The 519,631-nt window shown below is 44.0% G+C and overlaps 7 protein-coding genes and 1 long non-coding RNA gene across 24 annotated transcripts; 4 read left to right on the top strand and 4 right to left on the bottom strand.

The window, feature by feature from the left end:
* The first annotated feature begins 5,180 nt into the window (after nt 1-5,180).
* Nucleotides 5,181-45,503, top strand: SMAD9 (SMAD family member 9). 2 transcript variants are annotated; one of them, XM_039914983.1, is made up of 7 exons: nt 5,181-6,025; nt 29,323-29,944; nt 35,263-35,517; nt 37,527-37,637; nt 38,615-38,836; nt 40,226-40,482; nt 45,263-45,503. In XM_039914983.1, exons 2-7 carry the CDS (start codon nt 29,533-29,535, stop codon nt 45,404-45,406), a joined length of 1,401 nt encoding a protein of 466 aa, XP_039770917.1. In that variant the 5' UTR covers nt 5,181-6,025; nt 29,323-29,532; the 3' UTR covers nt 45,407-45,503. The 2 variants fall into 2 exon arrangements, with proteins under 2 accessions (XP_039770917.1, XP_001510776.1); XM_001510726.5 differs by lacking the exon at nt 5,181-6,025 and adding an exon at nt 10,620-10,803.
* Nucleotides 45,504-52,696: 7,193 nt separating this feature from the next.
* LOC100080809 (regulatory factor X associated protein) lies at nt 52,697-60,213 on the bottom strand. Its single transcript, XM_029048534.1, has 4 exons — nt 60,164-60,213; nt 58,990-60,046; nt 55,203-55,310; nt 52,697-54,089 (listed from the first exon to the last, which is right to left on the bottom strand). Exons 1-4 carry the CDS (start codon nt 60,211-60,213, stop codon nt 53,979-53,981), a joined length of 1,326 nt encoding a protein of 441 aa, XP_028904367.1. The 3' UTR covers nt 52,697-53,978.
* On the top strand, nt 60,200-245,411 carry SPART (spartin). Its single transcript, XM_039915002.1, is given in 18 exon segments — nt 60,200-60,266; nt 62,035-62,119; nt 83,728-83,872; nt 110,856-110,931; nt 130,782-130,920; nt 140,346-140,403; nt 179,732-179,871; nt 224,386-224,558; nt 224,560-224,607; nt 224,609-225,196; nt 226,506-226,542; nt 226,545-226,702; nt 232,285-232,449; nt 236,232-236,355; nt 237,036-237,230; nt 237,795-237,953; nt 238,042-238,132; nt 243,834-245,411. Coding segments are annotated over 14 exon segments (2,322 nt in total). The 5' UTR covers nt 60,200-60,266; nt 62,035-62,119; nt 83,728-83,872; nt 110,856-110,931; nt 130,782-130,802; the 3' UTR covers nt 244,102-245,411.
* SERTM1 (serine rich and transmembrane domain containing 1) lies at nt 80,005-98,256 on the bottom strand. Of its 2 annotated transcripts, XM_039915003.1 has the most exons (4): nt 98,212-98,256; nt 93,969-94,069; nt 86,814-86,870; nt 80,005-82,643 (listed from the first exon to the last, which is right to left on the bottom strand). In XM_039915003.1, the coding sequence occupies exon 4, from the start codon at nt 82,452-82,454 to the stop codon at nt 82,131-82,133; it is 324 nt and encodes a 107-aa protein (XP_039770937.1). In that variant the 5' UTR covers nt 82,455-82,643; nt 86,814-86,870; nt 93,969-94,069; nt 98,212-98,256; the 3' UTR covers nt 80,005-82,130. The 2 variants fall into 2 exon arrangements, with proteins under 2 accessions (XP_039770937.1, XP_028904436.1); XM_029048603.1 differs by lacking the exon at nt 86,814-86,870.
* CCNA1 (cyclin A1) lies at nt 179,880-192,271 on the bottom strand. 3 transcript variants are annotated; one of them, XM_029048594.2, is made up of 9 exons: nt 192,055-192,271; nt 190,748-190,941; nt 185,790-186,108; nt 185,569-185,693; nt 185,005-185,228; nt 184,084-184,288; nt 182,146-182,259; nt 181,054-181,187; nt 179,880-180,129 (listed from the first exon to the last, which is right to left on the bottom strand). In XM_029048594.2, the coding sequence occupies exons 2-9, from the start codon at nt 190,910-190,912 to the stop codon at nt 180,078-180,080; spliced, it is 1,338 nt and encodes a 445-aa protein (XP_028904427.1). In that variant the 5' UTR covers nt 190,913-190,941; nt 192,055-192,271; the 3' UTR covers nt 179,880-180,077. The 3 variants fall into 3 exon arrangements, with proteins under 3 accessions (XP_028904427.1, XP_007666716.2, XP_001511579.2); XM_007668526.3 differs by having other exon boundaries at nt 192,059-192,271; XM_001511529.4 differs by having other exon boundaries at nt 185,856-186,108; nt 192,059-192,271.
* A 26,760-nt stretch (nt 245,412-272,171) lies between the features above and the next one.
* SOHLH2 (spermatogenesis and oogenesis specific basic helix-loop-helix 2) lies at nt 272,172-297,161 on the top strand. 7 transcript variants are annotated; one of them, XM_039914907.1, is made up of 12 exons: nt 272,172-272,232; nt 278,160-278,377; nt 281,287-281,348; nt 281,433-281,537; nt 281,916-282,018; nt 285,416-285,517; nt 287,747-287,894; nt 288,036-288,127; nt 290,413-290,534; nt 292,992-293,033; nt 293,221-293,257; nt 295,927-297,161. In XM_039914907.1, exons 1-12 carry the CDS (start codon nt 272,182-272,184, stop codon nt 296,075-296,077), a joined length of 1,233 nt encoding a protein of 410 aa, XP_039770841.1. In that variant the 5' UTR covers nt 272,172-272,181; the 3' UTR covers nt 296,078-297,161. The 7 variants fall into 7 exon arrangements, with proteins under 7 accessions (XP_039770841.1, XP_039770839.1, XP_039770844.1 ...); XM_039914905.1 differs by lacking the exon at nt 272,172-272,232 and adding an exon at nt 272,354-272,428; XM_039914910.1 differs by lacking the exon at nt 272,172-272,232 and adding an exon at nt 272,354-272,428 and having other exon boundaries at nt 293,187-293,257.
* A 13,770-nt stretch (nt 297,162-310,931) lies between these two features.
* DCLK1 (doublecortin like kinase 1) lies at nt 310,932-515,615 on the top strand. Of its 6 annotated transcripts, XM_029048564.2 has the most exons (18): nt 310,939-311,140; nt 316,126-316,514; nt 327,484-327,830; nt 397,787-397,886; nt 431,491-431,607; nt 441,162-441,256; nt 457,370-457,454; nt 459,696-459,804; nt 463,665-463,722; nt 464,146-464,265; nt 466,285-466,431; nt 475,972-476,105; nt 477,265-477,342; nt 477,802-477,898; nt 480,108-480,188; nt 491,314-491,427; nt 496,531-496,604; nt 509,452-509,604. In XM_029048564.2, exons 2-18 carry the CDS (start codon nt 316,139-316,141, stop codon nt 509,507-509,509), a joined length of 2,190 nt encoding a protein of 729 aa, XP_028904397.1. In that variant the 5' UTR covers nt 310,939-311,140; nt 316,126-316,138; the 3' UTR covers nt 509,510-509,604. The 6 variants fall into 6 exon arrangements, with proteins under 6 accessions (XP_028904401.1, XP_028904400.1, XP_028904397.1 ...); XM_029048565.2 differs by lacking the exon at nt 496,531-496,604 and having other exon boundaries at nt 509,441-509,604; XM_029048563.2 differs by lacking the exon at nt 496,531-496,604 and having other exon boundaries at nt 310,941-311,140; nt 509,452-515,615.
* LOC114805933 lies at nt 441,009-444,407 on the bottom strand. Of its 2 annotated transcripts, none has more exons than XR_003754064.2 (3): nt 444,291-444,407; nt 441,462-441,577; nt 441,009-441,241 (listed from the first exon to the last, which is right to left on the bottom strand). It is a non-coding gene; the product is annotated as an uncharacterized LOC114805933 (long non-coding RNA). The 2 variants fall into 2 exon arrangements; XR_003754063.2 differs by having other exon boundaries at nt 441,527-441,577.
* Nucleotides 515,616-519,631: the final 4,016 nt, after the last annotated feature.

Here is a 519,631-nt window from a genome sequence, read left to right as displayed (position 1 = left end):
GGAGTGTGGATAAGGTGAACAGTTATTTCTAAAATCCTATTAAACCAAGAGGAGGCGGTTTCCATTGAAGACAAATGGAAACATGTATAAAAAGTGAGTATACTTGAAGACACAATAGTTTCTGGAAAACTTGGGATAGATTAACGAACAAGAGGTTCACAATAAGTTATTAGTGGGAAAACTGCCCTTTGTTCTCCATTCATCCTGCTACCACGTTAATAAAATCACTCAACCTGTCACGCCTGGATGACTGCAAAGCCTCCTTGCCGACCTCCCTGCCTCCAATCTCTCCCCCCACCAATCTATGCTTCACTCGGCTGTCCGGATCACTTTTCTACAGAAACATTCAGGATATATCACCCTGCACCTCAAAAAACTCCAGTGATTGCCCGTCCACCTCCATATCAAACAAACCTCCATTAGCTTTAAAGCACTCCCATCACTTTCCCCTTCCTACCTCACCTTGCTTCTCTCCTTCTACAGCCCAGCCCGCACACTTCACTCCTCTGGTCCTGCTAACCTCGCTGCGCCTCCATCTCGCTTGACTTGCTGCTGATCCCTGGCCTGCATCTTACCTCTGGCCTGGAACACCCTCCCTACTCCATTCTCACAGCCACTCTCCCTCGCTTCAAAGCCTTACTGAAGGCACATCTCCAAGACGCCTCCCCAGACTAAGCCCCACTTTTCATCATCTCCCACTGCCTTCTGCATTGCCCTGACTTGCTCCCTTTGCTCTTCCCCCCTCCCAGCCCCAAAGCACTTATGTACCTATCTGTAATTTTATGTATTTGTATGTAAGCCTGTTGTGGGTAGGGAATGTCACTGTTTATTGCTATATTGTACTTTCCCAAGTGCTTAGTAGAGTGCTCTGCACACAGTAAGTGCTCAAGAAATAAGTGAATGGATGAATGAAAGAGTTTGGTAGGTTAGTATATTCCTAGGGACTAAAGCACCTACTTTCAATGTCTGGAGAAAAAGTGGCTCCAGATTTCAATTCTAGCAAATGTACAAACTCTTCTCTGGAAGTATTCAGTCCTCTAAGCTGGTGGGAGGGAGGACAAGGTAATGAGTGGCCAGCTCCCTGTGAATGTGGCGGAAGAGGTTGGCCTCTGAGACGGGGCAATTCTCAATCATGTCCGACTAAAAATGGCTGGCTTTCCTTCAGCCAAGGCTTTGAGAAGGTTGCCTCTCGAAAGGGGGACAGTGAAAACAGCCAGACATTGCCAGTAATAACCTTTACTCTGCTGCAAGAGACAATCTTTATTAAGCATACTGTGCGGAAGAGATTGCAGGTCACACATGGGTCTTATCAGGCAGAACTATCAGTCCCTCCCTTTCTCTGTCTCCCTCCATTTTTATCTTCTATACTTTCTCCTTCTCTTCCCCCCCGCCCCCCTTTTAGCTCTTTGTATTTGTCCCAGCCAATGTGAGTAGAGCATATAATAATGTGCCTCTGGGGAAACAACATATAAGCTTTTAAAATAGGCCAAAGAGTGGGTTTTAAGAAACTAAAATATAATAATGTTAAGGGCAATAAGAAACCTAATAATAGAATATGGCATAATAAGATGTAAAAATGCCCAGCTAATCCAGGGATGGCAATTATTTGGGCTGGAGAGCCACTAGATGAGTTTTAGCGTGCTGCTGAGTAACATACTTATAAAATATGTTGTGGTCAAGATTCTCGTCAATAAAAGTTATGACATTTACTGAATAAAGCGCCCTTCATGATGTTTCCACACACATTTACAACTCTTATAAACACACTAATAAGCTTGAATCAGACATTTGTATTTGCAATGATGCTATTATATGAATTTTAACTTTCATTGGAGTGGGGCCAGATAGAACTAGCTCTTGTATATCTGTCTCCCCAGTCTGTTTTTTCTGACTTGTTAGCTGGCTCTCCCTTTGCTCCTTCTACCCAAAGCCCTGCCACCTGTCTGAGTATTCAGCCTATGGGCATGAACGTAGCCAAGATCTCCTCACCACTGAAACACCCAGGGGCTTCCTTTTACTAAATAGTATTTGTTGAGCACCTCTTGTGTGCAGAACACTGTGCTGAGGGCTTGGAGTAATAATAATCTCATTTGTTAAGGGTATAAATACAAAATAATCAGGTAAGACACAATCCCTGGTGCACATGGGGCCCATAGTCTAAAGGGGAGAGAAAATAGGTATTTCTCATCTGTAAAAGAGTTTCCCTGTTGGGAAAGTTCAATCCCTGTTTTCCTTCCTACTTAGACTATGAGTCTCTGTCCCACATGGGACTGTATCTGACCTGATTTACTTGTATGTACCCCAGCGCTTAGAATAGTGGATGGTGTGTAGTAAGTGCTTAACAAATATAGTACTAATAAGTATTATTTAAATCCCAATTTGACAGATAAGAAAAGTGAAGTGCAAGGAAGCTAAGCGACATGCCCAAGGCCACCCAGCAGGTCAGTGGAGTGTCCGAAATTAGAGCCTGGGCTCTAATCAGTCAATCGATCAACCAGTGGTATTGACTGAGCATTTACTGTGTGCAGAACTGACCTGTTTGTGAAAGTAGAATACATCAGAGCTGGAAGACACATTCCCTGCCCAGAAGGAGCTTACTGGGGAAGACAGGAATTAAAACAGAGTAGGGATAAAATAATTAGGGTGCGGGTATTGTAGGGCTAGAGTCAGTATCCCAGGCCTACGGTAAGTTGCTTCCTGGGAGAGTGCAACTGAGTTAATACATAGCGCTTAGAACAGTGCTTTGCAAATAGTAGGTGCTTAACAAATACCATCAATATTTTTATTTTTGCATGATCCCTGCCCTCAGGGCATTTACAGTCTAGCGGAGAAGTAACAAGAGTCGCAGATGAGACAGAGATACAGAGCGGGAATGCTAAACTAAAAAAAAAAAAGTTCCTACCTCTTCTGGTTTCATTATGAACAACTGTAACTTTAATTGTCGTAGATGCTTTTAATATATCCAAGTTCTTTGGTAGTGAAATTGTGTTTTAAGAATGAGGGCAAATCTTGTCACTCCAAAGATTTTCTGGCAGCACTGTAGGGTGTTGAGACTCATGGAAGGATTCAGCTGGTGCCCAGAGCTGTCCTCCTTTAAATAAAAGATGGATTGGGAGAATCTGCCAGATTCAAGGCTTTCACCAAACCAGGCCAGATTCTCACTTTCCCACATTGTTACATAGGAGGACAATTTGGCCAAATGAGCTTTTAGCTGTAGTTACCTTTCTCTTTGCACCGATACACTGGGCAGTGGGGTAAATGAAACAAAGCTAAAATGTTTAAAACTTGGTCGACCCAAATCCCGCATCCATTTTTAGTATTTCTCCTTCCTCACACGCCTTCACAACACATGAGGTTTTCCTCTTTCTGCACCACAAAAGACAGTTTCACTGATTTTCCCCTCATTCAATTTCCGTTGTTATGATTTAAATTACTTTCCGTTTAATGAAGGCTTTTTTAAAGGATGGTATTAAATTACTTATTGAAACTTGTGAAGTAAGGAGCGGCTCTGTTGGAGCAAAAGCTTCATAAGGCCTGAGAGACGAAGAAGCAGAAGAGAAAACAACGCCGAGCACCAAAAATATCAAGCAGAATAACACAACAAGGATGGCCTTTTGATGTGCCTAATGTGTTTTTTTTCAGTCACACGGGCCCTCAAAGATGAACTTCACCATCAGTAGTAATGTCTTCTTATATGAAGGCAACTCTCTATATACTTATTATAAACTATTTTTCATTCAACACAGGCTTAGTACACCACACTGAGCACAAGAATACACAAAATACTTTACTTGTCCACAAGAAAACTTGGAGTTTGAGTAATTGGAGAGTCTGTCACCTGCATTTTAAATGTTTGAAATGTCTTGAATATCTTTCCCAAACTTCCTATCCCTCTTGAGTTCTGAGATCAGAGGAGAAAACAAAAAAAAACTCAGCAGAGTGGAGTTCATTCCTGAAGGTGGTGTGTGGGCTGATGCCCTGATAAGTTTCATGAACTTCCATGGGGAAGCAAATGCTTCATCTTGGGTCTATTTAACACCATGAGTCAAGTTCAAAGAGTGGTGAAAGAGGAGACCTCCATTATTTATATGTCCTATTACCACTGTGGAAGATAAATCTTTCAGCCTCCTGGCCTGGGAAGGAGTAGAGAGGAGATTGGTGGTTTTCTATTTCACCAGGAAGAGAAAAGGAAAATCTTTCCGTGGACAAGTTGAGTCAAGAGGGAAACCTCGATCTATTTAAGATGCTGTTGTGGTCACTTTGCTTCCCTTACATTTTAGAATTTGACATTCACAGGTTCTGTCAGAATGCATTGCCCATTTACCAGCTGGGCAGACTTGGTGGTCCCTCAGGAGCTGAAGTGGTGGGTGCTGAGGCCTGGACCCCCTAATCAACCAAGTCTGATTACCGTTTTCCCGGGCCCTTGGCAAAGTTGGCTGTTGGTGAGGAGCAGGTGGAGGGTTGGATGGTAGAATTATGAGTAAGAAGGAAGTCTAAGTGAGTTTCTCCGGGACAAGTAATCTCCCAACAGTGTAGCGGGAGGGAGCGGGGAAGAAAGGAGATGGAGGTGGCACAGCAGTGGAAAAATTTGCCATCCTCTAAAATTTGCTATCCTAGACCTGAACCTAGTGAGTCTTTCACTAAATCCCCCTGCTAGATCACTGACCTATAGTAGAAGCTTTATAGGACTTCGAAGAGGACTACAAAAGAAATGCAGTCTTCCCCAATTAATCTCCAATCTCCCCACTTTCTATCCCCCAACTCTCACTTTTCTACACCATTAAAGCCCTGAAGCCCTTTTGTATGCATCTCATCTATTCTATTCTACTTATCCATAATTTTTTATAGTGCCTGTCACTAGTGTTCACTAGATTGTGAACTAGATTGTGAACTCCTTGAAGGCAGGGCTCACATGGACCAACTCTAATGCACTCTCCCATATTCTAGGCACTTAATAAGCACTCAATAAGTGCCATATGACTGATAGATATAATTTCATTAAAAAGCATTCCTTTCTTATCAAAGTGGGACTTGAAATGTACTCAAGTCATGATAGCCTTGCCATATCTTGGACTGAATGTCATCTGGAAAATCAATATCAACAGAATTTACTGAGCCCTTCTTGTGTACAGAACCCTGTTCTAGGTGCTTGGAGAATAAACAATAGAAATAAAAGGCAAGGCCCCTGCCTGCAAGGCGCTTACAGTCTAATATTGCAGACAAAAAACATCAACTGATGAATATACTGGAGTTTAGAGCCAAAAGCAAATATAATGGGAATAAATACAGACGAGTGCTGAGGTGGCTGATGGAATGACCCGACCAGGAAAATAGGGGGGATTAGTTAGCTCTAAACCTGCAGCCGCAATACCACCAGTATATCAAAAAGTGACTCTTCCCAACCCAACAAGATTGCTCACAGAGGCAAACTCGCAGAAGAGTAACGACACCTTCAAAGGAGTTATGTGACAGCATTACTGTAGCCCTGCCGGAACACGGAATCCCGGCAAAATGCCCCAACTTGAACAACTGAGATACCCCTACTGGGATTCTTTCTACCGGGCAACAACCCAAGACTGGTTGGAGGAAAATGACTCAGAGATCAAAAAGCTTGCAGTCAAGCGAGAACTACATCGACACCACCTTGTGGTTTCCCATGATGAAAAATAAAAGGGAGGCCAGAGTGCAGATGAAAGTAAGAAATGTGTGTGACCAGTGGTGTAATGTTAAAGCTGAAGAGGTGCAGGGAAATAATACCGACAGCCATCGAACCAAGGACTTTAATTCCTCACTGAAGAAACTCCACGGCCCCAGCTATTTCCACCTCTTCCAATAAGCCTTCCCCAGATAACTCCTAGCTCTCTATAGGCAGGTAATGTGCCATTTCTTTATTTTACTACTCCCCGAATGCTTGGTACAGTCTTTACTATTACTAACATACTGCTTCTATCCCCACAGCCTCACTGTAGAGTACAGATCTCTTCATATTTATCACAGACAAGGAGCGACTGATGTCAGACAAAGGGTGAGTAATAAAATACTGGTCTACCTTAATGCTTGTCTTGGCAAGAAAACAACACCCTCGATATAGGAGAATTGTGTGTAGTGAAGCCCTGTATCAAATAATGTGAGATACTGGCAGACTACTGCAAGAGAACTGCAGCAGACAGAACAGCTTAGTGAGCGGCAGGTAAAAAAAGGGCACATTCCTCTTGGAAAGTAGCTTGGCCTAGTGGGAAGAACTCGGGCCTGGGAGTCAGAGGACTAATCCCAGCTCCTCCACTTGTCTGCTGTGTGACCTTGGGAGAGTCACTTCGCTTCTCTGTACCTCAGTTCCATCTGTAAAATGGGAATTGTGAGCCCCACGTGAGACACGGACTGTTCCGATTTGAGTAGCTTGTCTCTCCCCCAGTGCTTAGTACGTGCCTGCCACAAAGAAAGTGCTTAACAAATACTTTAAAAACAAAAAGTCAGGAAACCATACTTGAAAACAGCAACAGGTACTGCAACTGGCACACATCAATTAGGCAAATGACAGACTTTACATGAGTACAACAGGGAATGGATTGACATTTCCAGAATAGACTTATCGGTCTCATCCACTGGCACTAATAGGAACTGTCAGTAATGACTTCTTGAGTTGGAAAGGACATTTTTTTCTGTGCAGCAGTCTTGAATTTTATTGTCAGTATTATCTAAAGATTTTCTCATCTCCTAGATAAAAGCTGCACCGTTAACTCTGTCTTAAACTCCTCCATTCTCCTCCTCAGCTTTCTAGCTATTTTGACTGATGACTAGATTGGGTAGAGTCCATTTCAATTTAGCACAGATATGGCAGATCTTTTTAGCATAGCTTCCTCCCTCCTAGAACTGTGCCTTGCTATTTTATTCTCCACTCTTATCTTGGATTGCTCTTTTCCTGTTATGGTCCAGCGTATCTGTTTATTCCCATTTAAACTGTGAACATTTCACAAAGGAAATTTTACTTTGTTTAGTGTTAAACACGGTTTTCATGGACCCAGTTAACAGCACTAAAGGATATAGCAGCATGGTAGCTTCAGGGTGCTCTCGAAATCCACCTCCTCCAGAACACATTCTATGATTTATTTTCTCCTCCCCAGGTCATAGCTGCCCAACTACTATCTTGTCACTTTTGCAACCACCCAAAACACTTCGGGGCACACCGATTTACATACTCTAGTCTTTCAGCATTTACTCAGCCTCATAGCCATCTTTCTATGCCCTTCTTCCACCTGTCTGAGTAAAGTTTCCATCTCTCTAGATTTCACTCTCAAGCACAGATTGAAGGAAGATGAAAAAATAGGAACTTGTGACTAACTGACACAGCAAATAAACCCCTCAGAATTCTTTTTACCCTCCAGCACAAACATTTTACCCACTGCAAAATGAACATTTCCCTCAATTTCTCTCTAGTTGGGGTGCTACTGAGAGATCGAAAGTCTAAAAAACATGGAGCAAGGGATGGAGGGAGTTGGCGGGACACCAACTAGTTAGGCAGCCACTGAAAAACTGATATGTGTTCAATACTAAATCCTGGACCCACACTTCAGTCCACAGACCAAAACCACGTGTGGCTTCTCCCATGGAAGGGATTCCCTATTCTTCCTAACTGCCTATTAGATCTTGCTTTCTATATCATATTTAGGTGCTAAAGAGATAAGAATTTCATAAATTACTCCTGGAACGGAATAATCCCAAAAGTCACATCGGCAAGTACAAATATTGACTAGTTAAGGAAACTAGGAGTGAGCGGGCAGCCTGTGTGTACTGAAAGAGCTAGTAAATCAAGATCCTTCGGAGGGCCCAAGGAATTCTGAGAAGTTGGAGAGTTGGTGCCAGAATCACAAACACAAAGTTTATACTTCATTAACTTTGGGGACTGTGTGGGCTCTGCCCACTTAGGGTAAGACTGTACTTGAAGTTTCTATTTGAGACAACAGTGAAACTTAATTACATTTCTTTTTTCAATGAAAATGTCCTAATTAGAAAGTAATTACTGCTGTGTTCCTATTGACCCCAGGAACCCGTCTTGCTTACGTTCAGCATGGTGCACTGAAACAACATCTGTGACGTGCCATCTATCCAATTTTTCCAAGAGCCAGCCTGGTCAGTGAGGTGAAATTTAGTCAAGGAGCTGTAATAATAATAATGTTGGTATTTGTTAAGCGCTTACTGTGTGCAGAGCACTGTTCTAAGCACTGGGGTAGAGTTGTACACCTTATTTGATTAGCTATTTCATATTAGAGGTTGTTCCGTTAAATGCAGAAATGCAGTTCAACGCAATCTCAATCTTTATAACTGTATGCTTAGTTTTAACCACACGTGATCTCTACTCACCGAGATTTTCTCTTCAACTCTAACGGCAAGCACCTGCTCTGGTCTGGATTGTTTAGGGCTTCAGGTTTTCACTTCAAAAATCAGTCCTGTCAAATTACAGTAAAAGTAATGGATCATATGCCTTGGGCACAATTTTCTTTTGGAGGTTTTGGTTTTTTTAAAATATATTTTTGCGGGGGTAGGGAAAGAGTGGTGCGTGAGTGTGTGTGTCGTGGGAGATATAGAAAAAGAAGGAAATAGGGTTGATGACAAGGAAATTGTTCAATCCAGACCTAATGGACAAAGACTCAAGACTACACCCTCAATCCTATAAAATGGCAGAGCTTCGACCAGCACCAGGAGATCTGGGTTCTAATCCTAACTCCATCCTTTATCTCCTGTGTGATCTTGGGCAAGTCGTTTAACTGCTCTCTGCCTCGGCTTCCTCAGGGGTCAAGTGGAGATTAAATACCTGTGTCCTCCCCTCCTTAGATTGTGAGCTCCATGTGGATTCGATTGAACTTTATTTACTCCAGCTCTTGGTTCAGTGCTTGGCACACAGAAAATGCGGAGCAAATATCACTATTATTACTATTTTTATTTTTTACTAATACCGCCATGTGGTTCAGCTGAAGGTTGTAAAGAGGGGGATCTCAGATAGGACTGAATATGAGCCCCATGAGGAGAAAAGACTGTAACCGACCTGATTATCTTGTATCTTACCTCGGCCCTTGACACATAGTAGGTGCTTAAATACCACAATTATAATTAGATACGGGGACCAGGAAAGAAGTCGGTAATCTTGAAGTAAGGTGTCTGACTGCATGTGGGTGTGCCTGTGCGAAAGAAGGCAGGGAGAAGGAGAATGACTCTGTTGACTAAAAAGCTCCTTCTCCAGCCCAGTTTCCATGCCCAGGACAAGGCAGTATAGGCTGGGCTCTGGTGAGGCAGAGGAGAGCCCCCCCCCCCCCCACCACCACCAGTTGTTGATCTCCCCGCTCCCTTCCCGCTCCAGGGAGCATACTGGGGGGCAGGGAGGGAAATGGGGGAGCAAAAAGGGGTGCAGGGTGGTGGTGGGGAAATAGAGCAGAAGGTGGGGTGCAGGGAGATGGGGAGTTGAGGAGGGTTGCAGGGAGACAGGAAGAGGGGAGACTGAAAGGAGTGCAGAGGGAGAGGGAAAAGGGGGAGCGCAGGGAGGATGGGGAGCTGAAGGGAGTACAGGGAGGAGGGAAGAAACGGGATCTGAGGGGCGGGCAGGGAGGAGGAGGAGAAGGGTGGGAAACAGGAGAGTTGAGGAGGGGGAAACAGAGGAGCTTGAAGGGTGTGCAGGAGGGGAGGAACAAGAGAGCTGAGGAGGGGGAAAACAGGAGAGCTGAGAGGGGGAGCAGGGCATCTGGAGGAAGTGTAGTGAGGAGGGGGGAACAGGGGACCTGAAGGGGGGAAGAGGGGAGGAAACAGGAGAGCTGAGGAGGGGATAACAGAAGTGCTGAGGGGGGGCAGGGAGAAGGGAAAAACAGGGGAGCTGAAAGGTGTGCGAGGGGGAGGAATAGGAGAGCTGAGGAGGGGGAAACGGGCTCGGGGGGAGCAGTCATGAGGGAAAAACGGGGAGCTGAAAGGTATTCAAGGGGGGAGGGACGGGAGAGCTGAAGCGGAGGAAACAGGGGAGCTGAGGCGGGAGGAGGGAAAAAAGAGGGGAGCTGCAAGGTGTACAAGGTGGGGAGGAACAGGGGAAACAGGGGAGTTGAGGAGGGGAAACAGGGGAGTTGAGGAGGGGAAACAGGGGAGTTGAGGAGGGGAAAGGGGAGCTGAGGCGGGAGCGGGGAAGAGGGAAAAAAGAGGGGAGCTGCAGGGTGTGCAAGGGGGGGGAGGAACAGGGGAGCTGAGGAGGGGAAACAGGGGAGCTGAGGAGGGGGAACAGGGGGAGCTGAGGAGGAGAAACGGAAACTGAGGCGGGAGCGGGGAAGAGGGAAAAAAGAGGGGAGCTGCAAGGTGTGCCGGGGGGAGGCACAGTGGATCTGAGGAGGGAAAAAAGAGGGGAGGTGCAAGGGGGGAGGCACGGGGAGCTGAGGAGGGGAAAGAGGGGGGCTTGAGGGGAGCAGGGAGGAGCGGCGAGAGGGCGGGGGAAGGGGGCGGAGGGGCGGGCGGAGTGGGAAAAAGTCTGTCTGGCGTTGGTCCAGCCCGGCGCACTAATCCCGGCGATGAGGCTCCGCGGCTCCAGCCTGACTGACGCCGCCCGGGGCTGCCGGGGACCACGGGGCTAACGACGGGGCTCCCGCCGGGGCTCCCGCCGCCGCCTCCGGCCGGGACCGGGAGCCCCCGGACTCACCCAGCGGGCCCCACCTCCTCCACGCAGCCCGCCGGGCTGGGCCCTTCCCTCCGCTCGGGAGGCGTGAGAAGGGGCCAGCCGAGGACGCCCACAGAGACGGAGACACAAGCCCACCTCCGGGAGCGGCCGGACAACCCGGGGTGCGTCCTTCTTCTTCTGCTTGTTGTGCTTCTTGTTGTGCTAGTCGTTGTGTGTGTCTTGCACCTCCTGCACGGGGGGTCCGGGACGCCCCCCAGTCCTCTGCCCATCTAGCTTGCAAGCCCCGGGGGGGCGAGAAGAAGCCGGGCCTGTCTTCAAAGCCCCCCGGGCCGAATTCATTCATTCAGTCCATCCCATTTATTGAGCCCTTACCAGGTGCAGAGCACTGGACTAAGCGCTTGGAAGGGACAGTCCGGCAACGGCCAGGGACCATCCCTGCCCGACAACGGGCTCACGGTCTAAACCCAACAAAACATTGTTGGATTGCCTTCTTGGGCTACGGGAATATTCACCTTTTTTTCCCATGTCGGCATGGGGGCGAGGAGGAGGAGGAGAAGGGTGACAACTCTGCGGGAGACGCTGTGGGTAGAAAGGAGGAGCACAAGGAAAACGTCTTTTGGGGAATGGGGATGGGGAATCCCTGACCAGAATTCCTCAGCCTATCCCGTCCTTCTCCCCCCATTTTAAGTGGGAATCCGACGAGCCCCCTTGGGCTGGAAAGGGGAGCCAAAGGGAACTATCCCCCAATTTTTTTTTTTAAAGAGTCCAGCTTTGCCCATTAATTTGAAATCGCATGCAGATTCATTCATTCGTTTAATCGTATTTATTGAGCGCTTACTGTGTGCAGAGCACTGTAGTAAGCGCTGGGGAAAGTACAGTGCAACACTAAACAGTCACATTCCCAGCCCACGTCAGGCCTAGTGCAGCTCTCAATACGGTGCCTGGGACATAGTAAGCACTTAACAAATGCCATAATTATTATGATTACACATCCCTTCCCAGTTTGCAAAGTTTCGTGGTAGTCATGCTTTTTTGTAATGGAGACTTCGGGGACCTTTAATAATTCAGTATTTTGGATTATTCTGGGAGTGTGATTTAATAGGAATAACGTTTGATCATGGTTTGTTCTCTCTCAGGGCCCTTAGGGTCCTCACTTCCTCGGGGATGCTAAACGTAGGCTTCAGCCTCTTTGTATGTATGGGAAGTAGCGATCTATCTCCTTTGGTAGGTTGCAGGTCAGTGTGAAGAAAAATGAAGGAGTGATCGGATAATTGTCTTTTTAAGAGGAAGCGGGTCTGAAACCCAAATGCGTTTTCAGCCAAAGATAAATGATGAGTTTTCTTATCCACGCAGAAGCCAGAAACCATGAACAAGTGTTTGGAATTCGTTCAGGTTTGTGTCTGACCGAAAAGGACATTGCAGATAAAACAGAGTGATACTTTTATAAATCTGCAACCCCCTTGTGGACAAGGATCGAGTGTGGACAAGGATCGAGTGTAAACAAGGATCGAGTGTACTATATGGAACTCTCCCAAGAGCTTTGTACAGTGTTCTGCACACAGTAATGGTCAATAAATACCATCGATTGATGCATCCTAAAAACAATCGTGATGAAAGGGTATGGTAGAGAGCAAGGGAGTGGGGATGCATTTTAGTTCCTCATCAGATGAAATTTAAAATTGTATATCCCAGAATTGCAAGTCTTCAAGGGTAATGAATCCCTTCTTCATTGATATCAAGATAACCAACTTAACCAACAGCCTTCTTTCAGATTTGACGATTACTGAATCTGCATTGGATCAGTTCTGTGGCCGTCTTGTGACGGCCCTGGTTACCTTGAGCCCTACGTACCTACGATGTTTTAAACATATCTGAACCTCAGAAAGTGCAGGCTTTTGAAAAACGAGGGACCCTACTCATGTAAAATGTATAAAAGAAAATTCAGAATTCCCATCGCTCCTATTTCACATTAGATATAAGTCTAAGATCAGTTATTTTCTTCCTCGTTTCCCCCTTATTCTATCTTCCTGCACAATAAGAGGGCTACAGCATTGGAGCAAAACCTTAACATTATGAGCTCCGTGTACATCTGTGGCAATTAGGAGCGTTTTTGCTGTGCGCTAATAAACTGACTGATGCCTAGATCTGGAAGGGGGAACTTATTTAATGGAATCAAACATCCACTAAAATCTCTGAAGATGTTTGATAGTTGTGATTGGGTACATCATAGAATGTTAGTTCCAGTTTTTGCTTTCTCCTGCCTAATAAAATGTCGTCATCTGGGATTTGAATCACTAAATCATTAGTTGTCATGAATCATGGTGTTAGGAGTTTTGTCTTTTCTTGAACAGTATAAATAATACTTTTAGTTTAGTGGTCCAATTAATCAGCTTGGCAAAGTTTAGTCCATCCTTCAAGTTAAAGATGTGTTGATTAGTAATGAGTTATCTCCACTGAGGCACCAAGTGTTATTGCTTGCATCTAATTTTAGATAATGCAAGAGTAATTTTGTACTCTAACCATTAAGTATTGGAGTAATGTATGTGAAGTTAAATGAAATTTATCAGTATTAGTGAAAATGAAGAATTCAAATTTGAGTTTTCACTAAAAAATAAATTTAGCTGTGAGGAACTTCAAATTTGCGGTGCTGTCAAGAATCTGGCTCTATACATTTGTTATTTATTGTTCTGAATGTTGAGATGCCTTAGGAAGCAAGGAAATGTCCAAAAAAATGATTTAACATAAAAGTAGAATGGGCTAGTGGGCACGTGCATCTGATAGTCATTTCAAATGGTCTGGTATCTCTTTTGCCTAGTAGCCCTCGCTGGTGAGTTGTTGTTCAAGAAGTTGTTAAAGAGAAAGTACAATGGCAAAAAGATTCATAAATAAAATGCGTTTGAAGATGTGAGAGCCTTAGTGTAGTTTTAGGGTTAATCCAGCTCACTTATGTGCCTTTGGTTTGCTGAGGACTATGCAAATATTTTCCCTACAATAAACTAACCCTTTAAAATAAATATGGCTGAATGTTAGGCCTATTTAGAGGCATTGCCGCATAACGATATTAAGATCTAAAAGCTAAGCTGTGGTAACCTACTTAGGCGTAATTAGTTATACCAAACTCTTGGACGAGTATAAGAGACACAGCAGACAGTTTACCTGTCTACAAGGAGTTTGCGCCCTTGTGTGTCTGTGACCTGGCTTGGGTAATATCATTTTGAACCTAAACTCTGTATACTTAAACACCGTGAAAACAATTGAGGAAGAATGGAAATAAGACTCACTGGCCCGAGAACCAGATCTGTTTGGAGACCCAGTCGATTGTTGCTGGAGAAACTAGACAACACTTTTAGAAAAGGAGCCTATGTTTTCTTTTTTTGAGTCCAATATCAAACAGGAATCCCAACAAAGAAAAAAGTGCCTCTCCATCAGGAAGATCAATCTGGGGAGTAGTGATGCAATTAAATGAGAATATAGGAGAGGGAAATTCTTACTTTTCATGTGCAAATGGTTCTTTCTGATGTCAAATTCTCCCGGGGAGGCTTTTGCTAGTTCAGCCTAGCAAAAGTATCTCCCAGAAAGGTGACACTTGACATCCAAGTTACAAACTTGTTAAAAGGTCTCTGGAGTAGAAACCCTGAAATCCCTTCACTATCATCATCTGCTGCTGCATGTTATTGATGAGCATGGCAGTGGGACAAGTTTATGTGACCCTCTTATTGCATTAGCAGTTTTCCACATCAGATTCACCCATACACAATGGAAGCCATTTAGCCAAAACAGATTTTTATGTGATATGACTTTAACACAGTGAAACTCTAATGTGATTCGGTGGAGAATTGCTAACCTGATAAGGTGAAACCCCTTCTGAACAAAATAAATAGATACGTATAAGTTGTTAAAGTTTTCTGAGACTGAACTTCAAACTCAGAGTACAAAGGGGAAGGCAGGATGATATTACAGATGTGCTAACTCCTGCTTTTGGTCAGATTGCAGGAGCTCCTCAGAGTTGGCGACTCTGGAGTTTTGGAAGAATCACATTTCCGTTTGGTGAGCTGCGAAGTGTATTGCCGAATTACCCAAAGTCCCATTTTGTTGAAAATACACCACGTTCTATTAACTGATGTAATAGAGATCTCTTTGATAGCAGTAAAATTTTGTAAGACGCTTAAAAGAGGCCTTACAGAACACAGTACTTTTATTATAATGGGATAGGGTAGTCCAGAAATTGGGAGCAATCTGGGATGGAAAGTGGAAAAAAATTTCTAATCAAAAGATGCCTGTCTAATACTTAAAATTGTGGGGATGTTTCCTTATCCCACTAATTACTGTGGGATCTTTAACACCTAAACTTTTCATTTTCTCTTGCCTCTCACTAGATCATAGACTTCTCTAAAGTAGGGTTTGTCAAATCTTTTCATTTCTTAGACCATAAGCCAGGAAAAAACACTAGGGACCACTTACTCCACCCACCTCTAATTACCACCAGTAAAAAAAAAAATATGCCCAGGAGTTTCTTCTCTTCTCCCGGACACTCACCTGTTCATAAGCACCTGTAGCATTTTGGTACATACCCTAAAATTAGCACTCTCATCTACACATCCACTTTCCTTCTAACTCCTCTGTGTAAGTTATTTTAGGATCCATTTCCTCCTCTAGATTGTAAACTCCCCAGGCACAGGGATCATGTCTACCAACCCTATTGAAATCACCCAAGCAGCTAGTACAGTGCTCTGTGCACAATAAGTGCTCCATAAATACTATTGATTGATCTCCTCTTTTTTCCCCCATCAGGTGGCTGCCCCTCCTCCCTATGGCCAAGATTGTTGTTCCTGCTATATTAAATGAATATGGGAGGTTGTGTTATAGCCAGTGACTATAGTAACATCTAGATAATTTTGGGGGTGGCCTCAGCCAATAGCTAAAAACCAAACTGGCCTCCTTACTTTATGGTAGAAACAGCCGTGGCTTTAAAGCTGCACACAGTAAGCACTCAAAAAATACCATTGGTTTTTGGATCGAATGGCCATTCTTTCATTCATTTAATGGTATTTATTGAGCACCTACCGTGTGCAAAGCACTTTACTGTACTTGACGCTGGGAAAAGATACATGTGACCCACCCTTGAGAATCACCTCTCTAGAGCAAGAAACAAATCACCTCCCTATAATGTAATTCACCCCCTCCCACCCTCTTCTCCAACTTGTTTACAGTACTCAGAGGCCTGAGTATTTTCACATCTTTTCATTTCCTTAATTCTCTGGTTCAAGGGCCTTCCACTGGGGTTCTGGAAATGAAGTCAACTTAACATTTGCATTTCTCTTGGAAAATCAAGATACAACCCTGTCCAAAGAGAGTTCTTTGACTCAGAGGGGAAAAGGTGTTGAAACTGGAAATTCTCAAACGATATATTAGGAATAAATGCTATAGAAGTAAGCTCCCCTCAGTGGTTTAAAGCCTAGTACCTACCTAAGTTATTGAGAAAATTGAAACTCTCAGTCGTGATCACCCTAAAATCTCCCCTGTCCTTCCCCAGTCTCTCCCTCCTCCTGCCCCTTCAACTCTCCCATTCTTCCCAGGAGTATCTCACGAGACTATCACCTGCCTTCTCTCAAAATCTAGCCCTTCCACCTACGCATTTTACCCCATTCCATCGCACCTTATCAAAAAACTTGCCCCGTCCCTTCTTCCCTACCTAACTGCCATCTTTAACTGTTCACTCTCCAATGGCTTCTTCCCCACTGCTTTCAAATGTGCTTATGTTTTCTCTATCCTAAAAAAACCCCTTCCTTGACCCTACAGCTCCCTCCAGTTGTAGCCTCATCTCCCTCCTACCATTTATCTCCAGACTCCTCGAGTAAGTTGTCTACACCCACTGTCTCAAATTCCTCTCCTCCAGGTCTCTCCTTGAACCCCTCCAATCTGGTTTCCGTCCCCTTTCCTCCACAGAAACCACCCTCTCAAAGGTCACAGATGATCACCTTCTTGCCAGATCCAACAGACTCTACCCCATCTTAATCCTCCTCGACCTCTAAACTGCCTTCGAAACTGTCTACCACCCCTTCTCCAGGAAAAATGATCCAACCTCGGCTTCACTGACACTATTCTCTCCTGGTTCTCCTCCTATCTCTCTGGCCGCTCTCTACATCTCCTTCTCTGCAGTCTCGCCTTTTCTCCTGCCTTCAGGTCATCTCTACTTGGATGTCTTGCCATCGCCTCAAACTTAAGCTGTCCAAAACTGAACTCATCTTCCCACCCAAACCCTGTCCTCCCCCTGACTTTCCCATCACTGTACGCAGCACCACCATCTTTCCTGTCTCACAAGCCCGTAACCTTGGCATTATTCTTAACTCCTCTCTCTCATTCAACCCATATATTAAATCTATCCCTAAATCCTGTCAGCTCAACCTTCACAACATCGCTAAAATCCCTTCTTGCCTCTCCATTCAAAGTGCTACCATGTTAAACCAAGTACCTATCCTGTTACTCCTGCAGTTTCCGGAATGGGATTGATTGACTGATCTATTAATGTTTTGGGGGCAAGTACTATGTCTACCTACTCTGTTATATTGTACACTCCCAAGCCCTTAGTACAGTGCTCTGCACACAGTAAGTGCTCAGTAAATACAATTGGATGGATGGATGGATGGATGGATGGATGGATGGATGGATGGAGATCACAAGGTGGAACTGGAGTTCCTCTTCCACTCAACTGGGTTCAACTGGAACCAACACTGCAGCGATAGCAACTCCAAGCAGAGGGCCTGATTGTCCTTGAATGTCCCTGATCCCAGAGTATAGGAAATAGGATTCTTACTTCCCTTTTCTTTAGGGGGAAAGGGAGAACAATTTGGGGAGACCTTGAAAAATTTTGCATTGCAAGTGAGAAGACTAGCAGAGTCAGGAAAGGTAGCAAGGTACTAATGTTGATTAAAAAAAAGTTTCTGTTATAAAAAATGCTGTTTTTGTAGAAAATGATAGATCTCCTTAATGCAAGGCCCCTAGTGATTTTTCTCCATGTTTGTGCTATTCTTTGGGTGGAAGCAAATGCTATTTTTAAGCAGTATTTTTCCGAGGCAGAGAAAATTGATATGTTTACGTGAGTCAGCATTAAGAGGATGAAATGACCCAAAGCCAGCAGGTCTGGGTGCAAAGCACCAGAGATCTTATGAAATTGTAGTTACCCTTTTCAGAGTTTTGTTACCTAGAGAAGCACTGTGGCCTAGGGAAAGGGCACAGGCCTGGGAGTCAGGGGACCTGGGTTCTAATCCCAGATCTGCCACTTGTCTGCTGTGTGACCTTGGGCAAGTCACTTCACTTCTCTGGACCTCAGTTATCTCATCTGTAAAATGGAGATTTAGGACTGTAAGCCCCAGTGGGGATCAGGGATTGTGTCCAATTCAATATGCTTGTGTCCACCCCAGTGCAATACCTGGCATATAGTAAGCACTTAAATACCATCATTCTTTGTGCCTCAGTTACCTGTACTGTAAAATGGTTAAATCTTATTCTCTCATATTTAGACTGTGAGCCCCACATGGGACAGGGACTGTGTCCAATCCTCCCACTGTTAAATATCTGCTTGGAAAGACAAATGTAGCTGTTAGCTGCTTCAGGAATTAATGAAGAGAACTCTCACTATCACAGTAAAATCTATGCTTCAGTGTGGGATTTTTAGGACAAAAGAATTTGAAGACTTTTATCTTTACATGTAAAGTTTGAATTTTAATAGTTACTTTTGGAAATTAGTGCTGTAGCATTGCATGGCATCTGGTCAATCTAATGACATAGATTTTAAAATTGCTATTATGAAAACCCTCCAATCTTAGGTTATACAGAAACAAGTGAAAGCTAGCTCAGGACAGTGTGAAGGGTAATATTCAGTGACATAGCATTCTTTGTAGAAACGAAATTTAAAATGGTCATTTAGCCTTTGTTGATCCAGAACTGTGGATCAATAAACCACCATTCTTCATGGAATTTGTTTTGTAACCCTTTCCTGCTGTCTGAAGTTGGGAGTGAGGTTTAGTAAATTCAAGGGTGGAGAGGAGTGTAATGCAGCTAAGCCAGTGGACTATTTTTAAACTTCCTAATAGTTCTCATTAGTTTTGGAAAGATGCTTATATTTCTGGTTATAAAAGCTATTTTCCAGAGGGAGAGGTCCATATTTTCTTTTCTTTCACGTGGCTTCTCTTTTCACTGTACTATGTTCTCTGTCATCTTTTCAAAATCATTTTGTTTGGTAGGGAAAGAAGAAGTTTTATTCTGAATTTATGCCAGAGCCTTAAATGTAAAGTCACTATTAGTTTTAACTGTATTCAGTGGCTGCTTGCTGTGTGTGTGGACCACTGTTCTACATGATAATTTATCCCTCACTCCTATCTTGCATTGCAGCTACTGCCTTCCCAGATAGGACATCCGGATGTAACTCTTTGCAAATGGAGAGGCAGCGTTGCCTAGTGGGAAGAGCACAGGCTTGAGAGTCAGGAAATTGGGGTTCTATTCTCCGCTCTACCATTGGTCTGCCATGCCTCAATTCTCTCATCTGTAAAGTGGGATTAGGATACCAATTTTTCCTCCCTCTTAGATTGTGAGCTCCATGTGAGACAGAGACTGAGTCCCACCCAACTATCTTTTTTTAAAAATAAGGGTATTTGTTAAGCACTTATTATGTGCCAGACACTGGACTGTGCACTGGAATAGTTATAAACTAATCAGGTTGGATGCAGTTCCCATCCCACATGGGGCTCACAGTCTTAATCTTCATTTTACAGGTGGGGAAACTGAAGCCCAGAGAAGTGAAGTGACTTTCCCCAGGTCATATAGCAGACAAGTGGCAGAGTTAGGATTAGAACCCAGGACCTTCTGACTCCCAGGCCCATGTTCTCTCCACTAGGCCACAATTTATTGCCAGAGCACCTTATATTAGTTATTTTAATTTGCTCCCTACCAACACCCTGGTGCGATAGTGACATCTGGGATAATTGCACAGAGCTACTGCATGAGAAGCAGCGTGGCTCAGTGGAAAGAGCATGGGCTTTGGAGTCAGGGCTCATGAGTTCGAATCCCAGCTCTGCCACTTGTCAGCTGTGTCACTGTGGGCAAGTCACTTAACTTCTCTGTGCCTCAGTTCCCTCATCTGTAAAATGGGGATTAAGACTGTGAGCCCCACGTGGGACAAGCTGATTCCCCTATGTCTATCCCAGCGCTTAGAACAGTGCTCGGCACATAGTAAGCGCTTAACAAATACCAACATTATTATTGTTCTCCAGGGGCCCAGGCGAGTAATTAACATCTGGTTGGGTTCAGAAGGCCCCAATTATAGCAAAAGTTAGTACACTTTGTCATATTGGCCTAAGTCATGAAAAGCAACTGGAGGAGAAGGCAAGAGAGATCAAAAGATTCATTCTCAATTCAAGTGTTTCATGAAACTTTATCCATCTGTGAAGAACCCCTGGCAATATACAGTGCCTGGCGCATAGTAAGCACTTAAATGCATGTATTTATGGTATTTGTTAATGTATATGCAAATATAGTTGGGATGCAGTGCCAGTTTATGAAAATGTTACAGAAGGGGAATATTGGGAACCTATGACTCACTCATTTCTTTGCTTTCTTGAAGTAGACACATTGTAATGGAACATTTAAACAAGCAGAACCATATGGTTTAATTTGCTATGAGAGTATATATTGTGTAATCTAATAGCAGTTCACTGTGTGGTTTTGGTAATCAAATGATTAAAAAGCACATAGAATTTGCATCCTACAGCAGAAAGAAGTGGGATTTATGCTTTCATCTGATCATTGGCTTAAAAAAAAAATATATTTTGAAATAAAGAGTCCGAAAAGCAATTGCAGAAAACATTGATCTTAAATGACATCAAATGTTCTGCAGAGCTCAGCTTTTTCTTTGATACAGATACCACTGGCCTCTTTCCCACCAGCGGCAACAGAGTTCAGATTCCCCTGATGTCACTGCCTAGTTAGTTTGACTGAAACAGATAAGTGCATTTATTTAAAACTTGTTCAAAAATGTTATCAAGGATGGGGTGGTACTTTTTAACATTACAGTGTATGCTTTTGATCCAGTCATAAAATTACATTAGCTTATCAAGAATGATTATTTACATATACTAAAGGCTGTGGAGACCCTTCAGATGAAAACACTGGCTATCTGTCCCTCTGGGCCAGGAGCAAGAACAGAACATTTCATTGTTTTGCATGCTGCTTCATTTTATCAGGTTGATTTTTTTTTTCCTCAACAGATCAGATAGTTTAATTTTTTTTTTGCAACAGGGCGTACAATTACAGCACGAAATGATCGTGTGGATTGACATCTGAAATCACGTGATCATGTTTTTCAAAACATGATTAATCATCTACCCAGTTACCAGATAGCATAAAAAAGCCCCAAATTGCAACTCTATTCCACACTAAATTAATGAATACTATGTCATTCATGTTAGGTTTAGAAGACAAGGGGTCCCTCATGTTCCCCTCTCCAGATAATGCCCATCCATCCTGTAGCTGGTATTTTTGAAACTAAACATGTGCATATTTCTCATACTTGTTTTGGTACAGTAGTCACATTTTTGTGGACACGATTGGAGTGATGACCAAAATCGTTCTGATGTGAATATGGTCAGCGGAGGATCGGTCAATCAATTGTATTTTTTGAGCGCTTACCGGGTATAGAGAATTGTACTGAGTGCTTGGGAGAATACAGTGTAGCAGATTTGGTAGATCCGTTCCCTTCCCACAGTGAGCTTTCAGTCTAGGGGGTGAGACAGACAATATAAATAAGTAAATTACGATTCTGTTCAGAAGTGCTGTGGGGCTGAGGGAGGCATGACTAAGGCTGCAAATCCAAGTGTAAGGATGAGACAGAAGAGAGTGGGAGAGGAGGAAATGAGGGCTTAATCGGGGAAGTCCTCTTGGAGGAGATGTGCTTTTAATAAGGATTTGAAGGTGAGGAGAGGGATCGTCTGTCGGATGTGAAGAGGGAGGGCGTTTCAGTCCAGAAGCGGGACATGGGCGAGAGGAGAACTCCAGAAGTTATTTTTAAAAAAGAAAAAGCCTCCCAATATGGAAAACAGCTAATCTAAGTAACTGAGAAGCAGCTTGGCATATTGGAAGCACCACAGAAGTGGAAGTCAAGACATCAGGGTTCTAATCCTGGTTCCACCACTTGCTGTCTCTGTGACCTTGGGCAAGGCACTTAACTTCTCTGGGCCTCAATTTGCACTTCCATAAAATGTAAATACCTGTTCACTCTTCCTCTTGGACTCTGAGCCCCAGGTGGGACAGGGATCGAATCTGATTGTCCTATATCTACCCCAGTGTTTGCCATAGTGCTTGGCACATGGAAAGCACTTAATAAATACCAAAATCAGAATGATTATAGATAGAAGAAATGTCCCTCAAGAGCTCCCAAAGGTGTAACGTTGAACCCTCTGAGGTAGAAGAGGGAATGCCCAACCCCAAACTGTTTGGAGTTAGAGCTAACTAACACCTTCTATGTCAGTACCGTAGTGGGTGGGAAGCTTCTCTTGTCCCCAAGGAGCTGACATCCTTGTTTCTTGGTCTTGGATGAACATAGATATTTGACTGGGAGGGGGAAATTGAAAGGCTAAGCCTTCATCTGCACTAATTAATGGAGATAGTTGTCAAAAAAAGATATATGAAGTTTTTAGGCTTTCTAAGGCAAAGTCATAGCCGCTACCAGCCCTTGTAAAGGTGAGAGAAGGCAACCCTCTTATGGCTTCTGGCAGAATCAAACGGCTTTCCATCTCCCTCTGGTCTAAGCTCATGGTGGGTGGGGAACATGCCTACCAACTCTGTTATACTGAACTCTCCCAAACCCTCGGTACAGTGCTCTGCCCACAGTGAGTGTTCAAAAAATACAATTGATTAATGGATTGGTCGAATCCCAAGTTCAGTTAATCTTCCCTGTGCTGCCTTCATATGCACATTTTTCACAGTGTGAAATGGAGAATTGAGACAAGCATCTCCAAGGAATTTAAGCCTCAAAAGTGCTTACCTGAAATAATAATTAGAGCATTTATTAAGTGTTTACCAGGCTCTAAGCATTGGGGCAGATGCAGGGTTACGAGACCAGACACGGGCTCTGTCCCACACTAGGCTCACAATTTTCATTACGTGCCAAGCATTATACTAAGCTCTGGGGAAGAAACAAGATATCATTTGTTATTCCCATGCTACAAATGGGGAAACTGAGGCCCAGAGAGGTTGCCCATGGTCACATAGAAGGACGGAGAGGGTGCTGGTACTCAAAGCAGGGTTTTGTGACTGACACTCCTGTGCTCAACCATTTTTTTAAATCAGAAATAGCTAGAAAATGTACTCATACGCCTGTCTTTATGGCTCACTGAATTACTTGCTTTGTAACCTCCCTACGAGCAGAGAACGTCTGCTAATTCTGTTGTATTGTACTCTCCCGAGCACTTAGCACAGTGCTCTGTATATAGTAAGCGCTCAAAAAATGCCATTGATTGATTAAAGTAAACAGGGGGTCTGAATGTGAGCCACCGACTGCCGCGAAGGAGACTTTTGTCTGAAAGACAGTCAACACTCAGAAAATGCCAGTGTTTCTGCTTCCACTTGGGTAATTGGTGATTTTGCCATATAACCCATGTTCTTGAATAGCCTTATCCCAGCCCACTCTCTCCAAGTATGCTGAAATAATTGACCAGCTCTCAGTTTACCAACCCAAGAAGAAAAATGAGCTCCCTTTTGTGAAGCAAAATCAAGTCAGAAGTATCCTTTTTCCCTAGGTGAGCCGTCCCTCGTGATACTACCCTATACTTTACAGTAGAGCCGATCTTTTATCAGAAGGACGCACTGAGAACATTTAAAAAAGTGACTTATCAATTACAAGCTGTAAATGAATACCCCATTGCTCACTCACAAGTAGGATGATGGTAAAAGTCTAAAAAGTTTTAAAAACACTGGGTTTTCTGATAGGCCCAAAGTTTTCTATGACTCAGTGCTCAGAAAATCATTTAATTTGTTCCACAGTTAGCCAGACCATACCGTCCTTCAGCACCCAACAAAACTAATTAGAGGATAAGATGGAAACAATACATTTTTGAAATTTTTAATGTACTTTCCAGGAAGAAATTTCAGGTAGTTTATTTGGACAAATGACTAGAGGCAGCTGCCAAAATAACGTCTTGGCTGCTGGTTTTGAAGAAGTTTTCTGATTCACGAATTCATCTAAGATATGAAACAGTGTTCTCCTGAGTCTATTTTTCAGGTTGCTGTGGTATTGCAAGTTGCTTTCTAATTAGCCAGAACTAGATGTATTCATTGGATCATAAGCAAATCAGTGAAAAATAAGACGTCCATCTTAAACAACACTGTCCGACACAGTCGGCCCATTTCCTTTCCCCTGAACCCTGAGGACTAAGTTCTAAATGCTTCAAGAGTTAACATGTATGGGAGGGAAGAACTGTACTGTCAGGAATGTGAAAGTACCACTTTGCATATAAATGGGTACTTTTCACTCCACTTATCGGGTACATTATTTTCCGTGTTCTGTTGGAAAATACGCTGCCTTGGGAATCGGAAGATCCGCGTTCTGTGCCTGGTTGTGCCTGAAGCTGGATAAATTGGGGAAGAAGCCAGCAGCAGGAAAGGCGAGAGCGAGGCACATTGAGTAGGCTAGCTGGAGAGGCGCAAAGGGTGTGAGCTGGGGCATAGTGGGACAAGAGAGTGGCTAAGTAGAAGGGAGAGCGCTGACCAAGAGCCTGTTAGACTCTCCCCACTTCTTTTCCATCTTGGACCCTAAGAAATCTGGTCCCGGTAAACCTGAATCAGATTTGAGCTGACATCTAGAAATAAAAAACCATCATTACCAATCCTTAAGCCACCCATCCTTCCAAATTATTGTTTTTTTAAGTGGAATGATGTGTTCGTAACACATGGCGTAGGTTTTGAAGAATGTAGTCCGTCCTGCCTCCCTTTTAAGAAGCTTTGTTTATAAAAACATAAACTGTGGAGCTGTTTGACTCGGTTGGTTAAAGTTATTGCTCAAACTCCTATTCCAGAAAAATAAAAAGGCCTGCATTCATGCAGCGTGACTGTAAAGTGGGCCACGGGTACGTTGAAGGCAGAGAAAGGACGGTCATAACCCTTTTGACCAAAGAAGGAGTTGCTCTAATAGGCCGCAGATGTAGTTTATAGGATCTTGGGTTATGAAAACTAAGATGGCGTGCCTTTATTGCATCAACAAATGGTTTCACAGCATAGTAATGTCAAGTGTGCATTTTCACTTTTATTCCTCTGAGGGAATAAAAAAAATGCTGGAAAGAAACAAGTGAAGCCGAGGAAGAAAAAACCGGGAGCATTCATGGAAGCAGATTTAGGACTGGAAAGGGCTGGTATTAGAACCGTGGAGACAAATTCCCTATCGCACCCCAATACTGATCATTTTATGATAAATATTGTTCACTAAGTGTTTAGCTTTGGGGATGTCCCAGTGGGTTAACATGCAGGCTCATAAATACGGATGATTTAATATCACAAAGTACAATTTAGACGTGATCCAACCAGATGTAATTGTCTTTCACAAGTGAGAATTCACTATATAAAGGGAAAAAAAACCCTATTTTATCCCCACTGCCCAATATCTGTTTTCTTGTGATCCACTGCAGCTATATTTGTGCTTTAAGAAGAAGTGTATTTGTCGTTCACAGTTCTTTTAAGTCTGGCTACCCTGGATTTTTTGAAATCTTGCTCAGAGATAGGTTTTTTGAAAAGAATTTGGAACCATAGCATGATTTGCAACCTTGTTTGTTTCCTGTTCGGGTAAATCTCTTATTTCTAGTCCTCATTGAGGATTAGAACACTTGGTGAGGCTTGAAGTGAGAAATGCAGAGGGAAGTGGCATTTCTGTTATAAAATCTTCAGTGAAAGGTCAGGTGAGATCAATAATCCTCCTCCACCAAAATCACTCTCCTCCCCTCAAAAAAATCACACAAAGCAGGGGAAATAAGGGATTGTTCATTACACATATATATGTATATATACACCACCACTTTGGATCTGCTGCTAAGTTAGAGTACAGTCAGTGTTATCCTTGTATTTGACATTGGGTTAGGTGGTATTTGAAAGTCATCAGAGCTTGTGAGGAAAAGAAAGAACATCCACTTAAACGGGGAAAGATGGAAACTCCCTGAAAAGTTCTGGACTGATGTCTCATTCAGTGGTAACTAAACTCTGATGGCAAATGGGCCTGTGCCCAGATAAAGTAACTGAGAGCCAAGGTCTTTTCCTTCATTCAGTCATATTTACTGAGTGTTTACAGTGTGCAAAGCAGTACACTAAGCACTTGGTACAATACAACAAGGTCTTCTGAGAAGTAGTGTGGCCTACTGGAAACAGGCCGGGCTTGGGAGTCAAAGGACCTGGGTTCTTCTGCTGGTCCTGCTACCTTCTGGCCATGTTCATCCATTCACTCATTCATATTTATTGAGCGCTTACTGTGTGCAGAGCACTGTACTAAGCACTTGGAATGTACAATTTGGCAACAGATAGAGACAATCACTGCCCAACAATGGTGATCTTGGATAAGTCATTGAGCTTCTTTGTGCCTCAATTTCCTCATTTCAGTACCTGCCCTCTCTCACACTTATACTCAGCCCCAGTGAAAGATGGGAACTGTATCCGACCTGATTATCTCAGATCTTCCCCAGTTCTTAGTACAGTGCTTGGCACCTTGAACACATTTAAACAAATACTACGATTATTATCACTGTTGTTATTTGGGGGGCCCAAAAACCAGTCCATTCTGTTTTGGGCGTAAGGGGAGTTAAATGTACCTAGTAAATTCATGATGGTTTTCTTGGATTCACATGGAACTGCCATATGATTTACTGAAATACAAAATAAAACCTTCCAATAAAAGCTCCCTCTAAATAAAACTCTTTTTAATGAATTAGAGCAGCTACGAAACACCAAATTCTTTCTTCCTGCATAGCACACTCCTATGTTAACGGCAAAGATTTGTTCATTTGACTTTTATGTTGGATGTTTCACAGTGATCATAGTCAATCCCTCTGTTCCAGGAAATAGAGGTTTGTTTGTTTATTGTCCTTTTTTATGGTATTTGTTAAGTGCTTACTTTGTGTCAAACACTGTTCTAAAGGCTGGGATAGATACAAGTCGATTAGGTTGGATACAGTCCCTGTCCCAGACGGGGCTCATGGTCTAAGTAGGCTGGAGAACAGGAATCCTCCTTTTACAGTTGAGGAAACTGAAGCATAGAGATGTTAAGTGACTTCCCCGAGGTCATACAGCAGACAAGTGTTGGAGCCAGGTTTAGAACCCAGGTCCTTCTGACTTCCAGTCCTGTGCTCTCTCCACTAGCCCATGCTGCTGCTTATTGTGTCCTCCATTTCTGTGGGTTTTCGGGTCTGAGAAATGGGGAGAATGAAGGAATAAATTCTGGGAGCCACCTGCGGGCTTCACACCACATCTGGTACTTGTGCCCCTCCTGTGTACATAAGGGCACACGAAGAGCTCACTCTGGAAGGGAGGCAGAGGTGTGAACTCTTCATTTTGAGGGTGAAGATGAGCAGGAAGAAAATGGGAAACCTGGCCGGCCCTATCCTCCTTCCACTCCCTGGAGTTAGTTTTCCATCGTTTGGTAAATTGCCTCACCTCTCAGAGGTATTTCACTGCTAGTAACGCATACCACAGGTATTATCTTGTTAGGCACTTAATCTGTGACAAGCACTAGGCTAAGTACAGGGGTACATACAATAGAATCAGATCAGTCACAGTCCTTTGGTGGGGGGGCACAGCCCAAGGGGTATGAAGAACGAATATTTAATCTTCATTTTACAGAGGAGGAAACCGAGGCCCTGAGAGATTAAGTGACTTATCCAAGGTCACAGAGCAGGGAAGGGACAGAGCTGGGTCCCATGCCTTCAAGTTCCATGCTTTTTTTTGCTAGGCCATGCTGCTGCTTCTCCCTTTGAAAAAGACACTCTCTCCCTAAACACTCCCTGCTTGCTACTGCTCCTTCGCATTCTCCTCGCTGGGTTGGTTTCCCAGCCCTTTGGAGCTATGTTCCTTTTCTCCAGGATTGGCCTGGATCAATCAGCCCCCCAATATAGTATTTATTATTTGCTCTTTGAGGATTGGCATCATGTCTCTTTGCTCTATAATGCTCTCCCAAGTGCTTTGCTCTGTGAACAGGAGGTGCTCAATCAATTTGCATAATTTTTGAGCACCTACTCTGTACTAAGAACCGGGAAAAGACATGAGAAGAAATGATCCCGGTCTTCGGTGCTTACAGTCTAGCAAGGGAGACAGACACAAAATAATTACAGATAGGAGGAAAAAGAGAATGGGAAAATGGATGTGTGGATGAAGAACTGTGGTATTTGTTAAGCGCTTACTATGTGCCAAGCACTGTAGTAAGCGCTGGAGTAGATACAAGTTACTACTTGGTCTGAAATAGAATATGCTAGATTTCCCAACTAGCTCATTACTACATTTTATTACATTATTACATTTTCTAATAGGGTATTTGTGTGTGTGTGTGTGTGTCTATAAGCTAATTTGGGGAGTCTAAGATGACACTTTTGACAGTGATCTTTTATTCATGAAGGTGAAAGACTGACAATCCCATCCACATCGGGCTTTCATAAAGGTGGTTCCCTGCTGGGCTAATCTTTGACTCTGCCTTTTGATTTCTTTACACCAACCTGGTCTGCCTGCCTCACCATCCACAGCTCTGCCACGTTTACCAGAGGTTTTGCTTAAGTCTTTCAAAAAGCCTTTCCTCCGTCCTCACCTTTGGTTCAATCTCCTCATCTCACCATCCAAATAGCTGCCCAGAGGGTTCTGTTGATAAAGCAAAAATCAGTTGCAGTTTTTAGCTGGGTGCCACTGATGAGGATTTTTGGCTCGGATTGCCAAGTGGGTGGCCTCTTTATTATTCAGGCATCATTAATAATAGCCACTTTCCGAACTGGTTACCGCAGAAACAATGTACACTTGACCTGATCCCCTGGTGGAAGAGTCTGAACTAAGCACTGGGAAAGCACAAAACAAAACATTGACGTATTCCCTGCCCACAAGGAGCTTGCGCTTTAAGAGAAGAGACAGGCATGAAAGTATTTACCAACTGAGTAACCCCTTACAGGGCTCTTGTTTTTTCCAATTGTTTCTTTAAAGAGTGGGAGTTTTGATAGCAGTTAAACTCCCCCCACTCCATGCCTAGGATATTTTCATTTTTATGGTGTTTGTTAAGCGCTTACTATGTGGCAAACACTATTCTAAGCTCTGGGGTAGATACAGGTTAATCAGATCGGACACAGTCCCTGTCCCATAAAGAGCTCACTGTTCAAGTAGGTGCACTAAACAGTATTGAATCCCTGATTTGCCTCTGAGGAAACTGAGTCACAGAGAAGTTAAATGACTTGTCCAAGGTCACACGGAAGGCAAGTGGTGGAGTTGGGATTAGAACCTCTGACTCCCAGACCTGTGCTCTTTCCACTGGGATGCTCTACTGCTTCTGAAGGAAGAGAACTGGGGGTGGTGGGGAAGAGGGGGTCGGTCACTGTCTTCCCCAGGAGGAGAATCCTGCAGCTGCGAAAGCCAAATCTGGGGTCTTGGGAAATCTAACCGGTATGTCTTGCCTTATCTTTCAGCGTCGACCAGCCTTTCCTGGGGATTTGGAGAGAAACTGAGAGCCTCTCATCCGGGATTCTTCCGCCCTTCCTCCTGGAAATAGGGAGGAAGTGGACCTATGGGCATCCCGGGAAAGTCCTGAAAGGCAGCTCTCCCGGGGCCTCCTTGGAAGTGAAGGAAAGAGACCACCCCACACGTGTTTCCTCCCACGTCTTCCGCCTCCACCTCCCATGCATCCCAGCACCCCCATCAGCTCCCTGTTCTCCTTTACCAGCCCGGCAGTGAAGAGGCTGCTGGGCTGGAAGCAAGGGGATGAAGAGGAGAAGTGGGCCGAGAAGGCCGTGGACTCGTTGGTGAAGAAGCTGAAGAAGAAGAAGGGGGCCATGGAGGAGCTGGAGCGGGCCCTTAGCTGCCCGGGGCAGCCCAGCAAATGCGTCACCATTCCGCGCTCGCTGGACGGCAGGCTGCAGGTGTCGCACCGCAAAGGCCTCCCCCATGTGATTTACTGCCGCGTGTGGCGGTGGCCCGACCTACAGTCTCACCACGAGTTGAAGCCCCTGGAGGGTTGTGAATTCCCCTTTGGCTCCAAGCAGAAAGAGGTGTGCATTAACCCCTATCACTACCGACGGGTGGAGACTCCAGGTAATCCCTCTTTCCGGCAAGCGCGTCCCGCGGGTTGTGGAATAATAACGATAATCAGCAAAACATACGATCTGTCCTTCATGTTTGATGAGTATGGTGAAATTCATCTATTTGTAGTATAGGTGGATGGGGGACAGGAAGGCAGAGAGGGGGTGTGTGTCTGGCTGTCTGGAAAGCTAATGCAAGAATCACAGTCCTGACCACTATAGCTAACGGTAGTAAAAAAAAATAATAATAATGGTATTTGTTAAGCACTTGCTATGTGTCGAGCACTGTACTATTCTGTGAGTTGATGTTTGAATGCAACAGAAGTATGATGTTTCCCATTTCCTGAGATTAGAAGAGAATTACTGCTCCTTAAAAGGATCTAATGCCACATTACCCTCCCATCCTACATCTTTCAGGGAAATTGACACCCCGAGATGTAAAATCGATCTCATTCTACAGATGATTTTCCTTGTTGAAGAAATATTTGTGTTCAGGTCTTACATAGAAGTATTCTTTAAAGGAAGACAGACCTTGTATTTATTTTTCATATTGTCAGGACTCTGCAGGGTCAAGTAGATTTCAAATCATTCCTCAGCAAGATTTTGCTTTCAGACTTTGTCAGATAAAGAAACAGATTCAAGTTACTAATCCCCTTTAGTGTATCCTTTCCTTCCTTCCTTCCTTCCTTAGATTTTTCTCGGCAAGAAAGCTGCTCTTATCTCCATCCGTGTCCAGGTAATATTGCAATAATAGAAGTGCCGACCAGGAGTGAAATCGAATGGGTTTTGTAATATTTGTTATTCCACGGTACTATGCTCCTCCTGTCTCACTTGCGGCAAAATGCTCTTCTTGTTCATTAACTCCTTCTTACTAGGTTGGCTGGAGCTTTCTCATTTTCTTCTGAAACTGTGGGCAGTTGCTCTCAGAGCACTCTAATAAGTTGGTGGGATCCCAGCCCACAGAATAAAGGTTCAGTTGAACAAGACGTGAACAAGTCAGGAAGCCGCCTGGCCTAGTGAAAGAGTGTGGGCCTGACAGAAGAGTTAGGTTCTAATCCTGACTCTGCCAAATGCTAGCAGGGTGACCTTGGGCGAATCACTTCACTTCTCAGTGCCTCAGTTCTCCTGTTCTCCCTTCTACTTACACGATGAGCCCCATGCAGGAACAAAGATCGTGTCCAACCTGATTAACTTGTGTCTACCCCAGCGCTTAGAATGGCGTTTGACACATAGTAAGCGCTTAAAAAATACCATAAAAAAGACATAGTTTCCTCAGTGACATAAACCTACCTGCATGTCGTAAAATGCACCTTCTCTGTTTTCATAGTTCAGACTGTAAACATCCTCGGTCCTCTTAACGCTCTCTTATTCTGTCAGTGCCCCACAACACCTGGGTAACTTCGTCTGCTTTTATTTTCAGTCAGTTCTCAACAAAATACCACTAGGCCTGGAAGTATAGGACATTTCATCAGAGAATGAAAGTCTTCCCATTCCCGACTCCTATTAGCTCTTTGGGATTGTAGAGAATTTGGAGCTGTTCCACAAGACTATAAGCTTCTTGAGGGCAGGGATCATGCCTACTTGCTTGGTTGCACTTTCCCAATCCCTGTGAAATAAAGAAGGAGTTATTTCCCTTCCCAATCCCTATGTTATAGAATTACGGATAAGGGCCTCTGTGCTCTGAAGTAGATTTCATTTTAGAAACTCAAAATGGCAGTTTATCATTTGTCCTTGTAGGATAAACAGATAAACGTGAAATCACACAAAGGTCTCAAGCCTTATTACACTTTAACACCTGGGATTTAAGAGTCAGAACGCTTGGGAAAATACACCTTTGTTAGTATGGATGTGAATACATTTGTTTGCATTCTATAACCAATACAGCGGAGAAATATGTCACTAGAAAAGAATGCTGATTTCGTAAGTGCTCCTGGCAGGTTCCAGTTTAACTTATAGCTAGTGGCCATTCCAATTAGTCTTTATTGAACGATTGGCTACATAAGAAGCCATCTTATGGTTCACCTCTTACTGGCTTTTTTTTCGGAGTGTAAATTTCCCTTCAAACTGAAATGTTCATGGAATTGCCTGTTGGAGAAAAGAGGAGGGATTATTCTTGTTTATACTCCCGCCTGTCTGTTTTCATTTTAAAGACTTCCTTTCCCCTATTATTTTGAATTTGCTGTGCTTCAGGGTGGATGGTAAAGGGATAAGAAATACCTGTTTTCACAGAAGGGAAAAAGGTCCTGTAATGGTAACTGGCTAATGGCGAAATCGAATCACAGTGCTGTGGTCCAGGCACTCAACTGAGAAGAATCTTATTTTAATCTATGGGAGCCGTCGAATGCCAGGAGAATGGTAGCCTCTGGGAGTTAACAGACTCAGCCATTTTAACTTTTTCAGGGAAAGCCAGAGAGACAAGAATGTTCATATTTCACATCCTTCATCGTGGAACCCTACTAGCCAGGGCCCATGTGCAGATATTTCACTATTCTGCTGTATTTAAGTTGAATTATTTCCAGGCAAAGCACTTTGGAAATTGCAGATGTGAGGAGAGAGAAAGCCTAAAAGGAGGGGTTAGGGTCACTATTTTTCAGGTCTCTTAGGCATCCAGCCCTGTTGTTTGTCCAGTGGGAAGCTCTGGAAATCAGGAGAGCTAGGTACTATTCCCAGGTCTGCTGGGAGCTGGCTAATGGGAGCAAAGACTGGTTAAGCATTTGCCAGTGTGTGGTACCCCTACCCACCTTCTTGTTTTTTGTACTTAGGACCCCAGCATAACGGTCTGAGAAGCAGCCTGGCCTAGTGGAAGGAGCATGGGCCTGGAAGTCAGAAAATCTGGGTTCTAATCCCAGCTCTGCCAATTGCTTGCTGTGTGACCTTGGGCAAGTCACTACTTAGCCTCTCCGTGGCTGTTTCCTCAACTGTAAAATGGAGATTAAATCCCTATTCTCCCTCCTACTTATTGTGAGCCCCATGCGGGATGGGAATTGTGTCTGACCTGATGACCTTGCAACCACCCCAGTGCTTAGAACAGTGGTTGATACAGAGTAAGAGCTTAACAAATGCCATTAAAAAAAGCAAAAACTGGTAGGGATGATTATTTTGAGTGGCACCCCGCAAGACACAAGCTCTATAATCAATTTTTCCATGCAGTTTTTGGTCCCATATTTTCAGGTTCCTGATGGGAGACCTCACTGATGTCAATTAATAATGATCATTATTATTATGATTATTACTATGGTTTTTGTGAAGTACTAACTGTGTACCTTTCCTCTCCACCCAAACGGCTACCTTACTGCTACAGGCTCTCGTTATATCCCGGCTAGACTACTGTGTCAGCCTTCTCTCTGATGTCCCTTCCTCCACTCTCGCCCCGCTCCAGTCTATTCTTCACTCCGCTGCCCGGCTCATCTTCCTGCAGAAACGATCTGGGCACGTCACTCCCCTTCTTAAACACCTCCAGTGGTTGCCTATCGACCTCCGCTCCAACAAAAACTCCTCACTCTAGGCTTCAAGGCTCTACATCACCTTGCCTCTTCCTACCTCTCCTCCCTTCTCTCTTTCTACCGCCCACCCCGCACACCCTGCTCCTCTGCCGCCCACCTCCTCACCGTCCCTCGGTCTCGCCTATCCCGCCGTCGACCCCTGGGCCGCATCCTCCCGCGGTCCTGGAACGCCCTCCCTCCTCACCTCCGCCAAACTGATTCTCTTCCCCTCTTCAAAACCCTACTTAAAACTCACCTCCTCCAAGAGGCCTTCCTGGACTGAGCTCCCCTTCTCCCTCTACTCCCTCTATCGCCCCCCCTTCACCTCTCCGCAGCTTAACCCTCTTTTCCCCCCATTTCCCTCTGCTCCTCCCCCTCTACCTTCCCATTCCCTCGGCACTGTACTCGTCTGCTCAACTGTATATATTTTCATTACCCTATTTATTTTGTTAATGAAATGTACATCACCTTGATTCTATTTAGTCGCCATTGTTTTTACGAGATGTTCTTCCCCTTGACTCTATTTATTGCCATCGTTCTCGTCTGTCTGTCTCCCCCAATTAGACCGTAAGCCCGTCAAATGTCAGGGACTCTATCTGTTGCCGACTTGTTCATTCCAAGCGCTTAGTACAGTGCTCTGCACATAGTAAGCGCTCAATAAATACTATTGAATGAATGAATGAATACCAGGCACCGTACTAAGCACTGGGTTGGATACAAGTATATCGTGTTGAACATAGCCCCTGTTCCACATGGGGCTCACAGTCTCAATCCCCATTTTACAAATGAGGTAACTGAGGCCCAGGGAATTGAAGTGACTTGCTCAAGGTCACACAGGAGACAAGTGGTGGGGCGGTGACTAGAACCCATAACACGCTGACTCCCACACCGAGGCTCTATCCACTACACCATGCTGCTTCTTTCTCTAAGCAGCCCCTTTTGCTCCAGACATAGAACAGGAAGACTGCCTTTAAGTCACATTCCAAGTGGCTGTTGGCCTAGGTGATAGCCAGCATCTAAAGAAAAGCAAGATTCCAAATATCTACGACATACCAGTTGTGTGTGATCATGGGCTGATTAGTAATTAAGTCATTGAAATGTCTTATTTAAGATATTAAGCACTTTCTGTCCAAGCAGGTGGGGTGTTCTTATTTCAGCACTGCTGCAGAAAGCCAGTTGATGGGAGACAGTAGCCTACAGGCCTTGGGTGGTCCCCAGAGGGAAAGATGCTATTCGAGCAGTATTATGGCCTGGTGGAAAGAAAGTGAGACTGGGAGTTGTCGAGACACCTGGGTTTTAATCCCAGCCCTACCTCTTGCCTTCTGTGTGACCTTGGGCAAGTCACTTAACCTGTCTGTGCTTCGATTTCTTCAACTAAAAAATGGGAATGACACCTGCTCTTCCTCTGTCTTAGTGAGTGAGCTCTCTGTGGATGGAGACTTTGTCTGATCTGGTTAGACCATGTCTCTCTCAGTGGTTAGTGCTTAATAAATACAATAAGCCTTCTTTTCCTTTTTTCCTCTTCCTCCTCTTCTTCCTTCTCCTCCTCTTTCTTTTCTTCCTCTTCCTCCTTCTCCTCCTTCTTTTCCTCCTCTTCCTTCTCCTTCTCTTCCTCATCCTCTCCCCTCTCCCTCCTCTCCTCCTTTCTCCCTCTTCCCTCTTCTTCTCTTCCTCATCCTCTCCCCTCTTCCTCCTCTCTTCCCTTCTCCCTCTTCCCTCCTCCTTCCTCCCTCCTCTCTCCTCCTTCCCACCTCCCCCTCCAACCCAATCGGTTGCTGTTTTACCACTTGGTAAAAGACCGAGATGGTGAGCTCTAACTCCGGGTTCTGCCTGTCTTTTTCTCTCCTAGTGCTTCCACCCGTGCTGGTCCCAAGACATAGCGAGTTCAACCCCCAGCTCAGCCTCCTGGCCAAGTTTCGGAACGCCTCCCTGCACAGCGAGCCCCTGATGCCACACAACGCCACCTACCCCGAGTCCTTCCAGCAGCCTCCCGGCTCCGCCTTCTCCTCCTCTCCCAGCCATATGTTCATCCAGTCACCCAGCACCATCAGCTACCCAAACTCCCCAGGAAGCTCTGGGCCTGGAAGTCCCTATCAGCTGACAGGTCAGACCGAATAATAATAATAGTACTTATTAAGCACTTACTATGTGCCAAACCCTGTTCTAAGTATTGGGGCTGATATAAGTTAGTCAGGTTGGACCCAGTCCCTGTCCCACATTGGGCTCTTAATTCTCATTTTACAGCCTGCAGTCCCAGATATAACTGCACTTTGTTCGTTTGGTGACTTGGAAGGCACAGGTGGGAGACATCCCTTCCATCCCCCACTTTCTGGATTCTCCCATGCCCCTGGGCTTCTGTTTGGATGCAAACGGAGAATCCACCCACCATCGTATGAGGCTGAGTTCCCTGCTGCACAATGTTAAAATGAGCCCTGGCCCCCGACTCAGATAGAAAAGCCCTGCGGCAGAAAGTCAAGGAGTCCAACCAGTGCTCCCTGGAGGATTCTGGTTAAGCCTAGTCCTCCTCCTCCTCCCCCTGACACCATGGCAGGGGCCAAGAGACCTCCCGGTGGATTTATTCTTGCACCTCTTTATGCTGACGGGGCTATGAATGGGGCACAATTTGAGGTGCATGACAACCTTGGGATCGGGGTATGTTTTCTGAGCCGAAATCCCCGGTGGACTCTCTGATAAATAAATACCATCAACCTCATCCTCATAGCAAGAACTGAATAAGTACTGTTGATTTAAACTGTTTTATGCATTTTGGAAAGCACTTCCAGGCATGGGCTAAGGTGTTCTCTGCAATGCAAGGAGATTGGTGTGAGGGGGGGCCTGATGTAATTTTCTTTCATATGCAAAACACCTTTTTTATCTGAGGTTCACTGAGAGCCGAACAGATTGTGGCACTTTTGTTCAGTCTGAAAAGATCAGAACCGGTCAATATGGAAAGGCTTCCCAAGCGGAGATGTCATTTAAATTCACAGAGACATGATGGGTGTCGACAGGGTGAATTTGTCAAGGGCTAAATTAAGGATTTTAGAAGGTAGTTGAGAACAAATGTGAAGGGAGGAAGCCATCACCTCCATGCATCCTTCATGGCCAGTGTTGGGGTAGAATGGGTCATTGGTCAGGGCCAACACTTGGCCGGAAGGGAGGAGAGAGAATTCCTGTGGCTTAGTCTCTTCACATTAAGGGACAGGTACTAGATATTCATGGGAACCAAGGGGAGAATTCAGCTGAAAGGCCAAATCTTGTTCTATGTAGTAAGTGCTTAACAAATACCACAATGATTATTATTTTTCTAATTGTTTGAGCACTTGACCTCCTGTCATTTCAGCAAATCTGTCACTGCCCGATAAACAGAATGAGAACCTTCCTTGTGGCTAACAAAAGATCCAAGAATAACAAAGTGGTTTAGTGGCAAGAGCACGGGCTTGGGAGACAGAGGAGCTGGACTCTATTCCTGGTTCTGCCACTTGCCTGCTTTGTGACCTTGGGCATGTCTCTTAACTTTTCTCTGCCTCAGTTTCCTCATTTGTAAAATGGGGATTTCATTCTATTCCCTCCTATTTAGGCTGGGAGCCCCATGTAGGGCAGGTCCTCTGTCTGACCTGATAGCCTTGTATCTAACCCAGCACTTAGTACCGTGTTTGGCATACAGGGGGCAGCATGGCGTCGTGGATAGAGCATGGGCCTGGGAGTCAGAAGGTCATGGGTTCTAATCCTGGCCCTACCACTTGTCTGCTGTGTGACCTTGGGCAAGTCACTTCACTTCTCTGTGGTTTTGTTACCTCATCTGTAAAATAGGGAGTGAGACTGTGAGCCCCAAGTGGGACAGGGACTGTGTCCAACCTGATTTGCTTGTATCTACCCCAGCACTTAGTACAGTTCCCAGCACATAGCATATGCTTAATAAATACCATAATTATTATTATATAGCAAGAGTTTAATAAATACCATTAAATTTGTCTCTCAGAATAGCATCAGTCCTGAAACTGCACTATCCCTAGGCTTAATGATCTAAACTACCCTGCAGAAGTTTGGATGTGCCCATCTCCTTGAATTTCCCAATTTGGCTGATCTTCCTTGTGTTTTATTGTTCTCTTGTAGTTGATACACCCCCGCCGCCTTACCACACCACAGAAACACCAGGAAACCAGAGCGGGCGGACTCTAGATCCGGCAGCAGACAGTCACTTAGTTCTCTCATTGCCCAATGGAGGTAATCCGCGCATGATGAGTTAAACCACGGCTACTTTTCATCATCCAAAGAAAACAAAAGGTTGCAATTTAATGGCCTTTTAAGTTGCGGGATGATATATCTTTAAGGTTCTTCTTTTTCATCTACTTACTTCCGAAGCTTCTGGCCCCTGAGAAGGAGAGAGAATTGGTTTGGTATCACCTTATTCCTCTGTCCTGTGAAGTGCTTGGCAGAGTATGGCAGTTAGAAGACCGAATTGCTGTCCTCAAGGAGCTCACAGTCTAGGAGAATGTATTCGAGGGAGGGGCAGACAGTGAAGTTTGCAAAAACCACATCAGTCAATCCATCAATCAGTTGTATTTATTGAGTGCTTACTCTGTCCAGAGCACTGTACCAAGCTCTTGGGCAAGAACAATAAAACAGAGTCGATAGACACATTGGTTGCCCGTAAGGAGCTTAAAGTTTCTCGCGTCAGGTACTGGCCTATCTGTGCCCCTCACATATCACTTCCCAGAGCCTATTTTGAAGTCAGAGGTTGACTCAATAGGAGCTAAGATTTTGTGCATTCCCCCAATGAACAAAAGTAAAAAAAAAAAAGCCTGTGCCTGGGAGGGCAGTTGTTTTCATGACATTTTGACATTTCAGCTCTCACGAAGAAAAAGGACTCTGTTTCCTTCAGGATGCCAGGCCTCTGAAGATTTTTTTTTGGTTAGTTGGCTCAACTCTAGCTCTTGCAATGATACGAACGGGGCCCATAATTATTCAGGAAGTGATTGTTCAGCACACACGATTTCCCGTGAAATGGTGAAACCAGAGAAAGTGCACAGCAGCAGAATCTGCCCAGCAAATAGTTTGCAGCAGGTCCAAAAGAACACGAAACCCAAGTGCTAATGGGTCCGGGGAGGGATTTGGCAGAAGTCCAGATGTATATGGTCAATCAAGACTCAGGGGAAGATGTTTTCAGTGCCTGATATGCCCTGTGATGTGCTTTCCCTCAGATTTTCGGCCTGTGTGTTATGAAGAACCACAGCACTGGTGCTCTGTTGCCTACTATGAACTTAACAACCGAGTAGGGGAGACTTTCCAAGCCTCTTCTCGAAGCGTCCTCATAGATGGATTCACGGATCCTTCAAATAACAGGAATAGGTTCTGTCTTGGACTTCTTTCTAATGTAAACAGAAACTCAACCATAGAAAACACCAGGAGGCACATAGGAAAGGGTAAGAGTAATTGTGTGGTCATTTGTAGAAGAGAGAAACTGGAAACTGAGAAGCAGAATGGCCTTAGTGGAAAGAGCACAAGGAGTCAGAGGACCTGGGTTCTAATCCCGGGCCTCTCATTTGCCTGTTCTGTGCCCTTGGGCAAGTCACTTAACTTATCTGTGCCCCAGGTAACTCACCTGTCAAACGGGCTTAAGACTATGAGTTCCATGTGAGTTCCACTTTAGACTGGTTCTAACCTGATTAACTTGAATCTACCTCAGTGCTTAGTACAGTGCCTGGCACGTAGTAAATGCTTAACAAAGACCATTAAAAACAAAGGAAAAAAACCTTACAGGACTGGTACATCCTGACATTAGAGTCTGTGTAGCAAGCATAGGATTAGGAATCAAGAAAGGAGAATTCTGATCTGGTTTCTTCCACTTTAAAACTGCAAGGCCATTCAGCCCGTCGCTTAATCTCTTGTGCCTCGATTATACTTTCTGTAAAATGGGGGTGATGATTGTTCCTCCCATCTCAGGCAGTGCTACAAAGTGCCGCCGACTCATTACAAGAAAGGAGGTGGGTAAAAGCAGGGAGAATGATGAACAGGCCTCGGGGTGGAGAACTAGTGCAGAGGAATGGGTGATGGTGCCAGAGGGTTGCCAGTTGTGTTCCGCTGGGTCTTGGAGGACTGAATGGATGTGGACATAATGCCACAGGAATAAGTCACTGCCACGAGAGCTGTGTGGTAGAGGCTGTGTGATACACAAGAAAGTAACTTAACCTCTCTGAACCTCAGTTTCCTCATCTGTAAAATGGAAATAGCGTTTCCATGTGGGAGGGAGTGTGTCCACTTTGATGATCTTACATCGATTGATCAATCATAGTTATTGAGCACTTACTGTGTGTAGAGCCCTGTACTAAGTGCTTGGTAGAGTACATTATAACAGGTTTGGTAAATATGTTCCTTGTCCACAAGGAGATTCCAATGTAGAGATTTTAATAATAATAATAATTGTCGAGTTTGTTATTACTATATTCCAGGCACTGTTCAAAGCACTGGGGTAGATACAAGATAATCAGGTTGGACACAGTCCCTGTCCCACGTAAGGCTCAGAGTCTTAACCTCCATTTTGCAGATGGGGAAACTGAGACACAGAGAAATGAAGCGACTTGCCCAAGTTCACCCATCAGACAAGTGGCGGAGCCAGGATTAGAATGCTGCTTCTCAGCTGTACCCCAGTCCTTAGCACAGTACTTTGGCACGTGGGAAACCCTGACGAAATTGCCAGAATAATAACAACAGAATCGATTTGCATCACCTCACAAAGGAATCCTTTGTAAAATCCTGTCCGACAACCTGCTCTGGGGTTTCGGTTCACCTGGTGCATGTCTGTGCCTTCCCAGGCGTCCACCTCTATTACGTTGGGGGAGAAGTGTACGCGGAGTGCGTGAGCGACAGCAGCATCTTCGTCCAGAGCCGAAACTGCAACTATCAACACGGCTTCCACCCGGCCACGGTTTGCAAGATCCCCAGCGGCTGCAGCCTCAAGATTTTCAACAACCAGCTCTTCGCCCAGCTCCTGGCTCAGTCCGTGAACCACGGCTTCGAGGTGGTCTATGAGCTGACCAAGATGTGCACCATCCGAATGAGCTTCGTCAAAGTAAGGATGTCTTTCTTCTTGGTTTTTTTGGTACTTGTTAAACGCTTACTGTGTGCCGACGACTATACTTTCTTTGTAGCCGACTGTGAAACGAGCGGAAAAACCCCTTTTAACAGCTGGAGTTTCTCCTGGCATTTTTTGTGGCTGGCTTTCTCCTCAGAAGAGAACAACAAAGGATGCAATAGTAGTAATAATAAACAGCGAGGCTTAGTGGAAAGAACACGGGCTCGGGAGTCAGAGGGCGTGAGTTCTAATTCCGGCTCTGCCACATGTCTGCTGTGTGACCTTGGGCAAGTCACTTAACCTCTCTGGACCTCAGTTACCTCATCTGTAAAAATGGGGATTAAAAAATGTGAGCCCCACGTGGGACAATCTGATTACCCTCTATCTACCCCAGTGCTTAGAACAGTACTCAGCACATAGTAAGCACTTAACAAATACCATTATTATTATTATTATTAATAAAAGTATTTTATTAAGTGCTCCTGTACTAAACTCTTACAGAGAAATGATGCTCTCCCTGACCTCGAGTATCTTACATTCTAATAATAGTGATAATTATGATATTAAAGTGCCTTCTATGTGCCAAACGCTGTACGGGGGTAGATACAGGATTATCAGGTTGGACATGGTCCCTGTCCTTCACAAGGCTCACAGTTGAAATAGAAGAGAGAACAGGTATTCATTTTACACATGAGGAAACCGAGGCACAGAAAAGTAGCGTGACCTGCCCCTGACGAAAGGTAGGCCCCTCCATAGCATTTTTCAGTCTAAAGTGATTAATGTGTCAGAAAATATTTTCTACTTTACCAGCCCTAGGGTGGCCAGGAGAGGGCAATCCGTTCCCATTTAACAACCAGAATTAAACACTGCTGTGGCTATTGCTCTTCCCCCAAGCTGCTGTTCTTTCAGGTAACAATAAACTGTAATTAATGCTGCACACTGTAATGAGGGACATGCACTGTACAAACTCAGAGTTTTAATCTGATTTCCTCAGGTTAATATGGTGAACTGTGGTTCTGAGTTTCTTTCCCTGTATCTTTGACGTTGGAAAAACGGCATAATAACCACAGAGCTTGCATAGGGCTGACTAGAACATTTTCGTCTAAAATCCTTTCCAGATACAGCAGCATTAAAAAACCAACAACATCCTAGGTACTTGAGCCCCAGAAATCTCCTGATTGTTAATGACGGTAGGGCCAAGGAGAGAAGGTGGAATTTAAAATGAAAAAAGACTGTTTTAGCCAAAGAGATTCTACTTTTTCTAGTAGTGAACCTCCTATTAGTTTGGCTCTGAAATTGAAGGAGTGATTGGTTCAAAACCATCTCCCCCTGAGGAGATGCTAAGCTTAAGTGGCAAAGCACAGTGGGAGAAACAGCAGATAATTTACTACCTAGCTTGTCTGCTCCTGAAAGACTAAGTGTTAACTGTCATTTTTTAATGGTATTTAAGTGCTTATGATGCGCTAGGCACTATACTAAGCACAGGGGGAGATACAAGCTAATGAGGTTGAACACAGTCCTTGTCCCACGTGCGGCTCACAGACTTAATCTCTGTTTTACAGGTGAGATGACTGGGGCACAGAGAAGTGAAGTGACTTGCCCAAGGTCACACAGCAGACAGGTGGCCGAGGTGGGATTAAAACCCAGGACCGCTGACTTCCAGGCCATTGCCCTTTCCGCTAGGTCACACTGCTTCTGTAATGCTGACTTTGCAGGTCCCAAATTCAGATATCTTCATCCAAGTCGCTATTTTAATTATCTTTCTGTCCTTTAGAAAAAACAACTCTGTCCATGGTGAAAATAGCTAGTTGATTAGGGTGCTGATCTCTCAATTAGTAAATACAGGGTAGATCTCTATTACCAACCCTGGCTTGGGCTCCTGAAAGCCCCCTTGTTTGGTAAAGCTGTGGGGCTCGTGGGATAAAAGAGGTGCAAGATTTGAGCATAATGACTAGAGTTTAAGGAGGTTTGAGACAGCAAACATGAATTTACATCCAGATGTGAAATGATTTTTATTTTAATACTGTTATTTTGTTATAAAAGTACAAAAAAGACCAGAAAAATTGCAGAAAGTTCTAGGTTATAAAACCATCTGTGCTGTCTTCACAACCAGCTCATTAACTTTTTACTTAGAGGTGGTGATTAAGGGAACAGTCATCATCGTCGCCATTATCAGTGGTATTTATTGAACACTTATCTTGTGCAGAGCACTGAGTACAGTGTGACAGAGTTGGTAGACACATTCCCTGCCCACAGTGAGCTTGCAGTCTAGATATGTACGTAAGTGCTGTTGGGGCTGAGGGTGGACAAATATCAAGTGTCCTGAAGTCGCAGATTTAGATGCTTAGATGACACAGAAGGGAGAGGGAGCTGGGGAAAAGAGGATTTAATCAGGGAAGCCCTCTTGAAGGAGATGTGACCTTAAAAAGTTTTTGCAACCTGCACACATTGCAAAACTTGCGCCAAATGCCAAAGTCCCCAAAGATTGAAAGGAAAAAGCATGAAGCATTGTGTCTGCATCTTGACAGCGAGAAACTGAACGGATCGAGAAACGGGAGGAATGGAGGCTAGGGGAAGGGGTGGGAATCACAGGAGGTGAACAAGAATTCAGGCAATTTGGAAGAACAAGGAGCCGGCTTGTCGTTGTCCCCAGAATCAGTGGTTCCTGCATATTCGATACTGAAATAGCCAAAACGGCATGCAGAATATTACCAGGGGCCGGGAAGCCGGGTACCTCTGGTGTGAAAGTCGGTGTGTCGTCATCATCCCCAGTTGTTGGGAATGCTTCCAGCCTACTGGAGAAGCAGCATGGTGCAGTGGATAGAGCATGGGCCTGGGAGTCAGAAGGTCATGAGTTCTAATTCTCGCTCTGGCACTTGTCGACTGTGCGACCTTAGCCAAGTCACTTAACTTCTCTGGACCTTTCATTCATTCATTCATTCAATAGTATTTATTGAGCGCTTACTATGTGCAGAGCACTGTACTAAGCGCTTGGGATGAACAAGTCGGCAACAGATAGAGACAGTCCCTGCCGTTTGACGGGCTTACAGTCTAATCGGGGGAGACGGACAGACAAGAACAATGGCACTAAACAGCGTCAAGGGGAAGAACATCTCATAAAAACAATGGCAACTAAATAGAATCAAGGCGATGTACAATTCATTAACAAAATAAATAGGGTAACGAAAATATATACAGTTGAGCGGACGGGTACAGTGCTGTGGGGATGGGAAGGGAGAGGTGGAGGAGCAGAGGGAAAAGGGGAAAATGAGGCTTTAGCTGCGGAGAGGTAAAGGGGGGATGGCAGAGGGAGTAGAGGGGGAAGAGGAGCTCAGTCTGGGAAGGCTTCTTGGAGGAGGTGATTTTTAAGTAAGGTTTTGAAGAGGGAAAGAGAATCAGTTTGGCGGAGGTGAGGAGGGAGGGCGTTCCAGGACCGCGGGAGGACGTGACCCGGGGGTCGACGGCGGGATAGGCGAGACCGAGGGACGGCGAGGAGGTGGGCGGCAGAGGAGCGGAGCGTGCGGGGTGGGCGGTAGAAAGAGAGAAGGGAGGAGAGGTAGGAAGGGGCAAGGTGATGGAGAGCCTTGAAGCCTAGAGTGAGGAGTTTTTGTTTGGAGCGGAGGTCGATAGGCAACCACTGGAGTTGTTTAAGAAGGGGAGTGACATGCCCAGATCGTTTCTGCAGGAAGATGAGCCGGGCAGCGGAGTGAAGAATAGACCGGAGCGGGGCGAGAGAGGAGGAAGGGAGGTCGGAGAGAAGGCTGACACAGTAGTCTAGCCGGGATATAACGAGAGCCCGTAATAGTAAGGTAGCCGTTTGGGTGGAGAGGAAAGGGCGGATCTTGGCGATATTGTAGAGGTGAAACCGGCAGGTCTCGGTAACGGATAGGATGTGTGGGGTGAACGAGAGGGACGAGTCAAGGATGACACCGAGATTGCGGGCCTGCGGGACGGGAAGGATGGTCGTGCCATCCACGGTGACGGAGAAGTCTGGGAGCGGACCGGGCTTGGGAGGGAAGATGAGGTGCTCAGTCTTGCTCATGTTGAGTTTTAGGTGGCGGGCCGACATCCAGGTGGAGACGTCCCGGAGGCAGGAGGAGATGCGAGCCTGAAGGGAGGGGGAGAGGACAGGGGCGGAGATGTAGATCTGCGTGTCATCTGCGTAGAGATGGTAGTCAAAGCCGTGAGAGCGGATGAGTTCACCGAGGGAGTGAGTGTAAATGGAGAACAGAAGAGGGCCAAGAACTGACCCTTGAGGAACTCCAACAGTTAAAGGATGGGAGGGGGAGGAGGCTCCAGCGTAGGAGACCGAGAATGATCGGCCAGAGAGGTAAGAGGAGAACCAGGAGAGGACAGAGTCCGTGAAGCCAAGGTGAGATAAGGTATGGAGGAGGAGGGGATGGTCGACAGTGTCAAAGGCAGCAGAGAGGTCAAGGAGGATCAGAATGGAGTAGGAGCCATTGGATTTGGCAAGAAGGAGGTCATGGGTGACCTTAGAGAGAGCAGTCTCGGGAGAGTGGAGGGGACGGAAGCCAGATTGGAGGGGGTCTAGGAGAGAATGGGAGTTAAGGAATTCTAGGCATATCAGTTACCTCGTCTGTAAAATGGGAATTAAGACTGTGAGTCCCACGTAGGCCAGGGCCTGCTTTCAACCCGATTTGCTTGGATCCACCCCAGCGCTTAGAAACAGTGCCTGGCACATAGTAAGAGCTTCACAAATACCACAATTATTGTTATTATTATCGACCGGACTTTGGTGTGATTCTCTGTCTTCCAGGGCTGGGGAGCAGAGTATCATCGCCAAGACGTAACCAGCACTCCCTGCTGGATTGAGATTCATCTGCACGGACCCTTGCAGTGGCTGGACAAAGTCCTAACGCAGATGGGCTCACCCCATAACCCTATCTCGTCCGTCTCTTAGCACTCCTCTCTCCCGCTCCTCCTTTAGAGAATAGATGCTATTGCAGGCAGTGGCTTATATCATTTCAAATGTGCAATTAACTGAAGTTTCTAAGTGTACGTACAGTGTCCTGTCTGTTTTTTTTTCACCATGTCTTTGTGCTTTCTAGTCAAAGCGATGCCCGTACAGTCGAGATTAGAATTAGTGTTCTGTGCCGTATTAAGAAGCAGTGTATTTTTCTGAGGGATGAAGGGAGGGGACCGCTATAAATAATATATGTAGGGTACAGTGAAAATCAACTCCAGACTGTCTTATCCGTTATAAGCTTCTCCTGGGTCCTGGGCTCACCGGGTATTTTTAATATGCAGTCAATTTATAGTTGCAGCGGCACGGAGTCAAAATAACTTCGATCAGATCGTTAGGTATTTCAAATGACTTCACTTCTAGTGCTGCGGGCAAGGACAAGTCAAGCATGAAAATGAATTCCATAAAGTTAGCCACGGAGGCATTTTTGTTGTTGTTGTTTTTGAACTTAAAGTCCCCGTAGCCAGACTATTGTGCTGACATCAGTGGAACAGTGAAAAGGGGCTTGTGCTTTGACTGGAGAGAGGAGAATGAATTGTGAAACCCAGAGGGATGTTCCATTTGGATCCTCCATTGAGAAGGTCTTCCTGAGAGCCAAGAATCTTGGAGAAGAAAAAAACAAGAAAAGAACCAGAGTCTGAGATGCAGCAGAAGTCAAGAGATGAGATCCTGACTCCTTCAGATGGGAATGGTAAGATCCTCGGCCCTCTTTCCCAGAAGACTGTTTGCCCTGGAGACTCTTTATCTGTAGAATGAGTTAGGGGCGGGGCAGAATAATGTAGACTCCATGGGCTGAAAAATAGGCTGTGGCTTCAGTTTGCTCAGCTCCCATCCCTGGGTTACAGCCATTTTGAGGTGGCCATCCTCTTGGCCCGGTGTATTTATTTGATACAGAGCAGAAGTAGCCCAGCTGGCCTGCCTCTTTTGCCCTTCTGCCCCTATCCCCGTCGCTCAGAGCCCGTTGTAGAGATTTTACGGGCTCCGCGTGAGCGTGGCAAGTTTCACTTCCACACGAAGCATGCAGGATGGAAGGTCCACACACTCACTCCCCTCAGCCTATTAAACACAAAAGCCTCCCCCCTTAATGCCTCCCGTTTACCCCCACCCTCATTGCAGCTCTTTGAAATGTCGGTTTCTTCGTGACCCTCCTTCCCTATCGTCCCCCAGAGTCACCCCCTTCCACTCCCTGCCTGTTGACCCCCACCGGCAGGGGCAGACATGGCAACGCAACAGCCATTTGGATGTTTTTGGTTTTTTAAGATTTGTGTGGGGGCTTTGATTGTGGGAGTGAGGCCAGTCCAGCGGGAAGCGGGAAGCTTGAGGGGAAGAGCTGGGGGGTGGGATTGCAGGGCAGTTAAGAGGAACGGGCGTTTCTAAGACCTGTGTGGAGAATGTGGTGAAGCACATTTGTCAGGATGGGACTCCACGTTTGTCAGGAGGCATGTTTGTCCACTGTTCTCCTTCCGGAAGTGGGATTTGCCACAGTATCACGCACCCGTTTGATGGCCCGGGGCAAGTCCCTAATAAGGAATTGGCCACTTAAGGGGGAGGGGTAGTGATCCCGCTCCACAAAGTTCTTTCGGCCCAGTCAAGTCCGGGAGGGGTGGGCCCCGGTATGCTGTGACCAAACGGGCCTCCTCCTACCACAGAGGCTCCCGGGGCCCTGGAGACTCAGAGCTGCCAGCTCTGAGCAGTCGCCTACTTTATCCACCCCTAAAACAGGCTCTGCTGTTCCTCTTCTTGTCTGCCCCACTCTCTCTGCTCCCCAGACCCGGCCCTCTCTGTAGTTAAACCCTAGCCAGGTTTCCTGGTGGGTATGGGATCTCCAGCCCTGGCCCTTCTGGCTTTCCACCTTCTTCCTGTCCCCTCCCCTCTGCTCCAGCTCCACTTCATCACTTCTTCCTAGGAACTAGAGCACCAACGGTCTCAGAGTCGATGTATATTAATGTGTGTGTGTTGTGTGTCAGAGAGACATGTCTCATGTATGTCTCAGAGAGAGAGAGAAAGGAGATGTCTTCCCTCGCTGTTGTTCTGGCAGGGCCGGGGGAAAGAAGCCTCTGTCTTATGCCTGATCCCTTAACTTCACGTGAGAAAAACCGTCACAGCTTAATAGTTTTTCCATAAGTATTAGAAGTGCTACTGAACAACAGAACATTCTTACTTCCATAATCATTCATTGAGACTGTTTCACATTCCCTGATTAGGAAAGATGGGGATTTTCAAACCTTAGGTACATCATGTTAAAAAAATGAAAAGAAAAGAAACCCTCCCACCAAGCCCTGCATCTGTTCAAAAAGATAATTCACACATTCTTTAATGACTTGTAATGTTACGATGGGCATTTATGTATGTAGCAGAAGGCACTTCAATAAATCAACAAGTTACTTCCTTTGAATCTTGTTTGAATGATTCCACTGTGCCGTGGCTGATGATTGGGGCAATCACCACAACACCTCCTTGAGCTGAATTCCCAGCCCCAATCATCCCAGCTTTCTAATGAGACCCCAGAGTTTCTAATTGTCTGAAAAGACCCAAAGTGGTAGCTTTCTGATCTCTTTAGTTTTTGGGAGACTGTCCCTTCCTGGCTCTACCACCTCCTGCAATTCCTGCCCCCTTTTCATTCGGGTAGGAGGTGTCTTGAGAAGTACACATGGAAAAACTCCATCCTCTGCGCTGCACCCAGTAAGCACTCAGATACTACTGATGATGATGATATTGATGTCACCACTTGACATTATTATTGCTAGTATTTATAAGGCTCTTGTCATGTGCAAAGCACTGTGCCTCAAATCCAAAACAGCCCTGTTCCACACAGTGCTCTCAATTTAAGAGGCTGAGAGAGCAGAAATAATAATGATGGTATTTGTTAAGCGCTTACTATGTGCCAAGCACTGTTTTATCTTATCCCTGTTCTACAGATGAAGAAATGGAGGCACAGAGAGATTAAGTGTCTTGCCCAAGGTCACACAGCAGGCAAATAGTAGAGCTGGGATTAGACCCACTTCACTAGACCACTTTGCTGCCTCCCAGCTACTAGCTTGAAAGCCTCCGTGAGCAATTGAACAATTGTATCTGTTCATAGTGGAATGCTAGTTGAGCCATTTACAACCTAGCATGTTAATGGGGAATGAGTTTTAGAAGACATAGTCCTGAAGTATAAAGAGATTGCAGCTGGAATGTTTTTTGTTTTTTTTAACACATATATGAAAAATGTTCCTTTTCCCCCACTATTTATCTACATTTGAGACTCTACTTCCTTCTCTGTGCAGCTGTGGAAAGATCAGTGCTCTTTTCTTATAATGCATTTTACAGTTATTAACTGACTGGTCCTCTCTTCGCTGCTTCCTGCTCAGATTATCATCTTCCCTTTTAGCCAGGGGATGATCAAATAATTAATCACTCGCTGACTGGGCACCTCCTGTGTGAGTGTTTGATAGAAATTACTGTACACAGTCACTGCCCTCAGGGAGTTTACAGTACAGCAGGGAAGACAATAAAATGAATTACAGAAAGGACAAAGTAATAGAGTATACAGTGCCTATTTTAGTGTTATTTGGTGAAGTTGTGTGCTTGGGTGCTGCGGAGTGGCTTAAGTGGCAGTTGAAGGCTATATTGTGGGGAGACCAGAGGTTAATGGGGAAGGTTTCTGGAGAAGATATGATTTCTGAAAAGCTTTGAAGATGATGCAGGTCTTATAATGAGGGGAAAGTGAGAAGCAGTGTAGACAGTTCTCCTAGAGATCAAATATACTTCTAAGCTGTTGAACCCGACCTCTTGAAGCAGGTAGAATTGGTGGCTGACTTTCAGTCCTTGTCTAGAAAATCTTCTTTTGTTTTTATGTAGTTGAGAGGAACTGGGAAGAAAATCCTCCAAAGGCACTGCAGGAAGATTTTTTTGAAAACGGAACTAAAATGACATTAGGCTGGCCTACAAAATTTCCCTTCCACCCAAGTTTCTCTTTGAGGTATTCGTGAGGTGTAATATTCAGGTAATTTTGAATTATCATTTAAACTTTGCTTTGAATACTAATGGCCACTGTCCAAGGATCTGCAGAGTTTATAGAGCCATGTATTCCATTTTAAACCTCTAAATAAGCTCTAGTCTGTAAGGTCCTTGTGGGAAGGGATTGTGTCTACCTACTCTATTGTATCCTATAATACTCTCTCAGGCACTTAGTAGAGTGCTGTACATACAGTAAGCACTTAGTAAATACCATTTTCTATAGTCTTTCAAGAAAGATTTCCTGAATGATTTAATAGTAACTCTTTTACAAGAAGACCAGCAAGGATAGATGTGCATAAACTGCTATTTTAGGCATCGACAATTGAAATCATTTATAAGGATTACTATGGTAAAGTGCCATGTTCCAATGGGAATAATATTTTGACCTGCACCCAGTATTCCAACTATTTATCATATTGCACAACCCAGTTAACTTCCCATTAAGAAATGGGGCATGAGGGGTTTGTTGTAGGTAGATGATATTTTACGAACTGATAGGACTATGGAACTGGGTCCCTTTTGATGAACACATTTACTTTTTACCTTTAAGCTAATCAAAAAGCCAGGGGTAATCCACCAAAAAGTCATCGAAGAATTTTGAATTCCTTGGGTTTTTAGTATTTTAAAAACTAGTTTAAAAAAATGAGAATGCTCCAAATCAGTCTTGTGGGAATTAGATATATAATTCAAAAAGATTAAATTTGGAATGAGTCCACTAATTAGTAAGTTTATGGTTGTGTTCAACGTGATTTTTTTTATCTCCCTTGGTGCTTAGTACAATGCTTGTCACATAGAAAGCGCTTAACAAATACCGCAATAATTATTATTATTGTTATTGGAAGTCAAAATTAGGAATAAATAGTCCATGGTCTTTACTTTTAGCGGTAATAACTTAAAGGTTAGTCTAAATGGTGGGATGAGGATAGGAGTTAAATATAAGTGGAGCTTACTTCATCCTAGCAGCCCTATGATGCTGTCCTAGAAAATCTGATTGTACCATGAATTACTATATCATAGGATATGCTTTCCCATTGACATACATGGCATAAATTGGGACACTTTCCTGAACCTCTGGGAAAGTGTGAAATTTTTATATGCTATACGCCATTAAATTAAGCATCGCTAAACTATTGTTTAAAGTTTGTGAGGGTAATGCATAGCACGTCTCATTAACTGAGTTTTGAGTCTTTGCAGAAGGCTACAGAAATAACAGCTTCTGAGGACTGTAGTAGTGGTTACCCATTTTAGCAGATAATTTGTCCCACTTACGTTCAACAGCAGGCTTCTTCTTGTCTTCATAAAGTAGTTTCTAGCAGGCTAACCCCCGTCCTCACACTTTTGAACCTTCATCTCTTCAGAGTCTTCAAGAAATTTTGTAAATGCTACAGCTTTTTTTATGTGTTGGAATACTTCTTAGTCCCAAAGTCTGGTGGTGGAAACTTACTTTCTTCATCTGTTTGGGTAAATTCCAATGACAGTTTGGATTGTACAAGTGTGAGGTCTTTGTTGAACCATTATTCCTCAGAATGAAATGCAGTTAATTCATGGATAGCTGCATCATCCATTTTTCCCCAGTTCGGAAATTACCTTGCTAGCTGCTCACTTGAAAATCTGATAAACTGTGGGCAGAGCTTTTTCCAAAGTCCATTCATTATTGATGTTTTAATTTCAGCCCAGATGGGGAAGAGGCAGGAAGGGATTTACTTTTTCTTCTTTAACTATTTAAGTGCTTATTTGTGCCTGGCACTGTTCTAAATGCTGGGGTAGATTGGTTGGACACAGTCCATGTCCCACATGGGGCTCACACTCTTAGTCCCTGTTTTACAGATGGAGCAATAGGCACAGAGAATTTAAGTGATTTGCCCAAGTCACACTGCAAACAGGTGGTGGAGCCGGCATTAAAACCCAGGTCCTCTGACTTCCCGGCTTATGCTCTTTCCATTGGGCGACGCTGCTTCTGGTTCTAAATCCCATCAGATTGGGCTTGACTGGATTTGGAACCTGATTTCCCTTTTCAGTGTAAAACTCGGTTTGTCCTAAGTCCACTCAGACTACTCAACACTCATCCACCCGTTATCTGCCTCCCAAAATACAAGACCTAACCCCCATCACCCCCCAAAACACACAAAACTGGGACAGGGAACAGACCAGCTGAAGAGTCAGACTAATGCCCACCCCACTCACACCTCTGGACCACAAAAAAAACAACTTCAGAACCACTTTAAACAATGAATCTGCTTCCTGAAAGCAGATTCTAAGTAGGGTGTTAGAACGGTTTAGGAGGAAATAGAGCCAAATAGAACCCATACAAAGTTAAAATAGATAAAGAGAATCTTTTTGATTTCAATCATTCGCAATTCAATCAAGGGCAAAGATGCACAACGTAGTTATCATTTGAGCCAAAGTGGGGGGAAAAAAATGGAGAATAGGTTTTCTATGTTGAGGGAAGCAACAGGTTCATAAGAATTGCTAACATGATTTTGGCAGGCAGCCCACAAGAAATGCCAGGGTAGTGGTTGGAATATCAGGATGTGGTAGGCGTGTCACAACACAGCCTCCCACTTTGCCTGTCAGGTGACCGGTCCGGTGGTGTATGTTATCCATCTGAGCTGCAGGCTTCATGTGTTAGGACAGGCAGCAATAAAATTAAGTAGCAGACTGAAGAAAACAAGTCCTAAACCAACAAATGCACTAGTCGCAACTTGCCCGTTGCTTGTTTTTCTCCGTGTGCATTTCCCTATCCCTGTGCTCTGCTTTAAAAAGTGTTAGAGGCTAATGAAATTCAGCATATTGTTATTATAAAGTCCTTAAGAAATGCCACAGTCTTACTCTGCTACTAAATTCAAGATTTCTCCAAGGACTGTCTTGGATAGAGAACCAGAGAAGTATATGCTAGGTTGTGAGCAGCGTGTGGGACGGATGGTGCCTAATCGGATTTATCTTACATTTTCTGCAGTTCTTGGCTTATAAAGTGCTGAATAAATACCAGTTTGGTCATGGACAAAGAAACTCAATAAATCCCCTTAGCGAGATAACTGCTTAAGGCCTAGTTTGAAGCCCAATAGCTGCAAAGTTCTTATTTTAACTGCTTACTGTTTTTAACCATATTTGTGCCTGGTCAGGTTATTCTGAGGCAGAAAAGGAATCATAAAAATTAACTTAGAATTAGAAATTTTTCTCTTAACTAGACTCAGCTTGGCTTCAGAAAGAAATAAGAACACCAACTGAAAGGTAAAAATTTTAATAGATTGATCTTGGCATAAGTTTTGTGCACAGAAATACAGCACAGTTATAAAACACACTTATAAAATGATCATCAACAAGTTCTTCAATGAATATCTGTAGAGAAAAAATACCTGTTGATGTTTAACATGGTGCATAGCTATTAAAATTCATTTGACAGTGAAAGAACATTAATTTTCACCCACCATAACTAGGAATACAGTAGCTATTAGAACACTGGGTAAGGCTTACTCTACACCCATTTTTGTATTTGTTACTATGGAACTTGAATTTTTGTTCTCTTTAGGAGGAACCTGGTGAACATAAAGGAAGAGATGGGGGGATTTATTTGATTACTTGTCATTCTTTGGATACTTGATGAGCTTGAATATGGGCCCAAAAAAAGCTCAATTAGGATATTTTTTGTCGTATGAATCCAAGAAATCCTATTCACAGAGCCCTTAAGAAAACAGAGGGAGAGTTGAGCTGGGGCTAGTTCACCTAAAAGTTCCCTGTAAACATCTTCAATGACCACACATTCTATACAAGCGGTTTTTGGTTTTGGAAGAGATCATGCTTAACTAAGACTCCTAGATGACAAGACCAATAGAAAAAAGGAAGTTTTGATAGTGCCCCCAAGGAGTTTCTACACTTATTTTTTGGTGGTTTTAGTTCTCCCTCTCTTCTGCCTTAAGTGGCCCTTTTATAAGTAGGTGCCCTCTGCAATCTCAGACTAGCCAACAGTTCTAATTGTCCCCCTTATGCGAAGGGAATTCTCTAGCCAAGGGTTTGGACTAGACGAGATCACTGTTGAATTCAAGCCTTCCTTCTGTGTGTCCAAACTCTAGATTACCACCTGCCATCCCGAATGACCGACTCAGATTAGTTTCTCTTCATTTTGCAACTTCCACAGAAAGTAGATGCCTCACTCCCTTCAGTGGCAATGACTGAAGAATAACTCCACTGTTTTGTTACAAAGATATTTCACTCAATGGAAGACTTCAGGGATTTTTCTTCTATGAAAAGTGTTTTGGTACAAAAAGGTGATGGTTTAAGTGGGATTACTGAAATGTTAGCTAGCACCAGGTGTCTTCAAAACCCAAGGATATCTGAATAGCTCAGTCCCACAGAGTACAATACTGATTTGTCACAATACAGACACATTAATTACAAAATGTTATGCTTCAGGTGGACTGAGTCAGAGCCTCGCTACATCTTTTGTATAAAAATAATCTTCATCTGGAGTAGAAGAAGGAAACCCGTTAAGTGCGCTCAACTAAAACCCTCACACCGACGCTCCTGGAAACTGTTGCTGTCTCTGCTCCAAAGCTTGTTGACTCAGTAGCTGCTGCTGTTTCTGCAGAAAATGGACAACTTCCGGACTTCTTAACAGTGACTGAAAAGACAAGATCGATAAAAGCGGAAGGGTATCATCAGAATGGCACTGTTTAAGCCCCCATCTGTAGATAAAGAGCATTATCTTGATTTAACTCGTCATGATGGTACCTGAATCAAAACATTAAAAAACTGCATCAGGAGTTTACATTATGACTTAGTACTCTTTCCAGTTTACCATGAGGATGAAAACGGGACCCAGAAATAGTAGGGCTACCTCCTACGATGAAACAAATTTTAACACCGAAGCCCAAAATTGAGAAGCTGACAGTATTTTGCACACTGCTTTGAACGTGCCCTGATTATTCAGTCGATCCATCAACGGTATTTACTGAAAGTACTCAGTGCTTGTGAAAGTGCCATACAACACAGTTGGGAGACGCAGTCCCTGTCCCCAAGGAACTTAGGGTCTATGGGGGGGTGACAGATATTAAAAGAGATTAGAGATAGGAGAAATAGAAGAGTATAAAAATATTTGCAGAATATTGTGGGGCTGGGGTATCGAAGTGTCTGAGGGAAGGCTTCCATAAATACAAAAAAAGTAAACTAAGTAAATGAGAAAAGATCTTGATCCTCAGTATGACTGCTTCACAAGTGCACATGAACAATTTTCCAAAAAAACCTGTTATGTTGGGTGAAATGATCCTTCCATTTTGCAAGCCAAATTATCTAGTCCAGGTCTTCTAGATGAGACGTGTACCATTTTACAGTTCTGCATTAGTAATGATGTTCTAAGAACAGTTCCCATTAACATTTTAATATAAATGTGTCAAAATACAGCCACTGTGAACCTTCAATGATTGGAATTCCCCCCCGAAATACGGAGCTCTGCAACCGACTGAGCTAGTCAGAATTTTGAGCTCTGACTCTGATGCCTGTGGTCTGTGCTGTGGCAGGAACAGGGGGCGGGGACCCGAGCTTGCCTGGGAGGGGAAGGGTCAGCCAAGCCACCAGTCCACCAAGTTTCCGGGCCAAAGGACCAATTAAGCCACCACCGTGGGCAGGTGAGGTGGGCAGGCACAGGGAAGTGGTGACCCTGCTCGAATGGAAAATAGACATAAGAAGGACCCGGAGTGTAGCCCTTCATGGCCATCAGGTTGCAGGCCCAACTCACCAGCCTCTTTTGGTTTAACACTTGCTCTAGAAGAGTAGGCTTGGCAGGACGATCTCCGAGGGACCCTGTCCTCTGCTTCGCAATAGATACCGAGCCATCTGCGCTATCCTGAGAGTAATGAGAAGAGTGGTTAGTGAGTCCTAAAATTCCATTTCTGCTTATATTCTCTGATGGCAGGCATTTTACTTCTCTAGTGAGTTAGTGTGACACTTCGGGTTTCCCTTGCCTACTTAAAAGGTGGAAAAAAAACAACTGGATATTGCTATCAGCTCTTCTAATTTCTGCCAGACCAATACTTGTCCCATAGTCCAAGTCCTTCCAAAAGCACCTCTTCAGGACAGCTGCTTCAATTAATTTTTCTTTTTTTTTCTAAGGTCACAATTCCCCCACTTATGCACTCATAACCACCTGTATGTACGGATCAACTTATATATCCTACTGTTCCTGTACCTTTTCCTATCTGTAAATGAATTTATCTTCTCTACTAAACTGCCAGCTTCTTAAGGGCAGGGAATCCTATATTTTTCTGTGGTACTCTCCCAAGCGTTGACTATAATCCTCTGCACATAGTAGGGGCTCAAAGAACACCAATGATGGATTGAATTCTGGCTTTGCCAAGCACTTAGGTGGCAGGCTATCCCGCTGTCGGCGAAACTTTCCCCAGGACAAAGGCATATGAGACAAAATGGGGCTAAGGAGCCTCTCTTTCTTAATGGATGTCAACGATAAACCCCCTCTTCTGGATGTCACACTTTTTTCCTGCTAGATGACACCACAACTCCACTTCCTAAGGAAATGACTGTCATTCATTCAATCGTATTTATTGAAGGGGTGTGCGGAGCACTGAACTAAGCGCTCGGAAAATACAATTCAGCAATAGAGACAATTCCTGCCCACAAAGGGCTTCCTTGCCCACTTCAAATATCTCTCAAGAGAAGTCTTTTTTCCTTAACACCGGCATCTGAACAGAGGCACCCTTTGTCTATAGAATTGGGTGAAATGGCAGGAATTAATTCTACCTACAATATGTGGGCAATAGCCCTTAATATAGGCAGAGGCTAAGGAGCAAAAAGACTATATAGATGCCAACTTAAAGTGTGTTTGTTCACTTTACACCCACCAACTCCTCCCTTCATGTTCAGAAGGTGTTTGAACCAAACTGGAGTGTAAACTGGTGGGCAGGAACGTGTCTTGTCTTCTGTTGCCCTTCTACCATTTCAAGTGGAAACATCACTTCTCTAATACTCTGCCTCCGTCTACCACACCACTGTGAGGAAGTTACGACCCCACACATGCTGCTGCCCACTCTGAAGCAGGAAGCAACAATTCTCAGAGCTATCGACCTTAATGATCATTGTGGTAAGTGCATTACTACGTGCCAAACACCGTGCTGTGTGCTGGAGTAGATATAGGATAATCAAGTAGGACACAGTCCCTTGTCCAACAGGAGGCTCACAGCCCAAGATGAAGAGAATGGGTACTTTCTCCCCATTTTACAGATGAAGAAACTGAGGTCCCGAGAGGCCAAGTGACCTGCCCAAGGCCACCCAGCAGGCAAGTGTAGAGGCCAGGGTTAGAACCCAGGTTTCCTGACTCTCAGGTCTGGGCTGTAACCACCAGGTTTCACTAAGTTAGATGGCCCTTAGGATATGCTTTTCACTTTGTGAGAAGCAACTTGGCCCAGTGGAAAGAGACCCGGCCTGGGAGTCAGAGGATGTGGGTTCTAATCCTGCCTCCATCACCTGTTTACGGGGTGGCCGCAGTCAAGTTACTGAATTTCTTTTGGTGTCAGCTCCCTCGTCTGTAAAATGGGAATGAAGACGGGGAGCTGCACGGGGGCCGGGCCTGTGTCCAAACTGATTATCACTCTATCCCAGCGCTTAGTGATACTAATAATAATGGTGTTTGTTAAGGGCTTACTATGTGCCAAGCACTGTTCGAAGCGCTGAGACAGATACAAGGTAATCAGGTTGTCCCACGTGGGGTTCCCAGTCTTAACCTGAGAAGTGGCACGGTGTAGTGAAGCAGCCTGGCTCAGTGGAAAGAGCATGGGCTTTGGAGTCAGAGGTCATGAGTTCGAATCCCAGCTCTGCCATTTGTCAGCTGTGTGAGTGTGGGCAAGTCACTTAACTTCTCTGGGCTTCAGTTACCTCATCTGTAAAATGGGGATTAAGACTGTGAGTCCCATGTGGGACAACCTGATTCCCCCGTGTCTCCCCCAGCACTTAGAACAGTGCTCTGCACAGAGTAAGCGCTTAACAAATACCAACATTATTATTATTAGTGGATAGGGCCTGGGAGTCAGAAGGTCATGGGTTCTAATCCAGGCTCCGCCTCTTGTCTGCTGTGTGACCATGGGCAAGTCACTTCAGTTCTCTGCGCCTCAGGGACTTCATCTGTCAAACGGTCATTGAGACTGTGACCCCAACATGGGTTAGGGACTGTGTCCAACTCCATTTGCTTGTATCCCCCCCACCGCTTAGTACAGTGCCTGGCACAAAGTAAGCGCTTGAGAAATCCCATTATTATTATTAATAATCCCCATTTTAGAGATGAGGACACTGAGGCGCAGAGAAGTTAAGTGGCTTGCCGAGGTCACTCGGCAGTCAAGTGGCGGAGCCAAGGGCCTGGCACATAATGGGAGTTTAACAAATATCATTAAAGACAAGAAGGTGGGGATTGAGCAGTTCGGGGCGCTGGGGCATGCGATGGGGAGAGCAGCAGGAGGAAGAGAGGCATGCATTCATTTAATCCTATTTACTGAGCGCTTACTGCGTGCTAGGCAATTCAGCAATAAAGGGGGACAATCCCTGCCCACCCCGGGCTTAGAGTCTAGAGGAGGGAGAAGAGAGAGACCTCAAACCAAGCAGGCAGTAGGCATCAATATAAATAAATAGAATTACAGCTCTATCCATAAACACCTAAATGCTGTGGGGTGGGAGGGGAGAGCTGAGGTAGGCCACAGCGCTTAGATCCGTGCTTGGCACAGAGCAGGCGCTTAAACCAGTACCATGCATTGGTATTCACGGAGCGTCTGCACTGTGCACAACACTGTGCTGAGCGCTTGGGAAGGGCCAGAGAGGGGGGGCCCCCCTGCGTGGCTCAGGGGAACGAACCCGGGCTTGGGAGTCAGAGGTCACGGGTTCGAATCCCGGCTCTGTCCCTTGTCAGCTGTGGGACTGTGGGCGAGTCACTTCTCTGGGCCTCAGTTCCCTCATCTGGAAAATGGGGATGAAGACTGTGAGCCTCACGTGGGGCAACCTGATGACCCTGTCTCTCCCCCAGCGCTGAGAACAGTGCTCTGCACATAACATTTTGTTAATGAAATGTACATCGCCTTGATTCTATTTAGCTGCCACTGTTTTTACGAGATGTGCTTCCCCTTGACTCTATTTATTGCCATTGTTCTCGTCTGTCCGTCTCCCCCGATGAGACCGTAAGCCCGTCAAACGGCAGGGCCTGTCTCTATCTGTTGCCGACTTGTTCATCCCAAGCGCTTAGTCCAGTGCTCTGCCCATAGTAAGCGCTCAATAAATACTACTGAATGAATGAATAGTAGGCGCTTAGCCAATCCCAAGATCATTATCATCCTCACTCTGTGCCTCCCCCAGCGCTGTTCTCTGCCCCATAGTAAGCGCTTAACAAATACCAACATCATTATCATCATCACTCCGTCCCTCCCCCAGCGCTGAGAAGAGCGCTGGGCACCTAGTAAGCAGCAAGAGCAGCATCATTATTCTAATTCTTATGAATGAGAGGAGGGTATTCCGCGGCCGGGGGTGGATACCTCCAGTTTGACGTTGCCCCCGGGGGCGGGCGGGCCGGTCCCGGCGGCGGCGGCGGCGGCGGCGGAGCCGGAGGCCTGGTCGCTCTTCTTCTTCTTGTACTTGTCCTTGTACATCTTGTTTCGGTGCTTCTTGCACATCCAGGGCTTGCGCTGCTTGGCCACCTGGTCCGTGGTCTCGCTGCAGCCGCCGTAGGTGCAGGTCTTGCTGGCCGCGCCGCCCCCGGCGGCCTCGTCGTCGTCGTCGTCGTCGTCGTCCCCGGGGAGGCCTCCGGGCTCCCCGCCGCCGCCGTCCGCCTCCTCCGGGGGCTCCTCCGGGGGCTCCGCCTCGTCGTCGCCGTGGCCCGGCATCTCGTAGAGCAGCAGCAGGTCCCCGCCGGGGCCCGGGCCCGAGGTCGGGGCCCCGCCCGCCGCGCCGCTCAGCAGCAGGCTCAGCAGGGACGCCGCCGGACCCGACCCCGACCCCGGCTCCCGCCCGCGGGCCTCCAGCGCGCCCACTGCGCCTGCGCCGCCCGCCCCGTCTCCTAGGCGACCGACCCCGGCGCGGCGGAGTCCGGGGGACGGCGCCTGCGCGCCGGGTTTCCGAGGCGACGGCCAACGGTGGGGTGACTCCGGGGGGACAGCGAGCGCCTCGTTTCCGAGGCGACCGCCAGGGGTGGGCTGAGTGCGGGGGAAGGCGAGCGCCTCGTTTCCGAGGCGACCGCCGGTGTGGGTGTTGGGGGGAGTCTCGGGGACTGCGCCTGCGCGCCGGGTTTCCGAGGCGACCGCCAGGGGTGGGCTGAGTCCGGGGGAAAGCGAGCGCCTCGCTTCCGAGGCGACCGCCGGTGTGGGTGTTGGGGGGAGTCTCGGGGACTGCGCCTGGGCGCCGGGTTTCCGAGGCGACGGCCAACGGTGGGGTGACTCCGGGGGAAAGCGAACGCCTCGTTTCCGAGGCGACCGCGGGTGTGTGTGTTGGGGGGAGTCTCGGGGACTGCGCCTGCGCGCCGGGTTTCCGAGGCGACCGCCAAAGGTGGGGTGCGTCCGGGGAACTGCGCCGGCAGGAAAGGGAGCGCCTCGTTTCCTAGGCGACTGCGGATGTGTGTTGCGGGGAGTCCGGCGGACTGCGCCTGCGCAACGGCGGCGGTCGCTTAAAAGCCCGCGCCCGGTTTCCTAAGTGACGGCCAAGGTGGGGGCTGACGCTGGGGAGCTGCGCAGGCGCGGCCGGGACGGCGGCGGGGAGGTGCGCATGCGCGCCCGGCTGTGGCGCTTTGGGGCGGCCGGTCCTTGACCTCTGTCCCCTGGTAGGGTCACCGTTTCCTCTAATAATAATAACGTTGGCATTTGTTAAGCGCCTACTATGTGCCGAGCACTGTTCTAAGCGCTGGGGTAGATTCAGGGTCATCAGGTTGTCCCACGTGAGGCTCACCGTCTTCATCCCCATTTGACAGATGAGGTCACCGAGGCCCAGAGAAGTGAAGTGACTTGCCCGGGGTCACACAGCTAGAGAACTTAAATATATGATGCCTCTGGTCACAGCGATAGAAGCAGCGCCCCCAGATGCTCCCACGCATAAGATGATGTTGCGTGTATGTATCTGTATATATAATAGTTTTTGTTGGGAGCTTATTATGTGTCAGGTACTGTACTAAGTGCTGGGGTGGATACAAGCAGATTGGGTTGGACCCAGTCCCTGCCCCTCAAGGGGCTCACAGTCTCAGTCCCCACTTTACAGATAATTCACTGGTTCACTGGTATTTATTGAGCGCTTACTATGTGCAAAGCACTGTTCCAAGCGCTGGGGAGGATAAGAGGGCATCAGGTTGCCCCACGTGGGGCTCACAGTCTTAATCCCTATTTTACAGATGGGGGAACTGAGGCACAGAGAAGTGAAGCCACTTGTCCCAGGTCACACAGCTGACAAGTGGCAGAGCCGGGATTTGAATCCATGACCCTCTGACTCCCAGGCCCATGCTCTGTCTACACCATGCTGAGCACTTAGTACAGTGCCCTGCGCTCAGTAAGTTCTCAGTAAATATGATCGAATGAATGAATATGATGAGCATGGGGTGCTTGTTCACACTTTACACCCACACCCCAAGAGGAGGAGCCTGTCCCGTAATAATAATTGTGGTATTTAAGGGCTTACTTTGTGCCAAACACTGTACTAAGCACTGGTGTGGTTACAAGATAAGTAGGCTGGACACAGTCCCCGTCCCACCTGGGGCTCACAGTCAAAGTAGGTGGGAGAACAGGTGTTGAATCCCCATTTTAGAGCTTAAGGAGACTGAGGCCTAGATGAGTTCTGTGCCCAGGTATCGAATCCCTATTTTGCAGTTGAGGAAACTGAGGCACAGGGAGGTTAGGTGACCCGCTCAAGGTTCTACAGCTGGCAAGTGATGGCTGGGGGGTTAGAACTCAGGTCCTCTGGCTCCCAGGCCCATGCTTTATCCATTAGGCCATGCTGTTTCCCTTCTCGCATCCCCAAATTTCAAAACCTGAGCCATTTTCCCTCTTCCCCCATTCCCACGCTTTGGAAGCTGGGACATCTTGGTGGGTACAGAACCCCAAACACTAGACCTTGAAGGCAGAAGATTAATAAATCAGTAGTGCGCACTGAATGCTTTCTCGGTGCAGAGCACTGTACTAAACATTAGGAGGGCACATAGGAGTAAACACAATCTCTGCCCTCAAGGAGCTTACCATCTAGCTGGGGAGACAGACACTAAAAACGAATCACAGGTAAGGGCAGACACCCCAGCATCACTTCCAGAAGCAATGGGTTAAGGAGCAACTCTGCCTCTGGCAGGGGTTGCCGCATTTCCCTCACAGTTGGCCCCGAATTGCACTGTGATGAAACGATGCAGGGTGTAAATTTTTTTTTTCTGGTGTTACACATATAAATATCCTGAATGTGAACATTTTGGTTACCGGGTTGCTGTGGTGATGAGAAGTTTTGCAGGAGCTAGTGGGAGTGAGCCATTTCATGGCATTCAGCCCCGATTCAATTCCACAACTGTTGTCCCACTGAGATAAGGCTGAGCCACCCGTTCTGCTCTCTTCCCTGAACAGGTGGCCAGGAAGCAGAAACTGAGCTTTTCTTGACGTGTGTCCCTGGGGTAGCCTGACTTTGTATTCGGAGAAGACACCGCTGATGGTGAGATTCGCGTGTGTGTGTGTGTGTGTATGGCTGTAACGGCCCATGAGAAAACCGCCTGGCCACATAATCATAATGATTATAATACGTTGCTTTTGTATAGTCCTTTAATTCCCAAAACACTCTCCCAATTCTTATCTCATTTTTGCTCCCACAGCAGCCCTGCGAGGTAGGTAGAAGAGTCAGGGGTTAGTATCCCCATTTTCCAGATGAAGCAACTGGGGTTAAGTGACTTGCCCAAGGTCACGCAACAGGTTGGTGCCAGAGGTTGGACTCAAACCCAGGTCTGTGGCTTCCAGGCCAGCGCTCTTCCACTATGCCAGCTTCCTCCCCACCAATCGATGGTATTTATTGAGCGCCTATTGTGTGCAGACAACGGTACTAAGCGGTTGGGAGGGTACAATATACCAGAGTTGGTAGACACGTTCCCTGCCCACAACAAGCTTAGAGTCTAGCCTTGTACGAAAGTTGGCTGGTGACACGAAAGTTGGCTGGTGATCAATCTCGGACTCTTTTTCCTGCTTCTGGTGTTCCACTGTCAGCCACCATTGTCAGTACCATCAGCAGCATCAGGGACTGTACTGAGCGACTATTGTGGGCAGAGCAAGGACTAGCCACTTCTGGATCATACAGTGGATGAAGTCCCTGCCCTTGAGGAGTTACCCTCTAAAAAAGGAAACGAGTGGACACAAATGATCACCTGGTCAGTGGGTTAAAAAGTAAGAAAACACAAGTAAAGGATTAAAAAGAATTTGGTAGTTAACAAATAGTGGCTTTGGTTGGGGTGGGCAGAGTAGAGCTAGCAGTGGTGAATGAGAATAATAATTGATAAAATAATAATGATAATTGTGGTCTTTGTTAAGTGCATACTCTGTGTCAAGCACTCTGCTAAGCACTAGAGTAGATGAAAGATAATAAGGTCCCACATGGGGCTCCCAATCTAAGTAGGAGGGAGAACAGATGTTGAATCCCCATTTAATTGAGTGGTTTCATGATGATAGAATAGGAGACTTCATTATGTGTCATTAGCCTCAGTTTGCCCATGTCCTAAGGGTACATTCAGAAGTTCGAGGTTTGCCCATGTCCTAAGGGTACATTCAGAAGTTCAAGTTGAGAAACGATGTGGTTATCGAGCAACGGAACAGACCCAGCCACTGATTGCAGAGGATTGCGTAGCCTTTTCCAGGGACACCTCCGAGCTGGAGGCAAAAGCGCAACAACCGGGATAAAAGTCACACAAGATTGGTTTGGAAGGAAACGCTTAACACTTCCAGCAGATGTGCCTTAAATACCATATTGAGGATCATGTCAGATTAAACGATGTAGAAATCGAAAAATCGGCAGCTGTGGATTCCTGGGACATCTGCTGGGAAATGTCAGTACCTCTGAGGGAGAATGCAGCAGAAGTAAAAAGGCAGCTTGGGCCAGCTCTAAAATATATAAACATTTTCTTCCTGAAGATGCCAATTCATTTAGTCAGTAGAGCGCTTTCCCTGTGCAGAGCACTGTCCTAAGCGCTTGGGAAAGTGCAATGCAGCATCAAAGAGAGACAATCCCTGCCCACATCGAGCTCACAGTCTCTTCCAATGAAAAGGATGGAAGACCTGTTGGACTTCATCGTATGACGAAGCTGACTGTCAGTCAACAGCATTAGCCCTCCTGTCTAAACTTGCTGATTTCTTACTCCAATCCAGCCCACACTCTTCGCTCCTGTAACGCCAACTCACTCACTGAACGTCAGCCCCGTCTGTCTCGCCGCCGACCCCTCGCCCACATCCTCCTTCTGGCCTGGAGCTCCTCCCTCTTCATATAGGACAGCCGATCACTCTGCCCACATTCAAAACCTTATTAAAAGCACAACTCCTCCAAGAGGCCTTCCCCGACTAAACCCTCATTTCCCCTGCTCCCTCTAAGCCACTTATGAGCTTGGATCTCATCGTTTAGCACCCCACCCTCATCCCCACAGCACATATGTACATATCTGTAATTTATTTTAATGTCTGCCTCCCCCCTCTAGGCTCTAAGCTATTTGTAGGCAGAGAATGTGTCTTTCAACTCTGTTGTGTTGTACTCTCCCAGGTACAGAGCTCTGCACACAGTAAGTGCTCAGTAGGCATCGCTGATTGATTAGCTAAGGAAAATAACCTGCGGGTTGTGCAAAAAGCAATGGAAAGGGGAATAGTCAGAATTTGCAGATGGGATCACGTGACATGCATGGGTGCCGTCGTTCCCTAATACTGTAAATGTGGAGTAGCTTTCTGTGTTCTTGCTTCTTTTTAAGGGAGAGGCAGGGTGGCCTAGTGGAAAGAGCACAGGACTGGACATCAGGAGACCCGGATTCTATTCTTGACCCTGCCACTTGCCTTGGGCAAGTCACTTAATTTATCTGTGCCTCAGTTTCCTCATCTGCAAAATGGTAAGGAACTACTTGTTCTCCCTCTTAGATTATGAGGCTCATGTCTGATCTGATTATCTTGTATGGAGAAGAGTGTTTGGCACACTAAAAATACTTAATAACTACCCTCATTATTATTATTATTGTTTTTAAATTTAAGGCTATCTATATACAGTTTATTTTAAGCTTCCAAGAGTTTTAGAGAAAAGTATAAAAATAAGTGGGCCAGGAAGGCAGATAAAAGATCTTGTCATGAGCATTTTCTAGAACTACAAAACCAAAAAGCAATCAGGAAAGAGAGAGAAGAGTGGATTGAATTTTATCTGTGCCCAAGGCCAGATTTTCATGAGACATGATGAGCTCTTGATGTTTTCCCCATTACAATGAAAGAGGACAGCTTTTGGCTCTCTGGGGCTTGTGCCCCCTGAACGATCATCCCTCTGCTCTCTTCCCCAGGGATATTCCTTTCCTGGTGCCAGCACCTTCCTAGCTGAATTCAAGCTGATAAAGAGTGGAGGAGGAGTTAGGCTGAGGAACATTTTGCTCCCAAGAAATCAGGCAGTGAGCCTAGCACGACTTGATTCCTGGACTTTCACAGCTCTTTACTGTCCTTAGTGAATCAGAGGCTAGCAACAGTTTTCCCCTCCTTTTGAAGTCCCTTGTGAATTTAAGTGCACCTTGAAATCCCATATAGGTAGAAAATTATTTTATAGCTGTCATCCTTGTCCACAAGAGCATCTACCTTGTGCCAAACCCTGAGTTTCTGTCTCTGTCTTTAGTGCAGCAGCTTGCTGCCTCTTGTCTCTCCTCTCCGTGTTACATTATGTATTTGTCATACATATGTATGTGTACATTATGTATGTGTTAGTATTTGTTAAGCGCTTACTGTGTGTCAAGCACCGTTCCAAGCACTGGGGTAGATCCAAGCAATCAGGTTGGACACGGTCCATGTCCCACATGGGGCTCACAGTCTTAATCTCTATTTTACTGATGAGGAAACTGAGTCACAGAGAAGTGAAGTGAATTTCCCAAGATCACAGAGCAGACAAGTAGGGGAGCCGAGATTAGAACCTTCTGACTCCCAGGCCCATGCTCAATCCACTAGGCCACTCTGCTTCCCACACAGAAGGTGACTGTAAACACATCCAGATTTTCTGACATTTTTTGCTGGTACACAGGAGTTACAGCTAAGGGAGTGAACTACTCTTAAGTGAGGCAGAAAAAGTATTTTCTTGATCTCGAGTCAGATTTCTTCTGCAGCCTTGATTAGAGGCTGAAATAGTTCGAGAGGTTCAGAAGGGCAGAGTTTCTGCTGGATTTTTTCATTATTCAGTTTTCCAGTTTCGCTATGAAGGTTCAGGAGGGCCATAAGATATGCACATTCTACACCTTCACATGGTCCAAACCCAAACAGCATAATCCAAGAAGTAATGAAAAAGGCCTTTAATATTGAAAAAGGTGTTAGTTCTTTGCAATCAGACGGCATTTATGAGTCATCTGTCGGCTCATGGCACTGTTAGGGGCTGTGCAAGGGAAGTGAAAAAGATTTCTTTCCAAATTTGTTGGGAGTTAACAGTAGGGTACAGCTAGGCTACTCACTCTGTTTTCTCTGTTTTCTAATGTGATCGATATTTTCAAATACACCATTGGTAGAAGGTGTGAAGATTTTAGAGGATGCTAGTCTTCTTGTGCCTTGCGGGGGTGCTATTATTCATCAAGAGACAACTCTGTCAGGTGAAACAGAGCCGTGGGGTGAGTGTTGAGCAGTGGGAGCTGTGGGGAAGGAGAAGTCTCGGGGGGAAGGATGGCCGGGACTCCGGTGGGGTCTTGACTGAAGAAGCCCGGTGGAGGAGAGACAGCCAGCCTACCGCTCCTGGCTCCTTTGATTTTTATTTATTTGTTTTTTAACGATACTTGTTAAGCACTTTTAAGCCTGCACTCTACTAAGCTCTGGGGTAGACCGGCAGTGGGGAGAGTGATTGCTGTTTCTTAGCAGAGGCTTTAGGTAGATCGGGACACCGAGAAGTAGCTGTGGGAGAAGTGAGAGATGCTGTTTTGTTGACAAGGGAGAGGTCATCAGTGACAGCTCTCTCAAGGGCCTCGTTGGCTTCCTCGATGTTCTGCTGGCTTCACGTCCAGGCTCTCCTTCTCAACTGCCGCTCAAGAAGAGGACTTCCTCCTGTCCTTTAAGTCTAATCTTCCACCTGACTTTGGATCCCACCCGGGCTCTCTACCCTCCACCGCTGCTCCTGTATTACTGGTCTCCTCAACCTCCCCTTTTCCTCCAGCTCCTTCCCCTCTGCCTTGAAACAATTGCAATCTTCCACGTTCTGAAAAAGTCATCCCTTGGTGATTCCTATTCCTTCCAATAAGCCCTACAGACCTTTCATTCACAGATCTATCCAGTCCCTTCCTGAGCATACTGATATTTTCTGATGGCACAACATATCTTTGGTAATGAATTCCGCGTACTTCTCACCTACGGTGTGAGTCTTCCTTTCGTTTGGGTGGTTGGGAAGCAAGCTGAGTGTCTCTGCCTCTCTATGTGTTAGGCTCTGTGTGTGTATGTATGCTGTACCTGTGGCCTAGATTCTCTTTTGAGGAGTTTGGGGAATAGTTGTTTATAAATTGGGCCCTTGGTCTAGTAACGGAGGGCAACTGGGACAAATCTTCATCCGGAAAGGAGTAGAAACTGGCAAATGTGCCATCGTGCCCCTGGGTCAACTAAGGACCCTGTTTTCCCCCTTGTAATGATTTGAATCTTTGTTGCGTGAACTCCCACTTAGAGCAGAGCTTGCACTTGTCCGGTGGTGGGAAGCAAGCTGGGCAGGGGCAGTGACCTGACTAGTTGTCTCCTGAGTGTCCTATTTCTGAGGCAAATCTGATAAAAATGATTCAGTCTTTGAAGGTCAGCTAGGGTCAGTGAAGCGCTTAGTAAAGAAGTGATACATTAATCTTCATGTATGGAGCCTCTCCGTGCTGTTTCAAACCTCAATCCCTTCCTGCACCTAAACAATCCGAAACAATCCTACCATATTGACCAACATATGTGGGAAGCTTCTCCCCTACCCTATTTTTCCCCTTCCCAGGCCTGCCGTGTCTTGTGTCCATCAGCATCAGGAGTTCAGGACCTCGTGGACATGACTGAATCACTCAACTCTTATACCTGGGTTAAAGCCCCCTTTCTTCCACAGCTCCTCCTTCCCTGTTTACTAGCGTTCTTTCCCTTTTTTTTTTTTTGTTTAGTTTAATTTAATGGCTAATGAGAGTTAATTACAGTGATTGCACAGTGAGTTTCTTCCTATTCCCGCTACTTCTCCTCTGGGATTCTTAACTTGGAGCACACAGCCACAGCCTGGCTGCTGTCAGCTCAAACCGGTGGCCATTGTTTTTGAAAAATAAAGCCAATGATTCATGAAAGACATTCAAGACTCGGCATTATCCCTTCCCTTTTTTGGTTTCTGAGAAAGAATTCCCACCCTTGTCCCTAGCTGGAATTTTGTTCAGTCCTTTTGGAAGGAGTGACATTTTTTGCAGACTGCCAGGATCCAAGCCTCAGAAATTTACAGGTCACACTATCCTGCTGCTGCTGTTGGCTTTTTTTGCTCTCTTCGGAGTTATCATTACATGGGTCTCGGGGCATCTTTCATAAACACATTGTTCTTTCCACTTTTTCACTGGGCACAGTCTGATATTCTAAACTGAATGTGCTGTGTTGTCACTGGGTCTTTAATTTCATCACTTTTTTTGTCTGATTTCCTCTGGAAAGAAAGCTATCAAATTGTCCCTTCCCCTTCCTATATGCCCTCTGCTAATTACAGCTGATACTGGAGATTTCAAACCAAGTAGGCAGCCGATCAGGGCCCAAAGCATACTCATTACAGTTAAGCACTTTTCAAATCCCCACATCCTTATGCTTACATAGCTTATATTCCACCCGGTATAAAGTGAGACAGAGAAGGGGAAAGAGGGAGAGGGGGGACAAACTGGAGAGACCCCTTGGCTCTTAGTTCAACCACCGGTAATAAGCTGCAAGATCAATTTCAAGAAAAATATAGCCAAATATTCCTTCCAACAGTGAGCCTGCTGTTTTAACACAGTCCTCTAGAATGCTTTATAAATCTGTAGCAGAAGTAGTCCATTTTGGGGATATAGCTCAAGGAACTTCAGTAATGTTTAAATACTTAGCTTATTTTTCCTTAAAAGACATGAAAAAATATTCCTTCCATTTCTTTAAGCTCTTTTGGAGCATTTTCAGGGTGAGTAGAAAGAGAAATAGGTTACATGAATAGCATGACCAGTAGAGGTTTCGTCTAAACTGTGAGTTATCCACAGCTTTATTATGAGAGATTAATAAAGTGGTGAGGGATTAATAAAACAATGAGGTTATATCTAGTGCAGGAGCAAATAAAATCTCTGGAACAATCTGATCTGATTTGCATTGAAGCCCCAGTGCCAGTACCTTGCCCAATTTAACATTTATTAATCAGAAAGAGAGTTCATTCAGAACCTTGCAAAAATGAAAGCGTCTGTTTCTAATCTCCCCTGTGGTACATGGAAATCACATTTCATTATGACAGAAGTGCTTCATTCCTGGTTCTTATTTACATAGCATGCAGACATAGTGTGATTACAGATCATTATTCTTAAATGCATTAGTCACTGTAGAACTGAAGTTTTAAATTTCACATCAAACTCATCAAGAAGTGGAAAAAACGACGGCGGGTGGAGGGGAGGGAGGTGGGGATTTTACCCCTTAGAGTCTGTGGCTGTTTTGGTGCCTTGTACTGTTGTGTTTTCCAGGGAAGGAGAGGCAGAGGAAGGTTCAGATGACTCTGTGGTCTATCTTTGTAGATCTGCTGACATTCTTTTCTGGGAGAATAATTGAATCTTTGCTGTCTGATAGAAGGTCCCTGGAATATCAGGCAACAAAGTAGCTGTGTGGGGCATAAATTCAGCTAAGAAAGAACCCAATTGCAAGGTCAAACAAGTCTTTAAGAACTTTCTGTTTGGCCGTTTTCTACAGGGGAAACTAAATAAAATAATTTATCCAGTAATGCCTAACAGCTGAAATTTTGCCATTCTTACTTTCAAGGAGGAATAGACCATGCTGGGGGAAATAGGTGAAGATCTAAAGATCTCAGAGAATTCCTGCTCTAAAGAAAGGGGGGAGAAGTAAGCTCCCTTTGGACCCATCTAAAGAATTTAAAAAGGAAAAAGAAAAAGATTAGAGAGAAGGTTAAAGGGGCAGCAGAGAGATTTGTTTGGGGCTAATATATTTCATGAGCAGCACTGTGGCCTAGTGGATAGAACAGGGGCCTGGGAGTCAGAAGGCCCTGGATTCTAATCCTGACTCTGCCACTTGTCTGCTGTGTGACCTTGGGAAAGTCACTTAACTTCTTTGTGCCTCAGCTGCCTCATCTGTAAAATAGGGATTAGGACTGTGAGTCCCATGTGAGGGATGACCTGTGTCCAATCTGATAACTTGTGTCTACCCCAGTGCTTGGCACATAGTAAGCACTTAACAAGTATCATCATCATTATTATTATTCATATATTAAACTTATTCACTGTTATATTGCTTGTGGAACTGTCCAGAGAGAAACCAGCATTTGTGGCATTAGGAAATCAAGGTATTTTTAGAACTCATTCTCAATCCTAATTAGCCTGAGAGTTCATTAGTAAGCGATGCCTCTGAAGAAGTTGAGTTGAGAGCTCAACTCTCAATATGAAGCTCACTGTGGTGGGCCAGAATGCATGGACATTTTTCAAGCAATTATTCAATCAGTTAATCAGTGATATTTACCGATCCCCAGTTGGGTGCTGAGCACTGTTCCGAATGCTTGAGAGAGTACAGCAGGAGCAAGATTTATGTTTCCTGCCCTCAAGCAGATTATAGTAGTAGGAATGGAATTTATTAAGAATTTAGTTTGTGCAGAGCACTGTAGTATGTGCTGAGAAAAAAAAAATACCCCAGTGAAAATTAGCCATGGGGGAGACAGGCAGACAGACCATTTTGTTTTTCAAATAGTGGAAGCTTTTTCCAAAAATAAGGGATCGGACATGATGCCATCATCAGGCTGCCAATAAGGGATCTTTGCTTCCGAGTTTCTGGCGTTCTTATCACAGTGCACAGACTGCTTAGCTACCGGGTTAATCGAGGAAGGGCTATCTTGTTCTCGGCGTCCTGCCTGTAGGCCAACAGGCATAAATAAAGTATAATAAAGGCTCTTTGGACGGTAGAGGGTTTGGTAGTTATTTGCTGCTAAGGAAATTGTGGAAAGAAAGTCTATTCCTTGGCCACTGCCAGCTGGTGCTGGTTAGAGGAATGAACCTGTAACCTGTTTCAACTGTTGGTGGCAATTTTATAACCTGTGGCTCTTCAGACTGCCCCATTACAACCTAAGGTAATGAAAAATCCACTTCCATACTTAAGAGTTCAATTCACCAATTGATTTATTTTCATAGCACTGGAGACCACCAGTGAAGAGATTTCTTCATTACTTCGGTCTCTGCATTAGACGGAGGAGGGGGGAAAAGACCGAAAATGAGGTTATCTTGAATCAATGAATGGGTAATTACTGTTTGCTCCTTTTTTTTTTTGACTTTTGAACTATCCAGTTAGCCCAAGTAAAACTAAAAATGGTTATCAAGATGATGAGTGAGATAATTAATCACTCTCATTTGGTGTGAACCAAAGTAATTAGGGAAAGAGAACTAAAAAAAAAATTCACCTACCAAGAGGAGTTTATTTTTGTTTCCTGCGGGAGAAAGAAGCAAGGCAACTTGGACTGGAGCCCGAAGGATCCTGGGTGCAGATGAAGAAGATAAGCAGGGGATCCCCTTTGAGGAAAGGGCTACATAAGTAGGTTGGCCATTCATCTGGATTTATCCTGGGCAGACTGGTTTGCCTGGTTAGTTTTCCTCCTGATCTCTATGGGTATGAGAAGCAGCGTGGCTAAGTGCATCAGAAGGGCCTGTGTTCTAATCCCAGATCTGTCACTTGTCTGTTCCTTGACCAGGGGCAGGTCACATAACTTCTCTGTGCCTCAGTTACCTCATGTGTAAAATGGGGATTAATACTATGAGCCCCACATGGGACAAATACGGTGTCCAACCTGATCAGCTTGTATCTACCCAAGGGCTTAGGACAGCTCCCCACACATAATAGGTGCTTAAATACCGTTATAATACTAATAATAGTATGGTTACGGCACCAACTACCTTTATGTCCGATATTTTAATCTCCTTTGCCCAGCCTCTCTCCTGCTGCCGACTTCCATGGCTCAGAAGTCATGTTGGTGTTCACTCTGAATAAAATGGTTTCGAAGCATGTGAAGCGACTTAGTCCCCCCCGGAGAAGTGCTCCAGGTTTAGGTGGCCTCAAATGGACTTCCCCCAAATGAGCGCCTGATGTCATCACAGTACCCTGCAGGTCTAATACAGTGCGGGTGACGTCACGGGCTTCTCGATGTCCGGTGCTCTAGAATGTCATCATTGGCCACCCTAGAGGAAAACCTTGAAGAAGATGGTATTAACAGAGTTATCCGTGTTTGGGAGTCCAATCAATGATGTACTCTTGATACCTGCCGATCTTAGATCAGAATTCTGCCTTTGTTGCTCAACATGAGACTTCAGTGTGGTCGTTTTCCCCGTGACTGTGATTGTTTATGCTTTCTTTATTGAATGGGTTAAAGCCTTTGTCAGGTTGAGAGTCCCAGACCCTGCTTAGTGGAATACGATAGGTTGCCCCAGCAGAAGGTGATAATGAAGTCAAGGTTCCAGGTGTCCTTCAGATTCCCCAACTTTCATATGTTAATAATAATAATAATAATAATGTTGGTATTTGTTATGCGCTTACTATGTGCCGAGCACTGTTCTAAGCGCTGGGGTAGACATAGGGGAATCAGGTTGTCCCACGTGGGGCTCACAGTCTTAATCCCCATTTTACAGATGAGGTAACTGAGGCACAGAGAAGTTAAGTGACTTGCCCAGAGTCACACAGCTGACAAGTGGCGGAGCTGGGATTTGAACTCATGACCTCTGACTCCAAAGCCCGTGCTCTTTCCACTGAGCCACGCTGCTTCTCTATATGTTCTGCGCTCCCCTATCAGAGAGGGAGCCAAGTCAAGGGAACTCACAGGGAGGCTAGGAGAGGAGGTTTAGAAGCATCTAAATTCTTTTGACATTGCCTTTCATTGTCTTTTTGCCAAATGCCTCAGCCTAATTCTCTGTACTGGGGCCAAGGAGGTGCACGTGTGGGCCTGAAGAGGAATGGAGGGAAGATGAGCCTTCTTCATCTCCAGGCTGGGCTACAGTGGGGCTGTCATTGTAGGGAAGAGGGAGGGGAGCAGTGAAATGGTGATGTTTTGTTTTATGGCATTTGCTAAGCGCTTACTCTGTGTCAAGCACTGGGGTCCATACAAGTGTATCAGGTTGGACACAGTCCCTGTCTGTATGTGGGGCTCACAGTTTAAGTGAGCTCATCTTGAACCAAGCATAGATATGCTACTGCAGGGAGGTGAGTTGGGCTATACTTGAGTCATTGAGCTCCATCACGGCCAGCAACTTTCTGTCCATTCCTAGACCCGGCCGCAGACCTGACCCAACTCCTTGGCGTAGGCAGTGCAAGAGAGTGACACTACCACATAGTGGAAGCAGGTCGTCCATCTATCTGTCGGTGAAATACCCCCAGAAACACAAGAGGTCTTTTAGTCTGACTTCACATGTTCCATGCTTTGTGTTGGCATGAATTGAGGGCAACTATAGATCAAAAATAGAGGAAGTTTTATGTTTTACAATTCCATGATAACTCAAGGAGAAAACCTGAACATCAAGAGCCCAGAGCAATTCTGTCTTAATGGTTATAAATAACCAACCTATTTTTGCCATTCAACTAGCTGCTCCAGGGTGTAAAATATAGGGCCTTCCTCCTTTTAGACAGCTATTGCTGGGCGCATCTCTGAATAATAATATCATTTAAGTGCCAAGTACTTTTTGAATCATGGAACTGGAACAGACCACCCATCCCTTTCAGAGAGAAACTAATGTAAAACATGCCTGTTAAATAACTCTCTGTCCTAGCCCAAATCCAGGATTTTACAATCTTGCTGTCATCTGGGTTGGAAGATGCTCATGACTCAGACATTTGTTTAGGGCTTTTTCAAATACAAATCTCATGCACTGTGTAGGACCATCTCAAATCATCCCAGACAGATGAGGGGTTATCATTTTTTTTTTTTATTTGTTAAGCGCTTACTCTGGATTAGGCACTTGACTAAGCACTGGGATAGATTTATTCATTCAGTCATATTGTGTGCTTACTGCATTCATTCAGTAGTATTTATTGAGTGCTTACTATGTGCAGAGCACGGTACTAAGCATTTGGAAAGTACAGTTCAACAACAGATAGAGACAATTCCTGACCACAATGGGGTCACAGTCTAGAAGGGGGGAGACAGACATCTAAACAGGCATCAGCATCAGTATAAATAGAATTATAGATATATACACATCATTAATAAAATAAAAAGAATTATAAACATGTACATATATACACATGTGCTGTGGGGTGGGGAGGGGGGTAGAGTAGAGGGAGCGAATGGGGGCGATGGGGGGGGGCCAGAGAAAAAGGGGGGCTTAATCCAGGAAGGCCTCCTGGAGGAGGTGAGCTTTCAGTAGGGCTTTGAAGGGGGGAAGTGTGCTACTTTGGTGGATTGGAGGAGGGTAGATATTACCTAAATGCAACCTTATCAGGTCGGACACAGTCCCTGTCCCACATGGGGCTCACAGTCTTAATCCCCATGTGATAATGGAGGCACAGAGAAGTGAAGTGACTTGTCCGAGGTTACACAGCAGACAACTAGTAGAGCGGGCATTAAACCCATGACCCTCTCACTCCCGGGCCCATCCTCTCTCCACTACACTAGGCTGCTTCTCTAATGACATACAGAGTTGTCTCTTGGTTCCAAGCCTACGTTGCTGATGGTAAGACTTCATCCATGGGTGGGAGTGTCATACTGAGAGAGCTCTTATGCACTTCCTCATCGTGCCCATGAAAATTCAGTAGGGCATCTTTTCTGGCCCCCCACCATTCGAGGTTAGGCAAAGACAGAGAGACACTCAATTGTATTATAAGATGACATGGTTTTAGCAACACTTATCTCACAGGGGAAATTAATTTGAGATGCAAGGCCCTAGGAGATCTCCTAATGAAAACACTGCTACCAGTAGCCATGTAATTGTGTTTCCAATTCGGTACATCCTGGGGAACTTTCTAGTAAGTCTTTTAGAAGTTAGCAGTACCCTTGGTAAGATATTTCATTTACTGTTAATTTTTCAATGTTTTTCCTCATTATTTTTTACTCCGTCTCTTTGATAAAGGAAAAAAAAACCTAGAAGAAAAACCATCTGAATACCATTTTAAGTGCTTTGAACTAACTGTCTTTGATTGCTAGGGGTCTGAATAGTAAATCTCTTGATAGTTTAAAAACAGGTAATAGACTGATTGGTGGCTGCTGTTTCAGAGAACTGATGGAGGGAAAGCCCCTGAATGAAAGTGAAATTTAAAAAGATAAAATGGAAAGACCTCAAAAGTAGGCTAATGGGTTTCAATCAATCAGCAATCTTGTTGAATTAATTCATTTAGTTGTATTTATTGAGTGCATACTGTGTGCAGAGCACGTTCTAAACTCTTGGGAGAGTACAATACAGCAATAAACAGACACAGTCCCTGCCCAAAAGGAGCTCACAGTCTAGAGGGAGAGAGAATGGCTACTTTGTGCAGAGAGAATACAGTAGAGTCATTGGACGTGGTCTTGTCTCCATTTAAAAGGGCCTTTTAAACTGACCCTTTGTTTGCAGTCCAAATGGTCTTAGTATATGAGCAATGGAAATGCAAACCTGGGTTCTAATCCCACTTTCTTCCTGTTTGATCTTGGACAAGTCATTTAACTTGTCTGTGCCTCAACTCTCATCGCAAATTGGGGATTCAGTACCAGGTCTCCCTCCTGCTTAACTCTGTGAGCCCTATGTGGGACCTGATTATTCTATATGTAGCCCAAGTGCTTAGTTCAGTGCTTGGCATGTAGTAAACACTTAACAACCAATACTACAGGTTTTATGCTGGTATAGTGATCCCAATTCTCAGAGGAGGGAGGGAAGGACAGAAAGAAAAGAAAAGGGAGTGGGCCTGATGTGCTGATTACCCCCAGCCCAGAGACATTCCTCAGCAGTGTGAGCAGGGGTTGGTCTGGTTTACGCCTTATCTATTTCGTTGAGAATCCAGTGGTATTAAAGAGCAGAGTCATAGCAAGGTAAACCAGGGTGACTTGACCCTGGGACACCCCCTTCTTCCCCCCCACTGCCCCAGGATTCCCCAATGAAGCTCACTAAAACCAGGGCTGCCATCAACAAAACCCTTCTCAATATTACCCTCCATATTAATACCTTGAAGAAAAAAAGGGCTTAAGACTAAACAGCTATCTGTTGAGTTTTATTAAAAACCAAACATTAATTTTGAGCTAGGTGCAAACCATTCAATTGTATTTATTGAGCACTTACTCTGCGCAGAACACTGTACTAACTGCTTGAAAATGAGTTTGGTCTGGGCTTCAAGGGGCATAGAGGGGGGAGACACTTCCTTTTATGCTGTATGTAGCCAGGATTGACCTAGTGCTCCCCTCCTGTCTGGGAGGGATCCAGGACTTTAAGGTTAAATAGACTGATTTAACCCTATTTTTTTTGTGTGTGTGTTTAAGAGAGAGTGGGAAAAGGAGAAAGATTCCTTGTGTTTGGGCTCTTGTATTAGCATTGTTTTTTTTTTTCTTGGGCCTGTTTTTAAGAGAAAAAAATAATTCTGCTCCACAGCATCCACCGGCCTTTCCATTTGTTGATAAGAAAATGTGACTCATAAGCAGCTTTGTTCCACTGCAATAGGATTTGTCCTCTGAATTTTGATTTAGCATGAAATGATATCAGGAGAGAACATTCCTAATATTGTAGTCATTATAAAAAAATGAATCTAAGGCATAATCCTTGTAAATCTGCTTTTTAGGGACCAAATCATAAATTCCATCATAAGCTCAGGTGTGTCAAAGTACTTTTAAATTCATCACAAGACAATCAAAAAAGTTCCCATGTTCCTTTTGTCAAATGAGACAAATGTGCAGTGGCAATTTCTAAGTGATATATGGTGGCTAAGAAACTGCCTCTTGTGGTTTGGCTCTAAGCCTCATCTAATTACTCTCTCTGAGCCCACATCCTTTTTAATTAGAGAGAGCCAATGCTCAAGTTTTGGGCCTCTTGATAGAAAATATGTATTTGGATAAGCGGTTCCATATCAATCCCGAGAAAATGAAATAAACTGCAAAACAAATTAAGCTCACCAACCGGCTAGAGTAACATTAATTTTATCGGGAAGCAGGGAGGCTCGTTCCGAGTGATGGAGGCCCTCGTTTCGTTGTCATCATTAAATCAAAGGTTCACAATGCTTATCCCCTGCTTTTGGCCTTTCTCTTATATCTGTGCCTCTGCTGTTTCTTTCCTCTCTCTGCCTCACTCTCTGTTTCTCTCGGGGTTGCCCCTCCTGATGCCGCCTCAGACCGAAACAGACCGAGCCAAGCTGTGGTCCCACCTCCCCAAGTTTGCCAGCCATGTAAGGGACGAAGGGCAGATAGTCCCCAGGCTATTTCCCAGCATCGCTTGTTGGCCCGATTCTGTTCAAGGGTATCCTTCGACATGGAATTTGGGATTGAGAGCTTGTTCAAAATAACCAGCTCTCACTGTAAACTCCACGTTGCTAGCAATGTCTTATCTTTGACTTACAGCACAGGTCACAGCTAGGACCGAATGTGGTGATTGATTCCTGTTCAGTACACTGAAATCAAGATGACCATTTTGTTTTAAAAGGCCGGACAAAGGGAGACCTTTTCCAAGCTCCTCCATCCTTGATAGCATCCAACGCTGATCACAGACTCTGACACTTTGAGCACGTTAGATATTTATCTTGCTAGACTAACTTGACAGACCAATATAGAGAAGCCTAATGCATCTTTAATATAAAAAGGGCAGTGCTGAAAACAGCCTCAGGTAGGTCTGGGAGTTTCATCAATAATCAACCCCCCCACATTGGCTTTTGGAACAGACAGAGCACTGGGAACATGTAAAGGTCATTCCAGCTATCAAACAAATCAGCCCCAGGTATGAACACCTAAAAATTCATAGAAGTAGATGGATACGGGGGTTCAGAGGAAACTAATTGTAATACTGTACACGTAAACTGAGGCTGACCAGATATATGGCAACTTAAATCAGGAATGAGTTTGGAAGGACAGAGAATGGAAGAGACCCAGGAGGCTTACATTCACCACTCCTTTAGAGGAGATGGGAGATGGAGTTAAAGTTTTTCTGGGATTGTCCTAGTGAAGATTTTCTGAGATACGAGCACCACGGTCGCCTCATACCTACCGAGCTAGTATGTTCTTTTTCTCCTCAACTCCCCCCTCTTAGATAAGCAATTGAGAAAAAAACAAAATTACCCAGGAAAGTCTGAATAGCTTATTATATCATATTTCCCTGGGATATGACCTTCCCAGCATTGTAAGTCTAGAAAGCAGTAGGTAGTCAGAGGCAATCTCTATTTTGAATTCTCCAATTCATTGATGCTGAGCGCAAGGTGGGCTGCTCAGAAATCTCAGGATTTTCGTTACAAGGAGAGATCAAGGAGTGCAGTGCAGTTCCAGGGGAGAAGAGAATTCTCACGAGTGCACAACAGAAGCATCAGAAAACAGGAGGAAGGAAATCAATATTTTGGAAAAAAATCAACTATTCTCACTGGTGAGAGGGAGGCAAAAAAAAAAAGAGAATATAATCACAATCACTAAAGAGAACTAGAAAATTCTAAACACAGCTGATTGGTTAGTACCAGTTTAAACCTCGATTGTAGACTTGTTTCAGGTTGTAGATTTGCTAGGACTTTGTATGTAAGCAACTTAGCTTCCCTAGACATTGTAAAAGGGGGAGTTTACTTATTTTCACAAAGAACCCAGGCAATCGCTCTATAGTATTTATTGAGCACTTACTGTGTGCAGAGCACTGTACTAAGCCCATGGCAGAGTACAGTATTACGGAGCTGGTAGACACGTTCCCTGCCCACAGGGAGATTATCTAGAGAGGAGGGCAGACATTAAAATAAATTGTAGATTTCTACATTTTGCTTGAACAGGAAAGCTTAAAGAGGGGCAGAATAGCTCCCTATATACCCCAGGGAGAAGACAGGTAGGGATGAGAGAGTGAAGATGGTGTTACCCAAGCCTATTTAGCCAATTCCTCCAAGCAGATCCTCCTCCCGGAAGTTTCAGGACCTAGCCTCACCCGTCGTCCCCTTCCATCGTTGCTTTTTGGGGGGGATAATTCTGTGGCTCTGAATCAAACTTCACATTTCCCTATTTCAACGAGTAGAACTCCCAAACTGTTTGTTTTACCGTTGTTGTCTCATTTCGAGCATCGTTGAACCCACAGTTTAAATGAATAGGTAAAAACAATCTGCTAGATAGCCCACATTCTGCTTGTTGCTTTTGAAGCAAAATGGGTCTTTTTGGGCTAGGTGGATTGGCTTCAAACCCTTTTCTGTCACTATTCTCCTTGAGCTTACGATCCTCTCCCTTTGTGATCTGCTTCCTTTATCTCAGTTGCCTGGCGTGGGCTGGGTGTGCTGCAGGTTGTATGTGGTGGAGAGGATTTCTGAAGCGACTTTCATTTTTTGGGCACTCTCTTTTTCTTTTCACAGAGAATTTGGGCACATTTTCCTGGAGCTTTATTTGGGGTAGTACTGTAGCTGAGGGTCCCTTAAGAACCCTGTGGGAAAAAAAAAAACCCAGCTCGTTGCATTTTCCTTTCCAAACCCGGCAGAGAATTCCTAAAATAACTTTTATAAGCAAAAAGAATAACAGTTGTTCCTGTTGTGGAAAACACTGAGCTCTGTAGCTCAGTACTATGCATAAATATATATTTTAAAGTAATATATTACAGGGATTCATTTATAATAATACATTACCCCAATACTTAATAAATAGTAAAAACTTAATAAGATATAAGATAATCAAATCAGACAGTCCCTTTCCCACCCAGGACTCACAGTCTAGGCAAGAGGGAGAGCAGGTTATCTTAACCCCATTTTTCACTTGAGGGAACTGAGGCCAGAGAGGTTAAGTGATTTGCCCAAGGTCACAGCAGACCCGTGGCAGAGCAGGGACAAGAACCCAGGTCTCCTGGTTCCCAGAGCTATGCGGTGAAGTCAGAACACATATCATTCCCATTTTAAAGGCAAAGAAACAAAGACAGAGAAGAGAAACTACTTGCAGAAAGTCACGGAGCCAAGTCAGTGGAAGATTGAAGGCTAGGAGTCATTCTACCCAACACGTTGGCCTTTTGGCCACAGAACCCCTAATTGTTCACTTCATGAAACAAATGACACAAGAGCAGACTACAATTTGGGCTCCAGTTCTTTATTAACCAACAGATCCTTCCACCCCTGTGAACATTTTAAGCAGCCCATATTCATCTGACACTTGTACCTGCTGAAAAACCAGCTTCTCTTTACAGATTTGTAACCCAGGGCCAGTTAACCCAATATTTTGTTTTTTTTCTTTCCACTCCACAATAAATAATGCTTCTGAGGCACATAAAGTAGAATGAAAAAAACCCAAAAAACTTTTGATATTACGGGAACGCAACTTACATTTGTGATCTATGTCCTATTTGCAATCACGGCTCATTTGAGGAAGATGTGTTTTCTGCAAATGGATGTATTGCCAAAGGCTGGATGAAATTCCTGGAAGGAAGAGGCAAGAATCCACTCTCTTAGGTCATGTTGCTGCAGCAATAGTATGCAATTTCAGACTTCAGACAGGTTCATAATACAGCTTACAAGATTGGAAAGGGGATAGCTACATTTGCTTAACAGAGGATTTTTCTTCCGTGTTTTTTCTCATTTGGACCTACAAGGGCAGGCACATGGCAATACAAATCCTGTACGATTTTTCATCAGAAGATCATCAGGACCAGTACAATTTTGAAGTCGGTCAGTCCGGTTTGCTAAGCGCCTACTGGGCAGAGAATGTGTCTTGTGCTTCTGTTGTGCTTTCCCAACTGCTTAGTACAGTGTACCTCACCCAGAAGGGGATCAGTAAATAACATTACAACTACTATTACTAAAATGTAAGCCAGGAAAGTTAACCTTGTCACTAGAAACATTCCTTTCAACCTGCAAGTTTCCCACTAAACCTTTCCACTCTTTACAGTTTTAGCCTCCGGTAAACCTTGGTAACCTGACAAAAATCCAGTTAGAATACTGTGGTATTGGATTTCAGTCTCTGATGAAAATGACTGCTTTATCGTAGCTTGATTTCTCTTAGGTCCCGGGCCTGTTTTCATTGGCCTGACTGAACTCGGTGGTAGAATTGAGGGAAGGAAGCCAGCCATTCAGGAGAATGGCCTGAACTAATTCAGGAAGGAGCTTCGGCAAGTGGAAGCATGAGAGTTCTGCCAACCTAATTTACAGGAGTCACATAGAACTGCTGTGAAAGGCAGTTCACATTCACTGGGAAGGTTTAATTACCCATCTTGAAATTTTGGCCATGATCCGATGATGCCTTGCACTCTTCACAAGTACGTTACTACATTAATTAGTATGAAATTGAATAGAGGAATACATTTCATTCAGATGTATTGCCACGGGTCATCACTGTATGAAATATAATTCTTTAAATGTTTAGAGTTCATTCATCATGTGCTTAATGCTCACTGATGGGAATGGTGGGTACGAAGCAAAGTGAGCCCCCTCCCAACCTTCCCCAATTTACATCGGATATTCCTTATCGTAATGGCTCTCTTTCTCACAGTGGACTCCGCCAAAAACAGTGACACGCTGGAGCCGTGACATATGAAAGGAAAGGCCAGAAGGCAGATTGCAACACAGATTTCATTCTGTTATATGATCATCTTCGGCAACAGTGAGCCTTCTCTCCCCAATCCCTCAAAATTCAGAATAATTTAAATTATCTAATTCAATTATTCTGATTTATTAACGGGAGAGTGAGTGGTAAATATTTGAAACTTTTTCCCAACATATCACAAGGGACATCAGATTGAGGTTACAGTTACAGAAAATACGCTCTGTTAAGTGCTAAGAAGCTTATTACATTCATACCCATTGACTCCATTGGAATGATGGCTTCAGTAGGAAGAATGAACCTAAAAGTTTTTCTCGGCATCTAGGCCGTCCACACCAATGAGAAGAATTTCAGGCAAGATGGAAGGTTCTGCACAACACCGAGTCAATTGCCCCCATCCCAAAGGAATCAGATACCACATAGCCCACCTGGCTGCTTCACCACTCCTCAAGGATGGGCATCATTATCACATGCCCACCTGTAAAAGGCATCATTAATGAAAAGGAAAGTTGAGGCTAGAGAGCGTGGGGGAAATTCAGCACACATAAATCACTTATCTCATCATTTAATCCACTCTGCAGGCAACACCTGCCCACGGTCTTTTCCCCCAAAGGGCGGGCAGTGCTGTTTCCATACGAGAGAGTGTTCTCTTTTTGGTTTCTTCTCACGAGGACAGGTTTGAAAAAGTAGACCTCTGGGAGGAAATGCTGCAGACCTCTAGATTCGTGAAGGAACTTCCAGCATCGCTTGGGTATTCTGGATAGGAGGAACTGGAGGAGATGATGTTTTTGAGCCTCTGCAGTGCGATGATTAAGAGCAGAAGCAGAAAAGCTAAGAGGCTGAGGAATATTGAAACGTAGATGTAGACGTTGGATAAATGACCGGATGATGAGTCCACTGAAGTGGACAGAGATGTGGGAAATAGCTCCAGAAAGGTCTCATTCTCTGCATTTCCCACAAATCCAGATGACGGGTCAGGTTCGGACATCTTTGTTAAGGGTGGTGGTGGGAAAATAAGCGTCTCTTTGGAAACTGGAAGTCCTTATATAGGCTCAAGGGGACAGAATCGGGATCTTCTCATTTATCCATAGAACTGTCACCCAGAATTTTAGGCTCTTTCACCAGAACCGGCCTGCTTCTTTCCAAAGGGGAGCGCGGCACTAAGGGTCCATCGAGACTGCAAGAAAACAACAGCAATTTAATATCCAGCCCAGAAATAATAATAATAATAATAATAATAATGGTATTTTGTTAAGTGCTGACTATGTTCCAGGCACTGTACTGAGCGTGGGGATGGATACAAGCAAATTGAGTTGGACACAGTCCCTGTCCCAGGTGGGGTTCAGTCTCAACCCTATTTTACAGATGAGGTAACTGAGGCACAGGGAAATGACGTGTCTTACCCAAGATCACACAGCAGACACGTGACGGAGCCAGAATTAGAACTCATGCCCTTCTGACTCCCAGGCCTGAGCTCTATCCACTATGCCATGCTGCTTCTCTGATAGAGATAAAGTTACGTTTATCTTTATTCAGCTTTTATTTGTGTGTGAAATCTAGTGAAATAAGGGGCTAAACCTCATGGGGGCAAAGAAAGTTTGTTCCTTCATTATGAAGGTTGTTCTAACTAGCGGCAGTTATTAGAGACCACATTCCATTACGTGGCCAGTTTCTCTAGTGAGTTACAATCAACGGTATTCATTGAGCGCTTACTATGTGCGGAGCACTATACTAAGCACTTAGGAGAGTATAGTACAGCAGAATTAGCAGAAACGTTTCCTAAATAAAAACTTCGTTTTTAAAAAATACTCGACTCCAGCACCTTCAATGTATAATCTTCCTGGGTCCCAAAGAGCAGATGTTTCTGAAAGGAGAGGGCCCAGGATTCCACCCCACCTCATCCAAACACACAAGCACAAACACCCTGATTATCCACATCTTTCCAACATATCGGCCCCCTCACACTGTTTGCTACCAGTGCCATGCATCATCTTGCCTGGCTTCAACCAAACCAAGTGGATTTATTACACCTTGCATCTCATTATATTACCATGACTCTGTAATAAATACATCCCGTGATGATGAATTCAGCGTGATTTACTAAACCCCGATTCCTTCCTTGGATGAATGCTGAAGTCGAAACCATCTCGCTTTCCCTTCATTATATTGTTCCCTCAGCACTTTTGACCCTGAATTTCCTCTCAGAGCTTTTGCTTTGCCTCTTTTCAACAGATCTAATTAAATGCCTTTTCCTTCCACAGACTGACCTTCACCAGTTGGGATGAAAGCCGCATTGGCCTTAATGATCGCTGGAAGGGTGAGATGTGTTGCAGGATGCTTACCTTATTGCAACAGCCTAATGAGCTTGAGCAAGTTCATTTGGGTTTATCTTCTGACAATATCTAGGTAATATCTGAAATAATGTTCATCACACTGTACCCTGTGCCTTGTAGGCTGAATCTCATTAGATTGCTAGAGAACGCTAATACTTCTAAATAATGAAAAACAGTCTTATCAGAGCTGTTGGTATTGGTAGTAATATTCAGTGCGATGTGTGTGTGTGTGTGTGTGTGTGTGTGTACATAGAGTTGTAGATAAATGATAAATGGACTATCCCCTGACTTGAGAAGCAGCGTGGCTCAGTGGAAAGAGCATGGGCTTTGGAGTCAGGGCTCATGAGTTCGAATCCCAGCTCTGCCACTTGTCGGCTGTGTGACTGTGGGCAAGTCACTTAAACTTCTCGGTGCCTCAGTTCCCTCATCTGTAAAATGGGGATTAAGACTGTGAGCCCCACGTGGGACAACCTGATTCCCCTATGTCTACCCCAGCGCTTAGAACAGTGTTCGGCACATAGTAAGCGCTTAACAAATACCAACATTGTCCAAGACAGCTTAAATGTAGTCCAGCCGGGCATCTCAAACTCATGGTCCACTGGTCAAATGAACCTCCTTCCCCGGCCTCCCTCATGAATTGCATCACCCCAACAGCAGCTGAACTGGTGGCACCTTCGCCATGGATAAGGAGCAAAGAGCCAGACTGCTAGAGCTGTCCTCTAGGGAAGCCATGTGGAGGGAGGGAAGAGAGAGAGAGAGAGAGAGAGAGAGAGAGAGAAAGAGAAAAGCAGGCAGAAGACAGAGTGTGGGTGCCAGAGACAGTAAGAGGATGGGTTTGGGAGAAGATGTGAGGCCTTTCCCAGTTAAATGCTAATCTCCCATAAAAATGGTATTTGTTGAGTACTTACTAGGTACCAAACACTGTACTGAAGTCTGGAATAGCTACGAGATCATCAGATTTGGGGGTCAGAGTCTAAATTAAGAGGGAGAACAGATATTGAATCTCCATTTTACAGATGAGGAAAATGAGACCCAGAGAAGTTAAGTGACTTGACCAATTAAGCAGTCACAACCCAGGTCCTCTGCTATCCAGGCCTCTGCACTCTTCATCAGGTCATTCAGCTTCCCTTTTGTACCACTTATGCACTTACATATTCACAAATCCCAGTAGCACTGATGTCCATAACTTGATACCTTGCTATTGACTTGTAGTCTCTGGCCCCCAGCATGGTGTTTGACCCGGAGCAGCTGGGTTGCCTTCCACACTGGGACCAGTGGCCCCTGCCTCAGCCTCACCCTGACATGAGTTCTGAATCCATAGCTTTGGAGCACCCCCCACTTCCTCACATCTTCCTCTCAGGGCACCATGGTGTCATAAAGTGCCTGGAAAGGACCGGAAGGAGAATGACTGGTTTAAGGTTCCACATTAAGATAGAGCAAAAAATTAGGCCTGGTGGGGTTTTTTTTTCGGGGGTGGTGACTTTTCAGCCCACTCCTGGGCAAACAAGCCTTCATTCAAGATTACTTATGGCCCTATTTTTCCAAATAATCCTGTGCAATAGCTCTTTGCAGTTATTGTCTACACTTACTCCACTAGGAAAACTGGGCCAAGGATATGAACACTCCCAAATCTCACAAGTCAGAAGCCAGGCCCATGAAGATCTCTAATCAACACTGCCTGGTTTCTTGAAAACGCTGGAATCAAGGAGGATTTTCTCAGCCCCCAAACTACCTCTTGGGAAAAATTTCACTGGGACGTTGCAAACCAGTGTGGCCTTTTGAAAAAAGTTTTATTGTCCCCTCCTGTGGATTACCTTTTACTTGGTAGTCCAGTTTGAACAAATGAAACACAATGTACTGATTTCCCATTACTTTAGATGGAAAGTTTTCAGATTTAATATAATTTCAAAAACTCATTTGATTAAATATGGCCAAAATACCAATTTAATTTCAGGGCTCTATTCTAAAAACTAGACTATAATTTGGCAGAGTTTAGAATATTTATTCCAGTTCCCCTACAGAAGCATAAAATGGATAAATTTCATTTTATGATTTAAATATTTTATCCCCCATGGTTCCTGTGGTATATTTTTTAAAAAGGCTGACATTGCTGGTTTTCAGATACTTAGCTGAAGGAAGCTAGGAAGTCCTACACTGTGCACTGAAACTCTGGACTAAGAGAAAATGCTTTTGATAGCCCGGGGAGGCCAAAGGGATGCAGTTCTCGGAATGATCCTTCCAAAGAGACTGTTTAAAGAAAAGAAGGAAGAGATTTCAATGTAAATGCAGACTGTCACCCTGCCTCTCAGCCGTTTCCGATGTTCCTCGTGCCATGTTACCAGAATCAACCTAGCAGCATTTGATGCCATTTTCAGTGTCATTTTCCGATCCGCAAGAAATGTTTTATGAGCGAGGACGAAGGAAGAGGCATCTGGGTTTCAAAATGATTAATTACAACCTGTAAAAATGTGCTTAACTTTACTGTCGGATGACTTAGTTTCCTTGGGACTCTCAGTTAACCCCGGGGTAGATGTGGGTAAAGAAATTCAAGGGCCACATGGACGTGGTGACCCTTTATCCAACAGCCTGCCTGGCTGAGAGCGCAGCTCATGTATCACAATATGGGGCTTTCCCCATCCTCTCCCAGCATGCTGAGAGTTCTCAGCTCCCGGCCAGCCCACGTACCCAGGCCGGGCACTCTGCTTACAAACCCCACCTAGGATGTGCTCATCGCAGCTTTGTTAGTAAGGTCAGGGACTTCGTTGAGCATTAACGGTGACTTCATTAAGCACTGCAGCAAAAGCCGAAGGCTAACAAGTGCTTTCATACAAGGCACAGTCATGGACAGCCAAAGTGGTACCTTTTCTTCTCACACGTTTGCCTAACCAATATCACCTTTACCTTACCATCAACATAAGGATTAATCATGAGAAAAACAGACTGTTTGAGGCATATCTCAATCATATAACTCATTAAGACTATAATCAGGTGTTGTCGGAGATGGAGCCAGCCACCTGCAATCAGCCAAATCTTGGATTTCTCTCTCCCTTGGTTTCTGTTTCAATCCATCTCTGAAACAAGATTTAAAATTCTTAGATGAAGGATGCTGCCAAGTGCCAAGCAATAATTATAATTCATGCACAAGCTGGATTGACATTTGTACTATGAAGTGGGTCTTCCAAACACTAAATAAGGACTTAGCTCAAGTAATGAGTCAAAATTTGCATCGATGTTGTAAACATTATCTGTTCCAACCTTTGGAGCGCAGAGTGCTTTTAAAACTGTATTCCTGTGATCTACAGGCACAATCGCAAGCCTTCCGTATCAAGTCTTGGGGTTTGCGAATCTTATTCAAATATTTTTTGTTTATATCTTTCCCTTTAAAGAAGGCAGTAAAAATTGTTAAGCATTTCCTATGTGTCAAGCGCCATACTAAGCACTAGGGTAGATGCAAGTTAATAAGATTGGATACAATCCCTATCCCACTTGGAGCTCACAGTCTAAGTAGGAGGTATTGAATCACTTTTTTACAGATAAGGAAACTGAGGTACGAAGACTTGCTCAAGGTTATCCAGAAGGTAAGTGGCAGAGCTGGGATTAGAACCCAGGTCTGCTGGCTCTCAATCCTGCACTTTTTGGTTTTCTGGGTGGGGGGTGTAACGGTGAGAGAAAACTGGATGTGTCTTTCAGTAGGCATCATTTAGTGAAAGTCCCAGTCACCAAGGTGTTTGATATATTATCTGTAACTACTAACCACCCCTGTTGTGTAAAACTCAAATTAAAAGTATTTCTCAGGAACCCAGGTGAGGGTGAGAAACATATTAGATTTTAGCAGTCTCAGTGTTCCATAAAATCTGTCTACCCAAAAGCCCCAGTTTGGAAAGTATCACATTAAAAATCATATTGCAGTCTACTTACTCCAGCCGTATCTTGAATCTCTGGTTTCTCACTTTATTTCATTCCCAGCCCCCTGCAAAAATCTTCATAACTTAATGGTTCTCATTTACCAAGTCAGAGGCCCCGTGAATCTAAGAGGTTTCAGAAGCAAGAACCCAATAGAGAAACCAAGTTCAATGATAGGGTCCATTGGTCATTTGATGCCAATTTCCCGACAAGGTTCTGAGGGCCAATATCTTGATGTCACAGAGTCAAAAAGCAGTCACTTATGATCATGGACTGAGATTCATTCATTCAATCGTATTTATTGAGCACTTACTGCGAGCAGAGCACTGTTCTAAGTGCTTAGAAAGTACAATTTGGCAACAGGTAGCGACAATCCCTACCCAACATCGGGCTCACAGTCTAGAAGGCTGGGGGGTTTTTTTGTTGAAAAGTGAACAGTGATCTTAAATGGCAAATTCGGCTAGTAACATCGAGATTCCTTCTCTGTTTATCTAGAGGACAGAGGAAATGCTTAGGCTAGAGAGAAACCAAACAAGCCACCTAATCTTCTCCCAGTCTTCACACAGGCCATGCTGTTTCAATCAGAAGCAGCATGTTGTAGTGGCAAAAGCACGGGCTTAGGAGTCAGAGGCCGTGGGTTCTAATACTGGCTCCGCCACTTGTCTGCTGTGTGACCTTGGGTAAGTCACTTAATTTCTCTGTGCCTCAGCTACCTCATCTATAAATGGGGATTAAAACTGTAAGCCCCATGTGGGACAGGGACTGTGTCCAACCTGATTACCTTGTATCTACCCCAGTGCTTAGAACAGTGCTTGGCACATAGTCATCACTTTACAAATACCATTATTATTATATTATTAGGACTTCATGTAGAGCATTGCAGACAGATGGGAATAGATCCTGCGCTTTAAAGGAAGACAAGTCCAGAATCTCATTCAGCAACTCATCCCAACGTCTGCCATCTCTCACAGTGAGGAAAGTCTTCCTTATTCCCACCCTCAGCTTGCAGCTGTAAACCCCATTCTTTCTTTTCACTTCCTCAGGAGTCATGGAGAAGGGAAGGTGGAGCCCGCTTCCTCCATCCCAGCCCAATAGAGCATCTCCTTCCCTGTCTGAAGGAGCTACTGTCCTAAATCAGTATTATATTTCAACTATCTACCACTTGCAGCAATGGCCTGGAATAGAACATTCTTAGAGTACTTTCATAGATGGTGCCCAGCTGGGAAGAGAGCGGGAGGCGGAGGGGAAGGAAGAAAAAGAGAAGTCGAGGAGTGGGGGTGGAATGTATGAGGAAGTGGAGGTAAGTGGCATGAGGTGGGACTGGAGCTATCTGAACAAGGTGCCAGGCCGGAAGGCCTTTGAGGAAAGCTGGAACTGGAACTTTATTTTTCTTACTATGTTATGAAGAGAATGACCAGCAGTGACCCGAGATGATGATATCTTGTGTTGATTTAGCACCCTCCTTCAGAGAAGATCAACACATTTCCCTCTAGGAAGAATGAGGCTTCCAACTCCAGCAGTTGGTCTTCCATAACTGCAATTGGCATGGAGTACAAAGGGATGCCTTTCACTTTGATAAAAGGAAGTGGGTCACAGATTGCAAGCCCTAGAGGTTCAGCATCTACGGCACCTAGTTAGAAAAAAAAAAAGAATACTTTGCTATCAGTGGTGCTTTCTCCTCATTTGAGCTCTGAATACCCCTCCACTTAAGGAAAGCTCAGAGAGTCACGAGGCTGCCCTGGGATGACTGGTGGGGGTTCAGTCAGACAGGCAAACTTTTAATCCTGATCTTTCAGACCCCATCTCTGAGTGGTTAGGGTGGACAGGTGGGGAGGTGCTTGTCCCATACAGAAAGAATTTTTTTTTAGTCACGACACCCATTGTTATGATGGCCTAGAATAATCAGCAAATGCTCCATTCTGTAGTTCAGTGACAAGTTGCCACTCTACTAAAACAGTAATATTCTGGTAGCCCCAATTTAAAAGCAGCAGCCTGAAGCCACCGGAAGAGTGTGGTCCTGTTTTGAAAGGGCACAGAAATGCAGATACCAAAAGAGAGAAAAATCTAAGAAAACAGCCTGAGAGAGATGTCGGGGGGTAGAGGGCCAAAGCCCAAACGAATCTGCAAGAAGATGGGAAAGGGAAAGTGGGACTTCCAAGGTAATACAGTATTTTTAATGAGTTTTAAAGATTCAATTTTTCATGGTTCTGAACCATATTCAATAATTCAGGTAGTGTACAGAAGGAAAGTTTCTTAATTTTCCAGCAGTGAGATCTGATTAAACACTGGAGTCTTCAAAGAGACACATTTCACTTGCGCGAGGACTTTAAACAAGTCTGCACAAGTCAGGATAAAAGAAATCCAGCCAGAAAATCCCCCCACACTGGGAGGAGAGAACACGGGGGTGGGGGTAGGGGGGCTTTCCTACACCGTGTCTAAGCATTCCAAATCCTTTACAGTCAGCAGTGAATCAACTGTGCCCCTTCCACCCAAAGATTTCTGAGCTGCTTACAAACCCCACCTAGGATATGCTCATCACAGCTCCGTTAGTAAGGACAGGGGAATTACTGCCACTTGTTTGCCAAAAACTTGTTTGTGGTTGGGACTGCCTATGGCTCCTGCTAATGTTTTGCTCTCACACTCTTTGAGGACTTTCTCTGGACAAATATGTCCGGCAAAAAGGACACACGGTTTCTGGTGATGTAGAACACAGTGATGTGTGCACGCGATCATGAGTGAAAGGAGGAAACAGAATCCTCAACAGCCTCTTGTCATTTCAGATAAGAACTTGTGTCTTAAAGCCAGACAAAACGGAAGCCTAAGCAACTTAGAGATTCAAGTGAACCATAAATATGCTTCAACTAGGGAAAAAAAATGTGGAGGAAGTGAAAAATAATTAAGGATTGGTTTTCAGAATCATGCTCCTTGTAATTAGTGCATACTAATGTAATTTCATACTCCATTATAAAGTATATCTCATTCTACTTCTAATTATGGGTCCTTTCTTCCTAAAGCACATACTGTCTTTATAGCCCTTAATGACCTTGACTTTTTCTTAGATTTAGTGTGTCCCTTAGATTGTAAACTCCTCGAGGGTAAGGGCCTTTCACTGTATGCTCCTAAGCCCTTCCTGCAGTGCTTGACACAATAAATTCTGATGAGGAAGATGAAAACCATGATTCCACACAGTCCCTTTCCTCATCCTCTTTGTTTTGGTGGTGACATAACTTAATTGATTTGTGATGGGAGACTCCATCCCCAGAGGACTTGGGTTCTAATCCCAGCTCCGCCACTCCCCAGCTGTGTTGTCTTGGGGATATCGTTTAACTTCTCTGTCCTTGAGTTTCCTTATCTGTAAAATAGGAATTAAATACCTGTTCTCCCTCCTACTTAGAGTGTGAGCTCCATGTGGGACAGGGACTGTAGACTATAAACTCGTTGTGGGCAGGGATCGTGCCTACCAACTCTGTTGTATTGTACTCTCCCAAATGCTTAGTACAGTGCTCTGAACACAATAAGTGCTCAATAAATGGGGATTAAAGAGGAGCAGTATAGTTTAGTGGATAGAGTCTGGACCTGGGAGTCAGAAGGACCTGGCTTCTAATTCCCGGCTGTGCCACGTGTCTGCTGTGTGACCTTGGCCAAATCACTTCACTTCTCTGGGCCTCAGCTCATCTGTAAAAATGGGGATTAAGACTGTGAGCCCCACGTGGGACAGGGACTGTGTCTAACCTGATTACCTTGTATCTATCCCAGTGCTTAGTACAGTGCCTGGCATGTAGTAAGCACTTAACAAATACCCCCATTATTATTGTTATGTGGGCAAAGCCCTACATTTTAAAAAGAAATTCAATGTCCATATCTCCAACTGGATTTCAGAGGGATGAAGGGAAAAAAAAATCCCAAAACACCTTCTGGCACTATACCTTTTAAAAGGCACCATAAAATAAAGTGGAGAGTTAAGGTGAATCCTTGGGAGGAAACAGTTAAAGATTAATCTTGAGCGGGAGATGAATTCTGTGCAGGATTCCAGGACTGTATATCGGATACAAAACCTGGCTTTGGGGCAGCTGTGCGGATCGGGCTGGACTGACTACACGAGTCCGACCTGAATAATCCTGGAAAAGACAGCTTTATCGAACAAAACTCTTCAAAACATTTTAGATCCCAGGAAATCCTCCTCAGCCAATCTTAAACACCAAATACTTTAAAATTTCCGAATTCCCAGCATGTTTACAATGAACTAGGTAAGATAGAGAATTCTCTCAAGGAGAACATTCATATATTGAATTGTTCTATCATTCCTTCAGCTTCTGATGTGTTATGGTTAAAACTGAAGCAATTTCACTGGGACACACAAGCTGGGCAATACCCTGGTGAGTCTGAAGCATTTGTATTTCTGGGGGGCTCTCTTTGGCTACCCAGTTAAGACATTAAAGTCACAAAGCCCAAGTGGATGCCTCTAGTTCCCCATGGCAAGACTGTTTAGGACATTTTACATAGCGTTATTCCAGCAGCTTCATTTCTGGTGGGGGGAAAAAAATCCTCAAATCTAAGAGATCAGAGAATGAGTTTTAACGATCACACTTTATCTAAATGTCATTAATCTTGGAACCATATTTGATTAAAATTATCCTCATCTGAATTACTGGTTCTTTGTCTCACAGATTACACCCTGGCAATGGTTGGCAAATTCAGCAAGAGAAAAATTTTCTAGGAGCACCAAATTGCCAAGCTCACCAGTGCAGCCAACTCAGTTGACGGGTCTGATTTCTAGGCTAATTCTGTCAAGTTCAGATAGAAACATTTCATTCTAAGTCAGGTGGAAGCAGTGATTTTTAATTCATTTTTGCACGTAGAAAGGACTGAGACCTGTTGAGGTTAGTCTCCTTTCACAGAATCCATAATGTCAGTTTTCTGGGAGCCTTGGGAAATTTGAAAAAGGAGACAGAAACTAAGACAAGAGTTAGAACTAGAGGCTTCTATTTTCTAGTCAAAGATCTGCCTCCTAGAGATTCACGCGGCCACCGTATCGGTGTTCCCATACCCGCACCCTGGCCCCTAAGAAAATCTAGTACCCAATCTGGTGACCCACAACTTTGCTATGAGTACGTGCAGGTTGGACCAGGTAAACTGAGGCATGGCAGGTCTCTCCTAGCGGGATGGCCGCCTGGATACCCTCACACCCGTTCATTCCGACTGCACGTAGGCACTCCGGAGCCCACCTTTTTTCATCTCCCCTGAGATGCGGGCAGGCTGGAAGCGGGAGAGAAAAGGGGGAAGGAGAAAAAAGAAAGGAAGTAGCCTTAGGATGGGTACGGTTGTGCCGGCCACAACTTCACCAGAGCTGCTAAGGGCAGCGGCGTCTGCTACCTTTCCATCCAACCCATAGGTCGGACCTAATCCGAGTCCAACTCCTGAGCCTAGTCACCTTCCCTATTGCATCCCCTATGCTCTTGGGTCTGTACCCCTTAAGCACCTCGACACCAACCCCCCCACCCAACCTGGCCCCGACAGCTCCTCAGTACCTAGGTCCCTATACTCTGTCACTTCCCCTATCTGTAATTCATTTTAACATGTGCCTCCCCCTCTAGACTGTAAGCTAGTCAATGCTAAATCAATACCATTGATGAATTGATTGACCGATTGATCAGGATCCAACTCGGCCAACCGCTTTGCCATGAGTCCCCGTGGGTCCGGCATAGAGTGGGGCTGCAGCTATGCTGCCTTGTGACCTTGAAGACATCATTTCTTTGCATCCTGGCATTTTGCCTAGACAGCATCCTGTCTCTCAGAGCTCTTGCCCAGATTAGCGAGCTAATGTTTTCAGAGGCTTTATAAACGATCGGTGGAAGGTGTGAGGTTCTAAGGGCTGTGGTGGATACACAGAAACCCATCAACAATGGAAGGGCGGCCTTAGCAGATCTGTGTCTGCAGCCCAAACTACTGTTGGGAAGACACAAAATGGTAGGGGTGGGGGATGGGGTAAACCTACCACCAATATACCAGAGGGAAAATGTTGGTGAACCGGCTACCTTTTAAGAGCCAAATAAGTGTATCTGGTAAGAGCTAAAGCCTAACAGTTGTTTTTCATCAGTGTTACTCCTTCTGAGAACTACTCAGCTATTCTGACTTCCCTTGGGAACTGAATCTTGATATTCGCTACCCTCTGAATGAATTCTGCTAGTGTCTGGCATTTTTAATGTAAGCCATTCTCTCTTCCTGGTTCTGATACATGTCCTAATAGCAACCTATTCAAAGCGTACCTGTAGTCGAGTTCCATCAAAAGACTTCAGTTGCAGATAATCATGATTTTTTCCAGTAGAGTCCCTGATAATAATTTAGTCCTTGGATTTTGATTCCCTTTCTACAACAAAAACATTACAATAATGTAGTTGAGTAGAAGTGAAAATGAACAACTGAGGAAATATGATGCCAATCACAGTCTGCCCTTACTAAATTAGGTTTTTTCGATGAGAGTCACGTGGGTATGTTCTTTCATGTTTACAGATTCCGCCTGGGTAATTTTACACTAACCCCTTCAAATATACAGTCAGTAAAATAAATCACAGGTAGAGGGAAAAAAACAAATTTCAAGATGTCTACATAAGTGCTGAGGAGATGAAGGGATGGGGTGAGTATCCCAGGGGCTTAGGAGGTGAGGAGTAAAATGCATAGGGGATGTGGTAGGTGGGGAAATAGGATGAAAATAAGGTGTTGGATTTATTTCTCAACCAGGGCGGCAACGTTCGATCAGGTGCTAATGCCCTGAGTTTTCTCTAGGATTTACTCACTGGCAGTGTTAACTATAAAAACAGAGCCTTATAAGAAGAAAAAAAGGTGTGGATTCTTTTATAAAAAAATAAAATGGCTTTTTTTGGAAGCTAAAATCTAAAATTCTTGGATATATTTCTGTGAACTTGCTGTTTCTACTCTCCAGTCATCTTTGTTTTCTAATCGTTAGGTTGAATAGAATTGGGAGTAAAATATTTATCCCCAAGGTGCTCTGATTAGTTTCTTGTATCACATTGGTCAAAATAACTAACTTGAATTTAACAGCATTAATTTTACATTCTGGAGGCTGAAAAACACCTTATCAAAATGTTTTAAATAACAACATCTTAGTTTTCTCTCCTTCTCAGTAGCTCCCTTTCCAACATTTTAGAAAATTTGGTTTTCTTTTTTGCCAATCTTATAGTGTATGTAGAACTAATGGCATAAAAACACCCAAAGGTAAGAACTAGAAGAAAAGAATATTTAAAATGTTGAATTCTACCTTGGTGTTTTATCTGTAGTTTTTTCAAAAACGTGTAGGAATTGGAGGGCTTTGATTTTCCCACACAACAGCTAACGATGGTTACAAAGTATCTATTTGAATTAAGAAACTTTTATTAGGCACTTTATTTTGCAGCATTATCATGCTAGTTGCAAAGCAGAATGCAGGAACAGGGTTCCCAAGCTGAAATACAAATATTTAGCCCAGAGTGTATGGCAGTGGCCAGATTTTGAGATGATTTTAGACACAGAGTGCAGGGTGGAGGCGAGGAACTAAAATTCAGATTTGGGGTCAGTATCTTTCATAGTAGTTACTAGGAAATTGTAAGTCCTTTTGATTCTGAATAAGCACGTTTTACCACCACCACCCTGCCACCCTGAAAATCAATAATGAAAAAATGAGGGCACTTCTTAAATAACAAAAAAAGTCACGTTTCCAGGATTTCTCAGAAAACTACATGATTAACTGGCATAGGATTCTCTAATTGCACAGAGGCACAGAATAGAATCTTGAAGAAATCAAGGTCAGGTAAGAGGGAAACACCATTATGTGGGGCCTCTGTGGCTAATTGTTTCTCCTGGTGCACAGGGGTGGAAAACACCCACTCCCTATTCCCTCCAAAGCCCTTTCTTCCCGCTGGGAAGCATCCTTTCGCATTAACTCCGTTCTGTTCATAAACTGTCTCGTTTGTCAATATATACAGCCACATACATTTGCATTATTGATTACGAGAAGAGACACCTTCATCCGAAAACAAAATGCAGGAAGGATTCATTAGCAAAAAAACAACAAAAAAAAACTCACCACCACCCACGAACCCCAATCTTACAGCTAGTTTAACACACCCCTCCTCTCTCCCTGACAATTAAAGCCCTCCAATGACTGCAGTTTTATTCTTAATAAAACTTTTTTTGAAGATAAAGAACTATACCTCGGGCCAATATTGCCGATTTATAGAAACGTATTATTTTCCCTTATCCTTTTTTTCCTCCTGTTCGTATTGACAGAGCGGGGAGAACTCTCAAGTAAAATGCAGTTTCCTCCTCCTGTTCAGAGGAGATGGGCTGGATCCCGGGAGGGTTGGGGTGATTTGGGACTGGGGGGAGGGCGAACTAAGGGGTCTTGGGGACATCCCCTCCGGAAACACTTTTCTGTGGGAGGCCCCCCACACCCACCTGTCATAAATTAACACCCCAAAAAATGGCCTCGGGCCCAGCAGCCCCCCACCGACACGTTTCTGTCTGGTGGGGGTAAGTGGGGTGTGTGGATGTGTGTTGTGGTGGGGGTAAGTGGGGTGGGGGTGGGGGTGTTGTGGTGGGGGGCGATGATTGCTGCCAGAAGGTGGAAAAGGGAGGATGGGGGTCCACCCACCGAGCCCCCCTCCCCCGGTCAACCGGGGCACCAGAACCAAACACCCAATTCCAGATGGTCACCCAAAGGGCCCTCTTGACTTTGCAAATGTTTGACCCCGGCCAGGCTGGGAAAGGCTGCACACACACTCCCCCAGACCCCCTTGCCAGGATGGGGGGGATTGAGGGGGGATTGGAGGGAGAGATGCAGGGAAGTGGGAGAGCGGGGAGCCCCGGGGGAAGGGGGCGGCGGAGGGAGGGCCAACGGGTGGCGAGAGACGTGCAGGGAGGTCGCCCGGGGACAGCAGAGTCATCATCATCATCATTGTGCTATCTGTTAAGCGCTTACTATGTGCTAGGCACTGTACTAAGCGCTGGGAGGGAGGGATACGAGGCAATCGGGCTGGTCCCCGTCCCTGTCCCACGTGGGACTCACAGTGTCGATCCCCATTTTACAGCAGGGGAAACTGAGGCCCAGAGAGGGGAGGTGATTCGCCCAGGGTCACACGGCAGGCAAGGGGCGGAGGCGGGATCGGAACCCATGACCTCCTGATTCCCAGGTCCGGGCTCTAACCACTAAGCCATGCTGCTTTTCTGAAGGGGAATAGGGAGGGGGGCGGGGGCAGCACTCATTCATTCAACCGTATTTCTTGTGTGCTTACTGGGTGCACAGCGCTGTACTAAACGCTTGGAGGCAGGGAGGGGGACGGGGGGAGGCATTCGTTCATTCACTCGTATTTATTGAGCGCTGACTGGGTGCAGAGCGCTGTAGTAAGCGTTTGGAAGCCGGGAGGGGGACGGAGGGAAGCATTCAATCGTATTTACTGAGCGCTGACTGTGTGCAGAGCGCTGTACTGAGCGCTTGGGAGCAGGGAGGGGGACGGGGACGGGGGGAAGCGGCGGTCGGGCGAAAAGCAGAGAGGGGAAGAGGGGAGAAGGAGGGCGACGGGCGACGGGCGACGGGCGGGGAGGGGAGGGAGGAGAGGTGGGGGAGCGGGGGGGGGCCGCGCCCGGGACCCAAGTGCCACAGCCTCCGGACAGCTCAGGGACCCCGCCGAACACCCGAACGTCCGAACCCCCCGACCTCCCGACCGTCCGAACCCCCGAGTTCCCGACCGCCCGACCGTCCGAACCCCCGAGCTCCCGACCGCCCGAACCCCCGAGTTCCCGACCGTCCGAACCCCCGAGTTCCCGACCGCCCGAACCCCCGAGTTCCCGACCGCCCGACCGTCCGAACCCCCGAGCTCCCGACCGCCCGACCGTCCGAACCCCCGAGTTCCCGACTGCCCGACCGTCCGAACCCCCGAGCTCCCGACCGCCCGAACCCCCGAGCTCCCGACCGTCCGAACCCCCGAGTTCCCGACCGCCCGAACCCCCGAGCTCCCGACCGCCCGACCGTCCGAACCCCCGAGCTCCCGACCGCCCGACCGTCCGAACCCCCGAGCTCCCGACCGCCCGACCGTCCGAACCCCCGAGTTCCCGACCGCCCGAACCCCCGACCGTCCGAACCCCCGAGTTCCCGACCGCCCGACCGTCCGAACCCCCGAGCTCCCGACCGCCCGACCGTCCGAACCCCCGAGCTCCCGACCGCCCGACCGCCCGAACCCCCGAGTTCCCGACCGTCCGAACCCCCGAGCTCCCGACCGCCCGACCGTCCGAACCCCCGAGCTCCCGACCGTCCGAGCTCCCGACCGCCCGAGCCCCCGACCGCCCCATCGTCCGAACCCCCGAACCCCGGACCGCCCCACCGTCCGAACTCCCGAGCGCCCGAATCCCCTCACGCCCTCACGTCCGAGCGCGCGCGCGCAGGTGGGGTTGGTCGCGAGGCCGGCGCTGAGGGGAGGACGCGGAGCCGGGGCGGGGCGGGTCCGGCCGCTCTCTGACCTGCTCCCGCCGCTGTCGCCGTCGCCGCTGTCGCCGCTGTCGCTGTCGCCGCCGTCGCCGGGGCAGTCGGTGCTGCCGCCCGGAGAGCGCGCGCGGCGGCCCGGGCCGGCGGGGGGGGGGGGGGGGGGAGAAGAGTTTCAGGCGCCCCCCCCGGCGGGGAGAAGAGTTTCTGGCGGCCCGCGGTGCGGGTGAGTGCGGGGCGCGTGCGGAGGCGTCCACTCCAGTCCGGGAGGGCGGGGTTCTTCTCAGCCCCCCCTTCCCCGGGGACCCTCCTACTGGGTGGATGCAATAAAGATGGGATGTGATAAGCGCTTCCTCGGGGCCAGCCCCTCTTCCAAGCCCTGGGATGGATGCGAGCACGTGGGGCTCATAGGCTTCATCCCCATTTTCCAGGCGGGGGAAAGAGAATAATCGTAATAATAGTTGGTATTTGTTCAGCGCTTCCTATGTGCGGAGCACCGTGCTAAGCGCCGGGGGAGATGCGGGCTCATCGGGTGGTCCCACGTGGGGCTCCCAGTCTTCATCCCCATTTGACAGATGAGGTCACTGAGGCCCAGAGAAGGTAAGTGACTCGCCCACAACCCCCCCCCCAGCTGACAAGTGGCAGAGCCGCGATTCGAACCCTTGACCTCTGACTCCCAAGCCCGGGCTCTCTCCACTGAGCCACGCTGCTTCTCGTCAAAATAAATAAATGGTCACATTTGTTAAGCGCTTTCTATGTGCAAAGCACTGTTCTAAGCGCTGGGGGATACAAGGTGATCAGGTTGTCCCACGTGGGGCTCACAGTTTTAATCGCCATTTTACAGAGGAGGTCACTGAGGCCCAGAGAAGTGAAGCGACTCGCCCACAGTCCCACAGCTGACAAGTGGCAGAGCCGGGATTCGCACCCATGACCTCTGACTCCCAAGCCCGGGATCTTTCCACTGAGCCAAGAGAAGCGAAGTGACTCGCCCGAGGTCACACAGCAGACGAGTGGCGGAGTCGGGATTAGAACCCAGGTCCTTCAGACTCCCAGGCCCGGGCTCTAACCACTAAGCCACGCTGCTTCTCACCGAGCGCACGGGAACTGCCCGCCGGTCCGTCCCCCTCGGCCTTAATGATAATAATCACGGTACTCCTTAGGCGCTTACCATGTGCTAAGCACTGTATTAAGCGCTGCAGTACAGAGAAGTTAGGTTGGACACAGTCCCTGTCCCATGTAGGGCTCGCCCTCTTATTTTCCATTTAATAATTATGGTATTTGTTCAGCGCTTACTATGTGCAGGGCACTGTTCTAAGCGCTGGGGTAGATTCAGGGTCATCAGTGGGCAAGTGAAGTGACTGTGGGCAAGTCACTTCACTTCTCTGTGCCTCAGTTACCTCATCTGGAAAATGGGGATGAAGACTGTGAGCCCCACATGGGACAACCTGATTCCCCTGTGTCCACCCCAGTGCTTAGAACAGTGCTCGGCACATAGTAAGCGCTTAACAAATACCAACATTATTATTATTATCAGATTGTCCCACGTGGGGCTCACATTTTTTTAATCCCCATTTTTACAGATGAGGCCCAGAGAAGTGAAGTGATTTGCCCAAGGTCACACAGCAGACAGGTGGCGGAGCCGGGATTAGAACCCGTGACCTCTGACTCCCAAGCCCGGGCTCTTTCCACTAAGCCACGATGAGGCCCAGTGAAGTGACTTACCCAAGGTCACACAGCTGACAGGTGGCGGAGTCGGGATCAGAACCCATGACCTCCTAACTCCCAGACCCGGGCTGTAGCTGCTGCTTCTCATCTCCCCAGCCCCCGGGGAGCAGGAGTGGGGGACGTCCTGGGTTCCTTGGCCTTCCCCACCTTGAGTTCCTTCAGGTCAGGAACACCTCGTGTTTGGGCACCTCGTGCCACGCGTTGACGGCTCGGTTCCAGCGAGGGAATGCCATGGGGCACCTTTCTGGGGCTGGGGCTGGGCCAGTCAGTCGATCGAATTTACTGAGCGCCTACTGTGTGCAGAGCACTGTACTTAGCTCCTGGGAGAGTACGATAGAAGAATAAGCAGACCCATTCCCTGCCCACAAGGAGCTTAAAGTATAGGGGGACAGACAGACGTCGATATAATTAAATTACAGATAAATACAAAGTGCAAAAGGGTCCCAAGCCCGCGACAGAAGATTGGGTCGAGAGAATAGGGTTAGTTGCACAGTTGTATTTATTGAGTGCTTACTCTGTGCAGAGCACTGTACTAAGCGCTTGGGAGAGTACAACAGTCCTCCCCACAAAGAGTTAGCAATCACCCCGGGAACAAGCCCTCGTTTCCCCTACGCCCACTCCTTCATTCATTCACTCAGTCGTATTTGTTGAGCGCTTCCCGTGTGCAGAGCACTGTACTAAGCGCTTGGAAAGTACAATTCAGCAATGAAGAGAGGCAGTCCCTGCCCACACCGGCCTTACAGTCTAGATGGGGGGGAGACACACATCAAAACAAGTAAACAGGCATCGAGATCAATAAATAGAATTAAAGATACATATACACGTCTCCCTTCCGCGTCGCCCTTGCACTTATACCTTTTATTCACCCCTCCGTTAGCTCCACAGCACTTACGAAGGTATCTGTAATTTATTTTACTGCCCGTTCCCCCACCCCCCGCCAGACTGTAATCTCCTTGTGGGCAGGGAATGTGTCTGTCAACCCTGTTATATTTTTCTTCCCCAGGGGCTTGGTATTCAGTAAGCACTCAATAAATATGATAGATTGCCGCCCACAATTTAGATGCTCTTGTTCTGTTTTGCTGCTTCATCTCTACCCTGTGGTGGGTGGGATATAAACCGTGATTATTAAAAAGGCCACAGAGGTGTCAGGTCTCTCCTCTTATTTCTGCCACAGTTTCACTAACTTTCCTCCTTCCCAACTATTTGGTTCTCAGATTTCTTTCTCAAACTTAGTGGTGACTTTACACAACTAAGCATTGATGATGGTGGTGATGATGATGACCATGGTACTTGTTAAGCTCTTACTGTGTGCCAAGCACTGGGGTAGATACAGATTAGGTTGGACACAGTCCCTGTCCCACATAGGGCTCACGGTCGTAATCCCCATTTTACAGATGAGGTGACTGAGCGCAGAGAAGTGAAGTGACTTGCCCAAGGTCACACAGCAGAGAAACGTGGTGGAGCCGGGATTAGAACGCATGATCTTCTGACTCCCAGGCCTGTGCTCTCTCCACTAAGCCACGCTGCCTTAACCCGTTGAGGGCAGGCACTCTGCATTTTGCTTCAGTTGCACTATCTCAAATGCTTGATGTAGTACTCTGCAGTACGTGCTCAGAATTTGCACTCAGCTCTTCCATAATGTGTCTTTTAGTTTGCATTTTGGATGGGACACTAGCAAGAGATTAGAAGCGGCATGGTCAAGTGGGTAGAGCACAAGCCTGGGAGTCAGAAGGTCAGGGGTTCTAATCCCAGCTCCGCCACTTGTCGCCACTCGCTTCACTTCTCTGGACCTCAGTTACCTCATCTGTGAAATGGTGATTGAGACTGAGCCCCGTGTGGGACAGGGACTGTGTCCAACTTGATTTGCTTGTTTCCGCCCAGCGCTTAGCTCATAGGAAGCGCTTAGCAAATGCCATTATTATTATGCAGCGTCCTTCCAACGTCACACGTTTGGTTCTAGTCTGATGTGTTTTTGCAAGAAACCATTTGCAAGTAGGCTCGGTACTGGTGAAGGCACAGTTAGAGAAGTTTTCCGTCGGGAACGTGACCTCCACATTATACTAAAACTAAGTGTACCATGGATTTTCTTACATGTGTTTTTTTTTTTAGCTTCATATGCCCGTGGGATCTTATTCCATAAGAATTTGGAAGTTGGGATGGTAGTGTGGAGGTGCCGTTTGAAAAATCTACAGTTTCTCTCTGGATTGCTCTACCGCATCTGTAAAATGGGGATTAAAACTGTGAGCCCCTTGTGGGATGTGGACGGTGTCCAATTTGATTAGCTTGTGTGCCCCAGTGCTTAGAACAGGGCCTGGCACACAGTAAGCACTTAATGAGTATTAAAAAAAACCCAGGGGTGCATGTATAGCTCTAGTGGGCTTCATTAGCAATAACGGCGGTGTTTGATAAGCCTTTTCTATGGGCCAACTACATACAGTGCTAAGCCTTGGAATAGATACAATTACATCAGACACAGTCTCTGTCCCACCCTGGGCTCATAGTCTAAGAAGGAGTGAGAATAGCTATTGAATCCTCATTTTATAAATGGGGACGCCGAGTCACAGGCTTGCCCAAGGTCACACAGCAGGCTGGTGGCAGAGCCAGACTTTGAATCCTCTGGTAAAGGTTGCCATTAAACCGCAAGTCTCATTGATTTTTCTCGGACTCTTTCGTGAATCCCTCTATCCACTGACATCTCATTTTCTACAAAACTCTCTTGTGGTTTTCGTGGGAAATCAACTCCCTTTTAAAGAATTTCAGAGACCCACCTGGAGCAGGCTGGGCAGCTGCTGAAGAGGGGTACAGGAGAGGGCAGGGACAGTGAAAAGCTTATACATTCATTCGTATTTATTGAGCACTTACGGTATGCAGAGCACTGTACTGAGCGCTTATCTAGTAATAACACTGACCACAGCACATTTATTAGGCACAAACTATGTTCTAAAGCACCAGAGTAGATACAGGACAGTGTCAGAATGGACACAATCCCTTTCTCCCATAGGACTCACATGCAGCGTGGCTCAGTGGAAAGAGCACGGGCTTTGGAGTCAGGGCTCATGAGTTCGAATCCCAGCTCTGCCCCTTGTCGGCTGTGTGACTGTGGGCAAGTCACTTAACTTCTCTGTGCCTCAGATCCCTCATCTGTAAAATGGGGATTAAGACTGTGAGCCCCACGTGGGACAACCTGATTCCCCTATGTCTACCCCAGCGCTTAGAACAGTGCTCGGCACATAGTAAGCGCTTAACAAATACCAACATTATTAACATTATTATGCTTATTGCTAGGGAGAGGCATGTATTTTCTCCCCCATTTTACAGATGAGGAAACCGAGGCCCAGAGAAGTGTCACAGCAAGCCAGTGGCAGAGCTGCCATTAGAGAACCTGGGCTTCCCGACTCCCAGGGCTAAGCACTTCCCACTAGACTGTGGCTTCTCTGTAGTTTTATTTCCCCAAATTCTACTGTGTCGTTGAGTGAGTGTCTCAGAACAGCTCTGGATGGAAACAGGCTCATATTGGGATCACCAGTTAGTTCCATTTAGGTGTAAATCTGAGGAAAATATTAGTGCCAGGGATGTGTCTCTGGTGAGAAGAATAATTATGACAGCTGTTAAGCACTTACTATGTATCAAGCACTGTTCTAAATGCTGGGGTAGATACGAGTTAATCAGGTCAGACGCAGTCCCCGTCCCACATGGGGTTCACGGTGAAGTGTCATCTAAAAGCCTCAGCTGGTCTCTGGTGCACTCCGCTCATCAGCTCTGTTTGTGTTGGCCAAATGACTTGCTGTGGGTTATAAATCAATGATGAGCAATGTGAAGAGCAGATGGGGAGTTTAATGCATCCTCCACATCTCTGTCTGGTGACTGGCTGGAGTCCATGCACAATTTTGAAAAGGATGTTCATCATTTTAAATGGCTCTGTGGGAGCCATGCAGTTCATAATGTGCCACTTAGGTAGGTCTCAAAGATAGACTTTCCTGGGTGCAGTTTAAACCATTTCAGAACGGCTTAAAGGGACACTTGGGGTGCTTTGAAATGAAATCACTCTTGGTGGGATTAGCAGGAGGACTGATTAAAAACAAAGCTCAGAAAGGTAGAGTGATTTTGACTGAGTTTCCCCGAGTTGGAACTGGAAAAGGGGCTGAAAACAATCAGCTTGGACACTGGCCTGGGGCATCACCAAACTCTGCTCACTGTGGTAGACACTGAAGCACAAAGCCTCTTAACTATACAGCATTATCTGTCATCACTTGGGAATGTGCTAGACAATGATGGTACTTTTCAGCAGAGATTCTTGCCGAGGCTGTAGCTTCACCGGGGTCAACCTGTTCCTTTCTTTGCCTTTCTGTACCTGAAGTGCTCATAAGAAGAAACCTAGATGGGATTGGCATTGAAGTTCAATTTTAATAGGTAATCACAATCAGCCCTCAAACCGGTTCCAGGCCCATGATGAGGTTGAGAATGTGGCTGGGGAAAAAAGAAAAACCCTCGTGGGCAAAATGTGCTTAAAAGTGAAGAGGAGAGAGAGAAAAAAGGCACAGGTTCCTAGGTTTTCAGCTCACTTATTATTCTTAATGGAGAAATTTAGAGTGGGGAAATATAGAGCCATCTGAAACTTCCACAAAAATTGGAGGTGCGGGTGAAAGAAATGGTGGCTAGATCTCGGCAGTTTGGGCTCCGTTTTTCAGCACTTGGGAAAGTATCGGGCATTCGAGTTGGAAAACATATTCCCTGCCCACATAGAGCTTACAGTCTAGATGGGGAGACAGACATTAACATAAATACATAAATTATGGGTATGCACATAAGGATTGTGGGGCTGAGGGAGGAATGAATAAAGGAAAGAAATCCAAGTGCCAGGGCGATGCAGAAGGGAGTGGGAGAAGAGGAAATGAGAACTTAGTCTGGGAAGGCCTCTTGGAGGAGATGTGCCTTCAATAAGGCTTTGGAAGTGGGGTGAGTGATTGTCTGCTATGAAGAGAGAGTGCATTCCTGGCCAGAGGCAGGACTTGGGCAAGAGGTCAGCGGTGAGATAAACAAGATTGAGGTACTTTGAGTAGGTTGGCATTAGAGGAGTGAAATGTGTGGGCTGGGTTGTAGTAGGAGAGCAGCAAGGTAAAATAGGAGAGGGGAAGGTGAATGAGTGCTTTAAAGCCAATGGAAAGGAGTTTCGGTATGATGCGGAGATGGATGGGCAACCACTGGAGATTCTTGTGGAGTGGGCAAACATGTCCTGAACATTTCTGTAGATAAATGATCCGGGCGGCAGAGTGAAGTATGGATTAGATTAGGGAGAGGCAGGAGGCAGGGCAGTCAACAAGGAGGCAGATACAGTAATCAAGGCAGGGTAGGTTCAGTGTTTGGATTAACCTTGGTAACAGTTTGGATGGAGAGTAAAGGGCAGATCTTAGCAGTATCATGAAGGTTGAACCAACAGGATTTAGTGATCCATTGAATATGTGGATTGAATGAGAGAGAGAGGAGTCAAGGATAGCACCGAGGTTACAGACTTGTGAGACAGGAAGGATGGTGGTGCTGTCTACAGTGACAAGAAAGTCATGGGGGAAGACAGTATTTGGGTGGGAAGATGCGGAGTTCTGTTTTGAACATGTTAAGCTTGAGGTGATAAGATGTTAAGATGTCCTGAAGGCAGGAGAAAATGTGAGACTGCCGAAACTGCTGAGAAGGTGAGCGATCAGGGCTGCAGATGTAGATTTGGGAATCCTCCGCAGAGTGATGATATTGAAGCCATGGGAGCTAATGAGTTCTCCAAGGGAGTGGGTATAGATGGAGAATTGAAGGGGACCCAGCACCAAACCTTGAAGGATTTCCACAGTCAGGGGGTAGTGGGAGGCAGAGGAGATACGCCTTGTCTATGTACTACAGTAAACACCAAATTTTGTCCCAGGATACTCATAGATACTTGTCAGCTGTGAGACTTTGGGCAAGTCACTTAACTTCTTGGTGCCTCAGTTCCCTCATCTGTAAAATGGGGATTAAGACTGTGAGCCCCATGTGGGACAACCTGATTCCCCTGTCTCTTCCCCAGCGCTTAGAACAGTGCTCGGCACATAGTAAGCGCTTAACAAATACCAACATTATTATTATTAGATAGATGTAACAGGACATATAGTAGCGTCATCTTCCAACTGGAGTATGGCATTTGAAAAGCAGTGTGGTCTAGTGGAAAGTGGACTGGAGCACAGGAGACCTGAGTTATAATTCTGGTTCCTCCACTTGCCTGCTTCTGTGATCATGGGCAAATCATTTAAGTTCTCTGAGCCTTAGTTTCCTCATCTGTCTTGTGGGAATTAAATGCCTATTCTCCCTCACCCTTAAAGTGGGAGCCCCGAGTGAGGCAGGGCTGGCATCTAATCTGATTATCTTGTCTCTTCCCCAGTACCTATAGTAGTGTCTGGCACGTAGAAAGCGCTTAACAAATGCCACAATTATTATTAGTAGTAGTAATATTAACCAAAGGACCATTCTAGTGCTCCTAGAGTTTTGTATTAATGGTGTCCTGCGACTAATAGCCATAGCCAGATCTCTCCATTTTCTCTAGTGGAAACTTGACTTGTCTTCAGTGAACTCATCTGAAGCCCGGCAGGAGTTCTGACACTGTGTCTTTGGCCTGACATTTTTCCAGAGGCAGTGGCTGATGATAACAAACTGTGGCCTTTAAGAAGCATTTACTGTGTGCTGAATGCTGGAGAAGCTACAAGGTTATGAACTCAGACTCACTCACTGCTCCCACAAAGGGTTCAGTCAATGGTATTTATTTAGCACTTGCTCTGTGCATTCATTCATTCATTCATTCAATAGTATTTATTGAGCGCTTACTATGTGCAGAGCACTGTACTAAGCGCTTGGGATGAACAAGTCGGCAACAGATAGAGACAGTCCCTGCCGTTTGACGGGCTTACAGTCTAATCGGGGGAGACGGACAGACGAGAACAATGGCACTAAACAGCGTCAAGGGGAAGAACATCTCGTAAAAACAATGGCAACTAAATAGAATCAAGGCGATGTACAATTCATTAACAAAATAAATAGGGTAACGAAAATATATACAGTTGAGCGGACGGGTACAGTGCTGTGGGGATGGGAAGGGAGAGGTGGAGGAGCAGAGGGAAAAGGGGAGAATGAGGCTTTAGCTGCGGAGAGGTAAAGGGGGGATGGCAGAGGGAGTAGAGGGGGAAGAGGAGCTCAGTCTGGGAAGGCCTCTTGGAGGAGGTGATTTTTAAGTAAGGTTTTGAAGAGGGAAAGAGAATCAGTTTGGCGGAGGTGAGGAGGGAGGGCGTTCCAGGACCGCGGGAGGACGTGACCCAGGGGTCGACGGCGGGATAGGCGAGACCAAGGGACGGCGAGGAGGTGGGCGGCAGAGGAGCGGAGCGTGCGGGGTGGGCGGTAGAAAGAGAGAAGGGAGGAGAGGTAGGAAGGGGCAAGGTGATGGAGAGCCTCGAAGCCTAGAGTGAGGAGTTTTTGTTTGGAGCGGAGGTCGATAGGCAACCACTGGAGTTGTTTAAGAAGGGGAGTGACATGCCCAGATCGTTTCTGCAGGAAGATGAGCCGGGCAGCGGAGTGAAGAATAGACCGGAGCGGGGCGAGAGAGGAGGAAGGGAGGTCAGAGAGAAGGCTGACACAGTAGTCTAGCCGGGATATAACGAGAGCCCGTAATAGTAAGGTAGCCGTTTGGGTGGAGAGGAAAGGGCGGATCTTGGCGATATCGTAGAGGTGAAACCGGCAGGTCTCGGTAACGGATAGGATGTGTGGGGTGAACGAGAGGGACGAGTCAAGGATGACACCGAGATTGCGGGCCTGCGGGACGGGAAGGATGGTCGTGCCATCCACGGTGACGGAGAAGTCTGGGAGCGGACCGGGCTTGGGAGGGAAGATGAGGTGCTCAGTCTTGCTCATGTTGAGTTTTAGGTGGCGGGCCGACATCCAGGTGGAGACGTCCCGGAGGCAGGAGGAGATGCGAGCCTGAAGGGAGGGGGAGAGGACAGGGGCGGAGATGTAGATCTGCGTGTCATCTGCGTAGAGATGGTAGTCAAAGCCGTGAGAGCGGATGAGTTCACCGAGGGAGTGAGTGTAAATGGAGAACAGAAGAGGGCCAAGAACTGACCCTTGAGGAACTCCAACAGTTAAAGGATGGGAGGGGGAGGAGGCTCCAGCGTAGGAGACCGAGAATGATCGGCCAGAGAGGTAAGAGGAGAACCAGGAGAGGACAGAGTCCGTGAAGCCAAGGTGAGATAAGGTATGGAGGAGGAGGGGATGGTCGACAGTGTCAAAGGCAGCAGAGAGGTCAAGGAGGATCAGAATGGAGTAGGAGCCATTGGATTTGGCAAGAAGGAGGTCATGGGTGACCTTAGAGAGAGCAGTCTCGGGAGAGTGGAGGGGACGGAAGCCAGATTGGAGGGGGTCTAGGAGAGAATGGGAGTTAAGGTGCATGGTACTAAGCACTTGAACACTGTACTAAGTGCTTCAAAATCTCTCTTATCCCCACAGTATAGATGAGGAAATGGAGGCCCAGAGAGGTTAGGTGATTTGCCCACTGACAGAGCTGGAACTTGTCATTAGACCACATTGCCTCCTAATAATCGATGCCTTGAAAAATTAAATTTTTCCTTACCCCAACTTCCTCCTTTGACTATTAATCTGCAGTCTACTGTCACCAAACCCCTTGAGCAGTGGGTAGCTCATTGAATGGATACCATATTCCTTAGCCAGTTGTTTCCTGGCTGTTTCCAGGGGGATTTTAGAAATATAGTTATTGAATCTGAAATTAATATATGTAAAATCCAAAGGGAAAGTAATGTTTTCCGACGGTAACGTCAGACCACCTTATAATGCTATTATCGTATCCCACCAATTACAGGAACAAATGAGGATGGTGTCTCTCTATGTGAATAATAAGAGAAATGTGTTTCTTAGTTCTGTGTTGAATTTTATGGCCATTTAAAATGTAATTATTTTGAAGAATTATTCAAATTGATCTGCAATGGCTATGTTTTTAAATGAAGATGAATTTGTTCAGCAGGGTAGGAACAGGGAGGATGTATAGAGTTCATTAGTCCAGCTAATTATTGATTTTTTTTCCAACTGTATTGCATTTCCATGTCCTGCTGTTCATCATGGTAGTAGTGTGCAGAGCAGTTTGTTTCAGTGATTTTTGAACTCAGCAGCAGCTGAGAGCGTCTAACGCACTTTGCTGGAAGTTTTCACACCTCATGCAGAGTCTGTGGCAGCGGGATGATTAAAAGTTGGGTCATAACGATTGTCCACAGCTCTCAATTCCAATGGAGATGAGTTTCTGCTGTTTCCAGGGTTTAGGAGGATCGACGGGAGAAGGTGACCAGTTGCTTCCTTCCTCAAGGAAGGCCAAACTAGAGGAAATGGATCGAAATTGTATCACAAGAGTTTAGCTAGAACCTTTGACAGTAAAAATGATCGGACACCAGATCGGGCTAGTGAAGGAGGCGGGAAATTAAATTCACAACCCCAGAGATAATTCAGGAAGGAGTGGATAACCATTTGACCTGAATAGGTGAGACATTCACCAGTTGGGAGGCAGGGGGACCACCCAGCCTACAGAGTCTCTTGATATTAAGTAAGAGTCCCAGGTTGTCTCTAGAACTTAATACTCACTTCATAAATACACGATTCCAGAGTCCAAATTTGCGGGGAGGTTGTGCAAATGTAATCTTGCTTTAGGACACTGATATTGAACTTGATGAAGCTCAGTCATTACTTTTCTCTCTTAAAGAGCCCAAAACAATATTTTCCCCCTCGATTTCTTCCAAGAAACTTTCCTCAAGTATTGCCTTTCAGAGCAGAGCAGTGACAGAGAATTTTAGGGCCATAAAATGTGATCTCACCATAATCCTACTGGATGGCCTGGTCATTTCATACCAATCAATCATTGGTCTTTATTGAGCACTTATTTTATGCAGAGCACTCTCCTAAGCATTTGGAAGAGTACAGTGCAACAGAACTGGTAGATACATTCCCTGTCCACAATGAGCGTACAATTTAAAGGGAAAGATAACTCTTCAAATGCAAAGTAGAAAAATAACTTTGGTTGAAGGAGTTAAAATATTTTGATGCTTTTAAATCTCTGTGTACTCTGTAGTTAAGTAAAATTTTAAAAAAGCCACACTGATAGACTGTAAAACTCCTAGCAGGCCACTCTAGCCTCCTTAATGATCTATAGTTTAGCTATCGTCATTACTATAAAGAGATGTTAGAAATTTCACCAAATCAAATCGCCGTTCTCATTAATTTTCTGAAGAGGTCTGCCTGTCAGAGGAGCCCATTGCAATGCAGTATTTTTAATGAGCCCAAGGTTAACAGGTAATTCATGATCCTAAATGTCATTTTCATTATATCATCAAGTTTACATGGTAATACAAAGGCAACCCCATGCACAACTAATTTATGGCAGAATCAAACTCCAGGAAGCATGAGTTGAAAATGTAATTAGATAAGGTAATTTCAGTCAATCAATCCATCGTATTTATTGAAAGCTGGTTGTGTCCAAAGCACTGTACTAAACTGCTTGGGAGAGGACAGTAGGATTAAAAGACATGATCCCCCTGCCGTGAAGGAGCTTATAGTCTAGTGGGTTTCGAGCATCCCGTAGGCTTCTCTTATTTTCTAAAATAATGCAAAAAATAATTTGGTGCTTTAACCTCCCCGCAGATCTCCCTTCATTTTCCAAGGCTATTCAATGTCAGCCATTTTGCTCCAAATGTTGCAACTCTCATATCAGTAAATTAGGAACTGGATGAGTGGAGCAAGCCCTTTGTGATCCGTTTATGATAAGCCTCATTAAGTTTCATGAGTGCCTTAAGTAATTCAGGAACCCATTTGAGGAGAGCGTATCAATAGTTCATCGGCTTGTGTGATGCCAAATCTCTGTATGTGGCTTCTAATAAGTGATTCTCCTTGTTGGCAGGAGGAAGAAGGCGCACGTAGAATCATAGGACTGGAAGGAAGCTTTATGCCATCTAATCTGTCTCCCTGGCTTTCAGGTAGGGTTGTAACCTACATCGAACCCAGTTATCTCTCGAGAAATTTCCACAGCTTGTTTTGATTTCAGATATTTTCTGTGGCAAATGTCGATGTAAACACGGGTATCGCATATGTATAATATATACGCACGTGATGACATTGAGCTGCTCATCTCCACTGAGGGCAGAGTAAAGTGAATTTTCAAGACTAATTCACTAATTCCTCGGTGGAAATGAGGAGCCCAATCAATCCATAATTCATATTTATTGAGTGCTTGCCACGTGTAGAGCACTGTACTAAATGCTTGGGAGAGTTCGATGCAACCGTATCGGTAGGTGCATTCCCTGGCCACAACGAGCTTACAGTCTAGAGGGGGAGACTGACATTAATATAAATAAATAAATTACGGCTATGTAAATAGTTTGATCTTAGTTCATTATAGTGTTTATTAAGTGCTTCCTAATTCCCAGAGCCCTGGGCTAAACCCTGGGGGTAGACATGTGATTATCGCATTGGCCACAACATCTGTCCCACGTGGGGCTTACAGTTTAGTAAGTAGGGAGGGCAGGGATCTCATCCCCAATTTACTGATGAGAAAATAAGCACAGAGAGGTTCAGTACCTTGCCAAAATCACACAGCAGATCAGTGGCAGAGCTAAGACTAGAATCAACTCCCCATCCTATCCTCTTTCCACTAGGCTACGTGGCCTCTTTACATTGTCATTCATTCATTCAATCGTATTTATTGAGCGCTTACTGTGTGCAGAGCACTGTACTAAGTGCTTGGAGTGTACAATTCGGCACACTCCTCCATGAGCACAACTTCTGGTGTTACCATTTTTTGGATTTAGTCTGCTGTTTGACCCTCCATTTTTTATCCGTTCTGAGACAGGAGCGTTCTGAGAGAGCTCTCGAGGGAATGAGAGCAAACCTCCTGTTTCAAAGTGCTCCCTGATTAACAGGGCAAAATCGATTTCCTCTTTTTCCTCTAGTACCATGGACAGAGTAGAATGGGGTGGCCTACTTAATTTAAAGCATCATTGGATGGCTGCCTGAATGTCTGGATTTAAGGAGGAGTCTCTGAACATTCCACAGTCGCCAAAGAAAGGCAACCAACAGTGTTGACAAAAATCAGCGGAAGCGATGTTGCATTTCAAAGGCATCTATAACACACGAGGGCCAGGAAAGGAGGGAGATTTGAGCCACTCAATAACTTGTTAAAAATGCAGACAGCAGACTCTCCAGAGTTACGTTTTGGAAAGAAAACGAACACATGCTCGAAGTCTCTCCTGTTAGAGGGTAGGCTCCTTGGGGGTAGGGAACATGACTTGTGTATCTGTTGTACTTTTTCAAACCCTTAGTACAGTGTCTGGCCCTGTTCAGTAAATACCACTAGTATTACTTGAGCTGCCTCTCCCTGGAAAGAAAAGTGGGATGTAAAGGTTTCTCAGATCTTATGAGTCTCCCAGCCACCTATGAAGACAACCTAACCTGAGGACCCATTCTGGCCAGGGAGACAGCTTTGGAAGCCAACGGTCTTGAAGACAGAGTGCAGTGAATCAGAGGGCTAGACAGGAATTCAAGATCCCCTTTATACTTTGTGATCTCCATTAGGGTCTTGGTCTTAATCCATCTTGTATCTGCGGATGTTTAGCATCCCATTATTCCCAGAGTCAGTCTACGGTGCTCTGTGCACAAGGTGTTGAATGAATACTATGGTTTGACGAATTCTCAATTACACTTCTTCTTGTTCATTTTTGCCATTCTGAATCCTGATCCTATTCTCCAAGTTCAGCCATCCCTATCGGTGTGGTGCCACTGACCATTATAATGAACACAAACTCCAGGGAGCATAATGAATAGGAGAGGCCCAGCAGGATGTCCCTTCCATGTTCTTCATCAGGCTGACATCGCGTCCATCCCCACAACCAGTTGTGAAGCCAAAGGTGGGGCTTTTAAATCAGACACCCAATCGCAATGCAGAGGAGTTGACATCAATCTCAAACTGCAGGATGTGCATTGCTTCCTTAAGAGCTCCGAAGTGTGTCCAAAAGAAAAGATTCAAAATCCTGGGGAACTTGGGGACTAAGTGGGAAGACTAGCCTTCCTAGAGGATTCTGTAATTGTAATTAATGTACAGTACTATACCAATTAATATCACGGTAAAGTGCTAAAGACAACCCTGGGTTAAGGACCATGTTGGGTAAAGACAAATGGATTGAATTATCTCCATTTAAAAGTTCGAAGCAGTTTGCATCCTTCCATTTTTCATTTTACGTAATCATTTCTGTGGCAACTATTCAATAACAGTAACAGTGGGGTCTCTGATGTAAGGCAGTGATTTGGCAAATGATATCTCGGTCTGTATCAAGTTTTTGTAACTGGTTGAAGCGGTTCATCCAGGGATGTCTTTTTCAGTATCTCCAATGATAACAAAATCTGAACTGCTTCAGGTGTAAAAAAATCTAGTATTGGTTTTGCATGACATCAGTCCCACAAAGATGACACAGGATTTGGGATTGTTTTTGAGCTGAGGTTAAAATGAAATGAAATGAAATGTGCACTGAACATTGAGACTGAATCCAAATACTGCACATTAATGTAGAGCCCCAAGATATTAATATCGGTCAACTTAGAATAATTTTGGATGAAAGATCTGGGATGGCTATATCCGGTTACATATTTGAAACTGGTTGGACTTAATTAGAATGAATTCACTGCCCTCAGACTGCTGTTTGGAGTTGATGAAAAATTGTTCCAGTATCTGATTTCATAGTTCAGCTCACAGGTGTCATTAGAGAAGTCATAGACTGACTGGATATTATTTTCCTTATCTAATGTTTGTTGAGAGGTGACGGATGTTTTGTTGATTAACTTCCTAGTGTGACAAACCACAAGGTACATTTATATAAATGATAGGGACTGCATCCAAATATAATTCCCAACTCAGTGTACCATACAAAGAATAGTATAGTTCATTGACTTATAAATAACCCAAGAGGGAAGCAATCCAAACATTCCACAGTTCACCTGAAATGATTTCGGCAGAGCTGATCATGGCATTTTAATGATCTGCATATACAACTTTTTGTTTGTTTTGTTTTAATATGGTATCGGTTAAGTGCTTACTATGTGTCAGGAAGTGTACTAAGAACTGGGATAAATACAAGCTAACCAGGTTGGACAGAGTCCCTGTCCCACATGGAGCTCACAGTCTTAATCCCCATATATAGATGAGGTGACTGAGGTACAGAAAAGTGAAGTGACTTGCCCAAGGTCACACAGTAGACAAATGGCAGATCTGGTACTAGAACCCAGGTCCTTCTGACTCCAGGCTTGTGCTCTGCCCAGTAGGCCATGCTACTTCCCTCTCACCTCTTCTTTATTTAATTTTTTAAATATTTGTTAAGCACTTACTATGTGTTAGGCACTGTTCTAAACTCTGGTATAGATACAAGTTAATCAGTCCAGGTCCAGTCCCTGACCCACATCAGGCTCACAGTCTAAGTAGGAGGGAGAACAGGATCAAATCACCATTTTGCAGTGGAGGAAGCTGAGAAACAGAGAAGTTAATGACCTGCCCAAAATCTCACAGCAGACAAGTAGCGGAATTGGGATGAGAACCCAGATCCTCTGGCTCCCAGGCCCATGCTTTATTTGGTAGGCCACACTGCCTCCCCTTCAAGATGGGGATTGGCCACATATGAGGAGACAGACTTTCCAACAGCTTGTGACATCATCACTCCAATTAAAGTCATGAAAGTTCTCAGATGGGTTAGCCAAGATCTACAAGCAGAGGGAGGATATATCAAGCAGACTTGAAGAAGATGCTCCAAAGAATACTGAGGAAAAATAATGTATTTTAGCGTCTGTCTTGTCTGTCTCCTCTGCTGGACTGTAAACTGAAGTCAGGGATTGTGTTTACTAACTCTGTGGTACTCTCCCAAGGAATTAGTACAGTATTCTGCACAAGGGCAATTGTAAGCTCTTTGAGGACAGAGATCATCTCGATTAACTCTATTGTACTCTCCCAAGCATTTAGTGCAGTGTCCTGCTCAGAGTAAGCACTCAATAGATCAATCCTCCAATCAATTGTATGTAGACCACTGTATTAAACACTGGGGAGGGTAGTCCCTGCCCACAGGAGTTTACAGCCTAGAGGGGAAGACAATAGATGCTACTGATTGATCAATTGACGCATTACAGGTTTTCAAATATGCCATCAACACCACTATCATCAAGAAGCCTCATGGGCTAGTGGATAGAGGATAGGCCTGGGAGTCAGAAGGACCTGGGTTCTAATTTTGGCTCTGCCATTTGTCTGCTGTGTGACCTTGGGCAAGTCACTTCACTTCTCTGTGCCTCAGTTACCTCATCTGTAAAACGGGGATTAAGATTGTGAGTCCCATGTGGGACAGGGACTGTGTCCAACCTGATTAGCTTGTATCTACCCCAGCACTTAGAACAGAGCTTGACATAGAGAAAGCGCTTAACAAATGCAGTCACTATTGTTATTATTATTATTATTATTATTACTATTATTGATAAAAAGAAAGGCTCTGGGTTGGGCTTGGGGGTCAGATAAATGCTTTTTTGTGCTCCCATGTGACCCTGAGGCTAGCACTTAAAAACTGTTACAAAGTCCCTTCTCAGCCGTTTCTCATCTAAACTAAATCAGAAAAGCTTTTAATTAATCCTGTAAAGAAGGGAGGCAGAAGGTAGCATTTTATCATAACTAAACTGAGATCCAAGATGAGAAATGCAGCTCAATCAGTAGTGGAGCTGTAGGAGACAGCCCTCTGTCTTTCATTGTAATGAAGCATTGAGATTTTATTTGAAGACTGAGCCACAGCATAAACAAAGACAGCAGGCCAGCTCACTCAGTTTTTGTGTCAGTGCGTCATGTGTACGGTATGTGTCAGAAATATAATAAGGTACCTTTCTGGATAGCCAGTAAATGATTCTGTCCTTCTCTCTGTTGGGGCTAACTTCCAGATCGTTTGCTTTATGCAGCCGAAGTTATTTTCCTGCCGCTTCCCCATTTGTTTGGGACGTGTGTTTTCTAGGCCATTTTGATAGAGGTAGAGAGCTTGTCAGAAAGACGCAAAATACTTTGCTAGGAGTGCTGATTAGGTAACTTAACCAGATCCTTCTCTAGCCTCGTGGAGTAGACTAGTTAAGATTTGAGCGATTGAATTCTTTTGCATTATCGACATCCTCAGGATGCTGTGGAACAGACTGGAGATGTGGGTAGTTATCTCCTGAAAACAAATCTATTGCTTTAACCTCCTGCAACATCCTCAGTTGAAAGGGGTGCTGAAGGAAATTGGGACCGCTGCTTGTGGTAGTTTTTATAATAGTAGTTAATATTAGTGGTGGTATTAGCAAATAGTAGTATTTTTTGAGTACCCATTGAGTGTCATGCACTGTATAAGCCCTTGAAAAGTACAAGACAAGTAACACGGGGAGAATATGGTCTAATGGGGAAGACAGATGTAAAAATATTTACAAATAGAGTAACCTGCGAAAATCATTGAATATGCAGCTGAATAAACACATGAACATAAAAGCTGAGGATGGCACATTAGGGCTTGAAATGGCTGATGGATTTAGGTGACTTGGGTTGCTAGGAATAAATTAAGAAAACCTTATTGGAGGAGCCGGGACTTTTAGGTTGGGGAGAAGATGGTTCTGGGCAAGTCACTTGAATTTACGTGCCTCAGTTACCTCATCTGTAAAATGGTGATTAAAACTATGAGCCCCATGTGGGACATGATCTGAGTCCAACCTGAGTAGCTTCTATCTACCCTAGTGTTTAATACATTGTCTGGCACATACTAAGTGCTTAACAGATACCTTTGGGAAAAAAAAAAGAGGCTCAGGGGACTTAACCCATGTGCAGAATACCTCCCTAAGTGAAGGAGCCTCCCTGACCAAAAAAAGAAAAAATAAAAATCTAGCCTTCTTTCTTTTCCAATGGGCCCTAAAATTCTTTTTGAGTAGGGCAGTGACTATTAGGATGCTAATCACATCACCTTCCCCAGAGCACTGTTGTCAGCAGAGCCACTTGTGTCGGTGGGTCGTGATGGGAGCGGGACTAGGAGTCAAGTAAGGAGGCCTCCCTTTCATCAACCGTTAACACACAGAAGACCTTTTTATGTTAATGAGAACTCTTACACTTGTCAGATTACCATCACCTGGATACTTTGAAATAATTTCTAAGAAGAAAGGCAGTTTCATTAGTGTGATGGAAACCAAAGCACAACAGAACCCCCTTGGCAGGATGATAAGAGTGACTACAAGTGGCTCAGGATACGGTTGCCCGTTGTGACATTGTGAGGAAGATATAGTACTAACCCTACACAATGGGAGCTTAATAAAATCAGATTGAGTCAAGCAAACAACTGCTGCTGTCTGATCGATGGAATGTATATAAATGGGTAGACTAGACAGGCAATCTATTACTGAGACAAATTATGCAAATGCAGAATGGGAAAGGGCTATTTCAGAAACAACCACCAGCGAGATTACAGTCTTTCTCTTTACCAATCAGAGATTTTCAGGAGTTACAGAGCATTTTACTAGTGTATTTCATTTGGGAGGTGAAACTCTCCTTCGTGATTGTGTTTCAAAATGAATAATACATCTTGTATCGGAACAGTGTCATCTAAGGAGATTACATCACAAAAGAAAACACGGAGAGGTTAAAGGGCTAACAATTTTCTGGATCAGCGGTGAACTGAGAACAGATAGTTTCCTTGACTCCAAGTTGGGTGCTCAAAGCCTGTGTTGAGGAATGCAGAAGAAACATTCACGTTCTTGCCTGTTTCACAGGAGGAGGGGTGGCAAAGCTGTAGAGGGGCAAGACTTGGAAGGCCAAAACAAAGGAGTCTCAGTGTCCCGTCTGGCTCTGGGAATCAGAGGTTCTAATCCCGGCTTTGACACTGCATGACAGTGGGTGGGTGGGTGGTTTTGAGCAAGGTGCTAAATTTCTCTGTGTTTCAGTGACCTCAACTGTATAATGGAGATTAAATACCTGTCCTCCCTCCTACTTAAACTGTGAGCCCCACAGGGGACAGGGACTGTGCCTGACCTGATTATCTTGTATCTCATTCCTTAATACAGTGCTTGGCATGTGACAAAGTGCTCAACAGATGCCACAGATGCATCTGTAATTGTTTCTGTGTGACAGATACAGAGGACAGAGGAAAACATCAGAAGCTCCACATGTTGTTTGTAGTCCTTGGTAAAGGAGTTGACACCATCTGTATTCCTGGGCTCTGTTAACTACTGAAGAAGCTTTCCTAATAATAGTAATTGTTGTATTTGTCAAGTGCTTACTACGTGTCGAGCACTATATTAAGTGCAGGGGTAGATTCAAGATAATTAGGTCCCACTTGGAGCTCACAGTCTAAATAGGAGGGAGAACATTTATTGAATCACCATTTGGCAGATGAGGAAACTGAGGCAGAGAAGTTAAGTGACTTGCCAAAGGTCACACAGCAAGTACGTGGTGGAGCCGGAATTAGAACCCAGGTCCTCTGACTCCCAGGCCCCTGTTCTTTCCAATGGGCAACGCTGCTTTCCATTTCCTGCCCTGAAAAGTAACCGGAGGATTACTACGTAGTGATATGGTTAGGCTTGCCAGAATTGGAGGAACCTTATATGATTGTTTCTCCATGACAGTAAATTGTGTCCAGTTTTCTGAGAAGAGAGAGGGAGCAGGGGGGGAGAGAGGGAGAGGAGAGATAGAAGGGAAGGAGAAGTAATCGCGGGGGAGACACACAAGGAGGGAGAGACAGAAACTGACTCTATTGGAGTGCTTCTGAAGAGAGACTGTATTGGACTGCTTCTGCCATTACTGCTGGTTTTCCAATGCTCCTGAGAACTACACGGATGAAATCCTAAACGAAGATAAGATCCATAGAGACAACAGCCACCTATAAATATGTTCAATTGGTTAATCAAAATAGCCGTACATTCCAGTAACAAACCATCAGTCGATTGCTTAGAACCTATTAGAAATACAATCCACATAATGGAAGCAGGATAATAATATCTGATACTGTGGAAATTTCCCTCCTTTTATGGCCAGGCTCTTTCTTTTCTTCTTTGAATATGTTTATTTAAATCATTTATTTAGCTTCTCAAATCCTTGGCTATGAAGTTTCTTCTAATTTTATACCAGTTCTCTCTCTTTTTTTAAAGAGAACAGGAATGGTTTTTCTTGTGAAATTATTTGACTTTTTTATCATTCAGCAGAAGTTTGCTAATTAACACTTGTCTAATCTACAAAATCAATAATTCACAGAAAGGAACCCGGCAGACTCATCTTTTTCACAAAGATGCAATGAAATTTCATGCTGCTGAGACTTGGTTTACTTGACTGCATACATTTAACTGTTCAGTATGAAGCAGCCACCATAATTAAAATTAAGAAGCAGTTCATAGACTCATGACACTGAAAGGCATTTAAGAAACCATCTTAATCTCATTTCCTAGCTACATTTAAACCAGAGATGAAAATAAGCAATAATGCTCATGCCACCTAAAAAGAAAAATAGGTTAGGACTAAGGCAGAGTTTTTAATGAGAAACACATTCCTCTCTGCTTCTTCCTTTTACAGTACTTCCTTTTGGCATAGGTTTCTTGAGAATGTGTGTGTGCTGTTGTCAAATGCTTATATTTTCTAATAGTACTTGTTAAGTGCTTATTATATACCAATCACTAAGCGTTGGGATGGATAAAATTAATGAGATTGGACACAGTCCCTTTCCCACATTGAGCTCACCCTCTTAATCCCCATTTTTCAGATGAGGTAACTGAAGCACAGAGAAGTTAACTGAGTTACCCAAGGTCACACAGCAGACATGTGATGGAGCTGGGAGAACCCGGATGTTTTTGACTCCCACGTCCATAACTCTGTCCACAAAGCCATGATGCTTCTGGAAAAAAATAATCTACGGTAAATTGCAAGGGAGGAGGTGGCATTGGTGAGGTCGAGGGAGATCACTTGATGAGAAATGTGGTCAATTTAGGTGGAGCAAAGGGGGAAGCAAGATAGATCACAGGAAAAGAAATATGGCCACAGTAGGTGGATCAGGAGCGAAGGCTCTGGGAAGTTGGGCCAGAAAGAAGGAGAAAAAGGGTAGTTGAGGGAAGAAAAGAGCAAAAGAGTCAGGGAAGGAGCAGTGGGAAGCGGGGGAAGAAAAGAGGGGCTGCAAGGGAGAGATGTGGGAAGAGAAGCAAGGAGGGTTCATTATTTATCATCGTTGGTCCTAATGGGAGGAATACTAGTATCAATAATATCGTGAACCAAAACAGTGGCATCTCTTTTGAGCCATGTCAGCACAAGAGATAGTCTTTGTGGGTGCACAGTAGAGTAGGAGCTCTGTTCCCGCATTGGCTTCTTCAATCATACATGCCCCAGGGGTGAATTTCACCACCAGTGAGGTCTGCTCCAAGTAGGGAGGACAATTAGCTGTCTTGGCTGAGCTATGGTTCAACTACGCACACATGCACATATACATACTATCCAGCAGCAAGGTTGAATAGTCTATCAAGTCACTGCAGAAGCACTCTCTATCAAGGGGGCTTCCAGCCCTGAAACACTTCAGGCTGTAACACCACTCCCTTCAAGAATCCATCTGACTGACATTCATCATATGCTGACTGTCGATTTTCACGGGGCCAGCCCAACCTGACAAGAAAATAGAAGAAATAGAAAAAAAAAAATGACGGGAGGAAAATACCCCCCAAGCAAATTGTGCTCCACCATTAAAATCTCCCACAGCTGTGAAGATAAGTTCAGTCGTAGCCGATCATTATTACAGTGGTAGAGAGAAGCTGGATTAGGTGTATTACCTGTTCTTCCCATACAAGGGTTCTAATTAGGGATTAACAGTCGCTTCCTTCCTAAACCGGTATTCGTGGCTCAGTGGAAAGAGCACGGGCTTTGGAGTCAGGGCTCATGAGTTCGAATCCCAGCTCTGCCACTTGTCAGCTGTGTGACTGTGGGCAAGTCACTTAACTTCTCTGTGCCTCAGTTCCCTCATCTGTAAAATGGGGATTAAGACTGTGAGCCCCACGTGGGACAACCTGATTCCCCTATGTCTACCCCAGCGCTTAGAACAGTGCTCGGCACATAGTAAGCGCTTAACAAATACCAACATTATTATTATTGTTATTATTATTTTCTGTTACCTATAATTTCCCCTAATGTAAGAAGTACCTTTGGAGCGGTCATTTCTCCTGTGAGATCTTAGCCTGAAGGTAAGTGGTGTGGAAATGTCATTTAATTCATTTTATTTTGTTTAAAAGCCAGAACATGATGAATGTAGGTAATAAAGCAACGAGACAGATTTCTTTCTCCACGAGGTGCTACAAAAGTCTCAGGAACCACGTTACTGACCCAGGCTGTGTCTATGGCACTGTGCAGACAGTAAGCTCGTAAGAGATATCATTGATTGATTGGTCTCTGACAAGGGATATGGGTCCTGTGGCCATGGAACCAGTCCTAGGTGACAGACTGGATGAGGTCCCCTAGGGAGCTCTGCTGGGTTCAGGGCTCTTGACTGTAGAAGCCCCAGTTAGGCTGACGGCTCTGAGTCACATCAAGGAACCTGACCCAACTCAGAAGCATAGTTTAGTGGAGAGAGACCGGGACTGGGAGTCGGAAGGACCTGGATACTAATCCTGTCTCCTCCACTTGTCTGCTGTGTGACCCTGGGCAAGTCATTTCACTTCTCTCTGCCTCATTTACCTCATCGGCAAAATGAGGATTTAGGCCGTGAGCCCCATGTGGGACCTGGACTGTGTCCAACCCGGGTAGCTTGTAATTATCACAGCGCTTAGTACAGTTCCTGGTGCATAGTAAATGCTTAGAAAATACCATAAAAAAGGAAGAATGTTTCTGATCCACTCAGTGTAGGATTCCGGTGGGCTTCACAGAGGTGGAGTATAGCTGAAGGTATTTTTTTTGGACTTCTCTGCTCCCCTGTTGAGAGAGATGGAGGAGGAGGAGGAGGCAAGGGACTGGAGCTAAGAGTTTGCCTCCCCCAAGGAGCAGGTGACTGGGGGGTTCCTTGTTTAGCCCACTCCAGGGATGTGTGTCAAGATAAGAGGCTGAGGCTCCAAGGATAACGGTCTTTTTCCAGCATCAGTCTCCATTCAACATTATCACCATCATCTCTCGCTCCCTCAAGGGGACGAGAATGTAGATTCAGATGGAAAAGTAAATGAGACCGTGCGTGGTTGTTGGAAAATGCAGAGTTATGTTAGTTTCCATCCACTAATCTTCAGGTCCCAGCAAGCCAGAGACAGATGAAATGGTGTAGTAATCATGGTGTTTACTGTTTGTCTCCTGGCAATGAGCTGTGCTAAGCACGTGGGAAAGTTCAACAGAATCGCAAGACATATTCCCTGCTCACGAGGAGAAGCCGCGTGGCCAATGGAAAGGGCACAGGACTGGTAGTCAGGAGGCCTGCTGTGTGACCTTGGGGAAGTCACTTAACTTCTCTGAGCCTCTGTTTCCTCATCTGTAAAATGGGGATTAAAGACCTACTTTTCCTTAAATTGTGAGCTCTGTACAGGTCAAGGGTTGGATTGGATTTTATTGTATTGAATCTACCCCAGTGCATAGCCCAAGTAAGCACATCCCACAGTTATTATTATTATCGTTCCAGGATTGTGAGCCCCACAAGAGACAGGGACCATGTTTAATTCCTACTTGTGTATTTTCTCCCAGGGCTTAGTACAATGGCAAGCACTCAATAAATATTATTACTGCTACTACTTAAGGAGCTTACACTCTGGAGTCTAGTCATCTTCAGGCTGGAATGATTGACTGTGGAAGGTAAAGTGAGATTGAGCAGGTTTAGAATGGTTCAAACACTTGGACCTTCTATTTAGAGCACAGCAGAACTAAGGATGGCACATCCTTACCAAATAACCCCCTTCTCCCTGCCTTGCCTGACTATCTCATCTGGGAGTTCCTGGGGAATTAGGCTCATTGATCACTAGCTAGTCAATCAGTGCTCATCTTTTATCGGCTTAAACCACAGGAAGGAGCTAGACACATGAAGTTAGTTCCTTGGGAAAAGGAACAGTGAACAAACAGAAAGAATGCCAACAATCTCAGTTCTCATGAGAGTATATCTCCCCTGCTGTGTGAACTCTGTCCACCTGGAAATTCATTTCAATCAGTTTCTAACTGCACCTTGCTCTCCACCCTACTGCCTCCATTTTCTCATTCACACTGGCCCCTCAGTTCGAAATCCCCTGCCCCACCCAATCCATCAGACCACAGCCCTCCCCAGATTTAAAGACCTCCCAAAGTCCACCTCTTCCAACCCGCCTGCACTGAATCATTTCCAGCATCCCGAGTTACATAAAACCTTCAGCCATCTCTAGGACGTTTGTACCTGAGGAAACTCATCCTTGGCTCCTGTGAAAGTATGCTTATTCAATTGTAAATTTAATTATTCACTTGGATTATTCTGGTGGTAAATACTTTTTTGTCTGCCTCTCCCACTAGCGTGGAAGCTGTTGGCACTGTACATTGCAACCAGTGGGTGTTCAATAAATACTTCTGCTCCTACTGGTTGGCCTGGTTTGGGTCCCAACTGGCCTCCCCTGCTGGATCATTTAAAACCACGCTAAAGGCTGTATAGGTGAAAACAGGCAAATATTTATTAGAAGAGTGGTGCCCTGTTCACCTAAACCTTTATAAGCCTAAGTAGTTGCTCTTCCTCTCTATATTTTGAGCCTTTCAAGACATAATCAATTAATCGATCAATGGCATTTGTTGAGTATTCACTGGGTGCTTTCCCTTGAGGAAGCCTAGCTGAAACAAGTCACGGAAGAAAAGCCCTAAAGAAAAGCACTAAACGTGGCAGAAAAAAATAAAAATTATAGACTGAAAGTGCTTAGTCGAAAATAATGCAAGTCTCAACAGATTTACCTTTGGACCCAAATCTGCATTCTGTAGCGGTATTTTTTTTTAGTAGTATTTTTCTACTTTTTCAACAGCAGTAAGCTCCAAGTTTACTTCACATCTCGAGTATTAAAACCAGAAATATTGGTATTATATATAGAATTTGGGGCTTTCAGAATAGTTTTGGGAAGAAAAAATGAATATACTTATTAACTAAAAGGAATTCAGCTGCAAAGTATTTGGGAGGATTTTATTCTAGCCTTTAGTTTAAAAACGATCCTAGAGATGTGCTCAAAAGCAATCAGTCCTTTTGAAAATATCCCCTAATCAGTGCTAAGTTCCAGGAGTCAGTAAATATCTTTCTTCTGGGAAAAGAGCTCCCCGGAGCAACTGAGAAAATGAAGAATACGTTCTGAAGCCATATTTTGCCTTTTATGTTTCAATTTCAAAATGAGGCCTGAAAGAGATTTGGTACATATATAGACAGTTCTACCAACTCTGTTGTTTTGTACTCTCCCAAGCACTTAATACAGTGTTCTGCATCAAGTAAGCACTCAATAAATATGATTGATTTATTGATATATGGGTAATGGTTATCTGGAGGCATGAGGGGGAGGGCAGAGTGATATGATTTATTTTTCATTATTTGTCTCTGTGGTGGTGGTCCATTCTCTTCTTTTCCCTGGAGTGAACAAGGAGGCAGAACTCGATTGTGGATTTGGGGGGTGGGGGACGGGGGAGAATGTGTGGATGTGCAAACACTCGGAGGCTCTTGTAAAAAATAAAAAATGGTACTCTTTGACATACATGTAAAAGAAGAGAATGAAAAATCCAAAAAGACACATCTGCTTCCCATGGGAATTCTGATTTTTGCATTTTACTTATTTAGCACCCCATTGCTTTAAATTTCTCCTGACTTCCCTGGAAATCTCAGCTTGTACAAGGGCTATAGAATGCTGGTGGAGATTTGAGTTGGATCAGCATTACATAGCCTGAACCATTACCATAGGCATCCTAAATCAGTTAACTTTTGGTTCAAATGGCTAGGAGGTTTCTAGCGACTCAGGCCTAGATTTCATCTTTAATCTAATTATTTTGATTTCACTGACGACGTTAACAAATGCGTTACCCATCCTAGTCATAGCAAACTGATTTCCACGTGCCTTTTTCATGTATTCAGCCATGTTTTTTCTGTCACAGACTTCTGGCGACATCATCTCATTCTATTCTTTTTTTAGAATGGTGCATCCTTCTTGCACCAAAGCAGTATCGGTGTCTATTTCTGAATATAATTAATAATTATAGCATTTATGAAGTGCTTTACTGAGTGCTAAGCACTGAGTTTTCCCCCGGGTAGAAGTAAGATAATCACTCAGGGTTCCCAATCTGTGAAGTTAGAGAGAGCAAGTATCTTATTTCCATTTTACTGATGAGAACACTGAAGCATAGAGACCTAAAATCAAACAGCAGGCCCATACACACTCTCTAGTTTTCCCTATGAATACTTGTTGTGTTTGTTTGAACTGTCTTTCTTTGGATTTTTTGAAAGATTCTCTGTTTCTCCCTTAATATCTGATAATATGCAGAATGTGTTTACATCTACCAATTTTGACTTGGCTTATTTGCTTCAATTCCCCTTAATATGTGACCTTAATTCATTATTCATTTCCAATCCGTTTAATGTTGCAGACATGTTTATCTTTGAAATGCACATTCATTATTTCACAAATTGGTCATTGTGGCCCAGGACTGATTATTCCTCTATAGTACATAGTGTTTATGTGTCACTTCCCTTGCAGTGACTTCTAGTCTTTTATTTTCAATATCCGGTATCGTAGAATATCTCATTTGGGAATTACAACTATTACATGCTAACATTTAATTGAACTGGTCAAATGCTGTTAGGCAAAGCAGAAAAGATCTGATGAAGCACCAAGGTTTCTGATTAACATCCAAACTTGTTTTTTTGAGGGCTATTCTCAGGCAGCAGTGAGCAGAGGAAGCAAGCTTATTTGTAGTATATTTTAATATCTATCTCCCCATCTAGACTGTAAGCTCCTTAAAGGGCAGGGAACGTTTCTACTGATTCTGTTGTATTGTACTCCCCCAAGCCCATAGTACAGTTGTGGGGACACAGAAAGCACTCAATAAATACCATTGATTGATTGCTTGATTGAGTGGTTCAATCAAAATCCGTTATGCCTAGTTGGTTCTGCAAAGCATTAAACAACTATCAGGTGGGGACTTTGAACAACATCAGATCTGCCTAACCACTTGCCAACTCGGAGACAGAGTTTACCTCCTTCAGAAAAGGCGTTTATTTCTCTGATTATGTCAGATAAGTCCCGGGTAAGCCCAGGGGTTGAAAGACACTCAGCCCTAGTAAAGCTGGAAGAAATGGGTCAGGCTTGATTTTGATCATTCCAATCAGTGCTGATCATTGTGTTCTGGTTCTATGGCTGGGAGACTGGCTACAAAATAGCATCTTCTCAGTCAGTCGCATCCTTTCTCAATTGGTGACTCTGGCATCAGCTTCTATAAATAGTTGGTTACCTGGTGTGAGAGATGTTAGAAGTCTGCCATGTGAGGTTGCAGTGAAGTTTGGCACCTGCATTTAATTGACCTTTCCTGCCTCAGAAATCTACTGTAGGACACAGTTATCTTTATTGCTCAGGTTAGGCTACTTTAAGGACTATTACTTTTTTCTTCCTTATTTTTCCTTTTCTGTTTACCATTTCTTGTGTCGGTATGAAATCGAATTGGCAATATGCCGAACATTTTTCTTATCCATGGCATTTCGTGTATATAAATTTTTTCCACAGTGCTTCGTCAGTCATCTCTAGAGTAATTGTGTTGTCATGAAACTGTGGGACATTAACATCATTTTGTACCCCCTTCTGCTGGCTTTTTCTCTGAACAGAAACTACCTGGTTGCAATACCTGATTCCAAGATCCTAGAAGTTGACTGAATGTGATTCATATTCAGTGTCAATAATCTCACTTGTCTGTCGACATTATTAGGAGTGTAAAACCTAGTGGAGCTAGGCTTGGTTGTGGCTGGGCTGAAATCTTTTTAAAATCATACTGATTAAGTCTTACTATGTGCTAAGGGCCAGTTCAGGCGCAAGATTATCGGATGAGAAGAGATGAGATAAGAAGCATTGTGGTCTAGTGGCTAGAGCCCGGGCCTGGGAGCCAGAGAAACTGGGTTCTAATCCCGGCTCCACCATTTGTCCGTTGTGTGACCTTGGACATGTTAACTTCTCTGTGTCTCAGTTACCTTGTCTCTGAAATGGGGATCAAGACTTTGAACCCCATGATTATCTCGTATGTACCCCAGCGCTTAGAACAATGCCTGGCACATAGTAGGGACTTAACAAATACCATTTAAAAAAAAAAAGATGAGATACATTCAGCTACTTTTTCAGCTGTTTCACTCCGATGTGCTTATACTGCTTCCTGCTTATACTTGTTTTTCCTCTGGCTTTCACTGTCTATAAATAATTTTTCTCTGCCTTACTGGGGGATGATGGTGGGGGTAAGGCAGAGGAGGGAGGAGAGAGGAGGGGGATGAATGGCCTGCAGCTTAGATCCGTAGCTGAGAAGCAGTGTGGCCTTAGTGGATAGAGCATGGGCCTGGGATTCAGAAGGACCTGAGTTCTAATGCCATGTCCTCCACTTGTCTGCTGTGTAATCTTGAACAAGTCACTTCAATGCTCTGTGCTTCAGTCACCTCATCTTTAAAACGGGGATTAAGACTGTGAGCCCGCTGTGGGACAGGGACTGTGTTTGGTGTGATTAGTTTATATCTACCCCAGTGCTCAGTACAGTGCTCTGGTGCATAGTAAGCACTTAACGAATACCACAATCATTAGATTGTCTAAATCAAATTGTAACTGACTTCAGGGAAAAGCAAACCAAAACCCAAAGTATCTTGAATTACAGAATGCGGTTAACTGGGAGTCTGATGGGGGCTGCTTCCTTTGAGCAGGTCTCTTCAGTAATAATAAAGCTAATACTATGACTTGAAAGGTGATTCCGGTAATAATAGGAAAGAAAGTTAATGAACATCTACAAGGTGCAAGTCATCGCACTTGGGAAAGTACAAGAGAGGTTCCCCGTCCACAAAGAGTTTAACTCTAGTGGGCAGGGAACTCCAAGTAACATCATTTTAAAGAATTAGATACTTTTTATTGTGTTCGGTTTTTCTAGCCTAAGGTGACACAGGAAACTGAGTGTCAAAATTAAATTATGCTGGATAATAATAATAATCATCATGGTATTTGTTAAGTGCTTACTATGTGCCAAGCACTGTTCTAAGCGCTGGGGTAGATACCTGGTAATCAGGTTGACCCATATGGGGCTCACAGTCTTCATTCCCATTTTATAGGTGAGGTAGCTGAGGCACAGAGAAGTTTAGTGGCTTGCCCAAGGTCACACAGCAGACAAGTGGAGGAGCTGGGATTAGAACTCACGGCCTCTTGACTTCCAAGCCCCTGCTCTTTGAATGTCCATTATCAATTGAAAGTTCCATACCTTAAAAGTACAGTATGGATCATATTCTGCCTCCCTTCTGGAGAAAGTAAACTCAGAATCAGTATCCACCAAGATGACTGCAGGGTTTCCGAGCTGCATCTGTTGATTGCTTGCCAATTTTGTAACACTTTCAGGACTGGGTAACTCTTGGTGCAGTGTGATGAATCGAAAATGCAGATTCCCTTATCTTCGGAGGGCTAGCAGTGACATTCATCCTTGCCATCTTCTGCTCTCCTCACAGAATGACCTCTTCCCCTCTAGAGAAACCAGCTATTTAGAGGCAAGGTAGCTGTCACATGGAATAATACTTTAAACCTATTACAGGAACAAAACAGTGCAAGGAAGCGGCAGCAGTAAGCAGTCTCTAAATGGAACAAAAGGTTTTATCCAAAGTACGCTGAAGATTATACCTACTGCAGATAAATCGCTTTTAGATGGACCAAGGCCAGAGGATCTCAACATTCCTGCTGACTTTTTCAACGTAATCTTGAGATAATACTCTTAATTAGGTATTTATTAAGCACTTAATTCTGGGCTAAGCACAGGGCTAAGCATGAGGTAGGTATGAGATAATGAGGTCAGGCACTGTCCTGGAGACAGAGAGAGGGAGGTCGTTCCCAATTTACAGATTGAGTCCCAGAGAGGAAAATGACTTGCCCAAGGGCTCCTAGCAGGCTTGTGACAGAACTGGGATTAGAACCTGGGTTTTCCAAATCTGAGTTTCATATGCTTTCCACAAAGCCACACTGCCAACCTTATATTCTATTTAATAATCAAGCACCAAAGTGAGCATATGATTTTGAACAAACTGAAGATCCCAGACGACCTATATTTATTAACTCTTTCCCTTTGTGGTCTGTGACAATTGCTTCCCAGCTTTTGGCCTGATTCCAATTAGAAAGTAAACATTTAGAGGTTGGTGTGCAAGTTTTTGTGTCCTCAAGACTGTAAACTCTCTTTAAGCAGGGAATGTGTCTGCTAATCCTGTTGTATCGTACTCTCCCAAGCGCTCAGAACTGTGTAAGTAAGTAGTAAGCACTGAATAAATACCACCGATTGATTGATTATGAAGTAAACGTACAATGCAAATGCATACCAAATGTGTTTTTCTTCAATCACTAATCACCGACTGGCCTATGAGTGTGAAAAATGGATATGATTCTTTTGAAAGGTTCCTAGAACTCAGTCAATCAATAAATCACCCTGACCAATTGCTCCCTATGTGCAGACATTGAGAGGGTGCAGTAGAGTTGGAAGACATGAAACCTCCCCTCAAGAAGCTTAGAATCTCATTATTCGAAATCCCAGCCCTGGAAGGCCAAATCATTGCTCCCCAGTCGTGAGACAGTACAGGAATTGACCTTGTTTAGGCGCTTAAATGTTCTTCCCACCTCCACCTTAACTAGTAAGGAGAGGAAGCTAGGCCTTCAGCCCCCTCAGATCCAACGACTGATCTGACTATCTTGGATCAACCCCAGGGCTTAGCACAGTGCTATGGCACAGCAGTTAGTAAAAGGCATTATTACAATTAAAACATGGAAAAAGGTTTGTGTTACCTATCTCTCACCCTTTCTTCATAACCTGTTTGAGCGAGTCTTTGTATAGTCTGCATGAGTTGTATTATTAAGAACTTTCAGTCAGAAGTCGAACTTGAAAAGATGGATATAAAGCCTCTCACTTCAATTCCTTTTGGATTTGAACACTAGAACACAATCCTTTATGCATTCTTAAATTCCGTTTCTCATGGATTTTGACATCAAAGTCCGCTAGTCATAGATATTTTCTCTAAGATAAAAGTATCCCCACCCCCTAGCGATGAAAAAGGATAGTTTCATAAATTAGGAAGTTGGAATTTTTAGTCTGCAGCCTAAATTTGAAAAACAGGAGGAGAGAACATAGCTGTTTTTAGTAATATCATGACTAAAACCCCAAACCAGATGTGAAAAAGAGCACATTTGTATTTAGCAACTTATTCAAGACAACAGTAATTCACTGGTTGGGCTGCAACTAGAATTTGAAAGTTCCTAGCTGTTTAGCTTAGACTTTACACCTTCTAGACGAATCATCCGACAAAGTCCAAAGTCCAGTATCTGAAACAGAGATTGGAGAGAGGCTCAAAAGCAAGCTCTTGCCTTAATTAGCACAGCAACAATTACTCACATTTTTATTAGCTTCCCTAGATTCCATTCAGGAGATTAGCTAAAACGTCCACCCCCTTGGGAAGAAATCTGCAAGGTGAGATAACATGAGGCTATCCAATCTTCTCCAAAGTGAGAAGACGTAGTTGATCACAAATCTAAGTAATGGTTTGCGTGAATGAGATTTTCTAATAATACTCTCTCCACCTGACAAATTAGGATCAAAATCCATTTCAAGTTTTGTTTCTTTTGCTCCCTCAAGGAATTGTGATGATTTACTGTGATGGTTGCCAAGGTCTTCACCCACTCGCTGGAAATCATTGTTCTTTTGAAAGCAGAAATAGCAACGATGAGTCCCTCAGTCAATCCAACCATCTTATCTGAATGGAGACAGAAGGCAGGTAAAATAGAGTCTAATTTAATACTAATATTTTGGTTCTTAGGGTGTTATTGCTAAAATACCATAAGATTTCAACGATGGCATCATTGTCATCTTCAGGAAAAAAGATGATATTGCTGAGGAATCTAATGTGGGATCTCAGTGCTTTCCTTTGCCACCAATCCTAGGCATAGTCCTCCTGGGTCAGTTCATAATGAGTGACAAAATTAACCACACACCCCCAGAATCTCGGGGCCGATGGCATATGCGATCTTTACTGCATGTGAGATCCCGGGAAGTGTTGAAATTCAGTCAGTGTTCTCTGTCAGTCAGAATTCAGTCACCAACAGTATTTATTGAACTCCTACTAAGTGCAGAACACTGTACTAGGCACTTGGGAAAGTACAACCAAATAGCTCAATCATTGGTATTTTTTGAGCACTTATTCTATACAAAGCACTGTACTAAGCATTTGGGAGAATACAGTACAACTGAGTTAGCGGACATGTTGCCTACCCAAAATGAGCTTACAGTCTAGAGGACAAGTTTACGAAGCCCCAAAGATCTTACAGTCTAAATGGGGAGACCGACACGAAAATAAGTTATAGATAGGGGGAGAATTGAACTTCAACATCTCTACGTAGTGCCCACATACCTTACAAAAGCAAACGATGCTATCAACAATCCTGGACTTCAGCCGTGGCTAAAGGTTTTATCGGGATTTTTAGATCACTCCTCATCGACAGGCCTGGCCATGCCAGAACCAGCAATTGCTTGTCTGATTCTTTTTCCCATCACCGACAGAGTCAAGCGGAGTTCTTTAATGGGCTCAACCTCATTCCTTGTTCAATCTAGTCTGTGCAGCCAGGTGTGAGGACGCATCCTGAACTCTGACCCTTCGTGCCATAGTAGAATTCTTATTATCTAGGAATGTTGTTCAACCCAGTAGGCTGAGAGCATTATGGAAAGTCCTTGGATTCCTAAGATTGTAGCTCCCATATATCAATAAATATGCTCTACAAGTACACATGGAAAAGAAGCAACATGGTTAAGTATGAACTCCTTTCAGAATCTGAACAATATGGACTGATGTTTATGGTATTTATTAAGGACTTACTGTCTCTGTAACACTGTGCTAAGTAGAGTAACACATAAAAGATTAGCCAGAAGAGATGGACTATGACAGGTGGTTGGATCAGCATGGTGGAAGTGGGGATAGAGAGGAAGGGGGGATTCTGGAGATGTTGCGATGATAGACCTGACATGATTTACTGCCTGACAACATGCAGATTGAAGGAGGCAGGTAAGTCAAGGATAATTCCAAGGCTGTGGGCTTGTAAGGCCGGGAGGATGGTGGTAGTGTTGTCTACGGGGATGGGAAGGTAGGGGGGAAGGTTTGGGAAGGAAGATGAGAGGTTCAGTTTGAGTTTGAGATGATGGCAGGAGATCCAAGTAGAGATGTCCTGAAGACAGGAGGAAATGTAAGATTTCCGAGATGGAGAGTGGTTAGGGCTGGAGAGGTAGATTTGGGAGTCATCCATGTAGTAGGAAGCAAGTTAGTTCTCTAAAGGAGTGGATGTAAATGGAGAATAGAAGGGGAACTTGAACTGAGCCTCAAGGGACTCCCATAATTAGAGGGTAGAAGGTAGAGGAGCAGCCAGAGAGCTAGGAAGAGAACCAGGGGAGGAAAGTTTCAGAAAAACTAGGGTTAAAAAGCATTTCAGAAGGGGGTGGTCCATAGTGTCAGAGGTTGCTGAGTAGTCAGGGAAGATTAGGATGGATTAGGAGAAGGCCATTGACCTTGGAGAGAGCAGTTTCAATTGAGTGGAGGGAACAGAAGCCAGATTGCAGGGGATCGAAGAAGGAGTCGGAGGAGAGGAAATGAGGACGGCGAGTGTAAACTACTCTTCAAGAAGTTTGGACGGGAATGGTAGGAAGAAGATGGGGGAAATAGCCAGAAAGTGCAGCGTGGTTGAGAGGGGTTTTTTTTAGGCTAGAAGTTACGTGGGCATGTTTGAAAGCAGAAGAGAGTGAGCAGTTGAAGATGGTGGGCACAAGTGTTTTAATAAGGTGTAAAGAAATGATGCTAGAAGCACAGGAGGAGGGAGCAAGATCTGGAAAGCAAGTGGGAGATCTCCTCTTGAGAGACTGCTGAGAAGGAAGGGAGAATGGGTGAGGGCTAAGCAGAGCTTTCCCCACCTTCCCCGATTAACTCATACAGCAACTCAGTGGCCACCTCTTCCCGATTTATTTACACCCTCCTTCGGACGATTTTTTCCGCTTATCCATTTATATTCATTCGGTTCATTCATTCGGTATTTACTGAGCGCTTAATGTGTGCAAAGCATTGTTCTAAGCACTTGGGAGAGTTCAATACGATAACGAACGGACACATTCCCTGCCCACAACGAGCTTGCAGTCTTTTGTTTCTGGCTCCCCCATTAGAAGGTAATCTCCTAGTGAATACTGAACATCTCATCTTTCTATGGTCTTTTCCCAAGCATTTAGTACAGTGCAGTGTACAGAGTAGATGCTTTTAATACCTTGGCTATTATTGTCAGCCACTGGGCTGAATTGGGCTTTCCCAAGCATGCTGACAGTTTTGAAATGTTGATCTGGGCACATACAAAAGGGTATCTACCAAGCCTAAGGTCGCCGTCCTCCTATCATTACTGCCTGGGTGACATTCTCCCATTTATCAATCAGTGGTATTTCTTGAGCTCTTACTGTGTGCAGACTGTAAGCTCGTTGTAGGCAGGGAACATGTTAACCAACTCTGTTTTATTGCACTCTCCCAAGTGCCCTGCATACAGAAAGTAATAATAATAATAATAATGTTGGTATTTGTTAAGCACTTACTATGTGCAGAGCACTGTTCTTAGCGCTGGGGGAGATACAGGGTAATCAGGTTGTCCCACGTGAGGCTCACGGTTAATCCCCATTTTACAGATGAGGTAAGTGAGGCACAGAGAAGTTAAGTGACTTGCCCACAGTCACACAGCTGACAAGTGGCAGAGCCGGGAGTCGAACCCATGACCTCTGACTCCGAAGCCCAGGCTCTTTCCACTGAGCCATGCTGCTTCCCAAGTGACTGATTGATTGCAGAGCACCGTACTAAATGCTTGGGAGAGAACAACACAATAGTAGTCTCTTTCCCTCCCCACAAGAAGCTTTCAGTCTAAGGGAGCTTACAGTCTCCTGTTTAGATCTTAAATCTCTCCTCTCCTCGGTCCAAACCCTTCTCTATATCTAGGCGCACGTGGAGAGAAAGCAAATGACATTTTTGGGTCACTGTTAATTGAATTTTCTTCATTGGATAAAACCATTCCCTAATCCCCTTTGGAACAGATTACTAAGGTAAGAACAGTTTTCCACATGATTGAATTACAAAATGAAAGAAACCTTTTAAATAGGTTTTTGGAGGCGACTGCAGTTAATTTTATCTTAATGAAAGAGAAAGGCAAGGCGAGTTGAGTGCTATTTCCATGGACAATCAGAAAGCAGAATTTTTTCCCCAACGAATGCTGTTAATATGATTTGCTATTCTATTTAAGCATGAGAGAGTTGACAACAGAGTTTTAGTTGAAGTTTTGTTTACTTGACCTCCTCATTTGATTTTCTTTGGGGAAGATTTCTCAAATCCTTAAAGGTCAAGTCAGAAGTTTATATCATTTGTTAGAATTTATCTTCCTGTTCAAACTTTGCTGAAGCAAAGCTAGTTTCAGTGTCTATGAAATGAAAATATTTCTCCATGAAAAACTACTGATAATTGCCCAGCAGTGTCAGTGATTTTCATCACTGCTGAAACTGAATAGCTTCAAGATACGATAGAAATCATTGCATTCAAAGATGAACCACAAACCATTAACTGTTCAAGGAGGGTGAATGAAAGTATCAAATCATTTTGAACCAAAGTGAAAACATTTTATTTAAAAAATCAAGAACAGGGATTTTTAATGCAATTCCTGTCCTGCCATGAAACTTGCAGGGGGAATGTAGAGTCAAATTAGTCTTGTGACTTTTGAGATCTGGTGGTCATTTATATCAGGAGGTTTGAGAGGTTTAGTGCGATCAGCAGGTTGAGCACAATGCTCTGGGCATGGGCAGACTGCCCCGAGGGAGGAGAAATTACGGAAATGTGCATTTCCTGGGCATCCAAGAATCCTCTTCTTTTGTTTCGGGGGGGGTGGTGAAGGGGTATTTGTTAAGCACTTACTATGTGCCAAGCACTTTACTAAGCGCTGGGGTAAATACAAGATAATAAGTTTAGACACAGTTCTTGTCCCCACATGGGGTTCACAGTCTTAAACCCCTTTATACAGATGAGGAAACTGAGGCCCAGAGAGGTGAAGTGACTTGCCCAAGATCACACAGCAGACAAGTGGTGGAGCTGGGATCCGAACCCAGGTCCTTCTGTCTGCCAGGCCTGTGCTCTATCCACTAGAGCATGCTGCTTCTGTAGCTCACTGAGCAGCAGTGGCAAGAGGAGAGGTTGGTGATTTCTCTTCAGATACGGTCGTCAGCCAGAGGGAGCTGAACGGCGGGACTGGAAGCCTCTATCCCCACTAGCACTTCTGCAGCTCCCATGACGCTGATGGCAAGTCTGAAACAACGGAAACTAGTGGAAGGGAAGTCTGCTGGGCCAGAGCCCAAAGAGAGATGGCAACAGTCAGGGACTGAACTCTGTGGAAGGCTTTTCTTTCACGTTCACGATGCCATTTCCTCCTGTAATTAGTAATGAGAAAATACATCGGGATGCTGATTATTCTGTGACCTTTTCAGAGCAAATATGTGATTTCATCATTCTGGGACCCTTTAGTATTTGCTCATTAAGAAGTGATGGATAGGGCTTCTTAGCCCAGGCAGACAACAGTATCACTCTTCTCCAGAGAGACAAGAAAATAAAAAATTCATTCCTTGGCACTTCAGCCATCTAATGATTAGACTCTCAATGATCTCTGCGTTTCTACTCCTGCACTGGAAAAGGGAGCACTGAAAATGAGAAGCTGCGTGGCCTAGTGGAAAGAGCACGGGCCCAGGAGTCAGAGGACCCAAATTCTAAATATGGTTCCACCACTTGTCTTCTGTGTGGTGTCGGGCAAGTCACTTAACTTCTCTGTGCCTTGGTTACCTAAAATATAAAATGGGGATTAAATACCTGTTCTCCCGCCTACTTTGACTGTGAGCCCCATCTGGGACAAGGACTGTGTCCAACTCGATACACCTGTATCTACCCCAGCTCGAAGAACAGTGCTTGATACACAGTAAGGGCTTAACAAATACAATAACAATTATTGTTATAATAATGAAAGGTGAATATATTAGCGATTAATCAGGGAAGGCCTCCTGGAAGAGATGGGCTCGTGGGAGGGCTTTGATAGTGGAATAAGACCAATGCTTTTACGCTAGGAGACCAACTCCTACCTCAGTAAATTCTGTTGATAATTAAAGGGAAAACGCTTTTCCCTAATGCACACTATGTCTTTCCCTCTGTGTCTACAAGAGGCTGAAGTACAAATGCACCAAACAGAGCCTTAATATCTTTCCTGTTTGATATCCTCACAACAAGGTAAAGACCAGGCTGACTGTGCCCCGCCTGGCTTCTGGGCCCCTCCCTAAAGGGCTTCTGCTGTGTGGCACGGTGAGATTATCCGAAGCCTATGCGGGCATCTGCCCTAGAGCCCCGTACTAAACACTGCGATAGGTACAAGATAATCTGTTGACTGTAATCCCTGTCCCACATGGATCTAAGGGGGAGGCATTATTTTAGCATCCCTCTCCTCTGCCAGAATGTAGACTCTTTGAGGGCAAGAATTATGTTTCCTAATTCTACTGTACTCTCCCAAACCCTCAATACAGTGTTCTGTACAGAGTAGGGGCTCAATTAGCATGACTATAGGATTAATTCCACAAAATGGTGCATGCAGCCTCACCTGTGTAAGCCCCTAGTACAGTGCAAGCGCTTAGTACAGTACTCTGCACGCAGTAAGTGGTCAATAAATGCGATTGAATGAATGAGTGAATGAATGAATGTCCAGAGCTGTATCGGTCTTGTGGGCAGGGAATGTGTCTGTTATATTGTTATACTGTGCTATTCCAAGTGCTCAATACAGTGCTCTGCACAGAGTAATTTCTTAATAAATACGACTGACTAACAGTGGCCACCCTAACCCTCACTCCTCTTCTTCCTAATAATAATAATAATAATAATAATGTCGGTATTTGTTAAGCGCTTCCTATGTGCCGAGCACTGTTCTAAGCGCTGGGGTAGACACAGGGGAATCAGGATGTCCCACGTGGGGCTCACAGTCTTAATCCCCATTTTACAGATGAGGTAACTGAGGCACAGAGAAGTTAAGTGACTTGCCCACAGTCACATAGCTGACAAGTGGCAGAGCTGGGATTTGAACTCATGACCTCTGACTCCAAAGCCCGTGCTCTTTCCACTGAGCCACGCTGCTTCTCCAAGGTCCAGGCTACTAGGACCAGGCTACTAGGTCCAGGCTACTAACCAGATCTAGATTATCCATGAGCAAGGACAACAGGGGGCTCACAAATGATTGATATCCACAGATAATGGTAAAACTCCACAGCAACTAAGAATTTTAATCTCCTCCCCAACCAGACGGTTATACCTGAGCAGGTAAGAAGCAGCAGAATGGAACACTTCCTTTTATCTCCTTTGGTTTCCTCTTCTCACCCTCTGGTAGAAGTGCTAATGAGCAGTGAAAGGGCTAATAATAGCCATCCAGAGGAAGAAAGAGGAGACAGAAAGGGCCTGGATAATCTTCTCTGAGGCTAGAGGACCGGTTCGCATACTTTCTTCTGAAAAATGTCCTCCCCGTACCCACCCCCAAATTCTGAGGAAATTCCAATTACAGATAAGTGCATAAATACTGTGAGGCTGAGGGTGGGGTGGAATATCAAAGGTTTTGATCCAAGGGCATAGATGATGCAGAAGGGAGAGAGAATAGGGGAAATAAAGTCTTAGTCGTGGAAGGCCTCTTGAAGGAGATGGGATTTTAGTAAGTCTTTGAAGGAGGGAAAAGTGGTGGTCTCTTTGATAGGAAAGGGGAGGAAGTTCAAGGCCAGAGGGAGGATGTGAGTAGGGGGTCGGCAGTGAGATAGACGAGATGGAGGCACAGTGAGTAGGTTGACGTTAGAGGAGCCAAGTGTGCGGACTGGTTTGTAGTAGGAAGTCAGCAAGATAAGGTAGGAGGGGGCGAGCTGACTGATTGCTTTAAAGGCAATGTAAAGGAATTTGTTTGATGTGTTGGTGGATGGGCAACCACTGGAGGTTCTCGAGGAGTGGGGAGACAGACATGCACTGAAGAGTTGTTTAAGAAAAAATGATTCGAGCAGCTGAGTGAAGTACTAACTGGAGTGGGGAGAGGCAGGAGGTAGGGAAGGCAGTGAGGAGGCTGATGATGTAATCAAGGCAGGATTGATAATTGCTTGAATCAGTTTAGAAGCAGAGTGGAAAGAAGAAAAGGCGGTTTTTAGTGATGTCGTGAAGGTAGAACTGATAGGATTTGGAGACAGATTGAATATGTGGGTTGAATTAGAGAGTGGCACACACATGACAGGCGGAGGCATGGCAGATTAGGTGTTTAGAATTACTTCCCAATAATCATTTCAAAATAAAACTTAGATTAAAACTGGCATTGCCAAATACCGAAAGCGAACCACTCTGTCCCGGACAGCAGGGGAACAATGCATTCTTCGAAGTATAGAAATGTCAAGGTTGCTTTTCGTTTCGGTTTCCATACGTCACAATCAATGACGTTATTGCCCTGGATTTATTCCTCTGAAGAGGTAGAGCTCCAAAGCAGTTTCAGACCATCTTTATAATCTCTCCATTCAGAAAGCTGAAGTGATTCTTTGAACAGCAGTGACTGCAGGTTAGCAATCAGAGATGATAATGCCAAAATTTTCCACCCCTAAAATTTTGCGGCCCTAGACCGTGGCCCTGTGTCATGATTTGGCATGGCAAGTACCAATATGGGGGACTTACTATCCATATGATCCAGTTACTTAAAATATCCAGGTAAAATTCCAGGGGGCGACAAGATTAACATAGTAGTAGTTTGTTTGGAGAGAAAAGGGTAGATTTGAGCGCTGTTGGGAAAGTAGAACCGACAGGATTTGGTGAAAGATCAAATATGTGAGTTGCATGAGAGAGTGGCAGGCTGAGGCATGGCAGGAGAGATATTTACAATTGCTTCCCAGTAGTGACAAGTGAACTACTTTAAGCTCAGACACCTGATCCAAAGGCACTGCTGATTCCCTGCCTTGGCTCCAACATTAACCGGAGAGATGTGTTAAGTATAGTGACCTCAGAATGCCATGTTGCCCAGTGACTTGCTGGTTCAAATAAAATCTATGATTTGACGCTATGCAGAAATCCTCCCAAGGTTTCCAGGTACTGCAGGAAAACAGTTTGTTTCCTGTTGTTACTTTCACTTGGGCGTTTAGATCGTGAGTCTCCCCAGAGGCAGGGAACGGGTCTAATTTCCATCTGGGTATTCTTTCCCAACGCTTAGTACAGTGCCCTGCGCACAGTAAGCGCTTAATAAATACTGTTACTACTATTGCTTTGTAAAGGTGCAATGAAAGATACGTGAAGTATAGTGTATTGACTTAGTAGTTTCCTCCATCCCTGCAGCGACCTCCTGTATACAGAAATCTGCAGGCAAACATTGAGGAGAAGAAAGGGACAAAAATTAAAGGAGCTCTGCATCCAAAGGTCAATGAGAGTTGTCATAGGGCTAGGCGCATATGACCCCATTCTACTGCATAAAACTCTGTCGGCAAGGGATTGAGGTGCTCATTCTCCTTCTCAGAAACTCCATGGCCTCACCCGGGCAGCTAGTAGAGCAGAGATGTCTCTCAGCACTCCAGATATGTTGACTGGGCGATATCCACAGAATTCTCTGCACCAGACGTCAGCGTCTCGGAGACTGCCGTGGTATCTCGATCCATATTTTGCCTCTTCCAGGAAAATAAAATCACTCACTTAAGCCAAATAAATGGCACACTATAAATAACGCAAGCTGCTCTATCCATTTGGGCAAGAGCATGATATTATTTGAACTGTCAATCATCCGTGTTCGGGAGAAGCCTCCAAACTGACATCATTCGAGAAACAAAGTTTTCTCTGAGAGTTAGAAAGGCTGTATGGAAGTTCAGTTTCCACTCCTATCCTGCTGCTCTCTGGGGAGAAAACGCAGAGCCGGGAAGAGTTGGTGATACATCTCAAGTACCTCCTCCCTCACCTCCAGCTCCCTTCCTCCCCCCACTCATTACTGCTCATCCTCTCCAGGAAAACAGACCACTTGGCTAAAGGACTCTTTCGGTTATGAATCATGTTCAGTATTATTCAAATGTAATGCCAGTGATCGTCTATCCGATTCAGCCTCTCTCTCTCTCATCCTTATTCCTCTGCAGGGGATTTGAGGACCTTACCTTTCACACCTATTCCATGTTCCCAAGAGTGGTGTATACAGTAAGTGCCCAATCTGGGCATTTTTACTGATATTGATTTCTGTATGCTGCTATTTAAGGACTTTTATTTGTTCCTTTACACAGTCTTTCCATTCTCTTCTATCTGAACATGATTGTATGCGTCTTCGCCAAGTCCTGGAGGCAGGAATTGCGTCTATTTGTCTTGTACTATGCCAACCAGTTTGTACAATGTCCTGCATACAGTAGGTAGCCAGTAAGTACTCTAGATTGAGAGCTTGGCACCTAAAGTTAGTTTTGTCCTCTGTGGTGTTGATCCAGATTTTTCCATGGGAGTATTCCTCCTACAAGTACACACAAATCCCAGGGAGAAATTCTGCTCCTCTAACTTTAGCTCCCTGCTGACTTTTGTTTTTATTTTGTGTATTGTCCTTGTCCCTTATGCTGTTGTGATGTTTTAGTATTTCACTGCTCCAATCCTCGTCCCTGCCCCCTTTGTTCGCCTGCCAACATCTATTGTGAGCCCCTCAAGGGATGAGGTCCCTGTCCAATTCTCACCTATATGTGTTGAGTACAGTGCTCTTCACACAATTAACACTTACTCCTACTAGTAGTAGACACCCCTTGCAGGCTCAACCGTGACTGGCTGTGGATACTGTGAGGAAGGTGGTGGAAGTCAAATCTTTCTGGCCCAACTTCTCTTCAGCTGGGAAAGTAGCCGGGAAAAAGATGGCAGATCATTGGTGCCCAACCATTTGAATCCCTAGCAAAAAAGGAGGCTGATTTAGCTCTCTGTAGCTGTTTAGTAGATGGTGAAGGAAACCCATCGCGATTACCCTCTTGGATTCAGAAAAAGTGAATTATCAGTGGCTAACAAGTCGATGAGTAGAAGTTGCCCTATTCTGCTAAGAAGCAGAAATGTTCAAAGTTCCTACGCCTTACAGAGTGTCAGCTCCTTGAAGGCAGGGGTCATGTCTATCTGCTGTATTGTACTCTCCCAAGTGCATAGTACAATGCTCTGCACACAGCGCTCAGTACCATTGGTTGAAATCAGTACGATTCAGAATCTTAGGCATTCAGGCTCTGAACGTGATTTTAATCAACTGATCAAGCAGCTGAGCTCCTTTTTAAGCGCTTGGGGAAGTACCACAGAAACAAACGACACAGCTCCTGCCCTAATAGGGGGAGATAGACATAAGTTACTTACAAATAATAGAGCCAGCAGGAGGAACAAGAACATAGCAGGTGGTAGCATGAGTATGTGGCAACCGCATAACTGAATAAATAATTGCAAGCACATTTGAATATGCATGCGGGCTGCCAGTGGCTCTAAAGGCTTATGTCTAACAGTCCTGTTGAGTTGCTTGAGTTAGGAATTATTCAGGGAGGGCTTCTTGAAGGAGGAGGGATTTTAGAGGGGCATATTCCTTTTACACAGATCTGTCACTTCGTTTTGTAGAACGTGATTAGTGAACACCACAAAGAGTCCAGCAGCAGCAATCACGGGAATGTGAATTTGAGATCTCAGTAGCTGTGGGTGTGTCGGTGCACCTTGAGTGTTTATCCCATTTCCTCGATTGCTCCTAGAGAAAAGTGACTGAAATGTTCTCTGAGCCACTTGGAACAAGTAAGAGAGAATCACGAGGCAGCGACTTTTTGTTGCAGAGCTGTATTAGTTGACAGGACAGACCCAGGATGATGCGGGCTTTCGGATCATTTAGCATAATTAGCAATTAATTAATCCGTGGTATTTCTTGAGCATTTTCCATGTGCAGAGCACCATACCAAGCGCTTCCGGGAATACGGTACAATTAAGGAGGTAGACACAATTTCTACCCTCAAGGAGCTAACGGTCTGATTGGGAGAAGTTCATTCACATCACGCCAATAGCTGTGACTTAATAATAAATATGGTATTTGTTAAGTGCTTCCTATGTACCAAGTACTGTTCTAAGAGCTGGGGTAGTTATAAGGTAATCAGGTTGGACACAGTCCCTATCCCACATGGGGCTCAGAGTCTTATTCCCCATTTTGCAGATGAGGTAACTGAGGCACAGGGAAGTTAAGTGACTTGCCCAAGGTCACATAGCAGTCAAGTGGCAGAACAGGGATTGGAACCCTTGATCTTCTGACTCCCAGGCCTGTGCTCTATCCACTAAACCATATTGCTTCTCACTTCAATTATGCGTATTTATCCACATCCAAATGCTAGCTGACTCTCATTCTTCTGTGCTCCATTTCATCCAAGACCAAACAAAGAACATGATAAAGTGTGGGATCCAAGTGATCGTTTGGAGGCTTTTCGTGATTAATAGACATGGTTATCGGCAAATGGCACCAACACCAGCAGTGTCTGCAAGGCACTGCTATCAGTCAATCCGTCAATGGTGTTTACTGAACGCTTACTCTGTGCAGAGCACTGTACTAAGCGTTTGGGAGAGTACATTGTAACGGAGTTGGTAGCCATGTTCCTTGCCCGCAACGAGCTTAAAGTCTAGAGGGACTGAGTATGTTCACATGGAAGGTGGGAGACAGAGTGGAGATACCACAGTGGAGGACAGGGATAGGTGTTCAGACTGCTGTATTCTTCCTGATCTTAGCTCCCAGCCCCTCACTGCATCCCCCCAGTAGCTGAACACAAATTCAGGCTACTGAAAGTCTTTCTCTCCAAGTGAGCGCAGGTCCTCCCACGGAGATCTCAGCGTGGACAGGTGGGACAAGGGGATAGCCAGCAAATGTCCTTCTCCAGGATCAACTTGCTGGCCTCCTTGTGCCCGTATCCAGCCTCTTCCCTCGTTCTCTGCGTAAAGAGCTGGGGTGGTGATGCCAGCTGAGGATTGGGCCTGCTGTTTTGGATCCAGCTGGGTGCTTGTCAACCTGCAGCCGGGCTGCTCAGTGGAAGAGGCTGTGGTAGAGAGAGGAGCTGGTGACGGCCTAAAACGATAATCACAGGGTTCATACAGTGGTGGTGCCCTAATTCCTCTGGGAGGACTTCCTGCCCCTACTCCATTAGGATAGTGAAGCAGTCAATGAAGGACTATGCCAAAGTCACCATTTAATGTTAAAAATAATAATATTTGTTAAGGGCACACAGTAAGCACTCTGCTAAGCACTGCGATCAGATCAGATACAGTCCCTGCCTCACATTGGGATCACGGCCTCAGAGGGAGGGAGATTGGTATTTAATCTCCATTTTACCGGTGAGGAAACTGAGACAGAGCGATGAAAAGTTATTTGCCCATCCAACCGTCCAGGAGTAGAACCTAACAGTCTCCAGACCTGTGCTCTTTCCACTAAGCCACTCTGCTCATTTCACTGGCCTCAACCTTGCCAGGTAGGGGTGATACCCTCCTGAAGGCCTCCTTTTTTTTTGATCCAACCCTTACCTCATGGCAATTTCAAAGTTTCCTAGAGCTATCCTGGGCTTCAGGGTGGTCAATCTACAGAGCAGTCCACCATGGTTGCTATGCAGCTATTTGTTGCTAAGCGTTTTGCTGTTGGCACAGATGTGCCTCTTTATGTGAAATGGCTCCCCGGAGAAGCTGGTGAGGCATCTGCCTTTTATTCCCAAATAAATCTTAATCTCCGGAAGCGGATTAAGCGCAGAACTTGGGCCTTCCTAGTCTGCCATGAGCCATCAGCTCTACCCAAGGACTCCCAGTCACGAGCCCGGCTGCCTTTGGAGTTGTTTCTGAAGAGGAGTCCGTCGGGATTATGACGCCAGTTCTCCTGGCACCGTAAAGTCAGAGATTTGCGGTTAAGTGGAATGAGGCTTACTCCCATCTTGTTTGCTGCACTGAAAATACAGAACTTATTCTCATTTCACTAATCCACCAATCCTGTAATTTAGCTGTAATACTAAAAGACTGACACCCTTTCTGGATGCAGATTTAGTAACAAAGAGCTCCAGTGAAGCTGTACATCACTCTTATGAAGCAGTCTGTAAAGTGCCATAGAAAATAACCAAAAGCAAATTATAGTCATCAAAGTAAATGAGAGCGAAACAGAGAGCATCCTTCTTGTTATCATTTTTGCCTGCTTGCTAAATTGATGATTCACGAAATTCAAGAGTTTATCTTGGCTCCCCATAGGACTAGAAATAACTTGTTTAGACCATAGGACCCATAAATCCTAACTCCTCGAAATCTCCGTTCCAACTACAGAAAAGAAAGGTCTGAGAGAGAAAGAGAAAGATGAGAGAGACTAAGAGAGAGAGAGACCAGACAGTCCCCTGCCTCCCCGACACCCACACACCCTGGCGAGTCCAACCACAAAGCCTACTGAAGATAAGTAGGCCTCTTAAGACTAGTAGACCTTGTGACTAGTTAAGCCTCCGATGACCTTTTCAGAGTGACCATAGCAGGGTTAGCAGATATCAGGTGTTATTAGGGAAGCAGCATGGCCTAGTGGAAAGAGCGAGGACCTGGGAGTCAGAAGGACCTGGGTTCTAATTCCATCTCTGCCACTTGTCTGCCGTGGGGCCTTCTCTGTGCCTCACTTACCTCATCTGTAAAATGGGGATTAAGACCATGAGCCCCAGGTGGGACGTGGACCGTGTCCAACCTGATTAACCTGTATCTATCCCAGCACTTAGAACAGAGCTTGGCACATGGTAAGTGCTTAAAAGATACCATCGTTATTAAGAGGACAATGGAACCTCACCGAAGGAGGAGGGATATGTGGGCTCGAGTCAGGGAGAAGAAGCTTGGGTCCCCATCTAATCCATCGATTATATTTTTCGGATTGCCTTCTGTGTGCACAGAACTCGACTCAGCATTTGGGAGACCCCCATAGGATTAATAGCCATTAATAGCCATCAAGGAACTTCCATGTAGCAGAGGGAGACAGACGCTGAAATAATTTACAAGTGGAGGAGGAAGTCAAAGGGTCTATGTATATTAGTGCTTAAGAAGGAAGTTATGTTTAGAGATGCTAAGGGTAACTGTGAATGCACAGGTGTGTAGTTGGGGTCCCATCAACATTGCCATGCTGTGAACTGTTACTATTCAGATGCTAGTTGGGCAGCCTAGGCTGGAGAAAAGGATGAGGTGGCAGGAAACAGTGCTTGGCGCATAGTAAGTGCTTAACAAATGCCATAATTATTATACATAAGATGAGCATAAAAGAGTTAACACATGTCCTTAAAGGTGGGAATCATGTCTACTAACTCTGGGATTCTAGCCACAAAAAGGAAAAAAAGTAAAAGTAGAAAAATCAAGAATGTTAAAATAAATAGTTTAAACAGTATAGTGTTTGTTTCATGCTTCGAACAGTCGGGAACCATTGGAGATTTTTGAGGGGTAGATTGTGGCCTGCTGAAGGTGTTGAAGAAAGAGGAGGATCTGTGCTACTTAAAGCAGTTTGGGCTGAAGGTGGGCGAGCCTGGAGGAAGGGAGACCATTAAACTAGTGATAATGGTATTTATTGAGCATTCATATTATGCTGAGCACTTGGCTGTAATGCACAGAGGGGAAGGGTTGGACTTGTGTCAGGGTAGTAATTAGGAGGATGGGGGAGATGAAATACCACTGAGGAATATTTTTGAGGCACACGAGAAAGAAGAATCCAAAAAGATGACACCAAGACTGTGAGCTTGTGAGACTGGGAGGATAGTGGTCGACCTGCCGCTGAGGGGCAGGTAAGACAGAAGAGATGATTTAGGAGAAGAGATAGGAGTTCAGTTTTAAGTGTATTAAGTTTAAGGGAGCTGCAGGTCATCGAGGGAGGAATCAATCAATAACTGGCATTTGAATGCTTATGTCCTGGAAACAAGATTATAGAACGAGTGAGAGGTCAGGGTTGAAGTTTCAGATTTGGGAGTGCCAGTTGAAACTACGTGAGATGATTAAATCCCCGAGACAGTGTCCAGAACACGGAGTTGAGGGACATTTATATTTAAGGGTGAGGAATGGCAGCCAAGCCTGCTAAGGACGATGAGGAGCAGTCGGGGAGGTAAGATAAAAACCGGGTGGTTACTGTGTCAGTAAAGTTTCTCTATAGTCCTAGACTGAAAACTCGTTATGGCCGGGGCTCTCTTCTACGAACTCTGTTATGCTGTACTCCCCCAAGCACTTAGTACAGTGCCCTGCACTCAGTAAATACAATTGATTGATTGTTAGGAGGGGGAGAGTGACCAATAGTGCCAAGGATCGAAAAGGATTCACCCAGAGGAGAAGCCATTAGCTCAGCCAGAAGGAGGTGACTGGAAAAGTTAGGAAGAGGAGTCTTGGGGGAGAGAGGAGGGTGAAATCCAGACTGTAGTGGATGCCGAAGGGAACTGGAAATGAACGAATATTGGCACGTCTGAGATGCGCAGGCAAGAAAGGGAAAAGGAAGATGTAGCCAGGCCTGGCAGCGTGGTTGTTTGAGGATGTTTGAACATGTTGGGCAGAGAGGGAGGGGTTGGAGAAGGAAAAAATGAAGATAGCAGAGAGGAGAGGGGATTGGGATCAAGGAGTTTCAAGAAGAAGTTTGGAGGCAGGGTTCGGAGACAAAGTAAGAGGGATTAGCTCTGAAGAGTAGGGAGAATCTGGAAGATCAGTTCGGATCTTAGTGTAGCAGGAAAATGACTAGATGAAGAAGCAATTATTTAAGCTCCTTTGAAGTGGCTCATTTTTCTTGTTCTATGTAATTATGGTAAAACTAATTCCTGCCCATTGCGAATTTAATGTATATTTTATGACTGCTGGGAAAACTAATGACACCTCAGTCATCATTAAGTGTTTGCATGTGTTCTGTGCAGAACTATCCATATAGTAGGATGACAGGTTATCCATTAGGTGTCCCGAATGAATGATGAGAGTGCTTGCCTACTTTTTAAGGCTTTAAATCTCCAGGAGAAAATAAGTTTCTTACTTAAAGAATGAATTCTTCTCAAAAGACGCTGCCACTTGTTCACCGTCCAGGGTACAGATCATGAGGAAAAAAACACCAAACAGACCCTTTCCTCTATGGAAAATTTATTTTAAGCACTGATTCTTATGTCCCCTGCTTCTTGGAGTGGAGATAGAGTCTTTCATAACAATAAAACATATCAATGTAGGATATACGGTGCAGGATTAAAAACATAAAATATATGTTTTTCTAAGCTTCAAGGGAATTCTATAATTCATTAGCTATATATTATAGTGAAATGAAATGTAGTGGGCATTATATTAGGAAACTACAAGAAAGATTCTTGTCTACTGCACACTCTCTGCCTTGCATTTTCTGCCTTCCTCCTTTCCTAAATCATGAATGGGAACCTCCAGCCTATCGTTGTTTGAAGCTGTGTTTATTTTGGAATCCACTGTCAACCACAAGAAGTGAGATCTAGTGGAAAAAGTGTGGACCTGGGAGTCAGAGGACCTGGGTTCTAATCCCTTCTCTGCCACTTGCCTGCTGTGTGACTTCGGGCAAGTCACGTAACTTCTCTGTGTCTCAGTCTCCTCATCTTTAAAGTGGGAATTCAGTTCTGCCTCCTACTTAGACTGCGATCCTTATGTGGGACAGGGACTTCGTCCCACCTGATGTCCTTGTATCTAACCCGTTGTTAGTAAGTGCCCAACAAATACCACACTTATTTTTTATTATTATTATCCAATGACCATTAGCCATAGGAGAGAAAAAATTCGTTTGGAAAGAAACTAGACTGAGGGTGAATAGAAATTTAAATGAACCTTACACTCTCAGGATACCTGCTTTCTCCAAGGGCCAAGGAGAAAAGAGCATCATTGACTTCCCCAACTCTGTGTTTTGGACTTTCCCAAGTGTTTAGGACAGTGCTGCACATAGTAAGCACTCAATAAATACTACTGACAGAACTCATCCCCCTTTCTGCTCATGTGGATTCCTTGAGCCTGAAATAAACCCAAAGAGTTTGTTCCTCTCCCTTTTGCTTCTCAGGGAGCCCTACTAGTTCCTTCCCATACATGAAGGGAAGATTGAATGCAGCACAGAATAATGATAATAGTAATAATAATGATGATAATAATGGTTGGTGCTAAGTGCTTCCTAAGTGCCAAATTACTGTGCTAAGTGCTGAGGCAGATGTAGATAATCCGGTCGGACACAATCCCCGTCCCTCATGGGGCTCCCAATCTAAGAGGAAACGTAGATACTCAACCTCCTCTTCTGATTGATCTTTAAAATACACATTCTCAGTTCCAGGACTGATCCCTAATTGACGGTAACGATAATTGTCATGGGGAAGTAACGCAGTAATGGAAGAGTTTTAGTGAGTACAATTAACTTTGATTCCACTGACATTTCACATGACATTTCTGTAATGCAGTAATAACTCTAGCATTTAAAACCTCTGCGCCTGGATTCCAGAGGAAAAATGATAGTACGGATATGGTAGAGGGAGGGAGTATGGTTAACCGAGAGTGTGTGTGTGTGCGCGTTTATATAAAAGAAGCTTCTTAAAAGCAGAAAATATTTGCCACGTTCTTTATCCGCTAGCAATCACATTAGGTAAGAAATAGGCAAACTGGATTTCCTGAACTTTTGTGAAGCCAAGTCCTGAAAGCATATCAAATAAACGATGAAGAATCACAACTAACCGGACCTTGCACATGCTTGTAGATCAGTAGCAAGTCACTTAACTCGATCCACCCCCAGTTGCTTTGAAGTTTTAAAGAATCTCACTGCAGAGATAGAAAAATCATTCAATTCAAAGAAATAAATCTCCTTTAGTATTTCAAAATCCCTTGATGGGTAGAGGACCCATGTAATGAAAAAGGGCTGGAGAAAAAGGCTAACAATCAATAATTTTTGAGCACCTACTGTGTACAGAACAGTGTACTAAGTGCTTGGCAGAGAACAGTAGAATCAGGGAAATAATCCTTTCCCTCAAGGAATTTATAGTCAAGTGGGGGAGATGGGCACTAAAATAAATTACTGAAACCATTGGTAGTCACAGGTCAAGGCGAAGAGATGCAGTGACAGGGGCCACACAGTCAGTCCTGGAAACGTAAGCCGCCTCAGCCCAGGGCAGCAGCTGGGATGAACTCTCAGCCAGTGTCCCTTCAGCTGGTCTCCCCTAGGCAACTAGCCCGAAAAATCCATTCAGTCATATAACTCTGTTATGAGGCAGTGCAAATCCAAATTCACTCAACTCAGGCTAGAATTAATTTCCTCTTTTAGAAACCCAGTCATGTCAGTCCTTAGCCCATTTTGGGTAGGGAATGTATCTACCAACTCTGTTATATTGTACACTCAAGTGCTTAATGTAGTACTCTGTATACAGTGAACACTCAGTAAATATGATTGATTGATTTAGTGGACCCCTAGAATGTGGTTCTTTGTTGCATACTTTGGAGGCATATGGTCCAACCCAGTGGGGACCAGGGAAGTAATTGCCCCCAAAGCTTTCTGAACTGGACACCCAACCTCTCTCACCTTAAGTCTCCGAGACCTGAGAGTTTCCAGTCAAGGATGAAAGACACCAAATATAGAGGCATTCTAGACCGGTCACTACCTGAAGCTTGTTCTCTCCCAGTTGCCATCCCCCTGCCTAAAATTCCTGCCTCCGTTTTGCCCTCTCACTCAAAGTGAAAAGTTGGCACCAATGTCTGTGGGCATCAGTAATTACTTATCGGCTCCTAAGCCATATTTCCTTACTCCAGTGATCAATCTATGTCAAGGGGAAGTGGTTTAGTGGCATGAAATAGCTTGAACATTGAAGCCGGAGGGTTTGGATTTAGCTTGGTTATCCAGAGTTTCATCTCTTGCATGCATCAACGGTTTGGTGCTTGGCGACCCGCTCCATGATCTTGGGCAACGAAGTTTCAGGAACAATACTATTTGTTCTCCAAATCACCTCCCCAGGTGTCACACTGTGAGAGAGGCGTGCAAATGGAACGGTCCATTTTCCCCAAACACAAACATCACTCCATTTATTGTCGCATATTTCCAAAGAAATGTGCCGCCTGTGTTATATCATCTTTCTCAGCCCCAAGCAAAGTCTCCTGCTAGCACCTGGGAGCTCTAAAACCTTTCAGCTTGAAATCTGCCCTCTTTTCGTATTTTGATCCTCTCATGATCTAGTACTCCCTTGTTGAAAGTTCCTCCAGCTTCTTAACCCACTCTCAGAAAATGTTCAAGGTCTTGTAGGACTTTTTTGGAATTATTTGCAGAACTACGTTAATATCATTCTCCCCCCAAATGACTTCAAAACATGAGCTGCACAGACACAGTGGAGTAAGGCACCATCATCACTCCAACCCATTATCAAACGCTTTGTACAGAGCATTTCACCCATTGGATACTAAGTTTTACTGCCATTATTAGGTGGGGAAGGGTCCTGAAATCTGTCTCCTTCCCACTCCAGGACCTGACGGCAAAGGGGCTCCAGCCTGCCTAGCAAGAGCACTTTTATACTCCAGCAATTCAGTTATTTGATCTCGTACCAAGAGTTAGAAAAGGCGCCGTACCATTAGTATTTGATCGATAGTATGTCTTAGTGGTCACCATGCATTTCCATCACACCTTTTAATTTTTTTTTCTGATTGCTCAATTACTTGTTCCAAAAACATAAAACATCAGTCGTCATCCTGCAGTCTGAGGTGCCGTAAGGGAAGATGAAGACAGATATCACAGCCTTGAACAGTTAAACAATTTCCATTGAGGTGGCTGCTAAGTAGTTGCTTGGGGAACATCGATCCACACAGTGCCCTTCAGGAACTACGTCTCAAGGTTGTGGTGAAGCTGCATTAATGGGACGGTGTATAAGGGCACAGAATCCAGCTTCTCAGGGAGAAGAGTCATCTATCATATTCATAAACAACAGATAGAGATGGATGAACAGGACTCTGGTCCAGAGGCAGAACCCTTAACGCTCTCTGTGCTGAATCTCTTCCCCTCCCACTCTTCTTCAGACATCTCCTGAAAGGGAAGCATTGAAGTGCTTTAGTTCTAAACCAAGTAGTGACCCTTCCTGTCTCTGCATTTTTCATCTGCTGGGCAGCCCATTAAAGACATTATCTCTTAATTTCCCTATACCCTGCTGGAAATCATAGCAGCCTTTCCCCATTTTCCTTGGTGAATAAAATTGAACAGGTCAAGCAGGAGACTTTTTTAGGTACAGCTATTATTATTATTATTATCAAGAATAATAACAATAGAATGTGTTAAACATAAGATAATTAGGTTGGACTCAGGCCCTTTGCCATATGGGACTCAGTCTAAGGGAGAGGGAAAACAGAAATTGAATCCCCTCTTTGCAGGTGAGAAAACGGAGGCACAGAGAATTTAAATGACTTCCCCAAGGTCACCCAGCCAGCAAGAAGCAGAGTCAGGATTAGAACCCATGTCTTCTGACCCCCAGGCACATGTTCTTTCCACTGGGCCACCCTGTTTCTCAGCTGAGCTGTTCCCCATCTGAGTCAGAAAGAGAAAGTGTGTTTACAATTCACAAAGAAACCCATCCTGTTTACTCATTCTCCTTTCCAGCTCCCGCCCTTCAGCTTACTAAGCAGCAGGAGCAGTTTAGTAATCGATCTTGTGGAGTCTTTCATGATTCAAATCCCCACCTAATATGGCCCAGGGAAGAATGAATTAATCACCGGAGCCATAGACAAATATATGAGAAATGGTGAAACTCAGTGAAGACTTCAGTCCCCATAGAGTTACAAAACTCCTTTGGATTGTTTTGCCAAGTAGAGAGAACAAGGCACAAGTACCTCCTAAAGCACTGTGCAGCCTGAGGGAACCAAATATGTGCCATATTTTGCGATGAAAAATGTTTAAAGTGGAGAATGTTGTAAAGGGTGTTTGTCCACTAGATTGTAAACTCCTCCACTAAATTGTAAGATCCTTGAGGGCAGGGATAATCCTTACCAATTCTGTTGCACTCTCCTAAGGGCTTAGAGGTACCACAGTAAGTGCTCAACAAGTACCACTGATTGATACATACATTCTGCTGGGTCTTTAAATACAGAAATAATGCATGGATTTTACAGATGAAGTAACGGGCTCGGAAAAGTTAAGTTACTTAATAATAATAATGCATGGGGTGGGATTTTAGGAGGGCTTTAAAGCCATGGAGAGCTGTGGTCTGGTGGATTTGATGGGAGAGGAAATTCCATGCGGGGAACCTTGGATTTGTCAGATAATAATTCATAGTAATAATAACAGTAAATATTGTATCTGAGAATCTCTTGCCTTCTCCTGAGGATGAATGTTTCTCTCAAGCTTGGTAATTTCGTAGTCCATAAGGACAATCCAGAGTACAGTGTTGTGCACTAAAAACTTCTCTCTCAAGCAAGGTCATCTAGAGAGGCTCTTGGTTCCTATAGTCAGTTGCTGCCTAAAATCACCCTCCTATCTCCCTTCACTAGAGAATTGTGATTCCCATTTTTTATGGATTTGTTAACCTCTATGCGCCGGACACTGCACTAAGCGCTGGGGTCGGTACAAGCGAATTGGGTTGGACACAGTCTATGTCCCACAAGGGGCTCACAGTCTTAATCCCCATTTTATACATGAGGTAATTGAGGCTCAGAGAAGTTAAGTCACTTACCTACAGTCACACAGCAAACAAGTGGCAGAACCTGGATTAGAACCCAAGTCCTCTGACACCCAGGGCTGTGCTCTTTCCACGAGGCCACATTGCTTCCCTTTGGAGGGTAAATCCCTAAATTCAAGCACTAGCCAGAACATACTTAATGAAAAGGTTTATCCCCCAAATGTAGACCACACCTTGTGTTTTGCTTCTGGTGTGCTCCCCTAAGTCATTTACCAGATATTTACTGAGCTCCCACAAACAAGCTGAAATCCAGAGTCATCCATGCCAAAACTTCTGGTAACTGCTACCGTTCTCTGAAAATTCTGACCCCTTCTTCTCCCCAGCTTCATTACCAGATGTGTAATTTAGATAATTAACTTTTAGATGCATAATTTCAAAGGATCAGAGCTAATCTGAAGCTGATTCTGCTTCCTTTTAAAGAAAACCTATTGAAAACATTTACTGTGAAATGTCAAGGAAAAATTCCTTAATTGGTTGATGAACTTCCCTGACGCAGGTATTAAATAAAGGCTCTAATCTGTTAGTGATAGCCCCAATTAACTCCTGCAGAGGAGAGAGACTGAGCTTGCTTTATTCCTCCATCCTTTGGCAGTGCTGGAACCTTTAACCCACAGATTGGGAGAATTAACTATGAGTAGAATTTGGCACAAGCGGCTTTCCAAAAGACAAGGAGAAGAGCCAAGAAACCGCATGGCCTAATGGGAAGAGCAGCGGTCTGGGAGTCACTAAGTTCTGGGAGTCACTAAGTTTGGGTATTGAGAAGCAGCGTGGCTCAGTGGAAAGAGCACGGGCTTTGGAGTCAGGGCTCATGAGTTCAAATCCCAGCTCTTCCACTTGTCGGCTGTGTGACTGTGGGCAAGTCACTTAACTTCTCTGTGCCTCAGTTCCCTCATCTGTAAAATGGGGATTAAGACTGTGAGCCCCATGTGGGACAGCCTGATTCCCCTATGTCTACCCCAGCACTTAGAACAGTGCTCGGCACATAGTAAGCGCTTAACAAATACCAACATTATTATTATTATTATTATGCACCCCAGTCTCTGTGAGGAAGAGTGGCTTTTTGAGGGTTGGAAAGCTTGGTGCCTCACTGTCCCATATTGGGCATGGAGCAATTTAGAGGGAGGTGAGATTAATGGTAATACTACTATCCAACCTGAAACCTGAAGAAACAAGGAATTGGGTAAGGAAAACACCAAAAAGCCCTGAGTTGATAACTCGTTCCATAGAAATTTTGAGCCTAGTTTTCCTGACAGATTTTCTCAGTGACTTCTTATGCTGGAGGGTGTCTAATTGAGGACCTTAAGGACAAGTAGCAAATGTTCACTCCACTGCCCGGATTATCTTTCTGCAGAAACGCTCTGGGCATTTCACTCCCCTCCTCAAAAATCTCCAGTGGTTGCCTATCAACCTTCGCATGAAGCGAAAACTCCTCACTATTGGTTTCAGAGCTCTCCATCACCTTGCCCCCTCCTACCTCACCTCCCCTCTCTCCTACAGCCCAGCCCGCACACTCCGCTCCTCTGCCACTAACCTCCTCACGGTCCCTCGTTCCCTTCTGTCCCGTCATCGACCCCTGGCCCACGTCCTACCTCTCACCTGGAGTGCCCTCCCTCCTCACATCCGCCAAACTAACTCTCTTCCCCTCTTCAAAGCCCTACTGAGAGGTCACCTCCTCCAGGAGGCCTTCCCAGACTGAGCCCTCCCTTCCCCTCTGCTCCTCCTCCCTTCCCCATTCCCCCTGTTCCCTCCCTCTGCTCTACCCCCTTCTCCTCCCCTCAGCACCTTTATATATTTGTACATATTTATTGCTCTATTTATTTTATTAACCATTTATCTGTGGTTCTATTTATTTTGGTGGTAGTGATGCCTGTCTACTTGTTTTGTCTAGTGGAGGACGGTTATTTGGGGCAGGTCTACAAGATTAATAAGTACATTTGGGCCCATGAGGTTTCTTTACAGGACTTTATTTTCTATGGGATCTAAGAGAGGGTTTTTTTCCTTCTTTTTATGGTATTTGTTAATCGCTTACTATTGCACTAAACACTGAGATAATACAAGCTAATGAGGTTGGACACATTCCATGTCCCACATGTGGCTCACAAGTCTTATCCCCATTCTACAGATAATAATCATGATGGTCCTTGTTGAGCGCTTACTATGTGCCAAACACTGTTCTAAGCGCTGGTGGAGATACAAGTTAATCAGGTTGGACACAGTCCCTGTCCTACGTGGCTCACACACTTAATCTCCATTTTACAGATGAGGTAACTGAGGACCACAGAAGTTAAGTGACTTCCCCAGGGTCACATAACAGACGTGGCAGAGCCAGGATTAGAACTCAGGTCCTTCTGACTCCAGACCCGTGCTCTATCTAACTGAGGCCCGGAGAAGTAAGTGACTTACCTGAGGTCATAGAGCAGACAACCAACAAAGTTAGGATTAGAACCCAGGTCCTTCTGACTCCCCGGCCAGTGCTCTGTCCACTAGGCCATGCTGCACAGCCTTAAAGAAGACTTGATTCTCCCCTCAATAAATGGGTAAAATATGGCCTAGAGCCTTAAGCTATTTGGTGGATGTTTAACTGGCTGCACATCCATGTAGGCAGGGGTTATCCCTAGATCTGTGCAAGACTAGGGTGCTCCATAGAGATAACTACCCAGTCCCCATCAATAAAGTTGTAGGAGGAGCAGAAGCAGTAATTGTAGGGCATAGAGCATGGGCCCGGGAATCCGAAGGACCTGGCTTCTAGCTCTTATCATATTTATCATATTGAAAAATGGATTTCTCTTTTTGAATGTCCTTTTACCTGCTGTTGGCAGCAGGACTCAGTGCACAAAATTCTTGTAGAGTCAAAAATGAAATGGAGGGCGCTGTTTCCCCTCTCAGTGGAGGACAAGGGTGATTATGTGATTGGTATACTATCAGTAGTAGTAAAAGTATTAAGCAGTGCTGGCAGAAAATACACAGGTGGGAATTAAACATGGTTCCTAACCCTTGTGGGGGCTCACTAGCTAAAAGTTTAAGTGGGGAGAAGAGATTGGAGACAGATGCAATCAGTCAATCGATCACTTGTATTTATCGAGTGCTTACTGTGTGCAGGGCACTGTACTAAGACAACAGGAGTGATGAAAAATTAAAGCACAACCCAAACAAGTTGACAAAATAGACTCAAAGTCTCAGCAATGGTGGAGGAGTCTGAGAGCACCCGGGACTAAGTCAGGAGCGGTGACCCCTGGGTGTTGGAGGGAAGGGGTGATTACATGGTGCTTGGTTCAGTCCTGAGTGGGAGCAGCTTTCATCCCTGGCAGGGGCCCCTGCCTTGGCGGGAGAGAAGGCGACCCCAGGGGTGTGAGGAAAAGCAGAGAGCGAGGGGCTTTCTTAGATCACCTCCAAGCCAAAATTACCATCCAGTTGCAATAAGGCCCTACGGGGCGGTCTGTCCATTAGCTTTCAAGTTATGCCTGCTACAGTTCAGGTTTGCTAAGTGCGACCTCGCTAGAGGACAGATGACAGTCAGAAACGCAAATCAGTTTTCATTTGGGAGCTGAGGCGTGATGAAGCAGAAGCAGAATGTTCATTTAGGCTAAAGGATCCTGCTGCATCATAATTTAAATCACCTCACATAGCAGTGGGAGGGGGGATGGAAAGACTAATTTTGAGCAGTGGCCCAGCATTGTCTGAGAGCTGAACGTTGACTCACAGAGCTAAGCCGCAGCATCACTCTGCTAACAGCAGCTACGGCCCCAGTCAGTGGAGAGTTTATACAGATGTAGGGTTGGAAGGACTGCAGAACTTCCATCACTCTTTTGCTAACACACGTGTGCACGGACATACGTGTCTGCATTCTAGCCAATATTTGAATGCAAGCTGCCCGGTTGTGCCCTCCCTGTGCTGAGCTTTGACTCTGTGTATAATGTGGGAGTGAGAAGAGAACCTAGGCAAAGCAAAAATGCTGGAAAATGAGAGAAAGTGAAAAGACAAAAAAATTTAGAGAAGTAATTGTGAAGGAAAAAGAAAAATAGGTGAAGAGAAGAAATGAAGGAAGTGAGGAAAGGGAAGGGGCAAGGTTAGAGCCAGTGCAAAGAATGTGTACACTTCCATATTCAAAGATCCGAGACAGAATCCCGGTTTTCAGATTAACACTTTTTTTTTTTCATCAAAAAAGTGTTCACAGAGTGCGTCCATTTCCCTGCAGCCCAGGACTCTGTGGAGACAGTTAGGGAGGGGACTAGTTAATCCACCTCCCATTGAGTTCAGGCTTTATATCTTGCCTTTAAGCCTCACGATCCACCCCAAGTCACTGCTCAAGATGTCATGCCCACCTTCCTCGCCACCTGGTCCTACCCTCTGCCATCGCTTGTCAGTAGTCCACAGCTGTGCCGAGCTATTCGAGGTTACGCTTCACTGGGTCTTGAAATAGTTGTGTTGGCATTGCAATGGGGTCATTTCGATTCACCCCAAGGCAGCTGCTACAGTATTTCGTTGTCATCTTTTCCCTTCAAGTTCCTCCAAACTTCCATGCACTTTTAGTCCACCAGTGGTAGGGTCTTCTTGTTAAGAGAAGCAGCGTGGCTCAGCGGAAAGAGCCCGGGCTTGGGAGTCAGAGGTCATGGGTTCTAATCCTGGCCCCACCACTTATCAGCTGTGTGACTTTGGGCAAGTCACTCAACTTCTCTGTGCCTCAGTTACCTCATCTGTAAAACGGGGACAAAGACCGTGAGCCCCATGTGGGACAACCTGATTACCTTGTAGTAACCCCAGCACTTAGAACAGTGCTTTGCACATAGTAAGCGCTTAAATACCATAATGATTACTATTATGATTACTAAAGAGGGCAATTAAATACACATCTAGAGTCAGTATATTCCTTACCCACTACCCATCCTTCACTGACATACTCCAAACCATGAGCTTTTTCATCGTTTTTATTGCTATTACAGGAGTCCAAGTCGTGAATGGTTTTGGGAGAAATGAAACAGAAACCCATTGGAATGAGAAGTAGGTGATCTGTAGCTTTAATCCAGTCTTTTCTTGAGATATCATTGATCTTCCAAAGCCTGTGAAATACAGGACTCTTCCTCTAGCTTGAACCACTTATTGTAGTGAAGCAGAAAGTGCCAAGTTCACTTAACCAAGGTGAGTTTAAAGCTCAGTGGAGTTTGTCGGGATTTTTTGCCCGAAGATCTGTGACAGCCTCCAGTGAGCAAAGAGGATTGCGGACACCTTGTAAACTGAGGGCAGGGATTGTGTCTCTTAGCTGGGTTAGGCTCTTCTTCTCCTTGAAAATCCAAAAGAATACCTGAAAATCCAAAAGCCAGGAACTTTTGGCCAATGCTAATCCTCAGAGGCAATCCAAGTCACTGTGTCAGTTACCACTGGCACAATCTCTAGCACACATATGACCATGTATACTCTTTTTTAGCACTCAGGAGTCTGTATGTGATCAGATGAGTAGTCGGTAATTCATTCTAATCCTCTGTTTTTAAAGGCTATGCCTCTTTTCTTTGTTAGTCTAAGCTCCTCTGGGACAGGGAACAGGTCTCATACTTATGTTGTGCTTTCCCAAGGGCTTAGTTTGGGTCGTTGCATAGTAAGAGCACTGAACAAACCCTATTACCAAGTCACATTGTGGCCTAGTGGAAAGAGCGGGGGAGTCAGAAGATCTGGCCTGTTGTGTGATCTCAGACAAGACACTTAATGTCTCTGTGTCTCAGTTTTCTCATGTGTAAAATGGGGTAAGACCTCTGGTCTCCCTCCCTCTTAGATTTTGCACCCCATTTAGAATGGAGATTGTGTGGGATTTGATGATCTCGTAGCTACAGCACTTCTTAAATCACTGGAAGCACTTAATACATGCTATAATTATTGTTATTGGTAAAAATGATCAAGTTTCAAAATTTGGTTTCCATATGACTCCAGGGAGAAACTAGTTTTGTTGGCATTATGACAAGTAAAAGTAGTGTGCTTTTCAGCAAATAAGTTTATTTTAATCATGCCAGAAATACACAGTTTAGATGATCATCCCGAATTGTATTTTATTTCTTCGTTTCAATCTCCAAAGCACGATTACATCCAGAATCTTTTTCTCATTGTACCCACCATACACTGCCAATTATATAATACTAATACTGCTGGTCTTTGTGGTGTCATCTACTGTGGGAACAATATGTATTTTCTCATTAGTACACGGCTAAGGGAACTCATTTTCTTTGCTTTTTCTTCACTCTCGGAGAGCAGTCATTTTTCTGAACAGTGTTTTCTTGGGGCTTCTAGAGCCAGACGTTTACTCTTGTTTACCCGTGTCTCAATCCTAAACCCAACAGATGCCCTTGAACTACATCTTCAATCCCTGGAGAGTAGCAGGATGTAGAGGTCATTCCCCTAATGCGAACATATGCTTTCCTTAAAGAATGCTTTCTTTGATTTAGCAGTAGAATAGCTTGGGAGGAAAACAAGCCCAGATTAACATGAACTTGGTCAGCGTAACAGATCACCCGAAAATTAAAGTTGAGGTAGCTCAAAGCCTTGTGCCGTTAGATAAGGACTGAATTACAGAGTGAAAGCTGCATTTAAATTTAATAAAGTGGCGCTATTGGAAGCTTTGCTACCTTTCGTTCCCTGGGAGTATGTTCCCTGGGAATCAAATAATAATAATTGTATTTGTTAAAAGCTTACTATGTGCCAGGCACTGGACTAAGCGCTGGGCTGGATACAAGCAAATTGAGTTGGACACAGTCTCTGTCCAACATGGGGCTCGCAGTCTCAATCCCCATTTTACAGATGAGGTAATTGAGGCCCAGAGAAGTCAAGCGATTTGCCCAAGGTCTCACAGCATGTTTCCTTCTAGACTGTAAACTCGTTGTGGGCAGGGAACATGTCATTCATTCATTCATTCAATAGTATTTATTGAGCACTTACTATGTGCAGAGCACTGTATTAAGCGCTTGGAATGAACAAGTCGGCAACAGATAGAGACAGTCCCTGCCGTTTGACGGGCTTACGGTCTAATCGGGGGAGACGGACAGACGAGAACGATGGCAATAAATAGAGTCAAGGGGAAGAACATCTCGTAAAAACAATGGCGACTAAATAGAATCAAGGCGATGTACATTTCATTAACAAAATAAATAGGGTAATGGAAATATATACAGTTGAGCGGACGAGTACAGTGCTGAGGGGATGGGAAGGGAGAGGGGGAGGAGCAGAGGGAAAGGGGGAAAAGAGGGTTTAGCTGCGGAGAGGTGAAGGTGGGGTGGTAGAGGGAGTAGAGGGAGAAGAGGAGATCAGTCTGGGAAGGCCTCTTGGAGGAGGTGAGTTTTAAGTAGGGTTTTGAAGAGGGGAAGAGAATCAGTTTGGCGGAGGTGAGGAGGGAGGGCGTTCCAGGACCGCGGGAGGACGTGGCCCGGGGGTCGACGGCGGGATAGGCGAGACCGAGGGACGGTGAGGAGGTGGGCGGCGGAGGAGCGGAGCGTGCGGGGTGGGCGGTAGAAAGAGAGAAGGGAGGAGAGTTAGGAAGGGGCAACCAACCAATAGAGTCTACCAACTCTATTATGTTGTAGTCTCCCAAGTGCTTGGTACAGTGCTATGCACACACAGTGAGCGCTCAATAAATACGGTGGATCGATTGAACTTGGATGATAGGTCCTTCATATATATTCCTCTGAATATGGATGATAGGTCTTCGAAGTAGCAAAGAGAAAGCAAGAGAAGCGGTCTGCAGGGCAGAAAACAGAATCTGCTCTGACCCTAGCTGAACAGGTGAAGGCATCGGTATCCAGTGGAGGGACTTTAGGAAAACACTAATCTATTTTCAAGAACAAAGTAGCCAGGGTTTTTAGAACACTATGACACTGAAGAATGGAGACCTCCCTTTCCACTGGCTTTTTGTCTGGTGCCAGCAAAAGAGCAGCCTCAGATCTGTGAGGTCTCTTGGAGAATCAGAGGTGAATTGGAAAGGACAACATCCCCTGCCCTGATGGATGGAAAAGACACAGGCCTGGAAATGGAGGCAGGGGCAAGACTGCCGTCCAAAAGCATCAGTCTCCCCTATTAGTTCAAAATTGGCCCAAATAGGAAATTAACCACAGGTACATATTTGTTATGAACCATTTGCAGCAATTGGCCATCTTCCCAGCACTTGCCTGATGCTGGAAATTTACTGCCTTACAAAAGGCATCTTGGGAGGGGTGGGGGGGTGGGGGCTTTCCAAGAAATTTCAAAAGAAAGGCTGTTAAAAAAGTAATCAAAAAGTTTTCAATCCAAAGAAGGAGTTATTTTAAAATCCAAGCAGTGACCAATCTGAGTTTCTCTCCCTCTTTTTCTCCCCAGCAATGGGGGAGGTGTGGGCTTGTGTAATGATGCACTGGCACTGGCTTAGCTACACCCCCCACACACACCACCCCGCTCCCCCATGTACATGCAGCAACATATGTGCTTCCGCTTAGGCATGATCACGGTATGGGTATCCAGTTCCTGGACTCATGAATCAAAGGGGTTTTGCTGGGCACAGGCCCAGAAAGCATATGGAGGCTCAGAATTCTCCAAGTCATTCTCACCATTCCTCTGCTGTAGTATCCCTATACACCGCTCAGTCAATCAGTGATATTTATGGAGTGCTTACCACGTGCCGGGCACTATACTAAGCACTTGGGAGAGCACAGTTTAACAGATTTGGTAGGCACGCTACTTGCCCAGGACAAGCCTACAGTCTAGAGGGGGAGAATGTCAGATTCCATCAGTGTCCAAATTCATCTCCTCTCATCAGTCAGTGATACGATTTGAATCCAAAGCTCCTTACTGAACACTTGGAAAGTGTAGTTCCCTCCCAACAATGAGCTTACACTCTAGTGGTTCGTGTTTATTGAGCGCTTACTGTGTGCAGAGCACTGTAGTAAGTGCTTGGGATAGTACAATAAAACAATAAACAGATACATTCCCTGCCCAAGGAGAGCTTACACTCTAGAGGGGGAAATACAAATAAATAAAAATACAGCTGTGAACATAAGTGCTGTGGGGCTGGGAGGGGGGAATCACGAAAGGATCGAGTGAGGGCGACACAGAAAGGAGTGGGAGATGAGGAAAAGAGGGGCTTAGTCTGGGAAAGCTCTTGGAGGGGATGTGCCTTCAGTAAGACTTTGAAGTAGGGGATATTTATCGTCTCAAGTAGTAATTGGATCAAGTAGCTAGTAGCGTGAATGTGCTAACATGAAATAGAATTTTATTCAGTTTTATAGAGGTTTTATTCAGTTGATGTCAGTGCCTGCTGAGTGCACGGTAATGGGAATTTGATTCCCTGAGAAAACAGAGACAGAGTCCAGAGATACTGGGCTAACTCCATAGATCTCCACCTGTGAAGACTGGGAATCGCGGGGCCCCTTTCTTTTATGAGAGCCTGAGTCGTCTCTCCCTTACGCCCGGAGCGGCTTCAGTGGAGCTTTCTCCCCTGGATTCCCAGCCAGTGGGACTCCACGTGGGTTGCAGTCATCACAGATGGCTTTCAGCGGGCTCCGCCTCACGGCTCTTGTGTGGACGGATAGCTCCTACTCTAATTGGTTACCTTTTGACCAGGTATACCGAAGCTCCATTTTTCTCAATGGCACTAAATACATTTGAATCGCCCGAACAGTTTACAGGTAGAAGAGCTTGCTCTCCCTCCACTTTCTCAGGGTGGGAAGCCGTGGTGCCTTTCAATTGGGCTGGAGGAATCTTGTCACGAATGTACTTAACGAGGCCTAGTGGATAGAGTACAAGCCTGGGAGTCAGGGGGACCTGGGTTCCTATCCCAGCTCTGTCACTTGTCTGCTGTGTGATCTTGGGCAAGTCACTCTTCACTTCTCTGGGCCTCAGTTACCTCATCTGTAAAGTGGGGATTAAGACTCTGAGCCACCTGTGGGACAGGGACTCTATCCGACCTGATTCCCTTCCATCTACCCTGGTGCCTAGAACAGTGCTTGGCGCATAGTAAGAACTTAACAAATACTATTGTTATTATTAATAACTCTGGGCTTCAGATGGTTGCTTTGTTGCAGATGGACGGGTGGGAGCTCAGCATTCCTCTTCTCTGCCTGGTGATACAATCCCTGCCTGAGCCTGCTGAAAAATTTCAGATGTGGAAAAAAAAAGATTGTTTTGCAGGCAGATCGTTGTTCAGAATACTGAGCAATCAGGGCTGATTCTGGAAGGCTCAAGAAATCTTTGAGGAGTCCAGCTGTGGGTAGAACATCGAGGCTTAAAGCTTCTGTATAGGGCTGTGCTTCGAGTCGACTTTAGATCTCAAAGACTGGAAGCTTCCCCTATCCCCTCATAAGCTTATCATATTTCTAGCCCCGAAGAGGTTATGTTCTCTTATGTGAAATGACAAGATAGGAAATGCTAGGTCATTAAAAGGTCACAGGGTTAAAAAGGAGAGCAATAAGTGGGCACGTCACTGAGTCGGTATGTTTGAAGAGAACCGGCCATCTCGCACAGGGAAGAATGCACTTCATCTGTCCTATTTAGATCAATTAATTGGGAATATTTAATAATGATGGCATTTGTTAAGTGCGTCCTATGTGCAAAGCACTTTTCTAAGTTCTGGGGACGGTACAAGGTAATCAGGGTGTTCCACGTAGGGCTCACAGGCTTCGTCCCCCTTTTACAGATGAGGGAACTGAGGCCCAGAGAAGTGAAGTGACTTGCCTAAAGTCACACAGCTGACAAGTGGCAGAAGCGGGATTAGAACCCACAACCTCTGACTCCCAAGCCCGGACTCTTTCCACTAAGTCATGCTGTATTCATTAAGTGTATACTATAAGCCAAAGCACCGGGATAAGTACTAGGACAGACACATGACAGGCACAACAGTCACGGACCTTATCCCGCATGGGGCTAGGATCCAAGAGGTAGGGAGAGCAGTAATAATACTCATGGTATTTGATAAGTGCTTATTATGTATTAAGTACTGCTCTAAGCACTGAGGTAGATACAGGTTAATCAAGTAGGATACAATCCCTGTCTCACAGGGAGCTCACAGTCTAAAGGATTGTTCACTGGGGTGGAGTAGGGTCAAGAGAGAGCCGATGTGAAAGTTGAGTCTTGAAGCCAGGGCGAAGGCGTTTCCGTTTAGAATGTAAATTCGTCCCTTTAGACCGTATGCTCGTTGTGGGCAAGGAATGCGTCTGTTATATTGTTCTATTGTACTCTCTCGAGAGCCTAATATAGTGCTCTGCACACAGTAACTGCTCAATAAATACCATTGACCAACTGGCTGACTAGTGGGAGAGAAAATGGTTGCCACTGGAGGCTTTTGAGGTATGGAGAGTTATAATTTAAGAAGATGTTCCACTGACCAAAGAGGTCCTCACCCATCTATTGAAAGCCTAGATGCAACTTCTACCATCGTACAGTTTTCCAGGCCTCTCTACCTGTTGTCTGCCTTGTGTTTTCTGGGTCGTTGAGTTGAGATAGCTCCCTTAATGTTCTCCCCCTTCCGGGCGACCCATGCCTACTTTTTCTGAATCACCAATCTCATTCTAGGTCAGCAGTACAGTCAGTGGGTACTCTTCCATCATTTCTCAGGCACCCCAGCTTTATCATCATTGTCAGATAAATAATTCTGCAAATGACTTCATGCCCAGAAAGACACTTCCGTCCGACATTACCTGCCAACTCAAAGATCGAGGCTATGATTGAGACTTGGGATGGGGAAGACGAATGTCGTTGCCATTTTATTCCGGCTGGGCAGAATCTCCTACTAACTAGGATTCATTCAAAATGCTTGAAAACTTGTCATCCATCTACTCCTGCCATTCCAATTTTCCTGTGGGGGGAGGGTGATTACTCAAACCCCCCTGGAGATGATAGAGGTTGCAGACATTTTTATGAGGAAATCGTCATCATTTAAAATTCAGTTAGACGAAGTCCTGAAACCAAATGTCAACTGTTGAGAAACAGACGTTCTATATCATTTCCCGTGGTGTCCTGTCTCCGGATTAACTGAGCAGGTCGATCGGGGTTTCTCATATACAGCACAGGATTCATAGCTAAAAGGCTTGAGAGTGAGACTTGCTAAAATTTAACAAGGAATTTCCTTCCAGGGCAAATACTTCGTCACTCTCGCTCCTACTCTCATTATTGCATGTAGATTTTCTTTTTAACTCCCCTTTTTACATGTGGTTTTTAATCACGTAGGATTAGATGCAGCTTTTTCATCATTGTTCTGATCTTGAGGCAATTCCGAACGATAAAAACCTGAATCTGAAAAAAGCCCATCCTATTTACTCTTTGCAGTGACAGACTAGAAAGGAATGGAGCTGAAAAAACTGTCATCCAGTTCACTCCTTGTGAACTGAACCCCTTGGCCGTAAGTGTGGCCCTCTCCCACCTAAGCCTGGCTCTCCCTCCCCTACAAGGGAGTCTACTGAGGCCAAAAGCAGATCTGGATTGGGTTCAGGTCTGCCATCCCTTCAAGGAGCCGAGGGAGAATTTTGTGAATTTGTGTTTTGCTTTTTTTTTAATAGTATAAGTTAAGTGCTTATACTTAACCGGAAAAGATATAAGTCGATTAGGTTGGACACCGTTCCCGGCCCACATGGAGCTTGAAGTCTAAGTAGGAGGTAGAACAGGAGAACAGAGGCACAGAGAAATTAAGTGACTTGCCCGAGATCACACAGCAAGCAATTGGCAGAGCCAGGATTAGAACCCAGGTCCTCAGACTCCCAGACCCGTGTTCTTTCCATGCTCCTCTGGTAGTTGAGTCAGACTACCAGACCAAATCTGATCTCCATGCCCAGCAACCCAGATGGTTACGGTAAAGACCTTTTTAGCCCCGTATTGAGAATGAACTAGAATCGTTCCTGACATCTGGGGGTCATAGCCAATGAGAGAAGCCTCTTAGGGAAAGTGTCCCTGGGCCATGTCAATCCTCCTCAAACCCACAGGGTTATCCAAAACGATTTTGGAAATAAAGTCAGACAAAACAGGGCTAGATGAACTGTGCCAGTTGAAAGCATGCAATTTGATATATTCCATAATTTGCCAAGGTGGCAGAGACATAATTTAAAATGTTCTTCATACAACTAACTGTAAAAAATGCTTTCCGTATCTGAAGATCAAATCTAAACTCCTGAATTCTTCCTCAAGTTACCTTCTCTGCTCTCATGGATTCCCATTTTTTAACAAATAGTATTTGTTAAGTGCTTACTATGTGTTAGACACTGTTCTAAGTTCTGGGATAGATACAAGTGAATCAGGTTCTACACAGTCACTGTCCCTTATGGGGTTCACCGTCTAAGTCAGAGGGAGAACAGGAGAACTGAGGCATGGAGAAGTTAAATGACTTGCCCAAGGTCACAGGGCAAGCTTTTGGCAGAGCTGGGATTAGAACCCAGGTCCTCTGACAAACCCGTGCTCTTAGCTGGGTGATAGCATTGTCTAGAGGAAAATCAGAGGCTGGGAGTCAAGGGCACCCAGGTTCTAGTCCCACCTTCCCCACTGGGTGATGTGGAAAAAATCACTTAGTGTCTCAAAGGCCTCAGTTTCTTCATCTATAAAATGGAGATGAAATACCCGTTCTCCCTCTGCCTTAGATTTTGAGTCCCATTTGGGAGAGAGATGGATTATCTCGAGTCCCCCCCCCACTCAGCTTACTCTGGGCCCAGAGTAAGTACTTAATAAATAACATAATCATAAGTACCATTATATTCCATCAAATCGCCTACCAGCCTAGGCAAACTTAGCAAACTGTAACTTCCAGTGTCTCATTTTCAGAAGTGACAGCAATTCCAGGCTTAGCAATGCAGTGTTAAAATAGCTCAGTGCAAATGCAGGAATTGTCTGGGTGGACCGAGGACACGGCGAGAAGTGAGTGGGCTTTGTGGAGCTAGCTTCCACTCTTAGCTCCTTGAGGGCAGGGATCATGTCTGCAAACGGTACTGTACTCTCCCAAGCGCGTAGTGATCAATCGGTCATATTTATTAAATACTGTGTGCAGAGCACTGTGCTGTGTGCTTGGAAGAGTACAATATAATAGACACAATCCCTGCCCACAGCGAGCTTACATTCTAGTACTTTGTCCTCAGTAGCTGCTTAGAAAATACATGGATCGATCCTAAAGTCAAAGCCATGAAAATTGGCAAACGCGCTTCAGTATGATGGTATCCTTGCCGAAATCGCCTTGTAGGAAGGCGCCCTCGTCCATAGATGTCCATATGAGCTCGCCCTCTTTTACCCAGAAACACCACAGAATTTCAGGACAGATGCACCAACCCAGCAAGGAGCCGATTTCCACGCATACGATGCTGAAGAGCCAACCAGACTCAAAGTCAGCCATGCCCCCGAGCAAGAGAGGGTCTCCCCATCACTGGTGTCATCTTTGAATGGGAAAGCAGGCATACATGTACTCTTCAAAGCTTCTAGACTCATTTTCCCTCTTGGTAGTCCAAAAACAATTCCAAGCTGTATCCACCAGGATGTAAGATGACTTCTGCTTGAGGCTAAGATATTCCTCATCTTCCTGCTTTATTCAGACCCCTTCCAGATGATCAGTTGATGGGGTGCACTGGGGAGGAAGGGCTGTACCGAGGCGGAGATGGTCCAGACTGGCTCTGCTGCCTACTCCTCTGTGGAAAATTCATTCATTCAATCCTATGTATCGAGCGCTTACTTTGTGCAGAGAAATGCCACCCACCCACCTAATCTGGGGCCATTTCTCCGAAAATCCTCTTCAGCCTTTATCGAAGCCTTCGGCACCTCTGCACTGAATCGATCCGATTCCCATCTGCGCCCACCTCCCCCTCCCCCAACTCCCACGTACACACGCACAGTATAATTATGTGGAATTTTGTGAATGCCATTTGCATTGGCAAGTGCCCACCCTGTGGGCTGCAGCCTGAACATCCGAGAGAGAGCTCGAGCTCCTAGCGGCAGTTGGCTGCTTCGGCACCCAGGTGTCCAATTGGAAAACCGTCCCTCAGCCAGAGCTGCAGCTGACCCGGGGAGAGGATCCCGGAGACAGCCTCTGGAGGGGCCCACGACTAGAATCTGTAATCAGGAAGGAAACACTGGGCACAACTGAGCCTGGCGGGGATGGCGTTCCCTCATTGTTAGTTCTGGCCTTGTGTCTATCAATCAGTCAGTGGTGTTTACTGGCGCTTACCCGGTGCAGTCACGCCCTGTCCTTTGAGAGGGTACGGTGCAGTTGGGGGATCCAATCTCTGCCCTTCAGGTGCAGACGGGAGAATCAACATGAAGAATTGTACCGACAGGATCCACAACAGTTCCAGCCTGGCAGGGAAAGCAAATCGACCCGTTGACAGTATTTTTGGAGCATGGACGGAATGAAAGCACTGTAGTAAGCACTCAGGAGAGTCAGTCAGGCAGTCGTATTTATTGAGCGCTCACTGTTTGCAGAGCACTGTACTAAGCTCTTGGGAGAGTAGCGTAACAACAGACACAGTCCCTATCCACAACAAGCTGATGTTTGTCGGCCGTGTGGGCCCTGGGCAAGTCACTTCTCTGTGCCCAAGTTACCTCATCTGTAAAATGGGGATTAAGACCATGAACCCCAGGCGGGGCAGGGACTGTGTCCAACCTGATTTATTTATATACACCCATTTGGCTGCTGGGCGACATTGGGTAAGTCACTTGAGTGAAGCAGCATAGCCTAGTTACCCTCCCCAAACGTTCCGGCATGTTTACGTTCACCTCCCAGGTCCCCGTGAACACAGTCACTGCTCCTGGGCCTCAGGACTCGGAAGCCACAACCAAGGCAGAGGAGAGCTAGGGGCTGAAAATAAGAATTCTGGACCTAACAGCATCCGGCGCTCAATCAGTTATGCGTATGGCACAAACCACCGGAAAGCCAGACTGTCCAACTGGCCCCCCTATTCACCAGCTACAAGCTGACCCTTCCCATTGTAAATGTCAGTAGGGGATAATATGTCCATTTTCCATTCCAGCACTTCATACAACGCTGGGCACATAGTAATATTATCAGTATTATTATTCAGTATGATGAGGGTGGAATGCTAGCAGGGACTAGATGGATTTTCATTCTTATTGAATCCCTTTCTGGCAGCTTGGGAACTCCAGAGAGAAGAACCTTTCCCTTCGAGAGTACGGAAGCCCACTGCAATTTGTTCAAATCTTCAAATCTAATATTTACTAAGGGCCTAGTATGGTCCAAACACCGAGTTAGATACGAGATAATCAGAAAGGACAAAGTCCCTGGCCCACGTGTGACTCACAGTCTAAATAGGGAGTAGGATTTAGTTCCCATTTTACAGACAAGGAAACTGAGGCCCAGAGAAGTTAAGTGACTTACCCAAGGTCACACAGCAGGAAAATGGTAGAGCTGGAATTAAAACTCAGGTCCTCTGACTCCCAGGTCCAGGCTCTTTCCACTAAGCCATGCTGTTCTTCTATGTGAAAGACAGATTTTCAGTGAGAAACATGCATCTTTGCCTAATTTGATTCTAGGCCTAAAAGAGGACGGCAAGCAGTGTTTAATTACCCCAGCTGCTCTTCCTTCCATGAAATTATTGTATTTATTTGGAGATTTACAGCTGTAAGGAAGAAATTAGGAAATACAATCTGGGAGCTCTTCTGCAGTCCCAAGATATCAGGATTCATTTTATGATTAATAATGTCCATATGCAACCACCCAAGGTAATAAACACTCTGCTACTGTTTGGCACTTATCTAAGGCACTCAAATTACTTTTTGTATATTGAGAGGTAATGACTCACAACTCCTTTAGGAGACAGAGAAGGGAAGGTCTCATCCACCATTAAAAGAAGGCCCCGGTGTGGGGAAATGACAACCACCATAACGGCGGCCATTACGATCTCATCATCGCAACCGAGAAGAGAATTAATGTTGGCATTATTTGAGCGGGAGGATCGTGAGTTATTTTGATTGTTGCAATAATTGTTTCTAATAGAAATGATGAACATTTTTACTGGTAGTAATACTTAAAACTGAATGGGTCGATACTATTTTGGGGGAGCTTACCTGGCACAGAGCCCTCTATCAGGTGCTTGGAAGAGGATGACGGCGTTAATAGTCACGCTCTCTGCCCTTAAGGAGCTTAAAATCGAGTGGGAGAGATAGACGCTAAAATAAATGACGTGTAGGCGGAAGCAATAGAGGGTAAATGCACGTACACGAATGCGGCTGGGGCCGAATGCCTCAAGACTTAGGTGAACGGATTGTTCAAGTGGCCGACGGGGATCGGAAACAGAGTGGGTAGATGAGAGATTGGGGTGTATTTGGATGTTTAAGTGCTTACTATGTGCCAAGCACTGTACTAAGTGCTGGGGTATATACTAGATAATGAGGTTGGACACAGCCCCTGTCCCACATGGGGCTCACAATCTAAGTAGGAGAGAGGAGGATTTAATCCCCATTTTACGATGAGGAAACTGAGGCGCAGAGATGACACGTCCAAGATCACATGGGAGACAAGTGGCAGAGCTGGGATTAAAACCCAGGTCCTCTGACTTCCGAGCCTGTGCTCTTTTCATTAGGCCAGGTTGCTTCTCAGTTAGGGATTAGTCAGGGAAGGCCTTCGGGAAGAGATGGGATTTCAGAAGGGCCTTAAAGATGAGGAGGGTGGCGATCTGCCGGAGGTGAAGCGGAAGGGAGTTCCCGGCTTGGGGGAGATGGTGTGAAGAAGAGGTTGGGGATGAGAAAGACTAGAATGAGGCACAGAGAGTAGGTTGGCTTGAGAGGAGCGAAGCCAGCCTCCTCATTTGTACGGCCCCAGGTTCAAACCTCTGGAGCAAAGTAGCAGCCCTGTGACCCGTCCCCCACCCCTCCCTCAGTTCCTGCCAAAGTAATTGGCAGACATCGCATAGGAGGAAGGGAGTCCCCCAAAGAACCTGACAAGTCCTTATTAACTAACAGGTTTTTAAAATAATTATGGTATTTGTTAAGCACTTATTATGTGCCAAGCACTGTTCTTGAAAGAACATAAAGCCTACAAATCGCATTTATCCTGTCCTATATAAGTATTACTTTCTAATAACTATATTGTACAGATTCACAGATGAGGTAAACGGAGGCACAGAACAATTGAGTGGTTAGCCCAAGGTCACACAGCAGGGAATGGCATAACTTTTTGGGTCACCCGACTCCCAGCCCCATTCTTTTTCCCCTAGGCCGTGCCACTACGCACGTGTTTCATTGTGGTGTTTCCCCGAGATATCGTCGGACTCCTTCTTCTAAAACCCCTGCAATGGGTTTCTGACCCAGTCTTGTATGGCGAGGTATTGGATTCTGAGTTGTTTAGGATGTCTCAGATCACGATTCCAAGTCATAGGGCTGCAGTTACTCTCCAGGTGGGTTTTAGCTTGAGTTGGCTTACCGGGTTATCACGGGAAGAACAGGAGAAAAACCCTCATTGGTCCCTTTAGAGATTTCTGAGACAGTCAGAACTTAGACAACAGAGGCTTAGTTGTATTGACAGGGAGGGTAAGGGGGGGCTAAGCTAAACTAGATCAGAATGCTTTGATAAGCACGTGAACTCATATGATGGCGGCGGAGTGAAGCGTTTCGCTCGAGATCGCAAGTTCGCGGGCGGTCAAAGAATTGACCCAACATTCGAGAGGAACAAGGACAAGGCAAAAGTTTTGTTCGGGGATTCAGTGTAAGCCAAATAAGCCAAATAGGGGGTAACGCACCCGGCGGGCATCCTCTCCTTAAGGGAATGAGGTGCCCCACCATTTGGGCAGGGCAGCCTTTTGTAGTTGCGCATTGCCCCGGTTTCTCTCTTCAGCAATGCTGGCATTACCGTATTGGTCCTTTTTTGCCGCAGGGACGGTGTCTCAGGTATGGGGTGATCTTCCTTATTTGGGGTGGGTTTCGGCCACCTCCGGATGTCAATGACTCAGCTAGCTCGAGCGGGAAGGCCTGAACAGGAAACCCTGCCCGACACCATTTTGTATTCCCTGCTTGTGTCCCCTCGTGCCTCAGTACCCCATCACGTACATATGTGATTTTCATATACGTATACACATATGAAAGCAAGCAAACTTCCTTAGGTGTACCAACAACGTTTTGAATGTATGTACTCACCACTTACCACGTGGAGAAACCCTTCAACAAGTCACCAGAATACATGTCAGCGGGCAAGCCAGCGCTTCCTGAATTTAAAAGCTCCCCCGACTTTCTGATCGGCAAAAATTTCCCAGGTGATTCTGGCAAATTCATTCAATAGTATTTATTGAGCGCTTACTATGTGCAGAGCACTGGTCTAAGTGCTTGGAATGTACAGTTCGGCAACAGAAAGAGACAATCCCTGCCCATCGACTGGCTTACAGTATAATCGGGAAAGACAGACAAAAACAATAGCAATAAATAGAATCAAGGGGATGTACTGAAGCCCCCAAATCAGCAGTCACTCAACCATACTTATTCAGTGTTTACTGGGGGCAGAGCAGTGTACTAAGCGCTCTGGAGAGTACAATACAACAGCAAGAAGACACATTCCCTGCCCACAAGGAGTTTACAGTCTAGAGGGCTGGAAGAACTTTTCCCCCTTTTTGTTAATTCCTTCATCTCATTTCTATCTCCGAAAGGGCCCAGCATAGTCTCACCGCCAAGCTCTGTCCACACTGGACGGTCCAGCTTCCCTTCCTGAACAAGTCTTCTTCCTCTTTCTCCCTGCACCAAACACGAGTAGTTCCAGTCAGAGATTCCAAAAGGTCTTGCTTGATTTAAGCATGACCCTCGGGGTAATCATCACCTTTTGTAAAAGAACGAGAGAGGCACATGAAGCGGTACCAGCAAAATAATACAAGCTTGTTTGCTCTTTCCCTTTCCCCAAATGCATTTGACTAAATTGCAGCAAAATTGTAATAGCTATTGTAAGAATCCGTACAGCTACTCAAGCACATTTAACCCAATACTCTTCCGGAAATGGAAACAAAATTATGTTGAGCTTTACTGATTAAGCCCTGAGTAATCTTCAGATGTCAAGACTAACGCGTGCAGCCTTTGAATTTGTAGAATTCACTGCAGAAGAATAAATGATCATGCTATTTTCCAGAATAAAGAACTGGGTCTGGCGTATTAAACAACTTCTTTGTTTGCATCAAATGCGCTTCCCTGAGCGACTGTGGGTGAGGCATTAAATCATTGCCTTTAACACTTATTTTCAAATTAGAGAGTCTTTTTAAGTTACCACAATAATCAAAATTAATAGCGTGACAGCTCGTGAAACATTAGGTGTCTAAAAGGATTAGAGTTCAATTTCATCACGGGGCGGTGTTACCGATTGATTCCGAAATGCTCTTACAATCCCGTGGTCCGTCTGAGTAGTCCTGACTGACAGGTCCCATTCTGGCTTTATTGGTTAATGATGGGGAAGACTAAACAAGGCAAAATAAATGCTATTTACTGTTCTTTCTGGGTATGAAAATTAAACAGGATTTGTACTCTGAGTTGGAGAGGAGGAAAAGCAAAAATCAGTGCTGAATCACCTTAGAAATAGATTTCCCTATATTTTGCAGTTTGCTTGTTCAAGTTTCAGGAGTATATAGCTCATACTTGGAACACAGTCACAATAGACACTCTCTTTTCTCATGGCTGACTCTCAGGTTGAATCGCCCGAAGAAGCGGACTTTATAAGCAACGTAAGTGACAAGATGCTTAATGTGCAGGAAAATCAGATTGTTTCAAAGGGGAAATTGTAGTGAGCACCCATTGGATGCAGTGCACTGTACTAAGTACTTGGGAAGTACAAACAACAAAAAATAGCCAAGGGGCTTGTATTCTAAGACTTAACAATAGTAGGAGAAGCAACTGATTATAGTACCTAAGTGCTGAAGAGATGGGGATGGGCATGGAAGTATCTAAGTGCTCAGGGGTTAAGGACTTGAAGTGTGTAGGCAGTGCAGAAGAGAGGGGAAATAGGGGAGAGAGATGAGAGATTAGTCAGAGAGGCCCTATCATCTGAACTCTCACTGGGTTAGATGCTTTTAGAGGGTTTGGCCCCTCCCTGACCTAACAGCCAGCTCCTGAAGAAATTATGGCCAAACTGGCCCTCAAGGCAAACGGCCCCGAGCCCAGCCGAGAGTACTATAGGGGAGTCCAAGGGATGGAACTATCGCCCAGGGATTGTTCTGCTCTGTGAATCCATTTCCCAAGCCGCAGGCCTTCTGCCTCTCGGGGGGCTGCCGTTCCTAGGGACCGCGTCGGGTATGAATGAACCCCGCGTGGCCAGTTGGGAGCACAGAAGAGGCATTAGCTCATTGCCAACCTGTGTGTCCTCTCCTTTTCACCACCAATCATTCGTGGAATGCAGCGTCTCACCTGTATCACCCTCCTGTGCTCCCACTTGTAGTCCCCATGAGTGTAAAGGGAGGCAGTGAAGTGAGAAAAGGAGATTTCCACTCTTTTCTGCATCCTTCCTTCTGCATCCTTCCAGAGAGGGGATCTGTTCCTAGCCTTTCCTAGGTAACAGTAATGCTAGTATTTGTTAAGCATTTATTATATGCCGAGCACTTTGATAGATACAAGATAATCAGGTCAGACAGAGTACCTGACCCATATAAGGCTCACGATGAAGGGGGGAGGGAGAACAGTTATTTAATCTGAGTTGCAGAGAAAGTAAATGACTTGCCCTAGGTCACACAGCGGGCAAGTGGCAGAACCATGATCCGAACCCAGATCTGCTGCCTTAGGCCCGGGCTCTGTCCACAAGGCCATGCCGCGACTCCGTCTCCACTCCGTTTGAGTCAGTGACAGCGGGTCCAGCCGCTCTCGCTGATTCGGAGGGAAGGGAGCTGGGGAGTTGAAATGGACGCAGCCTGTGATTCCTGTGAGACAGTCGGCCTGTAATCAGGGGTTGGGCAAGAACCGGTGCTATACCGGAACAGCCTTCAGCACGCTGCCCAGAATACAACTCTCCAGACGATCCATTCATCACATTTTATTTGCAATCTTTGGCTTATTCCCCACCGCATTACTCTTCCGCAGATTATGCAGCGCTACTCAGGCTCTCGCTGATTATATCTTCTTGGTATTCTCTCCTGCATGCCTTCCCCTCTGCTTACCCGCTAGAACTAAGTCGGTTTATTTTTAAATGGGCCAGCCCATGCATCTAGAATAAAAACACAGCAGGCAGGGGGAAATGACGGTCGCTGGAACTCCAGTAAAGTGCGAAGAAAAATCCTCCATTTGCATTTATCACTGGCAGGAAAAAGGCATGTTATTGGTAACTGGTATCTGAGATCTAAAAGGGACATTCCCACTGGTGAAAGGGGATCAATCAAATAGGGAAGCAGCATGGCCTAGTGGATAGAGCATAAACCTGGGAGTCAGAAGGACCTGGGTTTTAATCCCTGTCTTGCCACTTGTCTGCTGTGTGACCTTGGGCAAGTCACTTAACTTCTCTGTGCCTCAGTTACCTCATCTGTAAAATGAGGATTAAGAGTATGAGCCCCACGTGGGACACCCTGATTACCTTGTATCTACCCCAGGGCTTAGATCAGTGCTTGGCACATAGTAAATGCTCAACAAATACCATTATTATTAGTATTATTATTATTATATGGGACAGGGACTCTGTCCAACCTGATTAACTTGTGTCTACCCCAGGGCTTAGAACAGTGCTTGGCACATAGAAAGTGCTTAAGAAGTACCATTATTATTATTATTACTCTCAGTTGACCTTGCCACCTCCAAATAGGATTCACCTCTCTGCAGTTCAATCTGCAGTCAATGAATGGTATTTATTGAGTGCTTTCTGTGAGCAGATTATTGAGTGCCTTCTGTGCGCAGAGCACTGTACTGAGTGTTTGAGAGAGTAGATATGATCCCTGCCCTCAAGCAGCTTACATTCTAGTGGGGGAGATGCATATAGGAGGGGAGGGGCAGAGGGGCAAAAAGAGAGTCCTTATCCAGGGCAGGATAACCTTGAAAGTTGGTGCCATATGAGAACTGGAGAGCAATCAGTTGCCCACAGGTGTTGTTCTCAAGCGGTTTCAATCTCCTGACTTCCCTCCAGAGTGCCCAGGGCATTATCACTGGGAAGAAGTATTCTTCCATTTTGCACCTCGTTTCCAAACGTCATCAGATGTAGTCACAGTGTTATTTGCTGAGCCCTCACTTTTTACTGGGCATTGTGTGCGGGGCCTTAAGGGTATTTTAGGGGGCACATACATGAAAGTTCCTGCCCTCAAAGAGCTCATAATCCAATCCAGAAAGGGAGAGCTGGGGAGATACAGAGGTGAGTACTGAGAAAGGTGGGGAGATATGTCCGGGGCCCACTGCACCCCAAACTCCTTTGAAGGGCAGTGGAATTGAGAGCCTGAAGTTTTTATTTAACGGATGAGCCATTCAGACGTCAGTTCTAACCTTTATCTTCCTTCTTGTCACGGGAGATAACCGCGTTGAAACATTAAGAGATCTGCTCCCGGCACTTAGATGTCATTGATTTGCCAGGGCATTTAACAAATGACCTTTTCTTCCTCTGAACAACAAGGACGGGAACAAGTCTCACACTTCCCAGTGACCTATTAGGTGTGAGCCAACCAGTGAGCAGAGGGAAACTCTTGCCATAGTTTTCAACCGTTGGATTTTCAAACTATTCCCTTCACAAAATTGGCTCACAGCAGAAGGACAAAAAGCAGCACATTAATTGAGAGTATAAACACAAACACTGAACTGCCGATTGACAGATTTTTATGCCGTACTTGGGTGTGATCGGTAAGACCGGAACGTGGTCGACTCTCCCTTCTGCATTGGGTTGCCAGGAAAGATTTCCCCTTGCCGGACTGTTGCATTTCTCCCCACTGGGCCTGATGTTATATTGTACTCTCCCATTTAGTACAGCGCTCTAAATACGGTAAGCACTCAATGAATACGATTGATTAATGTTAAAGGTCCCGATCTTTCCAAAGCTTCTGTTCCAACACTTATCTCACTCTTAATAATAATTGTGGTATTTGTTAAGCACTTACTGTGTGTCAGGCACTGTTTTAAGCACTGGGGTGGGATACGAGTAAATTGGGTTGGACACAGTCCCTGGCCCATGTGGGACTCACAGTCTTGAGCCCCAGTTTGCACACGAGGTAACAGAGACACAGAGAATTGCCCAGGGTCACACAGCAGACAAGTGGTGGAGCAAGGATTAGAACCCATGACCTTCTGACTCCCGGGCCCTTGCTCTATCCACTACGCCACACTGCTTATTTGCTTGCATGCCAGGTTGACCTCTCAGGCCGTTGATTATCCTCCAGCTGTCCAGCCTGCCTGGTGATGGCCACTGTATCTGAGTCCGGTGGTCCGACAGTTCTGTGACCTCAGTGTTAAGTGACTCCTTCTTCATACTTGTGGTAGGGTTTGCGAGTAGGGGAAAATGCTCTACAAGTCAAAAGTGTTAATCTTGGATGGTTCATACCTCCCTGTCTCAGGCTACAGTGGGTCCAAGTTCCTTCCATCCAAACAGAAATTTCCAATTTTCTTAGTCTTCCAGAATCCTCATTACTATGGGCTCACTCAAGTCTCTCCAGCCCTGATTGTTCAAATAGTATAGTACCTTATAAATTGCAGATACTCAAAGGCTTTGACGGCAGACTCAGGCACAGCAGTGTCTGCCATTGAGAATATACCGCATAAACATTTTGCTCCACGGCCACAAACCAGATCCTTAATCCTGACCAGCTGTCTCTCGTTGCGTGCCATTTGGCCATGGGGGGAAAGGGTGAGGGATTGCTAAGCGCTTAGTACTTGCACACGGTAAGCGTTCAATAGATACGATCGAATGGATGAATGCGTGCGGGTGTAAACCTTCACCACTACTGCAGAAACTACTAAATGTGCGCTCCCTCTGGTCGGAAAGCCTAATCAACCCAGAGCATTGGTTGTTTGCTTCCTGAAGAGTGGCAGCCCTGTTGGCATCCCGAGTGACTGAGCAGCTCTACTTAGGAATGCAGCACCGATCACTCCAGTAGGAAGTGAGGGAATGAGAAAATGGGGCCCTGAAACGTGCCGATCTCACCCAACTTTTGTTCACGGGAGAGTCACAGTCGGTGAACCTTAACTTGATCCTACCAACACAAACAAGAGTCGCATCCCGGAACTTCGAAACACAAAGAGCTGATGAGAAAAACGGTCACCCAGTGATATTTATGAGAGTAATACACTGTACTAAGCACCTGGAAGAGTGTGAAAGAAGCCCGAGTAATAATGTTGGTATTTGTTAAGCGCTTACTATGTGCCGAGCACTGTTCTAAGCGCTGCGGTAGACACAGGGGAATCAGGTTGTCCCACGTGGGGCTCACAGTCTTAATCCCCATTTTACAGATGAGGTAACTGAGGCACTGAGAAGTTAAGTGACTTGCCCAAAGTCACACAGCTGACAAGTGGTAGAGCCGGGGTTCGAACCCATGACCTCTGACTCCAACATCCCCTGTCTCCCCCAAATAGATACTGGGCACCGTTTTTTTCAGCAGAGTCTTGCTCTTTCTGAACAAAAGCTTGGAATCAGGCAGTAGGTTGTCTCAGGCCTTCTCAGTCATCCCCGGGCACCAGTGAGCATCTCACGATGGTGTAAGGCAGAACTCTGACATAGTCATCGGTGCGTATGCACCCACCTTACCTTGTTGTAGAAATTACGCACACATTCTAGTCAATGTGTACACTTTCTCACTTGGGCAAGACATCCTGACCGGTCTCTGTCATTAGCCACCAGATAAATCACTTTCAGCCTAAAACAACCGCTTCAGACAGCGGCCCACCAGTCTTGTAAAATCCTTCAGTTGACAGATAACTAACGTGAAGTTTTTGGTCAAAGGCCAGCTTTGCAAATTGCAGCCAGTTAGGGTGGGGGATTGGTGAAGCATATTTGATTTTTAGCTCTCTAAGTATAAAAAGTGAACTTTACCATCTCCCCTTCTCACTCCTGCCAATTTATTTAATAGTAGTAATACTGTTTCTTCAATCAGTAACATCTCTTGAACACTTACTCTTTTCAGAGCACTGTACTAAACTCTTGAGGAGTACAGTAGCATTATTGAATGCTTACTGTGTGCAGACCAGTGAACTAAGCTCTGGAAACAATACTTGGGTGGAAATTAGACACGGTCCCTGGCCTTCAAGGGTCTCACGATGTAAGAACATCAAGCAGGAAGAGGGGACTGGCGACAGGCACGTGAGGAAAATTTATCTGCTGTGCCGATTTGAACTCCATCTGATTGCATTTATTAAACCCATCTCTTGGAGGGAGAGGGAGCTCCATCGGTCTCTCCTTCCTCAATCCCAGAGGATTTCTCTTCCCCTCCTCACAACCCCTAGAAGCCAGAGGATGAGATAGGAGAGGCAGCGAGGGGACGTAAGTGGCAGAATGCTTGCTTCATTGTCTATGCTAGCAGCCCTTTCTCAGACAACACTAAAGTCCTTCCACTCATCTACCAACCAATGGTATTTACTGAACACTTACTACGTGCAGAGCACTGTACCAAGCACTTGGAAGAGTACAATACAACAGAATTAGCATTTCTGTTCTCTGCCCATAATGACCTGACAAGGCCTGGGTCCTAAAACCTAAACTGCATTATGGAAGGGCAGCGGAAAGGATTCGGCAAACATTTTGTCTGCAACACAGCTAACCAGGACACTAGAAGTGACCTGTGGGAAAAGCCCTGTCTGATAAAAACTCCTTTGGGTCAGCCAGGGGAGACTCCTAGAGGGAGTTAAATTGATGGATCATTCACTGACCCAGCTCAATCTTTAGGCCCTCAGCGAACTACTGTCAACTGAGTGAAAAATGTGAAAAAAAAATAACATTTTTGAAAAGTTCTGAAAAAAGATTCTGTGCCTTTCCCACCATCTCTTTTTCCAAACACTATCAGCCACCCCTTGCAACTCTCTTCTTCTTCCAGACTTTCTCTGGGCTGTGCTCGAGGATGGAAAGGAGCGGGCATCACGGGTTCCAGCACCAGCCCCCTGCGCTCTCCCGAGTGCCAGTCCACCAGAGCCCCAGGCCCAGCCATTCGCCAGACTGCACTAGCGCCAGGACCAGGTCAGTGATGGCTTTTGTACGTGTACAAGGTGGGTTGTTTATTTTTCAAAAAAGATTTAGTTTATATTACAATCTGCTGAAGCTAGAGACCACGAGAACCTTTCTGCTGAGCCGCGACCTGAACTGCCCTGTGACTTCTTTCAGCCAACTCTGTTGATCCAGGGGTGTTAAACTTCGTTGGCGGGGCTTCGGTTTGGATCGGGTAATTATTGCAGAGGGAGAAACACGGGCGGTTCCATGAGGGATACGTGCATATACCTGCAGGGAGACCACAGAGAAAACCGTAAGGCACAGTTACCAGCTTCCAGATGAATCACGCACGGGTTGAGTTGCAGGAGCGTAGAGTAACAGAGGCAATGAGACGTGTTGGGAGAGCCACCAGCCTGGAAACTGGGAGGCCTGGGCCCGATCTGGGCTTTCCTGCCAGCCTGCTCTGGGTGACCTCGGGCAAGTCCTTTAATCTCTCGTGGCATAGTGGATAAGGCACAGGCCTAGGAATCAGAAGATCAAGGGTTCTAATCCCGGCTCTGCCACTTATCTGCTGGGTGAATTTAGGCAAGTCACTTCACTTCTCTGTGGCTCGTCACCTCATCTGTAAAATGGGGATTGAGACTGTGAGCCCCACGTGGGACAGGGACTGTCTCCAACCTGGTTTGATTGTATCAGTCCCAGATCTTAGTAGAATGCCTGGTACATGGTATTATCATTATTATTATAATTAGCTCTTGTGGCCTCACTTTCCTCCTCTGCAAAATGAGGATAATAATACTTGCTCTTCTACCTACCTCATGGGGTTGTTGTGAGCTCAAAACTGAGATACATAATGTGAGAGGGTTTTGGGAACGAAAGCACTGACAAAAAATTGTATTATCGAGGCTCCACTCGAAAGCGACCTTTTTAAAAAAAACAAAAAAACAACTTCTTGGCCCTTGGGAGAGGTTTCTCTGTAAAAGATTTGCTTTAAATAGGGGAGATCCTCTGATTTTCGCCAACTAGCAACAAGCCCCCTTCTTTCTTTACTGACTTCCTTGGGGCTATCTGAGCAGGAGGGAGACAGAGGGTCTCCTTCCTCTAATGAGGCTGAGAATGCCATCTCCTGGGTTCCGCTTCCCTCTCCACGCCCGGTGCCCACCTCTGCTCAGAATGGGAGTCATCCCAGACCAGGAAATCGGGGCCACTTACTTGGGGGCCTTGTACTTTTCTCTAATAGCTTGCTGGAGGCGATGGGGGACGTCCAGGCACGCTCTGTGCAGCTCATTCAAGCACGGCCCTATTTCCCTCAGAGAGTAACCAGTGAACGCCGCGAGGGTCTCTGGCTGAGGAGGTGAAAGGGAATGGACCTTTGTGAAATGGCAGGATTGGGGGAGGCGGCAGCAGGGAGTGGGACGGGGGTGGCACTCTAGAGGTTAAAATCTTTGGGTTCTGAAGAGAGCCTGGCCAGGGCTGTAAATTCAGTCTGTTTCTGCGGGAAGTGGGGAAGAAGGGGAAAAGAGGGTGGTGATGTTTAGGTCCCCAAATTTATTTTGATCCCTCAGTTGAAAAAACTCTTGAAAATCCTCCCAGCTTTCAAGAGAAGGGGGTCTAAATGTCTAGGAATGCCCAAGAAAGGGGATACACAAATCCTACTGAATATTCAGCCTCTGCTGTAGGTGTCAGGGCGAGGACAGGGGGCTTCCTGAATTCTGGACCTGGGAGAAAAGTCGATGGTGTAGCCGTAAAGCTAAACATTTCTCATGTGGGTTATAATATAGCTCAGGAGATGAGACAGCCCCAGAGCTGGGTACACCGATTAAGAGCGGGTACTTGTGGCGTGGCAGTTTGAATAATAAATTTATTCCAAGAAATGTATATATTTATATCTCAGACTTCTCGGACATCCCAGTGTTTACTGGATTTACTTTAGGTGTAATGCAGCACCCAAAGTGCTTGGGAGAGTCCAAGAGGAGCAAGAGACCCTTTCCCTGTCCACAAGGAGCTTCCAATCTAAAGGGGAAGGCAGACATAAAAGTTTCTAAAAGCCTTCTTGACTCCTCACTGCCTTTTAGCTCACACGTTCGATCAGATCTAAATCCTGCCAGGTGCTTCCTCCACAACACATTCCAGATCTGCCCTTCTCCTCCTCCCCGATAGCCATCCCTCTGGTTCAGACGCTTGTCGTATCATGGTTAGATTACAGCATCAGCCCCCTCACTGGCCTTCAGCAGGGTTTGGACTGGCCGGAGAAGTCATTTAGGAGATTCGAGTTACATCAGATGGAAAGGAGAAACGACTTACCCAGAAATTCTGGTTCACGATATAGTTGGCCAGGCAGTAAGCCGCTGCGGCGATAAGTGAAGGAACGTATTTCAAGAATGGATCGGTTTCGAGTAGACTCAACTCTGCTACATACTAAGTCCAAAGAAAGAATTCCATCAGAATGGGAGAGTCTGATTTGAGTGCACATCTAAATTTGCGTTCGAGCTTTAGTAAAGTGTGAGAATAGGTTTGGAGTAGCCTACGCAGAAAGTAAGGACACAGATTAGCGATCGATCCTCTTTGTTGAGGCCGTATGGCCACGTCTGGTCCCTCGGTAAGGGCCCTGAGCAAATGGGAACTGTGGGGATCACATGCAGACAGCCGACAACGGGGGTGAGGTTGAGCGTCCTGGCTCCTAGTTACCCAGTGCAGGGATGGCAAGCCATCCCAAGAGCTTCCCAGAGTCATCTCTGTTTAGCCGAGCAGCCATTTAGTTGCTGCTAGTTCAGAAACTGAATGAAATGGCCTGACCCAAACACCGATGCCCACCTTTCCCCTAATTCCGTCCTTGGGCTGTAAATTGGGATTGCCTGATTGTGACTTTGGCTTTTTGACTCTTGCTCTCCTTGATTTTGAAAACCTCCCTTCCCATCTACTCCTTCATCCCTGGACTTCTACAGAGCTCCTGGGTTCCAGGTTCTCCTGAACCATCTCCCGTTTCTCCTTGCACTCCAGGACCTTCCCAGAGTTTCCCCAGGTCTACCAGCTGCAGGATTCTCCAGACTTAGCACCAGATTTCCCTGGTGTTGGCCACGTTAGTTACTTGTATCGCACCCAAGCCTTTGGGCTTCTCCCCACCAAAAGCCACTCTGCCATTCAGAAGACATGTTAGAAGAACTGTGTCTGGATCTCAAAACCTTGTATGTAGCCCAGCGCTTAGCACATAGTAAATGCTTAAAAGATTCCTTTATTATAAATAGTATATAACAATTATTAATAATAATGATAATGGCTACATTATCATTATTAAACAGCCCACAGCTATCCAGCTGCAGTGTGTCTTAGTGGATAGAGCACGGGCCTGGGAGTCAGAAGGACCTGGGTTCTAATCCCTGTTCCCCCACTTGTCTGCTGTGTGACCTTGGGCAAGTCACTTACCTTCTTTGTGCCTCAGTTACCTCATCTGTGAAATGAGGATTAAGAGTGTGAGCCCCATGTGGGACAGGGACTGCGTCCAACCCGATTAACTTGTATCTACCCCAGGGCTTAGAACAGTGCTTGGCACATAGTAAGTGCCTAAGAAGTATCATTATTACCATTTATTTTAGCCTGGGCAGGCCCCAGAAAGCAGCACGCTGTTGTGTAACTTGCGCTTAAGTGAAAGACTTGAGTAGTATGGTTCCGAGCAGTAAGAAGGCATATCCACCCTTATATCAGACAGATAATTGCCCCGCCCCACCTCTTCAAAACCTTATTGAGGGTACATCTCCTCCAAGAAGACTTCCCTGACTAAGCCCTCATCTCCTCCCACTCCCTTCTGCGCCACTCTTACTTGCTCTTTCATTCACCCTCCCTCCCATCCCCACAGCCCATACATATATATCTGTAATTTAATTGTTTATTAATTTATATGAATGTCTGTCTCCCCCTCTAGACTGTGAGCTCGTTGTGGGCAGGAATGTGTCTGTTGTTTTAGTGTACTCTCCCAAGTGCTCAATACAGTGCTTTGCACACAGTAAGCACTCAATAAATACGATTGAATGAATTCCGTTTGCCAAAGGCTAACAAGTGTTAAGGTTCACCCCTACCCACATTCCCTGAGTATCTTGCTTTAAAATCCCCGGCGTCTTCAGTCTTATGCGGTCTTAAGAGATGGTCTGTGAAAGGGATGACGAAAGCATTAAGCAAAAACTCTTCCCGATTCCCTCTTCCCAATCTTGGTTCCGGTTTGCGAATGTTTTACGGCATATACGGTACCTTTGCCAGGTTCTCGGTTCTGAGACAGACTCCTTGCCTCTGTAAATACTGGAGGAGAAATTGGTTGGTCGTTGGCACTGCCAAGTCAAAAGCTAGGACTTTCAGGAGCAAGTGTTCCATTCTCAATAGCTGCCGCTTGGTGTAAGTATCATCGGTGATGTACACAAATTCGTCTACTTCTGGGGGATAAATCTCTTCATACTTCCTACAAGGGGGGGGTGCGAGCATTTTAGAACGATGGTATGAGGCTAAGAATAGGGGTGTTAATAAGCTTTTATCTTGCAGATGACTTGGAATTCCCACCTAACATGCCAGGGCCTTTCGCCTAGACCTGATGACCCACTTACATCCTTCTGAATGGGTTAGAGTATCTGCAACTTTGGAGAAGCCACTTTTCTGGCTAATTCTGGTCAACAGACAAATTAGCTGATAGACCTACAATGTCTAAACATCTTCTTAAAGGATGGAAACTCTTGGCCATGTTCAGGCGATTTAGGTTTATCGGCTATTCGTCAAACGTCCCCTCCATCTGAGGGGCTATTTTAGTTCTTAGCCCAGGAGAAGTTTAATCTCCGATAAGGATGCCAGTAACGCAGAGCCACGAAAGTAAGCTGTCTGGGAGATTGGACTTTGGAGCCTCAGCTCATGGCGTCTGACATTCAGACTCCAGAAGGGCGGTTTTGTTTGAATAATCAGGATGACAAAATCCGAATAGAGCGGTTCTGAATTTTTAAGACCTGGTGTTCTGTTCCCAGGAAAGGTAATCTCAGCTGCATCTGTTGGTCAGTCTCACTACTGTGCCTGTGAAAAAGAGAGAAGGGGTGGGGGGTGGGGAGGGAGGCAGAGAAAAGGAGAGGAATGGAGGGGGAAGAAGAGAGAGAAAAAGAAGGAGAGAGAGAGAGGGACAAAAAGAATACTTACGAAGCCAGAAGGATTGCTGCAGTGCCTACAAGCTGCAGTTTCCCTCTGAGAACAGACATGCACGAAAGAAATCGGTCCAAATAGTTGATGGCCAGGTACAGCGTCTCCGCTCGAAGCTTATATTCTTCCCCAACCTCTACCAGCCAGTCCACCAAAATGGTGCGCATTGCTTCAGTGATGTCTGGCTGCTTCTGCATGTAGTGGGCTTTCGGCCTGTGCTTCATCTGTTGCGAAAGATTTGAATCCCCAAGTAAGGCCTCGCTAGATCGGGGTCAGTACCGATTAAGAATGAGCAAACCTGGGAAAGTGTCTTCTTTCTAAGCACAGCTTAAGGATCTGGAACAAGGAAAATCTCTGGAGCTTGGGGCCCAAGGTGAGAATTCCCCTTTAAAAATATCATGAATTACACTGCTAGGTTCCTGGGTCACTAAATATCGACGCATCCGTTGGTCAAGTGGATGTGGGTACCGACGCCCCTTAATATCCAAAGAAGCGTTGGAACTTCAGATGCTAAATATGCTGAGGCGGACAGAGAGGGGAGGGAGGAGTTTGGGATGGACTCACTTCAACTTCCCTGAGGTACCGATGAATCTCCTCTGCATATTCGGGCACGTTTATTACGTTCGGACCGGTATCTAGACGATCCTCCAGCTGTGACTGAAGCGATGTATCCACCACCATAGGAGAAGCTGGACGGGTACAGAATCGGTCATTAATTCAGCTGACATTGAGCGAAACGGTACCGACTGGTCATTCCCTCAGGCTTCAGTCCCAGCTCTAGTTACCTTCTGTGCTCCTGTGGCGCCGGCTGCAGAGTTTTAACTGGATACCTTGCGGGCAACAGATGTTACCTGTGCTAAAATCCAGCAGGAAGTGGAGGTCTGGTTTCGCCGCCTTGCTCTCCGCCTCACGGACATCGCCGTACTCCACCTGCTCTCCGACAGTGCAGCCGCAGCCCCGTCTTTCCCCCCGCTCCGGCTTGTCGATGTAGATACTGAATCCTTGTTTGGTTGGCAAGTGGACCACGCAGTTGGATCGGGATTTCTTTCCAGCTGGAGGGCAGACATTTTCAGATCCAGAGAAGCACCTGATTGTTGTGATGCACTAAAACAGAAGAGTTACCTAAAGAATAGTTATCTAAAGTTACCTAAAGCACACACTGTGCAAACCTTGAAAGGCCAGGTGCTCTAAAGTTAGCTCGGATGATACGTGAAGCAGGGGTAGAGGGGTGGAAAGAGGCAGTGGTGACCTGTGCGTGTTGATGTGTGTGTGTACGGATGTATGCGGGGGAAAAAAAAGCCATCTCAAAGTAGGCGTCTGGTGAGGCGTGATCGGACACTTCCTGGGATTCCTGGATACTGTCCCTTCCAGCTCAAAGATACTTCAGCGACTTACTCTGACAGCAAGAATTCCAGAATGGGTTGGACTCCTCCACGTCTGATTCTCACCAAGGAGGCTGGCATTGGAATGCAGGGGCTCTGGGTAGTTAAGTGGCAAGGACAGCTAAATTCACTGCTGTTTTTCCTGCTTCTTAATTTAAGGAAGCACTGTGGCCTAGTGAAAAAAGCACAGGCCCGTGACTCCGGGGACCTGGGTTCTGATCTCGGCCCCGCCACTAGCCTTCTGAGTGCTCTTGAGCAAGTCACTTAACTTCTCCGGGCCTCAGTTTCATCTATAATATGGAGATGGAATACTTATTTTCTTTCTCTTTAGACTGTGAGTCCCATATGGGATAGAGACTATTTGTGACATAATTATATTTTATCTCTCCCGGTGCTTTGGACAGTGCTTGGCACATAGCACTTAACTAATTATATTAATGACAATAATAATTATTATTATTTAGGAGGACTTTTTTGGGCCGGAGGGAGTGAAAGAACTCCTGGAGTCAGCAGCGGTGCTGACTATTCCTGACCTCCCACCAACAAGAGGACTTGGGTAGAGTCTCCTGACTGTTCTTTCTGTTGTCTGTGGCAAATTTGCAACCTACCCTTAACACACAGCTTCGCTTCAGCCAGATCCATGTTGCAGAGATGTTAATCTTTGCCTCTGGCACATCGCTGCCTCTGTTTCCCCAGTACAGGTGCCAGTTTTTCATTTTGAATGTGGGGGCAGGAAGGGGGCAAGGATTTTGAGGGGGATGTGGACTGGGAGAGGGCAGGCCTCAGAGCATTCACAGGCCAGAGAGCCACCACGCTGGGTGTGTCCGCCCTGGGTTGAAAACTCTCTGGTCTTGTCAGAGACCCAGGATGGGAGGCTGAGGAAGCCATCTTCCTCACAGAGTCCGGTCTCTGTTCCCCACCGCCCGTTGACTTGGAAGGGAGGGTTTGATGAAGACTTTATTTGTGTTTAATGGAAAAACTATTCCCCCCCAACCATCACTTTGCTGTGCTGGCTCAGTCTGAACGACTCCTCTTTTCCTGAGGGAGGAGAGAAGAAGTAGAGGTGTCAGGCCTGGTCTCCAGGACTCCCTGTAGTTCGACATAGGGAACTCCAAGCTTATTCCCGCATCCCGACAGCCGGACCAGAAAAGTTCCATCTGACTGAATGTCTAGGAATTAGCCGACATGGGATGTGTGATCTTTCAAACAAAACCCACATAGTTTTGCTCCATAGCAGTCTGTCATGATACATAAATCAGCATTATCAAGTGACAGTCTGCCTGTCCTTCCTCGAAAGTAGGCCTACGTTTCCCCATCTGACAGCCGTTCACAGGACAGAGGCATAGAAATGATTCAGGTAATAGGAGGGAAAACATTTTACTTGGTCTTAGCATATAAATCAGGTAGTCAGGAGGAGGTGAGGGAAGACTGAAACTAAATGTGTTTAAAGGAGGGTGTGAAGAGGAAGATGCAAATGAGAAGAGTTGGTTATTTAGTGCTAAGCGGAGCTCATTTACTACCAATTTAATAAATAAACGTCTTCCATTTCACAAATGGGAATTGAGGAAGAATTGGAATTGAGATCCACTGGTTAGAAAAGAGTTTAAATTCTAACGTTAAGAATGGAGATAAGGAGTAAGGCAGTTCTCCTTTTTGAAAGCCAAATTCAAAATATTCGTTCCTCTGATTCCTTTTCTCCCCCACCCTGCCGCCCCACCCCCAAATCACAAAAGAAAGTGCACACAGTCGCCTGAAGAGTAATAATATTATGACATGAAGTTAAAATACTTAATAGTCCAGCCTAACTTGCCCCTTTGAAGATGAGAGGCACTAGTTTGATTTGATCTAGTCTAGCCTGGTCCCCAATTCCTACCCTGCTTCTTTCAAATAGAGTAGCAGCAATTGTCAACCTATGTTAAAATAGTCCAAAATGCCGAGCACACAACTGGGAATCAGAAGACTCAGGTTCTAGTCCCAGCCCTGTCACTTGCCTGTTATGTGACCTTGGACAAGTCATTTAACTTCTCTGTGCCTCAGTTTCCTCCTCTGTAAAATGGGGATAAAATGCCTATTCTCCCTTTCTCTTAGACTTTTAGCCCCATGTGGAACGGGAACGGTGTCAAATCTGATTATCTAGTACCTACCCCAGTGCTTCTCTTAGTGCTTGGACCATAATCAGTGCTCTATAAATACCATCATTAAGAAGCAGTTTCACACCGCGTCCTGAAGGCCAATCTGACTGGAGCTCTCCTGAACCAGGATAAACAAATCTATAGATTCTGTACAGTAAAGTAAATTCCTTTGGCTCAAATAAAAACCTATCATTTAAGATTTTAGTGGTAACTGGGGTTATTATTCTGGGCATTAGAAATAATAATAATAAGGCAGGTATTTGTTGAGTGCTTACTATATTCCAAGCAGCATGCTAAACGTTGAGGTAGAAACAAGATAGTCAAGTTGGACACATGGAACTCACAGTCTAATGGGTAGGGAGAACAGGTGAATAATCTCCACTTTGCAGTCAAGAAAACTGAGGCACAGAAAAGTTTGGGAATTTTCCAAGGTCACCCAGCAGACGAGTGGCAGAACTGGGATTAGAACTCAGGATCTCTAACTCCCAGGCCCGTGCGCTTTCCAATATGCCACTTTGCTTCCCTAGTAATCTGCAACTCTGGTATTTTTCATGCAGGTCTCTATGATGAATAAGCTTGGTTAGAAAAATTTCCTTGGAGTATAATAGGAAAATAAGTAATATGGATCAAAATAACAATATCGGTGGAATGGTCATTTTATGCCACAGTCAATTTATTATCATAATCCTAAAGTGTCAAGCTTGATCTTCCACTGCACTTCAGGGATGTAAGCACTTACAATAGGTAAAATGAATAGGATTATATACAGTACAGCTTTTTATTGCTGGAAGGTAAAAAAAGGCTAGAAGCCAGAACCAGATCTGGATAACTAGTGAATAAGCTCTCCAACAGAACTCTGAGTTGTGCTGGGACTTAAAAAAAGAACCACACTCTATTGCTGCTTTAGGGGGAGATTGTATTTTTAAAAATATCCTATAGGCAGTAGTAATTGTGTTAAGTTCACACTATGTGCCAAACACTGTTCTGAGTGCTGGGGTATATGCTAAGGTAATCGGATCGGACACGGTTCCAGTCCTCCATGAGGCTCACATTCTAAGGGGGAGGGAGAATGGGTACTTAATCCCCATTTTACAGATGAGGAAATTGAGGCAACGAAGACTTGCCCAAGGTCATGCAGCAGGCAAGTGGTGGAGCTGGGTTTAGAACCCAAGTCCTCCTGCCCTCGAGGGCCGTGCCCTTTCTTTCCATTAGGTCACGGCGTTTCTCACTGATGAGAGCAAACACAAAATGGATGTGGGCAGTTCCAGAATCTCTAGAGTCAGGAATGGGCACTAAAATTAAAGTCTGTGGCCTACCATTAAAGGGGTTAAAAAGTCTGGTCTTGCAGCACCAGCTCTTATGCAACCATTTTCTATTCTACTTCTAGACAATTTCTGCTTAGCAAACCTTCCGTCACCCCCTCCCCCAAAAGGACGAGCAAGTTTCCTCACTTTCAGTTCAGTACATTAACCGCCAAGCCAAGCGTTCCCAAGGGACATTGAGAGTGGAAATCAAATAAGACCCCAGCAGAACTACCCTTATTTGGGAACTTCTTGGTTACCAAGACCTGGATTTACCTGAGGTGGAACAGGGACTGGCCCCAAATCGATCATCTGTATCTGCTACAGTGCTTTGGTGTAAAGGAAATCGTTGCTTAACTCTGCGGTATTGTACCCTCCCGAGTGCTTAGTTCAGTGCTTTGCCCATAGTATGCACTCAATAAAAATCAATGATTGATTGACTCATAAATACCATGATTGGTGAAATGTGTGAAGCCGTGCCATTTTGCAGGTACCGCGCTAAGCACCGGAATAGATCCAAGACAGTCAGATGGGACACAATCCCTGCCCCACGGGGGGCTCACAGTCTAAGAGGGAGAGGGAACAGATATTTTTGCCCCCTTTTCACTAATGAGGAAACTGAGCCACAGAGAAATGACCTGTCCAAGACAGATGATGATGGAGTCGCGACTGGAACCTGGATCTCCTGCCTCCCGTGTTCTTTCTGCGAGACCGTAATTATTCGAGGATCTATTACAAGACTAAGTTTAGAAGCAGGACCGAGGAACTCTGGCCCTGGATGGTGAATTCTCATTCACAGGCAGCCTTTCCCCTCCTGTGCTGTGGGTTGTATTTTTGGGGGGGGGGGGGATGGCGGTACTGGGGGACACGGAGGTTCCAGGCAACACTCTCTCAGCTGTCAGCGTGAAAAAGCCACTTTCCCAGTTACCTGTCCATATGCCTTTCTGTACTGCCCGTTTTCGGAGAGCAGCCCTAATATGGTCCTTTGCCGGGTGGCCTGGCCGGGCCGGAGTCTGGCGGCCACCTGGTAGATCTCCTGAGGTCGGGCTACCGGAGTCTGGGGGGTTCGGCCCCTGGAACCACTGCGTCGCATCGCCTCGGCCTCAACGGCTTATCCCAGCCCTAGCGGAGAGAGACAGCCGCCCGTTAGCATCCCCTCCCCGACGAGTCCTCCGGGTCGGGGCTCTCTGTTAAACGCGGCTATTGTAATGGGAAAGGAGAGGGCAACTCTTTGCTTCTGGATTGGGAAAGGAAAGGCGGGTGGGAGGCTTTGCTTCTGGAATGGACAAGGAAAGGCATGGGAACTCTCTGCTTCTGGAATGGGAAAGGAGAGGCGCGGGGCCACTTTGCCCGAGTCGGGAATCGCTTTGGCGTAGACCGCGGCGACGCGAACACGGGGCTTCTCTTCACAACCCGGGGTTCACCCCGGGAGCTGGTCTCCCTCATGAAATTCCTCCAGGGCGGGGAACGTGTCACTTTGTTATTCTGGACTTCACCGAGCGCCCGTTACTAGCGCACAGTACACCAAGCGAGTGGTCAGAAAATGCCACTATACCGTCGACTGTGGTATTTGTTAAACGGTCGCTGTGGGCCAGGCACCGTATTAAGCGCTACGTCGGGATCGTGTTGGACGCGGTCCCCGCCCCACCTGGGGCTCACATTCTGAGTCCCCGTTTTACAGATGAGCGATCAGACGAGACCCAGACGAGGGATCTGGGGCCCAGAGGAGTGAAGTGACTTACCCGAAGTCACACAGCAGACGATTGGCAGTACGATCACTATTACTACTATTACTTCTTCCACTCCCCTCCAACTACTCGGGAGTCATAATAATAATAATGATGGCATTCGTTAAGCGCTCACTCTGTGCCGAGCACCGTTCTGAGCGCCGTGGGTCATCAGACAGTCCCACGCGGGGGCTCGGTTTTCATCCCCAGTTTCCAGATGAGGTTACCGCGGCCCAGAGAGGTGAAGTGGCTTGCGCGAAGTCACACCGCGGACAAGTGGCGGGATCGGAACCCACGACCCCCGACTCCCAAGCGCGGGCTCGTTCCCCCCGAGCCCCGCTGCTTTGCACGGCCTCTCCGGCTCCGGGCTGGGCCCCGGCTCACCGGCTGGGGAGTCTCTGGGGAGAACGAGGCCGCGGATGGGCCGAGCCCCACCCGCCCCGGGGGTTTCGAGCAGCCCCTGGCTCCTTCCCCCACCCCCCACCCCCGCCCCGAGCGGAGGTGATACTTTCCAGCGGGCGGGCCGGACGAGCTCTTTCCCCCGCCGGGGTCGTCGGGGGGCAGGGGTCGGCGAGGCTACCCCCGTGGCCGCCGGGCGATTCCCGGACGGGCTTGGATTCCCGATCGGGGAGCGGAGGGATGCAGGGATGGAGGGACCGGGCCGGGCCGGGCGGAGCATCAATCGCCAGCGGCGGAGGCGCGGCCGGGGCGGCGGACCAATGAGGAGCGCGGCCGGCCCGTCGCCATGCCAACCGCCGCCGGCCCCCGGGGACCCGACGGCCCGTCGCCATGGAGACCCCTCGCGGCGCCAACGGCTCCCCGCCCCCCCCCCCATCCCCCTCCCCATCCGAGACACCAGCGTGGCTCGGTGGCAAAGAGCCCGGGCTGCGGAGTCCGAGGTCACGGGTTCGAATCCCCGCTCTGCCGCTTTCATTCAATCCTATTTATTGAGCGCTCACTCTGTGCGGAGCACTGGACTAAGCGCCTGGAACGGACAGTTCGGTAACGGATGGAGACCGTCCCCGCCCACCGACGGGCCTACGGTCTTGTCGGCTGTGGGACTGTGGGCAGGTCACTTCACTTCTCCGGGCCTCAGTTCCCTCCTCTGTAAAATGGGGATTAACCGTGAGCCTCCCGTGGGACAACCCGATGACCCTGTATTCATTCATTCATTCAATAATATTTATTGAGCGCTTACTATGTGCAGAGCACTGTACTAAGCGCTTGGAATGAAGAGGTCGGCAACAGATAGAGACGGTCCCCGCCGTTTGACGGGCTTACGGTCTAATCGGGGGAGACGGACAGACCAGAACGATGGCAATAAATAGAGTCGAGGGGAAGAACATCTCGTAAAAACAATGGCAACTAAATAGAATCAAGGCAATGTAGCTGTAGCTCCCCCAGCGCTTAGAACAGTGCTCGGCACATAGTGAGCGCTTAACAATACCGACACTATTATTAGTATTAGGATTCGGTAACGGATAGAGACCGTCCCTGCCCACTGACGGGCTCGGAGTCCTGTCAGCTGTGGGACTGTGGGGAAGTCACTTCACTTCTCTGGGTCTCAGTGACCTCATCTGGAAAAGGGGGATGAAGACTGGGAGCCTCACGCGGGACAACCTTATGACCCCGTATCTCCCCCAGCGCTTAGAACGGTGCTCTGCACACAGTAAGCCTTAACAAATACCAACATTAGTATTATTATCTTTTTCTTTATGGTATTTGCTAACCAACAGTGTTTACTGAGCGCCGACTCTGTGCGGAGCACCATACTGAGCTCCTGGAAGAGTACGCTATCACACAATAATAAGAATAATGATAATGTTGGTATTTGTTAAACGCTTACTATGTACAGAGCACTGTTCTAAGCGCTGGGGTCGATGCAGGGTAATCGAGTTGTCCCACGTGAGGCTCACAGTCTTCACCCCCATTTTACAGATGAGGAAACCGAGGCACAGAGAAGTTAAGTACGATATCACACAAGAATAATGACAGTGGCATTTGTTAAGCGCTGACTGCGTGGAAAGCCCTGTTCTAAGCGCTGGAGAGGCTACAAGGTGATCAGGTTGTCCCGCGGGGGGCTCACAGTCTTCATCCCCATTTTACAGGTGAGGGAACTGAGGCCCAGAGAAGTGAAGTGACTTGCCCAAAGTCGCCCGGCTGATGAGTGGCTGAGCCTGGATTTGAACCCATGACCTGTGACTCCCAAGCCCGTGCTCTTTCCACTGAGCCACGCCGCTTCTCTGTACTCAATACTAACAATATGACAAATACTGTAATGATTATAATAAGCAGACCAGTCCTTGCTGTGTGCCAGGCGCCGTACTGAGCCCTGGGGTAGACGCAGGCTGATCGGGTCGGACACGGCCCCTATCCCCCCGTGGGGCTCACCGTCTTAATCCCCATTTTACAGATGAGGGAACGGAGGTCCAGAGAAGGGAAGTGACTCATCCAAGGTCACACATCAGGCAAGCGACAGAGCCGGGATCAGAGCCGGGGTCTGAAATGCTTTCTCCGGGAAAGGGCGATCACTTCGGCTGGAAAGGGTCGCCCCGCCCCCGGAATGCGCAGCCCCCATCTGTGGGTTCCAGGGGCCGGGGTGACCCCTGCTCCAGAAAGGTCCTCTCCTCCCACCCCCACCCCTGCCCCTCCACACACAAACACACATACACACACACACGGTCCTTCCCTGGGGTCCACCCTAGCCCACCCAGTGGTGCAGGACCTCTGCCCCGAGTTTGGTCCTGGGCCCACGTCAAGCTCTCAAGTGCCTCCCCTCTTCCCCCCCAGACTGGAGAGAGGGGTCGCTCTGCTTCCCATCACCTCCATGGGGGCGGGCGAGGAGGTGGGGGGGACGACCTGCTTCCCGCCGGGGCGGCCGCCCCCAGCTACAGGCCTGCAAGGGGGAGCCTTCACTCACTGATAATAGTAATGATATTCCGAAGCAGCACTCAATAAATATGATGGATTGAGCCCTGGCTGGGGCTGATCTAATTATCTTGGATCAATTCCAGTGTTTAGCACAGCGTTTGACTTTTAGGAAGCACTGAATGAATATTGTAAGATTATATATTTGGAATAAATGAACAGACATGATTTTGGAGTGAATCTTGCATGAAAATATCTAGAATTTGCATAGCTATTTAAACTTGCTTTACGGCATTAAGAAGTGGTTTGGTATAGCCTAAATTTCTTTTCTTGTTAACTCTTACTCGTCTCATTTCTGATTTTATCAATTCTCAGTTCCTAATATCCTTTACTCATTTTTTTTGACAGCTGATATCAATCTCTCCTGCAAGGAGGACAGTTACAATTTTTCACTTTGGCCTTTATGTGAAACTCAGGAGCCTTATTAAAATCAAGTCTTTCTCAAGTTTCAATTCAGAGGCCATCCTTTCCACTTAGCAGCAATTATTTGACATTTCAGAAGCAGTTGTTACTACTTTTACATTTGCTCATTGTAACCAGTAATTAGCCTGCTTTTCAGAATATATGATGCATTGCTTCATTTTCCCCTACTTGTGCGAAATCAAGTTGGCTTGCAGAATGTTGGAAACATAAGTGGAAGGGAAGAAATACCACAATGACTTCTCCGTTGTGATCCACTTTAAAAAATAAGACGCTGACTATGTATTTTCCAGTTTTACACCAAGGCTTCTAATGCTTGGAAGGAAAACAAATCAGAGGCTATTTATTGGTCAAGAAAGAAGACATGTTTGAGCAAAATGATGGAAATATTTTTGTTGGAACAGGAAATACTCTTATTTTTAAAAAGTTTTGTCAGACCACCCCTTCCCCATCCCCAGATGAAAATCAGTGTGTTTTTGGAGAGGGGAAAAGCAACCTTTTTTGTCTGGATTTTTAAAGAAATGGAATCCTTTAAAATGATCACATGGGGGAAAGAAATCCTCATTCAAACCTGAGGCCATTTAATGGTTTAATCTTTTTTATTTTCCTTTAAACCCCTACCTGTACTATCTGATCAGTACGGTTGGGCGATCAGGATTGTAAAAAATAATTTTTGGCATTCCAGTGATTGTATAATCCAGTCAGTTCCATAAAACAAATTTCCTGTGCTCTGCCTGAGTTTACAATCTCTAATTGCAAATGGTAGACATTTTCCAGGTCACTTCTCCCAGCCTTTTATTTTTTTGAATTAAAAACGTATCTAAGAATGCCTACTCCCTGTTAGAACCATCCAACTTTCACTGAATAGAACGTTTGTTTCTCTGCAAAATGCCTCCTGCTGTCAGTAAGCATTTATATTAGGTACAGATCCCATTACAGCTCTTAAGTAAGTTTTTCTAGAAATCAGTATGTCTAGAATGGTCTCAGTTCCTAGATTAGGATAAAGGAGATTAGACTGTAAAATCCGTGAGGGCAGGAATCATGTCTTCCAACTGTGTGGTCTGTTCTCAAGCACCAAGTACGGTGCTCTGTACATGGTAGGTATTCAGTTAATGCTATCTATTGATTTTGAAAGAAATTCTAACAGATTATGGATGTTCAGGTGAAGAAAGATCACAGTCCAGTGTGCGTTACAGATCAGAGGCAAGTTGTCTGTTTTTAAGGCTTTAGAATTGACATCATAACTATGTCTTTGCCTGATTTGCATCTTAGCTGATTTCCTCAAGTGACATGAAGCGATAAGAAGCGGCTAGAAGGGATCTCAGATGCGTCTCGAAATTTCTAACTAGAGATGTGATGAAGAGCTAAAAGCGATAATATAAAGAAATTCACAGTTTATGACACCCAGGTTATGCTTTCAAGGTTGAATATGGAGGCAGGAGTCTAAGGCTTCGTCAGCATCACGATTGCTTCTCTATACCGGTCAGAATTGCAGCTGCTAGACCGGCAAAGGAATCTTTGCCACTGTGATCTCACTTGACCCAAAATTCTCTCCCACTCCCTCCCTCATGTGGCCATTCCTTGGTGATATCTGAAGTAACATTCCCTTGAAGTGTTTGCTGTGGAAAAGTGAAGTGGGTGTGCTAAGCAACAGTATGGGTGGGGATAATTGTGGTCTCATTTCTATTCACCCGTTCCCTCTGTTCCAGCTGACTGAACATGTTGAATATGGAGAAACCTACTACCAATAGTCTGTGTTTAAATGTTTCAGTTCAAATCTAAGTGTTTCAACCTATTAAACCCCGCAACTTTACCTAAAAAGATTAGCACTCCTAAGTGGGTCGAGAAAAGAAAATAGCTGGTCCTGAGGTGCGTCTTCATCCAGGACTGTTGCTGGATGCACTCGAAATTCATAATCCAGTTAAGGAAGTCTTTCTAGCAGCTTATGGGTCATCAAACCACAGGAAGGTGAAGAGTGAACTGTGCGAGTGGGGAAAAAGAAGGCACCCGCTGATGTTAAATTGAACAAATTAAGAACACGATCCCTTTTTTTATTGCTTCTGTAGCCCAAGATGTCTTTATTCTTGGTGGATACACAAGTAGGTTGTGTCATCAGTGGGCCAGAAGGAGGCCATAAGACAGGAGGGGAAGAGCAGGAATGAGAATTAGGGTCTTTCTGGGGAATATAGGGAAAAATACATATCAGAGGAATTTTCTCTGCCCTCGCTCCCACCTGTCTTCCTCTCTAAGCTTGTTGTGGGGAGGGAACATGTCTTCCGACTCTGTTGTATTGTACTCTCCCAAGTGCTTACTTCTGTGCTCTGTACACAGTTAGGGTTCACTACATATCACTGATTTATCGATTGATTGATTTCCTCTTCCTCTTCTCTTCCCACCTTTCCCTTCTCTTTCTCTCATTTTCTCCTCCTTCTCCCTGTCCTTTTCCTTTCTCCTGTCTTCCCTCCCTTCTCCCCCTTCCCTTCTTTGCCTCTCTCATTCATTCCCTCTTTCTTCCCTTCTTTTCCTCTCCTCTTTTTAGTTTTCTTCTCCTCTTCCCCTTCTCTAATCTTTTTCCTCCCCAATGTCAGGCTACTGGCCCCACCCGGAAGTCCCACCCACCGCCCCACTTTAAACTTCACCTTACTCATGCTGGCAGAAGCCATCCCCTGTATTCCACTACAGAAAGCGAGGGAGAAACCAGGAGTTTCTAGTTCATGGCATAGAGAGAGGTTCAAGCACTTCCGTGCCCCAAAACCACAGAGAAAACTGCAGTGTTCATCTTCAGGAGACTTATTTACCCTGTCGATAAAAACAAGCCTAAACTAACAATGTCATGGAAGTATCCTTGAAAAATGAGCTCTGGAAACAGAAAATTGCTCAAAGCAATGTTTGAGGTGATTAAATTGACTGATATTTTAATAATTAATAATAATGATAATTGTGGTATTTGTTAAGGGCTTACTATGTGTCAGGCACTATACTAAGCCCTGGGGTGAATACAAATAAATCAGGTTGGACACAGTCCCTGTCCTTCATGGGGCTCACAATCTTCATTCCCATTTTATAGATGAGGGAACTGAGGCATGGAGAAGTAAAGTGACCTGCCCAAGATCAAACAACAGACAAGTGGCAGGGGTGGGATTAGAACACATGACCTTCTGACTCTATCTATTACGACATGCTGCTTCTGTTTTGTTGGTTTCTTTCTGTGTAAGCCCTCTTCGAATTCTCAGTCAATACTTGGAAGCTCTGGCAGCACTCTGATATAAAGTGCCATGTAGCTGTCACGGCCTGTCTTCCTTTGGAGGTCGGCCTCTCATCTCTTTATTAAAAAAAGACGGGAAAGACAAAACAGAAATTTGTTTTGGCCAAGTAGGGTGCTCCAAAGAGAACTGAAGATAGAGAAACCTGTGAAGCGCTGATTACTGTAAAGCTCTTATTGATTTCAAACTACGCTCTGGATGAGGAAAACAAAAAGCTGGTGAGTTGGCCAGGCTGACCCTAGACTGAGCTAATTAATAATGTTGGTATTTGTTAAGCGCTTACTATGTGCAGAGCACTGTTCTAAGCGCTGGGGGAGACACGGGGGAATCAGGTTGTCCCACATGGGGCTCACAGTCATAATCCCCATTTTACAGATGAGGTAACTGAGGCCCAGAGAAGTTAAGTGACTTGCCCACAGTCACACAGCTGACAAGTGGCAGAGCCGGGATTCGAACTCATGACCTCTGACTCCAAAGCCCATGCTCTTTCCACTGAGCCACGCTGCTTCTCTAATTGGGATAACTGCCAAAGAAGAGGGCAAATTCACTGCTCTATTTTTGCGCAGAGAACCACATCCAGACCTGATCCATTAATCGGTCATCCCCTAGTCTGTAGTTTTGAAGTGTAAATTAAATCACCGTTGACTGCCTGGTTTTACATCTGAAGAGTTTCCTAACCCGGTCGGATTGTGTCCAGACTGATTTGCTTGTATCCGTTCATTCAGTCGTATTTAGTGAGCGCTCACTGTGTGCAGAGCACTGTACTAAGAACTTGGGAAAGTACAGTACAGCAATAAAAAGAGACAATCCCTGTCTACAATGAGCTCACAGTCTACAGTGGAGGAGACAGATAGCAATACAGGTAAACAGCTTGTATCCACCCCAGTGCTTAGATTCCAGAGCTTAGAATAGTGCTTGGCACATAGTAAGCACTTAAATACCATCATCATTATTATTCAAGTGCCTGGTACATAGAAAGCGCTTAACAAAGGCCACAATTATTATTTGTTCCTCACAATAGCCTTGTGAAGAGAATCGACATCAATAAGCAGGATGTCCTCTAGGTCTAGAGGAAAGAGTACGATACAGGTTTTAATCCCAGCTCGGCCCCTCTCTCCTCCTCAGGCAAGTCACTCAACCTCCCTGGGCCTCAGTGTCCTCATCTGAACAATGGGGATTAAATACCTGTTCTCTCTCTGAGACTGTGAACCCTATGTGGGCCAGAGACTGTGATATAATAATGAATAATTATGGTAATTGTTAAGCGCTTACTACGTGCCGAGCACTGTTCTAAGCACTGGAATAGAGGCAGGTTAATCAGGTTGGACACAGTCCATGTCCCACTTGGAGCTCACACTGTTAATCCCCAATTTACAGATGAGGCAGATGAGACACAGAAAAGTTAAATACTTTCCCAAAGCCACACAGCAGATATGTGGCAGAGCCGGGATTAGAACCAGGTCCTACCAGACTCCCAGGCCCATGCATTATTTTGGATCAAGAGTAGTGCTTGGTACATAGTAATAGCTCTCTAAAATCCATCATTATTAAATTTTTATCTTGCCATTTTTTTTGGTGGTAAAATCATTTCTCTTTCTATAACCTATTTGAATGTGTGATATTCTGTAATTCCTTTTCTTTATATTGATGCTATTGCTGGCTGACCACTTGTTTTGTTTTGTATTGTTGTCTGTCTCCCCCTTCTAGACTGTGAGCCTGTTGGGTAGGAATTGTCTCTATTTGTTGCCAAATTATGCTTTCCAGGCACTTAGTACAGTGCTCTGCACACAGTAAGCACTCAGTAAATATGATTGAATATTCTGTGCCTGATGTTTTTGATGATGGGATCTCCCATCAGGATGAGCTCGGTCTTGAGACTTCCTGCTATTTTATGGGAGATGCAGCACGAGACCGAGGGAAGCAGCGTGTCTTAGCGGATAATGCGTGGGCCTAGAGTCTGCAGACCTGGGTTCTAATTCTAGCTTTGCCACTGACCTTGTTAAAGTCTCTTAACCTCTCTGTGCCGCTGTTCCCTCAACTGTAAAATGGGAATGAAAAAACCTGCCCCTCTACTTATTTGGCTCAGCTATATTTCAGTACTGGTCCAACATCATCACCATCAGTCGTATTTTCAGAATGTCTACTGTGAGCAGAGCGTTGTACCGATTATTTTGGCTTGTATAAAACAGACAAAAGGATATAAAACAGACAAAAGGACACTCTCCCTGATCTCTAGAAGTTTAAGATCCAATAGCTCGGCTGGCTCTGGTGAGAGCAGTTGTGGGCATCTTCCTTGTCTGTTGGAAGATGAGTGGTATTCATTGTGTGTTCACTGTGTGCAGAGCACTTAGTAGTGGAAGACTGGGGTGACAGGAGGTGATACGGCAGTGAAGTTCTGCCTGCTGATGGGGGTGGAGAGAAATCAGCAACTCTCCCTCTCCACCCATTAGCAGCAATATGCCAAATGCTCTGCACAGCTAAGGTTTAGACAGAACTTGAGTTATGCACTCAGTGAGGCCAGATGCACAGTTTGCCTAGGTTACAATTTCATGTGAGACCAGCCCTGAATTCTATCCTGGTGTTTCTGAATACTTGCAATTCCTCAGTGTTAGCACAGCGGTAGGTGCTTTAGAAAGGTAGCTAGCAAATACTAAAACAGCCCTACTGAAACAATAGAGTAGAATGCAGTGTTTATTTAATGACCTAATAGGTTGGATAGTCTCCTTTCATGTTTTGGAGAATACCATGAAATGGAAAACCTTTAAACCTGTATTGACAGTTTGTGAAAAACACCTACTTTGAATTTTGTTACTATGGGCTTCTTACTAGTCATATGACGCTTACAGTCGTGAGCGTACATTTTGTGTTGGATCGGGTGTGTACTACAGAACGACTCTCTCTGGACACTGAATTCTTCAAGAACACAAACTCTGTGATCCAGGGGACCTGGGTAGTTTAGATACCGGAGAAGCAGCGTGGCCCAGTGGATAGAGCCCGGGCCTGGGAGTCAGAAGGACCTGGGTTCTAATGCTGGCTCTGCCACTTGTCTGCTGTGTGACCTTGGGATAGTCACATATCTTTTCAGTGCCTCAGTTACCTCAACTGCAAAATGGGATGAAGACTGTGAGCCCCATGTGGGACAGGGACTGGGTGCAACCCGATTTGCCTGTATCCATCCCAACGTTTAGCCCATGCCTAGTACGGGGTAAGCGCTAAACAAATACCATAAAAAGAAAAAAAAGAGTTGTGAGATAACCGATGTGCTAATTTCTGGTAGCATATTCAGTTCCTTGAAGGAAATTACAAATTATACATTTTTTATGATACATCATGAAAAGGGAAATTAAGCATCCTTGTTGGAAGCTGAACTTAGAGATGAATTTCCACAGCTTTCCGGCATTAGACATCCTAAAAAATATTCTTAATAAATTCCCAAGTGCATTCCTACAGTAGAAGTATATGCAACGATAATAATGTTTACTAATCACTTGCAATGTGCCTAGCACTGTGCTAAGCACTGATAGAAGAAGATCAGAACTGATGCGGACCATTTTACACACAGGGTCCGACTGTGTTCTAAGAAGTGAATTCGTCCCCTCAGAAGACAGTATCTTTATTGCATCTTGCAGTGCAGTTTGGTATGGACAGTGGAAGAACAAATGGTTATTTCATTTCATTTGAGCCTTTCAGGATTGTCAAATCTCCTGTAACATAACATTCTTGAAAAAGCTTACTCTCAGGAAAATTCACGTTATAGTACATACACTTCAATCAATGCCACGTACACGCTTACAACAGTTTGTTTTGACACTGCATCGGTTCTATCCAGGCAGCCGAGCCTTATTTCCTAATTCCCCAGTGGTGTGCTGTCCAATATGTGGAATGAAAATAAGCATTATGGAGGAACTGACTGCCTGGGACCTAGGCACATTTCCCATTCTCTTTGACATACTTTCTAAAACCCTCACTTTTACCTTTCTTTAATGTCATGACAGCTGTCACGGTGGGACAAACTCAGCTACAGGATTTTGGTTTTCTGCTGTGTAGAAATGTTTGAAACCTTTACTGGGGAACATCAGTCAGTGGTGCTGTAGGAGGTTGCAATCTCTAGGGAATTTCATTGTTGTGATTAAATCCACACAATTCCGTCAATCAATACCATGAGGGCATTACATAGCTTCAATTTGCCATTCGACTTCAAACTGATTACCGATCTTTTTAATTTGTTTGAAAGAGAATAAAGTACACATCAACCTGGAGAAGCTCATACCTAAAGCAAATACTTGATTTCACTATTAAGGCACCCTTTTTATTAGGAGAGCATTACCAGCCTGCCCCCCAACCCGCGACGGAATTTGTTTCAGTCGGTTTGTTTTGGGATGTGGAGTGTTGATTTGCAACTGTCAGGTGACATTGACTGGAGCAAAGTTAGAAACCTGAACCAAGCAACTGTTACAGTTTGGATTTATCCTGGCTCTGCCACTTATTCACTGTGCAGATGCAACTTTTCTGTGCCTCTGTTTTCTCATCTTTAAATTGAGGATTAAGACCCCAGTGCGCCCTCATACTTAGACCCTGAGCCCCATGTGGGATCGGGATTGGGTCTGATCTGATTGTGTTGTGTCGACTCCACCGCTTAGCACATCGTGTTTCAGAACTATTGTCATTATTATCATGGTCATAATCATTCTCCCAGCCTCTCAAGGAGAGTGGAGTCCATCTCATTAGCCTGGTAGCTGGCGTCGAGATCTCGCTCCCTCTCCTGAGGAAAATACCCTCCCTCTTATTTCCCTTGAGAAATTCTCACCGTCGACAAATATTCATGAAGCAGAGATTACGTGCGTGGCCTCGGATAAGGCCCAAGGATACTTGGGTTTCCAAACACTGGGCTGGAAAGTCAATTCCTGTCGTAAAATGAAGCGGCCCCTTTTTTGAGACGGTATGCCGATGCACGAAGAAATCACATTATGAACCACGGAATGTTTCGATTAGTCCGAGAAAATGTCCGCATTGCAGTCTCCAAGGCCTGGGGAAACTGGAGCAAGGACTGTTTCCGGGATGCCATTAGAGGACAGGTGATGTCACATGAGAGGAGGTGTCTCATTACTCCATCTAGCACAATTTTTGAAGTAACCAAACATTAGAAAGAGGAGGTAGAAGAGCCCCTGGGAGATTGGGAACTGGGAAATTAAAATGCATATCTTGGCTCAAACAAACAAAAAAAGAATATTGCCATGGCAGCTGTAGCCAGCAGGTCTGATCTCTGCCTAATACAAAATTCATTTGTATGTTGTGAAGGGAAATCCCAATTCCCTGAGCTGGGCGGTTCAGGTGAGAAAGATAGAGTAAAATGAGGCATGATTGAAGTATTTTTATGGAAACGTGGCTGCCAAATGCCTGGTGTGGAACAATTTCATTGAACTCTCCTTGGACAGTTTAGGATAGAGACAAATTCTGACTTCTAAACAAGGTGACCATTTGTCTGGTCTTATGCTAATTGCAATGAACTCCCCTTTAATAGCAATGCTGGTATTTATTAAGCACTTACAACGTGCCAAGCCCCATGCTGGTTGCAGAATAGTCAGATGAGACACCGTCCCTGTCCTAAATGGGGCTCACAGTCTAAGAGGGAGGGAGAGCAGATACCTTGTCCCCAGTTTACCGACGAGGAAACTGGGTAATGGAGAAGTGAAGTGACTGGTCCAAGGTCACACATCAGGCCAGTGGCAGAGCTGGGACTGGAAATCGGTATTTCTGAATCCCAGTTTCAAGCCCTTTTCCACTAGGCTACACACCTTGGACAACTCTCTATTGTGCCTAATGGAGAAAGTCACCCTCTCCTTCTCTTGGTCTCCCTCGCCTAGGGCAGCAGGGCAGAATCATTTATTCATTCAATCGTATTTATTGAGCACTTACTGCGTGCAAAGCACAGTACTAAGCACTTGAGGAAGGAAAGAAAGCCTTCAAGGAGGGAGGTGGGCATTAGTAGGAGGTACTTACGTCAGAAAGACCCACAGTGGAAGGAGAGGCAAAAAAAAAGGGGTGGGAGGCCCTGAGAAAAAAACATAATACCACCAAAATCTATCAGAATGGTCCTCTTTCCCTACACTGTTCTTTCTTTCTTTTAATGGTATTTGTTAAGCACTTACTGTGTGCCAGGCACTGTTCTAAGTGCTGGGTAGATGCAAGATAATTAAGTCGGATACAGCCATTGTCCCAAATGGGGCTCACAGTCTCAATTCCTATTTTACAGATGCGGTAACTGCCGCGCAGAGAAGTTAAGTGTCACACAGCAGACAAGTAGCAGATTTAGGATTAGAACCCAGATCCTCTGACTCCCAGGCTGTTTCCACTAGGCCATACTGCTTTTTCTATTCCTTCTCCCTTCTAGAAAGTCCTTCATTTTAATTTTCAACCTTTTGGTTTTCTGTGGTTACGTCCTGGAAATTCCTGCTGAAAGACCCAGCTCCACACTTTGAGCAGCCAACCATATATACCTGACTGATCGGGATTGTCTATTTCACACTGGGCCACGGATGCAAACAAAAGAGAATGGGAAAACCACATCTAGGTGCAGCTTACTCCCATTTCTCCCCTATGAGGCAGGAGTTGCATTTTCAAACCCCGCATGAAGGAAGATTAACTCTGTAACGTTTCTGGTGTTCAATAACGTTTCTGGTGTTCCAACACAGTGGATATTGTGTAAAATGTGTCCTTCCAGTCTTGTCACATCATTCGTTCCCTAATTCCCTGGCAACACTGTAGCCAAAACGCCCTACTGAAAACCCCTCTGATGCCAGAATTGACTGTGCTTGAGCAAACTGACCTTATGAAGAAAATAAGCTGAATCATTTGGTTTGATTATTAGTAATGGGATTTTTTATCACCAGTTAAAGATATTTTTATAACTTTTTAAAAGTGTTTCTTACTTGGGCAACTACATTACTCAATTTAATCAAGTGGAATAGTCAAGAATGAGTCCCTGCTTCACAGTACTGGGACCTCACTGAAAAATGATTAGAGAGCTGCTATCATCCCAGCTTTCATGCTGCTTTTATATCACTTGATGAGATTTAATGCCTTGCTGACCTTGGTCAATTTCATACGCTCGTGAAAAACTTTCCAGGGCCATTTCCAAGTGCTGAAGGGAGAGCATTCTTTCATTCATGTACTAAGTGGAAAGATCCTGATGCGTTTTGCCGGTTGAGACCCCTGTGAGTTATAGAAAAAAAAATCCAAAGCTCGTAGTCCAACAGCAATGAAAGCAACAGAAGCAAAGTGCAGGAGATGCGGAATAGAAATCTAATCAGGAGGAATTATTGCCGATAAAATAGTACTTTAAATACCCTTCATTATGTTTTATTAGGTAAAATCACCAAGGAATGAAATTATCTGCACTTTCAGGGCAGAATTATGTAGCCTCAAGGGAGTTTTAGATTGAAGTTCTGCATAACATAAATGCCTCTGTCTAATAGTGCTAAAAAAGAGATCATATCAAATTTTGAAATTATATGTGCAGATAGACCTAGTAAGCGCTCAGTAAATACTATTGAATATAATTGAAGATGTTCAGAAGAGGTGCAACCGTCATTCTCGTTGAAGGCTCCGTCATCTTCAAAAAAGAGTTGCGGCACTAATTGACACTCTGTGTTAAATTCGGACACGGCCCCTGTCCCACGTTGGGTAGACTGTGATTGTATCCCCAGTTTACAGATGAGGAATCGAGGCCCAGAGAGGTAAAGTGGCTTGCCCAAGATCACAGAGCAGGCCAGTGGCTGAGCTGGAATGCAAACCTGTGCCTCTTGACAACTAGCTAATCAATCAGTTTATTTGATTTATTTACATTAATGTCTGTCTCCCTCCATGGACTGTCAGGGCCTTGTGGGTGAGGAATGTGCCTACCAACTCTTTGTATTGTACTCTCCCAACTGCTTAGAACAGTTTTCTTCACACAGGAAGTGGTCAGTAAAAACCATTGATTGATTGAGAGGGACAGTCGGGGGGGGGGGCGGGGGGGGGGGGGTCAGAGATACTCAGCGGGACTTCACAAACATATAAGGGCAGCACTCCTCTAGACTGTAACCTCGTTGTGGGCAGGGAATGTATCTGCCAAGCTTATTATACTGTACTCTCCCAAGCACTTAGTACCGAGCTCCGCACATGATAAGCGGACAGTAAATGCCACTGGGGATGATGTTGATGACGGTGATCTCCTAATCCAAAAATGTGGAAATTTAGGTGGCCAGTGAGAGATCTTAAAAACACTGGACAAAGTTCACACCCACAAAGTTCCAGATCGGGGATTGACCAGCTGAAAACCAGACTGTAGAAAATGGGGTGAGTATAACAATGCTGATCATAACAGGAGATTATCTCATCCATTCCTCCACTCAACACACGGCACTCTCACTCCGGAACCTGACAGTTCCATTCAAATCATGAATTGTATGCAGAAGGATTTGCCTTAAGGGGAATAATAGAAGTTCTCCTCCTCTCTCCCTCAATCCCTGTTCCTCATTCTCCTCCACTACAGAACACACATTAGTTTTTAACTGACATCTTCATTTCACTGTAAGTGAAATCGCATTGCAGATGGGATCCGATATACTCTTTTACAGAGATTAAAAATCAGTGGACACAAAGAGTGAGTAAAAAAAAGATGTGAGCTCCTATGCACAACACTGTCCTTGTATAGGTATACCTAACAATACATTGGGGTCGGGGTGGTTGAAAATTTGGATCAATTGTGAATAGCTGGTTCTTTTATTCCTATAGATTTACAAGTTATAAATTGGAACCTGTTCCAGTATTTCTGAATTAATCAAACGGTTAATCAATCTATGTTATTTATGGTGCTTAGTAGGTGTAAAGCACTATGCTAAGTGCTTGGTCGAGCACAATAGAATCAGTATACAGGATCTTCCCCCGTCAAGGAGCTTACAGTGTGGATATTACAAATTCCCTGAAATTCCTTTGTGCTATATGCTGTTACAAAAGCATCACTATTGTTTAATCTTTGGAAAAGTAATTCAAAGCATAATGTCACAGCAATAATTAAATGAACATGTGTTACATGATTATCAATCTTCTCAGGAGGCAGCAAATATGCTTGTTCTGTTGATTGTTGTGTTTCAACTTTAAAGAATTCATCCAATTTCTATGGAATCACAGCCTTCATTTTGACTTCTCAAGTGCCTTGTTTCAGGCTAACTCCTTTCTGAACACATTTTTGAACTCCACCTTTGAACTCCTCTTCCAATCGTCTTTAAATATTAATCTGCTTCCTTTAAAAATGATGCTGGTCTTCTTAATCCTCAAATCACTGCTGGTGATGAAGAGACCCTAACTTCTTTCCCTGTTTCAGCGTCTTGCAATGATGCACTGGATTTGTCAAGCTGTTGTATATATCATGGGTTGGTTTGACCCTGGAGTGTGCCTCTTTTGAGGGGAAATTAAAGAACAATTATAAACCAAGGGCCCCTATCTTGGAGAAACCACAAATTGAATTAACCCTAATCCATGAACTGTCACTCAGTAAACACTCTCTTTTTCTAGTTCGGAAACCGAGAAGGTATTTTTTTTTCCTCTTGTTTTGGAAAAAACAACCATGCAGCAATATAGCCCGCAGCCATGAAGGAAAATAACTTTTGTCGCTATGAATGATGACTAATTCTTACACTATCCATCCATCTCTTCTGTTCGTACATGGCACTTTCTCTCTCTCCGCCTTTTGGCCAAGGCGGCTTCTGGTGTAAAGAATGATTACTTTGGGTTGCAATGAATTTTTTCCTAGAAAATAGTATATACTTTAAACAAGATGACTGATTTAGAAATGTAACAGAGATTTAGTCAGGCTTTAATAATAACAACTGTAGCATTTATTAAGTGCTTGGTATATGGCCCTCTAGATTCTAAGCTTGTTGTGGGCAGGGAAGGCTTCTGCCTTCTTTGTCATCTTGTCCTCTTCCAAGCACTTAATACAGTGCTCTGCACACAATAAGTGCTCGATAAAAATCATTGATCTATTGACTTATAGCAGAGCACTAAGCTAAACACTGGAGTCAATACGAGATAATGAGGCAAGTCCCTGTCCCACCCAGGCCTCACCGTTTAAAAGAGAGGAAGAGCCTGTATCTTATCCCCATGTTATTACTGATGAGGAAACTGAAGCACAGAGAGTTTAGGTGATTTTCCCAAAGACACACAGCAGGCCAGTAGGAGAGCCGGGTTTAGAACTGGGGTCTCCTGACTCCCAGGGCCGTGATCTTCCCACTAGGTCACCCTAAGCCTGTATCCTGCTAAGTCTCCCTGTGGACTGCAAGCTTCTGGTGGGCAGGGATCCCCAGTATAAAGCCTATCCAGCTCTTAGAACAATGCTCTGCGCACAATAAGCGCTCAATACATGGAGAAGCAGGCTGGCTTAGTGGGAAGAGCACGGGCTTGGGAGTCAGAGGACGTGGGTTCTAATCCCAGCTCTGCCACATATCTGCTGTTTGACCTTGGACAAGTCACTTCTCTGTGCCTCAGTTAACTCATTGGTAAAATGAGGATTAAGACTGTGAGCCCCATGGGAGACAACCTGATTATCTTGTGTGTACCCCAGTGCTTAGAACAGTGCTTGTTGCATAGTAAGCGCTTAACATCATCATCATTTATTGATAAACTACAGCTCTTTGGTTTGCACCTCTTTCAAACATTAGGAGTAGCTTTCTTCCCACTGGTTCTCAGATAGTAAGAGAAGCTTCCATTTTCAAGTCAAGTTGAAGATGAAAATCAGGGTGTTTTGTTTTTTTTAGAAGGAGGGAGTTCTTCAGATACTCTCAAAAATGGTTTTGTCTGGAAATTAGCCTCTGGCTAAACATGAGTGGAAACAGATACTTTGACAGGTTTCAAGGAATGAGTGCTTGTCTTTCAAAATCAGGATCTGTGGGTGTTTTTAAAATAGCACATTCCTCCTGACCATTTCCAGTAACTTCAGAGATGTATTCAAAAGCAACATCCCATTGTCACATCCCACTCACTTCAGCAGAGATTTGATTAAACTTTAGGAAAGAATATTTCACACAAGAATGCCATGCCATTCTCAGGAGCTAGTGATGAGTGTTTTTCAGTCTGGTGCAGGTGTATAGTTGAAATAATGATTTGAATGGAAAAAACAGAATTAGGGAGGAAGGAAACAGCAGGAAAGCAAAGAAAATAATTTTAAATATCAGTAAGAGATGACAGCTATTTGAGTCATGCTAGTTATTTGAAACTAACTTTCTTTGCTCTCACAAAACATCAGAAACCTTAAGACACTTTCTATGACCTCTGAAAGTACAGAGTAACAAAATGCAGGGCATCAAAAGGAAGGGAGTTGAAAGCAAAACAAAAGGCATAATTTTCTACAGTCTAATACCACCTTATGTTTGTACCTTGAAATCCTGCTTTTATTCTGATTCCTTCTTGTTGTTGATCCAGTGGAAAAGGACACTGCTCTGGGAATTAGGAGTCCTGGGTTCTAGTCCCAGTTACCCCTGGAGCTGGTTAATGTGGGTGAAGATGGCATTTGCATGTCACAGTACATCCCTGCTTGCCCTCTGTACCCCAGTGGGAAAATGATTTGCGGGGTGGAAAGAATGTACTGAATAAGCCACTAACTCTCTAATCAATTCCATTAGTTCAATCAGTGATATTTATTGAGCGCTTACTGTGTGTAGAGCACCGTACTAAGTGTTTAATTGTAGGCTAGATTGTAAATTCTCTAAGAGCCGGGATCATGTCTGCCGACTCTATTGGCAGGAAATGTAGAATAGAAATGTAATCAGGGGGAATTATTGCCAATAAAATAGTACTTTAAAACCCTGCAGTACATTTTGTTAGGTGAAATCACCAAGGAATGAAATTATCTGCACTTTCAGGACAGAATTATGTAGCCTCAAGTGAGTTTTAGATTCCATATAACATAGATGCCTCTATTGATATGTTCCCTGTTATATCTGACTTGGCAAGGTTTCTGCCCTGCTTTTTACTCTTTTTTCTGGTGAGGTGGTTTCCTCGGCATCCGGGGGAATATTGTGGGAAAAGATGGGGAGAGGCAATATTTTGAGGGGTTGAAAATGGAGATAGAGAGAGAAAAAGCTTTTCAAATTCACTTCCTGACCCAGGCAGATATGCTGTCCCCCATGCACCTTCCTCAGACCTAACACCGCTGATTTTTCTTTTCCTTTGCTTTACAGATTTGTAGTTGGTTTTTAGGATGAGTGAGCCCTATCATTTTCCCTATAATAAAGGCAATTCTTTTACAAAGAGAACCTCCAAACTGCATCAGAAACCCAGGAGTAATCTATTTTAAAATAAGTGCATATAAGTAACAGCTTGCAGCCCCTTGAATTCTTTCTTGCTTTTTAATCTTTTAAAGTCAAATGTTGTCATAAAGATACTGAAGACGTGGAAAACGAGTCTCAGTTTGAAGAAATGAAATAACACGCTGGGCAAATATTAAACACTCAGTAGGAGCTGATAGGAAAGAAGGTTGGAAAAATGAATTTCGGCTTCGTATTTCATTTTGAGCCAGAATTCTTTCATGTGGTGCATGTGTGTGCAGAACGTTGCGCAGGTAAGTGTGATGTCCCCCTTATTAAGTGAGGCGGCAGGTGAAAGGAAAACTCCTTGAACTGCGTATTTTGGTTCAAAGAAATGAAAATACTGTCCTCTAGTGGTAAATGCCCTTCAATCTCAGACTCGGCCGTGGTGGAGGTTTACCTTCAAATTTAAACTTTTTCCCCCACAAATAATAATAAATAAAAAATGTTGGTATTTGTTAAGCGCTGACTATGGGCGGAGCACTGTTCTAATCGCTGGGATAATACCGGGTAATCAGGTTGTCCCACATGAGGCTCACAGTCTTCATCCCCATTTTCCAGATGAGGGAACTGAGGCCCGGAGAAGTGAAGTGACTTGCCCACAGTCACACAGCTGACAAGGGGCAGAGCCGGGGTTCGAACCCATGCCCTCTAACTCCCAAGCCCGGTCTCTTTCCACTGAGCCGTGCTGCTGCTTCACAAAGTGAACAGATGCTCCTGCCTGCTCACGATAAAAGAATCCGAATTTATCAGCATAACGTGATGGATCTAGACGAAGACACCTGAAAGGAAGACCCACAAAGTCATAGAGTCATAGGCCCCTCTGATTTCCTTCTCTGCTTAGTCCTGATTCTTTCTCTAGCTGGAAATCCAGGATCAGCTGGCCCTACGACAGCTAGAGTCACTCAGTAATTTGTCTCCCCTGAAATGAATTAGCGTATGAGCCCACAAGTGAAGCAGCAAAGATAGAGTACAGGCCTGGGAGTCAGAAACCTGAGTTCTAATTCTGCCTCTGCCACTTGTCTGCCGTTTGAACCTGGGCAAGTCATATCACTTTTCTGCGCCTCAGTTACCTCATCTGTAAAATGGGGATTAAGACTGGGAACTTACTGTATCCAACCCCTTGTATCTACCCCAGCACTTAGTACAGTGCCTGACATATAGTAAGGCAATTAATAAGCTTAATAGAGAATAATTAATAGAGAAATTAATAGAGAAGCAGCGTGGCTCGGTGGAAAGAGCCCGGGCTTGGGAGTCAGAGGTCATGGGTTCTAATCCCCGCTCCGCCACTTGTCGGCTGTGTGACTTTGGGCAAGTCGCTTCACTTCTCTGGGCCTCAGTGACCTCATCTGTAAAATGGGGATGAAGACTGTGAGCCCCACGTGGGACAACCCGATCACCTTGTATCTCCCCCAGCGCTTAGAACAGTGCTTTGCACATAGTAAACGCTTAACTAATACCAGCATAATAATAATAAATACCACGGTGATTTTTTTTTCCTAAAAGCTTTGCAGTACTAAAAGGTTGCAAGTTGACATGCAAGCTCAGAAGAAAATCAGAAGACTAGCTCAGTGCGAGAGGAATTAGGAGATGTAATTCATTGTAGGGAGCTACATCACAAATTTCAGGGTGGAGCCTAAGAGAATTGCCTTGGACAGATGGACATTCTGGAGAGCCTAATTTGAAAGCCAGTTTGAGCATAAATTTAATGGCCTCAGTTAATCTCAACTCATTCATATCCATCAGGGATGACCATGTGCAAAGCTCTTGGGAATCATTCTCAATTGATTTAGCAGCCACGGAGTCCCAGAGAAATGGAGTGTGTATGTGCATGTCGCCAGGGTGGGAGAACAGGTGGAAGGAAGGGCATTTCTGTCTTTTCATTCATGCAAACATTGCTAAAAATGGAGATTGTTCCCCACTCCTCTCTCCCTCACTCCTTCTCTCCCCCACTCTTTCTCTCCCTTTTTTACTCATTTCCTCCCTCCCTGTATACCTTTTCCTTTTTCCCCTTCTTCCTTCCCTCCCTCCAACCTGAATTCCTTCTGGAGTATGCAGTGAAGTAGGGCTGGGGAAATAGAGGAGGGAAAAGTAATTTGTAGAAATTCATTTTTCAGATTCTCCTGTCTGCTAAAAGAACCTCTCCTTTTTCTCTACCTCTCCAACTCTCGTAGCTAAGCTTTAGAGCTTCGTCTCTCATTTTTCCTTCCCTTCTCCTAATACAATCTCTCTGTCTTTCCCCGCTTCCCTCCCCTCCAACCTCACCTCCAGCCCTTAAAGAAATAAGTCTCTAACAATGACCCAGAAGCTTCAATTTGTCATTTCTCACTCTGTTGGATGAAGGAATCCACTGCAACCAGAACTGGGATTTTAGGAGCTTCCCAAGAGCAACATTACTATTTAGTTGCATAATCCATGTATAAATTGTTTACTGGATAATCTCCAGTTATTTTATTGGATACATTCCTAAAAACTTTAGGTAAATTTTGCTAAACCAGAGAAAACAGTTTATATAATGAGCCATGATACCTCATGCATAACCTTGATCCATCATTCATAAAGTTTCCACTGTGGAACTCCCAAACCCTAAATATTTTCTTGGAAATTCGACTTTTTCAGCCCTCAAACAGAATACATCCTGTATTCTAGAACAGGGCCAGAATAATGAGAGTCTGAAATACTTGTGGCAAATGAACAACCAGAAAAAAACAGATCAACACAGCATCCTCATTAGCAGCAACTCTGGGAAGAATACAGCCTGTCACTAGTAACCCAAACTTCTTTTCTGGGCACAGAGGTAACTGAGGTGCAGAGAAATTCAGTGCCTTGCCCAAGGTTACACAGCAGACAACTGGCAGAGCATGGATTAGAACCCAGGCCTGTGTTCTATCCGCTGCACCATGCTGAATACTGCTTTGTTTAGTCATTTAGGCAAAGCTGTCCAGCAGGCAGATGTTTTCTCTCTTCTAGGCTTCTTTTGGTAGAAGGTGCAGCCTGAAATTGTTCGGCTACATCAAAAAAAAATAACCTTTTTCATCTGCCGTTTTATGCAGATTTTGCTCCAATCATTCAAAGCCTTTTCAGATACCTCAATTAAGTACTTTAGACTAGAAACACAATAGCAAGCCAAGAGATTATCTTGGCTGTTGAGTGAGCAGTAAAAGTAAGACTCCTCTAGCAATTCAGTGTCATCTATTAATAATTAATCTACCTTATGACTTAGAGGACAGACCCATTTTGCAAAAACTTGTGAATCTTGCACAATGGATATGATGATGGAGCCTCCACTATAAATGACTTGAGATTCTCTCTGAAAAATAGCAATGATAATAGTCATATTAATAATGATATTTGTTAAGCACTTACTATATGCCAGGCATCGTATTAAGCACTGGGGTAGATACAAAATATTCTAGTTGGACACAGTCCCTGTCCCACATTGGGCTCACAGTCTAAGTAGAGGGAGTAGAATTTAAACTCCATTTTACAGATGAGGAAACTGAGGCACAGAAAAGTTAAATGACTTGCCCAAGATCCCACAGCAGACAAGTGGCAGAGCTCGGATTAGAACACAGGTCCTCTGACACCCATGTCCGTGCTCTTTCCCCTAGGCCATGCTGTTTCTGAAGACGCAGGCACCTGCAGGAAGGAATTGATTCTGGTGCTAGTCGTTTGTGGAGTGTCCCTCACGTTTTCTTGTCCCTTACTGATTACCCGCTGTGTGCAGAACACTGTACTAATCTCTGGGGAGAGTACAATAGAGTAACTAGGAATGATCCCTGACCTCTAGGAGCTGACAATCTATTGCATTCAGAGTACTATACGAAGTACATGGAAGAGTACGATAGAGTTAGTAGACATGAACCTTATCTTCATGGAGTTTGCATTCTGTCTCCATTGCTAAAGTTCACCTAAAGAAGCACCAGTGTACTGATCGTTCTTTAGTGTCTTGGTAAAGTTCATGCACCTTCTCCAAGTCCAAGGACAGGGGTAAGGACTGGAAGAAACTTGCACTCTGATGCCTCTGGTGTTTTTTTCTAATTGGTACTTTGTCAGACCTTTCGATTTTTTGTCACTCCAGGTGAGTGAGAAGTCCCCTGCTGCTTTAATTCTGCACTTGGATCTGGGACCTTTAGGCATTTGATATCAACCCCACCATCAATCCCACAACACTTAGGCTGTAAACTCATTGTGGGCAGGGACTGTGTCTACCATCTATGTTGTATTGCACTCTCCCAAGAGCTTAGTACAGTGCTCGGCACACAGGAAGCACTCAATAATGTAATTGATGGATTATGCACATATTGATAAATTATACATTATCAATTATTTATATTAATATCAGTCTCCCCCTCTAGACTGTAAGATCCTTGTAGGCAGGGAATGTTCCAACCAACTCTGCTCTATTGTACTCTTCCGAGCGCCTAGTACAGTGCTCTGCACACAGTAAGCACTCAATAAATGCCTCCATTGATGATGTTTGATAATCAAGACTATGAGTAAAAACACTTCAGTAGTGCTCAACCCTGCTAGGATAGGGTTTTCTCTATACTGTGAAGATTTTGAACCCAAGGAATGAATCAATTCTTTTAGGAGCTGTAACATTGAAAGAAAAAAGAAAACAGGCTCTCCCAGGGTTTATAGCTCTTCTGTAGGCAGACTACACTCTCTTTGAGAAATACAGTAATTCTTCTAACTCAGCTTGGGTACCTATTATGGGCTTGGAATGGATTAATATCTCTTTATTGTGAATTCCTACAATCAGCTGAAAGCCACATCAATTAACAAGCCTTTTGGGTACTCAAAAGGCCCCTTGAAATGGCTAATTTCAAAAGATTCTAAATCAAGTAAAAATTAAAAGTTGAAAAGGATAGAAAGTGCAGTTATAAAAAGAAAAAAATAGTCTGAGAGTAAATTGATTGATAAATCTAAAACAGTGCAAATGCAATTCCTGACATACTTCCCTTTTCATCCTGGATCATTACCCAGTAAGAGACGACTTTTCATGAATAGTCTCGTTTAAACTCTTTTTCCCTCTATTGTGTGTTCCCTAGACAATTGGTATGATTCTTCAGTAGGGTTCGAACACCAAGGAAAAGGCTTTAAAGATCAGTAATTCTCTCCCTTCTACATTTCTCTTCCACATAGCATACACTAAATGGCTTCAGTGGAAGAGCTATGTAGAGAAGAGATCGACTGTGAGGAAGATAAGTAATGAATTAGCCTTTAGTCACTAAAATAGACAGTAAGATGTTTCAACATATCAATTAAAATGAAAATGTGTTAACAAACCAGATGACCAATGATACTGCTTTGATTCGCTTATCAAGTACATTTGACGGTTTTGAAGTGGAACAGTGAGATTTACTAAAGCATCCCGGCTCTGCCGCTTGTCTGCTGTGTGACCTTGGGCAAGTCACTCAACTTCTCTGTGCCTCAGTTACCTCATCTGTAATATGGGGATTAAGAGATTAAGACTGTGAGCCCCACGTGGGAGTACCTGATTACCTTGGAACTACCCCAGTGCTTAGAACAGTGCTTGGCACATAGTAAGCGCTTAACGAATACCATAATTAATTAATAAGGCATATCTGTCATTTCACCATTCACACACTAAAATCTGAGCAGTTTTTCCTCAACAAACAATACTAACAGTAAGTACTATTTAAGCCTGGGAAAGCCTGACTAGAACCTGCTAATCTCACACACACAGGAAAGGAACTCCTGTGGAGGGTATCAAGCTAGAGAACAGCAAATCCCTAAAAGAAATAATCCGCTTCTTACCTAATATCTCCACCTACAGGAATCAGATGCCAACTTTTCACTGTGAATGTGAGGAAGTGAAAAGGGACAGGGATTCATTCACTAGTATTTATTGAGCGCTTACTATGTGCAGAGCACTGTACTAATTTTAGGGATTTTAGGAAAGGTGCAACAAAGTCAAGCTTCAAAGTGCAAACAGGCCAGAAAGCCACCATTTGGAAGTCTCTTCATCAATGAGAGGAAATCCTCATGCCTTGTCAGAAGCCGGGGGTAAGGAAGGCTGGGATTTTAGCTCGAACAGCTGTTGGGAGTCTGACTGGAGGCCACACTGAAATATCAGATTTTAAAGTTCATAGTATAAAATGAGAAGATTCCCCCCCCGCCCCCCTCCCGCCAGGCCAGATTAGTCAAAAACTCTAAAAATGCAACTATTTTCAGGCGCTGTGCCCAATTCCTACCTATGTACTTTTCCCCAGTGCTTAGTACGATGTTCTGCACACTGTAAGCGCTTAGTAAACACTATTACTAGTATACTAGATCCAGATCAGATCTCCCCAGGGGGTCCTTTCGATTGATGATGGGGAAGGTTGAAACGATTTGAAGTAAAAAAGGACGAGTCTGGAGCAGTGAGGAGTCTAAAGGCTGTTTTCTAGCTGCCAGCTAATGACTGCTCTGTGGTTAGTTGTGGTTGCTGTAGGATTGTCGATTTGTATTGAATGTCCTTATCATTCTTTCCCAAAGTGTCTCCCTCCCTCTCCACCCCACGCCGCTCTAGATTGTAGGCCAGTGCCTGTGTCTCCATCAATACTATATCCTGGTACAGTGCCCTGCACATTGTAAGTGCTTAATAAATGTCAAAGCTATTAAGGAAGTAGTGTACCATACACAAAGAAAATAATTTCAGGAGGATCATTTTTAACTGTCCATATGCCATCCCTGTGCTCTGCTGGTAAATTTTAGCTTTGGCTTTATGGTTTTATAGATGGTAGATTTGCTCAATTTTCCAGATTTGGACAATCTCCAGATATGCAATTGCAGGAGTCCAATTCTATTAAGAAAGGATCCAATTATTTGATCTTTTGTCATACATCTTCTATGTTTTGCCCCTGAGATTTTGAAGTTAGACCCCCGGGGGAGAAGAGGCTATCTCAGTTGTGGAGGAGTTTCCCATAAGGAGACCCCCCTTCTCAAAGTTAAGTTGCCTTTCGCCTGTGACCTGCCTGCCTTCTTCGAATCAGAAAATCGTCTCCAAAGACTATGTGGGAAAAACAGAAATGCCGCTTCCTCAGTATCATCGGCTCGATCCCTAGTGGCCTAGCGGTCAGGATTTCTATGCTTTCTCTGCCTAGGCCTTGGTTGATTTCTGGTCGAGGGGGAAACACCTCCGCACCTCCCCTATAATACAGGCATTTTTTTACAGAGCTTTTATTTTGTTTTTTTCCAAAGTGCCTTTGCGCAAATCAGTGATCTCATCCTCACCAACCTTCCCTTTGAGGTAGGGGCGAACAGCATATCATCCAGTTTTTATATGGATGAGGAAATGAAAGGCACAGATGAGGTTAAGTGCCATTGCCTGAGGTCAACACAGCCAGACCAGGGGAAAGAACTCGGGCACCTAGAACCCAAGGACTCCCGACGCCGCTTACTATGTTTTCTATTATTTTCACTAAGTCTGTGCTTGCTTCAACTCAAGATCCCCGGGATCGGATACAGAAGGAGAACGTGACCTAGCGGAAAGAGCACAAAGCCTGGGAGTTGCGGAGGACCTGTGTTCTAAATCCTGGGTCTGCTAGTTTGTTTTTTTATGGTTATTTGTTAAGCAGTTACTATGTCCAGGCATTGCACTAAGCACTGGGGGGTAGATAAAGCTAATCAGGTTGGACACAGTCTGTGTGCCACAATAGGGCTCACAGTCTTGGTCCTCATTTTACGGATGAGGTAATGGAGGCCAAAGAATTAAGCGACCTTGCCCAAATCACACAGCAGACAAGTTGTCTGCCGTAAAACCTTGGACAAGTTCACATCATTTCTCTGGTGCCTCAGTTTCCTCATTTGTAAAGTGGGAAATGAAGACTGGGAGCCTCCCCGTGGGACAACCTGATGACCCTGTATCTACTCCATGCGCTTAGAACAGTGCTCTGCACATAGTAAGCGCTTAACAAATACCAACATTATTATTATTATCGCGTGGGCTGACCTGATGACCTTGCATCCCCCCAGTGCTTAGAACAGTGCTGGCACCGAGTAGGCGCTTAACCAGTACTAACATTATTGTAACATGGCTCAGTGGAAAGAGCCCGGGCTTGGAGTCAGAGGTCATGGGTTCGAATTCCTGCTCTGCCATTTGTCAGCCGTGTGACTGTGGGCAAGTCACTTCGCTTCTCTGTGCCTCAGTTACCTCATCTGTAAAATGGGGATTAAGACTGTGAGCCTCACGTGGGACAACCTGATTACCCTGTATCTCTCCCAGCGCTTAGAACAGTGCTCTGCACATAGTAAGTGCTCAACAAATACCAACATTATTATTATTATTATTGCGTGGGCTGACCTGATGATCTTGCACCCCGCCCCAGCGCTTAGAACAGTGTTTGGCGCCTAGGAAGGGCTTAAGAAATGCCATGATGAATGAATTCGGTCCTGTGGTGCGATGGAGTTAATGGATGACCTCATCTGGGAAATGGGGATGAGACGGTGAGCCCAAGTGGGACAACCTGATTGCCCTGTATTCATTCAATAGTATTTATTGAGGCGCTTACCATGTGCAGAGCACTGGACTAAGCGCTTGGAATAAACAAGTCGGCAACAGATAGAGACAGTCCCTGCCGTTTGACGGGCTTACGGTCTAATCGGGGGAGACGGACAGACAAGAACATTCATTCAATAGTATTTATTGAGCGCTTACTATTTGCGGAGCACTGCACTAAGTGCTGGAATGGACAAATTGGTAACAGATATAGTCCCTGCCCTTGACGGGCTTACAGTCTGGCTGTATTGATACAGGCTGTATCTCCCCCAGCGCTTGGAGAACAGTGCCTGCACATAGTAAATGCTTAACAAATACCAAGATCATTATTCATCATCACTCTTTCGCTCCCCCAGCACTGAGAACAGCGCTCTGCCACATAGTAAGCGCTTAACAAATACCAAATCATTATCATCATCACTCTGTCCCTCGCCAGCGCTGTTCTCTGCCTATAGTAAGGGCTTAACAAATACCAACATCATTATCATCATCACTCTGTCCCTCGCCCAGCGCTGTTCTCTGCCTATAGTAAGGGCTTAACAAATACCAACATCATTATCATCATCACCTGTCTCTCCCCAGCGCTGAGAACAGCGCTCTGCCCATAGTAAGGGCTTAACAAATACCAAGATCATTATCATCCTCACTCTGTCTCTCCCCCAGCGCTGAGAACAGCACCTCTGCCATAGTAAGGGCTTAACAAATACCAAGATCATTAATCATCCTCACTCTGTCTCTCCCCCAGCACTGAGAACAGCGCTCTGCCCATAGTAAGGGCTTAACAAATACCAAGATCATTATCATCCTCACTCTGTCTCTCCCCCAGCGCTGTTCTCTGCCCATAGTAAGGGCTTAACAAATACCAAGATCATTATCATCCTCACTCTGTCTCTCCCCCAGCACTGAGAACAGCGCTCTGCCCATAGTAAGGGCTTAACAAATACCAAGATCATTATCATCCTCACTCTGTCCCTCCCCCAGCGCTGTTCTCTGCCATAGTAAGGGCTTAACAAAATACCAAGATCATTATCATCCTCACTCTGTCTCTCCCCCAGCACTGAGAACAGCGCTCTGCCCATAGTAAGGGCTTAACAAATACCAAGATCATTATCATCCTCACTCTGTCTCTCCCCCAGCGCTGTTCTCTGCCCATAGTAAGGGCTTAACAAATACCCAAGACATTATCATCCTCACTCTGTCTCTCCCCAGCCACTGAGAACAGCGCTCTGCCCATAGTAAGGGCTTAACAAATACCAAAGATCATTATCATCCTCACTCTGTCCCTCCCCCAGCGCTGTTCTCTGCCCATAGTAAGGGCTTAACAAATACCAAGATCATTATCATCCTCACTCTGTCTCTCCCCCAGCACTGAGAACAGCGCTCTGCCCATAGTAAAGGGCTTAACAAATACCAAGATCATTATCATCCTCACTCTGTCTCTCCCCCAGCGCTGTTCTCCTGCCCACTAGTAAGGGCTTAACAAATACCAAGATCATTATCATCCTCACTCTGTCTCTCCCCCAGCGCTGAGAACGGCGCTCCGCGCATCGTAAGCGCTTAACGAATCCCAAGATCATTATCATCCTCACTCTGTCCCTCCCCCAGCGCTGTTCTCTGCCCATAGTAAGGGCTTAACAAATACCAAGATCATTATCATCCTCACTCTGTCTCTCCCCCAGCGCTGAGCAACGGCGCTCCGCGCATCGTAAGCGCTTAACGAATCCCAACGTTACCGCGACTGCATGGGCGGGCCGCGGAGGGCCGGGCGCCCTCTAGCGGCGCGGCGGGCTGGACGCGGGGGAGGGGGCGGAGCGGGGGCGGGTCACGTGGGGGCTGAGTGACAGCCGCCCCGGCCGGTCCTTTCCCCGCGCTCCGCTCTCCCTCCCTCCGGCCCGGCCGCGGTGAGTTTTTGGGGGGTCCGGGGGCCGGTGGGAGGGGGGAGGAGGGTGTGGGAGGGGGGAGGACGGTCTTCGGGGTGGGGGGGAGGTCGGGGCCGGGCGGCCAACGGGCGCTGGGCCCGCGGGGGAGGGGCCGCACCCTGCGCCCTGCGCTCCGCACCCTGCGGCCCAGCACGGGGGAAGGAGGAGGAGGAGCAGGGCCCGGGCAGCCCTGGGCATCGGGGGGACGAGGGAAAAGGGAAGCCCCGGGAACCCTGCCTGGGGAGGGGAGGAAAAGGGATAGGAAGAGGAGGGGAGCCCCCGGGATTGGGGATCGGGAAGAGGAGGGGAAGCCCCGGGAACCCTGCCTGGGGAGGGGAGGAAAGGGGTTAGGGAGGAAGAGGAGGGGGGATTGGGGATTGGAGATCGGGAGGAGGACGGAGTCGGGGAGCCCCGGGAACCCTTCTTGGGAAGGGGAGCCCCGGCGGATTGGGGATCGGGAAGAAGAGGGGGCCCCGGGAACCCTGCATCGGGAGGGAGGAAAAGGGGTCGGGAGGAGGAGAGGAGTCCCCGGAATTGGGGATCGGGAGGGGGAAGAAAGGAGGGAGCCCCGGGAAACTCGGCATCGGGAAGAGGAAAGGGAGGCCCGGGAACCACTGGATAATTATAATGGTTGGGATTCGTTAAGCGCTTACTATGGGCAGAGCACTGTCCTAAGGCGCTTGGGGGAGATACAGGGTCAAGTTGACCCACGTGAGGCGCAAAGTCTGAATCCCCATTTGACAGTTGAGGGAACCGAGGCCCCGTGAAATGACTCGCCCACAGTCACCCAGCCGACAAGTGGCGGAGTCGGCATTCGCACCCATGACCTCTGACTCCCAACCCCGGGCTCTTTCCCACTGAGCCTCGCTGCGGGGAGGGAAGCCCTGGGAATTGGGGATGGGGAAGGGCCAAAGGCCCCAAGGTCAGAGCGACCCATCCCGGCTTAGAGCCCCACCCCAAAACCCCATGGTACTCGGTGCCCTAAGAAAATCCCACCATCTCTCTGACCGGTTGAACATTTGGATCCGTCCGACCCTAAGGCGAGGGGCAAATCTCTACTTATTTCTGCTTCGGATTGGTGCAGGACACTCCCCACACGTTCCGCTCCCATCCCCTAGCTGCGGTCCTTTCTGGGTGAACTATCGCTAATTTTTTCAGAGTCCTAAAGTGGGCCTGTCTTGCTCGTTCAAAGTAACGGGCCCTCGTGAGAGTGATAAGAGCAGGTCGTTTTTACATCTTTGTTCCTCTATTTAGGGGGCGTATTATTATTATCATTAATATACTTAGGGAGAGTATTATTATTATCGTTATTATTAATCAATCATATAGAGTAGGAGTCTGCAGTGCCACCCTGCAACTACTAGAGGCCGTAGTAATAGGGGGTGAGGAGGGAGCCAGCTACTTGATAGTCCCTAACCCTGTGCAGGACGTTAGGACCTAGAATCGCTAGGCCTCGTGAGGAGCCCGCTTTCTCTCCCCGACCGAGCAAGGTCTCATTTCCACTCCTCCCTCTCCCTTCTGCATCGCCCTCGGATTTGCACCTTCTCTTCACCCCTCCCTCAGCCCCGCCCGGCACTTAGGTAACATATCCGGAATTTATTAATATTAATGTCCGTCGAAGTGCCTTATATTGTACTCTCCCGACTGCTGAGAACAGTGCCCTGCATACGTTAAGTGCTCAGTAAATACAGTTGATTGATTGATAGCTTTGTGCCTGCCTGAATTGGAAAGATTAGGACACTCAGACACCATTGCATCTAACATAGTGCTTACAGGAATGGGGAGCCCCCCAAATAATCTGCCACTCGTCAGCCGGGTGACTTTGGGCAAGTCACTTAACTTCTCTGTGCCTCAGTCCCCTCATCTGTAAAATGGGGATTAAGACCGTGAGCCTCACGTGGGACAACCTGATGACCCTGTATCTCCCCCAGCGCTTAGAACAGTGCTCTGCACGTAGTAAGCGCTTAACGACTACCAACATTATTATTATTATTATTAAATAATGCCTGGCCCAGCCCCAAACCTACGCAGACCCTGGCTCTGCCCGCAGCCTACAATAGTTTTAAATTATGAAGGGCACCAAGTGGGTATGTACACACACGCTCACACACATCTACCCTTTTATCTCTGACTTGCAGGATTTGGATTTGGAACTAGGACTGTGTCACATGAGAAACTCCTCTTTTCCTCGTGGGCCTGATGCCTTTATGTACTGACATTCTGTTTTTAACTGCACTCGAATAATGGGGTTTTGATGCTCTTAACTTCTAGAACCTTTGACCCAGAGCCCAATTTTGAATGGTCATTCCTTCTCTTTCAGAATATAGTGCTTCAGTTTTATTGGTTAGTGTGTAGTTGTAGTGAGGGTTGGCACTGGCATCAAAAGGTCACATTTGGTCTGCCTACTCTGTGCTCTCCCGAGTGCTTAGTTCAGTGCTCTGCCACACAGTAAGTGGATTGCAGTAATTAATTGATTCGAATGCAGCATATTCAGTACTCCAAGTATATTCTGAAAAAATTAATCACATAAAAATATTTCAAAACATATTTGCCTGTTACTTTCTGGACAGTTATCTTCAACATCGGGCCCTTAAGATGGTATTTTATTGCTCAGAAAAGATCCAGGATTTTAATCAGTGGTGTTCATTGAGCACATACTGTACAAGCTCCTAGCATTGTACTAAGTGCTTAACACTTGAGATTTCAGTCATTTACTCAAAAGCTCTGCACCGCAAAACCACCTCAAACTGGATTTTAAAGTTCAAACTGGATTTTAAAGTTTTAAAGAAAGGATGGTTTTCACACTCGGAAGTGTTGCTGCTGGAGCTGCATGTGATGTCTTAAATTTTATCCTTTCAGCAAAAAGTTTGATTTGCCCAAATTAGCTATTTTAGGACATTCAGGTTACTCAGAATAGTGCTTGACACATAGTAAGCTCTTAAGAAATACCGTTATTATTGCTAGGCAATTGTTTTGACACGTCTTTGTGACGTCTTGAAGTAGTCCAGAAATTGAAGCGAAATCCATGACGCTCTGTTTACTTTTTTAAAAGCTTTTTTTTCCTCTTTCCTTTTCATTCTAATTTATCATCTATTCAACCTGTGGGTTTCTCATTCTAGAATAACCAAATCTGATTTGTGTGCTTTAGGGTTTGGTCTACCGAGTTAGAAACCTTGAGATCGAAATCCTAAAGTTAATGGGAAATATAAGGTAATAGCATATTTAGGTTTTACTAATGGAATGTGGGGTTTTAAATTGTGTTGAACTCTTCTTTAATATGAATGTAACTCTAGAATCATTTAATAAATTGGAGGCTATCTTATCCTTAGTACTTGAGGGGCCAAAAGTAGAAACATTGTCCCTTCCCTCAAGGAGTTTACAATTTAATGGACTATTTTGCCTCAGACTAATAAGGAAAGAACAAATCTTTAGAAAAAATGAATTTTTTTTTTCTTTCAGTAATGGAGCAGGTCTCCAGTCCAGAGACCGAAGACCCCGAAAATGTCAAAATCATCAAAGAAGCCTATAAGAAGGCATTTCGGTTTGTTAATAAAGGACTGAATACCGATGAACTGGGTCAGAAGGAAGAAGCAAAGCATTACTACAAGCAAGGAATAGAACACCTCCGCCGAGGGAGTCAGCATTCCCTCAGCGGGGTCCGAGTGCACTGGGCCTCAGTGGGGACTCTGCTAGGCAGATGCAGCAGAAGATGCAAGAGACTTTGCAGAATGTCAGCTCTAGGCTGGGCATCCTGGAACAGAGTCCTTCGGCCCCTCCTGGTCCGAGCAGTGACCCTCAGGGGTTGCCCAAATTATATCCAGTGTTGCCCCCTAAGCCAGATAGGCCCCCGCTGCCTCAGTCTCCGATTTCACCACCTCAGTCTCCGGAAGTAAACGGAAACCTTCCGACTACGAGCGTGGGGCCTGTCACTCCCCTGTCTTCAGACGCTCCTTGCGGTCCAGGCGAAGAGCCCCCTGCTTATACGCTCCAGGCTGCGGATGGACACTATACCGTGTCCTATGGAACCGATTCTGGGGAGGTTTCATCTGTTGGCGAAGACTACTACAAACATTCAGCTCAGCCCCCTCCTCTCGAGAGCCTAGGGGTCGATGCGGAAGAGTTGATTTTGATTCCCAGTGGAGTACAGGTTTTCTTTGTGACTCCCGAAGGACAGGTTAGTGCCCCTTCGTACCCCAGGTACCTGCGCATTGTGAAGTTTTTGGACACCACCAGTGAAGCGGCCCGGTCTCGTCCTCCTGGATTTCTTCAGGTAACATTTAAAATGTAAACCGTGTGCTTTCCACAGCTTGCTGCAAAATGAATGCTATGGCGGGCTTTATAATAGAGTTCCAGTTTGCACGTCTTTGCAAGAAGCTTTAATTTAGTCTCCTGACAGGAGTTTTCCATCCTAAAGCATATATGAAAGTGCCATATTTCTGTAGAGAAGTCAACTGCGTGAAATTTTTATGGTTGAGAAGAGCAGGTGTGTTTTCAGTCATGGCCTTGCTTGAAATACAGTCTCTGTCTGGTTGTACTAATCAGCCAGTCTGCTCTGCAAAGAAAGTGGATAGGGAAACCAAAAATTGATTTTTCAAAAACAGATTCATCCCCCTGCAAACAGTTGCTTTGGTCAGAACGCGAAAGCTTTTAAAACAACTTTTACAGCCGACACTTGGCTGAAAGGATGACTCGAGGAAGTGGGGAAGCAGGCGAAGTGGATCTAGAGCAGGGTGAGCAGTGATTTTGGCCCAGAGACCACTTGCCAGCCTCCCAAGACTCCTCGTCCCGGCTGTCAGGGTGAGAGTGGGTGGGAAGGATGTGAAAAGGGGCACGTGCAGCCACTTCTGCTGGGGCCGGTACCTAACCCACTGTGGTTGTGGTCAGCGGCCTGACACACGGCGTGGCAGCCCTGAGGTGACTTGACTTGGAGCCAGGAGGAAGCCTCTGCCTTAGGTCACCCAGCCACTTCTGCAAATTGCTCGGTGGCCCCGCTCTGGCCCCAAGGCTGGATAGAACCAACTGGAGTCTGGCTGTGCCTATGCCGACCTCAGGGCTAAAGAGAAAACATTTTCGTTTTCCAGGCCAATGCAGGACCAAAGGTACAAGTGGCCAACTTATTTGCCCCCATGTTTGCTCTTTTACCCCTTTCTCACTCCCCCACCCCCGTCAGCTGCCCAAAGCTCACAGTTCAGGCTTCTGCAATTCCCTTAAAATTTCCAACTCTGAAATACTACAGTTGAGCATCTGACTAAGGGATCTCTATTTTTTTCCATCTTAGTTCTAAATCACATCCACTAGACGCTTTGATTGTAAAACGTGTTCTAGTTTCTTGACCTATTTTCAGGCCCATATCACTCTTGGCTTTTAAAAAAAATCTATCCCCAAAATCTTAGTCCATTATAGGAGGTGTTAGCTTAAATTCGAGTGCCAATCGTTTTTGAGCTCGGTAGCTTGGCGGTTGATCAAGCCTGCTACATTGGGACTGCCTAAAAAAGTTGAGTCTACGGTGACATTTCAAAATCCATGCTAAAGAAATTGATAAGCAAGAGACAGATCTCTTCTTTTAATTGTCATTTCAGGTTTGTGACTGGCTTTATCCTCTCTTACCCAACCAATCTCTGTCCTGAGTTGCAGTACTGGAGTCTACATGTTCCCTGATACAATGTCCCGGGTCCCAGGATCCTATGTTGGAGTGGTCCTATCTTCAGAATTACCAACAGCTGATCGAGAGCTATTTGAGGATCTGTTGAAACAGATGTCTGACCTAAGAATTCAGGTAACTTGCATGACATTCACCTTGTGGAAGTGCTACACTCTGCATTCTGCTCATTCAGTGGGAGTGGGGAATGAAGGGCATTCAGAGGTTGCATGAAACATTCTGCTTTTTTTCCCCTTAGAATGGGGAAAGGTGGATGAAATATCAGTGCCCTAGGATAACTAGGATTCCCTAGGAGACTGAAGGAAGTCTTTCAAAATTGAAAGTGGTTATATTAAACAACAACAAAAAAAACCTTAAATCCCCTCATGTCAAGATACTTGATTTTGGAAAGTAGTTTCATTTGCTGAAAGTGATATCCTGTTTCTAAAAACACTTGGGCTTATTAAAAAAAAACCAAACTCCCCACACTTGGTTAGAAACACTTCTGCAGCTAATGAATTGTTTCATTATTCATGGTTTTGCCTAAGAATGGCCTGCTAGTGCATCATAATAATTTAGTAACTGAACCTAAAGTCCTTTCCTTAACTTCCAAGGAAATCAAGTCAGTAGGGTGGATTTAGTTTTCAAAACACTTCTAATTCTGACTTCTTTTTACATAGAAGTTAAAGATTGAAATGAAAAATCTTAACCCACAGGGGGAGGCTAATACCTCTTTCTTGCAGGCTCCACTCATCACCTTTCCAATATATATATTTTCCTGGGTATTTGATCCTGTTGATGGGTGCAAGTGGGAATGAAAAGGCCAATATGGAGCTGACATTTCTGATGACACCATGTACACCCAAAAATAGTCCTTTGTATCCCACTATGTTGGCCACTTGCAGTCCCTCTTTGCCTCTTTGTTCCACCTCCTCTCAAAGCTTTGGCTTGCAAAGAACAACTCTTTCTTGACTGCGGTGGGCCAAACAGGCTGCCTGCCCACTGATATCTCCCACTTTCAGCTGAACTGCCACATTGTTCCAAGCTGCGCTTTCACTGCATCATTAAAGCGTTCGCCCAGACTTATGCTATCCATATATAACTCACCATATCCCCATTCAGAAATTTGATGTCTTACTGGTATCGATCTTCCTCCCATACACTACCTAGAGACACTGTATTGAAAGGGTGACGGTAGAAGGGAAGGAAAGAATAACGGAGAATATAGTGGGGAAGTGGCTTTGGGAAGGATGAGATCTTTTGGTATCTCCTGCCATGTGGTTTGGTCTTCATGTATCCTATTTGCCATCGTGTGTGTGTGTGTGGGTGGGAGGAGAGAAGAGAAATTGGATATAGAGAATGAGGAGACAAGCCCAACAGCAGTAGTGGTTGAGAGCACCAAAGACAAGTGGAAACCATGTGGGAGGAGTTCTTTAGCTGATGTTTCAAAGGGAAGGAGGCCACCTTTTGAGATCCTGGATAACAAAGGCCCCAACCCTCATGACAATCCAAATCAAGGTGGGGATGGACTAGGGCTCGGGGAGAGGTTGGAACACCATCCAGATGGCCACAGATCAGAGATCCTGTGGTCGATGCACGATACACGTGTGGAAGAGGAAAGAAGTGTGGGCATACACACATGTGGACAAATGAGGAAGTGTTTGTGCACATGAAAGGGGAGAGCCATATAGATGGACAAAGGGGAGAGAAGGATCAAAGGGACCTAAGTGTTAAAGACTGGGAAACAAAAGGAAATGTGAGGAGCCTGAAAAGAAATGAGAAAAAGCATCCGCATCCTGTGAAAGTTACTGGGGTCTCAGCTGGTTTTCCATAGAATGAAGAGTGACTGATGAAGGGTTATTCCAACTAACACCAAATTCATTCAGTCGTATTTATTAAGCACTTACTGTGGAGAGCACTGTAGTAAGCACTTGGGAAAGTACAGTACAATAAACGAATGAATAATTTACCCTTGTGCTCATATATAGCTGTCTCTCTATATTGTGAATGTATATAAAAATATATATGCAAAAAGTTTCATCTCTATATCTGGCTTTAGAGAGAAGCTAAACATGCAACACCTGCTACAGATATCTCTGCACTGTTGAACTAATCCACTGTTCTTCATCATGCCAATATCACGTATTCTTGGCCCAAGCTTCCAGGTGGTGGCCAGTGCTTTACAGTGAATATGCTTGAAGAGCCCTTGGTCAGCCTGATGAGCACTCGGCTGGCCTTAGCTTTTTTTAAGGGTTTGGGTTTTAGCTTTGTGGCATTTGGCACAAGTACTAAATGTCAGTTCGGCAAGGTTGAGACCAGAGAATGTAAAGGTTGCAGCATCGACCCATTTGCATTCAGTCAGTTCTGCCGTAATGTGTGTCTTCTTTTTATGTGTTTTGGATAGAAGAATTAGGGCATGGTCTCTTCAAAATGAGTGTTTGTCTGGATGCAGTGCGGAAGTGGCAGAAATGATGCTTTCAAAGGCACGGTATCAGTTAAGGCTCATGTGCTGTAACAGGAGTTTCTGGTAGTGCAAGTTCTCCAGGAACACAACCCCCTCATTCTAGGAGAATGAACTCTATATGAGACCAGGCTACCATTTAATCTCGATTGAGGTATACCTACCTGTTGCCAAGAATGGTGCTGCTTTTACAATGATTCATGTTTTCAAGGATCGGGAAGTTAAAAAGAAATGATCCCCTTCTAAGGGAAGAAAAAACTTTCTCTTGGCAATGAAATCTGGTCTTGGCATCTGTATTTTCCAGGTAATGGAATTTCATCTACTTTCTATTTTGCTTTTGTGCTGTTAAGTAAATTAAGTTTGGTACACCTTTTGGCGGTAGTGAGGGTGGTCATGTTGTACTGCCCAGAGCTAATTCATTTTTCATTAGTACTACATTGATTATGTTCCAGACTTTTATTTCAGGGCCCTGAACCCATTCTCAGTTCCCCAATATTTTCATCTACTTCCCTATTGTTGACCAAGCCACTTTTAGACAACAAAATGCTGAAATTAGTCACAGTGATACTGAAACTGAATATTTTTTTTTTGCCGGTAATAGCTTTGTTTCATGCTAAAAAAACCCTTAGATTGCTTTCAGAGTAGTTACAAATCTCTAGGATCATTTGATAAGATCAGCTGTAACCTCAGAGCACGTAGTTTTTATAAAAATCATGAATGTAGATGATTTAAATGGGCCCGTCATCAAATTTTAGAAAGTTGGTCGTTCTGAAAACCAAGACCGCTTACGAAACAGGTTTCAACAAGAAAATAACAGTATGATTTCAGTTCGTTGGAAGGTTTCAGGAGACTAGGATCATCTTAAATAAAATTTCTGGGGATCTAAAATTTGACTTTTTCAAAGAGTTTTATAGTGGACAACGTTGATTTTTATTTAAGAAGGTTCTGGGTGTTTTATTGCTGAACCAGTTGCCAGTGAATGATGATATTCAGCAGTTTAGACAAGGCTTGGAAATAGGCTCAGCTATTCTTCTGATAGAAGTTTCCATTAGTCTACAAAATAAACAATAGATCTATCCAAATTAATATACGGGATGGCCTAGAATTCTAGACCCAAAGGGAAAATAGACATTAGATTCTTAAACACATTTTTAATGCCAGTCTTCCATATTTCAGGAAATACCATGTTGCCTGAGTATAGTAGGCAGGAGGAGGCAGAACTGGTATACATATTGTGTTATGCAATTTGAATATGATAGGGGAAAAAAATACTCAACTGATCCTTAGTTCATTTGAATTCAGTCTTTCATCTTTCCCTTCAACTATTCTTACCCTCCATCTCCCCAAATATGGTTTCCTGACTGGTCCACAGAGAGCATGGCAGATGATGTCTTTGCCGACAGGCAGATATGGAAGAGGGGTAGGGAACATCAAGACTTCTTTTTGGTATCACTGTAGGCCTGCCATCTGCTAACTACTAAGCACATTCGGCTGCCCTGATAAGTTAATTACAATATTCAGGCTACTCCACTAATGTAGAACCTGTTATGACAGATCCCAGATCGGGTAGAACAAGGTTGTGTAATAGGCTAGATTTATACAACCTATTCTGTACAGGCAGGCTTGAAGATGCAGCGAAGGAGCAGAAGGCTGGTGTTGGAATATGTTTCAGTTCTTCTCTTCTGTCAAAAAGGGTGGTTATCACTATCAAAAGTCCTTGATAGTTATATAGGAGTTGCCTTATGCTAATAACTGTGTTTTGAAAGCAAGGACACTAGCAGAACTGCAAGTGATTACAGACTGCAAAGTCAGTAAAGCCTTGTGACTTAATAAGCCTGCAAGAGGGCTAAAATAGTATCAGTCTGCACCTGGGAATCCCTCCTTTTAGCCAAGGATTTTCCCACATTGCCCTATGCGTGGATGGGCAACAAGAAAACTGAATTGTCAGTGTGTGTCACAAAGTCATGTCTTTTTAATTTTTTTTAATGGTATTTGATAAGCACTTACTATGTGCCAGGCACTGCATTAACCACTACGGTAGATAAAGGATAATCAGGTTGGACACAGTCCCTGTCCCCCATAGGGCTCACAGTCTAAATTCTCATTTTACAGTTGAGGTAACTGAGGCACAGAGAAGTTAAGTGACTTGCCCGAGGACATGCAGGAGGCAAGTGGAGGAGCCACTTCACTCCTTTCACCCTCACCGTTTGCAGGGCGGCAACTTTCCAGAGTCTAGAACACCATGATGGGACTGGGACTGGGACCGGGAGTGGTGATGAATAAAATCAGAAGGCTCCAGGAGATGTTGACCCGGTAGAAAGGGTAATAAGTGGAGTTTTGGCTCTTAAACATCCCTCTCCGAACTGGGGCTACGCAGGATTAATTGTCCCACAATCCTCTAGGTTTGCAGTGGCTAGCAAAATTGTGGCAGCAAGAGGTAGACTATCCAGGGTCGGGCACTAAAAATAGCTAACACGAGCCTGGCAAAGAAAGTTTATATAAATGAATGGGGTGAAAAAAACACTGAATCAGGCATTGTTTCTCTTTAACCACTTGCACTCATGACAAAATTTCAGCTGCCATTATCCCTGAATACAAAGGGTAGTTGTAGTTGGATGGAAAACATCTGATGGTAGGAAGATATCAGATGACTCTTAAGCTCTTCATCAAAATACTCTTGTTGGTTCCATTTTCTGTGGAATTTGTGAGGGTATTTTCAGGAGCTGGGGAAAGGCTATCAAACTCTATAAAGGCGTAAGCCCACAATACAGCCATATATGAACTTCTGAAAACATGGATGGATCCATGACTGGCTAGATCATGGGGTGGATTTTCCTATAAACCTGATATAAATAGGAATCCCTTCCAAAACCTGTGGAAAATAGGAGATTCCTTTGTGTCGTGTACTGTTAGGTTAAACATCATTAAACTGTTTAATCTCTAATGTAATTTGAAGCAGAACATCACAAACCAAATGAAGAGTTGTAGTTGGATTAGAAATCTTTGTAGAATTCCTTTAAATGGACAATTTTGGTCCAAATACTTGATCCACAGTTTGTCTTGTGAAATTGCCCCAAGGAATGTGCTATGGGCTTCGCCAACTTCAGAGTTTGAAAGCAAAATCAGCATACTGTGTTTTCGTATAGTGCCTGGCCCCAGGTATTTTATCAAGCATGAAACTGGAGAGGCGAGAAAAGATGTGCATGTTGGGGTTATGCATGCTTGTTTGGAGTAGTAAGTCTGGTCCTTGCCTCTCTAGGCAGGTGAGATCTGGGCAAACAAAGAAGATGCTCCCCAAATCCCTAGAGGAGTGAGCATTCCCTCTGGCCAGTTGGAAGAACAGTCTAGCAGTGCTCTGAGGAAATTGGGTCCACCACTCAAGAGCATTAAGGATGGTCACCGAGATGAAGGAGGTAGGAAAAAAGTAAGTAAACTGGAGAGTAGAAGAGTGGGTACGTGGTTAAAAACAAAACAAAACCAAAAAACTGCTCAAGGAAGTTGAAGATGGGAAAATAGGAAGAGGCAGAAATATGAGGAAAGAGAAGACAAATTTGCAGTTAGAAAACAAACATTTTGAAACCAAGGCAGTATAAGCAGAATTCACAAAACTCACCTCTGTGTAGCTATAATATTATCAATTTTAAGGGAATTTGTGTATTACAAATAGCCACGGGAAATCTGTGCAGGTTTCTTGCTTTAGACTAGCTTTGTCTTCCACTATTCTTACAAGCACAGGTGAAATATTTTTCTTTCCATAATCTGTAAAAAAGCAAAACTTTTACAATTTATATTCTGGCCAGTGGACAGATGTGTTTATTTGCTGTATCCTTTTGCAAGGAGACACCATATCTGCTCCATTTCCAGTAATGACAGTGTCATTATATATGCCTTTACTTCTTTAGAGATTCAGGCAGGGATCTGTTGCATCTCTAAAATGCCAAAGACTATCCTTAGAAAACTTTTATCCTATTTTGATTTTTTTTTTTCCTTTTCTTGAGGTCTGGTAAATTGCCTACAAATCTTTTTTATTTCTTCATTATGAATAAGAGGTGTGAGCTAAAGTTTCTGGAATCTTCCTTTTCACCTCTAGCAGTCATACTTCTAGCTGCCTTCTTGGGTGCAATGCAAGCTGCAGATAGAAGCTCAGAAAGTAATTTGTTCAAGATCCACACTCTGCCAAGGCTGGCTATTCTTTGCCAACAAGTAAAAACAGGTCTTTTAAAATAGAATTGGCCTTGGGTTCAAAGAAGTTGCTGCCGACAAGGAGATTGCAGCCATGATGATGAATACTAGTTTCAGGAGATGGAGAACAAAGCCTAGTATTCATTTTCGTGGCCACTGAGGAAACATAAGATGCGTTTGCTCAAACAGAAATGAAAGATAGGATGGCGTAGTAGAGATGGTAGCATGTATTGAGATTGTACTTGGAAAATACAATTTAACAGAGTGACATGCCCCATCCACCTATAGCTTACACTTTAACAGAGGAGTGGACCAAAACAGTATTTGTAACTGGAGTGAAAGAGAAATACAGAGGGCTCTGCAACTGTTGGCTTATTTAACCACTAAAGTTCCACTCATCTCAACTTCTACCTGTAGAGTGGCTCTCTCTCTGGTTTTAAACCAGACTGTCCTTTCGGTTCAGCTGGTCACTCCCCTGCCTTGTATTAATGTGATCCCGATCAGTTTTGTCCAGTTTTTTGTGTTTTGGACACCCAGCTTCAATTTGGAGACTCAGAAGTGTCAGCCCGGTTTACAGGGACCTGAAAGGAGAACACATTGGCTCTGGAGAAGGGAGGGGGGTCAGGGGTTGCCCGGGCAACACACTCTAGGTTCTGCAGAGTTTCACAAAGAGACATTTTGTTTGCCCATATAGCACCATTTTGTTTTGTAACCTATGTAAGGTGCTTCTGCGATGTCCAGATCGGTGAAAGGAGGTCTGATTACCCTCGAGGTCCATCAGTAGTCAACCTCGCCAACTGTGCTTAGGCTCGTTGGGAGACAAGCTCTCACTTTTCTTCCACCATCTTTTGTTTTCCCTCATGGCAGCCGGGATGACACATGTACCGTATGGGTCAAATTTACAGGTAATTATGGCATAGAATGCCCTTCAAATTGCCCTAGAGTAGAATAAGCCAGCATACTTTCCTTACTGATGTAATTAACTGATTTTTAGAAAAATAGGCAGAAAATGGGCAAGGAGATTCGATTACTGTAGAACAAATACTGGAATCCGTTAGGCCTCCATAATCCCATAATTTTTTTAAGTTTTCCAGACTTCTAATTAACATGTCTGGGAACACATACCTACTTAGGCTTTCTATCTCCCCCCGACTCTCTTTCACGAGCAAACCTAACATTGCCTACCATAAAGGTCAGGGGCGGGAGGGTGATAAACAGGTATTTTCTGTTCATTGCAGGGACCCTCGTGTGTGGGGTTCTCAGCCACTAGATTTTCTTTCCCTTTTCAGAGGATGATTAGACCTGTGCATGTTTGTTGTTTCCACTCCAGCAATGCAGATCACTAGTAAGGGTTATGAGAGTGTCCAAGTTTACCACTTGATAGCTATTATTTTCAAGAGAAGAATTTAGAAGTGGTGACTCAAAGGGTACAAATGATTGCCCGGGTAAATCCATTTTTGATCTGAGCTGTTAGAAACGTATTAACTCCTGTTCTTTTAAACTTCAGTTGTTAAACTAAATTTAGCAACAAATGTCAGTTTGTATTCCAGAATACGTGTTTGTTTCTGACTGAAAATTGACAATGGAGGAAATACTGAAAAAACACTCTTCAGTAGAAAAATACAAAATGGGAATCACTCGTTAACACATGCTATAAAGAATCAAGAGAGTGAGATGATTCTCCTGGTACCTATAATAGTAGTTCTCTTTGGGATGAGCACTAACTCTTTTAGGGGATCTTTTTGGGGCATGGCTGGTGGGTTAGGCATTTTAATGCTCTTCGCCAAACACCTGACACTTAGGAGTAAGTTTAGGCTCTGGAAGAATTGGGCTCAATAAAAATCAAACTGGTATGTGCTCAGTATGTTTTTCAATCTAATTAAATACAAGAAGTCGGAGTTCTTGGACTTAGCAGGTATGTTTTTATAATGCCCCCCCAAAAACCTTTAAGTGAGTAAATTTTAAAGGAAAATCACATAAATGATCTGATCGTTTCTTAGAAATGATTTGAGTTTGGGATGAATTGATTTTGGGACAAATATTTATTACTAAGCACTTGATATATTTGCCAAGCACTCTTTGCTGGGCTTCATATGATATAGTCAGATCAGACAGTCCCTGTGCCACATATGACTCTCAGTCTTAGCGGGATGAAGAACAGGTATTTAATCTCCCAATTTAAAGAGGAGGAAACTGAGGCACAGAGAAGTTCAGTGACTCACCCACATGGTCACCCTCCAGGATTAGAACCCAGGTTTCCTCTTTCCTAGTCCTATGCTCTTTCCACTAGGCCATGCTGCTTTACATGCCATTTCTTTCTATTGAATGGATTTAGGCCTGCTGTCTTGTGTTGCTCAGTGTTCATACCCTCTTTGCAAACTGTAAGTACTTTTATTTGGTCACTGAATATTCAGAGAATTGCCCAAGCTAACCTTCTCCAAATCCCTTGTGTTCCCTTCTTGCTCCACAGGCCCATTCTCCATCATACCCTCTTCCCAGGTCTGACCTTATTTCAAAGCCTTCAAACCCATAATAAACATCACCTCCTGCAAGACGACCTCTCCCTTGTCCCTCTGTGGCTCTGCTCTTCCTTCCCAGGATTAACAAATACTTATTTTGTACTACAGGTTTGTCTTCCCCAATTAGACTGTAAACTCATCCCTTAGTATAAGCATTAAACTTCCATTCCTATTTGTGACTTCACCTGTAGACTGTAAGCTCATTGTGGACAGGGAGTGTCTGTTTAATGTTGCATTCTCCCAAGCACTTAGTACAGTGCTCCTCATGCAGTAAGTGCTCAAAACATATGATTGAATGAATGAATGAACTGTTGATTAATTTTTTTTTCACTTTAGATATTTTATAAAGAATTTTCTCCTTTTTATTGTTCAAATACCCAAATTCTCTTCAAATACCTATGAAACGATGCTACTTGAAAATATATTAATTTTTAACTCATGCTCCAATCTGCCAGGTTGATGAATTTCCTGCTGGCTAACTCCTGCTGCTCATGTCATTCTTCAGGCTTTGGAGGCTCCAAGTGATGGAATCAATCTGAGTGAGACTGTACTCTACCAACCAGAGCATGATGAGAAAAGGCCAGAGCTACCTGAGTGGAGCGAGAAAATGGCTCATGGAATTTTATCAGGTACAGTTTTCAATTTCCTTTGTGCAGCCCTAACCATCCACAGGAGCCCCAGTTCAGTACTGGTCCATGATTTTGCCATTTTGATTTTGCCATAGACCCACCCCACTTCATCAACACCATCATCAGCTGGCAAGATTTGGGCACTGGGTTAGGTGGGTGGATGGGTCACTGAGCTGCATGCACACTGCCTTCTATCCTGGGGGTGGCGATTTTTAGCATTTGGCACTAGAATACCTGTATGCCCTAGTACTACCAAAAAAATCTGCGCCTGAACTTCCCTTGCTCTAAGTTGATGTGTTCAGTCCTTCCATAATGCGAGCATTCACTTCAGGTTTTAGCTGGACTGCCACTAAGAAATTGTGGACTGTTCTTCCGGCAATGTGAACCCATTTGGATTCAGCACACGGCAGTGCTTGAAGAAATGGTGTGTGTGTAAACATATGACATTAGATTATATGATCCCAGTTCCTCTCTATGTGGCAATAGTACCTGAATATTGTTTTGTTTTTTTCATATTAAATATTCTCTGTTGACCTGTTAATTGCACAGTGATTCTTAGCTTGTTTGTAGCCTTATTTCGAACTTGTAGTGATGTCTTTTTTTTTTGAGGCTAATGCCAAAAATGCAAGAATGTAATTAGTTTCTTCAGATTGTATGACTCTTGCTCTTGTCTTTTTAAGGTGCATCATGGGTGAGTTGGGGTTTAGTCAAAGGAGCAGAATATACTGGAAAAGCAATCCAGAAAGGCGCTTCCAAACTGCGAGAACATATTAGACCTGAAGAAAAGCCATTAGAAGTTAGTCCGGCTGTTTCCAAGGGACTTCATATGGCAAAGCAGGCAACAGGAGGAGCCGTGAAAGTCAGCCAGTTCTTAGGTATACAGCGGATTCTCACTATCTTTTTGAATGGGGGAATAAATCCGAGTTCAATCCAAGTTCAGTTACAAAAGGTCGGGCCGAGGCTACTTATAGGATTGTTAAGAGTTAATAGGTTTCGGGGATGAATTATTTTATCAAATACAAATCTTAGAATTAGGGAAAAGTGTCTTTAAGCTGCCATTTTATCAGTTAGTGGCCTTTCCAAACTAAGTGCTTCCTATTGCAAATTATGTATCTCTGAATTTAAGTAATTAGGTTGATCCTTGCTAATTGGTGTGGTGATTTTTTTTCCATTTTTTAAAATTCAACCTTTCATCCAGTTGACTTTAAAAAAAAGTAATTTTAGGCTATTCTTCAAAAAACAAAGTCTGTTATTGTTTTTCTACTCTAAAGTAAGAAATACCCTAAAAGGTTGTATCATCGATAATCTGAAAAGCGGATTGCCCTTCTGGTGCAGCAATTTTGATATTTTGAGAGTATACTATGCAGTTATGTTCAACGAAGATGGTAGAATCAAAGGCAGCATCTAACTTCTCACTGAAACTTGTATTTTTGAATCAGTTGAAGGTGTGTGTTCCATAGCGAGTTGTGTTGGAAGAGAATTAGCCCCACATGTCAAGAAGCATGGAAGCAAACTTGTTCCTGAGTCACTTAAAAAGGACAAAGATGGGAAATCCCCTTTGGATGGTGCTATGGTTGTAGCAGCAAGTGGTGTTCAAGGTAATTCGAGGCGGGGAGCGTGCATCTGAGCAAGTCTTTTCATTTGAGGCTCTTCTGGTTTATGTGTAAAACTGATTGTATTTTACAGGGTTTTCAACTGTGTGGCAGGGCCTGGAATGTGCCGCCAAATGTATCGTTAAGAACGTTTCTGAAGAAACTGTACACACGGTTAAACACAAGTAAGCTAAATTTTAATCTTTTATAGCGGGCATCAGACTTTCTCAATATTATATATTGAGTTAAGATGGTCGTCAAAGTCACCATTTCGACCAGGCCAAAGCAGTTTAATATTTTCCCACTGACTGACTATTCTTCTTTAAAGGGATAAGCTTTTTCTGTTTTTGCTTTGAAGTAATTGAATAAGTCGTGGCCTCTGATTTTTGGAAGGCTGTCCAGAATTAGTGCAGGGAGATGATCTAGATAGCCGTTGTTCCTTACTATTGCAAAAAAGAATGAGCCCAAGCTTGGTATCCCTGGGGAAAATGAGGCTTTTATTGGGAATTTTATTAAGGATATTAAGCATTCTGAGAGTTTAGTTTGAGCCGGATTTGGCTGATTGGCGCCTAAAGTAACCCTAGTCAAATGTGTGGGTTAATATACTCTTTCCCAAGGAAACATTTGTTAGCAAAAAAGCCTCGGGACCTAGGGATCCAAAGGACAACACTGAAACAATCTCTGGCTTCTTTTCCAGTCAAAGTGTTGACTTGCCTCTAATTTCATTTTACAGCCAAGTTAAATCTTAATTGAGGTAGCTGACTTATGACATGCATTGAGTGTGATAGTTTGTGATAAACTGAAGTCAAACTCTGTTTTTCGACCCACGGGATATGCTTGATTTTTGTGTTTATTCATTCTTTGCTTTATTGTAAGATACCTGGTAAGATACCTCTTAGGTCCATCTCCTGCTTATTTTAGGGCAGCAGTAGCCCGAAAGATCCATGTGGGCAGGGGTCGAGTCAACCACCTCTACTGTACAGACTTTCCCAAGTGCATAGTACAGTGCTCTGCACCCAGTAAGTGCTCAGTAAATACGACTGATTGGACAAGGAGTCTTCCCTAACTTTATTTCACCTAGTCCTAGGTACTGGCCCCAGTGAGAGGTTATGGTTTCTGGACTGTGACTTTCTTTAGCTCTAGAGAATAAGCTCATTGTGGGCAGGGGATATGCCTACCAAATGTGTTGCACTGTACTCTTCCAGTACTCCACATACAATAAGCACTCAGTAAATACTATTGATTGATGGATTAGCTATCCGTGCTTTTAGAAACAAGCCTGCACTGGTGCCTTCACCTCCAGATTCTGTCCTGTACAGTGCTCTGCGCACAGATGGTCAGTCAATTCTGTTCATTGTCAAACAGGACAGCGTGGCTTAGTGGCAAGAACATGGGTTTGGGAGTCAGAGGTCATGGGTTCTAATCCCGGCTCTGCCACTTGTCAGCTGTGTGACTTTGGGCAAGTCACTTGACTTCTCTGTGCCTCAGTTCCCTCATCTGTAAAATGGGGATTAAGACTGTGAACCCTACATGGGCCAACCTGATTCGCTTGTATCTATTCCAGTGCTTAGAACAGTGCTTGGCACATAGTAAGCGCTTAACAAATACCATTTTAAAAAAAATCATTGATTGAAAGCTTAAAACTCAGCCTCAGTGGCTGTAAAAAGCAGGTTGTTGGGAGAAGGGAGCCGAAGAACAGCTTTTCTCACCTTCCTCCTGTTCCGTGCCTGTCTCCTGCCGCCTCGTGCCACCAAAACTGGGCTCCTTGGACTGCCCAGCTTCAAAGACCCTGTACCCTCAGCTACGCCAGCCGCTGAGGAGGGGGGCCCGCAGAAAGCCCAGCCCAGCCCTGGCCTCTAAGGAAATATTGGGATCTGTCTAATCTTCCCTTGTCGGCCGCACCTCAGACACACAGAGGACTAGTTTTAAGGACACGGAGAGCAGCGGTATAGGGTTAGAGAAACTACAGAACATTTGGAGAAAGAGGGAGAGAGTATGGGGTATCAAAAATAAGGAGAAAATACAAGGAAGTGACTGTATTAATTGGAGAAAAGTGGTATCTTTCTGAATGCTTTGAAAGTCCCAGGGCTTGTCCTTGAGAAGCAGCGTGGCTCAGTGGAAAGAGCATGGGCTTTGGAGTCAGGGCTCATGAGTTCGAATCCCAGCTCTGCCACTTGTCGGCTGTGTGACTGTGGGCAAGTCACTTAACTTCTCCGTGCCTCAGTTCCCTCATCTGTAAAATGGGGATGAAGACTGTGAGCCCCACGTGGGACAACCTGATTCCCCTATGTCTACCCCAGCGCTTAGAACAGTGCTCGGCACATAGTAAGCGCTTAACAAATACCAACATTATTATTATTATTATTATTATTATTGTCCCAGGGATTTATCTGTTCAGTTGGAATTTTTGCTCTCCGGAAGAGAGGAGGCAGCTCCCAGGGTTGGGGTTTTTTGTTTTGGTATTTTCTTTTGCTTAGGTGGAACAACACTCAGGGCCATGCTGATTATTTTTAAAGATATGATCATTTTAAATAGGTTTTCCTTGTGACTATCTTATTTCATTTGCATTGTGGAAGACCGCGGTAACTTTACGTATGATAAAATAACCTGATTCCAGTTGCACCAAAAGGACAAGGAGATTCCGGTATTGCCATAAATGTGTCCCTCACAGCGATCAAGAGGAGGGCCTGGCTCCTGGCCCTTCTGCTCCTAGACCTCCTCCTTCCCCTTACCTAGAATGCTTTTCTGCTTTCCTTTTTCCTCTCTCCTCTCACTCCTGTCTTCTATTTGTCAAAGACAATAGCATGTCCCAGTGGAAAGAACATGAGACTGGAAGCCAGGAGATCCAGATTTTAGTCCCAGCTCTATTTGCCTGTTTGTGACCTTGGGCAAGTCACTTAACCTCTCTCTGCCTCAGTTTCCTCATCTGCAAATGGGAGTAAAAACCTACTTTCCCTATCAGATCGTGAACCCATGTGGAACAGCAATTGTCTGATCTGATTATCATGTATCTAGCCTCGTGCTCAGACACACGGTACGATCTTAAAAGATATTATTTTTTATTATTGAGGAAGATATGTGTAATTGGGTTTACTTCACCGGCTTTATTAATATTTCTGTCTCATTTTAGATATAGGAACGTGAAGATCCGCAGCAACCGTGAAAAACAATAAGTAATCTTAAACTTGGGAAAGTTGATTAAAGTACAGTATCTGTTCAATAATTCACCTCTGTCTTCTGTGTAGTTTCTAACTTTCACTGTCAAGCCATTTTAATCCATTTAAATCCTGCAAGGGGGTGGTAGATCATAAGATTATATCCGTTGATCAAATTCAGCCAGCGGTTTTATTTTTTCCTCCTCTAAGGGTTGAAATTAATAAAAACTTTTCAGGATAGATGTTTATTAAAAAAATTCCTAAAGCATTTGAATATTAATGTCTTTTTCAGTCAATTGGATTTAATTAAAATTCTGCATATTAACTTGGCTCTAGGGAGGATGATACTTTGAATTAATGCTTTACTTTTTATTGATGAGTGAAATATTTAGGAAAAATGTGAAATCTGTTTAAGAAGTAGTAGCATGAACTACCACAGATGGTAGCCTTTCAGCAAGTTATGTGTCTTAACAAAGATGTGAGTTAAGCCTCTCAGTTTTGTGAGGTGAGTTCCACATTGCTGAGTTTACACACTTGCTTTATTGCCAGTGTGTACTCTTCCTTGGCTTCCCCCAAGTACCACAATTCACCGTACACAGTGGAGAATAGAATCTATTGTTTGTCACTGTGAAAATATCAGCACTGTTCTATATATAGCAGCTTGCCTTGGTGGTTCTTCCTTGATCCCCAAACCAAGCCCTCAAAGTCCTGAAACAAACTGAATTCTCCTTATTTTCTGCAATAATGAAGTTAAGCAAACCGTGAAATCTCATACGAGGAGCAGCCGAGTGGAAGGAGAACAGGACTGGGAGACAGGAAACTTGGGGTTCATTCCCGGCTCCGCCACTTGCCTGCTGCGTGAACTTGGGCAATTATTGAGCTTCCCTGGGCCTCAGTTTCCTCATCTGTAAAATGGGGATTCAATATACCTCTTCTCCCTCAACCTTAGACTAAGTCCCACGTGGGACAGGAACTGTGTCTGATCTGATTGTCTTGCATAGACCCCAACACTTAGCCCAGTGGTTGGCACATAAGAATAATAATGGTGTGCTGCTACTGTTATTACATTCTACAAGTCCTTTAACTTGTGGCTTCATTTACTAGATGTGGGTCAACTCCATCACTCCCACAGTAGGGTCAGCTCTTGTGTGTCTAGTTCAGTCCACTTGGATAAGCAGAAGTGGACTACCCAACACAGATAACAGGCCAGGTTGGGACTGCATCAATGCAGTAAAGTCAATTAATGATATCTGGGCACTTATTCTGGGCAAATCAATGTACTGGGTGGATGGAAGAGTGCAAGAGTTAGTAGACACAAGTTCTGTCGAGCAGCTTTCAACCTGGTGAGGGAAACGGAGGTTAAAATAAAGTACTGGTAGGGGGAAGCAGTTTTCAAAATGCTGGTGGCTTATTTTCTGGCTGGCACATGGTTTAATGATATCATCTCAAATTAGCAAAATTAGATGCAGTAATTCAAACTAACCTTTGCCGGAGCATTGGTCCAGAGAAAATTCAGCCAGATAACTGAGAGTTTGCAGTTGTGATTTTTAGAAAACTTTTCAAATAAAAAGTCATTTTACATGTCCAGGTCTCATCACTGAAATTACCCTTTCTTAAAGGAAATAAGTCATTTTCAATTTAGGCTGAAGAGAACCTAAAAACTTTCCCTACAGAATTCATTCCCCCACAGACGGTATCAGATTGGGAAGATGTAGGGAAGTCAAAGTATCTAGTGTGGCGTAATAGATGACGGAACCCAGGGGAATATTTATGTATTTATACTAAAACAAACTATAAATGCAATGTAACTCTTTTTGGAAGAATCGTGCTTTAGGGGGAGTATAGGTTTTTGAGGAATGTTGAGAGCCACTCTCAGCAAGTAAACAGCTAATACCATTTCCCTGATATAAAGCAGGAGAAAAGATGGAAGAGCCAGATCTCCGAGATGCCTAGTTGGGTTTTTTTGTCATTTTTTAATTTGCCTGTGTCACTTTCCCCCAGACAGTTTTTACACCCTAAAGCCTACCCCCAGCAGGAAATTGAGCAGGTTGGTCAGGTACTCTAGGAAGGTGGTATTTATTAAGTTTAGTTTCTGGCAGTGCTGAGCTGGAGTGATTTTTGGCAGAGCCCAACTGGCAACAGACAGCAGGGGACTTTAAAGTAGTTGGCTGCAGCACTAAACTAGCTATATAATCTATATTGAACTAAAATGTGGGTTTGTGGATGCATATACACTTATGAAGTAATAATTATGGAATTAAGTGCTTACTATGTGCTAAGCACTGTACTAAGTGTTGGGGATGTCCAGGTTGGACTTGAACCCTGTCCTTCATGGGGCTCTCAGTCTAAATGTGAGGTCTACAGTAAATCCAAGTTCTCTCCTGGCTTGTTAGGTGTGGGGGAATTACCTCAATTTCCATCCTGATTTAGGTAGACAAGGAATGTGTGACAGGCAAACAACCCTGATCATAAACAAGGACCAACTTTTATTCCATGTTATGTTCGGTAACAGTGATGCCCAACGAGGTGGATTTTACTAAGAGGAAAAATTTGCCTTGGCTTGTGTAGGTGATTTCATGTCCATTTACTACTTGAAAAATCACACTTGAATCAGATTGAAATTTGAAACCTCTGATGTTGCTTTTGGAATTTTCTAGACCACTTATTTCATTTGTTCTGTCTGAATGTAGGTCCCGGGGCTTGACTTTTGCATTTATTTTTTTTCTTGAAGGTACGGAGCGGAGGCTGGAAATGCTACCGATAATGCAATGAATTCTGCCATCAATGTCGGGGTCACCGCTTTTAACATTGACAACATTGGTATCAAAGCCATGGTGAAGAAAACAGCCAAGCAGACAGGACACGCTATCTTGGAAGAATATAAGATAGTAGAGAAATCAGAGAAAAGTGATGGAGAAGAATCTCAGATAGTTATGAAGCCAGAGGGAAAAGATGAAGAGCCTAAAATAATTAAAAAGCAAGAAAAGAAAACCAAGTGACCCATCTACTGTGAATTTGCAAAGCCTTAAAATATGGATGTAACTTATCTAAAGTTGTGGAATACTTCTACTCTAACCACTTATATTTTTAAAGTATAATAATTTCTTAAAGGATTGCATAAAATTAAAAGTGCAAAGTCTGCTTATAAGTAATTCCTACTTCTGTGAAGATAAAAGCACTTGGTTTCTAGAAATTACACTGTAGCAAAGTTTTGGGTGTGTTAAACGGATGATTCTATTTTTAAACTAACCTTTTTGTGATTATAAAATAGATAAATTCAGTAATATAAAATTACCCTGCACTCCACTTAATGTGAAAATAGTTCTTGCAACTTCTGTATAGTACAAAGAAATGTGCAAGATATTGAATGCCTCTGAGGGACCTGGAGTTAAGGTTTTAATCAAATAGATTGTCTTCCGATTAGTTTGCTCTACTTAGATTGGTTTTGAGTTTTACACTCAAATACTGAAAAGCCAAAGTCATCATGAGGATCAAATACTGAATGAGAAAAACCCAAAGTACCTCAAAACCAAAGATGAGGCTACAATTTCTCTTCACAAAGTAGCATTGTCTTTTTATGGTTTGAGGTGATTACAGAGTGTGTGTTTTACATTTAATGCTTAAAACTCTTGATCATTCTAATCCATTTAGGAAAATTGTGGGCTCTCTTCAAAACTGCAGTGGCCCACCTTTTTACCTTCAAGTGTTCAGAAAGCAGTTTTCACCAAAAAACTTCAAGAAGCTAGCTGCATTTCTTAAATGGCTATTTTTATTTTAGGAAAATAAATGGTAAAATCACAACTGGAAAAATTTAGGGGGCTTTTGCAACTTGCCGCTGGCGGGAATTGGTATGGAATCCGAGAAGCCGGTAATAACTGACTTCGAATAACAAAACTCAATCTTTAAATTTGGGGAACAGTGAGTAGGATCGCAGCTCTAACCAAATGAAGTATTAAAGCAAGGTTGGGATACACCCAGTATATTAAGATACAGAAGTTACAACGTAAAGCGATGGTTCCTTCATCTTTGGTTACTGACTTAAAAGGTTGTCTCTGGGTTTCACAGCTGCTATCCGTTCCAGTCTTGACTGAACCTAGGGGGCAGACAGAATGTTATTTTGCAAATGTTAGTTCACTTATATGGCCAAAGACGCACTTTAACTAAAGAAAATTACTGGCTTGGACAAAAAGCCTAACCTGTGTTCATCTAAGAGTAATATGTATGCTATCAGAATAATGTTGTATTTCTCATTAAAGGCCAAGTGACCATGTATAGTAAACTAAAATTAAAGTGCTAAGTGATACCTTCATTTACTTTGCATGCCTGGGGCAAGGGAAGGGCCTTGGACGTAGGTAGGGGTGGGCAGGATGATGATGGTATGTTAGGTGCTATGTGCCAGGCACTGTACTAAGCGCTGGGGTGGATAAAAGCAAATCGAGTTGGACCCAGTCCTCGTCCCATGAGAGGCTCCACATACTCAATCCCGATTTTACAGATGAGGTAACTGAAGCCCAGAGAGGTGAAGTGACTTGCCCAGGGTCACAGAGCAGACAAGTGTGGAGCTGGGATTAGAACCTACGACCTTCTGACTCCCAGGCCCGCACTCTATTCACTAGGCCATGCTACGCAGTCCCTCCATCCAAGAGAACGGAGATGACTGCTTCCCGGCTACTGGCCTGGGGTCTCCCGTTCTTGCGAAGGGAATGTACTTCTATGCGTGGACTGTGGAAAGAGCACCGGCCTGGAAGTCAGAGGACGTGGGTTCTAATCCCCACTCTGCCGCTTGTCTGCTTTGTCACCTTGGGCAAGTCACCTCACGTCTCTGTGCCTCAGTTATCTGTTAAATGGGGATAAAGACTGTGAAACCCATGTGGGACATGGATTGTGTCCAACCCAATTGTCTTGGATCTACCCCAGTGCTTAGAACAGTGCTTGATACATAGAAATCACTGAAATACCACAATAATGATTACATTTCCTCAAGATTTCTAAAAAGTCAATACCTGGTCAAAACTCTTGTTTAACTGGGACAAAGCTACGTCATGCTGCTTCATTAACTGCTGATATTTTGCCAGGTTATTTGCTTCACTTGTGAGCTTTTCTGAAAAAGCAAAAATGGGCAAAACATTAGCCATGTTTTCAAAGCATTTCTAATCCATTTTAAATCAAGAACCTTCAGTTTCTTCACTTCATTCTGAACAGCTGCTTGTAAACTGAGAGTTGCTTTTGTCAGGCTAGTGGGCCCATCACCTTATCCCTTCAGTCCCTTACACCCACCATCTCAAATTACCTTCCTGAAAGCCACCCTGCATCCCCACTCCTCAAAAACTACTAATGGGGGTGACCCTGCTCCCTCATATAATGTGAGCCCCTTAAGTCTCTAATTCTCACCTGTATCTTTCCCAGTAGTTAGTACAGTGCTCTACACCTGGGAAATGCTGACTAAATCCTAATAAACAAAAATTTACCATTGCTTCAGGGCTCTCCAGCAGCTTGAAGGACTTCAGTTGACACTCTGGTTGTCCAAAGCCGCTCCACCCTACCTGTCCCTCTAACTGTGCTCTGCTTTGGACCGCGACCCCTTGCTTGCGTTGTTGGCCTGGAACTACCTCCCCGAAGCGCTGTGGCTAGGTATGTATCACACGACTGCTGCGCTGACATTCGGGTAGGCCGCTCCCGGGGGACAAGGGAATCCCGGGACGGCGTCCTGGAGGAGGCAGGATTTCGGGGGGGACCTGGGGAGAAATGGGGCTGGAGGTGGACGAGGTGACCGTGGGAAGTCGGCAGGGTGAAGGTGTGCTTGAGGAGGGTGGGTGAGGAAGAGGCGGGCAGAGCCGGTGGCCAGCAGGAATGTCTGCTTGTCCCAGGCAGGAGGAAGGGGAAGCCACTGGAAAAGCCGCGTGGCCTAATGGAAAGCATCCGGGCCTAAGAGAGGATCTGGTCATGGGTTCAAATCCCAGCTCAGCTGCTTGTCAGCTGTGTGACCTTGGGCAAGTCATTTAACTTCTCTGTGCTTCAGTTACCCCATCTGTAAAATGGGGATTAAGACCGTGAGCCCCACATGGGACAACCTGATCACCTTGTATCCTCCCCCAGCACTTAGAAAAGTGCTTTGCACTTAGTAAGCGCTTAACAAATGCCATAATCATTCTCTGGGTTCTAATCCTGCCTCCACCACATCTGCTGTATTACCTTGGGCAAGTCACTTTGCTTCTCTGTGCCTGTTTCCTCATCTTTGGGATAATAATGATGATGATATTTGTGAAGCACTTACTGGGCCAGGCACTGGACTAAGCGCCGGGGTGGATACAAGCAAATCGAGTTGACTGTGAGCCCCTTGTTAGGCAGGGTCGGTCTCTGTTGCCGAATTGGACATTCCACGCGCTTAGTACAGTGCTCTGCACACAGTAAGCGCTCATTCATTCAAAAGTATTTATTGAGGACTATGTGCAGAGCACTGTACTAAGCGCTTGGAATGGACAATTCGGCAACAGATTGCCAAAGCGCTCAATAAAGCCCGAATGAATGAACAAAGTCCCTGCCCCGCAGAGGGCTCACCGTTTCCATCCCCATTTTCCAGATGAGGTAACTGAGGCACAGGGAAGCCAGGTGCCTGGCCCAAGGCCACAGGGCAGCCCGCGCAGGCCTGGGCTCCGTCCATTCCGCCATGGACTCTATCTCATTCCCTACCCCAGCGCTTAGTACAATGCCTGGCACCGAATCAGCGCCCAACAAATCGAATTATTATTCATTCGATCATAGTGGGGGAAGCAGCGTGGCCCAGTGCAAAGAGCCTGGGCTGGGGCGTCACAGGTCGTGGGTTCGAATCCCCACTCTGCCACCTGTGTTACTGTGGGCAAGTCACTCCCACCCCACTTTCTCCCTTCGTCGTTGCTGCCACCAGGTGGATTTTCCCCCCACACAATAGGCCTGGGGATGATGATGAGGGGATTTCTTCAGCGCTTACTCTCTGCCAAGCGCTGGGGGAGACAGAACAGAAGCAGCGCGGCTCAGTGGAAAGAGCCCGGGCTTGGGAGTCACAGGTCAGGGGTTCGAATCCCGGCTCCGCCGCTTGTCAGCTGGGTGACTGTGGGCAAGTCACTTCACGTCTCTGGGCCTCAGTGACCTCACCTGCAAAATGGGGATGAAGACTGGGAGCCTCACGTGGGACCACCTGATGGCCCTGTATCTCCCCCAGCGCTCAGAACAGTGCTCTGCACCTAGTAAGCGCTTCACAAATACCAACGTTGTTCTCTGGGCCTCAGTGACCTCATCTGGAAACTGGGGATGAAGACTGGGAGCCTCACGTGGATCCACCCGATGACCCTGCCTCTCCCCCAGCGCTCAGAACAGTGCTCTGCACCTAGTAAGCGCTTCACAAATACCAACGTTGTTCTCTGGGCCTCAGTGACCTCACCTGGAAAATGGGGATGAAGACTGGGAGCCTCACGTGGGTCCACCCGATGACCCTGCCTCTCCCCCAGCGCTCAGAACAGTGCTGTGCACCTAGTAAGCGCTTCACAAATGCCAACGTTGTTCTCTGGGCCTCAGTGACCTCATCTGCAAAATGGGGATGAAGACTGGGAGCCTCCCGTGGGTCCACCCGATGACCCTGCCTCTCCCCCAGCGCTCAGATCAGTGCTGTGCACACAGTAAGCGCTTCCCCAATACCCCCATTAGGATTCTTGTCATTACCGAGGGCGGCGGCCATCCTGCGGTAGGTTTGGGCCCAGTCCTCCGCCTCCTCCAGCCGCCTCATGGCCGGCGGCGCGCTGACGTCACACGCACGGACGCCCCCTCCCTCCCGGAGGACGTCGGGGGCGGCCGCGCGATGACGTCACCCGCACGCCCCTCCCGGACGACGTCGGGGGCGTCGTCGCCACGGCAACGGTCGGTCACGTGGCGCCGCGGTTTCCCGCCTGGGGCCGAGGCGGCGATGGCGTCGGGACCGGCCGATCGACGGGCGGGACACCGCCTCCAGGGAGGATCGGGAAGAACACGCTGGGTGTTTCCCCAACGCCCCCTCCCCGCCCGGGGCTGCTCCTCGGCCCGGCGGGGGCGTCTCCCAAGTGTCCCCTCCTCCCAGAGCGGCGCCCCCCCTATTGGCCCGGCGCCATGATGGGGTAGCCTCGCGCCACGGGTCCGTCGTCGACAGGTCGTCCAGCAGCGGTCGCTTCCCCTCCCGGTGTCCAGGGAAATTAATTCACAGTGGTATTTGTTAAGCGCTTACTAGGTGCAGAGCCCTGTTCTAAGCGCTGGGGAGGATACAGGGTGATCAGGTTGCCCCACGTGGGGCTCCCAGTCTTCATCCCCATTTTACAGATGAGGGCACTGAGGCCCCAGAGAAGTGAATAATAATGTTGGTATTTGTTAAGCGCTTACTATGCGCAGAGCACTGTTTTAAGCGCTGGGGTAGACACAGGGGAATCAGGTGGTCCCACGTGGGGCTCCCAGTCTTCATCCCCATTTTACAGATGAGGGAACTGAGGCACAGAGAAGTGAAGTGACTTGCCCGCAGTCACACAGCTGACAGGTGGCGGAGCTGGGATTCGAACTCATGAGCTCTGACTCCAAAGCCCAGGCTCTTTCCACTGAGCCACGCTGCTTCTCTTAGTGACTGTGGGCAAGTGAAGTGACTTGCCCACAGTCACCCAGCTGACAAGCAGTGGAGGCTGGATTAGGACCCATGACCTCTTGACTCCCAAGCCCAGGCTCTTTTCACTGAGCCACACTGCTTCTCTATCCAATATATATATACATATATCTTTACCACCCTATTTATTTTGTTTATTTTGTTTAATGAGATGTACATCACCCTGATTCTATTTAGTTGCCATTGTTTTTACGAGATGTTCTTCCCCTTGACTCTATTTATTGCCATTGTTCTTGTCTGCCTGTCTCCCCCCATTAGACTGTAAGCCCATCAAAGGGCAGGGACTGTCTCTGTTGCCGACTTGTGCCTTCCAAGCGCTTAGTACAGTGCTCTGCACCTAGTAAGCGCTCAATAAATACTATTGAATGAATGAATGAATGAATCCACTATCCCTGGTTGCTTTTCTACAAACCAATCTAACTGGGGGACTGAGAATTCCAATTTGTCTACCTTAAAAGACTAGGATGGGTTTGGGGGATCGTTTGCAAATCCCATATTTTGAACCTTTTGTAACATTCGCTAGGGTTCCTTAGGATCACATGTAGAATGAATTGCCTGCATCTTTAATGAATCAACTCCCCCTAATTAAAATTAGAATTCATTTTTGTTCTGTCTAATAATGTATCTTTTTGATACTTGGAAATTGGAACTTCTGTGAGGTTATTCTCCCCACTCTAAAATTCTCCCCCTTTTTTACAACTAATCTATTCAGAGCTAGATTTGTGAAAATCCAAACTGATTGGATGTAGCGTTGATATCATCATCATCATCAGTTTTATTGCAGCCCAGTTGTGGGTGGAGCACAGTTCATTCATTCAGTAGTATTTATTGAGCGCTTACTATGTGCAGAGCACTGTACTAAGCTCTTGGAATGGACAATTCGGCAACAGATAGAGACAATCCCTGCCCAATGACAGGTTCACAGTTCTAGGCACTTAGAATGAGATATTTAAAAAAAAAAACAACAAAAAACTTCACTACAAATTTTCTTTTTTCCCAAAATACTAGTAGCACTATAGAAAAATATTTTTTTCTTATTTTCTCTTCAAACTCACTTGTAATCCTTCCCAAAAAATTAAACCATTTTGAAAAAGGACACATCTCCAGATAAAATTTTATCCTTTTGATAAAAGCGATGAATGGAAAATGGCGTGACTCATGAGACCTGAAGAGTCAACTAGAAAGACAAATCCTCTCACTCATTAAGCAAAAACGGATCGTGTTCTTGGAAATCCTGCAGGTAATGCAGGTTTTTGTTTTTTGAATTACATCTTGGGGAATTTAGCAGCAGGTGGCCTCAGCAGGAGGTCTTACTACTCCCCTAGTCCAGCACCTCCATTTGTCTGACAGCAGCTCAAAGTGGACACTACGTAAGGGTCACTTTTAGGTCCGTGTCTTCTCACATCCGCCCATCCGGATCTGCCTTGGCCTCATCTATAACTCTCAGAATGAGATGCCATTTTATAAGCACTGTAGGTGAAAGGGATCTTTAATCGGTCATTTTGATTCATTGCAAAAATTGGATTTTTAAGCAGATTATTAATGTACTACATTCTACCACATTCTGATGTTCGGTTTAATTGGTTTTTTTCTCCTTTAGTTATTGGTTTAAATAATACTTGCCACAAGGGGGCACTTTGGTTTAAAAATGTGGAATTCCAGATTTAACTCTGACAGGGTTTTTTGATCCACCCTGAAATTCCCCCAAAACCATATTTAGGAAGACTCCATTAGCCAGTAATAGTCACAGTTGTTCACTTCTTTACCCCAGTTACATCATGAAGTGAATAAGGTGTTCAAAAGGGAACTTTATTGTTCAATAAAAAGCTTGCATAATAATGCAAATCAATAGATTTGTACAATATGTGATAAAAAGCGTGATATAAATGGATCACATTGTTTGATTTTTGAGGCTAGGAGAAGTTTACCTTTTGACCGCAACAGCTGATGTGAAATATCTGGTGTTTATCTGGTTTTAACGGACGGCTTTTCCCACCGGCCATAGCTGTAGGGAGGAAACCTGAGGATCCGTCAGTTCAGTCGTATTTATTGAGCACTTACTGTATACCAAGCACTGTACTAAGTGCTTGGGAAAGTACACTATAACAATAAACGGACACATTCTCTGCCCACAACGAGCTTAGAATCTAGAGGGGTAGACAGACATTAATATAAATAAATAGATCGAAAACATTTCACAGGACATCCTTTGTCTCTCTTTCTCACCATTGTTTATTTGAATTGTTACCTAAGCTATAGTAGGAAGATTTGATACTTCTGTTTGTCACAGTTCAACAGGGTGTCTGACCTGATTATCTTGTATCTTTCCCCCGTGCTTCTTCATAGTGCTCGGCCCAGAGTCATCCTTTAACCCGAACCACAATTCTTATTATTAGAAAACATTAGGTTGGGCTCCAAAGACAAGGTGTCACGTAATTGGAGGAGGTACAAAGAAGAGCAGTCAAGGTGATATGGCGATAGCTTTTGGCTGAGGAACTCTTTCAGATGTAGAAGGATACAGGTTATGTCCTCTAAAGACCCGGTGACCGGGTCAGGCCCACCGAATGGGTGCTGCCATAACGTGGCCCTTGGCGACTTTGAAGTCTCCAGCACCAGTAGATAAAAATAAAGGGATTTTTCCTCAGGACTGGATGCTGAAGTATATTTAAGCAATTAAATTCTGGCCATTTCCCGCTTTAGAAAATGCAGAATTCAGTAGTGGGCAACCTGCCGTCCCCGCCAGTGGTGAACGTTGCTTCAGAGAGGCCCGTGGTCCCCCTGGGGCCCTTCATTGTCTTCTGGGCACCGACCAAGCGGAGCGTTCGGTTGCCATCCCTGGGCTCCCCGGAGGCACTCCTCCTCCTCTTGAGGGGACGGCAGGGGCCTCGATCCCCTCTGAGAGCCTCCCTCCGTGTTGTTGGTCATCACTTCAGGCTGGATGAGGGTGGTGAGGAGGAGGAGGATGGGATTTCCCATCATAAAAGACAGATGAGCCGCAATCCAGTCACAGAGTCCTGGGGACCAGACTGTAAGCTCATTTTGGGTTGGGAACGTGTTTGCTAACTCTGTTGTACTCACCCAAGCACTTAGTACAGTGCTCTGCACATAGATAGTGCTCAATTAGTACTGCATTGATTGATTGCAGGAGGAAGTCAATGATAGCGGTGGGGGTTTGTGAGCACCACTCACGCTGTCTTGTCTTTGCTGGGGGCTGAAGGGCAACAAATGAGAAAAGACAGAGCACAGCCCAGGGTCAAGTGCATTTTACAATTTTTTGACCAAAACTCACTTGTATGTCCCTACTGGTGAGTTCATTCTGCTTGCGGCTCGTTGTCGGTCAGTACATTCTGGTAACAGGCTCCTCCATCTCCTGGCCTAATGCACTTTGCCCAGTACCCCATAAACACTATGATACTCCTGCCCCACAGCACTTTTATCCATAGCCTTGTACTCTGCCATTTCCCCCTATCTGACTTTTAGTTTATACCCGTTTCCCCCTACTGACTGTAAGCTCCTTGTGGATAGGGATCATGTCTCCCACCTCCTTTGTATTGTACTCTTTCCAAGCACTTAGAACACAGTAAGACCTCAATAAATCGCAATGGTTGATTGAGCGTTCCAGATTATAATGCTGCATCAGATTCAGAGCCACAGCCCAGCTGATACACGGGCAGGTTATCAGAGTTAAATAAGGGCAGGAACATTCAGAACAGATCGCTTATCATCCTGGTCTTGCTTTATTTTATAGCTCATTGGTGACTCAAGGCATAACAGTAGAGGAAATGTTTTTTAATGGGATTAGTTGCACAGGATGAGCCATTCTGCCCAGTGGGTGAGCTATTTTAAAATCAGTGTTCCAAATAGGACAATCTACTATTATCTCAGTTAAGTCTGAAGAAATGGAAATAGGGGACATCAGGAAAGACAAATGGTGGTAGAACAGGGGTATCGTTCAGTCCTGTGATGAGACAGTCACACACATTAGTGGATTAAATGCAGCTCTTAAGACAAGGACAGTGTTATTATAGTGTTCCTACTTGGGCACCTGAAAATACCTACTTGTTAGAATAGTTTTTCCTTCCTGTATTATTAGATGCTTCTTATGCCACGTAGTTTAGCTTCACAAGTTGTGCGACTTAACACCATGAGTTGTTTTCTTCCTTGGTATCCTAAAATACTGTGTTTAAATGATCAAACCTATGTGCATTTGAATAATAGCTCAGTTTTTGTTGGGATTCATTGGTACCGTTGTTAGCATCTTCATCAATATCTATTAAGCCCCCTGAGGGACCGGGACCATATCTAATACCCACCTGTGTATTCTTCCGCCATGCTTAGTAAAGTGCTCTGAAAACAATGAGCACTTAATATATATTATTACTTTTATTATTGGGCCCCTCCTGTGTACAGAGCACTGTATTTGGGAACATGCAGAAAAATAAAAGACAAGAATGGTAGGAGAAAGACAAGACAAAAGACAGGACAGGAGGAAGAAGGAGGGCAGTGGAAAAAGGGATATGCCATTGAGCTAGTGTAGTAGTCACTGTTTATGGAAGAGATATATAGAAGTATATAAGGAACAAAACCGTTTCCAAATTAGAGCATTTTTGAGTCCACATTTGCACTCATTGAACTTCGTTGTATCATTAGCAGTGATCATCTGCTGCCTTCGAACAATTTGACTGTTTCTAATTTCCCTCTCCAACCCTAACTAGGAATACCACCTCATGTTCTTTTGACCTGGCTCTGCCTCTCCCGACCATTAATTTCTAATCTATTTCTAAACTAATTTCTAAACTAGATCATAGCTGTATTTATTATTTTGCTATGTCAAGAACTTTATTTATTGTCTTCTAGGCTAGGCCCATACCAATAGTTCTGTTTCGGGCCTCTGAGGTCACTTGTTTGGCCTGCAAAGCCACAGTGAGTTATTAAATTTGTGACTCTGAACCTTATTTGAATAACACCTGTTTGGGTCTCATTTCAGCCAGGCCCAATCAACCTCTCTCTTGGATGTGTTTAACCAACATGAAGTGGTGTGTGCAGGAGGCGGGTTTTTAAATCACCTTCAAGAGATTTGCATTAAGGCTGGTGCTATTTCTTTCGAATAACCTTGGCCCTGTTTTTTTTTTATTTTTTATTTTCCCAGCCGAACTATTCGTGCCTGACCTGATTATCCCCCTGATGTGATTTTTAAAGATCCTAGCAGAGCCAGAGCTCTCTTTAGGAGAAAAACTGATTGGGATACCAAGGGAATGTGCTCACTCCAAAGCAGGCACTTTTTATTCTGAGGAAATGTAAAAAACTGATTTCTTCTGGCTCTCAGCAAAACTTCCTTTAATAAATGCAGTGACCTACATCATCAGCAACTTAAGCAGTGTGGAAGTCAGCTTGGAGGTATTTAAAGATGTAAAAGAATCTGAAAAGTGAAGAGAAGCCATGAAACAATAGAGTTTTCCATTGGTTTAGTGACACGCCTGTTAAAATAATTAAAAGAGAGTCTTCCAGTATGTAAGTTACTCTCTGGGAGTTGGGAAAAGTATGCTGGGCCTTTTGAGAATTGAGTTAATTCTGCCAGGCCTCTAAGGCTACATTTGTAAGTTATTGTTTCGGTGAGGAAGTCTGTGGGGGAATGTGTTCTGAGGGAGATAAATAAGGATGAAAGATGAAGGAGAATATGAAAAGGTACCAAAGTAAGTGGATAGTGATAGGAGTCTCTAGACTGATTCCTTTTAGACTAGCCTTTAATTTCAATTCAATCCCTCAGTACTAAAACACAGAAAGGTACATCAGGGATCGATGCATTGTTCAAACAGAAATCCCGAATCTCTGGGTTCATCATAATATAAAATTCATTGTCGTGGTTTTGATTTACAATTGGTGATGATGATAAAACTCTTGGTTTTTGAGAACCTAGAATCTGTATTCATCCAGTTTGGGACTGATTGTTGCATTTCTGGATTCTCTACAGAGTATGGATTTTGGGTTTTACCAGATTTCTATCCCTGATGGATTTTTTTTAAATGTGGGTAAAAATCCAAGATTGAGAGTGTAGGTGCTTGCATCTTGCTACTTCCCCTCCCCTGTACCCCACCTCATAAGCTGAGCCAGTAAGGACCTGTCCCTTTGGACCTGGGAAGCCAGAGGAGGTAGGAGTTGGACCTGATGCCCTGCTACTGGGCTGCCAAATTCAGAGCTCCCTTTGCTCTCCCCCAGGCCCCCTTTTTGCCCCCCACCACTCAAGCTTCCACTGTGCCACACCTCCCATCCATAGCCACTTGCCCCCACCAGCATCTTCCCAGAACCCTATTCCACAGGAACCGAGGGGCCCTTGACCCCCCCATTTCCTCACGTTCTCTTTGCCAGCATGGCCTGAACTGGGAAATGAAGTCTGCATTAATTTCATCTAAATGCCTGTTCTTCAGTAATTTATACTTACGTTCTATCCATATTAAAATAACAGCCTCTAGAGGACTTTTTATCCAAAATAATTATACCTTGATTATCCACCTTCCCTATTCCTCTTCCATCACTTTCTTGTTACTCTTCTTTCACCCATTTCACTGCTCGATAGAACCTCTGCACACATTAGGTGCTCAGTAAATACTAATGCTACTATTTCTCGGGGTGAATAGGAGGTGAAAGTTTTGACTGAGAGAAGGAGAAACCTTTTGTTGGTTGAGGTTGCATTTATCATCAAAGAAATTTTCAATTCGTTCATAGAATCTCTACGCTCTGCCAAAATCATGAATAATGCACAGTTGTTAGCCTTCTAGCACAAATGAGAGAATCGATTTAAATCTTTCAAGTGATTGCCTTCTTGGCCTCTTTGGTGAAGAGCAGGTTCTATTCTTGACCTACTGAATTTTACAAGGCGCTTAATCAGCTGAAGATATGAGAGAGAGTGCACAAGAGGGAAGGGCAAAATCTAGAACTGCATAAATTCAATCAAATTTGTACTTAGAATTTGCCTTTCATCTGACAAGTGCCAAGTTTACAATATTAATCATTAATCCTTTAATACTCCTGTGAAATCAGTAGGCAACTAATAAGATCCCTAGTTTATAGGAAAGATAGCCGGAATTAAGGTCCCACAGATCAGTGGAGTGGTTAGAGGAACTAGGGGAAAGTTAGGGGATCCAAGATACATCTTTTCACTGCTAATCTGGTGCTTTTTCTTAGCCAAATATAATAATTATTGGAGCAGTAAGTCTGTGCAATATGAAGTCTTTGGTCAGCGAGGGCAAGCTCTCTTATTTTCTGCTTACCAGTCGGTCTGTTTGCTCCCCTCATCCCCTTTTAGTTCCAATAGCAAAGCTGTGTGGTATTGCATAAATTCTGGGAGCTGCTGACTCTAGTAAGAGAAATGGAAACCAAAGCAATTCTTGACTCACTCTTTTGCTTCTTGCAACCTCACAGCCAATATTGCTCTATCAGAATTCTTGGCTTCAAGAACTACTAATCTAGCTAAAGGGACCGGAAAGTATCTGCAGATTTCTACTCAATCCACCTTATTTATTGAGCACTGACTGTGTGCCAAGCACTGTATTAGGCACTTGGGAGAGTACATTATAACAGAGTTGGTAGACACAGTCGCTGCCTAGAAGGAGTTTAGACGGGGAGAGAGGTCCTGGATTCTCAGAAAGATTTATAATGATGATGAAGGTGATATTTGTTAGGCACCTACTAGGGTCAAAGCACCGAGTGGCGGGTGAGAAATTCAAGGAAGTCAATTAGGATATGGTTTCCTAGTCCATAATGGAAGTGGGAGAGGACAGGCTGTCTAGAATAAGAGAATATTATGCAGTGAAAACAGGTTTTCAACTAATCGGTCCAACAGAGGTATTCATCGAGAGCCTATTGTGTGCAGGGCACTTGGAAGAGTAGTATAATAAGAGTTAAGAGGACATGATCCCCACCCCAAATTAGTCTGCAGTCTGGAAGGGGAGAAAGACAAAATAATTTACCCATAGAAGAGAATGGATATGTAGATGAGTGCCTAAAATAGGGTATCTGTCGCTATGTACAGAAGTGCTGCCAGTCGGTGTGAGTGCATAAGGGTAATGTTGGTGCTGAGTTGGTAGTTGGGAGAATATGGCCTGGAGAGAAGACATTAATGAGGGAAGGTCCCCTGGAGGGGATGGCATTTCATAAGAGCTTTGAAGATGGGGAGAGCTGAGGCCTGGCAGATCTGAAGAGGGAGGGAGCTCCAGGCAAGAGCCAAGGCATGCATAGAGGGTTGGAGGTACGAGAGCCTAGAATGAGACACAGTAAGTTAGCTTGAAAGGAATGAAGAGTGTGAGCTGGGGCATTGTGAGAAGAAAGGGTGGATAGAGGGAAAGAGCTGATAAAAGTGCCTCAAAGTCTATTTTCAGGGGTTTCTGTTTGATGGGAAGAGGAATGGATAGCTATTGAAGGTTTTGGAGAGGGCAGAATTACATTTTAGAAAAGTGAACCGAGCATCAAAGTGAAGTATGGACTGGAGAGGAAAGAGACTGGAGGTAGGGAAAGGGAAAGCAGTGAGAAAAGCTATTCGGAAGTAATAATAATAATAATATTGTTGGTATTTGTTAAGCGCTTACTATGTGCCAAGCACTGTTCTAAGCTCTGGGGTAGACATAGGGGAATCAGGTTGTCCCACGTGGGGCTCACAGTCTTAATACCCATTTTACAGATGAGAGAACTGAGGCACAGAGAAGTTAAGTGACTTGCCCACAGTCACACAGCCGACAAGTGGCAGAGCTGGGATTCGAACTCATGAGCCCTGACTCCAAAGCCCATGCTCTTTCCATTGAGCCACGCTGCTTCGTAGTCAAACCAGGCTACGACAAATGTCTGAACCGGGATAGCGGTTGCTTGGATGAAGGAAGGGGCAGGTCGGAGAAATGATGGGTAAACGTTCAACCATAAAAAGATCAGCAACAGAGAAAATCCCAGAGGGAGGGGGCGGTTCTCTCTGTTCCTGGTCAACAGCCGTTGGTCACCAACTGCCACCAACCCTCCCCTCCCAACATTCTAACGGTCGGGAAGTCATCCGGAGGACTCTGGGTGGAGGAGGTTGGGAGGGTCCCAAACCCAGGCTCTCTCCCATCTGAAGCTTATAGCCGCACTACTCTCCCTAGAACTGCCAGGAATTTTTTCAGGAACGTTCAGGGCACCTCGCCCCCTTCCTCAAAAATCTCCAGTGGTTGCCTATCCACCTCCTAATCAAACAAAAACTCCTCACCATTGGCTTTAAAGCTCTACCATCACCTTGCCCCCTCCTACCTTCCCTCGTGTCTTTCCTTCTACGACCCAGTCTGCACACTTTGCTCCTCTGGTGTTAACCTCACCGTGCCTCGATCTCGCCTGTCTCACCGCTGATCCCTGGCCCACGTCCTACCTCTGGCCTGAAGCACCCTCCCTCCTCAAATCTTCCAGACGGTTACTCCCCTCCGGCTTCAAAGCCTTAATGACCGCACATCTCCTCCAAGAGGCCTTCCCAGACTAAGCCCCACTTTTCCTCATCTCCCACTCCCTTCCATGTCACCCCTGACTCGCTCCTTTTGCTCTTCCCCCCTCCCTGCCCCGCAACACTTATGTAAAAATCTATAATTTTATTTATTTATATTGATGTCTGTTTACTTATATTGATGTCTGTCTCCTCCCGCCCCCACCCCAGACTGTGAGCTCGTTGTGGGCAGGGATTGTCTCTCTTTATCGCTATTTTATACTTCCCCAAGAGCTTAGTACAGTGCTCTGCAAACAGTAAACACTCGATAACTACCATTGAATGAATGAATGAATGAATGAATGAGGGACAGACACAGCAGAGAGAAGATTGGGAAGGGAAGTCCAGCTGGTCAAAGGGGGAGGCCCTGGGCAAACGCCCACACAGTACAATGACCCAAGTCCCTTCCCTCTGACCTGTAGACCCGTGGACTCAGCCAAGTCCCTTCCCTCTGCCCCTTAGACCCATGGACTCTGAATCCCCCAGATCCATTCATCAGTTCTGGGAGCAGCGAAAATGGGGACCCCCCGTGTTGGGTAATCTAGCATCTCTCAGCAACCCAGATGCCTCCGTCATTCTCCACCCAGGAAGGGATCTCTCTCATGTTTGAAAATGAAGGATTTGATAGTGAGATCCTCTCCAAGCTTATGTCAGGACACTTCACTCCTTGCTGCATATATTAAAAAAATCCTTAGCTGCATAATCCACGTTGTGATGCTTGTTTTTTGCCCTGCCTCCTATATTTTGTATAATTCCTGGCTGGGATATTTAGGACAACTCCTGAAGATTTAGGGATGAATGAATAAGATATTTTAGGGTAGTGACTTCCCCATAATATTCTTCCTTCATTTTTTAATTCAGGAGTAGTTAGGAAAAAATATGTGGTCCCTGAACCCCAAGGAGTTCTCAGTTTTAGAATAAGGGCAGATAGAGAAAGATGAAGCAGCTTAGCCAACTTCCTAAAACATGAGAAGGCCACACCCTGCCACTCTGTCCTCCCCCGGCCTGGCATAGGGGCCGGGCAGTCCCTCTCCTGGGTGGGCAATGGACCTCAGCACACTCCTCCTCCTTGATATTAGTTCTTCTTTTTAGGCATTGATGTTGCCTGCTTGCTGGGATAACCGGTGAACATGGTTTAATAATTTATAGCTGGTCTTGCAAGCTTCAGCACTCCCTTTTTTCTTCTTGGATTTCAAGGAACTATTATTCTTGAGTAGATGTCAGAAAAGAAAGTAATTGGGTATACGTGTACGGCCGTTTTGTTGGGCCAAATATACAACGCTCCTCCCGCACAAATTCAGACGTGCAGTTCCTTTTGTTGTATAATAAGCTGAAGGGGGGCATATACCATTAGATACTCTATTTTTATTCAGCTAACGAACGCTTCTGAAAGAAAATTAGATTCTCCCTTAAAGGATGTCACAGGAGAGATGGTCTTTGTTCTACACCTCTATTTTGAGCCAAGATGGGCTGCACTAAATCCAGATGTACTACTATACTAATGCAAAGCACGTTTTAAATGATTCGCTCACCTGGGCTCTCGGAAGATGTCCATCTCTCCCTGGAAGTAAAGTAGGCATTTAGGATAGGTGTCTCTAGACTGTAAGCTCATTGTGAGGAGAGACCGTGTCTATTAACTCTCTTATATTGTATGCTCCCAAGCGCTTAGTACAGAGCTGTGCACACAGTAAGCACTCTTAATAAATGAGACTGAATGATTGATTGAGTAAGGCCATGAAATGGCTCCCAGGAGACTGCAAGTTTTAATGTGTATGTCCCCAAATGGCCTGGTTCAGTGGTTTTGCACCCAGCTGGTGCTAAGCACTTACTGTTGACTGACATACAGTGTTCTGGTGGACTGCTGTCTTTAAACAACAAGGGGCCCCCTCATCACTCTTGTTTCCTTCCTGATGACAGATCCATGCACTGAGGCTGAGTCCTCCTCTCTCTTTCTGGTCCCACTTGGTGGGAACCCCTGGCCAGACCTGGGTTCTGGTTCTGCCGACTCTTCCACTTGCCTGTTGTGTGACCTTGAGCAAGTCACTTCTCTGTGTGTAAAATGGGGTTTAAATACCTGGTCCTCCCCCATAAACTTTGAGCCCCGTGTGGGATAGGGAGGACGTCAGATCTGGTTGTATGAAATTTACCGCAGCCCTCAGCACAGTGCCTGGCACGTAGAAAGCACTAAGGAAGTGCTCCAAATAGTATTTTTATTGTAAAGACATGGGCATCGCTCACACTCTCCAGCCTCCAGATCACAGTACCAGAGCTGAGTCAGGTGACCAGGAGGCCTGTTCCCGATGTGGTTCCGACGCTCTTTGTGGCCTTTGAAGTCATGTCACCATGAACATCATGCTCTTTTTCACAGCTGGGCAGTGGGCAGACATGCACTGCCTTTAGCTCGTGGGGTAACTGGAAAAAAATGGGAGATTTTTATCTCTAACCTGGCAATTAAGAGGGCACTGATTACATATTTTTTTTTAACTATAGTTTTCCCCCTGGACTCCAGGATTTGTGTCTCCCTCCCCCAAGATTTTGTTTCCATCCACAGATGGAGTGTCACACTAACTGATCCTGTGCTCTTTGGACTGGGGAGGTGGTAAAGAGGATGTGGGCTAGAGGCGAGTTAATAGGGCAGCCCAAGATAAAAGTCATTTGAAGCTGTCCTCTGCTCAAGCATCCTGTAGTCACTTGGACTCGCTCCTCCTGATCCTATCCTGCCACTTAGCCCAAAGGTTCGAATGAACAGACACCCCTAAAGTTTCACACTTGGGTTGCCCACAAACCAGCAGAATGTGATGGTGAGCCCCCTTAGGGACAGGAGCTGCATCTAATTGCCACTCATAAATTCGCTCCCAGTGCTTAACACAGTGCTCTGCACACAGTAAGCCCTTCTCGAATAGTGCCACCACTATTACTACTAGAATGCTTCTGCTAGACATAAATCACTCAGAAATGTTCACTAGAGCCTGGCGCTTCACAGTAAAGGACTAAAACAGAAACCCCCGTGACCCCAAATTCCTTCCCAGTACAGAAATTAGTGGTGGTAACAGTCATAATAATAAGTGGTAATGACATTTATTGAGCAGCTGCTGAGTGTAGCACCCTCGGCGAAGAACTTGGGCAAGTACCTCAGAAGCAAAAGGCATATTCCCTGGCCCTTGAGGAATTTACGTTCTAGTTAAAAGAACGTGCACGTTGCCATTTATTTTCTCATATCTACAAATAAATCAAAAACAAGGTGATAGAGGCTCCTTTCTTGGAGGGCTGAGTAATATTGTTCAGCATCTTTCCCGAACCCTGCCACCCAGTTCCTACTGTCTTTATTCTTGTCTTGACTTGCGTCATCTTCAGGGTGATCTGGGGCTCTCTACATCCAAAGGGAGGTCTGGGTATGTCATATTGCAAAAGACATACCCTCTGCCACCTCTAAGGATCTTGTTGGGACTATACATGCCAAACATACACACACAAAAAATTATAGTACTTTCATCATCTTTTCTTGCTCCTCCTGTTGTTTGGTTGTTGGTTGGTTGGTCTTTGTCAGTAGCTGGGGTCAGATTTACCAAGAGTTCTTGCAGCTGCTCACTAAGCCAAGGTTGAAAAACTCCCCTCTGCCAGGCACTTAGATGCTTGCTCCTCTGAAGGAGAGAGGAATTGTTTCTGTGCGGTGAAAAGAGACTCTTCTTTATCTCCCAGCACCTCTTTAGTAGGTCAAAAGAAGCAATCAGACTCCAAAGCATCTCCAATCCCTTCTCTTAGCAACGAATGCACATGCTCTTCCTTCTAGCTTCAGCCTGGGATTCGTCCACATCCTTGAGTTTCTGAGCTAGAAAGACCATATTGCTGCCCGGCAGTGTGGCTTTGTGACCCATGAGAATGGAGGATTATGGGTGAATGCACCCTCTCTTTTGAGCCTTCATTGGCTTTTTTTCTGGAGGTAACTCTGGGATCCTGGAACTTCAGAACGTGTTCCTCCTGACAGGTGAAATAAGAAACCCTCCATTTCTTCTTTCTGGCTCTTCTAAAATGGCCTCTAAACCCTCAGTTGCAGGTGAGAGTCAGAGAGTGGGATTGGGTCTGTGTTCTGTCTACACTAAAATGCTCCTTTTTTCTAACTTTTTGGGGCAAAGTACGAAAGAAGAGGAATCCTGGTACTGGTCACCTTGAGAGAATGTTTTGCTCATTTGCTGCCCTTTCGAAGTTGGGGTGGAAATGCGTACTTCTGGAGAGAGAAAAAAAATGGCCAATCTCTCTATGTATCCCCTTGGTCATGCTGCCTGAGTAGATGTTGAAGTAGAACAGGTTTGCTCTCCCCACTCAGTACTGGGTTTTGTGAAAGCACCCAAATGGCTGCTGTCAGAGGACCTTTCTGTCCAGGTCTTTCTACCAAGGTGCTGGCTACGTGAGCCAGTTTCCGAAGCCCCCTGCGATGGACTTCCACTCTTCCAGAAGTTTCAGGTGGGAGAGCTTGCCCCCAAGAAAAATGGAACTCACTGCTTAGCAACTGCCTTCTTTCCTGGCTGGGGAATTTTTGGAGGTTAGGTGTTTTCTGGCCCGCCATTCGGAGGGATGAAATTCACTGGAGGTGCAGTTTTCTCCCAGAGCATTCCCATTGATCGTTTCTGAGGTCTTTTTCAGTTGTTGTTATTGCTGTGACTGTTGAGGACCTATTTTTGTGCTTAACACAGCTGTAGTAGACACTGGGCATGTGTCTACCAACTCGGTTGTATTGTAGTCTCCCAATTGTGTAGGACAGTGCTCTGTTCACAGTAAGGGTTCAGTAAATACCATGGATTGGGTGTATTCAGAAAATACGAATGGTATTTTGGGGAGAGGAAGACAAGCACATAAATCTCAAACATGAAAATGAGACAGTCTTCCATCTCCCCACCTCCTCATTCCCAAGGCAGCTAAGACCCTGGTACTCTAAATATTTTAAAAAGCTACTCCCTCTTTCATCTACTCTCCAGTCAGGCAATAGGGTGAGACTTAGGTTCTATGATATGAGAGTGTCATGGGTGGGTGGTGGAGGGCCTGATGACGAGGCCTCAAGCCACACTTTCTGTTTCACTCCCCCCGCCCAAAAAACACCCAGTTTCTCATCTGTTAGATGAGTAGCATTCTGTTCCTGCGATGGGAGGGGCACCCTGGGAGGAGTCTGCTCCCTCAAAGTCATTGGGTGGCCGTGTGAAGCAGTAAAGCATGATTTGGTGCGATACTAATTTCACAGACAAGCTTTCAATTTCTCAGTGTCAAAAACCCAGGCCTGTCTCCAATCCCTTTCCTTGGCACCTATGTAACTTGCCCTACTCTCTGGCTCACTCAGTCTTGAGGCTACTCAGGTGGTTAGTTGCTGGGCCAGAAAGGTATCCATATTGCTGCTTGGCAGTGTGGCTCTATGACCCTCTAGAATTAGTTTATTTCTTACCTATTTAAGCATTCATGTACTTACTTTTCCTTTTTAGGATGGGTCCGTATGCTTTTATTCTTTAACTTAGTGTTCATAGTTTGTGTCCACTTGCCTCCCCATTAGACTGTAAGGCCCTCAAAGGCGGGAACTTCATTGTCCCAAATGTTTAGTAGGTCGCTTTGCACACAGTAGGTCTTCAGTAATGCTGTTGAAGATTTCTTGCATAAAACAAATACTTTAGGCAAGTCTGAAGTGTGGGGAAAGAGTTAAAGGCAGAGCAAATTAATATGGAAGCCAAGGTAGTCCATCAAAGTAGAAATTCATCATTTGAGCTTCATTAAAACTTTTGCCTCACTCCAAATTGCCCATATAATTAAGAACTTCTAAAGTGTTCTCTTAAGCGGAAAGTTGTAGGTGACCAACCTGCCTATGTTTTCGGCAAGTTTTGTCTCCCAAAAGGTGGGCCTGAAGAGCAGAGCCTTGAGGCTGTCTCTCCAGGGTCCCTTCCTGTCTCCGTGGCACAGTCACCGAATCCTCACCCCAGCTAGTCCCCTGAACCCCTGAACCCCTGAACCTCGGTGACTGTGCTGTGTTAGAGAGCGCATGGTACACACCCTGGGCCGGGGTGGCTAAAGGCCTTCACGTCCCGTGACAGGCTGGCAGAGTGTGGCGGCTGGTCCACACTCTAAATAAAGGCCCCACAGAACTGAACCCAACCTTCTCAGTGGCTGTAGACCCTACACACAGGGATCACTTCCGACTTTTCATTTTGGGCTTAACACTACTCTTGTAGACACGGGGTACATGTCTACCAACTCGGTTGTATTGTTCTCTGCCAACTGTGTAGGACGATGCTCTGTACACAGTAAGGGTTCAATATATACCATCGATGAGGTATATTCAGAAAATACAAATGGTATTTTGAGGAGGGGAAGACAAGCATATAAATCTCAAAATGAGACAATCTTCCATCCCTCCACAGCCCCATTAAAAAAGCAGCAAAGATCCTGGTACTCTAAATATTTTAAAAAGCCACTCCCTGTTTCATCTACCCTCCAATCTGGCAGTCTGCAGCAAATTATGTCTCCATTTCAGTAATAATGAGCTCTCTAAGAACAGACTTGTAGGTATGAGAGAGGAACTATTACCTAGATCACTCCACTCTCATCCAATGAGGAAATCTAGAAAAAATGGCAGCAACAATTTTATGCTCTCCTTAACGTACTTTTCACCCATTAAGGATGAAGGCTTATGTAGAATAATCAAATGGGAAGGTTGGGAGGGGTCACATTATTATTATTAATTATCAGTGAGGTGCGAAGAACAGAGAATATCAGAGAAATGCAGAACATACTTGTAAAGGGTGAAACAGGAGAAGAATGGACAATAATAAAATATCCAAGCTATTGCAGAGTAAGCTGAAGTGGGGAGAATCATAAACGGGGAGAACAGAATCTTTTTAAGTGCTCAGGAAACACTTGATACTAACTGTGAAGACAGTGGCAAGTCTACAACAGAAGGCAGATGGGCCTAACATTTAGCAATTAGAGAAGGGGGTGACTGGCCGTGTGAAGAGGCTTTCCCAGACTCACGACCCCAAGAAACAGAAATGCAAACGGTACCAGAAGGTGCATGAAGAAAATGTAATAGCATGTCAAGGGACAACCTTTTCATGATCATGAAGGGGTCCTGTTCTGCATTCATCTTATCAGCCTCGCTCCCTCTTATTATCGTTAAGTGTCATTGAGTTGTTTCCGATTCATAGCGACTCCATGGATATGCTTTCTCCAGAACGTCCTGTCCTCTGCCACAATCCGCAACTCTTCTAACGGTTCATCCGTTATCGTTGTTATGGTCTCTATCCATCTAGCTGCCGGTCTGCCTCTTCCACCTTTTCCCTAGACTTTTTCTAGCATTAATGTCTTCTTCAGAGTCCTCCTGATTGATTAGGTATCCATAATATGCTAATCTAACGAGTTATTTGGCCTTCCAAAGACCTCTTTGGTTTAAGTTGCTCTAAAATCCATTTGTTTGGTTTTGGGGCAGTCCATGATATTTACAGAAGCCTCCTCCAATAACACATTTCAAAGGAATTGATGTTCTTTCCTGTGTTTTTTCACTGTCCAGCTTTTGGGGCCATACATTGTCACTGGAAACATCATAGAACTGACAATTTGTATTTTTGTGGCAATTGTTACATCAGCACATTTTGTACCTTTTTCCAGGCTCTTCATAGCAAGTCTTCCTAACATTAATCTTCACTGTATTCTTAGCTACTAGTTACTTTATTATTGATTATCGAAAATCTCACCTAATAATAATAATGTTGGTATTTGTTAAGCGCTTACTATGTGCCGAGCACTGTTCTAAGCGCTGGGGTAGACATAGGGGAATCAGGTTGTCCCACGTGGGGCTCACAGTCTTAATCCCCATTTTACAGATGAGGGAACTGAGGCACCAAGAAGTTAAGTGACTTGCCCAAAGTCACACAGCTGGCAAGTGGCAGAGCCGGGGTTCGAACCCATGACCTCTGACTCCAAAGCCCGTGCTCTTTCCAGTGAGCCACGCTGCTTCTCGTGCTCACCTCCATTAGCATCATCATCTAACACAGAAGGATGGCTATAGAATTCTACCGCATGTATCCTAGGGCCTCAAACAACACTTCCTGGAGGAATGGCTGTGAATTTCAGGCCCTGTTCTCCCTCCTACTTATTTCATATGCCTTCCTTGGCTTTAGGAACCAGTAATAAGTTTGCCTTTGTTAAAGGGCTAACAATCTTAGTCTGAGGAAATCCCTGCTGAGATGCCCAAGACACTCTGTGATTTGCATTTTATACTAAGCGTGTTTTTAATATTCTCTTTGATAAGTATAACGTACATTCCCTCAAGCACTGAAAAAGCAAAAATCATTAATAGCTTCCCCAAGGTTTTGCTTCTTGTTTTGACATCTTCATTGATTCCATCACCGCTGAAGTGTTCCAGCCTCTAAAATCCCATCAGTAACGTGCGTCTCAGCTTGCTTCATTGTCAGAAATCATGAAGACCTAGATAGACACTTAAACATCCTGATACTTTTCCTTAAAGACCAAAACCTCATTTCCCCAGGGAGTGTGCAAGTGCAGCATGCCTACACAGTTCACACCAGGCCTGAGAGTATAGAAGATGCCCAAGTGGAATGCCAGCAGCAGCCCCCACTGATCTCTCGGGCCCTCCTCTCTCCCCCTCCCCACCCCATTTTCTGGGGGCGAGGGAGAAGGGTGCAGTTTTAGCCATTATGGTGAGAAGCCAGCTTTCAGAGGGGTTGAGGAAGAGAGTGGGCATACCACCCAGGGCCTCGAGGTGATATAAAATGGGAGTGGCAGGGCTGCAGCACCTGGTGACCAACGTGAGAGCATATAGAAGGGGCTGGGGACGGGTGACACAGCTCCTCCCCAGCCTGGCCCGACCCGGCCCACCAAGCCCCCACGGCCCGGGGAGCCCAATCAGAAACTTTTCTTTATGGTGGGCTTGGCCTTCAGCACTTTTTCAAGCCAGTCTTTCCACTGGGTTCCCATAAGATTGCAGCCCTGGAATTGATAGTACAGCTAGTGAAATAGTCTCTCCTGAAACTCCCATTACTGTAGTCATAACACCTGAATAAAGCCACCCAAAGAGTGTGTTAGTTATGAAGTGCCTATTAGTGACAAACACTGTGCTAAAGTCCTGGGGTAGAGACTAAGCTCATTAGTCTGTGAATTGTTATATTGCACTCTTCCAAGCGTCTAGTACAGTGCTCTGCACACAGTAAGCGCTCAATTAATACAGTTGAATGAATGAATAAATACGATTGAATGAAGATAGAAGGTAATCAGATGATCTCTGTTCCCCTGTGAGCTCACAAACTAAGGAGGAGGGAGAACAGGTACCTTATCCCTATTTTACAGATTAGGAGCCTGAGGCCCAGAGGGGTTAAGTGATTTGTCCAGCAGGCCAGTGGCAGAGCTGGGGCTGGAACCCCGGATCTCCTCAGCTCACAGGCCCTTTCTCTTTACATTTAGCCACACTGTGTCCCTAGCAAACATGGTTAGATGGTGGTTTTGAAAATAGAGGATATGAGCCATTGAGCTGCCCTTTGGTGTTAATTCCCCCAGTTAAACAGCCTAGGCCATTTTTTCAGAGAAAAGAATGATATAATCTTAGAACCTCTCTAATGCGGGACACACTTCGTCAGAATATAGTTTTTGACTGCGCGGCAGGCTCCGAGCACCTGTAAAAACATTCTTTGCAGCAGATGGTCAGTTGTCTCTCCATGCTCCTAGCTTTTCGTCTTTGTCATTTGCTCAAATACTCTGGAACTGAGCTACACTGACAGCAGTAGAATTTTTATATGGCTTCAGCCATCTGAGAGATTCTTCAAGGCATCAATCGGCAGCATCTGCCGGCAGAGGCAGCCCAGGCATGTGGCACTTGTCCTCCCTGTAATGGTTGTTATGGCAGTGCAACCTCAAGGCCGGGGCACTGGGGATGATTTTGTATTCTGTCATCAGTCCATTTGTGGTTTTGTGGTTATCTCTGCCCAGACATGCACCTAACTCATAATTCATCCTCTTAGAAGGGATGAGGGCAGATAAATTCACTTGCATCAAAGCTTCGTTCAGGAAATTCCTCGTTATGAAAGCCATCAAATCTTCAGTCTTGCCCACTGCTCTCAGTTCTTACTACGGTCCCTCTGTCAGTCAGTCGGTCGGTCACCTGCTTCCAGGCATAGCTGCTTAGGTGATCTAGTTTCTCTTGTCTTATGCCGTCGGGTCGTTCCGGACCCATCGCGGCACTACAGACGTATCTCTCGCAGAATGCCCCACTGTCCATCTGCAGTGGTTCTGGTGGTGTATCCATAGAGTTTTCTGCGGAAGTGGGTTAGCTTTGCCTCCTTCCATGCGGTAAACTTGAGCCTCCACCCTCGACCCTCTCCCGTGCCGCTGCTCCCCAGCATGGGTGAGTTTTGACTTGTAGCAGATTGCCTTCCACTCGTGAGCCACTACCCAAGCTACGAATGGAACGGATAGGCCTCTGCTTGACTTTCCCTCCTGTAGCCAAGACTAGTAGAGTATTAGAAGGCAGAAATCATTCACTGATTAAGAGACTCTTTTTGAAGTTATATGTGGCTTTTTTTTTAACTTTTCCATCACTAGCACTTATTGAGCCCCAACTGTAAACAGAGTCCTGGACTGTGTATGCAGCACTTGGAAGAATATACTGAATTTCACTCAACCCCTGGTATTTATTGGGCACTTGTAGAGTGTGATAAGTGCTTGGGACGGTTCTGCCATAATGCATGTTTTCACTGTGTTTTTTGGCTGGAACCCCAAATGCGTAAGGAACAGGGACTATGGAATGCCTGAGCGCAGTGTGCCGTGTTATCGGAAGAAACTGCATGTATGGCACCCATGTGATGTTGGAATCGGGGACCTCAAGGAGCTTACAAAGAAATGAGGGAAACAGCTTCATTCAAAGTTACCATTAGGAGGGAAAAGACAAATAGAACAGGTTATAACAAGAAAATGGTAAAACGGATACGAAGGAGTGTACTAGCTTATGGGTAGCTTGTGAGTACAGCAGTGCTGAGGGGGTAGTTGGAAGGAGAAGAAAATTAATTGATTTAATTAATTAAGTCCTGCTGAAGGTGGGATTTCAGGGGCTTTGAAAATGGAGAGAAGCGTGGTGTGGGCGATTTGAAGGGCCAAGTAGGAGAGGGATCAATTATCTGGCAGAAGGGTGGCCACAAGAGGAAATTATTCGGCCTCAAAAATCATTCGTGGCAAGAATTCTCTGAGGAACCAAGCAATGGGGCAAGCGGACCAGCTTTTCTCCTATTCTCCTGAAGGACTAGCCGTGGTTTTCAGGTCAGGTGATGGAAAGCAGCATGGCTATGAAAATTTTTCCAGTTAGAGTCTCTATTATTTCTTGAGCATTTACTGTGGACAGGGCACCCTACTAAGCACTACTGAATTGAATAAAGGATCCACGTTGTATCATCCATCTTGAAGGAAGAGGACGGTCAGCCCTTGCTCTGTTTGAGCTTTCCCTAGTTAGGGGGGCTCTTCCCGGGCCGTCGTCGGGTTACCAGAGGTTCAAAGAAAATGACTGTGGTAGCTCATTGGAAGAAACAAAAATAAAGGTGTGTTTTACTGAACGAGAAAGCGTTTTTGTAGATCCGTTTAGCAGGCAGGACTTGGTTGGAATCAAAGAAACCTAAGGTTTATTCACGATGAGCCCCATGGGTGGCAGAACAGGCCTTCTCAATAAAACCCCCTATAGGGATTCCAGTAGGGGCTACATCCCGGGCCTGGGAGTCAGAAAGTCATGGATTCTAATCCTGGCTTGTCTGCCGCTTGTCTGTTTGGTGACCTTGGGTAAGTCTCTTCACTTCTCTGGGCCTCAGTTACCTTATCTGTAAAATGGGGAGTGAGGCTGTGAGCCTCACACAGGGACAGGAACTTTGTCCAGCTGTTCCCAGCGCTGAGTTCAGGGCCTGGCACAAAGTAATCGTGTAACAAATACTATTATTATTATTATTATCATCATCATCTCCTAGCCTGTGGGGAGGGCTCCGATGCCCCCACCCATACACCAATTTGGGGACAGAGGTCCAGGGAGAAGCAGCGTGGCTTAGTGGAAAGAGCCTGGGCTTGGGAGTCAGAGGTCATGGGTTCTAATCCCACCTCCGCCACTTGTCAGCTGTTGTCACCTTGGGCAAGTCACTTCCCTTCTCGCTGCCTCAGTTACCGCATCTGTAAAATGGGGATGAAGACTGGGAGCCTCACGAGGGGCAACCTGATGACCCTGTCTCTCCCCCAGCGCTTAGAACAGTGCTCTGCACATAGTAAACGCTTTAACAAATACCAACATTATTATTATTGCCGTGTGGTACTTTCCAAGGGTTTAGGACAATTAGTGTGGCAAGATGAAAGAATAGATTAGATTAAATTAGATTAAAGATTAATTAGGAAGATTAGAAAGGCAAAAGCCGCCCACGTGCGCCCTCCCCAGCGCCCGTCGATTAGACTGTAAGCCCGTCAATGGGCCGGGACTGTAACCGTTGCCGAATTGTCCATGCCAAGCGCTTAGTACAGTGCTCTGCACAGAGTAAGCGCTCAATAAATACTATTGAATAGGACAGCGCTCCGCGCACAGGAAGCGCTCAAGAAACCCGACTGAATGAATGAACGAATGAAGGGGGGTGTGAGGGGAGGGGGGTGTTACAGGACCGGCCGCAGCGGCCGGAGAGCCAAGGGGAAGGAGATAAGCGGGGGGGGGTGTTGTGTGTTTTGTGTGTGTGTGTGTGTTGTGTGCACCCTGAGCGCGCCCGCCCGCCGTTGCGCCCGCCCGCCAGGCGGGGGCGTTAGAGGGGCCGGGCGGCGCGCGGCCGCCGCAGGTGCGAAGCCCCAGCCGCCCGGCGCGCGCCGGCCACGCGCCGCGGGGCCGGGGGGAGGGGGGGGTGCGCGCCGCGCTCGCGCGGCCGCCGGGCACGTGCGAGCCCAGCCATGTCCGCTCCGGCGCGCGGCGGCGACCACCGCCCCCCCCACCCGGCCAAGGTAAGGGCCGGCGGCCCCCCCCCCCCCCCCGCCGGGGGAGGGCGCTGCTGAGCCCTGCCCGAGGGGACGATTGAATGAACGAACGAATGAATGAATGCATGCGGGGGGGGAGGGGGGGGGCACGTGCTCCCGCCCCACCCGCGTCCCCGGGGGTCGTCACACCTGCCAGCGACCGCCCACCCGGCTGGCCATGCAAGTAGGTGGCTGGCTTCGGGGCCTCCTCCCCACATCTCCATTCGGTAGTATTTATTGAACGCTTAGGCCGTGCAGAGCACTGCGCTAAGCGCTTTCCGCAAACCCGGGCCTGTCCTAAGCGGCGGGGCCTCGCCACCCACGACGGTGGTACGGACCCGGCCTCTCCCCCCACGGCAGGGTGCACTCGGAGACACAGTTTGCAGTCCCAGAGGGGTCACTGATGCCTGATAATTTGTGCTAGGGAGGAGAAGGGGGGCAAAGAGGGAGAGGTGAATCAACAGGTGCCTAGAGCGCGTAATTAGGCGCATCTATGCGCCACGGGCGGCCCCCAGTGCTTAGGTGCTGAGGTGGTGGTCGGGATGTGGCCTGGGAGGAAGACCATTGAGTTGTGCCTCCTGGAAAAAGAGGGTTTTCGGCAGGACTACGAAGTTGGGGGCAGTTGTTTGGGAGATTTGAAGAGGGAGTCCAGATTGGGGCCGAAAGGCGTGAGCAGGGGCCTTTCCCCGGTCCTTTACCATTGAACGTTTACTGAGCGGGGAGAGCCACGCTCAACGGGTCCACAAAAGAAGTATGGCTATCTGTGGCCCGGCCAAAGAAGACCGGGGAAGCCCTGTTGAATTTCTCCCGGTAGGAGATGAGTGGCAATAAGCTAATGTTACTTGCTTAAATAAATTGAAGGAGGGCCGTTACTGGCTCTGGCCACCGCTCTGCCAGCAGCGTATTCGGTTGGATGATGGCAACGGGGCCTAGAGCGAGAGTTGCCCTCCTTGCCGCGCATCCTGGTGCGGTCACCTCTGCAAGGACGTGGCTTTCATTTTGCAATCTGGATATAGAGTGTTGGAAATGTGAGACTATGTTCTTCCCACAGCACAACTGCGCTCTGGGTTTCATGCAACCCACAAGTTGGGGTGATGGGATTCGGTGTAGGGAGAACCACTTGTGCACATTTGTCACAAGGGTTAAAGGAAGATGCCATTTTGCTTCCCCGCCTCAGTCCAGCTGTGCAGTGTTGGGTGTTTCTTTGTATTTTTGCCATGTGACGATTCATCCCATTCTCCTATAATGTGACGGGCGTGTTCTCGAAGGACCTCACGTTAAGGAGAACTAACGGCATCACAGCCTTTCTCTCACAGCACGTGGGTGCCTGAAAGTGGTTTCTTCCCGTGACCTGTCACTCAGTCAATCAGTCAGTGTATTTAATGAACACTCACTCTGTGCAGCATGCTGTATTGAACACTTGGGAGAGTGCAATAGAGTAGACCAAGTAGGCCAAGGAGTTTACAACCTAATGGAGTTCAGACAAGCTGGTGTCAGAAAGAAGGCTCCCCAATTCCCTAACAGCATTCTAGGTAAAACGCAAAGTGAGGTCAGGTATTCTGGCAGAAGTATTTGGACTTAATGCAGCAAAATAACCACAAGTGTTAAGAGCATGAAGCATTCTGCTAGCGGCGGATGAAACGATAATACCGAATAAGAATTGGTTTCGGTGTCAGTCATGGTAGAAATCCATGAGCCGCTTACCCCTTCAACCCATTAAATTAGTGGATATTAGAAGGTCATTCTTCCCTAGCACAAGGGTTTTCAAGAATCCAGCTATTGTGCCTTAGCCGTTATGATAATTTAGGGATGTATCATTAAAGTTTCCTAACTCTTCCCCCTACATCCCTCTCCCTAATGTTAATACTTATGGTATTTATTCAGTGCTTACTGTGTGCCAAACATTTTATCTAGTACTGAGGTAAATACAAGATAATCATGTTGGACAAAGTCCCTGTTCCGTGTGGGGCTCAAGGTCTAAACAGGAAGGAGTCGGATTTAATACCCATTTTACAGATGAGGGAACGGGCCCAGAGAAGTGAAGTGAGTTGCCCAAGGTCACAGAGCTGGGAATAGAATCCACGTTCTCCAACTCCCAGGCCCATCCTCTTTCCTCTAGGCTACACTGTTTCTGCATGCATTTTCCCCTCCCATAATCTATGATGGTCTCCTTGTCAGTGAAGTATCTCCCTTGAATCTGCTAATGCTTTCAATGTGGACAACTTTCTGGGGTAAAAAGTTCTATATGTTTGCCATCTGCAGGATTCAGAAGCATTCCTTTGTGTTTGTTTTTGAACAGGCCACTTTCAATAGGCGCTGCCTCTCCCTCCTTGTGGAGTTTGGTAAATAATTTGTCCGTACTTCCTTTGTCTCTGCCTTTGTGGGCTTCATTCATGTCTTCTCTCAGCCTTTTTCTTTCCAGGGGAAAGGGCCATTATTCTCTCTCCCCATGCATCTCCTAAGGCCACTTCTCCCTCCTCTGTACTTTCTGCACCCAGTCCTTCCTGAAATGTTGTAATGGGAATCATATACTGTATTCCAGGAGCAGCTGTTCCATGGTTTTGTTAAGTCGGAAAATTTTACCTTTTTGTTTTCTGTTCCCTCCATGGTTTTGTATAGTGGGAAAATTCTGCCTTTTTGTTTTCTGTTCCCTGCTTTGGTTCGTCCCAAACAGGTGGTGATCTTGGGTGAAAAAGAAAGCAAATGTGCCTTTTGAGTAGGATATTATGATTCCTCAGGGGGGTTTTTTCCCACCTAATCTGAATTCACAAGGACAGGTCTCCTGAACTTAAAGTGTTCTTCATAAGGTCTAGACCATGCTCACCCGTTTTCCCCAGATCCATAAATGAGGAATGAAACAGTGGTCATTTTAGGATTATTGAAGGAAGCGCAGGTATGGGTTTAACCTCGGGTTGAATTAGAAGGTCTTCAGATCTAAAATAGGTACATTAAAGACAGTTTTGCTAGGCTTGTGGGAGAGGGAAGCCCCTTCTTTCTTTCTCCAGGCATGGCCGCTTAAATCCCCTGCCTCCAGGGAGCCAGAGTCTAGCTATTTGCTCCAAAACAGACCCCACGCTTGCTGCTGCAGCTGCCGATTGTCAGCACTGCGCTTGGTGATAACGCAGCCATAAATAACAACTCACCAAACTACAGGAGTGATTTGCTTTAAGCACTTCAGCACCTGCTGTCCCTAATTAAAGGATTATTATGCTGCCGACTGCAAGCGACAGTCCAGTGTTTCGAAGTTCTAGAGAAGGGGGTGTAATCTGCATTTGGCCACGAAAGCCAGTTTCAGGGTGCATCTGTGGCATCAGAAAACAGCGGTGTCGGATCGTTAGAATGGGTTTATGAATCAGAGGGGTGTGTTTAAGGTAGGAGAAACTGTTTCTTAAAATTATCGTGCATACATAATGCCAGCACAGTGTTAACTCAGGATCTCAGTCACTCTGGCTTATGTGTGGTTAGAAGTGAAAATAGTCATTTATTGCAGCAAATTGCATCCCAGAATTTTTTTTCCATTACTCTCTCCTATACTGGGCCATACTAGATCAATGGTATTCAGATTAGTTTCTGTGGGTCACAGTGGAGGGCAGACTCCCCATGACCTCAGTTTCCTGAAGGTGAATGAAAAATTCAAATTCAAGTTTTAATTAAGTTGTTAAATCTTAAAATGGCATGTTTAACTAGTGTGGTATCAGGGTGTTTTCCAAGATTTCCCTCCTGAACTGTCCATCACACTGCATCCTGACACTGAATTTTAGGGTGAATTATAATATGCAAGGTGTCCTCGGGAGTTGTTTATATTTAGGATTTTACTTGGTCCAAACTCTGTATGCTGTGAAAAAGATGTACAGTCCACCGATTTATAACTTACATTTGATTTTTCCCTCCTAGATTACTTCTGGGCATTTGCTTATTTTCTTGCAGAATAATCAGTCAATCAGTGGTATTTTTTGAGTGCTTACTGTGTGCAGGGCACTGTACTAAGCGCTTGGGAGAGTACAGTACAACAGAGTGGGTCCACACATTCCCCCCCAACCACGAGCTTGCAGTCTGGAGGGAGAGACAGACATTAGAACAAAAAAATAATTTGCAGATATGCACCTAGAGTGCATAGATGACTCTGAAGGGAGCTTTTGAAATACCAAAATATTTCTGTTTTTAAAAGGGAACATTTGAAAATAGGTTTCTGAACTTAAAGGGATTCTGACTTGAGAATGAAGGGAAATCACTTTTGAAAAGAAAACAAGGGTTTGGGAGTTCCTTACTTGTGGTCTTGCACTTAACTCATCCTTGTAGGTCAGAAGAAGATCCAGGGAAACAGATGGTCCCTACTTCGTCTCTCCTTTACTAGAAATCATTTGTCGTAGTTGGCTTTGGCCATTCCCTTTGTGTGAAGGCAGGGGACTGTGCTGGATGATTTCCTCAAAGCCCCTTCCAACTTTGGGGTTCACTCAGCCCATCATATTTATTGAGCACTTCCTGTGTGCAGGACACTGTACTGAGCGCTTGGGAGAGTACATTAGAACAGGGAAGAAATCTTTCCTGTCCCCAAGGAGCTTACAATTTACAGGAATTCATTGAGAATGTAAGAATTAAAGCCTTGGCTTATAGCAGCCAACTTTCTCTATAGCTGAGAGACCTAGACTTACCTCAGGCAACATATTTGACTTCCAGAGGAGTTCCACAATGCAACCTCTACCCAGTCCATCCAGTTCTCCCTTAATGCAGAGATTGTGCTCCGCAAGCTCTTTAATTCAGGGCTTTGGACACGTCAGTGCTCAGTAAATACCACCGAATGATCGACTGACTGTAGAATCCTAGGTTAAATAAATTCACACTGTAGCACTCACCTTGTGCCCGAAGCTGTGTTGTATACACACATAACCATCTCTATTGACACTGCATCACAGTGTATCCAGATGTGTATGCACTGTCAAGTGTATGTTCCCTAATTTTGCTCTTGGTTTGAGCCAAGTCTGAGGTCTGAGAACAATCTTTGGTCTGAGGTGAGGACTACAACTCCCAGCAGCACCTGTCTGATACGGTCTGTCTGACGTGCACTAATTTTAAATCTCTGTTCATATTTGAACTTCCCTGGAAATCTCTTCAAGGGGGCTCAAAGGCCCCATACCAGGTGGGAACTGGGCCCGCAGATCCAGCCCACTGAACCTGGGCAAGTCTGGTCCACTGAGTCACGGCAAGGGGTCTACCAGGGCTACCCAAGGCTGCGCCTCCTGGACTGATCCTGACCTCCAGGACGATGATAGCACATCATAGGGTCAGTCTATTGATCTGTGAGCATTTTATGGAAATATTCTAATTTTTAAACTACCTAACCCTCAGAACCAAGGATCAATGCCTTTGGTATCAAGCCTGTCAATTACAGAGTCCTGAGTCCTGCAGGAGAGGGTGCCCAATTATTTGACTCTAGGAATGTCACCGCTACCATGATCTGTTCTCGCATTTCTTTTCCCAACCACACTCCTCCCGTCAAGCCCCCTGAGTCAACGTGTCTGTTAGATTAACTGAGCATAAACATTTAAATGATGCCACCTGAAATTCCTGCTCAACTGAATCAGAGTGGCTGGAGCAGAAGTGTATTGCTCTCCTTTGTCTAGAGACTCTTTTTCTGAAAGGCAAGGCAATCGGGTTTTGCGTAGCCAAAATAATCCCCTATATCACAGTGTGAAATGTACCTCTGCAGCAAGAAGAGACAGAAACTTGAGGAGAAAAAAAAGCAGCATCTGCTATTGCTAAAAATAGCACAGGCAGTAGAATGGCTTTTGCTGCCTGACTCTGTGTGTGGGGGGGGGGGGGGGGGGGGGGGGGGGGGGGGGGGGAATGTGTTCGTTCACAGCTGTGAATTTTCTATGGACCTGAATCGTAATTGCATTTTTTCCCCTTCCTCTCAGGCCAAAATAGCCCTCCTATTAGTTGGAGGAGATGCTGCTGTTGGGAACACGGCAAATGCCATTCAGAGATTATTTTCAGAAACAGCCAGCATTGCTATCACTATTAGTGATGTGAAAGGGGCAGCAGTATTTTTGGATGATTACACATTCAACATGGTATTCCTGCAGATGAATTCATCACCAACTGTAGAGGAATTAGAAACCGTCAAATTAATAAGGTAAACACCCCCAAAACACTGAAGTATGTTTCACTTATTCCGTGTCCTATTTATAGAAAAAGATGCAGTTCTAATTCTACTTAGTGGTATTTTTTTGAATGATGTGCAGAATGGGGCTGACGAGTGGTGGGGGTCGTGTACCCAGTGTGTCTCAGAAGGCATTTGCTTTCTGTTAGTTCACACTCACCTGTTTGCTGCACTGATTTGAAGAGAATCCTTTTTCCCTAATTACAGCCTTTCCATTTATACAAAAATCCAACTGAAGGAGTAAGATGCGGTAGCTTGGGAAAGGACTGGCTGTTTGTAGAAAATGGTTCTCTTGTGCAAGCGTTTAGTACAGTATTCTGCACATATTAGGCACTCGATAAATACCATTGAATTGATGATTTGGGCTGATCTGGGAGTGGAGCCTGTGAATAGGCGATCCATGCCACCCACCGTTAAGGGCTAGAGTCTCGAAATTGTATAAGAACTGCCTGGTGAATCGTCACAGTATCCCCCAGCTTCTGTCTAATCTATTTAGAACTCTAGGTCCCAATCACTAGTCCCCAGTGATTTTCTGTTTTGCTTGGGCCCGGGAGTCAGAAGGATCTGGGCTCTAATCCTGACTGTGCCACTTGTCTGGTGTGTGACCTTGTGCAAGTCACTTAACTTCTCTGTGCCTCAGTTACCTCACCTGTAAAATGAGGATTAAGACTGTGAGCCCTATGTGGGACAGGGACCGTGTATGACCTGATTAGCTTGTAACTACCCCAGTGCGTAGAAGAGTGCTTGACACATGGTAAGTGCTTAACAAATACCATAATTAGTTTAACAGTTTGTGGCCCCTCTAGTTTGCTCCAGTTCTCCTAACTTGTGTGTCTCAAAAAAACAATTTGGTTGTAGGAATTGCTCTAATATCTTCCTCAATAAAGGCCAGACCAAAGACTCAGCTGACGCTGAGTAATCAAGGCAGGTTAGGATAAATGCTTGGATTAACATATTCCTTGGCTACCCAGTCAATCCAGTAACCTCTTCACATTTGTATGCATAGATCTCTGAAAAACCTTGATTGCAATGTGCTCTGCATATAGTAAGAGCTCAATAAATGTGATTGAATTAATATGTCATATTTAGATTGTAAACTCTCCAAGGACTGAGCCTCTGATTTGATCAGTCAATTATTGATATTGACTGAATGCTTAGTGTATGCAGAATACCGTAGTAAGTGCCTGGGCAAGTAAAATACAACAGAGTTGATAGATATCGTGCCCTCAGCAACCTTACAGCCTAGCTTACAGTTCTTCCTTTGTAAAGTCATGTGCATCCATCTAATTCCTTTGACTGCTAAAGGCCAGTGGTGGTGGGTCTCAAGCTGAAGTGTGCACTGCATACTCCAGGAAGAAACGGAAGCAGAATTAGATCTAGGTTTGAGTTGGGTGGATAACTCTAGGATCTCAGATGAGTCCTTTTTTTATAAGTTATGTTTTGGAGAAGAGTTTGAGAAACATTTGCAGTTGGTGAGGGAGGGGAAGGAAAGGACAATCAAATATGTTGAAAAAAAAATTACCAAAAGCCCCCATTAAAATCCCAGAATCCAAAGCATTATCTTAATGCTCCTGCAAGCTAGGAACCCTCGTTTCTCATTTAGCTTATTGATTGGGGGAGGGGGGGGGATGAATGAACAGCTGAGCTTACAGCCATAGTAGTGGATTCTGGGAACTCTATTGATAAATGGTTACATCTCTATCCAAATCTACAATCGCTACATTACTGGAGGAGAACTCTTTTTTGGTTGGAAATTGATTCTAGATTAATAAAAAGGCAAAGTTGCTGACTTATATGAGTTTTGGATTATGAGAATAACCAGTGCATTAAATCCGTATGCCCCAATCCTAATATATTTTATTATTGGCAGTTTTTGTTATTTGATTTTGTAGAATTAGACATGTAGTGACCATTTATTGGGACTTGTGGCTGAATGTGCAAGTTTAAAATGTCATATTAAGGAAATTCAAAATAACTGGGTAAGATGTATATATGTACATTTTTTTTGTAAGGTAGACTTTACTTTACGTCATGCTATTATCTCCCACTAGGCACACTCCACTCCATTCCTCCCTCCCCATCTTTTCATCTCTCTTTACCTCTCCTTGCCACCTTTTCCACAAGATCCACATGTTTGAACCAGACGTGCTGTTTCCTGTGACTCCCGAGCCCTCCCACACTCTGAGGTTCACCCTACTTCACTTTCCAGCCTCAGTAAAACATCACTGATTTGGACTTCTCTCATCTTTTTTTAATGGGATTTACTAAAGGCTTACTATGTGCCAGGCACTGTACTAAGTGCTGGGGTAGATACAAGACAATCAGGATGGCCACAGTCCATGTCCTAATTCCCATATTAAAGATGAGGGAACTGAGGATCAGAGAAGTTGTGACTTTTTTAAAAGTATGTGTAATGTACTTTCTATGTGCCAGGCACTGTACTAAGCACTGGGGTAAGTACAAGCTAATGAGGTTGGATACAGTCCACGTCTCGCATGAGGCTCACAGTCTTTATCCCCATTTTGCAGATGAGGTAACTGAGGCACAGAAAAGTGAAGTGACTTAGCCCAGGGTCAGAGAGCAGTCAAGTGGCGGATCCAGGATAGGAATCCAGGTCCTTTGACTCCCAACCCCATGCTCTTTCCACTTGGAAAGACTGTTCTTTCCTTGCTTCCCTCACTAAATACCAACATTATTACTCGTCTAGTCCAGGTGATCGGGATTCAGCTTAACTCATCATCTATTGTTTTTTAAATGTCTGGTTTGTTTTAAATGCATTTTTATTGCTCATAGAAAATCATCCCCCTACTTTATGCTCAATAAGTTAAATCCTTGAATTGAGACTTCCAGATGGATCTCATCACTTTATTTTTCCCCCCTAGATTCAGAAAAAAGAAAAATATACATTTGCTGTTTGTGTTTATTATCCCTGTAAATTTTGAAGGTATGTACCTTCCAGATCTATTACTTTTATTTCTTTTCTCCAAATGAAATGCCTAAGGTCAGCATTTAATCCAGAGATCTTTAGATTGTATTTCAGGGCATGGAGCTGATATTATCTTAACTGAACCTCTTACACTGGAAAAATTGGATGTTGTGGTTAAATACTGGAGATTTGCTTTGTCAAATACTGGTAAGTGGGGAACAAGGGAACTTGGGTTTTCTGATTCTGAAAATGTTAGTTCATTGGGTATGCCATAGATTCGCAGTTCAGTAGTGGATTGGAGTAGAATAAGTTGACTTTAAAAAGGTGAATGACATCTGTTTTCCTCTGTCTGACGTAGATTTTTTTCATGCACCATCCTTTTTGATTCATTGAACTCTTTTTCCGGAGGAAACAAAAGAGGAGGAAACCTATGACTTTGGAAACAAAGTACTGTAAAATCTGTTGATTGAAAAGACCCAACTCCTGTACTGCTTAGAACGTGTACATTTGTGTAGTTATTGTCAATTCTTGGAACTCTAAAGCAGATCTGAAGGCAAACTGAATATATTTTTCTTTTAATTTCAGATGAGGATGGAAGTAAAAGCCCAGGAGGAAACCCTGAACTGTCACGGCAGATGTCTTGCGATTCGAGCCGGAAGCACTCTATCACTGATTTAGCCACTTGTGGGTTAGTTTGTTGTACTTCTCTGAGCTCAAGAAGACTCTGACACTTTTTTTAAAGTAAATTTTTTAAATGATCAATAATATGTCAGAAGGATGAGGCTATAAGATAGATGCAGGTAAATTAAGAGTGCACTTAGCAGTTTTTTATTTTCCCGTTGGCAATTTCTAGGAGAATGAGGGGCTGGAAAAGAGCCTGAAGGCTAAATGTTAGACTGCATTTAGCCTGTTGGAAGAAACTTATCTACTCCACAGGCTTCAGGTCCCCAGATTCAGGCATCAGATTGACCAGGATTGACCTGAAGCCTGGAGCAATTAAATAGATTTCCCAAGGTTAAGGATGGGGTGTTCAGGAGGTGGGGGTGTCTAGGGCAGGCGTCTGCTATCATTTGCTGCCCTAGGGGAGTCAGCTAGATCATTCTGCCAGCTATGCTGGCCTCCGGCATAGGAGTCTGGAATGGCTACTGGTCCCCTATCACCTGGCCTCTGAAGGGTCACCTGCTCTGCTTCTCTTGGCCACCATCTCCATCCACTTATGCCTCTGCTTGGATAGCCTGGATCACCCCACGGGTGACAGCACCCTGAGGTGAGAGAGTGGCACGGACATAACAGAAATACCACAGGAATGAGGGGAGAAGGGGTAACTTCAGAGGGGTAGCTAAAATCTCCCAACCTGGAGCTGGTAATTGCTCTCCCTCATCCTTCACGGCCCCTTCTAAAATAGAACGGCGGCTAAGGGAAAATTGCTAACCTAGAAGTTCTATTCATTTAGAAAAATGGCACTTTTCCCACTTCACTGTTTTCCACTTTCTTCTAAGTAGCTGGTTGCCAGATGCCCAGCAGAGGCATCAGAGAGGTTTTTTTGTTTGTTTGTTTCACTTATCAAAAAGTGTAGTGCAGTGGCGAGGCTTTCTTCTCTCTCTCTCCTTCTCTCTTTTTCCTCTCTCTCTCCCTCTCTCTCTCTTTCTCTCTCTCTCTCTCTCTCACACACACACACACACACACACAAACACACTGCAGTAGCAACAATACCGCAGGAAGTTTTAGAGATAAGCAGCCTCTGGGGTGGAGGGAAAGAAGTTAAAAATAGGCGAACAGTTCAGAGACCTGGCCTTCAGGGGATGGAGAGGACACCTGACCTGAGAGTGACCCTGGGGAAATTCAGGAGACACGGGACTCAGGTGCCCTTTCCCTGCTGGTTCTTGGACAGCTAAGCACTAAAACCAGGTGGCCCCTTCTGCCAAATCCTTTGGTGTAGCGGGAGGGTTCTGTTCCCTTTCTCCAGATTCTTCTGGACCATCCATTGGGCCCCCATGGTCTCAGACTAGCCCAAGGATACTGTGCTGGGGCCAAGCAGAAAGTCCTAGAGACCCTGGTGGGTAAACCTGGTCAGTTGGCAGGCAGGCAGGCAGCCCTGTTGTCTCCATCTGTGAGCACTTAGCACTGTGGTCTTTTTGCAGGCAAGAGCGAGGCTCTAGGGGAAGCAGTATAAGCCTGTACTGCCCGGTGCTTGGGGTCCAGATGGAAAAATCTCTTCCCGTGGCAACCAAGGAGTATGGGGAATGTGTATGGTCTCCTGGAATCCCTCTCTTTTAGGGTTGTTGTGCTTAAGTAGGGACCTTTTCCCCCTCAGTGCAAATGGTATTTTACATTCTCAATTAGTAACAATTATGGCATTTGTTAAGTGCTCACTATGTTCCAGGCAGTGTTCTAAGCTCTGGGGTATATACAAGAGAATCGAGTTGGACACAGACCTTGTCCCATGTAGGGCTCACAGTCTTAATCCCCATTTTACAGATGCAGGATCTGAGGCACAGAGAAGTGAAATGATTTGCCCAAGGTCACACAGCAGACAAATGGCAGAGCCGGGATTATAACCTGTGACCTTCTGACTCCCAGATCCACGCTCTGTCCGTGATATCCCCCTGCCCTACAGGTTGAGAAACCAAGGCACAAAAAAATTGTCCATCTTCGACCATTCTTTCCAACCCTTCTCTTCCATAGGACCTCCTGCCTAAAAGAGTCCCAGCCTCCTCCTTGGGTGTCCTATGTGGGACCAGAAAAATGTTGCTAAAATTCTGATTGCCTGCTAACTTATTGACCAGAATCAAATGCAATGGCTTCTCTTGCCTGCACATGATGAGGGAGAAATGATGATGCAGTCTGTGTCCAGGGAGGGTCTTAAGGCAGTCCTGACATCCAGGTGGACTGTCAAAGGGGGAGCGGGAGAACAGAGATTTATCAGCCTCTCAGGTAGCCCCTGTCAATCAGATGGACAACTGGACCAGTAATCAGGAGAAATGCGGATACCAATCACCTGTTTGCCTTAGCTAAATCTGATGTTTTAGAGTCTCATGCTTTCAATTTTAACCAAATACTGGTATTAAATCCTAACATTAGCTACCTAATATGGGAAATAGGAGCCTATGACCAACATACCCAATCTGAACTTCTTTTTAACCTTCTTCTATGCGTATCTCATGAGGATGCAGCCAGCAGAAAACCAGGAAAAGAAATCAAGATTCTCTTTTATTAGTTTCTGTGTCTAAATTACATTCGGTGTTCCCACCGTAGCCAGCCTCCTGCCACCACCGCACCAGAGATCAGTGCTATTATACAATAATGAAAAACCCGAAACCAGTCCATTAGGCGTCTTTATAGAATGAATGCATACTGTGTGCAGAGCACTGTACTAAGTGCTTGGGCGAGTACAGTAGAGTTGGTAGACACAGTTCCTGCCCTTGAGGAGTGTATGGTCTTTGAGATCGGTTTGCCTAAAAGTTTTAACGTTTTTCTCTTCTCCCGACTTCAAAGCCGTATTAAAATCACATCTCCTCTAAGAGGCCTTCCCCTACAAGGCCCTGCTCCCTCTCCCTTCTGTGTTGCCCTTGTTCTTGGATCAGCCCCCTTTGTTCACTCCACCCTCAACCCCCCACACTTTTTGTACATGTCCATAACTTATTTTAATGTCCGTCTCCCTCTCTAGGCTGTAAGCTCCTTGTGGGCAGGAAGTAAGTCTACCAAATCCGTTAAATTGTTCTCTCCCAAGTGCTCCGTACAGCACTCTACACGTAGTTAAATGCTCAGTAAATACCAGTGATCGATCAATGGTTGAAAGAATCTCGTTTCCTCATCATGAGCGTTCATTTAGTCAGACAATCTTTTGAATTCGTAAAGCAGAGAGTTCAATTAGTAGACTGGGAATGCTTGCAAACTATTTTGGCAGGAAGCCTAGGGGCTGAGTTGCATAAGATGATGCCATTTGATATTTCCATGCCAACAGTGATCCAGATGCTGGGGGGAACGTCCTTTGAGTGTTACTTTCTTTTCTTTGTGGAAGATTCTCTTCCTGTCACATACTCCCTTTGACTCTCTTTTCTGTGGTGGTTTTCTTTTGGGTCCAGCTCCAAATTGATAAGGAACGGTGCTGGGAATGGATCAGTACATAATTCCAAGAAGAACAAAAGGATTTCCCTTCTTCATTCGGGCAAGGAAAAGCTGAGAAGGTGAGTTTACATGCAATTATTTGCTTTCCTCAGTAGTGAGAAAAATTTCAGCGTGACAGACATCCTTTGTCCAAGATGAGCCACAGTAGGAGCTGAATAGGGACCGCTGAACGAGAGTACGTTCCACAAAGCCATAGGAGGGGTTAGAAGTCCTGTGCCCTTAGTGGCCATGGTCGAGTCTCCTGTTAGGAACAGTGGTGAGTCCTGGGTTTAAGACTTCAGGACCAAGAGTCCGCTTGAAGGATTGTAATGCTAAGCATTTGTGTGGCACCACTCCTACTCTCCTGTCCTTGCTAGACATGTTCCCGCCAAGGCAACATGTTCCCCGCCAAGACACTGAATGTAGCAAGTGTACTCAATGGGCCGACATTTCAAAGAGATAACCAGTGCTGATCCTGTGCTTAAGTGCCTTGACCCAGGAGGCAATGGCCCCTGGTAGGCACTGTGGCAATCCATCAGTCATATATTTATTGAGCGTTTACTGTGTTCAGAGCATTGTGCTAAGTGCTGGGGAGTACAGTATTACAGAGTTGGTAGATATGTTCCCTGCCCACAGTGAGCTCACAGTCTAGAGGGGAATACAGACATCAATATAAACTATGGATTTGTACATAAGTACGGTGGGGCTGAGGGAAAGGTGATGTGGGAGAAATCCAAGCGCAACGGTGATGCAGAAGGGAGTGGGAGAAGAAATGAGTGCTAAAGCATGAAAGGCTTCATGGAGGACATATGCTTTTAATAAGACTTTGAAGGTGGGGAGGGTCTTTTGGTTAGGAAGAGCGGGGGCGTTCCAGGCCAGAGGCAGGATGTGATTGAGAGGTCAGTGGCAATGGAGATGAGATAAAGGTACAGTGAGCTTGATGGCATTAGAGGAGTGAAATGTGTGGGGTTGGGTCATGGTACAAAATCAGCTGTAGTTTTTGCCACCCTCATGGTCCATCTATTCCTGCTGGCCTGTCCGCCTCACAGAATGCCCTTGGTGGTCCTTTGGTTCCAAACCTTCAGCACCGATGGTGCGATCCCACCAGGTGGAACCTGATCCCCGGAGCCGTCCTCTTTCCATTGGACCAGCTATAGGGTAAAGAGTGCTGAGTCCATTTTGAATAACTCCTGATGAAGGCTGGCACTGTGAGGGTGGGACTTCATAACCAAGTACTTCCCCATGAGGAGAATGCAGTTGATGTTCAGAGATGTATTGTAGCGTTTTGAAATAATGAAAAATGTGTTCATCCCTAAAGTAGATGTGTGCTTCCCAGAATACTGCTACTGCTGCACTGTTCAGGTATTTTGTAAGCCAGGGTGACCTGCATGCCGGTGTGGGGGTATTTTCCAGGCCTCCCACAGTGAAGCAGATGTCCTGGGGAGAATGTCCCCGTGAACTCTGTCTCATTCCGTATCCTCGAAGGCCAGTCCAGTTCTGGTCAATACACCGAAGCGCACGTCAGACCCAAGTGGGCCCTGGGAGTCTAGTCTAGCGGAGGATCGTCCCTGGCCTGAGAAGCGTTCGGTTCTGGGGTCCCTGTAGGGAGTTGAGTCTGGGCTTGAGCGATTGATTTAGTCCAGGACTCCTGGACTTTTCCGGAGCAGACTCGGACATCCCGCGGAACCCCAGAACCACCAGCCGCTGGGTTACGTCTGGAGCCTGCCTCATCTCCACAGACCTTCTGGGGAATATGGCACACACCAAGGCATCTTGGGTTTCAGTGGTCACTGGAATTGCTCTACGTAAAGGGGAGAGGAGACTTCTGCTTTGATAGTGGCCTCGGAGTATCTGTGCATAAATAAACAGTTTCCAATTTGGAGATGGGCTTAAACGTTTTCAGCCGGTATTCCATTTTTATCAGCTCAAAGCCATGACAGGTCTTTTGTGTCCTGTCGGCAGTTTACACTAACAGTATGTGTGACCTGCACTACTGGTTCACAATTGCTGACCCGGGAAATATATATTGCTCTTACTTAACCTTCCACCTGCTCTGAGGCCTCCTGCTATTGGCATAGTTGTTCTCTTTGGAATTTAACCTGAGCAGAGGAACCAGTGACTCTCCTCCTTCAGTTGAGGCCAGAGAATTGGCTGTCAATTACTGTGGTGCAAAGGGAGAATTGAGGTCTCAAGTCTGTGTCCAGAGTCTGTTTATTTTGCAGAGCCCCTTTTTAATAGAGGTTGCTAATGCTTCTCACGTGGCCCAGCCCAAGGACCTATTATATCCAGTTTATTCATCTTTTAACTAGAGAACGGATCAAGGATTGCTGCAAGCAGTTGCGTGCTCTCTTGCCGTATATAAAAGGAAGGAAGAATGATGTGGCTTCTGTTCTAGAGGCTACAGCTGATTATGTGAAGTGTATCCAAGAGAAGATACCTCCAGTCATAATGGCGCAGGTACTCTGCTTAGAATTCTTTTGTTTTAGCTTGTGTCAAGAATACTGTAAATGGTATAGAAAATATCTTGAGGGGGGTCAACTAGGACTGTGGACTTCTACTTATTTATTTATTTATTTATTTATTTATTTATTTTTTCAGATCGTGACAGTGCTTCAGAGTAACAAAAGATTTTGTAAGATACAACAAGTGTTTAAACCTCCAGCCCCACCAAGCGCTGTGATAACTTCAAGGTACTATTTATTGAAAGATATGGGCTGAAACAGAATGTTGGGGTAGATTCTGGGGTAAGGGTCTACTGACAGAGAGGCAGGAGAAATCAACGAGGCTCGCACCAGTGAAAGCTCAGTTACGGTTAAGAAAAACGCTTGGCACCTAAGTTATCGGAGACTGGGCATTTTTACTATTTTGATTACAGTTTGGGGGTAGAGTCTGGGGCGGGGCTGCTGGGAATCAGGAGAACTAAATGCTAGACCTGCTTTGTCTGCAGGTAGGTTGGTAGGCTTAGGTTGACTCTTTTTTGGCCTTTCCCCTCTAGCAACTATTATATGAAATTTAATAGTTTGGCAGTCACTATTGCAGAGTGCCTCTCCCACACTCGCTTCTTAAAATCTGCCCTGGCCACTACTTAGAATTGGATTCCACAAATAATCTTTCTTTTGGATGATTCTAGAATAAGTTCTTCCAAAACAGTCTTTTATTCCACCCCAAAGCCTTGCTTCCACTTCTTGTCCAGATGAGTCATTCAGCCACTGTTTTTGTAAGGATAATTGAAGTCTCCCCACTATTACTACTTGCCCTAGTTTTGCAGTTTTCCTTACCTCAGCTCACATTTCCTGCTCACAGTCGTCATCTTGATATAATCTTATTACACTATTTTGATTCTGCATGGAATTTCCACCCATGTTCTTCCAGTGGTATTCTGGTACTATTTACTGAGCCCTTATTGTGTTCGGAACACTGTACTAAGCCTTTGGGAATGTACAGAGAATAGGTAGACATGATCCTTGACTTGGAGGAGTTTTCAATTAGCAGATTGTCTGGTAAAATTTTTTTTTTAATCCCAGTTGTTGATATTGTTCCTCCTGTTGAGTGCCACATTCCCCTTACTGTCCACCCTTTCCTAGCCCGGCAGTGTTGTAATGCTTTAGTTTTCTTCCTTCTCAGAGATTCCAAATATATAAAGATCCCTGCCAGCTGTCAAACATTCCAACTCATCCACTTAAACTTTAGGCTTCTAGCACTAGTGTAGAAGCATTTTTATATTTTGGCTCCACTTTTTCAGCTGATTTTTCAACCTATCATTGTTCCCATTGGAGGACAGTCCAATTTGCCCTCCTTGTTTTCTCTAAATAGCCTACTGGATTTCCATGCCTTTGAGCAACCTCCCTCCCAAGGAAGGGCCGGTGGGGGGCTTCATATTTTCTGTACACACTACATTTCTGCTAGTTTGTATATTGCTCACCCTCATTTTCATTTTTAGTGCTAGTGGTGTGGTCTCTTTTCGTGTAGATGGAACCCGTCTTTCCTGTACAAGTTTCTCCATCCCACAAAAAGTCCCCCCGGTATTTCATGAATTTCCATTCAAGCTCCATGCCCATCATCCCATGGCTACATTGAGATCCCGGACCTTGGCCTGAATTTCAGGCCCAGACCTTGGAACTGGAAATATTTCAGAGATTGTGACCAGTGAAATGATTCATTCATTCATTCATTCAATAGTATTTATTGAGCGCTTACTATGTGCAGAGCACTGTACTAAGCGCTTGGGATGAACAGGTCGGCAACAGATAGAGACAGTCCCTGCCGTTTGACGGGCGTACGGTCTAATCGGGGGAGACGGACAGACAAGAACAATGGCAATAAATAGAGTCGAGGGGAAGAACATTTCGTAAAAACAATGGCAACTAAATAAAATCAAGGCGATGTACAATTCATTAACAAAATAAATAGGGTAATGGAAATATATACAGTTGAGCGGACGAGTACAGTGCTGTGGGGAGGGGACGGGAGAGGTGGAGGAGCAGAGGGAAAGGGGGAAAAGAGGGTTTAGCTGCGGAGAGGTGAAGGGGGGGTGGTAGAGGGAGTAGAGGGAGAAGGGAGCTCAGTCTGGGAAGGCCTCTTGGAGGAGGTGAGTTTTAAGTAGGGTTTTGAAGAGGGGAAGAGAATCAGTTTGGCAGAGGTGAGGAGGGAGGGCGTTCCAGGACTGCGGGAGGACGTGGCCCAGGGGTCGACGGCGGGATAGGCGAGACCGAGGGACAGTGAGGAGGTGGGCGGCAGAGGAGCGGAGCGTTGCGGGGTGGGTGGTAGAAAGAGAGACGGGAGGAGAGGTAGGAAGGGGCAAGGTGATGTAGAGCCTTGAAGCCTAGAGCGAGGAGCCTAGAATGATAATTTGGAGGACTTGATTCCATTTGCTCAGGGCAGTTTGGATTTCTTGCCACCTTAATTCTTGGGCAGATTATTTTAAGAATGCCAGTGAGAGCGACCGAAATCAACCTCTTCTTCTTTCTCTTTCCAGGGAGAGCAACGAATCGACAAACACCGCTTCCTCTAGAAGAGAGATGGGATTGTGGGCGAATAAACACTTGGACAGAGACAACGTCCCTCCGTTCGGGGACCCTTTGGATGAAGTCTTGAAAGGTAATGCTACCGGCTTCCGTATGCTTGAGCAAGAGAAAAGGAAAATAAATACTGTAGGAATGGGGCCTTGAGATGCACACACAATGAGTTTGGAAATAAAATTGCTGACCTTCCAACAGAGTGCATACAGAGCTGTATGTGCTTTGCGTGCTATCCTGCCCTCTGAAGCGTTGGGTTCCAAGTGGCTCCTTTACCAGTGAATCCCATCTATCGATCGATTTACCGCCTATGAGAACAGGCTGTTTTATTGGTCCATAAACCACAGAGAAATATTCAGCCATTTATTCATTTCCCCCAAACAGTGTCTTTTTATGGTTTGATAGATACTTTTCAGATATTATGTTCTGTTCTCAGAGACTTTGAGTCTGTCTTCTTGAAACGTCATCTGAGAGCCTTTAGAAAGACTCCTTTAATGGCATAATCCTTCAAAATGAGCAGTTCCTTATTCCCAAATTGCCCTTTCCAGTTTTTAATAACTAAGATCCACTGAAGATGAATTTGCCTCAGTCCTTTCCATAACTACCTGCTCCCTCTTCTCTCCTCTCTCATATTACTCTTTACGTAATGAGTCCGATTCTGGGTTCGATTCTCTGGCAGAGGCTAATCAAAACGAACACTTCCTGGACCCTGTCTTGAATGTGTGACTTTTTAGCCGGCTAATGATAGAGTTGCTATTTGCGTTCCCCCAACCCTCACACAGTTCAGCTCGGCAAAGGGGGAAACTGGAAACTGAAAGCATGGAGATAAATAATTTTGTCCTGAGGTTAGCATCCTGAGTCTTCCTTGTGACTGACTGGGGAATCTCCCTGATTGACAGCCCCTGCCTGTGGGCTGGTGATTCTGCACTGTCACCTCCCCTCCCCTTCTGGCTGCCGGATGAGTTTTCTAGAGCCTCCTGGAGGAGCGACACCCCTTTTCAGTCAGCTCAGCCAGTGTGGAGATCCCTGGGGCAGGTTTGGAGGCAAGGCTAGTGAGACAAGACTCCAGGGCACTATTTATCATCCCCTCACGGTACAGTCCCAACTGCGTATAGGCTAGTTTACTTTACCCCATTCAGATCTGGTCCCCAAGTGGAATTTCGGTCCCAAAATGATCTTCCCAAAAGCATCTTTGCCTTTACAGGTTATTTATTTATATTAATGTCTGTCTCCCTGTCTAAACCATAAGCTCTCTGTGGTCAGGGAACATGTCTGTTAACTCTGGTGTATTATACTGTCCCAAGTGCTTAGTTTCGGTGCTCTGCACTCAGTAAGTGTTCATTGATTAATTACACCCAGCCAGGCCCTGGTTATACTTCTCAAATCAGGAGAGGAAGCGTCCTCTTGGATGTAAACAATTTTCTCTAGAGAAATACATGAGGAAAAAGAACTACTGAGGTTTGACTGAATGCGAGCCACTGTCGTTTCCCCTTCACCCCTTCTGGCCAATCCAGAGGTGTTAGTTTTTTCCTGTGTAGGAAGAGTAGCGAGTCTGAAAAGCCGTGGCTAATGTATTTAAAATAACCCTGGCTGAATGTGAACATATTTCTTTCTTCACTGGGGTGATTGAATCAGCACAGATTAGATCAGATGAATGTCAGTTGCCCACAGGCAAAAGTCTCAGGCCCTTGTTTGAGGAACCCACTGCAGCATCTCCATCGATTCCTATTCCCCACTGACTCTGAATCAGCCTTCTACTCACATCCTGGGAGGTTTAGATTATCGGCTTCTGCTCTGGCAGCTCTTCCTATTGTGTCACTTAGAGAGATAGCTCTGGAAGACTGGGATTATCAAAGGGAAAGTGACAAAAGAGAGAAGATACTTCAAGGTTAACTTTCCGACTTTCCGTGAACTGCGTCAACAATTAAAAAAAAGAAAAGCACTGTGAAGTTTCAAATTCTGAACTCCTGGGTTTTAAAAGAAGGAAAGAAGTGGGCATATAGCTTCATGTCAGATTTTACCTCTCCTGATATTCAGGCTGTTCGGGATAATATTGCCTGTGGTTAAATTGTTAACAATGTGAGGATTTAAAAAAAAAAAAAAAAAGAATTTTCTTTGAAGTAGTCAGATATCCGATCTTGTATGGTATAGTTATGCATTTGATTTCCTCACTATTGCCTATTCTCTGCCCGTTGGTAACTAAGTTCCCATCAAAACTCCATGTTGTGTGGAAAAACGTTATTGGGTGTTCTTTTCTTAGGGTTCATACTGAAAAGGTTGAGACACCTAGTTCAGTCTCTTTCTCCTCCTCGTTCCCTCCCCGAATGATATCTCAAAGTAAACTGTAGTGGCACAGATTTTTCCCTATTTGAATTCCTTAAAAATATATATGTTGCTCTCTTACCAATGTCTCTATATAGCTATGGAAAAATCCATTTCACATAGTAAATGAAAGTCTGCAAGTTGTTTTGAAGCTCTGAGGTTTAAAGTAAGAAATGTATCCTAATACCCCCCTTTTTCTATTTCTTTTTTATTAAAGGACATTCTAGTTCTGCTTCAGAAATTGCTGATGGTGAAGTGTGTAAGACCATTATTCCCCCTGCAGTCCTCTCTCTCAATTCCTTCCATACCTCTCCTCCTGTCAACTCCCATTCCCAAATTGTCTCTTGTTGTGAAGTAGCTGCCAAAACAAATCAGAACTCCTCAATTGGTTTTCCATCTGTTATGCCAACAGTCTCTGAATTTCCATCTAACTCCAACAATTCCAGGTCGACCCAAGCCGGTCCAGCACCTCGCAGATACTCGGTGAGTCCTAATTTTGTCCAGTTATTTGATAAATGAGCCTGCTTTTTATTATCACTCTTTTGCTATCTGATACAAAAGTAGGCAGGGGATTTATTGCTCAGTATCTTCACCGTTCGCAAAGTGAAGGTAGGCTTCAGAATTTCACTGTCAGGATCTGTCAGGATTGGCTATGGAACAGATCATTAGCCAGAACCACAGTGTAGATTTAGACCTACAACCTGGCACAGGTTCAGGAGAGCGGTAGGGAGCAACAGTGTAAAAGCATCCTATACCATCAGCAGACCTGCATTCTGGCAGCTCTTAAGTAAATGTGTCTGCTCTGAGAAGTCCTCCCAGACCCCTAAGACTTCTGCCTGATCATCAGGCCGAGTTGTGTCTGAGCTGAAAGTGCTTTGTGTGATTCTAACAGCGCAGGGTCAGACTGTCCAGTGAAATAGGGCATGTTCTGTTTAACCCGTTCTTTGGTGCTGTGGTTCACTGATGTAGTCCCGAACCTGAGGAGCTGTATTACAGTGTGTCCACAGTCTTCTGGGATACTTTTCAAGCATGCCAGTCTTTTTGTTGTTGTTGTTTTTGCAACGCCACAACTCCTGAAAAGTCCCCCAGTTGCAGTTCAGTCAATTGTCAGTCGCTACATACTATTGATTGGCTGCCGACTGTTGTATTCTGCCAGCTATCCTCTAAAAGGCCAAGAGGCTCCCCAGTGGGAAGGAATGTGGTGGAACGATAAGCTGGAAAGTGATCAAGGAAAGCCTTGCCCCCTGCCAAATACTTTTTTTTATTGAAGGCTGTCACTGTTCCTTGGCTTCACTTTTCCAGGATTGCATTTATCGGCAGATAGAGAACGGAGTGGGGACACTCTGGCTGTCCTCTGGGAGCGTGACAGGGAGGGCGTAGCCCCTGCCTGCCAGTAGGCTTGACGATTGTTGCCAATGATGCGAGGGATGGTTGGAGCTATAAACCAGCACTCTGAGTTTTCATCCGGCCAGGTCGTTGAGGGCTTTTGGTCACTCTTCAGCCTTTTTGCCTATCTTGCCCCCTTGACGACGGTGATATTTTCCCCATCAGCGATGATATCGTCAAGTGTGAGGGACAGCTCTCTGTATGGAAACATTCCTCTTTGCAGTGGTGCAGAAACTGTGTTCTCTACTTTCTCTATTCCTGTTCTTCTCTTCTCCTCTCTTCCTACATCGTTGGAGGGTTTCTTCCCTCAAATTTTTTTTATCCTGTGTAGAGTGGATTGTGTTTCTTTGCAAGTACTTTTGGTTGGTTGCCATTTGACTTTCAATTCCCTGGCTCCCTCCCCTTTCCTTCACACGATTGGCGTTCCTCACACTGCATTAACTCCTCAGCATTTTCTCCCAAGGCTAGCCCATTATTTCAGGCCCTCAGGCAGCCTGGACAGCGGAAGGCACTCTGAACTGGTTCTGACCTCACCCTATTTACTGTGATTTTCTTTTAGGCATTCTTTTTCCATTTGCCTCCTTTTTTTCCTGGTCTTGCTTTCCTTTCTGGTCATCTTTCTCTCCCTTCCACTGACCAGTCCATTCCCGGCTAAGCTATATCCTTTCTTTCCTCAGTGCTTCTGACTCCCTCCCACTTCCATCGGCACCTTTTCCTTTCATCCAGCAAAGAGGTTTAGGCACTGAGAATGTTCTGCTATAACAGAGGCGAGCATTACTGCATCTTTGGCTCCCTGGGCCATAGCACTTTCCCTCTCTCTCCCTCACGGTCTCTTCTGCACTCTCTCTCTCTCCTGAGTCCCCTGGCCCCAGCATCGCCCCCCTCGCCCCCATCGACTTGGCTTCTCTCCTACATGGCTTGGTTGGCAAGAAAGGGAAGGGGAGGCCCCATTGGTAAGGGCTGACTGAGATTCCTGAGAATGAGGATTTTGGTCTCCCCTAATGCAGCTGCAGCAGAAGGGAAAGGAAGGGCTGGCTACCAGGGCTCCGTCCCCAGGCCTTTTGGTTGGGTTCCTGGCCTTGTGAGGAGTGAGTCCTCGAGTGCCGTGGCGGCAAAGGGGCGCTACTGGCCTTCTCATCTGCTCGTCTCAGCGCCAGAGGGCTGTCTGTGCCCATGCTGGCACTTTGTGTTAATAATCCCAATAGAATTTTGAAGATATAGATGGGTGATGAAGCATAGTCGAGGAGTTTCCTAGACAGATGTGTTTATAATGGTGTAGATGTGATAGCTTGTTGTTCTTAATGTGTGCTGGCCCATGAATGATTTACAGGCTGTAGTTCTTTTGGCACCTCTCCATGTATTAAAATCACAGATCCCCCCAGATAGGCCTTCTAATGAGAACAGCAGTTGGCCAGGAGTACGTTCTTTCTCTGAGGGGGCACCAGAGGGCCCTAACATGTTGGCCATCGCTCTGCACCACAGCTAGGCTCTGAGGGGTTAATCGGTGAGGGAGGCAGGGAGGGGAAGCAAGAGCTGGCACAAGAGTCCCCACTGGGTCTCCTTCAGCAGAAAATGAGAACCTGAAAGCCAAAGCCTCAGAGGAAGAGAGCTTAAGTTGGAGCCGGAGCTGAAGCCAGGGAGAGTGGGATGTGGAAACCCAGATGTGCCCCCGGGTAGGGTTGGAACCCCTTGTCTGGGCCCTGGAAACCCGGCCACAGTCCGGCCGTAGTCGTAGGAGTAAGAGAGCTTATATCTCACGTCCGCAGGGACTGTTTCAGTCATATTAATACTGCCGGCCCAGCTGGAAGGAGGATCGGGGGAGAAGAAGAGAACAATTCCGTTGTCACGTGCCTATTCGTGAAGAAAAACAAAACTCATCAAGGACACCCTCAAGTTGTGGAACCTGAAGAAGTTTAGATTATCTTTTTTACTTTTCCGGACGCCCGCTCCTCTGAAGATGAAAGAGCACTCTGAGGTGGTCCACTCACATCGTTTCCCACCCGAGCTCAGGCTCACGGATACGGCCTTCCATTTCCGTACCGACGTCGAATCACCCCTGGGCAAATAATTTAATTCTGCAATAAGAGCAAATCAGTAGTTCCTGTTTCCCGGTGCCCTTTAGAGAGAAGCCAACTCTGTCCCCTGGAAGCAAAGCCTTAAAGAGCACATGTCAAAATGTGTTCATCATAAAAGTGCCTTTTGCCTCATAACAAGCAATATGAAATGCCATTGATTACTTTGTGCATTTCCCAGCAATTTGGAAGTAGTTTGCCTGATCTTATTTCACTTCCTGATTTTTATTCCCTGGCCCAGGGTTGGTTTGATATCTTTACTTTCTCTCTCACCCAGGACCTCATATGCCCTTCATACTGGGGAGATGTGTTTAAATTGAAAGAAAAAATGCAGTTTGATTTTAGTACTGTCAATTAATTGTATTCCTAAGATATTTAAAGTTTTCTTCCCACCTTTTATTGTTCATAAGCATGTTCGTGGTTGGCCCTGAAGCTAAGAAACATTTAAGATAGAACAGACCAGAACTTCCTCCTAAAGAATGAGTCCAATTTAACAAAAGTTTCATTTGATACGTTTAAAAGTGATTTTAAGAATGAGAATGACTTAGTTTTCTTGCTTGGCTTTGCAATTTTTCTTTAGGAAAGTAAAAATTGTAGAATTGATAGGTTTTTCATAAACATCGGATAAGTCTAGATTTGGGGGAAGGGGACTGTTCCAAAATTAATTTAAAACTAAAGCACTTGATTCTGCCAGATAATTATGAGTTCACCTCTGAAGACCTTCTCCCTACTCATTGGTTTGGCTCTGATCACTGGGGTAAATGTTCATCTTTTGCCTAGGTGAAAATTGTGTTTTAACCCAAATCAGACAAACTGTGACCTTGCGCCTTCTAAATCTTGCAAGATGATAAAAGTTGCAAAGTTTATGCCACTCTTAGGGACTAAATTAAGATTTCCTCGAAAATGCAATAAAACAACCTATCCTCTCAGATTCTGTAATTTCATTTTTCCTGCTGAAACAACTATCGAAGATATTTTATATTTCAGGGAAAACGGCATGGGTTTAAATATCTGCAGGTAGTAAATATTCATTCATTCACTAGTATTTATGGAGCACTTACTGTGTGCAAAGCACTGTACTTAGTGCTTGGGAGAGTACAGTACAACAGTAAACAGACACGCTCCCTTCCCACAACGAGCTTTCAGTCTAGAGATATTGTTTTATGTAGGTTTGTTAGTAGTTGAAACGTTTTTGAAGCTTCATCATACCTGAAGAGGTACAGAATGAGAATTTCTTCTCCAACTTGGATATCCTGTTGGATATCCATAACTGCTGCCTAACCTCCTAAGAGGTATATAGTCAACAAGTGGACATTTGACCCAGTGCTCATAAATGATGACATAGAATTAAAGTCAAGGAATAGGGAAGAGGTATTGTATTCTCCCAAACGCTTAGAACAGTGTTCCACGCTCAGTTCAGAGCTCAGTGAATACGATTGACTGACTGATTGAAAGTGGGAGGAGTTAGGTTGGTTTTTGTGATTTAGTTGTGTTCGGGCAGAATCTCTGCTGGTTTTGGCCATACGAAGTTATTTGTTCTCTAAACCTTCTGATGAGGAGAAGGGGAGTTGTAGGGAAAGGGTCACAAAGTGAAGCCAGTGAAACTTTTGCCAAATGATGATGAATATATTTGCAGGCATCTGAACGTGTAAACTGGGCCACCTTGAGTGAAGGGTTAGGTGCAGTTTATTTTCAAAATACTAAATCTGATGCAATATTTTAAACAATTTAGGAACAAGTGAGCCACAGATATTGGCTCAGATTTCCAAAGTACTCTTTTAGATTAGAAAGGGTTGAGTATTGATGAGAAGCAGCGTGGCTTAGTGGAAAGAGCATGGGCTTTGGAGTCAGGGCTCATGAGTTTGAATCCCAGCTCTGCCACTTGTCGGCTGTGTGACTGTGGGCAAGTCACTTAACTTCTCTGTGCCTCAGTTCCCTCATCTGTAAAATGGGGATTACGACTGTGAGCCCCACGTGGGACAACCTGATTCCCCTATGTCTACCCCAGCGCTTAGAACAGTGCTCGGCACATAGTAAGCGCTTAACAAATACAAATACCAACATTATTATTTGGATCAGATTTGAAGCATCATTTTTATCTGCACACCAACAATGGTCAATTAAAATTTCCTTTTGAACGGATAAAGTCTTGGCAGTTTTCTATACCAAGATTCCACTGTACGTGCTGGGTGACGATCACCTCCATTCTGTCGTATAGTTGATCTGCCTGCAAAAGGGAGTGAAAGAGGAAGTAATAAGCACACTGTTCCCTTTTGGATCATCGGAGACTGGGAACTGGAGATTTTGGTCACCATGGAAACTTGAAGCCGATCTTGGAAGGCAAAGAAAACCTTCATCTCCTTATTCCAAAGCTGCTGTTTACTGCACAGATCCATATTTTCTCCCTGAAAAATCAGCAAGGCACTGCATCATATAGCAACCATTCAGCAAGCTGATGCATGTAACTTCCTCTTATTATGGCAGTTTATCATGAAAATCTGTTGCTGCCTAGATTTTGAAGGCCAAGGTCAAGCATGCAAGAGGCGTGTTGGGAGGTGGACAGCTTTTTCACTGGACTAGGCTTGGTCCCTCCTGGGAATAACAAATTCTAGGAATACAGACTGCTAATGGGCCCAAGCTGACAGCTCCAGACTGCAGGTCTGTAGCACAGGAAGCTGTCAGGGATAGGTTGGTTTGTTGTTTTTTTTCTTTTCCCTTTCTCTTGTCTTTCTTCCCTTCTCTCAGTGGTTATTTTTCCCCAGGGGAACAGCCAAACATTTATCATTCCAAGAACTTGATTCTCCCCAGCTCCCATGTCAGCCTTTTCTCCATATAACCAGACCTTGAAAGAGGCTTCCTGATTTAAAGCTCAAATGATAGATACAGAATTAACTTGATATTGCAAGTACAATCAAACATCTCTGCACTGTTTCTTTTTTTGGTCTCAGAGAGGAAAAAACACCTCACACCTGGAAGGAGTAAAGCAAAAAGCACTCCACTATAAACAAAAGCAAGAATGAATCTCCCCTTGGAATTTCATTCCCTAGTGGTACAGGTGTAGTTTCCCAGGCTGAAGGTTTCCTGTACAACTGTAACCCACTCCAGGATCAGTGAAGAAAGAAAAAGACCCAGAAAGGCAGTAATTTCGGTTCTTTCAAATTTTCAGGTTCACTTTCCTTTATAATGAGAGAGGCCAGATTATCCTCCTGACATTTTTTTTCAACCCCTAATGGAGCCCTTTGCTTAGAAGAATGATTTGAGCCTTGCTGAAGAAGACAGGGAACTGCAGCTCTCCCCAAGTTCTGACCCTCCCAAGGTGTCAGAACTAGAGAAGTGAAGAAAGTACCCGAGCTCAGTTGCCAGCTGAGTTTGGGCCAACCAGGAAACCCAAACAAACCTTCGCTTCTCTTTGAGACTTCAAATGAAATAGAGAAGCATCAGAGAAGATGAACAAACAAACGTCAACATGTTTAAATTGTTTTTCAAAGCTGAGACCACCCTAGGCTCCGAACCTTGGATGCAGGATGACCTCACTGAAGTGTTCAACTGCATCAGGCCCCCTTGACAACAAGCAGCAGTTCATCAAAGACCCCTCCTCAGCATCTGCACGGGGAAGGAGTGAAGGGACACCCTTCCCCTGACCCTCCAGTAGTTTACTTTCTGCAGTGAGAGCTTGCGTTATTTCAGGACAAATATTATCACTGGCCATAAACCTGCTCAGCATTTTAAGCTACGCTACAGATGCTGAGTAGCAAAGAATGTATTTATGAAAATGCCAGTACCCTTCCTCCCCAAGATGGGAGACGTACAAAAAAGAACCTCAGAAGCAGATGTTCTCCATGGGCCAGTCCAGAGAGGCCACGTTTGGGGATTTGCACTCGGCTCCTTGGCCCCATTCCAGGCTGCTCTTAAGCTGAGCGAGAAGGGAAACCGTTAAGCCCAAATGGGGAAACACTGGAGAAGTGAAGTGAAAAAGAGATATTGATGGAGGTGATTGACTATTATTTCTGAGCAGTCACATTTTACATATAGACTGCATCTATCCAGGGGAAATTGCCCACTTAGAATTTATAAAATGGGAACAGCTTGTATTGATTGAACCCCCTTTGTCAGTATCATTTGGGCATTTTCCTCCAAATGCTAATGAATCCTAACTCCTTTTGGTTCTTGGAGCCAAAGAACTCACTTAAATGGCCAGATGTGAATTATTGGTCTGTGACCTCACCCACTGGATAAATTTGAGTAATCCAAGTTTCGCCCTTGGTTTTGGCATTGGTATGCTGAGGCCTTAAAAGCACATTTTCTGGCAAACGCATTTATGAGCCTGGCCATAAGGCTTGGAACAACATGGGTTTAGTCATCCTTCTGTTCAGCCCCATTTTGGGTCTCAACTCTGTTTCCCCAGTTGTCACCTTCCACGGTGATGAGACAGACTCCTAAGGTAGTACAGGATCCTACGCTTCAGCAACTGTGGATTTTAAAGCCCTATCTAATGTCTGGGAACTGTGTGATAATGTCCCTTGGTGAGGGTTTTAATTGGTGCACATAGTTACATGGATCGGGCCCAGTGGCTACATTTATTGAGCACCTAGAGAGTGCAGAGCAGCATTCCAGACATATCCCACAAGGGAACGGATTCACGTTCTTTTGTAATGTGGCTGTATTGTGAGGGGTGTTTTGTTGTAGACTGATATGCAATTAGTTGGACCTTGTTTTAGAACCAACCCAGATGTCAAGGGTGAATCCTGTAAGTAAGTAAAAGTGATACTATAAGCCCCTGCCCTTGCCCCAAACCTTATATCTGCCGTTCCTTTTTCCTAGTGGATTTCCTGCTCCCCTTCCCCAACACGCCCTACCCCTACCCTGACATGCAGAACTCGCCTTCCCCTCAACCAGAGAGTGCCAGCTTTTCATTTTGAGCATTTTAGAGAGGAAGAGCGCCGAGAGGAGATGGGCTTCAGAGAACTAATTGGCTTAAAGGTCACAAGATCTTTGTTTTTTGATCTTGGGATCATTGTAGTCCCTGATGGGAAACACTCAATCTTGTCTCACTTTTTTGGGGTGAGCAAATCTGAGCCTCCAGCTGACACAGCGGCGGGGGCTCCGGCCCCCATCGCCACGTGGAGCTCGAAATTGCTGAGCAGCTAGGCTCAGGCTCTGCCTTCCATCTCTTCTCTGTCCATTGCAATCTGTGCACGGCACCAAGAACTGACCCCTTCCCTACTGTCACCTAACATCACAGCACTTCCGAGGGCTGGTCACGTGAAAACTCCTGCAGTGGGCTTCCCGTCCCTCCCTCCTTTGTTTTCCCCAGTTGAATTGAGCTCATCTCCCTCTGCTCTGTCCCAGACAAACCTCGGTGTCCCCTGCCTACCCTCTGCCTTCTCCCTTTCCTCCGAACAACGCTTCACGGTTCCTTCCAAATGCTACTTAAAGCCCACCTCCTTCAGGAAGCCTTTCCATCTGATGCCACAACTCCAGCCGAGTTTCTGCATACTCTGTCCTTCCCACATCTGAGGTTGCTGAACACTAGGACAATATCACTCTACAGTTGTACAAGGGTAATGCAAGATGTTCATAGGCAGGTGAATGGTTTTATGTTAAATGTGTAGAATTTTACATTTGTGTCACTTGCGTATACCTGGGTATTTTAGTTCTGTTTGTCCCTCATTAAATTGAAAGCTACTTGAGGGACAGATCTACAAAGCGTCAGGGGGGTGCTCAAATTTCAATAGAGATTGTCAGGTATTGAGCTGAAAAAAGACCCCAGAGAAGGAACCCGATTGTGCTTCTTTTGTGGTTCTTGGATGCCCCTGTGCCTTTTCTGTCTCCTGCCCTGGGTGCCTCAGATTCACTGTGTGAATGCCAATGTCTGTTTCACTGACCCAGCTCTTAATTTACTTTCCGATACTAAGTTGGTCACAAGGGAAGCACCGCCCACATTCTGTCAATGTACCCTTTGGCCATTCCCATGCCTTCCCATAAAGAACCAAAGGTTCTCATGACCGTTTCTCATCGACTCACTTCCACGGCATAGAACACTGATTTTTTTTTTTTAATTTGCGGGGGGCGGGATTCAGCCAAACAGGCTGCTGCCTTGTATTCTGCTGCAGTGGCGTCTTTTCTACTTTGAAAAATCCTCTCACTGATGTCTTCCCTCAGTGCTGCAACATTCCAGTGTCTCTCTTGGGAACGCTAGGACATCCTGGCAATCTGCCAGTGGATGTGGGCCAGGGAAGCGCTGAACTGGGTGGGCATGTCATGGGGGTGGCATTTTTGCCAATCTGTGCCCTGTTCTTGGGCAGCTGGCCAACTGCAGGGTCCCTTGGGCTCAGCTCTGACTGGGGTCAGGCCCAGGTGCCCTGTTGAGTAGCAGGACACACCTAGAGAGGCTTCTCTCTTCAGCTGACCCAGGAGTTGGAACCACTTCCAGTCAGTGAGTGCTTCCAGATCCGTGCTAGAGTTGTAAATCATCGGGGGGAATGTAGTCATGTTTTTGTTGTTTATTTGTATGGTAGTTGTTAAGCCCTTACTCTGTGCCAGGAATTGGACTAAGTGCTGGGGTAGATACAAGCTAATCAAGTTGGACACAGTCACGTCCCACGTGGGCCACAGTTTTAATCCCCATTTTAAAGATGAGGTAACTGAAGCAGGTAGAAGCAAAGTGGCTTGCAAGGTCACTCAGCGGACAAGTAGCGGAGCCAAGGTTAGAACCGAAGTCTCTCTGACTCCAGGCCCGAGCTTTATCCGCTAAGCCACACTGCTTCTTGTAGTTGTAGTAATTGCAATGTCAGCATCATCATCATCATTTACTGAACATCCACTTGGTGAGATGCACTGCACTAACCACTGGGGCGGGGGGTGGGAGGTGCTTAGAATAATGAAACAACATGTCCTCTGCTTCCAAAGAGTTTCCACACTAATGGAGAAGATAAACATAATAATAACGAGGGACTTGTTAAGCACTTATTATGTGCCCAGCCCTGTACTAATTGCTGGGGAGATACAAGGTGATTGGACCAGATGCAGTACCTGTCCCACAAGGGGGTCACAGTGTAAATAGGAGGGAGAACAGGCATTTCACCCCCATTTTCTCATTCTTATGAAAGTTCTTTCTCATATTTATGTCTTTGCCCTCTTCACTCCTTACTCTAGCCCACATTCATTCATTCAATAGTATTTATTGAGCGCTATGTGCACAGCACTGTACTAAGCGCTTGGAATGAACAAGTCGGCAACAGATAGAGACCATCCCTGCCATTTGACGGGCTTACAGTCTCCCTCACTCTCACTTCTCTCTTCAGGGGCCCCTTTCTTGAGCCCTCCCGTCTGCCCACAACACCATCAGACCCTACCTCTCTAATTCAATCTAGATACATTAATGCGGTTACATTATTCACGTGTAATTAAACAAGCACCCAATTATGGGGAGTTAGGGGAAGACTAAGGTATCCGGCCATGGTTCAGTAACCAATCCCCCGTGTGTAACCTTGTTTCTATGAGAAAATTGCTTCTGACTTTCACTGTTTCGATTTAAGGCAGTGTTCAGGAACAAGTCGTGTCATTTATCCAAAGTTGGGCTGATAGTCATTTGTATGCTAACGGATGGACGGACCACAGAAGTCTTGGGGAGTTAGAAACAGTCATTGCCTGGGAATACGAATGACCTCCCAGAGAACAGTTTAGTCATCACAGTCTTTTTGAGTCTAAGATCTCTTCCTATTCATCTCCTGGCTCTCTCAGCAACTTTCATTTCTTTCACCCCAGTTTTTTCCCTCCAATCCCCGAACCCCTTTCACACCCACAAACCCAAACCATCCTCTCTCCCTGTCCAAAGCTCACAGGCAATCTCAGTTCCGAGAAGCCTGGCTGGAGCCACATTAAATTGAATAATGGGTAAGATCTTGGACCGGGTTCACGAAGCCACTTAATTATCCTTCCTAAACAATGCAAGTCAGACAACCTCACGAAACCTGTGCCAGACTAGCGTCTCGTCGCCTTTGGCACAGGAAGAGCAAGGCCTGCGTGTCCGATACATCTTGTACAGGGATTCGAAAATCAGTCAGTCGTATTATTGAAACCCCACCTGGACCTCGGAAAACTCAGCCCAGCTTCTGCAGCAGTTTCAGCAGGCTACCCTTTGAGTCACGCTCATCGTTAATGGCAGGAGAAACTCACCAACAAAGAGGTCTTGGGAATGTCGTCAGCTCAGTTGACTCATTGAGGCAATGCTCACGACAACTCTGTGTGGAGTATGTGAGCAGAATGGACATGAGGATGCGCTGAAATGCCGAGTGCTGATTGACTGCAAATGGACAACAAGAGGATGCCGAGAAATGCTGACGGGAGGTGGGCTAGAAGGCCCACGCGGGCCAGGGGGGCAGAACAAAAACATTTTAAAGGCAGTGTAAAGCACACAATGCCCAACAATGGCAGTGGACTACTGTGTGAGTGTGGCTCAGTGGAAAGAGCACAGGCTTGGGAGTCAGAGGTCATGAGTTCGAATCCTACTCTGCCACTTGTCAGCTGTGTGACTGTGGGCAAGTCACTTAACTTCTCTGTGCCTCAGTTACCTCATCTGTAAAATGGGGATTAATTGTGAGCCTCACGTGGGACAACCTGATTACCCTGTATCTATCCCAGTGCTTTGAACAGTGCTTGGCACATAGTAAGCACTTAACAAATACCAACATTATTATTATTATTAGATAGACCAGCCTGCCGGGCAGCAATCGGTTGAGAATTTGCTCCCAAGCCAAAGCTTTGCAAAGACCGGGTTGCCAAGAGGCAGCCTTGAACGCGGCAAGTAGCCCCACAAGCAGTAAATGCTATCAGTGGAGCAAAGAGCTATTTTTTCACTCCCGCAACAGGGGATGAATTGTTGATCATGCATGAATCTGTCGAGCCATCCCTGAATGTTTAAGTAAAGTTTCCCAGTCCTGGGGAACTTCTTTGGAAATGAGGGCCAGTTCCAGACAGAGCTGCACCTAGCAGTACTCATGTCCATTTGAAAAGTACTACTCTCAGTTGTAATGATGACGTTGTGGATTTAAGCACTGACTGTTTGCCAAAGACTGTGCTAAAGTCCCTTTCCTTGTGGGTTGCCAAGGCAGATTGTTGTCTCATCTTTTCTTTTTTATTTAAAGACCTTCAAGGATGAAAATTCCATATCTTCCCTGCAGGGCAGGGAAGATCAAAGTGTTTTCCCTTCAGTTTAGTTAAAATAGGAACATTTAGGAAGCTCACGTGGCTGATGTCTAAATTCAGCCACTCTGGCATTTTTGAGGTAAAATGATCTAATCCAACTCAGCTACCCAAAAGGAATGTGTCTGTTTATTGTTATATTGTACTCTCCCGAGCATCCAGTACAGTGCTGTGCACACAGCGCTCAGTAAATACACTTGAATGAATGAATGAATGAACAGCTATTATTAAGAATTTTTTGGTCCCCAATGAGTTGATGGTAATACGACAGTAAAGATATTAGTTAAATAATAAATAATAACTAAAGATAATAAGTAAGTGCTTACTTGGTGCCAAACACAGTTCTAAGTTCTGGGGTTGAGCCAAGATAATCAAGTCAGAAACAGTCCCTTTCCCACGTGAGACTCAGTCAAATGGGAGGGAGAACAGGTATATCATCCCCATTCTACAGATGAGGAAACTGAGGCACCGAGAAGTTAAGTGACTTGCCCAATGTCACATAGCGGGCAAGTGGCAGAACTAAGATTAGAACTCAGGTCCCCAGATTCCCAGGCTCGTTTGTCATTTCCTCTGTAATTCCAGGATTTTCATTTAGGTGATTGTTTCTCAGAAACTTTCCTTATCTTGTAATTTCAAGGCAAGAGGATGGGCCAGCCCAGCAGCTGGAGAGAACAATATTATTAACTTTCTCTCCCTGAGTGAAAGCAGAAAACATTCACGCACCTCTTGCTCTCTGAAGATGGTATGTTCAGCTAAAATTTCCTGCTCAAGTATGAAGGCTTGAATTCAATAGTGGACTCTCATTAAGCTTTGGGAAATTGAATTAAATTTCCCTATTAGGACTCCATTCTCAAACTTTGGTGCAAGTGCCAAAACCAGAACAATTAGAACCATCCCCAGTAAGGACATTGGCACCAAATGAAGGAAACGAGACATTAAAAGCAGAAGTAATGAATCTTCTTAGAGAATCTTTGAAACTCACCCTCAAACTTAAGATTCTCCTCCCTCCAAATCACTCCAGTTCATTTAAAATATAATTTCATCCAGCCAGCGAAACCCAAAGACAGTAAGTGTAATGTCACAGCCGCGGTCAGTGTGGCGTAGTGAAGAGAGCTGGGAGTCATCCCGGCACTGTCACTGGTCAGTTATGTGACCCTGGGCAAACCACTTTAATTCTCTTAGGCCTCAGTTTCCTCCTCTGTAAAATGGGACTGAGGTATCTGGTCTCTTTTCCTCTCTGATGATGAACCCCCGTGTGGGACAGGGACTGCCTGATGCATGTCTGTGTCTACCCCAGTGTTTGGCATGCAGTAGTTGCTTAATAGCTGCCCGAGTTAACTGATAGCTAATCTCTTGCCTCTGTTCCTTCACGGTGACAAGCCCATCCCTCCATCACAAATGTCTCTTCTTTGTGGCTCTGCCGAGGCTCCTTTTGAGCAGCTACGGGTCATCTGCTGAGACAGTGGCCGGGGTGGGGGGGCTGTGAGCACGAGATGAGCTAAATGCAGTTGGCTCATTGGTAGAGTTGGTTAGGCTACGCTGGGCCTCGGGATAGTGGACGAGGCCCAGCCATTATGGCCCACATCCAGTTTTTGTCTGAGGGAGGACTCGGAGTCAGCCGAAAGGCCAACCTGAATCCCCACCTGTCTATTTTTAGCATCCGGGGACTGGCAACGCTGGGCCAGGGGTGGCCCCCCAAAGTCCAGTTGGATTTGCTATCAGGAGTCCCATGGGGGAAACCAAAGTTGAGGACAACAAGTTGGGACTGTAAGCCCCTTAGGGTGGGGAGGCCCCGCACGTTCTTAGAACAGCTCTGGCACGACGACTAAACTGTAGTTAAGCACGACAGGAAAAGACAAAAGGCTCAGGCTGTAATTGCAGTTATCATTGACCTCAGATTGCTCTTGGCCCACTGGCTCTTCAGCTTGAGGCTCTTCTGCATCAGATCTGGCCCAGGCCAGAAGGCAGCGGAGACACAGCAATCACTCAATAAATACCACTGATCGATTGATTAAATCAGCTAAGCAGTAACCGCAGAGACCCAACGAGAATTAGCTATTTTCTCAGCGGCACACGGTTCTGGGCAGGATACAGTAGAGACGGGTTTCCCGCTTTCCAGGAGTTTCCAGTCTAAGAATCGGACAGGCTGGAGGGGGCAGACTGGGGTATAATGGGGCTGCTGAATGGTTCCAGGATCAATATCGCAGCACTTATTGGACAGCTATTTCAGCCGCATCGCTTATAAATGATGACCAATTAGCTTTTGGAGAGCATTTTATAATAATGTTGATTACTAATGATGAGTCAGGACTCCTATCAGTAATTGAAGCTCCCGGCAGGGCCCAGCTACGCGGTGGGGGGGGTGGGAGGAGGAGGGCTGGTGACAAAGGCAATCCATTCTCAGGCCTCTGAGGGCTGGAAGCTGCCAAGGTGGGAAAGGAAGCACTTATGGTCACCCCAGGGGATGTGGCTGGAGACAGGATGTGAAATGGACCGTCCAAACAGGCTGAATACTGGCCCTGGCTTCGGCCAAGGGACGTAATTACCCTCCGGGCCAGCCTGGTCGAGAGGGAGGAGCAAGGGGAATGAATGAACGAATGGCCTAGTGGATAGAGCATGGGCCTGGGAGTCAGAAGCTCATGGGTTCTAATCCCGATTCTTCCACTTATCTGCCGGGGAACCTCGGGCAAGTCACTTCACTTCTCCTGGTCTCGGTCACCTCATCTGTAAAATGGCGATGAAGACTGTGAGCCCTTTGTAATAATAATGTTGGTATTTGTTAAGCGCTTACTATGTGCCGAGCACTGTTCTAAGCGCTGGGGTAGACATAGGGGAATCAGATTGTCCCACGTGGGGCTCACAGTCTTAATCCCCATTTTACAGATGAGGGAACTGAGGCACCGAGAAGTTAAGTGACTTGCCCAAAGTCACACAGCTGACAAGTGGCAGAGCCGGGGTTCGAACCCAGGACCTCTGACTCCAAAGCCCAGGCTCTTTCCAGTGAGCCACGCTGCTTCTCTACAGGGTCTGTGTCCAACCCAAATATTTTCAATCTACCCTAGTGCTTAGAACAGTGCCTGGCACATAGTAAGCGCTTAACAAATAGGATGATGGTGATGATCATGATGATGAAGTTGAACGAAGGAGGGGAGGGAGAAATCATGTCCCCGTGCCTAAGGTCGCCTAGCAGTCAAGTGGCGGAGCCGGGGATGAGAACCCGTGACCTTCGGACTTCGGGCCCCTGGATCTATCCCCTAGGCCGTGCTGCCCATTTGTGCCGTCGCAGGGGGTGTGCGCAGGAGCTCCCGGGGGTCTTCCACTTCTTTCCCCTCTCTTAGAGAAGCAGCGTGACTCTGTGGAAAGAGCACGGGCTTGGGAGTCAGAGGTTGTGGGTTCTAATCCTGCTCCTCCGCTTCATTCAATCGTATTTATTGAGGGCTTCCTATGTGCAGAGCACTGTACTAAGCGCTTGGAATGGACAATTTGGCAACAGATGGAGACAATCCCTGCCCAACAACGGGCTCACAGTCTAAACGGTCTCCACTTGCCAGCTGTGTGACTTTGGGCAAGTCACTTCCCTTCTCTGGGCCTCAATTCCCCATCTGGAAAATGGGGATGAAGACTGTGAGCCCCACGTGGGACAATCCGATCATCTAATGGGAAGCAATGTGGCTTCGTGGCAAGAGCCCGGGCTTGGGAGTCAGAGGCCATGGGTTCGAATGCCGCTCTGCCACTTGTCAGCTGTGTGACTGTGGGCAATTCGCTTCACTTCTCTGTGCCTCGATTCCCTCATCTGTACAATGGGGATGAAGACTGTGAGCCCCACGTGGGACCACCTGATCACCTTGTATCCCCCAGCGCTTAGAACAGTGCTTGGCACATAGTAAGCACTTAACAAATACCAGCGTGGCTCAGTGGAAAGAGCCCGGGCTTCGGAGTCAGGGTTCACGGGTTCGACTCCCGGCTCTGCCACTTCTCAGCTGGGTGACTGTGGGCAAGTCACTTCACTTCTCTGTGCCTCAGTTACCTCATCTGTAAAATGGGGATTAACTGTGAGCCTCACGTGGGACAACCTAATGACCCTGTATCTCCCCCAGCGCCGAGAACAGGGCTCTGCACAGAGTAAGCACTTAACAAATACCAACATTATTATTATTATTCTCTGTGCCTCAGTTACCTCATCTGTAAAATGGGGATTAAGACTGTGAGCCTCACGTGGGACAACCTGATGACCCTGTATCTCCCCCAGCGCTGAGAACAGGGCTCTGCACAGAGTACGCGCTTAACAAATGCCAACATTATTAAATACCACGATTTATTTTATTTATTTATACACTTCTCTGTGCCTCGGTTCCCTCATCTGTACAATGGGGATGAAGGCCGTGAGCCCCACATGGAACAGCCGGGTTGGGCAGATAAAGGGTGGGCATGGTCTAGTGGAAAGAGCGTGCGTCAGGAAAACGGGAGACCTGGCTCTCCCCCAGCCTGCCGAGACACCTTGGGCAAGTCTTTTAACCTGTCTGGGTCCCAGCTTCCTCGCCCGTAAGTGGAAAGAGCCCGGGCTTGGGAGTCAGAGGTAATGGGTTCCAATCCCGCCTCTGCCACTTGTCAGCTGGGGGACTGCGGGCAAGTCACTTCACTTCTCTGGGCCTCAGTTCCCTCATCTGGAAAATGGGGATGAAGACCGGGAGCCTCACGTGGGACAACCTGATGACCCTGTCTCTCCCCCAGCGCTTAGAACAGTGTTCGGCACGTGGTAAGCGCTTAACAAATATTATTAATTATTAATAATCTCCCAGCATTATTAATGGGAGAAGCAGCGTGGCTCAGTGGAAAGAGCCCGGGCTTGGAAGTCAGAGGTCAGGGGTTCGAATCCCGGCTCTGTCACTTGTCAACTGGGCGACTGTGGGCCAGTCCCTTAACCTCTCTGAGCCTCAGTTCCCTCATCTGTAAAATGGGGATTAAAACTGTGAGCCCCACTTGGGACGATCTGATCACCCTGTATCTACTCCAGCGCTTAGAACAGTGCTGTGCACATAGTAAGCGCTTAACAACTACCAACCTTATTAGTATGAACAGCCCCACGACCCTGCGATGTACCCCGGCGCTTAGAAGGTTGCTCGGCATCGTCGTGAGCCCTGAACAAATGCCAACGTTATCATTATTGTATGCCCGCGCCGCCCCCCCCCCCCCCCCCGGCGTTTAGAACAGTGTCTGGCACATAGTAAGCGCTTAACAAATCTCATTATTGGCCGGGGGCGGAGCACGTGCGGGCTCAGGTAGGAGGCACGTGGACGGGCGGGGGGGGGGGGAGGGGGCGCGGTGCGCATGCGCTCGTGCGGCTCCCGGGGGCGCGGTCGGGAGCGCGCGTGTCCCGGGCCGAGGGCGCGCGCGCGCTCCCGCCGCCGCCGCCCTGCTCCGGAGCGAGCGGTGCGAGGCGGGTGCGAAGCTCGGCTCCCCGCCCGTTCCCCCCCCCCCCTTCCCCCTCCCCTTCCCCTCCGGTAGCCGCGGGCGGCCCCGGCACAGCCCCGCCGCCGCCCACGAGGAGGAGAAGGACGACGACGACAACGCGCGGTGCGCAGCGTGCAGCGCTCACCCTGCAGCGCTCGCCCCAGCGACCGACCGACCGACCGACCGACCGACCGACCGCGCCGCCCTCCGCGCCCCCGGCCCGGCACACCCCGCCGCTCGCCGGGGCGGCTCGGTAAGTGCTCTGGGTTGAGGAGGGTCCTAGGGGAACCCGTCTTCTCCTTGACCTTCCCTGCCCGCCCCTCGGCCCCCACGCCCTCCGCTCGGCTCCCCTCAACTCTCCTCGGTTCCCTTGTCCTCCCCATCCTCCCCTCCCCACCCCTGTCATCTTCCTCTGCCCCCCCCTTTTGTCTTCTCCTGCCCTCCCCTGGCCAGTCCTGCCCTCCCCTGGCCAGTCCTGCCCTCCCCTCCCCAGTCCTGTCCACCCCTGTCCAGTCCTGTCCAGCCCTGCCCACCCCTGTCCAGCCCTGCCCACCCCTGTCCAGCCCTGCCCCCCCTGTCCAGCCCTGCCCACCCCCGTCCCAGTCCTGCCCTCCCCTGGCCAGTCCTGCCCTCCCCTCCCCAGTCCTGCCCTCCCCTCCCCAGTCCTGCCCACCCCTGTCCAGCCCTGCCCCCTCCTGTCCAGTCCTGCCCACCCCCGTCCCAGTCCTGCCCTCTCCTGTCCAGTCCTGCCCACCCCCGGGCCAGTCCTGCCCACCCCCGGGCCAGTCCTGCCCTCCCCCGGGCCAGTCCTGCCCTCCCCCGGGCCAGTCCGGTCCTGCCCTCCCCGTCCAGTCCTGCCCACCCTCATCCTCCCCTGTCTTCCCCTGCCCATCCCTATCCTCCCCTGCCCTCCGCCCCCCTGCCCACCAGTGCCGATGCGGAGCATCTGTGCTTCGGCCTTAAGGTCTCCCGTACCCGGTTCCATTGTTTGGCGACTCCCGTCAGGGTGGGAATGGGACGAGGGACTGGGTTGAAGACGAGAGCCCGTGGGGAAGTGGTGCAGTTTGCACCATTTTTGCTCTGCTTTGAGAGGAGAGGGAGAACGAGGTGAGGAGGGAGGAGGGTATTACCAGAGTCGGCTTGAGGAGCAGACCGTTCCTTGAAGGAGAGCCTGGGCTAGGCCTTTATCGTGAGAATTTTTAATGTGTGGCTTTTGTGTATGTATGAGAGAGAGAGAGATGTCAGGCCGTCTTCTATGGGGTAATTACATTTTGCTCCTTACATCTCAAGTTCCTCCAGGGACGCCCAGCAGCATCCCGGTACAATTAATACCTGCAGTGTTAAAAGCCTGTAGAGGGGAAATGGCATTTTCCTCCTTGCGGGATCAGGGATTCTCGCCGCTGCTGCAGTGCCCCACTGGAAGGCCTCCTTGAAGGCATGGTGTGGCCTCTCCCGGCCGGATTTAGTGTGGAGATGCTTGTGTGAGATTTGGGAGAGGTTGGATTTAAATTGATCTGAGAGAACCCGCATCTTTGAATGTGTTGGTGTAAAAAAAAAAAAAAAAATGCTCGAGGTTTACATTCGTATGGATTTTCCCCCATCGGGGAATATTATCTGTGCGTTTGGAATATTGGAGGAATGCATCATTTTACAGTATTTTTGAAAGAACAAAGAAGAGGGAAAGCAGTAACTGTGAAAACGTGAGGTGCTGGGGAAAAGGTCACACGGTAGGTAGGCGCTGCTGTATCTTGAAAAAATAGAGACCGCATGCAGGAAAACACGAGTAAATTTGTGAATAAGTGTGTAGAGCTGTAGGTGGGCATTTCCCGAGCAGGGTGTGCCCGTTAATCAGTGGTATTTGTACGGTTTGCTCCCATTTAGCCATCCCCCTGCAGCGTAATCTGTCCCTAGTCATTAGTGATATGAGGTAGGAGAAGCAGTGAAGCCACGTGGCCGAGGGGAAAGAGCCCGGGTCTGGAAGTCAGGGGGCCTGGGTTCTAATCCTGACTCCACCACTTGTCTGCTGGGTGACCTTGGGCAAATCACTTAACTTCTTTGTCCCTCAGTTACCTCATCTGTAAAATGAGGGATGAGACTGTGAGCCCTATGTGGGGCGGGGACAGGGTTCAACCCCATTATCTTGTATCTACCCCAGTGCGTAGTCCAGTGTCTGGCACATAGTAAGTGCTTAACGAATACCGTCGAAAAGGTGTTAGAGGTTCAGTTTTATTTCGACTGAGCCGTATCAAATTCGAAATTGTTAAATGTATGTCGTAGGAGTGTGTGTACTGGAATCTGTTATGTAATGGGAGCCCATCTAGTAGGGCTAGAGCTGGGGTCCTGGACTATGTACGACATTGAGGGGTCCCACTGGGAATACACCAGATCTGCTAATGGTTGTAACGGCAATACTTGTAGAAAGTCTCACTGTGGAAAGACAGACTGTTACCCTCTGGCACCTGAAATTTTTCTCACCTGTAGCTGGAATATGTAATTGCATTTTTTTTTTTAACCCAGGAGCTCTTTAGCACATGGATAATTCTGCAGCATCCCTTGCCTCTGAAATAGGCAGCCTCCCTGCAAATGAAAATCCTCCCTGACTCTGAGGCCACAGACATGCTTAGAAAACAGGGGATTTATAGAGCATGGCCTATTTTCCCGTGGTAATTCTGGAAATGACTGCAATTCAGTGACACTTTAGAGAACAGAGCCTAAACCAAAAGGAATTCATGCCCTCTTTTCCTTTCCATCTGTGAAGAAGGCAAGAGCATGGCATAGTGGATAGAGCACGAGCGTAGGAGTCGGAAGGTCGTAGGTTCTAATCCTGGCTCCGCTACTTGTCAGATGTGTGAGCTTGGGCAAGTCACCTCATTTCTCTGGGCCTCAGTTAACTCATCTGTAAAATGGGGCTTGAGACTTTGAGCCCCATACGGGACAGGGACTGGGCCCAACCCAGTTTTTTTCTAACCACTCTAGCACTCAGTACGGTGCCTTGCATGTAGTGAGTGCTTAACAAATACCATAATTATTATTCATTCAATCATACTTATTGAGGGCTTAGTATGTGCAGAGCACTGTCCTAAGCACTTGGAATGTACAATTCGGCAACAGATAGAGACAGTCCCTGCCCAACAACGGGTTCACAGTATAAACAGGGGAGACAGACAACAAAACAAGTAGTCATATTTGAGACCAGTATTTTTAGGCACTTTTGTTGGCTGTTTGTATCCACAGATATTCAAATTGATATACAATATTTCTGTCACTGTAGTAATCTACCCCCAGGTGAACTTCAGCCTTGTCGTAGGCTAGACTATTCCTTTTGCTGAACTGCAGCTGATTTTGTCTGTAAATTCAGGGCAGTCCCTGAAGGGAGTATGGAGAATAAACCAAAACCCTTTAAAAAAATTGGATCTGTGGCTTCAGCTTTTTGTGAAGATGTTTGTCTTTTTGGAGGAGCTCATGGGTTGGTTTCTTAACAGCATCTCTGTTCCTGGGAGTAGAAAGGAAGCACAATATGCAGGCTGATTTCTCCATTGACCTTAAACAATAATGGACTCTAAACTCCATACCAGCGAGCAAGATTTGGTCAGCTATTCTTACCCTTTTCAGCAGTATTGGTAGTTCTCTGACCAGTATGGCTTCAGATGGTAATTCCTCTCACATTATTCAGTTTGTAATTTATTGATTTTATAACTCAATATGACTTAATTTCTTTCTCTGTAGAAAGAAGGAAAAATCCTTCAGAATAATTGCTTTTGGAAGAGTAGATTTTTAAGCTTCTTGAGGGCAGGGATTGTGTTTTCTAACTATCAGTCAGTGGTATTTATGGAGTGTTTACTGTGTGCAGAGCACTGTACCAAGCATTTGAGGGAATTCAGTAGCGTTAGCAGACCCAACCCCTGCCCTCAGACAGCTTACAATCTAACAAAGGAGACACGTTTTAAAAAACAACTACAGGTTGGGGGTGCGACCGAGTTTAAGGATGTGTACTTAAATGCTGGCAGGGTGTGGAATCAGAACCCAAGTTTTTAAGATGTACAAACTCAAGTGCATAGATGGCAACCCTATTGTGGTCTCTCTAACTTTCCACAGTGCTCTGCACACAGGTGCTTAATACTATTGATTAGATGGAAGCAATATCCTGATTTTTTGGGGAAAAAGTCCTTGCCCAATAGCGACATGGCTTTCATAACAGGTCTAGTTCTGAATCACATTATTTTCCCTTGCTACTTTCCTCCTGTTTTTAAGTACAAGGGTAGAATGAATGTTTCTGCTGCCCTGAAAATTTCTTTCCATGATTTTTAAAAATGGGAAAGTTCAATTCTGTGGGATTGCAGGGGAGTGGTGTACAAAACACCCTCAAATACCATTACTTTCCAGATTGTCACCTTTCCTCTGCACAATGCTATTACTGGTAGGTCGAACAGGCTTGGTAGTGGTAACTACTGCTGTTTCCAGTCTTCTTCTCTAGAGTGGGTTTTATTTTGCTCATGAATTTTTTACCTACTGCAAAATTAACTTTTCAGGGTCAGAGGACGATTGGGGTGGAAACAAGCTGTGCTTCGTGCTTGGAATGTGAGTGAATAAGTTTGGGTTGTTTTCAGGATTAGGAACCTCTTCTAGGTTGGAAGAAATGGCGTATTTTCCCAATTATACTGGCGATTTCCTTTTGGATTGAAGGTGACTTGATTAATGATTAGATTGTGTCTATCAGTGTGTCCTTGAGAACATCTTTTATGCTTGTTGTTCCATGGAAACATAACTGGGCACCTTTTTTGGCTTTTTGGTATTTGGGTGAGTGTTGCTCAGATACCAACAGTGAAAAGAGGATAAGGTGTGTTTTTCTGTCAGTAGGACAAGTTGATTTTTTGCAGCAGTGGTGATGGTCTGCACTGAACCATCCACACTACTCCCCCCCCGCCCCATGCCCAGTGGCAATTGTTGTCAGGTATAAAATCTTGCTTCTTGTTGAATCAAAAATGCTATTTATTTCTGGCTTGCTTTTCCCCACTCTGCTTCCACAGTAGCTTCTTGCCAAACCCCACTGAGTTGTAAAACCGTGTTGAACATTTCAGTTTCAGCTTCAGGAAAAGACCTGTTCATGCTCTACTTTCCCTCCCCACCCCACTGGGAATTTTGTTCACAATCTAAGTCCAGCAGTCGCGCACGTGCTCTCTCTAGCCGGGCCTTTCGGTGGATGTTCTTTTCATCTCCGTCTCGTTTCCCTCCCCCCAGATCCACCTTGAGGATGTCCTTGGGGAGAGATATGGAGCTGGAACACTTTGACGAGCGTGACAAAGCCCAGCGGTATGGCCGAGGGTCCCGGGTAAATGGCCTGCCCAGCCCGACCCACAGCGCCCACTGCAGCTTCTACCGAACCCGCACCCTGCAGACGCTCAGCTCCGAGAAGAAGGCCAAGAAGGTTCGATTCTACCGGAACGGAGACCGCTACTTCAAAGGGATTGTGTACGCCATCTCCCCAGACCGGTTTCGATCATTCGAGGCGCTGCTGGCCGACCTGACCCGAACTCTGTCCGATAATGTGAATCTGCCCCAGGGGGTGAGAACAATCTACACCATTGATGGAGTTAAGAAGATTTCCACCTTGGACCAACTGGTAGAAGGTTAGCATTCAGCCTACTCTCTGTTCTCTATCCCACCACTGACCCACTGGCCACATCCTCCTTCTGGCCTGGAATGCCCCCCTCCTCCATATCCACCACTCTTCTCTCCCCTCACCCCTTCAGAATCCTCCTAAAGTCACATCTCCTCCTAAGTCCTGATTTCCCTTACCCACCCTCTCCTCTTTGTCCCCGTTCACTTGGATCTGGACCCCTTAAGCTATTGATATTCATTCCTTCCTCAGCCCACCAACACTGACATATCCTTACAATCTGCCATTTTCCGGATCTGAAATTTATTTTCATGACTGTTCTCCCCTCTCGACTGTAAGCTCCTTGGGGGCAGGGATCGTGTCCACTAACTCTTTGTGTTAGTTAAATCTAGTGCTGGGCACTCAGTAAGTACATTTGATTGAAAGCCAGCCACGATCTGATTCAGCTGTAGGCTGTGGATCTGATATTTTGTCTCCATTCTGGGTGTGATTGTCCAATTTTGGTCTGCACTTTTCCTAGATAAAAATTTATTTTCCTTTACTCAAAATGACTAAAACTGTGTTGTTGTGAGTCTTGCCGTTCCTTAGCCTTAAATCTTCACTCTATTCTCAGGTCAGGAAAAGCTTGATAATGTAGTGGGGTAGGGGAAGGGAGGGAAAGGTGAAGAAGTGGAAAAGGCAGTTCTGTCCTCAGTTTCACCCTCTGGGTTTTTCAATGCCCTTTGCACAGTTCTATGTAAAGGACCACAGATTCTAAAAGACGAGAGATATTCCACCAAAGGGCAGAATTGGTCCCATCATCCGAGAACCCAGGAATGAGCTTTCTGAAGGGGATAGACAAGCTGTTATTTAAGTTACCCACTGTTACCCTTTTCCCTCTAAAGCCATGAAGGCATCTAGGCTGTAAGAGCCTTCCCTAGACTGTGACATCCTTGTGATCAGGGAATGTGTCTACCAACTCTTGTTGTATTGAACTCTCCCAAGGGCTTACTACAGTGCTCTAAGCACAGTAAGCCCTCAACAAATACCACTGATTGACCAATTGATGGAGGGACAGAGGCCTGACTTGGAAAACTTCTCAAGCCTCTCTTCTGGGTTCTGTTAATCTCCTGCCCGGATGATTGTTGAGAGTTGATAGATGCAGTCCCTGCCCACAAGGAGCTTACAGTCTCCAGAGGGAGATAAACATTATGCTACATTAGGGAGAGGTGAAATAGTAGACAGACAGGAAATAAGGATGAGCTCATGTTTCTATATCAGGTAGAATTCTGAGCTGGTTCTGATGTGACTTTGAAAGCATATGGGGCTTATAATTTGAGAAGGGTTTTGTTAAATGTTTGAAGAGATCTGATCAAAGTAGAAGGGTTCCGGATTTTACATAACCAAACGTGTGTTCAGATGACTTGGCATGAATGTGTAGTGGGAAAAGATCCTAAAACCCATCTCAGCATATTTTAATGGCATAATAGATTGAAGGTTATCGAACCTTGCCGTGTCCTAAAACTGTGGGATTTCACCTGCTTTCCTGTCTGTTTCTCCACCAGTAAAATAACGGTTAGTCCTTGAGATACATAGCTAACCCCAAGCAATCACAGGTTAATTTCACCATTGGAGGCATTATCTTTGAGCACAAAAGAACACAGTGCATGCATCGTTAAAACATATGAGATCATTTTGAAATACTGTGCCCCTTCTCCCCCCCGCCCACAATAAAAGGGATAAATTACTCTAGGGATCTGGGAATATAGATCTTCTGATAGGAAGTGAACCCAATATCTGAGCGGCTTTCATGACTCTTTCATTTTTACACATCTTAAATATTTATACAATTAATGGGGATATTGTATCATTTCCAGGTGTGGGAGTAGCAGAATTTTGCAGCTATTCCTGCAGAAAAGTCCTCTCCATTTTTTTCTTTCCGCTCCCTACCCCACCAGTACATTCTCTTTAGGCTGTTTTGACTACTTGCAATGACATATGGAGGTAGCTTTCTCTCAAAATAGGAGAAAATGAGTAGGAGAAAATGTTATATATTTAAAGAAAGTGTAGTTCTCTTGAATTTTTTTAAAAGAGGAAATGCTCCTTTTTCGATTGGCTGGTGACTCCATGATGCAGTTCTCAAGTTCACACATTGTCAGTTTTTTCTTTCTTGGAAAAAAAATCCTCCTCCTTTGTTTCAGTGTTAACAGATTTTGCTAATTTATAAGTGCAACAATTAGCATGCAGCTGTGCCTTGTGTTCAGAGAGCTGGAAAATCATTTGGATTTGCCACTTGCCCAATTACATTTCTGCTTAGTTGGCTGAAATGCAAATCCTTGCTTCACATTCATTATTATCCTCGTCTCATCAAATTTACTCATTTTATGTGACTTCATGGAATATTATTAGCTTTCCATTTTGACTTCCTTCCCATATGATGACCCGGGTACTTTTGACGATTAGCGATCGCCCCCGCTATACTGTGAGCGCATCGTGGGCGGGGACTTTGTCTACCAACTCTGTTATTAGTAATAATAATAATGATAATGGTATTTGTTAAGTGCTTACTATATGCCAGGCACTGCACTAAGCACTGCATGGGGAACACAAGCAAATTGGGTTGGACACAGTCCCTGTCCCACATGGGGCTCACAGTCTTAACCCCCATTTTACAGATGAAGTAACTGAGGCCCAGAGAAGTGAAGTGATTTACCCGAGGTCACGCAGCAGACCATTGACGGAGCTGGATTTAGAACCCAGGTCCTTCTGACTCCCAGGATGACACTCTATCCACTAGGCCATGCTGTTGTATTGTACACTCCCAAGTGCGTAATTCAGCGCTCCACACACAGTAAGCACTCAATAAATACTTTGCATTGATCGAGTGAGTCTCCGGTCGAGGATGAGGGATGGGCTTGCTGATGGTGAACCCGCCTGAGGGGATCGATGAAAGGGCTAGTGGTTTGCACAATGTCACTCCCACTTTGACCCTGCCAGTCATGCTCCCAGTGGGGCTCAGGGCAACAAGCGAGTTGGTGCACAGGGGTCAAAGTGACCCCAGCGTAGTACCGCTGTTGTGTGGTAGCCCTCCGGACCAGTGAATGGTTGACAGGGCCTTCCCCTTAGTGGCCACCACGGTCTTGGCCGCTCACAAAAGCCAGCCATTTTTCAAGATTCCGGCTGTGCTTGTCCACCCAAAGAACCGTCCTAGAAGCGTAGCCTAGTGAAGTCAGAAGGACGTGGGTTCTAATCCCATCTCTGCCCCTTGTCTGCTGTATCCTTAGGCAAGTCACTTAACTTCTCTGTGCCTCAGTTTCCTCACCAATAAAATGGGAATTAAGACTGTCAGCCCCTTGTGAGACATGGACTGTGTCCAACTTGTTCAGCTGGGATCTAGCGCTTAGTAAAGTTCCAGGCCCATAGTAAGCGTTTAAATACTGTTTAAAAAAAAATCATTCTCCAGTCAGAAATCCTTGCCACCGACGGTGCAGGGATTCTTCTGCTTCTGGCTGTTTTGCTCCTGCACTGCAGGGATGTGTGGTATGGAATTTAGGAGGAAATTTTACTTAAGATCCTTTAAGAAATATGTCTTTGTTTGCTGCTGGATTACAGTGCATTCACTCTTGCTTTACCTGATCAGGGACTCCCAACTCTACTGAGGTTAGATAGCATGCTGTTTGTCTGCGGGCATAAGCTGAACACTGATATGTCATCCTCGTCTTCATTAAGCAATATTTTCATTTCAAAATCTGATCCAGATTCCCAAACGCTAAATTCAGTGCTGTGCACAAAGCAAGCACCCAGTAACCACAAAGCAAGCACCCAGTAACTAATCATCGAAAAGTGGATTTAAGACTTCAATTACTCTTTCCATCTAGTGTTATTCTTTGGCTTTTTATTTCCATCCCTTATTCCTTTCTTCAATTTTCTTTCCAACTCCCACTCAAATTTCGCTCAGCTCCCTCTGAGTTAAGTTGGCCCCCCTGAACCTCACGTGACATCTCTACGTTTTCTGAGAATCTCTGCCTCCAACAGTGCGATTCTTGGGTTAACTGGTATATGGCTCCTCAGATGGAGGATGCGGTAGCCTGGTGTCTAGTGAGAAAGGCGTCTGTAGTGGTATTGGTATTTACTGAGCACCTATAGAGTAATAAACGTGGCACTGTACTAAGCTAATGGAAAGAGTCCATTTAATTAGTTGTCTAGAGACCTGGGTTCTGGGCCTGGATCTGGCCCAGATTTAATTTGTGACGTTAATGGAGGTTCTGAACCTCACGGTCCCTCCATTTCTCCATATGTAATATCAGAGTGGTGTTCCCATTTCCTTTCTCACTGATGGGAGAAATAACAGGTTTTTCACAAACTATTCTGAAACCTTAGGAGGGAAAGTGTGCTGTAGATTCATGGTGGTGTTTTTATTTGATCAGATGGGCAAAGCTCTGAACTTTGCCCCAGAACTCCTCGATGTTCTTGGACAAACTGCTCACCCCTTCCTTTCTTCCTGTTAGCAGTGGTGAGGGAAGAAAAGGGCACAAGGCCAACTAGCATAGTTGGTGGTCAAGCACTTGGCAGATTTTGAATGTTACCCCATCAATCAATGGCATTTATTAAGTACTTACTGTGGGTAGAGCACTCTATTAAGTGTTTACGAAGGTTCAGTACAGCAGCATTGATAGACAAATTACCCGTCCACAAGGAACTTAAAGTCTAGAGCGCTAGTAGCTGAATTGAGGGGGATTAGGAACCCTAAATTCTCATGCCTCCTTTACTGATGGTTGTCGTGGACCATATGCCCGCTTCTCCCTGGACGGGCATGCATTTTGGCAAGTCTAGTCAGAGAATCTGGCAGACTTGCATACTTTGTTTCCACTGATCTAAATGAAACATTCTGATCTTTTTCATTACAGTTCATCTTCCTCACCCACACACTCCTTTGCTTGGAAAGAATGAAGAAGGGCTAACTGATGATGTTCCGTTAGTGGTATTCTCTGCCGATATTTAAGAGGCCCAGTTCAAGGCTCAGATGTCTGTGGTTCTCTAAGTCAATTGAGACGGTGCCCATTTTATGCTGGGTTTGGAAAAGAAGGTTGCATACTCCTTCTGTGACCCCAGAAAACTCTTAAATATTTATTTTCATGTTCCACTAATAGATTGATGAAATGGCTGTGACAGTAAGAGTTGAAGAAGATGCCAAGATTGTACCAACTCCCATTTGAGCCCCTTCTACTGCCAGTCTGAAATGTAGAAGGTTACCCTGGCAGTTGGTCAGACAGTGCCATTTAGATGGCAGGAGCAAGAGCAGTCTAGAAAATGAGAGCGTGGGAATAGAAATTGGGGAGCGAAAATACCCTTCTAGTTTTGTAGCCAAAAAGGGCAAATAATAGGCTGATTTCTATCAGCTAGGAAAATAAGCATTGGTTTGCTGAGCCTGTGGCCCAAGAAAATTAGGCAGTGATCCTAAAAGAAAATTAATAGGCTCCATCTCTTCTTGTCCTTTTTATTTGCTTTTCGAGGGAACATTTATTTACTTTAAAAACTATTTGTAAGGTTTAGTTACATAGGCCAACAAAAAACTCATACTCCCAAGAGATAGCAACTTGATTATGAAAGATTCCAAGGGCAAAATCCTGGCCTGTGGAATCCTTTTAAGTTGAGGTCATGGAAGGAGGTGAGGGAAGGTGAAATGTGTCTGTTTATTGCTGTACTGTCCTCTCCCAAGTGCTTAGTACTGTGCTAAATAAATATGATAAATATGATTGCTGAGTCCTTTCACGCATCTTCACCCGTAGTGCCACCACCCTCCTCCCTAATGTTAATTTTGCTCTCTAGAGTTTCTAGGGACCACTCCCTCTCCATTCCCACCTCTTCCCTCTGTCCCATCCCCCCCCACCCCACCCCCACTCCCTGTTATCACAGCACTAGTGTCTGCCACAAACATAGATTTCCAGGAAGAAGGAAAGAGATGGAGTCTACTCTATTTCCTGTAGGCACACTACTTGATTTCCATTAATTCTGTTCTGGATTCTGATGAATTTATTTTCAGGGAAGACTTCTGTTTTGGTTGTAGCTTAATTAATGAATCAGTAGTATTTACTGTGTGCAGAGCACTTTATTAAGTACTTGGGAGAGTATAGTGCAACAGCGTATCCAGGGTCTGATCCATTGTCTTTTGTTCCACTATAAACCATGTCATCACTCTCTGCTTACAGTCTTGACCAGGGCATTCTCTTCCTGGCTTTTTATTTGTCCAAATATATATAAACACACAAAACACAAGTGTGAGCTGCATTTTTGGATTATTGTCCCTCAAAGAAAATTAACGTGGGAAGGTGGTGTGTTTAGGAAACTGTTCTCCTGAGGGGTTAAGGATTTTGGAATCCCAGCTCTAAAATGAACTGTGTGGGACCATCTCATCCATCTCTTTGAGAGTCCATCTAGTCCCAGTTTGAACCACTCCAAGATACCCATTCTGCTGAGGAGCAAATGCGGCTTAGGGGAAAGAGCCAGCCCTGGGAGTCAGAACACCTCAGTTCTAATCCTGGCTCTGCCAGTTGCCTGCTGTGTGACCTTGGGTGAGTCATTTAACTGTGCTTCAGTTTCTTAATCTGTAAAATGGGGATTCAGTACTTAGTCTCGCCCATTCTTAACCTGTGAGCCTCATGGGGGTCAGAGACTCTGTCCGATATAATTAACTCATATCTATCCCAGAGCTTAGTACAATACTTGATGCATATTAAGTGCTTAACAAATGTCAGAGTAATAGTGGTAATAATATAGATGTGAGGAAGTCAGTTAATCGGTAGTGAGCAGCAGCTGTGGGCAGAGCATTGTATCAGTTGTTTTTGAGTGCTTATGATGGGCAGACACGTTCCCTGCCCATAACAAGGTTACAGTGTAGATGGGGAGATGGATGTTAACGTGGATAAATAAGTAATGTATAATGTACAATTTAAAGATGTGTACAGAAGCGCTGTGGAATTTGGGGGTGGGGCAGATATCAAGTGTCCAAAGAGATTGATGTGCATAGGGGGCCATGTAGCACTTGGGAGAATAGAATAAAAATGAAAAGACAGGCTTTGCCCTCGAGGAGCTTACAGTATAAGTGGTTCTTGAAAAACATCTACTGGTGTTTATCCTGTACAAGCTCTTCCCACACCTAGGTCAGGTCCCTTTTTTTTTTTCAATCTTTTCCCTTTTCATTTTCTAGGACTGTATAGTAGGAAAAAGATATGACATTTTTCATTATCCCCTAGTAATTTTTAACTCCAAAAGCAATTTATTTTTGAAGCCTCATTATGGAATGGTTGAAATATTCAAGTCTCTCCGGTGGCTTTTAATGGTGTTGAAATTCATTTGTTTTATAGGTTTTGTGGAAGTGGCATCTATCTTGGCAGAGTGAAATTTGTTTACTGAAATGTTGGTGCCTTCTCTTGAGCTCTGTGAGAGTAGGAGCTGTCGGTAACAGTACTTGCTCTTATTATTTTGGCAAAGAGTTCAACTTACCCATGTAGCAGTTTCTACATTGAGAGAGTATTAATAATAGTAATACCCACCTTGGTATTAGTTAAGCATTGACTCTCTGCCAAGCTCTGGAGTTGTTACAGTTCAGTCAAGTCAGGCACAGTCCCTGTCCCACAGGGGACTCAGTCTAAGGGGGAGATACTTTAATCTCCTTTTTTACAGATGAGGAAAGTGAGGCACAGAAAATAATAATAATTATGGCATTCATTAAGCGCTTACTATGTGCAAAGCACTGTTCTAAGCACTGGGGGGGATACAAGGTGATCAGGTTGTCCCACGTGGGGCTCACAGTCTTCATCCCCATTTTCTAGATGAGGGAATTGAGGCACAGAGAAGTGAAATGACTTGCCCAAAGTCACCCAGCTGATAAGCGGCGGTCGGGATTAGAACCCATGACCTCCGACTCCGAAGCCCGGGCTCTTTCCACTGAGCCACGCTGCTTCTCTAAGTTAAGTGACTTGCCCAAGGTCACCCAGCAGGCAAGTAGCGAAGCTGGGTTTAGAATCTGGGCCTTCTGACTCCCAGTTCTGTGCTGCCTCCACTAGTCATGCTCCTTTATGTCTGGGCGGTTTTTCCAGCCCAAAGCTTGATTTTTGTCAAAACCGCTGTTGTATAATGGGTCCAAATATCCCACTATAAGCAGGACTGTGGCCCAAATTTAAAAGTTTCTGCCCTGCAGCCAGAAATCTTCCAGCCCGACCCATTCAAGTCCCGCTTTGGGTTGGGTTTCTGGGAGCCGCCACCCCAGAGGGACAGAGGTGATCGGGAGCAAGAGGCAGTAGCGGCCACTAAATGGAGCCAGGAGATGGGGCAGTGGAACTGCCCCCCAGCTACCATGGGGGGTTTTTAATGGAATTTAAGCACTTAGTCTGTGTCATGCGCTGTTCTAAGCCCTGGGGCGGCGATACAAGGTAAACCAGGTTGGGCAAGATCCCTGTGCCCACGGTCTTAATCCCTATTTTCCAGTTGAGGTCACTGAAGCCCAGAGAAGTGAAGTGACTGGCCCAAGGTCACCCAACAGACAAGAGGTGGAGAAGGGATTAGCACCCAGGTCCCCCTGACCATGTTGGTGATATGGTTTACTCCGCGGGGATTTCCTGTGTTGGGTGGCCTGACACCGCAGACATCCGGGGAATCTCCAGTGGGAGCCGAGCGGCTGCAGGAGGGGCGGTGGGGTGACTCCCCCTCCAAGCCGGCTCCGTTTGACCCACGGTTGGGAGGCTGACCCACTTGCTTCTTACCACTGTTGCTGGGTGACCAGTGTGGAAGATTGTGCACCCATGTGTGTTTTGCCTCTCTCCCTTTCCCGTTTTGTCCCAGATGTGGTCATCCCTCTCTTGGTATGTTTCTCCTTATTCCTGCATGCTTGTGTGTCTGCCTCTCCACCCCCCTTGCCTATCTCTGTCTCTTTCTGTCATCCTTGACTTTGTGTCCTGCAGAGAAGTCAGTCTTTGCATTTGTGATATCAAGCATATTTATTGAGCGCTGACTGTGTGCGGAGAACCGTACTGTGCGCTTGGAAGAGCACAGTATAACGGAGTTGGTAGACACGTTCCTTGCCCACATGTGATGAGGTTTGAAATAAAGGTGTTTTCTCCGTCACCCGCTTTTAATTCGATGAGTGCGCTGTCGGCGAGTGCAACTTCACTAATGAAATGCATCTTTAGCCGGCATTCATCTCACGCCTAGGAATTTTTATTGAAATTCATTTAGAAGGAAATAAAGCTACATTGGTATCTGCTCCAACCTGACTTGCCTCTTGGCTTTCTTGGTAGGAACAATTAAAATCGATCACGGAATCATACAAAAAGAGCTCCAACTGCTGAAAGGCACTTCTTCCAGTGGCAGGCATTTAATTTGGAAAGCTAAATTGCCCTGAAATTCCAGTATAGTGTCAGTCCAACAAAAGAATAGTTATTTATACAGGCATCAGCTTTGCCAATAGAACCCCACACCTAACAGCTTAAGTTTTGGTTCACTACATCACCTGTATTGCCCTTTGACCTAGCCGGAGACTCTGTTAGACCAATTTTGGGTTTAGGTATGTTTTTATTCATGAGTCTGACAGGTACATTATAAGATTAGGGGGACTGAACTTTTAAGTTCTTGACTCAGTTCATGTGTTTTCTCCAAAATAGTTGATTAGTTATGGTATTGACTATTGACATTTCGCAATGAACCAATGTGGAATGGTCTATTTCTCTAGCTAGGAAGTTCTGCAGAAACCCTCTGCAGAATCTAGAGGTTCAGTACAATACTCAGCATACAGTAACTGCTTAATGCCACTGATTAATTGATTTTAAGCTGCAACATGGAAGAGGGAAAAGTCATTTTCCCCCACCTTGTCCCTCTTTCCCTGCTGGAATTCCAACAGCAGGCAAGACATACCTTCTGACTTCCCAGGCTACCCCTCTTAGCCACGTTGAAGAGCTGCTGGAAGGGGAGTGGCGGTGCAGCTCTGGTAATAGAGGAGGGTCACATTTTTCCCCTCTTTGTCTCCACACTTCCTTAACCAAAGGTATTTATTGAACATTTATTGTGTGCATAGCACTGTACTAGTCCTTGAGACAGTACAATATAATAGAATTTTGAGAGTGCGTTGTGGTTGTTTTCTTCATCACATTAGTCCCGAGATGTGCATCATTATTTAATATATGAAGAAACTAAGGCACATGGAGTTTCTTAATTTCCTGAGGATTCTCTACCCTATTGTAGGCTGAACTATCACAGGATTAGAAATCTCCGTTCTCCCTGTCCATGCTTGGCTTTGCTTTGAAGGTGAAAACCAGCCTTTTCGGTGATGAGGGGACTGAAAAAATTGGAGAATTATAATGTGGTATTCAAGTGCTTATTATGTGAAAACCACTATACCAAGTGCTGGGGTAGATGGAAGATAAGTCAGCCACAGTTGCTGAGGCTCACATGAGACTCACAGTCCAAATAGGAGGGAAAATAGGTATTGAATCCCCATTTTACAGGGGAGGAAACTGAGGCACTGAGCAGTTAATGACTTGCCCAATCCCACACAGCAGGCCAGTGACAGAGCGGAGATTAGAATCCCAGATGAGAAGCAGCATGGAATGTTGGTTAGAGCTTGGGCCTGGAAGTCGTAAGGTTATTAATTCTAATCCAGCTCTGCCACATCTGCGGTGTGACCTTGGGCAAGTTATTTAATGTCTCTGTGCCTCAGTTACCTCACTTGAAAATGGGGATTAAGACAGTGAGCCCCAGCCCCATTTGGAACCTGGACTGTGCTGTGTCCATCCTGACTACCTCATATCTACCTCAGCACTTAGAAGAGTGCCTGGCACATAGTAAGTGCTTAACAAGTACCATTAAAAAGGTCCTTCTGACTCCCAGGCCCCGAACTCTTTCCACTAGGCCCCGCTACTTCTCTAGGGGGAACAGAGAAAATCGGTTCACATCCCTGTATATTAACGGCTGGACAATTCTTTTCTTTTCTCCCTTCTCTTGCCCAGGAGAGAGTTATGTCTGTGGCTCAATAGAGCCCTTCAAAAAACTGGAGTACACCAAGAACGTGAACCCCAACTGGTCTGTGAACGTCAAGACCTCCTCCGCGTCACGCACGGTTTCCTCCCTCGCCACCGCCAAGGGAGGCCCGTCAGACGTGAGGGAGAACAAGGATTTCATCCGCCCCAAACTCGTCACCATCATCCGAAGTGGCGTGAAGCCCCGCAAAGCTGTCCGGATCCTGCTGAACAAGAAGACGGCCCACTCTTTCGAGCAGGTCCTCACGGATATAACAGATGCCATCAAACTGGACTCGGGAGTGGTGAAGCGCCTCTACACCTTGGATGGGAAGCAGGTAAGAGTCTTCTCAATGGTTCTCCAGAAAATGCAAAGGGAATTTGGAAAGGGCAGCATGGAAAGGGGAGGGCAACCTCTCTGAAGGCCTGGATCAACCCCTCCCCAATCCCAGCGAGGTCTCTAAAATCTGGTAAGGGGGCAGGTGATGGTGAACCATTGTAGGGAAAGTGACTCCACGTAAATCTCTGGGTTAGGGGCGGAGAAATAAAATGCAGCTAACTGTTTTGTGAGGGTGCAACAGGTACGCCTGTCTAATTGTCAGTGGTGAGTGGAAAAATCAGTCTTGAGAAATGGGATACACCCCTCTGAATTCCAAGGATAATTCATTCATTCAGTCATATTTATGGAGTGTTTACTGTGTGCAGAGCACTGTACTAAGCACTTGGAAAGTACAATACAGCAATAAAGAGACATAATCCCTGCCCTCAACGGGTTTACAATCAGACATGGCAGAGGTAGGCATTGAGAGAAGATGCCAGATGAAAGAAAACCCCAAAATAAAACCACCCCAGGCAGAGGCAGACAACACCTGATCAGTGGCCATTTTGTTGGACTGGTATACTAGGCCAGCATTTTGTGATCACAGTGAGGGGATCTTTGGCGTGTATTTTTCAAACTGCCAGTAAATAAAACATCCTTCTTCCCCAAGTAGAAAAGTGAGAGAAAAACCTGGCCAGCAATGCCCCCTAGCAAAAGGAGCTCAGAGAGATTCTCTGACCTAGATAAAGTTTCCCCGTTCTATATTATACAAGTGACACAAATTTACAGTGACGAGAGGTGGGAAGGAGCTTTAATGTGGATCTCAAGAGAATGAAGAACGTCTCACTGGCTGGAGTTGAAAGGTACGTCGCTGTAATCGTCTTTCTAAATATGATTGATTGATCTTTTGGTTTGATAGGAGAATAAAAGCGATGAAAGGGAATTTCTGTGTGTGGCAACTTGGTCTGGCTCTGTGCCATGTATTAGGGGCGTGGTAATTGATGGTTAGTCGCGCCTGGTGACTGCTTAAGACCCCTTCCAGCCTCTGCCATCAGTCTGATATTAACATTGTTAACATTGGCAGAACGGTGCTTACGACCTAATGCAAATCCAGAACTGGAACCAAAAGGAAACCTGTGAACTCATTTGGTCCAGACCTCTGCTGCCAGGTGAATACCTAAGCTATCCAGGACAAATAATAATAATGATAATAATAATAATAACAATGGTATTTGTTACGTGCTTACTATCTGTCGAGCACTGTTCTAAGTGCTGGGGTAGATGGAAGCTAATCAGGTTGAATATAGTCTCCGTCCCATATTGGGCTCACAGTCTTAATCCCCATTTTACAGATGAGGTGACAGAGGCATAGAGAAGTTAAATGACTTGCCTAAGGTCACATAGCAGGCAAGTGGTAGAGCCAGGATTAGAACCCAGGTCCTTCTGATTCCCAGGCCTGTGCTCTATCCATTGTGTCACGCTGCTTCTCTAAATAGCATCTGCCTGTCTATTCTTTCCTTAAAGCTCTCTAGGGATGGAGCCCATTCCAGTGTTTTGTCATCCTGGCTGTCGAGAAGCTGTTCCTTAAACCCAACCCAGCTGCTTCCTGCTTCAAGTGAAGCTCATTTTGCCCTGCTCATTAAACCCCATTATGTTCTCGTATTTGGTTACTGAGTCACCTACTCACCATCTCTTCTGTAGGCTAAATAACCTTAATTGACGCTTTAGCTTTTTTTCAGAGGGCTTACTTTTCAAACCTTTTTCTGATGACTCTTCTCTGGACCCTCTAATCATCACAACACCCATTTCCCTGCATCTTTTTTGAAGTGTGAAGGTCTGAGTCAGACCAGCACTTCAATCTGTGGTATTTATTGAGCACTCACTGCGTGTAGAGCACTGTATACTAAGCCGCCTGGGAGAGCGTAATATAACAAAGACAGTAGATGTGATCCTTGCTCATGGAGCCTGTGATTATAGGGGGAGATAGATATTGGAATGGATTAGGGATGGGGAAATAGTAGAGTTAAAGATCCCTTGGGTCATACAGCATCACATTCATGTACTTTACATGATTACTTAAAAGAAAATTGTTTGTCCCCCAAATCCCAACAATCATGAACATAATGTTCTTGTGACTAATGTGGAGAAAAAAGTTGGTTTGACCTCTTGCCTTATGCAGCATCCTGCTTCGCCTTAATGGCTCTATCCCTTTGAAGTACCCCCAGGGTACGGTTGTACTTACGTCCCCTTAAATCAACCGTATTTATTGAGTGCTCAAGGTGGGCGGAGCACTGTACCGAGTGCTTGGGAGAGTACAGTGTAACACAGTTGATGGACGTATTCCCTGTCCACAAGGAGCTTACAGTCTTCAGGAGAAAGAATATGTACCTGTGTGCTGTGGGGCCAAGAGTGGGGTGAATTAAAAATGTGCAAAGGCAGTGCCGAAGGGAGAGGGAGTAGGGGAAATGAGGGCTTTAGTCGGAGTAGGCTTCTAGGGGGAGATGGGATTTTAATAAGACTTTGAAGGTGGGATGAGTGACGGTCTGTAGGATATGAAGGAGGATGGAGTTGAGTGAGGCCAGAGGAGGGCATGGGTGATGGACTGGTGGTGAGCTTGAGGTACAGGGAGCAAGTTGGTGTTAGAGGAGTGAAGCTCACAGTCTGGGTGCTAGTAGGAAATCAGCAGGCTAAGATAGGAGGGGGTGAGGTGATTGAGTGTAAGGCCAGTGGTAAGGAGTTTCCATTTGTGGAGGTGGATGGGCAACCACTGGAGGTTCTCGAGGAATCTCCCCTTCTTGAAAATTTTTGTCTTAGATCATTCCTGTTTCGAAGTGTCTCATATCCCTCTCCAACTTGAGATTTCTCACATTTCCTCGCCGTTGCCTGTGTCCCTTTCAGTAGATGTGATCCCTGCCCACGGAGCCTGTGATTTCCTTCCTCTCCTTCCTCTCCCCATTATTCCCTGTTATCATGTGGACCTGGCTTTGGGAACTATAAATTGATTCCATCGTTGTCATTAAAAAATGACAAGTCACTTTTTTTTGCCTCAGTTCCCTCATCTGCAAAATGGGGCATTGAATCCTTCTTAGAATGGGATCCCCCGTTTGGACCTGATTAGCTTGTATCTACCCCAGAGCTTAGTAGAGTATTTGGCACAAAGTAAGCACTTAACGCAATCATTGTAATAATTAATGATTACTGGTTCTAGGCTGACCTCTATATATTTTCTGAAGCGTTCAGGGGCCTGGCTTCCTTGTTCTTACAGTCTGAGTGGATTAAATGAAACATCAAACTGGGCGGGGAGAGCTTTAAATGTCAAACTGGAGAGCGTGAATTCCAGAAATACTCTAGGAAAGGCACTGCTGGTTTTGATCAGCTTTTCCAGCCTCAAATTCAACTTGTTAAAATCCAGAAAAAGAGAACCACCCCCTCCCTTCTGCCTTTCTGCAGGAAGCTTCGCTAGCCAACTAGTTTACCTCCGGGGACATCAAAGACGCCTTCAGATCAGAAGGAAATCTGATCTAATTCTGCTTTTTGAAACACTCCAGGATTTGGGTGGCACAATGTGGGAATGGTCACTCTGGTGGTCTTTGATATCACTCTGAGGGCTGCCTTTTACTCTTCTGGTTTGGCACATTGAGATTATAACCATATGTTTGGTTGTCTTGTTTCTGCACAATAGACCCTCATGTCATAAGTATCTCTTGATGCCTCCTTGTGTGAATGATTGTTTATTATTACTATTAATAGTATTATTAATTATTAATACTATTAATAGTAACTGTGATATTTAAGTGCTTATTAAGTACTAAGCACTGGGGTAGATATGTGTTAATCAAGTAGAACACAGTTCCTGTCCACATGGGGCTCACAATCTAAGTAGAAGGGAGAACAGATATTGAATCCCCATTTTACAGATGAGGTAACTGAGGCACAGGGAAGCCAAGCAACTTGGCCAAGGTCACACAGCAAGCAAATGGCAGAGGATATTTGTTTTGTTGGTTGACCAGAGCCAGAAATGTTGCCTCCACCATGTATCTGCTGTGTGACCCTGGGGAAGTCACTTTACTTCTCCGTATCTCAGTTACCTCATTTGTAAAATGGGGATTAAGTCTGTGATCCCAATGTGGGACAGGGACTGTGTCCAACCCAATTACCTTGTATCTGTCCCAGTGCTTAGTACATAGTAACCACTGAACAAATAGCACAATTATTATTATTAGAAATATCTATCAATTCACGGATTGTAATTGTATAAAGCTACACATTTCTGTTCCCATTACAGGACCTTATGCCTTGTCCTCAAGTATTTCATGACATATTGTAAAAGACCCTAACTTTTGCACTGTTACTGGAGAGGCCAGGCTGACATCTGATGAGCTGTTCTTGGTCACCGGGAAGAACAAAATGATCTCTAGCAGCATGGCGCATTCCCTGCCCACAACGAGCTCACAGTCTAGAGGGGAAGACAGACATTAATATATATAAATTAAAAAAATTACAGATATATACACATGTACTGTGGAGATGGGAGGGAGGATGAATGAAGGAAGCAAGTTAGGGTGATGCAGAAGGGAGTGGGAGAAGAGGAGAGGAGGCTTAAGGAAGGCTTCCTGGAGGAGATGTGCCTTCAATAAGGTTTTGAAGTGGGGGAGAGCAATCATCTGTGATATGAGGGAGGGAGGGCATTTCAGGCAGAGTTAGGATGTGGGTGAGAGGTCGGTGGCAAGATAGATGAGTCTGGGTTACGGTGAGAAGGTTAGCAGCTAGAGATTAGTGTGAGCCCTAAACTACCAGTTTTGCTTGCTTTGTTTATCAAGTCCCCGTATACTCAAGCAGGTACATTTTGGGGGAATCTTTCCTTTAATTTCATGGTTAATTGCTCAGAACCAAGGTTCGTTCATCTTCTTCAACAGGAGATTCCATCATCATCATCATCAATTGGTAGTCTTAGTCTAATCTGCAGTAGACAACTGCCCACTTTTCAATTACATCTGTGGGTGATGATTCTTAATCTTGTTTGAGAGTGTAATGGGCACAAAGATAATGAGGGTCTAGATGACTTATCAACGTTCAGATGGAGAAATCCAGTAGTTTAGGCTCCTAATGCTAGTCCATTAGCTGCAGAGCTCTCCCCTGTGGTAACACCCATGAAACCATCCAAGGACAAGTCCTTGAGTGGGATTTGTTTGCATTGTGGTCAGTAATTGACATGTTGGATGGAGAGTTTATGGGTTTTATTGAGACCACCATGAACTTGTTTTTATCTTAATGGAACTGTCTCAAGAAAGATGTGCTAGTTAGCATTGTCTTGCTGTTGGCTGACATCCCCGGATTTCTCAGAACGAAACGGGTAATGAAAATTAATTCCAGCAGATCACCGATGGGGATTTTGATTATTAAAAAAAAATTACATGACACCTTACTGTCTACATCAAGGGATAATATATGTAGGCAGAGTGCGTTTTTTGGAAAGCATATTAATTTAGCCAGATACATTACTCTCATAGTGCTAGAGGTAGAAGATGGTTCTAGTTGTATGAAACTCTTGATTAGGAATAATAATAACGATGGTATTTGTTAAGCGTTTACTGTGTGCCAAGCACTGTTTTAAGCGCTGGGGTAGATCAAGGTTATCAGGTTGTCCCACGTGAGGCTCACAGTCTTAATCCCCATGTTACAGATGAGGTAACTGAGGCACCGAGAAGTTAAGTGACTTGCCCAAAGTCACACAACTGATAAGTGGCAGAACAGGGATTAGAACCCATGACCTCTGACTCCCAAGCCCGTGATCTTTCCACTAGCCATCCTGCTTCTTAATAATAATTAAATGGAGGCAAACCTGCAGTCATCCCTAATTATTGCCTCTGCAGCATGGTCTAGCAGATAGAGCACAGGCCTGGGAGTCAGAAGGACCTGGGTCTAATCCTGGCTCTGCCATTTGTCTACTGTTTGACCTTGGGCAAACCACTTCTCCCCTCTGTGCCTCAATTTCCTCATCTGTAAAATGGGAATTAAGACTGTGAACCCCATGCGGGACAAGGACTGTGTCCAGCCTGATTACTTTATATCTACTCCAATAATTAGAACAGTGCCTACAATATAGTAAGCACTTGCATCCAGTAAAAACAAACAAAAACACCCAACCCCTTTCAGAGAGGGAAGGATCCAGTCAGTCTTGCTGTGCATTATAGCTTGAACCTGCAACAAAGGCTGAGCAAAATTGTTCACTTTATCAGTTCTCTACCCTCTCCTTGCAGCAGTGTCAAGTTTCCTTTGATGCCCTCCTGGTTGGTGTTTCAGTCAGCATTCATATGCCATTGGATCAAGGTGATCCACTGCCTCATAAGCTCATGAGACAACCATTTTCAGTGCTCCTGGTTTGGGGTTTTTTTTTGGTGGGTGCAGTGTTGATAACATGTATTCTTTTATTCATTGGTCCTCATTATTTGACAATAGAAGTTGCCTTTCAAACACTTGTCATCAGCACTTACAGCCTTTGAAACCTAGACCGCTGATGATGATGGTGATGATGATGATGATGATAAGTGCTTATTGTATACGAAGCACTGTGATAAGTGCTAGGGGATAGCTAAAAGAAAACCAGATTGGAGGTATTTCCTGATCCACACAGGGCTGAGTGTCTGAGGGAGGGAGAATTGGTATTTTATTTTCAATTTACAGATGAGGAAACAGGCACAGACTAGTTAAGTGACTTGGACAAAACGTCCAGCAGGCAAGTGGCAGGGCTGAGTCTAGAGCTTGGATTTCCTATCTCTCAATTCTGTGCCTTTCCCTTTAGGCCACGCTGTTTCTTAGCAGGGAACCCGCTCTAGAAGTGATATGTGAATCCATCCCTGTTGGCTTCTTGCAGGCACGGATTTTATCTTCTACTGTACTCCTCAAGTCCTTCATGTAGTGTAGGGATCCCAGACCGAATCCCTCTTGGCTGCTTTTCTCCACTGCCTGGGATGTCACTTTGTTCTGTCACCCCAATAAGATTTAGTAAGTAATTCATTAATACAATTACCTATAAACTCAAGTGACTTATCTCATAAGCCTACATCTTACCACAATTAATGGAAGCAGTAAAGCTGTGACCTAAATTTCTGTAAACACATTTTCTAATTTTCCCTAACACACTTTATCAATTGATGCATGATTTTAGCATCACATCTACTCTGCACTACAGAGAATGAAATTCTAATGCAAGCCTCTCACTCCCCTATTACTCCTAATATATGCCTAGAAAAAAGGATTCTTTCAAGAAATAATGCTTCTCCCTCAAGTATTCACCCAGGAATAAACTTCATGGCTGAGAAAGCTGATTGTGGTTAGTTTTAATGTGAGTCTGCCTTTAATTTGTGTTAGGGAAGAGGCCCTGTGAAAACCTGCAGTATATCTAGAGTCGGTAAAAATGTAATCTGCTGATGTGAAAGTCACAAAGGTAAATGAGAAATTTCCACATCAGGAAAGGAAAATGTGAGGTGGTATAGAAACAGGAGAAGATGGTGAAAGGTAAAGCTGGATTCAGTATTAAAAAACAGCCTGGCAGATTTTCCCATCTTAGTGGATTTGGCTTTTTTGTTAAAGCCGAGATCTCTGAAGATCAACCTCAGACAAATTCCTCTGAGCCTTTTTAGGAGCTTAAGGCACAGAAGGCATTTATCCTCCAAGTGACTAGAAAATAATAATAATAATAATGTTGGTATTTGTTAAGCGCTTACTATGTGCCGAGCACTGTTCTAAGCGCTGGGGTAGACACAGGGGAATCAGGTTGTCCCACGTGGGGCTCACAGTCTTAATCCCCATTTTACAGATGAGGGAACTGAGGCACCGAGAAGTTAAGTGACTCGCCCAAAGTCACACAGCTGACAAGTGGCCGAGCCGGGATTCAAACCCATGACCTCTGACTCCAAAGCCCGGGCTCTTTCCACTGAGCCACGCTGCTCATCTAATCCAACTTTGGTTTGAACAATCTTGAAATACCTGTGAGCTCGAGTTAAGCAAAAATTTTATTTAAGCCATCAAAAAGAGGAAAAGGCTGGGGTGTTTCTGCTGCCTCCACTATTCTGAGCCTTGGATTCTAAGGAGAAATGCATTTTGGCGAGATGTTCATTTCTTTCTCTCTCTTCCTCCCTCCCTCCTTCTCTTCCTCCCTCTCTCCCTCCCTCCCACTCTTCCATGTGCTCTGCTCATAGTAAGTGCTCAGTAAATGCCATTGACTGATGCCATCCTTGCTCTCTCTCCTTCTTCATAGCCCTTTCTTTGGGAGAAAATCATATTCCAGGTGTTTCTTGATCCTCATTTGGGGACAGATTGGCATCTGGCTCTGTATCTCCGCAAGGCTAGAATGCCCTGCAGGTGTAAAATTAGAGACTTTTCCATAGAGTTGGGGGCAGTGAAATGGGCTTGAAAAGAATGGAACTTCAAAGGGATGGGTCCTAAATATAGGAGTAGTAATGGAATTGAGTGACCACCCACTGTGGGCCATGAACTCTACTAAATGCTGGGAAAGTACTTGCCTGAGACACTCTTCCCTACCGACAGAGAGGTCACACTCAAGATGGGTGAGGCAGACACACAAATGAAGTGGAATAGATAGCATGTGTATCGAACAAAAATGCTCACTTGTCACCTGGAGCAACCAGGCGTGTTTCGGGTGTGAGTGCTTGTGGATCAGTCAATCGGTGGTATTTACTGAGCAGTGAATGCGTGCGGCTGAGTACCGTACAACAGAATTGGCAGACATACTCTCTGCCCACAATGAGCTTAAAGTGTAGTGGGGGAGACAGATTTGTGGTATTTAGGTGCTTACTATGTGGCAGGTGCTGGGGTAGATTCAGTCTCATCAGGTTATACACAGTCCACCTAGCATATGGAGATCACAGTCTTAATTCCCATTTTACAGATGAGGTTTTTGAGGCATGGAAAGGTTAAGTGAATTGCCCACAGTCACACAGCGGACAAGTGGCGGAGCCGAATTAGAACCCAGGTCCTCTGACTTCCTAGCCCGTGCTTTATTCCCTAGGCCATGCTGGTGGGGAGCTGCTCCCATTCTCTCATCTTCACCACCCATTCTCAGTCTCCTCGTATATTCCCTAACCCCAAGGGGCCCAGGCCACTGCCAGCCAGCTAAAGTCCTCATCACAGCCGTGGTAAAATCATATGAAAAGACATAGCTCAGATGTGTGCCGTGTCCCTTCAGTCACCTTTACGTACGGACAGAAGCAATAATGGGAGAACTTCCCTTTGTTTCACAGTCAGTGTGTCGTTGAGACAAAATCCTTAGCACCTTTTGTGGCCCCTACCATTCGGATATCAGGAGTGTTGTCAAGTGGCATGGCTTTGTCCCCTTTAGTAAGAGACCAGGCTGGTGTGCTTACATTTCTAAAGACTCGTGGGGAGGAGATGGGAGGGTTTGCCCAGCGGGACATGGGTTTGAGTTGCTTTTCCATCAAGCCATCCCACTCTCTTACCGGGTCTCCATGTGCCCGGCGTGCCATCTGGCAGGAACAGCAGGCACAATCCATGGCCACGGAACAGGATGTTCCTGAAATCTTAGCAGCAGATGTCATTGCCGCCCTCACCCATTTCTTCAGCCATTGTTGGGTATGACTCTGAGTGATTCAGGACAGGTTATGGTGGGCGGAGGGGTAGGGCTTTCCAGGTCATGAGTTCTTATCCCAGCTCTGCCACTTATCAGCTGTTTGACTTTGGGCAAGTCACTTAACTTCTCTGTGCCTCAGTTACTTCATCTGTAAAATGGGGATCATGACTGTGAGCCCCATGTGGGACACCCTGTTTATCTTGTGGCTACCCCAGTGTTTAGAACAGTGCTTGGCACATAGTGAGTGCTTAACAGATACCACCACCACCATCATCATCATCGTTTCTTATGGTATCTTTCCCCTCTTCTCCTCCCAACACAGGCTTAAGTCTTCACCCTAACAGTTTTCTCTTGCCATCTCCACTCCCAAAGGTTAGGAGTGGGGATTTGTTCCTGGTGCCTTCAGAGGGGTCAGTGGGAGTGGGGGCCATTTCCGCTGGCTCACACAAATCCTCCGACAACTGAATCCTGGAGGATTTAGGTTTTCACTATCTTGAAAGACTACATTATGGACCCCCAGCGTTTACACCCCTCTGTGCTGAGGGGGACTATTTCCCTTCTTTCTACCCCTTGAATCTAAATCAGAGCTTTATTGAGATTTTTGTTAACTTTCATAGGAATTGGGGTCCACTGTTTTTCTCAGGGGTAGCTTTCTCTTTTCCCTTCTCTCTCTCTCACGCGTGTGCTTTCTCTCGCTGTCTCTCATCTGGTGGGGGCTGTGTTTGCGTGGCTCTGTATCTTATTCCGTGATTAGAGTTCCTTGATTTGAAGAGGTCACAATAATCACTATTTTTCTGTACCCTTCCCATGCTAATTAACCTTTATCTTCCATCCACGCAAGAGAAGGAGCATGGCCTAGTAGAAATAGCATGGACCTGGGAGTGAGAAGACTGGGTTTCTAATCCTGGCTCTGCCCTTTGTCTGCTGTGTGACCATGGGCAAATCACGTAATTTCTCTGTACTTCAGGTACCTTGTCTGTAAAATGGGGATTAAGACTGTGAACCCCATGTGAGACATGGACTGTCCAACCTGATAATATTGTATCTTCCTTAGAGCTTAGTTCAGTGCCTTTCACACAGTAATCATATAATTTTTAAAAATCCGTCTTCTCATAGACTGCAAATATACATTTGCTTGAATCTCTGCTTCTCTGCAGTTTTAGCTTTCTTTCCCCAAGTGGTCAAGAAGGAGATATTGGATGGCAGCTGCCAAACAGGAAATATATTCTGTGGATTTTTCGATGACACATTGGATTTGAGAGCTTTTTCCCTTGGGAGAGAGGTTTATTTGTCTGTTGATCATTTTCCTGGTTAAGGCTTGAGCAGATTTATGATCTCTTACCAGACTATTTTGGTTGCAGTTGTTTATCATCAGTGACTTAATATAAAATTTTTCCTCTACATTGCACTCTCAACAGGATTGGTCCCGAATCTGGAGTTGACCAGTTCTGACCTTGGTGAAAGTGATGGGTGGCTTTTGTTTTTTTTCAAGATTCCCACATCTCCTTCAGCTTCTGAGAGTGCTCAGGCATCCTTTGTAAGATTCAAAAATGTATAGTTTTTTTCAGGAAAACTTGGAAATTGAAGTACTTGTTTTTATGTATCCCAGCATTTCTGAAGATTTCTTAGAAGCAGACTGGCCTTCTGAAAAAAGCTTGAGCCTGGGAGTCACTCGAGGACATGTGTTCTAATCTGGGCTCTGCATTTTGCCTGCTGTGTGACCTTGAGCAAATCACTTGATTTATCCATTGATCATTTTTATTGAGTGTTTACTGTGTGCAGAGCATTGTACTAAGCACTTGGGAGAGGACAATAAAACAGAATTAGCACACGCGTTTCCCTGCCCATAAAGAGCTCACAGTCTAGATGGGGAGGCAGACATTAATATGAATAAATGTCATTTATAATCTACAAATTATTACCTGTGACTCATTTTCCTCAGTTGTAAAATGGGGATGAAATAAATCCCTGCTCTCCCTCCTACTTAGACCGTGAGTCCTTTCTGGGACAGGGACATTGTCCTGGCTGATTTTCTACCCAGCACTTAGTACAGTACTTCAATATGGCCACATTTTTTAGTGGTGAATGGGATGTAGCTCAAGGGAAATTGCCTAGAAACTAAAGCTCTAAATAATTGAAAGAGATTGGAACAAATACTCGGTATTTCAGGATCACAGTTTCACATTAATGGGGACCAGAAGCGTCACCTGATAATGTAGGTGATAAAAATGATGACTCTATAAGATGTCAGCCAAGTCTGATCCAGGGTGGCCTGAATTCCTGACCTATCATTGATTTGACACCTGTCCAATCAATCGTTTTTCCTTCCCCCACTCACAGTGTTTGTGTTTGCCTACCTCCCAATTAGAATGGAGCTCCTCGAGTCCTGGATATTTGTATCTTTTACATTTTTTGTACCCTCCCTTATGATTAGTACAGTGTGCCTCATAAACCAGGTGCCTAATAAATACTTGCATAATGAAGATATTGATGGCTCTTTGTACGCTTTCAGATCAGTCCCTTTTTTTTTCCTGTCTGTACTGCAGAACCTTTGTGATTTTTCAGACAGGTCACCTTGGGGGTTCAGTGTCTTATTTACTTATGCTCCATTCCTGAAGCTGAGATCAGTAATAGCTTTATGAAAATCACCTCTCCTCCAAGAGGCCTTCCCTGATGATTAGCACCCTCATTTCCCCACCTATTTGCCTTCCCTTCTGCATTGCCTATGTATTTGCATCTGTACCCCCTTAATCACTTTTTCCTCTTCCCAGCCCCCCGTCACCCTTACACACTTTGATACCCCACAACAGCCCCACAGAATTTGCAGTACATATCCTTATACTCTGTTGCTTCCCCTGTCTTGAATTTATTTTGATGTCTGTTTCCCACTAGTTCGTAAGCTCCTTGAAGGCAAGAATCAACCAAATCTATTGTATTGCATACTCTCAAGCACTTAGTACAGTGCTTTACACTTTTAAGCACTCGATATGTACCATTAATTATTCACTGGGTGCACTGTACTAAATGCCAGGGAAAGTACAAAACAAGCAAGTAACATTCCCTGCCTGAAGGGAGCTTATTCTCCAGTGGATGAGAGAGACATAAAAGTTCTTCCAAGTAGAATATTCAGAAGAAATAATTGAATGTTCAGTTGAATAAACTTATAAACAGAAGTGTCGAGGATGAGAATAAGTAGGTACATAATTGCTGGAGATAGCCGAGGGATTTATGTGACTTGGGATGCTGGGAATTATAGTCTAGACAGGTATGGTCTCTTCGGGCTGGAGGTAGATTGTTTTGTTTTTTAGACACAGCTGCAAGCTTTGTCTTGTTGTACAATGGGTGTTACTTAAGCGATATTAATAAAAGTATGTTGTGTGTCCAAAATATTTCTAGAGCTCTTGCATAAATCACTTTTAGATGGACTTTTGAGGTTGAGAGGTAATAAATCTATTTGTTTATATATTTGACAACTCAACTAGACTCTCCTCTTTCAAAATGAATTCAGATTTACTTTGCTGTAAGTTTGGGGATGTGTATACTGGAAATGTTTCAAAAAGCCTTTAACCTATGTACCAAATAAATCATTGTTGATCAGGGCCATTTTATTTTTGGAGTCCTGACTATCCTTTTGAATGTAGATATGAAAAATATAATTTCTTTAAATCTGGTCCTATGGTAATTTTATATATTATAACCCAAATTACACCCATGTAACCTGCCCAATTAGGAGCAAGTGTGAAACCAGTGACAGAATGATTGCAGCTTTCACAAGTATAATTAACTTCATGTGAAGTACATTTCTTCAGGACAGATCTCAAAATAGAGCAACTATTACACAGGGAAGCTTTCCCCCCTTTTATTATTCATCCTTAACCATTTCTCTGACATTCAAACAGCCAAGCTCTTCTGTTTGGTTCTAGAGCCTTCTTTTATGTGGCTTTGTCCAGCAACGCCTAGCCAATGGAAAGGTGAATAATAAAACCCAAAGTCTTGTGTCTTATTACTGTGAGATTTTATTGTATTTCCATTTTACAGATTTGATTTTGATGTCTGTCTTGCCCTATAGACTGTAAGCCTCTTTTTATTTATGGTATTAGGTCCTTACTGTGTCAAGAACTGTTCTAAGCACGGGGGTAAACATAGATGAATTGGGCTAGATTCAGTCCCTGTTCCACATGGGATTCACAGTCTAAGTAGGAAGGAGAACAGGTATTGAATCCCCATTTTACAGTTGAGGGAATGAAGGCACAGAGAAGTTAAGTGACTAACCTAAGATCACACTGTGTTGGAGCAGGCATTAGAACTCAGGACCTCTGGCTCCCAGGCCCATGCTTTATTCACTAGACCATGCTGCTTCTTTGGGGGCAGAGTTCATGTCTGCCAACTTTATTCTATTGCACTTTTCCAAGCACTTAGTATAGTGCTCTGGTTGATTGATATATATATTTTACAGAGCTCATGGAAAAGCCAAAACACCCACTTTGTTCCCTTGGGGTTTTTATTTCAAAATCCATATTAACAGTAACTTTATGAGGCAGTGGAAATGATAAAAGCCTGTCTGTCCCCATTGGGGGCTGTGCTCTTTGTGGGTAGAGAATGGATCTTGTGGTTCAGTTGTGCTTTCCCAAGTACTTAGTACAGGGTATTGCACTTTGGTGCTCAGTAAATACCTGCACAAAATTTCCAAGAACCTCCCCTCCTCTCCACCCATCCAGCTACCATACCGGTTTACGTTCTGGTCTTACCATGCTTAGGCTCCTTGTTGGTCTCCCATCCTCCAGCCTCTTTCCCCTCTTCCCCCTCCAATTTATGCTCTATGCTTCAGCACAGGTTTATCTTCTTGAAACATCACTTGCCCCACATCTCTCCTCCAAACCTTTCAATGCGTCCTTGGGTCTCTTGGCACCAAACAAAAACTCCTTTCAGTTGGTTTTGTGGGTCTCCAACAACTGATCCCACCTTTCCTATCACCGTCAGCCTCTTCTTTTGCTTGTTCCCCAACTGGTTGTCATTGCTACTGCCAAGCCAACTTTCTAACTCTACCTCACTCTTGACTCTTCTGCCTCTGTCCCTTCGATCACACTGTTCCCCCAGCTTGGAACGCTCTCCCATTTTACATAAGATGGACAGTAGTTCTCTCTTCATTGATATTTGAGGAATTAAATCCCCGCTCCTCCAAATAGCTTTCCTTGATTAATTTCCCAATATCCTGAGCCGTATTCCTTCAGCCAGCTCTAGTCTCTAACTGAAAGCTCACTGTGGGCAAGGAATGTGTCTGTTATTGTTATATTGTATTCTCCCAAGTGCTGGGTTTAGTTCTCTGCACACAGTAAACACGATTGTGTGACTGACACATGGGCTTATTTACTACCTCCTTAGCACTCACTATACATATACACACATATATCTTCTTTATTTCTTTCATTTGGACCTCTCATTGCAACTGTTTTTGTGTTTGTCTTCCCTGTAAGAGTGTAAGCTTCTTGTGGGCAGGGAACATATCACTTTGCTAATCTGTATTTCCTAAGCATCTAGTACAATGCACTGCACCAAGTCAGTGCTTAAAATAAATACTAGTACAGCTACTGTTTCTGTTATTCCTAAAACATCAGCATTTACAGTGGTTCAGTCCAGGGATTCTTTTTTCTTCTGTCTCTACACCTCACTGGCTCCATTCCCCCATACTAATTTGCCAATTTGTCTCTGATGACCCCGTTCATATATTCTAAAAGCCTCAGAATATGTTTTGCTTGATTTGGGGGGATAGAATTAGATCACCTATTTTCCAAGGAAGAGGTCACCTCTTCTGCTTCCTCATAAAAAAAAATTGTTAGAAGAGGTAGATGTCTCAATATGATTGTTTCTCTTTTGTAACGGGTTGTACATAATCTTGTTTTAAGATTGGATTTGAAGCAAATGGTAATTCTTTTTCATCGATCGTATTTACTGTGTACAGAGCACTGTGCTAAATGCTTGTGAGCATCCAAGGATAGTAGAGTTTGATAGACATGTTCCCTGACCACAAGGAGCTAATACTCTGAAAGCTTTTGATAAAAATGACTTTTCTCAAGTTTTGGTATAATAATAATAGGTATTAGTACTATGACTTGCTGGACATACTTTGAATTTAGCAGCGTGGCTCAGTGGAAAGAGCACGGGCTTTGGAGTCAGGGCTCATGAGTTCGAATACCAGCTCTGCCACTTGTCGGCTGTGTGACTGTGGGCAAGTCACTTAACTTCTCTGTGCCTCAGTTCCCTCATCTGTAAAATGGGGATTAAGACTGTGAGCCCCACGTTGGACAACCTGATTCCCCTATGTCTACCCCAGCGCTTAGAACAGTGCTCGGCACATAGTAAGTGCTTAACAAATACCAACATTATTATTATTATTATTAATTTAGTACTAGGAATTTTAAAAATCCATTTAAATTTACAGTTTGGCCAAACTTCTAAAGCAATTTTTCAATGCAATACTTTCATGATCACTTTGTAGATTTTCCATATAAGATCCTAATTGTCACTGCCATCACAGACTACTTTAAGGAATAAGAGAAACTGAAGCTTTGGGAAATTTAGGAGTAAGATTAAGCCAGGGTACATTGCTGAGTTTGTGAATTTTATTCTTGGACAGATTGGTCACTCTTATTTTCATTTTTCAGAATCACTTTTTTTTTTCCCTGTAGGGGAAAGGGAGGAGAAGGATGTCTGGTTTGGAGAGGATTACTTTTGACTCATTGGTTGGTTACTCAGCTTTACTCCAGATTGTTTATTTGATTATGGAGGTATTGGCTGCCAGATGACTAAAACTCTTATGTTTCTGTCATTTAAAACAGCTCATGACCTATGGCATTTGTCTCCAGCATTTATTCAGTGTTTGAAGATAGCAATGAATCATTTATGGGGTTTAACATATTCTGTGTTTGGATTAGAGTCTGGGTATTGATAGTTAGAGCAGGCAGTGAACAATCTTATTACAACTATGTAAATGTCAATTAGCATGAGCTCCACTTATTCTGAAGTCTGCATTTGCCCAATTGAAGAGGCACGGTGAACTTACTGGAGACTTAACTCTGAAGCAAAACTGAAGGAGATAAATTATAAGCACCCTCCCCTAACTGGAGGTAGATAGACTAACCAGTAAAGAGGTGGTGAAGCTTAGTGGAAAGAGCTCAGGACACCTGAGTTGTAGTCCCAGCTCTGTTTCTGGCCTGCTGTATGATCTTGGGTGAGTCATTTAACCTCCCCAGGCCTCAATTTCCTCATCTCTAAAAAATATTTTGAGTCCAGGGTAGGTCAGGGATTGTCTAATTTGAGAAACGTGTATCTTCCAACACATACCACATATAAACAGTCTCATGTGTGGAGCCAATGGACAAGACCCCGAATCTCTCTGTGCCTCTGATTCCTTATTTGTAAACAGAAATCTTTCTCCTTCACTTGCATGTCTCCAGACAGAATTTTTAAAGGCTGATTCTAAATCAGTGCCACTCTTAATTGGATTGAACTTCACCTGGCGAGGCATTATTGATGTAAAACTGCAATAAGCTCAAATATAAAGCCTCTTTTAATTAGTGACAAAACAACTGACACACTGAGACAAACAGGTTGTGAGAGATGTATTTCTGTGTAGCTCCAGACTGTCCTTTCTTCTCTAGGTAAAGAGTTTCCTTAGCCTAGAAAGTCTTTAGATGAGGCTTATTGTCCAAACCTTTACTCACTGAAGCAAGTCTCAGAATCACATTACTTAATATCCCTTTCTAGAATTACTCTTTTCTGGAGTTCTATCCAGATTAGGAGGATTATTGAGGATATACTCTTCCAGATACCTGTCAAACAACCCATATGGGCATTTTATTTACTAACCTTTAAGCTTCCATAGTGCATTTCTGATTTTAATGGAAGTTTTAATGAGAAAAATGTATATGTGCCGGAGATATGTTGAAGTTCCAATAGTTATTGAAAGTACAAAAAAAAATATTTTCCCATACATATTTTCTTTCATCCATTGGGTAGAAATTACAGCTTTTGAAAGGACAGTTTAACAGAAATGTATACTTAAAAAGTGAGCAGGGATTATAGACTTGACAGCATGAGGAAACCTGTCCTCAAATGTTACTCGTGAAAATGACAAGTTTCCTAAGGAATGGCAGGTGTTTTTTGAAGTGACTGAAGATTTACTTCCTGCTTCATTAGAGCTTTTTATATTATGGGAAAAGTGGTTCCTTAACAACCATCTCCAAAGAATGAAATTTCATATTCAAGATTTAAATTTGTACAAGATAATTCCTTTATACCTCCCAAGAAGACCAGTGGATGGATAACAGAAAGAATGGCATTGCAGATGCTCGAGGAGGCTGCTGGTTCTCTGCCATTTTGTTAGCCTTGTGTGTCCTTTGTAAACCTTATAGAATTTAATATGGCATTCGTTTCCATTTAATGTGATAGCAAGTCAGAAACAGAAGAGACAAAAACTCATGCAAAGTATTTCTTCATTGTTTCGATGAGACAAATGCATATTCACTACATCCTACTAGGTTTCCTACTCTAGAAATGTTGGCTAATAAAAACACAAGGGAGAGGGAGCTGCTTAGCAGGGCAGAAGGGGTTTTAATGAGATTTAGAGAAAGGAAATCTAAAACACCAGAAATTCCTGCTGAAATGATTGAATTATGGCTCAGGAGATTTGAGAGCTACAAGGACCTAATAATAATTATTATGGTACTTGTTAAGCCCTTACTAGGTGCCAAGCACTGTCCTAAGCATTGGGGTAGATAAAAGTCAATCAGGCTAGGCACAGTCCCTGTGTCATGTGGGGATCATAGTCTAAGTAGGAGGGAGTAGGATTGAATCCCCATTTTGCAGATAGGTAACTGAGGCACAGAGAAGGTAAGTGACTTGCCCAAGGTCACACAGCAGATACATGGCAGAGCTGGGATGAGAATCCAGGTCCTCTGACTCCCAGGCCCGTGTTTTTTTCATTAGACCGTGCTGCTGACACAGTCGCCAGAAACTCCAGCTACAGATACAGTCTAAGCAGCAAATGGTTGCTTCTGCAAGATTCTGTCTCCCAAGGAATCCCCAAGACTGTGAGCATAAGGAGGCCTCACAGATCTGTTGGATAAAAAATGATCCAGAGGGGGAAAAAAAGCCCCCTGTAATCAAGCAATAAATGTTTCAGTATACCATGGCCCTTCACGATCTCAACCAGTAGGCCTAAAACAGTTTGTAATGCAGATCCAAGCAGCATGGCTTAGTGGATAGAGCCCAGGCCTGGAGTCAGAAGGACCTGAGTTTTAATCCTGGCTCCATCACATGTCTGCTGTTTGACCTTGAACAAGTAACATAACTTCCCTGGGCCTCAGTTCCCTCATCTGTAAAATGGGGATTAAGAGTGTGAGCCCCATGTGGGATAGTGACTGTGCTCAACCTGATTAACTTGTATCTATCCCAGCACTTAAAAGAGTGCTTGGCACATAGTAAACGCTTAGCAAGTACCATTGTTATTATTACTACTACTGCACTGTTTCCTCATGCTTTTTATTATTACCATTGTTGTTGTTATTACTACTACTACTAATAATAATGATAATAAGTATGAGGAAATAGTGAAGGAGTGTCAAGGCTGAAGAGACCCAGGACTCTCTTAAGCAGCTCCAAATTGGCGACTTTTTTTTAAACACTATAGGAGCTATGGGAGTTTATGCGCCCACAGCACTACCGAAGAGTAAATCCGATCGCAAAAGCACCACAGTGACCTTTTGAACCTATGCCTTCCATTTTTGAGAAGGAGGCTTTACGAAGCATAGGAAACAGGCAAAAATGTGACCGCATGGCCTTTTTACTCCAACCTTTTGAAACAGAACCTCTCCTGCATTCAAAGCCTTGAAAGATCTTATGGTATTCATGATGGACCCTTAGCAGCAAGACAGGGGCTTAGCCCTTAGATGTCTGCATGACTCTTCCTCGCCATCTGAAACACTGAAGAAATTTTTCAGAGACATCACTGTAATCACCATCTTCAAGAAGGAAGGTGAAAGACTTGACTTTGATAACTACTGAGTCCCCTCATTGCTCCCTGTTGCCGATGAGATCCTAGTCAGATTCCTTTCTGGGACATGGAGGCTTCAAATCTAATCTCCACAGCCCTGAAGGATACAGCAAAATTCAGATCTCTATTACACCTATAATCTTCACAAACTGGTTTGAACCGTCAGCAGAGCAATCCGGCTGGCCCGAGGGTTTACCCCAGGCTATGGTATGTCCACGTGAGGCAGAAGGGAAGTGCCCTTTCCGACAAGATCATCCCTGGAAAAAAGCAGAGTTCGGTACCAGTTTCAGCTTTGTTCTGCCTTCTCTCTTTTTCCATGCTTGGGGATGAGATCAGGGGTTGGGAAGCTAGTGTCAGAGGGTGCTTCTCTTCTAAGGGAAACGTTTAGAACAATAGGTTTTGACAGGTAGCCAAGGATTGCGGTGCGTGCCATCTAGGCTGCGGACCCTCACACTAAAGAGGGCATGCCGACGAATCACTTCACACAATCTTTAGATGGGCTACAGACTTAAAGATTATGGGCCCCACCATGTAGTCAATCAGTGGTGTTTATTGAGCACTTACTCTGTGCAGAGCACTGTACTAAGCGCTTGGGAGAGAGTGCAGTACAACAGAGTGGGCAGTCACATTCCCTGGCCCACAGCGAGCTTACAGTGTAGAGGGGAGCATAGAGTCCAGAGCTTGTACCCAGGAGACCCAGCTCGTAAGTATTTGTGAGCTTCAAAGTGACCTATCTTGTTGAGTTTCAGGTATTTCACTGAGAGTAGTCTGGCTATACAATTGTTTTGACGAATTTTAAGATATATTGGAAATTTTGGAACTCTAGCATACATATATGCCCACTCCACAGGGGCTTTGCCCCCTACAGTTTTCTAGGCCGGACAGCCAGACTTGCCCATCCCAGGTCTCTAACAGAACTTGAGAACGTCCATTCCGGCCTGAAAGCCTCCAAAATGTCAGCTTTCTGATCTTTTTACTCTTTGAAACTTGTCCTCCCCCAACCCTTTTCATCCCTAAAATCCCTGTCACCTTTTCACTCCTGTGCCTAAAATGAAAAGTTGGCTCCTTTGCTAGCATGTCTTTAAAGAAAAGAATCACTCAGCTATCTATTTCATATGTTGGTATTTGCAGCAAGTGGTCAGGATTCAAACTGTACAGTGGGTCTGATTCTGTATTAGGTCTTCAATGTTACAGAGGGACTGTCGTAAAGGAGTGCAATCGTTAGTTTTTAATGAGCCCCAGTTCTCATAGTGAGTAATGCTCAAAAGGACAATTTCCAGTTAATTTTCTACTCAGCTTCATTCTCTTCTTCCTCGTGCCACAAAAAGAAAATCGAGGAAACTTAATGTAGGGGAGCAGAAATAAATGATGTTCTCTATTCCCTATTTTCCCCATTATCTCATGCTGACAGGAGGCTCTCTAAACAGATGCAAGAACATTATAAAATTACTCCCCCAGAGTATTAATTGGATGGAGCAACCCAAACAAGGGAACTTAAAAATAATTTTCTAGAATAATTGAAGTAGGTTTGTGGATGGATGTTTCTATTAAAGGCTAAATTGATTAGATGAGAAACTCAAGGTTATTAGGAATCCCTGTTTTTAAAAAAATTGCTTTTAGGTGGCTAACATTCAAGTAGAAATATAACTTCACAATGCTGCCACAGCCCCAAACTTAAGGGAATGGATGGTAGCCTCACCTTCATCCATTCAGTTTTTCTTATGCTTCCAGGACATCCTCTGCAGTTAGATGTACACGCTTTATTTGCCGCCTGCCTCAGTCCCACAGCACTTATGTACGTATCAGTAATTTATATTAATTTAATGTCTGTATCCCCCTCCAGACTGTGAGCTTGTGTGAGCAGGGAAGAAGCCTACCAATTCTGTTGTTGTATTCTCCCAAGTGCTTAGTCCAATGCTCTGCACACAGTAAGAGCTCAAAGCAGGATGGCGTAGTAGGCTCAGGAGTCAGAAGGTCATGGGTTCTATTCCCGACTCCTCCTCTTGTCAGCTGTGTGGCCTTGGGCAAGTCACTTAACTTCCCTGTGCCTCAGTTACCTCATCTGTAAAATGGGGATTAAGACTATGAGCCCCATATGGAACGTGGACTGTGTCCAACCAGATGTGCTTGTATTCACCCCAGTGCTTAGTACGGTGCCTGGCATATAGTAAGTGCTTAACAAATACCAGCATTACTATTGCTATTATTATTAATTGTGATTGTTCCCCCAGGTCTTCTGGCTGTCTTTTTGTTAATCTTCATTTCACCAATAGTCCAGGATAGTTTACTGAAGCTTAGCGTGCAGTTCTAACATTGAATGATGAAAGAAAGTGGAATGATTTTTTTTTTCCCCTAAGCTTTCTACATTCAATGTATTTAGACTATAGAATGCGATCTGCTAAATGCCTTTGGGAGAGTTGATATCTTTTGGGAAATTCCACCCGTTTTAGACTTACTTAGAAAACGACTATTTGATGGAGGGAATAAGGCATTTAACTCAGGTGTGTTTGCCACCTGTCATCTTGAGAGAGGAAACAAATTGATTTGTGGCCTGGTAACAGTGTTTGTGTTCGTGAAATGCAGTTTTTTCAACCTATATGTCTTCCCATTTTACTGGCTACACCTCAATGGCAGTGAAAGAGAATGGGGCTACCATCTATGTTTAGCCCTGCTTTTACATTTGCTTTGTTTCAGCCTTTTAAAATTAGACTCTCAGGTTTCCTTGGTAATTCAGTTGTCAGCACCGGTTGCCAAGGAGCAGCCAATGCAGCACAAAGCAGAGGCAGTCAAGGACGCTACAAGTGATTTCATTCTTGGCATTGACAGACTGTGGGAGGGTTGATGGTGTTTAAAGGGGAAGCCTCCATCTGGGTTGAGAGAAGGGTTTCCTATGGATCAGTTTTCTCTTTGTCCCCTTGACATCTTTTGAAGTGGAAGGCTCCTACAGAAATGATAACTGTATCCATAATTTATTTGTTTGCTATATATATATATATATATCGTTGGACCTAAATTAACTTTCTTGCTATAGCTCTAAGCCCATAGTGGCCTCATCTTCGAGTATGAAGGACAACTGTATATTCACTGGGACCTAAACCGTAATATTACCCGTTGTTAAATTCAGCAAAGCAGCTGCATTTAAGGCCAGACAACTGGTAATATCGGTGGTTATTCAAAACAGTGGGGCACCTGGCATTTATTGCATCTGAATGGTGGTCAAATGGTCTAGGGAATGACTGTTGCCAGTGTAATGTTTTTTATTTGGATTTGGAATTACACCGATTTAAAAAATCCATAAAACCTCCAGCTGCTCCGTCTGCTGCCCCTGCCCTGGTTACCTGCAGGGCCATCTCCGTCACTGCTCCCTATCGGGATCTGGAGGAAAATGGAGGTTCTGGGGACAGAAGAACTGAGGGCTTTAGCAGTGGTGTGATGGTGAGAGGTGGAGGGTCGCATGAGTAATAGCCGAGGTGGAATCCTTTGAGCACCTCCTAGGTGCAGAGCATGGTACATGGTGTTGGAGATTACAGGCAGATGTCTTGGTGATGGGATGAGACCCCCGGATTCATATGACTTTCCTGCCCAAAGAGGATGACTTGTCTCTGTGGGATGTGACCTGTTTGCCCAATGGGTGGTCCCTAGAAACTGGGGAATACGACCCGTGATTCACTGGCCGAGTTGATGAGTCGAAACAGTTGGAAAGTTGGGGTCATTGGGGCTGCAGGATAGACTGCAATATCGTGTTGATGAAACGTTCAGAGCCCTCTAAGATTTTGGTTTCCTGATTTGAACTGTATATTTTTCCCTTTAATTTCTAATTTCTTATCGCATCTTCTCTAACTAGATGGATTTTTTTCCCTTTTCAGCAAAATTCCCTATATTAAACCGTCTCTATGATTAATGTTTATAAATGGAAATGAAAAAACAGATTTTTTTTCCAAAGGCTAAATTAGGATGCCTTTGCACCAATGCTACTTCAGAAGAGTGCGGGATTGCGCACATTCCAGTACTAATTTGTACTTGTAATGGGGCGAGCAATGGCGGATTTATGTAAATGAAAGAAATCAAAAAGCTGCTGTATCACAGAATTTATTTTACTTTAAAAAATGCCACTTATCGAGATGCTGCTTAGGGCATCAAGGCATTTCTGAAGCGTGTTTTGTAAGAGGAAGGATTCTTTTGTACAAGCTGTAGTCCCAAGAGTGGAGAGTATGACTACTCTGATTAGAAATGACTGAAATGAGAGAATTAATGAGGTTCTTCCATATTCTGGGGTAAGGCTTCCCATACAGGGCCCCATCTAGGGCAGTTTTACTTAGGTTTCACGTATCCAGAGCTGAAACACAACTTTGACAGTTGTATCGTACAGCTGACTGAAGACAACAAAATGTCTGACTGCCCCGACCTGTTTGCAGCTTTTCTCTGTTTTCTAAATAATAATCATCATCATCGCAATCATTATTATTTTTCTTCATATAAATTAAATAAAATATAAGTATATGCTCATTCATGGTATTCTGCATAACCAAATAATTAGATCATAATTCTAAAATCTAAAATTATTTTGTTTTCATTATTTTCCCTTTGGCATTTTTTAGAGATCTGAGAAATGATTTCGACAACCTTATTTTCACCCTATTTCCAGGACAGGAAAGGAAAACTAACCCAGACCAAGATATGGCCCCACCTCAAATCTATTTTAATTTCATGCAAGGATATTTGCCTTTTTCAGCTTGGCATCAAATCAGATAATCTTGTAATTGTTATGATTTTAGGAGCAGTGAGCTTGTAAAGGCAAGGCAATCTGGCAATTTGTTATAATCATTTAGAAGTCATAGTGTTATTGCCAATTCTAATTTTAACAAACACTGCAATATCAAACTTGTCATTTTAAAGAACATTGAAATACATGTGTTTGTGTGCATTTCTACCCTAAACTGAAGCAGTTTCAGTAAAACAAATTTTCCATAAGCAACTGCCATTCTTGGGTCCTCTAGGTTTTGTTAAAATGCATCTTATTGTGCAACAAATAGGGATTTAAAATCATTGCTTATTTTACATTGAATTGTTAACCTATTTTCAAGTGTGCCTTATGTTGATGATCGAGCATTAGTATTCATTTAGCAACCGTACTGTTAGGGAGAATGTAATAAAGTGAGTAGATACAATCCCTCCCTTCCACTATCATACAATCTAGTTGGGGAGGCACTTATTAAATATTTTTTACGTAGGAGGAAGAAGTGCTCAGACATGGGAAGGTGGAATGAATGATGTGGGAAATATGAGTGCAGTGTTTATGTAATAATTGTAATGGTGGAATTTAAGTGCTTACTGTGTGCCAAGCACTGTACTAAGCACTGGGCTAGGTACAACCTCATCAGTTTGGACACAGACCCTGTCCCACCTGGGACTCACAGTGTAAGTTTGTATCTTTTATCTCCATTGTGATCCTTGTTTAATATGCATTTTGACATAAAGCAATTCGGTTGTGTTTGCTCTCCCAAGCGTTTAGTACAAAGCGCTCAAGAAATACCACTGATTGACTGAAGGAAGAAATAGGATGCTTTTCTTTTTCATTTGGCATCTGGGCAAGAAGCAAATGACAGTATCAGGGTATTCTTATTTATGTTCAGAATTCTATGTTTCCCTGCCTGAGTTCTACTTGTGAGGCAGTGGCTGCTGGTCATTTCATAGAGCCTTCTTCACTCCGTTTCCCGTAATGGTATTGCAGTTGGAAAATCTGGAAACTTTGTTTTGGTTGTACTAGATTGCACTGGGAGGAAATAATGAAAGAACCCTATAAAAGGATTTTTGCCTAAAAGAAGAACAGAGACTCATTACAGGTTACTCAAGGTAAAGTTGGGGACCTAGAGGGTAAAGTTAGGAATGCTAGATGGTACATCACTAATCGTTAGATTTCCAACAGGGCAAGCTTTGCACTTTCCCTCCAGGCATCTTTATTAGCCACTGTCAGATTCTGAAAATTGGGCTCGGTGGAGCCTTGGTTTGGACCATTAATGGCAGTTACGATTTTCTTATGTTTTTAAGACTTCTCTCCGAGGAAGCTGAAATTTTCAAATATTCCAGTTTAATAATCAGCAACTTCAACTATTCACCCCTTGCCCTGCAAAACGAATGAACAGGTGAAGGGGTCTTTACTTGAGAACCACGTTTCCTCAATCAGTCAGTTGTATTTAGAGAACCGTACTAATTGCTAAGGGGAGAGTACAATAGAATTAATAAACACGATCTCAGCCTTCAATGTATTCATAATCCAGCCTGGAAGACGGGCACTAAAATAAAATTATAGGTAGAAAGAAAAAGGAAAAGGGGATTTGTATGCAGAGCCTTAATAATAGGGTATAAAAGATGTGGTTATATATGCCATGGGAGGTTGACAATAGTTTGGTGCACTGGTGGCATGGAAGTGCCCAAGTGGCCGTTGGAATAGAAACAGGAAATCAGAAATTAATTACATTACGTAGCTGTAACGCCAACCACTCCCAGGATGATTTAATGGCATACATTGATTTGAAGTGGTAATAAAGTGAGAGGTGAGTTTCCATTATTCTGTATCATTTATTTTAGGAATGGGGGCTATCGAGCTGACATTCAATGAAGTTAGCTGGAGTTTTTGTGTTTCACTGCAGTTAAATGGTGTTTAGTGATGAGCAAGAAAAAATTTTGTGGTTCAACATTAAACACAGTTCCTTCAGGGGAATTGCTCAACTGAAATGTACTTAATGATCCTTAAAGCTTTCAAAGGTTTGGAGCCATTAGAAGCATTTTAGCTTATCCATGAAAACAAGCCAATGCCGTTGGCCAAAAACCTGAAACTTAGCAAGAATTGCAGACCTCCAAGGACCATAGGGACTAAAAACAATGTTTTCCTTGGGATAGCCATTTTTCATAATTCTGATTTTATTTTATATTATTTTATTTTCACCTCACCTGACTATTCCAGTTTCATATTCGTGGAAACATTAATTCTGGATTCACTGACACTGTCCTTTCCTGGTTCTCCTGTTTCTCTGCCTGCTCCTCTTTATTCCTTTCACAGGCTTCTCCTCTACCCTTCCCCATTTCCTATTCCCCCCCGACCTTCTAACAGTGGGCAACCTTAAGGTTCAGTTCTGGGCCCCCTTTTATTCTCCATCTACACCCACTCCTTTAGGCAACTCATTTGCTCCCAAGGCTTCAACTACTGTCTCCACGGGGATGATCTCCAAGTTTTCTTCCCCAGCCCTGACCTCTCTCCTTCTCCGCAGTCTTGCAATTCTTCCTGCCTTCTGGACATCTCTACTTGGGTGGCTTAGTTAGGGAAGGCCTCTTGGAGGAGATGTGCCCTCGCTAAGGCTTTGAAGCGGGAGAGAGTAATTGTCCTTTGGATTTGAGGAAGGAGGACGTTACAGGCCAGAGAGAGGACATGGGCGAGGGTCCGGCGGCGAGATAGATGAAATGAGGAGACGGTGAGAAGGTTAGCATTAGAGGAGTGAGGTGGGTTATGCTGGCTTGTAGTAGGAGAGTAGCGAAGTAAAGTAGGAGGGGGCAGTGTGATTGATACACTTAATACAGTGCTCTGCACACAGAAATCACTCAATAAATATGATTGAATGAATGGAAAATGAATGAATGAAATCAGATCTTGTTTGACAGTTTTCCTTTATTAATGGAATTTAAGTACTTACTATCTGCCAGACACTGTCCTAAGCGCTGGGGCAGGTACAGGCTAGTCAGGTGGACACAGTCCATGTCCCACATTATGCTCACAGTCTTACCCCCCATTTTACAGATGAGGTAACAGAGGCACAGAGAAGTCAAGTGACTTGCCCAAGGTCACATGGCAGACAAGGAGCAGAGCTGGGGTGAGAACCTAGGTCCCTCTGACTCCCAGACCCGTGCTCTATCCACACTATGCCAAGCTACTTCTGATTGTCTTTGTCTACAGCATGCAATTAGTTCTCTAGACTAGAGAGTAGTCCATTTTGTCAAAGGAAGTCAAGCGTTTGGCATTGTGGAAACCGGAGGAAGCTCTCTTCGTGGATCTACCCATTCCCTCCACTCTTCCCATCATAAAATCAATGAGGATTAATCAATAATGGTATTAATTGAGCATTTACTGTGTGTGCACAGTACTGTACTAATCACTTGGGAGAGTACACTAGACCAACTAATGCTTTCAGCCACTAGAATTTGGGTTTCTCCTGTGTAAATATATACTTCTCCCTCCTACCACATTCTCTTCTCCTTTCTCCAATATTCTTTATATGAGGTACCTATTCTCTGTAATATACAGTTAAATCTCCCTAGGAATTGTAACCAGTTACCATGTACCACTGGTGCTTAAACTCTTATCTTTTTGGTCACTATTGTCTGGTGGAGAGCATCTGTAGTGAACAGAAGCCACTAATGGGGTTGCTGAAATCCTAGATTGGTTTCTGGCTCTACTGTATTTCTGTCGGTGTTTTTAGGGTTTTAGGGAATAGTATTTCATAAAGTCTTTCAAGCATCATGAGAGAAAGGTGTGGTTAAAGTGCCACATACAGCCATTTGGAGTTCTTAATGTTGCTGTGGGACATGGTTCTGTTTGTAGTTTGGGATTTAGGGACTTATACAACAGAAATGAAATTCAGAAAGTTCAGGAGCTCAAGTTCGTGCCTTTGAGGAATTTACAGTCTAATGGAGGAAACGGGAAAAATGCAGAATATGTAGGAATTCAGAGGCTAAAACACAAGCAGATCCACAGCTAATCACAACATTATAAATGCACACCTCAGTGCTGAGGGTGTTTGGAAAGCCCTGAACCAGACAGAGTGAATCTGGGGACTCACCATGGAGGAATCAAGCCTTAAAATAGTTGTGTAGAGAGGAGGAAAGAACTAAGCTTATATATGGGATGCCAAGAATCATTCTCTCTCCCTTTTTTTTTCAGCCGGGAATCATTAAATCCAAAAAAAAAAAAATCAAAGAACCATCTTTTAGCCTTAAGTCCAGTGTAGTTTGACAAGATCTAAGGAACTCAGGATGAAAAGGAAGTATCATTTTAAGTTCCCACCACCAAGCCAAAAGAATTCATTATGTTACATGCTTTGATGAAAGTATGTTATCTGAGTCCATTATCCCCCTGTTTTACTGAGGAGGATAAAAGAAAATGCCCTCTCTGGTCCGAAGGGAGTACAATAGGAGGCAGTGTGGAAGGTACTTTTTCCCCCATAGTAGTTCAGAAAGAGAAGACAAAGTGAAAAGCTTTTGAAAGGAAGCATGGTGGCTTTAGCATTTGAACAAGAGAACCTGGTGCGGAAGCCACAAGCTCATGGCGTGCTTTAGGCGGCAGAATTCTCATTTACTGCAGCCATTTCTGAGCTAAAATTGCACCATGATTTAAGCCCATTTGATAGTAAGCTTCTTGAGGGCAGGGCCCATGTGCTCTGCTTCTGTCACACTCTCCCAAGTACTTCGTACAGTGCTGTGAACTCAATACGACTGATTTTTATGTTGAGTAATAGTAATTGTGGTATTCATTAAGTGCTGATAATATACCAAGTACTGTGCTAAACACTGGGATAGGTACAAGTTAATCAGATCTCGGATATTTCCCAACCCACATGGGGAACGGTTATATAGTCCCCCATTTTACAGATGAAGAAAGTGAGGAGAAATAACCTTCTCGAGATCATCCAGCATGCTAATGGTGGGTCCAGGATTAGAATCCAGGTCTCCTGATTCCCATTCTTGTGCTCTTTCCACCAAGCCAATCAGGGAGAGTGACAGGGGGTGAATTTTGGCTGAGTGGACCATCGGTCTTCCTCCAACCCAGACCCACTGGAGCCTCAGACTATAATGGGAGGTTTGAGAAAAGCGGGTAACCAGGCAATATCCTTCAGGTCATCTAAAGGAGTAACGATGTGTCTGAAGGCCAGACAAGTTTGTCCTATTGGTGGTCCACTAGAACCCCACTTTTTTACCAATCCCCAGAAGAGTTACAAAACAAGTAGAAGCCCTTGAAGCTTGAAGACCTGCAAAGTGGAGTCTAAAGATAACAGAAAGATAGGTATGGAGAGATATTTATTTCTCTTTCATATCGTCTCCAAGCTTCCTTTAAAGATATTAAAGACCAAAAGAAATTTCTAACTAGCTAAATGGGAAGATTAACTTGCAAAAGGTGGAAAGACACTAAATATCTCAGCATACGTAAAATGGTGGTGATATTAATCATTAAAAATATGTTCCCTCGTGCATATTTGTGAGGAATATGCAGTTATTTTATAATATATTGCAATAATAGTACCCCATTTATATATTCTTCTTGTAATCCCAAGTACCTACACACTCACCCCTCTGGCAGGTGATAATTAAAAATGATTTTCTTCCCCATCGTCAGTAACTGGCATATGAGAGAACCAGTTCTTTAACCCACATTGAACAACAAAGCATCCCTTCCAAGAACGATTGCTATTACAGTTGCTGCTCCCTTCATTTTACTGCTACCAAAATGGAGACATTATGGAATTCCTGAGTGTTAATGTTAATAACATCATCTCTCCGTTTAAGCAAATCAGCTTCAGGAGCAGGTCTGATAAAATAGAGCACTTAAACCAGAAGAAGTAGCCTGAAAAGGGAAACCACTGATTTGATTGCTTAAAGAGAAAACAGATGCTACGAGAAATCCGGGGACTCAAGATTAAAAGTACACATTGAGAAGATTCTTCGAACCTTTTATCTAGGAGTCTTGTTTTGTCGATGGCACATCATGTCTTCCAAAGGAGAACATTGGGTTTCATTAGTTTCAGAAAGAAATTGGCCTATGTGGTCAAACCTTTAAGAGTTCAGATGACAGTTATTAGTTATCAGTTGAACAAGAGGGTCACATTACCAACCATCATTGTGTTTCAAGATTCATGAGAGCTGCGTCTCTACACTTTTAGCCATTAATCAGGTGTTCACCTCGGGGCCTTTTACCTTGTGCTTGAAATGAGAATGCTCTCTGAATTAATTTGTTCTATTCCAGGGATCCTTTATTTTTTATCAGGAAACAGAGCTTTCTAGATGGATATCTCCCTAATGAGAAGAGTTCTGACATTTGGAGCCATTATCAACTGAAAGGGGGCATTGTCTTTTCTACCCAGGGGAAGGTGGTACCATAACAGTACCGTAGTGTTCACTCCTGTAGTTTATTTTATGTTTCCCTTTCCTAAGACATGCTAGCCGTCTTCTGCCTGAATTTGAGTCGTTTCAGAGAACTCAAAAGCATTCACCAAAGGCTTCAGGGAAAGAAGATTGGACTTCAAGGCATCTCCATCATCCCGAATATTAACTCATATTGATTGAAGGTTCACTGTGTTTCTGATACTCTAGAAGATGATGAGAGGTTTGTGGGAGAAAAGTGAGTTCATTCAATTCATTCTGTCGTATTTATCGAGTGCTTACTTTGGGCAAAGCACCTTAGTCAGCACTGGGGAGAGTACAGTACAACAACCAACGGATACATTCCCTGCCCACAACAATCTCACAGTCTAGAAGGGGAGACACACATACGTATACATAAAAAAGTAAATTATAGGTATATACAAATGTGCCGTGGAGATGGAAAGGAGGATGAATGAAAGGAGCAAGTCGGCGATGCAGAAGGAAGTGGGAGGAGAGGAGGACTAAGACAGGAAAGGTTTCTTGGATGAGATGTACCTTCAGTAAGGTGGATGTGAGTGGGAACCTATTACTGATGAAGCCTCAACTTTAATGCTCCATCTTTGGCAGGGGGAAACAGGAACCTGAAGATGTCTAGAGAGCTAAAAATTATGCCAGGGGGCTGGATGCTTTGATGAGAGACGGGGGTGGATATGATTCAGGCCCATTGGAAGATTTTCATTTTGCTTTCTGTTTTGGATCCTCGCAAGGTTAATCCTTTAGAAAAACTGGTATTATTTGGTAGCAGATGTCTCAGAATTAAGCTTTGAGGGGATTTCTTTTCACTTGAGATGTAGGTCACATTTCTTGCAGATGATAATTTATTTGTGCCTAGAATCAGTGCGTGGATCAGGTGACAAGGAAGTCTTATCTTGTCACCTTTGGGTGAATGAAGATTTCCAATGAAAATTCTCAGCCAAAAAACGGAGACCTGGGGTTGCTCCACTAATAACCACCCCCTGGAGAAGTTTGGCCACTGCCTAATCCCTCACTCTGGCAGCACCCTCTCAGAGAAAGAAATCAAACTTGGTATCTTTGTAGAAGCAGACGGTTTAGAAAAGTCTAGTAGCACCAGGCTCAGTTCTCCTGCAACACAGGGGCAAGTTCCCACTGAACCTGTGTGAAGGAAATGTTGAGTTCTAGTCTATGGGCCTTGACTGATCCCACGCCCATCTGCCCCAACATTTCTTCCACCAATTCATCGTGTTCTGTCCAAGCAGGCTGGGGGTATCAGAAGAATGTTCCCTGGTTTCCTGACTGAGTTCCCTGCAAATCGCCTAGTTTAAGCACGCGTGATGGAAGAAGGGAGTGCAATGGCGTGTACTGAGCATTTACTATGTACCAAGCACCATAATGAGCACCGGGGTAAGCTATAAAAAAATTAGGATTGAATGGTAGAATGAGAAGGAGTCTGGAACATGGTACCACACTCACAGTTTCTCACAGATAGGAAAGTTTCAGTCATTACAGGTGCCTGGAGATGTCTGAGCTGGAGGTGAGCCAGAAACAGCCTCTTCGGCTCAGAAAATTGGACAGCAGAGATGCCCAGATTCAATCTCTGATCCTAGGAGCGGGGTCCTCAGTAGCCATCTGCCTTTCCCACCCCCACCCAGTTCCAGGCAAACTGGCCAAATCTTTGGCCCTAAAAAAATGGTATTAAAAAATGTTCAAGCTTTCAGCAGCCCAAAAAGCCTTGCCTGGTGGTGTTACAGTTCCAATCTCATTCCCCTTAACCTTTTCTTTCCAGGACAGGCCTATGTTATGAGCAAAGTGGTATTTATTAAGCACTTACTACGTACCAAGCACTGTACTAAGCAGTGAGGTAGATACAACATAATCAGGATGGACACAGACCCTTTCTCACATAGGCTTACAGCCAAAGGAAGCAGGAGAAATAGGTACCGAAGTCCCATTTTACAAATGAGGAAATGGAGGCCCAGAAAATGTTAAGTGACTTGCCCTAGGTCACACAGCAGACAGGTGGTGAGCCATGATTAGAACCCAGGTTCTTTGACTCCTAGACTCTTGCTCTATTCAGGAATGTCTAAACATAGAAAATGGAAAATCGGTTATTTTTAAGAGATTGGTGTCAGTGAGCGGCCTCGAGAAGGTTTAGTTTCCTGGCTCTGCTCCTTACTGGGATGTGGTGCGGTTCCTAGTGGGCTGTCCCACTTAATAGGGCTTGCTGACACTAGTGTGCTACGTGTATACTGCACTGGCCTGGTCATCAAGCCACCTGGGGAAAAGCTAATGGCATTTTAAACCACTGATTGATTTTCCTGGCAAACAGGGAGCAGTGACTCACCGTCCCAGGCCTCAGCACAAAGTCAAGGAAATAATTCAATAAATCCACCAACTTTAACACTGTATGAGTGTCAGTAGTCATAAGTTGCCCTGCTATTATTCACATTAATTTAAATGTTGACTGTTGACTCTTTAATCAGTCTAATCAGTTACTGCTAGTCATTTGCAAATCCCAAAACAAAGCCAAATTTAAAAAAAAACAACTTGGTTTGGGGTGTTCATTCATTCAGCTGTATTTATTAAGCACTTTTTGTGGGCAGAGCACTGTTCTAAATGCTTGGGAGAGTGCAATACAACAATAAATAGACACAGTCCCTGCCCACAGTGAGCTTAGTCTAGAGTTTAAGGGTAGGGAGTTGGTGAGGAAAAATAAAATTATTAGTCACTGTGCTTATTAGGCACTTCTTTGTGCAGAGCACTGTACTAAGCACTAGGGAAAAATACTCAATCTCTGGCCCCCCTAGGGGTTCACAATCTAAGGGCAACGGAGGGAAGAAGGGACAGACAGTAGACACACAAGAAAGGATGAAACAAAGGCACAAAGACAGTGATGTATCCAACCGGGTTAGGGCACTGTGGCTAGAGGAACAGAATTCCATTCTTCTTGTGGCTCAGAATCCAGCAGTCACAACTGTAGCCACGGTCCCAACAGTCACAACAGTCTTCCCAATGTTATGAGTCAATCAGTCGTATTTATTGAGCACTTACTATATGCAGAGCACTGAACTAAGCTCTTGGGAGAGTACAATATAACAGAATTGGCAGATACATTCCCTGCCCATAACGAGCTTACAGTCTAGGGGACTGCATGAAATAAGGGATATGAAATAAGCACAATGAATAAGCACATGAAATAAGGGATAAATAGGTAAGTGGAGTTGTTGTAGGAGGGTGAACCAGTGATCAGACCGGTAAAGGTCTGGTTGGGACTTGAGTTTATTTTTGGGTGAGGAATGTAAAAAAGATGGATTTGGGACCCTTCAACATCAGCTCCTCTGTGGAACCAGACCTCCAATAAAAAAGAAGAGAATGCCAAATGATTCCAAATCTCTTGCATTTAGAAAAACTGTAGGAAACCCACAAGCTTCAGTGGGAAATAGCTTAAAACCTAGGCTGGAGCCAAGTAGATATTTCCATTGGTGAATGCCTTAGCACTAGATAATCAGGCCCCTATATTTGTTAGTCATGCATTGACTCATGTAAGAATTGCCTAGAATGCACCAAAAATGGGTGGGACTACAACTAGAGTCCAGTTCTTCAATCTTCTAATTCATTCAGTCGTATTTATTGAGCGCTTGCTGTGTGCGGAGCACTGTACTAAGCTCCTGGTTTCTTCTAATAGAAACCAAGGACTTGTTGGCATGTACTTGCTTAAATACACTGTTCCATCCAGCGTGGTTCCAGAAAATTCAGAGCCGGTGAGAACTAAGGCCCATGATTTGTTTCCAGATTTTTTTGGTTGCCGTTTCTTTTTGACTCACATTCCCGTGCTTGAAGTTCTTTCCCTCCAGGAGCTTGTTCGGTTTCTTAAAACATATGGACTGAGGGGACTGGAGACCAGGATGATGTCACCATCTCAGATTGGGGTGGAGGGAAGAGGAAGGGAGTGGTTATGTAATCTTATTTATTGAACACCTACTGTGTGCATGCACTGAACGAAGTACTTGGGAAAATACAACACAGAGAAGAGACATGTTCTCTGTAGGAGTTTACACTCAAGCAGTGTGGCCTAGTGGAAGGAGCACTGGTCTGGGAGTCAGAGCATCTGGGTTCTAATCCTAGGCCCCCCCCACCTGTCTGCTGTGTGAGTCACTTAACACCTCTGTACCTGAGTTACCTCATGTGTAAAATGGGGATTAAGATTGTGAGCCCTATTCGGGACATGGTCTGTGTCCAACCTCACTAGCTCGTATCTACCCCAGTGCTTAGTACAGTGCCTCGTACATAAGTGAGTGCTTAATAGACACCATTAAAAAAATCAAAATAGATGCATAAAGTGAAGAGGATCAGTATAAATGCATGTTTAAATCGTGGAAGTGGCTGGTAGGTTTGTTCAGCATGGGGTGTTGGGGATTAAATGGGGAAGGCTTGTTGGAGGAGTTGGGGTTTTAGGAGGGCTTTGAATATACAGAAAGATTTGGTGTGGTGAATTTGGGGAGGGTGGGAGTTTCAGGCTGTGAGCTTGGGGATGGAGATAGATGGGAGAGTCAAGAGTGACTCCAGTAGGTTAGTGTGGGTGGAATGAGAAGAGTGAGATGGGAAGTAATGGGTTGAGAGCAGATATATATTTATGTGAGTGTGTGTATTAAATATACACATAATATATGTGTATAATATATGCATATATAAATGATGGGAGAAGTGGAGGGAGCCAATTTCTAGGCAAGGCCTAGTGAGCTCTCTCTCTACATCCTGTGTCTTGCTGCTTGCCACTTGTGACTTCTGCTCTTCCCTTTTCAGCAGGGGGATGATGACACAGGTAGCCAATTGGAGGTCTATTTCTTTCTTCTTTCATCTTCTCTTGTTAAACAGAGGCATGGTCCTGCTTGAGCAAGGCAAGGGAATAGGCTAGATAATATTGTATAAATTCTGCTTCTGTGATTACAGCAATATCTTCCCCTTACCAGATGATAATGCCTGAGTAGTATTTTATCAGACTGCCCACTATAACAACAATTTCTCCAATAGCTTGGGATTTAAATACTGTTCTGAATGTCCTAAAGATTAAACCAAGTTCATATGCTCTTCTGTCCCCAGAGCAAATGCATTTAAGTATACTTTGAGCTTTTTCCTCCAGACTCACCCTGAGATGATATTTTAAGCCCCTAAATAAAACAGCAGCGTGATAATGTTTTAGCTGCAGTTTTATCTTGTACCCACAGTTTTTTTTTAATAAGCAAAACTATACATAAAATTAGCAAGATAGTATTTTACTTGAAGGAAGAGTACCATTTTCACTGGCGACAACCCATGTAAATGAACTATATTTTCTAGAAACAGAGAGAGAGAGGAAAGTTTTTGGCATTTATGATGTGATTTATATTAAGCAAACAATCATTCATATTGAGCGCTTACTGTGTGCAGAGCACTGTACTAAGCCCTTGAAAGAGTGCAGTATTACAGAGTTGGTAGATTCATTCACTGTCCCCAACCAACTTACAGTCTAAAGTCTTGATGGTCACAGACTTCAACTGTTTATAAAATAGGGGTTTTTATTTTACTAAACCAGTGTTTATTGCCCAATTTCTGGGATCTGGCACAGGCATTTACTAGCCCCAACTACAGTAAATCAAAACCAATGTATTTGATGAAGCAAATGCATTGAAATTTTTATTCTAAAATTGAGTTTTGAAAACACACAGTCTTCCACTCCAGGCCCTTAAAGAAGGGAATGCTAAAGAGTTGATGTTCCCACATTCAAGTAGCATGAATTTTACTCAGAAACTTGCTTTTTATACCAAGAGCCAGATGCTTCTTTTTGTAAGAATGAAGTATCAAAGCCAAAATTGTTAGCAGATCTCTGAATGCTATTATGGCAGCAGAATTTCTACCATATTATGCCCTTTGAGTTTCACAGATTTTGTTCAGAGGATCTGCCTGTGGGTTGCCGATTCTCACTTCAGAAGTCCATGGTTGCCAAGAGTTATATCTGGAGTTTTATGTAAGCATTTCTTCTCCTCTGAGATGCTGTACCGTCTGGTTTTGAAAGCCAGAGTGAACTTCCTGGTCATTCCTTGCATGAAACAAGATATCTATTTGCGGTAATGCAGTTCTCAGTTTTAAAAACCAGCCTATGCAGAGTCCATTTCATTATCATCACTTAAAGCGTGTATTTAATAGCGTACTGGTAGCTTGGGGATTAGTCAGAAAGATGACACCCAAATTCTTCCCTCAAGGATATTACCACATAATAGAGACGACGGGCACATAAGAGATGATGGATATAGAGTATTTGAGTTTGCCATTAGTACAAATAAAGCCACACACACCAATGAATAAACGACAAATGAGCAGATCTAGTAGTCTAACACTGCACCTTGCTCCCGTCTTTCCCACTGCTAACCTCTCTTGTTCACATCCTCCCAGTTTATTGCAACACTCCTCCCCCCACCCCCGTATCTAACAAACTGTGCTCTCCCCGTCTTCAAAGCCCTGAAATCCCATTTCCTCCAGGAAACCTTCCCTGAGTAATATCTAATCCTTGACTGCTACTCAGACCCTTTCATACCATTTGTGCACTTAAGTTACCACAGCGTGTGTGCGTGTGTACACTATTATTCCCCTTAGCTGTAATTTCTTGAAATATCTGTCTCACTCCATTAACTGTAAGATGCTTGAAGGCAGGGATCAAGCCTTCCAACATTTTGCCAAGCCTCTAGTACAGTGCTCTGCACACAGTAGACTTGGCCTAAATTACCCACTCAGCAAGGATATTCAAGAGCAGACCATGGCACACACCCATTTGCTGCCCAACTCAGTTTGGCCGAGGAAGATTACAGCAAAGACAGATTATTGGCTAATCAGGTTTAGCTGGCAGAGCAGTGGGGAGGTGTCCATATTTTAAACCAATTGAAAGTCAGTAGATACCTTATGCCAACTGGCCACCTCACAGATTGGAATTGATCGGCAAGCACCCCAGGCACGGAATGCAGTAGCTGGGGCAGTGAAGTTATTTTATTGAAAGATATATGATGTTAAAGCTTGCATTTCTGGGGTGTTCGAATTCCATGGAACGAAGAGAAGTAGAATGCTACTGTCAATAGCAGGCGACTCCTTTTAGGACAGTTTCTGTAGCCAAAGATAATCCAGACAGTCATCACTGTAACTTGAGGAGCACTAGGATGATACTAAAAAACTAAAATTTGTTTGCCCAGTCACTAACTGGCCAATAGTGTATGCACAGGATACGGTGCTCTGTATCCTCAGAGAATAAACCAGATTGAAAATCTGTAACTTTGTTCACGGGCAGAAATAACTCTAAATACCACTGGTTGAACTAAATTCCTTAGGCTGATCAAGGCTTATCCTATTCTTTTAATGGCATTTGTTAAACGCTTACTATGTGCCAGGCACTCTACGAAGTACTGGGGTAGATACAAGATAATTAGGTTGGGCACGTTTCATGTCCCACATATGGCTCACAGCCCCATTTTATTCATGAGGTAACTGAGGCACAGTGAAGGGAATTGCCCAGGGTCACACAGCAGATATGTGGCGGAGCCAGGATTAGAACCCAGGTTCCATAACTCCCGGGCCTGTGCTCGTCACACTAGGCCATGCTGCTTAAACACTTATGGTTTGGAAACTTGTTTTCTAAGTAGTCTTAGTCTATTTTCGACCACACTGCTCCTATTCACACACCTTTATTCAAAACTAGACGTTTCATCAAATTTGAGGGCTGAGTATCAAGATCTAGTAATGAATGTTTAAGTTGGAGTGTTTATCTTGAGGGGAGATCATTCCAGATAATGCTGACTCTGATGTTAGGAACCATTTTAATTAAGGAGAAACTGCTTTTCATGATTTTTGTGATAAGGAAGACTAAAACTATGAATGGATTATTGTGTGTACCTAATATGTATTAAGTGTATTATGGTTAATGGGAGTGTTGGAATCCTACATTCAATGTTGGAATCCTGCATTCAGTAAGACTAAAAGTTTATGTTAATTACTGGTTTTAATAGTCTCCATCTCAAAATCCTTTTCCTCACCCTAGGCAAGAGCATAATCATCAGGAAGAAGGGATTCTAGGGCAGATGGAGTGAAGCCATATTAATCCCACTGGAGGTGGTGACTCTAGGTGACTTTCTTGTGGCCAGGACAAAGTGGGGATGAAGGGTGCTTAAAGAGTAGCCAGATATGCCCTCCCTCCCAGATGGCAACTGAGATTGGGCAAGGAAGTCTACTGGGAGAGGGTGGTCTTCAGGGCAGACAGTGTGTCTCCTGTACCTCTATCCTGGCTAGAGAGTTGCTTCCCCTACCTTTAATTGATTTTCACGCCCATCTTCCCCACTAGATTGCGAGCCCTGTAAAGGCAGAGAGAGTTTTTACTTCATTGGCCTCTCCCATGCACTTAGTACAATGCTCTGCACACAGTAGATGCTCAATAGATGCCTTGAATTCTTCTCGGCCTCCCTCCTGGGATGCATTTCCATTCGTGATATAGATTATTCTGAGGTATGCTCTGCTAACCTGATGGGAACCCTCTTCCTTCAAAGCTCAGCAGGGACCAGAATGAGGCCCCACTTATATCTGGATGGAGAAGACCTGACTCAATTAAAACTAGATGAGACAATAGAACCAGTATGTGGGATTTTGCGATCTCTTAACTTTTGAATCAGGAAGGTGCCATTCATTAGAGTAGATCCATGACACAAATTTGCGCCCTTTTCCCAACACCACTGAGGGATGATTTCCCACTTCCCTGGCACTGATGCTCGGATGGCTGTCTGGAATAGGACAGTGTCAGCAGGGAGTGGGATTAGAACCCAGAGAAGCTAGGTGTCCAAGCTGTTACTCATTAGCCTCTGAACCACAGAGAATGCCTTTGGTGGTGTGAAGCAGCATGGTTTAGAGGCTAAGTAAAAGCTTATGAACTCAAGGTATGTGAGGGTTTCAGTCAAACAGGATTATTTATTGGGCACTTACTGGGTGCAGAGCACTGTATTAAATGCTGAGGAGAGTATATTAGTGAGCACAATTCCTGCCTTCAAAAAGCTTACAAACTATTGATAGAGACTGACACTAAAATAAATTCCAGATAAGTAAAATAGCAGGAGTATAAAGTTATGTATATATGCTTTGGGTACAGATTCAAGTGCATAGGTGATGAAGAAGGGAGAGCAAATACGGTAGGCAAAGGACAAGTTAGACAGAGAAGCTTCTTGGAGTCGATATGGTCTAGATAGGGTTTTGAAGATGGGGAGAATGGTGGAGATAGTATTAAGCGCTTAATGTGTGCAGAGCACTCTATTAAGTGCTGGGAGAGACTTATAAGTGGGAATTACACATGGTCCCTGTCCCTAAGAGGGCTCACAATCTAATTGGTCTGTCGGATATAAAGGGGTGGGGAGTTCCAAATCAGAGGAGGATGTGAGCAAGGGGTCAGCATCTTGGGCCACGAGATGGAGGCATAATATGTGGATTGGTGTTGGAGGAGCAAAGCGTTTGGGCTGGAAGGTAGTGGGCGATAAGCGAGGTTAGGTAGAAGGGGACGAGCTGATTGTATTCTCTCCTGGAGTAACAACAAACTGCCAGTTGGGAGAGGGAAAGAAATTCCTGATCTCTTGGCATAGGAATATATTTCTAATCGAAAGGAAATTAATGGGAAAATGAAATTCTAGTTGTCAGAATTTTAATTTGTGGCCCACTTGTGAGGGCTCTATCTGAAGTTCACCTGAATAGCTTTTAAGAAAAAGCCTATACGTTTTTGAAGTTGATTTTATAGTATCAGCCCCCAGAAGACTGACCCTCGCCTTTGGAGTCAGAACTTTTATTATGGATATAAATTGGCCTTAATACCTTTAAACTCATAATGACCACATAATGACTTAATTATCCCCTGAAAGTTTTTGCGGTGATTAGGCAAATTCATTTCTTCGGGTCATTGGGTATCATTTAGTGCATTACTTCTGCATTTCATAAATGCAGGTTATTATTGCATTGGCATTTTGCAGCTGTCAAGTGTTTTTCTCCCAGGACCTCAAAACACTTTATAACATTCCTGTTAATTGACACAACCCATGAAGTATTTGAGGCTTGCTACCCTCATTTTGCAGGGGAAGAAAGAGGTTTAAAGAGCATCCAGATAATCTTTAATAAATCTGGGGGTGAAAACTTGGATCTCACAATTTTCAGCTTTTTACCCTTTCAAGTGATTTCCTCTAAGTTTTAGCATTTTACATAAAATCACCTGCCGTAGTGCATGACGGGTGTTTTCATATGAGAAAATGCTTTTGGGCATGCCCTTTGTTCACAGAGGGGTGTGTGTACATATATTTCAGATTGAGAAAAGAGCATGGTATCATGACGATGCTAAAATGGCTTTCATGAATTTATGTATTTGAAGACATGCACACTCCAGAAGCATGAGGACTGGGGCTTTGTGATTGTTTCTCTGGGAATGACTTTTTGGCATGTGAATCAGCAAATCGCCAAAAGTAGCTGCCTAATTCAAGGGATCCCTGTCACCCACCAATACCTACACTGCTTTCCAGGGTTTGAGTAGTAACAGAATATGACTGCACTGAATCTGACCACCTTTGGGGAAAATCTGTAGTCTCCCTTGGAATGGCATTTTTTATTTTATGTTGGTATTTGTTAGGCGCTTACTTTGTGCCAAGCACTGTTCTAAGCGCTGGGGTAGACACAGGGGAATCAGGTTGTCCCATGTGGGGCTCACAGTCTTCATCCCCATTTTACAGATGAGGTAACTGAGGCACCGAGAAGTGAAGTGACTTGCCCAAAGTCACACAGCTGATAAGTGGCTGAGCTGGGATTCGAACCCATGACCTCTGACTCCAAAGCCCGTGCTCTTTCCACTGAGCCACGCTGCTTCTCTACATAGTAGCAAGTGGCCGTGTGGTTCCTATGCACCAAAATAGTGCCAGATGCTGCAATCAACAGCTGCAAATTAATGATATAAAGGTTTGTCGTATGCTTCAATTACGAAATGGTTGTTTTCAATAACCTCTTAACCAAAAGGTAGGTGATCATTAGCTTGCTCTTTTCCTTAACCTCCAGTGCGTTGGACATCGTGGATTTGGCGTGGTAGCGTGTTTTTGTAGGTCTGATTTGTGTAACACATAGGTGGGAATGGTCACTTCCCTTTGAATGTGTGGGTTTCATTGTTGAAGAACTCCACGTTAAAGAAAAACTCACAGCTCCTACTCTCTCTGTGTTTGACGCCATGGTCCTGCCCCTTTCTCTTGGCATTTCATCCCACTATATCCAGATAGTCGGGCTTTTTTGGAAGAACCATCTCTAATTCTGCCATCTTTCCAAAACGTCTAGTGAGAACAAGGTAGAAAAACAGATTGTACATTTTCCATTGCTTGAAGCAGCCTGGCCTAGTGGATAGAGCCTGGGCCTGAGAGTCAGAATGTCACAGATTCTAATCCTGGCTCCGCCACTTATGTGCTATGTGTACTTGGGCAAGTCACTTAACTTCTCTGCGCCTCAGTTGCCTCATCGGTAAAATAGGGGTTAGGTCTGTGAGCCCTAGGTGGGACAGGGACTGTGTCCAACCCAATTATCTTGTATCTATCCCAGTGCCTAGAACAGTGCCTGGCACATAAGTGCTTAACAAATATCTTAATTATTATTATTATTACATCTTTGGCAACTTAGGGAAAATTCCATATCAGATAGGTGGACTTTCCTGATTTCCCCATACCAAACCTTAAATGTGGAACTTGACTGATTCAGAATTTGGCTATGTCTTTTAAGTAAAAATAATTTGACATAGAGGGTAGGGAAAGGATCTGTTTCATTCAGGCCCAATTTGGCTTGAGTAAACCTGAAGGCCACGGTCTCCATTGAAACCCAGGGAGCTGCTGGCTGGAGCTCCAGTCTTTTCTGCCCTAATGGAAAATTTGCCTGGTGGGTTGTTGACAGAATATAGTTTCATCTGCGTTCTTTTTGTTTGGCAAATTTTTCCCCCTTTGTTTTTATTTGTATTCCAGTTATTAGTGCTGCCAAAATTTCCAATAGCAATACATTTCCTGCAGATGGCTTGGTGTGTTCTCTCTTCCCTCCGTTCCACCAGACTCGACCTTTCAACTTAGGTCACTTCTGTTTCTGTCCTTTCCCTTTCCCTGCAAGCAGTTGCCGGAGCATTTTGCCACTTCCATATTTACCCATATTTGATCTGGATTTAAATATGGCAAATAAGAACTCTTTACAAAAATAACTTTTTCCAATAAGAACTGTTTCTCTGCTATGTATATCAGTGAAAATAAGTCAGTTTGCTCCAGGAGGAGATTGATATGAAGTTATAAATATGGACTGATCTCATCACTGTGGACTGCCCCACCATCCTCTCTGTCTCACAAGCCCGTCACCTTGGCGTTATCCTTGACTCATCTGTCTCATTCAGCCCACATAGTCTGTCACCAAATCCTGTCGGTTCTACCTTCACATCATCACTAAAACCCACCCTTTCCTCTCCATCCAAACTGCTACCCAATTAATTCAAGCATTTATCCTGTTCTGACCTGATTACTGCATCAGCCTCCTCGCTAACCTCCCTGGCTCCTGTCTCTCCCCACTCCTGTCCATACTGCACTCTGCTGCCCAGATCATTTTTCTACAAAACTGTTTCCCCACTCCTCAAGAACCTCCAGTGGTTGCCCACTCTCCCCATCAAACAGAAATTTCTTATCATCAATATTAAAGCAATCACCTTGCCCCTTCCTCCCTTACCTTTCTGCTCTCCTACTACAACCCAGCCCACACACTTTGCTCCTCTAATGCCAATCTACTCGCTGTACCTTGATTTTGTCTATCACACCGCTGACCTCTCACCCACATCCTATCTCTGGCTTGGAATGCCCTCTTTTTTCCTATCTGACAGACAGTCACTCTCCCCAGCTTCGAAAGCTTTTAAAAACACATTTCTTCCAGGAGTCCTTCCTCAATTAAACATTATTTCCTCTTCCCCCACTCCCTTCTGCATTCCCTTGCACTTAGATTTGCTCCATTTATTCACCCCTCCCTCAGCTCTACAAGCACTTCTGTACCTATCTGTAATTTATATTACTGTCTTTCTACCCCTGTAGACTATAAGCTTGTTGTGGTCTGGTAGCATGACTGATAACTGTGTGATACTGTGCCTTCCAATTACTTAGTACAGTTCTCTGCTCATAGTAAGCACTCAATAAATATGATGGGTTGATTGAATCTGGCATATCATTATCCTGAAAGGCTGAAGTCCTGGTATTCGGAATGCAAGACCAAGGTGAACTTATGTACGTAATCTTTTTACTCTACCATTTCCTCTGTCTGTAATTTATTTAAAAGTCTGGAGAAGCTAATTGGCTTTGAAACAGATTTTCCATGCCAACATCACTCAAATGCTGGATATGAAAGTGTCAAAAGAAACAATTTCACATGTGATCTGAAGAGAAAGTTGACAGTCAAATTCCAGAAGTCAACCAAGTGAAAACATACCCATTAAGGTCTCCGTGTGGTTTTCTAGCCAATTTTGAGGCCCTCTTCACAATCGGCTAAGGCATAGAAAAGGCACAGAGTAGAGGATGTGAAGAGAATACAGAGAAGGGACAGGGAAGGAGGGAGGGAAATCAATCACTGATATTTATTGAGAGCTTACTGTGTTCAGAGCACTGTATTTAGTGTTTGAGGGTCTACAGTACAATAGAATACAGTACAAAAATGCAAAGAAACATATGGCCCTGTACAATACAAGGTAGGTGGAGGCTAGGAAACATAGTTAATTACCACATGACACTTCATTGATTTGCTTTGGCCTACTTTATACATAAAACACTTTTGCAAAAGTCAAAATAAACCAGAAAAAAATATATTTCTCCAATCTGGGTCATAGGCTTCCTACAAATACTCAAGTTTCTTATTCTCTTGTGTGCCAAAAATTAAGCTACCCTAGGTCTGATCTTTTGTTTCTAAACATGCCTCATTTGATCTTCAGAGAGTTTCCAAAACTGAAAAAGAAGTCAGCCCTTCCTTTGAATGCCAGGATATGATGTTTATTAGCTTTGCAGTAAAGGCCTGGTAACTCTGTAGCGACTTTAGTAGAATAAGTTTTTGGGCTTTGTAGGGTTCTCTCACCGTAAAAGGGAAGTGGCTGTATGCTGCTGAGCAGAGCAATCTCTTCTCAGTCAGGCTCACATTTAATCTCTCTTAGCCTCTCATTGGCCCTCACTCTCTTACTTTCTCTCCATTGTATTACCTATGCATTTGGATCCTCTAGAGTGTAAACTTCCTGTGGGCAGGGAATATGTCTGCCAACTCTGTTGTATTGTAAACACCCCCCCCTCCCCAGTGCTTAGTATAGTGCTGTACACATAGTAAATGCTCAGTAAATACCGATGATAATGAGTCCTCACCCACAAAGCACATTGGCATTCATTCATTCAATCGTATTTGAGCGCTTACTCTGTGCAGAACACTGTACCAGTCGCTTGGGAGAGTACAGTACAACAGTAAACAGAAACATTCACCCCATCATCTGCCCAGCGTCTATGTACATATCTTTAAACATCCCCTACCTGTAATTTATTTTTGTGTTGGTCTCCTACCGCAAAACTGTAAGATCTTTGTGGGCAGGGGTTGTGTCTATCAACTGTTGAGCTCTACCAAGCACTTAGTACAGGGCTTTGCACTAAGTCCTTAATAAATATCATTGATTGATTCTTCATCTTAACCTTTGGGGAACTGTGCCCTGCTGAGTATGTGTCATCCCTATGACTGACAGGCTGAAAATATGAATGCTTTAATGGTTAAGGCTTAGATGATTGTGAAATAGTGTGATCTAGTGGAAAGGACATGGGCCAGGAAGTCAGAGAACCTGGGTTCAAATCCCAGCTCTGCCACTGGCCTGCTCACTGACCTGGAGAAAATACTTTAGCTTCTCTCTGCTTCATTTTCCTTACCTGTGAAATGGGGATTCAAAATCTATTCTTCTTCCTACTAGACTATGAGTCCCATGAAGAACAAGAACTCTGTCTGACCTAATTACCTTATGGACACCCCAGGGCTTAGCATAGTGTTGGCACATAGTAATCACTTAAATATCACAGCTATTATAATTGCTAATAAAGTCCAGTGTCTTAAAGTTGTCAGCAGTGATACATTTTAATCAGTAATTGACATTCAAACCTACATCTTGCTTGTAAAAAAAATGAATAACTGACTTTCTAATTAGATAATGGAATAAGCGTTAACAAGGATAAAAGTGCAAATTCAGTTTTCTGACACTTGCCAGTGGCTACACGAAAGAAAGCTGGATGCTAAAGACCGTGATCCTCGGCATTGTTGGGTTTCTTGGTTGTGTCTCTCGGGGTAATTCAACTCCCCTCGAAAGTCCCGCACAGCAAGGGCAGGGTAGAAAATCAAAGCTGAAGTCATTTTTGCCTAGAAAAAAGCAGGAGTGTATCCAACGCCCCCCAACTGATTCAGAAAGGAGATTCAGCAAAAGTTTCCAGTTAGCTTGGTCCAAACAATAACATTCTTTCATCCCAGATGAATCAAGAAAAACATTATTAAGTTTTAGACTTTGGTTGTGACCCTTCACCACGCCAGGAAACCAAACCAAACCAAAAATCCTTTGTCTTGAGCATCTTTCACATGGCACATTTTGAAATTTCTGGTCCTGCATTTTCATACCAGCCGTGGATTAACCCATTTGTGTCAGCATTTAGTACTTGTATGTGGTTGATTCAATGTACATTTAGTCCTTTGCCAAGCAAAAGGCCAGCAATGCCACATTCTGAATGGCTGTGGAGTTTGAAAAGCAAAGCAGCAACTATAAAAATAAAAAAGAACAAGCAAAAGAATCTGGGACAGCAGTACTCCTGCTTTAAAATTATGAGAAAAAGTGGATTTGTACTTGAACTCCGAATCTTTCTTCTCAGCTCTTGGGTTTTATGCTTTTATAGTACATCAACCGGGATGTTAAAGTTTACGTAGGCATTATGTGTTGTAGTTACACCTGGATACTAACCAGTGTGTGAAAATCAATTTTACTGAAATGAGTTTAATCTAGGGAGAGTTTCTGGTTAAAGTCATCTCATCTCATGTGTTCGAGTACTGTCCGTCCAAAGAATGACACACAAATCTGTGTCACTCCCCAGAATCTTCTCTCTTAATTCAGCCCTGTGTAAATTTTGCTTATATCTATGGTTTTCCTGTGAGAAAGAAAAAAACACCACTCTCCCACCAAATTCCTTGTCCAACTCATCTTTCCATCCTGGTGGGCAATGCCACTGGATTTCTCCCCTGGGGCAAGAAACTTTAATATGTCTTTTGGTTTCTTCTTCTGGCTTTCATTCATCCACTCCCTTGCTATAACCAGCCACTTTTTCTTTCATATATTCTGAAGCTGTCCCTATTTCTCCACCAGGTAAGGAGTGAACAAGGCCTGGAATACAGCTGTGGCTACTGGAAGGGGAGGCAGAAAGAGAAGGGTTCAATTATGTAATAGATGGCATTGCTCACTTAAAGTCGCTAGGCCTCTGGGTTGACTTCTTTCTTGCTTAAATCACATGGGACTTTTAGCATGATTGGTATTCCTTAGGTTCATAATCTTTTTATGAGAACATTAGTAGCTACTTAATGCAGTTCTTTAGTACATGCCGTTATCATTCTAAGACAGTAGAAATAGAATGGCCATTTGGATTTAGTAGGTAGCAGCAGCATTTATTTAGCACCCCTTTGGTCCAGTAAAATGTACCAGATGCCAAAGAGATATGAAAGTGACATACTCGCAGCCCAAAAGGAGATCACACTCCTTCAGGGAGAGGCGCTTTCTTTCTTTTTCATAGTATTTGTTAAGTACTTACTATGTGCCAGGGACTGTACTTCTTTATATAAATATATTCATAACTGGAATTTGCACTGTTGCTGAATCTAGTCATAATCAATCCATTGCTGTCAACCATCTTATTAAATAGGTGCCACTGGGGCGGAGGATCTGACATGCACTTTATTTCATCCTGTATGTACTCCAGCACCCGATGGAACCAAATTCAAGATCCATGCTCTACATCCTGTGAGGTTTTGATAAATATTTGCTGATGGATTGAGCCATGGGGAGCTGTGGCCAGTGGGAACTAGTGTGTTCTTCGTGGAGTTTTGTGTTCTCCTTTTTTTAATAGAGCTATTTATTAAGTGCTTAGTCTGTACCAGGCACTGTATTAAGCACTGGGGTAGATATAAGTTAATCAGGTTGGGGCTCACAGTTAATCTCCATTTTACAGTTGAAGTAACTGAGGTACAGAGAAGTAAAGTGACTTGTCCCAAGTCACACAGCAAACAAGTGGCTTCCAGGCCTGTGCTCTGTCCACTAGGCCATGTTGCTTCTTCTCCACAGACCTGCCAAAATGCTGGCTAGTTGACTATTTGCATCCTTATGAAGATGGAATAAAAAAGTAAAAGATTTTGGTCCTTTGGGAGGGACACTGCCAGCTGAGACCAGCCTAGAGGAGGTCTACGCTCATCTTCTCTTCACCCAGTACATTTCACAGTAGCTAACACCATAAACCTTCCCCAATTAATTCCCAACACATCCCGCAGCCAGCTCTAGGACTCGCATATTTATTTATTTATACTCTTCTTCAGCATCATTGGTGTATATGAACACAGTCACTTGTACAGTCTACTCTTCTGATTAATTGATCTGTAAATATATCTGTGTCTGCACCACAAAGAGCAGTTGAATGTAGACATCAGAGTAAAGGCTTGGTTACCATGATAGTAGAAGAGAACACTGCCAAGTCTAGTACGAAGAGGAGAGCAAATAGTTGATCCAAGGTCTGCATTTAAATTGAACCAAAATGGCCTAGTGGAAAGAATATGGACCTGGGGGTCAGAGGACCTGGATTCTAATCCTGGTTCTGCCACTTTTCTGCTTGTGACCTTGGACAAGTCATTTAACAGTTCTGTGCCTCAGTTTCCTCACCTGTGACTCCCCTCTGGGATAGGAACTGTCAGACCTGATTGTCTTGTATCTACCCCAGCACTTAGAAAGTGATTAACAAATACCAAAAAACAGAACAAAAAAAAAAAAACCTCTGAAGAATCAGGGTTAGGGAAGTCTGGCAAGATAGAGAAGTAAAAGAGCAGAATAAGAAGTGAAGACAGGCTATATACATTCAAAAAACACCTCTCCTCCAAAAACAATTAGTTGAATTTTGGGAACTTTTCTTATCCATTCGAAGCTACCATTGAATAAATTTGTAGGGAAAGCCGTAAAAACGAAACAATCTCAAGAATATTTTGGTTTACTGCATCATTTTATTTTGGTTTTACGTTTATTACTTGTGGATGGCCAAGAAGAGAATGGATGATATTCCTGAGGGCCACTTGTGACCACCTCAGGTACTGTGTAGTAGCCTCCAGTTTAGAAGTACACTAAATTCCATCTAAAATTAACAAATCAAGTCCTTCTAACCAGAGGTAACTTGTCATTTTAATGCAATAGCAGAAAAATCTCTCCCATGCACTTGATACAAGGGCCTGCATTCAACGGCCACTCGATAAATAACATTGATTGATTGAAAAATCCAGGTCTGTTGATCTACATGGTCATTAGGCTTAATCAATCAGCACTTGGGAAAGTGCAGTATAACAGAGTCAGTAGACACATTCCCTGTCCACAGTGAACTTATAGTTTAGAGGATAACAATGGGCAGAAACCCTACTCACTTTCACAACTGTATATTATTGTAACAGCAGTGTCCTAAACTAAAAGCCCCAAACGTCACGTATGAAATTCACAAGCTATATATTATTGCCCAAGATAGACACTTAGCCCTTGTTTGGAAGGAACGAACTGCTCGTACCTTTTTGAGACAGAAACATGTCTAATTTTATGACCTGAGTGAGTTGCACTTGCAACTTGGTTGCTTTTGAAATGGCTCACCATGATAGACAACTTATTTGAGTGTGAAATGGCAGGGCATTCTTACTGCTTTTTACGGCTGATTTATGTCAAGTGCTTTTTAATGCATTGCGGCACTTGGGCAGTGTGATAAGGGATAAGCAGTCACATGCTGGTTGCTTAATGATGCAATAACACGAGAATTTAAAGCCTATAATACAGTAGCTTCGGATTAGGTTCACAGGTCATGGGCAGTGCCGGGGTTTCAAGGCTGACTGAGAGCTCATCTTCCCACTCCCCCGCCCCCAAAGTAGGGTCACACTTGTCCACCCCCATGTCACAGCTGCCCGTGGAAGCCTTTAGTTCCATCGGAAAGCCGATGAATTGGAAATAGCATCGTTCTCCAATGAACAGCTTATCTAGTCATTTTTTTTTTTGCACTGTATTAGCCATCTTGAGCACAAAGGTGTCCTAGCATGACTGGGAGAGTTTAAATCTGTGATGGGAAATGCCAGGGAGATTTGTAGCAGTTGAGAATGTGCGGTTGGATGTCAGTTGGGTATTCTGCTTTCAGGGTTGTTCTTGTGGGTCACAGTGTGATTGATGATGATGTGATGTGGGAAGCTAAAAGCAAGAAAAGCGGCTTCTGTTGCCTGTGTTTCTTTATTTAAGGCTTGCACAGCTTCAGATTCAATTGACTGAGCTCTGGCACAGACATCTCTCGGAGGGCAGATTTCACACTACAGGGAAAGACCCAGAACGGCTCCCCAAACTGAAGAAGCCCAACCCTCCGTTAAACCAATAAATAGTGTGAAATTTCTCATACAGCTAGGAGTGTGAAGCAGGAGAGGGCTAAGGTCATTCTTGATTCTCCCACCTCTGTCCCTTTGCTCATGCCATTCTCCTGGTTTGGGACTCCCTCTCTCCCCGGTCTCTAAGGGACCACAGCCTAAGAATAAGTCAGAATAAGTCATGGCAAGGGGATTGACGACAGACACAAAAGGAAAGTTGAAAAAATAAAGATACCAAACCAACGTAGAAGACAAAGGTGGCCATTTTGACTTCCCTCCTTCTCACGTCCCCATTGGACCGCTTACCGTTTCTCCACTTTTCAAAAATGGTTTCACTCTGTTTACTGCTCTTTGGTGGCCAGGGACCCCTCCGGCCTGTTCTCCATTCTGCTGAGGAGCCCTGCTATGCTGCAGAGAACATTTGGCTCCCTTTAAAAAGTGTAGACCTCAGCAGTTCTGAAGGTGGGATGTGGAAAAGATTGTTGGAAACCTGAAATAATGGCTGATGTGGGTCTCTGATGCATTTTGGTGGTAGGCACCATATTCTTTGAACTGCTACATTAGCAAATTGATTACACAAGCAAATCCCAAATCATGGTTGTCTGATATTTGGCATTGAATTCTTGAAATCTATTAGTAATCCCCCACAGATCCTTAGAGGTACTGAGTAGGAATGGGGAGATGAAGTTTTACCCTATGGAATGGGGGAGAAAATTGCACAGAACAGGGGAAAAATGATCTGAGGAGAGCCTAGTGCTTCAGCTGGTCAGGGAACGGGTCGCCTTCTGTTGTTCTACCCCAAACACTTAGCACAGTGCATTGCACCCATTTGGCATTCAGTAAATGGCCATATCCTGTGTTTTCTTAGCACACAGGGGCTCTCCCACTACAGGGCATGGATAATCACCCGCTAGTTGAAGGCAACTTCTTTTAACCTGACTCAGGAATTAGAGTCAATCAACCGGTTATATTTATTGAGCACTTAGTGTATACAGAATATTGCACTAAGAGATTGGGAAAGTGCAGCGTAACAGTTGAGCTGCCCACAGTGAGTTTACAGTCTAGATTCACCCTCAAAGTGGAAACAGAGGAACTGAATTAGTACTAGTTAACACTGTAGGAAATCCTATTTGAATTTGCTTCACTCAAAGATCCAGAAATTCAGTCATATTTTCAAGCCTGGCTCATACCACATCTTGTTTAGGGACAGAAATAGGTTAAGAATAATAAAATGTACTGTTTTATTTTGCTATTTAGATTTTCCCAAAGGTAGTTAGATTCCATTCCATTTATGTACTAAGGAGCAGGTATTCATCTGGTGGATAGGTATGCCTAGTTGTTGTGACTGTCATATTAATATTAAAATACATAATTTTGAATAGCTGTTTAAAAATCCAGGGAGTTCCCACCCAACCTTGCTGTGCGGGTGATATAGTGCATTTTATTCCTGGCTGCAGACCTGATTTTAATCTACTGTAATGTTCTGGGCTTCAGCCTTTTCCTTGCTGCAGATGAATAATGAATGAGCTCTGGGTTGAAAGCTAATGGTTCAAGATGAAATCAGAAGCTCATTGCAACATGGGCAATATTCATTTGTCGTTTCCATGGAAACAGCTATTCATCAAGACACTACCATCCGAGAAGACAGTAATGAGAGAGTAGCCAGTTCCTGCAACTTCAGGTCATCTGTTGGAAAGCAGATTCAATGACAGCAGATCGGGGTAGGATAAACGAGATACCATATGCAAGTGTGTGAAAAGTTTCCTAATCCATTCATTCTTCTTTAATAGACTCATCATGTTTGGGGAAACGGAAAAGCGAGTTACACTGCATGAACTTCAAAAGGTGGTTAACACACATTGCAAACAAGCAGAATCTGCTGCTTTGGTATCTCCCCTTTAGCCGCTTGGCTAGTTAGCAGTTTATTATAATATGATCGGAAAGTACTCGGAAGGGAAGCTGCTGCTATGAAACGGGACACAAAATTGTGACGTTTTCGAAAGCCCTTTTCAAATTGAGGAGCGGGTGGAGCGTTGGAAAAGGATGAGGAAATAATCTGAGAAAGGTCAAGAGGGTATTGTGCTGGAGAGGGATCCCTGTTTCAAACCAGACATTCCCAGTTGTTTCCATAAGTGCACACACCCTGTCTTCCTCTAATCCTCCCCTTTTAATTTTGAACATTTGCACCTTTGTTTTTGCACTTTGGCTAAGGTTTGACTTATTGTTTGTCAGAGACAACATCCACCAATAGTGAGGTTTTTGTGTTTTTTTTTCGACCACCCTGGGTTGCTAAGACAGTACTCTTGGTTGCTGCTCTAACCTGCAACCATCTATTCCTGGCCAAATCCAGTTGGCAGCGCACAACCCCTAAAGAGAATTTATATTCCACATTACTAATGCAAGCAAAGGGAGCAATCGAAAAGAACGAGAGGAAAATGACTTGCCAACCGGGCTGAACACATCAGCAATCGGTGGCATTTCCAGGTTTCCTAAAAGGCTGGTTTTGTTCTCTGAACTTCTCTTTTAAACGGCCGTCACTGGCTGCACTGATGCTGGGTCCGTAGTGTTTCTATCCCCTTGTTTCCATAGCGATCGCAGGAACTGCAGAAAGACATGATTATTACGGCAGCCATCAGGGAGTCGAGGAACATACTTGAGCCTCTCGAGGGCAAGAGGTTCTTGTTCAGTGGGAGCGAAAAGTGGAAGGTGGCCTGGGGGAGGGGGAGATGTGGGAAGTGAAAAGGATGGATTAGGAGACGCAACGGATTTTAAGTGGAAGGGGGGGCGCAGAGGGCAGGAGGAGTCTCGGGAGAAAATAATTGGAGGGGAAAAATTAGCAAAAAACTTAGAAAAATGGCAGTTGGAGAAGGAGGTGGGAAAGGAAAAGAGGGCAGAAAATGGAGGAAAATGCAGAAATAGCCACATCAAAGTGTACTGTTTCTATTAAATAGGCTTAGGTGTTTGAAAGTGTCAGGAATGATGGAAAAAGATAGAATTAGACAATGTTGGGGAGGAAGGTGAGGTGTTTGATACAAAAGAATGTATGTGTGAATATTTATATACAAGCAAACCCACCAAAATGCACGTTTGTATACATCTGGGGCCACCTAGCCTTAGTGTAGCCTGAAGGGCTGCAAATGAGAAACATAATATGGCTAAGATAGTTAACCATCCCATTAATGGGAACGGTGAAGTTAGCGGCAGGCTGAAGCAAGCACGTGTTCTTGGGGAGAGGAGGGGCGGGGGCACTGGTCTAGGCGACGGTTCGGGCATCACACCCTCTGACAGCCGGGCCACCACCTCCCCGAAACGGCCGGAACAGTGCCGGCAGAGTAATTCATTCATTCAATTCATTGTCGTATTTATTGAGTGCGTGTGGGCACAAGCTGTGTGGCGCTTGAAGATGAGGGGCACGAGGCCCGGGAGCGCAGCTCGGCTCCTCTGATGCACCTCCGTACGTGGCAGGGCTCGGCTGACTCTGCCGCCCTGCGTGTGTTCATTGCCTTCGCTATTCCTACTGCCAAGCTGGGTTATATTCCACCTCATTTGCTGACCCTGGGTGGAATCTGGCGTTATTGCTTTGGAATAATACTTTGGAGATCGAGGCTGGGAGATGGGGGGCTGGAACGGGGCCCCGGTTATTCCTCTCCCATCTCCTCCCCCCGGTACTGCTCCTCCTCTGAAGAGTCCCGGGGAGGCAGTGGGGCTCCAGGTAGAGAGAGCCTGGAATTGGAATCATTGAGGCAAGGTCTAGATGTGAAAGACTCCTATTGCAGCCCCATTTTGTAAATAATAATAATGGTATTTGTTAAGCACTTACTATGTACCAAGCACTGTTCTAAGCACTGAATATACCAAGTTCCTGTAAAGGCCATGGGTTTGAGAGTCAGAAGGCCCAAATTCTAGTCTCAGCTCTGCCACTGGCCTGTTAGGTGAACTTGAGTAAGTCATTTAAGGCCGGGGCCACCCTGCTGACCAAGTGGCATCGGCTTCAGCGAGGACTCTGGGTAATGACGGTTTTGGTGGCATCTCCTGCAGCCTCCCAATAATACTAGCTCCCACCTTCCTCCTCGCGTACCATTTCCTCCTCCTACTTGTTCCTCTCCCCTCGCTCCTTGCCTGCTGCCTTCAAACTGGCCCAAGTTACCCCCAGCCTAAAAAGTCTTTCCTCCTCAGTAGGCAGTTTCTGACTAATTCTGACCTGTCATCAGGATTTTCCCTTAGCCATCCTCAATCAATCAGTGGTATTTATTGAGAGCTTATTGTGTGCAGAGCACTGTTTGTTTGGCCTTTTTTTTCCTCCCTATTGTATTTTTATCATCTGTCTACACAGTCTCCTCTGCTAGATTATAGAATCCCAAGGGCAGAGATTGTGCCTTAAACAATTACTGTACTCTCCCAAGTGCTCTGTACAGTGCTCTGCACAAAAATGCTTTGTTAGTACTATTGGTTGAGAATTAAAAAGGGGCTTTCCTTAGTGTTTTCATAATGTTTGACTCACTACTCTACTCAACCTTTTTTATCACAAAGAGAAAAATCCCAATAGAACAAAGAATGGACTGGTTATGCAGAATTGGGGTTTTTCCTGGGGTAATGTCACAAGCAAAGACACAATTTTCTATCTTCGCCATAGATTGCGCAGCATCCTAAAAACTCCCTGGCTTGCAGATAATCAGATTTCAGTGGGGTGGAAGCCTCCCCCTTGGTACCCATTGATCTGCTCTCTGTGATTACAACCATCCTGCTGGGGAAAATTTTCAGTGTCGCCTTTTGAAAAAAACCCCACCCCATCGTGTCTCCTCTAGAGCTCTAAGTGACCGAACTCTGTATTTCAACTTCGGGGAGGGGCTGAAGTGAAGAAAGGATGGTCAAGGCAGTCATCCAGAGCTCCAGCAGGGTTTACCAAGGAGCCCCTGGAGCCATTGAGAAATGAAATGAAGAGAAGTAGGGCTGGCATTTATTTGTTCCGAGTCTAACTGGGGGTGCATCTATTGAAAGAAAATCACCCTGCACGCCTCAAACATCGTTTCCCATCTGTTAGCTGAGAGACGCAGAGCCGTCACCGGTTTTGTTCCTCGCCCTGATGAAGTCATTTCTGCCCATTTATCCTGCGATGATAAAATGTGTCATTTGATCTCTCCAAGATGAGTTGGAGTACAGCCCCCTGAAAGAACTGCAAGCAGATGTGGTTGGCTAGGGCTGCACTGCCCTCTCCTGAATAAATGGAATATGGTATGACAGATGCTGAATTGGAGGATTACTCTTACACCCTCAGCCGGCTCCTGCATTAGATGCTTATGCCACATATCACACTGCCAGTGTGTCGGTCTAATCTTGTTTTAAGGATTAATTTTAGGGACCTAGGAGGCGGCACCATCAGATTAGCGATGTGCAAATCATATTACTGTATTCAGAAAAGCGACCCCAAGAGCCACAAGACAGAAAATCAATCCACGGCTTACTCCCCCCACCCCCATTATAGCGTGCCGGTGAAGCGTTAGTTTAAAACGTACATTGAATTATATAATTCATTATTAAGATCAGTCATATGGGTCATGGTAAAAGGACAGTGTCAAATATACTGAGGTGAAATCTTGACCTATTGGGTTCATAAAATTCCAAATTATTTCTGCTCCAAGGGCTTAATGTATCTTATGCCGGTTCCATGGGCATGTATTAAATTAGTTCCTTTGTTCCCTATTGGTGGAATACGGTTCTCACTATTATTCTTGTCTTGGTGGAGATTGTGCTTGCATTGTTTTATTCTGTTAATCATGCTATTATATCATTCTCAGAATTAAAAAAAAAGAATTAACATAGCAAGAGGTGTGGTCAAAGCATGATGTAGGGTTAGGGTCCCCCGATTTTTCAGTAACTGAGTCTTTTGGAAGGTCTGTATTTTGCTGATTTCCTTTCTGTAGCTAATCAACAATTCCCTCATACTTTTTTACTTGACCCATTTCCTACAGACTACCACTGCTCCTTATAACCTACAAAGGGAACCCCTGCCTCTCTCACTATCCTGGCCACCCCCTGACCTGCTTGTCCCCCACCCCCCAAGATAATTTTCCATCTGCAGCAGCTACGCGGCCTTTGCCATTTTCCATTTCAGTTGATACTCGTTTCCAGTAAGTGGGGAGGAAGCACCCTAAATATGGAGACTAGTTTGATTTTGAGATTTAATTTCTCATGTTGGAATGTTACAAGAAAATAGTATTTTTATGGGTAATTACCCAACAAGGAAGATTGTTGAATGCCGTTTGTACAGTATTGTGCAGTCTCTAAGCTTGTTGTGGCCAGGGAATGTGACTGTTTATTGTTACATTCTACTCTCCCAAGTGCTTAGTACAGTGGTCTGGACACAATAAAGCTCTCAAAAAATACAATCCAGTTAAATTACAGGGGTTGAAGGACCTGTAGGTGAAAAGCTCTACTGAAATGCCAAGCAGTGGCTCCAGTAATCAGTCAGACACCTAAACATTTGCACCAGAAAAAAAGAGGTGTAGAATAAGTTTCTAAGTAATTGGAGTGGAATTAATCTTTATTTTAATTTCGTTTGATACCACCTTTACCAGCTAAATCATTGCTTGTATTAATGATACAAATGATCGGATAGTGTATGCAGATAATGAACACTTTTATTAAATTCCTTTTTATATTAATGTAGAATTACATCATTTCAAATAATACAAAAACTACCTGTGATAGTCTGTTTCAGAGAGCAACACAGACTATTTTGGGATTCTAAATGTGATTGTAGTGCTTTCCTCATTCAGTTGGGAACTAATTTTGGGAAATCTTGTACATACTCATAAAAGCTTTGATTTCAAATATAATAGAACCAGAGCCTAGTTTCAGAGCATGGTCCTGGAAGTCAGTGGACCTGAGCTTGAATCCCTGCTCTGCCACATGTCCGCCATGTGACACTGGGTAAGTCTTTTGGCTTCTCTGGGCCTCGGTTTCCCCAACTGTTCACTGGGGATTCAAAATCCGTTCTCCCTACTTAGACCGTGGACCCCATGTGGGATAAGGACTGTGCCTTGTCCCTACCCCAAGGTAAGCACTTGACATATTATTCCTTCTCTGTATCTCTCCCAGGGATTGAATGGTTGAGAGCGTTATGATGTACTCTCCCAAGCGCTTAGGACAGTGCTTAGCACAGAGCAAGCACTCAATAAATACTATTGAATGAATGGGTTGAAGAGCCATGAGGATGATTGATGAGTGGAAGTCCCTGTATCCTCCTCCTGGGTGAAGAATAATAATAATAACAATGATGGTATTTGTTAAGCACATACTATATGGAAAGCACTGTTCTAAGTGCTGGGGGATACAAGGTGTTCAGGTTGTCCGACGTGGGGCTCACAGTCTTCATCACCATTTTACAGATGAGGTAACTGAGGCACAGAAAAGTGAAGTGACTTGCCCAAAGTCACACAGCTGACAAGTTGGAATTAATAATAATGTTGGTATTTGTTAAGCGCTTACTAGGGGCAGAGCACTGTTCTAAGCGCTGGGGTAGATACAGGGTAATCAGGTTGTCACACGTGAGGCTCACAGTTAATTCCCATTTTACAGATGAGGTAACTGAGGCACAGAAAAGTGAAGTGACTTGCCCACAGTCACACAGCTGACAAGTGGCAGAGCCGGGATTCGAACCCATGACCTCTGACTCCCAAGCCTGGGCTCTTTCCACTGAGCCATGCTGCTGCCCCCAGGCCCTCAAGGAATCCCCTAGGTTACATACAGGGGCGGAATGGGACTCAGTTACAGACCATTGTTTCTGCGCGCTTGTCAAACAACAAAAGTAAGGGAAACTTGTTTTTCAGAGAGGAATGAAGGGATTCAGCCCTCAAGAATACCACCACCAGCAGGATAGCCTTCAGTAAGCTCGTTATGAGCAGCAGCGCGTCTGCTATCTCTGGTGTATTCTACTCTCCCAAGTGCTTAGTACAGTGCTCTGTACGTAGTAAGTGCTCATTACCACCAGTTGATTGCAGAGCACCTGCAGCACAACCCAATCCCCCCGATTAGACTGTAAGCCCGTCATTGGGCAGAGATTGTCTCTGTCTGTTGCCGAATTGTCTATTCCAAGCGCTTAGTACAGTGCTCTGCACAGAGTAAGCGCTCAATAAATACTATTGAATGAATGAATGAATTAAACTTAGAGCAGTCACTGCTGCCATCTGGTGGCAGGAAGAGGAGACACCTCTAGCAGACATTTATTTAATAGTCTATTTTCATTTTTCCTCTGGAAGTTCTGGCTCTACACAGTGAAGAATAGCATGTAAATTCAAGGGACTTAATTTAACTGAATGTAGCCTTGCCGCTTCTGTTTGGGAGAGTGCCATTTCACCCCAAGAACTGCCGTTCGGACAACAGAGCAATAAGCCACTTGTTTCTCTTGCTTCATCACCAGATGTTTGGAAGTTAGCCATTTTCTTCTGGCCCTGTGCCATTGGTACCTGTCCCCCCCCCCCCCCCAACCCAACCTCATTTACCCCCAATCTCCTGCCGGGAATTTTGATGTGGCTTGGGAGCAGTAGTGGGAGGCTGAAGGGATCCTGATGACACAAAAACCCTTCTGCATCCTGCAGCCAGAAGTAGGTCAGAAATTCATGGCAGCTGGTCCTTGTTTCAGTGGATCAGGTTTTCCATGGGCCTCGAGTGGTGAACATCCAAGTAAAAGGTCCTTTGGTGGCCAGAGGTTGTGCACAGCCTCGTGGGAAAGTCAGGAAAGTGTCATCTCTAAGTTACAGTTTTCTTGAACAGAATGAGCTTGTAAATGCAACACTGCATAACTCAATTGGAAAGAAATATCATCAGTCACAAATTGGAGCCATCTAAACTTCTAGAATGCCTCTCTTTTTATTTTATGATATATAAGTGCTTACTGTGGGTCGAGCACTGTTCTAAGTGCTAAGGTAGATAGAAGTTAATCAGGCCAGTTACAGTCCCTACCCATAGGGCTCACGGTCTAAGTAGGAGGGAGAACAGGTATTGAATCCCCAGTTGCAGTTGAGGAAACTGGGGCATACAGAACTTAAGTGACTTGCCGTAGGACACATAGGAGGCAAGTGGCAGAACTGGAATTAGAATCCAGGTCCTCCGGTTCCCAGGCCTGTGCTTTGTTTACTAGGGGCCGTGGACTGAAATTTATACTCCAGAACGAAACCCAGGCATCAGAATTTGCTTCTGCTGGATACGGTTCAGACTTTATAAGTTATCTGTAGCTTCCAGGGATTGAATTTAGAGTTATGGATTGTTTTACAAATGGGCTTGCAGAAATCAATTGGAATTGGAAAAGGCTTTTAGTAATCATTTAATTGTATTTTAGATGGATGAATCAGTGTTCTTATCCATGACTGAATTTTCCAAAAGTCAATAATAGCACAAAAATTGTGTTTTGCCTATGACATTTGAATATGTAGTAGGAAGAATAGCAGTATCCCTCTCAAAGTCTGGCAGAGAGGTAAAAGCAATGAAAAGTTTTTGACAAAATAGTTTTTCTGGATTGTGTAATGCTATTATAGACTGCATCCTAACGTAAGTGTTGATCATATTTCACTTCCAAGGTGTAAAAAGGGGTGTTTGATTCTTAGTCTCAAGCCTACAAACCCAAATTAGAATTTGGCAAAAGGGAAGCGAGCCCTGGTTTCACAGAGAGCCTCACTCTACTCCACTCCAGTCTGTTCTAAATTCCTCTTCTAAGGCAATCTATTTCTCTTGTCATCGGTGGCTCTGGAATTGGAATATGCCTCTGGTCCTGTAGGAAGCTTACAGTGTAAATCACTGAAAGTCTCTGACTCAGTCAGTCAATCGAAGTTATTGAGCACTTACTGCGTGTGGAGCTCCTTACTAAGCTCTTGGGAGAGTACGACGTAACAGATCCATTCCCCACCCACAGTTCTTGAATCTCTAGCTCGTCGTGGGCGGGGAATGTGTCTATTGTTGTATTGTGCTCTCCCAAGCGCTTAGTACAATGCTTTGTGCACAGTAAGTGCTCAATAAATAACGACTGAATGAATGAATGAATCTAGCAGCTGCTAGAGACTGCTGATTGTGTTCCAGAAAAACAGTAATAATAATAATAGTATTTGTTAAGTGCTTACTATGTGCCAAGCACTGTTCTAAGTGCTGAGCACGGTAGAAGTGCTTATAGAAGCTGACGTGGCATCATTTGGGAGGGGGCTATCCAGAAGCACCCTGAGAATCAAAGGAACAGATAACCCTATTAAGAAGGTGATAGTGGCCACACTGTGCTTCTTTTCCAAACGGGTAACAGATATTGATTTAAATACAGTCTTATTCATTGAGTGCTTATTGTGTACTGACCACTGTATTAAGCACTACTAGGGAGGGTACAATGTTACAGTAAACAGACACATTCCGTGCTCACAACGTGCTTACAATCTAGAGGAGGAGACAGACATTAATATAAATAAATTACAGATATGTGCGTACATAAGTGCTGTGGGGCTGGGCAGGGGGAATGAATAAAGGGATCAAGTCAGGGTGATGTTTCAGCAGTCCCAGCTAAAATATAACATTAAGCAGACATATTCCCTGCCCACAAGTGCTTACTCTGTGCCAAGCACTGTCCTAAGCATTTGAGTAGATGTAAGTTAATTAGGTTGGAAACAGTCCCTGTCCCACATGGGGCTCACAGTCTGTGTAGGAGGGAATAGGATTTAATCTCCAATTTACAGATGAGATAATTGAGGCTCAAAAAAGTTGTGACTTCCCCATGGTCACACAGTAGGTGTGTGGCACAGTTGGGATTAAATCCCAGGTCTTCTAACTCCCAGGCCCATGCTCTTTCCACTCTTCATTTAATCGTATTTCATTCAGTCGTACTTACTGAGCGCTTACTGTGAGCAGAGCACTGTACTAAGCACTTGGGAGACTACAATACAATAAACAGGCACATTCTCTTCCCACAGTGAGATTACTGTCTAGGCCCTACTGCTCTTCTTACAAGTTAGACAGATATCTAAGGAAGCCAGATTGATAGGAGAGTGGTTAGAGTATCGGCATCTGGGTGTTCCAGTCTCCCCAGACCTGCTGCCGACTGGCAAACTCTGACTTCACACTTATTCTCCGCATGCCTCAGTTTCCTTATCTCTAGAAAAGCATGACCTACTTAGTTCCAGAAAACGAGAACACCTCATCAGTGACTTTGGAAAAGTACTTTGGCAAATTGCACTTGGAAACTTTGAGTGACAACATGTCTCTCTATGAAGCACTCACAGTACATGCTTTTAGGGAAAAAAAAATTAAAATCTGGCAAGACGAAATGGATCTAGATTTAATCATCTGTAGGAGAAGGGTTGACTAATAATACTTATGTCGCCTGACTGTGTTGGGTTCTATTACCGGTGTGGGGCGAAACTGCATCTTTAAGTAATAAATATATCAAACAGGTCTTTGGTAGAGAGGTGATGTATATTAACTGCTGTAGAAAAATATTAGGTGTTAGACATCTGGAGGAGATTACAATTTAGTGGGTTTAGAAAGATGTTGTACAATATCATTAATTTGTTCCCAAAGGACTTAAAATCAATCAATCAATGGTATTTAATAAGTGCTTACTGTGTGCAGAGCACTATACTAAGTGTTTAGTAAAATCAAGGAAGTTTAATGCAGATTACTGAATCTCCATCAGGAAGAAGAAAATAGAGGGCTTTTTTTTAATATGTTATTTAAGCGCTTACTACGTGTCAGTCACTGTACTAAGCACCAGTGTAGATACAAGTTAATCAGGTTGGACACAGTCCATGTCCCACATGGGGCTCAAAAAATCCCTGTTTTGCAGATGAGGTAACTGAGGCACAGAAAAATGAAGTGGCTTGTCTGAGGTCCCACAGATGACAAATGGCAGAGCTAGGATTAGAACCCAGGTCTATCTGACTTAAAGGCCTGTTCCCTACCCACTAGGCCATGCTGCTTCTCTCAGTTTCACTTTAGTAGTTATAGTAGCATTTCTTGAGCACCCAATTGATGTGATACACTGTACTAAACACATAAGTACAGAATAATGAAGTGATGCGTTCCCTTCCCAGAAGAAAATAAAACTATTTCATCTTTATAAATGCTTTACTCAATCACTTCACTTCTCTGGGCCTCAGTTGCCTCATCTGTAAAGTGAGGAGTGAGACTGTGAGCCCCACGTGGGACAGGGACTCTGTCCAGGATGATTTGCTTATATCCACCCCAGCGCATAGTATAGTGCCTGGCGTGTAGTAAGCGCTTAACAAATACTATTAATAAATTAATTACTATAAATTCCTCTTGGACACGGGATTATGTCTACCAACTCCATTGTATTGTCCTCTCCCAAGTGCATAGTTCAGTGCTCTGCACACAGCAAGAAATCAATAAATACTATTGATTGGTTAATTTTTTTTAGAGCATCTTCTGTAATGCTGACCCTGATTCGACTTCATAAACAGTGGAACCAGGGACAAGGCACTTAGAAGTTTTTCATACATTTCATGAATTTTTTCATCCCAAAAAATTGAAGTGTCAGATTTGACTCGCAGACGTTTGGTAAGGAAAGCGGGTCAACAAACCATCCTTTACTTTTGGTAGTTTATGCCTTCAAATGGGTTTCTTAGAATCAGGAACCGCTTTGAACTATCTGCCTCTACATTCTCCCTGCATGATTCTTCCAGCCCTGATATTGTCTGACCAATCACGATAAGGGTGACAGGAACACATTTAGAGACATTAAGAGTTATCCTTCAAATTTATTACTTGATGGCTTGGGGGAAAAAATGGGCATGTTCAATTTTGAGGGTGAAAGAACCTAACGTGTTTCATTTCTTCCTGGTGCTTTAAAAAGTCCAAATAATTAGATCACATGGCTTGCTTATTGGAAAGGCTATCATTATTCAGGCCTGACCAATATGCTGGAAATTGTACAAGTCACCTTAGAGTTCACGGTTTTACAGTCCTTGCAGTTTTATTGCCCTCATCATTACGCAATATGCTTCATTATGGCCACACTTATATTGTTTTTGCATTTTTCCCAGCTCTAATGTACAATGACTTGTCAAACCTGGATGTCTGTTTTCCTTCTCTCTCTACTTTTTCTCACATCATTGTCTCCCGGTTGTGCCCACTGAGGCTTAGCATGTGTACCTAGGCAGGCGCATCGTGCGTTTTGGTGAACTTCGTGACAGCAAGCAGTTAAACAGGCCTTTGGCCTCTTCTAACGATAATATTGAAAGAAATGTGATTGAGTACCAAATTTCCAGAGCTGTTCGTTCGACAGTGATCTGCCAGGAAAGCACTTTGTCATGAAGAGCTATCAGAGTTGGCTATATAACAAATATTAGCTCATATCTAATCCGTTTTCTGTTCTTTTTACAAGTTATCTTCTTTAGGGGTTGCCTGTTGTAAAGCCCCTAGCAAACTCTTGGAAACATAATAAATGTCAAATGTTCAAATAAAGCATAAAGCCATATGCCTTATTAACCATAACTATTATAGCTCAGAATACAGAATTGCTAACGGAGGAAGAATCCAGAATCAGTTATGAAGTGTTTACCCATCTTAGCTCAGTAGAACAGCAGATTTTTTAGCCTTTGATGGAATATGTTCTAGGTACCTGAGGGGCATGTGTCTTTGGGTGATTGTCTTTAAGTGCCCATAGGTGGGCTGATTGTATGTCCTAAATTTTTAGAATGTCTTGGGCTACTGTAGAAAATTATACAGATTTCCCAGAACTGCACTTGTTCTGGCCAAACGCATTAGCCTAACTAAACCAAGCCCAGTGCTCATTGAACATAGTAATAATAATAGTATTTAAGTGAATACTATGTGCCAAGCACTGCCCTCATTGCTGGGGTAAATACAAAGTTATCAGTTTGAACACATTCCCTGTCCCAGATGGGGGTCAAAGCCTGTGTGCTGCTGCGGGGTCGGGGGGAGGCATGGAACGGGATTAAATCCCCAATTTACAAGTGAAGAAATTGAGGCACAGAGAAGTAAAGTGATTTTCCCAAGGTCACACAGCCGGCAAGGGTACGGATCTGGGATTAGAACCCAGGTCTTCTCACTCCCAGGCCCGTGCTCTTTCCCTTAGGTTACATTGTTTCCGCTGTTATACAGGAACCTGATCAGTAGCTCCGCGTTCTGGGAATTGTCGTAAAGCTATCCCAGGATCCTATCTCACCTGTCCCTGTGGACCCTGAGAGGGAAAGGAAAGGTGAAAAAGCTTGGGAAATCACCTCAGTATCCAGGTTTTCAACCCAGGTAATCTGGTCAGCCTGTCATTTTTGAAGGCTAACAACAGTAGTTAAATTTTGGTGTCATGCACATTTACCAAACTGAAGCCTGTGTGATCAGTGACTTCCAGGCTGATTTTTGTTTCAATATCAAAATCCTTATACCTATTGAAACTTGGCTACATGTGCCTAAAGTGATTTATGCAGAGGCTTCAGAGCAGCAGTTTTCCAAAATGTTGGAGTTCAGATAGATTCATGGAATAGTTGTAGATCACTCTACCCAAGGTGCAGGATCCAGTCCACTTTTCAGCTGCATTTAGAGTTTGTTCAGTGGCAGAAATGGAGGTAATAAAGTATGCACACATGGAGACAGGGTTGAGACTTTTAAAATTTGGCACCTTCTGAATACTTCTATTGTCTGTGTATTGTGGATGTTCATTTCCTCAAGTGGATTCTTTGAATTTTTATAGAACTCATTTCAGTGAAGCATTCCAGTACCCTCTTTAAGACCAAAATGATAAATTCCCCCAAACTGTGTTTTTCTTTCAAGTGCCTTTAATCCACTAATTTACAGCCACCCCTTTGACCTCTTATCTTTTAAATTGGATCACCTCTCAGCGGCTATGCACAGATAAGAAGCCTTAGGAATCTTTGATTGGGCCGATTTCTTGGCAGGAAATTCATCTTGCATATTTCCTTTATTTTAACTGTCAGTAAATTGATTGATTCATTAAAATGAGTTGAAATGCAATTTAAATAGTCTCATCAACTGTAAAGAGCAAAGAAAGGTTCCTTCTCAGTTTTTTGATACTTGTAGCGGCGGTTACAATGCTTAGGGCAGGAGAGCAATCTATTTCCTCCCATGGGAACAAAGTTGGGGAAGAGCCACCTTTCCCCTCTGCTTTTCTAATGTGAAAGTTTGCTATAAGGGACAGGTGATTTCTCCCCAAGAATCAAACTGCCATAGATCCCAGGAAATCTTTAGAACAGGAAAATAGGGAAAGGGACATCCTGAAACACAGTTCATTCAGATATATTGATTGAGTGCTTACTGTGTGCAGAGCACTGTACTAAGCGCTTGGGAAAGTGCAATTCGTGAATAAACAGCGACATAACAGAGTTTTCATAACTGAGAAGACCATTGGAAAGACATGATGGAGTATCTTCACCTTTCTAAAAACCAATTTGGGAGAGCCTGTACTAGGTGAAATGGAAAGATAAGACTGCCATCTTGTATCCTTGTGGGTATTATGAGTCCTAAAATGTACTTTAGGCTCTGTGAATATCTCTAATCAAATTTCCAGGTGTCTCCCAACTCATCTCTCTCTGTGAGCACATGATACCTAGAAGGGAAACTCAGTAAAGCAAATCATTATTTGTTCAAACTTCAAGGAAGTAAAAGGGGCCATGGGTCTATGAAGCTTTGGTGCAAAGATTCTAATTTACCCCTGCAGGACTCACTCTGGTCATATACCAGGTCCAAAGGAGTGAGAGTAGCTTAATTACTGAACATGCAATTTTCACCCTGACAATCGACTCTTTAAAATGGCCAGCTGCCCTCTGTGGAGAGCTGGGAATTGAAACTGAGTAAGGGACGGTGTCTGAAGAAGGCATTTTCCCTTCCAAGTACTCTGGCTGAAAAAGCCGTTTAATTTTTGGCAGGAGGAGGCTTAGTTTTAGCCAGGAAAAAATGGAAATGGTCAGTTGGCTACTGGTGCTAGAGGGAGGGAGGAGACTAAGTGGATTGCTAATATTTCTCAAAGGGGTCAGATGTAGAGCAGGGTTTGCCAGGAGAGGAGCCATGGATCTGGGACCTTCATCTCTCAGGGATTGTATCTGTTTATTGTTATATTGTACTCTCCCAAGCGCTTAGCACAGTGCTCCGTACAAAGTAAGCCCTCAATAAATATGACTGATTGAATGAATGAACGAATGAGCAACTGGGGGTCTTGGAGAATACAAATAAAACTGGAAAAATTCAGTGAGCCACCCAAGAGAGCCAGTCGCCGCTCTTGTCTGCTGTGTGACCTTGAGCAGGTCACTTCACTTCTCTGTGCCTCAGGTACCCACACCTGTAAAATGGGGATTGAGACTTTTGAGCCTGACGTGGGGCAGGGACTGTGTCCAGCCTGGTTTACTTGTATCCACCCCAGAGCATGGTACAGTGCCTGGCACATAGTAAACGGTTAACAGATACCACAATTATTATTATTTCTGATTTTTGTGGCATAACCCCGTGCAGTAGATGAAACAATATCCCTTTTTCGATTCCCTCTCCTGTGAAACTCTGGGTGTAAATAATAGTCGGAAGGGGCAGGTGGCACACTGGCGGAACAAGAACTAGACTGTAAGCCTGGTGTGGGAAGGGATTGCCTCTCTTTATTGCTGAATTGTACTTTCCAAGTGCTTACAGTGCTCTGCACACAGGAAGCGCTCAATAAATCCGATGGAATGACTGAAAGAACTCAAAGGGCACAATCCCTTATGTCTTTTAAAGCAAAAGGAAGGATGCGGCTGAAGTGCCGTCCTCTGTTTCATTCCTAGAGGACGCTCTTGTCAAGAAAATCCCCCAGGAAAGTGCTGTGCGGGGAAAGCTCCCACAGGTTGGTGATGTCACCGTCGCCATGGAGATCTCATTCCAACAGAAAAGAATGAATTCCACGCACTTCTGCCTTAGAAATGTGTAAAACAGCAGATGCCTTTACTGCCTTTGTCTGAATCTCTGCCTTGGCAGACTGACTTGAGCCGGAAGTTCAGGAGAGAGGAAGTACATATTTGTCAGGGGCGAATTATTATTTTTTTTCCCCCATAAGGAGCGTATTCTTCTAGGACAAATGTTCCAAGTGACAGCTAAATGGACTGGGTAGGAATAAAGACTTTAAGGCCGAGAAAATCAGGATGCTGCATGCAGTGATGTAAACCATTCCAGATTGTGCCTCCTCATTCCATTACTAATCGCTGCTATCCATGTAAAATTTACATTTTGATCTTGTGAAATTTTGAATAGGTGACATTTACAAAATGTAAATATGTAGATTCTTGCATGCAAACTTTCCTGTAAATCTGAACATGAAACAACTCTTTGGTCTAATGTCACACTTCAGTAATACTGCAGATTAAGGTGTTTTTTAACGGTACCAAATGCCACCCAGCCCTAAACTGGTTATTTGTAATTTGTAATTTTAAACATTCAGATCTCCAACATAATTACGGATTAGTATTTACTGACCACTCTCTGTGTAGGTGGCATTGTATTAAGCAGGGACCAAGTTTAAAAGGGACCTAAAGTTTAGTGGTTTCACACGATCAAAACATTCAATAAACATTGCTTCTGAAAAGTATTACAAATAGAAGTGTTCCTTAGAAACCCAATTTTTTCCTCCATCTGCCTCCTCCCTGAATTGTATGCGCTGCCACTTCTCAAGGATTCTAGAGCAAAGGTTTGGGCTTCGGTTCTTCCATGCCGGTGAAGTGGTGGTTTGGCTTGTTCAGGCTGTGGGGAATTCCCCTTGCCACATTTCTGTTTCTCTCCCTCCGAAGTGGATCTTGCTAAGACGTTTGCAAGCTAGGTCTCTCTTCCTAATAATAAACGTTGTGGTATTTAAGTGTTGTGTACTAAGCACTAGGCTCAACACTTGGGTAGATGCAGTCCAAAAGAGTTTAAAGATAAGTACGGGAGATGAAACAGATACTCTAGTGCTTGAGTAGGTGAGGACTCGAGTGCATAAGGTGATGGGGAAGAGCTGAAGTGACAATAGAGGAGGAAATCAGACTGGAAGATGAGAGAGTAACCTGAGAAGTCTTGCTGGAGGAGGTGTGATTTTTCGAAGGGTTTTGAAGATGGGAAGAGCAGAGGTCTGCTGGTTCCGAAGGTGGGGGGAATTCCAGGCAGGAGGAAGGGAGTGAGCAAGAGGTCAGCGGCAAGAGAGACGAGAATGGAGCCCAGGGAGTAGGCTGGCTTCAGAGGTGCAAACCCTGAGAGCTGGGGAAAATTAATGAATCTGCACCCCCACTGTATTTGTATCTGTGCCAGGGGAGAGCAAAAGTAGAGCTTGAACATGCTCAGATAACGGGCCCTCTGTTATTAACAAGTTAAACAAAATAGCTTTTTTTCCCAGCACATAGGGGACAGGTTTTGTGTTCTTATTTTCTTTAATGTGAAATAGTGTGTTGTTCCCCTTTCCACCCGTGATTATAGGAGTGAGAACTCAAGCTGATAGACGGCTGATTTATCAGAAGTTTTCAGTTATCCCATAAACAATTGATCATAAATATCCCTCCAGAAGGGCCATCAACTCATCCCAGCCTGTCTGGATTGCCGATTGATACTCTATAAGGGGTAAATTGATACTCTGTAAGGAGTGTGTTTCTTGAACTAAATTCATTGGGAGGAATCACTTAAGCAAACCTAGAGGCAAAAGCATTGGGTAAAACCATTCATAAATGAAAAGTAAAACTTCATCAATCAATAGTATTTATTGAACTTCCATTTTCTCCAGTTTACTAAACGAAAAGTAAATCTTTTGTAAGGAGCTGGGAAATAAAAACCCTGTTCTGAACCAATATAGCATTAAAGGCATTGGATGTCAGATGACTTTTAAAATTTGTTTTAGATCAGCAGGTAAGTCTGTTTCCACTACACTGCCTCTGTCTGATGATAACCTCATTTTTCCATGTTTGGCTTTTTATAAATTGATTTTTTTCCTGTAAAATAGAAATGAGGCAGGTCACAAAGAGGAAAGATTGTTATTTTACAAATGAAGCATTTTACTTTTCCAATTACCCATAGCTATTTGATCATCATATGGATGCTATTGAATGAACCACTGAAAATATTTCTTGCTGAAACCATATGCCGACTCTCACTGCTATCAAGGAATATTACATTTAAAACAGCAAAGGCAAACTCACTCTCCATAAATTGCTGCATCCACTCTATTATGAAAACAAAGGGGTCTTACCTCATAGCCTATTGATACATCAAGTAATAAATGTGACAGTTATGGCTTCGATTTTCTTTGTTCACCTTTTCCTGCGGAACAGAAACATAACATGTTTCATACTAATAACAGATGGTTTACACACTCTTGAAATTGTTCTGGAGAAGAATCCCTGTTGATTTCATTAACCACGGAGAGGTTTTATGCAGATGTAGATGTGCAGGGAATTTATTGTTATAATTATTATTATGAGTGATCCCTGCTGAGTGCTCTGCTTTTCTCTTGTAGGTGATGTGCCTTCAGGATTTTTTCGGGGACGATGACATTTTTATTGCATGTGGACCAGAGAAGTTCCGTTACCAGGATGATTTCTTGCTAGATGAAAGTGGTAAGAAAAAAAAAGTTCAAAACCAAGGGAAATTCAAGGCAGCTTTCCAAAATGTACAGCAATAGGCCAAGATTATGTCAACTCCAAAGCCTACCAAAATCAGTTTCAGACCCAAGAGCAGCATGTCTTTTCCATAACTCTAATTTCTTTGATTTTTTTGATATAGAAAACAGATGAAAAAGAAATGAAATGATAACTGAAAAGCTTATAACTAACCTAAAAGATTTAAAAGAGTCAATGATTGGATCGTTTTTGTAACTCCTGAGCTAGCACAAACTTCATGATTATTTTATGGAAAGTAGGAGTTTTGATTCCAGAATTTCTGGTTCTGCACTCTCCAGCCTCTTCCTAACAGGTTACTATTGCAAGGGTTAGTGTTTGTGAAAATGCCTATTGTATTTCTTGGCTCTGCCCTCACCGAGGCCTTTTGTGACTTCTGTGTCTGAAAGCTGCTCAGTAGCCTTGATCCGGTGAGCATTTCAGAATCTGTGTTTTGTTAGCACCTCTCACCAGCATGAAAGTCGATATGACTCCTCACAAGCTAAAACTGCGCATGGAAAACAACTCTTGATAGACAACTTCAGAGATGGGGGGAGGAAGAGTATTCCACAGACACAGAGGGGACTTGGAGGTTGAATTTAAGTTTGGGAACCCCCCACCCTCCTATTCGTTCGTTCATTCATTGAGTACGTCAGTGATATTTATTGCACGCTTACTGTGTGCAAAACACTGTATTCAATAGTATTTATTGAGCGCTTACTATGTGCAGAGCACTGTACTAAGCGCTTGGGATGAACAAGTCGGCAACAGATAGAGACAGTCCCTGCCGTTTGACGGGCTTACAGTCTAATCGGGGGAGACGGACAGACAAGAACAATGGCACTAAACAGCGTCAAGGGGAAGAACATCTCGTAAAAACAATGGCAACTAAATAGAATCAAGGCGATGTACAATTCATTAACAAAATAAATAGGGTAACGAAAACACTGTACTAAGCACTTGGAGCAGTACTGTATAACAATACCCCTGGCATTAGGATTTCCAACTTCTTGGTTATCACACCATAGACTGGCATAGTGCTTGATGTTGCGAACAATCCTTAAGGTCTTCCTGGTGGGGAATTTTGCCATAAAGTTGTGTGCTTTTTACGATTACCTTGGGCCAGACTCAACCCAGAGGCTTTTCTATCCAGATTTCCCAAAGAACACTTGAAAATCTTTTAAATGGTGATATTGTACTTGAGAAGTTTTTCTGCTACTACCAATCTGTTGGTGCTTCTATGAGGCAGGGGCTGGGGGCAGAAGGAAGAACAGAAGAGAGAAAGAGGAAGAGAATTACTCTACTTGTGCACACAGCTTGCAAGCAGTGTAAGTGAGACACACACAAAACAATGTCAGGGAAATCACCAGACTCAGGCGAGGACAGTGAAAATCACCTTATGTGTGTATCGATGGGCAATTAGTGAATTGTTGTATTTGGAAAGTGACCTTTCTTCATTGACAGGTGCCCAACTCCCGTGGCTCAGTGGAAAGAGCACGGGCTTTGGAGTCAGAGATCATGGGTTCGAATCCCTGCTCCGCCACTTGTCAGCTGTGTGACTATGGGCAAGTCGCTTAACTTCTCTGTGCCTCAGTTACCTCATCTGTAAAATGGGGATTAGGACTGTGAGCCCCACGTGGGACAAACTGATTCCCTTGTGTCTACCCCAGCGCTTAGAACAGTGCTCTGCACATAGTAAGCACTTAACAAATACCAACATTATTATTATCTCACAAGTAATGCATGATTTTTAGCGACTCTGCTTTGCCTTACTGTCACTTATGATGTCTCCTCCTCCCAAAGCTCCCTCACCTCCCCCACTTGCACTTCAGAACCGTTCCAGTAATCTCTCACTACTTGACTTACCTCTTTGTCCAAATGTCTTCACCATCCCTCCCACCCAAACAGCGTGTTCTCTCTCTCTCTCTTTTTCTCTCCCTTTTCTCCACCTTTCCCTGCCCTCACCCTGTGTGTTCTCTTCTACCGACGTCTTGTGCTCTCATTGAGGCCAGTTGTGAGGAGGGACCGAAAATTGGTTAGAAATGATCCCAGAAGCTGAAATTGGTATGTTTTCACTTGGTCATGGTTTGGCATTAGTCATATCAGCTCTCTCTTCAAATCACATATGAAATTGTTTCTTTAGACAATTTCAGATCTAGCACTTCCTTGAGTGAGTTGGCAGGAAAGATCTGTTTTAAAGGGAATTAGCATATCCTTTGTTGCATTGTATTCTCCTAAATGCTTAAAACAGTGCTCTGCACATAGTAAGCTCTCAATAAATACCACTGATGATGATCATTGATCCTTTGAGCAGCAGCCATGGAGCCTGAGTAGGAAGTTATGACGGTGGGCGTCACCTCACTTCTCTCTGTGCCTCAGTTACCACATCTGTAAAATGAGGAATGTGAGCTCTATCTGGGCATGGACTGTGTTCAACCTGATTAATTGTATCTACTGCAGATCTTACTTAGTAGAGTGCCTGGCACATTGTAAGTGCTTAACAAGTACCATTAAAAAAAAGTAACTAAGATCAGAGTTTGGGGCCAACCTTGCTCTCTGATAGCAAAGGGAATGTCAGACCGGATCCCAGAGAGGACAGCAGGACAGTCTGGATAGGAGGAATGCAGAGAGCGTGGAACCCATGTTCCAAAGGGGCACCCGGAATATCAATATTCGATCTCATTGGCTAACAAATTCTGCATCCTACCTCATCTTCTTCTCGTACTAAACCCAAATGCCATAATCAAGTGAGGGTGAATCAGGCAGAACAGGGAGGAGCAGTGTGTCTTAGTGTAAAGAGCATGGGTCTGGGAGTCAGAGGACCCGTGTGCTAATCCTGTCTCCGCCATCTGCCTGCTGTGTGATCTTGGTCAGGTCACTGAACTTCTTTGTACCTTAGTTTTCTTATCTGTGAAATGGAGATTGAATTCCCTCTTAGTAGATGATGAGCCCAATGAGGGACCAGGACTTTGTTCAAACTGGTAATCTTGTATCTAACCCAGCACTTAGTACAGTGCTTGGCACATAGGAAGTGCTTAAAAAAATCCTTTTAAAAAAAGAAAAGAACCAAGCTTAAAGATGCAAGATAGTTCTCCAAGTAACAAGAGTCATACCCAAATTGTTTTGGACTGACGTTCCACTCTTTTTCCATGTCTTTTTCACTTTTCTTCTCTTTACTTTGGAAGACCTTCAGGAGGAGATTAACCGTGAAATGCTTGTTAAGAAGTGTTATTACAAAGATGAATTTCCCAGCACCCCAAGTTGTGTCCATCCAATAGCTATTCTTAGCACGTATGTATTATTCTTAGCACTTATGTATATCGGTACACTCAGGTCTGCCCAAACGTGTTCTTAATGGGCATTTTGGTGAGGATACAGGAGGAGAATTAGGAGCCATTCTCCTCATTTGCACGAGTCTACTTGGATACAAAGGGACACGGTGTTGGAAGAAAAGCTCTGCACATGCATGCAGTGTTGGACATGTTGAGTCTTCCAGCATGACTTTTCATTTACTTGGGGTTCCACGAGAGTACCACCCCCATGTTCTAGGAGAAATCAGTGTGATTTCAATTGCATATTCATGTATTTTTTGGAGTTCCACCTGACATTCATAACCTCCCGGCCGGCAGGGAGCTTAGGATCTAATGGGGAGGACAGAAAAATAATTATTTATAAATAATGGGAGTAAGAGGAAGCACAAAACTATAATTCATGGTAAAACCTGATTTTCTTGTATATATTCCGGTGCTTAAGTGCTTAAAAAAGCCATTATAATTAGCAATGTTGATATTATATTACTATGATTAATACTAATATTAATCATAATGTAATGTTAATAACACCATATAAAAAAAACACTGTGAAGTTCCAGAGGAAGTTTAATTGGAACTAGCTAGTTTAAGATTAACTTGCTGAGCCATTTGGCACTGACCTCTGAACTCTTTAATGCCTACCTTTGCTGGCCTCTTTTTTTATTAGGAATGGCCATTATTCTAGGAAACCTAATCATTAGAAGAAAGAGAAAGTAAGGTCGGAAATAACACACTTATCTTGGTAAGCAGTGAGCTGTAAATCAACTGATGAGAGGCCCATAATGAGTTACCAGAAGGAAAACCGGGGACCTAGAGGGAACATTTAGGGGTGTGGATGAATTCACCCCTAACCATTTGGGTAGATGACAATATTACTTGCCACTACGGGACTTGGATGGAGAATTGGTCTTACCCGGTAATATCATTCCATATATGTTCATTAGGGTTTCTTTTAGCTTTGCTTGGCTTGCTGTGCACTCTAGGAAATGGCTAATTCCCAGTGGTCTTAATTAATAAAATATTACCGGGTATCGAACACAAGTTCATGGCTGAGTTGAGAAACAGAGAACCGACCGACAACCTTGCAGTGCCCTCCCTAGCTGTTGATTCTAGACACTGTGCAAAATACCATGGCTTTTGGGGACATTTTCAGAATATAGCTTTACCTTCAGAAGTGGCATAATTATAAAGTTTCCAGTTCATTGCGGTATTTTCAGATGTCTGCAACTGCCAAGATCTAGAGGCACATATTATGCATTTGAGGCAAAAACAAAGTAGAACATAAGCCGGGCCCCTTACTATATATAGGAAAATTTTCCCTTAAAAAAAATTGGCATGGAATAACACATTCAGCCTGTTCTTTAAATTGTCTTTGCCTTCAAGAAGAAGGTCGCCATTTCTCCGGGATTTAGTCTGGCTAACAGATACATAGATTCGCTGTTGGTCCAAAGCTTGCCTTGTTTTTACTAAGTTCTGACAGTGTCCCAAAAGCCATGGTGCCCATTTGGATTCAGTTTCCATGGCTTTGCTACCTAGGTGGCAGAATTAGGTGACTGGGTGAAGTGAGGTGCTGCCAGTGAAAATATTTGGGCATGAGTAGGGCTTTATAGAAGGCTGCTATGTAAACTGGGATTTCTTCAGTCCTTTGGTCCAGCATGTCATAGAGCTGTGCTGACCTTTTGAAATAATTCAGAATTATCTCCCTACCTCTTTGAGGCTCATCAGTGTTGGGAAGCATTGTGGCTTAGTAGAAAGAGCTTGGGACTGAGCCTCAAGAAACCTGTGTTCAAATCCCAGCCCCACCACCGGCCTACATAGTGTACAAATCTTGGACAAATCATCCAACCCCTCTGACCCTCAGTTTCCTCATCTTTGAAATGGGCATAAGAGAGATTTTGAGTCCAGTGTGGGTATGGGGACTGTGTCTGATCTCATTATCTTTATCTCAGAGTTTAGCTCATAGTAAGAGCTGAACAGATGCCGTAATCATTACTAGGCTGCAATCAATTCCATACACAGTATGGAAATAGGTGAGAGAGATACTGAACTAAATTACAGGTGGGGGAAGCAACAGATTTTAAAAGTATGTCACTAAGTGCTTTGAGGTGGTTGGGGGCTGAGTACCCCAAGTGACAAATGATATACAAGTGCTGGATAAATAATAATAAGTGTAATATTTGTTAAGCACTTAAGGTTGCCAAGCTCCAAACTAAGGACTGGAGTAGATGCAGGATAATCAGGTCAGGCATAGTTCCTATTCCGCTTAGAACTCACAGTCTGAGTGGTAAAAGGAGGGGAAATAGGAGGGGAAATGAGAGATTAATCAGGGAAGGCCTTCTGGAGAAGAGGAAAGCCTTCCTACATACTAGCCCCTGTTTTAAAAATGTGTCTATAATCACACTCATCTCTTTATTCACCCACATGCATACTCCCCTCACCCCCCATCCCCATCCCCAAAATATTTGGTGAGTGCCATACACTGTGCTGGTCAATGTATGGAGAAGTTTAAAACAGTTTCGATCCTTGCCCCTTCAGGGTTTTTACTCTTTAGGAAATGATCTGTTCTGTCAAACATAAAAAGGGCATAACTAAACACACTGAACATTAATCAAGGTCATAATTAGTGAACAAGCAGTAAGGCAAGTATATTTAGTGAGGTGGAGAGTGAAGAAAGAGTTGTGGAAGCTGTAGGTGTAGATTTGATTGCCGCATAGAATGATCTCTGTGTTCTCCTTGTACTTGGAGGGTGGGAGGAGACTGTCACAGGGGCATTTAGACATCTCTGGCCCACCCTTCCGTGGGAAGGGGAGAACATTTATCCAGTTAGAAGTTGTAGTCTAGGAATTGCCGTCCAGAACATGAGCAATTACTCTTGGTTTTTGACTTTAAACATATTTTAATCATGAATGCTTACACGTGTGTGAGCATTAATGCACGTGGGGACCTCTTGGAACAGGGTAAAGTTTTAAAAGTTAAATAGTAAATCATAGAGGATAAGACATTACAACCCCTGAGAGAGACTGTAGGCTAAAACACCATCGGGAAGCAAATGCACTCATTTCTGCCATAACGTGTGTTTCACGATGCATTTTGGCAAGAACACTGTTGTTCGCCTGACAGCTTGAGCCTGTTTGGATTCCGTGTGGGAGAAATGGTGCTGAGCATGCTCGTGGTTTCGGACATAGTTGAGTGCTACAAGGTGGGTGTTCCTTGAAATGGGTTCTTGCAAGAATGCAACCCCCAAATTCTAGGAGAGCTGGAGATTCAATGATTTCATTCGCACACATTACTATGTTAAATATTCTACTGGATACCTTGGGTCCGTCTCAATCAGTCAGTTGCATTGAGCCTGTGGTGGGCAGGGATTGTCTCTATTTGTTGCGGAATTGTACTTTCCAAGCGCTTAGTACAGTGCTCTGCACATAGTAAGCACTCAATAAATATGATTGAATGAATAAATGAATGGAACACTTTCTGTGTGGAGAACACTGTTCTAAGGGCCTTGGGTGAGTTCAATATAACAGACACATTCCTTGCCCTGAGCTTCTCCCTCCTTTTGGATTAAAAGCTTCTTGAGGGCCCATATTAACTTTTTAACCTCTGTTGTTCTCTACCTAGAGTTAGTGCCCTATAAACACTATTCATTGATTAAAAGGCCAGAGGCAGTAAATCAGGGGAAGGCCCAATCTAGCTATCCCAGTGAGCATTATCTATTAAGGATAAACACTCTAAAGGTTTGGAATGTCAGTGGCTCTTTGAGACCAATTTTCTTCTCTTCTGAGTTTGCCTCTCAACTTTAACATTAGCCTGGATAAATTTATGTTTTAATATAGTCCCATCTTTTCACACTTCGTAACCTTTCAACAGAGTTATACTAACAGTGACGTCGGCATTGCAGTGACTAACAGACATAAAAGAAAATATGGAAAGTGTAATGTTTTCCCCTCAAACTGAACCATTGAATGTTATCATATCCCTTTTGTTACCAAGAATAAAAAGCACATAAGGAATAATTGCCTAAACAAAATAAGTCATTTAAAAAAAACTTGGCCATGTAGAAATGCCCAGATTTTATTTAAGTTCAAGGTGGGATAGACGTTCAACTTCCAGGGAAAATAATTGTGGCATTTATTGAAGAAAATGAGCTAAGAGCTGGGATAGAAACAGATTGGGCATATGGGTCCCATAGTTATTCTTATCCCCATTTTACAGATGAAAAAACTGAAGTCAGGAGAGGAGGTTGAGGTGACAGAGTGGGCCACGGGTAGAGCCAGCACTAAAACCTCGGTCTTCTGGCTCTCAGTCCCTGGCTCTTTCCACTAGACCCTGCACTATCTCACAAGGGGAAAGAAATGGGGTAGTTGAGGGAGAAAAAGGGAAGAAAAAGCGATAGGGACAAAGAGGAGAAAAAGGGAGACAGAAATAAAGAGGACAAAGACAGTGCTGAGGCTCTCTTTTCAGTTGTGCCTCCATGCCCATTTTTTGGTCCCTAGAGCCCATGTGGAAGTAAAACCCTGTCTGGTGGTCCACTCACAGGCCTGGAGTGCAATTTGCACTAGCCCGGGCAGGTTTATAAATCAGTTGTTGTGCAGTGGATCTTCTAGGTCCCATCTTGGAACTTTAGGTCTGCCCTGCCAAACTCAGTGAATTCTCACTCACCCTCACAGTTGATGCAGTTTGGATATTAATATGGCCCCACAGGATTTAAATTGGGGTTAATTCAGAAAAAGAACCAAACTGGGAAGTTGTCACTAAGTTAGAAGAGGAAGTACAGGTGGAAGAGGAGGAAACTTGTCTGAAGAGAGTTGGCTTAAGAACGGGGAGGGTCAGTGGGGGGCAAAAAGATGCAAGCAGATAGAAGCTTTGTGGCCTAGTGGAAAAAGCATGAGTCTGGGAGTCAGAGGACTTGGGTTCTAATCCCTCATCCTCCACTTGTTTGCTGTGTGACCTTAGGCAAGTCAGTTAATATCCCTTTGCCTCATTTTGCTCATCCACAAAGTGGAGGTTAAATCATATTCCCTCCTAACTAGACCGTGATCCCCATGTGGAACAGGGACTGTATTCAAATTGATAAGTTTGTATTTAACAGTGTTTGACACATAGTAAATGCTTAATAAATACCATTTACAAAAAACAAAAATTCACACACTATGGGGCAGTTGTTCCAGGTTACTGTGCCCCATAATGCCAAAATGGGATTTACCCAAGCATCAAATGGGTGCCCAGAGTTGAAAGTAGCGCCTGAGGGTCCATTGGGCAGGATGTGGAGAGCTAAGGCCATCACGTGTAATGTCTGCACCTGTGCAATTCATTCCCTTTCTGAAGGGAGTCCTGTTCAGAAGAACTACCACTTCCCCTGCCACCTGCGGGCGTGAACTGCTTGGGCCAAGTGTAGATTCCAATAGATTCCAATTTCCTGTTCTCTGAGTCTGTCACTAGCACCATGGTGGGCATGGGATACCCGCTGAAAGGGGAATAACTCTCCTCCCCTCCCCCACCCCCAGCCCCTTTGGCTTTGCAGGCACTCTAGAAGTGGAAAGGTTGGGAGCACTTCAGAATGTGCTGAAGCACCAAAATGATAAAACTGCTGTGGGCAGATAGGGTTCACCAACTTGTGCTGCATTTCTGCCTCAGTGAGAACAGGGATATGGGGGCCCTAATAATAACTGTGGTATCTGTGCACCTACTGTGTGCTGGGCACTAGTATAGTTGCAGTACAGTCAGATCAGACAGTCTCTGTCCTTCATAAGCCTCACACTTACAGGGAGGGAGAAAAGGAAACAGATGCACAGACAAGTTCTGATCTTTCTACAACAGGAGGATAGGCACATGAATGTTCAAATGGCCGATGGATAGGCATGACCAAGAAGGTGAAGATTAATCAGAGAATACCTCTTGGAGGAGGTAGTTTTTTTTTAATGCAGGTGCTGAAGATAATGGAGGGATGTGGCTTGGCAGATTTGAGGGAATTTTATGCAAAGGGAAAGGTGTGAGCAAAGAGTCAAAGTTAGGAGAGTCACAAAAGTCGCAAGCGCTAAGTGCAGTGAGGTGGGATGGAGTAGAAGAGATGGGGGAGGTGAAGGAGGCAGCTGGTGAAGAGCTTTCAGATTTGGTTTGGATGGCACTTTGCTATGCAGATTGGCTTTGGAGGGGCAGATAAGATTTTCCTCAAGCTGTTGGTCTTGAGATGGCGTTTTGCAGGGCCTCAAGCACTGTGGCTGGCGCAGATGCATAGGGCAGAGGTGGAGGGGAATGAGGAGGAGGAGGAGGAGGAGGAGGAGGAGGAGGAAAAGAAAAACCCACATCTAATTTCTTCCAGAGGGCGTAGCTACCTTTGTATTCAAATAGGATAATCACATACGACTATTATTACAAACATTCTGCTGCATAAGCAAAATGCTTAACCGGTTCAAAAGAGTGTAGCTAGTGAATATTCATGGTTTATTAGGTTTTGAAATGGAAAAAAGAGAACTCTTTTCAAGCCATTTATTTGAGACCTGGAGAGTAGTCATCTATTCATTAAGCCACTTAATATTAATCTCTGCACCCTCAATTAAGAGTCAGAGATAGAGTAAACACTCTGGAAGATATTTACAGAAACCAAGCATATTATGTTGCTCACACAGTGCAGAGAAATCTGGTCTGCCGGAAATATAGTTTACATTTTCCCAAGCTAAGGCTTCTTTTTAGAAGATGGCCAGAGGCTACACCTATTTTTTTTATTGTTTTCACACAGTCTCTTGTGCTCTCAGAGGGCTGGCCTTTGGGGAAAGGAAGTGGAGTCCATATATGAAGGCATCCCTTCCTCCACCCCAATTCTCTCAGCCCACCCCCAGAGTCTAGAATGTATGTCAGACGTATTATTTGTAATATCATCAATCCCCAGTAAAGTCTTCCAACCCAGCTCCCCACAGCAGGGCTCTATGCTAATCTACACTTAAACATATTCCCGGGATGACTAATTGTTAAGAAAATCTCTTGTTGCCATGGTAGTTGAAACATGCAGGTGGAGGGTGAGGCAGCTGTGCTTTAAATTCAGCAAATCCTCAGGTTCTGTGGTTTTGTTCTCTTTCGAGTGTTTGGTAGTGCTTTTGTTCTTCGGGGAGGAGAATTTTTGCTCTGTTTCAAGTGTTTGAAGCAAAAAATAGAAGCAACCACAGCCTGGGGTTTTATTCTTCCGCCTTTTCTGTCACCGCTGCTGGAGTCCCTTTCTCGAAGTGGGGGCGGGGCCGGTGGGATGCAGTGGGGGAACGTGGGCACTTGCGTTGCAGAGGAATTTGCACTTTCTATAATGAGGATAGACACAACCCTGTCCATGATTCACAAGAGCGGAAGGCGGGGCCTTTGCAGCACTCAAACATGTTAAAGGGAGGAAAGACATTCCTTAAGAAGACAATTTCCCTTTCCGTATCGCCTTCTCGGCTTAACACACCTTCAGATCCCTTTCAAATGTCCATAATTCCTGAAGGCACATGTTTGCCTGGACAAGTGGGCTTTTGGGCAGAGTTTTTCTGTGGAAAATGTTGTCTTGGTTCCTGGTCCGCAAAGGAAAGCTGACAATAAGGGGCACGGAAGCTGCACAGACAAAACAGGCAGGTGCCACGTACCCACTATTGCCCACCCTCGCAATAGTGAGTCATTATATCAGTTTGGTTGAGAGAGCGTATTTCCGGTATTTCCCCTAACCTTGTGTCTTTTCCCTCAGTCCAGTGCCAGTCTGGGTGACCTCAGTGTGACCCCTGGAGTCCAGGTAAGCTGGTGACAGGAAGAGGGTGAGAATCCAGGACTGCCAGCACCTTCAGAGTGGCCTCAGGAGTGGTGTGGAGGCTCAGCTGACTGGCCCTTCAGTTTTACAGAAATTCTGTGAATCCCGTCACATAATACAGGCCACCTGGGAGCACGAGGAGGGATAGGCCCTTGGGTTGCCCCCGCTGGGCTGAGAGGTTGGTGGGAGGAAAGGAGCCTGCAACCTGGTTGCAAAGTTGAGGAAATTCCAAGGGATTCTGTGTAGGGTAAGGGTCCTGCGACCTGCTGGCAGGAGGTTTACGGAGGATTTGACAGCGTTGTTCCACTTCCAGTTCTAAGGGACAGGGCCGTTCCATGTGAGTGAGAAGGCTCCCCCGATCTTTTCCTCCCCAATCAGCTTTCTGGGCTGGCAACTCTAGCTAGCTCACTCAGCTTCCAAAATAGCAGAGGGAATCCTACCTCTAAGGAGCTGCGACCATTTCACCCCCATGGAGCTGGTACCCCTGATCTGAAGCTGCCTGAACCCCGAAGCCCCGGCATTTGTAGGCAGAATGTAGGAGTAGCAGTGATTTGTAGCTTTAAATTAGAACTGATGGTTCCTTTTTAATTTCAAAGATCTTAGTTTTGAAAAGCCTCATATATATATATATTCATGTATCCCACTGTTTGACTCATACTAAGGTGAATCACCGTCCTTCAGTCTTATCTCATTAATTACAGGACAATTCATCCCTGAAGCCAAATAATACAGATTTCATCCTTATCCATCCTTCTCCACTCTCCTTCCGGGGCCCATTCTCAGGAGTCTTTTTAGTACGTCAGAAGCTTGCCTCAGGACTCCGAGGTGACCTAAGTCTGCTATTGCTTTCTAGCCAAAATGCAGAGCCAATATCAATCAATGGTATTTATTGAATGTTTGCTAGGTGCAGACTACTGTACTAAGCGCTTGGAGGAGTACAGTACAACAGAGTTGAGAGTCAAATTCCCTGCCCAAAGTGAGCTTTCGGTCTAGTGGGAGAGAGACAATATAAATAATGTATAATATATGATTTAAAAATATGTACTTAAATGCTGTGGGGTTGAGGTGGGCAAATATCATTTGATATTCTCACATTCCCCAGAACTGGGTTTATGGATGATTATTGATTTTTTTAAATTGGTCATTCTGCATAAAAGGGCTGTAATCGTCCATTTCAAAAGACATGTCTCCCTAGGGGTTCCAAGGTTAAAGGTCTGTATTCCCTATGGTATTCCACTGGCCTTGGAGCTTCAAGAACCCTTCCTCTCCCCCTGCAAACCTGAATTCTGGTTCTATTGATGATGGAACTGCCCTCATCCCTTTTTAACTCTATCTCTGCTCATCTTCAAATAACTTTCTAAGATTAGCCACCACAGGACACAGTCTATGTGCGCGAGGTGTTGTCATTGTCACAGATGAAATATCAGCAGAAAAATATTTAGTATCTCTGGATAATGCAGGCATTTATGATCCCAATCCTTAGCTTTTTAGCTTATGCCTTATCATTCCCTCTGGTCTGAAGAATTGGATGATATCAAAAGTCAGCTGACGGTTGCTTATAATGGTGATTATTCAGAGTGTCCTCATCGAGAATTTCAGGGACATCTTAGTAGCAGCATTCAGTGCCTTCTTATGCCTCCAAGCTTCCGGAGACATATGTTACTGCCGTATTGCAGTATGGAAGTGAGTATTTTTGGACATAGGTTATGTGTTATTTCTTGCTAGTGAGAATTTGTATATATGAATTCAGTCTGTCAGCATTAAAATTGTAAGGGAAAAAGTGTCTGCCAAATCAGTGATAAAAAACATCTGAACCCCCGAGGTATGAAATCAGTTCTTTCAAAACTAAGAATTCCCAGTCGGGTAATCAGATTGTGGTTTAAGGTAATGTGCTGTCCAAAACAATATTAGTTTTACAGTTTTTCTCTTTCCAGATGATTGGCTAAATTTCTCTCATTTGGCTGACTAGAAACTCTTTTAACATACAGAACATGATCAAGATGGACTAAGAAGTTGTCAACCTTTGCTTAAGTTCCTTTACCCTTTATAACTTGCCTTTTATTGAAAAAATTAGAAGTCAAGGCAGACTTGGTTTCTTAGTGATCTGTGGATCAATTTCCTTTGTAGTATGGGTTTAGGACATTTTCCTCCCGGGGGATTAGAATTCACATAAATACAAATGTTGTTGGATGAGAGCAAGTTTGGCCTAGTATCAGCAGTAGAGTCTAGGAAATGTCAGCTGTGCCAGTTCCAGCCCCAACTTTGGATGAGGGAGGGATATGTTCACAACCCTACCTCCTCTCCCCTCACAGAACTCAAAATGGGAGCAGGCCATTATCCTGAAGAAGACTTCACCCCTTGTTATCATCATCATCATCATCATGATCAGTGGTATTTATTGAATGTTTATTATGGGCAGAGCACTGTACTAAGTGCTTGGGAGAGTACAGTAGAACAGAGTTGGCAGACATGTTCCTGCCCACAGTGAGCTTACCTGAGTATCCCTCCCCCTGTGGTCTGTTCTGATGATAATAATAGTTATAACAAATACCCCAATTATTATTAATAAATGCTTATTGTGCACCGGACATTGGAATGGATGCAAGATAATTGGACTGGACACAGTCCCTGCCCATCATGGAGCTCACAGTCCCAGAGGGAGGGAAAATGGATATTTAATCCCCCATTTTAGAAATGGGCAAACAGAGGCAATGAGAAGTTGTCATTTACCCAAGGTCACACTGCCGGCAAGTGGCAGAACCAGAACCCACGTACCCACTCTCCCCGGGCCCGTGGTCTTTCCATTAGGCCATGACTCTTCTTTAAGGCCATAGCTTTATTGGTGAGGCCACAAACTAAAGTGCGCCGGAATCTGACTCACCCCTTTTTGCCCAGTTTGGCATCCCCTTCTCCTTTGATGCATTCAGGTGGAGTTGGGATGAGGCAGTGAGGAGAGGTAGACATTTGGGAGGAGGTGGTAAGCAAGTACTCTATCTCTGTCTTGCTGTCTACCAACCACTTCTCTCTTCTCCTGCCTGGAATCTAGCTCTCTGATGCTTTGGCTCACTGGCTGTGTCCTCTTGCTCTTATTGTATCTCTGGGTGTGTGTCAGGATTCCTGTCAAAGTCTCTCATTCTCTGATAGAACTCCCTGGATTTTTTTTCCCTCCTTGCCCTCTGGAAGCCCCCACCTCCTGAAAGTCCCAACCTAGATTCGTCCCTGCAATCAGAATGAATTTTTTTTTCCTGAAATGCAATTATTAATCCATTTTAGTTCTCCTTTCTTGCCACTGGGAGCTCTAGGAAGAATCAGTCGTTTGTATTTATTAAGCACTTATTGTGTACTGTACTAAGCACTTGGGTGAGTACAATACAACAGAAGCAGTGTTGTCTAATGGATAGAGTATGGGCCTGCAAGTCAGAAGTATCTGGTTCTAATATCGACTCTGTCACTTTTCGGCTGGGTGACATTGGGCAAATCACTTCACATTCCTGTGCCTCATTTACCTCATATGTAAATGGAGATAAGACTGTGAGCCCCATGTGGAACATAGACTCTGTCCAACCTGATTACCTTGTATCTCCCCCAATGCTTAGTACAGTGCCTGGCACATAGTAAGTCCTTAACAAATACTACTTAAAAAACAACAAAAAAACCCAGAGTGGGTAGACATAATCCCTACCCACAAGAAGTTTACAGTCTAGAGGAGAAGCTTACAGTCCAGAGGGGCTAAAGCCCTGGGCCAAGTGCCATGGAGGGGAGGGGCCCTGAATTAGGCCCCCAGCTGTGAGAGCTGTTTCCACAGACATGGTGCTTTTCCTGCCCCAATCTTCCTCTCTTGCATAGGATCTCCCTTCCCTTCCTGCAGTTCTGGCCCATTGCTAGGGATAATCCAGACATGTGATTGGCAGGAGCAGCCCAGGTTGTGAGGCCAGAGAGGGGCCAGACAATGGAAAGCTGACAGTGGTGGGAAGAGAAAGTGGCTGCATATTTGGGGAAGGTAAGAGTGGAGTACATAGGTCTGTTGCCCCCAAGAGTTGCCTGGGGCCTGCCACCCCTGCCTGGCTGTGCCCAACTTGTTCAGGGTGGGGGTGGGGGGTCTCCTTGCCTGGTGACATCACCTGCTCTGCCCCTTCCTTCTCCCCCCAAACCCCAGCTCTAAGCAGCCGCCGCTTCCTCATCAACTGGTGGAGTTGAGGGGGGAGGGAGGGAATCATCCATATTTCTGATCGGAGGAGAAAGTAAATAGTCTCCCTCCCACCTAGCTTAGCCTCCTTTGGTGAATAGCAATCACTTCACGATGATAGAAAATGCCCTCTCCCAGTGTTAGCCTCAGTCAGGCCTGCCAAACAATCACCGGAAACATTTATAGGTATGGCAAAGGGAGTTGTGCGATGGCCTCCATAGACTGTCCTTAAATATTACACTGTACCTCTTCTCTCCCCCTGCAGTCCCTCCTCAGAGAATTCCCCAAGATCAAACATTCCCTGCGCTTAGAGACTCAGAACACATTTCCCTCTATATACTCACTCCCACTATTTCTAGTTTGAAAGCTACTTTTAAACATAATAGGTCACCTGGTAACAATCCAAGTGGTGACTATGTAATCTTCATTAATCATTAAGACGACAGGGCTAGGGGAAATCAGAGCAGCAAAAGGCTGTCAGTGGATTTAAATAAATCGTCTACCTCCGAAAAAAAACCCAGTAAACAATCCTGATTCTGTTCTGTTCCAAAACTTATATCAGTATTGCTCTGCGGGCAGAAAGCCTCATTTCGACCTGGACCCTTTTAATGACTAATGTAAGAGAACTGCCATATTGGCACAGCAGTACTTCTGGAAAGAGATTATGGAGTTATTGTTGACTCTTCCTTTAAATCAATCAATAGCATTTATTGAGCGCCTGCCATATGCAGAGCAGTGTACTAAGCACTTGGGAGAACACAACAGAGTTAGTAGTCTTGTTCCCTGAGAAGTTTACAGTCTAGAGGGGGAGACAGATTTTTATATAAATTAATAATTAATAATCCCCCTTCACATATGCAGCAGCAAAAAAACCTAACAAAATGCTGGTGTGTCATCAGGAAGAGGATAGGCTAGGAATCAAAACAAAGGGCATAGTTTTGCTGTGATATAAAATCATATTATTCCTGTTGTTGGAAATAGTGCATGCCATTCTGGTCAACACATTTACCTTGAATTGTTCATCTTGTACGTATCGTCAGTGTTCACACTATGTTTGGCATAGAGTAAGTGCTTATTAATTAATTTAGAAAGAATATAACAAAGCCAGAGAAGGTACAGAGAAGGGCAATCATACTGGTCAAGGGAAGGGAGAAATTGAGAGTTGGACTCTCCAATCTGGAAAGACATAGACTGAGACTGTCATGATGGAAACTTATAAATTGATGAAGAGTTTGGACTGGGGAACACACCAAATTGTTCTCCAAATTCCACAACCTCAGAATGAGGTCACCCATTGAAAAATAAAAATGCTGGGTTGGAAGCAAATGAAATAAAGTTCTTCACAGAGTGGGTGGTAGACATGGAATTTAAAAACACAGAAGGTTGTGAGCAGGGAGGGAATACCAGCTAATTTGAGGGGGGTTTTTTTCTTGTTGTTTTAGGGGGGTTTTTTGATAAATTAATGGACAAGAAATCCGTAGTCTGTCACTGTAGGAAAAGTTAGGAATTTAGATGAAAAGATTAGGGCTGTTAAATGGCTCTTCCTAAACCTGTTCCTCCTCCCAACTTTTCTATCCCAGTCAACATCCCCATCATATTTCCTAGGCCTATCCCTTCCTCTCTTCCCTTACTTCCACCACCCCGAGCCTAACCTTTATTAAATCCATGCTGAACTACTATACCAGCTTTCTTGCTGGGGTCTCTGTCTCCAATCTCTTCCCTCTTCAATCTGTCCCCCATTCTGCTTCCTGGGCCATCTTCCTGTAAGCCTTTCGGAACAGGTGACACCTCCTCCAAAACCTCTAATGGCTACCCATGTCTTTACAGCAAAATAAACTCCTACCCATTGGATTCAAAGCTATTCATCAGCTGAATTTCTTCCCTTTCCCCTCTCTTACCCAGTTCACACCCTTCACTCCTCCATAGCAAACTTTTTAGCTGTATCTCACTCTCAGCTCTCCTGTCTTGGACCCATTGTGCACATCCTCCCTTCTGCTTGGAATCTCCTCCGCCCTCAAACCATGAGGGTCACTTGGGCCTGGGAAAATGTAAGAAACTAGCCCTAGGTGGCATCTTTTAGGCAGAAATAGAGAAAAAAAATCCAGAGAAATGCATCAGAAGATTGAATTGTATTGGTATCAACCAATGACTTGTAGAACAGGCAATACTGTGATATTGGTCAGAAGCAGGGATTAACATGTTTGTATATGATGGGAAATATTTTATCAAATTTATTCATTAAATTACTTGAGCTTTTTTCAACAACTGTTTACCATCTAAGATAATGGCATCCAGTTGGAGAAATTTGTTTTGGGAATATAACTCTCTCTGTAAGCTGAAGTATTCTCGTTCAGATGGGGTCACAGCAAATGGGGTCAAAATAAATAATTGATTATTTGCAAAATCAAAGACCCCAGTTTGGTAATATTATATTGCTGAACTACACATTTTGCAATGTGAGGCTAACCAGTGGAATAATTATTTGGGAGGAAAGTCTGAATTAAAGTTCCAATAAATTTGAGACTGAGACCCTTGGGGGAGTGGAATGTAATAAAGAAAAGATGACAGGAACATTGAATTAAAAGCTGTGGTATGACAGGATTTACCACAGTTTGCCAAAATTGCAGGATGGTAGGTTCTTTAGTGGAAAATTAGGAGTGGATTAGGGTAGGGAAGTGGAGTGGCCTAGTAGATAAAGCAAGGATCAACAAGTCAGAAGGTCATGGGTGCTAATCACGGTTCCACCACTTGTCTGCTGTGTGACCTTAGGCAAGTCACTTCACTCCTCTGGGCCTCAGTTACCTGGTCTGTAAAACGGGGATTGAGACTGTGAGCCCCATGTGAGACAGAGATTGTGTCCAATCCAATTTGCTTGTATCCACCCCAGAGCTTAGTACAGTGCCTGCGACATACTAAGCACTTAACAAATACCGTAATTATTATTATTGTTATTATCATCATTATTATTAGGCCAGACGGAAGTGGTTATGATGTTAAAGTGGAAAAGGGACCAATCTGCAGAAGGACTAGGAAACATTCACAGCCACTACCAGCTGATACCATTACGAGCAAAAACAAGATTTTGGAAAATACCAGATATAATATGGGAAGCAGTGTGGCCTACTGGATAGAGCACAGGCCTGGGCGTTAGAAAGACCTGGGTTATAATCCCAGCTCCACTTTTGTGACCTGGGCAAGTCACTTAACTTTTATGTACCTCAGTTACTTAATTTGCAAAATGGGTTTTAAGACTGTGAATCCCATGTTTGATCGGGACTGTGTCCAATCTGATTAGCCTGTTTCTACAGCCGGTGCTTAGTGCAGCACCTGCCACATAGTAAGCCTTTAATACCATTTTTTAAAAATGCAGAGACGTATAGGGGCCATCCTTTCATTTTGCATGTGAAAGAAATTTGAGGCAGAACTGCTGAAGTTGTGATTTATCATGAAACAGAAAAGGCCATCCAGTGGAGCTCTTGAAGTTCAGAGAGCTAAACAGGGAGAATCGGCATTGTCACCAGGAGTAAAGAGCCCCCAAGCCCAGAGACAGAGCCCTGGAGAGCACTGGGGGGAAAGTGCTCAGGTGAGAGACGTGGTTCCTGACCCTTTAGAATGGGGCACATTCTAAAAATAAAGTGGGGAAGGGTTTGGTGACGGACACCACAGGAGAGATCACTCAAATGGTATTGATTGAGTTCTTCCTGTGTGCAGAGCACTGTACTAAGCATTTGAGAAAATTTGGTAGTTGATAGACATGACTGCTACCTTAAAGGAGTTTACAAGCGAATAGGAAACATGAAGTAATAACAGTACAAAAACAACCTAAAAGACCGAGTGGAGAGTCTAACAAGGCCAGCAGCAAAGAGGTAGGTAGGGGCCTCAAACAAAATAGCAGCCAGGAAGGCAAAGAGAATCAGAGAGAAAAAACACAAGAGGAGAGTGCAGAGAAAGAGAGAAATGCCTAAGCAAGATGTAGTCTGTTTTATGACTGGGTTTTGAACTGATTGGCAACATGTTTGTATGAACCATATCTGAAGGAAAAATGTGAGTTTTACTTGTACGTGTGGCAATCGAAACAAGGAGAAACACTTTGGAAATCATCCATGACATAAAACAATAAACTCTACTTAAATTATCCTGTGGATACATATATAGCATGTGACGCATTGCTAAGTTTATGGTAAGCACTCAGGACATCATAAATAAAGATGACTGTGTAATATGGCCCTTACCCCAATTCCCTGCTATTAAATTTCTACTGAGAAGCAGATTGAGATTCTTGGATGTTTTGAAGTCATCATATTTTCTGTTAGAGAAGAGAGAATTAGTCCTGAATAGACTTCTTATTGGCTCATGACCACTTGTAAAAGCACCTTGAATATTTTGGTCACATAAACTGGAACTCTACCTGCCCCCATTTTCTTGGAGGGGGGGGGAGTGAAGGCAAGAGAGTCTTTTTATGGTGTTCGTTAAGAGCTTACTATATGCCAGGCACTGTACTAAACACTGGGGTAGATACAAGCTAATCAGATTGGATACAGTCCACGTCCCACATGGGGTTCACAGTCTTAATCCCCATTTTTACAAATAAGTGAGGCACAGAGAAGCACTTAAAGGTTCTCCATTTTGGTAATAAGCATTCTGGCCAATTAGCTAAGTGATCATTGAAGATAGTTATCAGGAAGAAGGAATGAGTCTACAGGTATAAGTTCAGGAAAGCAATTTTTAAATCTGCAATTAGAACCCATTTAACTTTTCTTTCCACCTCACTTTGTCCACAAAACTCTCATCTCCTACCAGCAGTCAAAGAGGGTCAGGTGCATGGAGAAAACTAAGTTCAAATCTAAGGTTGGGAATCAGACAAAAGAATTAAGGAAAGCTGGGTGAAGGAAGGAAGGCCTTACATCTTCCACATCTGTCCTATCATAGGACACAGCTATTTTCAGTTGATTCTAACAGTCACTGGAATAGGTGTACAGTATTTCAAAATTCAGCAGCTGTTTTGCACAGTTAGATTTTCACCCACAACTCTCGCATTAAAATTAATTTGAAATACGTCAAAAATTAGCAATATGGTTTCCCAGTCTTTTCTGAGACCAGTTATCCAGACTTACAGGTTAAACAAACACTCTCTAGACCATCAGTTAAGTCTCACTTTTCATTGCAAAGGAGAAGTATTTTGCAAACTAAAGTGCCTTATTTGAGCCTCAGGCATTTCATCCCTTTGTAGTCTCCATGTTCAAGTCATCCTTTCTTGTATTCATTTTGTCTATAAAGTGAGTGTCTCAGTGACCCCTGAATGTTAAACTCTTTCCTCCCAGATTTTCTACTCCTAAACATCTGTCTACTACTTTCATAGCACCATTGCAAGAGTTAGGAAGGTAATAGCTGAGTGGTCCATCAGTTTGCTTTAGTCCCTTAACTGTGCATTCTGAGGAACTCCTTAGGTTTAACTCTGTCTTACCTTCTGTTTAGTAATTTCCTTCGGTGCTCTTCAGATTTCAGCTTCCTGACCCATGTCTGTGGTAAAACCCTTGAGGAAGGGATGAAAGAAAACCCTCCGCCTAATTGCATATTCTGGAGCTACATGAAGGTTTAAGCACTTTTTCCCTGGAGTTAGATTTCTTGCATACATAATAACTTATTTTCCGAGACTATGCACACAATTTCTTCTTGTTGCTTATACATTCCTCACCTCTTCCTAGTTTTTTTCCAAGATCCACTGAATTCAATAAATATATTTTTGGATTCCATCTCTTTTATCAGTCCTTTTCTCCTTCATTTGGTATTGGTTCGCCTCTGTCATTCTGAACAATCTATCTATGCAATCACCCCCTGCTCCTTGGAAACATCCTGCAAGTATAACTTCATTAATTTTCCTTTCCCTTTAAAACCGTTATTTAGAATTCATCTTTTTACCTTATTTAGATATATAAAACTTCATATCTATAAAGCATTTATTATTTTAGTTCTTCTAGCAAAATGAATTGCTATAATTGTAGTGTTCTGGGACTACTTGGCAGAAACCAAATGTGGCTAATTGAGCTGTGAAGGCGGAGGGGGCCAATTTTCAGTTAAGGATATCTTTAGGCATGGAAAAAACACTTCTCTAGGTTACTCTTTAGTTATAGATTTAGTAATCTACAATCATGGCAGAGCTGTATAGAGCTACCAACTTGCATATATAGAAAAAATGCCATTTCATTGATAGGATTTGGAAGAAATACTGCTCTCCTGCCCCCAAGGAATAAAAAAGAAAATTGATGGTGTGTTGATGAACAGATTTCCCTGATAGACTAGTCGCTAGTTTCTTAAGCAGAAAGCGTTTTCCATTTTCTGTTCAGTAACAAGAGCGTATATCTGAATCTCCTCAGCATGAGGAAATGATTGGTGTTCTAAGTCCTTGCACACACACATTCAGAACCTATTGGTTGCAAATTTTTAGCCCAAATTTTCTTAAGTCTGGTATACCTAACGATGTATTCCTGATGGGAAATGGAGGTTTTTCATATAGTTGTCCATGCTGAAGATAATCCACGTCAAAGGATTTTGATGTCATTCAAACTAAAAATTAAGGAGAAAAGGATATGTGTTGCTACCATTTTGACACACTCTTGAATTTCTTTTTATGGTATTTAAGCACCTACTGTGTGCCAGCACTGTACTAAGCCCTGGGATAGATACAGGCTGATCATGGTGGCCATGGGGCTCACCATCTTAATCCCTATTTTACAGATGAGGAAACTGAGACACAGAGAAGTGAAGTGACTTACCCAAGGTCACACAGCAGACAGGTGGCAGAGCCGGGATTATTGCCTAGGTCCTTCTGACTCCCAGGTCTGTGCTCTATCCATTAGGCCATGCTGCTTCTCACAATTTTATGATAAGAAGAGGAATACTCAGGAAACAATGGGAAAATGCCTGCATTGCTTGATTTATACTTTTGTATTCAAAAGGAGGCAGCAATCTTTCCAAAAGGGAGGAAGTCAATATTAAGTAGCATCATAGTGAAGGGGCTTAAAATAAAATGCTCCAAAATGTGTGTGCACAGGTTCTGTGTGGGTGTTTATGAGCATAAACCAATAGCTCAGAAGAATGATGTTGTGACAGAAGAGAACTCTGCCCTTTGAATAGACAAGCTGGAAATCATTGCAATTCATTAAAATTAATTAAAATAAATAATTAAAATGTATTACATGAATAAAAGGAAATCAGTAAAGGAAAGACTTCCAGAGATAATATCTACAAGGAGGAGCCACACATATTGAATACTATACTCTTGGTATTAGTCAAATATTTAAAATTCAGAAATTCACTAATGGGTAATCACCTGCTAGAACATGTGTGCTTACTCTATCTAGTGGGTGTGCGTGCTCTCTCTCTCTCTCTCCCTCTCCCCTTCCCCCCACCCAACCCCTTGCCTGAAGGCCATTATGGTTTTTATTGATTCTCTTGTAATAGTAGTAATATAAATAATATTTTTAAGTACCACTGGGTAAAATTCACTATGCTAAGCACTTTGGAAGTACAAAAAAAAGTTTCACCCACAAGGAGCTTACACTCCAATGATATTATGGGGTCCTGCTCTTTGTTTTAAAACGCAAATCTATCTTTCAACTGGAATACCTGGTTCAAGATTTTTTAATGTGTGACTAGTGAAGGATAGCTATGCTGCTGCTTTTTAAAGCACAGTATGAAGTTCTGTCCAGCACTTTGTAGTTTCAGTGCATGGTCCTGGCCCCAACATTTCTTTGGTCTTGCTGAAACTTCCCTGGCACATCCCTGATTGTGGGAGTGCCCCATTTGGGCACTGTGACGTCTTGTTGCCCATTCAAATGATCCCTTTGAGTGTTCTCTGTGGTCTCCCAAAGGAATCTTTAGCTTTCTTATTGGTGAGGAGGGGAGAAGGAAGCTGTGCTTCGTGATTGAAGAGGGAAAAATGGCAACACAGAACAGTCCCGATGAGTATACAAGTGAAGCTTGAAGCCAAAGTGATGCTGTGAGGCTGTTTGTCCTGGGCATTTTTGCTGCTTGTTAAAGAAAGGCAACACTTGCAAAAAGTCAGAGTGAGAAAGCGTGAACGAAAGTGGTAAAAACAGATCTCACGAAACTGGCATATTTCTTTCCCGTATTTGCGGTATGTCTGTTGGACTGCAGCTAGTATTTTTTTTTTTTGATAAGCCAAGTGTCTAAAGTTTTTTTGTCTCCTCAGAAGCATAGTTAATTTCAAAATAATTTCCCAAGGGAAAAACAATTCTCTAAAATATGCAGAAAATGTTGCTAGCAGTTTGACAGTACTAACTACTTAAAACGTTATTAACAGTGATGCTGATTTTTGCCATTTTTCCCCGAGTGAGAACCGAGTTGGAATGTTTCTTAAAAATCTTAACTGTCTCTCCTGATTGCGTGTGATCTTTTGGAGGAGCAAAGGAGTAAAGGAGAAATTTTGTAGCTATCGACTAACAAAAGGAAAGAATATACATTTTTGTGAATCAGTTAAGTTTAGGGGAAAAAAAAACTATTGCATATTAAATTGATTTGGCCTTGGGGACTTCAGTTTTCCATTGGAGTTAAAACAGAAGGGGTCAGAGTTATCACCCAGCTGGAGATGTTTCTTGGCCTAGCACTGCTGTTGAGGGGAGAAATTAGAAAACTAATAATTTTAATTCACAAGGAAAGATGTCTATTCAAGTAATTTTATGAATCACATCGCCAGGCAAAACATGTCTTGTCAATTGTAGTAATGACTCATTTATCTCAAGGATGGGAATGAGCTCAAAATGAAACTTTGATTTCAGCCTGCCACTCCATCCAGAATTCTTTCCCTTTTTATTTTATCAGTTAGCTTATCAAAAAAAGACTGTACTGTAAGTTGCCATGTTTGAGAGAAGCATATGAATCACCCGAAATATTTATTATCCCTGAGCTATTGTAATCCAAGACTCTACATAAATAATATATTGAATGGGTCACTGCTTTTCTCAGTGATCTGCAAATAATTTTAAGGGAAGTAAACTTTAATTCTCTATTCTTAATTCTCCTAGTGATGAGTAAAGGTATATCTGAGAGAAGTCCATTTGCCCACAATCTAGGCCAGTTTTTTCTAACAGAAGAGGAAGACCATTGGTTTAAGAAGGGAATCCCAAAAGAAGGATAAAGGGAAGATGTATCCCTTTAGGTGTTTGGAAGATTCCACTCTTGTGCCCTTGTGGGAATGTGGGGGAAGATCAAATTAGTTCTGTGTGGATCCATCATGGAGGCCCAGAAAATAGTTTTCCATAACTAATATAACCAGACATTTTCCATCCCTCTTTCTCAGTCAATGCAAGGATTTTCTTCTCGACTCTGATTTCACAGCACTGCTAACATTTCAAAGCCCACTTGAAGGCAAAGGATTATGGGGACTAATGCACAACAAATCCAGATTTTTTTTCTCATTTGCTAGAGAGACTGAGGAGTACTTAAAATACGATATTCAAAGCATTTTTCATTTGATAGCTCATTGCTGGAATTTTAAATTGTGGCACTAGAATGAAATGGGCTTACTTTTTCAAGAGCTTTTACTGAAGCATCAAGGGATTAGGACTTTTCTTGTAATCAGAAAGAACTTGCACATATTTTTATGAAAAATGCATAAGTGCACAAGTGCACAATGCATAAATGCACAAGTGCCATTTGCCTATAAGGATCTATAGTGTTTCCAGTCATGAAGTCAGAATGTAATAATATCTTCAATATATCTTTTTTATTTGGAACCTAAATCACCATTACCATTTGAATATTCTTTATATGGTGAAAGAGGTGAGCTAATCAAGAAAATTCAGGGTAAACCTGGAGAGCCTTCCCTAACCATTTAGTTGCCCAGTAAGTTTAGAAATTACTCAAATACTTGGAGAGTCATATGAAAATCCATTATTTTCACCTATCTTTGATAGACAAAAATAGGAATTTGAAACATCAGAGGAAGTAGTCATGCATTTCTGGTCTGGGTGATTCAAACACCGATCAAGACAGATTGAATATAGTCCACTAGATTGTACTCTCCTTATGAATCGGGGCAGTCACCTGCCCATAGGAGATATTCAATACATTCTATTGATTAACATATGCTTAAGGTTCCATAACTACAAGAAAATATCCACTAATGAGACTTTTGAAGTCCCCTCTGCAGGGAACAACCTTTCACCAAAACTTTGCCAGTCCGTGCCCCTTTTTCCTTCAGATACCTCCCTAAAAGTTACCTCCTCCAAGAGACTTTCCATGATACCTGATTAATGTAATACACACACACACACACACACACACACACTTCTGCCTACTCCTGGTTCTAGCAGGTTTCATCACCCTCTCAAAACTAGAGCTTGGCCTATTGAAAAGAGCAGCGGGCCTGGGAGTCAGATGACTTGTTATAATCCCAGCTCTGCCTTTTGTCCGCTCTGTGACCTTGGGAAAGTCACTTAGCCTCAGCATCCTTATCTGCAAAATGGGGATTCATACTGTAAACACCTTGAGGGATATGGACTGTGTCCAACCTGATTAACTTGTATCTATCCCAGCGCTTAGTACAGTGCTTAGCACACAGTAGGCACTTGAAAAATGCCATAAGAAAAGTCTCTCATATACTGAAAGGTAGTTACTCAGTCTCTTCTTAACCTTCTCTTCTATTTGCTAAACATCCCCATTTTCCAACCCTTTCCAGTTTCTCACTATCATTTCTGATCAACTCTGAATATAGGACTCTTTAATAAGGGGATGGTATTCGTTCCCATCCCTTACACGTGGAACTCCTTGAGATCTCCCATTTCTCATTTCTGATTACAATCCAAGCAAGAAGTAGCCTAAGTCCTTTAGGTGCTTTGAAGAGCCGATCATTCACCTATTGAGGAGGGTGGTCCAGCTTGGGTAGAGCAGATTCAGATGGAAAAGACCTTTCCATGTGGCTACAAGGAAGTGTCATTTTCAGAGCATGAGAATTTAATTTTTATACATCTTGTATAGTTTCCTCTCTAGAGATTCATGATTGTCTTGTTCAAACCAGTCTCATGGAATCTCTAAGTACATCAGCAGCACTTCCTGGGTTCCTCCTGAGTCCCAGAGGAGGTTCAGAATCACTGGTCAGTAATTCCAACTGGGTAAGAGTTCAGATGACTCACAAGTCAAGTCATTAAACAAGGAAAGAATTGAGTTCATCCCAGTTATCTGAACTAGTGATTCCTGAAGAATTCTTCAAACAAAAGCCTAAAAGCCCTGGAGGTATAAGTGACTCACAGAAATTTAATGTGTATACTGTGCTTAATTTAATTTCTCTAGTTTATCTCCCAGGCGGGGATCCCAAATCCTTTCAGAATGGCTATGTTACTGAGCCACCCCAGTGGGCTCCTCGTTGGAAAATTTGATTTCTTCTGGTTGTCTTTCTCTGGGTAATAATCTCTGCCATCCACCCTTGAGAGACCATCAATTCTAAAAAACAGGCATCAGGCAGTCTGTATACAGACCCCATAAGACAAATGACTGGCTCCCCTCTCAGAGATGTTCACAGGTGGATATTCTATACTTCCTTCAGCACTTGTTTGTAGGTCTAGCATTGCTTTCTGAAAGGTGGCCTCTCCTTATTTTCAGTGCGCTCTCTACTGCTGCAGTTGCAGTCCACTATTTCTTAATTTAGATCAAGAACAGCTGGTCAACACTCTCCTCATCAGAATTCTTTGTGAAATTGTAGGGGATTATGAAGTCTCCCCCAAGTCATCTTTTCTTTTCTCCAGACTAAATAATCCTTCATTTTTAGAATTTTCTCAAAGGTCCCATTAATCATGCCTTAGACAAAGTCCATTTTCTCCATATCCCCCGTAATAAACAGTCCCTAAACTCAAATGAGCAGATGGATATAGTAGAATTATATTATGTTTTTGCATTCCTGGACCATGTTTGCTCCTCCAATTAATTAGCGCCCCTCACACCCCGACCCCTACATCAGCATGCAGTTCATTATGGCTTCCAGATCTTTTTTAACTGTATTTGTACCTAGACATTACTTCCTAGCATGTAAATGCAATTTGATTTTCTTTCCTCAAAGCCCTACCCTAGCTGTTTTCTCTATTGAATATTTTCTGGCCATTTCTCTTGTTCATCTTTGTCATTTTGAGTTTTAATCAATTCCTTCAAGGTATTTGGCAGTTTTCCTTGAGCGTAGTCATTTGCCAGAAAAATTGCTCAGTTGCTCTTAAGATGCATCCTTCCTACCAGTAACTATTGTTATGGATGTCTATTCTTTGAATACAGCACTCTAAATTATAATAATAATAATAATGTTGGTATTTGTTAAGCGCTTACTATGTGCCGAGCACTGTTCTAAGCGCTGGGGTAGACACAGGGGAATCAGGTTGTCCCACGTGGGGCTCACAGTCTTAATCCCCATTTTACAGATGAGGGAACTGAGGCACAGAGAAGTTAAGTGACTTGCCCACAGTCACACAGCCAAGTGGCAGAGCCGGGATTCGAACTCATGAGCCCTGACTCCAAAGCCCGTGCTCTTTCCACTGAGCCACGCTGCTTCTCAATTATAGTAGGACAGCCTTTATCCATATATATCTTAAATCTGAGCCATTTTAAGAAGCAGGCCCATCAGTAGGGTGGATAGTTGGGCAAAATGGAGTACCCACTTAAGACCCCAAACTTTGGTTGTATTAAATTTTGATTAGTCATTCAATAATTCAACCACTGAGCATCTCCTGTGTGCAGAGCACTGTGAAAGGCCCTTGAGAGACTACAATTAAAATGAGACATGACCCCTATCCTGTAGGAGTTTCTAGTTATTAGGGAAAGACAGGCATAAAGTGAGTTCCTTTAATAGGAGCAAGAGGAGAACTGTAGGTTCATCTGGTAAGATAAAATATCAATCAGTTCTATATATTGATGCTTACTGTGTGCAGAACACTGTATTAAGTACCTGGGAGAGTACAGTGCAATAATATAACAGACATATTCCCTGCCCAGAACATATGGTAACGTTTAAATGAGTGAATAAAATAAGCGTAAATCTCTTCTTGCATAGGTGCTAATTGTTGTGTGTATCCAGATATATTTAAAGGTTGGTTGTTGGGTGGCAATTAGTTGAGGAATGTCTCATGTACTTTCAGGAGGACTTGAAGATAGAAAGGGGTGGGGTTTAGCTGATTTGAAGGGGGAGAGAATTTCAGGCTGAGAGAAGGGTCCGAGATGGTAGAGTCAAGAGCAAGGTGCAATAAGGGAGGTTCAGTTTGAAGGAACTAAGAGGGCAAGGTTGGGTGTAATGAATGGAGGGCACAGATTTGTGATAAGGCTGGTGGATAAACTTGAAACCAAAGGACAAGAGCCCCTGTCTGATGTGCAGGGAAGTACATAATCATTAACTCTGAACTGGTCTCAGTTCCAATCGGTCTGGTTGATTGGTTTTCTGCTTCTGTCAGTTTTACAGGGCATATTAATAAGATAGCTTCTAGCTCAGGTGGATGGAGTTTCAAACTTCAGAGGATAGAACCAAGCCCATGTTTTGGTCAGGATTTTTCTTGACTGAAAGAGATCAACTTTACCTCCAAGTTCTGTGATCAGTCATACCTCTCTGAACTGTATGAACTCTGAACAGTCTAAATTATTGTTATCATTATTGTCATGATCATTACTATTGAAGCATTTAATCCCAGTTTGACTCATTTTTGAGCTTTATACCAAGGTTATTTAAAGAAGTAAATTGGATGCCCATTTTTCAAGTTTGGATTGAGGAAAAGGAGGAGAAGGGTTAATAAATAGGATGAGAAATTTTAGGGATCAGGATATTAGCAATCTATTACTCTAGATGCTTGGCTATGGGCCACTTACCTCCCCCCTCCCCTTTTGTCAATTTTGGTGTTTCAGTTCATGGAGCAGCAGCTTACAGTGGGTATGCTGATGTAAGTGCCACTCCATTTGGGTTATTGGATTTGAGACTCTGGTTGCTAGTGGGAAGCGTGCTGGGTCCACTGTGGAAAATTGAAAGGATTTTGGCAGAAAGAAGAGCATAGAAATAGCAAGACCGAAAGGACTACTCTAAGGAACAGGAGATGATTGAAAAGTGAAGATAAATTTTGGCTAGCCAGTGGGAAATTATAGAAGAGGATCTGGGCATACATAAAGGGGAAGAGCTATAGCAGTCAAGCTTGTGGAAAAGCTAAGGATAAGATATTGGCACCACCCTGTATAAGGAGTGGGCGTGAGAAAGTAGCGCTTCAGTTTCGAGGAGTGAAGAGCCAGGAGAGAAAAGCACTGAACCAGTTGGCTTGTATGTAGTATTTTTAAATCAGGCATCTGTCTTCTATCCAAGCCAGTGCAGGAATAGCAATAACAAATTTAACATCAATTTAAGAGCATGTCCTTCAATGTCAAAAGGGGTGCTGAAGTTCAGTATGGCTGACACATATTAGGTGATGTTTCACGGGCCAATTATGATGTCTCTAGGCCTTGGAACTGTGTGGCCCCAATTCTGGGACCTGGCCTGAGCTAAGCTAGAGGAATGTATAACAATATGACAGGACATTCCCTGCCCACAACAAGCTCAGAGTCTTGAGGGTGAGACAGACATTAATATGTTCTAAGTTCTAGAGTGGCTACATCTTGCTCCAAGAAGCCCTCCAGTGCTTAAAAAATAAATTGTTTGGCGTTCGATTCTCCTATATTGTGTGTAAATTCAGTTCTAAGGGCTTATATAGGGCAAAGGTGTTGAAAAAATGCAGGAATAATTACTGGGCTCTAGGTTATTAGATTTCCTAACCATAAATTTATGAACCTCCATACCCTCCAAAATGTGACTAAATCAAGTATCCGCCTGCAACTGGAAAGTATAAAGATTCTTTTACCTTGCTTAACTGTAACTTTGGCATGTGGGAAATTACTGAAGGTTTAATTAAAAGCATATTTTTATATGGAAAAACAGAGCTCCCTCACAGAGTAAGAAGTAATTACCACAGGACAAATTACACAACATTATTGGTCTTTTTTTCTGCCTCCAAAGCTGTGATAGGTTAAGAGCTTGAGCACTAGGAAAAATGATTAGAGAGTAGCATCCCTCAAGTGACTTCCCAACACAAGTATGTTTCATTGTTTCTACTGGTTTATCTGAGTGATCCTGCTGTAGATACAACCAATGAAAATGGCATCATCCTAGAAAAATAGACTCAAAGACTAAGAATCTGCCAAAATATTTGTTATGCAGTACCACCTCAGTTGATCAGGAATACCTTGAAATAAGCAAAACACCAGCTGGGGTGAAATATACCATAAAGCGTACAAAAATCCCCAGGACACACTAAGATGCCGACAGACCCAGGCCTTTCCAGTTTTAGAAACTCCCTTCCAACCAGCCAGAATGACATGGAACATCATTATATCACTTTGCATATAATAAGATTTGTGGTATTTGTTAAGCACTTACTCTGTGCCAAGCACTGAACTAAGCTCTGGGGGACATATAAGTCCCTGTCCCACATAGGGTTCAAAGTCTAGTGGGTGAGGGACACCATACTGAGCACTTAGGAGAGTGCAATGTCACGGTTGGTAGACAAAGTTCCTTGTCCACAATGAGCTTACAGTCTAGAGGGGGAGAATGTGTTCATATAAATAAATTACAGATCTATGCATAAGTTCTGTAGGGCCGAGGGAGGTCTGAAAAAAGGGAGCAAATCTAAGTGTAGGATTTGTGTATGTATGGCTGTAATCCTAAAGTGTCTTGAGGCTTCACTCTTATCCTAAAGACAGATAGGCATTATATTGCTCTTCCTCCTTGGATTGCTTGGTAGTTATCTTTTAGGAATCACGAACCTTTGGGCTAGTTCACCTTAGCAGAGTGAAACGACTTCTGCAGGAAGATGTTAACTGCCAGTTTTTTCTTCTTTTTGCAGTATCAATCAATCATACTTATTGAGTACCTACTGTGTGCAGTATAATGTCTAGGTGTGGATGCAATTAATACTAATAATAGTGATATCTATTGAGAAGTTACTATGTGCTAAGCAATGGGGGAGATCCCGGATAATCTGGTCCGGCACAATCCTTGTACTATATAGGGAGAGGGAGAACAGGGATTTTAATTCCAATTTTACAGATGAAGAAATTGAGGCACCGAGATGGTAAGTGATTTGCATAAGGTCAGATAGCAAGCAAGTGGTGGAGCTGGGATTAGAATCCAGGTCCCCTAGCTCCCGGGCCCATGTTCTTTCTGCTTGACCATCCTGCTTCTCATTGTTTTCAAACTTAATTAGCTGATTCAATGAATTGGAATACATATGTATTATGGAGGAGGGCGGCTTTGGCATTTTGCTTTATTTTTCTGGGTATAGTGGGAGCAGGAGTAGCAGTCAGGAGGGACTATAAGACTTGCCAAGGACACAGACAAAGGACTTTTCTTAGTCCTATTCATGGGTGGCCCCTACTTTCCTCTTACCCTCCTCCCTCCCCATTGGGCAATTGGGGGATCAATAAGGTCAGTGTGAGAAGTAGACATTTACTGTGAGTTCACTCCTTTAACGTAGGTTTATTGAATTTTTTATGACCTTTTGGAAGATGATATAGGAATCAGAGTCTTATAATTTGAATTAACACCCCCATACACATACAAACACACACACATCACCCCCATTTGTGGTTTCATTAACAATCTTGCCAAGTCAATACTAGTGGGTGTCCCCATTACCCTGCTAAAACAATCCTCTTTTGACTAGATTTCCTGGTGGTGTTTGGTTTTATTTTCCCCACTTTTCTGGCTTATTTTGGTTGTGTTTGTAGTTTCTGCAGATGTTTCCACTGGTGAGATGATACCAAAAAGTAGAAAATGCTGGTGGTAGCCCATTCCTGGAGATCTAAAATTCTTGGAATTCTTAGGTTGTGGGCCCTTTGGGGCTGGGAACCAGGTCTAATTCTCACTTGTGTAATTCTGCCCAGCATTTACTATGTGCTTTGCACTTAGAAGATGCTTAAATACTGGTTGCTACCATTAGGACAACTAACAGGACTAATAAAACTATTAGAAAACACAGGAAAGACCCAGAAGCCCCCTAGCTAAGTGGACCTCTCTCCTCTTACCAGATGGACAAGGAAATAACTCTATATACAATACATCTAGCTGTGTAACTTTTAATTTCCCTTGTTTCCTGGACCTCTAACAAGTTACAGCCTTGCAGCAAATCATAAGGTGAATCCTAAGGAAAGTTGAGTACAGAATTTGATTCTCTGTTCTTTGTAACAGTAGTTACAAACATATGTGCTTAATTCTGTGTTTACTGAACTCCAGTGAAGGTTTAGTTGATGAAATAAATAGAAGAATGCTGTTCATATAATGCTGACTTGACCAAGTGTCACACAAGTCCTTTTGTTACTTAGGGAATAAAAAAAAAAATATGGATCAACAGGAATAGTATTAGATATATAGTTTAATTGACATAATGATGATTACGTATTATTTCCTTTAAGAAGGGACTGCCTTGACTAGCGAATGCAACAGATTGACAGTCTTTTAGTCTAATAATCCAGTTAATTGAAGACAAATGAGTTGTTGCAGTTTAAGATCACTGATGGTTAATTTAGAAAACAATAAGGTGAATGGATTGAAAACCTAATGAAAAGATAGTTCTCCCCAATTCCTAGGCCAGGAATCATTTTACAGGCATTATAGAAGTTTGCCTCCCAAGTTGTGTGGGTGTAAGCGAGCTGTAACCCGAACGTCTCCTGGTGTCCACGTAGGAGGATAATCTTGCCTCTTCATTGATTTTTACTGTTGTTTCTGATGAGCAAACAGTGCCATTTCCCCTCCAACTTTGATGAATCCTCAAATGTTACCATGTAGGTTATTGCTCATTTGAGGATTATCACAGGCAACAAACTGGTTTTACTTTTTGCCAGCCTTTCATGATTGACACAAACCTGCGTCATCTCCGATGTTGGTACTAACATTTTGATTTAGGAGATTGGTCTTTATGCCATCATCTTTTCTTTGGAAAAACATTTTTTCTTAGATTGAAATGCACACACACGCATACACACACACAGAGTGGATGTTGTAGAAAAGAAAACCCAGGATACCGTTGTAGCACCTCTTTAGCACGAGGTTATCATTAACAAGAGTTTGCTACTGTATACTCAGATCTCGCTGAAATGAAGGATAATACTGCTTGCTATGCTGTTCATTTGGTCCTGTAACATGACCTTAGTCCAGAGCATTGCACTCAGTAAGACTTGAGTGAATACCATTCCTGTTACTTGCAATCTCCATTACTAATATATAGTTTTCTTTTTTCCCAGAATGTCGAGTGGTGAAGTCAACTTCCTACACCAAAATAGCATCAACTTCCCGTAGGAGCACCACCAAGAGTCCAGGACCATCAAGACGTAGCAAATCCCCTGCATCAACCAGCTCAGGTAAAGAAAGGAAAAGGTATTCTTAGACAATGGAGGCCTCTTATTTTGCAGCACAGAGTAGACAAAAGTTGTGCACAGTTATCGAATGATTCCTGCCTGATGTTGTCATAGTGTAAGATGGGTTTGCCACGCGGGTTGGATATGCAAGCGAATGGACAGATCATACAAGGGGAGGCTGGGAGACCCAAAGTCTGGCCTGTCTCACATCCCTATCTGTAAAATGGGTGTGAAGAGTTCAGGCTATTTGCCTCTCGAGGATGTTGTGAGGGTAAATGAGAACAAGCTGGAATGCTTCGCAACCCTGAAAGGAATTTGACTGTAGATGATTTATGGAGATATTGTCAGTATTATCCATAATAATTCATCCAGAGAAGATGAAGCTTTCTCCGGAGTCAGATGGATAGAACTGAAAGCTGGCAGCATTTTCATTCGCACATAAATGTGTGAGGATGCCGGATTTTAAAATGTGAGTTTTGGACATGTGGCAACCTCACCAGGTGCCAGCTTGGTGGTTCCAGAGACCTGTCCATGAAAGTGTTCAGATTCGGCACTTCTTTAATTGGTTACTTTGCCCTCCTGATCCCATCCCCGATTGCTGCTCCCTGTTCCCTGGGCACAAAGGAGTGAGAAATCAGATGTTTTTATCTGTTCTCAGTCCTGAGCCCTCTCACAGGGGTGATGGATAGGTGACCAAAAAGGGGTACCAAACTTCCAAGTCTCCTTGCTTCACTATTAAACAGTCCTTAGCAGAAGGAATTTACTGCTTCATGCATAATACCTATTTTTGGGTATCTGATCCTACCACAAACCTGGTATTACCTGGTCAGATGAATACTAAAAGATTTAGATACAGGTGAAGAAGTCTGCAAAATATGCAGCATTTCTCTGTCAGCAGTTCACATATTTACTTATTCTCTGCTTCAGGAAATGAGTCTGTGTCCCATAAAATGAGTGCTAAATAAATGCAAGTTCTACTCCTTGTAGGGACTTTGTGCACTGGGTAAAATATACGTAATTGAAAATGAGACTACATTTTCAAATGATTCTACAGGCTGCTAGATGTTTGCTGTGCCAGCTGCCTCAAAACTGAGACATTAGAATGTGTATGGAAAGAGTTTGTGAACTTTTATGGGCCTGTAAGAAATTCTGTGGGTTGGTAGATGTTTCTGAATTGACTGAAAGGGGATCCAGACATGATTAGTGAACAATCCAAGAAGGGTTTTTAGGAAGTTAGAAACGGGAACAAGCTAAGCACAGACTCTCCTTTTCCACTTTTGGGCAGAAGGTAATCCCTCAGCTCATGCTCATCGCTACCTGTCTAACTCTTGATTGCTCGTGTCCTAGAGGAAATTACTCGGAAAGCTCTTTTCAACCAACCATTTCATCCTGCTCCCCAGCTGTCCTTTTTACCGGGACTATTGATAAATCAAATCACCTTGTTTCTCATTCCCGCCCCACCTCTGCTAAAATGGCTATTGGCCCTCAGGCTCATTTTCCATGTGGGGTATCTGATTGTAACTATCTCTGGGACAATTTCTCCTCCCACAGACAACCCAACCATCAGAACTAAAGTAATGTTTAATTTTTACTTAGTGAGATTCAATTATAATGAATCATAAGGAACTGATTCCCAAGCAGGGGGGCATATGCCTAAATTGATTTTCTTGTAATTACTCCAGCACTTTGCATATTTAGGAAATTTGATTAATAATAGTAATACAATAAAAGAAAAGAACTCAAACTATCTTAATGGTTATTGCCCACAAACAGATTTTTGCCTCAACCATGTCTCCTCACAGTTTCACTGGTGATGTTCTCTCTGTCCTTATCCTGTATCTTCTGTGAGTTTTTAATTAACTTTTTGGAAATGATCCTGGTCCCGCCCGCATCTTTTGTAGGAAAAGGGATTTGGGGTTTGCCCCACTTTGGGACATTTATTCTCCATCAAAGAGAAGCCTCTGGGGTATACTAATCATTCCTTCTTGCAAGCCAGGGCCACAATCAATGAGAGCAGGAAATACAACACATACTAGTGCTCATTATTGTTCTGCTCCCACTAGAAATTGCACCCTCTTTTATACTGTTGAGTTGTATCCAGCAGTCCCTGAAATGCTCCATTTTCCTCCCAGAATGTCCCAGCATGCAAATATATGGAGTGATCAGACACCCAGCAATTCCAGGAAATATTTCTCCCACTCTTAGATCTTATAATTCCAGTTGGAGAAGATTCAGGAATAAAAGGAATGGGGCAAAAATGGAAAAGTGAGATGGATTGTTCTTATGTTAAGTTCTTTATGCTTCCCCTCTTTTTGGCTCATGGACTGGAGGTATGGAATAGTTGAGGACTTGGCTGGTGAAGAACATTTGAAAGAATATATAGTTGCTTCCTTCCTGGACCCCCAAAGCAACAAGGTGTAGTGGTTAGAGCATGGGCCTGGAAATCAGAAGGTCAGGCATTCTAATCCCAGCTCTGCCACATGTCTGCGTGTAATCTTGGGCAAGTCACTTCACTTCTCTGTGCCTCAGTTAGCTCATCTGTAAAACGGGGATCGAGACTCTGAGCCCCACATGGGACGGGGATTGTTTTCAACCCTATTTGCTTGTATCCACCCCAGTGCTGAGTACAGTGCCTGTCATATAGTAAACTCGTAACAAATGCCATAATTATCATTATCATGGTTGTGGATTGAACCTCCCAACTATTTTTTGTGAACAAAATACTCTGGACCCATCATCTATAAATTATACATAAACATATCCAAATGTTTCTTGAACCTAATGATGATACCTTGCGTAACTTTGAGGTGCCAAATTCTGTAGCCTGGCCAAACACTCAATTATCTGGTGATTGAATATCCACATCCTAGAGAATCTACTGCTAGACAGTTGAGAGAAAGTTGTGTAGCGATTGGTTTGGTTGCCATATTTGGGTAAGTGGAATATGGTGAATAAAAAGTAATATTCCTGGAAGATAGATACATAACTCTTGGGGTACAGAGCAGTTTCACAAAGAGCAGACCTAAAATTATTTCGTGAAGAAAACCTCAATGTGACAGGTTTTATGAAGAGGTTTTACTCAATGTACATCAAAACTTTACAGTCCTATAAAAATAGAAACACGATATGAACTTGTGGAATTTTAATGGCAGCCGTTGTGACTGGATAAACTTCTTTACTATGTGGAAACCATGGTTTTCTATTTGAATTTTCATCACCAGTTCCTTCTGACCTTCAGATGGTGAAAAAAAATCCTAGAAGTACTGTAAGATCCCCTAGCAAGGGTCATGATTTATTGGGCCTCATCCAGTAAGTTTTTAGAAATTTGGGGATAATTAGCCAAATTAGTTCCCTTTTGGCAGTCATAGGTATTCCACGTCTTTTCATATGTAGGACACTGTTGAGAAGGTAAATACCTGAGAAACCTGATTATTGAAGGGAATATAAAGGCTGGAATTGTGAAGCCAAAATGACAGTGATTGCTAGGTTTCTTAAAACTTTGTCATTTTCTTAAGCTATCTCATAAAATGAGGTTAGGTCCAGGATTCTGTGGAGAGGGATTTGGGGTGGGCGGTGTGTGTATGTTGGAGGTGGGGAGGGGGTAAAAAATAAGCTAAACCTACTTTATCCCTCCCATCTCTGTAGCACCAAGTTAAGTTAAAATATCTCCTTTTGACAAAGAACAGCCTTTCTGTTGATCAGTTATAAAGTCCAAGAGTCCAGCTGTTTTGACGTTACTGAGTCATTTGAAAATTTTGAGTTTTTTTGGCCATTAAAATTATAAAGAATCTCAGAATCCGTAGAGGGGGCCCTGAGCATGGTGAATGGGTTTCCATTGAATTCCAGATCTGTTCTGGATTTCTAGCTTCATAAAACGTCTTTTTACTTATGCCAGTCGGATTTTGCTTGGCACATAGTAAGCGCTTAACAAATACCATCATTTTAGCTCTCATAGTCCATAAAAGATTGTGTGAAAAATGATGAGAACTTAAATCAGTTTACCAGTGCTGTTAGCCAGGTTTTCAATAGGGACAAGACCTTAAACACCTGGTCAGTATCTATTCTCTGTGCCTCAGTTCCCTCATCTGTAAAATGGGGATTAAGACTGTGAGCCCCACGTGGGACAACCTGATTCCCCTATGTCTACCCCAGCGCTTAGAACAGTGCTCGGCACATAGTAAGCGCTTAACAAATACCAACATTATTATTATTATTATTATTTTTCACTTCTACCTCTGGCTATTCATCTACCCATAGTAGGTGCTCATTATATACTATCAATGGATTGAGTATCTGATATTCTGAAAGTCTCATTCTCTTCTCCCTCTCCCTTCTTTCTTTTCCGTCACCAACCTTTGCTTTCCCTCTCTTTACTCACCTTGATTCTCTGTTCCTTCCGTATTGACTCCTTTCCCTGTCTGTCTTCTCATTCTCTCTGCCCCCACTCTCTTTAAATGCCAACTGATTGACTGAATGTACTCCTCCTCCTTTGGCAGCAGGGTGGCAAAAAGATAAGAGGAGGAAAGGGTTTAGGAAATCTAGATCTTGGGAATGACCCAAGGAGCCAGTAATGGAGAAGGGAGAAAACATAGCAGAGAATCCCAAGAGAAGTGTAATGTTTGGGGCGGGGGGGGCATGAAGGGGTACGTGGAAGGAATGCTCATGGAAGGAGGTTGCCGAAGTTCTGATTAGAGGCTGGGGGCTGCAATTGAGAACCTCTGAGCTTTTCTCTAACTCTAGGATTCTCCAAAAAGTAAGAGAAACCTAAGTGCTCCTTCAAGTAGGATTTAACTGTTTACTGCAGGTATGGCATTGTTCTAGGCCTAATTAATTTATATGGGAAAAGAAGCAATGCATGGATCACTCATGAGTGAAAAACATAAATTGTGTTACAAATCAGTAGCATAAATTCTATGAAGGACTTAAGAGGAAGCTGCATATTTTGCAGTTCTAATTCATTTTTGCCACAGTGCAACAAGTGCTCCCAAATCTCCTGTCTTGTAGGAATTGCGTTCTTGAAAATCCCGCATTGTAAACTCACTGCGCCCAACCCTGTGCTCATGCATGCAGCTGATACTGCAGCAAACTGTATCCAAAAAGGCTCGGGAAATCCATGAATGTTCCCTTATTTCCCAACTCTCTACCAGTGAAAACACATTATGGGCAGAACTGAGTGGATGTGGTTTGTCTTTAGCTGTTAATGAGTGTTATCATTATGGTATTTGTTAAGCACTTACTATGTGTCAGACACTGTTTTAAGCACTGGGGTAAATACAAAGTTCATCAGGTTGGATACAGTCCCTGTCCCAAATGGAGATCACTGTCTCAGTAAGAGGGAGAATAAGTATTTCATTCATCCATTCATTCATTGTCAGTCATATTTATTAAGTGCTTATTGTGTGCAAAGCACTGTACTAAGTACTTGAGAAAGTACAGTACAGCAGTAAAGAGTGACAGTCTCTACCCACAAGGAGATCACAGTAATCCTCATTTTGAATGTAAGAAAACTGAGGCACTGAGAAATTAAGGGACTTGCCAAGGTCACAGAACAGGCAATTGGCAAAGCCAGGGATTTGAACCCAGATTTCTGGCTCATAGGCCTGTGCTCTTTCTAATACACCATGCTCCTTCCCAATGTGCTCATAAAGCATTTTGAGATTCTTAAATAACAAAGTACAGTTATTAACATTGGAGGTAGCTGTTATTAGCGAGTATTTGTTTAGAAAACAGTAGTTTTCTTATTGCTATGATTAGCCTATTTTGAATGAAGATCCTCCCTGCTGTTCTTTTCCTTCCAAGTCGGAAGAAGGCTTTTCTAGATCCCATTACGTTAGCACACATTGCCTAGACCTCAGAGTATGTGTGAACTTCACAAACCTTTCAGCTTCTTGTAAGAAAAATTTAGACATAAAATGAATTGTTTAAACCATTTGCCATGACCTCCTCATCTAAGGGGATTTTTAATATCCAGTGGCTAGCGCCTTAACCATTTGAAAGTCATTAAAAATAACATTTTGAGTTCATTTCTATAGGAGATGACTTCAGACTGTTATTTTTAAAACAGACATTACTGCCTAGGTACAAAGTAACTTTTGGCGAACTAAAATCGGTCAGAACATGTGGAACTTAAAGGCACTGCGTTTCATGGGGAATGAATCATATTTATTGAGCACTTAACTATGTGCAGAGCACTATAGTAAGCTCCTGGGAGAGTACAAAGCAGAAGAATTAGCAGATATGATCCCTGCCCGTAGCGCGCTTTCAGAGGGGGGATGACATGAGATCACAGAAGGGCACTGATGTGGACAATGAAAGATGTCCTAGAATTCTTTCATAAAGCAAAAGTATTCACTCTTGGCAACCAAGTTATTTTGGAAATTTGATTATTCATTCTACATATGATCTTAGGCCCAAGGCATGTTGTGGCTTAGTGGAAAGAACCTGGGCTTGGGAGTCAGAGGTCATGGGTTCTAATCCCAGCTCCACCACTTGTCTGCTGTGTGACCTTGAGCAAGTCACTTAACTTCTCTGTGTCTCAGTTACCTCATCTGTAAAAATGAGGATTGAGACTGTGAGCCCCATATGGGAAAACCCGATTATCTTGTACCTACCCCAGCGCTTAGAACCGTGCTTGACACATAGTAAGTGCTTAATAAATACCATAATTATTATTGTTGTTTCCATTCTATCCTGCAGAACTATTCACATTGTTGGTAGGAATTCCAACAATAGAAGTTTGGGGAGCTACAGAGAACAAAACCAATGCTCTATATTTATTTCTAGAATATGATTTTTTAATGCTCTTTAAGTGCTTAATATGTGACAAGCTCTGTTCTAGGCACTGGAGTAGATACAAGTTAATTGGATCAGACTCAGTCCCTATCCCACACTGGGGTTCATAGTCAAACAGTTGGCAAGATACATGTTGAGTCCCCATTTTACCAGTGATGAAACTGAAGCTCGGTGAAGTGCTAAAATCACACTGCAGGATTAGAACCCAGCCCCTTTAACTCCCAGGCCCATGCTCTTTCCCATTTGGCCATGCTGCTTCCCATGTCATAAGACATTTTTCCTCCTCCAGTGAAGCTCCTGGTGCCCTGGAAGTTGTCTTCACATTTGGGGAAGCCCGTAGTTCCTTGTTCAGTGTGAGGAGTGAATCCCCAATCCTTCATCCCAAACAACCCTTCCCCATCCTCCCCCCTCAAGGAGATCCAGGGGAGTCAGGACTGCTGAAGTGGTTGTCCTACCAACACAAGATGGGGTTTCAACATCAGACCAGAGTACAGAGTTGGGAATCTATTAACTGGCATATTACAGCTTCCTCCAGTGATTCCTTTATGTCCTGCCAGTATGTTATATATTTAGTTTAAGAAGGAAAAAAAAGCCCACTATCCAACAACATCTATCCAAGACAGAAATAGAAATCGATGTACATAACTATGAGGGTAGATCTTGTTTTTCTCAAAGGTTTTAGCAAAGGAATGACTGAAGACTTGTTCCTTTCTCATGGGGTGTGAGCCCAGAATTTTTGTAAAAATCTATCTCCTTGCCATTGGTTTTAAGGCACTCAGTCAACTCTTCCCCTCTTACCTAACCTCACTTCCCTCCCACTAAAACCCATCCTACACACTTGACTTCTCAAACACCAGTGTACTTTGTGTCCCGTTCTTGTCCCTTTTGCCACCAACCCCTTGCTCGTGTCCTCCCTCCTGGCTGGGACTCCCTCCCTCCCTCTTCATATCTGATGAAATGCCTCTCCTCACATCTTCAAACATTAAACTAAAATTATATCTCCTCTAGGAAGCCTTCCCTAACTTCATCTCCCCACCGTTCTTTATCTCCCTTCTGTGTCACCTCTGCACTGGGGTTTGAACTTCCTAAGCACTTGGGTCCTCACCCCCACCGTACCTGTGTCCATATCCTTATACTGTTTCCCCTAACTCTAAATTATTTTACTGTCTGTCTCCCCAGCTCGGTTGTGAGCTCCTTGAGGGTGGGATTCGGGTCTTCCAACTCCTGTAAACTCTGAACACTGCAAGCTGTAGCTAAATTCCACTGATTGATTGATCGATTACTTAACACATTGTTCCTAAACATCTGACTTCCTATCCTGAATCCTGTGGAGAGGGTATTGCCAGGACATCTCAGTCAGCTAAGGTTTTTACAAGAGTGTTGTCATTTAGATTTGTCAGATGAGTCATTTTGGGTGAATTGCCCCCAAAGGCGACTCATTGTGATTCAGTGCGTGGCAGTTGCTGCGGCTTTTGGGGCTTCAGGGATGTCAGGGTAGGGGGGCAGTGGATCCCGGCTCTGAAATGGTGGCATTATGCTAAATTGCCACCTTTGATGAAGCCCTGAGACAGCACCTGCACCTCCCACTGCTGCTCAGAAGACGTCAGCCTTACGCAGAAAAGGCATCTGCCGATGAATCCCGCATCTCATTCAGCTTGCTCTGCGAGCAGCCGCCTCAGCTCTCCCTAACCAATCCCACCGCTTTCCATTTCCGTTACAGCCTGGCTTAGTGCTGGGCAAGGATTTTTCTTCTTGCCGTGCTTTAGGCTCACTACTGACTGTGCCCATGTTAGAACTTATAGAAGGTAAGATAAATGAATTGTTGATCTCCGTGTGTCAGTGTTTCTGTACAACTCCAAAATCGTGGGTTTTATTGCTCCTTTAAGTTTGTTCAATGCTAATATCAATGAATTGTAGCACTGCTCTTATTTACATACCAAACTTAGCCAGTTTATCTGTGTGTAGCTGTACCTGTCATTCTGGGAACATCTTTCAGGGCTTGAAACAGTTTTTTAAATACATAAAATCAGTCACTCCGAGATGGAAACACCAAAAGCTGATTGTTTATAGCCTCAATTTTTAATATTCTGGCAGACAAGGCTAGATGATGGGGATGGTCTTAATTTAATCTGTTTACATATGGGAGGGGAGTTTGCATTTTCACTGAAAGTAGTGTCCTGTTGTGGAGTGTCTGGGAGATGATTTTGTTTTGGGCATAGCCAAGTCCTTTGGAGTTTGTTCTGAGGTGCCATTCAGTGGAGGAATCTCCTGGAACAATGGGTAAATAACTACTGAACTATAGCAATTTGATGTAGCAAGTAAATCACTTGATATGCATATCACCCGTTAGAGATGTCCGTCTGGATTTGTAATGCTGGGAGACTGGAAACTAATTCAGCCAAAGAGACTGAGTCCATTAACTAAATTGAAACAGTAAATTTCATCCCTGATACCATTTCACAGTGTTTTATGAAAAGTGTATTTTGTACAAAGGCTTGTTTAGTAAGACTGTGTTATGTAAATTACTGCTATATTCAACACAAGGTTAAGAGAACAGGTGAACCCTAAAACCTGCAGTGGCATTTTTGTTCTTAAATGAGAACATCTAAAAGTAGTCACAAGTACATTGCTTTTAAGGGAAGGTTTTTAGCATTTAAGCAAATTGTTTTGAAGACAAGTTTCCGTATTCAGGTGAGAGGGTGAGTCGATGTGAAGAGTATTCATGGTATCTCTGTTGTTTGTCTTTCTGATTCTCTGAACTTTAGTAAATGGAACTCCCGGTAGTCAGCTCTCCACCCCCCGGTCTGGGAAGTCTCCAAGCCCATCTCCAACCAGCCCAGGAAGCCTGCGGAAGCAGAGGGTAAGGACATAAGAAAACTCTTTTTTGAGGTCTCCTGACCGAGGATCGGGTGCCGGGGCTGTCAAATCCCTTTCTCCAAAAGTGCTTATGTGTCCAGAGCAACGTTAGGCCGGAATTACTGGCTAAAGTTCTTGTCGTACAGGTATTATGTTTTTTGGCTGCTGGGATTTGGGCGACTTCGAAAACACGGCCCAAGTATATTCACCTCGAGGATTTTTCCGAACCATCAGACAGTTTAGGGGTACAGACAGGCTGATGTTTGCTTGTTACCTTGATAGAGGTGTGGGGTCCCTTGCACTCACATGGCACGTGTGTCCATCACTGTAAAGAAGAAAATGTGAACGATGTTGTCGAGGGGACTTGAGGTTTCATCCAAACTTTCCCAGGGTCAAGATGGCAGTAGAACATATGCTGCCACTAAAGGGAGACCTGATTTATGAATGGAGCCTACTTTTTCCCTCCTGAGGGATTGTTGCTGGTTGCAATTTCTTCATAGCACTGTCTTACCAAAACGTTGGATTCTCTTCGATTGGAATCCGGAAATATTGGTGAATCCCTAAAAGGAGGGTGAAGGGTGTGCAGAGCATTCTCCTTCCATCATTCTAATAGAAAAGGGATTAAGAAGAACAATCTCTATCCTGTCCCCTTCCAGGAAGAACCTCTCCACACAGTAAGCGCCCAATAAATACAGGTGAATGAATGAACCTAAACAGGTTTGGGTGGGTGGGTGTTTGTGTCTGTGCACTCTTGTATCAACCTGTATATCAGAGATCATCATATCTAGTACTATGCATGGCTCAAGAAGAGAGTTGGTAAAACAAAAAAAGCCTTTAAGGGGATACTTATTTTAAAACCTACTGAACGTTGGTAGCTTCAAACAAGCCTCTTGGAGCCTTGTGCTAAGTAGTTGGACTCTTTGCATTGAGTTGCTTTAACTCGCTACTTTAAAATTAACTCATGAGTCACGCTCCTGGAACGCTGAGCCAGAAAGTTGAATCCCAAATGAAATGAGACATTTCAAGACTCACTCTTCTCTTCTTGGTTTGGGACTTGGTGGGTGGGAGAAACCTCTAATTCCCTTGGATTGTTTCTGTAGTGGTCAACTGCTCAGCCGCAGTTGTGGCTAGTGTTTTATTTTCCTGAGGTTGTGGAGTAATTTGCCATTTTGAGCCACAAAAAGAAGAGTCGATCACTGGTATTTATTGAGCTCTTACTATGTGCAGAGCACTGTACTAAGCTTTTTGGGAAAGTACAGTACATCAGAGTTAGTTGGTCATTGCTATCCCTCGCCCACAAGGAGCTTGAGTCATTTCAGTTTCCTTAATCTTATGGTGGAAATCATCTTGCTGAAGGGTTGGTTTCCTGCTTGGAAATAAGAAATGAGGGAGTCCATCTTTCAGACATTGTTCCTAAATTCCATATACAACTGTGAAGAACCCAAGCCATTCTCGGATAAATCAATCATATTTATTGCGTGCTTACTGTGTGGAAAGAGCTCTGTATTAAGAGCTTGGGAAAATACAATATAAAAGAGTTGGTAATAATAATAATAATGGTATTTGTTAAGGGGTTACTATGTGCCAAGTACTGTTCTAAGCGCTGGGGTAGGTACAAGGTAATCAGGTTGTCCCGCATGGGGCTCACAGTCTTCATCCCTATTTTACAGTTGAGGGAAATGAGACACAGAGAAGTGAAGTGACATGTCCAAGGTCACACAGCAGACAGGTGGCAGAGCCGGGATTAGAACCCATGACCTCTAACTCCCAAGCCTGGGCTATTTCCACTAAGCCAGCACGTTCCCTGACCAGAACGAGTTTACAGTCTAGATGGGGGCTGGGGTTTTTTGTTGTTGTTGTTGTTCCTTTTTATGGTATTTTTAAGCACTTTCTATGTGCCAGGCGCTATTCTAAGTAGACGAGGTAATCAGGTTAGGCACAGTACATGTCCCACATGGGCCTCTCAGTCTTAATCCCCATTTTACAGATGAAGTAACTGAGGCCCAGAGAAGTGAAGTGACTGCCTAAGGTCACACAGCAGACACCTGGTTGAGCTGGGATTAGAACCCAGGTCCTTCTGACTCCTGAGCCCATGCGTTATCCATCAGGCCCCACTGCTTCTGCTTCTACTTATTTACCATTCTGCTGATCTGCTGTTCTCCCCAGGAGAGGATGCCTAACCCAAAAATAACAGGCCAATCTTAGACCAGAGTTCAATCACTCAATCGTTTTTATTGAGCACTTACTGTGTACAGAGCATTGTACAAAGAACTTGATCATCCATGCGTGTCTGCATGGAGAAAATCCAATACTAGTTTGAAAACATTCCGTAGATTCTGCCTTTTTCAAATGGTATTTGAGTCATTAGCCAGCAAATGAGTGGGGAATTTTCTATTGCAGTTCAGAATCATAGGGCTGAAAAGCATTAAACTGAGTTCTTGTAGAATGTTTTTGTTATTGGGTCCAATAGTGGTTCCCAAGACACTGGTCTGGTCTTCAGGGTTCAATCATGAATGCTAATTGGCATTTCACTTATACAGATTAGAACCCAGAATGAATTTTCGTACCCAAAACATGCCTGATTTATGAAGACATGGTTAATGAGCTCTAGTCTCACCTATTTTAAAGGACTTTGGGCAAAGGTGCTGTAAGCACAATGAAATAGGAATTGTAGTCTCAAGTGGGGCATTTTCAACCTACATAACCCATGTAGCTAAGCTCCACAAAACAGAGAATTGAACTTCTCTCTCCCAGTGCCTTCACATCCTCTGACAATCAATCAAGATGAATACGTTCCATTACTTTAAAGGAGAGATTTCAATGGCTTTTAATATACATTCAAGTACTGGGTTGGATCACTAAGGAGGTTGGTTGAGTCTTAGACACCAGCTGTCCAGGATGATTTAGTCATTCATGTACCTGGAGGCAAGGGACTTGGAGAGATGAATGTCTGTCCCTACTTCATTATAGGGGATTCTATTTAGGATCTTCCATTTTTTAAAAGAAAGGTCACAGGTGAACATTTGCCTTCTATATACCTTTGTCCGTGTGAGTGAAGGTGCTTTGCATATTTATCTTGAGTGGGAGTCCCCATTTTATCTTGCTGTAGAGGCATCTGAAAAAAAAATCCCTCCCACTCACAAGTGTTCTAGAATATCCCTAAAAATCTTTGTAGCTGCCATCATAATAAGTTGTCTTAAGAATAGTAGCATATGCTCTCCCTTGATGGTTTAGCAAAAATATAGGATACATTGAAATATATGTTCACAGGAAGAAGCATAAAAGAAAAAATTGATTCTTTACACTGTAAACAGGAAAACATTAGCTACTTATATCTATTCTTCAGTCTCAGTTGCGTAGCAACAGAGCAGGAAAAGTGGGTTGACACCCCCCCCCCCCATTTAAATCAGAAAACAGGTTAAGATGAGAAGATCGAACCCTTGTTTTTTTTTGTTTTGTTTTATTTTGTTTTTTAATAGTTCCCTTTTCTATCCAAGGGAAATGGAGGTAATCATCTCTTAGTAAACAATACTTGGCCTTTTATTATTTTACCTAGTTGAATCTAGGTAATCTATTGAATCTATTATGTTGCCGTGTACCCATTTTGACATAGTCGAATGACATTATAACACAATTCTTGTTCCATACCTCTGGTGCTTTTTTTTCTAATGCAACGTGTGGCAACTGACAACGTATGTCACTGCCAACACAGCAGACATTTCTAATCCCTCCTTGTCCCCAATTCTTGCATTTAATTTGCAATTTAAAAGCCCTTGACTTGGGGTATGCATGTTGCTCTTTCTCATGGATATCCTTTGCGGTCCCACTTCTTAATATTGAACATCAGCAAGAAACATGTTGTCTTGTGTAGGTTGAATGAAGCTACCCATTATCCTCCCACATCTCTGGCTTTTGTACATTATCCGATCAGTCAACGGATGCTAAGAGTGGGTGGTGCAAAGTAGGAATGAATCCTACTCCAGACGTGTACGCTGTCTCCCTCTCCCCTCTTTCCCATCTCCTCTCCTTCCCCTCTCCCTCCCCCTCTCTCTCCCACTGCTGAAATGAGCTGGTTGCCTGGCTACAGCACAGAAGGAGGGAAGGGATTTGCATGATTTTTCTTTTCAAAGGCAAAATTTTGAGGAAGCAGCAGTACTTACCAGGTGTACTCTACTTGCAATTATAGCATCTGAACTGTCCCCTTGGTATTCAGATCTTGACATTCAGAATGAGAGGGTAAACCCGTTCTTTTTCTACCCATAAGGGGAAGGAGAACGAGATTCCAGCAGGTGATAAAATGCATATCAGACAAAACCTCAATAGCCGTGAGACTACCCTTTTCTAGGCTTCGGAAGTAAAGCGAGACTGAAGAAGTGCATTGGCAATACAGTGTGCATGTTGAAAGATCGTTTTGTTCCTCTATCATTTAGTTTGTTGATTTAAGCACCGGAAAGATAATTTCAAGTGAGTTCAGGACTCTTGCTATAGTTCACTGCCCAATTTAAAGACAGGGATGGTTCATCCCAAGAGCACATTAAACAAATCTGTACTGCACTTCATCTTTCAGGACCTGTATCACCCTCTCTCTTCGGATGATTTGGACTCAGTAGGAGACTCAGTGTAAAAGAGAAAATGGAGCAATGTATATGGTTTGTGATTTGGTGAAGGCTTAACTTTTCCTAAGAGAAGATTTAACAACAAAACACACACAAAAGAGTTTTGCATATGCACTTGTGAAATTATGGGTCCAAACCTTGTACCAAACTAGTTGTTTGGTTGTATTTTATGCCCTTGACATTTATCTCTGAAAGAATAGTTTTTCAATCCTTGTATAAATGACTTGATTAAACGAAAGAAAACTTCTTGATACATGTCATTTGCCATAAAGTTTGGTTAGGTGACGTTCACAACAAGCGAATGTGACTCAGGGACATATTTTCAAGACTTAAATCAGCAAGCTAGATTCACATCTTTGGTAGGTTTTCATACACAATGTAGAGATTAGGATACTATCTTCTATATCGTGGATGAACAGATTATGGCACCATCAGACATACTCTGCACCCTGTCTTGCATGGCTTGTTTGTTAAAAGGGCCATTGTTAAAGAGCAAGGAAGTTATTGGAACTCTTCTGGGGGGAAACCTTTTGCTTAGAACAATGGGTTCATAGTCTTTTTACAGTATAAGACTTCTAAGGAAAAATTCGCTCCTAAAGCATTGGATTTGTGTGAGCTCCTACACCATGACCTTTCTTGTTTCAACTGATAAGAACACTAGAAAAGAAAGTCCTCTGGTTGGATTTTTTTTTCAGTATATAAATGCTACCAAATGTCTGCAGGACCAACTTTAGCCAGTGGCACTGTGCTCAGTGTTGTTATTGTCCCCCTCAGACCCATGTGTTCTTTTCACCTATGTGAAGGCTCAGACTTCAACACAAAGAAACTGTGTCCTGGACCTATTTGAACTGTAAAAAGTCATCCCATGGGAGGTTTTATAAATGAGGTCCCTAGTACCTGTCCCTCTCCTGATCATTTCTAGATCTTTTTTTTGAACTATTAATATGCAAAACTCCTTTTGTGCTTAGTCTGCAAATACAGCCATTTGTTTAACATTAACCTACTAATTCTGCTCTTCTATGCTTCATTTTGAAATAATTAGCCATCAATGGTATATTTAAACAAGTATTTATAGAGCTGAATGTTACTCTAAATTTGATATTGATTGTATTGGCCTTTAGCTGAATCACTAACAATTCATGAGTTGAGGCATGATTTATTATTATTCTAAAGTTATGAAATATCTCAGTAGGCGATATATTCATGAGTCTTATTGAGTAATGGGAAAGCTTGGAAATTGGATTGGAGATTTAAAACTTTTAAAAATCTGATTCAAGTTGGGGGATTCAGTCATATATCAGTTCTTAAAAATCATCTAATTTATAGTCTTGATAACGATTGTACAACTAGCAGATTCTTCCATCTGTTTTATAGTTGCTTTTAGTATCATCACACCTACAGCAGAATCAAATATTCCAACCAAGTGAAATGTCAGGCGATAGAAATCAGGAAATTTACACTTATTTAAGTAATGAGTATTTCATTGTCCCATCATTTGCAGAGAGTTGAGGAGATTGAGATAGTGATCTGGCAAGTTATTCAAGAAACACAGACTGAACCACTTCCATCTGGAAAGAACAGTTCATAATACCTGCCCCACACTTTCGGTTTTCAAACTGTTTCCAATAGAAATTAACGGAGACTCCTGCTGAGATCAAAAGGCTGCTTCATTTTAGTTAAAATAGTTAATGTCTGTGAGGTTGCCTGAGCTCCTGCCTGCTCTGGTTATGTCTTTGTAAAATGCATTACTTAATTCAATCGATTCTATAGTAGGTTATTATGCAATCCACTAAACTGACAAAAATGCAGAGAAAGCAGTGAAACTGTAAATGTAAATAATTATGGAGGGGGAAAGGGAATGTCACAATCCATCCATAAAGAAAATAGATTCTGATTTCATGACCTATCTCCCTGTCAAATTTTTGGGCAACAACTGCTTAGAAAAGTCCACCAAATGGGTTTTTTGTTGTTGTTTGTTTGGATAGATGCAGGATTTTGACATTGATCTGAATTCCGTGGCTTGCTGAGATATTGCCAAGAGATGTTGGGGTCAGTAGTAATTGTTGATAGATGCTCCAGCCAACGTTCCACCAAGTTTGCTCCAAAGCAAATGCTGCCTTCCCAGCATGTGACTTTTTTAAAAAGATTGTTCAGGGACAATAGACGTATATCTCAATTTTATATATATGCATATATATAATTTATGGTTGAAGTGAAAGCCCCACAGAGGTTGAAACTGCAGACTCTCAGATCCTCCCAAAAAGAGTGTAATTCTGTTATGAAATATTTCTTAGCAACAAGACATAAGATTTCAGGTCATTGGTAGAACAGAACTGAAGTTCTATCAACACTTAAAAATTTGCGTGCAAATTGCCAAATTTTGGTTTGAAAGCCTTTTACTTTTTTTTTTCCCTGGCCACTTTGTGTCAAAGGGTACTCCAGAATCTTGATGGTTTAAAAATTTTTCAATTCTTTCCCCTTTTTGTGAATTTTTCTTGCTCTGGAGAGTTTGAACAGTGATCAAAAGCTCATGAACATGTTTAAAACATATGATGATAAAGATTTCCCTGCTTTCAGCATTTTAAAAACCCAAGAGTAAAGCATGTAGTCATGCATGAACACAAGGTGTGTTCTAAAGTCCACACAGCATTGTTTTCTGGTTGTGTCTTGGTTGACGGCAGGAAAAGAAGTGAAATGTTTGCTCCTCTGTTGCCCTGTGAATATTTTGAATTGCCATTGTGACCCCCAACTAGACAGACCTGTGTAAATATGCTGTCTTAGAAAATGATTTCAGAACATTTATTTACTAACTGCTGTGGGAACTTGGCTGGTGCACCCACTAGCCAGTCTATATACTATAACAACCAGCAGGATTAAGTTTTGCTGTATCCACTCTTGATTAGCATTCTACCTAAATCATTTATAGTGAACACAGTAATGTACCAGTAGTAAGAAGCATGGAAATCATATTTTACAGGTTGAAATTACTGCGCTACTGAGCCTGTTATAGGTGGCTGGCAATGTATCCCTCTTCTGGTGTGTGCGTGTTTTATGCGAATCTACAGGGCTCTGTGTGTATGTTTATATCTTACTGAGTATGTATATGTGTGTAATATAAAATGGTAAAATACAGTATTTCATACAGCCTTGAAGTTACTGGCTGCAACTCATAGATTTCTTTGTAATATCTTCATGTAGTGAATATCAACACAGGCGTATTTCTGGTGATGGTGTGGTAGTGAAAATTAGTATGCAACCTTATGGCAGAATATCTGTAATGGGTTTACTGTTTTGCCAAATGAAGAGATATTATTTGAAGACTAAACAATGCAGTCTCCATGCATTGTTAACTCTAAAATAAAAGTGCTTGCTTGTGTTTTTATATTACTTTGTTTGGTACAGGTAATACATTGTAAATACCTGTATGCCAAGATGTTTTTTAGTTGTATGAATGCTGATGACACGGTAATTTTCATCAGGATTATTCAGTCAAAATGCAGTTGAAATGAAAGTGAAGGGTATTAGATATGAAGACTTTCCAGTGGTCCTGAATGTTTGATAGTAACAAAATGTGTGATAGCTAATAGGAAAATAATGCAGGGCCTTTTGAAATGCCATATTCCATATTAACAGTATAGTATGCTTTCAGTTGTTATCCAGTTTATGTAATGGACTTATGAATATAGGTGCACACATACATGTTAATTGGATGACTATACTATGTACACATTCTTACACATACATACCTACATGCATGCATATGTGTATTCCTCTTGCTAGGGCCTGTATTTGTGTTTATATAGTAATGATATATGTGTGAGGATCGTCTACTGCAGCTTCGTGGACATTATTGATGATTAGTACTGTATTTAGTCTACCAACTGCCTGGTATAGTGTGCTATATTGTTAATAAAATTTACTGTAAGTTTGTGATTTAAGCGTGAGAAAAATGTGAAATTTGGAGCCGTGTTTGACCCATTTATGCTGTCTGGATGATTCTGTTCCTAAAGATTGGTTCTTTTGGGCAAAGTTTTCAGCTAAATTCTAAGTTTACTATAATATAAATATGGTGCATGAAATATATTGGTGCTACAGATGGCCACAAAAGTTTTTAAGTCACTTTGGGAGGTGCCTCTGGGTATGTTGTCTATGGCTAGACACAGTACTGTGGCAGTGATTTTTCTTGTAAATTTGGTGTCAAGTTTACATTCACTAGTATATTCAGGAACGAACTTGATTCCTCGAGGCCTTTGTTCTTCGTAGCTTACTTAGTAGCTTCTTGCAAATACCAGTAAGCATTCGCCATCACCAACTCGTGTCTGCAATTTTTAAAATTGCTTGCATCTCTACAGTTCTCTTCCAAAAAAGCATTCCATTTCACAACAACAGGGCAAAAGGTCTCTTTCCAAAAATCAAGTAAATCCGCCAAACAACATTAATCTGCAAAACCTGGAAGAATTATAGAGCTAATTGGTGCTGAAGTATTTCATATGAATTGGTCATGTCATGTTGTGCTGTTTCATTGCAGAATGCTGTACTGTGTTTCATATTCTTCTTGAAGTTTATTTTGTGAGGTTTACCATCGTAGAAAATAACTTACCTAATAAACGAAAGAAAATCCATGCTGTTGGGTGAGTTTCTTTTGAAGATGTGAAAAGTGGACTTGGAAAATAATGCTGGTTTGGATTTTGCTCTCATGTTTGGGCTTACATTGTTCATGAGACAGTGTAGCTCCTGGTCACGTGTGTAAATCCTAGCCTTAAGATTCTAGTGGTCACCTCAAATAGACTGTATCTGATAGCTTTAAACTCCTGATATTCCCTAAGTAGTTGGTAGAGTGCTTTGAGCACAGTAAGCACTCAGTAAATACCACTGGTTGATAATCTGAAGCAAGGGAAAAAAACCTCCTTATGACAAGTTTTGTTTCTGTAGTGTTCTAGAATTGCTTATAAATACTTTTTTAAGTTTGAGGCAGTAGACTGACCAGAGATATAGACGAGACACATAAACACACTCCTTTGCACGTGCGTGCATACACACAGATGCAAAAGCATATAGCTGTTCTTTGTATTAGAAGATGCCCTTTGACTTTCTCCATGCAGAGGAGTCTGGCAGAAAAGACCTAACCTTGGCCTGTAATCTCTTCCATGTGATGGGCACAGAAATGATGTACTTTATTGATTTGATAAGTTGGAGAGTGGCAGACAAATTGTAGGATACCTTTTCTGTGCTCTTTGAGGTGAACAGGACATCATTAATTAAGGCTGCTCAGGCACTCAGGGTTTGGCTGAAGGTCACTGATGCCTCTACTGGGACTGAATGACGGATATTTTAAACTGATATTGTACCCTGGAAGAATTCTGAAACCTGTTGATTTTGTGGTCACCTTCTCCCCCACCAGCTTGCCTAATTATCAAGGCAAAGTGCCTGCTCAGTTTCAAAGCACCCAGTTTTACCTATTTACTGAAATTTTCACACAAACCAAAAAAAAGTCCTCTTGTGGCCGTTTTCTTTTTGCCTTCTTGAGTTTATTGTAGGCAGATGCTAAAGCAGCATTAGATTTTGAATAGGGTCCCAGGAAGAATCTAAAATCCTGGTGGTCTAATTAGGCTAAAAATATTTAACAGGTAAAGCAGTTCAGTTGACAATAACTTGAATTTTTAATGAATCTAATCATTACTAGGTGTATTTAACCACAAAGTTTGCGGAATTCTTGTTGTATTATTTCTTTGATAATCACATTATGGCTGTACTCGGAAGGGGTAGTTAACTTCTTCAAAGTCTTCTGATCATTCATATTCTTAATACAATTTTCTCTTTCTGGAATAGTGTGAAAATTCAATTTTTCAGTACCATATTAGGTAAATGTTCCAAACATCTGGAAATCTACTAATATCAGTGTCTGCTCTTAAAATTGTGGTATTTGTTATACACTTATTATAGGGTAGGCACTGTACTAAGCGCTGGGGTGGATACAAGCAGTGTGGGTTGGACACAGTCCCTGTCCCACATGGGGTTCACAGTCTTAATTCCCATTTTACAGATGAGATAACTGAGTCACACATAGAAATTAAGTGACTTGCCCAAGGTCTCACAGCAGATAAACGGTAGAGCCAGGATTAGAACTCAGGTCCTTCTGACTCCCAGGCCCATGCTCTATACACTAGGTTACGCTGCTTCTGTTATGCTCCAAGAACTGTTCGAAGCACTTATGGAGCATACAAACAAGTAAATGGTGTGATCTCTGCCTTTAAAGAGTTTATAATCTGGAAGTATGAGGAATAATGAGGAAATCTGTAAATATAAATGCAGCTTTATCCCCTTTGAGCCCTTAAGTATATAAGAGAATTGACTCAGTTATTCATAGTAAGCTTTTTTTAAGCAAAAACATGAACAAATAGCTCATTCTGAAGCTGGCATATTCAAATGTGTTCCCTTCACTGAAAGTTCAGCCAGAAATCTTGTCAAAGTGGAGGCCTGTCTCTGCAAAAATTATTGAGTTGCTCCTTCATTCGTAAGAGAAAGATACCTAGACTTCCTAATTTTTGAGCAGATACTTTGGGTGCACCCATAGATTTCCTGAGGTTTATACTTGGCTTTGAAAAATGCACATGGTTTCTCTTGCAAGAAACTCTTTTAAACTTGATGAATGGAGGAGGGTTCATAATAGAAAGCAAAACTTTAGCAAGGAAAATGAAATTTTGGTCTTTAATGATAAACGAAGATTTCTTTTGTCAATTTTTTTATACCAGTTTGGAGACGGGGAAAGGAAGCAAGTGCATCATTTTTTTTTCTATCCATTGAATTCCATCTTTCAACACCAGATGCAAAAATTCATAATTTTCTCTGGTAATTTTTGCAGTGTGACCTATTTGCTTGTGATTTTTCAATCCCCAAGGTCCCTGCCAGGAAAGTAAATGAACTTAGCATATTAAGTAAAGAAAATCCTCTATTGGATAAAGATGATGAAAAAGTTTTAAATTGCATGTTTCCTGTGACTTTTTGTTAAGAATTAATTTCCTTTCATAAATTCGGCACACAGTTTGTTGCTTTTATTGTCATTCAATAGGTAGTTGGCCTGTAAATGATTTCTTTTAAACATGCTCATTTGGAGAAGTGTAGTTTTTAAATCATTGTTGTCTAAAAGGCGATTTTTCAGCCCTTGGTGCAGTGTGTCCTCAAGAGGCTTACACTATACCTGTCTCATTGTGGGGATGGTTGTCTAGGTAAATAAAGTTATCAGCCATCATTGTAAGGACAAAAGCACAGGGTCATCCCCCTTCCCCTTTCCATCCCTTAAAGGTCAGAGTTTTCAACTCCTGCAGGATCCTGCCCAGTTAAGTCCTAGGTAGTAATAAGCTTTGATTCAACATCACCAGACTGGCTTCATTGGGAAATTACTTCCATGGAGAGACACCGGTGAGAATGGGTTTGAAGCAGGGCAAAGTTCTAAAATGCATACTCTACAGCAGAGTTCTAAGCCAGAAAGAAAATGAATTAAATGGATGACCTACTCATTTACCAAAATATTCCCCAAACCCATTTTCTCCAAAACCAAGCCTGTGCAACTCCCGTTGGGTATACCTCACCCCTCCTGGCATGCAGATGATACAATGTTAAAAATGCCAGTAATACAAAGTAACAGTAGTAGTGAGAGGGTGCACAAGTGCACAAAGAAATTTATGAAAGCTGGTTACGACTAATACCCACCTATCCGCTCATTGCCCAAATAGTTACCAATAAAGCCATGTGAAAGTGGGTTTATTGAGAAGGCTAGTCTTTCATGTGCCAGGCTCAAAGAATGCCAAATGATGCTTTGTATTCTAGAATCCACAATTTCCCAAACCAGGAAAATCCATCATGGTCTTTCCCATTCATTCAGTGATTCTAGCCCAGTTTTAATTATAAGTACTTTTGGAGAAATCAATGAGTCTGTAAAAGTTCCAAAGAGAAGCTGAACACCTGCGTGGATTTGGGTTGCCCGTGCTTCATATATCTACTTCCTTCATACCGAATGCTCAGTGTACATCTGTAATTAAGAAATTTCCTAAACTAATGAATATGTTTAAGGGTTTGGAAAACATAAAAGAGCATTCATGTGCCTTTCTGTGGTAAAGGGAACCAGGCAATTAGACTCATTTTTGGAAATGCCAGATTTAATGCATTGCAAAAAGCCATTCTTGTATTTGAGTGCCCCACAAGTGTTAAGGAAAAAAATGCATTCTATTTTCAAATTCATCATCTTTATCAGAGTTTGTGTATATTCATTGTTGAAATTACTGAATATTTCCAGTACAGATGATTAATCCACCTCCATAACAGGGCCTGGAATCAGAGCACTGCCCAGAGTAACCCTGGAAAAAATATGATATGTTAGCCATCTGGTTTGTGAACCTAAACTAAATTGCTACATCAAAACTGTGATGTTTTAAAGCCACGATTTTTATGAAGGTGTGTCATAAAAGCACCCAGGTGGCAGCAACCTGGACAACTTGCTCCCCCTTAAACCTGCTTGGAGGTGATGACATTCCATAGGTCCCAGGATCTCTTAAAACAGTTAATTGCACTAAATTCTGCAGTTTGGAAACATCTTGTTGAAGGGGGTTTTTTTTCCATCTTCTAATAACTTTAATAGCTTTTCAACTGGGAGAGTCGTAATCTATACCCAGCTGCATCAGATACGACAACCCCCTGAAGAAAACCCTTAATGCCGTTAGCCTCTAGACTGCGAACGGGTTTCTGTTTAATCGGAAGGATCAGTTAAGTTTGACTCCATTTATATTTCTGCTAATAACACAGCTGTGTAAGTAAATAAGTATATGTAAAGGTTAAACTATCATTACAAATCCTTACATTATGTAAAGGTCAACAAGAATCTGAAATATGACAACCATTTTCCCAAATCCCTAACACAAGAGTGATTTCAGAAATGCTCTAGTGCATTTTATTAGATGTAATAAAACATATGAGTATTGCGAGAAATGAAAATATGAAGTAATATGTTGATATTTAACACAAGGTAAAGAACACTGGAAGGTTCACCAGCCCCTATAGTTTAAGCAAAAGACAGATTGCAAAATGGGACTTTCAAGTGGTCATAGTACATATCACTATCAGTGGCATCATCCCGTTGTTGGATAGGGATTGTCTTTATTTGTTGAGGAATTGTACTTGCCAAGCACTTAGTACAGTGCTCTGCATACAGTAAGTACGCAATAAATACGATTGAATGAATCATCTTCAAATACACAGAACAACTAAACACACACACACACACACACACGCACCCCCCCCCCCTTTATATCTGACAGAGCCCTTTTCAATTAGTAAAGTTTTCCCTGAAAAACTTCAATTGATCATCCAGCCTGTTATAGGGATTTGTAGTAAGTTTTCACAGCTGCTCACTAGAATTAAATTGTGCCCCATTTTATGGGTGTGTGAACACATTTCAGTGCCTTTGTTTTACTGGTGAACACAAGGGAAGAGGAGAGCCACTTCACTCATGAGGATGTGGAAAGAACACAGAGTAGTGCCAGGCACAACATGGGTTGGGCAGTCAATTTGGCCTTGGGGTTGTTAAAATTGGAATGGATAAAATGTTGAATGAAATTTGCCTTTCTGGTTAGAATTCAGGGTGACCATCAAGAAGTGTGTCTTCAGACAAAGAAATTACATTTCACAAATCCTTTAGTAGATGGGATGTTAGCACCTTTGTAAGCTGGCTTGTTAAAGTTATGTTGGTATGTGGGCCGATTGCCCTCTAAAATTTGAAACATTTCCCACCGAGAAATCATCCACTACCCCAAAACACATTATGACCTCTTATCAAATCCAATTTATGGTACTGCTGGTACCTCAAGATGAGAAATTTCAGAAGACCAAGTGCCAGTTTTAAGCACACATCTGGTGTCTCTGCTGGGAACACCAGAAAATTTTCACCAAATGAAATGCCAGAAGGGATGAGAGATCTTACTGTTCTGGAAAACAATCCCCAAACATGGTGATGTTGATGTTTATTTTCCGCCCCAATCATTTGAAATAGGTCTGTCTCTTCTCTTTTAGTTTCCAGATTCCAACTGAGAGGCTTTTCCCAAAATAAGTATCTGCAAAAGAGACTAGAGTTTTGTCCATTTTTTTTTAAATCATAAAGCTTCCAAACCCTTAAAAGAGTGCCTGTTGTGATTTTGTGTGGTATTAAGGGATACCACAGCATGATCAGAAAATTGCTAAGGCTTCCTGTACTGAAGCAGGAGTTTTCCTTTGGTGTATGTTAAGGATTTATCTTAACGAGAGCTGACTTGCAATCCAGGGAGGGTGCCAATGATAACTGCATTAAAACTACCTGAATTTATTGTTGGCTGAAACTTCCCTGCTGCTATTGGATGTGTCACTTTTCCTCCTTAAAAATGAAATCTCTAATCCCTTATTACCTCACATTTGGGATACCTTGGGACCTAATATGGTTTGGGAGGGTCTTTACTGAAGACCTTTTTGCCATTCATCTCGATCAAGAGAAAGAGGGTGAAAACACAAGGTGAATTTTGCTCCCGCCCTGCCTCCTTCTGTTGCTTCAGCTTCTTCCCGTTCCACAGACAGGCAGCGACAACACAAGCCAATTCCTCCCACTTGCCACCTCCTGCTCCCATCAGTTGATCAAAGTGGTTTTAGAGATAAACTGGGGGAAGCAGAAGGAAGATCATCTAGGGCAGGCTGTGTACACCATTGAAATAGCATGGAAGAAGAATGTGTGAATTGTGTTGTCACTAAGCACATCCTTGAAATAGGTGATTTTGTTGTCACCTTCTACCACATTAGCATGGCCTCCTGGTTTATCAAATGGTCACGATAATGCAGTTGGGGTGTTTCCTGGAGTGTGCTCTTGGCTCGAAACCAGCTGACAACAAGAAATCGGCCGACCCGACTTGACCTCAGCATCCCATGTGAACGTTGGGAAGTTCCCAAGCCGGTCTTTGATTCGTCCTCAATTGTAAAACGGGGTTCAGCAAACCTGCGTTCAGTTGCTTCAACCGGCCCAAGGTTGAATAGTTCCGAGAGACCCTACGGCCAACAGTGGAAAGGACCGGGAGAATCAAAGAGGTTGTCTGGTGGGGCCGTGCGGGCTTCCTGAGGAAAGGAGATGCGTTTCCTGAAGGTGACTTTACATTATATATTGATATATAACTAAACTGCTCGTGTCCCCTGGCAACATGCTTGGGGTAAATAAGAGGTGAGAGAATTGGACTGTCTCAAATATAAATGCTGCAATGAAAGCGTACGACTTGGGGAAAAGAGCCATGGGCTATCTAGATCCTTGATTGCTGAGCTTGGCTTATATTTGAAGTAAAATCGGAGAGGCGACCTTTAGTTGGGATGCCTGTGGTGCTTCATCAGTGTGTTGTGATAATTTTGTTTGACAGTAACTGTGGCCCTCTCCCCAAAGTTTGCCGGGCGCCATAGCCATTCACTTTTGGAGGCATCATTCTCTTCTTTTTCATTTCCAGAGCTCTCAACATGGCGGCTCTTCTACCTCATTAGCTTCAACCAAAGTCTGCAGTTCCATGGATGAAAACGATGGGCCTGGAGAAGGTGAGCGACATTCTTGACTTTTGTGTGGGGGATCAGGGTCTCAGCTGCAAACTCAGCAGGACCATATAAAATAAGTACTAATCTTTGATTGAATTGATTCTCCATCACACTGTCTCCTTAGGCTTTTTGCTGAAGAGAACAGGAATTTTCTCTTTCAAAACAGTCCAATCTAAAAGATTTGTTTGAATTTTAATTTAAAGGCCTGTCACAGCCCTAGGTGTCCCAGGCCAGCTGCATAAAGAATGATATCTGTCTGAAAATATCTTCTCCTGGCAGCAGGGCTAATATTGGCCTGGTGGCCATGGCACAAGGTTTGGGGGTTTTTTGGTTTTTTTAATGGTATTTGTTAAGTGCTTTCTATGTGCCAGGCACTGTATTAAGCACTGTGGTTTAGAAGATAACCAGGTTGGACCCAGTCCATGTCCAACACGGGGCTCACAGTCTTAATCCCCATTTTACAGATGAGGGAGCCGAGGCACAGAGGAAGTGAAATGACTTGCCCAGGGTCACACAGCAGACAAGGGGTAGAGCGGAGATTAGAACCCATTCATTCAGTAATATTTATTGAGCGCTTACTATGTGCAGAGCACTGTATTAAGCGCTTGGAATGTATAAATCAGTAACAGATAGAGACAGTCCCTGCCCTTTGACAGACTTACGGTCTAATCGGGGGAGATAGACAGACAAGAACAATAGCAATAAATAGAATCAAGGGGATTTGACTCCCTGGCCCATGTTCTATCCACTTGGTTGAAAATGGGAGCGTGACAGACCTCCAAAGAAAGTTGGGGGTGGCCCCGAGGGGAACATAGACTTAACTGCCCCACCCCCTCAAGCCAATGGGAAGCAGAACTGAAAACCAATATACTCTGCAGTGCCAACCTTGGCCCCCAGCCTTCTTGGGTCCAAATGGGAATGGACAGAAGTCCCCGGGAGCCCCTGTGTGAAAGCTGGTATCATTTAGCAGGCATTCGGGGAAAAAGAAACAAAACTACTTTCGCCGGAGCATCTGCGCTGGAGTGTTTTGTTCCATTGATGCGTTTCCAGTTTGGAAGAGACCTCAGTTTATGTCCGGATGTTCTCCATCTGAGTGGTAGAGTTTGGGGACACAGTGATTGCTCCAGGGATAGATGTAGCAGCCCCAAAAGATCAGCATGTTCACAGTTCTCTTAGTACATGCAAATATTCAAGGATGTCCTTGGCCTCATAAATAAAGTCAGAATAAATGGACTTCAGCGGATGGCTGATTCTGCAGATTTTCATCCCCAAAGTCCTCCAATATTAACAAAACCTGAAAGACCCCAAGAAAAATGATTTCCTCCAAGGAGTTTTACTTTAGCCAGGTATTTAAGCCTCAGCGGACAACTCAGGGCCTAGGCTAAGAATGCGTTTAATGTCTTCATTGCCAAAAGGACAGTTCCATTTTGCATTTGGGTTGTGCAAGATGGAGCCAAGATTTATTACTCTATAGAGTGTAAATTTAAGAGCCATAGCTTTAAAAGGTTTTTTACATCCTAGGATGTGAAAGGTTATCCAGTGTATTTATGTGGTCCAAAAATGTGTTTAATTTTATGGCCCTAGATTTTGAAAGCATTATTAGGCATTTGTAAACTGTTATTTCCAGTGCATTTTCTAGAAGGAATGGTGCCATTAATAGGCACTATGTTACTGAGACTACAAACCTTTTCTGTTTTCAAACCAGGGCAGAATGTAATTTCACCTGAACATCTGGTATGCAGGTTGCCTGTCAAGTTGATATTAATGGGAACATTTGTTCAAGACTGTTCATTAATACTGGGATAAGAATGAGTGTTAAGCACAAGAGGCGTTTTAAGGTCACCTCAGTCTCTGAGGCTGGCAAAGTAAGGACCAGAGATGTGGCCATCGTTTTGGCTTGCACCTCGTCGAGAAATCCCAAGATGTATCAGGGCTTGTGTTCTTCTTGGGCAGTGCAGAATACCCACTCATAGAAATGCAATCCCCATTTTGCATTCTGAACCCACAGCGCAATGGAGATTGTATCCTGCGATAACATAGGTAACCTTGGAGACGGCCCGTTTTAGAGCATCGTATGTCTTGGCTAAAACCCGTTGAGCTTTGGCAGCGGGGCGTCACCATATTGTCGATATGATATTGATTGTGAATGGGCTCCAGTCTCTTAAACCAAAGCCTACAAGCTTATTCTGTGCAACATCTGTGTTTTCTTCCCTACCAATAAAAGTGTACTAATGATTCTTTCAGAAGTGTTGGAAGAAGGCTTCCAGGTTCCAGCCACAATAGCAGAGAGATATAAAGTTGGAAGGACAATAGGAGATGGGAATTTTGCTGTTGTGAAGGAGTGTATAGAAAGGTGAGAAGGATGATTTTCATATTACTCCCCGAGAGCTTCATTGTTCTGCTTTCTCTGTCCTATCTTCATTTGCAGACTGAAGCACATATGGAATAAGGTAATGTCTCCAGGCCAGATGGGGAAAATGAAAAACTTGTCTACCCATTGGTTTGAAAAATGTGGTGATTCTCAGGGACAATCTATAAATTAAGAGCTTTGATTTCTTTCTGTATGTAGCAAAACTTTTCCAGATTCTCTCTCCATTCCTTTTCACTGTGCTAAAAAGACAGATTGGAAACTTTATTTTACATTTTTGCCCGTTCCCTTATTGCCAAGGTCATAATTTATCTCTAATGTAATGATTTCAAATTTTAAATAACTAACCTATGTAATGCAATGGAAATTTAATTCAGCCCAGTGAAGTTAACCAAAAGACAATCACCATATACCATAGAACTTTGAGAGACCTTTTGAAGAACCCAAGAAAAGGAAATACCCAGAAAGATGTATTTTATGGTCAGGAAGTATTTTATGTAGCCTCATTTTTTCTTTAAGGGATGAGCATCTTATGGTGAAAAAGCCAATATGTTCCGATTAATGTGTTGTCATACTTGTAAACTCGGTTGCTCTAGCAGGATACCTGTTTATTTTTAGGGTACATCAGGAAGTAACATACTTATCTGAGTGTCACATTGACCATACTAGAAGATGGAATGGACTTTCTCCTTTCAGTCAATGCTGCACTTTACTTTCTTAATCATATTATTATTATTACTGTATTATTATATTTGTACTTAAGCAATTACTGTGTGTCAAGCATCGTTCTAAACGCTGAGGTGGTTACAGGTTAATCAGGTTGGACACAGTTGTGGTCCCACATAGGGCTCACAGTGCAAGTGGGAGGGAAAACAGGTGCTGAATTCCCATTTTATAGATGAGGAGACAGAGACAGAGAACTTAAGTGACTTTCCCAAGGTCACCCAGCAGGCAAATGGCCGAGTCAAGGTTAGAACCCAGATCCTCTGACTCCTAGGACCGGGCTCTTTCCTCGAGGCCATGCTGCTTCCCTCTTTAAGTGTTATGTAATAGTTCATAATTTATAAATGACTACTTTTAGGTCAGTTTTCAATATACAGAGTCCAAATTGTAATATCTCCATGTGAGTGAACATTTGTGGTTTTTCAGAAACACGCTACATTAAAAAAACGGGACTTTAAGAAACCCAGAAAAGTAATCATCAGGCAGTCAGGCAAGTACTTGGTGAGCACTTACCATGTGCAGAGCACTGTACTAAGTTACTTAGTGCTTAGGAGAGAACAGTATAGCAATAAACAGGCATATCAATTTCCCCAGCATGTTCCGAACATTCGTTGTGCTTCACTTTCTTAGCATGAAAGTGACTCTGGTAGGCCAAATTCAAGTCCTAGTTTATCAGAAAGGACAACCATGAGGAAAATCGTCCCCTCGCACCTAAAACACGACTCCCTCTAGTGGAGAAAACTCAGGATTTCGAAATGAGTTTTTTGGGGGCGGGGGTTTTACGTTCTGACTTGATTATTCAGTGTGCATGTAAACGTCTGTTTACTTAAATGCTGCAGTTCTTCATGTTTGAAAAGAATCATCGCAGATGGTGGGAGTTCAACCAAGAGAGCAAATGTCATGGAAGGACAGTTCCTACCAACACCCTGCCCACCAAACTATTGCCAACGTAACAATATGTTTGGCAGATTCCCAACATCTCCCTCTAATTTTTTTTTTAATTTTCTTCATTTCTTTAAAGATTTTTCTGTTGTGCTCCTTGAGTCTATGGAGAATGGAAAATCTCTAACATAATGCCCTTGGAATCCTTATCACTTCCTTACTGGATTTCTGACGTTCTCCAATTTATACACGAACAGTCGATTGGGTTGTGTCTGACTCAGATAATTGCCTAAGATCCAGAAAATGTTCTTTCTTAAGAAAAAAAAAATTGAGCTTGCTGGGTCCCTATTTTTAAAATTCCTCATCAGAGATTCTGACAATAGATATAATGGAAGTCATAGAATAATATTCAAAGTAACTGTTATAATTATTAAGCGTGCGTTCTATAATGATACTAGCTCAGGGTATCGTACCCACCTTCGCTAGGACTCCTACCTCTGAACTTGACATTTTCAGGGACAGACATGTCAAAGCTATTGCCAAGGACGGGCTTTGTATGCAGTTACGCATCCTTTATCAGGCCACTCTTTTCAAAAGATGCAGAAAGACTTCATTAGTAACCCAACATGTCATTATTGAATTGGACAAAAGAAAGTAAATTGGTGATGAGAACTATATTCTTTTCTTTCAGATAAAGTATTTGTGGATAGGGCTTCTATAGAGACAGGAAGCATAGTCCAAAAAATCCCAAAAGAAGGTGGGAAAGGGGGAAAGAGAGGTAGGGGCAGATGAGGTAGATGTAGGATTAAGTGGGGAGCTGGGGCGGAGAGAGAGAGTTTAGACAGAATGACAAACATGGAAGCAGAAACAGATGACAGAAATGAACACAGAGAGGCACACAATCACTGGAAATGTAGAGGGAGACCCAGAAGATGTCAGGCTCAGAGGGATAGAAACAGACATAGAGAGACAGTGATGAGTCACAGAGCTCTATAAATGGAAGACAGACCCACATGTGTGCATACACACACTCATTCACTCATTTGGGTGATTTTACCCTTGAGCAGTGATGACCACAGAAGGAGCAGGAGGTAGGTGTAGGGAGAGCTTCCTTTCCCTATATTGGCTGAGCAGCCAGGCCCACGCTCCCAGCTGAAGAAGCTGGCCCTGCTTTCCCAAGTTTCCAGCAATGGGGGCTACAACAAGAGGGGCCCCTGGAAGTCCTATCTTCTCTGCCCAAAATGAAGGGAGGACTGGAAACATATTCTCTGAGAATGGTTTGGGTGCTGCCATGTAGTACTTTTCAGCATGGCTTCCCAACATTTACAACAGAATTGATTAGTTTCCTCTCTCAACATGTGGCATATCCAGACAGTTTGTGGTGAACAGCAGGGCAGAAATCATCCACTTCCTCATAAAATGTATGGCCAGGGCATCTTAGTTTCTAAGAGGAATACTCCTATTTGTTATAGAAATGCCTAAAATATATAGTCAATCCTGTCACCATCTGACACTTTAGATCACAAATTTAATAGGCCTAAAATCTTACAGTCATTCCTAATGCCACCTGACATTTTAGGGCACAAATTGAATAGAGGTTGATGGCAGAAAAGAGTCAAGCTTTATTGGCCTTATCAAGATGGAAGGCCCCTGTGGCTCTGCAGAAACAAAGGTACTAGAATACTAGGAATAATATGAGCGTGGTATGGGGAACTAATCATAACTCCTTCAAGTTCACTGTTCCTGGTAAACATATGGTAACAGTCAGCTTTAAGCAGTTACAATTAGTTCATTACCTATCACTAATGACTTACTGATACAGGGTCAGAGAAACACAATGTGATTCTTTAGAGTGTTTTTGTTTTCCACAAACCCTCAGAAATTTCACTCAGTGTGACAGAACCTACTCTTTGTGTTATTTCATTTGTTTGCTCACCAACTTCCCTTCACTCCATTATTTCCTAGTGGAACAGTGAAAGCCATGGTGGTGCTTTTTGATAACTTGGGGTTTCAAGAATGCAACTAAAACTTTGGAGCAAGAATGACTATTTATTAGCTTTAAGAATAGCACAGTGAGCCCAAATTTTTATATACCCACCATGCCAATTGTACCCTGATCAACTTTGGTTTCCTTCCATTTTAAAAAGACCAAGAAAAGTAATTAGAAATGACCTTTAAAACTATAACAGCCCATGGCACTTACTTTCCACTTTTTAAATAAATAATCTTTCTCTCCGCAGGTCAACTGCTAGGGAATATGCTCTGAAAATCATCAAGAAGAGCAAATGTCGAGGAAAGGTACGTTTGAAAGCACAGTATTCTTATGAGAAGATATTTTTAGTCTCGCAAAATGTTAACTAATATTGATGTCAGAAGACATCAATGAAAATAATACTCTGAAATTGATGCTTTTGGAGGGATAGCATATGAAACTCTATAGAGTTGATATAACTAGTTCATGAGTAAAAATATATCCTTTAGAATATGTACATTAAGTTTTGTGATAAGATGCCCTATCATTTTCTTTGTGCATTTCCTACCCTTTCTTTGTTGCCCTTTATCTGCTCAGTAGGGGTGCTGAAATAAAGGTAGTAGACATATTAAGATGTTTATCTGTTACAATATCTGTGCAGTTCTCATTATCTTCCCAAGGGGGAACAAGAGCAGTCTTTTTTCCCATGACGCGGACTGAGGTGATTTTTTTTCCCTCACCCCTGACAGGAACACATGATCCAAAATGAAGTCTCTATTTTAAGAAGAGTCAAACACCCAAATATTGTTCTTTTAATTGAGGAGATGGATGTGCCCACTGAGTTGTACCTTGTCATGGAATTAGTAAAGGTAGGTGCTTGGAAGAGTAAATGGTTTCTCCTCTGTGTCAACAAAGACATTTCCTTCTGGGCTTTCCCTCAGTTCAGTATCTCATAAAGTCCATCATTGTTTTTGCTTCTGTCATTTTTAATTGTTAGTATCACATTATATGTACTAGATACAATATCCGATATTAGAGATGTATGAAATTAGCTCAGAACAGTATTCAGTCTGTTCCAGTAGTTGAAACCCAGGACCGAACATTTATCTTAAAGAGCCATCAAGATGAAAGAGAGAAAGATGTCCAGCTGGGGGATAATTCATGAGGCAGCAGAGAATTTGGCTCTTGTTTAAAATTGCATTTAAAAAAAACTGTGGTTTGTTTCTTCATTGATTTCTCAATTCATGGAGTCTTCCCTTTTTATTTTATTTATGGGAGGACTCAGCTTCCTTTAAGCTGGTGGTTTATTAACCTTTATTAAACCCTGCAGTCCCCAGCCAGAACCCCCCCCCCCCCCCAATCCCTCTGGATCCCAGAATCAACTCATGTCGTCACCAATCAGGGGTATTTAATGACTTTTCCCAGTTTGCAGTGCACTGTCCTAAGCATTTGGGAGACTACAGTACAAGTGGGTAGACACAAACCCTGCCCTCCAGGAGTTTACTACATCCTTTCCAAAGGCTTTAAAGAAAACTTCGTTTTATAACACGATCTTCACTCAGAAGCAAAGGAGAAGATGAACAAAGTGGGAGTATTTCAAGAGAGTAGTTTATTTCTTGATAGAAAAAACCAAAAACCTCTCAAACTCTCCCCATTAGATTGCAAACTTTTTGAGGGCAGGTAATTGTGTTCTTAACTTCTACAATGCTTTCCCCCTGCCCTTTGTACAGTGCTCTGAACACAGTGAAGACTATCGATTCAATCCATACATTTCCTTAAAATGCTTTCCTACATACTGCAGGTAGTTTTCAGTTATTGAATGTGCCTGTGTATTTTCGTAGTTTCCCTGCTACCATTTATGGTAGCAGGGATATTTGTATATATAAATGAAATCTGCTCCTCTCAGCACATGTTGCGTTTCCGTAATTCTAGATTTTATAGTGCGTGTTCCCATGTGAGTGAGGGGGGTTAACTAGGGGAGGTCCTAATTCCATAGAGGTTCATTGTCCTTCTCGCAGTGTACTGGGGCTGCCTCTGTCTTATTTCATTCTATCAATATTGTAGTCTTTGCCCACCCTAACACGGTGGAGTGCTTTTCTGTAATGCTATTAATTGTAAATCCAACAATTGCTGACTGTTTCCCTTGCATAGCAGGTGCTGCTGTAATTGATTAACCATCTGTTTTGGGATCGCAAGTAAAGAATAGGATTAAATAAATGGGCAACAAAGAGCTCCAAGAGTCAAAGGCCCGATGCCTCAGGGCCATTTTGTGGGTTACCGCGGTAGCACAGGCAGAAATGCGTTCAGCTGCTGGCCTCACAGACCTAAACAGCCAATTAACCAGTGGTGTTGCCTGCCAGTCCCCCGGGATAAATGATCCCCGCAGCTGACAGAAGTATGGACCAAAGAGGGGAGAGATTGGAGGCAGGGAGGTCTATGAGGAGGCTGATGCGGATCTTTATCAGCCTGTATTACATTCACTGGCTTTTGTTTCTTGTTTTTGTAGCCTTAAATAAGACTTTTACTGTGTTCGTAAACAGGTTATAAGTGCATGGAACAAATCGGGTGGAATTGGTAGGGAACTGATGCCAAAAACATTGCTGTTCAAAGATAGGGTGTGAGGCCTTATGCGGTTTGGGAGATTCTGGCCCATTCGTGAGCACTGTTAATGCAGTAGCTAAGGTCTCAGGGACATAAGACTTCTCAACCTTCTCTTGTACTCTGTGGCTCTGGTCTTCTGCCTTGGAATGGGAATTCTCTCGGAGGTCTTTCATGAGCTACCGACAGGATGGTGGAAGGGTATCCTCACCCTCCTCTTGTGCCCATAGATTGTGGTTGGCCCAGTAAGGACATTCACTAATGGGCCATTCCTGCCATTCTGTTCTCAGGGAGGAGACCTCTTCGATGCCATAACTTCCACTAACAAGTACACTGAGCGAGATGCCAGCGGGATGCTGTACAACCTGGCCAGTGCCATCAAATACCTGCATAGTCTGAACATCGTCCACAGAGACATCAAACCAGAAAACCTGTTGGTAAGAGCAAATCAAACTTATTGTTTTTGAAGGATTATCTGACTCCCAAGTGCTCATCGAACCAACTGAGCACATTCATTGCCTCTCATTTAATCAGGAAAGATCACACCCAGTTTTACCTTATAACTAACCTCGACAATTGAGAAGTGAATATGGAGGAAAAAATAAGAATAATGCAAATTATTAAGGGAAAAGAGTCCAAGAAGGTTTTTTTCTCCACATCCAACTGCCTTCCAAAGCGAGTGAATTAAGTGGTCCTTTAGTGGCCTGAAATAATTAACATGGATCCTCAGGTCTTAATACGGCACTAAGAGGAATTTCATTCGTGTTTTTTTATTAGTGTTGAGTGCTTACTATGTGCTAGGCACGGGGTAGATACGAGATAATCAGGTTGGACACAGTCAATTTCCCACGTGGGGCTCACATTCTTAATCCCCATTTTACAGATGAGTGAGATGACCGAGGCACAGAGAAGTTAGGTGACTTGTCCAAGGTCACGAAGCAGACAAGTGGCAGAGCCGTGTTAGAACTCCAGGTCCTTTGACTTCCAGGTCCATGCTCTATCCACTGGGTCACACTGCTTCAGTTCATCAGAGTTGGTGTTACAACATTTTAGGAAGAGACTGAATGCTAGCAAGGCGAGACACGTGATACTCAATATATGTAACATATCTTTGCATAATGATACCCATTTTATGCTATATATCTTTGCTTTCCATTAGGTGTCTGGCCTCTAAGAATTCTGAAATTCAGTTTGGAACTGCTCAGTAATTTGGCTCCTAACTTCAAAGCTGGTGATATGATTCCAACTTTAAATAAGCGTGTCCCTAAACTAAATCATATGTATATTTTTTAATCGAGCAGTGGATTGGAAAGGTACTGCCTGTGTCCTGCTCTTCTTTTTAGTCATTTGGTGTAGCTTTCATGGATCTTGGATCTCTGGGGGAGAGTCCACTAGATTAGGATACTCCCATCGATTGCATTCATTTATTCATTCATTCAGTCATTTATTGAGTGCTTACTGTGTGCAGAGCACTGTACTAAGTGCTTGGGAGAGTACAGTGTAACGATAGACAGACACATTCCCTGCCCATAGTACTTATTTACTGCTATGACAAGGAGTCAGGAAACAATTTCCCTCCCTGGGGATTGCCAAATACAGTCATAAGATTGAACTGGCCAGTGGAATCAGCTGGAGTTCACAATTGGGACAAACATTTTTAAACCTTAAATATGAGGGAAATTCCTATTTCAGCTAACTAGTATTTTAGTGCTTGCTTTATGTCAAGAACTCATCTAAACACTAATGCAATACGATCAGACCAGCCACAGTCCCTGTCCCATATGGGGTTCACGGTCCGTGGAGGAGGGAGAAGAGGTATTTAATCCCCTTTTTACAGGTGAGAGAACTGAGGTCCAGAGAGCTTATGTGACTGGCCCAAGGTCATGCAGCTGGCAAATGCCAGAGCCAGGTTTAGAACCAGGGCCTTCTGACTCCCAATCATGTGTTCTTCCCACTAGGCCACGAGGTTTAACCCTAGTTTTAAAAACAAAACAAAAAAAGCCCCTCACAGTTCTGGGCTAAATTGAATTAAACCCCCAAATTTATCCCCAACTTTGTGGATAGAGGGGCAGCTCAGTCCATTTGCTTTATGAAGACAGGGCATATATGGTGAGTATGGCAGAATGTAAATGTTGTTTGCCTGTGATTTTCCTTTCTAGGTATCGGGGCATGAGTGGTTTTTGAAATCTCTTTTTAAAGCTGCTATTACCTTTTTATTTCTTACATTGTGTTGTGAGCTCTCCTATTACTATAATTCAGGCCCAGCACTCCCATGTTCTTGTTCCTGTTCTCAAAATTCCTCCCAATTTGTCCTCCTATTTCTGGCATCCAGTACCCCAGGGCATATTGACTACATTTCACTGATCACACTAAACAGAACTCCAATTTTTTTTTTTCCTGCTTAGTGCCTGCCATCATGTAATGAGTTTGGGATTGTTACTCCGAGGGAATCTAGAGTGGAGAAAGTCATCTGGAATAAGCTATGGTCTCCGTAGCTATAGATAGATAGATAGATATGTAAATATATAGCTATATATATATATACAGCATCCATTTTCAAATGTCTGTGTTCATTAAGACTGACTTGGAAGTGGTAAGATTATCTCATCGGGAGAAAGCTTACCTGTCCTTGTGCATTCATTTTCTCTAAAAGCCAGAAGTTCAGTGTCTTGGGGCTCTGTCTTCCTCAGTTTGGAATGCAGCAGCATCCAGGAATGTTGTCTTTCATGATGCTCAATTGTTCTTCACCTGGACAGAGTCTCCCCAGAATGCCGGAGTAGCCACACAACCCGACATTTTACTCAGAAAGCAATTTGCAAAATATTTCAAATCATGGTAGTGAATTTTGCTTGACCCCCTCTAAAAAATGCCATGTGAAAGTTAAGTTTGAGGTGAACAAACTGTCTCCCTTCTGAATGTTTAATGAGAGACTGTCTATAATCCCATAATCTGTCAGTCATACACATGAAAATATGTCCAAACTTCAAATTTGTAGGCACCCACACAGTTCTGCCATAACTCATGCTTTCATCATGTGTTTTGAATAGAACACTATTGAGGAAATAAGGAATATTCTTCAAGTAGACTGCACATTTGTCTAGATAAAACATGATGCAGTGTTAGAAATAATGGCCTTTCCCATGCTTAGAGTGTTGATAAGGGAACAAATCCTACAATTTAACCCTGCTGTTAGATTGGTGTGAAGCACCCAGATATAAGAATCTGAAGACCTAGATTGTAGTTTGCTCTCTGCAAGTAGCAAAATGCCTCAGTGATGGTATTTAAGTGCTTACTATGTGCCAGGCACTGTACTGAAAACTGGAAACAAGCAAATCGAGTTGAACACAGTCCCAGTCCCATGTGGGGCTCCCAATCTCAATCCCCATTTTATAGATGAGGTAACTGAAGTATAACGTAAAGAAGTGACGTGACTTACCCAAGGTCAAACAGCAGGCAAGTGGCAGAGCCAGGATTAGAACCCATGACCTTTGGACTCCCAGGCCCATGCTCTATCCTCCACTATGCCGCACTGCTTCAGTGGGGTTGTAGTGTCAGGTTTTTGACCGAAGAACCATTTTGGTGTTTCATGAGATGGTTGAGCCAGGCAGGAACCCTGAAAGATAGCTGATTAAAATGGGCAGCCGAGACTGCATTGCCCACCAAGGCAAAACCACTTGCTGAATCATGGTGCTGTGGTTGTAAATGGGTCCTTCACCTGAAAGAAACCTCTGTATGTGCTTCACAATGTGCTGCACCTCTGGCTCGCTGATTTTTCTCCGTGCCGCAGTCGGAACCTGACAGGCAGGGTTGAGAGAGGGCGGGTGATGCTGCACAAAACTAGCAGCTCGATGATCAGTTCCTTCATCAGGGGATCGTGGTCCTGGCGAAACTTGGCCGTCAGTCTCAGCAGGAGACTCTATCATTCCATGATGATTGTATTCCCGTGTTTTAGAAGAATTGATTGGAGAGGTGGCAAAGGGAAAAGAAAGGGAAAGGAAGGAGAGAGAAAGAACTGCCCAGTTCAAAGATGATGCTAATGGTGTTGAAATTTTTAGTGGGGTGGGTGGGTGCGGCTAGTGAAACTGATGTCTGACTGGCAATCCTTTCCAATTGATGTGCAAAGATGGCTCTTGGCTGTAGGGTTGCATGCTGGTGCTGTTCTTGTTTCTCCCACCTGATGTCACAATTTTCCTGTTTTTTGTTAGAAATTAAGTGCTTACTATGTGTCAAACACTGTTCTAAGCACTGGGAGGTACAGTTTACAGTCATAATTTTCCCAATGTGTTTGCCCCCTGACTGTCACCCCATTTCAGATTGCTGTGTTCCATGCTGACCTACCTACTGTTGCTGTCCTCTGCCAGGCCACATTGTTTGATTTTTACTTCGTTGGGTTTTTAGAGATTTCTTTCGTCCACCCTTTTTCTGGTTTCCACCTGTCAGCTGACGGTAAAGCTGTTGTGTGGGAATCCTGCTCTTATCCATTTTCCACCCCTGCCACCCCAGCAAAGGTGTGTTGTGGCTAGCACTGGACTGCTTTGCCTCAAGGCACCAAGCATTAGGCCTAAAAGAAGTATTTAAAAAAACCCATGACTATCAAGGTATAAATAATAATGTTATTTGTTAAGCACTTACTATGTGCCAAGCATTGTTCTAAGAGCTGGGGTAGCCACAAGTTAATCAGGTTGGACATGTTAATCAGGTTCAAAATACGATTGAATGACCCAGCCCCCTGTTTCCACATGGGGCTCACACTCTTAATCCCCATTTTACAGATGAGGTACCTGAGGCCCAGAGAAGTGAAGTGACTTACCCAAGGTCACTCAGCAGACATGTGCTGGAGCTGGGGTTAGGACCCAGGTCCTCCTGACTCCCAGGCCCTTGCTCTGTCCACTAAGCCATGCTGCTTGCATGGGCCACGGGGGAGATATAATTAGCAGGATAGCATAGTGAATACGAGGAGGACCTAGATGGGACCCCAGTGCTAATGGGTGAGAGATGGCATTGGTAAAGAATTAAATATAGATGTGACCATTGGCTACATGATAAACTGGAGAACTCACTGTGCTCCTAACAGTTTTGAGCCCAAATTGCTGGGACTGTTCCCTTTGTAGATTTTTCTCTTTTCAGTAAGATCTAGCTTTACATTTCTGTATAAGCATACCTCACAAACAGTAGAAAATTTGCATGTAATTTTTTCCCTTTTATAATATTATCCCAGAAAACAATTCTCTTTAGTCTAGAAATTGCTTTTGTGGTTGGCTTCATTTCCAGTGAAGGGTATCATTACTCTGTTTAGCATAAGTGGCCGCAATATAAAGGAAAATATTTAGCAAAATTCTCTTTATTCTTGGTTTAGGCACAACTGCCCTTTCCATCCCCCTCATCAGTTCTAGGAAAAGTCTTTATTAATTCACCAGCTTTCTTCATCTTCAGACTGGTTTTGCAAAGACCTTTGTGGTATTCTGAATGAAGATCAGCGACTAAAAATATATTTGAAACATTTATTTTCTCCCACAAAGCTTTGCTCTTAAACCAGATGGTGCAAATGTAAAGTACAGGCTGTGACTAACAGCAGGTTGAAAATAGTTCACGCAATCTTTCGGGTCCTTTAGCAGTTGATGATGTCTATCCGGGACAATCCCGTTGCTGTTTGGGTGATGAATTTCCCCCCTACACATTTGGGCAGGAGAGAAATTTTCCTGAAATATGTCCTTCCAGAAGCTTGCTAGCCCCATGAAGGAACAGCTCATAATAGACAATGTATTTTTTTTTAAAAGATTCATTGCTTATATTTTATTTCACTTGGACAAGGGAAATAAAAGGAGTGTCTTTAAACCATAATGATGACCAAGCTAGATTTGTGAAATAGCCAACGGACTGATACATATGGAAAATTACCACTCATTCAACTCACTTTCATGGAACCATTTCAGGAGTGCATTTTAACCCCTTTTCCATTCAGGCGAAAGAAATGAAGTAAAGAATTCTGGGATTTAAGTGGCCAAGAGGCCCACATCCAAGATTCACTGTAGCACTGGAGATATGTTATGTCCAATATGCGTGGTATGTTTGGAAGCATTTCACTTACGGATAATACATGGATTGTGAGCATGTTTTGGCTCATTTTTCTTCTTGGTTTGGGTCTTTATAGAACCCAGGTCCTTGGTTCTTTATAGGCCCCTGCTGTTTGTTATACACTTTTTTATTAAGTCGATTTTCTTCTAGGTTTGCCAAGTAGTCTGTCCTTTTGAAGTGAATTCAGTGTTACATCCAGCTAATTCCAGTTCTCTGAGGGGCTGCTAAGTGTTCTGTGTCAGGGAAAAAAATGGGGTGGAGGGGGAATTCCTCTATTTCTAGAAAATCCTTTATGAAGGGTCACTGTACCAAGTCGGTAGAACACACCTTTCATGTTTTAATTGGAGCATTTATCAAAATCGCTGCTATTTAACACGTTTATTTTGTCAAATCACAGGATGCCTTTATAGCCATATAATAAACTCTAGAGAACAACTTCTCTGACTGTTGCCATCTGTGGCGATCACAAGAGTAGCTCGCAAAATACTGGCAGTCTTTTTCATAATAGGATACATATGGCAGCCTACAATTACGTGTAGCTGCATTCAATTAGTGTTGTACAATTACACAGTTTTATTGCTTAGTTAAAGCAGTGAAAGCACTACATAGCGGGTAATTTGCACTAAACTCTGTTCCTTTAATAGCCCTGGAGCATTTAAGGTAGGTGAACATCTACAGTATTTATTGGGCCTGAGATGAGTATTAAATTATCGCTCATGTTGTGTTTGCTCCTTGACTGACAATTAATGTACCAACACTTCAGGTTCAAGTCATATTTCTTATGGGCCCTGAAGTACAGTTATCAGAGACACAACACTGCCTTGTTTTACGAGAAAGCTCCTTCACTGACAAGACTAAAAAAGTTATCCAAGTCTTTCATTAAGCAGCCTGCCAGTTTCCACTCTCAGGACGATTAAACTAAGGGAAAATGTTGAGTGGAATTAGTGATTTCAGACACACGTATACAGTCCAGGAATTAGCGTGTCTATTATACTCTCACTAGAAGCCTTACCATCACTCTACTCCCACTTTTAATTAAAAATCCATTTGAGAAAATAATTTCTGGACTGGCGCTTTGGGGAGCAGATGCATTTAACGATCTGTGGATTTAGAGGCTTTGGATTATCTCTTGAAGCAGTCTTCCCTGTTCTCATCTCCTATTGGCTCCATATCAGACCCTTCTGTATTCTTCTCAGATTGCAGTTATCTCCAGTGATGCGAGCCAGTTGTGTAAACTCACACAGTGTGAATGGCCAGCAAGAATGCTGGGTGCACCATTGGAATGTGGGAAGAATGGATGTGCCCTTTGGGCGGGGGTGGATCTCTAATAACGTGTCCCAGAAGGAGAGAAAACCAACAGTCTGGGCTGTCTGACAGTAAGGAAGTGGAACAGAGCGACCAAACCAGCAGCCTTAATGGAAGTTATGGCGCTCTATTCAATTCATTCCAGACTTGGAAGCATTCGTGGGCTATTGGAAACGTTTCCTATTTTGCTGCTCTGCCTGTCGCCTGCAAACTGTTTTACTCTCTCCTGAGCAAAACCATGACCTTTCTATGTGATTGTTTTCCTTTGAAAAAGGGGATGGCAGAGTTCATAAAAGTAAAAAAGTGAATGGGCCCCATTTAATCCAGCTTCTAAAGATTGGACTTTTAAAATTGTTTTCTCAGGGTTTGGTTTTGCTGGTGTATCTTTAAGCAGTTATTTTAAAGCCAGTGTTATTTAATGGAGTTCAAGCCTAGGGATCTTCCAGCACAGTCATGGAAACCACAAGGATCCATGGAGAAGAAACACCCCCGGTCTTGCTGCTCCTGGTGGGGTCTGTGGTTCCTTCCTCAGCTCAATCATTGGTACTTATTGAGCTCTCCTTGGGTGCCAAGCACTGTACTAAGCACTAGGGAGAGGACATTACAGTGGAGTTGGTAGACATGATCCCTACCTTCGAGGACTTCACAATCCCACTACTTCTTAGTACCAGCCTTTCCTACTCTGAGAAGCAATGTGGCTTAGTGGAAAGAGGCCGGGCTTGGGAGTCAGAGGTCATGGGTTTGAATCCCAGCTCCATCATTTGTCAGCTGTGTGACTTTGGGCAAGTCAGTTAACTTCTCTGTGCCTCAGTTACCTCACCGTAAAATGGGGATTAAGACTGTGAGCCCCACATGGGGCACCCTAGTAACTTTGTATCTACCCCAGGGCTTAGAACAGTGCTTGGCACATAGTAAGCACTTAATAAATACCATTGTTGTCATTAATATTATCATTATTACTCTCATTCGTCCCTCAGCAGAGGTTAGGGCTGGCCATGCATCCAGTTTTCTAAGAGTTGCTGGTGCCTTCAGGTGTTCAGGGAGCAGTTGTGAAGCAGAAGATGGAGGCTTCTCGTGATCAGCACTGTCAGCCACACAAACCAGCCTAATCTAATATCGCTTTAGTTTCTGGTCAGATAGACACCGGGCAAACCAGCAAGCCCCTTTCCTCTAAATCTGTGTCGTAGGCGGCAAAAGTATAAAGTATGCCAATTAAAATGCAAAAAGTTCTCTTTTTTCTTCCTTCCTCACCTCCCCTTACCTTTCCTTTTCAACCTCCCACGTCCTTTCTTCTCTTTCCTTCTTCTTTTGTCACCTTTCACTGCAAATGAACCATACTGATTAAAGTTACTTTATTGGTATTTGCACCCTTAAATTCCAAATATGATCCTTCTAGGCAACTTCAAATTAAAAGTGTTAATGGCAAAGAATTAAAAACTGCCCCCTAGACATGTTGTGGAGATCCCACTAGTGACACAGCAAAATGTTGCTGGAGAATTTCTGGTCTGGAAATTTGCTATATGATCTTTATTTGAATGGATTTTAAACTACAATGATAAATAATCATTCCCGTCAGATTATGGTTAGCAGTAATAGTTCTGCTGTTTTTTTGAGTTAAGGCTTTTCATCTAAATCCAGTGTAATTCATCACTTTTTGTTTGGGATATTTTTTAGCATTAATTGAAATGTATACTAGCAGGGATCAGGGAGAATTAAATTGTTCTGCTCAGTGCTAATGAACAGCAGAATGTGTGAGTTGGAACCACATTGTGGCCTATTTCTGGTCCATGGTCAGTGTCTTGAATATTTCATTAAGCATCCTCATCAGTATTTACAGAGGCAGGATGGTCTAGTGGAAAGAGCATAAGGCTGGGGGTCAGGAAACCCAGGCTTTAATCCCAGCTCTGCCACAGGTCTGCTGTGTGACCATGGGCAAGTCCCTTAACCTCTCTGGGCCTCTGTTTCCTCATCTGTAAAATGGGGATAAAATAGCTGCTATGTCTCTCACTCTTAAATTGTACCTGGAACGGGGTCGGTGTCTGATCATATTCTCTGATATCTACTCTAGCACTAGCAACAGGGGTGTTTTTTTTGCATTGTAATTGTTAAATAAATACCGTAATTATTGTTGAATGCCTACTGTATATTTAACCCTGTGCTGGCATTTGGGGATATTAAAGAGTAGTGTTTTGTGATGCATGCATACCTAAAGTGGCTATTATATGCAGAGAGGAGCAATCAAATATGACTGAGGAAGTGGAGGTTTATGAAGGAATAGTAAAAAACCGTAATCTGCAGAAATTGTGAGGGAAGGTTATTTATGTGTATGTGTGCATCTGTGTTTGCTAGAGAGAAGATGGGGCAGTGCATGTCTGTAGTCATCAAATAATTATCAGTATTTTGGCATGGTAAGAAAACTTGTATCAGTTAATAGAATGAAAGATACATAGCAAAGACTTTAGAAGTGTGTTAATCCTTCTCTGCCTAGCCCCCCGCCCCCCCTCCAGGCTTCATAGAAAACCTCAAGGCCTTTTTTCTCTGTTTCACTTTGGGATTTGTGGTTTCATTTTGCTGACAGAGTTTCTCACTGTTTTCAGGTTTATGAGCACCAAGATGGCAGCAAATCTTTGAAGCTGGGAGACTTTGGGCTGGCCACCATAGTGGATGGACCGCTATACACAGTCTGTGGCACCCCTACCTACGTGGCTCCTGAAATCATTGCTGAAACTGGGTAACTCTTGGACGTTTCATTTTCTCTCACTCCAGCCTCAAAAAACTCCCCTGTCCAGCGGCAAAACCCTCATTTGGTTCTTCCATATCGATTTTGTGTTTCCACAATGGCAGCCCTTGGCCTGTTTCTGTCAGGAAACAAGTTACCCCTGCCTCCCTTGTTTAAGGCTTTCATTCCGCCTCGCCTCAGCTAAGGCTGAGCCCAGCAATCATTAACACCAACAGAGCAGAAAATCCTCAGCGCAGGACTGAATCATACTGGGCTCCCTATTAACTTCCCCATGCCGATAAAAGAAACAAAAATGGCTCTCAGTGGTGACTGTGGTTTCCTGCGGCTTTTCCTTCGACTCATCTCCATCTTCAATCACCTGCCCATCTCCTGCTTGCTTAGGATCTATTGATTGAGTTCAGAGAGCAAACACATGAGGTGACAGAGCACCTCACTGCAGGGTTCTGGACTTGAAAGATGGGCCTCCAAGGAGAAGACATAAATGCTTTCCTCTGATCCCTTGTCATATCCCTTGTCATCTTTACAACCGACCTTCGGGCTAGTGGCCGAACCCTCGCCTCTGCGAGCGTTTAGTCCTCTCATAGGTTCCTGCTGGTCCTCTTTTTCCTTCTGTCCTTGGCCTTCCTCCTCCCACTCCTCTGTCTTCACTGCAGCTCTTCTCCCATCCCTCCACTGAGCAGCAGAGCGGCAGGCTGGAGTGGAGTGGGCAGCAGTGCTGCTGGAGGTAGAAGGGAAGTGGGGACGATGTTGTAAAGGGTTAAAGCCCATGGGGGAAGGGAGCTCTCTGCCTTGGTGTCTCTGGCGACTGCCTCATTGGGCCCATCTGCCTCTCTCGCTTGCAGTGACCCTCAGTGCTCTGTCCAGCTTGCCCGAGTTCTGAGTGCATTGGTCGGCGCCCAGCGGGGACTCAATAAATACCTTCAACCGATGGCCGCAAACAATGCTCGTAGGTGCTGGCCTGCTCAACCTTCTTTCCCATTACTCTATTCGCTTTGACATGAAGGACTTTATCCTTTGATGTAGCTCAACTTCTCCAGTGTTAAGTTTTTGCGGGGCTGTTAAATTTCATCATGGTTTTCATCCCTTATGTCATGTGCCGTGGTTCCCTTCGGCCTGGTTTCTCTAACCAGAGTATCGCTTACGTTTCTAGGTATGGCCTGAAGGTGGACATCTGGGCGGCTGGTGTCATTACGTACATCCTGCTGTGTGGATTCCCTCCATTCCGAGGGTATGGGCCCCAGTCATTTCTCTTCAATGTGTGTCTCTCTGTCTCCATCTCTTCTGTGACAGACCTTGTGTCTCACTCACCCAAAATGACCTCCCTGCAATGCCTGTTACTGTTACATGCTGATTTTTTTTATAGCTCCTTTAAACCGCCTCTGAATCACATTAGAACCTGTCTGTCCTTAATTTACTGAGACAGTTCTACTTGGAATTGTGCTTTTAGGTCCTTCAAGGGCAGAGATTGTTTCTTCCAACTCTGTTGTACTCTCCCAAGTGTTTACCCCAGTGCTCTGCACAAAATAGGTCCTCAATAAATAATGTAGAGTGATTGATTGAAGCATGCATTTGTCAATCTGAGGGTGACTGGAAGTTCCAGCTGACCCAAGTTAAGTGTCTGTAGAAATATGTTGTTTGCTTTTTAGCTGATTTTTCTTAATTTTTTTTATTTATTTTTTTTTTACAGAAGTGGAGATGACCAGGAAGTGCTTTTTGATCAGATTTTGATGGGGCAGATGGATTTCCCTTCTCCATACTGGGACAATGTTTCAGATTCTGCAAAGGTAGATCTCACATGTCACAGTGGTTCTCTTTCATGACTACTTTAGTAAAGTTGCTCCCTGATATGCCAAGCATCAGAGTCCTTGAGACTAATAATGTTGTCCAAATGTGACTTTCCGTGAACTGTGTGCTAGTTCTATTCATAGATTTCCAATGATATTCCCACAGCATTCAAGGCCTATTATTTATGTTCTTTCCCTGTCTCTCCAAAGGTTTTGTGCTGGCTTCTCATTCAGGCTTAGCAGGCACTGAGAGATTATGAGCTACACAAGGATGTGGTGAGGTCTACACATCAAAAAACCACCAGTGGTTAAGTCCGGTCTACACCTCACAAAACCACCATTGGTTGAGGATGTAGGGAGATAGACACCTCAGAAAACCACTAGTGGTTAAGAAATAGGGAGGTCTACACCTCACAAAATGACCACTGTTTCAAGATGAAGGGAGCACCACTGGTTTTTCACAAGAAGCATTCATCTCTGTAAATTACCCAACCTTTTTCATTAGCTTCTGCTCGATTGACTGTATGCTCAGATGTCTGAAGAGGGATGCATCTGTAGACTTAATGGACATGGAAAGAATGTCTTGCCTCTTCCAAGGGATATTCTTGGTAAATAGAGCATTTAACATGCTGTCTCAGGAAGATGTTTAATATTAATTAGCAGTATTTATTGAGCACTTGCTGGGTGCAGCACATTGCTAAGCGTTTGAAAGAGAACAGTGCAATAGAGTTGGTTGACTCCTTGCTCACAAAAAGCGAACAGTTTAGAGGCGGAGACAGATGTTAATATAAATGAAGAGATGCTCTTGGTCATTGGTATTCAGAAAGGTCCAAATCAATTGAGTGAACAGATCCCTCTGAACAATGCTACTATCGGTTACTGAATCCCTGGCTCATGCCTGGGAGCCAGTCAAGCTCACAAAGGGCAGAGAATGTGTATGTTACATTGTTGTGTTGTCACTTAGTACAATGTCCTGCACACAGTAAGCACTCAGTTAATACCACTGATTGAAATTTAGCTCTTCCTTTTTTCTGAGCATTTAAAATACAATATTTTACCTGCATGTTCTTGATTTGGTACTATTTGGGGCTCAAATGATCCCTTCATCTTCAGTAAAGGTAAATAAAGCTACCACGGCCTTCCAATGGCTCTGTTGGGTGCCATTTTTTGTAGGCTCCAAGGGAAACAGGACTTTTACCTCAGAGAGGAGGAGTGAAGGTGCTGGTAGACCAATCTGGAGCATTTTTTAAAAAATGGGATATTTGTTAAGCACTCACTATGGTTCAAACATTGTTCTAAGCACGGGGTAGAGATAAGTTTATTAGGTTGGCTACAGTCCCTGTCCTGCATGGGACTCACAGTCTCAGTAGGAGGGAGAACAGGAAAAGTAAGGAACAGAGAAGTCAAATAACTTGTCCAAGGTCACACAGCAAGAAATAAGCAGAGCTGGGTTTAGAACCCAGGTCCTCTGACTCATGTTCTTTCCACTAGGCCATGATGCCTCTCTTAGTCACACTGTCAGTAGAGAGGAGTCAGAGACTGCACTTTGGGGAAGACAAGGCTCTTGCCCTCTCCAGCCCTGTCTCCGCCAAGCTCGGGTCATGGCCCCTCATTCTCTCCCTCCCACATGAAGGGAACCATTCCATGCTGCTGTGCTCTCCTGGAAGCTCTAGCTGTACTCGGCAATGGCAGAGAGAATTAGACTCACTTGTCATCATGAGAAAAAAAATCCCCTAAGCCTTCAACATCCATAAAAGGCAAATTCATTAAAATGTGGAAAAATGTGGTTCAGACACTGGGCTTTTTTGGAGTTTTGCTTTGTCTTTTAACTTTTGGACAATCTACTGTGAGATCTTGGATAGGAGGCAAGATTCTGATTAGAGACAGGACCCTTAAATCTAAAACTCACCACGTTCTTTGCTCCTTATCTGCAAACAATTGGCTACTTAGGAATTGGAATGTTAACCTAATTTCATGCCCCTCATATGTTTTCTGCATTAACAAAAATATGACTATAACACTGTATGACTCCCCGTGCTGTTTTCCAGTGTTTTAAGTTGATTGTTGATAATCGGTTGAAGGGCCAACTTAATCGAGTAGAGTCATATACGTTTTTAATCCACCCAGGAAGATAGCTTTTGACACTTCAAAACTTGAGCTTCCCACAGTGAAATGACAGAAATTGAATTGAATCTTCTTTTCCCCCCAGGAACTTATTACTATGATGCTTCTGGTAGACGTTGATCAGCGATTCTCAGCCCTGCAAGTCCTCGAGCATCCATGGGTGAATGTAAGTCAAGGGTAGCCTTTTAGGCTCATTACCTTAATGTACTTTTAAAAATAAAATGGTAAGGGATTTCCTAATGTTGTTTTCGCTCTAAAAATTAGATTTTAGAACTAGGATAGCAGTAAGTGGTATGTTTTGTATGGGAAAGTGTTGGCTCAATGTGCTCAAACATTTGTGGATTTTACACTTGCTCTGTAAAGATATCAAACTAAGGCAAGGATAGTCTAGTAGGAAGGGCATGGGCCTCAACTGTGAGCCCGTTGTTGGGTAGGGATTGTGTCTATCTGTTGCCGAATTGTACTTTCCAAGCACTTAGTATAGTGCTCAGCACACAGTAAGTGCTCAATAAATACAATTGAATGAATGAATGAATGAATGAATGAAATACTTGCCTAGGGAAAGTTGTTTCTCACTCTAATGAAGTGAGCTCTTTCCAACTCTTCAGTGAGACTGGGAGGGAAAAATGGTGAGTCAGCCAATCAGCCAAAGTATTTTGTACTCCCACCAAGTATGGAAAACAAGATGCTGTGTTGGTGGAAATATGGAATAGTTTATCGTCTTGAGGAATTTCTACCCCAAAGGACATTGGATGGGCAAATTCTGATTGGGTATGGACGCAAGACGATGTGGTCTTGGGGGAGTAGATAGCAGAAAATCTAAGGAGATAATGGCAGCATTTAAAAATCCATGCACAAAGATTGAGGAAATCTGGGAAAGTGTAATCCAGTATTAGTCGTAGAAGTGGTATCATTTCAGGAAGTGACATATGTAAAATGGAAACTGAGAAATTCTGGAGAGAGTTTAAAAATAAAGGGATAAAACACAAGAGGAAAAATACGAAGGCCTAACAAAGGCTCTAAACAAAGTCTTGGTGTGTCTCATGGGTAGATTCATAAATCCTTCACTCCAATTGTAACTTTAAACTTGAAATATTGATTATTTTAGGTCAGGGAAATTGGAATTTGGGTGTGTTAACAAAAAGGGAAACTCTATTGTTCTAGAAGACAATGCTGTTTTAGTTCTCTAAGCTCAGTAACTGCCTTGCCGGAGAGTCACTATGCTATTGCTCAGTGAACAAATGACATTTCTGGAATTTAGTACAGCTTTTCACTGGCTCCTGCCCTGATTTATTTTCAGTTTCAGTTTTTATGATAAATATAGCTAGAATGCTCTTGGAAATTGCATAACTTGCTATGGCCGTTCTCAGACTGCTCTAGTAACTTTTTATGTCAGCAGTGTCCCAGCTGTTTTCAGTTTAAGAAAGAAAATCATGAAGACTTGGGCCTGCTGCCATTGATTGAAATGGCTCCCCTGGTTTCCAAGTATTGTAAATTGCAACAGGAGCTTTGTACCTCTTCAGCATAGTGTATTTTAATTTCTCTCAATTTTAGGCCTAATATGTATTTGTGTGTTCTGTTGATGGAATTCCAAATATGCCTTTTATATTTATTTTAACTGCTTGGAAACTGGAATCCTTCGGGACCTGGTAAATTCAGGTCATTTCCATATAACCAACTCTTCCCCACCAGCCCAAAGATTCTGCAGCTCCCAGCATGCCCCACCTCCCATCCTTTCTACTCATTCCCCAATATGGACAGGTTCTTTATGCTCTTAGTAATGGGAGAAAATAGCATCTCTCCCCCCACCCCCTCCAAGAACACCAGAGAGCAGAAGCAGAGAATGGTGATGACAAAGTAAAAAAGCAGGGCTGGGTGACTTGGGGCAAGTCATTTAACTTGTCGGGGCCTCAGTTTCCTCATATGTAAAGTGGGAGATTAAATACCTGTTCTCTCTCCCCCTTAGATTTTGAGCCCTATAAAGGACAGAGACTTTGTCTGACCTGATTCTTTTTATCTACCCCAATGCCTATTATAATGTTTGGCACATAATAAGCACTTAACAAACCTCACAGTCTCTACCTTCTTAGTATTATTATAACCATCAGCAGGTGATTAGAATGGGATTTCTCAGAAAAACAGTATTCTGGGGATAAAATAAGAGGAGAGAGTTTGAGGTGAGAATCAGATGATCGCATTTTACAGAACTCAGTCCAGGGCTAGGAAGGAACCTCCAATGGGCAGGACCAAAAAGGCAGAAAAGGAAGACAGGGAGTTAGAAGAAGAGAAAAAGAAAGAGAAAAGGAATGAGTGAGAGACTGTAAACTCCTTGAGGACAGGGATCGTGTCTCCCAACTGTATCATAATTTGCCCTCACTAAATTCCATTTTGGGAGGATGAGAAAAGTGGAAAGGCATAGAAGAACAGAAAGACACACAGGAACAAACATCTGTGGTGTGCCCTGAGACTGCAACTGGGACTGTTTTTGCTGCAAGAAGCCCAAATTTCTGCTCTTCTAGCCACAGTACCGTGCAGCTTTTATTTTATTATTTATCCCTGGCCTCCTCTTTTGTATTGCCTTGCTGTTTTATTGTTTCATTTTGGGGGGAGGGACTGCCACCAGTCCCCTTTTCCCTCTTTATTCTTAGATTGGGAGCTCCTTGAGGGTCAGGGAACCTAATTCAATCATTCCATCAGTGCTATTTCCTGAACACTTTGTGCAGAGCACTATACTATCAGTCATGTCCTCTCCCAGAGTGTAGGAGAATGCTTTGGGCACACTGTGCTTAGTAAATACCCTTACTAGTATTGCACACCTCAAAACACTCTGTATTCATTCGGGTGACCTCTCAGTGCCAGGCAGAGAGCAGCGCGAAGAAGCAGCAGCAGGAATATCAAAGCAAGAGGAGGCAGTGTCCACTGTGAAGTAGTCACATTCACAGTGGACACTCTCCCCATCATTTCTGTCAAAGTCACTACCATCACCACCAACCTGACCAAAAGCAGGACTTTCCAGAGTCTCATCAGGTACCACTTGGCTAGTGGGAGTGGAAATTCATGACTGGCCTTCTTAACGTAGGATGTCTGGTCACACTGGTTAAGAAACTGTGCTGTCACCACTACCCAACAGCTGTTTGGAATTCTGCTGCCTCTCCAAGCTTCCTGATCCCCGGTTGAGAAATACCGACTTAGCAGAATTGAATCTTTCACTCCCTTGAGTTCAGGAACAAATGCATTGCTTGAGCCAATTTGATACAACACCTACTGAACGTTGACATTCATTAGGATTAGTAACCGAACTTTAATCCTGCTTTTTTTTTTAATTTCACAAAAGAATGAAGGAAAATAGCTTAATGCAATCTTTCAAACCCAGTCTCGCCGATATGTCTCTGTGAAAAAATGAATGAAGCAATCAACTATAATGAATTGAGTCTAAAAGGGAAGCACATGTAAACAGACACGTCTAATGTGGCAGCCTTATGACTGGGATCATTTTAGGGGAAGCAGCCCCAGGATTGCAATCAGAATAATCACACATACCCTGAGGAAGCAGAGTCGAAAGGTTTTTCCGGTGGTTGTATTTCTACCACTTTTCCCCTATTACTTATACAATGACCTCTTCACCTGGCAATCTTGGAACTAAAAAGGACATTTCTTGTGAAATGGATAGGCATGTTTCAGGGTGAAGAAAGTCTGGACATTTCAAACACCAGTTTTAGCATAGAGGTCCATCTGTTTCTAAGTGTTTATGTGCACAGATATATTATACATTCTGTATACTCCAAACTTATGTATTGAGCCCAATTCCTGTTTTGGAAAGCCCATGAATTAATCTCTGTGAGATTGCATGGGGAAAACAAAGCATAAACACACACAATTCAATTTTAGGTCACCATGAAATCCCAACCTCTCTTTCAAAATAGGAAAGAATTGAATTCAATCAGTGGTATTTCAATCATTCATTAGTAATTTGTTCGTAATACCCTGATGCCCAAACAGGTAATCCACTAATGCAAATCTTAAAGCACCTCTGACATCCATCCTGGTTCCTTTCTTTTTGCCAGCAATGACCCATATGTTGTAGTAAGAGGATCTATGATTATAACTACCAGTAATGCAAGTTAATAGATTATAATGATGTGACCCACTTAGTTATTTAATAAGACCAGCAGTCTATTTCATGTGGTTGTAGGTCTGCAGGATGCTCTACTCTCTGATGCAGACTGCATCCATTTGCCCTCCAGGGTGTCTGTAACACATGCCCCTAGGCCTAGGGAAACCAGGTGAGGGAGTGTGGTTGGCTCTGTGCAGAACATCACTGCTACTGTATAAACAACTCCAAAGCATGTCTGTCTCCCTCTTCACCATTGGTGTCTGAGAAACCCTCACTTAGTGGCAAGAGGTGAGACTTAGCTTGTCTGTGTCTCAGTTTCCGTATCTGTAAAATGGGAATTAAATATCTGTTCTCCCTTGCCCTTAGACTGTGAGCCCCATGTTTGACAGGGACTAATTCTGACCCAATCACCTTACATCTACTCCAGCACTTAATACAACAGTGCTTGGCACATAGTAAGTGCTTAACAAATGCAATTATTATTATTATCATCACTAATAATAACCACCTGATATTTGAATTTAACCTCTGTACCCTCAGTCAATGGTATTTAATGAGGGCTTACTGTGTACAGATATCTGTACTAAACTCTTGGAAAAATACAAGATAGAGTTAGTAGACACAATCCCTGACCACAGGGAGTTTATATTCTAGAGGAGGAGCTGGAAAAGAATAAAGAGATGTATGTACTGTATGAAAATTCAAGAATTCCCCTTTACCAGCATCCTTTGTTTCTGAAAAATTTATGCTTCCTCTGAAACCAAGTCAGGATGGTAACAAAATAGCTGGTGCCACAGATTTTTGTCTCTGAGACACTATGACTTGTCAAGGGGGATTTAAAAAAAAAAAGCATAGCTGAATTAACCTTATTGTTTCCTTGAGTGAAGTCTGAATTTTAAAGGCAGTTATTCCTGTCAGAGATGGAGGGATATTGGTCTATATGAAAAGAGTTAAAAAGAACCAGGCAATTGAGCCCAGCTGGGGATCATTAACACTAATCAAGGGACAGCAGAAAGACACAGCAGAAAGCTGACTCTTGTTGGGGGGGTGGGGGGGTTGGAAACCTTTGTTTTATTTGAATTTTTCATTTAAAACTGGGCTGTGAGATCCCTTTGGTAAACCACTTAAGTCCTCTTGCCCCGCTAATAAACTTCAAAATATTATTAATGGTCAGAACTCTGGCTTTGAGTTAATAGATGGAAACAACACCCATGATGAAAAACAAAAATTGACATTCGGTGTATTCAGCAAGGCTTTTCCTGAGGAGGAGAAGTGATCCACTTTGGAAAATAACTTGTAGAAAAATAAAATGCAAAGAAAGGGCAGGTTTTCTGAGTAGTGGTGTTTCATTCTGACCTAATTAATTTGTGCCTGCCGCAGTGCTTAGAACAGCATGTGACACATAGTAAGTGCTTAACAAATACCATTTAAAAAATGATGGACAGCTACTGTTTTCCTACCTTAGCCTTCCTTTCTGGACAACTGCAACCTTCTGCCAAATGGTAGATGAGAATTCTGGAATCATTCACAACAGACAGCAACCGCAACCAACCTGTGTAAACGTGCATGATGGAGATGGTGTTCCAAAGCCTGAGAGTGCAGGAGCAAAACTTAACTATTTTTAAATCCCTGCCTGGCCTGTCTCTTTTATGGTACTTGGTAATAGTAATGATAATAATAATTGTATTTGTTCAGCACTTACTTTGTGCCAGAAACTGTACTAACCACCGGAGTAGATACCAGCTAATCAGGTTGGACATAGCGTCCCACATGGGACTCACAGTCTTAATCCCCATTTTACAGATGAGATAACTGAGGTACAGAGAAGTGAAGTGACTTGCCCAAGGTCACACAGTAGACAGCGACAGAAGCCAGGCCTGTCATCTATCCACTAGGCAACACTGCTTTTCTCTCCCTGAAAACTCATGGTGTGATATAGGCAAGCAGAATGATTGAAGTGGTGTCGGTGACCATTGTTAAAAACAGAATAATAAGAAGCAAATAAAACAAAACAAGCTTGTAAAGGCTTTTTACCAAACTGCAATTCGAACTCCCCATTTTATTGAATCAAAACACATCTTCTCCAAGAGACCTTCCCTGATTGATCCTCTCATCTCCCAAATCTGTTTCCCCATCAGTTGCCACTTGAGCACCACATATCCACTGGAGTGAAGCAGCATGGCCTAGTAGATAGAGCACAGGCCTGGGAGTCAGAAGGGCTTGGGTTCTAAGGGTTCTAAGGGCTCTGCCACTTGTCTGTTGTATGACTTTGGGCAAGTCACTTCACTCCTCTGTGCCTCCTAATGTGGTTAGCTTGGATTTGTATTATACTCTCCTAAGTGTGTAGTACAGTGATTTGCACATAGACATGCTCTGTAAATACCAATGACTGATTGAGTTCTCACCCCCTAATCACTTAGGTATTCACCCACTGCTCCCACTAGGCCACACTGCTTCTCTGAATGATAACTAATGCCCAACTAAATCTTCCCTGATTACAGGGAGCATTAGTTAGTCAAGTCCCAGTACCAGGTATATCTCCCAGATAACTTCCTCTTTGTCTTTATTCCAAATGAACTGAGGAAAATAACACATTATAGATCATACTTGGACTTTCAAAGGCATTTTAAAATGAAGGATTGTTTACTGCTTTGATTTTGTTTGGGAGGGAGGGAGCATGTAAAGAAGATTTGTCGCCTCGTGAAAAACTCATCCAGACCTGGGCTAAATACAAAAGCCTCTGTGACTGCAGGTGAAACATCACCCCATTTTGAGTTAGCCATTGGCAGTCTTCCAGAAAGAAACTGACCACTGCACTCGAATCTAAAAGTTGAGGGTGATTCCCGATTATTAGAACTGGTTTGACCTAGCCCCTCTCTCACCAGCTTGGGGCTAAAATTGGCTTAAAATATGGTAACATATGAGCCAGGCTTCTTTGACTCTCCAGGGTCTGAGTTGAAGGGTCATCGGTTGAGGGAGGGACTGCTCTGTTGCCAGGTCTCTGAACTCTCTCGAGCGCGATAGATCATCTGCTCGCTCTGTAGCTGGCCAGCATCCAGAGAGGCGGAGGCTCAGTGTGAGTCAAAGGGAGAGAATGATGTACTGGGAGCTGGCTATATGTATGTACATTGTGTATGTTTATTCAGAATAAACAATTGCATGTACAATTGTGCCAGGGGTAAAAATGTTTATGTATGTCTCCCCAACTAGAGTGTAAGCTCTTTGTGGGCAGACAGTGTATCTTTTTTTTGTGTTGTACTTACCCAACCGCCTAGTAGAGTGTATTGCCCAATTGGGAATATCAAATATACAGTTACTGCTACTGAAAGGCAGTGTTGGGTTACCCTGGGTTACAACCTTTCTCTCTTCCTTGTTCCCTCTTTCTCTCTTTCTATCCCTCTTTCATTCTTTCCTTCTCTTCCTCTTTCTCTCTGCTTCTTTCCCTCTCTTCCTCTCTCCTCTCTCTCTCTCCCTTTTTCTTTCTCCTTCTCTACTTCTTTCTTTCTCTTTCTCCCCCTCTCCTTTTCGCTTCTCTCCCTCTTTTTCCCTTCTCTCTCCCACTCTCTTCCCTTCTTTCCCCCCTCCCTGCTTTTTCTCCTCTTCCATCCACCTTCGTCTCTGGGAACTCTGCCCTCTTTCCCCATTAGAGTAATCAGAATTTAATTTGGAAGCATGGTCACGGATTTGGGGCACTTTTTCAGAATTCCTGGGATGGAACCAGAAGAGAAGTCAATCTGTTCATCCTCCTGCTTTCCAGCAGCATTGCATTTAACCATCTCAGGAAGATGAGACTCTTTCCTAGGTATAAAGACTTCCACAGAACGTGAATCCGTGCTTTTCCTCAATATCCGTTCCAATTTCTGATAGCTCTCACCCAGAAATCTATTCAGATGTCCACACAAATCTTTCATGTGGCAGCAAGAGCCAGTTTCCTCTTGTTCAGCTCTCATTGGAAATGGAGAACAGCTGGTTACCCTGGTTGGTATGAGAACCCTTCTTGTATTTGGAAGTCATTATTAAATCATCCATCTATTCTTTCTCCAAGGTGAATAATCATGCATTTGCCAACTCTTTAATTCAATCAAGGAGGTCTTTCTGAACCGAAAGTAAAAGTTTTTACCAGGGATATCATTTATGTCCAGAGCCTTCATTAGCATCCCAGAATACTTATTTGTGAGGTCCTGAAATTTTTGTGAGCTCTGTCTGCCATGCCCATTACTAGTCTCTCTCCTCAAAAAAAAAAAAAATCCAGTGAGAGGATATGTTTTAATGAACTACGTATACTCTGTATTGTTTGAACTCAAATCAAGGTGATCAGGAAATGGTTCATGTTTACATCATTTGGTACTGACTTGTGCTCTAGCTGGAACTGTTTGGTTATCCCTGATAGAAGTGGAATTTTGACTGTTTCCTTATGTTCTCCAGTGAATTTCTTGATAGGCAGGTAGACTTTCTGACTGCCACTTGATATTCACCTCTTCCAGTTCTCCCTTCCCCATTTCAAAAAGGATATAGAGTACAATCTGAAACAATTTCTTTTTTTCTGTGTTCATTCAACCGTATTTATTGAGGACTTACTGTGTGCACAGCACTGTACTAAGCCCTTGGGAGAGTACATTACAGCAATAAACAGTCACATTCCTTGCCTACATGAGCTTACAGTCTAGAGTGGGGGAGACAGATGTCAATACAAACAAATAAAATAAAATTACAGGTATGTGTTGTGGGGCTAGGACAGGGGATGAACTAAGGGAGCAAGTCAGGGTGATGCAGAAGGGAGTGGGAGATGAGAAAAAGTGGAGCTTAGTCTGGGAAGGCCTTTTGGAGGAGATGTGCCTTCAGTAAGACTTGAAACTGGGGAGAGTAATTGTCAGATTTGAGGAGGGAGGGTGTTCTAGGCCAGAGGCAGGATGTGGGCTAGGGGTCCGCAGAGAGATGAGATCGAGGCCCAGTGAGAAGGTTAGCACTAGAGGAGCAAAGTGTCCGGGTTGGGTTGTAGAAGGAGAGAAGCGAGGTGAGGTAGGACGAGGGAAAATGGTAAAGTGCTGTAAAGCCAATGCTGAGGGGTTTTTGTTTGATGCGGAGGCGGATGGGCAACCACTGGAGTTGTTTGAGGAGCAGGGTGTTCAGAAAGTTCAGAAAGTCAACCTTATTCAAAGAGTAACATTTTTTAGGACCAGCTCCTGGTCTAAGTTCCCGAGATAATATGTCCCAGGACTTGTGAGGCTTAGAAGGTCTCCCTTCTCTTGCCTTGCTCCCCTCACCACTTTCTCTCTACACCGTTAGCTCATTGTGGGTGGGGAACCTGTCTACCAACTGTTATATTGTACTTTCCCAAGTGCTTAATACAGTGCTCTGCACACAGTGCTGAATACATACAGTTGATTGATTGATGGAGTCCCCGCTCTCATTTACACTGGGTACTCAACTAATCCGTAGTTGGATTTCCTGGTTCCAGCCTCATGTTAGTTCATCTAGCACCCAAATGATTTAGCAGAAGACATGAAGCAATGTGATAGTGTGGTGTGAACTTTTACCATTTCTTTTCATGAAACGTTAATCTCAAGAACCAATTTTGCCCACAGAAGTATTGACCTTTCTGATACAAACAGGAAACAGGTTACAAGGAGAGAATCCTACTGTCAGGGAGGCCAAGCTGGCTCCGAGATATATTGTAAACTCTGGGAGTACAGGGGATATGTTGTTTTCCTCTATTTTAACCCCCTCCCCTACCCCCACTCCAGGTGCTGGGTACATGTGTTCTGCACACAGTAGGTGCTCAATAAATAAATCGAGAAGCAATGTGGCTTAGTGGAAAGAGCCCGGGCTTGGGAGTCAGAGGACGTGGGTTTGAATCCCGGATCCTCCACTTGTCAGCTGTGTGACTTTGTGCAAGCCACTTAACTTCTCTGTGCCTCATTTACCTCATCTGTAAAATGGAGATTAATACTGTGAGTCCCACATGGGACAACCTGGTTACCTTGTATCTACCCCAGTGCTTAGAACAGTGCTTGGCATATAATAAGCACTTAACAAAGAACATTATTATTGTCATTATTAAATATGATTCATTTATTGGGATAAATGTCACCAGCTCCAGAAACACCCCACCTCCATGGAGTTGTGTTCACAGGGGATTGATTGCAATCAGACTTGTGATTTCCCCCAGGTAAATATGGGTCATGAATGGAATAACCTATGGAAAAATTTAAGAAGTATACATTCACCTACTAAGTAAAACCTCACTTTGTTCCTGGGCCTGGGGTGGCAATAATATTGCTACTACTAAGAATAATGGTAGTTATTTCTCACTTAGTGTGAGCCAAGCACTGAGTTTCAGTTCTGAGATATGAGGTGATCAAATTGGACACAGTCCCTTTCACACACACAACTCACAATCCAAGAAGGAGAAGAAGAGGAAGAAGAAGGGAGAACTGCCTGTTGTAGCCTGCTGAGTTATTCAGACACATGTAGCTGTGTGCAAAATAGGGATAAATGGTGAGACTGTTGAACCAAAAAGGGGAAAGGCTTTTGCTGATTTCTGGGTTTCTGGTTTGACTAGACAATACTGTAAGCCCGGTGTGAGCAGGGATTGACTCTCTTTATTGCTGAATTGTCTTTTCCAAGCTCTTAGGACAGTGCTCTGCACACAGTAAGTGCTCAATAAATACCATTGAATGAATGAGTTATATTTGGCCTGTTTCTGGAGGTATGCTTTGTGGATGCAACTGGGGTCACTAGAAAATAAAGAGGAAATAAAACTTTTTCTTAGATGATTAGCAAACTTTGGTTGAGGCAGTTGGCACTGACCATAAAATCAAACAGATTTTAGGATAATTGTGGAAATTTGTGAGACCTAAAGGGAAAGAGCTTGTGCTTGGGACTCAAGAGATCTGGATTCAAGTCCTAGATCTTCCACTGACCTACTGGGTGACCTTAGGCAAGTCACCTCTTTTAAAGATGAGGAAACTGAAGCCCAGAGGTTATAGTAATAATAATGATTATGGTATTTGTAAAGGGCTTACTATGATTGGAACAGTGTTTTTTCATGCCATCCCCACCATCTAACATGTTCTATTTCCTAGGTCCTGCCTTGTTTCTCAAAGAAACTCTCCTGAGGTGTTTGGCATTTCTCTAAAATCATTTTCTCTCTGTTTTCGCCCCGCTTCTCTCTCAGGATGATGGCCTCCCTGAGAATGAGCATCAGCTGTCAGTAGCCGGGAAGATAAAGAAGCATTTCAACACCGGCCCCAAGCCCAACAGCACGGCAGCTGGAGTTTCTGTCATAGCAGTAAGCATCAGAAATACGCGGCTTTACCATTTAAAAAGAAACCACCAGGAGCACAATTCTGCTTTAGGAGAACACCTAAAGGCAACTGAGTTGGTTACTGTGTCAGGCAGCCGCACCACTTCCTGTGATAGTGGAGTTTCCGGCCTAATTTATAGCGTGGCATTTTGCAGAAGGTTCTTCTTTGAGTCGCGCCATTCTTCAGCCCCTCACGGGGTCTCATAGTGCCCAAACACTTTTTATTTTTTGTGTTTTTTAACCAGAAAGGCTTAGAGCCACCACGGGCTATTTCCCACTGCAACCTTGGGTAGTTTGGAAGGCAGGGTCATGCTTCTCATTTCAGGACAAAAGGATGGGGACATTGCAAGAGGCCAGGAAGGGGGTCGGGGCAGGGGCGAGAGAGAGAGAGACTTCTTTCGAGGTAGGTAACTTCCTGGTGCCTGGAGCTTATCTGCTAGGACAGTGGAAAACCTCAGTGCCACTGGATTAACCTCACTGGTGAGAGCTGACCTTCTGGAAACCCAAAATAGGGTCATGATGGCTCACTACATATAAAAGGTTTGGGGTGAAATCTTTTTTAACATTAGCCATTCTCAGTAGAGCGTTTGCAATCATCTTTTTCTGTTGCATCAGCGCTCCCGACAGTTTGATAGCTGCTCTAGGCAGAGATTAAATTGGGTGGGGAATTGATGGAATTTCCCACTTCCTTGGGTCACATTCCAGTAAAGTACATATTTTATCTGAGCCCCTAAATTGAAACTCTTCAAACTCTTTCCCACTTTCAGGAGCACATTCACTATGAAAACAGGCTTTTGAGGTAGTCTCTCTCTCTAGAATATTTATGCCATCAAAGAACGATTATAGGGAAAGCACATTTTCAGGTGGGAATTTTGAAGTGTATCTGCTCATGTTTTAAAGCTTTTTAAAAAAAAACATTTCACTAACAGAGCACCAACTCAAGTTAGAAGAAAAATACATGACATGTTCAATGTAACCAGTCCCCTAACCCGATTAAGCAGGATCTGTTGCAAGCCTCCCCAAATTGCATATTGTGTGACTGCAGATGTACACTTTCTCTTACCGTTTCCACCCTCCTATTTCTCAGTTCAGCCCCATCAACGGTGGGTTAAATCAGCATGAAGTAAACTGAGCTCAACAGGCTGAATCTGGCTCACAGGTGTGAACTGTTTGTGCAGGAAAAAAAAATGCATCTTCTTTTCGACGTTCCTCAGGAGTGCAAGGATTTCAAATTTCAAGCTACTCTTTTTTGCCTTTTTCTTTTTAGCTCTTTTTTTTAAGATAACTGCCTTGACACAGAAGCAACGTCCCTCACGCTTTACTTGATTTTTCCGCTTTCTATTTCATCAGCTAACATCCAGTCAGCATTTTTTTAAGTAATCCGTTCCCCTCCCCCAGTAATCCTCCCACAATCAAAACATTGCATACTCTGTACCCATCGTTCATATGAAATGCCAGTCTATCCTGATCAGCCTTCTTCAAGCAGATTTCTTTCCTACTGGGCCTCCAGCACGTCTGTCCACTCTTCCACACGGCAGATTTCAGCTGCTCGCAGTGATGCTTTTGCCTCCTCTGTTATTTTCTTTTCATTTCTGTTATTTCATTTGCCTCGGTTGCTCTGGATTGGATTGTTCACTGTAGCCTGGCATGTTTGAAGGGACACAAGCCACTCTTGCATCGTTCCCACTGACTGACAACTTAGAATGAAAGAAAAAAAAAAGTCCCCACTTATTGAATCTGGAGACATTCTGGAACCAGACCCAAGCAAATTTAGCAGACTCTGCGTGAGTTTGGTATGAAAACACTGCAAACCCAGGGTTGGAGGAGTGCCTTGCACACGGAAAAGATTTTTCCGACTCCTCCGGGATGATTGTGAAGGCGGCTTAAAGATCGATTCTTCAGCATATTGATAACTAAGTTGCACAAACTGGTAATGCATTTATTATTTTTAAGGCAGGCTTGGTAATGCTGATTTAAACATCAGTTGCTTAAGAATATATTTTACCTGCGTTGCACACAGCTTCAAATTAGTCTTCCGCTAAATCCTGTTTGCACAAAATGAACACGACAATACCTTCTGGAAAAAAATGTTATATTTTTTCATAGGTACAGAACAAAGTATTGGTGTAAAGCTCAAAGGCAATTTTAATAGAAAGTGAAAAGGGTAATCTGCACATCTGTGTACATCACAAAGTAAAATACACGTGGATTCTCTGCCTCATCTGTCCCTTCTCACTCCTCTCCCATTTTTTCTTCTATCTCTGTCTCTTGTCTCTCTCTCTCTCTCGTCCCTTTCCCTGCAAGTGCTACCTAACCAAAGTGAATTGGATAAAGTCTAGGATGCTTTGGTGATAGAGTGATGAGCACAACAAAAATGTTGGGCCAAATGTGTGTCCCCATGGGCATTTAATACATATTATTTGATTTTAAAGCCACACTACATTATCACCCTTAAGTCAATTAAGTCTGATAACTTTCCTAATAATTATGATATTGGTTAAGCATTAAGTGTGTGCCAAGCACTGTACTTAGTGGTAGGGTAAAAACAAGGTAATCATGTCAGACACAGACCCTGTCCCACATGGGGATCATAGTCTAGAAGGGAGAACAGTACTAAATTCCCCATTTTACAGTTGAGGAAGTTGAAGCATAGTAAAGTTAAGTGACTTGCCTAAGGTCACACAGCAGGCAAGTGGTGGAGCCAAGATTAGAACCCAGGTCCTCTTCATTTAAAATAGAATTATGATGTTCTTGTTAGTTTATTCAATAGTTTAAGAGGACAAGAATTGCACCATGCTTGAGTAAACTCAGTGCTCCTATTTGGTCTAATAGAGTAAAGCCTGAGCAGTACTGACCTTTGTCCTCAGAGGAGCCCAGCAAGCCAGCTATTCTTCTGGTGGCTTTGGGTGGCAGATCTGCTTTTTATAGAGAATGGATTGTTTTCCTGCAAATTTTTGCACCTAAATTTTTTGGAAAATTAAGAAGCATGTAAAATTCAAGGGGCAATAATTGGTTTGTCCAGTTTAAGCCAAAGAGATCACAACTTTACAAGGAATCAGTAAGACAGAGTTGGTCAGGTTTAAAAAAAAATTTTGGTTGGTGACATTATTTGTTAATAGCATCTCCAATCCCTAAGTGAGAGAACTGATCGTGCTTTCTTAAATAAAACAAGCTGGGAATGGAACAATGGCAATATTCTTGAGAATCTGTCATGACACTTTTTCTTTCTTAGAGTATCAAGGGGAAAAGAAATAAATTATTATAATAGCAAACATACTCTAGTATTCGAAGATGTAACATATTACATGAACATAGTTTAGTATGTGTTCATGTTTCTGAATGTTATAATCTTTCTTGTGTGTGTTGTCACTTTTTGGCTTTTTTTTTGGCATTAATAAGTCCAAGGAAAAGACTAATGATAACATTATGTTAAGGTTGCGTGAGGTCCTTGACTTGACTGGAAGAATAATTCACAGCTCTAGGCTCACAGAAACTCAAGGAGCTTTTGTGAATAAATAAATGAATAAATAAGAGGAGACGCTCTCTGGAGAACTGACTGTCAGCCCTGGAGTTTATACATGAAAACCTGCTCCTGTCCTAAGGCTCGCCTCATGTGCCTCTCAGAGACAAACCCCATTGTCTAGAGACACAACTGAGGTCGCCTCTTCCAGAAGTTGACTGCCGAGAAGGAAAACACAAACCAGGGTGGGGAGGCAGAGGGTTATTAAAATGCAAGCTGGAGGCATAAAATAGAATTAGAGTTGGCATCTTAACGGTGCGGTCTCAGAGGGCCGGGCGAGAGAAGAGAGGCCTTAGATTGGCTCAGTGTGACGAAGAACCTAACGATGAACACGTTGGCCACAGTTTATCTTTGCCCTGGAATTGCTGGGTGCGATTTAACCCATAACCCCCCCAGCAACTAGTAAACAAGCTTCTTGAATTTTTCCCTTGTAAATGGGGCCTTTTTTAGGCCCGTGTTAATCGGTGTGCAAATACTTTGAGAGCAACGCTGCGTAATTCTCAAACCAAGCTTAAAGTGGGTCATCATTCCTGGATGTTTCTGCTATACCAGGGCGAACCAGTAGGTGGCACTACGAAACCAATCTAGCCGCTAAGTAGCAACAAAATCGAAATATTGTAGGGGTTCAGTCCCTCTTCCTGTTAGGAGGCCCTCCTCCTTTAAATAGCTCTAGGTAAGCCCCAAAAAAGGCATTCAAAAAGGAGCGGATGATGGTGACGAGGTGGCTGACAAGACCAACGTAAAATACCACCCCTGGTGCTGATACTTGAGCATAGTTAGCATTTGGGGAATTGAAGCTTGGTACCTGCCATCAGCATTGCACCAATACACCATTTTCAATCAACCGTTCAGGAGCTTTCTCTCAGAAAAAAATTTGGAAGGGAATAATACCTTTCTACGGGATTCAGCTCCACAGAGTAAGGTGGAACGTCTTTTTTTTAATATCTACATAATAGGAATGTTTTTTTCTAGAAATTGTATTGTCATTTGCAAGTTCATGAAAGTGCAGCATCAAAGGGCTGGAGAAGAGAACGTGTCTTTGGCTTATCTTCCCTAATTAACTACTGTAAATATCGGCCACTTAAATATATATATGCCAAGTACACTGAAAAAACACACTGCCAAAACACACGTTTTGGCCTAGAGGAAATATAGTTTAACGTTTTATGCCGTAACCTGGTACTTGAAAAAAATAATCTGTTAAAATCCAGGTAGAGGGTAAATGGATAGTTAATTACTCAATCTCTGGCATTTTAAGAGGCACTTCTTTTGAAGGTTGAGAGGATATTGTCCGATGTTCAGGTGAATGCATAGAGCATTATTAAGGAATCTGTTTCACAAATTCTATTTCAATTCAGAAAAAATTAGTTTCTAAGTTACCAAGATAGCTATAAGACGTTAGTTTCTTTTCGTGTTTTTTCACTTCCAGCATCTAGATTTAGGATGTTAGCTACCTTTCTGAAATGGGAAAGGGTGACTATACACTGAACGAGGAACAGCTTGGTCTGGGCTCTTACTTCTTTAGCACAATGTCGATCCACTGAGTTGCCCCATTTCTCTCTGCTCAGCTGGACCACGGGTTTACCATCAAGAGATCAGGGTCTTTGGACTACTACCAACAACCAGGAATGTATTGGATAAGGTATGAGATGGTGCAGCTCCAACAGTCAGTGTTTCCATGGCAACGTGCTGGCAGTCTCCATTAACCAGTTCCTTCAGTGGATAAACATGCTTTGATTTGTTATCCAGTCCATATGCTGCTTTATCAGTTTCATTTTAATCTTGATTGAGATGCCACACCCCTCCATTCCTTTTCTTCACCCATTATTCACACTGACATCGCCAGCTTTCTTTCCATTGCACATGCTCAGTATCGATTTTCCATACAGTTAAAAGGACAGTATATTTAGTATTAATGCCAAAGCATTTTCCTTGCGTTCTCGGCTAAAGCATCTGTTGCCAAGGCGCCGCTGTCGTCTAACGAACGGAGGGGCAACAGGACATTAGTTTAACTTCTTCGCTTCCTGTTTAAAATGTGGAATTATATACTGTCATTTTAAACCCACCAAGCACAACCCTTTTACCTTAGAAGGAACAGTGCATTTACACATTAGTATGAAAAGCTCCTCAGAGTGTGATGAATAATGCATTGTGGGTGTTGGTAAGCTTGTGTTTTCAAACTTTCCCCATTTTCTATTTGGTTTAGTTTCCTTTTTTTCTTTTGAAGACCTCCCTCCCCCATTTTATAGGTCATATATTGCATGAATCTATTTGAACTCCTTTCTTGTTTTTTTTTTCATTTGGTAACTGCAAGAGGGCGGTGATTAGGGGGCTTGATCAGTCAACACAGGGAATCTTGAGACTACTGGCTTTGTTCTACTACATGAAGGATTCCACTTTTGACAACTGTTGTTATTAACTTCTTCTCTGCCAGTCACTCCCCTCGCATTGCCTTCCTTTGGCTGTTTACTTCTTATATACCTCTCCGATGGCCACAGAGAAGGTTTGAAGAATGAAACGAGACCCTCTAATGAGCATTTTCTCCTTTTTAATAGCAGCAAAATTATTTCTGTAGAAAGCAAACGGCGGGGCTTACTTTGAAAAAAAGATTCCACCCATATTGCATTTCATTTCGCAGAATGGCAGAGACCACATCTGCAAGTGTTTTCAATAATGTAGAAGTTCCCCTGATATTGTTAGTTTCCATTAAAAATCACTCCCCCCTCCCTCCCACCCCCGCAGTGCAGAGTACCCCAAATGAGTCCCATTGACTTTCCTTTCAAAATTGAGCAGACTCATAAAGTGGATGCTTTGGAGAATTTTGAATGGCTGGTCACGACAGACCGTCAGTCAAAATCCAAAGTGAAATAGATCCAGGAAACAGTGTTCCAATCATAAGGGTTTCCAAACTAGTTTAAAGACAAAGCAGCAGTCTATTTAAACGGAGTCAAATTTTCATCTGTCTCACAAAGAGTATGGGGGGATGGGGTTCCTATCTCATATGCTGTAGAGCAGGGGCCAGTATGTCAATTCTCTCTTTAGTAAAGCAAGAAAAGATGCAAATGGGGTTTGCTATGCTTTAAACGCCATTTTGGAATTAATCACGTGGATGAGCTATATTTAGACTTTTCCTTTAATGTCTTGAAATTTTTATATGGAAAATTAAATAGGTATTTTCAGTTGCTTGTCTCTCCCTTCCACCAGCTGCACTAACTAAACATGTGAGGGAATTTAGCGAGACCAAATTAAGCGCAGGAAGATTATAATTTCTATTGCTAGATTGGGTGCCTATTTTTATAAAACATACTGTGTTTCTACACATTTTCAATCCGATTTCTCAGAGAGAGGACCTCTGGAGAGTGAGAGTAACAAGTAAATGACTGTATGTAATCATTTTGGACTGTCCAATAGTCCAAATTTGGAAAGAGTGGGAAAAATCAATCAAGGAAATAACTAAATAAGCAGCACATATACAGAGACGGTGTAACTAAAACATAGCAATGATTTCCATCGGTAGACAAAATGACATATCCTTGAATAATGGGCTGGAGCAGATGGGCGATAATCTGCTTTATTCATCCATAAACCGCTCTGTTTTCCAGCTGGGGGCAGTAACAACAATGTTGATAGATAATGCTGGTCTAAACAGCGCATGCAGTGTGTAAAGCTAATTGGGAAAGAGATGCTGAAAACTCATAGGCCTATATGTTTAATTAGGAAGTTTTACAAGGCCGTTTAGCCACAGCGCTACTTGGTACCTGGACCGATGGCAAGTGTTGGCTCTTTTATCTCTGTGGAAGTGGGAGCATTGTCAAACCATTTCGGAACTCAAACAGTCACTGTGGGAACGGTATTTCTGATTGTCGTGTTTACACCAAGAGGAAATCACATAGAAAGCTCCCCTTTCTTTGATAAAGAATTCATGTGACTGCAAATCTATGAATATCTCCTCCTTGATGCTCTCCTCAGTGAGGTCACCATTCTAGGGAAGGAGATAATGCTGCCCCCCATTTCAGTGGTTCATCTCTCCTCTTAAAGGAAAACGGATGTCCCCGGGATCCGCAGCTTCTGTTTTCCTCTCAGAATGAACCGGAGACTTTGTCTCACTTTTGTCATGGCCTGAGGAAAAGGGTCGACTGTCACTTCTGGCCTGTCCCGCTACGGCTAAATGGCTCTGGTTCCAGGCTGCTGCCGAGTCACCAGAGACAGTGTTTTCTTGTTTCTTCCCCAAATTCTTTCTCTCTCCAGAGTGGGAGCAGGGATTATAAATTCACAAGTGTCTGAAGAGAAACTGACACAGTGGCAGGTGCCGGGCCCAGCCACACACATATGTTACAGGACAGAATATCGGCAAATGCAAAAGAGGACGATAGCCAGATTTCAGCAACCCAAAAAAAAGTATTTCAGAGTGGCTGAAAAACTCAATAGACAAAAATCTAGCCCCAACGGGGACTGTAATTCCCAGACAAATAATTAAGAAAGGACTGTGTCTCTCCAACCCACTTATCTTGGATCTACCCCAGCACTTAATACAGTGCCTAGCACATAGTAAATGCTTAAGAAATATTAAAAAAAAGGAATGTTGCAAGAAAAATTCTGTGATGTGCACAGAAGTAGTGCAGCTTAGTGGGAAGAGCACTAAGGAGACCCAAGTGCTCATCCCAGGTCCACCAAGGTCAAATCAACAATAATAATAGTAATTATTATTATGATATTTTGTAAGCAGCGTGGCTCAGTGGAAAGAGCCCGGGCTTGGGAGTCAGATGTCATGGGTTCGAATTCCAGCTCTGTCGCTTGTCAGCTGTGTGACCGTGGGCAAGTCACCTAACTTCTCTGTGCCTCAGTTACCTCATCTGTAAAATGGGGATTAACTGTGAGCCTCACGTGGAATAACCTGATTACCCTGTATCTACCCCAGGGCTTAGAACAGTGCTCTGCACATAGCGCTTAACAAATACAAACATTATAATTATTATTATTATTATTATTAAGCACTTACTATGTGCCGAGCACCATTCTGAGAGGCAGGGTTAGGTACCAGTTAATCAGGTCCAACCCAATCTTTGTCCCTCCTGGGGTTCACACTCTATTTAGGAGAGAGAATAGGTTTTGAATCCCCATTTTACTGTTAAGGGACCTGAGGCACAGAGAAGTTAAGTGCCTTGCTAAGGTCACATAACAGGCCAGCGGTTAAACTGGAATTAGAAACCAGGACCTCAAGGACCAGGCCCACAGTCTTTTCTCTGGGCCCCACTGCTTTCCGCATCAGCTGACTGCTAGTGGAAAGCGCTTAACTTCTCTGTGCCTTAGTTTCTTCATCTGTAAAATGGGGATCAAATACCTGTTCTCCCTCAAGGTCATATTGTGAAGACCTGGACGAAGGGATACAAGGGGAAATCTCAAAATAGGAGTCACTGGTTCTGCATGGAGCAGCAAAGCGGAAGAGATCAGAAGTTCTGCTTTCTTCCCATTTCAACCAACAAATCTGTGAATGTTCAATAATACTGCTAATAATACTACTAATAATAATGTTATTTGTTAATCACTTACTATGTGCCAGGCACTGTTCTAAGCGCCGGGGGTGGATACAAGCAAATTGTGTTGGACACAGTCCCTACCCTAGAGAAGCAGCGTGGCTCAGTGGAAAGAGCACGGGCTTTGGAGTCAGGGCTCATGAGTTCGAATCCCAGCTCTGCCACTTGTCGGCTGTGTGACTGTGGGCAAGTCACTTAACTTCTCTGTGCCTCAGTTCCCTCATCTGTAAAATGGGGATTAAGACTGTGAGCCCCACGTGGGACAACCTGATTCCCCTGTGTCTACCCCAGCGCTTAGAACAGTGCTCGGCACATAGTAAGCGCTTAACAAATACCAACATTATTATTACCCTACATGGGGCTCACGTTCTTAATACAGGATCTCAGGCATGGTGAGATATCTTAGTTGGACTGCAATAAATCCAGCAGGTTTTCTCAGTCTTTTCCAGAGGGGCTTTTTCTCTGGAGAAGTTCACCAAATAAATCCATCCTTTGAATCATGTTTTGCAGGCATACTTGAGTTAAATAAGATGTCTCTGCTCCCCAGACCTTAGATTTGATGCACAAGAGTCATATCATCAGTGGTATTTATTGAGCACTTTCTATGTGCAGAGCACTCTACTAAGCACTTAGGAGAGTACAACAGAGGTGGTATACATGCTCCCTGCTCACAGGAAGCTGTAAATTCCTTACAGTCTAGAGGATTTTAATAAGACTTTGAAGGTGGGGAGAGTGGGCAGGGAATGAGTCTCTTATAGTGTACTTTCACGAGTGTTTAGTACAGTGTTCTACACACAGCAAACAATAATTTGATTGATTGATTGATGTGTTCCCTGCCCACAACAAGCTTTTAGTCTGGGGGGGGACCGACATTAATATAAACAAATAATTTATAATACATACCTTATAGATATGTACATAAGTGCCATAGTGCTGAGGGTGGGGTGAATATCAAATGCCCAAAGGTCACAGCTCAAAGAGCACAGATGATGCAGAAGATAGAGGGAGCCAGGGAAGAGAGAGCTTAATTAGGGAAGGCCTCTTGTAGGAGATGTAACTAACCTTAGTAAGACTTCAGAGGTAGAAATACAATAAGGCTTTGGATTTAATGTACAAGTGTCTTATAGAGAAGAAGATATCTCTGAGGCTTATTGGAACCCAGTGCTGGTTGTAAACTGGTGTATTTCAATCTGGGCTTTGGTCAGAAATAGCAGTAGCAATCCTCAACCTGCTTGCTGGCCCTGACCATCCTTTTACCTAAGAGGCTCTTCTGTTCACCAGACTGAATTATCTTGTGGCAATTTAAGCACACCTTTCTGTTGTTCGCTTCTTTGGAGCAATGGATAATTGTTCAGCATCCTCCCCATAAAGACTCATATTTGAAGAAAAGTACCATTATTATTAATAATAATATTTGTTAACCACTTACTATTTGCCAAGCAGTCTACTAAGCACTGGGATAGATACAGATAATCAAGTGGGACAGACCTTGTCCCACATTGGGCTCACAGTCCAAGTGGGAGGCAAAACAAGTATTTCCTCCAGTTATTTCTTCCCCATTTTACAGATGAGGAAAATGAGACACAGAGAAGTTAAGTCACTTACCCAAGGTCACACAGCAGGCAAGTGGAAGAGGCAGGATTAGAACCCAGATCATCTGACTCCCAGACCCATGCTTTTTCCACTAGGCCACAACTGCTTCCCCCCTGCACTTATTATGTGTGTCTTTCTCCACTGCCCTCACCAAACACACACTTCCTCACCCTTCTCTCCTAAGCCAAACAATCCCAGTTCCTCTAAACTTTTCTTTCAGGATATTTTTCCCATCCATTTTTGGCATTTGTCTTTACTTTCTAGCCAATTTGAACAGTGCTTGATAAGTAGTAAGTGCTTAACAAATATAATAATAATACAGGATTTAACTGGACATGGTACTGTACCAAGAGTCGGGCCAAAGAGGAAATGAGCATTTGCATTCTTTTTATGTATTACTGCATTCACAGTAATTATATTTTAATTACTATATATGCTCCTCATTTTAAATGTATTGGCATAATATAGAAATCCAATGGGACCTATTTCATCTGTGGAAGGGTATAGGAGAGCACATTACAATTTCCCTCTGGAAATAACAGTAGCAGAGACCAGCAGAGTATATCCACAGACATTAGGATAATTTCATTAGCAGAATGTAATGCAGGGAGAGCAATGATTTCTCACAGTCCTCAGCAAGAGCATTGCTTGGGCACTAGATGTTTTTTCACAGAGTAACATGAAAGGGCTTTAGTGGCATCAGGAGATCCCCTAAATTCTCCCATGGTCTTTGCCTCCCTCCCCCACTTAAAGCACAACATAGCTTACCGTAAACCTAAACTTACCTTCAAAATGCCTTAATCTAAGGTAAAGGAAAATGACCATTCCATAAAAGAACAGTCCATTCCTTATATAAAATGTGTTAATTCCCCCACATCTGAATCTTAGTTGATCATTATGATAAAGTGAGAAAATCTGATTTAGCTTTAATGTGTTTTAGATTATTAGTGGTTTTGTGGCAAATCAAGGTTACCTAGCTTGCTCCCAAGAGCACTTGGGCTCAAACCATAATCAATAACACCAGTGAAGGTCAATGATTTTATTGTTTTCCCTGTTTTCTCTTGGGCATGTGACAGAACCATTTCACAACTGAGCTGCTCTGGGATTCTCTTTATGGAAGGGGAGACCAAATAATGGGGGGAAAACAAGCAGGCTTTTAGAGGTGCTGGGCTGCTTTGAAGAACTTCAAGAACTTGGAGTAGCAGCATGGAATACGAGAAAGAGCAAGAGCCTGGAAGTCAGAGAACCTGAGTTCTAATCCTGGCTCTGGCAACTGCTTGCTGTGTGATCTTTGGCAAGTTATCTAGCTTCTCTCTGCCTCAGTTATCTCAGCTCTAAAATGGGGACTTGTACTTTGACTTGAGCCCCATTTGGGACAAGGGACTGTGTCCAACCTGATCAACCTGTATCTACACCAGGACTTACAACACACAGTATACACTTAACAAATATAATAATAATATAATGATAAATCAGATTGGGGAGCAGAGGTATGTCAGAGCCCAAAGCGATGGCTTAACTGTGAGTAACTCCAGAAGGATACATCCCCAAAAAAGTCATTGAGTAGTAAATTACACACCCAGAAACTAGTTGGGAAACTCCTTGATCCATTGGGTACTATTACTGCTCCTGCCATCATAACCTGGAAATATTCCACTTATCCTGGTAGGCTGGAAGCCCTCACCCAAAATTTCAGAATAGTGATTTTCACATCCCTCACCCGAAATTTAAGTGGTCATGATTTTCACGTACCAGAGAGTCCAACAAAATAGCACAATGAGGATGGTGGAAATTTGAATAGATTCGTCAGATTTAATTTCAGTCGTAAGTAAAGCTCTTCCAAAACGTAACTACGTCCCTCAAGGGTTGGAGGGTGAGAAGGAGAGGGTTTCTCAGATTAATGCATGAACAGCTGCATCCTCAGTCGAGTCTCCTAGGTGGAATGAATAATGGATGGGCTAAAAGGGAAAATGCACAATGATCTTTTATTAATGAAATGAAGACTTTTTGGGATGTTGGGCAATAAATTAAGAGCGGCAAAAAGGAAAAACAGTCACTGTTTACATCTGAAAAATGTGGTTACTTAAATCCAATAATTACTGACATGACAGAAGATATTGCTTTGTGCCTAAGATGAGATTCTTCCCATTGCAAATCCAGTATACATTACCATGGGGAAATTCATCTGACCTGCTTCCAGGAGACGGTGAATTTCAGTATTTACCAGGAAAAATATTAGGGCTATTATTAGAAGAGTGAGGTGCATTTATATATAAATATAAAGTTTGTATGTGTATCTCAACAGTATCACCAATTTGTTATATCACCTGTCCTGGAGAAAGGGTTAGGGTGACCAGGTGTCCAGACTTTGGCAGGAGAGTCTTCCATTTGAGCATCAAGTCAGCTACCCCTCAGGTCTGTGTCAGTACCCCAATGACTGCTGCTTCCACATCTGACTCCCCTCTGCCTCTTCTGGAGTCCCTCCCCTTGCCTCTCCAAGCACTCAGTGCTGATGTGATTGGGCAGCCACTGCGGCGTGGGGCGAGAAATAGAAACAAGTGTTGGGAGTCAGTAGAGGCAGGAGCAACTTTGAGCTAGAAAACTTTTCTCCTCCAACAGCTGCAGCAATGGCTCCCGCTTCTGCCCTGGCCTTCCTTGCCCTGCTCTGGGAGCCCAGAGCTGGACAGAACTCGGCTAGGGGATCAGACACTTTGGGGAATGGTACAGAAGAGAAGCAGCATGGCCTAGTGGCTAGAGCCCAGGCCTGGGAGTCAGAAGGATCTGGGTTCTAATCCTGGCTCTGGCACATATCGGCTGTGAGAACTTGGGCAAGTCACTTCACTTCTCTGGGTCTCAGTTCCCTCATCTCTAAAATGGGGATTAAGACCATGACCCCGATATGGGACAAGGGACTGTATCCAACTTGATTATCTTGTATCTACCCCCGTGCTTAGAACAGTATCTGGCACATAGTAAATAAATGCCATTTTTAAAAAAGTGCCAGAAATAGGATAATAATAATAATGTTGGTATTTGTTTAGCGCTTACTATGTGCCGAGCACTGTTCTAAGCGCTGGGATAGATACAGGGTAATCAGGTTGTCCCACGTGAGGCTCACAGTTAATCCCCATTTTACAGATGAGGGAACTGAGGCACAGAGAAGTTAAGTGACTTGCCCACAGTCAGCTGACAAGTGGCAGAGCCGGGATTCGAACTCATGACCTCTGACTCCCAAGCCCGTGCTCTTTCCACTGAGCCACGCTGCTTCTCTATCAGGCTACTCTTTCTGTTGTTTTCTTAATAATAGTAACAGTGATGATGATATTTGTTGCGTGCTATGTGCCAAGCCCTGTGCTAAGCACTGAGGTAAATTCAAGATAATCAGGTTCCACATGGATCTCACGGCCTATGAAGGAGGGAGAACAGGTATTGAATCCCCATTTGGCAGATGAGATACCTGGGGCACAGAGAAGTTAAGTGTCTTGCTCAAGGGCACACAGCAAAGTGGCAGAGCTGGAATTAGAACCCGGGTCCTCTGACTTACAGCCCCATGCTCTTTTCACAAGGCCACATTGCTTCTCAGTGCATGTCACTGCTTCTTCATCCCCAATCTTACTAATCAATCAATCAGTAGACGGTATTTGAGCGCTTACTGCGTGCAGAGCACTGTATTAGGAGCTTGAGAAAGTGCAGTACAAGAGAGTTGGTAAACATGACCCCCTGCCCACAAGGAGCTTACCGTCTAAAGGGTTAGCACCCGGTTTGGGGGTAGAATGGAGAAACCCTGGTGGAGAAGGAGAAGGCAGCAGCCTCTTCAATTCCAATAGTTTGACATCCCCACTTCCTTGCTGGTAATAATAATAATAACTATGGTATTTAAATGTTTACTATATATCAACCGTGTTTAAGCTCTGGAACAGATAAAAATTAATCATATTGGACACAGTCCCTGCCCACATGGGGTTCACGGTCTAGGTAGGATGAGGTGACAGGAAGAGAGAAGTTAAGTGGCTTGCCCAAGATCACACCAAAGACACATGGCAGAGCTGAAATTAGAACCCAGGTTCTTTGACTCCCAGGCCCATACTCCTTCCTCTAGGCCACTCTGCTTCTTGGTGGAATAAAAAAGAAAGTACTTTGGTTTTCCCTTTGAAGCCTCCACCGCCCCCTCCATGAAAGTGCAGCCACTTAGGCAAGATAAGATCTTAGGAAAAACATGAAGGGGTCAGGTGGGCCAAAACACTAGGTAAGCTTTCTTCCGGTTCAGATCCTAGCTGAATGATTTTCCTATTTATAATACATGTACGATTGTTCGTGTGACTTAGAGAATGTGTTAGATACATGTATCTGATATATATCCACCCTCGAAATGTGCATCAAAAAGATGTTTCCAGAATTAGTGCTAGGCATACAGATTATAAAATTCTCTCATGATTAATGCCATCAAGGCTTAAAGAAACATAGGCAGACTACACGGTCTTAACTGCTCATTCATAGTGACACTGATGAGAGGGTGAGGGCAGATGAATGTTTCAGTGACAAAGCCCTAGCATCATTTGGTTACCTGGGGTAACTGATCCTCTGGGCTCCTAGAAATTCTCACATTCACCTCGGCTGAGAAAAATGACACCAAAATGTGATAATGAAAATCTGAAGCTTACAGGTTTCTCCAGCCCAAGCACAATTCCGATCTTCTTATGTATTATTTATAAAACATTAACTTAGAGAAGAAATGTCTGGAAAATCTATGGGCTGCCCATTCGTGTTGATTCCTATTCACTAATAAATTTCTCAGTGCAATAATAGACAAAATAATAAATCCTTAGAGGCAAGATAAGCACTGAACAGCAAGCCAATGCCTATCAGAGGCATCTTTTGCACTGAAGATATCTAATACAATTAAAGTTTGGCTGTTTTCTGGAAAATGCAGATAAAGGGAGGATACATAGATGGGTAGTTTTTATGACATATATATATATGTCATTACAGTCTTTAAAATAAAACTGATATTCATTTCAAGGATAAAGCATAATCATAAATTCAGTAATTACAAGAAATTCAGTAAGTGGAAGAAATATGGTCTGTGGGAGACTTTGGTAAATGAAGACATCAGGGATAAACTTCAGTTGCATTAATTTATAGCCCTTGGTGCTTAGAAATAAGTAATGACTTATTAATGTTTATCTGCTTCGTCCTGTCAGTTCAACCTTCACAACACTTCTAAAGTCCGTCCTTTCCTCTCCATCCAAACTGCTGCCATCTCAATTATCATTATTACTATTGTACGTAAGCACTTACTATGTAACAAGCACTGTTTTAAGCGCTGGGATAGATTCATGTTGTTCAGGTTGGGACAGATCTAACAAAGCACTTATCATCCAAGCACTCACCTTATCCTGCCTTGATTACTGCATAGGCCTCCTTACCGACCTCCCTGCCTCCTGTCTTTCCCTCTCCAGTCCATACTTCACTCTGTTGCCCAGATCATTTTTCTCCAAAAATGTCCCGCTAATGTTTCCCCACACCTCATAAATCTGCAGTGGTTGCCCATCAACCTCCACATCAAACAGAAACTTCTTACCATTGGTTTTAAAACACTCAATCACCTTGTCTTCTCCTGCCTCACTGAAACCCAGCCCGCCACACTTCACTCCTCTAGTGCCAACCTACTCACCGTACCTTGATCTCGTCTATCTCACCGCCGACATCTCGCCCACATCCTGCCTTTGGTCTGGAACACTCTCCCTCTTCGTATCCAATAGACAGTTACTCTCCCATGCTTCAAAGCCTTACTGAAGGCACGTCTCCTTCAAGAGACCTTTGCCGCCTTTTCCTTTTTCTCCACTCCCTTCGGTGTCGCCCTGACTTGCTCCTTTATTTATCCCCCCTCCCAGCCCCACAACATTCCAATACATATCCATAATTTATATTAATGTCTGTCTCCCACTCTATACTGTAAGCTCATTGTGGGCAGGGAATGTGTCTGTTTTGTTGTTATATAGTACTCTCCCACCTGCTTAATAGAGTGCTCTGAACACAATAAGGGCTCAATAAATATGATTGATTTTTGGTATTGGTATATATGGTTTGGGTAAAAAAAAATCAGCCTAACATCTCTTTGTCGCACCACCTCTACAACCTGCTTCTTCGCTTTCTCTCTGTGACTCTGATTTGGAATTTAGATTGCCCTATTGTAGATCCTAGATTGCTGTAATGTCATTTTGCAGTTATATGAGGGATTTAGTTTCCTCTGTGTTCTCAGACTAATCTGGCTATAAATTTATCTCCTTGCTTTGAAGAAGCTAACAGTAAATTTTCAAGAGGAAAAAATGGTGCTGAATATCTCAGTCAAAGAAAAAAAAAATCTCCTGAAAGTAAAATAACCTCCAGGCCGGATAAAGTTGGACCTGCATCTGGGAAACTTTCTGTGTTATTTTTTAAATATTTTCTTCACTCTTTGTACTTCCGCTCTCGGTGTTAAAGTACTTTCAAAGTGACCTGCTACCACATCCATTTCTGCTGCGAGGGCATAGGTTTGAATTCTGATGTAATATTCACACACACACCCAACACCAGGACAGTGCCTTGTTGATAGTATCAGGTAGGGGGGAGGTATTCTGTGAGACTCAGAAGTTATGCATAGGTGACTCTCCAATAGTGATCTTTAGAAGATAACTGGAAAAATAAGTTTCCACCTGCTGCAATGGAGAGACCTTGATTAGAGTCACTGTATCCTGGGATTACCAGAAATTAAAGAAGCTTCCTGAGAACTTCACCCACCTCATTGAGACTAAAATCAAAGATTCCTTCAAGAAGGAAGAAAATCATAATCTGAGAAGGTGCAAAGCGGGCTGGATTAGTTTTTATCTGTAACCATGTCTGACACCGTCATCCCCTTTCATCTTTCTTAGATATCCTCACTGAGCCGAATGAGGAAGATCATACTATACGTCAGCCAACGGCAGACAGATAGAGCCACCACGATCATTTTTCCGGAGGTTATCAGGCTAGGTTTTGAGGAACAAAGGTTAATCTGTATGTAGCTGAGTTGAAAGCTAAATCACTTTCTGTATAGAACTAAAAGCCCCCAGAATTTGTACATATGGCATCCATAAATAGACTGAATGTTGTTGATGCTGTTGCTGCACCTCTCCAATTTTAGGGAACTGCACTTTTGTAAATAGCGGGCAATGCTGTGTAGGTTGTGGAGTTTGCATTTCTAAGGAGGGGGGTAGCAGACAGGTTTCTCTGTGGTGAATATTCATCCTCATTTCTTTCCAATTCCCCGTGGAAATTCGTGGTTTTCCTTCCCATAGTCCACTCGGCCTAATTTCAATTTTTCTCATTTTATGCCCCTGCCAGACCACCGCTCTTGATAAGGAGAGGCAGGTTTTCCGACGAAGACGCGACCAGGATGTGAGAGGCAAGTTTAAGGCCCAGCAAACTCCACCCGAACTCAACTCTGAATCAGAAGACTATTCTCCAAGTTCATCAGAGACTGTTCGCTCACCTAACTCTCCCTTTTAATAAACCACTTTTCTTCAACTTCCTGGCTTAACCCTTTGAGACTCTTAAATCCTCTAAACCTGCGTGAAACTGTCTCATCTGATCTTTAGAGCACTCAATGCTTGAATGACAGGACAGGTGTGTTTACAGTATCTTTGTATTGATTTCCTTACGGTGAATGAAACGGCACGTGTTCTTTGTCGAGAGGGCAACTTGCTGCTACAAATAGGATCCTCAAAGGGTTAAGTCTGTTTTGCAATTTTTTTTAATGATAAAAGCAATGAATGTCTTCATCAGTCAAGCTAGGATCTGCAGTATGTTATTAATTATAGTACATGTTAACCTTCTGAGTGCATACAATTCTTTAAGAATACAATTCTTTAACAATAGTCTTCTTTAATATTTAAGAGCCCTTATCGGGGAATGATCCTGACTTTCTGACTCATTGGCGGGTGTTTCTTGATTTTGCTACAGATTAGAATGGGTCGACAGGAGACCAGATCGTTTTGCCCCGATGGCGTCGAATTTGGTCGTAAGGTGGGTTTGTCAATGGGAGATATAAAATAGGCTCATGATAATCTTCCTTCTTAGTGAAAATGATTTTTGAGTCATGGATTTACTTGTTTTACCTTTGGAAGTGCTCCCTGCAGAGATTCCCTCCAGCCAGGAGGAAATTGGATTGTTGAGTGGGGGGTACTTTTTGTCAGGAGTGACACAGAGTGACACTAACATACCGATCAGGGTTGTGCTGACAGATTCCATAAATGCTGCTAGTGACGGTGCAGATTCTTGGGAGAAGTCACACTCTCAGGGTGCTCTTTAACAACACTAGGTCTCCACCCTCAGTCTCCCCTTGCCAGGGAAGAGACAGCACTGGTGCAAAAGAGCAATAAACACCCCCAGTTGTTCTTCAACCCCAGAATCCCAGCTGACGTGTGAAATAGGGTCCCTTTCTCTGGGGTGGATGGGGACCCCTGAAATAAGATTAATGTGTAGGAGGGATGCAGTGATACTGGAGAGAGTTACAGTTTTTTTGTTTTGTTTTTTGTTTTGGTGGTTCCATGGGAGGAGTTGAGCTGAAGGAAAGTAAACAAAGTGGCAAGAATATTCTGAATTTTCTGAATCTCGGTCATTACTTTGTTTACCCCATGTACCAGCGCTGCTTCGCACAAGCCGTTCATTTGCTTCAGTTGTCTGTGTGTAATGTTTCTGGAGCTACAGGCAGAAGCAGGAAAGCCTTAGAGGCCCCTGCCTGGGCAAGAGCCATTGGCATCTAAGAGAGTGTCCTCAGAGGCAAGTCCAACTGGCCTCTCTTGGTTTCTGAATTTACCATGTCAGAGGGGAACGGATTGATTTGCTGTTAGGTTTCTTAAGTTTCGTTTCTTTCTTGAGCCAAGGATCTCTTTCCTGGTAGCACAAGTGTGTCTGTACTTCTGTAAAGAATTTCTTGTGGACTGTATCACCTTTGAACGTGAGAGAGCCCTCTACGCATCCTCTCACCCATGCCAATAATGCAAGTTCTTGAGATGTTCGGAGGATAACACAGGTCCTTGTCTGTTTAGAGGCAGGAGGCTGTCCTAATGGGCTCTTTAGGTCTCTTTCAGTCTTCTAGTTCATGGAGAACAATGCAGAGAAAGATTGCTTAGAAAATTTGTGATGTCTGTGAAGGGCTGTTTTTCAAAGTGTTTTTGATACGTTCCCTGTAGAGTTTCAAATGTGAGGTTAGGGCTTAATTTTAAAATTCAAGGTAAGCATTAGTGGTTTTTTTTTTCCACTTTTCTTCTTGCATAGGTTCCATATGTACAAGCTTACATCTCTTTAAATGGAAACATTTGATGACTTGTGTAACTGCTTCCCCTAATGCTCTCTCACCTCCACAGGAGTGTGGCCCTGACAAGGAAATGAGACACGTTTTTGGAAGGTTTCTTTTCTTTCAAGAGTCCTGGGAGTGAGTGCACCAAATGGCAAAATACATTGTTCTTTGGATGTATTTTTGTGAGAGGGGGGATAAAAGGAACCATTTTTCTGCACGCTTTCCTTTGAAGTACTCTTTTTAAGAGGCCCAAACAAAGAATTGGTGATCGTTTTAAAGAGATTGAGAAGTTTGGTTTGGATTAAGGAGATCTAAAACTAATACCTTGATATGTGTACTTTTTCATCCAGTAGATAACATGTGGCTAAATTGTAGTAAAGGAAACAACTGGTCCGAAATTATTGTTTTCTCTAGACAGATAGCTCATTTAAGCAAAGAAAATCAGTTTTATAAATCTAAGACATAGTAATTTAATTGGCCTCTCCTTGTGTGATAATTTGATGAACCATATGGCAGAGTGGTTATCTGCTGTAAACTATGTTCTCTTTCTTTTTTCTTTATTTCTTTTTTCTTCTTTCTCTTCTTTTTTCTTTAGTTCTGTCTTTCCCTCCCCCACCTCTTTCTCTCTATAATTTGCTGCATTAATTCTTCTTTTCCCAGAAGAACTTAATGGATTTTTAAAAAATATCCATTGAAGAGGGTGGTAAATTGTGCAAACATAGTCTTCAGGTCACCAAATTCGTTGATGATTTCACAGCTCTGGACTGTGTTGGTGCAACTGAGTGAAATCCTGTGGCACAGGATTTACTTGAAATCCGGGGTCTGAGTACAGCTCTCCCATTGGAGCATCATGAGCAAAATACATTGTGGAATGTGACTTTTCATCCAAGATTATCCCATAGAATGCAAACATTAATGCATTTAGTTAGCCAGATCCAGAATGTTATAGGTGTACTCAGAGGGTTAACAGAAAAGCACAAGGCATGCTGATTACATTGGTGTATCCAAATCGCTTCGCTTCTTAGGCAGTGTTTGCTAATTTTTCAGAAAATTCTTAGACTATTTCAGGTTTGAAACAAATTAAGTGTTGTTATTATTCAAGGAATTGCGATAACCGAATTAAATCTTATTTTTCGTTTCTCTTCACAGGGTAAAATACCATAATGCAGTATGTTTGTAGCTATAAATTTTATCAATTCCACAAGTGATAGGCTTTTTTTTTTCAAGTACTTAATACAACGCTTATGATGGTGGCATAGGTGACTGAGACTGTCTTTTCTGATTGGCAAATTAACAGCAATGTGGTATTTTCAAGGGAATTCTATGATTACAGCTTTACGGTGTGGAGAATATTAGATGGGGAAAAGCTCTTTCATCATCTGCATCCTGTAAATCATCTTTGTAGATAAGGAATGGCCATATTAAAGAACGTATGTTTCTTGACACTGTAGCCGAAAATTGTCTCACTGGCCAATGATCCACCAAAGTGTGACTGGCTTCAGACTGTTAGAGGGAAAAGTAAGACTTAAATCCTTGAGGATGCACTCTTTTTTACACTAGCCCCCTCATCTGATTTCCATGTGGTACATACTACAAAGCCAACCTGTGAGTAAACCGAAAATGCGCCGTGTTCCCTATTCAGTGGGGCACGGCTTACTCAATCCAGCACAGTAGTGTGTGACGGTTAGCAAGCCAGACAACTGCTGTTGAAATGAAAGCAATATTTCCATGAAGGAGAACTAAATTGCAATTCTTTACCCTCTGAGCTATATTTCAGTTGAATAAGCGGAAGAAAGAGGGGGGCGGTGGGAAATGAAAGAAAAATGGACTCAGAGGGGCTCAGAGCTGCTATATGACCAGAGGTCAGGAACATTAAATCACTGTTATGCGTTGGCCTAAGGTATACATTGGGAAATTGTATCCCCTGTATTGAGTTTTGACTGTGGTGAGGGAGAGCTTTCCTAATATTATTGTGGTACCCGTGAGCACAGCTCCGGTGAAGGGACTGTCAGTATTTCCATGATAAACTCCCATTTGGAAGGTTTTTAATTTGACCATAAAAATGTGCTCTAGGCTGCACCTTGGCGTACAGGGAATGAAGCCCAGGGAGTGAAGTTTACTTCTCGTCTCAACTCACGGCTCAGAAATAGAAAGAAATCCAGTTTGGCTTGTTTTTCACCCTGCAGAGGAATTGTACATGGTAGCCAGGGGTTTGGGTGTTTCCCGCAGGAACGGGAGGGACGAGATTTAAAAGACCACTGAGTGATTTGGTCCAGGTTGAGGTGGACGCACGTACTTTGTAGCACAGAACATGTCTACCAATTCTGTTTTATTGCACTCTCCCAAGCACTTAGTACAGTGCTCTGCACACAAGTAAGCGCTCAATAAATACAATTGTTTGATAGAAGCCATCTGATAGGTCCTTACATCCACCTCCTAGGAAATTTGCCTCAGAAAGGTGGGGCTTCCCTGGGTGATCATATCACGGCCACTAAGGTTTACTTGAGTTTTTCAGGGGCCACCGAGGGAGACCGGTAGTGAGCGAGAGTCACTTTTGCGTATGGTAATAGTAGAAAACAGATTACCACATTGCATTTTAATAGTTTTTTGGATTGTCTCCGGTTCAAACGGAAATGTACGTAGCAGAAGCAATGTTGTAATTGGCACTTTTCAGACTGCCCCAACCATAAGAATGATTTGGCCAGCTCTCTAGGATTTCATAAAGGAAAATTTGTCCTGTGGAACACAGCGGCTCTGAGGCCAGGCTTGGGCACAAAACCATATCGTCCCATCCCACACCGTGCTGTGTTGTGTTGTATCGGCAGGTGTCTTGTGTCCCAAGACCATTCCCTGATTGTGCCGTTGTGTTCTAGCCAAATCATATAGTGAAAACACACCTTCTGGCCAAATGGAGTGCAATCAGTTTTTCTGAGGGATTTAAACAACTAGGGAATAAAGGTAGAATTCTGATAAAACCAGGGCAGACTTTGTACAGTTTCATTTATATCAGTTCTTCACCTGGAACCCTTGACGATGGCCCAGATCATTCGAAGAACACTGAGAAAATGATTGCTTATGTAGTATTAGTTGTTGAGCAACACTTTGACATTATAAGGCACTTACTGAATGTGTTTTTTCTATTTGCTACAGAAGTTAAGGATGCCCACTTGTACCTCCAGTAACATTAAGGGTCATAATCTGACAGGAAACGGGAATTCGACAGGCTCAGGATTTCCGGTATTTACGCCTGGGGTTTGAGGTTGCTTGACCATTTTTCAAATGGCTTTCAAATGGTAGTGGGATCTAATTATAATACTGCCTCATCAAAGCCTTGAAAGGCAAGCAGATTTCTTCCTCCCACCCTGAATCTTCTCTAAAATATTTCCTTTTTTTGGTCTTTTCATCAAGACCCTTAATGTTACTTTATTATAACTGTATTTTTCTGTGAATACATTTTAAGTATTATTATTTTAAACTCTATTAACGGTAAAGATGTTTTTTAAACTTTCGTTATTAAAGAGAGTCATGTAAAAGATGATGGTAATGTTACAATGTAAATTCATTCAGAGCTAGTGAAATAGGTCCCACAGAGGTCTCAAAGAATTCCCGAAAGGCAATTTATCACTTGCTATTATAGTGATATTCTGTGTGTTCTTAGGAAAAAAAAAACACAATTCTGAAACTGGTCCAAGGTTAAAGACCTATCCTCTATAACTTTTTTTTATTTTATTAGAGAATTAATAATGGCTTTTTACTTCCCAGTTGAAAGAAAATTATTAAAGGATTAGTTGAGTGTGAAATTAAATAGCACTTTTCTCATGCATGCTAAAGAGGGGGGTAAGGAACTCCATGCATTTAAACAAGTTTCTGAATGGTTTCAATTTTGTGCAAGAAAAGAATTCAGTGTTTCCTTTGAAAATACCAAGTTGAACAGTTGCTGCGTGGATCAGATGACATAGGTTAATCTCTAATTTTCAGGATCCTAATTAAATAACTTTCAAATGATTTGTATCGATGATTAAAGCTGGAATGAGGTCCAATTTTTTTTTCTCAGTTTATGCTAATAAATGTAGGTTCATGTGGAATGAGATCATCTGTGATATGTTCATTTATGAACTACGCTTTTTTGATGTTGCTTGTTTTTATGTAAAACATGTTCTTTAAACTAATAAAATAGTAGTACTGGATGTATCAACCCCATGCAACATTTCAGTTGCAGTGTCCACTCCTGAGTTGGTGTTGCCATCGCAGAGTGAAATGACGTTTTATTTCAATTCAAGATCGAAACGATCAGTCGTCAGAGGGATATCCAGCTTCATTCCTAGGGGATTTTTTCAGCATGAGGCTTTCCAAATTAGTCACGCAGCCATGTTTAGCTTTCCCACTTGATCTCTGTGTCAAAGTGAGTATTTCCTGAACGTAATTCAAAAACAACTATTCAAAAAAATCCCCCACTTCACACATGACTTTCCAGTCTGGGTTAACGGCGGGATAAGCAGTAGGAATAAAATACTATTTAGCTCTCTGTTATCCTTCAACCTATGTAGGCTCGCTCTCGTGAGGAACCAAGTGCCCTTCGACTCACTAGGCTATCACTAGCGGCCTTCCATCTTTACGGCAACTTCCCGTTTGGCATTGCATGAGCTGTGATAGACTTCGGAGAAAATCGCCAAACTGTAGGAGAAGTTGAGCACGCTTCTCTGGGTGAGTTTACTTTCCCTCAGAGATTGGGAAGTCAGACCCAAGCAAATGGAGAGAGCCCTGGACCTTCAGCCTTATTAACACTGTTGTCTCCTGGTTCTCCTCCTATCTTTCTGGCGGCTTCTTCTCTTTCCTGTGTCTTTCACAGGCTCCTCCTTTGCCTCCCACCCTCTAACTAAGGAAGTCGCTCAAGGCTCAGTTCGGATTTCCTTCTATTCTCCGTCTACACCCACTCATTCACTCCTACGGCTTCAACTACCATCTCTACGCTGATGATCCCCAAATCTGCCTATGCAGCCCTGACCTCTCTCCTTCATTCCCTCCTGCCTTCAGATCACCTCTACTTGAATGTCTCTCTGACACCTCAAACTAAACATGTCCAAAACAGAACAGACACAGGAAATGTGCCTACCAACTCTGTTGTATTGTACTCTCTCCAGCACTTAATATAATGTTATGCACTTCATACACAGTAGGTGCTCAATAAATACCACTGATTGAGAGAAGAAAGAGCATAGGGCTGGGAGTCAGAGAACCTGAGTTCTAATCCCGACTGCCACTTGTCAGCTGAATGAGCTTGGGCAAGTCACTTTATTTCTCTGGGCCTCAGTTACCTCATCTATAAAATGGAGATTAATCACTGGTATTTATTGAGCACTTACTGTGTGCAGAGTTCGGTACTAAATGCTTAGGAGGGTATAATATAACAGAGTTGGCAGACAAGTTCCCTGCCCACAGTAAGCTTATAGTCTAGAGGGGGAAACAGACATTAATATAAATAATTTCTAATATACAGTGTAAAGATATGTACACAATTTAAATTATTATAAAGATTTTTAAATTAATTTTAAATTATAATTTAAAGATTAAATCCTCCTCCCTCTGATTTAGACTGAGAAGCCCTATGTGGGACAGGGGTTGTGTCCAACCTGATTATCTTGTATCTACCCTAGTGCTTAGTACGGTGCCTGGCACATGGTAAGCGCTTTATAAGTACCATAATAAATAAATAAGTAAAATACCTGTTCTCCTTCCCCCTTGATGCTGAGTCCTAATGGGGCAGCAACTCTGTCTGATCTGATTTTCTTGTATCCACCCCAGAGTTTAACACAATGCTTGCTACATAGTAGCCCTTAGTACCAATATCATTATGAATATTAAGAAGTAGTACATTCCCTGCCCACAAGGATCTTACTCTAACACAGGTGGAAGACATAAAATAATACTTAAAATTGGAATATTCAAAGTAAATAATCATACAGTTAAGGCACTGCTGTAAAATTAGCTGTTTCTTTCCAGATTGCTTCCACGAGCTCCATGTGGAACAGGGACCGTGCCTGACCTGATCATCTTAATCCACCCCAGCACTTAGTACGGTACTAGTCATCTAGTAAGCACTAAACAATTACCACTTATCACTATTATTATTATTATTATTACATTTCAAATACTGTATCCTATATACCAAGAATTGGTGATTTTTTTTATGCTACTAGGTAACTCCACCTGGGGTCTGCAATGGGAGAAATAGAACATGGCATAAGATACTCAGGCAACTCTAGGATCAAGAAAGGTAAAAACTACCAGATGTGGAGATGGGAAAACAAATGGCTTCATCTCCTCCAGTTCACTCGAGCTCGTGTTTGGGGAGGAAAGCTGTGGACATGTTAGATACTGGTGAGATGGAGAGGGAAGTGGGGAGTGGGAAGACTATGTAGAAGAACATTTATCCAGAAAAATAATTTGCGCTTTAGGTTATCCTTACTAGGTCTAAATAGGAGAACTATTCCTTCATCTTAGTGCCAAAGGCCAGAAAACTGTAGAATATATATACTGACATATATACTGACTCTCAGTCCCATGCTCTTTCCACTAGACTTTGCTGCCTCTTGTAAGGGATAAGTGCTGCAAAAGAAAATGATTTTATTCCATCCTGCACTGCTTATTTTAGGACTAAATCCATTGACCCTGAAAATAGCTTTCCTCTTTCCTTCTGGGCCCAATACATATATGTGTGTGTATATATATATTTAATAGCATTTCTGAAGTGCGTACTATGTGCCAGGAACTGTACTAAAAGCTGGGTTAGATACAAACTAATCAGGTTGGGCACAGGCCATGTCCCACATGGGGATCACAGTCTTAATCCCCATTTTATGGATTAGGTAACCGAGGAACCGAGAAGTTAAGTGATTTATCCAATGTCACACATCAAGCAAGTGGCTAAGGCAGGATTAGAACCCAGGTCCTCTGGCTCCTAGACTGTTAGGTCACACTGCTTCTCAATAACTCCCTTTCCTTCATGTTTTTCTCCTTTTTCCTCTCCTTTCTCCTTCCCCCTGATAAAGAAATAAGGACTACTATGGTCATAATGATGATGATGGTAATGTTTAAAAATTATTATGGCCTAAGCACAGGGGTAGATACAAAATAATCAGATCAGACACAATCCCTAGTCTGGCACCGGGTTCACAGTTTAAGGAGGAGGACAGGTATTTTATCCCCATTCTTTAGTTGAGGAAATTGAGATCGAGAGAAACTAAGTGACTTGCCCAAGGTCACCTAGCAGGTGAGTGGCAGAGTTGGAATCCAAACTCAGGTCTCCAGACTCCCAGTTCCATGCTCTTTCCACTAGACTTCACTGTCTCTCACAAGTGCTAAGTGCACTAATAGAAAAAGATTTTATTCCAACCCTCACTGCTTAGCTTAGGACTGAATCCATTGACCCTGAAAATAGCTCTTTTCTGTCCTTCTGGGCCCAACCGCAATGCCATCTTCCTCTATGTCAGGGAGGTAATTAATGTGCCACCAGAGGGAGGGTTCATTATTCCATCAAAATTACCTATTCATTTCCTTGATTCCTCTGATTAAGTAATGAACTTGACAGTGCTGGCGTGACCTGATCAGCATGTGAAATTTTTCATTTCAACAGGTAAATCTATGCCAACCAAGGCAGGCATTTTTAAATTCCCCGCTTGCCACCTTGCTGCCTGTATCATGCAACTTCCCCAAAACTGTATACAATTTTTTTTTGCCCATTTTCTAAATTGTCTTGCATTCCTATTGAGGAAATCATTTGGGCTTCCATACATAGCTCCTATGGTTTCCATGGATTCTTTTAACAAGGGAAATGGCTGAGATATTCTCGAGGTGGCAGAAGAGTAGTCCTTGATACTCACCCTTGTGCCTGGCGATCAACATTTACTCACAGTATTTAGCCTCTCCTTTAGTCCAGTGGAAAGAGCTCAACTCTGGGGATCAGGAGACCTGGGTTCTCGTCTCAGAAAAGGACCTGTTGTGGGGCTGTGCCTTCAGTGGCTGAGGTTTCAGAGCAGAGAACCTCCCACCATGTTCTGCGAGGGCGATGGGACCTGCAGGATTCCTGAACGATAGCTGGCGAAAATGGGTGGCGAAGACCACCGTGGTTACCAAGGCAACCGCCCACTGGTCCAGGTATGGTTCAGCATCAGGGCTAGGCTGAAGTTACTTTAACCTCTTCATAGTGTGCTGAATGCCTGCTCA

This window comes from Ornithorhynchus anatinus, chromosome 20 (assembly GCF_004115215.2).
Source record: "Ornithorhynchus anatinus isolate Pmale09 chromosome 20, mOrnAna1.pri.v4, whole genome shotgun sequence".
Taxonomy (NCBI): Eukaryota; Metazoa; Chordata; class Mammalia; order Monotremata; family Ornithorhynchidae; genus Ornithorhynchus; species Ornithorhynchus anatinus.
This window is presented reverse-complemented; position numbering and strand designations above follow the sequence as displayed.

What these genes read in the sequence shown, in the direction of transcription:
- SMAD9 (XM_039914983.1), top strand. Translation starts at nt 29,533, where the DNA reads ATGCATCCCAGCACCCCCATCAGCTCCCTGTTCTCCTTTACCAGCCCG. An exon ending in AAGTCCCTATCAGCTGACAG is followed by an intron (nt 35,518 to 37,526) that starts GTCAGACCGAAT and finishes GTTCTCTTGTAG; the next exon opens with TTGATACACCCCCGCCGCCT. An exon ending in TCCGAATGAGCTTCGTCAAA is followed by an intron (nt 40,483 to 45,262) that starts GTAAGGATGTCT and finishes TCTGTCTTCCAG; the next exon opens with GGCTGGGGAGCAGAGTATCA.
- LOC100080809 (XM_029048534.1), bottom strand. Translation starts at nt 60,213, where the DNA reads ATGCGCACCTCCCCGCCGCCGTCCCGGCCGCGCCTGCGCAGCTCCCCA. An exon ending in CGCCTGCGCAGCTCCCCAGC is followed by an intron (nt 60,047 to 60,163) that starts GTCAGCCCCCAC and finishes GCAGTCGCCTAG; the next exon opens with GAAACGAGGCGCTCCCTTTC. An exon ending in TGTTAAACCAAAAGAGGCTG is followed by an intron (nt 54,090 to 55,202) that starts GTGAGTTGGGCC and finishes TTGTCTTTTCAG; the next exon opens with TCACTGTTAAGAAGTCCGGA.
- SERTM1 (XM_039915003.1), bottom strand. Translation starts at nt 82,454, where the DNA reads ATGTCCGAACCTGACCCGTCATCTGGATTTGTGGGAAATGCAGAGAAT.
- CCNA1 (XM_029048594.2), bottom strand. Translation starts at nt 190,912, where the DNA reads ATGCGACGCAGTGGTTCCAGGGGCCGAACCCCCCAGACTCCGGTAGCC. An exon ending in ACAGAAAGGCATATGGACAG is followed by an intron (nt 186,109 to 190,747) that starts GTAACTGGGAAA and finishes CTTCTGTTTTAG; the next exon opens with TGCATCACAACAATCAGGTG. An exon ending in TCGTGAACCAGAATTTCTGG is followed by an intron (nt 181,188 to 182,145) that starts GTAAGTCGTTTC and finishes TCACCTCCTCAG; the next exon opens with CCAGAGACCCTCGCGGCGTT.
- SOHLH2 (XM_039914907.1), top strand. Translation starts at nt 272,182, where the DNA reads ATGTCCGCTCCGGCGCGCGGCGGCGACCACCGCCCCCCCCACCCGGCC. An exon ending in TATCCCTGTAAATTTTGAAG is followed by an intron (nt 281,349 to 281,432) that starts GTATGTACCTTC and finishes AGAGATCTTTAG; the next exon opens with ATTGTATTTCAGGGCATGGA. An exon ending in AGCGCTGTGATAACTTCAAG is followed by an intron (nt 288,128 to 290,412) that starts GTACTATTTATT and finishes TTCTCTTTCCAG; the next exon opens with GGAGAGCAACGAATCGACAA.
- DCLK1 (XM_029048563.2), top strand. Translation starts at nt 316,139, where the DNA reads ATGTCCTTGGGGAGAGATATGGAGCTGGAACACTTTGACGAGCGTGAC. An exon ending in GAAGCCTGCGGAAGCAGAGG is followed by an intron (nt 441,257 to 457,369) that starts GTAAGGACATAA and finishes TTTCATTTCCAG; the next exon opens with AGCTCTCAACATGGCGGCTC. An exon ending in TTGTCATGGAATTAGTAAAG is followed by an intron (nt 464,266 to 466,284) that starts GTAGGTGCTTGG and finishes TTCTGTTCTCAG; the next exon opens with GGAGGAGACCTCTTCGATGC.